A 576,716-nucleotide genomic window follows, 5' to 3' on the forward strand; every position below is an offset into this window, starting at 1 on the left:
TTGATTTCTTCTCTTAATGCCTGTTAATGTTTGCCTTATGTATTAAGGTGCTCCTATGTTGGGTACATAGACATTTACAGTTGTTATGTCTTCTTCTTGGATTGATCCCTTGATCATTATGTACTGTCCTTTGTCTCCTTTAATATTATTTATTTTAAAGTCTATTTTGTCTGAAATAAGGATTGCCATTCCAGCTTTCTTTTGGTTTCTATTCCATTCACATGGAATATCTTTTTCCTTCATTTTACTTTCAATCTGTATGTGTCTCTAGATCTGAAGTGGGTCTCCTGTAGGGAGCATATATGTGAGCCCTGTTTTTGTATCCATTCAGTCAGCCTGTATCTTTTGGTTGGTGCATTTAATCTGTTTACATTTAAAGTAATTATTGATGCATATGTTCCTATTGGCATTTTCTTGATTGTTTTGGGTTTGTTTTGTAGGTCTTTCCTTTCTCTTGTGTTTACTGGCTCTGAGAGTCCCTTTAGTATTTGTTGCAAGACTGGTTTGGTGGTGCTGAATTCTCTTAACTTCTGCTTGTCTGTAAAGCTTTTGATTTCTCCATCAATTTTGAATGAGGTCTTTGCCAGGTATAGTAATCACAGTTGTAGGCTTTTCTCTTTCAGTACTTTAAATATATCCTGTCACTCCCTTCTGGCCTATAGAGTTTCTGTTGAAAGACCTGCTGTTAATCATATGGGTTTTCCCTTGTATGTTACTTCTTGCTTTTCCCTTGATGATTTTAATATTCTTTCTTTGTGCTTAATCTCTGTTAGCTTGATTAATGTGTGTCTTGATATGTTTATCCTTGAGTTTAACCTGTAAGTGAGTCTCTCCACTTCTTGGACTTAATTGACTGTTTCCTTTCCCATGTTGGGGAAATTTTCAACCATAATTTCTTCAAAAATTTTCTCAATGCTTTTTTTTCTTCTTCTTGCTCTGGGACCCCTATAACTCAAATGTTGGTGCATTTAATATTGTCCCAAAGGTCTCTGAGGCTATCTTCAATTCTCTTCATTCTATCCTTCTATTCTGCTCTTCAGCAATTATTTCCACCATCCTATCCTCCAGCTCAGTCATGAGTGACTAAACTGATCCTCCAGCTCACTTATCCATTCCTCTGCCTCAGTTATTCTGCTATTGGTTCCTTCTATAGTATTTTTAATTTCAGTAATTGTGTTACTCATCTCTGTTTGCTTATTCTTTATTTCTTCTATGTCCTTGATGATTGTATTAACTGTGTTAAATGCTTCTTGCATTTTCTCCATTCTATTTTCAAGTCTTCAGAGCATCTTTACTATCGTTATTCTGAATTCTCTTTCAGGAAGGGTGTTTATTTCCTCTTCGTTTATTTGGCTTTTTGAGTTTCTACCTTGCTCTTTCATTTGTGCTGTATTTCTGTCTTTTCATCTTTTTTTGTATAACTTGCCCCACTTGAAGTCTCCTTTTCCCAGGCTTTAGGGTTGTATTACTTCTTCCTTTGAGTTTTGCCCTTGGAGGGAAATGTTGGTTGGGTGATTTGAGTTGCTCTCTTGTTAGGGGTGACTTGTGCCTGTTTCTAGTGGGAGGATTTCAAGTAGGTAATTACGGAAATACTGGGACATATATACACACACTTCCACACATACAGTTATAACCAACGTGTTCTACAGAAAAGAGTACAGGAGATTGATTTGGAGAGCAAGGGAAACCAGAGGTGATATCAACCAATTGAAAGCAGAGTTAGCTAATGCTTAGTCTGGAAATCTGAGCATGAGCAGAGGGTCAGCTGGGGAATATAGCATAGAGAGCTCAACAATTTAACTTACTTGGTGAAAGAAGGAAAAGTGAAGGGAAAAGGGGAGAATAAAAAAAAGAGAGAGAGAAAAGAAAGGGAGAAGGGAGGGAAAAGAGAAAAGGAGGGGGTGGAGAAGAGGATTAAAAAGAGAGAAAAAAATAGAAAAGCAAAGATGAATAGACGTATGTTGAAAAGATTTATGTATATTCAGGAATAGCTACAGCAAGTAAAGAACTGAATATACTAAAAACAAAATCCAAAATACTCATTAAGAACAAAGAAAAAAAGTGAGAAAGAGAAAAAAATAGAAAAAAATCTTAAAATGATTTTTTCTTCTTTTTTTTTGACAAAAAACGCAAGAAGAAAACTCCACAGCACCACAAAAGGCTAGTATGGAGGTGGAAATATTTAGGGGGGATAAGCCGTGTGATTTATAAGAAAAAAAAGAAGATGAAATCTAAAATGATTTTTCTTTTAACAAGGAAAACTCCACAACACCCTTAAAGGATAATGTGGTGGTGGAAATATGTTGGGGAATAAACAGTGTGATTTATAAGAAGAAAGCCTCTTAAAATGATTTTTTTTTTCATTTTTATAACAAGAAAAGCAAAGAGGAAAACTCCACAGCACCACTAAAGGTTAGTGTGAAGGTGGAGATATGTTGTGGGAATAAACACTGTGATTTATACAAGAAAAAATGAAAATAAAGAAAAAAGTTTAAAAAAGGTTCTGAAAGTTGTAGCTCTTGGTTGTGGAGTCTGCCCCAGTGGATGGGGTTAGGTTGGTGTGTTGTGATGTTTTCCTGGTTGGGGAGCTTGTGCCTGTGTTCTGGTTGATGGAGCTGGATCTCCTCTCTCGGAAGGGCAGAGCAGTGTCCAGTAGCAGGTTTGGGAGTGTCTATAAAAGAGGTGGCAAAAATACACAGAAGAACTGTACAAAAAAGATCTTCACGACCCAGATAATCATGAAGGTGTGATCACTCACCTAGAGCCAGATATCCTGGAATGTGAAATCAAGTGGGCCTTAGAAAGCATCACTACGAACAAAGCTAGTGGAGGTGATGGAATTCCAGTTGAGCTGTTTCAAATCCTGAAAGATGATGCTGTGAAAGTGCTACACCCAATATGCCAGCAAATTTGGAAAACTCAGCAGTGGCCACAGGACTGGAAAAGGTCAGTTTTCATTCCAATCCCAAAGAAAGGCAATGCCAAAGAATGCTCAAACTACCACACAATTGCACTCATCTCACACGCTAGTAAAGTAATGCTCAAAATTCTCCAAGCCAGGCTTCAGCAATATGTGAACCGTGAACTTCCAGATGTTCAAGCTGCTTTTAGAAAAGGCAGAGGAACCAGAGATCAAATTGCCAACATCCACTGGATCATGGAAAAAGCAAGAGAGTTCCAGAAAAACATCTATTTCTGCTTTATTGACTATGCCAAAGCCTTTGTGTGGATCACAATAAACTGGAAAATTCTGAAAGAGATGGGAATACCAGACCACCTGGCCTGCCTCTTGAGAAACCTATATGCAGGTCAGGAAGCAACAGTTAGAACTGGACACGGAACAACAGACAGGTTCCAAATAGGAAAAGGAGTATGTCAAGGCTGTATATTGTCACCCTGCTTATTTAACATATATGCAGAGTACATCATGAGAAATGCTGGACTGGAAGAAGCACAAGCTAGAATCAAGATTGCCAGGAGAAATATCAATAACCTCAGATATGCAGATGAAACCACCCTTATGGCGGAAAGAGAAGAGGAACTAAAAAACCTCTTGATGAAGGTGAAAGAGGAGAGTGAAAAAGTTGGCTTAAAGCTTAACATTCAGAAAACGAAGATCATAGCATCTGGTCCCATCACTTCATGGGAAATAGACGGGGAAACAGTGGAAACAGTGTCAGACTTTATTTTTTTTGAGCTCCAAAATCACTTCAGATGGTGACTGCAGCCATGAAATTAAAAGATGCTTACTCCTTGGAAGGAAAGTTATGACCAAACTAGATAGCATATTCAAAAGCAGAAACATTACTTTGCCAACAAAGGTCCGTCTAGTCAAGGCTATGGTTTTTCCAGTGGTCATGTATGGATGTGAGAGTTGGACTGTGAAGAAAGCTGAGTGCTGAAGAATTGATGCTTTTGAACTGTGGTGTTGGAGAAGACTCTTGAGAGTCCTTGGACTGCAAGGAGATGCGACCAGTCCACTCTGAAGGAGATTAGCCCTGGGATTTCTTTGGAAGGAATGATGTTAAAGCTGAAACTCCAGTACTTTGGCCACCTCATGCGAAGAGTTGACTCATTGGAAAAGACTCTGATGCTGGGAGGGATTGGGGGCAGGAGAAGAAGGGGACGACAGAGGATGAGATGGCTGGATGGCATCACTGACTCGATGGATGTGAGTCTCAGTGAACTCCGGGAGTTGATGATGGACAGGGAGGCCTAGCGTGCTGTGATTCATGGGTTCGAAAAGAGTCGGACACGACTGAGCGAATGAACTGAACTGAACTGACGGGTACAGTATGCCTTTGGGCAGTGGATCTAGCTTTTGTAGTGTTGCTGCTGATGCTGCTGCTAAGTCGCTTCAAACATATCGGACTCTGTGAGACCCCATAGATGGCAGCCTACCAGGCTCCCCGGTCCCTGGGATTCTCCAGGCAGCAACACTGGAGTGGGTTGCCATTTCCTTCTCCAACGCATGAAAGTGAAAAGTGAAAGTGAAGCCTCTCAGTCGTGTCTGACTCTTCGTAACCCCATGGACTGCAGACTACCAGGCTCCTCCGTCCATGGGATTGTCCAGGCAAGAGTACTGGAGTGGGGTGCCATTGCCTTTGTAGTGCTGCTGCTGCTGCTGCTGCTAAGTGTTAGGCGCATCTATTTCCACAGCTGCTTCAAAGTGGCCCTCTCAGCATATCTGCAGTGCTGCCAGCCCCATACTTGCCCCTGTGGTCATTGCTCATGCTTCTGTTCCCCTGTCCCGCCCTGTGCTGCTGGCCAAAACTTGCTAGGTAGGTGCTCGTGTGGATCCTTCTGCTCCACAGTGACTTGTGTGGCCTTCCCTCAGCCCCCATAGCTCTCCCTCTTTGTCGTGGGGCTTGTGTGCACTTGTTTTGGCTCCCCGGGCCTGTCCTTTGCTTCCAGAGCTTGTGTGCACTTCTCCTGGCTTCCCGGGTGTTCACTCTGTGCTGCCCTTTATGCTGGCTGTGTTTGTCTGAGGTGTCACACTCAGCTACCTGGGCCCACCGTCTGTGCTGCAAGGGTTGTGTGCACTGGCTGGGTTTGTATGCCATGCCACTCTCAGTTCCCCGGGCCACTGTCTGTTTGGGTCCATGGTCCAGAAGCTGTTAATGGGCTGAGAAGTGCAGCTTTCTCTGTTTACGGCCCTCCAAATCCCTGGGATTTTTTTTTTTTTTTTTGCCTGATTTTTCTTTGCCTGGTTTTCTGAGACTTCACAGCTCCTCTTTGGGCCCTCCTGTGAAGGGTTTCCCTTTGCATGGGAGCCCCTCCTGTTTCAGGGCTCATTCCCTCCCATGGGGCACAAGCTCCTGCCCAGAAGTTCTCCATCCTTTGCCCAGAAGTTCTCTGTCTTTTCCCTTTTGATGTCTCCCTCCTCTCTGTTACCTCATTTCAGGGAGCTTAATCTGCCCCCCTGGAGGCCTGGGGTCTTCCGCTGTTGCTTAGAGGTTGCTTTGTAGGGGTTGTTTCATATTTTGATGAGTTTTTGATGTATTTGTGGGGAGGCTGGAGATCTCCCTGTCTAACTCTTCTGCCATTTTCCTTCATCCCTCCCATTAATTTTTGAGCCTTAGGGTGCTCAGGATTGCATCATGAATTTTAACACTCTGACTTTTGTGTGTAATCATATTCCTAGGATAGGTATATTTCAAGAGGTTCCTCTTAATAAGACCTTATATTTGTATAGTTGCATAAGAGTTTACCAAAGAACTGTCATAGGTGTTCCTGACATCTGTTTACCCTGGAAATCGGGAAGGGATTTTGCCCCCATTCGACAATTGATGATGCTGAGTATTGGGCTTCCCAGGTATTGCTGGTGATAAAGAACCCACCTGCCAATGCAGGAGACTAAAGAGACGCAGGTTCCATCCCTGAGTTGGGAAGATTGCCTGGAGAAGGAAATGAGAACCCACTCCAGTATTCTTGCCTGGAGAACCCCTATGGACAGAGGAGCCTGGTGGGCTTCAGTCCATAGGGTCACAAAGAGTCTGACATGATTGAAGCGACTTAGCATACACACACACGAGTAAAAGAAAAACCTCCACTCCACCTGCAACTGAGCATGCCTGCAAAATGTTATCTAGTTGTTACAGGCATTCAAACATCTGTGAGAAAAGAATCTACTTAAAATATGTTATTCTAAATAATATCCGAATGCCTCTAGGTCCTACAGTCTATGGGAGAGAGACAGGTGATATATGTTAGTTGAATTTTTTTTTTTTTCATTTAGAATTTAGTGAGGTTTAGGTTATAAGAAATTCTATCTTATTTCCAGGAGACAGAGGAGGACACAGACTTAGGCTGCAAAATAGCTGCATTTTGTCTTTCCTGTTGCCCTTCCTCTGTCCCCCTCCATCTTGCCCTGTGTCCTCCAGGTGATAAGCTGTGAATCCCTTCTTCCTAGCTCCCTGGGCTCCCATGTTAGGCTCAGCTTCTCCAAACTTCACTGTTCATCAGCTGACTCTTTGGACAGAACATTTAGTGTATGGTGAGGTGTTACAGAAGAGCAATGAAAATATCCCAACTGTACTGCCAACTTGCTGACCTCCAGAAGACTTCAGGCTTTTGGTTTTTGTTTTTATCTTTAAACCTCCACATCATGAATCACATTTATAGGACCACAGAGGAAGCTGGAATATCTGTGGGATTGAATGAAGTATGTCACAAAGATTGATGGTAGCATTGCTTCTTTTTTATTGCTTCATTGATTTTAAATCAAGTTGAGTACTGACCAGATAGTGATGTATGTGTCTGGCTTTAGAGGAAGCAGGATGAGTGGACCAAGAAGGTAAAGAGAGAGAATGAGCAGAATGAGACACTGAGGTGAGATGACAGACAAAGTGAGGTTGATCAATGTACCAGTGAACTAATCTCAGTTTTTCTTACAACCATTCATTCCACCATTCATACCCACTCCTGACTGTGTGACTCTCCCAGAACCCCTATGATATTCACTAGGGCTCATGACCCAAAATTTGAAGACTTGCTCAGTAATAAAGGCCAGCATATCCTGAGAGATAGTGCTCAGTCATTCAGTTGTGCCTGACTCTTTGCAACCCCATGAACTGTACATGCCAGGCTCCTCTGTCCATGGGAATTTTCCAGGCAAGAATACTAGAATGGGTTGCCATGTTCTACTCCAGGGATCCTGAGTGATTACCAGATGCCAGTTACTATACCACAGTGGGTGGGCGGGGCTTCCATGGTGGCTCAGCCAGTAAAGAATCTGCCTGCAATATGGGAGACCAGGGTTTGAGCTCTGGGTTGGGAAGATCCCCTGGAAAAGGGAAAGGCTACCCACTCCAGGATTCTGGCCTGGAGAATTCCATGGACTGTATAGTCCATGGGGTTGCAAAGAGCTGGACATGACTGAGTGACTTACACATACCCCACTCTTTAAGTATATGGTCACATTTAATCCTCCCCACAGATTGTAGCCTAATTTGACATAAAGGGAATTGAGACAAAAAGAGGATTAAGAACATTCTGAGCACCCCAGGTCCTAAAATAAGGAGAAGAGAAAGAAAGCCAGGCAGGTTGGACTCCAGGGGTGAAGTTGCCAACCATGTTCTGTGAAAATCTTTGGGTTTCACTGCAATGAGGGTTCCATTACCCTCAAAGCTGTCCATGCTTCCACTGGCTATTCTGTTTTACAAGAATTTCCTAAGACTATTAGTTTTATATTTTTTTCAAGTATTAGCCTTGAAAATATTTCTTCCAATGAAATTATTTCATGTATGTTGCAGTAAAAACAATGTATATTTCCCTTTACTTTCATCATAAGACATAACTTAGGAAAAACTAAATGCAAGTGTCTTCCTACTAAAATGAAATTACATGAAAATAATACAGCTAGAGAAGTTGCTCTCATTTCATTTTCAGGGAGCAAAAATTCTCATTATTCTAAATGATGTAGTCCTGAGATTGGGCACAAAAATAAAGGAATCCCAAGGCATGTTGTAAAGAGCCGACTCATTGGTAAAGGCCCTGATGCTGTGAAAGATTGAAGGCTAAAGGAAAAGGGGGTGGCAGAGGATGAGATGGTTAGATAGCATCACCAACTCCACAGACATGAATTTAAACAAACTCCAGGAGATAGTGGAGGACAGAAGAGCCTGAAGTGCTGCAGTCTAGTGTTTAAGATCTTTTACTTAGCCATCAAGTCGTTGGTAAATAATCATTGTATAGATGAGTAAAAGGCACTTACCTGAAGCTTCATCTAATAAAAGGTAACATACCTTGGTTATGGCTGTTGTTCAGTCACCGAGTCACGTCCAGTTCTTTGTGACCCCATGGACTGCAGCACACCAGGCTTCCGTGTCCTTCACTATCTCCTGGAGTTTGCTCAAACTCATGTCCGTTGAGTCAAATGATGCCATCCAACCATCTCATCTCTTGTCACCCCCCCTTTCCTCCTGTCCTCAATCTACTCCAGCATTAGGGTCTTTTCCAATGAGTTGGCTCTTTGCATCCGGTGACCGCAGTATTGGAGCCTTACAATATGCAAGCATTTTCAACAGTGCTGTGGACGATCTCATGAGATATAATTTACATATGTAATTCTGTCCAAGGTTAAAATATAACTATGCAAAGTTATTTGCATGTTGAGCAATTATAAAATCAGAGTATTCTTTAAGAAAACTTCCTAATTCCATGCTTCCTTTTAAATCTAATTTGCATTTTTATTGTGGAAATTAAAACATTACAGTGTTTTATTTTGTTTATGTCATAGTGCATGGTATACATTTCCTGCTAAAAATCTATAGTCTATTTTCCTCCTTTCAAAGGCAAATATATTTTAATACAAAACTAGACTTTAAATAATAATAGTTTTATGCTACAGTGTGAGCACATAAATATACAAGAAAGAATATTGATCAAAAACTAATGAATACAATTCCCATGGCAGTAAAATGTCAGGAAACTGGTACTGTTGATAAATGCTTATGAGAATGGAGCTCTCATTTTTTTCTGCAGCCAATAAAAAGATGAGGTTTCTTTAGAGAGAAATACAGTTTTCCCCAAGATCTCAAAGACTGTATTATTTTGCTGCTTATTTGTCAAACAAAAAATGAAGATTTCAGAATAGGCATAAAATGAGTGAAAGATGAAAACTAAGAAAAACCACAGAAAAAGGGCTTGTGACGAAAGGACTTAATCAAGTGTCTAGGGACCTGGGAGTGCTCTGGGCCTAATTGTGGTCAATAGGGAGAAACTGGGTTTTTTGCAATTTCCTTTTGTTTTAGGATTTTGTTTGTTTGTTTGTTTGTTTTTGCCCACACTGAGTGGTTTGTGGGATCTTAGTTCCCTGACCAGGAATCGAACCCGCACTCCCGGCAATGGAATTGCAGAGACCTAACCACTGAAAGTCACTCAAGTGTGTTTGACTCTTTGCAACCCCATGGACTATAGAGTCCATGCAATTCTCCAGGCCAGAATACTGGAGTGGGTAGCCTTTCCCTTCTCCAGGGGATCTTCCTGACCCAGGGATCAAATCCAGGTCTCCTGCATTGCAGGCGGATTCTTTACCAGCTGAGCCACAAGGGACTTCCCTGGTGGCTCAGATGGTAAAGCGTCTGTCTACAATGCGGGAGACCTGTGTTCTATCCCTGGGTCAGGAAGATTCCCTGGAGAAGGAAATGGCAACCCACTCCAGTATCTTGTCTGGAAAATCCCATGGATGGAGGAGCCTGGTGTCCAGGGTGTCGCAAAGAGTCAGACATGAATGAGTGACTTCACTTTCACTTTCACCCACTGAAAAGGAAACATATTCCCATTTGAATGCAGAGTTCCAAAGAACAGCAAGGAGAGATAAGAAAGCCTTCCTCAGTGATCAATGCAGAGAAATAGAGGAAAACACCAGAACGGGAAAGACTAGATCTCTTCAAGAAAATTAGAGATACCAAGGGAACATTTCATGCAAAGATGGGCTCGATAAAGAACAGAAATGGTATGGACCTAACAGAAGCAGAAGATATTAAGAGGTGGCAAGAATACACAGAAGAACTATACAAAAAAAAATATTCATGACCCAGATAATCACGATGGTGTGATCATTCACCTAGAGCCAGACATCCTGGAATGTGAAATCAAGTGGGCCTTAGAAAGCATCACTACGAACAAAGCTAGTGGAGGTGATGAAATTCCAGTTGAGCTATTTCAAGTCCTGAAAGATGATGCAGTGAAAGTGCTGCACTCAATATGCCAGCAAATTAGAAAACTCAGCAGTGGCCACAGAACTGGAAAAGGTCAGTTTTCATTCCAATCCCAAAGACAGGCAATGCCAAAGAATGCTCAAACTACTGCACAATTGCACTCATCTCACATGCTAGTAAAGTAATGCTCAAAATTCTCCAAGCCAGGCTTCAGCAGTACATAAACTGTGAACTTCCAGATGTTCAAGCCAGTTTTAGAAAAGGCAGAGGAACCAGAGATCAAATTGCCAATATCTGATCGATCATCAAAAAAGCAAGAGAGTTCCAGAAGAACATCTATTTCTGCTTTATTGACTATGCCAAAGCCTTTGATTGTGTGGATCACAATAAACTGTGGAAAATTCTTCAAGAGAAAGGAATACCAGACCACCTGACCTGCCTCTTGAGAAACCTATATGCAGGTCAGGAAGCAACAGTTAGAACAGGACGTGGAACAACAGACTGGTTCCAAATAGGAAAAGGAGTACATCAAGGCTGAATATTGTCACCCTGCTTATTCAACTTCTATGCAGAGTACATCATGAGAAACGCTGGGCTGGAAGAAACACAAGCTGGAATCAAGATTGCCAGGAGAAATACCAATAACCTCAGGGATGCAGATGACACCACTCTTATGGCAGAAAGTGAAGAGGAACTAAAAAGCCTCTTGATGAAAGTGAAAGAGGAGACTGAAAAAGTTGGCTTAAAGCTCAACATTCAGAAAACTAAGATCATGGCATCTGGTCCCATCACTGCATGGGAAATAGATGGGGAAACAATGGAAACAGTGGCAGACTTTATTTTGGGGGCTCCAAAATCACTGCAGATGGTGATTGGAGCCATGAAATTAAAAGATGCTTACTCCTTGGAAGGAAACTTATGACCAACATAGATGACATATTAAAATGCAGAGACATTACTTTGCCAACAAAGGTCCATCTAGTCAAGGCTATGGTTTTTCCAATGGTCATGTATGGATGTGAGAGTTGGACTGTGAAGAAAGCTGAGTACTGAAGAATTGATGCTTTTCAACTGTGGTGTTGGAGAAGACTCTTGAGAGTCCCTTGGACTGCAAGGAGATCCAACCAGTCCATCCTAAAGGAGATCAGTCCTGGGTGTTCATTGGAAGGACTGATGCTGAAGCTGAAACTCCAGTACTTTGGCCACCTCATACAAAGAGTTGACTCATTGGAAAAGACCCTGATGCTGGGAGGGTTGGGGGCAGGAGGAGAAGGGGACGACAGAGGATGAGATGGCTGGATGGCATCACCGACTCGATGGACATGAGTTTGAGTGAACACTGGGAGTTGGTGATGGACAGGGAGGCCTGGCGTGCTGCGATTCATGGGGTCACAAAGCGTCAGGCACGACTGAGCAACTGTACTGAACTGAACTGAAGGTTCAAAGGCTCTCAAAGTGTTTGCGTGGGAAGTCGCTTCAGTTGTGCCTAACTCTTTGTGACCCCTTAGACTGTAGGCTCCTCTGTCCATGGAATATTTCAGGCAAGAATACTGGAGTGGGTTGCCATGCCCTCCTCCAGGGCTCAGACTGTTTAATTAAACATTAAAATGAATGTTTAATTTTAACCAAAATTGAAAATATTCCTGATGAAGGTTGAGACACAGATCTAAAGGAAGAAGTGCTTGCATCAAAGTCTTTAATGACTTAGATTTTTAATAAATATGGAGATTTATAAAGGAAAAATGAATAATAACAAATGACTAGAAAAATTTTAAACATATTGGTGTTTATCTCTATAAGATGGGGTAATTTTTGTGAGTGTGGTTTTTCATCCTTTGGTTTTTTTCTGTCTAAAAAATTTTTCCATGGGGATTTACACAGCTTTTAAACTTGGAAATTAACAATAAATGTTATTTTATAATAGAAATATAAGATCATCACTAAATACAGAGAGTGACACAAACATATAAGAAGTATACAAGGAAGACTGAGCTCCAAAATGAACTTCTTTAGAGAAGGAAGGGAGGGAGAAAGAGAGGTGGAGGAAGATGTTATTCATGGAAACAGCAAGAAATAAAATTAATAAGGAAGAAAATTAAAGCCAAGTAACGACAGGATTGAAGGATGGCTGTTTGTTGGTAGGAAAAGAAATAAAAGTCCTCAATACTAATCGTGTCTCTCTTTCCCTTGTGGTTCAGCTGGTAAAGAATCTGCTGCAGTGTGGGAGACCTGGGTTCAATTCCTGGGTTGGGAAGATTCCTTGGAGAAGGGAAAGGCTACCCACTCCAGTATTCTGGCCTAGAGAATTCCATGGACTGTATAGTTCATGGGGTCGCAAAGAGTCGGACATGACTGAGCAACTTTCATCATAATCTTTTCAGTAAAGGAGATTAATCTTTGTAGCAGAACTGAGAGAATAAATATTGAAATGAAGGTCTGGTCTGAGAGAAGAGACTCTTTCAAGTAAGATGTTTTCCAAGACAGGGTAATATTGATCAGAAGACAATCTATTATATTTGAGCAGAAAAATGAATCAGATTTAGTTAATAGAATATAAGCATGTAAATTTAGGGGTGCCATTGAAGGAAACAGATAAGATAAGTAGATCAGTCTGCATTGATAAGAATGAGATGAATCTCATCTGATTGAGTTTGTTTCTAAGACTCTTACAGTTGCCTTGGCAATGGGGCTCTCACTCATGCAGAAAGGAGAAAAGCAATGAACAATAATGTGGACTTCAGCAATGCATGTCCCAGTTAATTCTATTATCTCAGAACATCAGAAAAAGTATTTGGGAGAGGTTTGTGTTGTGGACAAATGATGAGTTCAGGAATAAATTACAATGGATTCTAAATAAAGGAGATTTTAGTGAGCCTACACGTTCTGAAACATTGCAGGATCCCTCAGTCAGGCCTGTCTATGGCAGGCATGGTCATGCATTAATGAACCAGGTCTTAGGCACCTCTCTTGTTTCTGCTGGTCCTCCTTGGAGTGCCATGTTGTGTGGGAAATATCCTCAAGTTTTGGGGTGGTAAAGATTTTTTTTTTTAAAGATAGGTCCTTTTCTTTTTATTTATTTATTTGTTTCAGGTTGCAATGGGTCTTCACTGCTGCGCGGGCTTTCTCTACTTGCAGAGAGGGGGGCTACTCTTGAGTTGCAAGGCACAGGCTTCTCGTTGCAGTGGCTTCTCTTGTTGAGGAGCACGGGCTCCAGGCAAGCAGGCTTCAGTGGTTGCAGCACCAGGGCTCCTCAGTTGTGGCTTTCCAGCCCTAGACCATGCAGGCTTCAGTAGTTAGGGCACATGGGCTTAACTGCTCCATGACATGTGGAATCTTCCTGGACCAGGGTTCAAACCTGTGTCCCCTGCACTGGCAGGCAGATTCTTTATCCACTGTGCCACCAGGAAGGTCCAAGATCTCTCTCTCTCTCTCTCTTTTTTTTTTTTTTTACTAATTTTTAATGGAGTACATTTGATTTACAATGTTGTGTTAGTTTCTGCTGTAAGGCAAAGTGATTCAGTTATACATATACATATATCTACTCTTTTTAAGATTCTTCTCCCACATAGGTCATCACAGAGTACAGTACTGACCTACTGTGCTACACAGTGGGTCCTTATTAGTTATCTATTTTATACATAGTAGTGTACACATGTCAATCTCAGTCTCCCAATTTATCCCTCTTCCCGTCTTTCCCTCTTGGTAACCTTGAGTTTGTTTTTTGTGCCTGTGATTCTATTTCTGTTTTTTAAGTAGGTCCATTTGTCATTTGTATCATTTTTTTTAATTTAAAAAAAAGGGTAGAGTTCATTTTACTGACAGCTTTGGATAACAAACTTGAGATACTGGCCAGTGGGGCAACTTGTTACCTTCACACTGCCACAAAGGAAATTCAGAACGACCTAGAAAGATTTGGAAAGGAGTTGTCATGGAGTGCTTAAAAGTGAGATCATGGCAACACTGTCGGTTATTTTTGAAAAATCTTGGCAAATAAGAGAAGCACTTGGTGGCTGCACATGAGCACATTTCAGCCCAATTTTACACACTGGGGGAAAGAAAGGATTAGACAACCTGAGGCTTGACAATGACAACTGTTAAAAATCTGGAATGGAATATAAAAACAAAGGTGGATTGGAATAATGTGGAAAAGAAAGTATAGTGATGAAAAGAACAGTTTGCCTCATAACTCCTTTCTTTTTACAATTTGGAAGATAAAGTATGGTAAATGGGTATCTGTACTTCAGCATAGTTTTGATAAGTTTTCTCATTATTTTCTTGTATACAAGCTAGATTAGTATAGCTGTGTCAGGGACCGTTTAGAAACATTCAGTTCAGTTCAGTCGCTCAGTCGTGTCCAACTCTTTGCGACCCCGTGAATTGTAGCACGCCGAGCCTCCCTGTCCACCACCAACTCCCAGAGTTCACTCAAACTCACATCCATCGAGTTGGTGATGCCATCCAGCCATCTCATCCTCTGTCATCCCCTTCTTCTCCTGCCCCCAATCCCTCCCAGCATCAGAGTCTTTTCCAATAAGTCAACTCTTTGCATAAGGTGGCCAGAGTACTGGAGTTTCAGCTTCAGCATCATTCCTTCCAAAGAACACCCAGGGTTGATCTCCTCTAGAATGGACTGGTTGGATCTCCTTGCAGTCCAAGGGACTCTCAAGAGTCTTCAACACCGCAGTTCAAAAGCATCAATTCTTTGGTGCTCCGCCTTCTTCACAGTTAAACTCTCACATCCATACATGACCACAGGAAAAACCATAGCCTTGACTAGACGGACCTTTGTTGGCAAAGTAATATCTCTGCTTTTGAATACGATATCTAGGTTGGTCATAACTTTCATTCCAAGGAGTAAGCGTCTTTTAATTTTATGGCTGCAATCACCATCTGAAGTGATTTTGGAGCCCCCAAAATAAAGTCTGACACTGTTTCCACTGTTTCCCCATCTATTTCCCATGAAGTGGTGGGACCGGATGCCATGATCTTCGTTTTCTGAATGTTGAGCTTCAAGCCAACTTTTCCACTGTCCTCTTTCACTTTCATCAAGAGGCTTTTGAGTTCCTCTTCACTTTCTGCCATAAGGGTGGTGTCATCTGCATATCTGAGGTTATTGATATTTCTCCTGGCAATCTTGATTCCAGCTTGTGCTTCCTCCAGCCCAACATTTCTCATGATGTACTCTGCATATAAGTTAAATAAGCAGGGTGATAATATACAGCCTTGACGTACTCCTTTTCCTATTTGGAACCAGTCTGTTGTTTCATGTCCAGTTCTAACTGTAGCTTCCTGACCTGCATATAGGTTTCTCAAGAGGCAGGTCAGGTGGTCTGGTATTCCCATCTCTTTCAGAATTTTCCACAGTTTTTTGTGATCCACACAGTCAAAGGCTTTGGCATAGTCAATAAAGCAGAAATAGATGTTCTTCTGGAACTCTTTTGCTTTTTTGATGATCCAGTGGATGCTGGCAATTTGATCTCTTGTTCCTCTGCCTTTTCTAAAACCAGCTTGAAACATTAGATAACTGTATTCTTCAAGTTTTGAACTTTGGAGTGATGTCAAATAGAACAGAGATTTCTAGATGGGAATTCCAGCTTGCTGTTCTCAGCCTTATATCCTTACATTTGGATAAAGGTATAGAGTAGGTTTGAGACTTCCCTGGTGGCTCAGTGGTAAAGAAGCCATTTGCAGTGCAGAAGACACAGGTTCAATCCCTTATCAGGGAAGATAGATCCCTTGGAGAACAAAATGGCAACCCACTCCAGTATTCTTGCCTGGAGAATCCCATGGACAGGGGAGCCTGGAGGGCTATAGTCTGTAGGGTCACAAGAGTTGGATACAACTTAGCAACTAAACTACCACCACCATAGTAGGCTCATCAGTTCAAGAATGGCATAAAGTTAGGAAGGACAGTAGATACATTAGAAGATCAAGATCTGAAAATACCATTAAGATTTGCATTGTTAGGTTAAATCCAATAAGATGAATTTTACACAAGAGAACAAAAAGCACTCAAATCAAATAAAAAATATATCAAATTAAATAGATGAAGAAGACACTATTTAGCATTAGCACAAGTGAGGAGTAACAGAATAATTTTAGTTAAGAGTAAGAATTATATGCATTAATGGGCTATTTTTAATGAGATATAACTTTAGAAACTTAAGAGAACATTTAAGGTACAACTGTCTTCATTTACCTAGAGAAATACTCTTTTAATTTTAATATTGAAATATAGTTGCTGTACAATATTATATAAATTATGAGTATATACACAATATAGTTATTCACAATTTTTAAAGGTTATACTCCATTTTAGCTTATTTTATACCTAATAGTTTCTACCTCTTAGTACCCCTCCACCCTCCCCTGTCTGCACTGATAACCACTAGTTTGTTTAGAGAAACATTCCTGAAAACAGGCAGATAGATGGAATGTGTCCAGAGGAAAACCACCAAGTGGAAAAAGATTAAAGAACCACGAGAAACAAAAAGGTGCTTGAATTTAGATTGTCTGTTTTGGAAGAGACTAGGGAAGACATACTTTTCATGGGGTTCTCAAGGCAAGAATACTGAAGTGGTTTGCCATTCCCTTTTCCAGTAGAAGTCCATCTAGTCAAAGCTAGTCATGTATGGATGTGAGAGTTGGACTATAAGGAAAGCTGAGCACAGAAGAATTGATGCTTTTGAACTGTAGTGTTGGAGAAGACTCTTGAGAGTCCCTCAGACTGCAAGGAGATCCAACCTGTCAGTCCTAAAAAAAAAAAAAAAAAAAAAATCAGTCCTGAATATTCATTAGAAGGACTGTTTTTTGAAGCTGAAACTCCAATACTTTGGCCACCTGATGTGAAAAACTGACTCATTTGAAAAGACCCTGATGCTGGGAAAGATTGAAGGCAGGAGGAGAAGATGATGACAGAGGATGAGATGGTTGGATGGCATCACCGACTCAATGGACATGAGTTTGAGTAAACTCCGGGAGTTGGTGATGGACAGGGAAGCCTGGCATGCTGCAGTCCATGGGGTTGCAAAGAGTTGGACACAACTGAGTAACTGAACTGATTGAAGGAAGACATCCAAATCCTCTCCAAATGTTCAAAGAATGATTATACAGAGCAAGAATTAGACTTCTCTTTTTTTGGCCATAAATGATATCTGAGATCTCTAGGTAGAAGCAATATAGTAGTAAATTTCATCCAATATAAGAAAAATCATTGCAACAGAGAGGTCAAAAACAGATCGTTGCCTAGAGAGAGAAAGTTCTTTTCAAGCACAGAAAATAATTTGTCAAAGATGTTACAGAGAGGATTTAATTCTTCAATGGATAATTGTCAAATCTGGCTCATTTATGGAATTGTTATGGGATATATTTTAAATAATAGGTTCTTGATTTCTACCCTTACCTACAGTATAAGTTTCCAGGGGTGGAGAAGCTTGTATTTTTTCAAAAAGCATCCTAGCTGATTCAAAAGATCATCCCAGTTTGACAAGCAGCAGGTCTTTCTAAGGTCTCTTCCCACTCATGTTTTACCCCAAGGCAATCAAATTAGTTGGCTGCCTACGAAGTCTGTGGTTAAAACCAAGTGTGTATACTTATTATCATTCTTATTTTAGGATATGGAAACTCCTATATGAAAGAGGTAACACCTGCCCAAGATCACATGGTTAACATGTCCGACTCTTTGTGACCCCATGAACTACACAGTCCATGGAATTCTCCAGGCCAAAATACTAGAATACTGGAGTGGGTAGCCTTTCCCTGCTCCAGGGTATCTTCCCAACCCAGGGATCAAACCCAGGTCTCCCGCATTGCAGGCAGTCTTTACCAGCTGAACCACCAGGGAAGCCCAAAGGTATGACGGGAGACTCTGACTTTGAAAATCTGACTTGAGAACATGTCTTAGGACCCACTTTCATGCGCTGCCTCCTTAGTGGGAATGTCTGCACAGGTGATATAAATAAAGCAAACTGAACCACAGCAGCTTTTTAAAAAGCATCTCTGAAGAGATGATTAAATGCAATTCACTATTTTATATCACACATAAAATTCACACATTTTATATATGTCACCTATATATATTACATACATACATGTATATAAGATTTGAGTGATTAAGCCAATAATATAACTCTTATTTTAAAAAATGCTACTTTCAGCACATTAAACAGTTTTTTTGGACTGTAGAGTCCAAAAAAAAATGTGTTTTTTTTTTTTTCTTTATGTTTATGTCACCTCCCAGCCTCTAGATAGGTGTGCATCCCTTTAATTCTTATTCTCCTGCTCTGTGACATTTTTATTCTAAATAAGCAGAAATGAAAACCAGAAGGCCCTGGAGGATAGGAGGCTTCAGAAGTGATTTTGAAAGGTTATTGGCCCACAGAATTGGAGGATTTCACATAAGCACTATCAGTGCTGCTGATCTGAAGGCACTGCAGAGCCTGGATGAGCTGGATGGCCAACGAGTATAAACTTATTCAAGATTTAAGACCACAGGGTCAAATAAATTATTCTGAGGCCTTATCAATAACAGAAATCACTGTAAATAGATAGCTGTTTAATCCTCCTCCTTTCTCCTCTGCTAATCTTACCAGGCTAGAGGTTGTGGCCTCATCTAAATGCCAGCCAGCTAGAAAAGGGTTGCCCATCTATACCAGATACTACCAAATACATAGTCTCTAAGCTCAAAGGCACAAACAAGCTAAACAAAGCAACCTTATGTGCCAACATTTAGAATCACAGATTTACCTGAATGTTGTTTTGTTTCGTGTTTTTCTACTCAAAGCCTTGGGTATCCTAATGAACAAGTTAAAAATTTTCACAGCTGAAATCGCTTTTCTGGTTCTTTCATCTGAGGCTAAAAAGTGAAGTCAGTTGTGTCTGACTCTTTGCTACCCCACAGACTGTAGCCCTGCAGGCTCCTCCATCCATGGGATTTTTCCAGGCAAGAATACTGGAGTGGGTTGCCATTTCCTTTTCCAGGGGATCTTCCTGACCCAGGGATCGAACTTGGGTCTCCTGCATTGCAGGCAGACTCTTTACCATTTGAATCACTCTGAGCCTAAAGAAAGTGTTTTACAGGTATACCCTGCGCTGTGCTAAGTCGATTCAGTCACATCCAACTCTTTGCGACCCCATGGCCTGTAGCCCTCCAGTCTCCTCTGTCCACGGGGATCCTCCAAGCAAGAATACTGGAGTGGGTAGCCATGCCTTGCTCCAGGGGATCTTCCCAGCCCAGGGACTGAATGAGTATCTCCTGCATTGGCATGTGGACATGAATTTGAGTAAACTCTGGGTGTTGGTAATGGACAGGGAGGCCTGGCGTGCTGAAGTCCATGGGGTTGCAAAGAGTAGGACATGACTGAGCGACAACTGAACTGAACTGAACTGAGGAGACCTTACAAACAGCTGTGACAAGAAGAGAAGCAACAGGCAAAGGAGAAAAGGAAAGATATACCCATTTGAATGCAGAGTTTCAAAGAATAGCAGGGAGAGATAAGAAAGCCTTCCTCAGTGATCAATGCAAAGAAATAGAGGAAAACAACAGAATGGGAAGACTAGAGATCTCTTCAAGAAAATTAGAGATACTGAGGGAACTTTTCATGCAAAGATAAGCACAATAAAGGACAGAAATTGTATGGACCTAACAGAAGCAGAAGATTTTAAGAAGAGGTGGCAAGAACACAGAAGAACTATACAAAAAATATCTTCATGACCCAGATGATCAAGATGGTTTAGTCACTCACCTAGAGCCAGACATCCTGGAATGAGAAGTCAAGTGGGCCTTAGGAACCTTCACTATGAACAAAGCTAGAGGAGGTGATGGAATTCCAGTTCAGCTATTTCAAATCCTAAAAGATGAGCCTGTGAAAGTGCTGCATTCAGTACACCAGCAAATTTGGAAAACTCAGCAGTGCCCACAGGACTGGAAAAGTTCAGTTTTCAATCCAATCCCAAAGAAAGGCAATGCCAAAGAATGTTCGAATGACCACACAATTGCACTCATCTCACATGCTAGCAAACTAATGTTTAAAATTCTCCAAACCAGGCTTCTACAATACATGAAACGTGAACTCCCAGATGTTCAAGCTGGATTTTATAAAGGCTAAATGTTAACCAGAGATCAAATGGCCAACATCCATTGGATCATTGAAAAAGGAAGAGAGTTCCAGAAAAAATATCTACTTCTGTTTTATTGACTATGCCAAAGCCTTTGACTGTGTGGATCACAATAAACTGTGGAAAATTCTTCAAAGAGATGGGAATCCCAGAGCACTTGACCTGCCTCTCGAGAAATCTGTATGCAGGTCAGGAAGCAACAGTTAGAACTGGACATAGAACAACAGATTGGTTCCAAATCGGGAAAGGACTATGTCAAGGCTGTATATTATCACCCTGCTTATTTAACTTATATGCAGAGTACATCATGAGAAATGCTCAACTGGATAAAGCACAAGCTGAAATCAAGATTGCGGAGAGAAATATCAATAACCTCAGATATGCAGATGACACCACCCTTATGGCAGAAAGTGAAGAGGAACTCAAAAGCCTCTTGATGAAAGTGAAAGAGAAGAGTGAAAAAATTGGCTTCAAGCTCAATATTCAGAAAACTAAGATCATGGCATCCGGTCCCATCACTTCATGGCAAATAGATAGGGAAACAGTGGAAACAGTGACAGACTTTGTTTTTGGGGCTCCAGAATCACAGCAGATGGTGTCTACAGTCATGAAATTAAAAGACGCTTACTCATTGGAAGAAAAGTTAAGACCGACCTAGACAGCATATTAAAAAGCAAAGACATTTTTTTTGGCCAACAGAAATCCATCTAGTCAAAGCTATGTTTTTTCCAGTAAAGAAAGCTGAGCGCCAAAGAACTGATGCTTTTGAACTGTGGTCCTGGAGGAGACTCTTGAGAGTCCCTTGAAGTGCAAGGAGATCCAAACAGTCCATCCTAAAGGAAATCAATCCTGAATATTCATTGGAAGGACTGATACTAAAGCTGAACCTTCAATACTTTGGCCAAAGAACTGACTCATTAGAAAGGACTCTGATGCTGGGAAAGATTGAGGGCAGGAGGAGAAGGGGATGACAGAGGATGAGATGGCTGGATGGCATCACTGACTCAGTGGACATGAGTTTGGGTAAACTCTGGGAGTTTGGTGATGGACAGGAAGGCCTAGCATGCTGCAGTCCATTGGGTTCCTAAGAGTTGGACACGACTCAGCGACTGAACTGAACTTGTAAGCCGTAGCATATCTGACTCATTTTACCTTGTATGTTAATCTCTAACTGAATTCGTGTTGCTGCAAATGGCATTATTTCTTGTTTATGGCTGAGAAATATTCCATTGTATATGTGTTCCACATAATTTTTATCCATTCCTCTCAGTGGATGTTTCGATTGCTTCCGTGTCTTTGCTGTTGTAAATAGTACTCTGTACATTGGGGTGCATGTATCTTTTTGAATTATGGTTTTCTCAGAATATTTGCCAGGGGCAGGATTGCTGGATCATATGATAGTTGTATTTTTAGCTTTTAAAGGAACCTCCCTACTGTTCTGCATAGTGGCTGTACCAGTTAAGATTCCCACCAACAGTGTAGGAGGGTTCCTTTTACTCCACACCCTCTTCAGCATTTATTGTTTGTAGAGTTTTTGATGATGGTCATTCTGATCAGTTTGAGCTAATACCTCATGGTAGTTCTGATTTGCATTTCTCTAATAATTAGTGGTGTTTGGGCTGCTAGGCGGTATATAGCATCAAGCAAGATTACATTCAGCCTTTAACAATTTAGTTGAGTCATCAGTTGCTGTCTTTTCATCTTATCTATGGTGTTATATTTTCTGCCTCTCACTGCTCTGCTAAAAATCAAAATAACTTTGGATCTCTAGGCTTCTAAAGGGACCATTTTAGATTTTAATGCCATTTAACCACTTTGTAGATTTTTTTTTATGTCTTTTCAAACATAGATATAATTTTTAAATAGTTTTATACAGTATGTAGTTGCTTTTTATTTTAGAATAAGAGCCACCTTGTCTTATAAATTTCTATGTCTCCAGTGCAAACAGAATTTCCCTGGTTGAATCATATATATATATAGCTGTGCTGGGTCTTATTTGCCACAGGCAGGATTTTGATCTTCCCTAGGGCATAGGAATCTTTACTTGCAACAGGCAGACTCTTAGTTGTGGCATATAGAGTCCGGTTCCCTGACCAGGGATCAAACTTGGGCCCTCACATTGGGAGTGTGTCATCTTAGCCTCTGGAACTACCAGGGAAGTCCCGAATCTTTATTCTTGAGAGATACAGAATGGAATAAGTGTGGATGAAATGTCATAAGGTCTGGGAATTTCTTTAAAATAGTCCAGCAAGGTAGGAGGTAAGCAGGAGGTAGGTGAAACAAGCCAGTGTTGGTGTCACGGTTGTGCTTGACGATGTGGGTGCTTGGTAAATGGATGTTCATGAAATTATTCTCTCTACTTTTGTCTATGTTTGAATATAGTTTTCATAATAAAAAGCTTTTTAAAATGGATACTATAAATTTTTAATGCCTTGCTAGCAATGGGTCAGAAATTATAAGTTTTCCATTGGCAAACACATAAAAGAAAATCTAGTCAGTTACGGAATTCAAAATGTCAGCAAAGAAATGGGAGAGGGGAGGAAAATTTCAAAAGTTCTTTGTTTTAAGACCACACAGAAATCTTTCCTGAGGGTTCTCATAAAGAGAACACTGGGAAATGTAATAACAAAAAAAAAATGTTCATAACAAAATCTCCTCTCAACACAAACAATAACGAATTTCTTAGAACTTTTATTATAGCATCTTTCAAGAAGGGTAGATGACATCACACAGAAGTATAAGGCAGAAAAGAGAATTGAACAGATGCCTTATATACTTGTGCTCATTATCTGGGAAAATACGTGAAGTTTCTTTTCCTTCAAATGGTCCTCATTAAATATTGTTTTTTTGCCTTTTTCTAGACTGAGTTTACAACTAATGGTACTTAAATACTTTTCAACCCTCTCTCATCTCGCCCCAGAATGGCCTCTATGTTCATAGGGGAAATTTGTGTAACATCATCAGGAAGGAAACAGGACATGTGGATCTCCTGTTGTCCTCTGCTTACCAGTGGTAATATCCTGTTCCACTGTCTTCCATTCCTGGTGTAACCCTTTATCTTTCTGCAGGCTGCTAGGATGATGGCTTTCAAGCCACTCGGCCCTTTTCTCTCTTCCTGGTCCTGTGACCTTATACCTCAGAAGTATCCTGTAGATGTAGGCATTCAGGGGTCTAATTCTTTGACCGCCCTTCAAGTCCTCCAGCCCCAGGCTACCATCATCGTCTGAGAAAGAACACTGACTCAATTCTCGACCACTCTCTCACCCTGTTCAAAGGGTATCTCTTACTGCATCTCTTACCACCTTGAACCTAGGGAGCTCCAGTGAGGAAAGAGAGATTTATCCCATGGCTTCTCACTGTGGGAACTCTCCTGACACTCTTGCTTGCTTGAAGGGTTCCCATGGATTTAGAGTGCCATGAAGATGGCCAGAGAAGCAAGGCAAAATTCTTTTTATCTTCTTCCCTGAAAATAGTACTTCTATCACCTTTGCATTCTAATCTAACTCTGGTAGGAGGCAGGATCTTCCCAGGTGACTCAGTGGTAAAGAATCCACCTGCCAAGCAGGAGACATGGGTTAAATCCCTGGGTCAGGAAGATCCCCTGGAGAAGGAAATGGCAACCCACTCCAGTATTCTTGCCTGGGAAATCCCATGGACAAAGGAGCCTGGTGGGCTACAGTCCACTGGATCACAGAAGAGTTGGAGATGACTTAGCAACTAGACAACAGAAAAACTCTAGTTCTCCAAGCCAAAGCCCAGTCATTCAGCATCAAGTTTAAATTTCCTGAATTTGATAACGTTGACAAGCATTATATTAAATGGTGGAATTCTAAAAATACTCCCTTTTAGATTGGGAGTTAAATAAGGATGGTCCCTGTAATCAGTTTTTTCCAACATTATATTGGCAGTCCTAATCAGCAAGGCAAGGAAAGAAAAGATATTAAAAATCATAAATATTAGAAAGAAAGGAATGATACTATATATGAAGATAATATGATTGTGTATATACTGTATATGTAAAGGGTCTATATTTTAGAGAAACTAAATTTCTAACAGAGTTTAATATGATTGTTGAATGTGAGGTTGATATAAATAATTAATTGCAGTTTTAAGTATTAGAAACTAATAGAAAATAAAAATGTTTTAAATAGAACATTTAAAATGATATCAAATTTATGAAATAACTATCAGTAAATCTGAAGAAATATGTAGCAGACCTCTGTGCAAAACACTATGAAATACTGAAAGAAATTGAAGAAAATAGAGATGGTCCAGGCTTGGGCATTAGAAGTCATATTTAAAGATATCAGTTCTCCTCCAAATATGTTTATTACAATCCAAATTCCCAACAGGAATTTTGTAAAAAAAAAAAAATGACAGAACTAATTCTAAAAATTATATGAAAAATTGTGGGGCCAAAAAAGCTGAGACACTGGTTTTTTTTTTTATGTGTGTGCTGTTTGTGTGTGTGTGTGTGTGTGTGTGTGTGTGTGTAAGAAGGGTGCATGCTGTATGATTTATGTAAAGTTCAAAACCAGGCAAAACTAACCTGTGGTGAAAGGAAGTTGGGATTGTTGAGGGATTAGTAACTAAGAGAGAGGATTAAGGAGCCTTCTGCATCACTGGTAAGTGTTTCATTTCTTGATATGAGTTGTGGTTACATGTCTTTTTTTTTTTTAATCTTATTATTGGAGGATAGTTGCTTTACTCCGTTCTGTGAGTTTCTGCTGTACAACAAAGTGAGTCAGCTATATGTATTCATATACCCCCTCTCCCTTAAGCCTCCCTCCCACCCCACATCCCACCCATCTAGGTCATCACAGGGTCCTGAGCTGAGCTCCCTGGGCTATATAGCAGTTTCCCACTAGCTATCTATTTTACACACAGTAGTCCTGGAGGAGAGCACGGCAACTGACTTCAGTATCCTTGCCTGCAGAATCCCATAGACAGAGGAGTCTGGCAGGCTACAGTCCATGGGGTTGCAAAGAGTTGGACATGACTGAAGCGACTTAGTACACTCACACGTACATGGTATATATGTCAATTGGAAGAGTGGGATTGACATATAGACACTACTTAAAAAGAATAGCACTGTGTGAAGATTTTTTCTGCTGGATATTAAAATACAATAAAATTATTGGAATGAAAATAGCATTGCATTGATGAAAGGATAGACAAATAGACCAATTTAATAGTGAATAGAAACAAACTCAAAAGTGTATTAACTATTTTTTATAAAGGTGGCACTGCGGAGTAGTTTAATAGGGAGGACTTATAGGTAAATGCTTCTGGAATAATTGGACATTTGTAAGTGGGAAATTTTGAAAATCAGTGACTGTCAAACACCAAGCACTAAAATCCATTCCAAGTGGAAGTTTTTAACCACATAAGAAGGACACAGCATAAAGATAATAGCTCCATAAAATCAGTATGTTCTTAAAGGAAACATTAAAATATCAATAAACGGAAGGGAAAAGATTGTTAGCTTCGCCATATCAAGATTAAGACTTTGTATTCGGAAAAAAAGACAGAGTTAAAGGGCATGCCGCATATGACTGACAAATGACCTCTGTCCAGAAGAAGACAGACAACCAGAATAGAATGGACAATAGACTCAGTCACTTAACAACAGTGGGTATCCAGTCAATAAACGTATGGATAGCTGCTCAATTTCATTAGTCACCATGGAAATGCATATTTGAAGTTCCTTGAAATACCATTACATACCCAGAATTAATAAAAGTGAAAAGGATGACAGCAACATATGCTGACAAGGATCTGGAAACAAAGTAATTTCCTACATTGTTGGTAAGATTATATAAATTGGAGTGAATATTTTACCAAATTGTTTGGCAGTATCTACAAAAGCTGAACATATGTGTTGTTTACAACCCAGCAATTCTATTCCTAGGTATGTATCCAGCAAATTGCTTGTGCCTGAAGGAGAATGATAAACATTTTTATAATGGTATTATTTGTAAGCTAAAAGCAGAAAACATCCAAGAAGCCCCTAAGCAGTAGAATGGGTTAATATATTGTGTTGTTCTTATTAATAGAATATTAGAGAAGAAAATTACATATGAATGAACTACCCTTACACTGAAGAAAATGAATGGCTCTCAGTCATCATGTTGAGAGCAAAATAAGCCTGGCACAAAAGATCCAGATCATATTACATGATTCCATTTAGCTATAGTATTTAGGGATGCATGTTTGGGAAATAAAGCTATAAAAAAATGTAAACATGGTTACTTTTGTTGGAGAAGACGGTGGACAGTGATTGCAAAGGGGCATGAAGGGAGTTTGTTTGGTGGTGGTAATAGACAGGAATCAAGACCATCCTCAAGAAAAAGAAATGCAAAAAAGCAAAATGGCTGTCTGAGGAGGCTGAAACAAATAGCTGTGAAAAGAAGAGAAGTGACAGGCAAAGGAGAAAAGGAAAGATATACCCATTTGAATGCAGAGTTCCAAAGAAGAGCAAGGAGAGATAAGAAAGCCTTCCTCAGCCATCAATGCAAAGAAATAGAGGAAAACAATAAAATGGGAAAGACTAGGGATCTCTTCAAGAAATTAGAGATACCAAGGGGACATTTCATGCAAAGATGGGCACAATAAAGAACAGAAATGGTATGGACCTAACAGAAGCAGAAGATATTAAGAAGAGGTGGCAAGAATACACAGAAGAACTGTACAAAAAGATCTTCATGACCCAGATAATCACAATGGTATGATCACTCACCTAGACCCAGACATCCTGGAATGTGAAGTCAAGTGGGCCTTAGGAAGCATCACTACCAACAAAGCTAGTGAAGGTGATGGAATTCCCACTGAGCTATTTCAAATCCTGAAAGATGATGCTGTGAAAGTGCTGCACTCAATATGTCAGCAAATTTGGAAAACTCAGCAGTGGCCACAGGACTGGAAAAGGTGTTTTCATTCCAATCCCAAAGAAAGGCAATGCCAAAGAATGCTCAAACTACAGCACAATTGCACTCATCTCACACGCTAGTAAAGTAATGCTCAAAATTCTCCAAGCCAGGCTTCAGCAATGTGTGAACTGTGAACTTCCAGACGTTCAAGCTGGTTTTAGAAAAGGCAGAGGAACCAGAGATCAAATTGCCAAAATCTGCTGGATCATCAAAAAAGCAAGAGAGTTCCAGAAAAATATCTATTTCTGCTTTATTGACTGTGCCAGAGTTTAGACTGTGTGGCTCACAATAAACTGTGGAAAATTCTGAAAAAGATGGGAATATAGACCACCTGACCTGCCTCTTGAGAAACCTATATGCACATCAGGAAGCAACAGTCAGAATTGGACATGGAACAACAGACTGGTTCAAATAGGAAAAGGAGTATGTTAAGGCTGTATATTGTCACCCTGCTTATTTAACTTATGTGCAGAATACATCATGAGAAATGTTGGGCTGGAGGAAGCACAAGCTGGAATCAAGATTGCCAGAAGAAATATCAATAACCTCAGATATGCAGATGACACCACCCTTATGGTAGAAAGTGAAGAGATGACACCACCCTTATGGCAGAAAGTGAAGAACTAAAGAGCCTCTTGATGAAAGTGAAAGAGAAAAGTGAAAAAGTTGGCTTAAAGCTCAACATTTAGAAAACTAACATCATGGCATCTAGGCCCATCACTTCATGGCAAATAGATGGGGAAACAGTGCAAACAGTGGCTGACTTTATTTTTTGGGGCTCCAAAATCACTGCAGATGGTGATTGTAGCCATGAAATTAAAAGATGCTTACTCCTTGGAAGGAAAGTTATGACCAACCTACACAGCATATTAAAAGAGAGACATTACTTTGTCCACAAAGGTCCATTTAGTCAAGGCTGTGGTTTTTCCAGTGGTCATGTATGGATGTGAGAGTTGGACTATAAAGAAAGCTGAGAGCAGAATTCATGCTTTTGAACTGTGATGTTGGATAAGACTCTTGAGAGTCCTTGGACTGCAAGAAGATCCTACCAGTCCATTCTGAAGGAGATCAATCCTGAGTGTTCATTTGAAGGACTGATATTGAAGCTGAAACTCCAATACTTTGGCCACCTCATGCAAAGAGTTGACTCATTGGAAAAGACCCTTATGCTGGGAAAGATTTAGAGTGGGAGCAGAAGGCACAACAGAGGATGATATGGTTAGATGACATCACCAACTCCATGGACATGAGTTTGGGTAGGCTCTGGGAGTTGGTGATGGACAGGGAGGCCTGGCGTGCTATGCTTTATGGAGTCGCAGAGTTGGACATGACTGAGTGACTGAACTGAACTGAATTTGTAACACAGATGTTTCCTTTGTGGGAACCTATTGAGTTATGATTCTCCAAGTCAGGCTTCAGCAATATGTGAACCGTAAACTTCCAGATGGTCAAGCTGGTTTTAGAAAAGGCAGAGGAACCAGAGATCAAATTGCCAACATCCGCTGGATCATCAACAAAGCAAGAGAGTTCCAGAAAAACATCTATTTCTGCTTCATTGACTATGCCAACGCTTTTGACTGTGTGGATCACAATAAACTGTGGAAAATTCTGAAAGAGATGGGAATACCAGACCACCTGACCTGCCTCTTGAGAAACCTATATGCAGGTCAGGAAGCAACAGTTAGAACCGGACATGGAACAACAGACTGGTTCCAAATAGGAAAAGGAGTACATCGAGGCTGTATATTGTCACCCTGCTTATTTAACTTATATGCAGAGTACATCATGAGAAACACTGGACTGGAAGAAGCACAAGCTGGAATCAAGATTGCCAGGAAAAATATCAATAACCTCAGATATGCAGATGACACCACCCTTATGGCAGAAAGTGAAGAGGAACTAAAAAGCCTCTTGATGAAAGTGAAAGTGGAGAGTGAAAAAGTTGGCTTAAAACTCAACATTCAGAAAACTAAGATCATGGCATCCAGTCCCATCACTTCATGGAAAATAGACGGGGAAACAGTGGGAACAGTATAAGACTTTATTTTGGGGGGCTCCAAAATCACTGCAGATGGTGACTGCAGCCATGAAATTAAAAGACACTTACTCCTTGGAAGGGAAGTTATGACCAACCTAGATAGCATATTGAAAAGTAGAGACATTACTTTGCCAACAAAGGTCCATCTAGTCAAGGCTATGGTTTTTCCAGTGGTCATATATGGATGTGAGAGTTGGACTGTGATGGAAGCTGAGCACCAAAGAATTGATGCTTTTGAACTGTGGTGTTGGAGAAGACTCTTGAGAGTCCCTTGGCCTGCAAGGAGATCCAACCAGTCCATTCTGAAGGAGATCAGCCCTGGGATTTCTTTGGAAGGAATGATGCTAAAGCTGAAACTCCAGTACTTTGGCCACCTCATGCAAAGAGTTGACTCATTGGAAAAGACCCTGATGCTGGGAGGGATTGGGGGCAGGAGGACAAGGGGATGACAGAGGATGAGATGGCTGGATGGCATCACTGACTCGATGGACGTGAGTCTGAGTGAACTCTGGAAGTTGGTGATGGACTGGGAGGCTTGTACTGCGATTCATGGGGTCACAAAGAGTTGACATGACTGAGTGACTGAACTGAACTGATTGAGTTATGCATTTTTGTTCTTTAAACTATTCTGTGCATAAGTTCTATTAAACATGTGCACACACACATGAATGATTAAAAGAAAAACTACATAGTTGAATGAGCCTTTATATTTTGATGAAGAATTTAGAAGTGGGATTGGGATATTGACTGGGAATAATAAAGTGAAAATAATACAACCATTTGTAGTAAAGCGTATAATCAATTAGCTGAGAGTTCTATGAAAGTAATTCTTTACCATAGTCAACTATAATTGAGACTTGTTCAAGGATGAGTAAAGCAAGTGCTATAGCTTATACTGATATTTTATAATTGTAATTCAATAAACTAATGTTGTAGTGAAAGCAGGCATTTAAAAAAAAAGAACAGTTAAGCATTTTAACTTAGGTAATAGATTCCATGCAGGCTTTGTGCAGTGAAGGCATATCCTTTAAGTAAATGCCAATTGACTTTAAAAAGAAAAAGAAAAAGCAGTTCCTGAATGCAAATGAAAATAACCATGAAAATGTGGAGTATAAACTGGTTTTGTTTGAAGGAAAGGAAGGAACATTCATGGGAATGTTCACAGTCATATATATATATATATATGTTCACACACACATATATATATATGTGTGTGTGTGTGTGTGTGTGTGTGTGTGTGTGAGACACTAAAACCAGTTCTTACTGTTTTTTATTGGCTAAGTTGTATACAACTCTTTTGTGACCCCTGTGGATTTTGGCCTGCATGGCTCCTCTGTCCACTGGGTTTCCCAAGCAAGAATACTGGAGTGGGTTGCCATTTCCTTCTCCAGGAGACCTTCCCAACCTGGATATAGAACCTGTGTCCATTTCCTGCTTTCACAAACAGGTTCTTTACCACTGAGCCACCTGAGAAGCCTCTAAAACAATTTCCAGTTCAGTTCAGTTCAGTCACTCAGTCGTGTCCGACTCTTTGTGACCCCATGAATTGCAGCACGCCAGGCCTCCCTGTCCATCACCAACTCCAGGAGTTCACTCAAACTCACGTCCATTGAGTCAGTGATGCCATCCAGCCATCTCATCCTCTGTTGTCCCCTTCTCCTCCTGCCCCCAATCCCTCCGAGCAGCAGAGTCTTTTCCAATGAGTCAACTCTTCACATGAGGTGGCCAAAGTACTGGAGTTTCAGCTTTAGCATCATTCCTTCCAAGCAACACCCAGGGCTGATCTCCTTCAGAATGGACTGGTTGTTTCTTTAGGTAGATATATTCCTAAGAAACTAAAGACCTATATATAGAAAACTATAAAACACTGGTGAAAGAAATCAAAGAGGACACTAGTAGATGGAGAAATATACCATGTTCATGGATTGAAAGAATCAATACAGTGAAAATAAGTATACTACCCAAAGCAATTTATAGATTCAATGCAATCCCTATCAAGCTACCAACGGTATTCTTCACAGAGCTAGAACAAATAATTTCACAATTTGTATGGAAATACAAAAAACCTCGAATAGCCAAAGCTATCTTGAGAAAGAAGAATGGAACTGGAGGAATCAACCTACCTGACTTCAAGCCACAGTCATCAAGACAGTATGGTACTGGCACAAAGACAGAAATATAGATCAATGGAACAAAATAGAAAGCCCAGAGATAAATCCACGCACATACGGACACCTTATCTTTGACAAAGGAGGCAAGAATATACAATGGATTAAAGACAATCTCTTTAACAAGTGGTGCTGGGAAAACTGGTCAACCACTTGTAAAAGAATGAAACTAGAACACTTTCTAACACCATACACAAAAATAAACTCAAAATGGATTAAAGATCTAAACATAAGACCAGAAACTATAAAACTCCTAGAGGAGAACATAGGCAAAACACTCTCCAACATACATCACAGCAGGATCCTCTATGACCCACCTCCCAGAATATTTGAAATAAAAGCAAAAATAAACAAATGGGACCTAATTAAACTTAAAAGCTTCTGCACAACAAAGGAAACTATAAGCAAGGTGAAAAGACAGCCTTCAGAATGGGAGAAAATAATAGCAAATGAAGCAACTGACAAACAACTAATCTCAAAAATATACAAGCAACTCCTCCAGCTCAATTCCAGAAAAATAAATGACGCAATCAAAAAATGGGCCAAAGAACTAAATAGACATTTTTCCAAAGAAGACATACAGATGGCTAACAAACACATGAAAAGATGCTCAACATCACTCATTATCAGAGAAATGCAAATCAAAACCACTATGAGGTACCATTTCATGCCAGTCAGAATGGCTGCGATCCAAAAGTCTACAAGCAATAAATGCTGGAGAGGGTGTGGAGAAAAGGGAACCCTCTTACACTGTTGGTGGGAATGCAAACTAGTACAGCCACTATGGAGAACAGTGTGGAGATTCCTTAAAAAACTGGAAATAGAACTGCCTTATGATCCAGCAATCCCACTGCTGGGCATATACACTGAGGGAATCAGAATTGAAAGAGACACGTGTACCCCAATGTTCATCGCAGCACTGTTTATAATAGCCAGGACATGGAAGCAACCTAGATGTCCATCAGCAGATGAATGGATAAGAAAGCCATGGTACATATACACAATGGAGTATTACTCAGCCATTAAAAAGAATACATTTGAATCAGTTCTAATGAGGTGGGTGAAACTGGAGCCTATTATACAGAGTGAAGTAAGCCAGAAAGAAAAACATCAATACAGTATACTAACACATATATATGGAATTTAGAAAGATGGTAACAATAACCCTGTATACAAGACAGCAAAAGAGACACTGATGTATAGAACAGTCTTTTGGACTCTGTGGGAGAGGGAGAGGGTGGGATGATTTGGGAGAATGGCATTGAAATATGTATAATATCATGTATGAAACGAGTCGCCAGTCCAGGTTCAATGCACGATACTGGATTTTTGGGGCTGGTGCACTGGGACGACCCAGAGGGATGGTATGGGGAGGGAGGAGGGAGAAGGGTTCAGGATGGGGAACACATGTATATCTGTGGCGGATTAATTTCAATATTTGGCAAAACCAATACAATATTGTAAAGTTTAAAGACAGCAGAGACACTGATGTATAGAACAGTCTTATGGACTCTGTGGGAGAGGGAGAGGGTGGGAAGATTTGGGAGAATGACATTGAAACATGTAAAATATCATGTAAGAAACGAGTTGCCAGTCCAGGTTCGATACACGATACTGGATGCCTGGGGCTAGTGCACTGGGACGACCAAGAGGGATGGTATGGGGAGGGAGGAGGGAGGAGGGTTCAGGATGGGGAACACATGTATACCTGTGGCGGATTCATTTTGATATTTGGCAAAACTAATACAATTATGTAAAGTTTAAAAATAAAATAAAATTTATAAAATAAAAAAAAATAAAGATAAAATAAAATAAAATAAAAAAAGAATGGACTGGTTGGATCTCCTTGCAGTCCGAGGGACTCTCAGGAGTCTCCTCCAACACCACTGTTCAAAAGCATCAATTCTTCGGTGCTTAGCCTTCTTCACAGTCCAACTCTCACATCCCATACATGACCACTGGAAAAACCATAACCTTGACTAGATGGGCCTTTGTTGGCAAAGAAATGTCTCTGCTTTTCAATATGCTATCTAGGTTGGTCATAACTTTTCTTCCAAGGAGTAAGCATCTTTTAATTTCATGGCTGCAGTCACCATCTGCAGTGATTTTGGAGCCCAAAAAAATTAAGTCTGATATTGTTCCCCCTGTTTCCCCATCTATTTCACATGAAGTGATGGGACCAGACGCCATGATCTTCGTACATAAAAATACTTGTAATTATTTTTATTGTGGATAGCAACATTTTGCTGATATTAGCATATCTCTTTTACAATGTTTAGCTCCCAATTCTATTTTATCTCTATTATTGCCAACCCAACTTAGTTAAGTGTATATTTTTCTACTGTATATTTGCAGATACCTTTATTTTTAGCCTTTATTTCAGAAATTGGAACAAAATTTGTTCCAACCAATTGGAACAAAATTTATTCCAACCAACTGGAACAAAAATTGTCTGTCTCTAAATATAATTCCTACACAAACGGTAATCTACTTTCTGTCTCTATGGATGTATCTATTTTTGACATTTCATATAAATGGAGTCATACATTGTGTGGTCTTGTGTGTCTGGATTCTTTCAGTTAGCAAAATGTTCAGAAGATTTGTTCTCATTGTAGAAAGTGTCAGCTCTCCATTGCTTTTTATTGGTGAATCATACTGCATTGTATTAATTACTACATTTGTTTACCCATTTATCAATTGATGAACACTTGGATCATTTCCAATTTTGACTGTTATGAATAATGCTACTGTAAACATTTATGTCCAACATCCACGTGCTATAAACATTCAAGTATTTTGTGCAGACATATGTGTTCAGTTTCCAGTGAAATTGGGATATACATAGAAGTAGAATTGCTGTGTTTAACATTTTGAGAAACTTCAAAACTGTTCTCCAGAGTATTAATAGGTACATTATTTTGGAATCTCAACAGCAATGTAAGAGAGATACTGTTTCTCCAAATCCTCACCAACATTTCTTATTGTCTATCTTTTTTATTCAGAGGGTCAAGAGTAGATATGAGGTGGTGTCTCGTGCTTTTTGTCATTGCCTTAATAACTAATGATGTTGACCGTCTTTCCATGTGCTTTTGTCTACTTGAATATCTTTTATAGAAGAGTGTCTATTCAAATCCTTTCTCCATTTTTAAATTGGGTTGTTTGTGTTTTTTTTGTTGAGTTGTAGGATATCTTCATATATTCTGGATATGGATTCCTTACCAAATACATGATTTGTAATTACTATTTCTCATTCCATGGGTTATCTTTTCACTTACTTGATAATATCATTGAAGCACAATTTCTTCTAAAGTTTTGATGAAATTCATTGATCTGTGTTTTCTTTTGTTACTCATGTGTTCAACATTGTATTTTTTTAAAATGCCTATTTCAAGACCACTGTCATTTTTCTTAGCTTTAAATACTTCTTTTATATTTCTTATAGAACAGTTACATGGTTGCCAGACTGTTTTTTTGTTGTTGTTGTTGTTGTTGTTTAAGGGGAATCTTAATTTCTCCCTTCATTGTCAAAGGATAATTTTGCTGAATATAGGATACTTAGTTGACAGTCTTTTTCTTTCAGCATTTCGATTATGTCATCTCATATCTTCTGGCCTCCAAAGATTCTAATGATAGGTCAATTATTAAGGATGCCTTTTACATGCTGAGCCTTTTTTAAAACTAATTTTATGGTTATCTTTGTCTATTGACACTTTGACTTTGTGCCTAGTTGTTACCTTTGGGTTTATTCTACTTAGAATGTATTGATCTTCTTAAATGTGTAGGCTAAGGTTTTTGCTTGTTTTGTTTTTTTTTTTTTTGTAAATCAGACTTGGAGAGGTTTTGGCCATTATTTCTCCAGATATTCTTACCTTTGCTTTCTATTCTCCCTTCTTGGATTCCATTATATATATGCTGATATGCTTGATGATAACACACAAGTCTCTAAGTCTCTTTATATTTCTTGAATAATTTCAATAGATTGAAGTCGAAACAGAAGAAATATTAAATGTATTATACCTAAGCAATTGAAACAAAAAAATGTGTGTCTCTAAATATAATTCCTATATGCAACTGGTAATCTACTTTCTGTTTCTATGGATATGTCTGTTGGGAGACACCTCACCCCATCTCTGCCTTGACACATTCACACAGGTTCTATATTTGTGCATTTGTCTTCAAATTTCAACCTTCTATAAGGAAACTAATCATATGGGATTAGGACTCATCCTAACTCTTATTATTTTAACTTGATTACCACTGTAAAGAACTTCATCTCCAAGAAAGTATTCATTTTCAGATACCAAGAGTGAGAACTACAACATATGAATTTGGGGGTGGCAGCATGAGAGGATATAATTTAACCAATAGCAAGACCTTCTAGTGTCCCTTTGATTTTGTTATTTTCTTTTCATTCAACTACAGAATGTCTCATTTGTTTATTTTTATCTTTTAATCAAGATTCTTCTTAGTGAGACATTTTTTCTTATTAAGTCTTTAGATATGGTTTCATTCAGGTCTTTGAAAAATTTATAACAATTGATTTAAAGCTTTTGTCTAGTAATTAATTCCTCAGTTTCTATTGCCTGTTTTTATTTTATCCTCCCTTTGAATGGGCCATAATTTCCTGTTTTCTTGTGTGCAGCATAGTTGGTTTTTTTTTTTTTTTTTTTTGAGAACTAGACATTTAAAATAATATAACATGTAAGCTCTGTCAGAGTCTTCAGCTGCCTCCACCGGATGTTGTTGCGTCCATTTATTTGTTTAGTGACTTTCCTGTATTAATTCTGTGAAACCTGCCTTCTTTGTCATGTGCATTCACTGAAGTCTTTAATCAATTAACTTAGTGGGTATTTGATGATTGGACAGAGATTTGTGTAAATTCTTTGAATCGGTAAGCATCCCAGGCTTTGCTAAGGGGCTCTGTATGTGCCTGTGTTGAGGGGGGGGGGGTATGGGTATGTGTGTATATGTTGGGGCATGCCTTCCGTGCTTCTGCAGGCAGTTTACAACTCTGTCTTGGCACTCACTTCCAACCCGTGCAGTCTCATTATCAAAAAGAGCTGAGATTTTAATGAATTATGAAGTCTTTCCATGGCATCCACATAGCCCTACATATGTGTATGACCTGCAATATTTCCAGGGATATGATGGAGCTTTTCAAAGCCCCCAGTAAACATTACATTCCCAATTTTTTCTTAGGAATTTTTGGTCAGTCTTTTCTTTATTTCAGTTGATACCACTCCTTCAGGCTGCTGTGATATTAAGAAATTGCCCCTGATATTTTTCAACAAATGCTTGAAGGATAGGGCTGGTCCCACAGAGTGAGTCCTGAGTCAGACCAAATAGAGTTTGAGCTTTTCTAGAGAGCCACCAGACAGAGAAAATAGTAACAAATTTGTGGATATGGACCTCTGGGCAAATTCCAAACCTATTTTTTCCCTTCTGTGGCTGCTAGACTGCTGGTTTTCCTACCTACCACGTAAGTAGGACTATTAGTTTTCAAGAATGCTGTGGAGTGGAGGTGGGGGTGGGTGGGAAAGGAGTAGGTCACAATGCAGTGTTGTTACAGACACTGAGGTGTTTTTCTTGAATAAATGCTCCTTTAATTGTTATAAACTTTCAGTTAATTTCTGGAGTTCTTTGAAAACCGAATCTTGCAATTTTTGCCAAGTGTTCTTATTACTCGTATAGAGAGCAGATTTTTGGTGCTTACCAGAGTGCTTTAAAAAAAGTTACTTTTTAAAAGAATTTTTCTATATCCTAGATTTACATAATTATTCTTGAGCCAATTTTAAGATACATATATTCATAATTCTATAATATGGGTTGCTCTATTCTTAATAAATTCTTTCATTGCCCCTATCAATTATTGAGTTAAAATACATAATATATAAATACCTAGTACAGAACGACCTGTTAATATATTGTACTAAAACTGGTGATACTATCTGGGAGAGAAGTGACATGTTAGTAGACAAGTTAAGCAATATTTTATCAGACCAGACCAGATCAGTCGCTCAGTCGTGTCCGACTCTTTGCAACCCCATGAATTGCAGCACGCCAGGCCTCCCTGTCCATCACCGACTCCCAGAGTTCACTCAGACTCACATCCATCAAGTCAGTGATGCCATCCAGCCATCTCATCCTCTGTCGTCCCCTTCTCCTCCTGCCCCCAATCCCTCCCGGCATCAGAGTCTTTTCCAATGAGTCAACTCTTCGCATGAGGTAGCCAAAGTACTGGAGTTTCAGCTTTAGCATCATTCCTTCCAAAGAAATCCCAGGGCTGATCTCCTTCAGAATGGACTGGTTGGATCTCCTTGCAGGCCAAGGGACTCTCAAGAGTCTTCTCCAACACCACAGTTCAAAAGCAACAATTCTTCGGCGCTCAGCCTTCTTCACAGTCCAACTGTCACATCCATACGTGACTACTGGAAAAACCATAGCCTTGACTAAAGACAGACCTTTGTTGGCAAAGTAATGTCTCTGCTTTTGAATATGCTATCTAGGTTGGTCATAACTTTCCTTCCAAGGAGTAAGCGGCTTTTAATTTCATGGCTGCAGTCACCATCTGTAGTGATTTTAGAGCCCAGCAAAATAAAGTCTGACACTGTTTCCACTGTTTCCCTATCTATTTCCCATGAAGTGGTGGGACCGGATGCCATGATCTTCATTTTCTGAATGTTGAGTTTCAAGCCAACTTTTTCACTCTCCACTTTCACTTTCATCAAGAGGCTTTTGAGTTCCTCTTCACTTTCTGCCATAAGGGTGGTGTCATCTGCATATCTGAAGTTATTGATATTTATCCCAGCAATCTTGATTCCAGTTTGTGTTTCTTCCAGTCCAGCATTTCTCATGATGTACTCTGCATATACATTAAGTAAGCAAGGTGACAATATACAGCCTTGACGAACTCCTTTTCCTATTTGGAACCAGTCTGTTGTTCCATGTCCGGTTCTAACTGTTGCTTCCTGACCTGCATACAAATTTCTCAAGAGGCAGATCAGGTGGTCTGGTATTCCCATCTCTTTCAGAATTTTCCACAGTTTATTGTGATCCACACAGTCAAAGGCTTTGGCATAGTCAGTAAAGCAGAAATAGATGTTTTTCTGGAACTCTCTTGCTTTTTCTATGATCCAGCAGATGTTGGCAATTTGATCTCTGGTTCCTCTGCCTTTTCTAAAACAGCTTGAGCATCAGGAAGTTCACGGTTCACATATTGCTGAAGCCTGGAGAAGGGAATGGCAAACTACTTCAGTATTCTTGCCTTGAGAACCCCATGAACAGTAGGAAAAGGCAAAATGATAGGATACTGAAAGAGGAACTCCCCAGGTCAGTAGGTGCCCAATATGCTACTGGAGATCAGTGGAGAAATAACTCCAGAAAGAATGAAGGGATGGAGCCAAAGCAAAAACAATACCCAGCTGTGGATGTGACTGGTGATAGAAGCAAGGTCCGATGCTGTAAAGAGCAATATTGCATAGGAACCTGGAATGTCAGGTCCATGAATCAAGGCAAATTGGAAGTGGTCAAACAAGAGATGGCAAGAGTGAATGTCGACATTTTAGGAATCAGCAATCTGAAATGAAGTGGAATGGGTGAATTTAACTCAGATGACCATTATATCTACTACTGTGGGAGGGAATCCCTCAGAAGAAATGGAGTGGCCATCATGGTCAACAAAAGAGTCCAAAATGCAGTACTTGGATGCAATCTCAAAAATGACAGAATGATCTCTGTTCGTTTCCAAGGCAAACCATTCAATATCACAGTAATCCAAGTCTATGCCCCAACCAATAACACTGAAGAAGCTGAAGTTGAACGGTTCTATGAAGACCTATAAGACCTTTTAGAACTAACACCCAAAAAAGATGTCCTTTTCATTATAGGGGACTGGAATGCAAAAGTAGGAAGTCAAGAAACACCTGGAGTTACAGGCAAATTTGGCCTTGGAATACAGAATGAAGCAGGGCAAAGACTAATAGAGTTTTGCCAAGAAAATGCACTGGTCATAACAAACACCCTCTTCCAACAACACAAGAGAAGACTCTATACATGGACATCAAGCAATATTTTATAGGACTTTATTATTCTATAAATTTAATACGTGTTACAGAATAAGAGTATTGATATAGTATATTATATAAATTTATTTAGAAATATTTTAACATTTATCAAGGAATCAAAAGTATTTACCATATCTGATCAGCTACAATAAGCCTACTACTAACTTCATATAATGTAATGCCAAAATTTACAACTAAGATAATGGACAAAATATAAACATAGTGTCATCATTTAAAAAAAAACACACAAATTAAGGTATAGATTGCTCTTTATACCTGTCTTCATAATCTAGATTCAGAGATTTGGTTTGTCTTCGTTTCCAGTCAGTTCTAGGACTCCCTAATCTTAGCAAGCTTCTCAAACAAGGAAACCAAAACAAAGACAAAAATCTAAAGATGCCATTTTTGTGTCAAAGTAAAATGATCACATTTAGAATTTTGAGGTGGCTGTTTCCATACACATTCTACATCCAGTAAATTCCTGTTTACTTCCCTGCTCCCATATTCTACCCATTTTATTATATGCACATGTCTGTTTCCTTCTAAATCCTAAATTTCTTTGGTAGTAAGTAATTTATACCTATTACCTAGTTTAAACTTACTCACCTAAGAACTTCCCCTAAGTGCAGATATGTATATACACTTGATTCTTTGAGTGTAAAGAAGTGGAAAGCTTTACTAGCTGGAGTTCTCAGTAGAGGCTTGGGCAGTAACATGGAACTAGGTCTTGAACTAATTGATCAAAATATCGATGGTCAGTTTTAGAAGGGGGAATTCTAGTACAGTGATAAATCTTCGATGTCAGAAAAATTGGAAAAAAAAATGTACTCAGGAAGTAAAAATAAGAATTTTCACTTGTCCAAAGTGTGATTTTGCTATTCAGAATCCCTTTAAAAGTGATTTTCACTCTTTCATTTTCCATTCACAGATTGTCAATCACAGATTGTCATCAGAAATGCTTTATTTACATATAAACAAGACCTACCCATGAAAACTCAGACGTACTTGTATAGAATCTCTAGATACTTAGAGTTGCATAAAAACACACTTATAAACAAGTGTTAAAAATGATTAATAGGTAAATTTACCTGGGTTGGGAAGATCCCCTGGAAGAGGCCATGCAGCCTACTCCAGTATTCTTGCCTGGAGAATCCCATGGACAGAGAAGCCTGGCAGGCTACAGTCCAGAGAGTCACAAAGAGTTGGACATAACTGAAACAGCTTAGCATACACACACAAACTTTGACTTTTCATCAAGCTTGATTTTCTAACATTCTACTCATAGTAAGAAAATTAAATATAAACACTAGAGTCAATAAGAGCTGAAATCATATCTCAAATCCACCACTACTTACCAGGAGGAGAACTTTGAAAGAATTAGTAACATTTCCCCCAATTTTCTAATTTGTAGAAGCTAATGTCTCCATTAACTTTTTAGCATTAATAAAATAATGTGTGTACATAATACGCGATTCATATCTAACTAACGCTAGCTTTTTTCCAAATGATATTTACTCATTTAATGCCCCCTATTATCTCTCATAAAGCAAATTTGTTTCATTTATTCTTTAGCTATACACAAATATTAACTTGAAAAAGTATTATGACTCATTATAAGCTTCAAGTTTCAAATGTGTTTTTCAGATAGTTCTGTAACTTCAGGCAACTGACTATTCCTCTTCAAGTCTCAGTTCATTAATCTAGAAAAATAGAAGAGATGCTTAAGAGGATTTCAAACTGCTTACAAGCTGAGAATCTTTGTCACAGTTCTCTTGGTTGCATGTACTGAAAACCACATCAATCTAGCTTAAACAAACAAAAGTATGTTTTATTGAAAGTATACTCTGGTGTATCACAAAACAAATGGAATGTTGAAAAAACAGGACTAAAGGAAGAGTGGGAACCAGGGAATTCTAGAATCTCAGAAGAAACCTGTGACTCTTTATTATTCTGCAATTAACATGACTCTTTGTTGTGAATCTCTGTACCTCTCAATTCAGACTTTCTTGCCTTGTTGTCTACCTCAGTTGCAAAGAGTATCGGCTAAGAGATTAGTATTAAGATGGCACAAACACAGCTACTTATATCTACTCCTTTCAGGGATAGGGGAGGATTTTCAGAGGTCAGAGAAGAGTTGTGAGCTGAACAGATATTCCTAATAAATTATCTTCTACAATTGACTTCTTGGATATCCACAATAAGTAGGCTTTTCTTTCTAAACACATAATTATAAAAATGCATTCACTTATTATGATTTACCTCTGAAACACAAATGCACACATTTCCTCCATAAGAAAATACAATAAAAGGCCATTAATATTTTGCATCCAGAAGAGATATCATTGAACCATTTTTATTGGAGTCTATGATTTCCAGGTGGTGCACATTATCCTTCAATTCCATTGCCAACTGCCATTGTACTTTGTAATCTATAAACTAAATAGTTAATTTAGTCACAAACAAGGAAAAAAATAATGTGTGGTTTATTTGTGAAGCGAGTTAATTTGTTCTTCAACAGTCAATTTAATTACTTCTCCCAAGTAATAAAAAATAATGTTATCTGTAAGACTCTTTATAAAGTTTGACTTTCCAAAGTTTCATAATCTGAAAAATAGGTCTATTCATTTATATTTTAACTTATTTTATTTAACAATCGTTAAAAATAGAACATATTGTATAAGTTCAGTTCATCCGCTGTCATGTCCAACTCTTTGTGACCCCATGAATCGCAGTACACCAGGCCTCCCTGTCCATCACCAACTCCCAGAGTTCACTCAGACTCACGTCCATCGAGTCAGTGATGCCATCCAGCCATCTCATCCTCTGTCGTCCCCTTCTCCTCCTGCCCCCAATCCCTCCCAGCATCAGAGTCTTTTCCAGTGAGTCAACTCTTCGCATGAGGTGGCCAAAGTACTGGAGTTTCAGCTTTAGCATCATTCCTTCCAAAGAAATCCCAGGGTTGATCTCCTTCAGAATGGACTGGTTGGATCTCCTTGCAGGCCAAGGGACCCTCAAGAGTCTTCTCCAACACCACAGTTCAAAAGCATCAATTCTTCGGCATTCAGTCTTCTTCTTCACAGTCTAACTCTCACATCTATACATGACCATAGGAAAAACCATAGTCTTGACTAGACAGACCTTTGTTGGCAGAGTAATGTCTCTGCTTTTGAATATACTATCTAGGTTGGTCATAACTTTCGTTCCAAGGAATAAGCGTCTTTTAATTCCATGGCTAGTCATGGGAAATATCAGTATTAGCACCCTTGGAAATAAAACACTACTTTAAACCATTTGCTCATCTCTCCACCCCCCTTTTTTATATTTAAAGGATGCAAAGAATTAAAATCCATGGAGAAAAAAAAAAGAGATTGCTGAGAAAGCAAGCAGTAACAATTGAAAGCCTCTTATCTGAAGAAAATCAATCATTAATTTTTCAAAAAAATAAACCATGCTGCTACCCATTTCTCATAGTTAATGTCTTTGATTTCTCATAAACTAAACCCAAAGTTTTCCTTTCATAAAACTTTATTGTCAACATTTTCATCATGATCAATATAAGCTCATAATAGCAAACATATTGTCCTAATATATACAACATACATATATAAATCATTTTGAGATTAAAATGACAATCGACCAATTGATATTCTTTCCCAACCATCTTCAGTCTTCCTTACTTTTCTAAACTGTCATCTGTCTAGGACTCTTTGACCCTTGACAGAATGCATTTCTCAGAGAGACTAGACTCTGTGGCACTAGAGCAGTTCTTAACGTTGGCTGAACATTGGACTTGTTTTAAGAGCTAGAAAATTACTCATGTTTGAGCCTATCTCTGGAGATTCTAATATAATTGATCTAAAGTATAGCCTGAACACTGAAAGTTTCTAAAGATCTCCAGATGATTCTAATGCAAAGATAAGAATGAGAACTACCGTGCTGCTGCTAAGTCACTTCAGTTGTGTCTGACTCTGTGCAACCCCAGAGACGGCAGCCCACCAGGCCCCCATCCCTGGGATTCTCCAGGCAAGAACACTGGAGTGGGTTGCCATTTCCTTCTCCAATGCATGAAAGTGAAAAGTGAAAGTGAAGTCTCTCAGTCGCATCCGACTCTTCACGACCCCATGGACTGCAGCCTACCAGGCTCCTCCATCCGTGGGATTTTCCATGCAAGAGTACTGGAGTGGGGTGCCATTGTCATCTCCAAACTACCGTGCTAAAAGGCAGTAAATTTGAAAGATTAGTTTTCAGTTCACCTGTTGTTTCAATGAAGAAATTATTGGGGTTTTCCTCTGTGAGTTACTCCTGGCGGGCTGGCAGGAATGGAGCCAGAATCTTCAGAGGAGTGGGGAGGGGACAAAAAGGGCATTTAAAAGAAAAAAAGCAAAACCAGACCAAACCAAAAGCCATATCAGGATGGTAAAAGGACTGTCTCAAAAGTTGTTGGACTAAATGTCACCCAGATCAGGTATTATCATTGGCAACTGGATACTATCTGGGGTCATGGAAGCTGAAGAAACGTGAGCCCCCAGCGAGCACTGCTGCCATGCCTCTTTCTCTCATCTGTGTATGGTAGGTCTATTCTTTTTTTTTTTTTTTGTGATTCTTTTTTTTTTTTCTCTAATTTTATTTTATTTTTAAACTTTACATAATTGTATTAGTTTTGCCAAATATCAAAATGAATCCGCCACAGGTATACATGTGTTCCCCATCCCGAACCCTCCTCCCTCCCCATACCATACCTCTGGGCCGTCCCAGTGCACCAGCCCCAAGCATTTGGGAGAATGGCAATGAAACATGTAAAATATCATGTAGGAAACGAGTTGCCAGTCCAGGTAGGTCTATTCTTGACCTCCATTGAGGGAAACAGTTGCCTTTGCCTATATCCACTGATATATTTCAGTCATTTACTCCACCTCAGCTTTTTTTTTTTTTTTTCCCAGCTCTATTTTCTACCTGTCTTTCTACTACTTGGCCATGTGTTTGAGAGTATACATAGGTGACCAAAACATGATTTGTTTGATTCAGTCACATCTGCTTTCATTCCTCTCAGAGATCAACATGAGCATAGAACACAGTTCTGGCCAAAAAAGACCTGAGGGAAGTTTGCTGATGGGCACAGAGGTTGCTTGGAAAGGTGTTCTCTGGAAAGAAAGGAGATACATGAGAAGTCAGTTCTGTCTTTCACCTGACCGTTTTCGTGCTGCCCACAGCACGTGGCAGCCACGCTGACTCAACACCCCGGAAGAAGGTTGCGTCCTTGACATTCTTAAGTCGCTAACGTCACCTATTCTGAATGCCATCTACTTCAGGAACTTTTATCATATGGAATAGTAATTCTTCCTTATTGCTTAAGCCATTCTATATAAGTTTTCTGTAATAGAGAAACAAAGGCAGCCTAAATGATAAAATCATGTGACAGATTGCATTACTGAAAAAAATGTGAAAATAAGCAATAAATTAGCTCCATGATCTAGCTTACTAAATGATTTCTATTTTATGTTCTATTACATATGTTCATTTTTTTTACTTTATGTTCAAAAGCACAAAGTCAGGAATTCAGAGTAAAGCATAGCACATCATCTCATAATTTACTGTACTACATTTATTCCAAGTGTTTTCTAATCTTTAAATTTCTTCACAAGGAATCCTCTTAAGAGCTCCTCTGATAGCGCAGTCCATTCATCTCTGTTTTAATGTTGAGATTCAGGAAAGAGTTCCAAATCACAAAACAAAACAAACAAACACATATACAAACAAGACAAAAATAAAGAAATCCATCTTGCATGGTTTCTACTTCTTGAAAGAGCAATATTTTGACCATCCAAATGAGGAAACAACTTATTTGAGAGAGTCCTAACAAAGTTTTGCAATTTCCTACAGTGACTAGATCCTAGGAAGGCAGCCTTCTATCTTCCTACTTTTTAATTGACTTTGTTATAGAATGGAAATCGATCTGCCTATATGGGTCTTGAAAAAGAACATGAAGTGTTTCCACTGACTGTGCTATTAGATATGAAGCCTGTCCATCTCTTGGGAGAATGAGACATGAAAATCCTTCAGGACGTATATGATGTGGTAATAGGTCTCCTGCATTTGTGGAGTCCTCTCACCTTCATGGAAAACTCAGAAAAACTCGAATTCCTTCCAATTTTCTGAGAAGTGCAGACTAGATTTTAAGAAAAGAAAATGTGTGACTCCAAATCTTTTTTAAAATTCTTAAACAGGTGCAATGGATAGGTCTTTAATAAGCTATCTTGAAAACAGTACAGAATAAATAAGGTCATAAAGACCTAATGTATTTAAAGCCTCACATGCCCATATTACTAAATAAGATTGTTTAGGCTTGAAGTAAATGATCCCATATGGAGTCCCTGTCTTCAGGGAGGTGTAAGAGCAGCAGAAACAGCAAATATGTTGATGAATGTAAAAAACATATTATTATAAAAGACTATTACTAACTGTTTGACATAAAAATAACAACTAATGGCAGAGTTTGTAATATATATAGAAAACATATTAAATTAGTAAATGACAAAAGAAAATGAAATTTTACTGTTGTACAGTTTTTACAGTGGATTATGATAAATTGAGGAGGCATATTTTAATCACTAAAGAAGCCACCAAAATTTTTTTTAAAAAGAATAACTAAAAAATTCAGTAGAGAAAAAAAACTGAATATTAGAATAAAATAATTTAATCTCAAATTTGTTAGGAAAGGAAGAACAAAGAGAAAAAGAGCAAATGATACAAATAAGAAACAAATAGCAAGATGGTCTTCACAGGTGGTACTAGTGGTAGAGAATCCACCTGCCGATGCAGGAGACACAAGAAGCATGGGTTCGATCTCTAGGTTAGAAAGATCCCCTGCAGAAGGATATGGCAACTCACTTCAGGATTCTTGCCTGGAAAATTCCATGGGCAGAGGAGCCTGGCAGGCTACAGTCCCTGGGGTTGCAAAGAGTCGGACATGACTGAGTGACTGAGCATAGCAAGATGGTAGACCTAGACCCAGTAATGGAACTCTTTGAAACAGGAGATTGGTACCCAGTTCACATTCATTTCAATACAGGGATGGCCTGCTATGAGTGTTAGACCAGTAACAAGCAGTCAGTGCTTTTCTACCTACAATTTTAACAGCAGTATTTTATTCTCTGAGCACATTTGTAATTGTGTATTTCTTCTGGCAACATCTGCTCCCCTCACTGTTACCATTTGAGTAGAAAGGCCTTCACTAACACATTGTTATGCAAAACCCCTTGGCTACACTACAGAGCCTTCCAGAGAAGTCCATTCTGATCCTTAAAATTAGAGGAAGTAGAAATGGAGGGTTCTGATCTACTCTAGCCCTAAGTTGGGCTTCCCTGATAGCTCAGTTGATAAATAATCCACCTGCAATGCAGGAGATCCCAGTTCGATTCCTGGGTAGGGAAGATCCACTGGAGAAGGGATTGGCTACCCACTCCAGTATTCTTGGGCTTTCCTTGTGGCTCAGCTGGTAAAGAATCTGCCTGCAATGTGGGAGACCTGGGTTCAACCCCTGGGTTGGGGAGATCCCCTGGAGAAGGGAAAGGCAACCCATTCCAGTATTCTGCCCTGGGAAATTCCAAGGACTGTATGGTCCATGGGGTCACAAAGAGTTGGACAGGACTGAGTGACTTTCACTTTCACAAGCCCTAAGTATAAGAAAATTTTAATTTGACCATTGATATGTTCATCAGATCAGATCAGATCAGTCGCTCAGTTGTGTCCAACTTTTTCGACCCCATGAATCGCAGCACGCCAGGCCTCCCTGTCCATCACCAACTCCCAGAGTTCACTCAGACTCACATCCATCAAGTCAGTGATGCCATCCAGCCATTTTATCCTCTGTCGTCCCCTTCTCCTCTTGCCCCCAGTCCCTCCCAGCATCAGAGTCTTTTCCAATGAGTCAACTCTTCGCATGAGGTGGCCAAAGTACTGGAGTTTCAGCTTTAGCATCATTCCTTCCAAAGAAATCCCAGGGCTGATCTCCTTTAGAATGGACTGGTTGGATCTTCTTGCAGTCCAAGGGACCCTCAAGAGTCTTCTCCAACACCACAGTTCAAAAGCAACAATTCTTTGGTGCTCAGCCTTCTTCACAGTCCAACTCTCACATCCATACATGACCACAGGAAAAACCATAGCCTTGACTAGACGGATCTTTGTTGGCAAAGTAATGTCTCTGCTTTTGAATATGCTATACAAATCAGTTTTTCAAAGACCAGATATTCAGCATCACATTAAAGTTATCTCCCCAAGAAAGAAACATAAAAAGTGGATGTTGAATACATCTGTAAAATGAACACTAGCTACCAATTGTCTTCTGAGGATAAAGTAGAGGAAAAACTAAATTTCAGTAAGGAAGCACATAATTTTAATCTTGCTACACTAATATTTATTGAACATTAATGTTGTTATACTCAAGTTGAACCTGGTTATTTATTCCACTATAGCCCAAAAAAATGACTGTTAGTGATTATTAATCACTTAATCAAGTAGAAGAAAATTAAGCTTGCTTTCCTGGTTATATGTATTATAGTCTAAAAACATATTTAATTTTTCTAGTTTTTAGATCCTCCTTAATCATATTGGCTTTTATATAAACAGAAATAAGATTTTGTTGTTTTTAGCCCACTGATTTTGGGGGACCTATTTGTTGAAATAGTTCTCTCTCATATTGCCTAAATAATGTTTACTGGTGGTAGACAATTTCACATTTTATAATTTACTAATATATCAACTTGATTAGATGTGAACAGATTATTTTCATAAACATGAAGTAGCTCTTGAAAAAGTGTCATAGTATTTTCATAAAACCAACAATGAATGAGAGTTACAAAAGGAGATATGTCGTGCTCGCTTTGGCAGCACATATACTAAAATTGGAACGATACAGAGAAGATTAGCATGGCCCCTGAGCAAGGATGACACGCAAATTCGTGAAGCGTTCCATATTTTTGTCTTATGGACTCTGTGGGAGAGGGAGAGGGTGGGAAGATTTGGGAGAATGGCATTGAAACATGTAAAATATCATGTATGAAACGAGATGCCAGTCCAGGTTCAGTGCACGATACTGGATGCTTGGGGCTAGTGCACTGGGACGACCCAGAGGGATGGTATGGGGAGGGAGGAGGGAGGAGGGTTCAGGATGGGGAACACATGTATACCTGTGATGGATTCATTTTGATATTTGGCAAAACTAATACAATTATGTAAAGTTTAAAAATAAAATAAAATTAAAAAAAAAAGGAGATATGTCGAGCTTTTGGTGGGTAGTTCTTAATACTCAATGAAATAGCTATTTAAATAATCAGAATATGGGATCTCATGAGTAGGAAAGGAGTGAAAAGTTCTAATTGAATAAGAGAACTCTGTTCTATGACTCACAAAAGTAAAAGTAGTGAGATTTATTATGATAGTTTTGAAAGAAGTGGGTGATGATAACTTGTAAAAGGCTGAAATCTCATTGCTGGAAAAAGCCTCTTATTATGGGAGCCAGGTGATTGCTTCTCAGATAACATAGACAGTGCATTGAAAAAGGAAGTAAAATTCAGCAATACTGAAGTCTATGATTTTAACCTCTTTAAAAAAAAAACAGGAAAAAATCTTTCTTCTTCTAAGAAGTGCTATTTGAAATATTATTGTTTCTTTTTTCCTGGCTTGTAATACATAACTATCAGTATCCTAAGTGATAATAATAATGGTTAAATAATGTCTCACATTGGCAGGCTTATTGACCATCCATTCGTTTTATTTTAGAAACTTTTTATATGTTAGGCCTTGGGAATTTAGATGTGAATGAGCCCCTGACATCAAATGGCTTACAGTCTACTAGCAGATAGCAGTCATTAAAAAAAGAGAGAGAGAGACTAGTATAACACATAATACTCTTAGTGTATACTGAGCAGAACATACTTTCTCTGTATATGTGGAATTTGCAGGTTGGAGGGCTTAATTCCTCTTGTGTGAGGAATAAAAATATTAGAGAAAACTTTGCCTTCACAAAATCGTGTTTTTCCCTTCTGTCTTTTGCATCTAATTCTAGCCCTCTTATAATCTGAGTTCTTTCTGAAAGCCACATTACTAGACAGATATTCTAAATAAAATCACTGAATGTTATATTCTGTGAACAATATTTAAATGTCTCGAGGGTTTGGAAATAATTTGTGTAACTTCTTTCAAAATGCTTATGCCTACAAAGCTATTACTGGCTGATTCCTCATATCCTGTGGCTTTTACTAGGTGTGCTAATTATAAGTGAACAGAGAAGACTTGCTGGAGGCCACTCACTTCTGGGGGCTTAGAACATCTGATGAGAGCACTGCTCAGAATCTAACCCAGTGATGCTGGTTGTAGCCAGGAGTGAGATTCTTACGTATTGACTTTTAGCACAGATACAGTTTTCCCTGGACACTGAAAACTGGAAAGGAGAGGAAAAATTGGAGGAGAAACAAACACTGCACACATATCATCAGTTTAAACTCTACAACATCTGTGTAGGTTTGATATCCTTATTGGCTGTGCTACAGAAAGGAAAGCATCATTTAAGCAGTAAAATAATTTGAAAGTGACACAGATTAAACAAATGACAAGGGCAAAGCTAGAACTGAAAGGAAGGGACTCTAACTGAAAGCCTCGATCCAGGACCTTGGCACCATATTGCTTACAAAGTGGCAGTAGGTCTGCAATGAGTCTGTGAAATCCGATGATAAATAAACCATCCTTTGTCAGTCCCATTGCCAGCCTTCTGCATTTCTATGCACTTGTCAATAGAAAAACTCTGCTGATTTGACTCCAATGACATACATTTTTCATAGTAAAAAGCCAACCATTCATGAATATCTAAAAATCAATGTCATCTTGAGTGTCTGATGACAAAGCACCTTTGCAGTGTAATTAAGAAGAATGTGTTGCTAAACTCTTTTAGGTGATTTTGACTTCCCTGCTGGCTCAAATGGTAAAGAATCTGTCTGTAATGCAGGAGACAAGGGTTCGATCCCTGAGTTGGGAAGATCCTCTAGAGAAGGAAATGGCAACCCACTCCAGTATTCTTGCCTGGAGAATTCCATGGACAGAGGAGCCTGGTGGGCTACAGTCTGTGGGGTCACAAAGAGCTGGACACGACTGAGCAGCACTTTCACTTCTCTTCAGTTTAGGTGATTCAGATAAGGTTTAGACAGATTAAGGTACTTTGTTTAAGATTACAGAGCCACTAACTGACAGATCCCACAGACTCTTAAACTCTGTATTCTTTCCACCATATTATAAACCTTCATTCACTACAACAAAAACTCTACAAATCAATATTTAAGCTAATTATCATAAAGAGCAGAAATGCTAACTGCAAGTAAATTTGTGTGCAGTTTTGAGTAATCCTTTCTCCTTCTTTTGTAATTTGTAATTTATACATGAAGGGAAAGTTTGTTTTCATTTTTATTGAAGTACAGTTGCTTTGCAATGTATTATTTTCTGCTGTACATCAAATTGAATCAGCTACACATGTACATATATCCCCTTTCTTTTGGGTTTCCTTCCCATTCAGGAAACCACGGAGCACTGAGTAGTGGAGTTCCTTGTGCTATACATGAGTTCTCATTAGTTATCGATTTTACAATTGTAGTGTATATATGTGAATCCCAATCTCCCAATTCATCCCATCCCACCTTTCCCCCTTTGGTATTTGTATGTTTATTCTCTGCATCTGTGTCTCTATTTCTGCTTTGCAAATAGGTTCATCTACACCATTTTTCTAGATTCCACATATATGTGTTAATATATGAGACTTTTGTTTTTCTCTTTCTTTGTTTTAAGTGCCAGTCTGAGTAGGGGACACAATTTCAGAGTTCATAGAGCATCTTCAAAAGTTCAAAATCTGGGACTCAGGTAGTTGAAAGGAAACTTTTGATGCATGACTCAGTGTATTCACATTCAAGGCCATCTGGTAGGAATGGTGGTTTCTTAGGTTTGCTGATGAAGCAGTCTGTCAAGCAAAAGAATGTGAGCTTCTCTAGCACCTGGCTGTTCTCTGGAGTTGAGCCTGCTTGGAAGTCCTCTTCAGCTTGGAGGAGGGAAATAAATCTTGCCCCGAAATCCATCTGTGGACCCTGCCAAATAACTTTTGCCTTTGGGTTCTCTTATTTATAGCACGAGAAAACCTGAAGCAGTTCAGTAACTTCATTTCTTTTCATATAATTTATATTTCAAGATGCTTCAGAAGGATTTCCTTGAGCCAATTTAATCCAGTGAGGTCCAAGAACCAAAGATGAGGGGACATCTTTTCTTTGGAGCACAGCACATGGGGAGGGTTGAGTCCCAAATTCACCTGCCATCCCATGAAAGCACACGGTGTAGCCCGTCAATATAAAGCTGAGGTAAATTTCAAAGTAATTTCTCTTCTGATTTATCAAAAAAAAATGTCATAGAAATTTGCATTAGACTGTGTAAAACCAAGAAGTTGGGTAGTATACAAGCTGTTCATATATTAAAGTTTAAAGCTATCTCATTTGTTGTAAGGTGATATTTTCTACCATCTGTTTCTTATTATAATGATGTGATTACTTTAAATGAAGATCATCTACGGAAATAAATGGAAAAAATGACTGCATACACTATTATTTTGTCCCTTTGGTTCATTGGGAAAATTTGTACTAAATTTGTCAGTCTCCATTTCTCTTTATAAAGGTAACGTTAATATAATCGATTACTCCATTAACAAGGGACATTTTGTGCAGGAGAACTACACTATATATCTTTTCTTTTACTTATGCAAATTGCAACAAAAGCAATTAGATGTTTTCTAACTCTCAATATTATATTTATTTTAAAGAGTAATAATTTTATTCAGCAATGAATATGTATGAGTGAAGTTATTTTTCCCTCTCTGAAAAATAGAGGTGGCTGCATAACTGTTTCGGTCCTTTATTGGATTTCTTTTTATTTTTTTTATTAAAGCATCTGTTGTTAGATGACAATTCAGTTGCTGGTTAAGTAGAGGGGAAGGCTGTGAAAATATTTTAAATGAATGTATACTTTTATATCCTAAGATGAAGAGGTGAACAACTATAATTGTGCTGAGGAGAAGGCTGTGTCCTACCTGCTCCTCCTTCCTTCTCTTGCCAACTCATCCATGTTGGATGTGATAGCAATGCTGAAAACTTGGCTTCTGTGACTGCTGCCAAATCAAATCTTGGAGACAGAGTTTTGGGTGAAGTAGAAAAGAATACTGGAGGTTTATTCCTTTGCCAGACAAAGGGGGACACAGCAGGCTCCTACCTCCCAAAACTATATTTCCCAGCCTGGGAGGATAAGATGATGAATTTTATAGCAATGTTCCAAGGATAGGGTTGCTGAAAAATTTAGGGTGTGTTCAGGGCCTGCACTTCTTTGATCTGGTCTCAGATAATATTTTGATGAGCTTCTCTGACTCCTCGATTCTGGTATTCCCTTGAATGACAAATGCTAACTTCTTCCTTTTGTTGGGTTTTAGTTCTTTAAAGAGCTCAAAGACATTGTTAGGAAGCATCACTACAAACAAAGCTAGTGGAAGTGATGGAATTCCAGTGGAGATATTTCAAATCCTGAAAGATGATGCTGTGAAAGTGCTGCACTCAATATACCAGCAAACTTGGAAAATTCAGCAGTGGACACAGGACTGGAAAAGGTCAGTTTTCATTCCAATCCCAAAGATAGGCAATGCCAAAGAATGCTCAAACTACCAAACAATTGCACTCATCTCACACACTAGTAAAGTAAAGCTTAAAATTCTTCAAGCCAGGCTTCAGCAATATGTGAACCGTGAACTTCCAGATGTTCAAGCTGGTTTTAGAAAAGGCAGAGGAACCAGAGATCAAATTGCCAACATCCGCTGGATCATGGAAAAAGCAAGAGAGTTCTAGAAAAACATCTATTTCTGCTTTGTTGACTATGCCAAAGCCTTTGACTGTGTGGATCACAATAAACTGTGGAAAATTCTGAAAGAGATGGGAATACCAGACCACCTGACCTGCGTCTTGAGAAATCTGTATGCAGGTCAGGAAGCAACAGTTAGAACTGGACATGGAACAACAGACTGGTTCCAAATAGGAAAAGGAGTACGTCAAGGCTGTATATTGTCACCCTGCTTACTTAATGTATATGCAGAGTACATCATTAGAAACGCTGGGCTGGAGGAAGCACAAGCTGGAATCAAGATTGCTGGGAGAAATATCAATAACATCAGATATTCAGATGACACCACTCTTATGGCAGAAAGTGAAGAAGAACTAAAGGGCCTCTTGATGAAAGTGAAAGAGGAGAGTGAAAAAGTTGGCTTAAAACTCAACATTCAGAAAACTAAGATCATGGCATCTGGTCCCATCACTTTGTGGCAAATAGATGGGGAAACAGTGGCTGACTTAGATGGGGAAACAGTGGAAACAGTGGCTGACTTTATTTTTCTGGGCTCCAAAATCACTGCAGATTGTGATTGCAGCCATGAAATTAAAAGATGATTACTCCTTGGAAGGAAAGTTATGACCAAACTAGACAGCATGTTAAAAAGCAGAGACATTACTTTGCCAACAAAGGTCTGTCTAGTCAAGGCTATGGTTTTTCCAGTGATCATGTATGGATGTGAGAGTTGGAGTATAAAGAAAGCTGAGCGCCAAACAATTGATGATTTTGAACTGTGGTGTTAGAGAAGACTGTTGAGAGTCCCTTGGACTGCAAGCAGATCCAACCAGTCCATTCTAAAGGAGATCAGTCCTGGGTGTTCTTTGGAAGAACTGATGTTGAAGCTGAAACTGCAATACTTTGGCCACCTGATGCGAAGAGCTGACTCATTTGAAAAGACCCTGATGCTGGGAAAGACTGAAGGCAGGAGGAGAAGGGGATGCCAGAGGATAAGATGATTGGATGGCATGACCATCTCGACAGACATGGGTTTGGGTGGACTCCAGGAGTTGGTGATGGACAGGGAGGCCTGGTGTGCTGGGGTTCACGGGGTCTCAAAGAGTCAGACACGACTGAGCAACTGTACTGAACTGAACTGATCCCTTGAGGTGGAACCTGAATATTCATTGGAAGGACAGATTATAAAGCTGAAACTCCAGTACTTTGGCCACCTGATTCAAAGAACTGACTCACTGAAAAAGACCCTGACGCTGGGAAGGGCTGAAGGCGGGAGGAGAAGGGGATGATGGAGGATGAGATGTTTGGATGGCATCACAGACTGAATGGACATGAGTTTGAGTAAACTCCAGGAGTTAGTGATGGACGGGGAGGCCTGGCGTGCTGCATTCCATGTGGTCCCAGAGAGTCAGACACGACTGAGCGACTGAACTGAACTGAGGTGGACCCAGTGCCCTGCCCCAGGGCTGCACTATTGTCTCTTGGCTGCTCCTCCCTTGTCTCTGCATCCCCTCTCTCCTCTGGTTAGTGACTGTATGAACCTGCCCTTTGGAACTCTGGAAGGTAGTGGAGGCTGGAATCGGTTCCCTACAAACCAGGAATGGGAACACACAAAGGTTTGCCTGCCCAAGAGCCCCACAGTGTCCTGATTTGTTTCACTGGCACCAAACAAAAGGGGGCTGCACTGCCTTGACATGAGTGTTTCCCGTGTACCAGTTGGAGAGCTAATTCAGAATCTCACATACGTGTATTTACTGTCTGTCTTTCTTCAGTGAGTGTGAGGACAGCCTCTGATATGGCCCCTAGTCACCCACGGCACCTATTTGTTGAATGATGGCCAAGTGAGAGGGCAGAGGGAAGTCAGCTAGAGCGTGGGGGAGACTGTTCTCCATCAAGTCCAATCAGCGCCAGCATGGGTTACTCAAGGTCAGGAAAGTTGTTTAATGGGATGGAAGAAAAGACTGACTTTATTTTTCAAAAGTGCTGACTTTATTTTTCAAAAGCTTGTTTGGAACCTAAAGGGCATTTTCTGTAGCTGTCTTGTAACATAACAAAAATATTTGGCCTGTGGATCCTCTGAAAAAAACTCCTAGACAAAGAGGAGTTGAAACTCAACCTATCACAGATAAAACATGAAGTGAGTTTTTTGTTTGTTTGTTTTTAACAGAAGTGGAATTCTGTCCCCCAGACATCGTGGTGACTCCCCATGGCCTGAGATGAGGACTCTGATAGGCAGAGGGCATGAGATGGATCCCTCAGAGGATCAAAGTGTGAGAATCTGCAGAAACACCTGGGAACATTGCTTGTCCCAGACAACTTTTGCCTCCTAGTGTTCCAGGGATAAACTTGTAGCATTCCTTGCTTTCTGCTGATGTGTGTTAGTTGCTCATTTGTGTCTGACTCTTTGAAACCCCACTAAATGCAGCCTGCCAGGCTTCTCTGTCCATGGGATTCTCCAGGCAAGAATACTGGAGTGAATTGCCATTCCCTTCTCTCAATGATCTTCTTGACCCAGGGATTGAACCCTGGTTGCCTGCATTGCAGGCAGATTCTTTTCCATTTGAGCTATAGGGAAGTAGCATTCCTTCCTTTCTGCTGGCAGGCATAGGATAGAAAGCCATAGCACAGAAGACCAGAGAACTGGCTTTGGGCCAAATTGCCTGTGGTTTTTATCCTGTTGTTTAATATGTATGTAAATTGGGTCAAATTTCTTAATCTCTCTGTCTCAATTTCTGCATCTATGAAAAAGGAAAACTAATCTGACCTATTTCATCAGGTCATTGTAATGATCAAGTTAGTAGCTATAAATGGTTTGCTGTTGTTTAGCCACTAAGTTGTGTGCAGCTCTTTGTTGACCCCGTGGACTGAGACATGTCAGGCTTCCCCGTCCTTCACAATCTCCCAGAATTTGCTCAAATTCATGTCCTTTGAGTCAGTGATGCCATCCAATCATCTCCTCCTCTGTTGCCCCCTTCTCTTCCTGCTCTCAAATTTTCCCAGCATGAGGGTCTTTTCAAATGAGTCAGTTCTTCTCATCAGATGGCCAAAGTATTGGAGCTTCAACTTCAGCATCAGTCCTTTCAATGAATTTTCAGGGTTCATTTCCTAGCATTGACAGGTTTGATCTCCTTACTGTCCAACAAAGCACATACTCAATAAATAGTGAGTTGAACGAATTGTCATGATTTTATATTGGCAGTTGGAGAAATAGCAGGACCTTGGTCAAAATAGAGAAGCTTTAAGAGGGAATTACTTTGGGGGTCAGATGATGAAACATATTTTCAGATAATTAATTTGGGGGGGGATCGTTAAAGCATTACCGCCCAATAAGCACCATCCATTGCCTTATACATGTGACACCTTTTGCCAGAAAAAATAAGTGAGCCTGCCATTGTCGTCAGGACATGGGAGAGAATATTCATGCCAACTCTCAGTACTCAGAAAGGACAGAACTTCAGAACTTCCTCAGTGTCTGGGAGCAGGATTTGATAACAATGAGAACAGAGAAAACAGGAGTTTGAGGGTTTCAATTCACAGAAGCTAGTTTCATGGAAATGAAACTGACCTCTTTCTGAAGTTTATCTGGCCCTTTCTGTTGTTCACATTTTTTGTTGTTGTTTCAATATTATCTCAAGACATTTATTTAAAATTCTTTTTATAGTATCCTTTTCAAAGGAGTTGGTTATCACTCACTTTCTCATTTCTTTCTAAATTGTTTCATTCCATTCTTTTAATTAAGGTTGGCTGACAATCCAGATCAGACAAATAGAATTTCTTAAAAGCCAATAATAATTCATGGCTATTTAATTGAAATAGTGGGGAAGAGTTGATAAGCCGAAGCCTTTTCATACAGTGATAAGGCTGAAAACCGTATATGAGAAATGAGAAATCAAAATAATTTTAAGCCATGAGTATGTTAATAGAAAAATGACTAGTGATTGATATATGTAGGAAGTAATTACATAAATATCAGCAAGTAGCATGTATTATATATTGAATAGCATGACTAAATTGAAATAGTCATTTATATAATCAACCATGGGATAACAAACCCAGGATGGAAAGATTTACTGAGAACAAATATTTACTTTAAAGTGAAAGGCACTGCCTCACCATTTTTTGAGTGAAATTATACATTTTATATTCTCTTTATATTTTGTGATGTAAACTCAAAGAGAAGGGCTCTTTGTTTGCATAGACAAAGCTGGTCTTTCTTCCTGAAGATATCTGACATTTTATAATCAGGTGGGCAAATTTTAATGTGTGATCAGTGGTTAGTAGAGAAAGAAAAAGTCACTCAAAAGCTAACCAAGGAGAAGTGGCTTCATGAAATTAAGGTGAAAAATGAAAGTATAAGGAAGAAAATCTCGAGTTTTATAAAAATGTATTTTGTTAATCTACCTTCTCTCCCCACTTCTAACTAAGAAAAATTGTACTGAATGTCTTTAAAAATTCTTTCAATATTTAATTATTTTAAATATTACTTGTTAAACATTGCATCTCCTAGCTCTAATATATACATATATAGTTTTCTCCAAAAATGGGCTTCATGATTGAGTAAAATAGCAGCAAGAGGAATTAATATCCCTAAGTTTGTAAAGAAACCATTTATTGCACATCTTGAGGTTCATTTTCATTTTTGACGTATTATATAATATTTCACCTTTCTATAAGTAAAATGTGGAGAAGGAAATGGCAACCCACTCCAATGTTCTTGCCTGGAGAATCCCATGGATGGAGAAGCCTGGTAGGCTGCAGTCCATGGGGTCGCAGAGTCGGACACGACTGAAGCGACTTAGGAGTAGCAGCATACATTTTAAATGGATATTAACATCATGTGAAATAACAGATTTAATATTTAATTTCATAGTGTCAGAGCACCAAAAACCTTATTGAGAGAGGCAGGTCATTTTGGACATTTCAGGGATATAATGCTTGAAAACTAAGCCGTGGCCAAGGATAAACAAGATCTAACAGCTTGATAGATCACTGTCATTGCTCCAACAGGACAGAGACAGCAGATAGAGAAATAGAGGCCCCAAGGAGACAGAGGAAGCTAAAGATGAATGGTATCAAATGTTACCGTTAATGGAAAAAAACTTGGGGGAAATGCTTGAAGGACTCTGGCTGCTTTATTGCAACTTCCTTGAAATCAGTATCTTGCTTTCCCTTTACCACTTGCAAAGCAATGAACCAACCTAGACTTCACCTCTCTGGAGCTCAGCATGGGGGCGAGCCACACATAGTCTATTTTCCAAGATGTTTTGCTTTCTGTCTGAAGGCTTCGACCCAAGAGAAGGCTTTGGAATCAGAATAGTTCATAGTTTCGAAGCAGAGGGCAGAGTCACTCAGCTGATGGGTACCATGCTGGGCTCTGCAAAACCCCATTCATCATCTTGATGGGGGAGCTCTCCAGCAGGGTTTGCAAGTGTGAGAAAGAGGCTCAGAGATGCAGAAGACCTCAGTCAAGAATGCCCAGTTGAAATCACCCTTTATTTTAGGGGGGATTGTACCTCCCAGTGGATTTCTTAAGCTTTGTATTTTTTATTTTATTATGCTTTATTTCCTACAAATGTAACACAGTTCCTTCTCCCACAGCCAAGCAACTTTAATTTTCAGGTTCGCCATGCAGAAACTTTCTTGTTTGGAAACTAACAGACCTTTCAGAGAAAGGTGTATATATTTCATAAAATGAATTCCAAGGTGATAATGTCTGTACAAGTCCCCTCTGTGAAATAAATGTTATTCTCAATGTATGATTTTAGATATAAAGTGATATCTTCAATAGAATCAACTCCAAATATTTTGCTAGAAGTAGAATAAATAACACAGTTTTTAAAATGCCCTGAACTGAATGATTCTTGACCAAATGGAGTATCTTTGATTTTTAAGCCCTGGTGGCTGTAACACAAATCTGAAATATTCTGTATTCCTGTTGCTAAATAAAGAATAAAGATTTGAGCTCTTACTCCATTAAAGAGTGTTCTAGGCATGTGAAGGGTATAGAAATATGATGATATACCTGTCAATCACTTGTGCCTGTGAAAGGCTTTCCATTTAGGTAGAAGAACTAAGACTTGATAGAAAAGAAAACACTTCATGGTACTCTGTGAGGTTAATTGCTAGATAAGTTCTAGAATTTAAAACAAGAAGCACCTTAGAGGTCAAATAATTCAACCTCCTTGTTTTATGAAATATAAAAGTTCTCATTGTAAAGAAATTGTCTCCACATAAATAGGGAAACCTGTTCAAACCAAGGTGTCCTAACTCAAAGTTGAGGGCTCCTTGCTCCAGCCACACTTGATCTGCTGGAATAGCAGGGGAGGATAAGAGTGGGTCCTTGATCCACAGCAGCTGAGGTGTCAGGTTAACTGTGTCCTCTGGTTGACCACAGACAGAGGACGTGCACTTACTTACTCTACTACTTGTAGAGTAGCTGACCGTACAACAGGTCAGGATTGGCCAGAAAAGTAAGAGGAATGTTTCCAGCACCCACTTACAGTGAGTCCAGGAAAGAGGAAGGAGAAAGCAAGTTAATAAATATTATCTATCCATCATGTCCCACCAGACTCATCAGTGATTCATATGCAGGAGTTAGTATTTGCTGAATGAGAGAATCATTGCTCAACAATCCTGCAAGGTGTGGTTATTCCTAGCCTCAATAAGGACACTGAAGCTGTTCACCTGGTGGCAAATGTTTGCTCATAGCCTCCTGAGCACCAGACTTTGTGTTCAACACAGTGGTACCAAGAGACCCACCACCTGAATTCCCTACTTGATTAGATAGTAGGCATATTGGAGATGGAACTTCAAGATGGGTGTGCGTGCTCTGCTTCTGAACTTTATTCCTACCAACTCAGAGAAGTCACGTAACATTTTAAGATCACAAAGCGTAGAAGTGGAAGTTCGCTTTCCAAATCACAGCTTTCACAAAATACTTTAGAATTGCTGTTCTTTCCATTATGACTCACAGCCTGCCCTGGAAGAGAGTGGCGGATGAATCGGTTCGGGTTAGAAAATGCAGCTGAGAAGAACAGAAGTCAGTGGGGATAGGAGCAAAGAGGACAGAGGATGAGGTAGCCTGTGTACGTACTGTGTCCAGGAGAGGAATGCAGGGATGCTCTTTAAATAGACTCAAACCTGAGCACCTTGAGAGTTCTACACACAAAGAGAGAAGCCTGGAAAATGAGAAGCAGCTGGAAGATGAATGGATGCTATTTCTAGTGGATCACAAATAAGAGAAGTGAATCAAGCATATGCAAGAGAAATTTTTCTTTTACTGCAAAATTGTTACAAATGCACATTCTTCTCTCCATATCCCATACATACCCCACATACATGCCAGAACCCAGCAATTCACAATTCTTCCCCTGTTTCTGCCTCCAGTCCCTGGCAATCCACGCAACCCTGTTTAGAAATCTGTTTGAAAGCCATGGGATGGAAAAGAGGAATGAGGATATATTGACTTTCAAAAATCATAGGCCTTATTCTTTGCTTGGTATAGGCTAGGGTTTATACTGGGGTGCTGCAGAGGTTCCTTTCCAGTGAGTCTGAGAATCAAGCAGGTGTGTGGACTGTCGGAAAGAAGCAGATACTAGGGTATACTTCCCTCCTCTGGCTTAAATTTATGAGTGTACAGGCTGCCTACTGATGTTAACCATGTTTAAGTGAGGCACTCTTCAAAAAGCTGAGGCTGGTGAACTCGTGTTGGATGTGTCAGTGTGTTAATTCAGTCACCGCGTCGGGAAGAACCACCGTGAGAAAGGAGAATTGTACCGAAGGCAGCTAGGTAACTCTCTCACAGTGAAAGACTGGCCTATAATGTTGGAATATGCACATTCTTGTAGAGAAATAAGTAAAATGGAAAAGAGCAAAGGGCCCGTGGCTACTTTTCCCAGCCTCTTCGAGCAGAACAAAATACTGCTCCCCACTAAAAGAATGACAACTCCAGATTTCCAATGGATCAGTGATTTCAAGGGAGGCAATTTACTCCTAACACTTCCTGTGCCCTGAGAAAATGTGACTAAAATATGAAACTGTAAAAAAAGCACAGAACCTTCAAGTAGTTTAGGCAGAAAGGCAAAGTTAGAGATCATCTGGTTCAGTGGTTATTAACCTTTGGAAGAAAGAAAAGAATTTGATAAAATTTGGGACTCACTCCCTGTGGGGGAAAAACACAAATGCACATTAATGCAGTCTGTATGCAATTCCAGGAGTGTCTTTAGCGCTTGTTATTAGAGTCAGAATTCCTGAGCTGGTGGAACCCTCAATTAAAGGGGAACCCCCAGTGGTTCAGATGGTAAAGAATTTTCCACAATGCAGGAGACCAGGGTTGGATCCCTGGGTTGGGAAGATCTCCTGGAAAAGGGAAAGGCTACCCACTCCAGTATTTTTTCCTGGAGAATTCCATAGACAGAAGAGCCATGGGGTCACAAAACATCAGCCATGACTGAGCGACTAACACTTTTCACTTTCACACTTTCACAACTACCTTTCCTAGGGTCACCAGGTAACTGGTGTTGGAACAAGACAGAGTAGCCCAATATTTAGCCTACACCTAATTAGAGCTACTACCCAAATTACAGGAAGTTATTATCTGAGGGACTTAAAATTGCCTCATACATTAACCATCAGGTTTTTCCTTGTTGGTGTCATTCAAAATTATGCCCTTCTGGCACTACTAGTAACTTTCTGGATAAGTTCAAATTAAAAGAGAATTTTAATTAGTTGTACTGTTGCTATTTCATAAATTAGATATTCTGATCTGCTGTTTTCCCTTGCATTAAAAAAAAATTGGTTTTGGTTATTTTGAAATGTCAAGGTATTATCTCTTTAAGACCACTCATGATCACTCCAGGGCTAGTTCTCATAGTACCAGGTATTCATGTGGCTCTGTTACTGCTTTAAAGTAAAATGAGATTCTCGAATAAATAGGCTTTAAAATATCTGAGCCAGTATCGCTTCTATTGAAATTCATAGGATGGTAATCTGAAGTTGGTGTTGTCAGGCTTTCTGATGAGGGAGGCAAGCTTATCTTAATACGCAGATTTAAAGAGTGACTTTCCTAGGATCAGGAGACAACTGGAGGTTATAAAGTTAGGAATCATTTACATAATGGAGATTATCAATATAATAATATGTGGCTGTAATCTCTTATTTTAGCAGCATCAATGAGGAGGCGGAAAAGTGACAGAATTCTGAGTTACAAGCATGTGATCTTCTTCTGAATTCTCTCCTCTCTTGTCCTCTTGTCAGACAGCAGCTGGGTTCATTGCATCTTCCCTGTTTTATCCCTGTCATGGAGGAGTCTGCTATGTTGGGGAAAAAGGAAAAAAAAAAAAGAGTATTGCTCCTTTAGCAATAGAATAGGTTGGGTAGATGATAAATTTACAGATTCATTGAAATTGATGAAGACATTTGAGAAGATATACTTAATGGATTTACTAGAAATTAGACGTTCCTTCTATTTCCCAATAAACCAAAGAAGTTTATTTACTAAACATAAATGTTAGAGTAGTACTTAAGACAGGATTATATCCTGAGACTTTAGACAGTATTTATGGGAGATTTGGGTAACAGTTTAAGACACATCTTATGAATACCTCAGATATTCCAGGGCAGAGTCATCTTTCATAAGACATTTTGGTAACCTCAGTATTCAGTACGAAGTCTGGTACATAATAGGTATATATATATATATATATATATATATATAGTTGGGTTGGTGTTTACCTATGTCAAGTGATTTTTGATGGGGGCTGAGAAAGCTCTATTTGTTCTATGCAGCTCCCACTCAGAATCTGGGCTATCCATTTATTCTTGTAAGCTTTGCTTCTTGAACTTGGAATAATTTTATGTATATGGCTTATGTGTAAACTGAATTCATTCCAAGTGGAGTAAATGAAAAGCAGTTACACACCAAAGAGCAGTGTTGTCTCATAACAGAATAAAGATTAATTTCTGTGCATCATAATCAGTATAACAACAGTTCCCTAAAAGATATAAAATTTGGTTCAGTTTGGCTGATCATATTAGAATAAAACTTACATAAACAAAATTTACATACAAATAGAATAAAGGGAGGATTTGGACCTTGGGTAGCGCATTTATTATTGAGTATTTCCATGTAAATCCATTAATTACTACAATGAATTGTATTGAAATGTGTAATCGCATCCCCTGTCTAGTCAACTTATAGAAGACTGAGTTTGGAACTGTATCTCTGGACATATAGAAACTGAAATAAGTGGATTTTTAAATTTTTTGAATAATAAGGTATAGTTCCACACAATTTCACAATTTGTAGCAGCTAAAGAGCAGATGGACAATAAATTCAGATACTGGCTAAATGGGTGTGATAATTAATGCCAAACTAGGGAACAACTTCAGCTAATGAAAAATATAAACAGAGATTTTAATTGGATGAAAGGGACTCCTAGCACAGTTAATAATGGATCTTGAAACATACAAAATAAATGTCCTCTAGCAACCACTTTCAATAAAACAGTGGACTAGAAAGTTTTGCTTCAACCTAATCCATATATGCCCACTGTATTTGCCATTAAATTAGTAACTTTACTTGTTAATTATATCATTAACCAAGCTCAGGGACCTACATGCATTTTTAATTATCACTTTAGCATTGGCATCCAGTGGATTTACGATTAATTTAGAAAGACAGAGCCTGTATTGTTTCTTTCAAATAGTGAAAATCCCGGAAATGATGGGATTTTCTCTGGATAAACATGAGAAAATTATCACATTTATTCTGATTCTTTTTGCGCTGTATCTATTCCTTAATTCCAGATTGTAATTCAACCCAGATTATAAAGTTATTGAGTGTTAATTAAAAATAACCTTAAGAGACTTAAAAATTAGAAATCTACTCTACTTTTCTCATCTTCCATGCCCTCTTACAGCCTCCTGCTTTCACTGTATTTACATTTTCCTTATAACACTGTATTTTTTAATATTTATTTGGCTGTGCTTGGCTTACATGGGATCTTTGATCTTTGTTGTGATGTGCAAACTCTTCGATGCAGCATGTGCGATCTAGTTCCCTGACCAAGGATCAAACCCAGGCCACCTGCATTGAAAGCATGAAGTCTTAGCCACTGGACCACAGGGAAAGTGAAAGTGAAGTCGTTCAGTCGTGTCTGACTCTTTGCGACCCCCATGGACAGCAGCCTACCAGGCTCTGCTGTCCATGGGATTTTCCAGGCAAGAATATTGGAGTGGGCTGCCATTTCCTTCTGCAGGGGATCTTCCCAACCCAGGGATTGAACCCAGGTCTCCTGCATTGCAGACAGACACTTTATCGTCTGAGCCACCAGGGAAGCCCTGGACCACAGGGAAGTCCCTGTATTTTCATTTACAAATAATTTTGCCTATCAAATGTCTAAGCCCTTTACTACTAGACTTAGAGTTTATCTCCTACCAGATCTCTAAGATTTTTCATTCTTTGCTTCTGTTCCCATGAATTTTGTTAAGTAAAGGTTCCCATTGAATGATGTGTCAACTTTCTGAAGCTGCAAATGGATCAACGTTTGGGTCTGAATGTGGAGGCAAGAAAAATATATCACTCAAAAATCTAAAGACAAGTGATACAAAAAAGTTATTCATGGTCGTTAATATATAGCTGAGTCTGGAAACTGAACTATCTTGGCATTATAATTGGGACTTCAATTAAAATAGAAATTGTCTAAAACTCTGAACAGCTAAATAGCTAAGATAGCTTCCAACCACTGATAATCCAGCCAGGGTTATATGATCAAAGAGAGAACACACTGGTTTTGGTGGTGGTGGTTTAGTTGCTAAGTCGTTCCCTGACTCTTGTGACCCCATGGACTATAGACTGCCAGGCTTCTCTGTCCATGGTGGGGGGGGGGGCGGTTCTCTAGGCAAGAATACTGGAGTGGGTTAACAGTTCCTTCTCCAGGGGATCTTTCTGACCCAGGAATCGAACCCAGGTCTCCTACATTGCAGGCAGATTCTTTACCAACTGAGCTACAGGAAAGCCCATGTACCTACAAGTGCATGATAGTGTTAAGTCTCAGAGGTAAGTAATGCACTCTGAGATGTTCAACCAAATATTTTGTTATAACAATAGCCAAGCATGCAGAGGCTAGCAAGATATTTTCAGAGCACAAACAATGGCTTTTTTAGACAAGTCACATTTTCAAGAAGTGTCCCTGGTGGCTCAGATGGTAAAGAATCCGTCTGCAATGTAGGAGACCCGGGTTCAATCCCTGGATCGGGAAGATCCTCTGATGAAGAGAATGGCAATCAACTCCTGTATTCTTGCCTAGAGAATTCCTTGGACAGAGGAGCCTGGAGGGCTACAGTTCAAGGGGTTGCAAAGAGCCGGATATGCCTGAGTGGCTAACACTTAACACACTAGTCTGTTGATGAGGCAAGAGGCAGGAAAAGACACTTCATGCCATGAACATGATAGCTTTGACTATCTCTATTCACTGGGAAAGAAGTAACACAAAAAGAATAGCAGGTCATGATTAAAATTCCCACAAATCTGGAACACAACCCTGGACTCTTCTTTTATACAAACTTCTGATGATGCTTTAGCTAAAGGAAAACAGATTTATTCAAAGATGAACAATAAAATGAACCCCAAATAAGATGCCAATCAAGATACCACAGAGGGTTGTACAGACGGTTGTACAAGACAAGGGTTGGAAAAACAAAAATGAACAGCAGGCAAAGAACACTCACCAGAAAATCATTTTTCCTGCTGTTGCTGCTAAGTCGCTTCAGTTGTGTCCAACTCTGTGCGACCCCAGAGATGGCAGCCCAGGCAATTCTCCAGGCAAGAACACTGGAGTGGGTTGCCATTTCCTTCTCCAATGCATGAAAGTGGAAAGTGCAAGTGAAGTCACTCAGTTGTGTCCGACTCTTAGCGACCCCTTGGACTGCAGCCTACCAGGCTCCGCTGTCCATGGGATTTTCCAGGCAAGAGTACTGGAGTGGGTTGCCATTGCCTTCTCCACATTTTTCCTGAGTAGATGAAAAATTATAATAAAATGTTTCTTACAAATTAAAAAAATTAATATCTCTGATGCAAGAGTACCAAGTAAAAGCTGTAATTCAAGTAAGTGTTAACAACACACTGGAAAAAGACAAAATATCGGCTTGTCTGGCAGATGTCATAAAAGAAGTAGAAAGGGGAAAAAAAATCACAGAACTAAGGGAGAAACTGGAAGCAACTGAAGAATAATGGACGTTGCTTAACACAGTAAGGAGCATGAAGGAAAAATAGGAGAGAATAAGCAAAATTAAATGGAATTTAATAAAGAATTTAAGAGAATACAAGAAAATTATAGATTTGGGAGACAAGTGAAATACCATGTATATCTAACTGGTCTGACAAAAAGAAATAAGGACAGTAATAAAGAATATATGCTTAAATATATAATAGAAAAAAATTCTCCAGGGGGAAAAAAGAAGCCTTAAGTGTTCAGTTTGGAAAAGCATATTGTGCCCTAAGAAAGGGGCTAATGAGAAAAATTACTTCAACAAATATCTTAATAATTTAAATTTTTAAAAAGATAATCTTTTTCAAATCTCAGCTAAAATCAAGGTCTTGTATAATAATAAAAAATGTATTGCTATCCTCAGACTTATTCATTACAACAGTCAATGCCAGAAAACAAGAGAATAGCTCCGAAGTATTCCTCAAGAAAATTCCTCATAGACAGAGAAACAATGATAAAAGAATGAAAAAAAAGTAAGACCTCTGTTATTGAACAAAACAAAAAAAGTTGGGTCTGTGTACCCTCCTGGCTTCTAGAATCTATTAGATGATGAACTACATCAACCAAGAAAGGATGGAGAAACTAAGACAAAAGCTCATTGTTATCATTAAATAAATTCATCTGTAAGATTCAAATAAATGTAGATACTACAATTGTGTAACAGAATGCACATCTCAACCCTTTTTGATCTAGAAATAGTACAGATTAAAAAATGGGATGGGGAAGAGAGAGAAAGGAAGAGTCAGTATGTACAAATCTTTTACAACTAGAATGAAGAATATATTAAAGTGAGTAAATCAAGTAGTAAAGGAAGTAAATATGACAATAAAATGTAAATACTTGGGACTATGAAATGAAATAAAATTTGATCATTTAAATGGTGGAAGGAGAATACAAGTAAATATACTAATATGTCCTAAGAAATCAACTAAAAGATTTTTAACTCCTTAACTTTTTAATATGCCCTACAAAGTTAAACAGAAGAGCCTTTAAAGTTTTAAACAATGGGAAGGAGTGTGACAGGGTAAAACAGAATAGGTGGCAAGTGACTTCCTGTCTCTGCTATCACAATTTAACTTAAAAGTCAGATATATAGCATGCTGTCTTCCTAATATTTTTCTAAGGAAAATACTTTGTTTCCTAGCATCCTATTCTTTTGTTTTTTTTTTTTTTGGACTCAAACGTAATAGTAAATGCATGCCTGTGTAATTCAGTTTCTCTAGGAAAGATGTGAGAAAAACAATTCTCACATGTCTAGTGTCTACTCTTTAATGAAACAAAAGCTCAGTAGCATACTTCAGCCATTGGAAAAATTGTAAGGGCAGTATTTGGGTGGCGGGGGTTGGGCAGGGGGGAAATCTAGTCAGTACCTCAGAGTGAAATAGCATCTGGTTAAATGGTAAAGAGACCCACCACACTAACTAAAAGGTCTAAGAGTCTATGGGCAACTACAGATTTTGAACTGCAGATTCAAAGATAGTATCAAAATCTGTATTCATTTCCATTAGGGCTTCCATAACAAAGATCCACAAACTAGGGGGCTTAGAGCAACAGAACTGCTTCAGGGTTCTGGAGGCCAGAAATCTCAAAACTGGCAGCAGGTCAAGCTCGCCCTGGAGGCAGCAGGAAAGGATCTGCTCCGGGCCTCCTGGCTGGTTTCTAGTCGCTGCAAGAGCTCCTTGCCCTGTAGGTGGCTGTCTTCTTGTCTCTTCGCATCATCTTTCCTGGAGTACCTGTCTGCCGTTGTGTCCAAATGTTCTCCTTTTTTAAGGACAACACATGGAGTTAGGGCGCACCCTAAAGACCTCATTTAAACTTGATTAATTCTGTAAAGACCCAGTTTCCAAACCAAGTCATACACTGAGGTTCTGAGGTCTAGGGCTTAAATGTATCTTTTAGGGGGAATGCAATTCAATATGTAATAATCTACCCCCAACTCAAATTTGTGCTTTTTCCACATGCAAAATACATTTACCCTACTCCAACATCTTGAAAACTTCATCATTCCAACATCAATTCATATCTAAACTTTATCAGTTTCATCAACTCAAAGTCCCAAGTCTCATCATCTAAATTATCCAGATCAGGTATGGGTAAGAATCAGGGTATGATGGGTCCCGAGGCAAATGACTAAGTTTGCTGATAAAACTTATGAGGGACATTCTGGATTATGGATGAACTGAGCCTAAAAATCAAATGTACACATTAGCAAAATCTGAACATAAATATGTTTTAAGTGGTACAATGGTGAAACCATAGTAACAATTACAAGTCTAAACTCTAGAGATGTAACTTTAATATAGTCCTCATTCTAGTTGTAAAAGATTAATAAATTTGTATGCACTGATTCTTATTTTCTCTCCTCCCCATCTCATTTTTTAATCTATACCATTTCTAGATCAAAAAGGTTTGAGACGTGCATTGTTATGCAACCGTAATGAATATTCAAACAAAATTCATTTATTTGAATCTTATAGATGAATTTATTTAATGTTAACAATTAGCTTTTGTCATAGTTTCTTCATTCATTTCTTGGTTGAGGTAACTCATCATCTATTAGATACTGGAAACAAGGAGGGTAAATAGACCTTTTTTTTTTTTTGTATGTTCAATAACATAGGTCTTAATTTTTTCTTTCTTTTATCATTGTTTCTCTGAGGAATTTTCTTGAGATGTTCTAGTTTTCTGAAGCCATCTTTTACTCACATTAACCTGGAAACAAGGTTTATCTGTACAATAATCAATGAGATCAATGGGAAAATGTCATCTATCTTAGTATCACACAACAAAATCCAGCTTAAACTCTTAGCATTATTAATTGAATCCCTCTCAATCTACCCCATCCAGACTGCTTCAAACTTACACCCAGTGGTCGTCAAGCTTACTCGTAAAGTTCCCTCTTCTTTTTAAAAATAGAATATCCATGCATATCATGGACCACACTGGAGTTTGCTGCTGCTGCAAAGTTGCTTCAGTCGTGTCTGACTATGCAACCCCATAGATGGCAGCCAACCAGGCTCCCCCGTCCCTGGGATTCTCTAGGCAAGAACACTGGAGTGGGTTGCCATTTCCTTCTCCAATGCATGAAAGTGAAAAGTGAAAGTGAAGTTGCTCAGTCATGTCTGACTCTTAGGGACCCCATGGACTGCAGCCCACCAGGCTCCTCTGTCCATGGGATTTTCCAGGCAAGAGTACTGGAGTGGAGTGCCATTGCCTTCTCCGACACTGGAGTTTAGTGGTATATAATTTGATATTTTTCTAATATGTCTTAAGTAAACATTGTTCTTCCATGAACAGTGTTTCAGTGTTAAGAAAGAATTAAGTACTATACATATGATCTCATGCTTATATTCCAAATGCTTGCCCCAAAGCCCAGTGGTGTTCCATCAGTTATGATTTATATAGAGAGATATATGCAGGGTATTTCAGGAAGAGACAAGAGTGTGGGGAGTGTCAGAAGTGTGGGGAGGAATTAAAAGGGAGAGGCTGAATAGATCATAATAACAACAGAACTCTCATCACAATCTCTGCAGTCATCAGCTCAGAATGGTCAAGACCTGATCAAAGACTTGGACTTTTCTATTTTTAATTACTACTTCCTACTCAGGCCCAACCAGAGAAAGCCAGCTAGTTCCCCAACAAGTCACAGAAGATGTATCCTTTCTAGTTAGCCCATCTCCAGCTTCCCTAGGTCAACAGCTTTCAATGGGAGGGTAGCCAAAGCCTTCCCTCTTTGCATCAGACAGCTTTCTCACCCCTCTGCCTGCCTTTGAATCTCTGCCAAATGCAAGTGATGATGGCTGACTTCTGTGCTATAGCAATCTCTGAATACATAGTCCCTGCTTGTTCTCATTTGAGTGGTCTTCACTTATTTCCACAGAACACTTCACCTTATGAGTGGGAGAAAATGGCTCAGATGAAAATCCAGACCTGGGGTCATTTGCTCTTGAGAGCAGCAGGACACCTCTCCCTACCCTACATGAATGAGCAGTGTTCTCTAAACAGCACCATTATATTTATATCCTTTATAAAATTACAAAGCTAGAAGATCCTTATTTTTCTTTTTTTTGTATTTTCAGGAAAGAACATCCTGAAAAAGCAGATAATATTTTTTAAATATAGAGGGTTTTCACATGTCATGTATTTGCTCTTTGGAAGATGAAGAATGATCATGGTTGAGGTGTGACCAATCAAATCCTGTTAGAGCTCAAAATAATCCCAGTGATCCAGAGTGACTCCATAAATTCCAAATGCCCACTGCTGCCAAAAATGTAATCTTCCAGAAATACATTCTTAAGTGATCCCTAAAACTTTTTCACAAGGTACATGAACTCTTTTTAAACTAATCAGAGTCATGCATCATGTTTCATGCACTGTAACTCTGAGCTCAGTTCACAAGCCAGCATACCTCGACCTAGAAATATACTGTGAAGTAGAAAATATCACACTGATGACATTTCCTAAGCAGCTAAAATGGGGACAAATTTTCATTTTAATGTGTTTGAGTCTGTATATGAATTTTCTCAGGCAAAGAAATTATTTGTGTTGAATCTTTTTGAAGAGTTACTCTTCAACAATCATTAATTGATCACTATGAATCACTTCATCAGAATCATTATACAATAAAAACAGTGAACTTAAGGAAAATAGCTAGGGCTTTAGTATTGCAGGCAGATTCTTTATCCTCTGAACCACCAGGGAAGCCCTTAACAACAAAACAATTAGGCAAATGATACATCAGAGTTTCTTCCAGCCTTGTAAACTTGATGTGTGTCTCTCTCACAGAATTGGTAATACTTCAAGGCACATATTTGCATGTGTGTCTTCCTTTTTATAGTTGACGTTAATTTCTTTAAAAGTAAAGACTGCTTTTTGAGTGCTTGAGTATCCTAGAACCTTGTTGCCAGACTAAACATAATAAGTATTTAATAAATGTGATATGCGTGAATGAATGAATGGAATTATCATTGCCTTTACTCTGCTCCCTTGGTACTGACTATAATTTCTGGCAGTAGCTATAAGGAATGTCTGAGAGGACATAATAGCCTGGCCATAGGATTTGGTAAAAGCTGAGTTCACAGTCTAGTGAATATGAGCCTTGAAACTTTAAGTGAATAAATTGCAAAGGGGTTGACTTTTGTCTCAAGTTTCTAGTTCATATAGCAAGAGTCAAACTTGTACTTGAGCAGGGCAGAGATGACACCAAATGTATGTCACCAACAGGCACTAAGATTTTTCATTCCAACTCAAGATAGGCAAGAAATGCTACACTTTGGGGTAATTAAGGAATTGGCTTAAATTCTATGATAATTAAATAGGAAAGATATGAAACAGTGATCATCTATATAGATTTTTTTGAAGAGCCCCAGAACAAAGACTGTACATACTCAGTTACTCAGTCATGTCCGACTCTTTGCAACTCCATGGACTATAGCCCACCAGGCTCCTCTGTCCATGGGATTTTCCAGGCGAGAATACTGGAGTGGGTTACTATTTCCTTCTCCATAAAGACTGTACATACGAAGGCTACTAGTGGATACTCACACCTTGCTGATAGATTCACCTTCTTTAGAGAACATGCTGAGTGCTAAGTATGTGCACTCTGTGTATCAACAGATATTTGTAAAGTACCTGACTAAGGAGACTGTGGGGTGATCCATGTATCAAGTAATAGTTGAACACTAATGGTAACTAGATATCATCAGCTTCTGTGATTAATTTAGATCTGTGAAACAACAGAGCCATTCTCAATTGGGCTCTGCCATGACTTAGGGCCACCATGCACTATTGAACTTCATTTTTCTCCTCCTTCTAAAAGACAAGGGTGTCACGAGTTGGTGTCTAAAACCTTTTTCTTGCTCTATTAATTCTTTCAGAACCAAAATTATAACTTTACAAAATCTTGCTTTTTATATTTACTTTTCCTTAATGCTGAGCCAATATAAGACAGGCATTACATTCAACTCTAGATTATTAGTTCAGTCATTCAGTCGTGTCCGACTCTTTGTGACACCATGGACTGCAGCACGCCAGGCCTCCCTGTCCATCACCAACTCCTGGAGTTTACTCAAACTCGTGTCCATTGAGTCGGTGATGCCTTCCAATCATCTCATCCTTTGTTCTACTGCTTCTCCCACCTTTAATTTTTCCCAACATCAGGGTCTTTTCAAGTGAGTCAGCTCTTCACATTACATGGCCAAAGTATTGGAGTTTCAGCTTCAAAATCAGTCCTTCCAATGAACACCCAGGACTAATCTCCTTTAGGATGGACTGGTTGGATCTCCTTGCAGTCCAAGGGACTCTCAAAAGTCTTCTTCAGCACCACAGTTCAAAAGCATCAATTCTTCAATGCTCAGCTTTCTTTATAGTCCAACTATCACATCCGTTCATGCCTACTGGAAAAACCATAGCCTTGATTGGATGGACTTTTGTTGGCAAAGTAATGTCTCTTCTTTTTAATATGCTGTCTAAGTTGGTCATAAGTTTCCTTCCAAGGAGTAAGTGTCTTTTAATTTCATGGCTTCAGTCACCATCTTCAGTGATTTTGGAGCCCAGAAAAATAAAGTCAGCCACTGTTCCCATTGTTTCCCATCTATTTTCCATGAAGTGGTGGGACTGGATGCCATGATCTTAGTTTTCTGAATGTTAAGTTTTAAGCCAACTTTTTCACTCTCCTCTTTCACTTTCATCAAGAGGCTCTTTAATTCTTCTTCACTTTCTGCCATAAGGGTCGTGTCATATTGTCCCTTAATGGAAACCAGAACAGTAACACTGTACAGAAGAAGTTTGTAATAGATTGTGGTTATTTACTGCTCATATACCAATAACATGGGGATGGTTATTCTTTAATGAGTTGAACTTTCCAGTATTAGTTTGATTTGGCTGTAGGATTAAAAACCTGATTTCCTCACTGTTATTTCAGATCTGACTGTTAATTCCCTCTAAATAATAGAAGCGTTTATATACGAGTCATTATCCTCTCTAAATAATAGAAGTGTTCCAAACAGTTTATATTGGCGAAATCTCACTTCATCAAAGACTTCTTTCATTCAAAGACGTGACTGGGGGTCAGGACAGGCTGGGAGAGCTGCAGAAAAGACTCTAAGGATTTAAAGGGACATGGGTCCTACTAGCTGCCTCTCAGAGTCCGTGAAGAAGCCCACCCTTAAGCTGCTAGCAGTGAGGCAACAGTGGGTCAGCCCACGTGGACCAGCCCACCTGGCCCCCAGGCACTCTCAGAGGTCCCCGGGCCTCAAACACACACCCTCGATCGGACCGGCTCCCTGTGCCTGCTCCCAGCAGTGGCAGTGAGCGTGGGCTTTATCAGATGGCCACGCAGAGCTCACATGGAGGGTGAGCGTAATTTGTAGGCCAGGGAGAAGCCAAAACTTGAGCCTTCACACCAGCTTTAGGAAAACAAAAGAGAAGCTCTCAACACTCTGCCTGATGTGTTTTAGGACCCAGAAAAGTCATACTAGCTTAAGAATCCTTCCACATGAAGGATCAAGGAGCATAGAGCAGATGTATCCATGAGAGGTCTATGATACCTCAGAATCCAGCAGGGCTGACAGAAGGTATCTGTCTCCCACATACAGTGAGTCAGAACCTGAGGAGGTAACCACTGTTAGAAATGCCAAGAGCCAACACAAAACTTGAAGGAATAGGAAAAAATAAGACAATATATTTTTATGTGTTGAGCATCAGTTAAACAGTTTGTGCTGTTGGGAAGTAGCATAAAGTTTCCTGTTTGGTATGTGTGTGTGTGTGTTCGTGTGTGTGTTCACATGTGTGCTCAGTCGTGTCTGACTCTTTGCGACCCCGTGGGCTATAGCCCTCCAGGCTCCTCTGTCCATTGGAGTCTCCAGGCAAGAGTACCGGAGAGGGTTGCCATTTCCTCCTGCATGGGATCTCCCCCGCCCAGGGATCGAATTTGTGTCTCCTGCATTGGCAGGCAGATTCTTTACCACCTCACCACCTGGGAAGCCCTTTCCTATTTAATATGTTCCTTCTATTCAAGACTTTGCTATTTATGTAAGACAGTGGTTCTCACACACTAATGAGCTAAAGGGCTATGATGGTGGGTTTCTGGTTCAGTTCTTTCAGAGAAACCAAAGCTGTGGTTTCTAATCCAAACACTCTGCTTTCTTCTATTAATTGTTCTGATAGGTATGTGTGTGTGTGTGTGTATAAAATATGTGTGTATATGTTTTGAGATAATAAAATGCATGTAGAACACATGTATAATAACCCCCTACAGAGGAAAATGTTGCTATTTTAAATTCCAATTGAAGTAAATAATATTTGTTTTTTCTCAACACTCTACATGTCAAATGTTAAACTTCAAAAAAACATATTTACCAAAATCACAATTATTTTAAAGTATTTAAAAGTGATTTAGAATCACCTGGAAGCTTTGATGAAACACAGATTGCTGTGTCCTATCTAAGAATTTCATATTCATTAGGTCTGGGGTGGAGAACCCACAAGTCTGACAACTTCACAGACGAGGCTGCAGCTGCTCACGCCTGGGACCACACTTTAAGAACCAGTGATCTAGGAAATGAGAAATCCAGATAGAGGACCAAATTCTTTTTCGTTGAAGGGTGTCGTAAAGAACTTCGGGGAAAATGCCTAAGCAAAAATGCTAGAAATAGAACATGTCTTCAAGACAGAACGTTGCTCTCCTGTATTAAACATCTACATCTATTAGTATTAGGATTCTCTCTCTGTAGCCTGTTCACCACAACCAGTTGAAAACTTGCCATTCTCCTTGTTTGCTTATATACTGTGCTTTTCAGGGGATGGGATTAAGGCTATACATTATTGGTAGTCAACATTTTCAAATAAATAAATGAACAGTTTCTTATAATACTTTAAAATAATTATGATTTTGGTAAATATCTTTTTTAAAGTTTAACATTTGATATGTAAGTGAGAAAAAACAAATATTATTTACTTCTATTCATAATTTAAAATAGCAACATTTTCCTTTGTGGGGGAATAGTATACATGTGTTCATCATGAACTTGATTATCTCAAAACATATACACACATATTTTATACACACACACACACCTATCAGGACAATTAATAGAAGAAAGCATAGTGTTTGGGTTAGAAACCACAGCTTTGGTCTCTGAAAGAACTGAACCAAAAGTCTATTATCACAGCCCTTTAGCTATGAAATGTTAAGCAAGTTATTTCACCTCTCTCAGCTTCCATTTTTCCATCAGTAAAATGCAGATAATACCTTCCTCATAGAGGATCTTGTATGAAATAGATGAGGTAATGTATATCAAGTACTTAGCCAGGGTTTGAAATTTAGAAAGTATCTGTAAAATAATTGACATTGTTATTATTCATAAACAATACCAACAGAAGGGATTCAGTAAATGTTTAGTAAGTGAATAGAAAATTCATCTTATCAGGACTTCAAAAAATATGACACATTCAAATAAAATAGATGAGAGTGATTTACCCCCAAATACGAACCTGTATCAATAAGCTAAAAAATAAAGAACGTTTCTTGATGACATAAAAACAGACACAATTTTTCATAACGTTCATTTTCTATATTTTAGTCTGTATTTATGTTTTGTAAGCATAGGTATTTAGTCATGCTTAATAAAATGTTTTTTCCACGTGACAGGACTCAGTTGACTAATTACCTACAAGCCATTTGAAATATAAAAGGGGTATATTTTCTGCTTGAATTATCTTTCAGCTCATTTTATATGTTTGCAAAATGTATCATCTTGTTATCTGTGAGCATGTGCAGTTCAAGACTTGGCCTATTTATTCTCTGGCTGTGCAGAAGCCAAAGTGCTAATGTGGTAGAAAAAGTAGGTGAGACAATCACCCTAAACTATGAACAACCCAGATCCTGACTCATGTTTTCACAGTTGTGCTTATTCCACTACGTCATGCTTCCAAATAACAGAGAAAAGCCTGACTGAGTTTTTAAAACAGAGAAACTCCATATGCAGCTTCATTAACAGCAGTAGTCTATAGCAACTGCGGGTCGCTCTCAGATAATAACAAGATTATATGGAAATTATCACTGGAGTTAATATGTTTCTTATAACAACAGGTTCCAAATGACTAGCAATTTCAGTTTCTGGCTTTCACCCCTTAGATTTTATTCTCCAACAAAATAAAAGAGTAGAACATTTTGGAGTAGCAAAAAGAGAAATAAAAAATTTTAATCTTTCCTTTTCCTTTCCTTTAATTTTTCCTTTCCTTTCCTTTTAATTTTTTCATGTCTAACATTAGACAGCTAGTGCTGCTAGGTACTGTACAGCTCCAATTCTGCTAGAAGCACAAACTGTCTCAACTACGGTCATAAATTACTTGTGTGTCATTTGAATGGCACTGAATTACACGCTGAGCATCAAAACATGCAGCTGTTCAGTGAGGGCTTTTAGTTACTGGGGATTGCAAGTGTGTGAATAAGTATGTCATTTTTCAGGCATGAGAGGTTAAAATGTAGATAAAATCCTTCTAAAAGAAATGTATTGAGTGAACAGTTTGGGGAAAGTCACCCTTGGAATGGAAGAGTCAGCCCTTCCACTGGCGACTGCTGGTAGCTACCTATGCCAGGATGCTCCCCAGATCCAGCTTGTCCCATAATATCTCCCTTCTGAATTTTGAATCTGAATATTCACTGTGAGAACAGTAAGTATATTGGATGACATAAATTGAGGATTTGTTCTCAGGACAATAGTTAAGTATATGGCGACCTTTTCCATGATAGTCTCATAGTTCAAGTATTCCCAGCCTGTACTTGAGCGATGGTCAGCCCATATCACAGAATGGAATTTTGCATTATGCCTCTTTTTTTCCTAAAGGTCTTTTTATATGGACCGTTTCTTAAAAGTCTTTATTAAGTTTGTTTCAATATTGCTTCTGTTTTATGTTTTGAATTTTTTGCCACGGGGCATGCAGGATCCTAGCTCCTAGATCAGGGATCCCCCTGCACCCCCCTACACTGGAAGGCAAAGTCTAAACCCCTGGGCCACTAGGGAAGTGCCCCATTATATCTCTTAATATTCACCTTCAGTCCTCTCCGTTCTCTAAACCTGTTGAGATAATTTTGGTATCTGATGCATAAACTAGGGCACAGTCAAAGACTGAGCTTTATAGAAACTCCCAGAGACCTCCCTCTAGGTTATATTTATCCAAAGATGGAGACTAACTGGGGAAACACTGTCATTCATCCTAACTGCTATTCATGTTGAAAACTCACCAGATACACTGAGTGAACTGCCTCACTGAAGTTTGGGTTCAGTATATCTAGTTCCCTCTTTCTCTTTATTGTGACAACTCTGCCAGAAGAGGCAATGAGGTTTGTCCCATGACTGGATATTTATGGGCCCGTGTTGGCACTTAAAGAGCACTTCTTCTGCATTAAGCACTCTATACGACCATTTACTTTGATATTTTCCCTGAAAACAATGCCAAGTTTGCTATTCTATAACTTGTAGTGCTCACCTTTAGAAAACATTTAGCTATACTGTCTGCAAGTTTTTTAATAAGGGGCTGAAATGTAATTTATCTCTATCAAGAGATTTGAATTCATTGTTCAAAGGACAAGGAAGAGAGGCAGAATGCCAAAGGAAGTGGAATTCGCTGAGCATTAGAAAGATAATTCTGTCTAAGGTTTGCTCTGGGGATAAAGATGATCCTTCAGAGATAGCTGACAGATACATTGGTTTCCAGTTCTAATCGTGTTTCCTATAGTCCTCCTTTCCCTGCTTGAATTCCTCCTATATTTTGCTATTGGTTTAAGCTTCAAACACAAGTTTTTTACGTTATTGTTCCATTCAAGTGTTTATAATACCTCCTAATAGTCTACTGTACTCAATGAAAGCACATCTACTTCTTTTAAAGCTCTCTGGAGTAGGAGTCAATCTTTAATACTAAATCTCAATACTATTTCTTATTATTCCCTCCAGAAACCCCATCTGATTCAGGATACTGACTCTTACTGTCTCTCCCCTGCTCAGCTCCAGGAACCCCCCATGATTATATGTCTGGATTTGCTCCTGCTCTTTCCCTCAATGAGAATTCTCTCTGTCATCTCTGGATTTATTAATACTCTCTCCATTCTTCAGACCCACCTCCTAATGGCATCTTCTTTGAAGTTTCACAAGAACTCTCCTCCTGATATTTTTAAGTATAAAGCATTTATTGACATCTTATTATTCAATTAATGCTTTTTAAATATACCACATATCTAATTATTTATATCAGTAGTTCATTAGTTATGAAGTGAAGTGAAAGTCACTCAGTTGTGTCCAACTCTTTGCAACCCCATGGACTATGCAGTCCATGGAATTCTTCAGGCCAGTATACTGGAGTGGGTAGCCTTTCCCTTCTCCAGGAGATCTTCCCAACCCAGAGATCGAACCCAGGTCTCCCACATTGCAAATGGATTCTTTACCAGCTAAGCCACAAGGGAAGCCCAAGAATACTGGAGTGGGTAAGCCAATCCCTTCTTCAGTGTATCTTCCCGACCCAGGAATTGAACTGGGGCCTCCTGCATTACAAGAGGATTCTTTACCAACTGAGCTACCAGGGAAGCTGTTTCTTTAGTTATACTTTCTTTAGTTTCTCTAGTAATACTTTCTTCAATTATACTTTTTAGTTTCTTTAGTTATACATTCACTTTTTTTTGGTTATAGCACCCTTTAATTTGTGTCTGTATATATCTTATTTGTTTCATGATGTACTTTATTTTTTTTAACAATATTTAGTTGTTTATTTGGCTGCATTGGGTCTTCCACAACATGTGGGATCTTAGTTCCCTGACCCGGGATCAAACCCAGATCTCCTGCATTGCAAAGCAGATTCTTAACTGGACCACCAGGGAAGTCCCCATGATGCACTTTCTTATCAACTAAATGATAAACAATTTGTAGGTAACCAATATGTTTTATATTTCTCTCCTACTCAGTAATCCTTAGCTCAGCCCTGACTGTACCTTTATCATTAAGTTTACAGTAGGTATGCAATATATACTCACATTTTAGGCCACTGGGTTTTTAACACGTTTCTAGGTATTCATGAATATTTTCATATAATTACTTTTACAAAATTTCCCACTCTTCATATTTAACACTGATGAAATCCTAAGTCCAGAAGTCACCTAAAATCATGGGTTTGTTCAAGGGGAAAAATGGCTAATGCAACTCTTTAGATAACTGAAAGGAGCTAAAAGATAAGACACATTATGTGGGTGTTCATGTGTGAACAGGAATGTGAAATTTTCATTCAATTTCTGGGCAAATGGATATTTGTGTATTTGAATAAATTCAGTCACTTAAAGTCCATCAGCATCAAAGTCCCCTGAAAATCAACTAATTTTTGCATAAAAAAGGATATTTATTAGCAATGGATTGCATGGGGGTGGTTAAAAATGAGGCATCTATGAGTTCAGTTCAGCCGCTCAGTCGTGTCCGACTCTTTGCTACTGCAGCACGCCAGGCTTCCCTGTCCATCACCAACTCCCAGACCTTACTCAACTCATGTCCATCTAGTCAGTGATGCCATCCAACCATCTCATCCTCTGTTGTCCCCTTCTCCTTCTGCCTTCCATCTTTCCCAGCATCAAGGTCTTTTCTAATGAGTCAGTTCTTTGCATCAGGTGGCCAAAGTATTGGAGCTTCAGCTTCAGCATCAGTCCTTCCAATGAATATTTAGAATGGATTTCCTTTAGTATTGACCAGTTTGATCTCTTTGCAGTCCAAGGGACTCTCAAAAGGCATCTATATTTACATTTTAGTTGGCTGAAAATTGCATCTTCTCATTTCTCCAGTTCGCCACTCATATTGACATGTGGATGTGCTCCTGCAAAGGGTCAGCTAATACAAAAATATTACTTTATTTTTATGGACTTGTGTCTAAAAGAAATATATCATTCCCATAAAACTTAAAAATACCACGCACATACTCTGCCACAAAAAGATTAAACATACAAGACAGTCAAAGAGTAAATTGAGTTCTTCATCTCAATTCTGGCAAGAGAAACCTACTAATTCTATATTAGATTAAACAACAATGAAGAGTTAGGTCTCTAAAAGAAATACCAAGATACAGATAGTGTGCACATAGTTTTATAATATAGGGCCAAAATAATACAAAAGGCTTCTATGTCTAGGTACTGCCCTAAGAACTTTATGGATATGTCAGCAGTCATAAATCTACCTATTGCTATCTCTAGGTCGATTTCTTTAACAAAAAATGGATATATTAGAATGAAACCTATTTTTACAAAATTGTGCCACTGGTAGTTATGTCAGTGTGTTCATTATTATTTCCTTCATATTTTTATTTCCATAGAAATTGTAAAACATACATTAAAAAGTCTTCTGAATGTTGGTACTTCCTACTAAACCCTCTGTGTTGGCCATTTGCAACTCCTTTGAAACTGTTCTCCTACAATCCTCTAGCTGAAGGAACCCAGACAATTTTATACTATTTATTTGTTTACAAGATTTATATTCATGACAGCAAATACATTTCAGCTTAAGATGCACTTTAATGCCTGCTGACAATACAATTAAAACTTCTCATCTAAGTTGGATCCCCAAAACCTTGACAAGAAAACCAATAAAAGTACTCTTGCATCTTACATCCTATTTCTTTGGAGAATAAAAGAATTGGCTAATTAAGTCAATGAGAAACCGTGGGCAAAATATTTTAATGGGTCATCATCAAAGAGAACATAAAATCCTCCGTTCTTCAAATACCTATTGCTGTTTTTTTTTTTTTCTCTTTATTTTTAATCTTGGTGAAATCAGTAACTGGAGAATGGGCCTGGCCATTTTATGCAGGCTTCTGTTAGTCTAGACAGATGTGATATCCCTCAATGAAACTCAGAAACATAATTTACCCCAAATATTTTTTTAACAACTTAAACAGCAGCATCAAAGAACTATATGCTTGAAAAAATGTTCATTGAGTTACCCGTTCACTTCATCCACCTCCTCCCTTGTTAATACTATCTTTACCTGCTTAAATTTAGGGGAAAATAATGATATTCACCTGGTGACTCATACCCTCTCTTTCCTCATCTCTTACTTGCTTCCTTGTGCTTGTTCCACAAACCCTGAGAGTTGGTCAGATCCACCTCTTTGTATATTCTTCACACTCTGATACCAGTAAGAATCACATCTTTCTGGGTTCTTTTAATAATATCAGAGCAGGTTTCCCTTTCATCCTTGCCTCCCTACCATCTAGTCTTCAAATAAGAGCCAGAGTGACCATTTTAATGTATAAATTAAATTACCAAATTCCCTTCACCGAACCCTTCATTGTAGGGCACAAAGTCCTATGATGGCTCTCCATTTCCCTCCGAGAGAGGCTGAATGTATAAAAGGACACTAGAGAAACCATAGGAGACAGTAGAACTCTGACCTCAAACCTCTGTAGCAGTTGCCCAGGGAGCACGAACCCCAGATGCTGCAGTAATCCATCCAGGAAGCCACACCACAACCTCTGGAGCAATTGGATCAGAATAGTCAGGACATGGTCAAGGACTGAGAATTTGTCTCTTTCTCACCCACCTGCTTCTAACTCAGGACCAACCATATATGGCACATGTGCGTAAATTATATATGTCACCTAACATTATTTATGTCTACATTCTCTACAAGATGATGGTCATGAGGAGGCATTTTTGTCTGTCTTGGCTACCATCATACCCCGTGGATTGAAAAAGAATTCTTGGGTTCTCTGAATACTCCATTACTTAGGTACCTTTTATAGTTAAGTTGAACAACACAGGTTTGAGCTGCATGGGTCCATTTACATGTAGAATTTTTTCAATAGTAAATACTGCAGGGCCATCCAGTCTGTACCAAGTTGAATCCATGGATGCAAAACCACAGATTCAGAGGCTGACTATAAGTTATAGGCAGATTTTCAACTATGCATAGGGTTGGTGCCTCTAATCCCCACATTATTAAAGGGTCTACTATAAAACTTGTTTGTGTTGAGTGAGATATTCCAGAATATGCTGATCTATGTTCATGACATTAGAGCATAGCCAGTATTAATGTGTGAATTCTCTAAGGAGAGAAAATGAAAATTGCAAATTACCTTTATTCCATATTGTAGCTTAGTGGTTGAATATCATGTGTAGTTTGGTTTTATATTGTTCAGAGTAAGTTTTTGCCATGACATTCAACATGTTCTATGCAATAACTTTGTGTGGAAGAAAATTTTTGAAAGATGATACCATAAGCCAGAGGCTCTCAAACTACAGTGAGCAGCAGAATCATCTTGCTGCTGCTGCTGCTAAGTCACTTCAGTTGTGTCCGACTCTGTGCGACCCCATAGACGGCAGCCCACCAGGCTTCCCCGTCCCCGGGATTCTCCAGGCAAGAACACTGGAGTGGGTCGCCATTTCCTTCTCCAATGCATGAAAGTGAAAAGTGAAAGTGAAGTCGCTCAGTCGTGTCCGACTCAGTGACCCAATGGACTGTAGCCCACCAGGCTCCTCTGTCCATGGGATTTTCCAGGCAAGAGTACTGGAGTGGGGTACCATTGCCTTCTCCGAGAATCATCTTGAGAACTTATTAAAACCGAGGTTTCACATTATTCTCTATGGTTAAAAACAGAAAGCATTCCCTCTAATATCAGGAACAAGACAAGGGTGTCCACTCTCACCACTATTATTCAACATAGTTCTGGAAGTCCTAGCTATGGCAATCAGAGAAGAAAAAGAAATAAAAGGAATCCAGATGGGAAAAAGAAGTAAAGCTCTCACTGTTTGCAGATGACATTATACTATACATAGAAAATTTCAAAGATAATATCAGAAAATTATTAGAGCTAATCAGTGAATTTAGCTAAGTTGGAGGATACAAAATCAATACACAGAAATCACTTGCACTCCTATATACTAACAATGAAAAATTAAAAAGAGAAATTAAGGAATCAATCCCACTTACCATTGCAACAAAAAGAATAAAATATCTAGGAATAAACCTACCTAAGGAGACAAAAGAACTATATACAGAAAATTATAAGACACTGATGAAAGAAATCAAAGATGACACAAACAAATGGAGAGATATTCCATGTTCCTGGGTAGGAAGAATCAATATTGTGAAAATGACTATACTACCAAAAGCAATTTACAGATTCAATGCAATCCCTATCAAATTACCAATAGCATTTTTCACAGAACTAGAACAAAAATTTCACAATTCTTATGGAAATACAAAAGACCCCAAATAGCCAAAATGGTCTTGAGAAGAAAGAATGGAGCTGGAGTAATCAAACTTTCTGACTTCAAATTATATTACAAAGCTACAGTCATCAAGACAGTGTGGCACTAGCACAAAAACAGAAATATAGTCCAATGGAACAAATAGAGAGCCCAGAAATAAACCCATGCACCTGTGGGTACCTTATTTTTGACAAAGGAGGCAAGAATATACAATGAGGCAAAGTTAGCCTCTTCAATAAGTGGTGCTGGGAAAACTGGACAGCTACATGTAAAAGTATGAAATTAAAACACTTCCTAACACATTACACAAGGATAAACTCAAAATGGATTAAAGACCTAAGTGTAAGACCAGAAACTATAAATGTCTTAGAGGAAAACATAGACAGAACACTTTAAGACATAAAGCAAAGCAAGATCTTCTATGACCCACCTCTTAGAGCAATAGAAATAAAAACAAAAATAAACAAGAGGGACTTAATTAAACTTAAAAGCTTTTGCAGAGCAAAATAAACTAGAAGCAAGGTGAAAAGACAACACTAAGAATGGGAGAAAATCATAACAAATGAAACAACTGACAAAGGATTAATTTCCAAAATATACAAGCAGCTTGTACAACTCAATACCAGAAAAACAAACAACCCAATCAAAAAGTGGGAAAAAAACCTAAACAGACATTTCTCCAAAGAAGACATACAGATGGCTAGTGAGCACATGAAAAGATGCTCAGTGTCACTTATTATTAGAGAAATGCAAATCAAAACCACAATGAGATATCACCTGACACAGGTCAGAATGGCCATCATCAAAAAGTCTACAAACATTTTCTTTTTTTTTTTTTTTTATGCTCTTTTGATGAATTTGTGAGGGAGAAAGTGTTCTCCCCGTCCTACTCCTCCGCCATCTTGGCTCCTCCTCGACATCTTATTTTTATCTGGCCAAGAGATATGCTGTGTTTACGTTTTCTTTTTTTTTTTTTCTCTTTTTCTTTTATTTTTTTAAAAAAAATCACATGCTCCCCATCCTGAACCCTCCTCCCTCCCAACCTCCCCATACCATCCCCCTGGGCCTTCCCAGCGCACCAGCCCCAAGCATCCAGCATCGTGCACTGAACCTGGACTGGCATCTCGTTTCATACATGACATTTCACATGTTTCAATGACATTCTCCCAAATCTTCCCACCCTCTCCCACAGAGTCCATAAGACTTCTATACATCAGTGTCTCTTTTGCTGTCTCGTATACAGGGTTATCGTTACCATCTTTCTAAATTCCATATACATGCGTTAGTATACTGTATTTATGTTTTTGCTTCTGGCTTACTTCACTCTGTATAATAGTCTCCAGTTTCATCCACCTCATTAGAACTGATTCAAATGTATTCTTTTTAATGGCTGAGTAATACTCCATTGTGTATATGTACCACAGCTTTCTTATCCATTCATCTGCTGATGGACATCTAGGTTGCTTCCATGTCCTGGCTATTATAAACAGTGCTGCGATGAACATTGGGGTACACGTGTCTCTTTCCCTTCTGGTTTCCTCAGTGTGTATGCCCAGCAGTGGGATTGCTGGATCATAAGGCAGTTCTATTTCCAGTTTTTTAAGGAATCTCCACACTGTTCTCCATAGTGGCTGTACTAGTTTGCATTCCCACCAACAGTGTAAGAGGGTTCCCTTTTCTCCACACCCTCTCCAGCATTTATTATTTGTAGACTTTTGGATCGCAGCCATTCTAGAAAATGTAGGGTGTCCAATTAAATATACATTTCATATAAATAGCATATATTATTTAGAAAAAAAAAAAAGTCTACAAACAATAAATGCTGGAGAGAGTGTGGAGAAAAAGGAACCCTCTTTCACTGTTGGTGGGAATGTAAATGATATAGCCACTGTGGAAGATGGTATGGAGACTGCTTAAAAAACTAGGAATAAAACCGCCATCAGATCAGATCAGTCGCTCAGTCGTGTCCAACTCTTTGCAACCCCATGAATCACAGCACGCCAGGCCTCCCTGTCCGTCACCAACACCCGGAGTTCACTCAGATTCACGTCCCTTGAGTCAGTGATGCCATCCAGCCATCTCATCCTCTGGCGTCCCCTTCTCCTCTTGCCCTCAATCCCTCCCAGCATCAGAGTCTTTTCCAATGAGTCAACTCTTCATATGAGGTGGCCAAAGTACTGGAGTTTCAGCTTTAGCATCATTCCTTCCAAAGAAATCCCAGGGCTGATCTCCTTCAGAATGGACTGGACCCGTAGGCATATACCCTGAGGAAACCAAAATTGAAAAAGATACATGTATCCCATTGTTCATTGCAGCACTACTTACAATAGCTAGAACATGGAAGCAACCTAGATGTCCATTGACAGATGAATGGATAAAGAAGCTGTGGTACATAGACACAATGAAATATTACTCAGCCATAAAAAGGAATACATTTGAGTCAGTTCTAATGAGGTGGATGAACCTAGAACCTATTATACAGAGTGAAGTAAATCAGAAAGATAAAGATAAATATCATGTACTAATGCATATATGTAGAATCTAGAAAGATGGTACTGATGAATTTATTTGCAGGGCAGCAATGGAGAAACAGATATAGAGAGCAGACTTATGGACATGGGGTCGGGGTGGGGGGGAGGAGAGAGTTAGATGTATGAAGAGAGTAACATGGAAACTTACATTACCATATGTTAAATAGATAACCAATGGAAATTTGCTGTATGACTCAGGGAAATCAAACAGGGGCTCTGTATCAATGTAGAGGGGTGGGATGGGGAGGGAGATGGGAGGGAGGGGACATATGTATACCTATGGCTGATTCATGTTGATGTTTGACAGAAAACAACAAAATTCTGTAAAGCAAGTATCCTTTAATTAAAATATAAATAATAAAACAGATTTCAGGGCTCCTTTCCCAGAATTTCTGATTCACGCCTCTGATTGTGAGGCATGACCTGACAAATTGCATTTCTAACAAGTTCTTAGGTGATGCTGTTGCTGCTGGTCCAGAGATCACACCTTGAGAATACTGTTCTAAGCCTCACTACTGGAAGCGTGGTCCATGGGCCAGCAGCATCAGCCACACCCAGAACCTGTTCAAAATTCAGAAGCCCAGCATGTATCTCAGTACCATTTCATTAGACTTTGCATTTTAACTAGATGACTTAACAGGATGCATTCGCTGGGTGATCCCTATTCATATTGGAGTCTGGAGAAACATTAAGGTTCTAAAGAATAGGAGAAGTATAGGATTGAATGTTCTTCCAAAGGCTGTGCAAAATCCACCACTGCCCGGTGTACAGAAACACAAATGGTGCAAATCTCTAAGTTTTACATTTATGTATAAGTGTGCACACACACACACACACACACATTTTTTTGTAGTCTACAAAAACATCCTTTAAAATAGTTTGTTTCAGGTTGAGGAGCTCAGTGATCAATGGAAAGAAACAGAGGAAAACAATAGAATGGGAAAGACTAGAGATCTGTTCAAGAAAATTAGAGATACCAAGGGAACATTTCAGGTAAAGATGGGCACAATAAAGGACAGAAATGGTATGGACCTAACAGAAGCAAAAGATGTCAAGAGGTGACAAGAATACACAGAAGAACTATACAAAAGAGATCTTCATGACCCAGATAACCACAATGGATTGATCACTCACCTGGAGTCACACATCCTGGAATGTGAAGTCAAGGGGCCTTAGGAAGCATCACTATCAACAAAGCTATGTGGAGGTGACTAGCTAACTGGAATGCCAGTTGAGCTATTTCAAATCCTCAAAGATGATGGTGTGAAAGTGTTGCACTCAATATGCCAGCAAATTTGGAAAACTCATCAGTGGCCACAGGACTGGAAAAGGTCAGTTTTCATTCCAATCCCAAACAAAGGCAATGCCAAAGAATGTTTAAACCATCACACGATTGCACTCATCTCACACACTAGCAAAGAACCGTGAACTTCCAGATGTTCAAGCTAGATTTAGAAAAGGCAAAGCAACCAGAGATCAAATTGCCAACATCATCGAAAAAGCAAGAGAGTTCCAGAAAAATACCTACTTCTGCTTTATTGGCTACACCAAAACCTTTGCCTTTGTGGATCACAACAAACTGTGGAAAATTCTTTTTTTTTTTTTTGGAAAATTCTTAAAGAGTTGAGAATACCAGACCATCTACCTGCCACCTGAGAAATCTGTATACAGGTCAAGAAGCAACAGTTAGAACTGGACATGGAACAATGGACTGGTTCCAAATTGTGAAAGGAGTACGTCAAGGCTGTATATTGTCACCCTGCTTATTTAACTTATACACAGAGAACATGTGAAATGCTGGGCTGGATGAAGCACAAGCTAGAATCAAGACTGCTGGGAGAAATACCAATAACCTCAGATATGCAGATGATACCACCCTTATGGCAGAAAGCGAAGAGGAACTAAACAGCCTTTTGATGAAAGTAAAAGAGGAGAGTGAAAAAGTTGGCTTAAAGCGCAACATTCAGAAAATTAAGATCATGGCATCCAGTCCCATTACTTCATAGGAAATAGATGGGGAAACAATGGAAACAGTGACAGACTTTATCTTCTTGGGCTCCAAAATCACTGCAGATGGTGACTGCAGCCATGAAATTAAAGACGCTTGCTCCTTGGAAGAAAAGCTATGATTAACCTAGATAGCATATTCAAAAGCAGAGACATTACTTTGCTGACAAAGGTCCATCTAGTCAAAGCTAGGTTTTTCCAGTAGCTATATGGATACTGGGAGCTGTATGGATGTGAAAGTTGGACTATACAAAAAGCCAAGCACTGCAGAATTGATGCTTTTGAACTGTGGTGTTGGAGAAGACTGTTGAGAGTCCCTTGGACTGCCAGGAGATCAAACCAGTCCATCCTGAAGGAAAAAAAGTCCTGAATATTCATTGGAAAGACTGATGCTGAAGCTGAAACTCCAATAATTAGGCCACTTAATGCAAAGAACCAACTCACTGGAAGAGCCTGATGCTGTGAAAGATTGAAGGCATGAGGAGAATGGATGATAGAGGGTGAGATGATTGGATGGCATCACTGACTCAATAGACATGAGTTTGAGCAGGCTCCAGGAGTTGGTGCTGGACAGGGAAGCCTGGCCTGCTGCAGTCCATGGGGTTGCAAAGAATTGGTCATGACTGAGACTGAACTGAACTGAACTGGGGAGCTTTAGATTCAGTGAGAGAGCAACCAGCCACCCAAGGAACAGGAAAACCAGAATCAAGGCAGGGATTCTAGCAGCAGCCACCAGCCATTTCTAACACTCACATGCCTAGAAGTTGTTACAAATGAAAGGCTCAGGCAAATTTCCCTCTCCCGTCTCTGACATTCGAACTCTTGGGGGATAGAAAAAACTTCTGCATGGACTGCTTCTGTTTTGCATGTTCTTAGTTGCATGAAAGAAGTATAATGACAAGTCTGAAGATGGTAAGTTAATATTTATGAACAATCTGAACTCAAGCTAGGGGTAGAAATGGCCAAAGTGAAAGTGAAAGTCACTCATTCATTTCTGACTCTTTGTGACCCCCATATAGTCCAGGCCAGAAAACTGGAGTGGGTAGCCTTTTCCTTCTCCAGGGGATCTTCCCAATCCAGGGATTGAACCCAGGTCTCCCACATTGCAGGTAGATTCTTTACCAGCTGAGCCACAAGGGAAGCGCAGAGATGGCCAAGGAAAGGTACATGTATAAAGACATTTTCTTTTCCATTGAAGGGCTTCCCAGGTGGCACTAGTGGTAGGTAAAGAACCCATCTGCCATTGCAGGAGACTAAGAAATGCAGGGTCCATCCCTGGATGGGGAAGATCCTCTGTAGGAGGGTATGGTAACCCACTCCAGTATTCTTGCCTGTAGAATTCAACGGACAGAGGAACCTGAGAAGCAACATCCACGGGGTTGCAGAGTTGGATATGACTGAAGGACTTAGCACGCACGCGTGCGCACACACGTTCCCTTGCATTTTCTTTGTTCAATGGGAAAAAGTCTCATTTATAGGAGTAAACCATAGAAGACTATCAAGAAAGGCTTAAATATCTGAGTAAATGTATCCATTTTATCCCCTACTGCTCATGATACAGCATTTTTTCCAAACAATTATGTTCTTTTTATGTTTAATATTTTAAAATAAAATTCAGTATTAAAATGATAATGGGATAAAATTCATGACAAGAAGTCTGTGCAAAGCTGTTAGGTTTTTTAGGGGACATGGTTTACTAGGCAGAGGAAGTTTGCATTAAAGATAGTAGATAATTGTGATGCAATCATTTCTTTTCTAATGCAGGTCAGAAAATAAAGCATCCTTAATCTCTACAATAAAATGATACGGACTAGTTCTGAAATAGTATGTGGGTGAGCTGGGATAGGTAGGAGGCTTTAAAATGATATTACTCTAAACATTTTTTAAACTTATCTATTTAACTTTTATGCTACTGAAATTTCTTGCCCATTTTTATTTCCGCTTTTATTATTTGTTTATTTTTAAACTGCTCGGTTTAAGTTTTTAGCATCGGGGGGGGGGGGAGGAAATGTAGTGGGAATGATCAGTCTTGGCAAACCTTGGCAAACTGAGGTCAAAGATTTCATTATAAATAAAGGGAAAACTATGTTTTGTCATATTAAATTCTTCAGTTCTCATTGCTGAATGCAACCTTTCTTTAATTAGAAATGTTTTACTTGATTTCAGTAATTACAATGTATGTTGAAAGAAGTTACAGATTTTTACAGTCATATATAGGCTTATAAAGTTATTTAATAGCCTAATAACAATAGCAGATTTCATAGTGTTTTTAAACTGCTTTGTATGAGCCTATAAATTAGGATGCTAATATTCAGTTTACTAAGACATAAATCATTTCAATGAAATATTTCTTATTCAGATTTACTTCTCTTTCCTGGAAAATAATGATTAAAAATAGTCACAAAGGCACCTGCCTGAAAGCAAAATCTTGGTTTCAAAAACAAAGTACTTTTTGAACAATGTGAAAATGACCAAACCCTCGTTGTTCACTTCCTGCCATGATTATGAGGATCTAATGAGGGTAAACTTTTGGAAGAAAGCAATGAAACACCAACATTGACCTTGATCTTTTATCTAATTTTTCTCTGTCTTTTCCCAGCCATATTTCCATGAGTTGTTTATAAGGATCACATATTTACCTAAAGATAAAGTGAATATTGTTTTCAATCCAGCAATTATTCACAGGTAACACAGTACACACAAAATAGCTGCTTATGCTTATTAATTTTAAAAAATTGTAATGCTGAATGACTACCAAGCATGACTGTAATTAGCAATTTTCTGCAACATTTAGCCAAATCCTGGGTAGGTGGTTCTGTAAATAGCTTTTCTTCAGAGAAGCCATGCTTCATTTGAGTTTCCTAAGAATCCTGTCTGCTATCTGATTAGTGTTTCTCAGGCTGACCACAGAGTGAATTAAGTGACCAGTGGAGATATATTTCTGGATCCAGAAAAAAGAAAAAGGGATTAACCCTGTGTTTATTCAATAGATGCAATCATAATCATGCTTCAAATGAGGAGGAACAGGAGCTTCCATATAGGTCTTCAAATAGAGGGAACACCACTCGCATGAATGTCCTCTCTCTCTCTTCTCACCCAGGGAACCACAGATTTTAGTCCACAAGGCGCAGGAAAACCAGCGTGCTCCCTGCCACAGGGTCATGACCTTCCTTTCTTCTCCTCCTAGCATCCTAGATGTCCAGCTCATCAGCTTGGGGCTTCTGCTCTGTAAAATGTTCACCATTCCTTTAAATAATTCTAAGTGAGGAGAGGACACAGCACGGAGGCAGCCATCTACAGGCGAGGGAGGGAGCTCTCACCAGGGCCATGCGTGCCGGCTCCCTGGTCTCAGCCTTCCAGCCTCTGGAACTGCGCATGCTAAGTAGCTCAGTCCTGTCCGACTCTTTGTGACCCTGTGGACTGTAGCCTGCCAGGCTCCTCTGTCCATGGGATTCTCCAGGCTGGAGTGGGTTGCCATCCAGAACTGTGAGAAAAGAAATGTCTTTTGTTTAAGTCTTTCCTTCTGTGGAATTTTGTTATGCAGTCCAAGCAGACTAAGACACCATCCATCCCAACTCTCAAAAAATTTGAAATCCAGTGAAGATACCCAGTTCCAAACACTTTCTTTTAACTTCACTTACAGCATGAAGGATCAGTTCCTCTCTATAATCTAATAGAAACATAACTCCTGTCCAACTCTTCGTGACCCCATGGACTGTAGCCCACCAGGCTTCTCTGTCCATGGGATTCTCCAGGCAAGAATATTGCAGTGAGTAGCTATTCCCTTCTCTAAGGGATCTTCCTGACCCAGGGATCAAACCCAGGTATCCTGCATTGCAGGTGGATTCTTTACCATCAGAGGCACCAGGGAAGCCAAAGTATTCAATAAACAAGTATAATTTCTGGTGAAGGAAAATGTTTTATAGGATTTCATGTTATTCATATTGTTTCCGTAATAAAATATGTATAATTCATCTATAAGAGGAGACACCTGAATCTTAGCAGAATTGGCTTGAGAACCACAGACAACCAATACCATTTATTAATCCCATGTGTTTTGATACAAAAGAAACATGTGAAATGCCCGGTGATTTCTGGGGCTCTTTATGAATACAGAGTGGGATTTTACCCAGTGTCTCTTACTGCAGCTTCCCTCTTTCTGTTGTGGATTATAACATATTTAATGAATACTGTGCTTAAAGTTCAACCGAAGTCACAGGCATTCCTCATTCCACTCTTGTGTGATACATCTTCAAAAAAAAGATATGGTTGAGCAAAAATCACATTTAATAGCACCATAGTTTTTAGGCTCTTAATACCTTGTCATACAAACATAATGCAAGGTTTTTCTCTAGGGAGGACATTTGATCAGAGCTGAAGGCTTAGGGGACAGATGGGAATTGCTGAGAGACTGAAAGCAAATGTAACTTCAGTTGGCAATGTCTTTTTTCCTGGGTCCTCTTTCTTATTCTAATCTCCACTGTAACCTGCTTTGTGGTCCTTGGTTAAGCGATCCCTTCGACAGTTTGTCCATTACACTCCATTGCTATAAGAGCATCCAACTGAGAGGAGGGTTTCCCACAGTGTCTGGAGGCTCCTTGTGGAGTCATCCTACTCTTCATCTGGAAGTTCTCTAGTAGTTCTTTAACTCTGAGGCACAAGGTTTGCCCTTCATGGACCACTGTACCCAGCCTTCCACAACTCTCTGGGGGCTCTCATTGTCGTTTTATGTACTTGACTTTCTCTGGGTTTGTGACCAGTTGGCCTGCCTCCAATTTACTGCACCATCTATAGAACCTGAGCTGTCATATTTACTAAAAGCTACTGCAGATGGTGATTGCAGCCATGAAATTAAAAGACGCTTACTCCTTGGAAGGAAAGTTATGACCAACCTAGATAGCATATTCAAAAGCAGAGACATTACTTTGCCAACAAAGGTCCATCTAGTCAAGGCTATGGTTTTTCCAGTAGTCATGTATGGATGTGAGAGTTGTACTGTGAAGAAAGCTGAGCACTGAAGAATGGATGCTTTTGAACTGTGGTGCTGGAGAAGACTCTTGAGAGTCTCTTGAACTGCAAGGAGATCCAATCAGTCTATTCTAAAGGAGATCAGTCCTGGGTGTTCTTTGGAAAGAATGATGCTAAAGCTGAAACTCCAGTACTTTGGCCACCTCATGTGAAGAGTAGACTCATTGTCTACTTGTCTATCCTCCCAGCATTTTCTTATGCTGGGAGGGATTGGGGGCAGGAGGAAAAGGGGACGACAGAGGATGAGAAGGCTGGATGGCATCACCGACTTGATTGACGTGAGTTTGAGTGAACTCCAGGAGTTGGTGATGGACAGGGAGGCCTGGTGTGCTGCAATTCATGGGGTTGCAAAGAGTCGGACATGACTGAGCGACTGAACTGAACTAGATCCTGAAATGGACAAGTCATTTTGTTTGATCTCCTGATGAATGCAGGTTAAAAGGGTTTCGTGGGAAATCATAGCAGAGCTCAGCAATTCCTGCCATAACATTTGTATAGCTCTTTAATCACACAGTATGTTTTTTTCAGTGAACATACTTTCGGCAACCAAGCGCTCCATGGCATTCTTCTTTAAACTGTCCTTCTCACTCCCCCAAGCTCCCTACCACCAGGATCAAGAGCACTAAGCAACGTAGTAAAAATTCATCCCTGCAAAATTAAGAAACACAACAGGCATCAGACTCACTGAAGGGTTTAATGGACAGAGAGATTGATGTGCTATCCTCACTAAATGCCTCTCTGCAGCAATCTGGGAGTCTAGGACTGCTTTGTGAACCATCGGGAATAATTGTAGCTACAATTTTATTAGTGGCTGGGGGATAGAGCTATATTTCCTCCCATCATCTTTTTCAGGCAACTTTGCCACGGACTTTTCTGCATCTTAATCTAAGAAATGAGCTGAGAGTGCACCCTTGCTGTCCTACGTTTATGGCACACGTTAGTCTGTTAGGCATTACTTACAGGAAATGCTTGATTCTTGTTCTGTGCTTTTAAGACCTTACGTGCCAGATTTAAAACTTTTTTAGCCATACCCTTTAATATAAATATTTACATTTATTTAAGATTTTTAAGTCCCCTTCACACAGGGAATATAATGTTTCTGGAAAGGCAGAAACATTCTTGCTTGAACCCCTGCAAAGCTGTGCATTTCAAATTTCCGAATTTGGCAAGTGTGTCTTTGTTGCCATTAACTTCCTCTGTCTCTTCTCTTTTCTTACTTGTGGTCTTCCTCCTCCATCCTGCGATCCTCCAGGTTAGATGGTGAACACTAGAATAGCATATCTTAAACATCTTCCAAATACTAGGATTTTTTTAAAGACATCAAAGCCTTACGAGAAATGGAAGTAAAGTTTTTCGGGGGGAATGGTGTTTCCTGGCAGAACAGAAGCAAAGCATGTCTTGTCTGTGACATTCAAATGCAACCCTATCTTTATTATCAGGAAACCTATGAATCAGAGTTGAAATCAAACTAGTTGTGTATTAGAAGGAGGAGACAGATGCTTCTAAAAATAAGCTGTGGCCTAAGTCGAACTTGTTATTGACATCAGTATTTTGGAAGGACTCAAAATTGTTTAAAACAAGAAAATAGGCCCCCAAAGGAGTAATGTATGCTGAACCCCATGTCACCAATATATAGTGCAGTGATAGTTTTAGTCACTCAGTTGTGTCCAACTGTCCAGACATCCTGGAATGTGAAGTCAAGTGGGTCTTAGAAAGCATCACTATGAACAAAGCTAGTGGAGGTGATGGAATTCCAGTTGAGCTATTCCAAATCCTGAAAGATGATGCTGTGAAAGTGCTGCACCCAATATGCCAGCAAATTTGGAAAACTCAGCAGTGGCCACAGGACTGGAAAAGGTCAGTTTTCATTCCAATCCCAAAAAAGGCAATGCCAAAGAATGCTCAAACTGCCGCACAATTGCACTCATCTCACATGCTAGTAAAATAATGCTCAAAATTCTCCAAGCCAGGCTTCAGCAATATGTGAACCGTGAACTTCCTGATGTTCAAGCTGGTATTAGAAAAGGCAGAGGAACCAGAGATCAAATTGCCAACATCTGCTGGATCATGGAAAAAGCAAGAGAGTTCCAGAAAAACATCTATTTCTGCTTTATTGACTAGGCCAAAGCCTTTGACTGTGTGGATCACAATAAACTGTGGGAAATTCTGAAAGAGATGGGAATACCAGACCACCTGACCTGCCTCTTGAGAAATTTGTATGCAGGTCAGGAAGCAACAGTTAGAACTGGACATGGAACAATAGACTGGTTCCAAATAGGAAAAGGAGTACGTCAAGGCTGTATATTGTCACCCTGCTTATTTAACTTAGATGCAGAGTACATCATGAGAAACACCGGACTGGAAGAAACACAAGCTGGAATCAAGATTGCTGGGAGAAATATCAATAACCTCAGATATGCAGATGATACCACCCTTATGGCAGAAAGTGAAGAGGAACTCAAAAGCCTCTTGATGAAAGTGAAAGTGGAGAGTGAAAAAGTTGGCTAAAAGCTCAACATTCAGAAAATGAAGATCATGGCATCCGGTCCCACCACTTCATGGGAAATAGATGGGGAAACAGTGGAAACAGTGTCAGACTTTATTTTTCTGGGCTCCAAAATCACTGCAGATGGTGACTGCAGCCATGAAATTAAAAGACACTTACTCCTTGGAAGGAAAGTTATGACCAACCTAGATAGCATATTCAAAAGCAGAGACATTACTCTGCCAACAAAGGTCTGTCTAGTCAAGGCTATGGTTTTTCCTGTGGTCATGTATGGATGTGAGAGTTGGACTGTGAAGAAGGCTGAGCGCTGAAGAATTGTTGCTTTTGAACTGTGGTGTTGGAGAAGACTCTTGAGAGTCCCTTGGACTGCAAGGAGATCCAACCAGTCCATTCTGAAGGAGATCAGCCCTGGGATTTCTTTGGAAGGAATGATGCTAAAGCTGAAACTCCAGTACTTTGGCCACCTCATGTGAAGAGTTGACTCATTGGAAAAGACTCTGATGCTGGGAGGGATTGGGGGCAGGAGGAGAAGGGGACGACAGAGGATGAGATGGCTGGATGGCATCACTGACTCAATGGACGTGAGTCTGAGTGAACTCCGGGAGTTGGTGTTGGACAGGGAGGCCTGGCGTGCTGCGATTCATGGGGTCGCAAAGAGTCGGACACGACTGAGCGACTGATCTGATCTGATCTGATCTGATCCAGCTCTTTGAGACACTATGGACTGTGGCCCACCAGGCTCCTCTGTTCATGGGATTTCTTAGGCAAGGATAATGCAGTGGGTTGCCATTTCCTTCTCCAGGGGATCTTCTCAACCCAGGACCTGGGTCCCCCGCATTGCAGGCAGATTCTTTACCGTCTGAGCCACCAGAGAAGCCCTGTGTCACCAAACTGAGACTTAATTACAGTTTCAGATCTCTGAGAAATGGAATCTTAAACCAGTCAATTAGGACTGAGCTATGCTGATGACCTGATCGGCTCTAATGAGATTATCTACCTGAGAGACCACTGCCATCTCGAGCAAAGTCACCTTGCAATAACTGACATGCTTTGTTGCCTGCTGCTCTCTGCCTATACAATCTTGGCCTTGTGTAGCTCTTCAGAGCTCCACTAGACTGAAGGCTTCCTAATTTGTGAATCATTGAACAAGGACAGTAAGAGCTTTAAAATGTAACTCAAATTGAATTATTTTTTTAAAGTGTTGGGTTTATAGCCACAGATTTTGAAAAAGAGAAAGCTGGTTGCACTCAGACGCAGAAACAGGTGCGAACCAGGGTGAGTGACCTCCCCTTTCTCCATCTCACTTTGGTGGTTGTTTATCTGCTAAATGGAAATAGCAATAAACACGTCTACCTGCCAGGCTTTGTGGGAATTGAAATGATGAAGGATGCAGAGTGCTTAGCACAGGCTCACACTGGGGAGCAGTCTCCCTGACCCAGGAGAAGGCAGCAGGCAGAGTGCTCCCTTCAAGAGAGGCTGAATTTGGTCTGAGAAGCTCATTAGCATGTCTGTGAAGGTAATGGAGTGGGAATTACTTATTCCCTAGAAAGGAAGAGACGAAGTGCATGGAAACCTGCGCTGTAGGGCTTGTTTTCTCTCATCTTAGCCTGAGGTCCTCCTGGACTGTCTCCCTTGAGTCTTCTCTTTCCTCCCAACACTCTAGATTCCATGTTCCTTTAAAAACATGTCCTGAAATACCTCAAATCGAAATGCTCAATTAGAAATCCTTTGCTTACTCTACTGCACCCATGCAGCTGGAATTGGCTGAGGAAACACACTCGAGGCTGTGCTGAATGACATCAATACAGTGTGTCACCTTGCACACTTGAAAAGTGAAAGTTGCTCAGTCGTGTCCAACTCTTAGTGACCCCATGGACTGTATAGTCCATTGAATTCTCCAGAATACTCTCCAAGAATACTGCAGTGGGTAGCTTTTCCCTTTTCCAGGGGATCTTCCCAACCCAGGGATCAAACCCAGGTCTCCCGCATTGCAGGCGGATTCTTTACCAGCTGAGCCACAAGGAAAGCCCTGCATACTTGAGTGGGCGCTCAGTGCTGCCCCGGAATCATGGCATATTTGCCTCATGCCATGATTGTTCCACCCCCTCACCCCATGACTATTTCACAACTTCTCTTTTCTCCTCAAATCTTAAACCTCCTCATTCTGTCCAAACTCCCTATTTCATGGAGAAAATCATATGAATCAGAAGAGAACCCCACATTGGTTCCTACCACTAAACTTGTCCCGTCTCCAGTGCCCTTCCTCTTGGGAGAACTGCCCCTCTCTGCTCCTCTCCCAGACCAACCACTCCATTTGACTCCACACTCTCACCCACTCAGCACATTATCCTATGATCTGCCTCTCCTTTTGCACCAGTGCCTGAGGTCTCTCTTGTATCATTTTTAATATTCACCTAAGATATTATATGGGCTTCCCAGGTGGCTCAGTGGTAAAGAATCCCCCTGCCAATGCAAGAGACGCGACATCAATCCCTGGGTTGGGAAGATCCTCTGGAGAAGGAAATGGCAACCCCCTCCAGTATTCTTGCTGGGGAATCCCATGGTCAGAGGGGCCTGGCGGGCTACAGTACCTGGCAGATCACAAAAGAGTCAGACAGGACTTAGCGACCCAACAGGATACAATACTGTATGTACTCTTCTAGGTACTACCTGTTTCGTTGTATCTTTTAACAGAAAAATATGTTCAAGAGTTGTCCAATGTCGCTGTTTCCAGATACTCTCACCATGTCTTTGGAACTGATTTCAGTCAAGGTTTCCCCAAAGCCACTTGACTGAACTTGGTCTTGTCAAGGTGATTAAGAACTGTCACATTGGCAAGTCCAGTAAGCAGCTCTGATTCCTTGTCATCTTGACAAGAGCAGCCTTTGATTCAGATTACGAGTCTCTCTTTTTTAAAACATCCCTTGCATGTGGCTTCCAGAGCATCATCTTTTTGAATCTCCTGCTCCATTGCCCAGCCCCATCCTCAGTCTCCATGGCTGATGGATGATTCCTTATTTCCTGAAGACTCATGATAGAATGTCACTGGGGGTCTCTGCAAATATTTACTCAACCCTCCTAGGTACTATCTTCCACTTTCATGGCTTTCAGTATATACATAAACTGACAGCTCCTAAATTTGTATCTCAGCAGGCCTTGCATCCTGAAATAATGCCATTTGGGCATATTGATTATTTTGAATTAAATGTACTTGAGAAACAGCTAGTTCAGGAAGGACACTGGGCCTCCTTTTTCTATTGGGAGGCCGACAGAAGCTAAGGAAAACTGTATCAAATTAAAAATGAGATTTTCCATGCTTCTTGTGTTTAAAAGTGTCATTACTACTGTGCATGCATGTCTGAGTGCACATGAATTACTAAGAAGGCACCTTTGGAATTTCTGCATTCTATAGAGCAGGCTGGCAAGGGAGCAGGTAGCACAGGCTGGGGATACGTAGTCATAAAAGCAGCACTGCTCTGAAGTACGCTCATCCTCAGGAGAAAGCATTATTTATGCAGTTTCCAGCTGTTTATTGTCAGGGAAAAGCCACAAAGAGCTAATGTGCCACGACTCTTGTGTTTCTATGTCTTCTGAGCAAGGGCTGGATTGTTCTGTACTATATATTCAAGGAACAGCCTTAGTGATAGAGGGAGGGTCTCTATGCAGCTAAGGACAAGTTTGCTTACAACCTTGACAGAGAGAGGAATCTTTCCTCTTGGAGCCGAGGGCAAACATGCTTATTGCCCATTATACAAATTGGGTTTCCGGGGTCCTCTCCTGTAGTACAACCCACAGCACTTGGAGGTAGCCCTCTTTGTGGTACCCTGTGGGAACTGGAGCTCAGGGAAGTGGCATGAAAATGCAGACAGTCTGGCTACTACTGTGGCTTTAGGTAATATATTGTCTTTCATGGAGAAGGAAATGGCAACCCACTCCATGTTTTTGCCTGGAGAATCCCAGGGATGGGGGAGCCTGGTGGGCTGCCGTGTCTTTCATCTCTGGCCTGGAGTTTCAGGTCACCCACCAACATCTCTGCCACTCTGGGAGGGTAAATTGTTAGTTTGCAAGTAGGGTAACATTTCAGACCCTTCACAGTCCTTGACAGTTTGGGTGATGAGGGTGGGATAGGGAGACAGAGATCCCTTTCTAGAAAATAAGAGTGAGGACCTCATGGGCTAACTAACAAGGTTCAAGGGGAGTCCATGAGAACTGGTAGTGAAATTGTTGACAATGATATGAGCAGCTGGACAATAAATGACCCTTCCCATTTGTCCACTAGTAAGGGGAGGTGGTCACAAGATCAGTCCAGGAAAACAGGTTGTGTTGTTGTAGTTACCTTTCCTGGAGGCGGAGGAACTTCCTTGAGGGTCTGATGGTCAGTTCAGGTCCGCTGCATTGCAACAATGGGAGCTAGGGTTCACCCTGGCAGGCAAAACCTTCCAGACCCTTTCAGAAAATAGTTATAGAGGAGTATGACTATGCTGAGTGTGAAAGGAGAGAAAATGAAGAGGTGGCATTAGTGGTAAAGAATCTGCCTGCCAATGCAGGAGATACAAGAGACACAGGTTCGTTTTCTGAGTTACGAAGATCCTTTGGAGGAGGGCAAGGCAATCCACTCCAGTATTCTTGCCTGGAGAATCCCATGGACAGAGGAGTCTGGCGGGCTACAGACAGGACTGAACGACTTAGCAACCGTGCCTGCAGAGAAAGAGCTAATTGTTAAAACCTGGGCTGGTTCCCTTGGACCGTGAAGGGGCGGAGCTTGTTAAGGAAGAAAGGCAGCCGCTGAGCCTCATAGAAGCTCAACCTCAGAAACCCGGGGTGGCAACTCTAGATCTACTGGAAGGCAATAGCGCAAGGACTGAGGTTTTATTTGCTAGCAGTGGATTCTCGCTTTGGAAAGGAAATGTTAACCCTCCCAGGCAGATTTCTCTGAGACAATGAAACTCCTAGGGGAAACCATAGCAGAGACGCTGACTAGTTTTCTGGAGCTTGGATTGGATTTAGAAGACGGATAAAAGACACCCGCTGGAGAATGAGAAACTTTCTCCCAAGAAAGTGAAAGTGAAGTCGCTCAGTGGTGTCCGACTCTTTGCAACCCCATTGACTGTAGCCCACCAGGCTCCTCCATCCATGGAATTTTCCAGGCAAGAGTACTGGAGTGGGTTGCCATTTCCTTCTCCAGGAGATCTAAATTTAGGTATACTCTTGTGGTCAGCCTCACCACCACAGAAAACTTACCTCGCCCTCACTTTGAAATGAGGCAAGAGGTTAAGAGATGTTAGCTTGGCAGTGGGGCCGGGGTACCACCCATCAAAAAGAGTATGCCCTTAAAAGCTGCTGCCGTGGGAGCCAAGCGGAAGTAGGCCGGACCTCGCGGCCTGGTTGGTGGTCCTGGTGGTCCCGGCTGGACAGCAGCCAGAGTGTGCTGCTGGGTCCGTGGTACAAGCAAGCGGCTCCCAGGGTACTAGCAAGAGCGTTTCATCCCCGAAACGGAACACCCGGCGGGCTGAGAACGTCGGGAGTTCGTGTTGTTGAACCAGAACAGCTGCTACGCTGCTGGAAAGCGAAGGTAAGAACGAGGCCTTGAGCAGCAGCCCAGGGCCTATCTTTTTCTGGTCTCCATCCCCCACTTCCTCCCCGCCAACTTCAGCTACTTGAAGTAGAGAGAAAATTAGAGATAGCTCTGAGGTCTCCCTATCGGAAAAGGGGAAGCAGAAACTCTGGCCACCCACTTGTGTGTGCTTGGGGGTGTTGAAAGGGGAGGAAATCAAACTTAAATGATTTTTCTGGACAAATGTGCCACAGGTCCTATCGTCTCCAGGCTCATGGAAGGAAAAGGTGCTGAGAAACAGCTAGTCGTGTTTGCAAAGGGTCCAGGGTGGGGAAGGGAAGCTCATGAGACCTTGGGAGCTTGCCGTGTTCTGTTGTTGATTCTGTGTCTGAATGTCTAGTCATTGGTGGGTGAATATTGTACTTCCTGCGCCCCACCCGCCCGATCGCCTTCTTCCTGGTCCTGCCCTGGCTGGCCTGGAAATAAGATAGTGTCTCAGAAGGAGAATGGAAAATTGCACGCTTGGTTACAGGCTTAAAACTAAGAAGAGCAGTGAGAGATCCAGTGGCTCCATACAAGAGGCTTACACTGTAAGCAGAAAGTGAACAGGAGCTAGAGGTTTACAGCCAGTGATCACCAGTTGGATTCAGCTGTTCCTCCCTTTGCCTCAGCGGTTCGCAGGCTTTGGGAGAGTAATTGAATCCACTGCATAGACTTGAGAGCTCTTGGAATGCTTCATGTTCTGAACGGCTGGGCTTGGTTCACTGATGGTTTGGCTGAGCTGAAACCCACTAGTATGTGCTGAGAGGCACCTCAGCATTCAGAGGCCATAATCATGTGTGTTTTTCATCCTGAGTCTCCATGGGGGTGGTGTGTGTGGGTGTGGGTGGGTGGGGGGTGTGTGTGTGTGTGTGTGTGTGTGTGTGTATGTGTGTGTAGGGTTGGGGCCAGTGCTGTGGTGGTTGATGACTTGATGGCGGGCATTTTATTCTATCCCAAGTTCCCTCAGGGCTCACAGTTGGGGCAGCTGTATGTGTAATGCCTTGGCGGCTGCAACGTCCTTTGTTGACTGATAGGATAAGCACGCGGGCTCAGTTGTGTCTGAGTCTTCTGCAACCCCATGGACTTCAGCCCACCAGGCTCATCTGTCCGTGGGATTTTTCCAGACAGGAGTACTGGAGTAAGGCAACATTTTCCATTCACAGGTTGAACTCACTGTCGTCAAACCCAAGTTCATGTCTGAAGACATGTATGTCTGAAGAACAGTAAGGTACAACAAACTGAAACGTCTGAGTTTGGAGTGGAGAAAGGTTTATTAATCGAGAGGGCACTGGACCAGGAATATGGAAGATGTAGGCTGGGCTCAGATCCGTCTTGCTGGCTGACCGGGGTGTAAGGTATATAAACATAAAAGGGGTGGGCCTCGGGATACATGCTCAGCTTGTGCACAGTTCTGATTAGTGCATGCTGAGAACTATGCTTTGCAGTCAACATCGTCAGCCTTCTGGTTCCAACCATTCGGGGATCTAGTGCTTGTGGTCAGCATATAGTCACCATCCTCCATTTGGATCAGGGACTTAGTTCCTGCAGAAGGCCAAGATTGCCATGTATGTCCTTTGAGGAGGAGCTGAAACTCTGTTGTGTAGCCAAACTGTTGTTTCTTGACTGCTTTCCATTTGTTTTCACATTCTCTCACTTCCCTAATTGGTAAATGCTTGAATCTGCCCTTTGGAACTCAGAGAAGGCCTAGGAGACTAAACCTTTTTTCTACAAACACGAAATGGGGAACATGGAAAGGGTTTTGTTCCTGGGTGGGCCCCAGAGAGTCCTGTTTGGTTTCATAACCTCAAGAATTCCTCCAAAACAGGGATTGTTTACATTATTCAAATGGGACTGGAAACCCTAGTGTCCACCAGCCAGCTTGGAGGCCCCATTGCAGACCCTGGTGACCTCTGTCCAAGGAACTGGAGTAGGTGCCCTCAGAAACATTCCTCCTTTCCAGGGGTACCATGTACTCCCAGGCCTGTGTTTCTTGGGTGAAGACAAGAAGTTCTTGGCTCCCTCCTGAAGATATACCTTGCATGTGGTTGAGAGAGCTCTCACATGACCTCACATCTTTCCAAAATGCAGCTGCTCTTGGTTAATCAAAGGAGCCTCCTGAAGGGGTAACTGACATGTGATTTATATGCAACCTGCAGGAAGTGAGCTGTGCATTGGGGAACTTCCATTTAGAAATGGTAAAATCTGTCCCTGATTTTAGCTGAAGTGACCAGTGATGTAGACTTGACCCTGGAAGACCATAGGTCAGTTTCAGCTCACTGGTCTGGGTTGTTACAAAGGACCGATTGCCCTGTTCTTTCTCCTCACACACCAAGGCTGAGTCTGTGCCAATGTTAATGCCTCCCATTGTACTTGGCTGAATGTTTTGGGCTAGGTAGTGTTTTGGGCTAGGGAGAAAGGTTGATACAGAAACTTCGAATGCTATCTGATGTTCTAATGTAAACCCTGATGGTCTGTGGGATTTGTTCAGATGGTTGGCTCTGGGATTCTGGAGGCCATGGTCAAGGTCATTACTGCCACTAGAGTTCTGTTGCCAATAGTCTCAGTGAAATGTAACCTGAGACACATGTAAGAGGTTGGTCCCAGCCTGTCTGTCACATAGCAGAATAGTTGTCATAGTGGCATACAGAAATTCATCAGAAGCCAGGATGGTATAGAAATGAGGGGCAGGATGACTTCCCTGGCAGTCCAGTGGTTAAACTTTGCCTTCTAATGCAGGGAGTTTGGGTTCAATCCCTGGCAGGGGAGCTAAGATTCCCCATGTCTTGCAGCCAAAAAAAAAAAAACCAAACAAACCCAAAACATAAAAACAGAAGTGATGTTGTAACAAAGTCAATAAAGACTTTAATGGTCCACATTAAAACAAAAATCTTAAAAAGAAATGAGGGGCAGGTATCATTAGGAGATGACTCTTCATCGGTCTCTCTCATTTCTGTACATTCTGTGACTAAGGCACTGACTTCCCTTCATTCTAGATTCTTCTAAAGGATGCTTGTACAGAAAGCAGCTATAGAAGATACCGTTTGTCTCTCTGGAGCAAAGGGGAGGCGTATTTACTTACCAGTATAATAAAGGCAATGCTGTCATTTGGAACAAAGGGCAAACATGCTTACTTAAACTTACTTTTCTTCCTTTCTTTTCCTTTTTTTAAAAAATCAGTTTCCAAAGTGTAGGGTTCTTCTCCTGTAACAATGCCTGTAACCCACTACAGGCACCTTGCTTTCTGGGAACTGAAGCTCAGGAAACCAGCAGCAGAAGCCAGTTTTTCTGGCTACCCCTATTGCTTTGAGTAATCAACTGTCCTATATCTATGATGAGAAATCTGATATCTTCTTCTACATCCATGACACCGTGGCAGGCTAACTTGTTAAGCTTGCAAAGTAGGATTAAAATCTCAAATCCTTCACAGTTCTGACAGTACATTCTAGCAAACTCGAATTATGTGTTAGACCTATTCCTCTATTTGAGAGCAATCATCAATTTTATATAATAAAAATGTAACCTGATTTTCCAGTTAGGGCAAATGGAAGACTTGATAGTTGCCTCTCTAGAACTGACTTTATTAGAAGAAGAAAAAGACTTTTGTATTGGTTAAAATTATCAAGTAGAAAAAGTTTACTCTCAAAAAAAAAAAAAAAAAAAAGGCTGGGTCCTCAGAAAAATGTGATGGGCAAAGATGAGGGAAAGTGTAATTCTTTAGGACCAAGGCAGTGTTGAGGTCCCACACAGATTCTGTAAGAGCCTTTATGTAGCAAAATGAAGAATGTTCCAGAAGTGCAGTGGAAACAGGTAGTTGACTAAGTATCTAGCAAAAGGAGAGAAGCATCAGACACCGCAGGCATCACCTAGGAGCTGGGAAAGGCCATTGTTCAGTCTTGCTTCCTCAGGAGGAAGAATCCTGGATCATTATCCCCTCCCACCTTGGCTGAAACCACACTGTTCTCTGGTTTCCTCCACCACACCAAGCTTTTCTTCTTTAGAGGGGCCTTTGTATGACCCATTCCTTTGGCCTGGAATATTCCTTCCAGTGATCTTTGCAAGACTAGTTCCTTCTCACCTGCATTCAACTCTATAAACCAACATTTAGTGACACCCTATATATGCACGTTTTTCTCCCCTACATTATGATGTTAATGCAATCATAAAGGACAATCAAGCAAAACAGGAAACTAAAATCCTGTTTAAAACAAAATCCTGCCCTTGCAGAAGCTGTATCCTAGTGGAATATGAGGGCAGACGATAAAATATGTAAATAATACAATGTCCAAATATTTGGTACTTCAAGTGACAAATTTGAAAGAGAAAAATGAAAGTAGTGAAGAGATAGTGAATGACAGGTGAGGGTTTTTTAATAAGGTGTAGGGAGCATCTCACAAGACACATGGGAACGAAGAACTCAAAAGGTGAGAGAGTGAGTGGCCTAGAGATTTGAAGAAGGCTAGGTCAAGGCAGGGAAAAAAAAAAAAAAAGAAGTGCAAAGGCCCTGAGGTAGACGTGTGCCATGCCAGGTGCTAGGAGAGCAGAGAGACCAGTGTGGCTGAAGCAGCATGAGAGGGCGATGGGAGAGGCAGGGAAAGCCCTGCAAGCACCGAGGCCTGATCTAGGTGGGCTGTTCCTGCATGCCGGGGTGGGGCAGGGGGAGCACAGCGTTCCGATGTGCAGGCAGATTGGGGTGATGACTGATGAGGGAGAGAAGGAAAAGTGGAAGATGGAGAAGAGGTGAGGGTGGGACTGAAGGCAGGTCTTAGGGTAAAGCTGAGGACAGCCGATCTGCTGCAGAGGAGAATGACTAGCCCCGTGGAGAAGTCCAAACGTTCATCTGGAGCTCCAGCAGAGACGGCAGCGCTACAGCTGGGCGTGGTGGTGGGGCCTGCAGAACCTCCCCTGTGATCACTTCTGCTTTCTCGGTGAGATAAGAAGCAGGGGCCTTGGCAGAGAGGAAGAAAAAGAAAATATTGGGGGGGGTTGAAGAAATATTAACAGTAGTAATGAGATGGAATAGAGAAAGGTTATAGGATTGTAGCAGTCCTATACAAGGGTCCTGGAGAGGGCCATGATCAGGAATTTCAAATAAGACTTCTGTACACGGTCATGACCCGCTCCAGGCTAAATTCAGCTGTACGTACAGATGTGGAGTAATCTAGCGATTGTTCATACCTCAACCTCAGTGTTATCCATACTTCCTCAGAGAAGTCTCTCTTCCCCACTCGATGGCGGCCACTCAGTGGTGATAGCTTATTTGAATTCTCTGTGTGGCGTGCGTCACTGTGTCTTTCCCTGTGGATTGAGTTGCCTGGATGTTACCTATTTCCCACATAGAAATGAGAGCAGACATACTTTCTACTTCATTCACTGCCAAATATTAAACAGTACTTGGTACACATTTGTTCACTAAATGTGGATTAATGGCCACTCCCTCTTAAAGTGTGTATAAGTGCATGTGTGTGCACTAGAGGATGGCTAATAGCAGATCCATTTGTTTTCTGAATTGTAAGTACAACCTGGAAAGCAGACACCTAGCCCATGAACCACAACTCTCCTCATCCAAACAGGATTGATAACAAAAATGGAAAATCACCGTAGCTTTCAAGAAAGGAGAGTCTTGGAGAAGACAGTTCAGTATTTAATATTTTGAGTAGGTTTCTTTTTATCCTAGAAAGTAAGTGTTGATAAAGGTTGGCCACACAGGTGATGTCAGAAAACCAGATTTGTTGTTTAAGGTAATTTATGGAGTGGTAGAACAGCATGGGTCAATCTTACCATGTTCAGTTCAGTTCAGTCTCTCAATCGTGTCCAACTCTTTGCGACTTCATGGACTGCAGCACGCCAGGCCTCCCTGTCCATCACCAACACCCAGTTTACTCAGACTCATGTCCATTGAGTTGGTGATACCATCCAAGCATCTCATCCTCTGTCAGCCCCTTCTCCTCCTGCCCTCAATTGTTCCCAGCATCAGGGTCTTTTCCAATGAGTCAGTTCTTCGTATCAGGTGACCAAAGTATTGGGGTTTCAGCTTCAGCATCAGTCCTTTCAATGAATATTCAGGACTGATCTTCTTTAGGATGGACTGGTTGGATCTCCTCACAGTCCAAGGGACTCTCAAGAGTCTTTTCCAACACCACAGTTGAAAAGCATCAATTCTTTGGCCCTCAGCTTTCTTTATAGTTCAACTCTCAAATTCCATTTATGACTACTGGAAAAACCATAGCTTTGACTAGACAGACCTTTGTTGGCCGAGTAATGTCTCTGCTTTTTAATATGCATTCTAGGTTGGTCATAACTTTCCTTCCACGGAGCAAGCGTCTTTTAATTTAATGGCTGCAGTCACCATCTGCAGTGATTTTGGAGCCCAAGAAGATGAAGTCTGTCACTGTTTCCATTGTTTCCCCATCTATTTCCCATGAAGTGATGGGATCAGATGCCATGATCTTAGTTTGCTGAATGTTGAGTTTTAAGCCAGATTTTTCACTCTCTCACTTTCATCAAGAGCCTCTTTAGTTCTTCTTCGCTTTCTGCCATAAGGGTGGTGTCATCTGCATATTTGAGGTTATTGATATTTCTCCTGGCCATCTTGATTCCAGCTTCTGCTTCATCCAGCCTGGCATGTCTCATTATGTACTCTGCATATAAGTTAAATAAGCAGGGTGACAATATACATCCTTAATGTACTCCTTTCCCTATTTGGAACCAATCTGTTGTTCCATGTCCAGTTCTAACTGTTGCTTCTTTATCTGCATATAGATTTCTCAGGAGGCAGGTAAGGGGGTCTGGTATTCCCATCTCTTTCAGAATTTTCCATAGTTTGTTGTGATCCACACAGTCAAAGGCTTTGGGATAGTCAGTAAACAGAAGTAGATGTTTTTCTGGAACTCTCTTGCTTTTTTGATGATCCAATGAATGCTGGCAATTTGATCTCTAGTTCCTCTGCCTTTTCTCAATCCATCTTGAACATCTGGAAGTTCACAGTTCACGTACTGTTGAAGCCTGGCTTGGAGAATTTGAGCATTACTTCACTAGTGTGTGCTGCTGCTGCTAAGTCACGTCAGTCGTGTCTGACTCTGTGTGACCCCATAGATGGCAGCCCACCAGGCTCCCCTGTCCCTGGGATTCTCCAGGCAAGAACACTGGAGTGGGTTGCCAATTCCTTCTCCAATGCATGAAAGTGAAAAGTGAAAGTGAAGTCGCTCAGTCGTGTCAGACCCTCAGCGATCCCATGGACTGTAGCCTTCCAGGCTCCTCCATCCATGGGATTTGCCAGGCAAGAGTACTGGAGTGGGATGTCATTGCCTTCTCCGCACTAGTGTGTGAGAAGACTACAATTGTGCGGTAGTTTGAGCATTCTTTGACATTGCCTTTCTTTGGGATTGGAATGAAAACTGACCTTTTCCAGTCCTGTGGCCACTGCTGAGTTTTCCAAATTTGCTGGCTTATTGAGTGCAGCACTTTCACAGCAGCATCTTTCAAGATTTGAAATAGCTCCACTGGAATTCCATCACCTCCACTAGCTTTGTTTGTAGTGATGCTTTCTAAGGCCCACTTGACTTCACATTCCAGGATGTCTGGCTCTAGATGAGTGAGATTACACCATTGTGATTATCTTGGTCGTGAAGATCTTTTTTGTACAGTTCTTCTGTGTATTCTTGCCACCTCTTCTTAATATCTTCTGCTTCTGTTAGGTCCATACCATTTCTGTCCTTTATTTTGCCCATCTCTGCATGAAATGTTCTCTTGGTATCTCTAATTTTCTTGAAGAGTTCTCTAATCTTTCCCATTCTATTGCTTTCCTCTGTTTCTTTGCACTGATCACTGAGGAAGGCTTTCTTATCTCTCCTTGCTATTCTTTGGAACTCTGCATTCAGATGGGTTTATTTTTCATTTTCTCCTTTGCTTTTCACTTCTCTTCCTTTCATAGCTGTTTGTAAGGCCTCCTCAGACAACCATTTGGCCTTTTTGCATGTCTTTTTCTTGGGGATGATCTTGATCACTGCCTCCTGTCATGAACCTCCCTCCATAGTTCTTCAGGCACTCTGTCTCACTTGGTAGGTGAGAAAAAACATAGCTAAAGTCCATGGCTTAATCAAGAGGTCAAACTATTAAAGTTCTTAGACTGTGAATGGTGGGGGTTAAATGAGCTTCCTTGATTTGTTATTTTCAGTTTTTTCCCTGTGTGTAAGACAAGAGGACATGTTTCAGCATTAGCAATGGTGTTGTTACCAGATAGGGAGAGTCTCGTGGGCCTTGGTTCTTGGTAAGGACACAAAGAAGAATCTGAGGTCTTACCTGTGGAAAAACAAGTTTATTGAAGAAAGAAACAACACACCTCAAAGGAGAGGTGGGCCAAGCCAAGAGGGGCTCTCATGCCAGAATGGTAAGGTATGGGGTTTTCAAGACAAGGCGTTTTTACATTTTGGTCTAGGTGGGCATGGACCGACAGTTTTGATTGACATCTGCAAGTTACATAACAGCCTGTATTGCACATGTCTTTGCCACAATTCAGTCTGCTATACTCAGATGTATGTATGTATAAAATATATATGAACCTTTAAAGGGCTCCCAGCTGCCTAAGGTCACTAGAGGACACAGCTTTGCATGAAGGGCGCATGCGTGTAGTTAGAGAGGTCCCTATGATTAGCTTGTATACCCCTTGCACCTAGGGTGCATATGCTCAAGTTGGAAAAATCTCTGGTTATTTTGTAGCTTATCTGTGAGCTCTCCTGGGCCACATTGGGAGGTGTCTGGGGTGGGGTTTGGAGATCATCTTGAATCATTTTCATCTAGGCCACCCCTCTTTGCTCATGCCTAACTTATTGGGAGAAAATTCAACAGAGCTGGTCAACAATGGAACAAAATACTGGGCTCCCCAGTATTGATATCCAGACACAAACCAGATTAGGTGATCGTGTCTAGGTTGACAGTTAAACTGTTAGCAGGTATTCAGGTGGGCAGATCTGTGTGTATATATTAATGTAAAAACAACTCAGAGTATGTTTTACTACTTTGTACGTAATGGCATCATCACCACTACTTACCGTTACAGTAACCATACATTGAAGGGCAAACATGTTTCTGTGTATGTGTGTGTAACCACACGCCATGGACTAAAGAAGGGCTAGTTACCCAGTTTGCATGTTTTTATCATTAAATTAGCATCTGTACCAGCAAATGGACAAAGAAAAGAGAAGATGGATTTGGTGAAGGTAATTCTGCTGGTGATTCTCATAAAATACTGGGTTGGGGGGGAGGTTGCGGATCTTTTTTCTAAGATGAAATCACTCTTTGCATCCCCACTTCTATCACCCGGATTTTAGTTCCTAGTTTTGCCTTGAGTGTTGTAGCTTCCTCCACACTTGCCCCAACGCGATCAATTTTCCACATGATAGTCAAGGTGCTGTTGCTAACATACGGATCTAACTGTGCCTCCCCGCTGTTTAAGGACCTCCAATGATGTGCCAACAGACTCAGTGTCAAGTCTTTAAGAAAGCTTTTAGGCGCCCTCATGATATGAACCCTATTGACGTCTCCAGTCATATCCCTGATCCTTCCTCTTCTCACCCATGACATCTTAGTCTTGTTCAACTTCATATCCTTACATATACTTTCTCATCAAGTTTGGGTTTCTGCCAGGAGTTCTCATTAGCATGCTTTGCCTGGAAAACTCCCACCATTTTGCAGGAATCACAAGGCATTTCCCTACCACCTCTGCCCTTCAAGATGTTGGGTGTCCTTCCTGTGTACTCACATAGGCCCATCATTTTCAGTTTCATTGCTGTCTGCTTTTCTTTTTCCTTGTCATTTGTAAGCTTATCAAGAGCAAGAACCATATTTGGCACTTTCTATTTTATAGCCCCAGTGTATGTCATAGTGTAGGCTCGTGGTAAATATGTCATATATCTTTGAAAGAGTACATTTTTGTTCATTGTAATAGCTTTGAAATTGATTATATTTTAATTATATATATGCATATCTAATATATGATACTGTCACAGGTGATCTTTATTTTGGCTTTTTGTTAGGATGATTTGCATTTTCAGATTGCTTTTAATTCATAAAATTTCATGGCTTCATTATGTTAATGACCTTAATTAGGCATCTGTATGGGCTTCTCTGTCAATAACTTGTGAGCTGTCTCTTAAGACTGGCTGATAAATCAAACGAACCTACAGTTAAGAGGCAGACATGATGTTACTGAAGTGAACGGGTTTAGATGATGGAAAATACTAGGCATGGAGTCGTGTTATCTCTTAGCTCCATGCAGAGACTTGAGGCTTGGCTGGTTTTGGTCACATGATCAAATAGGGTACCAGATCCATCTTATGGTGTGCAGAATCCTGGAGACCGCCACTGAGACACAGGCACTCTTCTCCTCTGAGTCATCTCCTTGGAACCTGTGGTGGTGGGTACGAGTGACATTGGAAACAGAGAGGTGTTTGCCTAACACTCTGGGACAATGTGGATGATGCTACTTATTCATAGTTCTGAGTGAGCTTGAATGATGCAGGTTCTGTTTCCTTGCAATGGCAGGAGCTTTATTAAACAAACATATGTGGAGCTAAGCCTGAGGGTAGGCATTCCTGGCAGCTGAGGGAAAGGGGAGGCATGGTTTGCCAATGCCATCTGCTTAATTTTCCTAATAATCCAACACCTGCCAGTGAGAGTCATCTTGTCTCCCCAAATGGCTGAAAATTGTAGAAACACCAATAATAACTTCTCTCAAGCCCCTCACACTCTTTAGTAGGAGACTGACTTTCCAGCTTACCTGTTTGCTTTAAAATGATGAGGATGTTGGTCTCTGAGCATCTCCTGAGTACCTGCAGCATTCTCGGCACTCTCAGAAATCAGACTAATTAAATAACAGGCTTCTGAGAGAAATAAACCTTTCACCCAGTAGAAACGTCAGTGAAAATTACTACCAGTTCTTGAATTGGCAGCCTGGGTAAGACTGGATTTTCTTTTAACCAGCTTTAAAATTTAATTCCTAGGTAAGCATTTGCCTCTTTCACAAGAATGAAAGAATGTTTGTATTCTAATGTAAAAGTTACCATGATTTAGTTTAGTGTCTGATTTATTTAGATTTTGTGGAGTTAGTTTAGACTAAGTTCTTTGAAACCAGAATTTTCTCCCACACACTCTTGGCTGGTTTTCAAAGGTCCCTGCAGCCATCGTCTGTTCATGTCCTGATCACTGTGAAGGCAGGTAGGGGAGGCAGAAGGGGACTGGCCAAACAGTTCCGGGGAGCTTGGACCTGTTCTCCCTGAAGGTACACACCCCTCCTAACTCTTTATAAAACAAAAGGAACATTTGAGCAACAACAATCTATCTTTTGTGACGATGTAATTCTATTCATCTCTCTAAATGGTAAATAGTGACCTTCCTTAACAAATACTAGGGCTTAAGGGTAAAGTTGAACCTTGCAAGCATTAATTCTTGGGAGAATGAGAAGGTATTATTTGAACTATGTTTTCCGTCTTAAGCCTGGGAAGTGGGTTCTATTTTCAGACACTCTCAATCTGGAATAAAGGGGAATCAGCAGTAGCAATCGACTTCTTCTGGTCAGATTGATTTTGTTTCTGTTGTTGTGTATTAAGATCCAATATCAGGAAACAGCTCTTACAAGGCGAAAGCATCAAAGTCTAATATGTTGGAAATACATATCACTAGAGAAAAGTGATTCGTTGGAGTGAGAAAGTGCACAGCAGTCACTGATACCGGTCTCATTTTTCTAAGAAAGGATTTCATTGGCAATATAAAATCCTTCAATGTATTTTCTTGACAGTTTGTACAAGACTTTGACCCAAATACAACATGAAATGTAATCAATGATAAATACATAATCTGGCAGGATTTCACAGAGACCAGATCACCATCTCTTTTGTCCATTGCCACTTATATTTCTTGCCCAGTTTCATTGTCAAGGATTGGTTCTAAGCCATTATTAGCCAGTGCGTTGATATTTTCATTTTTCCATAATTAGTGTGTGTGATGCTGACAGTGAAAACAAATTGCTTATCTTACTTTTGAAACCATGTTGAATAAATATCTCAGAATTTACCATTGCCTGAACAAAACAATAATTTTGAAGGTAACTTATTTTTCTAAGACACAATTGATAGCCTAATTTTAGCCTCAGGAAAATAATTAAGCCACAGAAGGATGAAATTAAAATTACATGAAATCTGAAATATCTGGAGAATGCCAAGGTTCTGAATTTTGAGATGCAGTATGGTGGGGTGAATTGATAAAAAGACAAGCGAAAAATAAGAATGTAGCAAGTAAAAACTAGACCAAAACCCATTAAGCTTCATGACTCCTCTGGCACCTTCTCTGAATCCCAGATCATCTCACTGTCCCCTCATCTACCCTCTGACAGGGTTCTAGTGTTGAGTGTGTGTGTGTATGAAGACTAAGTACAACCTCTGACTAGTTTCTCGTATGTTTTCAGTGTATCTACATGAGTTTGTGTGTGTGAAGACTAGGGAAATTAGAAACATATCATGCTTTTTTCTCTATTTATAAATTAACAACAAAAGAAGAAATTGCTGCTGTTAGGAATCCCTGTGATGAAACAGAAATCACTTTTCTTACCCTCCTGAATGTCTTCCCTCAATTTTTCACTTCTACATCCTATTTTCTTTCATCTTAAAGACACATTAAAATATTTTTTCCTAAACGTGATCTGTGCAGGGACATAATATGCCTTTAAGAGAAGTGTTTCCAGTTCATAAATATTTCCAATTAGTAACATGAAATACCTAACTGTTCCACCAAGATAGTGTCATAAGGTTCAGAGTAAGTTTTGTTTCTGAAGATAGTTCACTTTTATCAGTGCCTTGCATGGACCTTGATAAAACCTGGCCCGGAAATAGCTGATATGCATGAAGAAACATTTCAGACATGGTATGAAGATAGAGATATTTTTCAATTCAGGATACAAATGAGACATTATAAATAGTTTGAGAATAACTTCAAGTACTAGATAAATACTGTGATAAAACAAGTTAGGAGTTTTCAAATAAAATAGTATCATTTTTCCAAAAGTTTCAGGAGTCCAACATAGAGCTAGCCTGTGTGCTGCCTTTACGTACCATGTAATAATGCATTAAAATTTCTTGGAAGCTTATTCTGAATCATATGAGAAAGCAACTTTAAAGCTAGAAGGGACCTTCACTATTACTCAATGAAATCTTTCCTTTTACAGATTAGATCAGTGGCTTCTCAAAGGTCTCTGTGATTGAATTTTTTCCCCTCAGTCATGTGTGCCTGGTTATGGTAGAAATAGGATTAAAAAATTTTTGACCTCTAATCTAGTGCTGAATTGGTGGTGGTGGTTTTCTTATTATAGTTATTTTAAAGATACTGTCCAGTGAAGCATCTCGGAGCTTCTCTTTGCATAGAGGCTTTGCGATTCTGTCTACTTTGTTGTAATAATCATGTAGAATTTTCTACTTCAGTCCTTTTTCACCTAGCAGAGGTTCATGACCCTATTTCACATCTTTATATCTTTATGAGGTTTTCTCTGTTATTACTTTATTTTTTCTCATTTATTACTTTAGAGTAGCAAAGAATCGGAGAAGGCAATGGCACCCCACTCCAGTACTCTTGCCTGGAAAATCCCATGGATGGAGGAGCCTGGAAGGCTGCAGTCCATGGGGTCACTGAGGGTCGGACACGACTGAGCGACTTCCCTTTCACTTTTCACTTTCATGCATTGGAGAAGGAAATGGCAACCCACTCCAGTGTTCTTGCCTGGAGAATCCCAGGGACGGGGAAGCCTGGTGGGCTGCCGTCTCTGGGGTCGCACAGAGTCGGACACGACTGAAGCGCCTTAGCAGCAGCAGCAGCAGTGGAAGAATTTGGCGAAAACATATTCAGACAATGAATAGTATTAAAAATATAAAATCTTCCCATATAAACATTCACTGTATGTCCTGGTGTCACTCCCACAGGTAAATACTTTGATCATTGCTTGTTGAATTGTGTTCCTGATTACCACGACGTTTCTAAGTGAGTTTATTTTCTAGTTCTTGTTTGGTCAACTTGAAGTAGGATCAACAGAAAACTTCCAGAGTACAGCTTACTTTAGCTCTGTGCATCTATGCCTTTGACCCTTGACTCCTTTAGTCCCCAATGCATGTGAGCCAACATAATTCATGGGCTTCCCGGAATCCCCCTGCCAATGCAGGAGACACAAGAGAGATGTGGGTTCAATCCTGGGTCAGGAAGATCCCCTTAGAAGGAAATTGCAACCCGTTCCAGTACTCTTGCCTGAAAAATTCCACGGACAGTTGAGCCTGGTGGGCTACAGTCCATGGGGTTGCAAACAGTTGGATGTGACTGAGCACAATATAATTCAAGGACTGATTTTGAGAGACTCTGGTCCAAAAAGCAGTTCTATAAAAATAGGTTATTTTGCGGTTTGATTAAGGTAATCCTGTTATCATTAGTGACCTTGAGCATCTTAAAAAAAAAAAGTCAAAGTGTGAAAGAAAACAAAAGCTCATACTAACCCTATTGTGTGTGTGTGTCAGACTCAGTCGTGTCAGACTCTTTACGACCCCATGGACTGTAGCCCGCCAGGCTCCTCTGTCCATGGTATTTTCCAAGCAAGAATACTGGAGTGACTTGCCATGCCCTCCTCCAGGGCATCTTCCCAACCCAGGGATCAAACCCAGCTCTCTGGCATTGCAGGCAGATCCTTTACCCTCTGAGCCAACATTCTATTACTCTGTGACAATTACTTGATATTTTTCTGTTCCCCTCCCCCCTTTTTATATGTACATATGGATAACTTTCTTATTAAATATTTTAAAGAAATTCTTAAATATTAATCAAAATAAATGTTCTAATATTAAAAAAAATCTAATTGCTATTTTAGTTGAAGTTAGGAATAACTGACTTCTCTATAGGCAATGGCACCCCACTCCAGTACTTTGCCTGGAAAATCCCATGAACGGAGGAGCCTGGTGGGCTGCAGTCGATGAGGTCGCTAGAGTCGGACACGACTGAGCGACTTCACTTTCACTTTTCACTTTCATGCATTGGAGGAGGAAATGGCAACCCACTCCAGTGTTCTTGCCTGGAGAATCTCAGGGACGGGGAAGTCTGGTGGGCTCCCGTCTCTGCAGTCGCACAGAGTCGGACACAACTGAAGTGACTTAGCAGTAGCAGTAGCTATATTGCTCAATCTTCTTGTCCAGGAAAAAGGAATCTCCATTAATTCTTATGTAATTTCTCCTTGCAAAAGACCCACATAATTCTGTTTAGGATCAATTCAAAGTGTTCTTTTAAATTTTATTTTGGCATGTATATATTTATTTTATTGAAGTACATTTGATGTACAATATTATGTAAGTTGCTGGTATACAGTATAGTGATTCACAATTTTAAAGGTTATACTCCACTTATAGTTATTATAAAATATTGGCTGTTTTCCCTATCTGTACAGTATAGTTTATTTTATACCTAAAAGTTTGTATTTCTTCCTCCCTTTTACCTATAATGCCCCTCCCCTCTTCCCACTGGTAACCACTAGTGTCTCTGCATCTGTGAGTCTCTTTCTGTTTTGCTGTATTCACTAATCTGTTGTTTTTTCAGTTCCACATATAAGTGATATAATACAGTATTTGTTTTTCTGTCTGACTTGTTTCATTTAGCATAATACCCTCCAGGTGTATTCATGTTGCTACAAATGGCAAAAATTCATTTTTAAGTGGTAAGTTTTCACTGATTGTAGCAATTTTGGATTCTAAAATTTTCATCAGTTCAATCGCTCAGTCGTGTCCGACTCTTTGCAACCCCATGGACTGCAGCATGCCAGGCTTCCCTGTCCATCACCAACTCCCAGAGCCTACTCAAACCCATGTCCATTGAGTCGGCGATGCCATCCAACCATCTCATCCTCTGTCGCCCCCTTCTCCTCCTGCCTCCAATCTTTTCCAGCATCAGGGTCTTTTCCAGTGAGTCAGTTCTTCACATCAGGTGGCCAAAATATTGGAGTTTCAGCTTCAGCATCAGCCTTTCCAATGAATATTCAGGACTGATTTCCTTTAGGATGAACTGGTTGGCTCTCCCATATATATAATAAATTTATTACATATTTAATTTTTCTCAGCTTATTTTTTGCATGTGTTCTATTGAAGTACATTTTACATATAGCATCATATAATTTAAGGTGTACAGATGATGATATGATTATATATTGTAATATGGCTGTCTTTGAAGCAATAGTTAGCACCTCTATCATGTCACAGAATTATTCTTTTTTGTGGTGAGTGTAAAAGCTAGTCACCTTACCAGTTTGATTTCCACTACAATTTGTCTATATTCACTGCGCAGTAGATGCCCAGGATTTGTTCACGAGTTGCAATTTTGTGGCTTTAAACATCTCTCATATTTCCCGACCCTCAAGCCCCCCTAGTAACACAGTTTTACTCTGTTTTCACAAGTTTGGCTTTTTAAGATTCTACATAGAAGTGAGATCGTAGAGTTTTTGCATTTTTCTGTCTGTCATCTCTCTTAACATATGCTCAGGATCCATCCATGTGGGCCCAAATGCAGGATTTCCTTCATATGTCACATTTTTATCCCTTGTCTATACGTGGACACAGGTTGCTTCTGTATCTTGGCTATTGTGAGAATGCTGATTCACGTGGGAGTTCAGGTGTCTCTTGAGATCCTGAGTCCATCTCCTTTGTGTATATATCCAGGAGTGGAACTGCTGTGTCACATGGTAGTTCTGTTTTTTAATGTTTTAAGGAATCTCCATGTTGTTTTCATAGTGGCTGTAACAACTTAGATTCCCACCAACAGCGCACAAGGGTTCCCTTTGCTCTGTATACTTTCCAATACTTGTTAGCTTTTGTGTTTTTGATGACAGCTATTCTAACAGGAGTGAGGAGATATCTCATGGTTTCGATATGTATTTCCCTGATGTTGAACATCTATTTATGTACCCATTGGCCATCTGTTTCTTTTATTTGGAAAAAATCTGTATACAGTTTCTTTGCCCAGTTTTTAATCAGATTGCTTATTTTTGTTATTATTGAGTTTTATGAGTTCTTTATATTTAATTAGGTTATTTTAACCCCTTACTCAGTATATGGTTTGCAAATGTTTTTTCCTGTTCTGTAAGTTGCTTTTCATCTTGTTGATTGCTTCTTTTGCTGTGCAGAAGCTTTTAACTGTGGTTTAGTCTCACTTACTGATGTGTTGTTTGTTTTTTTTTTAAATTTTGTTGTTTGTGCTTTTGGTGTCTTAACCAAAACAGCATTGCCAAGACCAGTGTCAATCCCCAATGTTTTCATCTAAAAGTTTTTGATATGTTTATATGGTTAAATCTTTGATCCATTTGGTGTTAAGTTTGTAGGTGATGTATAAGGCAAGGGTCTAATTTCATTATTCTGTATGTGTTTATTGAGTTTTCTCAGCACCATTTGTTGAAGAGACTATTTTTTTCCCTATTGGATGTTCTTAGATCCCTTGTCAAATACTTTGTGAATCCAAATTCTGGAATCTTTTCTGTTCTGTTGTTCTATGAGTATATTTTTATGCCAGTACCAAACTGTCTTAATTACTGTTTGTTGTTCCATCACTAAGTCATATCTGACTCCTTACAACCTCATAAACTGCAGCAAGCCAGGCTTCTCTCTCCTTCCATATATATAAAACCATAGTTTTATAATATAGTTTGAAATTGGGAAGTAGGATGCCTCCAGCTTTGTTCTTCTGTGTCAAGATTACTTTGTCTCTTCAGAGTCTCTTGTGGTTTCATACGAATCTTAGAATTGGTTTTCTTTGTTCTGTGATGAATGTCATTGGAATTTGGACTGAACACATTCTGAAGGAGATCAGCCCTGGGTGTTCTTTGGAAGGAATGATGCTAAAGCTGCAACTCCAGTACTTTGGCCACCTCATGCGAAGAGTTGACTCATTGGAAAAGACTCTGATGCTGGGAGGGATTCGGGGCAGGAGGAGAAGGGGACGACAGAGGATGAGATGGCTGGATGGCATCACTGACTCAATGGACTTGAATCTGAGTGAACTCTGGGAGTTGGTGATGGACAGGGAGGCCTGGCGTTCTGTGATTCATGGGGTCACAAAGAATCGGACACAACTGAGCAACTGAACTGAACTGAACTGATGGATGGCTTTGGATAATATGAACATTCTAACAATATTCCAATCCATGAACACAAAATGTCTTTTAATTTGTATGTGTCTTCTTAGGTATTCTTTTGAGCATAGCCTTGTAGCTTGTTACTATACAGATCTTTCACTTCCTTGGTTAAATGTATTTCTAGGTAGTTTTATTATTTTGATGCTACTGTGAAATGAGATAGCTTTCTTTACTTCCTCTTCGGATGTGTTATAGAATATAGAAATACAAATAATTTCTGCATGTTGATTTTTATATCCTGCAATTTTACTGAATTGTTGATTTAGTCCAATAGGTTTTTTGGTTGAGTCTTTGAGATTTTGTATATAAAAAAGTCATTTCATTCTCAAATAAAATTTTACTTCTTCCCTCCTGATGTGAATGCCTATTTTTTTCTTGCTGGGTATCTCTGGCTAAAACTTCAGTACTATGTTGAATAAGAGTGATGAAAGTATACATCTTTATCTTGTTCCTGATCTTAGAGGAAAAGCTTTCAACTTTTCACTACTAAGTATAATGTGAATTTGTTTTCTATGGAGTTTATATGTTGAGGTATGTTCTCTTCATACCTAATTTGTAGAGAGTTTTCATAATGAAAGTATGTTGTATTTTGTTAAATACTTTTTCCGCATCTATTGAAATGATTATGTGACTTTTGTCTTTAACTAATGTCTATCAGTTAATTTGCATATTCTGAACTGTCCTTGCATCTCAGAGATGAATCCCACTTGGTGGTGTATGGTCCTTTTAATGAGTTGTTGAATTCAGTTTACTAGTATTTTGTTGAGAATTTTTGCTTATATATGCATTAGGGATGTTGGCCTATAATTTTTTCATTTCATTATATGGTTTTCGTATGAGGAGAATGGTGGTCTAATAAAATGAGTTTTGAAGTGTTCCCTCCTCTTCCATTTTTTGGAGAAGCTTGAGAAGAATTGGCATAAATTACCTTAAAACTTGGTAGAATTCATCTATGAAACCATTTGATCCTGGGGTTTTCTGTGTTGTGTTTTTACTTCTTTGATTTCTTAGACTCATTGGTTGTTAAGTAACATGTTTAATCTTCGTGGTTCTGTTTTCTTCCCACTTTTTTCTTGTGATTTATCTGAAGATGATGCTTGATATGATTTTAATTTTCTTAAATTTGATGTGACTTGTTTAGTAACTTATTGTGATCTACTCTTTATGTTGATTTCAGTGAGAGTCACTCTATATATAGTTGTAGTTTTGATGCTTTTTGAGAGAAGTAAACTGAAGGTCTTCCTACTCCACCATCTTTATTCTGCCCCTCTTAATGAGTTTTAAGAGTTCTTCATGTATCCTAGGATAAATCCTTTATCAGATACATGCTTTACAAAGATTTTCTCCTGGTCTATGGCTTTTGATTTTACTTTCTAAACAGTATCTTTTGAAGAACAGATATTTTTAAGTTTTATAAGTATTTATTAATATTAAGAGAAATTTTTAAAATTTTATTGAAGTATAGTAGATTTACAATGTGTTAGTTTCTGCTATACAGCAAAGTTTATATATACATACACACACACACATAATTTCATGTTCTTTTCCATTGAAGGTTATTACAACATAGTGAATATGGTTCCCAGTGCTATACAGTAGGACCTTGCTGTTTATTTTATATTTAGCACTTTGTATTTGCTAATCTCAAATTCCTAATTTATTCCTCTCCCCCTTTCCCCTTTGGTAACCCTAAGTTTGTTTTCTTTGTGATTCTGTTCCTGTTCTTGAAAATCAATTCATTTGTATCATCTTTACCATTCCACACATCAGTGATAATCATATGATATTTGTCTTTCTCTGTCTGACTTACTTCACTTGGTCAGTTGCTGCAGATGCTAGTATTTCATTCTTTTTATGGCTGAGTAGTATTCCAGTGTGCGTGTGTATGTGCACACGTGCGCTTCCCTGATAGCATTCCTGTGTGTGTGTGTGTGTGTGTGTGTGTGTGTGTGCGCACGCTTCCCTGGTAGCTCAGCTGGTAAAGAATCTGCCTGCAATGCAGGAGACGCCAGTTCGATTCCTGGGTGGGGAAGATCCCCAGGAGAAGGGATAGGCTACCCATTCCAGTATTCTTGGGCTTTCCTTGTGGCTCAGCTGATAAAGAATCCACCTGCCATGTGGGAGACCTGGGTTTGATCCCTGGGTTAGGAAGATTCCCTGGAGGAGAGCATGGCAACGTACTCCAGTATTCTTGCCTGGAGAATGCCATGGACAGAGGAGCCTGGAGGGCTGCAGTCCATGGAATCCCAAAGAGTTGGAAATGACTGAGTGACTAAGCACAGCACAGCATATATATATACATACACACACATACATACACTACATCTTCTTTATCCATTTGATTATTGTAAGTAGTACTTCTATGAACATTGGGTTGCATGTATTTTTTTGAATTAGAGTTTTTCTGCATATATGCCCAGCTGCCGGAGCCAGCCGGCAAAGTCGATCAGGTCCCGAGAACGTGCACGGCGGGGCTAAGAAAGAAACTAAAGCAAGAGACTACAAAGATGGGGTCAAGAGGTTCAGACACGTCACCACGAAGGGACGCAGTCTGACCCCAACTTTATTCAATATCTCATATTTATACAGAAAAGCGTGAGAAAGACAAGACAGTTGACATTTTTTCTTGGTTGGCCTATACATCTTACAAACAGTCACAAGAAATCTTGAGAGCATGGGAATGGCTCCCTGTTATTATTTCTTACACCAGATAACATTTCTCTGTGCGTGAGAAGTTTGCACAGAACTCCAGGTGCCTGCAGTAAATAAGCGCCTAATCTCTGGGGTGGCGGGACAGAGAGCTATGTTTGCAAGCAAACCCTCAAGGACTGAGGCAGCTCCCAGAGCTGTGTCCTTCAGACAAAGGACCCCGTTCTCACAGGCAGCTCCCCGCACCCAGCAGTGGGATTGCTAGATCACTGTAATCCATTTGTAGTTTTTTTGTTTTGTTTTGTTTTACCATTTTCATCTTTATTCACCTCCATGCTGTTCTCCGTATTTGCGTTCCCACCAATTTACATTCCCACCAACACTGTGGTCTCCACACCCTCTCCAGCATTTATTATTTGTAGGTTTTTTAGTGATGGCCATTCTGACCAGTGTGAGGTGATACCTCATTGTAGTTTTGATTTTCTCTGGAAATTAGTGATGTTGAGCATCTTTTCATGTGCTTATTGACCATCTATGTATTTTCTCTGGAGAAATGTCTATGCAGGTCTTCTGCCCATTTTTTTTTAATTAGATTTTTTGTTGTTACTGAGTTGTATGAGCTGTTTGTATATTTTGGAAATTAAGCCTTTGTTGGTTGCATTGTTTGCCAGTATTTTCTCCCAGTCTGTAGAGTGTCTTTTCATCTTGATTATGGTTTCCAAGATACTGCTAATTTTAAATGAAGTCCAAGTTATTAATTTGGTTTTCTATAGACCACACCTTTTACTGCAATATCTATGAAATTGCTGGTTAACCCAAAATTGCAAAGATTTTCTCCCAAAAGGGTTGTATTTTTCTGTTTTAAACTTATGCTTGTGATCCATTTTGAGTTAACTTTGATCCATACCTCATAGCATATATGAAAATTTTCAAGCATATGGATATTCAGTTGTTTGAGCAACATTTGCTGAATCAGCTATCCTTATCTTTGGCCCTAATTATAGACTCCATTCGGTTCTACTGATGTATATTTTTAGCTCTCTGCAAATATGTCACTGTTTTATTTACTGTAATTTTACTTTAAGTTTTAGAATCAATTATGTCATTCCTCATTTTTCTTAAATTTGTTTTGGTAGTTTGCAGTTCCATATCAATTTTAGAATTAGCTTGTCAGTTTCTACCAAAAAAATAGCTTCCTGGAGTTTTGATTCCGAATGCCTTGAATTTATAGATATCTGGGGAGAAATGACATGTTAACAATATTGAGTTCTTCCAATCCAGGGACACAGTGTATTTCTTTGTCTTTAGATTTTCTTTAACCTCTCTCAGCAACCTTTTATGTTTTTTTTTAGTGTAAAGATCTTGTATTCCTTTCATAAGATACATTCAAAGGTATTTCATGTATTTATAATATTGTAAATGGCTTTTTTGCCTCACTTCTGATATTTTTTTCATTGCTTATATGTAGAAGTACAACTGATTTTGGTGTATTGGTCTTGCATTCTACAGTTCTGTTAAGTTCATAAGTTCTAATAACTTTTGGGGGTAAATCCTTAGAATTTCTACCGAGACAGTTGTGTGATCTTTGAATCGAGATAGTTTTATTTAATCCTCTCTAATCTGAATGCCCTAGTGTATTGTTGACTATAAAGAATGGGAAAGGCCATTCTTGTTTTCTGATCTTATCAGGAAATCATTAAAGCTTTTGCTGTAAGACATTGGCTATATGGTTTCCACAGATGCTCGCGAGCAGGTCGAAGTTCTTTTCAGATTAGTTTAGTGAGAGTTCTAATCAGAAGTAGAGGTGATTTTTTTTTTTTTTTTTTTTACTACCAGTGATCTTGAATTCACAGATGTTAAAACATACAATGAATTTTGCTTTTCAGAAATAGTATTATTATTATTAATACTTTAAAAAAGTACTGAATTTAAAAAAAATAAGGTTTTAGTACCATCCTGTCTATTCCTAGGAGTTCAGCACATTTTTACTCCTCTTCAATAAGAAAACAATTCTTATTGATTTTTTCTTGTGTCTAAAACTTTGCAGAGTTTCTTATATTTGATTAATCATATGGTTGGGTAAAGAATATTTTTGAGTAATTTTTTACCATGAAAAGAAATAGGTGATATATTTTGCATTCACAGAGAAGTTAAAGCTGTCATACATTAGATAGGTAACTACGTGTTCCTTATTTCTTCTTTTACTTGATGTTAGCTGCAAAAAAATTTAATACCTCTGATATCTAATCACTTTAATTGAATTAATTTTCCTTTTAGGCTATAGAATTCCCCCAACACTTTGTCTTGAAATTAATGATTTCTTGAGGATATACTTGGGATTAGTTTCTTCCATTAGCTTATTCTGTAACATGTTAAGTCTTTAGCCTTCAAACTCAGGTTATTTGTCTAGTCCAGGAAGGTGATGATATGCTAGGATTTTTACTTCAGTTTCAGTTATTATAGTCTTCCTTAAGAACACCTGTTATTTTTGACTGAATATTTTCTGCTTTTATGTTTTTACTCAGTGTTCTCATGTCTTCATCCCTTCCTGGGAATTCTTAATCTCATTTTTCTCTACCACACTAATATAGTTTCCTACAGATTGGCCTCTCTTTATTAATCTTTAGTTTATAGTTGTTTTTTCATTTTTTCCCTACATAATCTGACCCCTGCTATCTCCTTTTGATTCTATACTCTATCTTAATCATGTCCTCTTTCATCTTTACACTGCTATGGGCATGATGCTTCTCATTGTCTACATCTTGAAAGCACAGATCAGCTTTAATTTTTCTATTTTTACTCACTTTTCTAGGGAATTATAATGGATGGTATAGCATCAAAATTCAATTAATAAGTTGATAACTAATCAATTGAAACCTGGGGCATTCGTGCAGTTCTTCAGACAAATTTCTTGACTATGTCAAGGATCTTGTCAGTGTCATAGTATAATACTACAGCAGTATCATGACATTTTTACTATCACTCAATTTCCAGAAGATCCACCAACACGTCATTGAAATAAAGGATTCCCTATTCAACAATTTGCACCACTACTTCCATTCTTTATGACTCTAATCTCTGTCTCACAATCTTTCTAGGGAATGCTGAGATTCCAGGTTCAGAGTGGCTTATACCTGTTGGTGTACAAAAAAAAAAAAAGAGAGAGAGAGAGAGACAAAAGGCCAAGGTATATGGAAATATATGGAAGACAAAGATAATTCTTCTGCATGTTGAAACTTTTACAGAAAGTTTCCCTCCCAGCACCTGAGATAAATTCTTGGGCCAATAGAGACTGTGAACTCCAAAGCCAAGTTGATGCTCTCTAAACACTTGCAATTCAAGTACAGATGGAAATAGGAGGCAAAAGGTAGAACATTCTAACAGCTTGTACAATCTGGAAAGCAAATTTTATTAAGGAAAATTGATTATTTCATATGGATAAGACTGGAAGGGTTAATAATTTGAAAGAAATGATTCTTACTTGCCTTTGAGAACAAAGATAAAAGAAATTGGCTTAGAAAAAAAAATCTTTTGTTCAAATATTACAACATACATTTTTATGTGTAGCTCTTGTTACATCTTTCAAATATAAAAGTGACTGCCTTCTGAATATCTTTAAAAATAGATGATAGTTTTATGTGTTTTGGCATTGCTTATCTAAAGTTGAGGAATAACACTTTATATAAACTATTACTCCCAAAGTTCCAAATTATTTTTTTTTACTTATGATAATATACTTCTTAATGGATGGTTTTTCTTTGTACATTTGCTGCACTATTTCTGTGTAACAAACTATTTGTAGGCTCCACATTATTATTAAACATTATTAAATTTCTACTGATTTAATAACAGAAATCAAGGTTCTTTATTTGCAGTACATTTTCTGACCCCAGGATTTTGCTGGCATTGTTCCCAATTCTTCTCCATCCTTTTCACACTCCAATGGCAGAGCCTTTGTCCAAGGTGCTGGTTTCTTATGCTGTAGGTATATGGGGTTTTTCCTTGATCCCATGGATCATGGTGTTTCTTTACGGAAAAATCTCAAACAGAAAATCTCAAAATCCCATTACACTTTTTCTACAAGTATTATGGGAAAAAAAAGATAAAGTTAAAGTGTGGCCTAACAGCTAGTAACTTTCCAGGATGTGTAGGAACATAACTGAAACAGAATATCACAACCCAGTCCTAATGCTGAAATGTTATTAAAGTTGGCTTCATGGAGAGCTAATATTCTAGTGAACAAAAGAGGCTTTGGGGTTTAATATTGAAATAGAAGTAATGTAAACTCAGGCAAAACTTTTAAATGTCTCAGTATGTATTCACTGTTCAGTATCTTAACAATCCAAAGCAGAATGTCATGCATAAAAATTTCTTGCTGTAACTTTTAATCCCATTATATATTTCCATTGTATAATCAAATTGTATGATGATCTCCTTTTTGAGGCCACTTATAGATCCTTTTCTGTAAGGCAAAGGTACATTTTGGGAAAAGTACTTTAGGAAATACACACATCTCTTATTTAGTATAGAAATCTAGATGAGTAGTGATTTTTGGAGGAATGTCATAAGGTACCTTTTATGCTGTGCTCAGTGTGGTAATGATAGATGTTGGCAGCAAAATAAAAAAGAAAAAATATGGTTGCATTTATAAAATATTTATTCATAATTTTCTTCTTTGAGTTGGGCTTGAATTTAGTCCCCTGGTGTAGTAGATGATTAATTAATAATATCTAATATTAGACCTCAAAGGTTTCTACAGTGTCTTTTTCTTTGCCATTCCCAGGACCCTAAAAAGACATTATTAAGGAAATGGTTTAGTACTGGTAACACTTTCACTTTCTCACCTTAGGTTTTTACCTTAGTGCTAATTATAGTTTCCAGAATGAATACAGGAAATCAAGTTGTTATGGAAATCAGTAGCTTTGGTACTGATTTGTTGACTCCTAATTGTTTGGCAGCAAGACTGTTGTTAGCCTTTTTCTTTGGCATGATGTGATAGGGCTCTGAGTCTTTGGAATGTGGGTGCATTGGGATTGGTGGGTGAAGGAGAAGGAAATGAAGACGTTCTTCAAGTGCTCTTTTGGTTTGAGATGTAAGCACAGGCTCTTTGCTGATCATTTCTAATCTGGTCCGTCTAACCAGAAGTTATGCTAATTCGTAGCCTTCATTTTCAAGAACTTTCATGAATTTATACTTTCTGTGTCCATGTATATGTGATATTTTAAAAAGGAATTTCAAACACAGGAAAACAAGGAGAGTCAGGAACAGTTGGAGAAGGAAATGGCAACCCACTCTAGTATTCTTGCCTGGAGAATCCCATGGACAGAGGAGCCTGGAGGGCTACAGTCCATGGGGTCTCAAGAGTTGGACACGACTTAGCAGCTAAAACCACCACCACCACCAGGAACAGTTATTAATAGACATCATGGCCAGTCAGCCTTGGAGCATTCATTCTCCTTGTGCCATAGACATCTACAAGATCTGTAGTTACACTGGCCTTATCGACCATATGAAGCTCTATGGCTCAAATGAGCTCTGTGCAAAAATTTCAAAGAGTTAGAAGTACCTTATAAAATATTAGATTTATATACTTTGCATCTACTTGAGTTGTGGGACTCTAGCTTTCCTTCTTGACCCTCTAACATCTAGCACAGTGCAAAACTGAATTATATTTTCCATCTTATATTTAAGCAGCATACATAGAGATGTGAGATGTTCTACCCATTAATTTTTGTGCCCCGTCACCAAGGTGGGATAAAATTAAATCTCCCTTCATGACTAATAGGAATAAAGTAAGGCTATATGGACTATGGGAAAGCCAGAGAGGCAGGTTATGCTTTTTTTTTCCTTTCATGTTCAGGAACAGCTTGATAACACCTCTCAGTCACCAATAAGGGTGTGAAGGTAATCATGATACCTTGATTTTTTTCATATAATAAAGGTTTATTCTTACAGAGATAGAATCTTTTTGGAAGACATCACTTTCAGTTCAGTTCAGTCACTCAGTTGTGTCCAACTCTTTAACCCCATGAACCCCAGCACAGGCCTCCCTGTCCATCACTAACTCCCGGAGTCTACCCAAACCCATGTCCGTCGAGTCGGTGATGCCATCCAACCATCTCATCCTCTGTTGCCCCCTTCTCTTCCTGCCCCCAATCCTTCCCAGCATCAGGGTCTTTTCAAATGAGTCAGCTCTTTGCATAAGGTGGCCAAAGTATTGGAGTTTAAGCTTCAGCATCAGTCCTTCCAATGAACACCTAGGACTGATCTCCTTTAGGATGGACTGGTTGGATCTCCTTGCAGTCCAAGGGACTCTCAAGAGTCTTCTCCAACACCACAGTTCAAAAGCATCAATTCTTCTGTGCTCAGCTTTCTTTATAGTCCAACTCTAACATCCATACATGACCACTGGAAAAACCATAGCCTTGACTAGACAGACCTTTGTTGACAAAGTAATGTCTCTGCTTTTGAATATGCTATCTAGGTTGGTCATAACTTTCCTTCCAAGGAGTAAGCGTCTTTTAATTTCATGGCTGCAATCACCATCTGCAGTGATTTTACATGATTACAATATCCAAAGAAGACATCAAAATAACACATTTTGCAATGACAGAATGTAAGACTATTAGGAAGAAATGTTTAAATGATAATGTCATTCATTGCCAATGAGAGACAATAAGGATGAGGCAAAAAGAAAAAAAAAAAAAAACTTCTAATGAAGTCCCCCAAAGAATATTAAAATTGAATTTGAATTTCTAGCACTGGGATATTAAATTCTAAAACTTCTTAAACACTAAGTAATGGTAATATGGGCTTTACAGAGAAGATTTAAAAAGGTGTGTTGATAATTACAAATAATATGAATACATGGGCACATAAATATAAATCCATGTGTTTTGAGATGTTATAGAACTGAAAGTTGAAAATGGCATATAAGCACATCAAGTATTGCAGAGATGCTTCAAAAATAATATTTCCTAAGTATCGAGCAACAGCCATCTCTCCCAGACCAATGGTAGGCCATGTGCTCATACTTTTGAGCCAATACAATATTGTACAGTAAAAAAATAAAAAATAAAGAATTTATCCTTTTACAAAGGAATCTAAAAATATGTACTAAATATAGAAATGCCTTCTTCCCTACGGGTGATAGGAGAAAATGTAGCTACATGATCATAAGTGAAAATGAGGCACCAGAAATTAAAAAGCTTGAAGGTGAGCATCTTGTTTTATAATCAGCTGAAAAGCTGCTGAGAGAAAAGCAACCATCAGTGAAGATATTTTTCAAGGCTACTGTCCTTTGCATGTGAGTGTTAGTCACATAGCCCACTAGGCTCCTCTGTCCATGGAATTCTCCAGGCAGGAACAGGAGTGGGTAGCCATTGCCTTCTCCAGGAGATCTTCCTGACTCAGAGAAAGAACCTGCATCTCCTGAGTTTTCTGCATTGCAGGTGGAGTCTTAACTGCCGATCTGTTGGGGAAGCCCATCCTTTGCATAGTGATACACTAAATGTGCTGTGCCATACAGAAACTACCATGCGTTTGAAAAGCAGTGAATTACATTAGATACATATTTTCTGTATCTAAAAACTGTATAGTAAAATTTAAGAAGAATTAAAAAAAAATTGAAAAACAATTAACCTCACATCCCTTCCCATCATTTAACTTGATTGCCTATTTCTACATTGGTTTGATTATCTCACTTTCTGCCTGTTTTTCTCTTGTTTACCACACTCGTCAACCTTTTTACTCCTATGAAAGTGAAAATGAAAGTCACTCACTCATATCGACTCTTTGTGACCTCATGGGCTGTAGTCCATGGCATTCTCCAGGCCAGAATACTGGAGTGGGTAGCCTTTCCCTTCTCCAGAGGATCTTCCCAACCCAGGGATCAAACCCAGGTCTCCTGCATTGCAGGCAGATTCTTTACCAGCTGAGCCACGAGGGAAGTCCAAGAATACTGGAGTGAGTAGCCTAGCCCTTCTCCAGCGGATCTTCCTGACCCAGGAGTAGAACCGGGGTCTCCTGCATTGCAGGCGGATTCTTTACCAACTGAGCTATCAGGGAAGCCTTTTACTCCTATACAAAGGCACAAGACAACAGGAAAAAGAATGCGTTCAGAAGCGATACTTCTTTTCTGTAAAAAGTATCCTGCCTTTTTATCATTATGAATATTGTGTTCATATATACACATGTATGTGTAAGGACCTGTAAATCTACCTTTTTGGCCCTTATGTACTTAATTTGGATTTTAAAAGTCCAGATAAGGGGACCATGTCTTCTTGAATAGCATTGGTTTTTAGCCACCCTCCACCACCCACCAATTCTTTAAATAGTTATACATGGTAAAGAGTCTGCCTGCATAGCAGGAAACTTGGGTTTGATTGCTAGGTCAGGAGATTCCCCTGAAGAAGGGAACGGCAAGCCATTCCCATATTATTGCCTGGAGAATTCCATGGACAGAGGAACCTGGTGGGCTACAGTCCATGAGGCTGCAAAGAGTTGGACACGACTGAGTGACTAACACACACACACATACATAATTTTTTTGTGGTGGAGAAATAAACATAAAATTTACCATTTTAATGAGTATATTCAGTGCATTAAATATATCACAGTGTTGTGCAACAGTCATCACTGTCTAGTCCCAGAATGTTAGTCACCACAAAAAACCCCTAAAACTGTTATGAACTGTGGTGCTGGAGAAGACTCTTGAGAGTCCCTTGGACGGCAAGGAGATCCAACCAGTCCATCCTAAAGGAGAGCAGTCCTGGGTATTCTTTGGAAGGACTGATGTTGAAGCTGAAACTCCAATACTTTGGCCACCTTATGCGAAGAGCTGACTCATTGGAAAAGACCCTGATGCTGGGAAAGATTGAGGGCAGGAGGAGAAGGGAACAACAGAAGATGAGATGGTTGGATGGCATCATTGACTCGATAGACATGGGTTTGGGTGGACTCCGGGAGTTGGTGATGGACAGGGAGGCCTGGTGTGCTATGATTCATGGGGGTCGCAGAGTCGGACATGACTGAGCGATTGAACTGAACTGAACTGATACCCTTGGAGAACAAAAGTTTTTAGTTTTGCCAAAGTCAAATTAATTTTTCTTGCTTGTGTTTTTGGTGTTATAGCTAAGAAACCATTGCCAAATCTAAGATCATGAAGATTTTATGCCTGTGTTTCCCTCTGAGAGTTTGAAATTTGAACGCTTACATTTATTAACAGATCTTTGATCCATTTGGATTAGTTTTTTGTCAGTGGCATGAGGTAAGTGTCCAACTTCATTCTTTTGACTGTGGAATCCACTTGTCCCACTACCACTCCTTGAACAGACTGTTCTTTCTTCATTGAAAGGTCTCAGCACCCTTGTCAAAAATTAAAAGAACAAAGACTATATGTGTATTTTGGGGCTCTCAGTTTTATTCTGTTAAGCTACATGTTTATCCTTACGCCAGTGCCTATTCTGGGGACCTTGTAGTTGTCAGTATCAATGTTTCCATTACCATAGTAAATAAATAAGCTTCAATATTGGGACCATTCCTCTTTTTCAACACTGTGTGTGTGTGTTAGTCACTCATTTGAGTCTGACTCTTTGTGACTCCATGGACTGCAGTCTACCAGGCTCCTCTGTCAGTGGAATTCTCCAGGTAAGAGTACTGGAATGGCTTGCCATTCCCTTCTCCAGGGGATCTTACCAACCTAGGGATCAAACCTGGGTTTCCCACATTGCAAGCAGATTCTTTGCCATCTAAGCCACCAGGGAAGCCTTTTTCAACATTGCTTTGGCTATTCAGGGCCCCTTGCAATTCCATGTGAATTTTGGAACCAGCTTGCTTATTTTTGCAAAAAGCCCAAACATTGATGGATTTTAATAGGTATTGCATTAAACCTGCAGATTGCTTTGGAGAATACTGCCGTCTTAACAATATTGTTTTCCAATAAATGAACACAGGATGGTTTTTCCATTTACTTAGGTGTTATTTAATTTTTTACAGCAATGTTTTGTATTTTTAGGTCCTTGATTAAAATTTATTCCAAGGTATCTTACTCTCTTTGACACTACCTTAAGTAGAATTTTTATTAATTTCTATTTCAGACTGTTCATGTTAAATGTATAGAAATACAGCTGATTTTTGCATGTTGATCATGTATCCTGTAATTTTGATGAAGTCATTTAAATTTTTAAAAAATTTCTTTCAGTTCAGTTCAGTTCAATCACTCAGTCGTGTCCGACCCTTTGCAACCCCATGAATCGCAGGACGCCAGGCCTCCCTGTCCATCACCAACTCCCGGAGTTCACCCAGACTCACGTCCATCGAGTCAGTGATGCCATCCAGCCATCTCATCCTCTGTCGTCCCCTTCTCCTCCTGCCCCCAATTGCTCCCAGCATCAGAGTCTTTTCCAGTGAGTCAACTCTTCGCATGAGGTGGCCAAAGTACTGGAGTTTCAGCTTTAGCATCATTCCTTCCAAAGAAATCCCAGGGCTGATCTCCTTCAGAATGGACTGGTTGGATCTCCTTGCAGTCCAAGGGACTCACAAGAGTCTTCTCCAACACCACAGTTCAAAAGCATCAATTCTTCGGTGCTCAGCCTTCTTCACAGTCCAACTCTCACATCCATACACGACCACAGGAAAAACCATAGCCTTGACTAGACGAACCTTTGTTGGCAAAGTAATGTCTCTGCTTTTCAATATGCTATCTAGGTTGGCCATAACCTTCCTTCCAAGGAGTAAGCGTCTTTTAATTTCATGGCTGCAGTCACCATCTGCAGTGATCTTGGAGCCCAAAAGAATAAAGTCTGACACTGTATCCCCTGTTTCCCCATCCACTTGTCATGAAGTGATGGTACCAGATGCCATGATCTTCGTTTTCTGAATGTTGAGCTTTAAGCCAACTTTTTCACTCTCCACCTTCACTTTCATCAAGAGGCTTTTCAGTTCCTCCTCACTTTCTGCCATAAGGGTGGTGTCATCTGCACATCTGAGGTTATTGATATTTCTCCCGGCAATCTTGATTCCAGCTTGTGCATCTTCCAGCCCAGCGTTTCTCATGATGTACTCTGCATGGACAGGGAGGCCTGGCATGCTGCAATTCATGGGGTCGCAAAGAGTCAGACATGACTGAGCAACTGAACTGAACAATATATGAGGATTCCTTTTTCTCCACATCCTTGCCAACATTTGTTATTTCTTACCTTTTTGATAACAGCCGTTCTGATGGGTGTGAGGTGATATCTCACTGGGATTTTGATTGCATTTCCCTAATAAGTAGTGATGTTGAACATCTTTTCATGTGCTTGTTAGCCATCTGTGTCTTATTTAGAAAAATGTTTATTCAGATCTTCTGCCTATGATTTTGATTGTTTTTTTGTTATGAGTTATTTTTTTAATTTTATTTTTAAACTTTACAATATTGTATTAGTTTTGCCAAATACTGAAATGAATCTGCCACAGGTATACCTGTGTTCCCCATCCTGAACCCTCCTCCCTCCTCCCTCCCCATACCCTCCCTCTGGGTCATCCCAGTGCACTAGCCCCAAGCATCCAGTATTGTACATCGAACCTGGACTGGCAACTCGTTTCATACATGATATTATACATGTTTCAATGCCATTCTCCCAAATCTCCCCACCCTCTCCCTCTCCCACAGAGACCATAAGACTGATCTATACATCAGTGTCTCTTTTGCTGTCTCGTACACAGGGTTATTGTTACCATCTTTCTAAATTCCGTATATATGCGTTAGTATACTGTACTGGTGTTTTTCTTTCTGGCTTACTTCACTCTGTATAATAGGCTCCAGTTTCATCCACCTCATTAGAACTGATTCAAATGTATTCTTTTTAATGGCTGAGTAATACTCCATTGTGTATATGTACCACAGCTTTCTTATCCGTTCATCTGCTGTTCGGCATCTAGGTTGCTTCCATGTCCTGGCTATTATAAACAGTGCTGCAATGAACATTGGGGTACACGTGTCTCTTTCCATTCTGGTTTCCTCAGTGTGTATGCCTCAGCAGTGGGATTGCTGGATCATAAGGCAGTTCTATTTCCAGTTTTTTTAAGGAATCTCCACACTGTTCTCCATAGTGGCTGTACTAGTTTGCATTCCCACCAACAGTGTAAGAGGGTTCCCTTTTCTCCACACCCTCTCCAGCATTTATTGCTTGTAGACTTTTGGATCACAGCCATTCTGACTGGCGTGAAATGGTACCTCATAGTGGTTTTGATTTGCATTTCTCTGATAATGAGTGATGTTGAGCATCTTTTCATGTGTTTGTTAGCCATCTGTATGTCTTCTTTGGAGAAATGTCTATTTAGTTCTTTGGCCCATTTTTTGATTGGGTCATTTATTTTTCTGGAGTTGAGCTGTAGGTGTTGCTTGTATATTTTTGAGATTAGTTGTTTGTCAGTTGCTTCATTTGCTATTATTTTCTCCCATTCTGAAGGCTGCCTTTTCACCTTGCTAATACTTTCCGTTGTTGTGCAGAAGCTTTTTAGTTTAATTAGGTTTCATTTGTTTGTTTTTGCTTTTATTTCGAATATTCTGGGAGGTGGGTTATAGAGGATCCTGCTGTGATGTACGTTGGAGAGTGTTTTGCCTATGTTCTCCTCTAGGAGTTTTATAGTTTCTGGTCTTACGTTGAGATCTTTAATCCATTTTGAGTTTATTTTTGTGTATGGTGTTAGAAAGTGTTCTAGTTTCATTCTTTTACAAGTGGTTGACCAGATTTCCCAGCACCACTTGTTAAAGAGATTGTCTTTAATCCATTGTATATTCTTGCTTCCTTTGTCAAAGATAAGGTGTCCATATGTGCGTGGGTTTATCTCTGGGCTTTCTATTTTGTTCCATTGATCAATATTTCTGTCTTTGTGCCAGTACCATACTGTCTTGATAACTGTGGCTTTGTAATAGAGCCTGAAGTCAGGTAGGTTGATTCCTCCAATTCCATTCTTCTTTCTCAAGATAACTTTAGCTATTCGAGTTTTTTGTATTTCCATACAAATTGTGAAATTATTTGTTCTAGCTCTGTGAAGAATACCGTTGGTAGCTTGATAGGGATTGCATTGAATCTATAAATTGCTTTGGTTAGTATACTCATTTTCACTATATTGATTCTTCCAATCCATGAACATGGTATATTTCTCCATCTATTAGTGTCCTCTTTGATTTCTTTCACCAGTGTTTTATAGTTTTCTATATATAGGTCTTTAGTTTCTTTAGGTAGATATATTCCTAAGTATTTTATTCTTTCCGTTGCAATGGTGAATGGAATTGTTTCCTTAATGTCTCTTTCTGTTTTCTCATTATTAGTGTATAGGAATGCAAGAGATTTCTGTGTGTTGATTTTATATCCTGCAACTTTACTATAATCATTGATTAGTTCTAGTAATTTTCTAGTGGAGTCTTTAGGGTTTTCTATGTAGAGGATCATGTCATCTGCAAATAGTGAGAGTTTTACTTCTTCTTTTCCAATTTGGATTCCTTTTATTTCTTTTTCTGCTCTGATTTCTGTGGCCAAAACTTCCAAAACTATGTTGAATAGTAATGGTGAAAGTGGGCACCCTTGTCTTGTTCCTGACTTTAGGGGAAATGCTTTCAGTTTTTCACTATTGAGGATAATGTTTGCTGTGGGTTTGTCATATATAGCTTTTGTTATGTTGAGGTATGTTCTTTCTATTCCTGCTTTCTGGAGAGTTCTTATCATAAATGGATGTTGAATTTTGTCAAAGGCTTTCTCTGCATCTATTGAGATAATCATATGGTTTTTATTTTTCAATTTGTTAATGTGGTGTATTACATTGATTGATTTGCGGATATTGAAGAATCCTTGCATCCCTGGGATAAAGCCCACTTGGTCATGGTGTATGATCTTTTTAATGTGTTGTTGGGTACTGATTGCTAGAATTTTGTTAAGGATTTTTGCATCTATGTTCATCAGTGATATTGGCCTGTAGTTTTCTTTTTTTGTGGGATCTTTGTCAGGTTTTGGTATTAGGGTGATGCTGGCCTCATAGAATGAGTTTGGAAGTTTATCTTCCTCTGCAATTTTCTGGAAGAGTTTGAGCAGGATAGGTGTTAGCTCTTCTCTAAATTTTTGGTAGAATTCAGCTGTGAAGCCGTCTGGACCTGGGCTTTTGTTTGCTGGAAGATTTTTGATTACAGTTTCAATTTCCGTGCTTGTGATGGGTCTGTTAAGATTTTCTATTTCTTCCTGGTCGAGTTTTGGAAAGTTGTACTTTTCTAAGAATTTGTCCATTTCTTCCACGTTGTCCATTTTATTGGCATATAATTGTTGATAGTAGTCTCTTATGATCCTTTGTATTTCTGTGTTGTCTGTTGTGATCTCTCCATTTTCATTTCTAATTTTATTGATTTGATTTTTCTCCCTTTGTTTCTTGATGAGTCTGGTTAATGGTCTGTCAATTTTATTTATCCTTTCAAAGAACCAGCTTTTTTGGCTTTGTTGATTTTTGCTATGGTCTCTTTTGTTTCTTTTGCATTTATTTCTGCCCTAATTTTTAAGATTTCTTTCCTTCTACTAACCCTGGGGTTCTTCATTTCTTCCTTTTCTAGTTGCTTTAGGTGTAGGGTTAGGTTATTTATTTGACTTTTTTCTTGTTTCTTTAGGTATGCCTGTGTTGCTATGAACTTTCCCCTTAGGACTGCTTTTAAAGTGTCCCACAGGTTTTGGGTTGTTGTGTTTTCATTTTCATTCGTTTCTATGCAAATTTTGATTTCTTTTTTGATTTCTTCTGTGATTTGTTGGTTATTCAGCAGCGTGTTGTTCAGCCTCCACGTGTTGGAATTTTTAATAGTTTTTCTCCTGTAATTGAGATCTAATCTTACTGCATTGTGGTCAGAAAAGATGCTTGGAATGATTTCAATTTTTTTGAATTTACCAAGGCTAGATTTATGGCCCAGGATGTGATCTATCCTGGAGAAGGTTCCATGTGCGCTTGAGAAAAAGGTGAAATTCATTGTTTTGGGATGAAATGTCCTACAGATATCAATTAGGTCTAACTGATCTATTGTATCGTTTAAAGTTTGTGTTTCCTTGTTAATTTTCTGTTTAGTTGATCTATCCATAGGTGTGAGTGGGGTATTAAAGTCTCCCACTATTATTGTGTTATTGTTAATTTCTCCTTTCATACTTGTTAGCATTTGTCTTACGTACTGTGGTGCTCCCGTGTTGGGTGCATATATATTTATAATTGTTATATCTTCTTCTTGAATTGATTCTTTGATCATTATGTAGTGACCATCTTTGTCTCTTTTCACAGCCTTTGTTTTAAAGTCTATTTTATCTGATATAAGTATTGCTACTCCTGCTTTCTTTTGGTCTCTATTTGCATGGAAAATCTTTTTCCAGCCCTTCACTTTCAGCCTGTATGTGTCCCCTGTTTTGAGGTGGGTCTCTCATAGACAACATATGTAGGGGTCTTGTTTTTGTATCCATTTGGCCAGTCTTTGTCTTTTGGTTGGGGCATTCAAGCCATTTACGTTTAAGGTAATTACTGATAAGTATGATCCCATTGCCATTTACTTTATTGTTTTGGGTTCGAGTTTATACACCGTTTTTGTGTTTCCTCTCTAGAGAATATCCTTTAGTATTTGTTGGAGAGCTGGTTTGGTGGTGCTGAATTCTCTCAGCTTTTGCTTGTCTGAGAAGCTTTTGATTTCTCCTTCATATTTGAATGAGATCCTTGCTGGGTACAATAATCTGGGCTGTAGGTTATTTTCTTTCATCACTTTAAGTATGTCTTGCCATTCCCTCCTGGCTTGAAGAGTTTCTATTGAAAGATCAGCTGTTAGCCTTAAGGGAATTCCCTTGTGTGTTATTTGTTGTTTTTTCCTTGCTGCTTTTAATATTTGTTCTTTGTGTTTGATCTTTGTTAATTTGATTAATATGTGTCTTGGGGTGTTTTGCCTTGGGTTTATCCTGTTTGGGACTCTCTGGGTTTCTTGGACTTGGGTGATTATTTCCTTCCCCATTTTAGGGAAGTTCTCAACTATTATCTCTTCAAGTATTTTCTCATGGTCTTTCTTTTTGTCTTCTTCTTCTGGGACCCCTATGATTTGAATGTTGTAGCGTTTAATATTGTCCTGGAGGTCTCTGAGATTGTCCTCATTTCTTTTAATTCGTTTTTCTTTTATCCTCTCTGATTCATTTATTTCTACCATTCTATCTTCTAATTCACTAATCCTATCTTCTGCCTCTGTTATTCTACTATTTGTTGCCTCCAGAGTGTTTTTAATTTCATTTATTGCATTATTCATTATATATTGACTCTCTTTTATTTCTTCTAGGTCCTGGTTAAACCTTTCTTGCATCTTCTCAATCCTTGTCTCCAGGCTATTTATCTGTGATTCCATTTTGATTTCAAGATTTTGGATCAATTTCACTATCATTATTCAGAATTCTTTATCAGGTAGATTCCCTGTCTCTTCCTCTTTGGTTTGGTGGGCATTTATCCTGTTCCTTTATCTGCTGTGTATTCCTCTGTCTCTTCATCTTGTTTAAATTGCTGAGTTTGGGGTGTCCTTTCGTATTCTGGCAGTTTGTGGAGTTCTCTTTATTGTGGCGTTTCCTCGCTCTGTGTGGGTTTGTACAGGTGGCTTGTCAAGGTTTCTTGGTTAGGGAAGCTTGTGTCGGTGTTCTGGTGGGTGGAGCTGTATTTCTTCTCTCTGGAGTGCAATGAAATGTCCAGTAATGAGTTATGGAATGTCTATGGTTTTGGGGTGACTTTGGGCTGCCTGTATCTTGGAGCTCAGGGCTGTGTTCCTTGTTGCTGGAGAATTTGCTTGGTATGTCTTGCCCTGAAACTTGTTGGCCCTTGTGTGGTGCTTGGTTTCAGTGCAGGTATGGAGGCATTTGATGAGCTCCTGTCAATTAATGTTCCTTGGAGTCAGGAGCTCCTGGAGTCAGGGTTTGGACTTAAGCCTCCTGCTTCCAGTTATCAGTCTTATTTTTACAGTACTTTCAAAGCTTTTTCTTCTATACAGCACCATTGATAAAACATCTACGTTAAAGATGAAAAGTTTCTCTACCGTGAGGGTCACCCAGAGAGGTTCACAGCATTACATGGAGAAGAGAAGAGGGAGGAGGGAGTTAGAGGTGACCCGAATGAGATGAGGTGGAATCAACAGAGGAGAGAGTGGGCTAGCCAGTAATCTCTTCCTTATGTGCACTCCACAAGTGGACCGCTCAGAGATGTTCACGGAGTTATACAGAGAAGAGAAGAAGGAGGAAGGTGACAGAGGTGGCCAGGAGGATAAAAGGGGGGAATGAAAAGGAGGGAGACAGATCCAGCCAGTAATCAGTTCCCTAAGTGTACTCCACCGTCTGGAACACACAAATTCACAGAGTTGTGTAGTGTAGAGAGGGGTTAGGGAGGAGACACAGGCAACCTGGTGGAGAAAAGGGAGAGTCCAAAGGGAGAGACAGCAGTCAAGCCAGTAATCTTGCTCCCTAGTGAAAAATGGGTACTGAAAACTGGGTTCTTAAAGGTACAAAATTGGTAACAAATACTTAAAAGCAAAAATTAAAAATCTAGAGTATAGTTTGGAATTTCAAAAATATGATGTTAAAGAAAAGAAGAGCGAAAAGAAAGAGAGAAAAAATGAACAAACAAAAACAAGCGTCGCGAAAATTATAAAGAAAATATAGGTACAAAATTGATAACTAATACCAAAAAGCAAAAGTTAAAAATCTAGAGTAGAGTTTGGAATTTCAAAAATACAATGTTAAAAAAAGAAGAAGAAAAAGAAAGAGAGAAAAAAAAAAAAAAAAACAAGAACAAAGTCACATAAATTATAAAGAAAATACAGGTACAAAATTGATAACAAATACCAAAAAGCATAAATTAAAAATCTAGAGTAGTGTTTGGAATTTCAGATATACAATGTTATTTAAAAGAAGAAGAGAAAGAAACAGAGAAAAAGAAAAAGAAAAAATAAAAAAGGGTCATAGAAATTATTTAAAAAAACTATAGGTACAAAATTGATTAACAAATACCAAAAAGCTAAAATTAAAAATCTAGAGTAGAGTTTGGAATTTCAAAAATACAATGTTAAAGAAAAGAAGGAAAAAAAAAAAAGAAAAGAAAAAAAAGGTCAAAAAATTATAAAAAATATATATATGAAGTTTGCTTTAAAAAAAGAATAGGGTCTTCTTCTCTCTCTCTCTCTCTTTTTTTTTTTTTTTTCTGCAAAGTAATCGGTTATAAAAGTGAAAATCAGAGGAATAATAGAGGACTTAAAAAAATTTTTTTTAATTAAAAAAAAAAGAACGAATGATCGTAAAAATAGTAAAAATATATCTAGGACACTCTCCGGTTTTGTTGTGAGTATTGTGGGTTCTGTGGGTTCAGTTCATTTTTGGCTAGTTCCTTGGTCTGACTTATATTTCTCAAGATCTATAGGCCCCTTCCTATGTAGTTGGTACTAACCACAGAGTTTTAATCTATTGCCTGTAGCTTCCAAGGCGGTTCCCTCTGTTATAGCTTCTTCTGTTTGCTGGTCTATTCAGTGTCTGGTTTCTGCCCTGACACAAAGGGGACGGTGGAGGACACTTTTTTTTTTTTTTTTTAGGCTCACTTGTTCATTCGCGCTGTGGGAAGGTAGGGAGGGATGCTGCAAACAAATAACACTGGCGTGTGCTCGCAGTGCCTCAGCCACACTGGGTCTGCCCCCCGTTCATGGCGCGTGTAGCCTCTCTGCCCACGCTGCTCAGGCTCTAGGTTGCTCCGCTGGGAACCATCCGTGGCTGGCCCTGGGCTGCCTGCACTTCCCAGGTCCAAGTGGCTCAGGTTCAGGCACTTGGGTAGTCCTCAGAGGCGCAGACTCTCAGTTGGGCCTGCGTTTTGTGCCCTTCCCAGATCTGAGCAGCTCAGGTGATAAGGTGTTTGGCGAGCATGATTGCTGCGACTTATCGCCTCCCTGCCACTCGGTTATCTAGGTGTGCAACTGGCGCACCTTCTCAGGCAGATGTTGACCATCCAGACCCCCAAGAAGTTTTAGTTAGCAAAGAAGCCTGCTTACAGTTTTATAGATAATGTCTCTCTGGGGTTGCGATTGTCCCCTTCCAGCTCTGGCTGCCTATCACCAGAGGGGGAAGGTCTGCAGCTGGCTATCTCTGTTCAGTCCTTTGTTCCGTGTGCGGGCCTGGCAGTGTCTTAGGTTAGGGCTGGCTTTTCGCGTGATAGATATCCCACAGTCTGGTTTGCTAGCCCGAATTATTTTGCTCAGATAGCACTTGGGGTATTCAGGCCAGATCCTTGTGATGCAGCCCACGCCGCGCCTCCCTGCTCAGCCCCCGCTTGCTAATGGTGGATGCAGGCATCTGCACTGCTTCTCTGCTGTGGGAGTTACCGTAGGGCTCGCAATGTGCGGGTTTTAATTATTTATTTTTCTTCCCTGTTATGTTGCCCTCTGTGCTTCCAAGGCTCGGCACAGATTCGGCAGTGAGAAGGTTTCCTGGTGTTTGGAAATTTGTCTCTTTTTAAGCCTCCCTTCCCGGGACGGAACTCCATCCCTCCCTCTTTTGTCTCTTTTTTTGTCTTTTATATTTTTTCCTACCTCCTTTCGAAGACTTGGGTTGCTTTTCTGGGTGCCTCATGTCCTCTGCCGGCATTCAGAAGTTGTTTTGTGGAATTTACTCGGTGTTTAAATGTTCTTTTGATGTATTTGTGGGGGAGAACGTGTTCTCCCCATCCTACTCCTCTGCCATCTTAGCTCCTCCCCCCGAGTTATTTCTAAATTTGGGATAATAACACCTTATCAGATATGACTTCGAAGTATCTTATTTGCTACATTTTTTTGTTGATGATTTCCTTTACTGTACAGAAGCTTTTTAAATTGATGTTTGTTTATTTTTGCTTTTGCTTCCCTTGCCTGAAGAGCCATATCCAGAGAAATATTAGTAAGACCTAAGTCAAGGAGCACACTGCCTGTTTCCTTCAAGCAATTTTATATGGTTTTAGTCTTATATTCATCTTTAATCTATTTTTAGTTTTTATGTATGGTACAAAAAATAGTCATTTCTTTTTCATCCGGCTGTCCAGTTTTTCACACAATTTATTGAAGAGATAATCCTTTCTACATTGTATGTTCTTGTTCTTTTGCTGTAAATTAAATGTCCCTGTGTGTCTGGGCTTATTTCTGAACCCTAAATTCTCTTCCATTGATCTTTACATCTGTTTTTTTGACAATACTGTGCTGTATTGTTTGCTATAACTTTTTTTGGTATAATCTGTAATCAATGAGTGTGATATCTCCTTTCTTTTTTTCCCCCAGAATTCCTTTTTTCAAGGGCTTTTGTGGTTCCATACAAATGTTTGGATTTTCTTTTATTTCTATAAAAATTGTCATTGGGATTTTGATAGGGATTTCACAGAATCTGTAGATTGCTTCAGGTAATATGGAAATTTCGTAACATTAATTCTTCCAATCCATGAGCACAAAATATCTTTCTACAGTGTTTAGTGTACAGGTGTTTGACCCCCTTTGTTCGACTTTTCCTAGGTATTTTATTTTTGCTGTGATTGTAAATGAGATTGTTTTCTTAATTTCTCTTTCAGTGAGTTCTTTGTTAGAAGAGAAGCAACATTTTTTGTATACTGATTTTTATACCAAGCAACATCGTATTCATTTATTATTTTTAATGGTGTTTTTGGTGGAGTCTTGATGGTGACAGCTGTGGGTTTGTCATATATGGCCTTTGTTATGTTTAGGTATTCTATACCTGTTGTGAGTTTTTAAATCATAAATAGATTCTCAATCTTGTCAAAAGCGTTTTTTCATTACTGAGATGATCATATGCTTTTGTTTTCATTTTTTTTTAACGTGGTATCATGTTGGTTGATTTGCAAATGCTGAATCATTCTTACATTCCTAGAATAAACCCCACTTGATCATGGCTATAATCTTTTAAATTTACTATTGTACTTGGTTCACTAATAATTTTGTTTGGGAGTTTTGCCATCAATGTTCATGTTTGTGTTGTCTTTGTCTGGTTTTGTTATAAGGTAATGTTGGCCTTGTAAGTTGAGTAGGAAGCATTCACTCCTCTTTAGTTTTTTTGAAAATGTTTGAGAAGGATGGGTAATAAATCTTCTCTGAATGTTTGGTAGAATTCACCTGTGAAGCTACCTGATCTTGAAGTTTACTGTTTTGGGAAGTTTTGATTACTGTTTCAGTCTCCTTACTAGTAATTGATCTATTCAAGTTTTCTATTCCTTCATTTAGTTTTGGAAGTTTGTACGATACAACAAACTTACCCATTTCTCCTAGGTTGTCCCAATTTGTTGGTATATAGGTGTTCATAGTATTCTTCACAATCTTTCATGTTACTGTGGTATCCACTGTAATTTCTCCTGTTTCTGATTTTTATTTATCTGAGCTTTCCCAATTTTTTCTTAATGAGTCTAGTCAAAACTGTTAATTTTATCTTTTCAAAGAAATAGGACTTAGGTTTCATTGATCTTTTCTATTGTGATTTTAGTTTTTATTTCATTAATTTCTGCTCTGATCTTTGTTATTTCCTTCTAACTCTAGGCTTTTTTTTTTTTTAGCTGTTGTTGTTTTTGGTTCTGTTTCTAGTTCTTTTAGGTGTAAGTTTGTTAGTGTTTCTTGTTTCATGAAGTAGGCCTATGTAGCCATACACTTCACCCTTAATGCCACTTCAGCTGTATCTCATAGTTTGGTATCACACTTTCATTTTTACTTGTCTTTAGGTATTTTTAAAATTCTGCTTTGAGTCCATAGTTGTTCAGTAGTGTACTGTTCAGTTTCCACATATTTGTGATTTTTTCCAGCTTTTTTATGCAGTTGATTTTTAGTTTCATATCATTATATTGGAAAAGATGCTTGATATGATTTCAAGCTTATTAAATTTACTGAGACTTGTTTTGTGTCTCACTGTATGGTCTGTCCTTGAATATTCCACACATACTTGGGCATTTTTATTCTGTTGCATTTGGATAGAATGTTCTGTATAAATCTGTTATTTCATCTTGGACTAATGTTTTATTTAAGGTCACTCTTTCCTTGTTGATTTTCTGTCTGGATCGTATACCTGTTGATTTAAGTGGTGTCTAAAGTCCCTACTTTTATTGTGTTGCTGTCAATATTTTACTGTTAATAACTGCTTTATATATTTTGATGTTCCTATGTTAGGTGTATATATGGTAATAAATGCTATGTTTTCTTGAAAATTTTTCCTCTTTATATAATGTCCATCTTTGTCTGTATTTTTTGGCTTGAAGTCGGTATTGTCTGATATGAGAGTGGCTACACTTGCTTTGTTTTGGCTACTATTCAGAGGATCATCTTCCATCCCTGCACATTGAGCCTATGTTTGTCTTTAGAGCTGAGATGGATCTTGTAAAGGCAGCAGATAGTTGTTTTATTTTTTTTTTAATCCACATAGATACCCTGTGTTTTTTGGCGAGTTCAAAAAACATGTACATTTAGGGTGATTATTGATAAATGAGAAATTAGTAATATCATTTCACTTTTTATTTTCTGGTTGCTATATATATCCATTTCTGTTTCTGTAACTTTAATTTGGTGGTTTTCTATGTTTTTATCAGTTTCCTCTTTTTAATTATTTTGTGTCTGTCCTCTAGGTGTGTTTTGTGGTTATCATGAGGTTTGCATAAAATTTTTCAGAGATAAACTAGTCCTTTGCTGATAGCATCTTTATTTGCCTCTATAAGTGCAGTTCTTTTCTTTCCCTTAGGTTTTTGTTGATTCAAATGATCCTTTGTGTTTTGGTACCAAATTGAAGTAGCTATCAGTTCAGTTCAGTTCAGTTCAGTCGCTCAGTCGTGTCTGACTCTTTGCGACCCCATGGATCGCAGCACGCCAGGCCTCCCTGTCCATCACCATCTCCCGGGGTTCACTCAGACTCACGTCCATTGAGTCAGTGATGCCATCCAGCCATCTCATCCTCTGTTGTCCCCTTCTCCTCCTGACCCCAATCCCTCCCAGCATCAGAGTCTTTTCCAACGAGTCAACTCTTCTCATGAGGTGGCCAAAGTACTGGAGTTTCAGCTTTAGCATCATTCCTTCCAAAGAAATCCCAGGGCTGATCTTCAGAATGGACTGGTTGGATCTCCTTGCAGTCCAAGGGACTCTCAAGAGTCTTCTCCAACACCACAGTTCAAAAGCATCAATTCTTTGGTGCTCAGCTTTCTTCACAGTCCAACTCTCATATCCATACATGACCACTGGAAAAACCATAGCCTTGAACTAGATGGACCTTTGTTGGCAAAGTAATGTCTCTGCTTTTCAATATGCTATCTAGGTTGGTCATAACTTTTCTTCCAAGGAGTAAGCGTCTTTTAATTTCATGGCTGCAATCACCATCTGCAGTGATTTTGGAGCCCAAAAAAATAAAATCTGACACTGTTTCCACATCTATTTCCCATGAAGTGATGGGACTGGATGCCATGATCTTCTTTTTCTGAATGTTGAGCTTTAAACCAACTTTTTCCTCTTCCTCTTTCACTTTTCATCAAGAGGCTTTTTAGTTCCTCCTCACTTTCTGCCATAAGGGTGGTGTCATCTGCATATCTGAGGTTATTGATATTTCTCCCGGCAATCTTGATTCCACCTTGTGCTTTTTCCAGCCCAGCGTTTCTCATGATGTACTCTGCATGTAAGTTAAATAAGCAGGATGACAATATACAGCCTTGACGAACTCCTTTTCCTATTTGGAACCAGGCTGTTGTTCCATGTCCAGTTCTAACCATTGCTTCCTGACCTGCATACAAATTTCTCAAGAGGCAGGTCAGGTGGTCTGGTATTCTCATCTCTTTCAGAATTTTCCACAGTTTATTGTGATCGCTATAGTTATTTTTATACTTCTTCTTCCTTTTTTATGCCATAATTGTTTAACAACCTATTCTGATACACAGTTTCAGCTTTCTGACTCCGTCCACTTCAGTTTTATGTACTTTGGCCTTTTTCCTTTCAGATGGAACTTTCAATAACTTCTTTATAAGGCAAGTCTAGTGGAGATTAACTACCTTGGCTTTTGTTTATCTGAAAACTCTTCTGTTTCTCTTTTATATCTGAAGAATGACTTTGCTTAACAGTATTCTTGGCTGACAATTTTTCTTTTGATATTTTGATTCTACCATTCCATTCTCTCCTAGCCTATAGAATTTCTGCTGGAAGTCAGCTGATAGCCTAATGGGAATTCCTTTGTAGGTTACTGTCTTTTTTTCTCCGTCAATTCTTTGTCATTGACTTTTTTTTTTTTAATTTTATTTTAAACTTTACATAATTGTATTAGTTTTGCCAAATATCAAAGTGAATCCATCACAGGTATACATGTGTTCCCCATCCTGAACCCTCCTCCCTCCTCCCTCCCCATACCATCCCTCTGGGTCGTCCCAGTGCACTAGCTTAGTGCATTGAACCTGGACTGGCATCTCGTTTCAACATACATGATATTTTACATGTTTCAATGCCATTCTCCCAAATCTTCCCACCCTCTCCCTCTCCCACAGAGTCCATAAGACTGTTCCATACATCAGTGTCTCTTTTGCTGTCTCGTACACAGGGTTATTGTTATCATCTTTCCAAATTCCATATATATGCGTTAGTATACTGTATTGGTGTTTTTCCTTCTGGCTTACTTCACTCTGTATAATAGGCTCCAGTTTCATCCACCTCATTAGGACTGATTCAGATGAATTCTTTTTAATGGCTGAGTAATACTCCATTGTGTATATGTACCACAGCTTTCTTATCCATTCATCTGCTGATGGACATCTAGGTTGCCAGTTGCAATCTTCCCAACCCAGGGATTGAACCTGCATCTCTCGCATTGCAGGAAGATTGTTTACCATGTAAGCCACTAGGAAAGCCCAGTGTGTTTTGGAGAAGGCCTTTTTGTGTTGTCTGAATTTTATATATAGTTGCTTCCCCAGAATTTGGAAGTTACCTGCTAATATTTCCTTGTACAAACTCTGTGCTCTTCTTCTTCTGGATACCCATTATTTTCATGCTGTTCTTTCCTAGCAGAGTCAAATGGTTGTCATAAAGTTAGATTTAAAAAATATTCTCCTCTACCTTAATTATTTCTGGAGTTCTGTCTTAAAGCAGACCATGTAAAAGAGAAAATTAGCAACTCATTCCCAATGTTTTCAAATATGATCTTCATCTATTTCTTCAGCTCCAGAATTTAAGAGTTTAAATCTCTGGTAAAGTGTTCCTTCTGTTCATTAATCTGATTCTTGAGCTCACTGAACTGCCTTTCTTATTTTTCTTATAGCTTGTTTCTTCATGACAACTATTTTTAATTCTCTTAGATTGCAGTATTCTGTGACTTGAAGTTTGGCTTCTGGAAAATTGTCATTTTTCTCTTTGTGACAGTTACCATGGTTTTTCACAGTGCCTGATGAGTTGTTCCTCTGCCAGCATATTTCGAAGTAGCAAATACTTTTCTTCTTTAGGTAAAGCTTGCCTTTTACTCTGATTTCAACAGTTCAGCAAGTTGATAGCTAGAGGCCTTTGTTTTTCAGTAGGTGGCACAATAGCACAAGTTACTGATTTCTTCTACCTGGACTGCCTGTGGCTATGCTTGAGAATCAGTACTTTTTACTTCACGGTGTTTGATAGGTCTCTTAGGTCTCATATGCTTTGCTCATTTGTCCTTCATTCTTTTTGGTTTTACTCCTCAGACTGGATCATTTCAGTACATCTCTCTGTTCTGCTGTTGAGTCCCTCTGATGAATTTTTCAATTATGGTATTTTTTAGTTTCATGATTTGTATTTGATTCCTTTAATAATTTCTATTTCTTAATTCATAGTCTGAGACATTGCTAATCTTGTTTCCTTTAGCTAATGGTTTCATTTAGCTCTCTGAATATGTTACAGACTGGTGGAGTCTTTATCTAGGAAGTCCAATGTCTGTGCTTTCTCAAGGATAGTTTTCTGCTAATTTTTTTCTTTCCTGTGAATAGACCATTTTCTTGTTGTATGCTTTTATTTTTTGAAATTGCTCATTTTAAATACTCTAATATGGCAACTCTGGAAATTCTGCTCCCTCTCCAGATTTTCTGCTGCTTATTGTAGGTTGTACTTCTTTAGTGACTTTCGAAAAAATTGTTTTTGTAAAAACTGCATGTGGCACGTGAAGTTTCTATTTTAGTGGTCAGCTAGTGGTGTGACAGAGCTTTCCTTAAATGCTTAAAGCCAAAAAGAAAAGGAAATGAGAGAAAATCCTCTCCTGGTCTTTGCAGATTGACTGTGTTTGTTGCCCCTTCAACATTTACCTGGTGTTTACAGCTCCGCTTTGGCCTCCACTTCCTGCGTGGGCTTCGGTGTAAAGACTGGCAAGAGGGAAAAACTCAAGGGCTTTGCACATTTTTTATGAAGACGTATCCTGCCTTGGGTTACTGGCAGGTCCTTCTAGGTTCCTTAGAATATGAGGGTGCTTTTTGAAGCCCTTATTCCCGAGTATGTCACTCCCCAGTTTTCCGGCCAGGCTTTCAACTCTGTGTGTGTTGTTTGTCGCAGCTCTTATCTTTTGCCTGGGCAGCAGCAGCATGTTCATTTACCTTGAGTTTTTAGAGAAACACCCTTTGTGTGCAGCCTTTTTGCTACCCTGAGTGACTTCTGAGTTAGGTCAAACAAAGGCAAGCCCTCGCCTCAGTTTTCCTAGGAGCCTCCAGAAAAGTGAGCACACACACTGTTCCTTGGGAACAAGGTCTGTTCTGCTTCCTCAGAACCACGCCAGGAAGACAGACTGCCATTTTTTTGAGGCTGACTGGGGCAGAAGGCTGAGGAAAAGTTAAGACGAAATGCCATTAAACTATCCTCCTGGGTTTCAGTTCTTGTTTTTTTGTTTTTTAAGCATTTACTTGGCTCCTATAAGACTTAAAATACTTTACAGACTTTCAACAAAACTAACATCTGCCAGTTTTTGTCAGTTTTTCTAGTTTTCTATGGAGGGGATAGGTCCCTAGAGTTCCTCATTATGCTACTTTTGTTGGCATATATGCATATTTTTAATGGAAGTGGATGCACCAACATTTGGGTGAATGTAACATGGCTTTCCTATTAGTCCAAATATGTGATCCTTTATTAAAACTTTGTGTACTTGTACTCTAGTTATGTCATAAACATCTGCATATAGTTCAGAAAAATAAGTAGGTAAAGGAACATGGAAAATGTTCCATGGGAAGTGACAGATGTGCTTATGAATCATATAAGGAAATTTAGGGGTGGATTCATGTACATACTTGTACCCTGAGGCTTCCCTGGTGGCTCAGAGGTTAAAGTGTCTGCCTCCAATGCAGGAGACCTGGTTCAATCCCTGGGTTGGGAAGATCTCCTGGAGAAAGAAATGTCAACCCACTTCAGTATTCTTGCCTGGAGAATCTCATGGACAGAGGAGCCTGGTAGGCTACAGTCCACGGGGTCGCAAAGAGTTGGACATGACTGAGCGACTTCACCTTCACGTACATATTTGTACTCAGAATAACTAGCTACTGCTCACCCGTTTTCCACTGTTAGGAATTAAGTCAGTTTGGCTTCCTGCTGGAATAGGAAAAACATTTTAATGTTTTAAACTTACTGAATTCTGTGGACTCCAAGGAACATTAAGTCTCCAAAAGGCCACTCAAATGTTTTGACCCTAGAGGCCAGAGCTCATGTGTTTGCCCCATAAACCAGTCCTTCTTGAAGCACACTGTTCAGTGTCTTTGATCTTGGTATAGAGTAACCACTCTCTTCGGGTACCTTTGTGGGAGGTCCTCCTAATAGCAAGAAAGGGAATACTCCGCAAGCTCTTTGGTTATAAGATCTCATCTCCCCAAATCACCATGGTTGTTGAATTAAAATTGACAAGGATATTCCTTCACGTGACAGAAAAGAAAAATTACAGTAAACACACACTATTGGGCTTACTCATGTGAATATCTAATATAAGGAACAATGAGCTGAGGAAAATGGAACACTTTATTCAATAGATGTTATTATATGAATAGATGAAATTTTCATATTAAGATTTAAATGGAATTTTACTCCTTTAGCTGGAATTTTATATTAAGATTTTTCTCTCCAACTGAGTAGGTGAGTTAATTCCTTTTGTTCTTACTGAAGATGGTTAAACATAAAATCTGTTTTTAAGGGAGACTTCCATGCAGTGAATCTAGCTGAAGTGACATTGAACGATGTAATACACCACATACAGATTCATTTTTCAATTTAAATTATTTGACAAAAGTGAAGATGTCTTATGTTTTGTATGTGATTTTCCACATGCTACATTCTGTAAACAGACTCCATTTGAGCTACTTCCTGTAGTTTTGTCTGTAGCACTTTTCAGGAATGACTTATTTTGAGGCAGACTTTTTTCCTTTCTGTGATGCAATAATTGCCTATAGAGAAGCAACAGCTTTTCAAATTGAAACTTGGGGCGGGGAGTCATAGGTGGCATATATTTAATATTTGGAGAAAATTACAGAATATAGGCTAGAAATTTGTTACTAATCTGGGCTAGGGAAGTTCTCTTTACCTCAGTCACAGTGTGTGAGAACTAGCTGACTTTGGTCATAATTAAACATTATTAGGCTTTATAAAGAGATTAGATATGTGCTGTTAATAAGAATTTTGAGCTTTAAAGGAACAAGCAAAAGTAATTGTGTAAAATAAAGAAGCTTTTACTCAATGTAAAATTTGGCCTCAAACTCCCAATTTTGATGCTTGTCCTGAATAAACTTTAGAGAAGAATACTCTAATGGGTTGGGGTTTACAGGTCAAATGCTACCTAGGTGTAGACATTAAATTATTATGATCACTTACTGCTTTCCCATAAATGCCATTCCAATACTGAATTGATCATTCTGTGTACAGGAACTGGGAGAGTAAATGTGATTTTTTAAATAACAGATTTTCGGAGCATGTGTTAAGGTTAACATAGTTGAGAATTTACATCATGATTTTTGCTGAATATCTTGTTTCTTCCTGCTAGCACACACACTATCCTGGGATTAAACTTCATATATCCTTGTAGGTTTTTGTATTTCCCATTCTTTACTGAATTTTCTAGGTACAAAACGTGTAGTTCACTGGGCGTGCACATGAGTCCTGGTTTGAGACTACACAGCTGGAACTCCTGAGTAACAAAGATTTCCATGGTCTGTTACTCAGATCTTAAGGAAAATTAGATAACAAAGCCTAAAAAAGTTTATTGAGCTGACTAAAATTAACTGTGCTTCTAAATCCTTCTTTAGACTGCACCACAGAAAATGGAAATTCAGGTCTGAGAGTCTGCAAGCCCAGTTACGAGCTCTGTTTTTCCTTTGTGGCTTTCAGCTTCCAGTACTTAAATAAGTCAGATAGAATATACATTTCCTGTCTAAATGCCTAATTTACAGGGTTGCTGTGAAGAAAAAAATACCCTAACAAATGGGAAGGTGCTTTGTAAGCTAAAATACAATATACAAACATAATAATGGTTACTCTCCTATATTTGCTTTTCAAGAAAGTTTCACTGAGTCCCTCACTCATATTAGGATAACTACTCTCTATCAGGGCTTACCAGGTGGCCCTAGTGGTAAAGAAACTGCTTGCCAGTGCAGGAGATGTAAAAGATGGGGGTCAATCCCTGGGTCAGGAAGAATCTCTTGGAAGAGGGAATGGCAACCTGCTCCAGTATTCCTGCTTGGGAGAATCCCAGGGACAAAGGAGCCTGGTGGGCTACAGTCCATGGGGTCACAAAGAGTCGGACATGACTGAAGCGACTTAGCACACATGCACACAGTCTCTGTTCGGGTCTGGGAATAAGCTTTTGATGACTAGCCTCTTCCACATGACACAAGGGGATAATATCCCCGTGGGTGAGTTCTGTGGTTGCAGGTCTGGATTCTCGGGTCACACTTCTGAGTTGGGGAAGAATTCGTTCCTAGTTCTGGTGTGCTGCTCCCGTTGCCTGTGCCCTGAGCATGCTGATTCAGTCGTGTTTGCTGTAGATTTCTATCCTGGGAAGGACCTCCGTTCCCCAGGGCAGGCATCCATGTACTGTGTGTCCAGCTCCCGGCCCCATCTCATTCATCTAGTTATGATTAATAAGAACAAAACGCTATTTGTAACCATACACATCCTTTATACTGAGACTGAGGAAAGTATAATTTTTCAGTACATATTTTCATGCATACACCTATCTCTGTACAATCCCAAGAATTGCTGAGGATACATTTCATAGTTTCTCCTTTACTAACATTATAGTTTTCTTTGCTAATGAGTGAACAGCTTAAAAGCATGAATTCATAATTACATTGTTGTTTATTTCAATCTATAGCATACACAGACTATAATTTGCTGGAAAAACTCTTCACTGTTGCCCTTGTTTATTCCATGTTAAAGTTAACCATCCATGTCTATAAATTAAGTTTACTACGAAAACTCACATTTAAAAAAAAATTATACAAGAAACAGCTGGATTATCACAATCAGCAAGGAAATGGACTCAAGAGTTGGAACTAGTATGTCTGGGACACTTTGTCTTCATGGTAAACAGTCACTTTATGCAAATCCCACTTGGCTTCACTTAATTAAAAAGCTGAAAAAGAAAGAAAATTCTTTGCTGAAAAAAAAACACAGTGTGCTTTTTATTCTATATTAACTTAGTACAGGTAAATATAAAATAAAAATGTAACATCATACACAGTTACATTAATTCACTTCATTGTAATTTTATATCAAGGCAATTTCTATGAACTAGGTCCTGTAATGGGATCAGGTGAGACTAGGTCAGGGGTGAAAGCAGATGCTGATAAGAACTTGAAGTTGTGTTGGTTAAGTTTGGTTAACTTCTGTGAGTCATTCTCAACGTTAGCAAGACTCCTAGTTAAATTGGCATTTAAACTGACAACACAGGGGAAGAAAGGGAATGAGCTGAAACATACACTTGGATTGGGTCATTTCAATATTTTAGACAATATATTTTTTCTGGTTATTTAATCAATATGCATTTACTTAAAATAAATACTTTTAAGAATTTTATAATTTCACTATATTGAACAGTCAAAAATAATTATAAATATTAAAAGTATCATCAGGTTCTGATGAAACAATACAAATAGACGTTTATACATATAGAAAAAAAAAGCAAAATAACTCTTTTTGCCTTTCTTGATTTCCCTAGGCAACACTTTTATCTATGAAAAGAAATGTAAGTTCGTAATATCATAAGTCAATTTGAATAACATCATTAAGCCTTTGTTGGCTATTTGTACCTTTCTGCTAACGTGCAGCAACTTTGCTTTTTATAGTCTTGGCAACGTAACTTTAGGACAACCAGAAATGAACCAATTGTTAACTAATATTAAAACATTAATATTAAAAATATTAATGGTTACTATAGTTGAAAAACCATGTAGTTGGGAAATTGTTCAAACTGATAAGTTTAATACTTGGACACTCAAATTACAATATCCTAGGCATATGTTACTTCGTCTTTCTGAACCTCGGTTTCCTCATTAGTGAGAAGAACGCTTGTTTTGGATGATCTCCAAAGTTCTTTCCAGTGCTAATGTTTATTTTAATCCTGTGATACTATATAAATAAATAGTAAAAAAAAAAAAACACACACATTATATAACATATATATATACTATATAGTGAATATAAATATAATATACTTCATATACTAAATAGTAAATATAAAGCATTATATATTTAAATATATATTATCTCTATTAGCTTGTAATATATAATAAAGCAATTATGCAATACAGCCTAAACTTTTTATTACCCTATCTTTTTCTGAGGAATTACTAAATTACAAGATACAAATCAAGTGCTGATGTCTAGAGGCAACAAGATATTGCTTCTATTTTTTGAGATAACAAGTTATGACTTAAGTACTGCAAGGGTAACATTGCCATGAAGATCAGCAGTAACATTCCTCAGAGCATTAAGGTACTGCTGCTGTTCAATTCACCCAATCTTTAACAACAGTGGTGGCAAAGCAGGGGTATGTTATATATATATATATATTTTTATATATATATACATAAAATGTGTAGATGAACACTTTGGCTTTCTCTGTCCTCAGATATAAGATTGCCCTAAAGATAAAGCTGACTGACAGTTAAAAAAGAAAACATCACCATAAAATATTTAAAATGGTAATGAAAGCTGCAAAACTTATAATTTAAAAAATACCTGACAATTTATAGGTTTGTTTTTTAATAAAAATAGTCTGAACATTTCAAGCTATGGAATACTAAAGATCACCTTTTATAAAAATACTACTATCATAAAAGCAAGAATATGACCCTTTATGATCATTTTATGCTTGCGAACTTTTTGGTTCTGGGAAGATTAAAAAGGTTCTACTTTTATATGTTGTATGATTATAACAATAATTGTGTTAGGGAACATGGGAAGAAGAGATATGGTTTGGAGCAGGGATGAGCCAGGCTTTGGAGCTGAGGAGGTGACAATATGGTCTGAGGTCTGGCTCTAGGCCTTAGGTCAGAATTCGGCATGTCTGTTGGGACCGAGAAGTCATCTGAAAGGAAAAAGGAAGGTCTAGGAGTGTCATGTTTCAAAATCCAGGGCATAAGATACTCAAGAGGAGATGGTTAACTAGAATCCTGGAAGGGTTATATAGGTTGCCACATGAGAAAAGGCATCTGGGTTTGATTACTGGGTGGCTGCTGGAGACCGTATTACGTGTGAAACACGTGCCTTTTCTCCTCCTGTGAAATATGCAGGAGGCACCAAACAGTGGTTGGTATTTTGTTTAGACTTCTCTTAGAGTAATTAATTCACCTGCTCCACAGTGTTTTAAAACATCAGAATGGATGCAGTGCTCTTGAATGAATGAATTCTGTCCAATTGAGATCAGGTTAAATTCTCTACCGAGACCTTCAGCTGGCCAGAATTTTCTTGGCTAAGGTTCTCACTTCCTGATCTCAAACTGGGAAAGAAGTCAGAGACTTCTGGGCATGTCCTGGCACTCTTGTCACACAGAAATCGCTTACATGGATAAGGGGCAGCTACTGATGTCATCTTGGAGCCAGAAAGTATAGAAGGGAGGAAAAGCCTTGGTTCTTTACTCTGAACAAGGATAGGCCTCTAGCAAGTTCACACGTGTTCCCCTGGCCTTGGGGTTAGTAGAACTTAATGATTCCCTGTTCTTGGGATTTTCTAACCTTTATTTTCACAAGCGTTCTAAGGGGATGCCAGGGAGAAGTACATGATGGCTGCCACCCAGGCCTCTTTGGCCAGAAGCCCTGGGGGCTCTCTTCTTTGTGACAGAAACTTACTGAACCCCGAAAAGTCTTCAAGTCTGAAGTACATGATCTAAAATAAAGGCCTAAAGAAATTCAGGATTTTATTAGGAGTCGGGAAACAGATCTTTGGGAGTGGTAAGCTTTCTGATCTGTAGCTACACAGGATAAGAGCTGTCAAGTCTTACGACTGCTAAGGGCACATCTCTACAGCCTACACAGAGGGGCACGTTTTGGAAGAGGCTGGTAACATTATCGTTCATAACTCTGTGTGGTCAGAAACAACGGATGCTGGGTCTGGGGAAAAAGACCAATAGAGCTTGTATGTGGGAAGAGGTTGGCGGTCAGATAAAAAACAGAACTTAGGGACAAAGGAGCTTCCTCCTCATTCCCTGCTTTCAGGGGGTTGCTGAATGGTGGAGTTTCTGCCAGAGTAAGAAAACTGTATTTACACAACGGAAATAAGCCTCCAGAGCTTCCTTTGCTGTGTGTCTCTGCTTAGACCATGTCTTCTGCGGTCTGAGGGGTGGGAATGTGCGCTGCAAAATCAAAAAGCCTAGATTCTGAGTTTTCTATTAAAATCATGTTGGATTTATATAGCGGTTCCTAATATCTAGTTTTGAATTACTAAATATTGATTAAAAAATTAGTCCATGTTTAGAAAACTTGTATTTATTCTGAAAATTAAGACTTATATTGTTAGTGGGAAAAGGCATCTGACTACATTTTTCCTCGGCAGAATTCAATATATTTCTGTCAGCTGTATAGTTCTGTTTTCTTCCCTAAAGTAATAAAACAGAAATAACCAAATGCAATCATATTTTGTTTGAAATGGAGGGCATACGCATGCATATGGATATTATTATTTAAAAAAAAAATACTGTGCTTGTCAGCGGTTAATTCTGTGAGCCAAAGTCTATTGCTGGCAATTTTATCCAAGGACTTGTTCCTGTAGCAGCTAAGTACAACAGCATGAGACTGGAATATGAGATCTCACAATTCAAAGTTATCTTTCATTTGTAAAACAATAGTCTGCCACAACTTGTCTTACTTATGAGATAAAGATTATGGTTATTATCTGAAAGATGAGGAAAACTGAGGCTCAGAGAAGATGAAAAGACTTGCCTGAGGTTACAGTTTTAAAGTGCCATGGTCCAAATCTCATCTTCTCACTCAAAGTCCAGATCACTTTCCAATACACCACAGTGAAATACAACAATATGGAAAAAATAGTCCTTGAGATTCAATTTCCACTTGTAAAATAGTATTACAAAGACTTAGCACTGTATTCTTTATGTAGACACTCTCCAGATCTTCACCTACTCATCTCTAAGTCTTTGGTCCTTCATGATATTCTTCAAAGCTGGAACTCAGCATCGGAAAGGCAATCCCAGTGAAATTCTTATCAATGACACGTACTGTGGGTTGATCACCACACCATTTCTGTGTTTTCTATTTGTATAGCTTAAGACTGTATTTTCTATTTTCCCTATAGATAAAAGATCTACATCTAAGTAAGATACAGAAATGAATGGGATATTGTTACATACTGCATGTCCTGGGATATTTTGCCTTGCTGTGCTGGTTCATTAGTACATTTGCCTCAAAATTCACCAGGAATGTCTTTCTTGTCTAGCTATTATTCTGTACTTTCCATTATGGAATGTAGATTGATTTTTAAAATTTTTTTTAAACTCATTATTTCTCAAAGTAACTCAAAAGGAACCAAAGACATCATGAATTACAGGTATCTTGTCAATAGTTTCTATATCCATTGTAAGCTTAATCAGTGTGTATTTTTTGATGTGGGCCAGCTCAGGGTCCACTTGAGGTTGCAATAAGCATCTTTAGAGCCCAGGTTTCCGGAACACTGTTTATGCACACTGCACCCCTTCAGTGTGGGGGAACAACCCAACAATTCCATGGGGGTGTCATGTGATGTGAGTCCACCTTCTGGAGTTGTGCAATGTGGCAAACCAATACTCCTCTGTCCACTATGTTTCTATCTTAATTGTTCCTGTTGCATTTAGATAAGGAGTACATTTACAAAATGCTTCTGAGTAAACACATTCGATTAGTAAGTACACGATGAGCACCTGCTATGTGTAACACTCTGGAGATATTAAAAAGGCACAGCCGTGACCTTCTGTAAGGCACCTTACAATACTCTAGAAAGAAAAGAACTCCAATACACAAAAGTTACATATGGATACTTAATGAAAAAGCTAACGTGGTAAAGTGCTATTGAATAACCAAGCGCTGAAATGGCTAAGGATAGGCAAGAGGTAGGTGAAGTAATTTCTTCTCAGAACCTGCAACATTCCATGAACTATAAATTGATGATGTACTTTATCCCCTCAAAATTCTCAGATACATATTTATTATTATGCCAAGTTTATAAATGAAGAAATAAGCTTAACAAAGTTGTTATCCAACCCCATAAAAACATACTTTTACAGGTGAGGAAAAATGAGACTGAGAAGTTAGTCCCAAAGTTAGTGATGAGAGGGTGTAAGATTCAAGCCAGTATCTATGCCTGCTGGGCCAGCGTTCTTAACTGACATACAAAATGATATACTGAATTTGAACTCATGTCTTGGATTCTAAATATTTTCCCATTATACCACACCATCTCTCTAAGACAACTAAAGAATCATAAACAGGTAGCAAAGTGAGAGAATTAGTAGAGAATGTTCTATGCTATTTTTCTACTCAGAGACTTGATCTTTCAAATAGTTTTATAGAAATCTTTTTGAAGAAAACTTTTGAATCAAAGTATGTCAGGGGCAACCAGTGGGAAAGTAATTACCCATAAGAGACGACGTGCATGTATGAACACTAGCACTTTGCTCTTGGAAAATGGAACAAGCCCTAAAGCTAATCTTTATTTAATATACAAAATGAATTCTTGCTACCACTAGAATACAATTTCTTTTTCTGAACTATGGGTCAGATGGTAATTAGATAAACTTCTTAATATCTTTGTTATTTCACTAATTTCAAAGGTTTTGAGAGCCCAATTAAGTTCCTCAGAAGGTTCAGGGAAAATCTAATCTTCACCCCACTGAATCATGCAAATAAAAAACAACACTTGCTTAATTTTTAGCATAAAAAAAATCCTGCTCATGAAAAATTAAATATAAATGGGTAAAATCTTTACATCAGAGCTAATGATAATAATTAGGAGAAAGTGGTTTTTGAGTAAGTAATACTATGTGCCACATACTAAGTACTAGGCAATGTGCTAAGTGACTTACATCATGTAACCTACATGATGTCAAAGTATGTAAACATTTCCCACTTAGAAATGAGAAAACCAAGGTTTAGAAAAGTTATTTAACTTTCCCAAAGTCTCTGAGTTAGTAACATGTAGATTAAGGATGTAAATGATGGAAGGTTGCTTAATGAAACTTAAAAGATGATCTGGGAGAATTTAGTGATGGTATGAAAGATGCTGATACTGTAGGGAAAAAACCCGTAAGACCAAAATGTGGGGAAGATTTAAGGAAATAGGGTAAACATGTAATAGACTTTTATCCCTTTCAGCAAGCACACAGTTCAACAACAAAAATATCAGTGTGAAGTACTGAGAAAATAAGAAACACATGAATGTTTAAGGTTCTGTGAAGTTTAAAAATGGAAAAGCAGAAAGATCATTCCGTACAGAAGAAATTAAAGACTGTCGATCAATTAAAAATTGTGAGGAAATAAAAAATTAGTTTATAGACATCAGTGGCATTTCCTGGTATAAAAGTTAAAAATCACAAACCTAAAACACAGACATCAAAGGCGACCAAAGGCTATGGTATTATACCCAAGAGTGGACTCTGGCATTGAAGCTAAAGCCCCTGCTAAAGGTGTTTTTCAATTAGCAGATGGAGTTATGTTCAAATGCGCATTTTCAGTAAAGGATATCTTGCATCTTATCCAGTACCAACCAGAGTAGGTAGAAGAGGGAAGTTTTTCCATTCTTTTAGAAGAAAACTTTTTTTTTTGTCCTGGCAGCTCATCTCAAGGATAAGGAAATGGTCTTGTTTAAGAAAGTCTTTTTTTTTTTTTCCTACAAGCCTACTTCAGTGTATATTGGTAAAAATTATTGGGGGTTGACTTAGCTCTTGGTCACCAGGGTTTATGATACATTATAATAAGTACTAACTCCCTTTGAATATGGACATCCACACGGTCTTTTCAGTAATACAAGACCAGGGCATATCTTCCAGCATATGGAATAGTCTTTCTCTTGTTATACTGATGGTGTCCGGAATCCTATTTTCTCCTTCCCTACGAACTACCATTTTCCAATAGGAACAAGCTTTTTTTTTTTAATCAAATCATATTATGCTGGTGCCACAGAAACATGCTGCTGGGATTGCAAAGTGTCCCTCCAGAATATGGTACTATGTCCATCACTGACCGAGCCTCTCCCACAGAGTAACTCAGAAGGAAAAGGTTTCTTTTTCTTTTGTACTAACATCTCATCTTTTAACTTCTGGAGAAGGAAAAGGCTACCCACTCCAGTATTCTGGACTGGAGAATTCCATGGACTGTATAGTCAGTCCATGGGGTTGCAAAGAGTCAGACACGACTGAGCGACTTTCACTTTTCAACTATTCCCAAATGACTTCTCTCTTCCCTTCTTTCATTTATTCCTCCTCTCACTCTGGCTTCTGCATCACGTTTGCTTTTTCTCCAGTGAACTTACTAGCTGGATAGATACTTTCTTTCCCACTATGCTGCCTGGTTTCTAGAATTTAGCTCAGGATTATTCCAGTTCTCTGGTGTATATTCTCCTTCTAGTCCTCTGGGCAACAACTGCTCTTGATGTGTTGTTATTACTGTTCAGACGCTCAGTCCTGTCTGACTCTTTGCAACCCCATGGACTGCAGCACTCCAGGCTTCCCTGTCCTTCACCATCTCCTGGAGCTTGTTCAAACTCCTGTCCATTGAGTCGGTAATGCCATCCAATGATCTTGTCCTCTGTCATCCCCTTCTCCTGTCTTCAATCTTCCCAGCATCAGGGTCTTTTCTAATGAGTTGGCTCTTTGCATCAGGGAGCCAAAGTATTGGAGCTACAGCATCAGTCCTTCCAATGAATATTCAGTATTGATTTTCTTTAGGCTGGTTTGATCTTGCAGTCCAAGGGACTCTTGAGAGTCTTCTCCAACACCGTGGTTCAAAAGCATTTAATTCTTTGGTGATGAGCTTTCTTTATGGTTCAACTCTCACATCCATACATGACTACTGGAAAAACCATAGCTTTGACTAGATGGACCTCTGACAGCAAAGTAATGTCTCTGCTTTTTAATACACTGTCTAGGTTTGTCAGCTTGTCTTTCAAGGAGGGCGAGTCTTTTATTTTCATGGCTGTGGTCACCATCTGCCCTGATTTTGGAATCCAGGAAAATAAAGTCTGTCACTGTTTCCATTGTTTCCCCATCTATTTGCCATGAAGTGATGGGACCAGATGCCATGATCTTAGCTTTTGAATGTTGAGTTTTAAGCCAGCTTTTTCATTCTCCTCTTTCACTTTCATCAAGAGGCTCTTTAGTTCCTCTTTGCTTTCTGCCATAAGGGTGATGTTATCTGTATATCTGAGGTTATTACTATTTCTCCCGGCAATCTTGATTCCAGCCTGTTCTTCATCCAGCCTGGCATTTCACATGATGTACTCTGCACAGAAGTTAAATAAGCAGGGTGACAATATACAGCCTTGACAAACTCCTTTCCCAGTTTGGAACCAGTCTGTTGTTCCATGTCCAGTTTTAACTGTTGCTTCTTGACCTGCATATAGATCCTCAGGAGGCAGGTAAGGTGGTCTAGTATTCCCCTCTCTTGAAGAATTTTCCACAGATTGCTGTGGTCCACACAATCAAAGGCTTTGGCATAGTCAATGAAGCAAAAGTAGATATTTTTCTGGAACTATCTTGCTTTTTCTATGATCCAACAGATGCCGGCAATTTGATCTCTGGTCCCTCTGCCTTTTCTAAATCCAGCTTTAACTCTTGATATGAATAATATGTTTATTATTATAATCGTTCATAATAAAACTGATAAAATTTCTGAGAAAAATTTTATTCTGAAGGAAAATGATGCAATGAATCGAAAACAAATCCCAAAGCAGTATATAACATTACTAGGGTAACCCTAGCATATATCCATGGGTTAGATTAATAAGAGCATAAAAACGTTCTAATGCAAAGCACATGTTTTTGTTCACAATGCTCCCATCTGCCAAATTTTGTTACCTCAAAGGGTTGCTGTACATGTGATGAAAGAAACATACATAACCTGTCCTACCAACTTTACAAAGCAAGAAGATGAGTGAGTGGAGAGGGATGGTCTAAGAGGGCTGGATGGATTTATGGAAGCTTGATGAATGATGCATCACCATATCCACAGAAAAGACACGATGCAGAAACAAGCAGAAGTTCTTAAGAGTCTGAAGAGGAATACTAGGAAGCTTTAACGTGATAAGAGAAGAGATGGTGAAACTAAAAGAATGATTTAGGTAGGGTTACAGGAGGGCTGGATGGCTGAGTCCTGCAACAGCCCAGCAAATCACAGAGCTCACGAGAGCTGGGCCACAGCCGGGTCCCTGCCTTCACGTCTCTGTAATGCCACGTCCCACTCTTTCAGTGCACCTATCTTCCCAGGCTGCTGCTGCTGCTTTTTCAATGCTGGGCTCTGTTCTGATGCTGTTTCTTGGCAGCACTTGTAGGGTTTTCATCTAAACTATGTCAAATTTCATATTCATAAACCACCCTGGGGCATGATTTCCATCTGACTTCTTATAGGACATTTCATCTTACTTCCAGTCCCATGAAGCCAGCTGCCAGCAAGCCCCCTCCTCATTTAGCCTGGTGGGCCCCTGACAAGGGGGTGGGATTGGGACCCAATAAGCATGGTGTGGGGGGCACACTCATAGAAAAATAAAACCAGAATATACTCTGGTTCAGAAATGCTCACAATGGAAAGCTAAGGTGAGGCCTAGAATATGTATTTTAAAAAGCTTCTCAGGTAATTTACATGTCCACTCTTGTAAAGACCAGAGGATTAGAGTTTTATACAATCAATACTAAATGACAGCTACTCCTTGGGAAAAGTACAAATTAAACTCCTCACATCATGACAAAATACAATGCTGTCAAATGTAATATTATTCTTGGAACTAGTAAAATTCAACTTTACTTGTTCTATCAGAGCAGGATCGTGACCAGGAACATCTAGATAGGAAATCCTATTTTTGTTGGATTGTGCCCATCTTTGCATGAAAAGTTCCCTTGGTATCTCTAATTTTCTAGAAGAGATCTCTAGTCTTTCCCATTCTACTGTTTTCTTCTGTTTCTTTGCACTGATCACTGACGAAGGCTTTCTTATCTCTTTGTGCTATTCTTTGGAACTCTGCATTCCGATGGGTATATCTTTCCTTTTCTCCTTAGTCTTTCGCTTCTGTTCTTTTCACAGCTATTTGTCAAGCATTTTGCCTTTTAACACTTCTCAATCTTGGTGATGGTCTTGATCCCTGCCTCCTGTACAATGTCATGAACCTCCGTCCATAGTTCTTCAGGCATAGTTCTTTAGTTCATACTCTATCAGATCTAATCCCTTGAATCTATTTCTCACTTCCACTGTATAGTTGATAGGAATTTGATTTAGGTCATATCTGAATGGTCTAGTGGTTTTCCCTACTTTCTTCAATTTAAGTCTTAATTTGGCAATAAGGAGTTCATTATCTGAGCCACAGTCAGCTCCTGGTCTGGTTTTGCTGACTGTATAGAGCTTCTCCATCTTTGGCTGCTAAGAATAGAATCAATCTGATTTCAGTATTGACCATCTGGTTATGTCCAGGTGTAGAATCTCTTCTCTTGTGTTGTTGGAAGATGATGTTTGCTATGACCAGTGCGTTCTCTTGGCAAAACTCTATTAGCCTTTGCCCTGCTCCATTCTGTACTCCAAGGTCAAATTTGCCTGTTAGTTCAAGTATTTCTTGACTTCCTACTTTTGCATTCCAGTCCCCTATAATGAAAAGGACATCATATTGGGGTGTTAGTTCTAGAAGGTCTTGTAGGTCTCCATAGAACTGTTCAACTTCAGCTTCTTCAGCATTACTGGTCAGAGTATTTTCTTCAAGAAAATTAGAGATACCAAGGGAGCTTTCCATGCAAAAATGGGCACAATAAAGGACAGAAATGGTATGGACCTGACATAAGCAGAATATATTAAGAGGTGGCAAGAATACACAGAAAAACTGTACAAAGAAGATCTTCACGACCCAGATAATCATGGTGGTATGATCACTGACCCAGAGCCAGACATCCTAGAAAGCGAAATCAAGTGGGCCTTAGGAAGCATCACTATGAACAAAGCTAGTGGAAGTGATGGAATTCCAGTTGCACTGTTTCAAATCCTAAAAGCTGATGCTGTAAAAGTGTTTCACTCAATATGCTAGCAAATTTGGAAAATTCAGCAGTGGCCATAGGACTGGAAAAGATCAGTTTTCATACCAATCCCAAAAAAAGGCAATGCCAAAGAATGCTCAAACTACCACTCAATTGCACTCATCTTACACGCTAGCAAAGTAATGCTCAAAATTCTCCAAACCAGGCTTCAGCAATATGTGAACTGTGAAATACCAGATGTTCAAGCTGGATTTAGAAAAGGCAGAGGAACCAGAGATCAAATTGCCACATCCACTGGATCATCAAAAAAGCAAGAGAATACCAGAAAAACATCTACTTCTGCTTCATTGACTATGCCAAAACCTTTGACTGTGTGGATCACAACAAACTGGAAAATTCTGAAAGAGATGGGAATACCACACCACCCTGACCCTCTTCCTGAGAAATCTGTATTCAGTCCAAGAAGCAACAATTAGAATGGGACATGGAACAACAGACTGGTTGCAATCATGAAAGGAGTATGTCAAGGCTGTATACTGTCAGCCTGCTTATTTAACTTATATGCAGAGTACATCATGCGAAATGCTGGGCGGAATGAAGCACAAGCTGGAATCAAGATTGCTAGGAGAAATATCAATAACCTCAGATAAGCAGATGATACCACCCTTATGGCAGAAAGCAAAGAAGAACTAAAGAGCCTCTTGGTGAAAGTGAAAGAGGAGAGTGAAAAAGTTGGCTTAAAGTGCAACATTCAGAAAACTAAGATCATGGCATCCAGTCCCATCACTTCATGGCAAACAGATGGGAAAACAGTGGAAACAGTGTCAGACTTTATTTTCTTGAGCTCCAAAATCACTGCAGATGGTGACTGCAGGGTAGCTCAGATGGTAAAGCGTCTGCCTACAATGTAGGAGACCCAGGTTCAATCCCTGGGTCGGGAAAATCCCCTGGACAAGGAAATGGCAACCCACTCCAGTACTCTTGCCTGGAAAATCCCATGGACTGAGGAGCCTGGTAGGCTACAGTCCATGGGGTCGCAAAGAGTCAGACATGACTGAGTAACTTCACTTCACGTTCTTGGAAGTAAAATTATGACCAACCTAGACAGCATATTAAAAAGCAGAGATATTACTTTGCCAACAAAAGTCCATGTAGTCAAAGCTATGGTTTTTCCAGTAGTCATGTATGCATGTGAGAGTTGGACCATAAAGAAAGCTGAGCGCTGAAGAATTGATGCTTTTGAACTGTGGTGCTGAAGACTCTTGAGAGTCCCTTGGACTGCAGGGAGATCAAACCAGTCTATCCTAAAGGAAATCAGTCCTGAATATTCATTGGAAGGAGTGCCGCTGAAGCTGAAACTCCAGTACTTTGGCCACCTCATGCAAAGAACTGACTCATTTGAAAAGACCCTGATGCTGGGAAAGATTGAAGGCAGAGGAGAAGGGGACAACAGAGGATGAGATGGTTGGATGGCATCACTGACTTGACGGACATGAGTTTGAGTAAACTCCGGGAGTTTGTGATGGACAGAGAGGCTTGGCATGCTGCGGTCCATGGGGTCGCAAAGAATCAGACGTGACTGAGCGACTGAACTGAACTCAACTGACTCTTGTTGGATTAGGTGCTCTGATGTGTAAGGAGAGCTAGAACTTGCTCTTTACCTTCCTCCGTTTTCTGTCAACTAAATAGGTTTTAAGAATCACATAACTTATGACACTTTCCTTTTTATAATTTAGATACCTTTCATTGACACTGTAAATGCTGTAGGTTGAAATGAATAAATGTTTTTTAAGTAAATGAAAACTTAAGTAATAGAAATATTCTTCTACAGATTCTGTTAATGGAATACATGCAAGTCAAACTGAGACTCTAATCATACAGAACCATGATCCTCAATCTAGGGTAGGGGAGAAGAAGAACAGAAACTTCATCTTTCTTGGGCCTACTTCATCTTGGATTTGATTCTTCTGACTTCATATTTTCAAAACCAAAATGAAATAGCCAGACAGCATCAAGAATAAAAACCAAGAAATTGGAGACTTTACTTGGCCTTTCTTATTAAACTTCTTGCCCTCAGACCTTTATACTGCAGACCAGATTAAAGGCAGATGGTCCCACAGCTCACATCTGATATTCAGATTTCTTCTACTCCTTGAGTACGTTTATTTTTAATGGATATGAGAAGTCTTGGAAATGTGCCTCTGCCCATATGAAAAGATACAGAGGCAGGGTTGAAGTGTTTTACTCTTTACTATAAGCCCTTAATCAGATCTCTCTGTCATGGGAATAGTTCTGTGCCCCAGATAAAGCTACACATTGCTGCCATCACCTATGCAGAAACATTTTCTTGAAGTAATTGCTCAGTTCACAATGACAACCCACTCCAGTATTCTGGAGAATTCCATGGACACAGGAACCTGGCAAGCTACAGTCCATGGGGTCACAGAGAGTCGGATACTACACAGTGATTGTCATTCATTCACTTACCTGCAAGAGGGATGTGAATTATGAGATTTTATTTTCTGTCAATATATCATGAGCTCTACTATCTCAACAGAAAGTTCTCAAAATCTCGGAGAAAAGGGACCTTTACTGCTTCACTGGGGAGGAGGATGCTCCCTACAGAAAGTGGAATACTTATTCCTTTGAGACAAGTTAAGGGAGGAATGGTCAAGAAATGAACCTGTGCCTACTTCCTGACCTGGATAACTGTAATCTGGCGTGTCAGTTGTACTTTGCTTTAGTAAGAATAATAGTTTGGTTATAATAACGTTGTTTCAGAATGATTTTCAACATCTTCCCATCCCCAATTATCAAACTATGTTGATGAAAAACTTAGGAGATGTTCTTTTATGACAGCTTGTAGTGACCAGGGATTCTTTTATCATTTCATTTTCCATTCATGTTGCCATTCCTTATTTGAAAAGCTAAAACTTTGAAGAATTCAAAATATGATGGGAGTTTGCTGGACACTGAACACTAGATTATATGAGAAAAAATTTGTAAATGAAGTAAAAATCATGAATAGGCAAACCAAAACAAGAAGAAATTTTGATAAATTCCACAAAGTTGAAAACTCATTTTGTTATGTGTGTCTGTATATATATGTAATGTATACATACATACATACATATATCCACACACACACACATACATATGCATGCAACATATATCTAAAATGAAACCATCATATACAAAGGAGGGCAGGTACCATGCCTTATATATATATCTCCTTCATATAATCTGTGCTGAACACATAGTAGGTGCTCAAAAACTTGCTTAACAGAGTTTAAGATGACTTGGCAAATAAAGTAGCTACTTTATATTAATCCTTAAATACATGTTAGAAACATAAAAACATGAAATTCGGTTTATTCTATTAGTTTAAAATGAAAACATTCATATTAGTATAATGATATTACCTGTAAGGGTAGCCGTGGTACTTGGAACGAAATATTGAAAGTAAAAAACTGAAGAAGAAGACCACCAGGCCTAATCCCACGAGACAAATAACTAGAAAGAAACAGAAAACTCCATTAGTCTAGACACACACAACACAAATGTTTATATTTTTAAAAAGCATTCAGTTAATTACACATACTTACATGTAACAGCTCATGGCACATACAGGTACCACAAACCAGATAATCACTATTTTCCACATTCTTCTCAATGACAATTTACTACTTGGAGTATGAAAACAAAACAAAACAAAAAAGTGATTGATCTAAGTTTCTGGGTGGTATTCTTCTCTTACAAAATTCCTACAAGTACTAAAAATGCCCCCGGAGGGACCAAAACCAAACACAGCAAAATGTGATAAACCACAAATGAGATGATCAGTCCCTGCACTGTGAAGTACGGGCTATATTAGCAGAGACATCTACAGTACTGGAATGTGCAATATAATTTTATTTTCAGATGCCATGCAGTATTTACAAAGAAATGCAATTTTACATGATTGGCTAGATTATTGCTTCAGTAAACACCTGTTACTTAAAAGTGGTAGTTCATCCCAGCATCCCGCAAGCCAGTAACCAAAGGCTTGGGGTGTGAGAAAATACAGACTCTGTGACAGTCAAAGAGGGAAAACCAACCCTAAAGAGCTGGTGATGGTGTCAAGGCATTACTGTTCGTTTTAGAGGAACAAGTGGTATATGTTACAGCAGAATCCGCTGGGCTGTGATTTAGGTTTCCAGCATCACTTTATCCCTCACAAGTTGACAACAGGGACATTTCTTTCCCTTTCTGTTATGGTTAGGAAGATTTTACTCTAAAGTAGATGACTAATCAAATATATATTATGAAATATATGCAAATACATCTACTAGGTTTTTAATTAAATTTGCTAGCAGTAAATTCTTTAAATGCTTAAAAATCTGAGCCAATTAAATGCAGGTATGTTTAGAATAAAAATATATATTTAGAGAAATGGAAATTTACCTAAATCTGCTCTGTAAATAAGTTCTTTTAATAAGAAATACCTAAAGATTTCTTAGGAATTAAACATATGCATGATACCTGTATCCTTTCATTAGTTTCAGGGAATTCTTTAAAAACACTGGGCTATCTAATATGATTAATTATAAAAGAAAGGGGAAGATAAAAGAGATTAAACATGCCAAGACAGAAGAAAACAAGGGAGATTAAATAATTCTATATGCTTCTATAGTGATGAACTATAATTTTTAACTTATTCTAGCATATAAATTAGACCAGGTTTAATTACAATCCTAGAAATCAGTGGAGACTTTAGGAAATTGTTAAAACATGATCCAGAAGCCTGTTGGTCAGTTTTCCTTCAACTCTGTAGGAATATCACTCTCTCAGTTTTGAGAACAAACTGTGAAAAATCCTAAGTACTTAATAGCATTCAGTTGCAGCCTCTGTGACATTTCATATGTAACACACATGCACATGAATTTCAAATGAATTTTGGCAGAAAATAAAGCAAAAAAAAAAAAAAAAAAGCGGCTGAATACTGCAAAAATGAAAACCATCTTTTCCCCCCGAAACTGTAGAATGCCCAGACAGACAGACACCAGCCACCTGACGTAGCAACTTTGCTTACAATAATCTTAGTGCACCTAGAATGAATGACATGTTGCTTTACTTTACATTTTCCTACATTTGGTATGACCACACACTTCTTCCTTCCCTCAGTCTTTTTCCAGGAGCTGAGTAAAACACTTTATCACTCCCTTTGCTGTTTACAGTATGCAAAGGCAAAAAGATAGGAAACTTAAAGATGAACTCCCCAAGTCAGTAAGTACCCAATATGCTACTGAAGATCAGTGGAGAAATAACTCCAGAAAGAATGAAGAAATGGAGACAAAGCAAAAACTACACCCAGTTGTGGATGTGACTAGTGATGAAAGTCAAGTCTGATGTCGTAAAGAGCAATACTGTATAGGAATCTGGAATTTTAGGTCCATGAATCAAGGCAAATTGGAAGTGGTCAGACAGGAGATGGCAAGAGTGAACCTCAACATTTTAGCCATCAATGGACTAAGATGGACTGGAATGGGCGAATTTAACTCAGATGACCTTATATCTACTACTGTGGGCAAGAATCCCTTAGAAGAAATGGAGGAGCCCTCATAGTCAACAAAAGAGTCTGAAATGCAGTACTTGGATGCAATCTCAAAAACGACAGAATGATCTTTGTTTCCAAGGCAAACCATTCAATATCACAGTAATCCAAGTCTATGCCCTGACCAGTAATGCTGAAAAAGCTGAAGTTGAACAGTTCTATGAAGACCTACAAGACCTTCTAGAACTAACACCCGAAGAAGATGTCCTTTGCATTATAAGGGACTGGAATGCAAAAGTGAGAAGTCAAGAGATACCTGGGGTAACAGGCAAATTTGGCCTTGGAGAACAAAACAAAGCAGGTCAAACGCTAACGGAGTTTTGGCAAGGGAACACGCTGGTCATAGCAAACATCCTCTTCCAACAACACAAGAGAAGACTCTACACATGGACATAACCAGATGGTCAATACCAAAATCAGACTGATTATCTTCTTTGCATCCAAAGATGGAGAAGCTCTATTCAGTCAGCAAAAACAAAACAGGGAGCTGACTGTAGCTCAAATCATGAATTCCTTATTGCCAAATTCAGACTTAAATTGAACAAAGTAGGGAAATCACTAGGCCATTCAGGTATGACCTAAATCAAATCCCTTACGATTATACAGTGCAAGTGAGAAATAGATTCAAGAGATTAGATCTGATAGACAGAGTGCCTAAAGAACTATGGATGGAGGTTTGTGACATTGTACAGGAGGCAGGGATCAAGACCATCCCCAAGAAAAAGAAATGCAAAAAGGCAAAATGGTTGCCTGAGGAGGCCTTACAAATAGCTGAGAGAAGAGAAGCTAAAGACAAAGGAGAAAAGGAAAGATATACCCATCTGAATGCAGAGTTCCAAAGAATAGCAAGGAGAGGTTTAAGAAAGCCTTCGTCAGTGATCAGTGCAAAGAACAGAGGAAAACAACAGAACGGGAAAGACCAGAGATCTCTTCAAGAAAATAAGAGATACGAAGGGAACATTTCATGCAGAGATGGGCAAAATAAAGGACAGAAATGGTATGGACCTAACAGAAGCAGAAAATATTAAGAACAAGTGGCAAGAATACACAGAAGAACTATACCAAAAAGATCATGACCCAGATAACCATGTTGGTGACTACAGCCATGAAATTAAAAGACCTTTGTTCCTTGGGAGAAAAGCTATGACAAACCTAGAGAGCATATTAAAAAGCAGAGACATTACTTTGCCAACAAAGGTCTGTCTTGTCAAAGCTATGATTTTTCCAGTAGTCATGTATGGATGTGAGAGTTCGACTATAAAGAAAGCTGAGTGCCGAAAAACTGAGGCTTTTGAACTGTAGTGTTGGAGAAGACTTTATTTTATTTTATTTTTTAACTTTACAATATTGGAGAAGACTCTTGAGAGTCCCTTGAGCTGCAGGGAGATCAAACCAGTCCATCCTAAAGGAAATCAGTCCTGAATATTCATTGGAAGGACTGCCGCTGAAGCTGAAACTCCAATACTTTGGCCACCTGATGCAAAGAATTGACTCATTGGAAAAGGCCCTGATGCTGAGAAAGACTGAAGGCAGGAGGAGGAGGAGACGACAGAGGATGAGATGAACATAAGTTTGAGTAAACTCCGGGAGTTGGTGCTAGACAGGGAAGCCTGGCGTGCTGCAGTCCATGGGGTCACAAAATGTTGGACACGACTGAGTGACTGAACTAAATTGAACACTTGATATATACCATGGGAAATGTGTCTCAAAATGTGATCAAGTAAAACAGAAGCTATTTACTTGATTGGAGCAAAGTAATGGAACTGAGGTACAGGCACATGGGGAAGGAAGAGGACTTGGGGAGGAGTCAGTGGTGACCCAACAAACCACGCACTGCAGCTGTTCCCAGGTAACATCCTTGTGAGAAGAACGTGCAAAGAGGGCACAGACGGATTCTGATCTGGGCAACGGTAATCACAGCGCTTGCACTATATCCAGAATAAAAACCACACTGGGATCAAAAGGGCAGATTTCAAAATATATTTCCCCTTCCGCACTCCTCCTCTCTCTCCCATGCACTCGCTTGTGCACTCCTCTCGCACACACATACACAAATAAAGTGGCAGTGGGGGGGGCTGAAGTGATTTTATATATATATTACACACTATCTCACTACTTTAATGTGATAGGATGTATGATAAATATATGAACATGTAAGAATTTGTCCTTATATAAATACTACTCGTTGGTCCCAAGAACATCACATTCTTTATGCAAATGATAAATCATAAAATGATGTTCTGAACAATGATTAAGTAAACAAAGTAATGCATTCCTTGCTTCTGTGGTTTCTTTATAACAGTATGTAAATGGCATCAGGGGAAATGAGGGTAAAGGATCTATTACATCCAAAATATTTCAACACTAAAGATCCCTAAGGATTGTATTTAGAAATCACTGTGACTGACTGACATTCATGTCACCATAGCTAAAACTCCCCATAAAGAAAATAAGTCTGGATTTGTATTTTAAACTTTTTAATAAATTAAGAATCTTCTCCAGATGCCTATGTTCCTCATACATACATTCTGGATTTTAATAGGGTTCAGAAATGCAAAGCATATTGATAAAAATCTTAATTATAGGTTTGTGGAAGCATAATCATAAATTCACATAGGGACTTTATATCAATTATGGGAAGATTTGTGGCAGGAAATACTGAATTTAAGGCTCTCTCACATTCTTTGACCCGTGCTCCTGAGGGCAGAAGATTTTTCCTGTGTTTTTTCCCTTTTCTTGCCAAAAACACTTCATAAAAATGTGTAATCTCTTACTGGAACTCCCTGAGGGGAACAGCTCTGTCAAAGGATAAAATAGTCACCTGGTTAAGACACAAAGCTGAGACTCGGTAGAGTTGTGAATCTTGGAATATCACTGGAAAAGGCAAAAACCCTGAAAAAGATAGTACCACAAGATGCCCCCTTTCAAAATGTAGCTCAAAAGAGGTTTTGGAGGTAGTTGGAAGGCATTATAATACTTCGGGGTACAACACTTACACACAAACTTCTCTGTCTGAATCAGTCCTTGAATGCATAGATGGCTCTTGTGGCATAAGGGACATATCATTAGCCTATAAAACCTCTGAAGACTCTGTCCCTAGAACTTTCCCCCTCTTCCTGTACGGTGGACATGACCAAAGAGACCATAACTTCAGCAGAGATAAATCAAACCACCCCCAACAAGGGTGAATAACAACTTTTCTTTACACCCAATTCCACAGAAAAGCACCAATCCCATTTTGGAAGAAATGTATTTTTAAATATTTGTGCACACACCACACATCCAAGAAAGAGAAAAAAGTAAGAAACGCTGCAGCTGTCTTCAAACCAGAACCTTTCTTAAGAAGTTCATTTACAAAGGATTTTTATCTATTTCCCATTTGATTTAAATGAACTTGACTAAAACAAACTTACAAAGATACCAACACAGAGACTTACTCCGTCTTTTTCCAACATCTCCCTTGGATGTTGCCGCTTCATTTAGAAGAACCATCCCCATGGTGATAGCAGCATCTATAGTAATTGTCAAGGAAACATTAGAAATAGATGCAAATAAAATCTATTAATTGTTCTGGACCTGAACATCATGTGTTCTGTACCAGAATGACTGAATTACACACGCACACAGAGGTGAATGCAACCTACTCTCCTGATACAAAATTACTGGTTTTCATGTATTTAAATAAATATGCCTTGATTTTTAGACTACATAACCTCAAACTTTGCTTTGTGAGATTTTTAAGGTCTAATTCTAAATGCTATTAAATTCCAGGACTTTAATAGTGCGTATGAATTATATACTCTCAAAACCAATAATGATATTGCACTTTATACATAAAGATATACATATACTAGTTACACTTAGAATGACATTTCATTGGGCAATCACAGAAAATTAGAATATACTCAGCATGGAACCAACCAACCAGCCTTGGCGGATGCCTAATATGTACAAGAGAGAAAGCTACTAAAAACCATCCCCTTGCCTGACAAAAATGTTTCTGTTGTTTAGTTGCAAAGTCATACGTGCCTCTTTGCAAACCCATGGACTGTAGTCCGCCAGGCTCCTCTGTCCATGAGATCCTCCAGGCAAGAACACTGGAGTGGGTTGCCATCTCCCTCTCCAGGGCATCTTCCTGACCCAGGCCTCTCCTGCACTGGCAGGCAGGCTCTTTACCACTGAGAAACCAGGGAAGCCCACCTGACATACATATACACATACCACTAAACTTTGAGGGAATTCGTGGTAACAGTTTGAAAACTTCTGAAATTTAGATAATTATAAGTTCTTTGTGTATCAATTGTGTAATGATGGGGATGTTACCAATAATCAACTGATAGAAAAATTAAAAGCTTATTTCACTGAAACTGCGGATAGACAGGAAATTTACTGCTTAACTTAGTTCTTTGAATTGATGGGACTGATGTAGATCCTTAAAAAGGAGTTCAATTAGGATTGCCCTTCCATTTTTTTCTGGCAACACCCTTTTATATTCATGTATAATTCTATCCATTTAAGTGTACAGACTTGCTGCTGCTGCTGCTAAGTCGCTTCAGTCGTGTCCGACTCTGTGTGACCCCATAGACGGCAGCCCACCAGGCTCCCCCATTCCTGGGATTCTACAGGCAAGAACACTGGAATGGGTTGCCATTTCCTTCTCCAATGCATGAAAGTGAAAAGTGAAAGTGAAGTCGCTCAGTCGTGTCCGACTCTTAGCAACCTCATGGACTGCAGCCCACCAGGCTCCTCCATCCATGGGATTTTCCAGGCAAGAGTATTGGAGTGGGGTGCCATTGCCTTCTCCGGTACAGACTTGAGCTACTGACAATTCACACAGATTTCTGGATTAATTTATCTCAAACACATTTTCAATACATGTTTGAAATATAAATCACATTTAAAAATTATTTTATATAGATACTACAAACAAAACAAATATTTATTTTATGATGCCATCTACTGAGTAGCTTCCAAAATATAACATTGGGGGAAATAGCACTATTTTTTACTTCTAGGTAAAAATAAAGTTTAGAAATTAAATGCTTTAAAATTTTAACTAGATGAAAGCTGTATATTAAAACAGTCTTAGGATAAAACTGGATATGTAAACACCCATGTGTACACTGTATGTGTTATTAGCACACAGAGACATAAATATTCACTTAGGGAGAAGTTATTAAGCAAATTACATTTTATTGGATATTAACTATGGTCAGTCAAGTGTAACATACCCCTGTTAATATCTTCGTAACATATATATATATATATATATATATATATATATACACTTTTTAAAAAAATTACTACTGTTCCTTCTGTAGGGCTTCCCTGATAGCTCAGTTGGTAGATTCCACCTGCAATGCAGGAAACCCCAGTTCGATTCCTACATCAGGAAGATCCGCTGGAGAACGGATAAGGCTACCCACACCAGTCTTCTTGGGCTTCCCTTCTAGCTCAGCTAGTAAAGAATCCATCTGCAATGTGGGAGACTTGGGTTCAATCCCTGAGCTGGAAAGATCCCCTGGAGAAGGGAAAGGTTACCCACTCCAGTATTGTGGCCTAGAGAATTCCATGGACTCTATGGTGCATGGGGTAGCAGAGTCGGAAGTGACTGAGCAACTTTCACCTTGTCAAAAATTGCTTTGTCACTTTGTCCCTCTGTAGATTTGAAAACGGCGTGACCAATGTATTTCTCATTTGATTGCTTTTGAACTTCACACAAATTCGAACAGTGTTATTACAAAGCTGTAAGATTTTCATCAGAGTATACTGATAGTTATTGCTTATCTTACTCAAGGACATTTGTTTTTGTTTCCAAGTGTTAAAAATACTCCTACAAGGAATATCTTCTTATATGTACATGTGAAATATTTTTTCTAGGGTCTACACCTAGAGGTAGAGTTTTTGAGAGGCTGATATATGTAGTTTCAAATTTACTAGGTATGATCATATTCTGTAAAACAAGTAGTGTTAAAAGAATTACCATTTTTTTACACTACACTAACACAGTTTTGCTGAACTATTGATTTTATCAAACTGTTGAGTAGGGATCTGTCTCACTAGTGAGTCAGAGTTTGTCTTTTGATATGTTAATTCCTTTTTTTGCTTAAGTTTTTGTATTGTGCTTACTTTTTTTTTTTTGCCCATTTTCCCATAAGTATATTTGCCTTTTCTTATTATCTTAGAAGATGCTTCAGTTTTTTCTGAATATGAATATTTTGAAGTGTTACATACAGATTCTTCTACTTGTCTTTTAAATTGTTTACTTATCAGAAGGTTGTCATTTCAGTATGGTCAAAATTGTTATTCTTTTCCTTTATGAGCTTTGGTTACTGTTTCTTACTTATGAAATTAATTCCTACCCCTAAGTCTTAGAAATACTCTGTTAGTTTTAGATATACAATATTAAGTGTCTGGACATTTAAATACGTTAGGAACTAATAATCACCAGAAGTCTAGTAACCACACGTCCCATACAGAGTTATTAAATGTTATCAACCATATTCCTTATGTTGTGTATTACATCCCCAAGACTACTTTAACACTGTAAGTTTGTGCCTCCTCGTCCCCTGTTTTGCTCAAGCCCTCACCCAGCTGCCCTTTGCAACCACCCTGTTTTCTGTACCTATGAATCTGCTTTTGGTTTGTTGTTTGTTCATTTGTTTTTTAGATTCCACATACAAGTGAGATCATAAAGTGCCCGCCTTTAACTTATTTCACTTAGCATGATCTTTTAGATTCATCCATGCTGCTGCAAATGGCAAGATTTTTCTTTTAATGGTTGAATATGTGTGTCTGTACATCGGATCTTCTTCACCTGTTTATCCACTGATGGACATTTCGGTTGTGTCCATATCTTGGCTACTGTAAATAATGCTGCAGCGAACAGAGAGGTGTATATATCCTTCTGAATTAGTTTTCATTTTCTTCAGGTAAATATTCAGAAAATTACTGAATCATATGCTAGTTCTATTTTTATTTTTTTAGAAACTTTCATACTGTTTCCCATAGTGGCTGTACCAAATGAGATTCCTCCAATCCTCATCAAGGTTTATTTGTTGTCTTCTTGATGACAGCCATTCTGACAGGTGTAAGGTGGTATCTTACTTGGATTTTATTTGCAGTTCCTTGATGATTAGTGATTTAGACTGTCTTTCCAAGTGACTGTTGGAATTATGTCTTCCTTAGAAAAGAGTTTAGTCCACTCAAGTCCTCCATCTAAACTGTGTTGTTTGTTTCTTGATATGAGTTGTGTATCTGGATATTAACTGCTTATTGGATATATAAACTACAAATATCTTCTCCCATTCAGTAAGCTACCTTTTCATTTTGTTGATGGCTTTTTTTCCAATGTGCAAAAAGCTTCTTAATTTGATGTAGTCTCACTTGTTTATATTTGCTTTTGTTTGCCTTGCCTAAGGAGACAGAGCGAAAAAATTATTGCCAAGACCCATGGCGAAGAGCATCCTGCCTGTGTGTCTTCTTTGAGGAATTTTACGCTTTCGGGTCTTACCTTTAAGTCTTTAATTCATTTTGACCTTATTTTGTATATGGTGTGAGAGAGTGGTCCAGTTTCGTTCTTCTGCATGTAGCTGTCCAGTTTTCCCAACACCATTTATTAACGGGGCTGTATTTTTCCCACTGCATATTCTTTCTTTTTTGTAGCTTAATCGACCATAAGTGCATGGGTTTATATTGGGCTCTCCAGTGTGTTCTGTTGATATGTGTCTCCATTTTTGTGCTGATTCTATACCGTTTCTCAGAGAAGGCAATGGCACCCCACTCCAGTACTCTTGCCTGGAAAATCCCATGGGCGGAGGAGCCTGGTAGGCTGCAGTCCACGGGGTCGCTAAGAGTCGGACACGACTGAGCGACTTCACTTTCACTTTTCACTTTCATGCGTTGGAGAAGGAAATGGCGACCCACTCCAGTGTTCTTGCCTGGAGAATCCCAGGGACGGGGGAGCCTGGTGGCTGCCGTCTATGGGGTCACACAGAGTCGGACACTACTGAAGTGACTTAGCATAGCATAGCATAGCATAGCATAGCGTTTCTATTACCATAGTGTTTTGTGCTGGGTCTTGGTTGCTGTGTGGGCTTTTCTCTGGTTGTGGAGAGAGGGGCTACTCTCTGGTGGTGCGTGGGCTTCTCGTTGCAGTGGCTCCTCTTGTTGCAGAGCATGTGTTCTAGGGCATGCAGGCTTCAGCAATTACAGCACGTGGGCTCAGTGTTTGTGGCTCATGGTCTCCAGAGTGTAGGCCCAGTAGCTATGGCACAAGGGCTTATTTGCCTTGTGGCATGTGGGATCTTCCCAGACCAGGGACTGAACTGGTGTCCCCTGCATTGCAAGGTGAATTCTTAACCCCTGGACCACCAAGGAAGCCACACAGCTTTTTAATACAGTTTGAAATCAGGGTCTGTGATACCTACACCTTTGTTCTTTCTCATGATTGCTTTGGCTAAACAGGGTCTTATGCAGTTCTGTGCAAATTTTAATTATTCTAGTTTTGTGAAAAATGGCACTAGTATTTTGAAAAGAACTGCACTGAATCTACAGATTGCTTTGGGCAGTATGGACTTTCTATATCTTTAACATAAGGCAGGTAATGTCATGGTTTTCCTCAGAGTACTCTCTACTCACAGTGAGATGGAAAGTTAATCATCTGAAGACCTCAAAATGACCTCCAGGTGGCACCTCATTTGTACCCTGATCCACTTCTATACCGCTCTGCCCTTGTTGGCTCTTATTCGTGTCCTTGGTATTTTTTCAACAAGAAGAACCCTCTGCCTCAGGATCTTTGCACCTGCTATTTCTCTATCTGAATGCTATTACCCTGAATGTCCGTATAACTCACTCCCTCACTTCCTTTGGGTTTTTGATCAAATGACAGTAGAGAAGCCTCCTTTGAACACTGTACTTCTTATCTTGCTTTATTTTTCTCTATTAACATTATTTTTTAAAAGAAATTTAGAACTTGTATCTTTTTAATTCATTTACTGTCTCTCTTCTGTCACTACAATGTTAGTGCCCAAAGGGTAGGGAGTTTATTTTGTTCACTATCTTACCCAGTACCAACTAGGCTCTGATATACATGATTGTAATCCTCAGTTTACACATAAGAAAACTGAAGCCATCAGAGATCCAAGTAACTTGTGCAAAGCCACAAAGTTAGTGAGTAAAAGGTACAAACCAAAAGAACACAGAAGAATTGAAGCAGGATGGTAACAGGGTTAGAAGAAAATGATGAAGGAACAGCAAAGGAACAAAACAGTTCAATCTGTTTAACAATGTATATCTTTATACTAAGCATAAAATTTTATATCAAGTGAAAATGCACTTAACAATATAATTGCATCTCTTTACAAATAATAAGAGAAATTCAGGGAAAGAAAGATAATAAAAAGTTAAAAGCAACTGTCTTGGGGTAATAAGGTTGTAGGGTTTTGTTTTCTATTATTTATACTCTACATAATAGTAGTTTGCAAACTTTTTCTGTGAAGGCCCAGAATGTAAATATTTGCGGCTATGCACGCTGTATGGTGTATTGTTACTACTCAATTCTGCTACTGTAGTGCAAAGTAATCACAGACAATTCACAAATGAATAGGTGTGGCTGTGTTCCAATAAAACTTAATTTATAAAAATATCAGTCAGGCTGGAATTGAACCTCGCTGGTCCTAGTTTGCCAACCCCTGCTATAGAGGATCTGAGACAGTGCCAAAGATACTCTAAACTGTTATGTCTGAGAGGAAGTTAGCTTTGCTCTTATGTGAAAATAAAGAAATGCAAAAATCCTTGTACACATGATCTCAAAGCAGGAACTTTAAAGCAAAGAGATTATTAGATATAGGTGTTATGTACAACCCCAATATAAAATACTTTATTAGAGGGCAGCAGGGTCAGGAACTAAGTGTGACTTTTTTACTTAGAATGTTTCCTGCAAAAGTGAGTTTTCTAGTCATTAACAAGGAAAGACCTGTGAACCTACTTTAAACTTGATGGCTGTAACTGAGATACGTGAATTACACTAAATGTCTTAAACTAGCCAACCCTCCTCTTTTATCTAAAAATACTTTTGAGCTTAAAAACTTTGAGCATTGAGCATTATTTAGGTCAAGTTCTATTCTGTCAATGAAAATAATTTTTGGTAAAAGAGAGCCTACATAATAGTTATCATTTGGGGGAAAAATCACATTTGTAATGTAAACATTTTTAGATGATGTACTGATTTATAAACACAGGAAAAAGCTTTGACTGTAACATCTGCCAGAGTTAATGTGTAGGGCTTCCTTTATTGGGTGGAAGGCTGACTGATTAATGAAAGCTCTTACAAATCTCTGAGAGATTCTGTGTCAAACTCTGGAATAACAGATACTTTTCTGTCATAAACTGATGGGTGTAACCATTTAACTAAGCCTTATTAAAGAATCTCAACATTAAGAGATATAAATATATACCAGCTAAATGGTAATGTTCCTGAAACTTTTTCTATTGTCCTGAGATTAATGTCTGTGCCTACATAGATACAAACACACGCACACGCACACACACCTTTGTTCTACTTCATGTATAACTTTGCACATCTGTATTCATTAATATAACATTATACACTTCAGCTATTACTCTCCAGTCCCCTGCTTATCTTGTCAATCACTTTCTTACTGCTAAAAAAGTCAAAATATTGACATGATCCTACATAAAACAGGAGCTGCTGTTTGTGTAAATAACAAAATCCACAGAAAATGAATATCCTAGAAATGAATGTGCACAGAAATGCACATATATTTGCATTACATTACAATCCATTCTCAATCACAAATGATGTTACGTTTACGATGGCTCCTAAGAAGAGACCCAGGATTGTCAGTTTAAAGATAAATGTGAACAAATGTTGGGAAAAAGTCAGCATATTATAGAAGACTTTATCTAAAATATCTTCAACTTGTATCCATCATTAATTTTTTTCTGTAGTATGTTTCTCCTTGGATATAACACATTAAAAGAAACATTTGCTGTCTATCATAGACTGAAAATAAGTCAGAGTAAAACTATACTCTCATAATAGATGGAAAACAAATGTTTTTCTCATAGGAAAAGCAAATGTGATCTTTATAAAAACACATATTTTTAAATATTTAGAAACAGTTGTTACTGCTAGTATAATCTTTGCCTTTTATATGAGAACCTTTACTCCTAATTGATATTTATCTCATGTCATCTTGACATCCCAGAATTTAGAGGATGTGCAGAATTAAAGGATAGGTCAGAATTTGTATACTTGACAGTAAAGTCAATCTGAGAACTCATGTGTCTGGTTTCCACTAGCATGTAGAACATGTCTTGGTGAATTTAGATCAGATTCAAATTTCTTAGCAACGTATGGAAAGATATTTATTATCCAGCCAACTAACCTTTCATCAGTCTGCCCTGCACAGTCTGTGAATACTCTTTCATTTTATGTTTTTTCTACCTGTTACACCTTCCACTGGAATAGTCTCGCTCACTCATTCTCCACCTGGGGTGAAGTCCTTTTCTACTGTATAAAAACCTGGCTAAAAAGTCAATTCAACTTTTCGATGCATCAAGTTGCCTCTTGATGCCTCATACTAATTAAAATTATTTTCCTATCAGCCTGCTGCTGCTGCTAAGTCGCTTCAGTCATGTCAGACTCCGTGTGACCCCAGAGATGGCAGCCCACCAGGCTCCACTGTCCCTGGGATTCTCCAGGCAAGGACACTGGAGTGGGTTGCCATTTCCTTCTCCAAAGCATGAAAGTGAAAAGTGAAAGTGAAGTCGCTCAGTCGTGTCTGACCCCTAGCGACCCCATGGACTGCAGCCCACCTGGCTCCTCCGTCCATGGGATTTTCCAGGCAAGAGTACTAGAGTGGGTTGCCATTGCCTTCTCCAGTGCATGAAAGTGAAAAGTGAAAGTGAAGTCGCTCAGTCGTGTCCGACCCCTAGCAACCCCATGGACTGCAGCCCACCAGGCTCCTCCATCCATGGGATTTTCCAGGCAAGAGTACTGGTCCTATCAGCCTACCTTCTTGCAAACAGCAAATATATTTACAACAGGTGTTAAAACATAACTGAATGAAAAATTAAAAAAATATTTTATTTGGAAAAATATAGAGATTTATATATTAGCCTTAGTTCATATATTCCTTATTAAAATGTCATAACATTTTTTATTATTTTTAAAAATAGCTTTCTCTCAAAGACTACTTAGGGTTTTTTTTCCCTCCTAAATAGGGTACTGAAATAAAAGACTACTAATGGAGAAAAATCTTATTTCTACTAAATGTCATTCTATAACCTATGACATCAAATGACTCCATCTGTTTGTTCTTAGATTTTTTAAAATAAAATTTTGTATGTAGCAACTGCATCTAATGATCTGGCTTACTAAATTAGGAAGAGAAAACCAAAAGGCAGAAATTTTCTCCAAAGATAAACAAGAAGTTACCACCTGGAATTTGCATTTTTTCAACCCACTCCAGTATTCTTGCCTGGAGAATCCAATGGACAGAGGAGCCTGGAGGGCTACAGTCCATGGGGTTGCAAGAGTCAGACACGACTTAGCGACTAAACCACCACATAAAAACATACATGCAAATTACAAAAAAAAAATTATAAAGTAAGTTTTAAAAAATTAGTAGATACTGCCAAGTAAAATCAGAAATTATTATATAATGGCTTCTTCTAAACTTTTGTTGATTTTAATGAGCCCACCATTTTAAGACATTTTTTCTTTTCATAGATACAGGCAAATAAAAAGAACAGCAGCGATAAAGCAACAAATAGTTACTAGCAGCAGAAAGATAATACATTTTACTGTTAAAAATCTACATGGAAGACTTCATACTGTTTGTAAAATTTCTTTGCGTCCTAAATCTCGGCTTGAGGTCAATAAGCCATGAAATGAAACGTTGGGGAATTCCTGCCATACAATGGAATGATGGTCTCAATATACCTTTTCATTCCTTTTGCTAGGTATTTCTGATTTAATAGCTGCTCTGAAAGAAGTATATTGCTAAAATGCTACATCATGGATTGAAAACAGAAAAAAAAAAAAAAAAAACTATACAAATAAGAACCAAAAAGTTAACCTGCAAAACGTATTTCCCCTTTTCTGTAGGTTCACGTTCTACGGTTTCAGTTACCCACAGTCCAAAAACATTAAACGGAAAATTTCAGAAATAATTCGTAAGTTTTAAAGTAAGATTCAAATGCCATTCTAGCAGCATGATGAAATCTCACATCTTCCTGCCCTGTTCCTCTGGATGTGAACTGTCCCTCTGTCCAGAGTGTCCACCCTGCATTCACTACCTGTTCAGTGTCACTCAGCAGCCATCCTGTTACCAGATCAGCTGTCGTGGGGTCGCAGGGCTGTGTTCAGGTGACGCTGTTTTTAGTGGCCCCAAAGCACAAGAGTAGTGATGCTGACAGTTTGAATATTCTCTTACTATGCCTAGTCTGTAAATTAACCTGTACCAAAGGTATGTATGTCTAGGAAAAAATACAGTTCTTTCTCCAAACTAGGGCAAGGCAATTAAACTTTGTGGGTTTTAGTTTTCCTAGCTATAAAATGAGGTTTTGCTCTAGTAGAGTTCTAAAAATCCTTAAAGGTTTAAATAGTTATGGTTATATCAGATACTAGAAAATTGGGTCTAGACTGCTTTATTTGAAGATGAACCTTGGTAACCCGGAGAGTAATCGAATTTTATAAACGACACTATAAGGCACACTTTAGATCCTGACAATGACTCAGTACATTCAACACTATAAACTTAACATACAAACGTTTCCACAGGACTCACACAAATGTCAGTGTTCCCCCAAAGTATAACTGTGTGCCCCAAAATTAACCTTACTTCATGCTGCTGCTGCTGCTGTGTCGCTTCAGTCATGTCCGACTCTCTGCGACCCCACAGACGGAAGCCCACCAGGCTCCCCCGTCCCTGGGATTCTCCAGGCAAGAACACTGGAGTGGGTTGCCATTTCCTTCTCCAATGCACGCAAGTGAAAAGTGAAAGGGAAGTCGCTCAGTCGTGTCCGACTCTTAGCGACCCCATGGACTACAGCCTATCAGGCTCCTCCGCCCATGGGACTCTCCAGGCAAGAGTGCTGGAGTGGGGTGCCAAAGCCTTCTCCTCTTCTTTCTAGTAATATGTAATCTGTTTTTTGAGAAATGAATCGTACCTCTTTGCTATTTTGCTGTCTTCTTTACCCTTCTACCTCTAAACCATAAATTGTACTGTATTATCTAATTCATAACATTTAGTCTTCCATGTTCCAAAAAGTTGTCTAATTATCCTAAATCTTCCTCTTCTCATTTACTATAACATTTAAGGGAATTAAGATAATTTCTTTATCCTGCTTTTTATATAATAGAACACTTTTTTTTCCTTCCCCATTAAGATTCTAAAGGGAAAAACCATACAGACATCACAAAAAAAAACTCTAGCCAGAGATAATCAAAAGCTATACTTCAAAATTCAATAGTCAGTAAAAAAAGAAAATTATAACCTATTAATGATTTAGAATTTTAAAAATTACATGGTAAGAGAAAATAGTTAGCATAGGAATTGGAAAATTAGTCACATGGTAAAGTTTAAAATTTAATGTCTCAAAAGTCTTGATTATTTGTTAGGAAAAAAATCAATTTGATAGCATGCAGCTCTGCTTTGTTCTTCTCAACCCATCAGTACTTTAAAGGATACTTAGTACCAGAATAATGTGTGACTCTGCCACGAATTGGACCTGGCTGCTCCCATGAATGTAGCTCTATAAAACAAGACAGAGAAGCAAAAAATTACAATCTGGGGAAAAGCAGGGTTTTGGCAGCTTTTTCTTTGTATAATTCTATACCTTGAAGATTAACAATGGATGAAGCTATGAATTAAGCTCCTATTTATGGTTTTAGAATGAAATAATTATTTTTGAATAAAATAATTCTCAGTTAACTAGAACAGAAGAAGCCCTGGTGGCTGATGCCACTGTCAACTGTAGAAAGCAACCTACTATCAGAAGTAAACTTAGTATAATTTGTTAAAAGGTTTACCACAAAAACATACACCAACTGTAATGATTCTTCCAGAGCCTCCGTAAAATATACTTAATATAGTGTAACACACAGATTAGAGGAACTAAGATTAATGACTCTATATCCTTTAAAGTAAATAAAAAATGACCAATCAAAAGTTAATGACTCTTTTCTATACTATCAAAGTTTTTAAATTAAGGAGATAGCTTTACAAACGCATTTATTTTAAACTGATTTTTTCAAAACATAATTATTAAAATTGTTTCATCCTATTGAGAAAGGTATAGTTTCCTATACCTGGTAAGAACTATATTAGTTGATACCAGTCAATTATAGAAATTTGACAAAAATCTCCATGCAGGATTATTTTGCTTCTGAAAACCTGATTCCCACAGTAGTTTGGCTTTCATGGAAAAAGTATTTAACTAAAAGTCAGGACATTATTCCTTTTTGTCCTTAACCCTGGTATGTCACCCAATCTCTCAATTATTCAATATTCCCTCATCCATAAAACTAGGAACTGGATTAACTGAGTCCTCTGATCTTTTTGAAGCATGTACAGTCTTGTGTGTATTGTTATCAATTTTGTCTTGGTATTTTCATGTAGAGACTGCTTTGGTACTTCAGTCTAAGCTACTTTGTTTCCATCTCTAATTTCTCAATCATTTGTAGTGCAGCTGCCTCATTCAAACGTGTATTTGGATATATTTTTAAAGAATAGCTTCAAGCAAACCAACTAAAAACAGCCATGTGTGGTTTATTTACATTATAGCTTATGAAGAATATTGTCACATATATTTTCTATTTTATTAAATATTACTATATTGACAACAGTGTAGCAATACAAATACTATAAGCAATGTGTTATATATTATTTAAGTCTGATTAGAAACTAAGACTCTCATATCACAGAAATGAAGGTTTTATTATTCTAATAACTATAGCAGCATAGATAATACCAAATACAATGATACCAAGTACTAATAACAACTATTTATTAAGCACTCATTTTGTATTTAACACAAGTTCTACATGCAATAGCCCATTTAGTTCTAGTAGTCATAACAAAGGTATTTTTATTACAGCCACTTAATCAATAAGGTAACTGAGGCTCAACAGAGGTGAAAAATTGCTTAAGTTTTCGCATCTGCTGTGTGTAAAATCTGAGATTTGAAATTAGGTCTGTGTGATTTCAGATCCTGAGCTCATATTCACTATACTATCGATACTTAGTTATTTGCTGGACACTTGACAGGATGCTTCATATAGATTATCCCATCATATCTTAATAACTATATAAAATAGATGTTATTCTGTCTTCCAAACGAGGAAACTGAGATTTAGAGAAATGAACTAAGATTGCACAACTAGTAACTGGTGAAATTTGGAGAGCAACCTGGGTTTGACCTCCAAGGTCCATGCCTTTTCCATCATATAATAACTTAGCAAAAGACAGGAAGAAAAACCTAGTGGAAAGTTTTATAAAAGTTTTTACTGGTGATCACAGTTAAATGTTGACCATTAAAGGAATTAAAAATCAACATTTATGTGACTGACTGAAATATCTGACTGTAACAACACAGAATAAGATGCCCAGATGTATGTGACAACTGCGAGGAACTTGGATTAGAACCACAGTGCAGATACTATGCACTTATTTAGGCAATGGGGATATCAAGTGTAACAAACAGCAAACAAAATGAAACAAACAAATCCAAAAAAATGCTTTCACAAGCTTACACATTCAAACTGTGAGAACACATTTTGTCTACCAGAGTGCGACAGAGACATTACTGGCACATATAAAAGTCAGAAGAGCAAAAACAAGAATAAAAGAACAAACAAGCACTCTAGAGGTCTTAAGTGCTGACCTTGGAGGGAATGTTTCATTTACAGGGTTACCTAAAGCAATGCTTAACACAATTAAAATCTAACTAAGCTCACCATTTTAAGCTAGTCTTTAATATATGTATTTAACTGATGCATGTACTTTGAAAATACTTTGGAAGAAGGAACACTGAGTAATTCCTTTACAACTTCAGCAAGCATGATGTTCATTTATATTCTTTCCACCTGTGATTTTTACTAATTCTGACAAGGGAAATGTCAGTAACTCATGGAAATTTAATCCTAAATATTTATTTAACTTGGAAATGGCAACCCACTCCAGTATTCTTGCCTGGAAAATTCCATTGACAGAGGAGCCTGGTGGGCTATAGGCCATGGGGTTGCAAGAGAGTCGGACATGACTGACTAAAAAACATTTTATGACACCAAGAAAACGGCAAAAAAAAACTTAGATTTGATATTGTCTGGTGTTATCCAAATGCCACTTTCAGCCTAACATCAAATCCACAAGAGCACTTTTGGTCCTTTCTTTCATTTTAAAATACACAACTGCAGAATGAACTAAGATCTTGTCAATAGCTAGAGGAAACACTGCTGTGATGATCTTTTACTATCACGTGGATTCTTCCTGTCCATCTCTTCATGCAGCTGGACTCATCAGTAGGGAATGTAAACTTTATTTCTGTTCATTTTCTTTCCCTCTTGTATACGTCAGGAAAAATGACCTGTGTGAATCCTTTCACCTTTTTCTGTACCTTGTTTACTATCCTCCAGTACCAGAAGAGCAGACACATGAAATTTAAGAAAATATTTAAGCGATAATCTCTCAACTGTCTAGCATATGATTCTCACTCTGCAACAGAAGTACTATAACAGCAAAAAAAAAACATGATGATTTATTATCAACGTGAAGACAGAATGTAGGAGAAAAATCTTGTATTTCCTTTGGCAGGACTTCCAAGAAGTCAAATGAGTTTCCTCATTGCTCTTAAATAAACTTGTGTCTTTAATCTTGGCTATTTAAGATCTGCCAGTAGAAGAGCAACTGCTTTCGTGATCAAAGCCTACGTACAGTGAGGGATCCATTTTTCATATATGATAGTCAATCCTTTTTTTTTAACTACATAACTCTAAATAAAGAAGATGCTATTTTAAAATACACAAGTTTGTAGCAATGCAGTAATGACATCATAGTCCTGAGTCTCCTTTGTGTGCTCAGGCACCCAGAATACTAAAAGGAAGTAATCTTGATTATTTCTTTCTCAGTTTCTTTGTGAGAAGACGAACATCTAGGAAGAGATTTTCTTTAACTGTTAAGACAAAATATACTCTTTTATTTAGTGTTGAGTATAACAGAAGTATTCCGAGGCATTCTGTGACCTTCCTAATGTATGGTACTATGATCTTTGGAACCAGTTACTTGCGTCTTTAGTAAAAACAGTGTGAGAGTGGGCAGCAGGTGGGCAGGCTTCTGTTGGCAAATGGGAGTGTCTGGATCACCACTGCTGGTGCAAAACAAGTGGAAATCCTGAGGTACTTAGCCCTCTGAGAGTCTAATAAAAGATTTCTCTATTTCTCGATAGTTACATAGTCCCAGTCCTTTCTTTGAGGTTGTCTTCTTATACATCAAACTGGATAAACTTCTCTGAGGTAGCACTGGTCCTTACAAGGCCGTGACACCAAGCAGCAGGTGTGATATAGATCAGACAATAAATAGCTCGGCCAAGTCCTTCTGGACTTGCCTGAAATAAGAGACATAGATAGGGATGGTTACCTACAGCCAGATGGCAAAGAATGCCACTGTGCTGGATTTCCCCAGGCTAGGTAGGTATGATTGGTCTTATTCAAACTCTTCTCTACGAAAAGCATCAGCCCCGCTAGTACAGTGGAGACACACCTCTCCTTAGGAGCTTTACCTGAATTCACAGGGACCATAAGATCAGTAGGTCAGGTACTGTAAACAGGGGAGGTACGGGAGAGAACAAGTAACAACACAGAACAACCAAACCAAAAAGCTCCAATCAATTCTAAGGAAATCCTAAGCAGAATATGCAGAAATAGTTCATCATAACTGCTCCTCCCTAGAAGGTCAGGCAATGAGAACCCAAAGTGCAGGCAGGCCTGAAAAATTCTGAGGAGACTGTAAGACTACCCTAAAGCCCAGACACTAGTGAGACAGCTACTGGGGAGAACGTATGCTTGTAGAAGCACTTTCTAGTTTTTGAACAAAACCGATACTATGACTGACGAGAGAGCTTCTCATATTCACTGTGCTTTCAAAACGTTGAGAGGTTAAATAATATGACAACATAGTATGACTGTTTCTTTCAAGTGTACCGCAGAGGTTGACTTAAAAGGTCCTGTGACTCAGCTTCTAAGTACATTTTAGTAATTAATATTTTCTTGACAGCCCATTTCTAGACTTATCAATTCTTCTATTCATCAATGAAAGAAAACCTGGAATGCTTAGTAGAATTACTCTCATGGAATATTTTTGGTAACTAAAGTAGTAAGTTCAAAATGAAAAGTTACTTGTTAGATTCTTCATTTTAAAATCCAACTGAATAGCTTTTGATATGAGATACACTGAATATGTAGATCTACAATGCAAATGTTTTGGGAACTCTGTCATATTAGATATATATGAAAAGTATAATAGAGTAAAAGTATATATGGGCTTTTTTCCTTTTTATCTTTTACAAAAAAATCATCAAGGAACATTACTATTCTCATGTTGTTAAAAATGTAATCTAAAGTACAAGAACAACAACAACAAAATACAATGTAACATGAAGCTTAAAAGTCACATTATTCTATGTTAAAAAGTAAAATCACTCATTTCATATCACTAAATATTTTGTATCTGTGACTGGCATAAGAAATGCACTAGGAAGATAGTTTTTCTGCCCTACTCTAACTTTGCAGATGAACTGAATGATTTCCCCCAGGAAAGCCATTTAACCTCTCCTTAATTCATTTTCCTTGTACAGATCATTTTTTGTTGTTGTTGTTACTTATGGGCCTATTAGGTGATAAAAAAAGATGTTATTATCAAGAGAAGTCTATAAAATGGATTTAAACAAAAAATAAGCAGAAAAATGACCACTGTCTTTTGAAACCTAGTCTCTCATATTTTTCTTTTTTGGATTATCTGTGAAAATGGATATTCACATCTTCCCTCTCAATGCTCCCATGATAAGTCTTTGATATTCCTCTGTATGAAAGCATATTCATGTGGATGAAAGCACCTGAGATGCTAGGCAATTATTCCTTAATGATGAGTCTTGTAGTGTGTCTATTAGATAATTCCCTGATCACTGTTTGCACTTGGTATTTTTCCCTGTCACTTCCTCACTGATTGCGACCTGAGTGAAACATTGCTAAGTCTGGATCCCATTGCATCACGTGGAACTACCTGCTGTGATGGGTTTTCTAGTCCAGTTTCTTCAGATGCCTTTAGTTCATATCCTTGAAACTTCTCGCATATTGTCTTAGAGTGATACTCTCTCTAAAGTTCACCTAATGCCAGTTCACCATCTGCTTTAAAAGTTCAGTGCCATCCGTTTTCTCTGGATGTCCAGGATCACTGCATTCTGATGAACAAGTCTGGAAAATCACTGCCTCTAAATCTTTGACATTAGAGACTTTATCTTGACATTTGATGTGAAACATAGCACAATGGGATGATAAATGAAACCTGTCTCAGAAATGAAAATGACACTGATAAGGACTCAGATATTAGACCCATATAACACTGCTGACAGTACCCTGGATCTGCAAGTCTTGAGAATGGGTTTAACGACGGCTGGGCCTGGTTTAGCCTGCTAATCTGCCAAATGAGACATCAAATTCTTGGGTGTGATTTTCTATTTCTTTAAGCTTACTACTTTGAAAGCTTCAAATCAGTAGCATTTACTTTCATACTTAATCAGTATACTAACAATGTGAATCCAGGTATATAACTAGTATTTTGTATCTAGAGGCTAATATACAGCTTCTGGTTCTTCCATAAAGACTTCACAGAACCAAACACAGCAATCGTCTTCAACAGAAGCACCACACTGACGGCTGGAGAATCTGGTTACAGACCAGGCTGCTGTGTAGGCTGGGGTGTGTTAACCGACCTGTGGGTCAGTTTCTGCATCAGCAGATCAAGGATGTTATAATAATTTACAGCATTCAGAAAAATATGACATGAAGTGAGCCTTCCTTAAGTGTTGGCTATCGTTATTTCTGTTTGTTCAGCTGATATTTATTGAATGTCTAATATGTGATAGGCACATTTCTAGACACTTGAGATAAGAGTGAACAGAGCAAAAATCCCTGGCCTCGTGGGGTTTACTGGAGAAGGAAATGGCAACCCACTCCAGTAGTTTTGCCTGGAGAATCCCATGGACAGAGGAGCATGGAGGGCTACAGTCCACAGGGTTGCAAAGAGTCAGACACGACTGAGTGACTAACACACACACATGGGGTTTATAGCCTGGTGTTTGTGCACATGCACGTGTGTGTTGGGGGCAGGGAACTGGAGGGGGAGAAAAGCCCAATGAATATAAATAAAAATAAAATATATTATCAGATCAGATCAGATCAGTCGCTCAGTCATGTCCGACTCTTTGCGACCCCGTGAATCTCAGCACGCCAGGCCTCCCTGTCCATCACCAACTCCCGGAGTTCACTCAGACTCACGTCCATCGAGTCAGTGATGCCATCCAACCATCTCATCCACTGTCGTCCCCTTCTCCTCTTGCCCCCAATCCCTCCCAGCATCAGAGTCTTTTCCAATGAGTCAACTCTTCGCATGAGGTGGCCAAAGTATTGGAGTTTCAGCTTTAGCATCATTCCTTCCAAAGAAATCCCAGGGCTGATCTCCTTCAGAATGGACTGGTTGGATCTCCTTGCAGTCCAAGGGACTCCACAAGAGTCTTCTCCAACACCACAGTTCAAAAGCATCAAATAACATAAAATACTACTATATGGAACATTAAATTGAGACTACATCAATTCAAAACAAAATCCACATACTTGTTTATATATTTGGGCTTATTAAAATAAAGAGGTCACTGAAAATGGTAACGTACTTTAATTAGTAATGGTTCTGTAATTGAAATAGTGAAGAGATAAGTTACATCATTTGTCGTTGACATTCCTTTCTCTTCTCACATTTCTCCTTTAGATGATTCATACTCTTCAATTCAACAGCTCTTGGTATGAAAGACTCCTTCTTAGCCAGGACTATAGTGTTACATCTTGTAGGGTAACCACTAATTGGATATATCTACTTGAATATCTCACTTGAATGTCCTAATACTCTAAAACCAAATGTTTTTCAAACATGTCACTATTCTCTGCACAAAATTATTTATCTTGGCCAGACTTCTGTGCTTCTGTCAATAATGCAACCATTTTTCTAATGATCCAAGTTTCAACTTTACCATTTCTGCCTACATCAATTGTAATGCCAGTGAACACTTTCTACCCTATATTTGCCTTTTTTCTATTACATTGACACAACTGACTGTGTATGGATGTTTATCATATCATGCTTGGATTATGGGCACTCTAATCTTTAGTCTCCAATCTCTCATTTCTAGCTAAATCTTCCAAAATCTCCACTTTCATCAGTCTACTGCTCACAAACCTTTGAAAATTTAAAACTGCTTAGAGGCCACAGCTCTTGGCAGTAAAGTCAAACACTTTTGAATCAATCGATTTATCAATCAAGCCATCTAGTCATTACTTAACAGTGAGAGAGCTGTATTCCATAAAATGAGAAAACAAGTACATGTAAAAAACATGTTTTTTTTTTTTTTTTTTTTGCTGAAAAAGAAACATGGGAACATGCACATGGAGATCTCTAACCATACAGACAAAATAAGGGCAGTGTGCTTAACATTCTAGAATTAGTAAGCCAACATTTCAGTCTGTGCTTGAGTTGCCTCTTTGTAAATCGGGATGATAACTGTATCTTTCTTACTGAAAACTGCTACTGGAGTGAACAGATCAGAAGTTAATTAGCTACTAAATTATGTGGTATTCAGTAAGGACTCTATAATTTAGCTATGTGTTCAGTGAGTTCTAGAGAAATATAAAAGATGAACCAGAGGGATGGTATGGGGAGGGAGGAGGGTTCAGGATGGGGAACACATGTATGCCTGTGGTGGATTCATTTTGATATTTGGCAAAACTAATACAATTATGTAACCAGAAGGGAAAGAGACACGTGTACCCCAATGTTCATCGCAGCACTGTTTATAATAGCCAGGACATGGAAGCAACCTAGATGTCCATCAGCAGATGAATGGATAAGAAAGCTGTGGTACATATACACAATGGAGTATTACTCAGCCATTAAAAAGAATACATTTGAATCAGTTCTAATGAGGTGGATGAAACTGGAGCCTATTATACAGAGTGAAGTAAGCCAGAAGGAAAAACACCAATACAGTATACTAATGCATATATATGGAATTTAGATGGTAACAATAACCCTGTGTACGAGACAGCAAAAGAGACATTGATGTATAGATCAGTCTTATGGACTCTGTGGGAGAGGGAGAGGGTGGGAAGATTAGGGAGAATGGCATTGAAACATGTAAAATATCATGTATGAAACGAGATGCCAGTCCAGGTTCGATGCACGATACTGGATGCTTGGGGCTGGTGCACTGGGACGACCCAGAGGGATGGTATGGGGAGGGAGGAGGGAGGAGGGTTCAGGATGGGGAGCATGTGTATACCTGTGGCGGATTCATTTTGATATTTGGCAAAACTAATACAATTATGTAAAGTTTAAAAAAAAAAAAAAGATGAAATTACTGTAGTGTGAAATGGAAGGAAAAGGCTCCAAAGATGGTTAACTATAAACAGGGTATTTCAATAGAGATTATGTTGAGATACATTAGGAATAGTCAGAGCGAACTTTAAACAGGTGGAAAATGACAAGGAAATTAACAGAGGATGGGAAGGGGTTTGAAGGTAAGACATGATTGGGATGCCACAGTAAGTACACTTTTTCTAACACTATTTCCATTAAAAATTATATCTCAAAAAAATTATGGTCCCCAAACATCCTGTCCTCATTTTCACCTCTGTATGGGTTTTCTTAAGGCTGTTCCATTTTTTTTTCTTTCTGATCCATATCAAGGAGCAATCTTTATTCTTACTGGGTAACCAAAATTTAGTGTGATTTAATAACTCTAATTCTACCTCTTTTAATAAAACTTTGCCTCAGGGTAATGAATAGTTAATGCCCTTAAACTATTATAATACTGTCTATAACATTTCTTCTGTATCTTAGTCACATATGGATTTATAATGTTAGGATTCTAGACTTAAAACTCACATGAATACCACTGTCTCAGGAAAAAGGATATATTACTTGTAGAATACAGAATATTTCAATTTTTTAAAAAAGAGAACAGGCTTCAAATACTTGCTTCAACATATTTTAAAATAATTAAATACAAAATATATTTACAAGTGGTTGACCAGATTTCCCAATCAAAACCACTATGAGATACCATTTCACACCAGTCAGAATGGCTGCGATCCAAAAGTCTACAAATAATAAATGCTGGAGAGGGTGTGGAGAAAAGGGAACCCTCTTACACTGTTGGTGGGAATGCAAACTAGTACAGCCACTATGGAGAACAGTGTGGAGATTCCTTAAAAAACTGGAAATAGAACTGCCTTATGATCCAGCAATCCCACTGCTGGGCATACACACTGAGGAAACCAGAAGGGAAAGAGACATGTGTACCCCAATGTTCATTGCAGCACTGTTTATAATAGCCAGGACATGGAAGCAACCTAGATGTCCATCAGCAGATGAATGGACAAGAAAGCTGTGGTACATATACACAATGGAGTATTACTCAGCCATTAAAAAGAATACATTTGAATCAGTTCTAATGAGGTGGATGAAACTGGAGCCTATTATACAGAGTGAAGTAAGCCAGAAGGAAAAACACCAATACAGTATACTAACGCATATATATGGAATTTAGAAAGATGGTAACGATAACCCTGTGTACGAGACAGCAAAAGAGACACTGATGTATAGAACAGGCTTATGGACTCTGTGGGAGAGGGAGAGGGTGGGAAGATTTGGGAGAATGGCATTGAAACATGTGAAATGTCATGTATGAAACGAGATGCCAGTCCAGGTTCAATGCACGATGCTGGATGCTTGGGGCTCGTGCACTGGGACGACCCAGAGGGATGGTATGGGGAGGGAGGAGGGAGGAGGGTTCAGGATGGGGAACACATGAGAAATAAAGGAATAAAAAATTAAGAAAAAAAAAAAAAAGTAAAAAGAATTAAGTTATACAAAACATGGAAAATGATGAAATCCCCTAAAAAAAAAATATATATATATATTTAAACCCTAAACTGTGAAATGATTGTAAAACTCTGTATATTTAGTGTAATTTAGGAATTTTTTAAAAATCTAGAGCATTTATTAATAACTGTATTTTTAACATCTTAGATGAAGCTAACAAATGAAGTTAAATTCCTCAAAATAGCATAAAGAACAGTTAAGCTCAGGAAATATTTTATATATATATATATCTTAGAGAAAAAGTGATGTTTTAAACAACTATGTAGAGTGAATGTTATTTAAAATTAATAAAATCACAGTGTACTCTTCTCAAATTTAGACTGGGCTCATTAAATAATATTTTTTTATTAAGAAATTTTTGCCAATAAAAATTTTAACAAGTAAACATTGATATTTGGTGGTTATCAGTATGTACTATAAGCACATAATTGAAAAAATCATATCTCTCCAGAGATTTCAAAAATGTATTCCCAATCCAGGGATCGAACCAAGGTCTCCTGCATTACAGGAGGATTCTTTACCAGCTGAACTACAAGGGAAGCCCAGGAATACTGGGGTGGGTAGCCAATCCCTTCTCAAGCAGATCTTCCCCACCCAGGAATCAAACCAGGGTCTCCTGCATTGCAGGCAGATTCTTTACCAACCGAGCTATCAGGGAAGCCCTCCATCGTTAGTAATTTATTACAAATGTTCTTGTGTATTTATATGTACTTAATTTTTAACACATAAATTTTTTGGGGGGTATATAATTCCATTTTTAAAATATGTGCTTTTTCTTTATAGATTTTAAAAATCTTACCTGAGAGATTGCAAATATCAAAATGTGAACTTAGCCTCACATATTGAGAGTTTGTGACACCGCAAGTATACATGATTGATTTAAAGTCTAAAAGCTGCTTTTAACTGTGCTTTTTTTTTTAAACTGGCTAATTCATAATAGATTACTCAGATTTGTTCTTAATCAAAAATACACAATGGGGGGAAACCAGGCACCCACAGATTTTGTATTGAGATAGCTAAGCCCAGTCAAAACTCAAACTATAGATTTAAGACTTTTGCAATTTTCTGTATGCAAATTATATGTCAGTTCTAAAGAGGTATATTTTCGAAGAAATATTGTTTAGAAAAAATAAACAGAAACAAGAGTCTTTCCATCATATCTATAATAAAATTCTTCCATGAGTTTTTCATTATAATCAGGAAGGAAGCACTTTTTTCCTAAAACCCAACACTACTGGGAGGAATTTGAAATGACATTTTACTGATTCTTTATTTTTCCATCAGAGTATCTTTTATATTATTTTTTTAACTTTATCAGAGTATCATTGATCTACAGTGTTAGTTTCAGGTGTATAGCAAAGTGATTCAATTATATACACACACATATATGCACACACACACACATCCTTTTTTAAAATTCTTTTCTTATATAGGTTATCCCAGAATAATGAGTAGAGTTCCCTGTGCTATATAGGAGGCCCTTGTTGAATATCTATTTTATATATAATAGTGTGTATATGTTCATCCCAAGCTCCTGATTTATCCCCACCTGGCCAAGTTTCCCCTTTGGTAACCATAAGTTTGTCTTCTATGTCTGCGAGTCTGTTTCATAAATATGTTCATTTATCGTTTTTAAAAATTAGATTCCACACGAATGGTATATATGATATTCATCTTTCTCTGACTTACTCTGCTTACTATGATAACATTTAACACCATCCATCTCTAGGTCCATTCATGTTACTGTAAATGGCATAATTTCATTATTTTCTTATAGCTGAGTAATATTCAACTGTATTTATATGCCACTTCTTTATACACTGTCGATGGACATTTCAGTTGGTTTCATGTCTTGGCTATTGTAAATAGTGCTGCAATGAACACTGGGTGTATGTATATTTTCAAATTATGGTTTTCTTCTGGATATATGCCCAGGAGTGGGACTGCTGGATCATATGGTAGTTCTACTTTTAGTTTTTTTAAGGAATTGCTTGTAAATGCTATGTACAAATCTGATTTTTTATATGACTGAAAAATGTCCATCTGGTATTTAACAACATGGAAATCCTTGGTGAACTAGTGTGATTTTCAGATGAGTGATGGGTACAGAAGCCAGATGGAAGGACACTGGGAGTGACCAGAAATGAACTGAGATCATGGGCAGAGACAACCCTCACATAGTCAATTAGGTCATGTTATGACTGCAAAGACCAGGAGAGAGGTGTGCTACTGAGAAATTTTAGCAATAAACCACGTGGAATACATTAAATCAAACTTTATTTATGATTTTCCAAAATATCTTACAAGTGGCAACTAAGTAGATAGTAGACCTTACAGGAAAAGGTATTGACAAGGAGGATATGGTTGAAAAAGTGGATGGAGATTCTGAAGAAAGGTTGATCTTAGTGTTCTTGGGGACCAGTTAAGTCCCTTGGAAGCGGGTGAGAGAACAGAAAATATGAGAAATCAAAGAAAATGGACAAAGATGGAACAGCAGAATAAGCAGGAATAAGAGAATAGAAGAAATTGAATTCATTGATATTAATTGCAAGTCTGAAAGCTTGGATTTGGAACTATTAAAAATTTCGATGAGGTTTCAGGTAGTTCCCAAGTGAGCAGTTTAAGTGAAATGAACAAGTACGTTATAGAATTTAAAGAGAAAAAAATGAAAATATGAAGCCAATGTGCTGAACGAATAGACAGCATGGGCATTCTAAATAAAGGAGTTTAAAAATATATATATATCATGCCTGAAGACAGAGTGAATTAGACAACCTTTAAAAGTCTTTTATCCCTCTAATCTTATTCAAGGAAGTTACTACATGATTGTCTTAAATATAGCAAAAAATAGGTCTTTTCCAAAAAGAGTATAAATGACACAAAGAATATTCAGTCCTAGCAGCATCATTTATAAGTGCTACAAATTAACTTAATGAGATTTTTATCCTCTTGAAAATATTTTTTTAAATGGCTGCACAATTCTAATTTATCCTACTTAAATGGAATTAATATATCATATTGTGGCTACTGCAGTGTTTTCTTTAACAAATCACAGCAATATATATTTGTACTTTCATATTTATGATTTACTTTTAGTTCCTAAAAATACAGTAACAATCTGACTGTACCAAACTGGGGAGAGAAGGAAGGTATAATTTTAAAAACAAATTCTCAAACAGAATAATGAATTGTCAAGTAAAATTTTGAAAGTGGAAAACTTGTTCAGTAAAAGATAAAATATATTGGCAATTAGCATCATCTTTAAGGATATAACAATCAAAGTAATACTGTGCACCTAGAAATATTTTATTGAGCAATCTAAACGAAACTCAGTCAAAACTGTTTACAGCTTTAATTTGCTTAGTAAACCAGGCCTGCCCAGTGCAATATACTTATCTAATGTTAAACTATCACAAACTCTAAAACTGAGTCCTTTTTTAGTTGAAGGAGAGGTGATTTACAATATTGTGTTAGTTTCAAGTGTACATCATACTGATTCAGGGTGTTTGCAGATTATATTCCATTACAGGTTACTATAAGATATTAGGTATAATTCCTTGCACTATATAGTAAATACTTGTTGCTTATCTATTTTATGTAGTTTATATATATGAATCCCATATATATTGAATCCTTAATTAATGCTTAAAGTAATTAAAAATATATATATATATACCTTTTTTTTTCTTTAAAATACACGTGCTTAGTCGCTCAGTCGCATCCAACTCTTTGCAACCCCATGGACTGTAGTCTGCCAGGCTCCTCTATCCATGGGGATTCTCTAAAAAACCTGGGAGGGGATCTTCCCAACACAGGCATCAAACCTGGGTCTCCTGCATTGCAAGCAGATTCTTTACCATCAGAGCCACCAGGGAAGCCCAAGAATACTGGAGTGGGTAACCTATCCCTTCTCCAGGGGAACTTCCCAACCCAGGACTCAAACCAGGGTCTCCTGCATTGCAGGTGAATTCTTTACCAGCTTAGCTACAATAAGATAAGCTTTTGGTTTAGAAACAATCAATAGCACACATGCTTTTCAATTTTTATCCTTTCAATCTTCCAAGTAATGTTTGAGGGGGGAAAATAAACAGAATCTTCTATGCCTAGTAGACTAATTCTGGAACCGTACAAGAGAAGGGGGAGAACCCCAAAATGTGATTTTAGGGCTTAAGGATTCAACACTGGGTAGAAACTTTTTCAGAAGAAAAATGTTATGAATTTTTATTATGAAGGAGAAAGCTGGTATGGAGGGAAGATGACAAGAAAACAAAGGGAGGAAAAAGAAAAGGGGGATGTGGTTTGGGGAGTGATGCTTATTACATGGCAGTACCAGGAGCAGGCCTGCACTGAGGCAGAAGTCCTTAAACTTCCTGTATACAAAACACAGGAAACCCCTGAGGGGTAGATTAGCTAGTGAATAAGGGCAATGGCAACCCACTCAGGTACTCTTGCCTGGAAAATCCCATGGATGGAGGAGCCTGGAAGGCTGCAGTCCATGGGGTCACTGAGGGTCGGACACGACTGAGCGACTTCACTTTCACTTTTCACTTGCATGCATTGGAGAAGGAAAATGGCAACCCACTACAGTGTTCTTGCCTGGAGAATCCCAGATACGAGGGAGCCTGGTGGGCTGACGTCTATGGGGTCGCACAGAGTCGGACACAACTGAAGTGACTTAGCAAGGGGAGTGTGGCCTGGCTGCTGGAATGCAGGCTACCTTCTGTTTCTTGATCTGGTGCTGGCTATACAGGAGTGTTCTCTCCATTAAAATGAACTAAGCGTATTGTCTATGTCTGTTTCGGGAGGAGAGGGTAAGATGTATGGAAAGAGTAACATGGAAACTTACATTACCATATGTAAAATAGACAGCCAACAGGAATTTGCTGTATGGTTCAGGAAACTCAAACAGGGGCTCTGTATCAACCTAGAGGAGTGGGATGGTGGGGGGGAGATGGGAAGTGGGGTTCAAAAGGGAGGGACTATATATGTATCTATGGCTGATTCATACTGAGGTTTGACAGGAAACAACAAAATTCTGTAAAGCAATTATCCTTCAATTAAAAAATAATTAAAATTTAAAAAGTGAACTAAGCCACACATGATTTAAAGCATTTAATTTTAAGCACTTTCTTAAATTTATGTAATGTTTCTATTAAAAAAATCTCAGATATGTAAGTAAATAAACTGGGGATTGTGCTACTAGGGTACATTTCTGGATACTAGTTTCTGGAATCTGCATTTAACAAGTACCCTGGGGGTGTATACAGCCATTCTAAGACATAAATGGAAAAACAACAATTGAGAGGTTCAAAAGTAATTTTTTCATCCTCTCAGCAAATGCTTTCTCCTGCCACAGGCATTTCTGAGTATTCAACAAATCTGCTGATTTGAAACCCTTTACTCCAGTCATTTAGAAAGCAGATGGATTACTGACTATAGACTTGGGATCAGAGATCATTTCCATCCTTACTTTTTACTTACCTAGGCTTAGGATGTACCAGACCCTACATAGGATACCATAAAAATGAGAAAATCATAGTTTCTGCCTTCAAGAAGTTTATAATCTACTTTAAATAATTCCATAGTACCTGAAATACAAAGCAAGCAAAAAAATTAAGTGGTATAAGTGGCAGCAAACAAAGCACTGTAAAAGAGGAAGGATGCGGAAGCAGACAAGGCCTCTTGGAAGACAGCATCAAAACTACATGAAACTTAAGTGTAATTTCAACAGAGAGAAGAAAAGAGGAAGCACTCCTGAAAGTGCAGATAGGAGCACTATGCTAAGGACAGCATAGGCTGTAGATGGCGCTGCTGGGAAGAAAGTAGTCAGAGATGAGGCCAGAAATGCAGGCTGTCACTACCTGTAGAAGGAGCCTTGGATAAAAGGCAGAAATAAGTATGCCTGATTTTAATTTTATAGGAATAAGGAAGTCACAGAGGACGTTTGAACAGAAAGGAGACACGATTGTAAGTCACTTCCAGGAAGGTGAATCCAGAAGCCACAAATTTAATGAACCGTGACAAGATGAAGGTAAGTCACCATGCTACGGATCACAGTGATGGTGAATCAAGGCTACACAGATCTGGGTTCTATTGCTACTCTACTCGATCGAGCTGCCTAACCTGAGTCCCAGCTACCACTTGTAATTAGGGGATGGGAGAGAAACAACTTCATATAAGGGCCCTGCAGACACTGAAGGAGGCCAACATGTCGATTTCCTAGCACCTCAGAGGTAGTTGGTCATTGTGATCATCATCGTCATCCACTTTTTCACATGACTCAAGTTTTTCCTATGCTAAATATGGTATATTTAGATGGTTCACGTGAGTTTGCCTGGAGCTAAATCCTGATGAAGAAAACAAAATGTAAGACTTCAGAGAAAAAGTGAAGAAGGTATAAGATACATGTAAGAAGTTCAGATTGCTAAAGAAGAGCTAAGACATATGTGAAATAGTCAAAAATACACAAAACATAACTTTTCTAGTAGTGTGTTCTCATTTTGTTATACTTGGATTTGGGCAAAAGCTTCAAGGTTGGCTTTGCTATCTCTAATAATAGAACTGTATATTGCTGTCAAGAAATACAACTAAAAGAAAACTTTCTTTTTTTCAGTGGTAAATAAATCTGCCTACCTGACCTCCCAAGATAGATTACACTGTTTTTACATATCCTTGAGTTTTATGTAAAGTGTTTCCAAATGTAACACGGGTGAATATTTGGCTGCTCTCTCTTTTCTAGTCAGGCTATCTTTCTTCTAAAACACATCATTTTCGTTTCTGACTTCTCATCTTAGTGTATGTATGGTCACTTAGCATCTGGAGTACTTCCTATTTTCTTTTGAACCAACTGAAATATGACTTATCAAATACTAAATTCAGTACCACTTCCAAAATGACACTAACAGATAAGGATGTATATAATTCACATGAGTCAATGATCAGGATTAGCATTCTTCTAGTTATCACTGTTTAATGTTGCTCTGGATGGCTGAATCAATTTTGTGACTTCACCTGCAGCTTAATTTCCCAAATTTAAAAGCTCAAAATAATGGAATAAAGAATAAAATACAGTTGACAGCTTAATACATGCTTCTTTGGAAGTACTTTAGTTTTGTGAAGTATTGAAATTATTGTACAGTGGAAGGGTGTTAAGAAGATGTTCATGACCAGATCTCTGCACAATCAAGAGTTCAATGTGATGTATGTGTCATCCACACAGAAGGAGTAATTATGATTTTATGTTCCTGTTATGAAATATTTACCATTGCATTAACATGTTTTATATTACAAACCACATTTTAATATAAGCAATGTAAAACTGTGTACACCACAAAAACATTGATAATAGTGTTATCTTTTCTCCACTCCTGCAAACATAATTTCAGAATGGAACCTTCTTCTACTGACATTTCAAATGCTTAAGTATTCTCATCATGGGTCTGTATCTGTTTGACTGGTAAGTACAACATAATGAATAAAGTTTGCAGAAAACCATCTTAATAAGCTTACTTAAGAACCAGTATTTTTGTACCTAGTTAAATATCTTTGCTAGATTATGTATAATGGGTCTTTGTTCCATTTCCTGGGGAAATTGCACCTCAAAATAAAATGCTGTTCATGGGAAATAACATTTTCTTCCTTTCCTTCTTTAACCTTTTGATTAAAAAAAATACATAGAACTAGGTTCTAAGATGAAAATAAGAGGCAGATATAAAATAATACATCAAGAGACACCATAAATATGTGGTATATGGTATGGTACCTTTTTTTAATTTTAGAGTATAACTGATTAGCAATGTTGCATTAGCTTTAGTTGTATACAGCAAGTTTTACATATACAAGTGTCTATTCTTTTACAAATTCTTTTCCCATTTAGGTTATTACAGAATTTTAAGCAAAGTTCCCTGTGCTACACAGTATTTCTTGTTGGTTATCTATTTCAAAAATACAAAAATGTATACATCAATCCCAAACTCCTAATTTATCCCTCCCCCTCACCTTTCACCTTTGATAACTTTTTTTTTTGATGTCTGCTTCTATTTTGTAAATAAGCTCATTTGTGTCATTTTTTTAGATTCTGCACGTAAGTGCTACCATGTCTTTCTCTGACTTATTTCACTCAGTCTAATAATCTCCAAGCCCACTATGGTACCGCAAATGGCATTGTTTCATTGTTTTTAAGGGCTGAGTAATATTCCATTGTGTGTGTGTTTATGTGTGTGTATGCACACATCACATATTCTCTATCCATTCATCTGCCAATGGACATTTACGTTACTTCCACATCTTGGCTACTGTAAACAGCACTGCAGTGAACACTGGGGTGCATGTATCCCTTTGAACCATGGTTTTCTTTGGATATGTGCCCAGGAGTGGGATTGTAGGATTATGTAGTAACTCTATTTTTAGTTTTTTAAGGAAACTCCACACTGTTCTATGTAGTAGTTGCACTGGTTTATATTCTTACCACCAGTGTAGGAGGGTTGCCTTTTCTCCACATCCTGTCCAGCATTTATTGTTACTGATTTTTTAATGATGGTTATTCTGACTGGTGTAAGGTGATATCACATTGTAGTTAATTTACATTGCTCTGATAATTAGCAGTGTTGAGCCTCTTTTCATGTGACTTTTGGCCATCTATTTGTCTTCTTAGGAGAAATGTCTATTTAGGTCTTTTGCCCATTTTGATCGGGCTGTTTCTTCACGTTGAGCTACATGAGCTGTTTATAAATTTTGGAGATTAATCCCTTGTCGGTCAAACTGTTTGCAAATATTTCCTCCCATTCTGGGAGTTGTCTTTTCCTTTTGTTTATGGTTTCCTTTGCTATATAAAAGCTTTTAAGTTCCAGTTGTTTATTTTTGTTTTTATTTCCATTACTCTTAAGAGATGGGTTGAAAAGATACTGCTGCAGTTTATGTCAAAGAGTGTTCTGCATATGTTTTCCTCTGGGAAAACATAGTATCTGGTCTTATATTTAGGTCTTTAATCCATATAGAGTTTATTTTTGTATATGGTGGTAAAGATTACTCTAATTTAATTCTTTTCTATGTAGCTGTCCAGTCTTCGCAGCACTGTTTATTGAAGGGACTGCCTTTTCTCCATACAGTCCTGCCTCTCTGTCACTGAGTTATTGACCATAGATGAGTGAGTTTATTCCTGGACTTCTCATCCTGCTCCATTGAGCTACATTTCTGTTTCCGTGCCAATACCACACTGTCTGACCGAGTTCATTGATGAGCTCTAGTAGTTTTCTGGTAGTGTCTTTAGGATTTTCTACATAGAGTATCATGTCATTTGCAAACAGTGACAGTTTTACTTTTTCTTTTCCATTTTGAATGCCTTTTATTTCCTTTTGGAGGCTGACTGCTGTGGCTAGAACTCTCAAAACTACGCTGAATAAAAGTGGCAAGAATGGACATCCTTGTCTTCTTCCTGGATCTTAGAAGAAATGCTTTCAACTTTTCACTATTCAGAATGATGTTAGTTGTGGGTTTGTTATAAATGGCCTTTATTATGCTGAGATGGGTCCCCTCTATGCCCACTTTCTGGAGAGTTTTTTATCATAAATGGGTGTTGAGTTTTTTAAAAACCTTTTTCTATATCTACTGAGATAATCATATGATTTTTACTTTTCAATTTGTTAATGTGGCATATCACACTTGTTGATTTGCAGATACTGAGAAATCCTTGCACCCCTGGGATAAATCCAAGTTGATCGTGGTGTATGATCTTTCTCATGTATTACTGGATTCAGTTTGCTAGTATTTTGTTGAGGATTTTTGCATCTGTGTTGATACTGGCCTATAATTTACTTTTTTTGTGGTATCTTTGTCTGGTTTGGGTATCAGGGTGAGGGTGGCCTCATAGAATGAGTTTTGGAGTGTTCCTTCCTCTGCAGCTTTTTGGGAAGAGTTTCAGAAGGATAGGTGTTAACTCTTCTCTAAATGTTTAGTACAAGTCACCTGTGAATTTTATCTCTATTATATTATATTGCATTATATTCAGTAATTAAGTCACATAGCTCAAGTCACATAACTCTTTAAAGTTTATAGCTATGCTGGTGTCCCCTGCTATTTCTTCTATAAAGTCCTTGAATTCAAAAAGAGTTTGGAAAGACACTTTCTTCCCTAACAACAGCAAGCCAAGCAAAGAGGATGAGAGTTTGCCATCATTTGGGGAATTGACAAGCAAGAATCTCAGCAGTTCTTCCCTGTACTAAGGTCTGAATTGAGCAAAAATAACAAGAGCATCAGTGCTGCCACCCTTGCAGAGCTGTTTCCAAAGGACAAATGCGTCATATGTGTCTCTCCGTGCCTAAGAGTTCATCACCAAAAGGACAGAGATTTATTTAAATATATAAGAAATCCAAATACCATCTATTCATCAGGCTTCTGCTGACAATGTTTTGTAATCTCTCTCTAACCACTAACTCTTTCAAGGGGCGTTCCTTCAGAAATTTCTCTCTTGAAATTTGCAAAGGCATGGTTTTTACTTATACCAACTCATTACAGAAATGTCCATTCACTATTTGATGGTACAGATATGAAGCAAACAGAAGATACTCTCTTTTCATTTAGTAAGTAGGGACAGTGCAAGTACTGCGCACATAAACAGGTAGTTTCAACTCGCCTTTCTGGAACCCCATTACCTGTCATTCTCAACCATGCCTAGTAACACTGAAACCAAATGAGCTGTGAGTGTACCCATCTGATCAAATCATTAGAAAGTTCTGAGAAAGTTTGTTCTGTTTCTGTTGCTGCTGTTGTTTAAATATGTAGGTCTGGTACCCAGAAATCAGTATTTCTCCTCCCTGTTCAGACATGTCTAAAGAATAACATTCTAGCTTGAACACTGCAGTTGGAAAGAGTGGCACTGACAGAAAGCAAAGCAGAGAACAGTTCTCAGGACAGTGAGGACTTACATGTCTGCCCTGTGGCAACAGCTGACAGAAATGGAAGCATGTTGCCTGGAAAGAGTCCAGAATGATACCCACCTCACATTTGTTCAGCTGACGTACAGAACTTAGTAGGCACTTAACTATGAGATTTCAGTGCCTGGGGAGGAGAGGACTGTTATTAGCTATGTCAAAGAAACAGTCTTCAACCCAATGTAAGAAATACCTTCCCATCAAATGAAGCTAAAATTGGCTGTTGATGAGAAAGCAAGTTCCCTCTCATCTAAACTGTTTAAGAGGCTCAAAAATGATGATTTAATATGGATGTTATAAAAGGGCTCCTTACTCAGAGAATTCTGGCCTTGATAACTTTAGAATTCCTTCCATCTTTAAGATCAATAAGAAAAGTCTGAAAATTAAATGCCACAATAAAAAGTCTATAAAAATTAAAAATAAGCCCCATCACACCCTGAAAACAGAATCTCTCTTTTTTTTTTTTTTAACTCCAAATATGCCATACTGATTCCTTATCTAATGGCTCTTCCATTCTCATCACATCACTGTTACCTTGGCTGCAGCCTTAATAACTTGAAATTCAACAACCACCTTTTAACTTATCTCTGAGAACTGAGACCATCTATGTCAACATGACTTAGTAGTTAGTTCAAAGAAATCTTTGCCTGGCAAAGATAAGACTATAAACCAAAAAACAACCTCATTGTGCTTCAAGTAGTTCTTACAGATCCATTTATCAGAAACAATAGTCTGGACACCTGGATGAACAGCTTACTTGAAGATTTTCACCTCTAGGTGTTCAGTAAACCTATTCTTGGAAAATTGTGGGCAATTCAGATCAGCCATCTGCTTTGAAATGGCCAACTGAAACTATCTGAGTTCAGATCCCAAGACCCTTATAAACACCCCACTTCTGCTTTCTACTTTCAAGACATCGCTAAGGCTTTCTTGCTGCAGGAAGATCTAATACATTTAGTTTTGCATTATTAATGACTGGTGACAATGTGGGGAGTTCCACATCTCCATGTACCAACCACTCCTCCCCCCCAAATACCTATGATACCTACTGTAAAACCAACTCCCTTCTTAAAACATTACTTCTAATGTATTGTTCTTTGGCTTAAAATTTTTAATAGTAAAACTATATATTTACGAACAAAGCTAGTGGAGGTGATGGAATTCCAGTTGAGCTATTCCAAATACTGAAAGATGATGCTGTGAAAGTGCTGCACTCAATATGCCAGCAAATTTGGAAAACTCAGCAGTGGCCACAGGACTGGAAAAGGTCAGTTTTCATTCCAATCCCAAAGAAAGGCAATCCCAAAGAATGCTCAAACTACCACACAATTGCACTCATCTCACACGCTAGTAAAGTAATGCTCAAAATTCTCCAAGCCAGGCTTCAGCAATATGTGAACCATGAACTTCCTGATGTTCAAGCTGGTTTTAGAAAAGGCAGAGGAACCAGAGATCAAATTGCCAACATCCACTGGATCATGGAAAAAGCAAGAGAGTTCCAGAAAAACATCTATTTCTGCTTTATTGACTATGCCAAAGCCTTTGACTGTGTGGATCACAATAAACTGTGGAAAATTCTGAAAGAGATGGGAATACCAGACCACCTGATCTGCCTCTTGAGAAACCTGTATGCAGGTCAGGAAGCAACAGTTAGAACTGAACATGGAACAACAGACTGGCTCCAAATAAGAAAAGGAGTACATCAAGGATGTATATTGTCACCCCATTTATTTAACTTAGATGCAGAGTATATCATGAGAAACACTGGGCTGGAAGAAACACAAGCTGGAATCAAGATTGCCGGGAGAAATATCAATAACCTCAGATATGCAGATGACACCACCCTTATGGCAGAAAGTGAAGAGGAACTCAAAAGCCTCTTGATGAAAGTGAAAGTGGAGAGTGAAAAAGTTGGCTTAAAGCTCAACATTCAGAAAACGAAGATCATGGCATCTGGTCCCACCACTTCATGGGATATAGATGGGGAAACAGTGGAAATAGTGTCAGACTTTATTTTTCTGGGCTCCAAAATCACTACAGATGGTGACTGCAGCCATGAAATTAAAAGACGCTTACTCCTTGGAAGGAAAGTTATGACCAACCTAGATAGCATATTCAAAAGCAGAGACATTACTTTGCCAACAAAGGTCCGTCTAGTCAAGGCTGTGGTTTTATCTGTGGTCATGTATGGATGTGAGAGTTGGACTGTGAAGAAGGCTGAGTGCCGAAGAATTGATGCTTTTGAACTGTGGTGTTGGAGAAGACTCTTGTGGAGTCCCTTGGACTGCAAGGAGATCCAACCAGTCCATTCTGAAGGAGATCAGCCCTGGGATTTCTTTGGAAGGAATGATGCTAAAGCTGAAACTCCAGTACTTTGGCCACCTCATGCGAAGAGTTGACTCATTGGAAAAGACTCTGATGCTGGGAGGGATTGGGGGCAGGAGGAGAAGGGGAAGACAGAGGATGAGATGGCTGGATGGCATCACTGACTTGATGGACGTGAGTCTGAGTGAACTCCGGGAGTTGGTGATGGACAGGGAGGCCTGGCGTGCTGCGATTCATGGGGTCGCAAAGAGTCGGACACAACTGAGCCACTGATCTGATCTATTTGTGTGTGCATATCTATAAATACACACACACACAAATCATATTAAATCTCAAAAACACTGTTAAGTAAAAATATCCAAATATATACTCTGCAATTTTTTTCTTATGTTTTTAAGCACAGGCAAATTAATCTATGGCAATGGAAATCAGAACAGTGATGTCATATAAGGGAGGGGGTGCAAATGGAAGAGGGCCAGAAGAAATCCATGTCGGGGTGGATACTAATAGTGTATATCTTCATTGTTATAGGTATATAATATATATATATATTAGTATATGTGTGTGTGTGTGTGTGTGTATGTGATGCATGAATACTCAGTCATGTCCAACTCTTTGTGACCCCATGGACTGGAGCCTGGCAAGCTCCAGTCCATGGGATTCTCCAGGCAAGAAAAATGAAGTGGGTTGCTACGCCCTCCTTTAGGGATATATGGGTGTATGTGTGCATATATGTATACACACACACACACACATATACATACACACATATGTGCATCAAAGCTTCTCAAGTTGGAAGTTAAGATTTGTACATTAGACTATACATTTTACTTCCATAAAAAATTTGTGAAAGTCAATTTTAAAACTTGTGGTTCTGGGACTTCCCCGGTGGTACAATGGGTGAGAATCTGCCTGCCAATGCAGGGGACACGGATTCTATCCCTGGCCCAGGAAGACTCCACATGCTGTGCAGCAACTAAGCCTGTGAGCCACAACTACTGAGCCCATGTGCCTACAGCCTGTGGTCCGTAATAAGAGAAGCCACTGAAATGCTAAGCATGTGTATTGCCGAGGAGAGAGTAGCCCCTGCTCTCTGCAGCTGGAGAAAACACGCGTGCAGCAACAAAGACCCAGCACAACCAAAACTAAAAATACATATATGTTATAAAGCAAAAAACAAACTAAAAACACCTTGTGGATCTGGACAAGATGGAATGGATGGCATTCTCCTCATTCTTCATGCTCCCAAACTCTGAATGTTATTTATATATGAAACCTAAGAAGGCTCTGAAAGGTAGAGAGAAGAACCCATATAGGCCAGGGACCTCAGGAACCAAAAACAATACATCTTAGGGTCTCTTTGTACTTATGTCCTGGACTGGATGATACTAGATAAGTAGAAAGGCCAGAAACAACAGCACAGACAGAAAAAATCTCCAAGAAAAGCCTGCTCATTCTAGTCAAAAACGAACAAACAGAAACCAGGAAAGAGCCACCTCACAATACAAAATTGTTTACACATTCTCTCACGTCACACCACACCACTCTGTCTTCACATCATCCCACGATTTTCTACTGCTCTTATGATTAAGAAAAAGTTGCCACAAGGTTCTCAAGGTCTTTCATAACTGAGCGCCAAGTTACCTTTATAGCCTCAGTTTTCAACATTCACAGACACTAACCACACGTCAAATTACTTCCTGTTCTCTGAATGAGGGATATGGCTTTTATTCACTCTGTCTTCTCTATCTTGAATACATTTTCCAGTTGTCTTTTGCCTGATAAAATTTTATTTTTCCTAAGATACCCAGCTGGAGGAAAATATCTTTCATTCCTTCTTATTCTGTGTGCAAACATCACTTTGCTTTTTATCAGGATCACAGCTTTTGTCACACTGTATATGAAATGACTGCTATGCTGACCTGCATCCTTACCTGAACTGTGTAAGCCCAGAATATTCTTATAATGCTGGAACAACACAGAGTGAAAAGCACACAGCAGTTAGTTCTTGAATTGAACTAAAATAACTTGAAGTGTAAATATTTCTGTGGTATCATAGAGATGATAATTTCACTTTCTGATAACAGAAGATGATAACCTCATTATTTCCTGAGTCAGTGCCACTGATTTCCTAGACTCTGAGTTTATCTGAGTATGAGTAGATTTAGATAGTTATAATATCATCACCAAGGCTTACTACTGTTTCCACAATCTTGTCCATTTCTGGGGTCTCAGGTATATGCAAAGGACAAGGCATTCAGTTTCTAAAACAGATAAGGAAGTCTAAAAAAGTGGGAAAACTGGCTTAAAACTCAACATTCAGAAAACGTAAGATGATGGCATCTGGTCCCATTACTTCATGGCAAATAGATGGGGAAACAGTGACAGACTTTATTTTGGGGGGCTCCAAAATCACTGAAGATTGTGACTGCAGCCATGAAATTAAAAGACCTTGCTCCTTAAAAGAAAAGTTATGACCAACCTAGACAGCATATTAAAAACTTTGCCAACAATGGTCTGTCTAGTCAAAGCTATGGTTTTTCCAGTAATTGTGTATGGATGTGAGAGTTGGACTATAAACAAAGTCAAGCACCGAAGAATTGATGCTTTTGAACTGTGGTGTTAGAGAAGACTTCAGAGTCCCGGGGACTGCAAGGAGATCAAACCAGTCCATCCTAAGGGAAATCAGTCCTGAATATTCATTGGAAGGACTGATGCTGACGCTGAAACTCCAATACTTTGGCCACCTGATGTGAAGAACTGACTCACTGGAAAAGACCCTGATGCTGGGAAAGACTGAAGGCAGGAGGAGAAGGGCCGACAGAGGATGGTTGGATGGCATCAGCGACTCAATGGAAATAAGTCTGAGTAAATTCAGGGAATTGGTGATGGACAGGGAGGACTGGCGTGCTGCAGCTCATGGGTTTGCAAAGAGTCGATCACAACTGAGCGACTGAACTGACTGACTGCCATGAAGTGATGTGACAGGATGCCCTGATCTTTGCTTTTTGAATGTTGAGTTTTAAGCTAGTTTTTTCACTCTCATCTTTCACCTTCATCAAGAGGCTCTTTAGTTCCTCTTTGCTTTCTGTCATTAGGGTGGTATCATCTGCATATCTGAGGTTGTTGATATTTCTCCTAGCAATCTTGATCCCAGCTTATAAGTCTTGGTGCCGAGCATTTTGCATGATGTACTCTGCATAGAAGTAAAATAAGGAGGGTGACAATATACAGCCTTGACGTACTCCTTTCCCAATTTAGAACCAGTCAGTTGTTCCACGTCCAGTTCTAATTGTTGCTTCTTGACCTGCATACAGGTTTCCCTGGAGGCAGGTAAGATGGTCTGTTAAACCCATCTCTTGAAGAATTTTCCAGAGTTTGCTGTGATCCACACAATCAAAGGCTTTAGCATAGTCAATGAAACAGAAGTAGATGTTTTCTTAGAATTTCCTTCCTTTTTCTATGATCCAAGGGATGTTAGCAATTTGATCTCTGGTTCCTCTGCCTTTTCTAAATCCAGCTTATACATCTGGAAGTTCTCCGTTCACATACTGTTGAAGCCTAACTTGAAGAATTATGAGCATGATCTCGCTATCATGTGAAATGAGCGCAACTGTGCAGTAGTCTGAACATTCTTTGGCATTGCCCTTCTTTGGGACTGGAATGAAAACTGATTTTTTCCAGTACTGCGGCCACCTTTGAGTTGCCAAAGTTGCTGGTATATTGAGTGCATACTGCTTATTTAACTTATATGCAGAGTACATCATGAGAAATGCTGGACTAGAGAAACACAAGCTGGAATCAAGATTGCCAGGAGAAATATCAATAACCTCAGAAATGCAGATGACACCACCCTTATGGCAGAAAGCAAAGAACTAAAGAGCCTCTTGATGAAAGTGAAAGAGGAGAGTGAAACAGTTGGCCTAAAGCTCAACATTCAGAAATCTTAAGATCATGGCATCTGGTCCCACCACTTCATGGCAAATAGATGGGCAAACAGTGGATACAGTGACAGACTTTATTTTGGGGAGCTCCAAAATCACTGCAGATAGTGACTGTAGCCATGAAATTAAAAGACGCTTGCTCCGTGGAAGAAAAGTTATGACCAACCTAGATACCATATTAAAAAGCAGAGACATTACTTTGCCAACAAAAGTCAGTCTAGTCAAGGCTATGGTTTTTCCTGTGGTCATGTATGAATGTGAGAATTGGACTGTGAAGAAGGCTGAGCACTGGAGAATTGATGCTTTTGAACTGTGGTGTTGGAGAAGACTCTTGAGAGTCCCTTGGACTGCAAGAGATCCAACCAGTCCATCCTAAAGGAAATCAATATTGAATGTTCATTAGAAGGACTGACGCTAAAGCTGAAACTCCAATATTTTGGCTACCTGATGCAAAGAACTGACTCATTTGAAAAAACCCTGATGCTAAGAAAAATTAAAGGCTGGAGGAAAAGGGGACAACAGAGGATGAGATGGTTGGATGGCATCACTGACTCAATGGACGTGAGTTTGAGTGAACTCTGGGAGTTGGTGATGGACAGGGATGCCTGGCGTGCTGCAGTTCATGGGGTCGCAAAGAGTCGGAGATGACTGAGTAACTAAACTGAGTGCAGCATCTTTTAGGATTTGAAACAGCTCAGCTGGAATTCCATCACCTCCACTAGCTTTGTTTGTGGTAGTGCTTCCTAAGGCCCACTAGACATTACATTCCAGGGTGTCTTGCTCTAGGTGAGTGACCACACCACCATGGTTATCCATGTCACCAAGACCTTTTTTGTATAGTTCTGTGTATTCCTGCCACCTCTTCTTAATCTCTTCTGCCTCGGTTAGGTCCTGGCGATTTCTGTCCTTTATTGTGCCCATCTTTGCATGAAATGTTCCCTTGGTATCTCCAATTTTCTTGAAGAATCTCCAGTCTTTCCCATTTTATTGTCTTCCTGTATTTCTTTTACATTGTTCACTTAAGGCTTTTTTTAATCTCTCTTTGCTATTCTCTGAAGCTTTGCATTTAGTTGGGAATATCTTTCCCTTTTACTTTGCCTTTTGTTTCTCTTCTCAACAATTTGTAAACCATCCTCAGAAAACCACATGACAAAACGTGGTCCATGTCAACTGTGTTTATTTCACTCTGCCATAAATTATACCCCCAGGATATACGATGCTCTATTTTTTAAGGTAGACTTTCAAGATACGTATTTTATAACTGGAAATTCATAACCTTTGGCCAGTATTTCCCTATTTCTCCCACCTTCAACCCCTGGTAACCACCACTCTACTTTCTCTGTATATCTGGCTTTTTCAGTTTCCACATATAAGTTATACCATACTGTATTTGTCTTTATCTGTCTGGCTTACTGCATTAAGCACTGTAACCTCAAGATTAAAGTTTTCAGAAATGGCAGGATGTTCTCATTGCTGAATACTGTTCCTTTATGTGTATAACATGAGATGTGTATCTATATCGCACTTTATTTATCCATTCATCCACTGACATACATTTAGGTTGTTTCCCTATCTAGGCTTTTGCAGATACTTACTTGGAAGTGAAACTGATGGATCAAATGGCACTTCTATTTTTGACTTTTTGAGTAAGCCCATACTATTTTCCATAGTGGCTGTATCAATTTACACCCCAATGACAGTTCACAGACTCCTTTTTCTCCACATACATCCCCAACAACGTATACCTCTTATCTGTGATGATAGCTATTCTTACAAGCTTGAGTAATGTTCATGGTGGCTTTCATATGCATTCCCCTGACGATCAGTGATACTAAGCATGTTTTCGTGTACCTTTAGATCATTTATATGCCTTCTCTGGAAAAATGTCTTCTCAGTTCCTCCGCTCATTTTTTCATCAGGTTTGTATTTTTGCTATTGAGTTGTATGAATACTTTATGTGTTTTGGATGTTAATCTCTTATTGGATATATAATTTGCAAGTATTTTTCCCATACCTTAGGTTGCCTTTCCATTTTGTTGATGACTTCTTTTGCTGTGCAGAGATTGTTTAGTTTGATGTAGTTAGCCCCACTTATTTTGCTTTTGTTTCTTGTGACTTTGGTATCACATCCAGAAAATCAATGCAAAGATCACTGTCAAGGATCTTTTTCCCAGAGTTTATTCTAGGAGTTTTATGGTTTGGGGCCTGAGGTTTAAGTCTTTAATTCACTTGAACTTCTGTGAGTGATCTCAAGAAAGGGGTCCCATTTTATTTTTCTGCTGTGCTTATCTAGTTTTTCTAACACCATTTATTGAAGAGAATATCCTTTCCCCTTTGAGTATTCTTGGTTCCCCTGCCATATATTATTTGATTGTATATGCAGGGGTTTATTAATAGACTCTCAAATTCTGTTCTGTGGGTCAATGTGTCTATTCTCATCCCAGTATCATACAGGCATAAAATTGCTATAGCTCTGTGATGCAATTTTATCAGGAAGTGTGATGTCACCATTTTGTTCTCCTTTCCCAGAATCACTCTGGCTATTCAGGGTCTTTTGTAGTTCCACATAAATTTTAGGATTTTTCTATTTGGTTAAAAATACTACTGGAATTTTGAAAGTGATTGCACTGAATCTGTAGATGGCTTTGGATGGCATGTACATTATGACAATATTAATTCTTCTGGCCTGTGACCATGGAATATCTTTCCACTAATTATGCTCTCTTCGATTTTTTTTCACCAGTGTCTTCAGTTTTCACTGTACAGTGTATAGATCTTTCACTTCCTTGGTTAAATTTGCAATATTCAAAATATTTCTGTAAATAGGATTATTTTCTCAGATATTTTATTGTCAGTATATAGAAATGCCACTGATTTTTGTATGTTAATTCTGCATCCTGCAGTTATGTTGAATTGGTTGATTAATTCTAATAGTTTTTTGGTGGAGTCATTAGTATTTTCTACACATTAGATCATACCATTTACAAAGAATTTTACTTCTTCCTTTCTGATTTGGATGCCTTTTATTCCCTTTCTTGCCTGATTGCTCTGGCCAGGCCTTCCAATACTATGTTGAATGGGAATGATGAGTGGGCACCTTTGTCTTATTCCTCATTGTAGACAAAAACTTTTTAATATCACACTGTTGAGTACCATATTGGCTGGTGGTCACACGTGGCTTTCATTGTGTTGAGGTATGTTCCTTCTATATCCAACCTGTTGAGCTTTTTCTCCATGAAACAATGCTGTACTTTGTCAAATTTGTTGTCTTCACTTATGGGGATGATAATACAGTGTTTATCTTTCATTCTATTAACATGGTGTAATATGCTTATTGATTTATATACGTTTAACCATTTTTGCACCTCAGAGATAAATCCCACTTGATCATGGTATATGATCCTTTAATGTGCTGTTGAACTTAGTTTGCTAACATTCTGTCAAGGAATAGTGCATCTATGTTCACTAGCAATATTGATCTATAATTTTCTATAGTGGCCATATATGGCTTTGGTGTCAGGGTAATTCTGGCTTTGTATAGTAAGTTGGAGAGTATTCCCTCCTCTTCAGTTTTTTGTAGGGGTTTGAGAAATATTGATATTAATTTAATACTTCTTGAATTGTTTGGTAGAATTCACGAATGAAAGCATCTGGTCCAGGGCTTTTCCTGTGCTGGAAGGTTTTTTTTTTTTGGTTAGTGATTCAGTCTCCTCACTTGTTACTGAGTCTATTCAAATTTCCTTTATCTTCATGATTCAGGCTCAGCTAACTGTATGGTTCTAAGAATTTATCAGTTGCTTCTAGTTTATTGATTTTTGTTCATGGTAGCATCTTATGACCCTTTGTATAACTGTGTTATCAGTTTTAAAGTTTTCTCTTTCTAACTTTATTTGAGTCTACTTTTTCTGAGTTAGTCCAGCTAAAGTATTATTTATTTTGTTTATGGTTTCCAAAACGATCATTTATTTTTGTTGATTTTCTGTTGTTGGTCCATTTTCTATTTTATTTATTTTTGTTCCTTATTTCCCTTCCTCTGCTGAGTTTGACTTTAGTTTGTTCTTCTTCTTCTACTTCCTTAAAGTGAAAAGTTGATTTGCTGGGGATTTTTCTTTTCAATTAATATGGGAGTATCACTATAAACTTCCTGCTTAGAACACTTGTGTATCAATCAGCCCACAGGTTTTGATATGTTGTGTTTCCCTCTTCTTCTGTTTCACAATTGATTTCCTTTCTGATTTCTTCTTTGACCCACTGGTTGTTCAGCAGTGCATTATTTAATTTCTATATACAAGAATCCCTTACTTTTCCTCTCTATGCCACTCTCTATGCCACTTCACTTTTACAGGAGACACATGCTGCTAGTATAAAGTTTCACTCCATGAAAGAAAAAAAGTAATTGCTCCCGCCCTTTCTTTGCACCATTCTGGCCTACAGAAGTTTTCATAGGAATGCCCTACTTACAGATAGTGAAGAAAACCTGTATTTGTGACTTTTCCAGGTTTATTCCTGTTATTAACAGTTTCATAGCACTATAGTCAGAAACGATCCTTGGTGTGATTTCAGTATTCTTAAATTGCAGAGATTAGTTTCATGACTTATATAGTCTCTCTTGGAGAAGTTTTATGTGTGCTTGAGAAGACTGTATACTCTACTGCTTTTGGGTGGAATGTTCTATAACATATGCAGCTGTTAGATCCTCTTACCTAAAGGCATTAGGCTCAGGTCCAATGTTCCCTTACTGATTTTCTGTCTGCATCATCTATCCACTGTTGAAAGTGGGGCACTCAATTCCCCTACTATAATTCTATTTTTGTCTGCTTCTTTCTTTTGATCTGTTTACTAACATGTTGTTTAAAATAACAGTAAGCTTAATGATCCCCTTTATCATTATAAAATGATCCTTTTCTCTTAATACTGCTTTTGGCTTCAAATCTGTCTGATACAGCTATAACTACCCCTGTTCTCTTTTGCTTTCTAATTTCATGTTGTATCTTTTTCCATCCCTTTGGTTTTTTTTTAGCCTCTGTCCTTAAAGCTGAAGTGCATCTTTTGTAGGCAGTATACAGTTGGTGTTTAATTTTATCCATCCAGCCACAATAAGCTTTCAGAGAGTTCAATACAGTGATATTAAAAGTAATTACTGATAGGTAAGAACTCACTAAGGCTATCTTACCAGTTTTATGGCTGTTTCGTTGTTTCCTCTTTTCTCTTGAGAATTGCCTTCCTTTCTGAATCGATAATTTTCCATTGTGATAAGTTTTGTCTTCCTTCTCTTTAGCTTTTGTAAATCTATTGTAGATTTTACCATGAAGCTTGTATAAAAATATATAAAGGTGCATTTTACAATGATGGCAATTTTTCTTTGATCACAGACAAAAACTCTAATATTTTACTCCTTTTATGTTTTTGATGTTGCCATTTACATCTTTTATTGTGTTTATACCTTAATAAATTGTTGAAGCTATAGCTATTTTAATACTTTTGCCCTTTAACCTTTATACTAGAATTAAGTATTTAACACATCATCATATTACAATATTCAGAGTATTCTGAATCTGATTATATGTTGATTTTTTCAGTGTGTTGTACATTTTCATATGCTTTCTTGTTACTAATTACTGTTGTTTTGGTAAAGTTTGAAGAACTCCTCTCAGTATTTCTGTAAGATAGGTCTAGTGATGATGAACTCCCATAATTGTTAAAAGAAGTCTCCATCCTGCCTTTATTTGTGAAGGATGGCTTTGGTGGGTAATGTGTTATCGGTTGGCAGCTCCTTTCCTCTGCACGTTGAATCTAACACCCTTTCTCTCCCGGACTGCAAGGTCTTTGCTGACAAACCTCGGACAGTCTTCTGGGGGTTACCATGTATAAGAAAATTTTTCTCTTACTGCTTATAAAATTCTGTTTCTTTGATTTCAGTAATTTTGTTACAATGCCTCTTAGAGAAAGTATTTTTAACTGAAATTTTGGGTTTACCTACTAACTGAAGAACTTGGAATGTCCAAATCACTCCATACTTGGGAAGTTCTAAGCCATTATTTCTTTTTTCTTTTGGCCATGCCATGTGGCTTGTGGGATATTAGTTGCCCAATCAGAGATTGAACCCGGACCCCTGGCAGTGAAAGTATAGAGTCCTAACCATTGGACTGCCAGGGAATTCCCTATTATTTCTATAAACAAGCTTTCTATCCCTTTCTTCTCCTTCTGGGACTCCACTTATGCATACATCATTTCCCTTGATGGGGTTTGTCAGTCCTATAAGTTCTTTATTTCTTTTCATTCATTTTATTCCTCGGATGATTAAAATTGATCTGTCTTCTAACTCACTGACTTTTCTATCTGGTCAAGTCTACTTTTGAAGCTCTCTACGGAATTCTTCAGCTCCAACATTTCTGTTTGGATTTACTTCATGTTTCCTATCTCACTATTGCATTTATTCTGTTCTTATATCATTTCCCTGGTATTTCAAAATCACCAACCTGTGTTCTCTTACAGCTCTTTGAGCATCATTAGAGCAATTGCTTTGAATTCTTTGTTGGCAGTTCCCAGATCATTACTTCTTCAGGACCAATTACTGGAGGTTTACTGTATTCTTTGGTGGAGTCATGTTTCCTTGATTCTCTGTGATTCCTGGAGACTTGCATAGATGACTAAGTATTTTTAAGAAGCAGTCACCGTTCCAGACTTCATGAACTAACTTTAATACAAAAAAAGTTATCACGGGTGGGGTGTAATGGCATCTGCTGTTACCCTGGGTCTAGTGGTCCAGAGCACCAGATACGTATGTGTGCGCGTGTGTCTGCGTCTGTGGTGGGGACCAGACCGAGTGCTGCTTCTACTCAGGTCGCTGGACCTGGTGGTAGGGGTAATTAGCAGGGAATCTAGGCTTGCACTTGCACGGCAGAGCCCTGAACTAACTGCCCACATGGCTCCCAAGTTCCTCGGAAGCTGGGGAGGGACTCAAGACCGCTGATGTCTTACCCTTGTGCAGATGCAGAGGACCGTGATGACTGCTGATGCAATTTCAGGGCTGCAGCAGGGGTGGGGAGGGGCTCAGGTGGCTGGTGTAAGCAAACAGAAACATCCCTGGAGTGGAAGATAGCAGAATGTTCGAGGAGTCCCTGGTGGCTGTGCTGGCTATTGACTCTGTCAGTGGCAAAATCTGCTGAGTTTGTCTTCAAAGCTGGTCTCTGTGAAACGCAGTCATTGCACTGCATTTGTGCTGGTAATAGCCTCTGCTTTTCCTCCTTGATTTTGTTGGCTTTGTAAATCTCAGCTTGGTTGTTATGGGTGGGGTAAAGTTGAAGCAGACCATTACACAGGGCCTCAAAAGGATGAAGAAACTATTTGCTTTTCCTTTTTTGGTTAGAGGAATTCTTTCTAGCTGGGAAGTTGCTTCCTGATGCTGAACAATGCCAGCATGAGGGACGGAGTGATGCAGGCAAAATGAAACCTTTCCTTCTAGTGAGATTTTCACAGGTTTTTTGTTCGACTGTGTTGCTAAAACTTGCCAAATGGACTTTTTAGGTCTTCCAGAGAAATTTTTATTTGTGGATAGCTGTCCAATCATTGATTTTTATGGGGACCCATGAGGGATTGGGGTACCAGGTTTTGCTACGTTGCCATTAGCACTTTTAAGTCATTAATTATGTTACTACTCCTATTAATGCTAGATTTTGATAGTTGGAGACTTAAACCCAGGTTGTCTAGAATTTTATTAGCATTAATGAAATAGCAAAAAAAAAAAGAGAGAAAAAGAGAGCTATGTAAGTTTGAAATTTTCTAGAACCACAGCAAACTTAAGTGTTTGGAAAAAAAGACAAAAAACTTTCTTTAGAGAATGTCTTTAGTAATGACTTAATAATGAGTTAATGAAGTACAGATTATAACTGAGAAAGTATAGTTAAATAATTGTTAGTTATGTTTACAGTGTATTATTATAAAATATATTGAAGATGATCCATGCTTTCAGAACTCAATATATTAACTCAATAAGCAAACTAAAGAAAAAGAATGGTTTCTGGCCATCAAAACTTAAATATAAGCAGTCTAGGAATATCATGAAGGCTATCACAGTAAAATATTTGAAAACTACTTCATTTTTATATATATATGAAAATAGAAAGTTACTGAAAAAATATCTTAAATATGAAAATAGTGTTAGATACTATAACAACCTAATAGCAAATGTTATTTTGAAATGTAATAGTTTCAACAATTTGGGTGCCATACATTATCACTGGATCATCGAAAAAGCAAGAGAGTTCCAGAAAAACATCTACTTTTGCTTTATTGACTACACCAAAGCCTTTGTGTGAACCACAAAAAAACTGTGGGAAATTCTTAAAGAGATGGGAATACAAGACCGCCTTACCTGAGAAATCTATATGCAGGTCAAGAAGCAACAATTAGAACCAGAGATGGAACAACAGAGTGGTTCCAAATCGGGAAAGGAGTACATCAAGGCCGTATATTGTCACAAGCTTATTTAACTTCTATGCAGAGTACATCATGCAAAACGCTAGGCTGGATGAAGCACAAGCTGGAATAAAGACTGCAGGGAGAAATATCAATAATCTCAGATATGCAGATGACATCACCCTTATGGCAGAAAGCGAAGTATTACAGAGCCTCTTGATGTAAGTGAGAGAGAAGAGTAAAAAAGCTGGCTTAAAACTCAACAGTCAGAAAACTAAGATTATGGCATCTGGTCCCATCACTTCATGGCAAACAGATGGGCAAACAATGGAAACAGTGAGAGATTTTTTTTTTGGGGGGGGGCTCCAAAATCACTGTAGATGGTGACTACAGCCATGAAATTAAAAGACACTTGCTCCTTGAAAGAAAAGCTATGACCAACCTAAACAGCATATTAAGAAGCAGAGACATCACTTTGCCAACAATGGTCTGTCTAGTCAAAGCTATGGTTTTTCCAGTAGTCATGTATGGATGTGAGAGTTGGACTGCAAAGAAAGCTGAGCGCCAAAGAATTGATGCTTTTGAACTGTGGAGTTGGAGAAGACTCTTGAGAGTCCCTTGGACTGCAAGGAGATCAAACCAGTCCATCCTAAAGGAAATCAGCCCTGAATATTCATTGGAAGGACTGATGTTGAAGCTGAGACTCCAATACTCTGGCCACCTGATGCGAAGAACCAACTCATTGGAAAAGACCCTGATGCTGGGAAAGATTGAAGGTGGGAACAGAAGGGGATGACAGAGGATAAGATGGGTGGCTGGCATCACTGACGCTATGGACATGAGTTTAAGGAGGCTCCAAGAGTTGGTGATGGACAGGGAAGCCTGACATGCCACAGTCCTTGGGGTCAGAAAGATTTGGACACAACTGAGTGACTAAATTGACATTATCACATATATAATAATGGAGACATTTTTTTTTCATTTTCAAGTGAGGCTTCAGATAGTTTGTATGAAGTTATCAGTTGGAGGACTTCTAAAGAACAATAAAATGGTATTGCATTCTATATGCTATCTTACACATTTTAGTTATTATTAAAATTTAAAAAAACATGTACCATATAATTTTGAGGAAACGAGAAGAAACCTTAGGTATTAGTTTGCATATCCAATTAAATTGAACCTGACATGTATGTACCTCAAAAAAAGAACACAGTGGTGTGTTACAATTTCATATAATGGGAAAAGCATTCCTGATGATTCACAGTTTACATTTTAAACCTGAAACTGTTAAAGATTTAATAAGTTTATAGATTGCAAATCAAATTTCAGATAAAATATAGTGACTGCTTATTTCATAATGTTCCCTTTATGTAAAAAAAAAAATACTATTTTATCTTTGAATGAGAGAAAACTATAATGTTACCTAACTTTCAGAGCTTTTCAAGGATTCTTGCAAGATTTGATGTAGGACACAGTACTTCTGTTTCTCGGCAGAAATAAAATGTTGCTTTTCACAGTAAGTGTTTCTTCAGGAGAGAATTAAAGCACCTTTGCATTATTAACATAGCAACTCTGCTAGTACATCTGTTATAGAATTCATTTTAGGCATGAGGCTTAGAGTAGTCTAAATTACACAGTCTTTTAAAAGTTACACTCAGAGATAAAAGATCAGAAATTATAGTAGAGGCAAGCAATATTTAAAAACTTGCTTTAAAATGTTTTATGGTATATACTTTTTTGTGAGTCCTTTTGTTCTTTTTTAATTGGAGGATAACTGCTTAACAATGTCGCGTTGGTTTCTGTTGTACAGCAACGTGAATCAGCTGGAAGTATGCACATGCCCCTTCCCTCTCGAGCGTCCACCCCACACTTCTAGGTGGTCACCGAGCAGCAGGCTGAGCTCCTTGTTATGCAGCAGCTGCCCTCTAGCTGTCTGTCTACACACGGCCGTGTACGTACGTCTGTGCTACTCTCTCCCTTTGTCCTACCTTCTTGTCCCCCCACTGTGTCACAAGTCTGTTCTCTGCATCTGGTATTCTGCCCTGCAAACAGGTTCATCTGTACCATTTTCCTAGGTTTCATGTATATGTGTTAATATAGGAGATTTAGTTTTCTCTTTCTGACTGACTTCACTATGATAGACTCTAGGTTCATGTACCTCTGTACAACTGATTCAATTTTCTTCATTATGGCTGAGTAATATTTCACTGTATACTTTGTACTTTAATACACAACAAATCCAAGTCAGACAAGTCCAAATTTTTCAAATAGATTAAATTTTAGCAAGGTAAGGAATAAACAATTACAACCCATATAAGTAAATTACCAATGGACTATTAGATATAATTATATAGCTACAAATAATTTCATAAATAATCATTTGTATACTATATGCAGTCAATGGTCTTCTAGTGAGTGAGTAGAACAAAATTAAAGCATTATTTTCTCATAGTAACCTAAGAACAGGCCAAAAAAAAACCTTTGACATGTTATAAATAGCTAGAACACAGACAGCCTTATCAGCCCAAATACAGAATAAAATGTACAGAATCCATCAGGTTTGATCATTTTGTGTGACTGTTCTTTGGCTCATTCTATTCATTCATTCAAGTCTGTATAAATCTTATTAAAAAAAAGAATTACAAAGATAAGTAACATTCCAATTCTGTGTCTAAGGTAATTTTATGAGTGGACATGATTATGCAAAAATATTTAAGATTGAAAAAAATGAATGCGACAAATAACTACCATGGCCATTCAGAATTGGAAAACTCTATATTCATCCAAGATAAAAAGAAAAGACTTCATTCAAAAAAACAACACGGGTTTTACAAGTATAGAAAAGGAGGAATGCCATTCCACAATGATAATATTTACAGTAAAAGAAAATGTGCAATGTCTTCATTGTTAACAAGAATTTAACAAATATATCAGACTGGTTTTTCTATGTGAGTCCTATTCTTTGGGCTATTTTACTATTTAGCTAACATGACACCAGAAGTTTAATAATAATATTTAGGGGGAGGTAAGAAATAAGTTAGAATGCAGGAAGTGGAACACATAGAGAGAGACAATGATTTTATTGTTACTTCAAAATATTTAGCATGATGTCTCCAAAACAATGGTCATTTCTCCAACGCAGACCTATTGTTTCCTTCTCTTACGATTTTTAATCATTCACAAATTTTAGCATATGTGACCAAATCGCACTGTGCCATGTTTTTTAATATAAGAGGGACAAAGTATATTTTGATTCTCTGTTTTGGTAAGTATATGTGACACATTTGATGTAGTGCTTAAGATTTTATGGGGAAGAAACATTAAACATATAGAAACACTAAAACTTCTTTTAATGTAACCTAATACTTAAATTTTACACAAATTTTCTCATGGCTCCTAATCTTTATATGGAAAGGTGATATGAATATGAATACTGAAATAATTTTGGACTACTAAATTTCATGCAAGCTTATAAAAATTAATTCTTTTTAAATCATTGATTGGCATTTTAGAGAATCAAAATATGATACTGGAAAATACACAATGAATAAGACATATTCTGATTTACTGAAATTTACATGGTCTTATTTCGAGGTTGGAGAGACACAACTCTAAATGCTTTTTTTCAAATTAGAATATATATGCTTATTATGGATTATGTTTAATATAATTTAATTTAATTCAATTTTATTGATAGTATGAGAATAATTTCCTTGTTTTTTAATGACCACAGGGTTCTATTTATTTAGTACATTATTCTTTACAATATACTAAATTTACCAAAACTGGAAAAAATTTAAATAATGCCAACCAGTCAGCAAATAACATCCCTTTCTTTGTGTGTGAGTCAATTCTCCTTGCCTTTGCTTTTTTACTCTTTTCTCTGAAATCACATTTATTCTGGATTCTCAGTGTTACATGAAGTTTGACATCGTAAAACACTCTCATTTTGTAGTTCTATAATCCCTCTGGGTATGTGCTTTAAAGGTTTTAATTACAAAGTACAAACAAACTTTAGGAGGGAAACATTTTTCCCAGACACAGTTAATATTTTTGAAAGACTGAAAATAAGCTTGAGTTTCTATTTGCAAAGAAAGATTTATCTATTCAGATTTATTTTTATTTAATATGTATCATGTGTGAAATGTTTTGATAGACAGGGAGGGTACAAATCACGTGGTGGTGGTGGTGTAGTCGCTAAGCCGTGTCTGCCTCTTGTGATCCCATGGTCTGTAGCCCGCCAGGCTCCTCTGTCCATGGGATTCTCCAGGCAAGAATACTGGAGTGGGCTGCCATTTCCTTCTCCACAAATCACTCACATGGCCCTTCTTAATTAATTGTCAGGATTGTTAGCACCATCAATTAAAAGAAAGTAAAGGAACAGTTTGGATTGGCTTCAGAAGGTGGTTAGATCAGTGAATTTAGTATCAAGAATGCATACTTGATGATGAAAGTCAAAGCCAGGTATAGACACAGCAGAGAGAAGCAACAGATGCTAAAGACAAAGGCAAGGACCTTTACCAATGGCCAACTAGACACAAAAAAATGTTAAAAACCAAAAGAAATAAAAAGGCAAAGCTTGTCAAGAAAAAAGATGCAAGGTCACAGCAACCAGGGAACTGAGGCAACAATTTAAAACAATTCAGTTTCTAATACAATGCAAAGCTTTACTGACGGAGACATGGGGTGAACCAGACTCACGCTGCATCTCTCCACTGGTCTGTCAGTCCTGTGATGCAGCTGTACTGCAAGGGCAAATACAGTACCTGCCGCTTAATGGGCCTTCAACAAACAGTTATTGGATGGGAAAATAAAGGAGTACATACATGAAAAGGCAGAATTGCAATTCCAAACTGTACTGTAAGTTTTCTGCATACCTTTATATTATCTTTCTGATATTTTTGTTTAAAATTTGTCATTACATGTTGACATTCTCTTTGCTGGTGGTATAGAGATGGGAATAAAACTACTGAATATCCTAGATCAGATTAACTGTGTTAGTTTAAATAAGCCTATATATTTTTCAATTTAGGACTAAACATATGTTCCTCAAAGAGGTGGCATATGCAGAATTTCTAAGGCATGAGAGTGTGTGTGCAGCACTGGAGAAAGTATGAGACTACTAAGACTACCCGAGACACAGAAAAGGTGCTACATTATCATTAATGATAGCATGCATTTTTGCAACAAAATGCTTTTGCACATGCATGTAGAACACAGCTCTTGGTTTCATTCATAACTGAAGTCTAATACAGTGAAATATTGGCAGTATATATGGTAAATCCATAGCATTCCTCAGGCAGCAGCTAAAAGCCAAATCCTAAAAATAAGAGACCAGTACATTTGTTTATGGTAGGAGTTATCATCTAGGCACAAGCTTTATTTTGCTGAATGTATGTCATTTGAGATTATTGTTTTTTTGTTGTTGTTGTTTTAGCAGCAATTGTATTAATGTTCCATGTAACCATACAGTTATATAGATTCCCTTTAGCTACACAGTAATGGCTGTTTTTGTGATGACTTTCATGCTGTTAAGTAGACCATTAGTACTTGACTGGGCCACTATATAGCAACTTAATAATGACAGACAAACTGGCAAATCAGCACAGTACCACACTGCCTGCACTATTAATTTTCTTTCCATTCTTTGTATTCATTTACACTTCAGTTCAATGCAGTGAAACTCTGATAACATTTTTAGATCCTGTAGACATGTTTTATTTTACAATTAATATATGAAAATGGGAACAGTCACCAGCCTTACAAGTACATATTTGCTAAGCTGATAGCTAAATGCAGACCCAACAGCATATGCCTCGGTCTTTTAAGCTTGTCTGATCCAATTATCTCAGTTCAGTCAGAAAACGGGACTATTAAAGCTAAATCAGAAGTTCAGAGCTGACACAGGCCCATTATATGTTGATTCTGTTGATGGCCATGAACTCTGCACCACTCTGCCCAGTGTTTCCCAAGGAGTATATATATGCTGATCCCAGGGCAAATGAGCAGTGTGGATAGATGGCCAAGAAGACTGCAATGCTGTCCCTTTCCGGACAATACAATGCAAAACACAGGCCCCCTTAACAGCATCAGTAACCAATCTTCTATAAGGGAACAAATAATAGGCTAAAACCATTTCTGATAGATATTTGTAAGTGTGAATATATTTTTACACTTTTCCCTAGAGGACTGTCTACAAGACAAACACTACATTGATTTTAAAAGTTATCTATAATTGGTGAGACATTGTTATTATTTGTCGTTCTTTTTTTTCAAAGAATGGTATATTAAAAACACCAGTTGAAAACTAGGCCTCTTCATGATTTTCTCCTCTGCTTTGTAATCTACTAACAAAGAATAAACTTAGCACATTATTGGAAGCAGTGGTAAAAGCCATCTACAAGGGCACCACCTGGCAACCCAGCCTGACTCCCCCCAGCAGCACCTGCATTTCTGTGTCTGGGGGGCTTTAATACCTGAGGTCCATCAGTGCGGGCAAGTAATGCCTTCTCCAGGAAACAGCACTCAACGAGTGACTGATAAAAGCAGGTACAGAGCTTAGGTCCCCTCACCACTTGGACAGGAATATCACTGGGTGTGTTCTGCACTGGCTCCCAGAGACCCCCAAGCAGTATTAGGCTTCAGGACCCACAACGCTCACTGCTGGGATAAAGCATCTTTTTTTGACCGCCGTTCCCTCCTGAACTCAATTTCCCACCCCCCGCCCGCGTTTCCTTCACCTCCCTATGAACTACTTTCAACTCAGTTGTTGTCTTGGGGTCTGTTTTGGGAGGAATCCAAACTAAGACTGGAGTGTTTTCAACTTTGAGAAGTACTTATACATCTACTGTCATATTTTATCTCACAAATACAAGGTAAGAAGAGCACTATTAGACTCATTTTATATAAGAAAAGAGTCACCAAGTAACTTCCCCCCCAAGGACACAGCTGGTAAGAAGCAGAACTTGGGAAGAAACCAACCCTGTTTCCTTTCCTTCTGTTTCTCTTCACTGGACACTTCAGGACAAAGACATAAAAATGACTCTGTGGGCCTGAGAGTCATTTTTATGTAAGCACCTCTTTTTAAGCATATACAAAATGTCCAAGGTTAAACCATGTTTATTTACTAAGACAGATTAAAGGAAACAACTGTAGCCTAAACACTGACATATAAGTCATACTTAGTGACGGAATTCAACATACACAGCCATCCCAAACATTGGGTCAGTGTGATCCTATGCACTCAAGGGTTACTTCGATTTCTAAAAAAATAATTTTTTAAAGAAAGTCATATTTTAGGTATAAATGCTATATGGGATGGTTTTCTGGGATGCAAAATAAGGACAAAATTATATTTAGGGTTCTCACAGCTCTGAAACAGGGCTTCTCAACGCTGACCTTCGGGCCAGGTGCTTCCTCCCTGTGAGCCATTGGCACTGCATTGCGGGAGGCTGCGCGCCATGCTCGGCCTTGAACACTAGGTGCCAGTAGAGAGCACGTGCCCCCACCTTGCGACAACCAAAGAATCCAGAAACTACCAAGGGTCCCGAGGCAGGGGGTGGGGGTGGGAATTCATCCCCTGTGGTATGATGCATAGTTCCACAGCCCAAACATCCCCGACTATTTCACCAGACAGCTATAAGGGCAGTAGAGTTTAATGTGGCGTCGGAACAGAAACCATTTAAACCTACCTTGAAATTTTACAAATGAGGAAAAGTTGAAGTCCTGGTAACATTCATCTAACGTTATAGGGTTCCAAAGTTATTAAAAACAAACAAAAAATACTTTATAACTTTGTGGAAGTGAAAGAAGTAACAATAGGCATGAAGCAATCCTTCTGAAACATTACTTAATGCGGTTTTACAGAAAGAACCATTGTTTTTCATGTTTGGGACCAACAATGGAATCTGTTACATTTAGCTTGTCTTTCCCAGGCTTCCATAGTGACTCAGGTGGTAAAGAATCTGCCTGCAATGCCACAGACCTGTGTTTGGGCCGGAGACCTGGGTTGGGAAGATCTCCTGGAGAAGGAAATGGCAACCTACTCCACTATTCTTGCCTGGAGAATCCATGGAGAGAGGAGCCTGGTGGGCTACAGTCCACGGGGTCGCAAAGAGTCAGACACGACTGAGCGACTATCACCCATCCCACTAATAGCTCTATACAATCCTGATAGCATGAGGAAGAACAACAGACCTCTGGTAAGATGAGACATAGGACATGTGAAGTAAAATAGATGTAAGCATACTGATGGAAACTTAAAAGACAACTCTGAGGAAGTTCAGAAGCACAAAGAAACTATATGCCAATGTCCATTTCAATAAATTCAGATGTTAATATTATATGAATAATAATAGTTAACAACCTCCTGTGCTTTGGGATGATTTGGGCTTAGTTAGCTTTACTTTGTAATTCTGCTTCTAGCTTTGCATTTTGATGAATCTCTATCAGTATTTAACAAGAAAGAAGGCAGATATGTATCAGGCCTTCATATTAACCCTGAAACTCTCTCTTTACTTCTGTTTCACTGTCATCTTTATGGTATCATCTCAGGAACGCTGTTGTTCAGTTGCTCAATCGTGTCTGACTCTTTGAGACCCCACGAACTGCAGCACACCAGGCTTCCCTGTCTTCACAATCTCCCAGAGTTTGCTCAAACTCATGTCCATTGAATTGGTGATACTATCCAACTATCTCATCCACTGTTCTCCCCTTCTCCTCCTGCCTTCAATCTTTCCCAGCATCACAGTCTTTTCCAAAGAGCTGGGTCTTCGCATCAGGTGGCCAAAGTATTGGAGTTTCAGCTTCAGCATCAGTCCTTCCAGTGAATATTCAGGGTTGATTTCCTTTAGGACTGACTGGTTTGATCTCCTTGGTGTCCAAGGGACTCTCAAAAGTCTTCTTTAGCACCACAGTTCAAAAGCATCAATTCTTTGGCGCTCAGCCTTTTTTATTGTCCAGCTCTCACATCCATACATGACTACTGGAAAAACCATACCCTTAACTATACCAAACTTTGTGGGTGAAGTAATGTCTCTATTTTTTAATATACTGCCTAGGTTTGTCATAGTGTTTTCTGCCAAGGAGCAGGAATCTTTTAATTTCATGGCTGCAGTCACCGACAGAGATTTTGGAGCTGAAGAAAATAAAACTCTGTCCCTGTTTCCACTATTTCCCTATCTATGTGTGATGAAGTGATGGGACCAGATGCCATTATCTTTGTTTTTGAATGCTGAGTTTTAAAGCCTCATTTTTCATTCTCCTCTTTAACCTTCATCAAGAGGCTATTTAATTTATCTCCACTTGCTGCCATAGATCAGATCAGATCAGTCACTCAGTCGTGTCCAACTCTTTGTGACCCCATGAATCACAGCACGCCAGGCCTCCCTGTCCATCACCAACTCCCGGAGTTCACTCAGACTCATGTCCATTGAGTCAGTGATGTCATCCAGCCATCTCATCCTCTGTCGTCCCCTTCTCCTCCTGCCCCCAATCCCTCCCAGCATCAGAGTCTTTTCTAATGAGTCAATTCTTCGCATGAGGTGGCCAAAGTACTGGAGTTTCAGCTTTAGCATCATTCCCTCCAAAGAAATCCCAGGGCTGATCTCCTTCAGAATGGACTGGTTGGATCTCCTTGCAGTCCAAGGGACTCTCAAGAGTCTTCTCCAACACCACAGTTCAAAAGCATCAATTCTTCGGCGTTCAGCCTTCTTCACAGTTCAACTCTCACATCCATACATGACCACTGGAAAAACCATAGCCCTGACTAGACGAACCTTTGTTGGCAAAGTAATGTCTCTGCTTTTGAATATGCTATCTACGTTGGTCATAACTTTCCTTCCAAGGAGTAAGCGTCTTTTAATTTCATGGCTGCAGTCACCATCTGTAGTGATTTTGGAGCCCAGAAAAATAAAGTCTGACACTATTTCCCATGAAGTGGTGGGACCGGATGCCATGATCTTCGTTTTCTGAATGTTGAGCTTTAAGCCAACTTTTTCACTCTCCACTTTCACTTTCATCAAGAGGCTTTTGAGTTCCTCTTCACTTTCTGCCCTAAGGGTGGTGTCATCTGCATATCTGAGGTTATTGATATTTCTCCCGGCAATCTTGATTCCAGCTTGTGCTTCTTCCTGTCCAGCGTTTCTCATGATGTACTCTGCATGGAAGTTAAATAAACAGGGTGACAATATACATCCTTGACGTACTCCTTTTCCTATTTGGAACCAGTCTGTTGTTCCATGTTCAGTTCTAACTGTTGCTTCCTGACCTGCATACAGGTTTCTCAAGAGACAGATCAGGTGGTCTGGTATTCCCATCTCTTTCAGAATTTTCCACAGTTTATTGTGATCCACACAGTCAAAGGCTTTGGCATAGTCAATAAAGCAGAAACAGATGCTTTTCTGGAACTCTCTTGCTTTTTCCATGATCCAGTGAATGTTGGCAATTTGATCTCTGGTTCCTCTGCCTTCTAAAACCAGCTTGAACATCAGGAAGTTCACGGTTCACATATTGCTGAAGCCTGGCTTGGAGAATTTGAGCATTACTTTACTAGCGTGTGAGATGAGTGCAATTGTGCGGCAGTTTGAGCATTCTTTGGGATTGCCTTTCTTTGGGATTGGAATGAAAACTGACCTCTTCCAGTCCTGTGGCCACTGCTGACTTTTCCAAATTTGCTAGCATATTGACTGCAGCACTTTCACAGCATCATCTTTCAGGATTTGGAACAGCTCAACCGGAAATTCTATCACCTCCACTAGCTTTGTTCGTAGTGATGCTTTCTAAGGCCCACTTGTCTTCACATTCCAGGATGTCTGGCTCTAGGTCAGTGATCACACCATCGTGATTATCTGGGTCGTGAAGATCTTTTTTGTACAGTTCTTCTGTATATTCTTACCACCTCTTCTTAATATCTTCTGCTTCTGTTAGGGCCATACCATTTCTGTCCTTTATCGAGCCCATCTTTACATGAAATGTTCCTTTGGTATCTCTGATAAGGGTGGTGTCATCTACATATCTGAGGTTACTGATATTTCTCCTGGCAATCTTGATTCCAGCTTGTGCTTCATCCAGCAGGGCATTTCGCATGATGTACTCTGTATATAAGTTAAATAAGCAGGGTGACAATATACAACCTTGACGTACTCCTTTAACAGTTTTGATCCAGTCCATTGTTTCATGTCTGGATCTAACTATTGCTTCTTGACCTGCATACAGGTTTCACAAGAGACAGGTAAGGTGGTCTCAGGAATGTACATAGACCCATTCTCTGTGTTAAACTGTGTGTATGTGTGTAGGTTTTGTATGGTATTTATATGGTATTTTATTGATGAAAGAACAGGCCATTCAGTTCTCAGTGGCCTTTCAATTTTTCTGTTTATAGTATGAATGACAAGCCTGGCATTGAATGTTTTGCATCTCCTATTTCTCATAACTTTACAGTTTGTTTCAACAGCACTCTCTCTATTACCTATAAGAAGACAGTTTGCTTAAATATGTGCTTTCTCTCTCTTTGACATGAAAACTACAAAGAGGTAGCATTTATTGATACCTATTTTTTAAATAATACTCTAGATTTTCATAATGAGAACTTATTAATAATTTTAAGATCAGAAACTTCAAAAGCAAAAGCTGAAAGAAAAAGTCAAAATTCATATTTCAAAGAATAATGAGAGGAATCAGATAATAGAGAAAAACAGTATCTTTAAACCTCTAGGGTATTATTAGGCATTAAGTCGCTCGTTCATTCATGTCCAACTCTTTGCGACCCTGTGGCCTGTAGCCTACCAGACTCCTCTGTCCATGGGATTCTCCAGGCAAGAATACTGGAGTGGGTTGCCACTTCCTTCTCCAGGGGATCTTCTGGACCCAGGGATCTTCCCGACCCATGTCTCCCGCATTGTAGGCAGACCCTTTAACCTCTGAGCCACCAGGTCATTTTATTTAAAAGCATTATGTTTGTCAAGGTTATGGAGCTTTCATGACATTTCACCCTTATTTAATTAGTCAATCTCATACAATTATGTAAAGTTTAAAAATAAAATAAAATTAAAAAAAAAAAAAGAAAATAGTAGGTACCAATTTGAATTCATAGACTGCTCAGGCCCTAAGACTTCCTGGAATTTCTGTCAAAAATTTAAAATAGATTTTAGCATCAAGGACCAAATACTAACCCATTACTATTAATAATATTTATGTCTAAACTTTATAAATATGTATTTTAAAATATTTACAGTTTTAAATATAAAAATATTTAAAATATTTAAAAAATATTTAAAATATTATCAGCTTAAGTCTCTGAATGACTCTCAATCACATTATGAGATCCACCATTTTAATTCTGGCTTCTACTACTTAGACTATTATTTTTCCTCATTTGTAAAATATCTGCTCTCTGATCTCACAGCATTATGCCTAAAAGGTATCAAACTAGACATAAAAAGCCAAAACCCATTAAAAACTCCCACAGGAAAAACAGCATATTTTAAAAGTCCAGCATGAAAGAACTCACCATCATTCAGAATTCTATTTAGAAACCAACTTCAGAAAAAGGGGGAAAAAAATCCCCTAACTATTTCTAGAAACCATAGAGACATTCTGAATATAATTTTAAAGTATTAACAAAGTTAATTCACTTTAACATTGAAATAATTCTTTATAAACAATTTAATACAGTTTCTCAAACCATCTAAGACAAATAGTTGAAGCAAAACATTTTAAAAACTAATTCAGGAAAAATGAACAAAAATTAGAATTCAATTAGTTGTTATTTATGTGTAGTACCTGCCTAAAAATAAATCTTTAAAATATAAATGGTTATTCAATTATGTTACAAGTATGAAAAACAATAAAAATACTGTTTCATATACCTTACTCCACTAAATGTGCACTGGTCATCAAGAATTAATGTCAAATTACAAAATTCCTATATAAATATTCATAAGATACTCATTCTGTCATTTTATTCCATATCACTGAAAGAAATAAATAGCCTAATTATAGTTATTCTCAAAAATGCAAATACTACATGGTAATTTCTTTTCAGAAATATAGGTTAAAATATGAAGAAATTACCAAAGAAGGAGAGTGCTAATTTTCAAGTTGTATCTTGAAATTTAAGCACATCTATCATAATAAACTGTGGAAAATTCTGAAAGAGATGGAATACCAGACCACCTGACCTGCCTCTTGAGAAACCTATATGCATGTCAGGAAGCAACAGTTAGAACTGAACATGGAACAACAGACTGGTTCCAAATAGGAAAAGGAGTACGTCAAGGCTGTATATTGTCACCCTGCTTATTTAACTTATATGCAGAGTACATCATGAGAAACGCTGGACAGGAAGAAGCACAAGCTGGAATCAAGATTGCCCGGAGAAATATCAATAACCTCAGATATGCAGATGACATCACCCTTAGGGCAGAAAGTGAAGAGGAACCCAAAAGTCTCTTGATGAAAGTGAAAGGAGAGAGTGAAAAAGTTGGCTTAAAGCTCAACATTCAGGAAACGAAGATCATGGCATCCAGTCCCACCACTTTGTGGGAAATAGATGGGGAAACATTGGAAATAGTGTCAGACTTTATTTTTGGGGGGCTCCAAAATCACTGCAGATGGTGATTGCAGCCATGAAATTAAAAGATGCTTACTCCTTGGAAGGAAAGTTATGACCAACCTAGATAGCATATTGAAAAGCAGAGACATTACTTTGCCAACAAAGGTCTGTCTAGTCAAGGCTATGGTTTTCCCACTGGTCATGTATGGATGTGAGACTTGGACTATGAAGAAAGCTGAGCGCAGAAGAATTGATGCATTTGAACTGTGGTGTTGAAGAAGACTCTTGAGAGTCCCTTGGACTGCAAGGAGATCCAACCAGTCCATTCTGAAGGAGATCAGCCCTGGGATTTCTTTGGAAGGAATGATGCTAAAGCTGAAACTCCAGTACTTTGGCCACCTCATGTGAAGAGCTGACTCATTGGAAAAGATTCTGATGCTGGGAGGGATTGGGGGCAGGAGGAGAAGGGGACGACAGAGGATGAGATGGCTGGATGGCATCACCGACTCGATGGACATGAGTTTGAGTGAACTCCGGGAGTCGGTGATGGACAGGGAGGCCTGGAGTGCTGTGATTCATGGGGTCGCAAAGAGTGGGACAGGACTGAGGGACTGAACTGAAGTGTTATTAAAAAAAAAACCTATTCACTATTATTATTCTAATGGACAAACATTGTTTAAAATATAATTCTTTGCCAGTAACCACTTGATGTTATAAAGCAAAGTTAATCTTCTATTTTGTTCAGTAACAGGAAAACACATTATTATGCAGATCAATTCATTAAAATAAAACTTAAACCACAGTTTTCTGTTTCAGTATACGTTGACATTAAGCATACAAGAATACAGGAAGGGATGTTTTTCTAAAATATGTTAAAATTTAAAACAAGTAGAGAGCTATATACCAAGGGACAACTTTAACCTGCCCCTTTAACCTGCCTTTGTCTGCACTGATTAGTAATTAACATCTCACATCAGTCTAAAACTGGATCCACATCTCTGGCCAAGAGCACATTTAAGCACTGATTTTGTACCAAGAAGCCTCCTATATTTCCAAGACTTTCATGATTTTTTTCCCTTCAATCCTAATACTTTATTCAAATATAAGAAAAAATATATTTTTTAAAACAGAAGAGGGTGGAGAGTTTGGGATGAAATTCATCTTTTTGAATATCTTGGTTATAGGTATAAGTCTCATCATTTCTGTAACTTCTGATACGGTGCTGAAAAGATAAGGTCCTGAAAAGCTAAAATATACACATTAAAAGTTATATGCACTTTCAATGTATGTATTTTTCATTAACATACGAAGGTAAAGTGTTCCTCTGGGCCATCACAGGACCTCTACCTACTGGCCATGCCATTGTCTACCTACAAAACAGTAATACAACAATGTGGAACAGGATAAAAAATTGTCTAAATCAATAGAGAAGATTTCTTTCCAATCTAATCTGAACCTTAAATAAATGTTCCTACCATGTTAAGGTTACTAACTGGTTTATGCTAAATTAACAGGGACATGTTGATCCTATTACTCTTCTGACTAGTGAGAAAAAATAAATTGAAAGAATTAAGATAATCCAGTTTAAGAAAACATCTCCTAGTGTCTTTATAATCTTTTAAGAAAACATTTATTGAGGACCAGGTGTATGTAAGTGTAAAGATGAAAAACAACTTAAAAGAAACTCAATGGTAAGAATTTGACTAATGTAAGTAAGATACATAAATGGGATAACTACATGTTTATAAGTAGGTAAAGGAAAAAAGAATTTCTAATGTAATTAAATAAAGCATTTCAGAGGGATGGGCAAATTAGGTGGTGTTTGACGATGAGCATGTTTTGATAGAAATTCCGGGTGGGAATGGAAGAACCAAAAGCAGCACATATATAGGGGACAAGGGACAGTACAAATACACTAACATGGAGTTTCTTTCTTTGCAAAGCAGCAGAGTCTCAGGATGCAAATGAAGATTACAATGGGAGTATTAATGGAGAGCTACTGAGGATTTCCCACTTGACTGGAGTTAACTTAGGTCCGCATATATTGATATTTTAACTATAATCAATGTGCTTCAGCAATGTGCATCTAATGCCTAAAGTACTCATTTGTGAAGTCTAGTGCCCAGCATATGTTTAGTTAGCAATAGATGGCATCCATGCTGTTGTCACTGTTAGTGCTGAGGGAAAGCTCTCCAGCACTTGGAGCTTTTGGAGCTTACTCCAATAAACTACATGTAAAGGGATTAGAGTTTCATGATTTATCAAAGTAAAGGTTGAAATGGTAAGAAGATGACAGTGAGAATGAAGGATGACAGCATATGACACTCTAATATGCCACTTTGGCCTAAGAATTTATTTTAAGCTGAAGGCACTGAGAAAAAGCAGAGATGAGATAAAGCAGATACAAGAAAAGTTCTCTGTCTTCTCCCAGCTCCCTAAAAACAGGACCTAAATTTACAAAGGTGTCCCTTCTTCTTTCTCTACCAGGAAGGACAAAGGCTAACCCCTGGAGACAACTTTAGCTCCTTATCAACTGCAAAGTACCTACTAAATTCTATCTGCATAGTAAACTTAATCTTTCTTTTTCCTGGTCACCTCCACATAACTGACTTTCCCTCAGTACTTTTCTTTCTGTCTTTAACCAAAGCTTGTACTTAAGCCTGAGGTCTAAGCCACTTCTGAGTGGTGGTCTTTTTTTTTTTATCCTGAGTATCTTCCATGTATACATGAGGTATACACGTTAACAGATTTGGTTTTCTCTTGTTATTCTCTTTTATTACAGGGACCTCAGCCAAAGAAGGAGTCAGAACAGTAGAGGGAAAATTGTATTTTCTTTCCCTACACAAGCTAAAACATTTCATGAGGAGGTTATTTTTCAGATATATTAGCCAATAATAAACAATAACAAAAAGCAGTGCTTATTTATTTTTACCTAAGGAATATTATTTTAGAAGAATATTAAGAGACAGGAATAAAAATATAAGATTTCCTAAATTTATACTTTTAAGTATCACTGACACCATAGTGATCAAATCTTTGTGTCAGGCCCTTCTCTATGAAATAGGAATATATCAGGGACTAAAACAGATATAAAAAAATCATTTTGTGAAGTGCTTATATCCTACTGGGGTCCTGGCAAAAGACAAACAAATGTAACACAAAATAAATAAATCATATAGCATGTTTTAAGTGATAAAGGAGAAAAAATTTAAAGAGGAAAGGGTGACAGTGAGTATGGATAATTTAGGGGAGGGCAGAGAAAACAACCACATTCTCAAAAAGGACAGTCAGGAAGACTTGAAGAAAAGGGGACAATTTATTGCTTGATAATTACTTCCATTATTTTTTCTGTAAAATCTAATTCTGAAGAGTTGAGATACTCAAATTACTTCTCTAAGTAGTGACAGATTTCGAAAATACATAGTACATCTAACAAAAAGCATATCTGGTTTAGAGTCTAACTTTGACTCTATATCCTAGACACCTATAGAATATATCTGAAAATGGTGACGACAATATGAGACCAAACTGGTTCTTATAATATGTAGTATCAGTGACTGCAACTCTGCTTATTTGCAACCAGCCCTTAAAACCTAATTGAGTCACCAGGGAGAATACAATAAATAAAATGAATTATATCCCTAAATTACAGTTCCACAAAGAAGTTCAAAGAAAGTCACAATCAATTTAGGAAGAAGAAACGAATAATTTGTTAGCTTTCTTTAATATTAAAGATATGTGAAGTACTGTAAGCAATGAAGAATAAACCTCACAAGCTTACATTATACCTTTATAGAGAAATCATAAGATTATTTGCCACAGAATAACTGTATTCCATTCAGAACCGAATTTCAGAAATTAAGACTTTATTACCATTTTATGTGTGATTGTGTGGTGCTATCATTAGATTTTTAAAGATAATCTTATTTTTTATAAATACCTATTGAAATATTTATGTGTAAATGAAATTATATTGGTAAGTTATTTCGAAAGAATCCTACAGCAGGTAAAGAGTACTGGGCAGGAGAATAGATGGAACACGACGGGTTATGAAGCGGCAATTAACCTTGGTGATGAGTACATAAGAGGTATCATTATATTCTTCCCTCAAAAATCTGTATAAAAAGCTAGAGAAAAGAGGCACATTTTAAAACAGCTAATAATCTTCAGTAACCTCTAATACTAAGCCTCAGAGATGGTATTTTGTAAAGCTGATCTATGGTAACATGTGCCACTGGCCATTTTTGGTGGAAAGGGAAGGCAATAGGACAGTAGCGGTTACTAAAGTCAGCTCTGCTACTGACAGAACTGCACGCCAATTTCACTTTGAATTTTGTGGCAGACTGTTCCTGGCATTCTAATACAATGTTTTCCTGAGTTTTTAATGATCTTCTGAACTAAATTAAATTTACCATTTAATCTCTTCTGAACTAAATTAAATTTACCAATGCTGGGATGCTCGTTAAAACTGTTTCTATTTCCTCTTTGGACATTACATAGTATTGCCATAGCAGTCTACAAAGTTGAAAAAATCCTTTATGCGTGTATATTTGGTATGGGAGGTACACTGAATTTTTTTAATCTATGCTGAAGCAGTCCTCACCATAAAATAATATGCACATATATATATATATACATACACGTGCATGTGTGTATGTACATAGTGGAGGAAAGAGAAAATGGAACATATATTTAGATTTACAAATAAACTCTTTCTTACTAAATATTAAATTTCTGACTGCCGTGTAAACAGGATTCAAGTTCATAATATTGATGCTTAGAACATGCACTTACCACTTGTCCATTGTGTGGGTTTTTATGAGCATATGGTGGTCCACGGATGTGATTCCACATCTGGCCAGAAGTCATAGCAAAGACTATACACTGAAAAGACAGGGTACAGTGTTATACCATGCAAACTAAGAAATGGGGGAACACTGCAATCTTTAAAAAATGGTCATGAAACTACTTTCAAATACCATGTATATCAGCTCATCTGTTAAAAGCATTTTCATTTACTAATTATGGGACCTTTGGTAAGTAACTTATTCTTCTGCTGGCAGATTTGGTATCTATAAAATGGTGATACCAACTATGCTTAAGACATATATTAATAACCAAATTGGGTAACATATATAAAGCATCTGGCATGGTGACTGATAATCTCATATGTCCTAACCAGAGGTAAAGCATAGTTAAAAGCATAGATCAAACATGATGCTTTTCGATAGAGCCAGGAATAATTCATAGAAACCACATAACTGCTAGATCCAGCAAGAAAGGCTGTATTTGGAAAACTAATCTTAAAAATCTGAGGCATTACGGACAGGGTAGAGGAGACAGTATAAACTGGACGTCAGTCAATCTCTATAACTCAAATGAAAGCATGTTTTGTTTAAATCATCTATGCTTAAATTTATAAACTTGGGCATCTTTAGACTAAAGTGTGTCTTCAGGTTAAAACGCTTCTGAATGTCTCAGAACTTGCCCAGCTCACTGTTTTTGAGCTGCCTGCCTCTGGCAAGTAGCTGAGATGTATCAACAAAGATTCAAGGTCAGACTAAGCAATGTGACTAGGGATCTAAACATGTTAGATCTGCACAATTTCTAAAGCAGGTAAGAGGATACAAAAGGGAAACAGCAGGATGGGGGAAATTATGGAGAGTTTTTAAACCCAGAAAATAAATCCAGATTCTGTTTCATAACTTCCTGGCAACCACTGCATTTCAGAAGAAAATGAAAATGATATAGCAAGATTATAAAGATTAATATGAATCCTTTCCCTATTTTCTTGATAATACTTCTGAATTTAACACAAACTTCTTAAAAGCCAGATTTGACCTCCAGACTTTGCCTAGATTGAGATATTTCTGAAAGCCAAGATTTTACAGAATACTTGCACTTTAAACTTTGAAGGTGCACTAGAATACTAGGCCCAGAGTGACATAGAGAATGATGTACCATCTAAAACATCATAAAAAGTGGGAAATTGTTATGAGAAAAATAAATTATATCTCTTGTTTACAGAAGATCATATCAGTGATTTAAAGAATATATGAAAGTCGAATATCCTGTAGATTATAATATAGTAGTGTGAAAGGCAGAGTATATTTTAAAATCCAGGGAAAGATGTACCTAGTGAATAAACATATTTAAAGTATAAGCAAATGACATTTTTGTTTTTAGTAGACACTCTAAAATTCGAGTTCTGAATTTTTTGAGGATCAAACCCTTGTAGTCACTAAATCAGCACTAAAATTATATATATTTCTGGTTTTACTTTTACCCATCTATATTCCTTCTCTTTTACTGCTTCAATTGATATTCCTAACTGTGGTGGAAAAATGCATGATCAAGTCTGTATTTTAGAAGGAGGGTACTAGCCACACTGTGGAGAACAGACTGGGGAAAGTGTAACTTGAGGCACAGACATCAGTTTGGAGGCTGATACACAAAACTGTTTGTGAGACTACAGTGGCCAATTCCATGCCTTGTTCAGTCGCTAAGTCCTGTCCGACTTTTTGCGACCCCATGAACTGTAACACAGCATGTTTCCCTGTCTTTTACTATCTCCCAGAGTTAACTCAAATTCAAGTCCATTGTCATGTCATCCTCTGTCATTCCCTTCTCCTCTTGCCTTCAATCTTTCCCAGCATCAGGGTCTTTTCCAATGAGTCAGTTCTTCCCATAAGGTGGCCAAAGTATTGGAGCTTCAGCATCAGTCCTTCCAATCAATACTCAGGGTTGATTTCCTAGGATTGACTGGTTTAATCTCCTTGCTGGCCAAGGGATGTTTTCCAGCATCACAGTTAAGAAGCATCAATTCTTTGGCAATCAGCTTTCCTTATGGTCCAACTCTCATATCCATACTGACTACTGGGAAAACCATAGCTTTGATTATATGGACCTTTGTTGATGAAGTGGTGTATCTGCTTTTTAGTACACTGTCTAGGTCTGACTCATTGGAAAAGACCCTGATGCTGGGAAAGATTAAGGGCAGGAGGAGAAGGGGACAACAGAGGATGAGATGGCTGGATGGCATCACCGACTCAATGGACATGGGTTTGGGTGGACTCCGGGAGTTGATGATGGACAGGGAGGCCTGGCGTGCTCGGTTCATGGGGTCGCAAAGAGTCAGACACAACTGAGCAACTGAACTGAATTGAACTGAACTAGGTTTGTTGGGACTTTTCTTCTAAGAAGCAAGTGTCTTTTAATTTCATGGCTGCACTCACCATTCACAGTGATTTTAGAGCATAGAAAATAAAGTCTGTCACTGTCCTTTTCATCCAAAGTCTGTCCACTTTTCATTCATCTATTTGTCATGAAGTTATGGGACCAGACACCATGATCTTTGTTTTATGAATGTTGAATTTTAAGGAAGCTTTTTCACTCTCCTCTTTCACCTGCATCAAGAGACTCTTTGGTCCTCTTTGCTTTCTGCCATTAGTGATATCTGTTATTGATATTTCTCCTGCCATCTTGATTCCAGCTTAAGTCATTACTTAAGCACTGTAATGACTGGCATTTTGTGTGATGTACTGTGCACATAAGTTAAATATGCAAAGTGACAATTATACATACAGCCTTGACGTAATCCTTTCCCAATTTGGAACCAGTCCGTTGATCCATATCCAGTTCTAATTATTGCTTCTTGTCCGTATACAGGCTTCTCAGGAGACAGGTCAGGTGGTTTGGTATCCCCATCTCTTTAAGAATTTTCCACAGTTTGTTGTGATCCACACAAAAGCTTTAGTGTAGTCAATGAAGCAGAAGTAGATATTTCCCTGGAATTCCCTTGCTTTCTCTATGATCAAACAAATGCTAGCAATATGATGTCTGGTTCCTCTGCCTTTTCTAAAGCCAGCTGGTACATCTGTAAGTTCTCAGTTCACATAATGCTGAAGTCTAGCATGAAGGATTTTGAGCATTAATTTGCTAGCATGTGAGATGAGTGCAACTGTGTGGTTGTTTGAACATTCTTTGCCATTGCCTTTCTTTGGGATTGGAATGAAAACTAACCTTTTCCAGTCCTGTGGCCACTGATGAGTTTTCCAAATTTGCTGGCATATTGAGTGCAGCAATTTAACACCATCATCTTTTAGGATCTGAAATAGCTCAGCTGGAATTCTACCATCACCTCCACTAGCTTTATTCATAGTGATTCTTCCAAAGACCCACTTGACTTCACACCCCAGGATGTCTGGCTCTAGGTTTGTGACCATAGCATTGCAGTTATCCAGGTCATTATGACCACTTTTATACAGGTCTTTTGTGTATTCTTGCCACATATTCTTAACCTCTTCTGCTTCTGTTAGGTCCTTGCCATTTCTGTCCTTTATCATGCCCATTTCTACATGAAATGTTCCGTTGGTATCTCCATGGATACCATGGAGAACAGTGGTATCAAGGGAACAATTCCATAGTAATGACAGAATTGAGCAATTTAGATAAACGGAAATATTTAAGAGATGGAATCAACAGACTTCATTGATTGATTGACGTGATAGAAAATAGTAAAAAATTAACCTCTGAGTTGCTGATCTGAAGAACAATGTACAGTCAGTAGTGCCACCCAATGAGATAAAGAATAAGGAAGAAGCTTGTGAGGGTAAAAAGGAACAAGGTTACCCAGATTCGGAGTTGAGCTTTTTTAATTATTTTTTTAACAATAGGTCTTTGTTGGTAATTTATGTTAAATGCAGCAGTGTGTACATGTCAATTCTCAATTGCCAGTCTGTCCCTCCCCACAAGCCCTTCTCCCTGGTGACTGTTTCAAACATAAGTTCATTTGTGTCACTTTTTTAAAGATCCTGCATGTAAGTGATACCGTATATTTCTGTTTTCGATTAGTATGATGATGACAGGTCCATCCATGGTGTAGGCAGTGGCTACAGCTACATCTTGTTAATGCCACACCTGCCTAAGATTCCTACGGAGCCAACCTCTTTATATTTAGGTCTATATATGGTTTTCTATGAAGCCTTTCCAGCCTAATTTACTCATTTGACAATTATTCACTGGACAGTAGGAATATAGCAATGAATAAGGTAAAAATAATCCCTACCCTTAGATGAAGATCCTCAGTAAGTGACATGTGCCCTGAGTCATAAAAAATAAGTAGGCATTCCTCCTTCACTCATTCAACATTTATATACCAAGAACTAACTATATATTCAAGAGGGCATCCCTGGTGGCTCAGATGGTAAAGAATATGCCTGCAATGCAGAACACCTGGCTTTGATCCCTAGGTCTGTTTAAGAAGTTGAGAATAAAACAAAGAACAAAAATACAAGGGAGACACTATCTTCATGGAGCTTGCATTCTATAGGGAGAAAATAGTAAAAAAAAAAAAAAAAAAAATTTTAAGTAATTAAATTATATGATGAAAGTGTTAGTTGCTCAGTCTTATCTGACTATGTCCGACCCCACGGACTGTAGCCCGCCAGGCTCCTCTGTTGATGGGATTCTCCAGGCAAGAATACTGGAGTGGGTAGCCATTCCCTTCTCCGGGGGAGTTTTCCTTGACCAAGGGACTGAACCCAAGTCTCCTGCATTGCAGGCAGATTCTTTACCACTTAAGCTACTGCTGCTGCTGCTGCTAAGTCGCTTCAGTCGTGTCTGACTCTGTGCGACCCCACAGACGGAAGCCCACCAGGCTCCCCGGTCCCTGGGATTCTCCAGGCAAGAACACTGGAGTGGGTTGCCATTTCCTTCTCCAATGCATGAAAGTGAAGTCGCTCAGTCATGTCTGACTCTTAGCGACCCCATGAACTGTAGCCCACCAGGCTCCTCCATCCATGGGATTTTCCAGGCGAGAGTACTGGAGTGGGGTATCATTGCCTTCTCCGATTTAAGCTTCTAGGGAAATTCAAAATAATTAGAGACAATGAAAACTGAAGAACAGTAGGGAAGGAGAAAAGAAGTCATGAGAGAAGGATTGCAGTACTTATGAGTGGTCAGCAGGGGCCTCTCCAAGACAGTGGAGCTCTCAGCAGACATCTGAAGATGTCTACAAGCCAGGAAAATACTTGGGAAAAGAGGGAAGAGCCAGTGAGCCAGGTTGTGTTGAAGGAGAATATCCGGCGTATTAAGAGACAGTAAAGAAGCCAAGAGGACTGAAGGACAGTTGCTGAGGAGAGGAGAAACGGATAAGGTTGGTGAGTAGTGCAAGGCCAGATCCAGAGCCCCTGGGTTGGAAAATTAACCATATGGTGTGTAAAGGTGGAGGCTGGGATACAGTTCAAATGCTATTGCAAGAAGTGGACTATGAAATAATTAGACCTTAAAGGTGGTAAGTATGGTGAGAAGTTGTTGGAATCTAGATGTATTTTGCAGCAAGAACCAAGAGGATTTTCTGAGATTAGATGTGGGGTATAGGAGGAAAGAAGTGGTGAGAAAAGACTGAGGTTTTTGACTTGAACAACGGAAAAAATAAAGTTGCCGTTAGCTGAGAAATCAAAGGTGTGGGACAATTAGGTTTGGGGACTGAGGTTAGGAGTCTGTTTTGAGACACCTGGTAGGCTTCCAGGTAGAGATGCAAGATGAACAAGTTGGATTTATCAGTCTGGAATTTACAGGGAGATCTGGCCCCAAGATAAAATTCAGGACTCAATAATAGACAGTATTTCCTGAAGGAGAGCACGGCAACCCACTCCATTTTTTTTTACCTAGCTGGAAAATCCCATGGACAGAGAGCCTGGTGGGCTACAGTCCATGGGGTCACAAAGAGTCAGACACAACTGAAGCGACTTAACATACACACAATAGACCGTCTTTAAAGCTGGACACCAATTAAGTAAATATAGATAGAGAGGATGAGCAAGATCCAGAAGACCCTCCAAAGTAGGAAGTGAAAGGAGATAACAAATGAATGAGCAAAGATGATTAAGAAGTAGCAGTGAGAGAAGTGTGGCCCCCTGGAACACAAGAAAGTGGTTGTGGATGAAGAGAAAAGGTGTGTAGATACTGACGCAAGACCAGTGATGTGAACTAAACCCAGAACTAATATCTGAATTTATGTCCCTGGAAAATATCTGTGCCCTAGACTAGAGCATTTTCAATGGAACAGTGAGTGAGACAAAAGCCTTATGAGAAAAGAAGGAAACAACGTAGACAATTGTTTCAAAGAGTTTTGCTATAAAAGGGATCAGGTAAATAGGACAGTTTCTGGAAGGGAAAACAGCAATATGTCCCTTCAGGATGAATAAGGAGCTGTGTGCCTTGCTAATGAGAAAGGTTCAGTAATAAAAGAAAAAATAAGGATGACAGAAAAAGAGGGCAGACTGTCGGTGCACGGTCACTGAATAGCAGAGCAGGAAGGAGACCTAGTACCCAAGCGGGGGTGTTAGTCTCAGAAAAGAGTAGAAATGGTTCAAGTAACAGAGAACAGACTCCAAGAGGCCATGCATAGAATGTGGGGGTGGAAGGAGATCTGGGTACTTAAACGAGATAAAAACAAACCTTCATTTTCACTGTCTTGTAAGTATGCAGTTGACAGATCACAATAGTTGTAACAGCACCTGTTTCATACTCTAACATTTTCATATTACAACAGTTACAGTGGATATCTCAAAACATTTGTTTATACTCTTAACTACTTCAAATCTGTGGTAGTTACTAGATCCACACTAGGTTTGGTGATTTAATGCATTAATAAGGAAAGGTAAAAACTACAGTGTGACAAATGTTACATACACATGAGAAAATGCTCAAATTTTAAAATGAGAAGTTAAAATTAAATAGCAGTAGCTATATTACATATGCTTTGTTATAGAAGTTTTTAAAAATTCATCTTAATACATGATTTATTCAAGATTCTAAGAAATGGTTCAATAAAACAAAAGCAGGCTTAAACATGGTATACTTGCTTAATCATTTGAAGTACTGACAGATGTATTTACAGTATTTATAATTACACACAGAGCTGTGGGCACTTCTCACAACATAATAAAATACTAAATAAACTTTGACAGTGCAAAATGGCCTAGAATTATTAAAATTCTATCTCTAAAATAAGTATAAATGGTATTTATTTTTTTACTTTAATAATGGAAATGTCCAGCACTTTACCACTTTAATTTGGAAATTTAAATTTTTATAATTAAATTACAAGTTTACTCTTGTATCTTATTTACTAAAATAAAAAAGGACAAAAATGGACATGATTTAAAGGGTACAGCTTAATGAATTCTAACATGCTGCTGCTGCTGCTGCTAAGTCGCTTCAGTAGTGTCCGACTCTGTGTGACCCCATAGACGGCAGCCCACCAGGCTCCCCCGTCCCTGGGATTCTCCAGGCAAGAACTCCAGGCAACACTGGGTTGCCATTTCCTTCTCCAATGGATGAAAGTGAAAAGTGATAGTGAAGTCGCTCAGTCGTGTCCGACTCTTCGAGACCCCATGGCCTGCAGCCTACCAGGCTCCTCCGTCCATGGGATTTTCCAGGCAAGAGTACTGGAGTGGGGTGCCACTGCCTTCTCCAATTCTAACATGAATACACCATTATAACTAACACTGAGATCAAGTAGAATACTATTAAAAACAGTCCACTGGTGCCTTTCCTAATTATTTACCTCCATAGACCTCTGAAGGGGTAAGAAAATTTTCTTGAAAATGCTGCATCACAGAGTATGTGTATACCAGGCTTCAGTGACTTAACTACCACTTGTATCTCTCTTTAGAACAATGTCTCTCCTGAGTCTCTGCCTGGTTTGTTGTTTCCTTTTTTTTTGGTATGCATATTTCACAGTTTGTTTATATATTCCCCTGTTTATGGACACTATATTGTTTCTTTCAAAGAGGTATATTTGTGAATAAAACTTCTATGAATATTCAAAGACAAGCCTTTGTATGTACACACATTTTCATTTCTTTTTGATAAATAACCAGAAGTGAAATTGAAGGAAGATACCATTTAACATTTCTACCAGTAATATATGAAGACTCATTTTCCTGCATATCTGTCCTAACCTTAATGTCACCTTTCTTTGAAATCTGAGCATACTTAATAGGCTTCTATGGGTAACTACTTTGGTTTTAATTTACATGTTCCAAATGACTAAACTTTAAATGTTTCTTGGGACCATTTCTATATCTTCTTTTATGAAGTGTCTGTTCAAACCATTAACCCATTTCTCTCTGCCTGTTTTTCAAATTCATTTATTTGTTGTTTTTGCTATTGAGCTGTATGAGTTTTTTTATTTATTCTGGGTTGATGTTCAGTCGCCCAGTCGTGTCCAACTTTGCGACCCCATGGACCACAGTGCGCCAATACCTTATTCTGGGTATTAACCCCTTAACAGATACATGGTTTGCAAATATTTTCTCCCATCCAGATGGTCTCTTCATTTTGTTAATGGTTTCCTTTGCTGTGCAGAAGCTTCATGGTTTGATGCAGATCCCACTTATTTTTGCTTGTTTTGCGTTGGCATTTTATGTCAAATACAAAAATTTATCACCAAGAACAACATCAAAAAGCTTACCACCTATGTTTTCTTCTGGGAGTTTTACAGTTTCAGGTCTTGAATTCAAATCTTTTCTCCATTTTGGGTTAACTTTTTGTGTGTGGCTAAGGTAGGGGTCTGGTTTTATTCATCTGCATGTGGCTGTCCAGTTTCCCAACACCATTTATTGACGAGACTGTCCTTTCCCCAACACCTATTCTTGGCTCCTTTGTCACAAATTAATTGATCACATATGCGTGTTTATTTTTGTTCTATTCAGCATCTTCTGTGGATACATACAGACTTTAGGATTGTTTCTTCTATTTCTGTAAAAAGTGCCTTTGTAATTTTGATAGTAATGCACTGAATTTGTAGACTGCTTTGGGTAGTATAATATTTGGTAGTAAACATTTTAACAATACTAACGCTTCTAATCTATGTGCAAAGTATAACTTTCCCTTTGCTTGTGTCATTTTCAATTTCTTTCATCAGTGTCTTAGTAGTTACTTGTGTACAGGTCTTTAAACTCCTTGGTTAAAGTTATTCCTAAGTTATTTCATTCTTTTTGATGACTTGTGAATGAAACTGGATTTTTAGTTTCACTGATAGTTTGATATTAGTATGTGGAAGTGCCACATTCTTCTGTATACTGATTTTTTTTATCCTGAAACTTTACTGAATTCATTTATGAATTCTAGGAGTAAGAGTCAGACACAATTGAGCAACTAACACTTTCACCCCTAGAGGAGGAAATGGCTACCCACTCCAGTATTCTTCCCTGGAGAATTCCAGGCCGAGCAGCCTGGTGGGTTGCAAAAAGTCACACAACACTGAGCAACTAACACTTTCACTTTCATACACAGTATTATGTTATCTGAACAAGGACAGTTTTACTTCTTCCTTTCTGATTTGGATGTCCTTTTTCTTGCATAACTGCTCTCACTCGGACAGTGAATATGTCGAAAGTGCTGAAAGTGGACATCCTGGCTTTCTTCCTGATCTTACAGGAAAAGCTTTCAGCTTTGTTCCACTGAATACCATGTTAGCTGTGGGTTTATCATATAAGGCCTTTATTATGTTGAGGTATGTTTCCTCTACTGAGAAATTTTATGATGAATGGAGAACAGAAGCTGGGGGATTACTTCATGTACTGGATATTCACACTGAGGCTTATTTGTAGCTTTATAATAAGCAAAAAACTCAAGACAAGCACATTCAAATGCAAAAAAAAAAAAAGGTAAGATCATCTGAGTAACTTTTAAATGTCTGAGTTTATATAGGCCATTACCTCTCCTCATTAAAGAAAATTAAATGCTATATGTATTAAGAAAAGTATACCCTAATAAGATATTAACTCATTTCATTATATTGTTGTCATACTCCCGATATGAACAAAATTATACATTTGGCTATATAGAAAAATTACCTATAAACAGACATGAGTGAGTGAGTGAAGTTGCTCAGTCGTGTCCGACTCTCTGCGACCCCATGGACTGTAGCCTACCAGGCTCCTCTGTCCGTGGGATTTTACAGGCAAGAATACTGGAGTGGGTTGCCATTTCCTTCTCCAGGAGATCTTCCCGACCTAGGGATTGAAGCCGGGTCTTCTGCATTGTAGGCAGACGCTTTACTGTCTGAGCCACCAGGGAAGTCCATAAACTGACATACCTATCTTCAAATGGCCAAATGATTCAACTACCTAATGGGAAAAGCTGTTTGTTAGAAGTTACTTCACTGGAAACAAATATTATCAGCAATTATTTGCTTCGCACTTATAAATATGCCACAGAGATAATACCTGTATGACATTACAAAGTATTAATGCATAATTTTATTCAAGAAAAATTTGAAAGAAAAATGAGCTTATTCCACTCTGAAGTCAGAGCTGCCGTGTAGTTCAGAATGCTCACAAAAAACACATTTCTACTGATATACCATAATGTATAGATGCCACAGAAACTTTCATAAATTGTGAAAATTATGTAGTAATAAATATATTAATCTGGAGCTTACATTTTTCATAGAACATAATTAAACCAATATAATGTGTTTGAGACAGAAGAAATATTATGGCATACGAATCATCCTACAATGCAGAGCAATGGTGTTAAAAGGCAGAGAACAGCTTCTATCCTACTGAGATTTACTGTGATAATAAGGCTTGGGTTATTAGATCTTTTTAAATGATGTTTTTATCTTTCACGGTTTTAATTGTGGATTTTTAGGAGGCTTTTATTTGTGTTTGAAATGGATGCAACTACTCATCACATTCATATTCCTGGTTTGAAATGACAGTCCTCTATCAGGAGCATTAGCCTGCCATAGGCGAAGGCAATGGCAACCCATTACTACTCTTGCCTGGAAATTCCCACGGACAGAGGAATCTGTTAGGCTGCGGTTCACGGGGTTGCGACAATAGCCTGCCACAGGAGAAGGCAATGGCAACCCACTCTACTACTCTTGCCTGAAAAATCCCATGGATGGAGGAATCTGGTAGGCTGCGGTCCATGGGGTCTCGACGAATCTGACACAACTGAGCGACTTCACTTTCACTTTTCTGTGTTGGAGAAGGAAATGGCAACCCACTCCAGTGTTCTTGCCTGGAGAATCCAAGGGACGGGGGAGCCTCGTGGGCTGCCGTCTATGGGGTCGCACAGAGTTGGACACAACTGAAGCGCCTCAGCAGCAGCAGCTTACCATAAAGCTCTGCATTAAGGGCTACAAAGCATAACATTTTATACAACCATTCTACTTTAAACTCACCATGAAACAGGTACTCTGTAGGTTTTTTTTTTTTTTTTTAAAAACTTTACATAATTGTATTAGTTTTGCCAAATATCAAAATGAATCCGCCACAGGTATACATGTGTAGGTTTTTTATTATCCTCCATCTTAAGGGGGTGGACGAAGTTTGGAAAGCAGAGTGAAACCAAACCAGAACCAATGCTTTATTTAGCTCCAAAAAGAACCAACAGTACCTTTATGTTAACAAGCATTTTTCCCCCTAGGAAGCATGAGACCAAGAACAACTTATGACTATTCCTTCACCTATTTTTTTCTTTAAAGCTCAAAACCAGGAAGCTATAATATCTATGTATGTTTCAACATTTGCATATATTACTTCCTCTATGCCAGGAAATTGCAAGCTTTGTCTCTATCCTATACCTTAAAGCACTATTAATAGATTTCTCTTCCCAGCATATACTTGATTCTTAATCCCATGACTCATATACAATAATATGAAATAATAATGAAAAAGAGAAAAAAAAAATTTACCAGCCCTAGAATACAGTCCGCTCAGAACTAAGGACTCAGAGGTACTCTGGCATCTGTTCAAAGGTAAGACACAACTGCTACTTGTATGTATGCTGCTGCTTCAGCTGCTAAGTCACTTCAGTCGTGTCTGACTCTGTGTGACCCCAGAGACAGCAGCCCACCAGGCTCCCCTGTCCCTGGGATTCTCCAGGCAAGAACACTGGAGTGGGTTGCCATTTCCTTCTCCAACACAGAAAAGTGAAAGTGAAGTTGCTCAGTCGTGTCCGACTCTTCGCGACCCCATGGACTGCAGCCCACCAGGCTCCTCCGTCCATGGGATTTTCCAGGCAAGAGCACTGGAGTGGGGTGCCATCGCCTTCTCCGACCTGTATGTATAGTCGTTCTTTACTATGAAGTGAGCATGTCCATAGAAATTCTCCACCAAACTGTTTTTTCATTATTTTCCTTGTGCATACAGTTTTTACATTACAAAAATGCTGTGCTGTTGTACAGAGTTCACTACTTTAAGAACTTCATTTTACTGTGCAAGCCAAGGATTTCAGCATTTCTGCAAATCAGATAACAGTATTTTGCCAAGAATTATTTCAAAATATATCATTTCCAAAGAAGAACCAGATATTGGTTGTTTTAAATAAACAAATGTCTAGCAATCTGAGTAAATGATTCAGTATTTTGGACGGCCTCTTAACTTTGTAAGGATATCCCAAAAATTGGATTTAAAAGGACTGGAATTGGGCAAATCCAGTTTTTCATGTAAAATAGTTTTTCATTAAAAAGAATCAAGTTTGGTGGTGGAATGGTAACAGAGATTTAAATTATTTCTGCCCTCACTGTTTAAGCTTCATAAGCCATCAGCAGATGAGGAAAAATTAAAAAAAAGACAAATCTGTTTAATTCAACATTTTATATTCAGAGTTTTCCAGCATATTGTTTGAAAACATGTCTGTTTTCTGCAGCCTGTTATGGCTTCTGAAAGGCTGCCATTGGGGAGTAGACATACCTGCCAAGATTTCCTTCTCAAGTATGTGTCTATGAATGTTAGAGCATCTTCTGTTATGCCAAGTTCATTAGCTTTCAAGGATTCAAAGGAAAAAAATCTGTATGATGTGGCAGAGGGTGTGAGAGAATTGACCATTTAAGTACTAACATTTAGTTGCCATATAAATGTTCTTAGACATTTATTTAGAGTTGTAATGACTCACTGCATCCACTGGATTAAACATCCAGCATATGAGGCACATGCCAGATTTAGAGAACCCAACACTGTGAAAGGGCTTCCTTGGTAGCTCAACTGGTAAAGAATCCGCCTGCAATGCAGGAGACCCTGGTTGGATTCCTGGGTCAGGAAGATCCCCTGGAGGAGGGCATGGCAGCCTACTCCAGTATTCTTGCCTGGAGAATTCCCATGGACAGATGAGCCTGGCAGGGTACAGTCCATGGGGTCGCAAAGAGTCGGACATGACTGAGCAACTAAGCACAGCACAGCACTGTGTGAAGTACCAAGTCTTAAGTTAGATGTACACAGAATCCTATCCCAGGTGTGAGGTTCTGCAAATTGAGTTTACTGAATCTGTTTCCTTGTCTGTAAAATGATGATAATAGAAATTCCGTTTCATAGTCATTATAAAGAATAAGCATAAGAAACATAACCCCCAAAGAAGGAAAAGGTGCTGTAATGTCCATTATTACTTACAGTAGTAACTCTACGTCTCTTCTTGAGGAGTGAAAGTTAGTCACTTAGTTGTATCCGACTCTTTTGTGACCCCATGGACTGTAGCCCACCAGGCTCATCCATGGAATTCTCCAGGCAAGAATACTGGAGTGGGTTGCCATTTCCTTCTCCGGGAGATCTTCCCAACCCAGAGACCGAACCTGGGTCTCCGGCATTGCAGGCGGACCCTTTACTGACTGAGCTGCCAGGGAGGCCACCTCCTCTTGAGAAGGGAGAATAGTGCATGCAGGTGTATCATCTGGGTCTACTTCAGGCACATGGTTACATCAGAAGCAGACTTAGTTTTTCAGGAGACTGAAACAGTGACAAAATTTGGTATAATAATGCTGAAATACTAAAGGAATTTTAACCTTCCAATAACACTTTGAAAGAAGGGGTGTATTTTTTTTTTCACCAAGACAGTGGGTGGCTTAACTGAATGAAGCAACCTGAAAACCAGACTAAGCAACGTCCAAAACACTTTCAAACTTAATGACCACGGTGACTGAGATCACCCACTGGATCCAGTTACAGTAACTGGAGTATAACTAATAAATCTCTTTAACTCAGTTATCAAAAACTGAGAAAATATTAAGAAACTTTCCTTGAGAAATCTTCCTTACGCTAAAAAAATCCAAACCTCAAAATCTTATTTCTCTGTCTACCACAAAGCCATAGAGGATCTGCTTGAATTTCAAGACATTAGCTATTATTGCACATGATGGGTGCTTTAAGGTGAGTTGACTGGGATGCTCACTTATCAGTCTGTCCTACTGTATCATAAACACCACTGTTTGCTGAAAAATGGAAGGATGGAGGGCTACTGCACGAAGGTAAAACCAACAAACTGACATTTAGCTGTAAATATATATATATGTATACATATACATATTAAATAGCTTCATGTTTTATATTGTTTATAAATGTTTTATACATCTTTTGTTACTTTTAAGTATCATTATTTTCTTCTTCCTTTGGGAAAGAGATTTTAATCATCTAAATTGTTTACTGTGTAAAAATCCTAATGATTATTGGAGACCTTGAATTCAGAACTGTTCAACTCTAGTATTAATTTTATTTTACTCTGTAAATTGTGATAAAATTTTCATGTAGACAGTCATATAGGCAAATCACAAATTAAGTAAATAGTAACATCTCTTTCTTTACAGTTTTTTATTCCCTGTATTTCTTTCTCCATTCTTATGCTTTGACCAAGACCACAAGTAAAATGATGAAGAGCAGATGACTGTAGGCATCATTACTAAGATACTTGCTAGAGATCTTAAGATACTCTTAACCTAAAAAACATAAATGATGTCACACACTCTAGTAAGCCTATAATGACTTTTCAGTACTCAAGATTAGGTGTCCTTCCTATATAGTATGTAATCCTCTAATCCAGTGTGCTTACTTCCACCACAGCATGCAGAATGTTACATGATTTATCTCTTGATTAGTTTGATTAGTATCCCTGTGATGAATTACGATCAGGTGGGGTTTATGTCTTTCCTTTATATCTCTGGTACCTAATAATTATCAGGCACATAGTAGAGACAAAAGAAAAGAGTTGCTAGGGAAAAAATAGCTGAATGAGTACATTTCCAAGTGCTTCAGACTCTAACAGTCTGTAAGTATTTTTAGTGTAATTAGTAAAAATACACGAATCCCTAGTGTATTTCTAAATGTATTACCATACATTTATCTAGCACTCATGATATGCCAAGTACACATGGAAAGACATTACATTTTAGTTGTGAAAACTGAAGGAAGAGAGCACAAGCTACATTAATGGTGAACTTAAGTTACATCACCTAAGTCCTAAAAGTTAATTCTTCTCATCCAGACTTGATTTTCATTACAGTTATAATCTGGATCACTTTGTTAATATTACACAACTTGGACCATTACCCAAAGAAATAGGGTAAATGTGTTAACATACCAGAGACACCATGGCCCAACCAGTCTTGTTATAGATGAACTCCAAGTTGTTCCTTCTTAAATAGAGCAAACCACCCACAAGTGACACCAACAAAGCCAAAGCAATGGTGCCAGAGTAGTTGGGAGGCCTGAAGACACGAATCTGCAACAACACAATGAAAATGTTTTAAAGTTCAAGAAAAATATTCATTTTTTCCTCTGATATTCTCGTCCTTCTGATCTTTAACACATGTAATTCAGAAAGGTACCACCTTACTTTTCATACCAGGCACTAACATTCCTTTTGTTCTTTGTGAGTCAAAAATATATGCCCTAAAGCATCATGGCTATGTAACAAAATGTGCTCTTCTGGTGCTTTTAGGTGAATACAGTTAAATATATGCAAAACCTACTTACATTCAACCCAGAGCTGTTCTGGTTCATGATGATGAACCAGATAATGATGATGATCCCGAACACGGGATCATCTGGTAAAAAGGAGAGGTGAGATGGAGGGACTACTACTTGTATTATTTCAAATTGGAATTTTTTAAGACATTTTCTTTTAAACAACTTTACTGAGCTTTAATCCATATACCATACAATCCACCCACTGAAAGTGTACAATCCAGTGATATATTTTTTTAAGCATATTCAGATAGGTGCAGCCATCACCACAGTCAGTATCAGAACATTTGAATCACTTCAAAAGGAAATCCCATTCCCTTTTGGCATCCACTCCCTTATTCCTCTCACCCTGCAGCCTTAAGCAACCACCAATCAATCTACTTTCTGACTCCATACATTCATTCTGCAATTTCATATAACATGTAGTCTTTTGTACCTGGCTTCTTTCACTCAGTATGACCTTCTCAAGGCTCACCCTTGTTGTAAAATGTGCCGCTGCTTCATTCCTTTTCATGGCTAGTATTTCCTTGTGTGGATATCACACTTTGCTTATCCATTAGCCAAATAATCAGTTGGATATTTGCGTTGTTTGCACCTTATGGCTCTTATGAATAATGCTGCTGTAAACATTTTGCACAAGTTTTTGTGTAGTGTATGTTTTCTTTTCTCTTACATACGTATACCTAGGAGTAGAATTTCTGGGTCACATAGAAACTATGCTTAATGGTTTGAAGAACTGTCAAACTGTTTACCAAAGTGGTTGCACTATTTTGCATTCCCACAAGTGGTATATGAGGATTCCTATTTCCCCGACTTACTTTACAAGGTGAGATACTTTACAAGAACAAAGAAGCCAGCATGAAGGGGCTCCCACTAATTATATTTAGAACAATTTTGGTACCAAAATATTTAAGCATAGTACTAACAATCACTGGAGGGAAAAAACAATATAAGATTGTGTACCAATGAATGAATGAAATACAAAGAGGAGAGGAGAACTCTTGCTTACAGTAAAATGCCAAGGATCAATCTGAAATATGGACAAAGTGCTAGCACTGGAACATCATCATTCTGCAACCAGCATGATGAAATCTGGATCAAGGAAGAGTCATCAATGGATACTAAATACTGACAAAATTTTGATGAGGAGTAGGATATCTGCATGATCCTAAATGTCTCCACATAGGGAGCTTACGATTTAGGAAGGACAGGGTAGGTCAACTGACAAAACTAGACTATGGACAGCTCAATATATTAATGTGCGTCTGTGAACACAATAACTGTACGGTCCTGTATTTCTTAGGAAAGACAATTCACCTTAAAAGGATTCAGAAAAAAATGTGTGTGGGTATGTAAGTATATGTGTAGACAGGGTGAGGGATGGTAAGAGAGTAAGAATGCCAAAGCAAAAGCCATAAAAAGTTAAGAGTATGTGAATCCTGATATAGGGTATACATTGAGACTACACTTTTTTCATTTGTGGAACTACTTAAAGTTTGAAATTATTTCCAAATATGTATTTTCTTTTTACAAATGTGGATCTGTCAACAACATATAAGTGTGATAAATAGGTTAGAATTATTTCTGATTAAAACTGAGTATTTCTTAAAAAAGAACTAGTAGTACTTTCCAATGTTACATTTAATATTTTGTACCAAACAAATGATACATTGTAGAACTGAATATCTGCCTAAATATTTCCACCAAAAAAGAGGTAGTCACCAAAATATCATTAATACCTATATTATTTTATGTACAATGATAGTATGAGACATCTATCTCAAATGAGAAATATGCTTACACAAAATTAATATCCCTGTATTATATCTAAGGGAAATGTAATTTTTAAATAGCTGGTTAGAATTGCTCACTGTAAAAACTTCTAGTGACATTAAGGAACAAAATAGCCATAGCCCTCCACAAAGACATTAACTACCATCAACATTGTACATATCTCAGTAATATTTTGCTTTTCTAAATCAACTATAAATACTGTTTTTCTATCCTACTTTTTCACTTGTTATCCTTTGAGCTTCTTTCTATGTCAAATAATGTTGCACACCACTGTTTGTCTAGACTGTACACATTTAATTCAATTCTCATTTTTAGATATCTGATTCCTGAGTGATTTTCTTCTATTAAAATGTGTAAATTTTTTCCCCCATAGTTAATGGTTGGGGGAGAAGGGAAGGAAGGAAAGAATTATACTGTTAGAATTTATAGTCCTAAGAACAGCATATGTCAGTGACATTTTCTCATATGGCTCATGAAAAGTGGGTATTATCCTATTGTTATTTGCCCAAAGGATAGATAAAAATTATACACCTGTTTTTTTAATTAGAGTATCTTTGATTATTAAGACCACTGAGCAATATTCAGTATATTTTTTAGCCTCAGAAATTACTTTGTGCCTAACATGTATTCTTTAATGGTTCATTGATATTTTAAAAACCATTATTCCAAAAACCATTTAAATTCACCTAACTCAAAGTTCAGCTTACAGCTATCATATGCAGTTTTCCTAAAGCAGGAGAAAATGAAAAAAATCCTGTGGCCTTATTATAATGTTATACCAAACCAAGCTAATTAGCCTATTATTAAAACTGTGGGGAATAAAAACATACATGAACATCCGTTCTGTCAGCAATCCACTTTGCTAGTTGTTCAGCGCCAAATCCAATTCTTTGAAGGTCAAAAGTATCAGCTCTCTTGGGTCTGCCTTTTGGAGGAAAATGCATGAACGTAGGAGCGGAGTTAATGTTGAGCTGTAAAAGACAGCATGAGATAAAAAGACTAAATCTAATATCCCAGCTTTTTTTCCTGCATGAATTTTGGAAAGACAGCATTTATTATGAAAAATCCAAGGGGATTTCCAGAGCTTAACTACTGTTTTTATTCATCTTGATATACTGCTGAATAGAAAAGAACTTATGAATTAGGCCAAGTTCACTGAACCTTAACATTTCACATACATCATTCATATTCTCAGCTATATCCATCCATTTCATTGCTCATTTCCTTCTTTATTTTCTAGAATTCTACAACTAAAGAATGAAATGATTCAAAGTGCAAAATAGAACTACTGTAGTTTGGGGGTACACGGATTATTTTCAGTTCTTAAGCAGTTGTTAAAGAAAAAGGTTGGCATTTGATGAAAGATATAAATATATTATGTAATTAATTTTGAGTATATTGACTTCTCTATTAATTTTAAAAACTTTTTCTGTTCACCTCCTCTGTTATTTCAACTGTCTTAAAATGGTTACGTCTCATTAATTATTTTCTAAAGGCAAGCTTCATTTGAAAAGTATATTGAATATACACCACCCTAGTATAAATGGTGTTTATTAATAACAACCTAAAAAAAAAATGAGGTTAATTTGCATTGGGGAGTAAACTGCAAAGCACAGATACAGATTAAATTCTTGCTGCCCAAGAATTATGAAAAATGATTCAAATGAAAGGCAAGGAGCTTTTTGGCCCTGGCTTCCAATATACAGTTCAACATTCCCCAACAATAAAAATAAAAAAATTCAAGTAACAACAAACATTAGATCACGGTTCAAGGTAAAGATACAGCAGTACCAGCGGGGGCGTACATGTTATGGACATTTAGTAATTTTTACTAAATTGAACAAAAACACAGTCACCAATTCCTTTCTCCCACTCCACACTTTGTTTGTGTGCGTTTTCGTGATAGGTGCACACGAGACAGTTACAGCCAACATGACTGCTAGTGCACAGCTCCCTCTAACACATCACTGACTTGCTGGTCTGTTGTCAGACACTTAGCCTCAGCCATCACACAGGAGTCACATATAGTTTACTTTCTGAACAAGTCCCTAACAAGCCCAGGACTATCAAATTTCTACATGACATCATTTAACCTTATATACCCCTCTTAAAGCTCAACATTCAGAAAACTAAGATCATGGCATCTGGTCCCATCACTTCATGGGAAATAGATGGGGAAACAGTGGAAACAGTGTCAGACTTTATTTTGGGGGGCTCCAAAATCACTGCAGATGGTGACTGCAGCCATGAAATTAAAAGACGCTTTACTCCTTGGAAGGAAAGTTATGACCAACCTAGAGAGCATATTCAAAAGCAGAGACGTTACTTTGCCAACAAAGGTCCATCTAGTCAAGGCTATGGTTTTCCAGTGGTCATGTATGGATGTGAGAGTTGGACTGTGAAGCAAGCTGAGTGCCGAAGAATTGATGCTTTTGAACTGTGGTGTTGGAGAAGACTCTTGAGAGCCCCTTGGACTGCAAGGAGATCCAACCAGTCCATCCTAAAGGAGATCAGTCCCTGGTGTTCACTGGAAGGACTGATGCTAAAGCTGAAACTCCAATACTTTGATGCGAAGAGCTGACTCACTGGAAAAGACTCTGATGCTGGGAGGGATTGGGGGCAGGAGGAGAAGGGGACGACAGAGGATGAGATGGCTGGATGGCATCACTGACTCGATGGACATGAGTTTGGGTAAACTCCGGGAGTTGGTGATGGACAGGGTGGCCTGGCATGCTGCGATTCATGGGGTTGCAAAGAGTCGGACACGACTGAGAAACTGAACTGAACTCCCCCCTTAAATGATGTCATAAGGATGAGATGCTAATCCAAAAGGACTCATGTCCTACTTCTTATAAGGATTCCAGTCCTATTGAAATTTGTCAAGATTATATCATCATCACTGCTAACATTGAGTCTTTATATTCCAGGGACACTTCTAAGTGGTTCATGTGTTTTCTTTCATTTAGCTTCACAACAATCACAGAGAAATATATCATTTTTATTTGTTTCGTACATGAAGACATTAAGGTATAGAGAGGTTACGTCCCTTGTCCAAGAATACAAAGTTAATATATGGAGATGATAAAATATGTAGATAAAATCTGAGCTCAACTGTCTGGCTCCCTGACCCCTGCTGTTAACCTATAGTTATTAACTTTTTGTGTTTATCAGTACTTGATCATGCCTTTCAAATGTACAACTCATTGCAGTACCCAGCATGGATTAGTTTGGGTATCCTTGTCCCTTTTTTTTTTTCTTACACTGTCTGACCCAGTTCTTTACCAGGTCATGGAAAAGCATTTAGACTCAAGCTAATTTTAAGTGGACCGTTAGTGAATATTTTTGCTTGCTTGCTTTCAGACTGGTAATTCATTCTTCTTTGCTGATTTCTAGTTTCATCCTTATGACATCATTTAACCTTAATTAATCCTCTTAAAGGGCTTCCCTTGTGGCTCAGCTGGTAAAAAATCCACTTTCAATGCAGGAGACCTGGGTTTGATCCCTGGGTTGGGAAGATCCCCTGGAGGAGGGAACGGCTACCCACTCCAGGATTCTGGCCTGGAGAATTCCACGGACTGTATGGTCCATGGGGTCGCAAAGAGTCGGACATGACAGAGACTTTCACTCACACTCACCCCCGCTTAAAGACCTTTTATCCCCCTAAAACAGCTTAAAGGTTAAGTAAAACTTCATTGTTGCTATTCAGTTGCTAAGTCGTACCCGACTCTTTTGCAACCCTGTGGATTGTAGCCCACCAGGCCCTTCTGTCCATGGGATTCTCCAGGCAAAAATACTGGAGTGAGTTGCCACTCATCCTCCAGTGAATCTTCCTGACCTAGGGACTGAATATTTGTCTCCTATATTGCTGGTAGATTCTTTACCATCAAGCTACCAGGGAAGCCCCATGTAAAACTTACCTTGAATCTTATACAAAATTTCACAAATTTATGCAAAATACCACCCAAAGCACATACAATTAAATATCAAAATAAAGTTAATGGGTCGCACAGAGTCAGACATGACTGAAGCGACTTAGCAGCAGCATATAAACTGCCACTGTATGATGGGGAAAAAAAACATATTTCTTCTATGATGGAAAAGCTAAAATGTGTTTATTCACTAATGGCAAAAACTGTACTGATTAAAATAATTACACTTAATATTATCTTCATCATACCACAGAATTTAGTAACTACTCATTGGAATCACTGAACTGTGTTTTTACCTGGCACACAAAGACGTTATCAACCATAACCAACTCCGATAAATACGCTATTGAAACAAAATATAACTCTCTTACCTGTTGAAAAATGTCTGTTCCCTCATCATAGTCCACTTTACTGAAGAAGAGTTTGTTACAAAAGGCAGATGAATAGCGCCAGGAGTTAGCCAGTATTTGATATTCTTCGTTAGCTAGTCTGATAAGGATAATGGCACAGAGTGGAAACATTATCAGTATTCAAACGTCAACAAAGCTATTAATAAAACAGGAATTCTGGGGCAAGAGTTACCCTGGCTTTAGTAAGGACTACAAGCTAAGAGTAGATTTTATATTTTAAATGGCTGTGGGGAAAAAAAAAAAAAGAATATCCCATGACACATAAAAATTATCTAAAATTCAAATTTTTATCATTCATGAATAAAGGTTTCCTGCAACACAGACACACTGATTCATTTACTTATTGCTGCGGCTGCTACTAAGCTACATAAGGGCAGAGTTGAGGAGTTCTAGTAGAAAGTGCGAGGGCAAAAAGCTCATCCTGGCCCTTTGTATAAGAAGCATGACAACTCTTGTTCTAGGGGATAAAATCATTTTGTGCCACTTCCTACATATATATAACTTAAATTTTCTAATGATTTTTTGTAAAAAGCACAGAGCCGTTTTTAAGAATTTTGCAATTCACTTTAACAGAGAAATAAACATCATGGATATGTTTTAAAACTGTAAATATCAGTTATGCTCCACCTTTATGTATTCCATCTATCTAAAAATGCATTTACGTTTGCACCTAAAAGTAAGCAAAGATTTGAGTAGCTAAACCAAATGCCACAAACAAGCCCTCCTCTAAGAGCATATTTACTCTTATTTTGAATTCATTTGTATTGGACATTTTCTTGATATGCCAGATACAGAAGCTCTATTTTTTGACGTAGACATGGAGGAGAAATAAGGAAAGGCTGGTTGCAAAAGGATGTACGCACAGTCATGGAAAATGAAGCAACAGTGATTGCTAAAACTTAAAAAAAGGAGAGGGAGCTTCTTCCATGTAGTTGACTCTTCACAGGAGATATGGTGAGTCCCTCCCCCAAAGAAGTATAGATAGAAAAAGGTCTAATCCTACAATCACAAAAAAACTTGGAAAGGAGTCAGCAGCAGATAAAGAGATTTCAAGGAATATCTGGAAAACGTAAGGCTAGTGGAAAAGTTTTGATGGACAAAATTACAATCTCCAAGAAGACAGCAGTGCAGAAGAACCTAGGAAAATACTGGATAAGAAGCACAAAGCTGCTGGGTTGGAGGTTTCGTCTTGCCAACAAGCCAGCCTGTTACTGTCTCGGGTGCTGGCAGAAGCCACAAGACTCAGGGTCAGAGACCTAGAGGACTTTATTCTTCTTGTTTGTATCCCTGTGCCCCCAAGTTCACGGGATGACACAAAAGGCCCTTCCTGGATGTCCACACACACAGCTGACTGGGTTACAGGACTGTGCTACCGAGTTTGGGGACTACTGTTTTTCTAGTACATGATGACCAACTCCGTGCTTTGGGGAAAGACATAACGCCACTCCTTAAGGCTTGCCACTGCAAACACAATCCTTTGCTTTCTTGGCGTGCCCAGCAAGAACAGGTGGGATGATCACAGCCCATGGTTGACTGCTTTTCCCAACAGTAGTCATAAAAAAATAGCAATGCCATATAAAAAAGAGCAAATAAACTGAGAGGGCACTTTAAAGAGGAAGTATGATTTCTCAAATTAAATACGGAGTTAAATAAAATTCACAGAACAAAAAGGACACAGGTAGACTATATTGGGGGAGGAAGGAGAAAGGGACCTAGATATTTAATCCAACAAATCCAACTTTCAAACAGAAAGAACTCCAGAAAGAGAAGAGACAAAGGAAGTATTTCTGGAAACATAATACAATTAAAGGGACTAAGTATTCAAATTAAATCACTTGCCAGATTCTGAATAAGTGGAATAAGACCAACATGTTGTGATACTTTAGAATGTTATGGATAAAAAGAAGGTCCTAAAAACTTTCTGAAGAGAAAAGTATTTAACAAGGGCAAACAGTGAGACGGGGACTGGACCGGCTATCGGCAGCGCTCGGTGCCTGCAGAACACGCCTGTAGAGTTTTGAGGGCGTGCTGTTTTCCATCTAGAATTACATCAAGCCAAACAACTGATGAAGTCTGAAATAAACATGTTTGAAGAAATATAAGTCATGTGAAGAAAGGTAAGTCATGTGAAAGTACCTTAAGATATAACTAATAGAAAGGTACTAGGAATGGAAAAAATGAGAAAACCTGAGAATATAATAAAGGAACTGTAAGAAAAAGAAAAAAAAAAGGATGACTAGGCAGGATATGGTGCAGGAGGAAAGGCAGATGTGTAAGAAAAATGCGATCCGACTACAAAGCTGTGAAATACAAATCAGAACAGGAATTTAATTGGACCTCAAGATGAAGAAGAGAATACATTCTAAGCAACCATTATAATTAGAAAGCGTTGGACGATATCAAAGACTGTAGGGAGACATATTTGGTCCCACAACAGTAAGAATGATGACAACAAAATGAATATAAAAGGCAAGGTCTAAGTAAGAAGAAAATTAAAATTTATCATTATCTAGATTAATAGGTGATGGGAAAAATTAATTATTTTGAACATTTTCTTTTACACAGAAGTAGAGTTATAAGCAACAGCACGACACTGTAGAAAAGGAACCATAATAAAAACCTACTACTTTGCAACTGATGTTATTTATGTGGAAACAATAAGTCAACCTACAGACAGACATAATGATGGCCTATCAACGATGGCCTATCAACGACAGTGCTATCAACGATGACAATATAGAGATAGAGGTAACAGGATTTGGTGGGTAAGAGGGGAGGAGAGGTTGTACTTGCTAACCTGCAACTTATGGAATCAAGAGATATCACTTATGAATAAGTAATAGAAGGATGCTATTTACTTTTATAATAGTAAAACAAAAAAGCTATAAAAATGACAAGAGGTGAGATGAGTTAAATCCTCACTTGTTAGAGCCAGAAATGTAAAGACTAGGTGTACTGTATGAAATATACAAAAGTAACCTTTAGAGATTAAAAAAAAAAAAGAAAGAAAAAATAAAGGAATAACAGATTGCCTATGGCTAACTGTGCAAACAGGTGAATGCAAGGGCTAGGGATAGTCTAGGCCCTTTTTTATTAACAAGGAGCCACATAATATTGCTATGATCGAAATGTATCTATTTAAGAGAGCTAAAAAGCAAACAAAGCTTTTATCTTCGGTCATTTAGCATAAAGACCTTACGGGCACGTTTTATGGTAAAACAGTCCAAAATATCTACCACTGTAAACATCAGCCTGAAACTGCATTATGCTCAGCAGGCAGAAAGCTGTACTATATATATTTTGAATCTGTTCAATGAAATAGAAGCTTGTAAAGCTTTGGTGCTTAAGTAACATTTAACATGAGCACCTAATAGCAAAAAGTGAGCTAATCTCCAAGGTTCCAAGGTCTGCTTTCATGGAGCTGAGGTTTTACTGAGGAGACATATAATAAACAACCAACCAAATGAGAGAAAATCATTCAAAGCTAAAATATATACTGAGCGAAAAATTACACAGAATTGTATTACAGAAAACAATGGAAGATCTACTTAGATGACACGGTCATAAAAAGCTTCTCAGATGAAGGGACATTAATGTTCAAATTCCAAGGAAGAGAAAAAGCCATCGCTGCAAAGAGCTCAAGAAAGAACATCTCAGGGAGCAGGAGTAGCAGGCATGAGACACTAGAGAAAGAATTTAAGATGCTGATGAACTGAAGCTGTGATATAAAAGAGAACATGCTGTTTAAACAAATACTACCTCACAGCTTCTCTTCCAATCCTAAATGAAAACAGAGTTAGGACGAATATGAGCTCTAAAATGTGATATGATTTTTGTCATATGGAATATAATATCGGGGGCTTCCCCAGAGGCTAAGTGGTAAAGAAGCCCCCTACCAATGCAGAAGACGAGGATTCGATCCCTGGGTCAGGAAGATCCAGTGGAGAAGGAAATGGCAACTCACTCCAGTTTTCTTGCCTAGAGGATCCCACGGACAGAGGAGCCTGGTGGGCTGCAGTCCATGGGGTTGCAAAGAGTCAGACATGACAGAGCAATGAAACAGTAACAAATTCACCAATTATTTTCAAAGAAAATATGTATAGTAACATCATACAGTGAATTGGCACTGATGATTCACTGAACATTTCTGCAGACTGATAAACCTTAAGAGAACAGTGCTCCCATTAAAAAAAAATACATAAATCATTAAAAGGATGGCATTACAATTAAGAAAACAGGTTATTTTTACACAAAGGAACATTTTCACAAAAACACATTTTAAATTTTAAAGCAAAACAGGGAAATGGTAAATCTTCAAAAACTGACATTCTTACAATGATGATATTCTAAGAAATGAAAATGCTTCATTTTGAAAAACAGGAAGAGAACAATCAAATGTTAGTATTCAACATCTGTGTATAAGATCTTAAGGGATGATATGACTAGAATAATCTTGAACTTTTCCCTCATCATGTGATAACCTACCACAGACCTATTAGATTCTATTAGGTATACACTCATTCAGTCCACAAATATATTTCGGTGCCCACATGTGTCAGGTAATGAAGGACTGGATAATACATGGAAGGGCCCTGACCTCAAGAATAACACATTCCATGAAAAAAAGATGCCTCATCCAAGTACACACAAAATGTCAGATAATCAGAAATACTCTGAAAAAACTAAAACAAGAAGATGTGATAAGTGGTACTGAGAAGCCAAAGAAGATGGATTCATTTCGCCGTCAAACTCTGTTTCCACACTGTCCACATTCTCAGTTTAATTTCCAATAATCAACCGTGGGTTCTATCCTCTGCTCCAAAGTCCTAGATAACTGCCTACATAACGAAGACCCTGGGCAGAATAGAACACAATGTCTCCACAATTTACATCTGCAGTCTATGTCCATATGAACATACCACACATTCAAAGGGTCTCTCTGTTGTATGACACCCCGTGTTCATTCTTTAAGATTTAAAGTATTAAATCCTTTGCTTAAAATGTCCTCCGTTCTTTCAGAAAGCTTCCTCCAAAATGCCCCCCTTCAAATCTCGACGGTTTCTCAGCTACCGTGCAGCACTATTTATGTACATGTTGTTCTGTTTATGCATTTTCTGTTTATGCATGGATTCTTCGGTGGCTAAGACCTAGTCCAAAACAGGCATTTAAGGTTTGATGATGAATAATATAGTTTCCTAAAGAGTCTGTGTATATACACAATACACATACAACCCCACACACCCTAAGTAAGTCTAAATTAGAGATTGTGAAATCTGGAGAGTCTGACTAAAAGCCTGCTTAGTCAGATTAATGTCACAGATCAATGTCCCTTTCAAGATCAATCTGCTTCACTGTACTTTAGGATGAAAAAAAGAAATACCTTACACCATATACCATCACAAATACATGCTATTTGTTAAAGGAATAGTGGTCTTGACTTGAAAGATTATAATGACTAAAGCATCTAATATCATATCATCTAATATCAATTTCACATGCAATACAGAATGTACATCTTAATCATCAATAATATGTATTCAGTGTTTTCATATGTTATGCAAATAATAAAAAATACATCACAGTCTCCACCTCTAAGATGCTTGTTAGAGAATAGAAAAGACACACACAAACATACAAAGGAGATACATATACTTAAAAAAAACTGCAGACTGCAGGTGCTATACAAAAGTGTGAATGTGAAAATATTCAAGAAAGAATGGAAGGGCTAAATAGTAAGCAAGGAAGGACAGGAAGAGGATATCAAGGTAAGAGAGAGTATAAACAAACACTACCCAGTCTGAAATGTGTATTATGTAGTTAAATAATAGAATATAAGTTTCATGTCAGAAAATAGGAAAGAAGAAACTGATACCTCTCTTCCAAGAGAAAGATACACAAGATCCTAACTTTACTCTGTAAATAGTGAACAGCTACTGAGTGTTTTGAAAGAAGTACATTATGTAAAATGTTGATTAAGAAAGCTGTAATTGGCAGGAGAGGGCATAATGTATTATAGCAGGAGAAAATAAATGTTTTTAAACCACCTTGAATGTTACTATAATGGTCTAGTTGGGAAAATCTACGAGGCTATTAAAATAGTATATAAATGAAGATATGACCTGTTTCGTACATATACTCCTTTAGCATCTAACATGCCGAAACAACCAGCAAAATTTTCTGCACATTTTGCTTTTAGTTAGGAATCCATTTGGCTGGAATAAAGAATTCCAGGGGAGCTGAGAATATTACATTTTTTTCAACACAAATACAATACTTAGTGAAAATTTAATACTGACAAGATAAATGGGGCCTTCTTCTGTTGAATATAATTTAGTAGCAATAGGACTAGAAACCAGATATGTCTGTCATGAAAAGTAATTCAATAAGCCTAAGAAATACATATTTCAATGTTGATAATATCTATTTAGAATTAAGACTTGGTAGAAGGAATGTGCAAATATTAACATATGTCCAATAACATAAACCCTGTTCTCTAAACTTAACTCCATTACCTCTTATCCCTCCATTTCCCAACTTCTTCACGCTTAAGCCTAACTAATGACAAAGGAAGTCACTGGCTTCTTGCAAAGACTTGTGTCAGCTTATTCTAATGAGCAAAGCCATCACTAGTACTTATGAGAACTCTACCAACTTCACTGTTTCCTGAAACTGAAAGCTGAAAACTGCAAATGCTCCAAGCACTTAAATAAGCACTTTTCCAACACTGTTAGCTAAAAAGTATTTTCTTTTTTAATAGTTCATAGGAACATTAGAGATGCAACACCATGAATGGAGGGTACATTGTAAACGTTTCTAATCCATTCACATGCAGCCTGAAGAGGGCAGTCAAGTTGTGGCCAAGCATCCAGAAAGGCTTACGCAGCAACTGCAGGGCACAGGTCTGATAAAGCTCTTCTATTAAATCTTTCCAATCTTTTATTATGAAAACAAGAAAAAAAATCACTTAACCCAAATGCTGTAACATTTTATATTATCATCAAGTATTATTAGCTCATCTATAGTCGTATATACTAACACAGCTCCCATGATGAATGTATATTTTATCTTTTTATCCCTTGAAGGGATTTTTAAAGAAACATGGTTTCTCTTTTTAAGGTTAATCAAATTTCCTATAAAGTAACAAATATCAAAATCCCAATGTATGTTTTTTACAGTTATATGTTTATGATGAATTATAAAGATTGAATTATAAAATTATAAAGATTGAATTCAAAAGGGGAAGAGGCAGCAAAGGATGAGATGGTTCGATAGCATCACCGACTCAATGGACATGAGTTTGAGCAAACTCTGGAAGACAGTGAAGGACAGGGAAGCCTGGCGTGCTGCAGTCCATGGGGTCAAAAAGAGTTGGACATGACTTCAGTGGCTGAACAACAGCTACTTATATATTGCATAGATACATCAGAGTATGTCTTCATAAAACATCAAATTAATACTGGAGTGGGTAGCCTTTCCCTTCTCCAGGGGATCTTCCCAACCCAGGTCTTCCACATTGCAGGTGGATTCTTTACCTGCTGAGCCACAAGGGAAGCTCAAGAATACTGGAGTTGGTAGCCTATCCCTTCGTCAGCAGATCTTCCCAACCCAGGAATCAAACCAGGGTCTCCCGCACTACAGGTGGATTCTTACCAACTGAGCTATCAGGGAAGCCCCAGTTAATCTCTACAGATGATAATATATATAGAGAGAGATCTGGGGTGAGCAGAACCACCCACTACTTATGGTCCTGGTATCCTGAAGAGAGAAAAGTTGGTAAACAACATGCTGCACAAAGATTTCAACAGTGACTTCTCTCTGGTTGTGCCACACATATTCAGGATACTACTTACTATATGGAAATATATTAAATAGACCCAATGCCACTGGCTCTGTACGGTTCACTACTTCTATGATAAAGATGTTGTGTCCATTACACTATGTTTTCTGTGCATCTATTTTTTCCTTAGAAAACTATTCTAACATGAATATATCATTCCAACACATATCTTACATCAAAAATGTATATGAACGTAAGAGATACTAAACTGTATATAACATGCACATACAACTCAGTTTATGAGTCAGTAGAATTTTTGTTCTCAAGAAAAATGGTAACACAAACATACAAGAAAGCTTAAAGGGTGTATGCTAAGAAAACTGACACATAATGTAGGTAAAAGAAAGGAACGGCACAGAGACTCCAGTCCATAATTTGTTTTCAGAGATCATACTGGCATTGAAATTCTCCAACTATTTTATAAATACGTAACGAGAGACCAAATGACCAAATACATAATATTGGTGGGATCCAGGGTTTCAATTTGTAGAAAGCAGATAAAACTTAGAATGAGGAAAATACAGGAAAAACCCTACAGTATTAGCTTGGAAGAGGAGATATCCAATTAAAGTCGTAAGTTATGTCTTTATTAATTTATATGACACATACATACACACACATATGTACACACATCTTAGCTCTATTAAAAAGGTCTGAAAACAATGATACTATCTCAACAGGAAAGAGTGTAACTTACCCAGGTGTTGCTTTCTAAACACTGTTTCCAACAAAAAGAGGAAGGACTCCTCAAAAAAAAAAAAAAAAAATGCTTCTTTCAGTTCCACGAATAAGTATAATGTAGGCTTAGAATATTTTACTGAGCCAGAAAGCAAAGACTAACAGAGGCATTCAATGACATGGGAGTTGGTTTCCACTGGAAATTTAGGGCAACTTGAAGAGTGAAGAAGAATAATCACAGTAATGGGTTAGTGAATAAACAAGAATCTCTGAGTAGAGATACTCCAAGGGGAAAATGAAGGAAGAGCTCTCCTTTATAGACAAATACTAACCAATTAACGTAGATGCAAAGACAGAATGTTCAAAATCACCACTTCACAATAATCAACGAAACACCAAATTCAGGCAGAGATTATCAATGGATGTTACGATCGCTGAGTAAAGTACCAAGAAATAGGACAGTTACATAATTTTTAAGCATTCCCCCCTCTTAACCTATTCACCTCCTGCTAACACTTATTACCAGGGAAGGATATACTTATACAACAGAAACATGCAGGGATCCCCACTGTGATCAAGTAATCGATTTCACCTTTGGTATCTAAAAGAACTAACATTATATCTAGTGAAAGCTATCGTTTTTCCAGCAGTCATGTATGGATGTGAGAGTTAGACTATAAAGGAAGCTGAGCATCGAAGAATTGATGCTTTTGAACTGTGATGTTGGAGAAGACTCTTGAGAGTCCCTTGGATTGCAAGGAGACAGAACCAGTCCATCCTAAAGGAGACTCAGTCCTGAGTGTTCATCAGAAGGACTGATGCTGAAGCTGAAACTCCAATACTTTTGGCCACCTGATGTGAAGAACTGACTCACTGGAGAAGACACTGATGCTGGGAAAGACTGAAGACAGGAGAAGGAGACGACAGAGGATGAGATGGTTGGATGGCATCACCAACTCAATGGACATGAGTCTGAGCAAGCTATGGACAGGGAGGCGTGGCGTGCTGCAGTCCATGGGGCTGCAAAGAGTCAGACATGACTGAGTGACTGAATTGAAGTGAACATTATATGCCTCCTGATACAATGCAGTAAGAAGTACACAGATAATTGCTATAGTACTTGTGTAAAAATTAGTCAATGAATTTAATCATGAGGAAACAATCAAGTAAATCCAGATCATGAAACAATATACAAGGCAAGTTGTCTGAATTCCTTAAAAAAAAAAGAAAAAGCAGACTGTATCATTGAACTAATGTCAACTCATTTAAAAATGATGTTACTCTGATTATGTAAGGATGTCATATTAAAATATGCAAACTTAAATATTTAGTGGTGATATTTCATGATGTCTATATTTGCTGGTACATGACTCATCTGCTTCAAGATGGTGGAATAGGATGGGGAGACCACCTTCTCCCTCACAAATTCATCAAAAATCATTTGAATGCTGAGCAACTTCCACAAAACAACTTCTGAACACTGGTGGAGGACACCAGGCACCCAAAAAAGGCAGCCCATTCTCTTCTAAAGGAGGCAGGACAAAATATAAAAGACAAAAAGAGAGACAAAAGAGTTAGGGATAGAAACCTATCCTAGGCAGGGAGTCGTGAATGAGAAGTTTTCACACAGTAGGAAACCCACCCACAGCGGGGTATGTGGGGGAATTCACGCCTAACCACAACTGCGGAAAAGAGAACTTTCCAGCCAAAGGCTCTAGCATAACAACCTAATGCTCAGCCTGGCCCACTCACATAACAAAGGATTGAGCAAACACCAAAGGAGAGCTAGCCAGCTGCGTACAGGCCCCTCCCCACCCAAAGGCAGGGAGGAAGAGTGCCTGAAGAACTATGGACAGAGGTTCCTGACAGTGTACAGTCCTGTCCGACTCTTTAGGAGCCCATGGACTGTAGCCCACCAGGCTCCTTGGTCCGTGGGATTTTCCAGGCAAGAGTACTGGAGTAGGTTGCCATTTTCTTCTCCATGGGATCTTCCCAAACCAGGGATCGAACCAGGATCTCCTGCATTGTAGGCAGAGGCTTTACCATCTGACCTACCAGGGAAGCCCTAGCAATGTACAGGGGGCGGTAATCAAGACCATCCCCAAGAAAAAGAAATGGAAAGAAGCAAAATGGTTGTCTGAGGAGGCCTTACAAATTGCTGAGAAAAGAAGAGAAACGAAAGGCAAAGGAGAAAGAGAAAAAAAAGATATGCCCATTTGAATGCAAAGTTCCAAAGAAAAGCAAGGAGCAATAAGAAAGGTTTCCTCAGAGATCAATGCAAAGAAATAGAGGGAAACAATAGAATGGGAAAGGACTAGAGATCTCTTCAAGAAAATCAGAGACACCAAGGGAACATTTCATGCAAAGATGAGCACAATAAAGGACAGAAATGGTATGGACCTAACAGAAGCAGAAGATACTAAGAGGTGGCATGAATACACAGAACTATAGGGAAAAAAAAATGTTCATGACCCAGATAATCACGATGGTGTGAACACTCACCTAGAGCCAGACATTCTGGAATGCAAAGTCAAGTGGGCCTTAGGAAGCATCACTACGAACAAACTTAGTGGAGGTGATGGAATTCCAATTGAGCTATTTCAAATCAGATGATGCTGTGAAAGTGCTTTCAAAGTGAAAGTGAAAGGTGAAAGCCGCTCAGTCATGTCCGACTCTTTGCAACCCCGTGGAATTCTCCAGGCCAGAATATTGGAGTGGGAAGCCTTTCCCTTCTCCAGTGTATCTTCCTGACCCAGAAATCGAACCACGGTCTCCTGCACTGCAGGTGGATTCTTTACCAACTCAGCTATCAGGGAAGCTCAATAAGCCAGCAATATGCAGCCCAACATGCTGCATTCAATATGCCAGCAAAATCTGGAAAACTCAGCAGTGGCCACAGGACTGGAAAAGGCCAGTTTTCACTCCAATCCCAAAGAAAGGCAATGCCAAAGAATGTTTGGCATTGAAGGTCCACACAATCGCACTCATCTCACACGCTAGCAAAGTAATGCTCAAAATTCTCCAAGCCAGGCTTCAACAGCACGTGAACCATGAACTTCCAGATGTTCAAGCTGGATTTAGAAACGGCAGAGGAACCAGAGATCAAACTGTCAACATCCAGTGGATCATCGAATAAGCGAGAGCGTTCCAGAAAGCCATCTACTTTTGCTTTACTGACTATGCCAAAGCCTTTGACTGTGTGTATCACAACAAACTGTGGAAAATTCTGAAAGAGATGGGAACACCACACCACCTGACCTGCCTCCTGAGATATCTGTACACAGGTCAAGAAGCAACAGTTAGAACTGGACATGGAACAACAGACTGGTTCCAAATTGGGAAAGGAGAATGTCAAGGCTGTATACTATCACCCTGATTATTTAACTTATATGCAGAGTACATCAATGCAAAATGCAAGGCTGGATGAAGCACAAGCTGGAATCAAGACTGCCAGGAAAAATATCAATAATCTCAGATATGCAGATGACACCATGCTTACGGCAGACAGTGAAGAACTAAAGAGCCTCCTGATGAAAGTGAAAGGAATGTGAAGAAGTTGGGTTAAAACTCCACATTCAGAAAACTAAGATCATGGCATCTGGTCCCATCACTTCATGGCAAATAGTTGGGGAAACAATGGAAACAGTGACAGACTTTATTTTCTTGGACTCCAAAATCACTGCCGATGGTGACTGCAACCATGAAACTAAAAGATGCTTGCTCCATGGAAGAAAAGCTGACCAACCTAGACAGTGTATTAAAAAAGTAGAGACATTACTTTGTCAACAAAGGTCCATCTAGTCAAGGCTATGGTTTTTCCAGTGGTCATGTATGGATGTGAGAGTTGGACTATGACAGCTGAGTGCCAAAGAATTGATGCTTTTGAACTGTGGTGTTGGAGAAGACTCTTGAGAGTCCCTTGGACTGCAAGGAGATACAACCTGCCCATCCTAAAGGCAATCAGTTCTGAATATTCATTGGAAGGACCATGCTGAAGCTAAAACTCCAATACTTTGGCCACCTGATGCAACGATCGGACTCATTTGAAAAGACCCTGATGCTGGGAAAGATTGAAGGCAGGAGGAGAAGGGGACGACAGAGGATGAAATGGCTGGATGTCATCATCAAAGCAATGGACATGAGTTTGAGCAGGCTCTGAGAGTTGGTGATGGACAGGGAAGCCTGGCGTACTGCAGTCCACGGGGTCACAAAGAGTTGGACACGACTGAGCGAGTGAACTGACTGACTGACTGAACTGACTGATTTTTTACTTATACTTAAAAGACTGAACAGAGAAACACAAAGACCATCTCTCATCACCCTGTTCTACAAGAGTTAAATTGTAACCACAGCAGCCACCCACTGACACTACCACGGAGAAGAATTCAGGATGAAAAATGCCCAGGAGCCCTGTGCTTTGGATAAACAGGCCCTTAAGTAGTCAGACCACTGAAATTCAGGAAGAATTTCAATGACCAGATTCTTGAATCTTTCCAGAAGCAGAAAAGCACTAAATCATTAACTTGAGTTATCTGTTCTTCGGGATGAGCAGTAATCTTTTACCAAACTGTGTGCCTCACTGCATGCATTTCTCAGCTAAAACATACATTTACTGGCTCCTCCCCTATCTTTTCAGAGCAGCTTCTCAGAAATGAGTGGCTATCTCCCAGGGTATAAAACTTAAAATCATAAAACTCCTGTGTGTCTTCAAGTCAATGAGCAAAATCAAATGTGACAAAATATTAAAATTATGAATCTTAGGAAAGGGTACACTGGTGCCTTTGTATTAATACTACTGTTTCGAGTTTCTGTAGCTTTCAAATTATAAGATGGATGACTAAAACTGGGCTTTATATACAAATAATACAGAAAATAGAGCTCAGAGAATGCTACAATGTCACACAGATAATGAAAGTTCATGAAAACATTCATCTATTTATTGTAAAATAGTCGGAATTAACCAACCTGGGGAAGAGACACCTAGGAAGAAATTTAGTACAATGAAGTTATATCATATGCCTTAGACATTAAAAAATAAACTAGACAGAGCTCAACAATAACCCTAGAATGTCATTTATATTAAACTGCTTACGGATTCAATCAAGTCTGAAACAGTCCTCACGTATTAGACAAGCCAGGCAAAATATGTGTGAATGACATGAGAGTTTGATAGTCTTTGAGAAAGTGAAATACTTTGTCCAGGTAGCCAGGCATATTTGAAAAACCTAAGAATTAAGGCCATAGAGAAATATTATCTGAGGACTAGAAGCAACAACAAGGGTTGCAGACCCAAAGCCATTTAGAAAGCACTTACAAGTGCATTAAGTGATGCAAAAGGTGATTTTATCTATTGATAAACACAGTTCTCACCTTATGTGCTGCCCTTAGAATAGAATTTCCTAAGAGATGTGACTTCACCATAGTGAAACAAAAGGGTGATGAACTATTCCACATGATGTGGGCTAGCTGGCTTCAACTCACCAGCCCTTGTTTGAAATGCTAACCTGAATGAAAGCTTTTCATGATCTAAAGAGTTTAAGAAATGCTGGCTGATGGATCCCTGCCCTAAAAGACTAATAATCTTAGTTGGGAATGCAAAAGCCAAATGCAAATTACAGTTCACAGGATAAAAGCAATGATGAATATGTACACTTAAGGAAAGCATTAAATTTACTAGCTCAGGAGTCACAAATCCCAACCCTGACAGGTATTAGCTCTGTGACTTTGGGAAAACTGTATAACCTCTCAGCCTAGATAGGCTCATCTAAAGAAATGATTTTTTTTTTAACTCTTACCATGTAGAGCAGTGAGAATGCCAAGAGATATTACATACATAGATGACTTAACCTAGGACTGCCCAAATAATTTATACATAGTAAATAATTTTATTTAGAGAAGGAAAGACATTAACCAGTTAATATCTATCAATGCAATAATTTATTCTCCCTTGTCTTTAAAATGTCTTTGCAATTACTAATTATATCTTCTTTTATTTGACATTCAACAATATATTAATTTCTAGTATTACCAGCCTTTGATGATATGTGCACCCAGACTGATTCCATATGTACTTTTCGATTTTCCAACACCAGGATGTTTTTTCCTTACCTCTACTGAACCATAGTAATAACCTTGGAAGAAAATATTTTGTTCTTAGAATTTTTAGTGAATTCTGGAAAAGATGAGTAACTGTGTGGTAGAATACATCTAAAAGATTTAGCAATTATGAAGAATATTCCTCACAGTACAATCTAAAAAAGGAAGTTTGGAGTTAACACTTATGGGAGGTGAGAATTGTACTGAGTAGTCTTAATTAACAACTTTATTTGGCCAAGGAGGTTGATGTTCCCACTGAGGAAGGTGAGAATTGAATTCTGAGATTTGTGAATAAACTGACTGTGTGAAAGAAGAGCAGAGTGATTTGCTAAGAGGGCTTACGAGGAGGCCAATAGCTCATTCACCAGCCTTTCAGCAAAGAAAAGCAACTGGAGAATCTCAGTGTGTTAGCTCTAGAAGAAAATTTTACTTTTTCTTAAAGAAAACAAAAAAAGCAGAGAAGTCTCACAAAGGAAAAGCACTAATCTTTTAAAATTATAGTTATTAACATTTCAATGATTCTATGGATTATAAAAAAATTACAGCAGTATCACAAGATGGTCCCAAATTACACTGACACACAGAAGTACCCCGGAGAATTCATGTATTTTTTAAATTAAAAAAAAAAAAAAAAAAACATTGCTGTTGATGGGTGCCTTTCTCCATGAATCTACAACTCCCTTTGAGGCTTAATTTATAATACAAAATATAATCTGAATACTTGTTCTTGAAATTTTTTCCCTGAAACCCCTCCTTATCTTTTCATCTTAGTTGTCCCCTTGAGATCTCTCTGATGCACTCTGTCCATATAGGCCACAGTTGGTAATCTCTTGGCTCAATGACAGCAGATCTCAAACCACTGTTTGATCAGAATTATTTAACAAATTCTCCTTTTAAATTTGCAGTATTCTATAAATCTAACCTCCTCATCCAACATACTCAAAGGCATCCCCCTCTTTCAGCTCAGTTACCGTTTTCCCCCTCCAGTTCCATTAAAATCCTGAGTTATTTCGACATGCATGTTTATAGTATACAAATTATTACACTAGCCCAGCCTTATTACAAAGTATTACATTACCCCAGCCTTATTACTCCTAAAGCCTCTCTATTACATCAACAATCATCTACACTATACATCAGCAATTTACTTATTTATTAAATCAACCCTTTCCAACCTCCTAATTTTCAACTCCATCCCCCTTTCACACAAAACCTCATATGAAAATCTATAAAACAGATAACTAATGACAGCTGACTGTCTAGCACAGCAAACTACACGTGCTCTGTAGTATATACATGTACAGCTGATTCACTGTGCTGTACAGTAGAGACTAACACGACATGTAAAGTAACTAAGCACCAATTAGAAAAGAAAGAAAGAAAATCTAGCTTAACTGTATCACACCTAGTTGATCAACTGTCCCGTGGCTTCTCTGATGCCCTATCCAACTTCTAACTCACATTTATACATTTCAAATATACTCTTGTTAGCACAGTCAGAATATTTGCCTAGTCTACTTCACAGAATAAAGCAAACAGCTTAGTCCCTACAGAGGATGCTCTTGCTCCTCAATTGCTGAGTACTGGGGAAGAAAATCATTTAATTCCGGAGATTCTTCACTAAAAATCTGAATATTCTAGTTTCATCAAGGATCCTTGTCAATGCCATATGGTCATTCCAATTAGTTAAGCTTCCTACTCCAATTTTTCCTCAAAGAAATTAAATTTTTAAAAGCTATTAATCACTAAACTGCTTCTCACCTTCCCTTTCTCTATCCTAGCTGCATACTAGGATTACCTAGAACATCTTTAAATGTCCTCCCCGCCAAAAAACAAATCAAAATATCTGGGCATGGGAATCACATATCTACTCTATACTTTTTATTTGCCTCTAAAGCTTCACCTGTTCTTTCTTCTCTAACAACTTCACCCTCTTTCTAACCTGTGAAATGACTTTTTCAAATAACTTCAATCTTTTTCTCTCATAAATCTAAAACTACTCTAAAATTTAAAAGTTTATTACAAAACAGGCTGTAATAAACAAGTAAATACAAGTTATTTTGAGCTAAGCATCATTAAAAAATTGAGGATCCATATTTAACAATTTAACAACATACTTCATTAAGTCAACTACTATCTACAGGATATGCCATTTACATTATGTTTTGGTTTACATTATCAAATAACATACAATTATATGTAACTGTGAAATAAATACTTAGATAATAAAACCTTTCTAGATTGTTGTTATTTAGTCACTAAGTCATGTCCAACTCTTTATGACCCCATGGACTGTAGCCAGCCAGGCTCCTCTATCTATGGAATTCTCCAGGCAAGAATACTGGAGTGGGTTGCCATTTCTTTCTCCAGGGGATCTTCCCGACCCAGGGATCAAACCCTGGTTTCCTGCATTGCAGGTGGATTCTTTCCCACTGAGTCAATCGGTACATCCTTTCTAGATTACAGTCGCAAAAATATAATAATAGATCTCTTCATAATAATGAATACATAAAATCAATATATTCAGTTTTTAGAAGCAAAGAAATGATTTCCCTAAATTATATATGGCATTATAGGATGCCAGAGGATAGTCTGAATTTTTGTGGAATTTGAGCTGTTACACCAAATGCCAATTAAGATGTATTTTTGCTCCACAAGTGCTGAACAACCCTTGTTTATGAACATAAACACACCCTGTTCTTAAGTGCTAGCCCAATGCTGACAAATGCTAATGTCCACTTAAGTACGAGTCTTCAAATTGATAGGAAGGGGACTCAGAATCATCTGAAATACTGTTTTTCAAAATAGTTTGCTCATTATCTTTTTTACCTACCTTGACCTGTCTCAACATACACTCATTACTAGATTGTGATGAAATCTTTCATAAAAATTTCAGAACACTGAAATTCCCTTTCTGCAAGCTAGTCTATGGGGTCGCACAGAATCGGACATGACTGAAGTGACTTAGCAGCAGCAGCGGTCTGACAGAAACTGATTAGTTTTCTTCCACTGGCTCATGTTACTAATGATTTTGTTTTCCACTAAAGTTCAAAATGGTTTAGAAATCTAAATAAAGTCTACAGATAAATACACAATGTGAAGTCTGAATGTGGAGTCACCACGTAAAAAGTGTTTGTTCTTGAAAAGAAAAACATTCATCCAAGAAGAAACAGAAAAACTGAATTATCCTTAACAACTAAGGAAATGGAATATGTAATTTAAGAACTCCAGGTTAAGACAATTTTACTGGAGAATTTAATCAAACATTTACAGAAGAATTAACACAATTTCTAAAACTAATTTTCCAAATCACTTCCAGAAAATAAATGAGGGAACATTTCCCAATAAAGTTTATGAAGTATTACCATGATACCAAAACTAGACAAAGACAGTATAAGTAATGAAAAATATAAACCAATATCTGATATAACTTAAAATATAAAAGTCTTCAACAAAGTATCAGCAAATTCAATTCAGCAATACTAAAAAAGAATATAATAATCAAGTGGGATATATTCCAAAATGCAAAGTTGATTCAACAGCTGAAAATCAATCAATGTAATCTACCATAGTGTTAGTCACTCAGTTGTGTACAACTCTTTGCAACCCCATGGAGTGTAGCCTGCCAGGCTCCTCTGTCCATGTAATTCTCCAGGCAAGAATACCGAAATGAGTACCCATTCCCTTCTACAGGGCATCTTCCCAACCCAGGGATCAAATCCAGGTATCCTGCATTACAGGTAGATTTTTTACCATCTGAGCCACTAGGGAAGCCCATGTAATCTACCATATGAACGACCTAAAGAAGAAAAATCCCATCAATTAACTCCCCAAATCAGGCAAAATTCAATACCCATTTATGACAAAAGCTCTCAATAAACTAGTAAAGAACACTCTCAATTATAAAGATTAGTAAAAATCTAACAGCTAATAACATAACAAGTGATGAAAGACTGAATGCTTTCTCCCGGGGATCAGATGAAAATGTAAAACATAAAACTTTTAGAAAAACACGTAAGAGGAAAAAAAAATTGGTGGCTAGGCATAGAGTTCAATTTGACAAGACAAGATCTGTAAAAGATAAACTGAAAAACTGGACTCACTCAATTGAAATCTGCAAAAGATCTTGTTATGAGGATGTAAAGGCAAGCCATAGACTAGGAGGAAATATTTAAGAACTGCATCTTGCCTGGAGAATCCCCATGGACAGAGGAGCCGGGAGGACTATAGTCCGTGGGGCCACAAAGTTGGATATGACTGAGCAACTAAGCAGAGCACAGAAGACATGAACAGATATTTCAGTAAAGAGGTGATACACAGATGACAAAAAAGTACATGAGAAGATGTTCAGCACCATTACATCAGTGAGATGCAAAATAAAACCACAAAATAAAACTACATACCCACGGAATGACTAAAATAAAACTATAACAACACTGATGCTGGTAAGGATATGGAAAAACTAGGCCCTTCACATACTGCTGGTAAGAATGTAAAATGATACAGCCACGCTGGAAAACATTTTGGCATGTAACTACCATGCAACTCAGCCATCACACACTCTGGCAATTTATCTCAGAGAGATGAACACTTCAGTGCACACAAACCTGTACAAGAGTGTTCATAACGGTTGTATTTCTAATAGCCAAAAACTGGAAACAACCCAGGATTCTTTTAGCAGATGGATGGTTAAACAAACTGCAGTACTTCCATACCACAGGATATTGTTGTTTAGTCGCTAAGTCGTGTCCGACTCTTTTGAGACTCCATGGACTGCAGCCCACCAAGCTCCTCTGTCCACAGGGTTTCCCAGGCAAGAATACTGGAGTGAGCTGCCATATGCTTCTCCAGGGGATCTCCCTAACCCAGGGGTCAAACCTGTGTCTCCACACTGGCAGACAAATTCTTTACCACTGAGCCACCAGGGAAGCCCACCACAGGATACTACTCAGTAATAAAAACAATGAAGTACTGATAAATGCAACAACTTGGATAGATTTTGAAGGAGTTAAAAGTAAAAAAACATAAAGCCAAATCCAAAAGGTCATGTGTTGTATGCTTCCATTTATATAACAGTCTTGAAATGATGTAATTATAGAAATGGAGAATAAATTCAGGAGGTGGGGAGATGGGGTGGGTGTGGCACCAGAAGAAAGGACACCAGAAGAGATACTTATTGTGAAGAACTGCTCTGCATCTTGACTGTATCAATACCAATATCCTGCGTATGAAACTGCGCTATAGCTTCACAGGCTGTTAACACTGGAGGTCACTGGGGGAAAGCTACACAGGATTTCTCTGTATTGTGTCTTAGAACTGTAGGAAGACTACAATTATCTCAAAATTAAGATCTAATTTAAAATACGCATTGCTGCATATATATTATACTTATACTCCTCCAAAACTTTCATTGGTGTGTTTCCACTGAAAAATATTTCATTCATTTCAAATTGTTTACTTCTACATCACAGGAACAAAATTCTCAACACTAGAGGTACTAAAAGGTAAATGGACTCCCTTAAGTCCATTAAAATCTTTCTATTAAACAATTTAAGTAGAGTGTATTTAATGGGGCTACTTCACTGCTCCTGAGATATAAGTTGGTGACCTACAAGGCAATATTCAAACTGAATTCCATAACATACATAACTTTACACAGGACATAAAGCCAAAAATTTGTTTTATGATTACTTGTGGATTGGTCTACACAATATAAAAATATTAGCCTTTCAAAATCACTTCCCAGAAAACACTAAGTTTGAGCCTACATTTAAATGCACTGAATTACAGTTGACTACAACACTGAACAAATGTTTCTTTCTTTCTTTTTTTTTTTAATGCCCCCCTGCAGCATGTGGGATCTTAATTCTTCAACCAGGGGTAGAACCCGCATTGGAAGCAGGAAATGTTAACCACTGTACCGCCAGAGAATCTGAACAAATGCTTAATTCTATTATACATGTTTATCTTAACTATAATAAGTACATAATAATACAATAACAGTTAATTTTTTAAATACATACATTACCTGCACACAGAACACTGGCGCTGGGGTTGAAGAGCAGTGAACATAACAATCATAGAATAGTTTCGAGGTGGTGCCTTTATAAATTTTCGGAATTTGTCACCATTCATTCGGAAGACTGAGCGCCTGGAACTCCATTCCATCAGCTGTTCTACTTTCTCGGCTAAAAGATTCTGCAGTAAACATAAGGATTTAAATTTACACAGGGTTCAAATCCTTCGGTTTGTACTTTATATATTAAAAAAAAATTACATGGGGCTATATGTTACCAAAAATTTGTTTTGGTGAACACATACATTGTTAGCTGACCACGTATGCATAAAATACTTCATTTATTCTTCCTAATGACTGGAAAAGTTTATTAAAAAGGCATCAAGATAAAACAGACTTTCACTTCCAGAAAAAGGAAATGATGTGCTTTTCCCTAGTGAGTGCGAAGTCACTCGAGTTGTGTCTGACTCTATGCAACCCCGTGGACTATAGCTTGCCTGTCTCCTCTGTCCATGGGATTCTCCAGGCAAGAATACTGGAGTGAGTTGCCATTTCCTTCTCCAGGGGATCTTCCTGACCCAGAGATCAAGCCCACATCTCTTATGGCTCCTGCACTGGCAGGTGGGTTCTTTATCACCAGTGCCACCTGGGATGCCAGGGTGCTTTTCCCTAATCCTCCACTAAACACAGCTAAAAACTCTGGTCACTGTATAAAAATACAACCCTAAGAAGGCTCTGAGAAGTAGAAAGAAGAGGAAGGATGGCAGGGGAATCCCAAAATGCAGAGTGCCAAAGCAGTGAGTGCCCTAAGTTTTGTTTCAGCCTCATCCATCCCAGACTGGTAGCTAGAGGCGTTGGCAGTCCAACACCACCAATGGACACAAACACACACAAAAAGCCCCAAGAGAAGCCCGCTCTCTTTACCCAAGGGACAAAGAGGGACAACCGAAAGCCAAGAAGTAACTGCTCTAGTCTAGCCGAATACCACAGAAGAAACGCTGCCCTTATTCTGCCTCCCTCACTATGAAGGGCGGAATGAATGAGATGCCTCAACCCAAGTAGAGTCAAATCCCCGCTAAGCTTTAACATGCAGCAGTATGGAGGGAGCTCGTGAAGATAAGGCTGAGTGAAAGACAATGTACAAAACAGCACTGCTGCGTGATTCTGTTAATATTTATAGTAAGGTCAAAAAGGGGAAAAACCCTACTGTGCTAGAAGTCAGGACAGTGGCTGAGTGCAGCAGGCACCACAATGGTGGGAGGCATGGTGAGGTGAGGCGGTTCCATGGAGCTGGGGAACCAGGAAGCTTCTCTTCCAGGATGTGGGTGGGAGTGAAGTAGCTCTCTAGCCTCTGTATAGTATGCTCTTAATCTTTACATTGCCCATTTTACCTGAAAAAGTCTGGGAAGTAAAAAAAAAAAAGCATGGGGTTGTATTCCTACAAGAAATCTGTTAGCCTTGGAAAACCAAGAAAGCATGAATGGGCAGGGAAGAAAGGCTTCAATTATGCCATTTAAGAAAGACTAAGGACTTAGGGAGAGATATAATCTTAATGGATGAGATGTATGATACCTAGGGGACTTCCCATCACTGCCGACAGTAACTGCAGCCATGAAATTAGAAGATGATTGCTTCCTGGAAGGAAAGCTATGCAACCTAGACAGACTATTAACAAGCAAAGACATCACTATGCCAACAAAGGCCTATACAGTCAAGGCTATGGTCTTTCCAGTAGTCATGCGTGGATGTGAGAGCTGGACCATAAAGAAGGCTGAGCACCAAAGAATTGATGCTTTTCAACTGCAGTGCTGGAGAAGACACTTGAGAGTCCCTTGGACAGCAAGGAGATCAAACCAATCAATCCTACAAGAAATCAACTCTGAATTGGAAGGACTGGTGCTGAGGCTGAAGCTCCAGTACTTTGGCTACCTGATGTGAAGAGCCAACTCACTGGAAAAGACCATGATTCTGGGAAAGACTGAAGGCAGCAGAAGAGGGCAACAGAGGATGAGATGGTCGGATGGTATCACCAATTCAATGGACATGAACTTGGGCAAACTCCGAGAAATGGAGAGGCACAGGGAGGTCTGGCGTGCTGCAGTCCATGGGGTTGCAAAGAGTCAGACGTGACTTGGCGACTGAACAACAACAACAGTGACAGCTAGATGCCTTCTGACTCAGCTGTACAGGATCTGCCTGTCAACACAAGAGACGTGGGTTCAATCTCTGGTCCGAGAAGATTCCCTGGAGAAGGAAATGGCAACCACTCCAGTATTCTTGCCTGGGAAATCCCATGGAGAGAGGAACCTGGTGGGCTACCGTCCATGGGGTTGCAAAAGAACAGGCACAACATACTGACTAAACAACATGATTATCAAGAGTCATACCTGAGCCCACCAAGCCACAGTCCAAGAGTACTGTATGCAGAGAAAAGGGATGTTCTGGTCCCTCAATAGGAAAACTTGGACAAGACACTTCTCCTCTCAGAACCTAGGGACTTATCTGTTAACATCTGACCTTCCAATAAATGAGCTTCCCAGGTGGTGCCAGTGGTAAAGAACCTGCCTGCCAATGCAGGAAACCCAAGAGACCCAGGTTTGATCCCTAGGTGGGGAAGATCCCCTGGAGGAGGACATGAAAACCCACTCCAGTACTCTTGCCTGGAGAGTCCCATGGACAGAGGAGCCTGGCAGGCCACAGTCCATGGGGTCATAAAGAAACAGACATGACTGAAGCTACTTAGCACGCACACAGCATTCCAATAATTACCAAGATAATTTACTGAGAGATGATAGACAAAAAATCATTGTAAATTATAAACTACTGTAAAACATAAGGTGATATTAGTAGAAGTATTGTTTTTACTATTGTGAAATAATGAAGGGTGATCACTATCATCCTATATATAATCTATAATGCCTCTCCTGTCAAATTTCCCACCCCTTCTGAAATACATTAAAACAACACACAAGTGAGAATCACAGTTTTAATTCTGGCTATTACCAGAGAACTGTATATATTCAGATTAAATATTAAATAACAAAAAATGAGAAATTTTAAAAATAAAATCTATCTTTCTCTAATTACTGTCTCAGAATATTAAGTGCTTCATATATGCTAAGCACCATACTGTGGACATCACATATGCCACCTTATTAAACCCACATAGCAATCAGGCAGCAGACACATAATACACTTACTCCACAAATGAGAAACTGATAAAGAACTGCAGCTCTCACCACTGCTCTCCCCTGAAAGGTTCTACTTGCAACCGACTCTAAAAAATACGCCAGTTACCTTAAACCAACAACAACACCTCTAGTGAGTGCTCAGTTTTATTCATATGACAAGCTTCAAATCCCCCATTATTAGAGGAAAAGGTAATGCTGACCTATTATTGTTTGAGATAAAACACATTAGCATGGTAAGTGATAGAGAGTTATTTGTTTTTTTTTTTTAAAGACAAGTCAATAAAAAAAGATAAGTCAATAATTTGTATACATGGAGAAATAATTTTTATCATGTGAAGATATTCAACTACATTAACAAATTAAGTCTGGAAACAAAACAAAAGTTAAGACTGAAAAACACAGAAGACGTGCACCTTAAAAATCTGTAGTATTAACAAAACCAGCGAACACTTACTGGGTGCTTACTATGGACTAGGCACTGTACAAAATGCTTTCATTAGGTAATAAACTCATCAATCCTCATAACAGTCCTAAGGGGGTTATCCCTGTTGTTTCAAGTTCAGAGACAAGTAAACTGAGGCACTGAGACTTAAGTAACCTCTACGAGATTATACAGCTAGAAAATGGGAGAACTGGGACTCCGAGTCTTAATCCAAAGTACATACTCTAAACTTCTGTACATATAGAAATAGCTCATGTAGCTCAATAATATATATATATATAAAAAGACCCAATCAGAAAATGGGTGGAGATCTACACAGACATTTCTCCAAAGAGGACATACCGATGGCCAAGAGATGCATGAAAAGATGCTCAATGTCAGTGATCATTAGAGAAACGCAAAACTACATTGAGGTATCAACTCACACCCATCAGAACAGCCATCATCAAAAAACTCTACAAAGAATAAATGCTGGAGAGGGTGTGGAGAAAAAGGAATCCTCCTACACTGTCGGTGGGAATGTAAACCGGCGCAGTCAGTATGAACAGTATGTAAATTCCTTTAAAAAGTAAGAACAGAGCTACCACATGATCCAGCAATCCCACTTCTGGGCACATATCCAAAGAAAACCACAATTCAGAAAGATACTTGCAGGGACTTCCCTGGCAGTCCAGCGGTTACGACTCCACCTTTCAGTGCATGGGGGGCACAGACTCCACTCCTGATCAGAGATCCCACATGCTTTGTGGTCAAAAAACCAAAACATAAAAACAGAAGCAATACTCTAACAAATTCAAGGAGAGACTCAAAAAATTAAAAAAAAAAAAAATAATAAAGATACATGTAGGCCCAATCAATGTTCACTGCAGCACTATAATAGCCAAAACATGGAAACAATCTCAATGTCTGTGGACAGAGGAAAGGATAAAGAGGATGTGATACATGTGTGTGCGTGTGCGTGTGTGCTTAGTCTCTCAGTCGTGTCTGACTCTTTGCAACCCCGTGAACTGTACCCACTAGGCTCCTCTGTCCATGGGAATTCTCCAGGCAAGAATACTGGAGTGGGTTGCCATGCCCTCTCCAAACCAGGGATCGAACTCAGGTCTCCCACCACTGAAATAATGCCATTTGCAGTGACACAGATGTCATACTGAATAAGTCAGACAGAGAAAGGCAACTATCATATGATATCACTTACATGTGGAATCTTAAAAAAAAAAGATACAAATGAACTCACAAAACAGAAACAGAGACACAGGTATAGAAAACAAACTTATGCTGTACCACAGGGGAAAACAGGAGGATAAATTGCAAGACTGGGATTGACATAAACACACTACTATATATAAAAGAGATAACTAATAAGGCCTCCTGTACAGGACAGGGAACTCTACTCTATACTCTGTAATGACCTATATGGGAATATAATCTAAAAAAGAGTGGATATATGGATATGTATTAATATAGCTGACTCACTCTGCTGTACAGCAGAAACTAACACAACATCGTAAATCAACCACACTCCAAAAACAATTTTTAAAAAACCTTTACACACACGGCAGAATCTTAAAGGTTTTAGAGATTACAGAAAAGCCCATGCAACCAGAAGCCTAATATTCAAAAAGCACATATTGAATTCAAAACAAAATTGCTAAGTAGGAGAGTCTATGAACTGAAGAGGGGATAACACTACTACCAAAGAAAGAGAGGCCTCTTCGCATCTTCATCTAGTAAACTCTGCACGGAAAAAGAAATGGTTTAGAAAGGTAGGCTTCTGGGGCACCATGGTTCACTGAAACTTTCAAGACCATGTGTTATAAAGAAGGCTAAGCTAATTCCCAGAGGAAAATGTTGCAGGGTGACAGAGCAGAAATATTCAGTAAGGAAAAGAAGTCTGAGTAACGTGAATTCAAGCTTTTAAAATCTGAGAAAGATCACAGAAATTAATCTACCATTACATTTCTCTAGGACAGGACTATGACCTTACTGAAGGAGAAGGTTAGGTACATCGGTTCCTTCAAAGCATCTCCCTTTTTAGGGACACTTGTACTCTCTTTGTTAGCTCTTTTTCTTCATGATATAGTTTCTTTTCTCCAGGACTACTCTGAAGACTTCACCACCATCTCTGATTGTATGTCCCTTTGGGTCTCTGATGCTCATGAATCTTAACTCCATATTCCCACTGGAGGATGAAACCCAAAGCAAAATCAGGCCCAAGGGAATTCTGTGTGGTGAAGGGAGCATAAAAACATCCCTAACATGGACTACAGCACAACCTTTAAAAATTGAGAAGGCACCATATGTTCATTTTAAAAACAGAAAAAGAATTTGATGGCTCAAGTTTAAATGATGATTCTGTGTTTACATGCAATGTGACTTGACCAAATTGTTTCTCTGAATCTCAGTTTCTCCATCTATAAAATAATATCACAATGATATCGATAAAATTATGAGTTACTGTATGGAAAACTCCTAGCACAGCATCCTTCAAAGTACTGGCACTCAAATTGTGTCCCCTTCTCCTCGGGTTAATTTCTATCAGCAATACTGATTTGGTTGCTGAAGGAATACCTACCATGGGAATTTTTTTTTATCTTATTAATATCTTCAAGTGGCACATTGGTAAAGAATCCACCTGTCAATGTAGCAGATGCAAGAGACATGGGTTTGATCCCTGGGTTGGGAAGATCCCCTGGAGAAGGAAATGGCAACCCACTCCGGTATTCTTGCCTGGGAACTTCCATGGACAGAGGAGCCTGGGGGGCTACAGTCCATATAGGGTTGCAAAGTCACGACTGAGTGCGTACAGCACAGCACAGAGTTACCAAATGTTTTCTGAGTACTCACTACATAGCAAACATTGTGCTAAAGTCTATAAACATGCACTGTGGATTACCAATTATATGACAAGCACTATGCTTAATTTACAGAGAATGAAAGATAAGCACAACAGAATCTACTCTTTAGGCTTTATAGCAAATAAGCTCTAGCGTTAAAAAAATACACTTATATTGATGTACTCTGGTTGTGGCTTTGCTGTTAAATAAATGGCTCAGTGCCAAGTCAGGAAAAGACGGCACAAAAGATCTTACTTCCATGAGCACTAAGTGATTGGTAGTGGCTAATTTAAAGTCAGTACAATGCAAACTTTTGAAATCCAGACTGATACTATCAGTAAAGAGTATGTGACCAGTTGGGTTTTGTCTGCTGCTAGCAAAAGCTGGGAAATAGACATAAGTGCCATACATCTACCATTTCCAAAGGAAAAAGAACTCTAAAACTTAGACTCTTCAAGGAAAAAACCCTGTCCTTACCTGTTACCCTGTAAAACGATGGGCTGGCAGGTCCCACATATTAACAAAATTAAGACACTCAGTCATATTAACAATAGGTGCCCAAACTGGCATAATTTATATGTGCCAGTCCCCAACATATGACATTATGTAACTTTTCCTCAATTCATGTTTTATTTTTTAACCAATTCATAACAAAATACAAAGAAATGGTACCTTTCATTTAAACACTGTTCAATGAAATTTTTCATTCCAAAGTGAAGCTCAAACAGGAAAAATAAAATCTCAATAATTTACTACTTTTACATTCATACTTTTTTCTTTTTTTAGCATTTTCTCCCTAGGTAAATTTTAATGATGACCAGATGCACCAAACTAAAGATACGTATGTGGCCTCATGTCTTAAAAAACATACATCTGCCAGAAAGATGGCTGTTCACATGTCTTTGCCCCAGTCACCTACACAGTATTTACAACCATACAGCATTCGTTTAGGCACCCACTGTCTTCCAAATAGCCACGATATAACCTGCTTATAATAATTCACAGGACATAAATTTGGAATGAGAATAAGAAGTACATGCTGAAGGTATCTCTCGGTGACACAAAGAAACTTCATCACCTCTCTGTCCTGTGTTTTTTTTGTTTTTTTTTTTTAGAATATAAAATATTTACACATTTCCTCTTTTCTAACAAGAAAAGAGAGTTTTCCTTTTCACAACTTGAATATCCAAAAGGTTCAATCAAAGCCAAATGATGGAGCAAATAAAAGCAGCCAGATGCATATTTTAGCATTTGGGACAAAATCAGTTTCAATTTCTACAATTAATTGATCCCCAACTTATTTTATTCGATTTTCTTAATATTACAGCATTCCTCTCAGATTTGAATAAAATGTAAGCGGCAATGGATATTCCCAGAAGCCAAACTTTCACACTTTATACCACCCCGTGTATATTACATCTAGTCACTAAAGATCACCGGCAGTCTTAAGGGCCCTCAGAAGACCACAATGAGCTAAACAATCAAGAGGACAGACAGATTTATCAAAAATAGAAAATGCACACAGTACACATGCCATAAAAAGTGCAAAGATTCAAAAAAGATCAGCCCTGGGATATCTTTGGAAGGAATGATGCGAAAGCTGAAACTCCAGTACTTTGGCCACCTCATGCGAAGAGCTGACTCATTGGAAAAGACTCTGACGCTGGGAGGGATTGGGGGCAAGAGGAGAAGGGGACGACAGAGGGTGAGATGGCTGGATGGCATCACCGACTCGATGGACGTGAGTCTGAGTGAACTCCGGGAGTTGGTGATGGACAGGGAGGCCTGGCGTGCTGCGATTCATGGGGTCGCAGAGTCGGACACGACTGAGCAACTGAACTGAACTGAACTGAATCCTGTTATCTTAAAATGTACATTACGAGGGTGGCCTTCCCCTGTAGCTCAGTCAGTAAACAGTGTGACTGCAATACAGGAGACCTGGGTTCAATCCCTAGGTTGGGAAGATACCCCTCGAAAAGGAAATGGCAACCCACTCTGGTATTCTTGCCTGGAGAATCCCACGAGCAGAGAAGCCTGGCAGGCTACAGTCTATAGGGTCACTAGAGTAGGACATGACTGAGCAACTAAACTTTCTATTGTTAAGTTCTAATCCTGTTACCTTAAAATGTAAATTGTGGGAATGGGTCTGGTAAAATTTTTACAACTTTGAGACATCCTTTTGATTTACGGTAATAACTAATTAAAAAAGTATATAATTCCACTGCTAACATTAGCAAGGCAGGCACTCTCCATCCCCCTTCTGATGTGTCAGAAGCTTTCTCTAACCCTTTTCATACTTTTAATAAACCTTTGCTACACAAAAGCTCTTGAGTGATCAAGACTGGTCCCTGGTCCCGAAGCTAAATCTTCTTCTTCAAAGATCAAGAATCCAACATCATTTACCGTAAGCTATCAATACTGAGAGTTCTCTTATGTATTTGATATCAAATGCTTTAGAATTAAATAAATAAATACTGGAGAACCCCAGAACAATTGCATCTCAGCATAGAGCCTAAAGAGAACCTGGGTAAATACAGAAAAGGGAATTGGCTACCTATGGCCAATACCACAGCAGCTACACGCTTACATGGGGGAGAGAGTCTACATAAGTTGTTAAGTCCAACATGTCAAAAATAATATCTAATTAAATTCAGATCTGAATGAGAAATGTATAAATAGTTATTTAGGAAAAAAATTTTTCAAATGTTCCTGCCTTTTAATTTTTTAGCACGGAGAAAACTTCAAACAATGGTTCAAGTGAATTAACACTGAGTTAAGTAAACTTTTCTTAATCAGTAAAAATGTATACCTGTGGCGGATTCATTTTGATATTTGGCAAAACTACTACAATTATGTAAAGTTTAAAAATAAATAATTTAAAATATATATATATATATTTCCAGTAACAATCTTTTAAGCAATAGCTTTAACCTGAACTCTTCCCAGAAAATTTGCCTGGGAAAAGATACACTGTTTCATGGTTTTGTATCACTCGAAGCCTCCTGAGCATGGCAAGCTTCTGACTGGTCCTGATGCTTGCTCTATACACACTGTTCATCTACCGAGAGGATAATCTGTAAAATTTTAAAGAGGTAATCTAGGAACTGATCATTTATTAACTAATTTATCAACTGATATAAATTTATGCCTATGATATAAAATTATGCCTATTTAAAAATGCAATTTTTAAAACAAGGGTTTCTAAAATTCAGTTTAATCATAGATTCTTTGCTCTATTTGCTCGCTACTTCAAAAGTAGAAAGAGCACTATAAAAGAAGCAACCTGCCTGCTGAACTTGCATATTTACAGTATATATAATTGACAAAGCTAGTGGAGTGATGGAATTCCAGTCAAGCTATTTCAAATCCTAAAAGATGATGCTGTGAAAGTACTGCACTCAATAAGCCAGCAACTTTGGAAAACTCAGCAGTGGCCACAGGACTGGAAAAGATCAGTTTTCACTACAATCCCAAAGAAAGGCAATGTCAAAGAATGTTGAAACTACAACAGAACTGTACTCATCTCACATGCTAGCAAAGTAATGCTCAAAATTCTCCAAGCCAGGCTTCAACAGTACATGAACCATGAACTTCCAGATGTTCCAGCTGGATTTAGAAAAGGCACAGGAACCAGAGATCAAATAGCCAACACCCATCCACTGGATCATAAAAAATGCAAGAGAATTCCAGAAAAATATCTACTTTTGCTTCACTGACTACCCCAAGCCTTTTACTGTGTGGCTCACAACAAACTGTGAAAAATTCTTAAAGAGGTGGGAATACCAGCTTACGATACCTGCCTCTTGAGAAATCTGTATGCAGATCAAGAAGCAACATTTAGAACAGGACATGGAACAATGAACTGGTTCCAAATTGGGAAAGGAGTACATCAAGGTTGTAAATTGTCACCCTGTTTATTTAACTTATATGCAGAGTACATCAATGTAAAATGCAGGGCTGGATAAAGCACAAGCTGGAAGTAAGATTGCTGGGAGAAATATCAATAATATTAGATATGCAAATACCACCCTTATGGCAGAAAGCAAAGAGGAACTAAAGAGCCTCTTGAAGAAAGTGAAGGAGGAGAGTGAAAACACTGGCTTAAAACTCAACATTCAGAAAACTAAGATCATGGCATCTGGTCCCATCACTTCATGGCAGATAGATGGGGAAACAATGGAAACAGTGACATACTTTATTTGGGGGGGCTCCAAAATCACTGCAGATGGTGACTGTAACCATGAAATTGAAAGACGCTTGCTCCTTGGAAGAAAAGCTATGACTTACCTAGACAGCATATTAAAAAGCAGAGACATTACTTTGCTGAAAAAGGTCTGTCTAGTTAAGGCTATGGTTTTTCCAGTAGTCATGTATGGATGTGAGAGTTGGACCATAAAGAAAGCTGAGCCCGAAGAAACTGATGCTTTTGAATTGTAGTGCTGGAGAAGGCTCTTGAGAGTCCTTGGACTGCAAGGAGATCAAACCAGTCAATCCTAAAGGAAATCAGTCCTGAATATTCAAAGGAAGGACTGATTATGAAACTAAAACTCCAAAACTTTGGCCACCTGATGAGAAGAATTGACTCACTGAAAAATAAATACCCTATATATGCGTTAGTATACTGTATTTATGTTTTTCCTTCTGGCTTACTTCACTCTGTATAATAGGCTCCAGTTTCATCCACCTCATTAGAACTGATTCAAATGTATTCTTTTTAATGGCTGAGTAATACTCCATTGTGTATATGTACCACAGCTTTCTTATCCATTCATCTGCTGATGGACATCTAGGTTGCTTCCATGTCCTGGCTATTATAAACAGTGCTGCAATGAACATTGGGGTACACGTGTCTCTTTCCCTTCTGGTTTCCTCAGTGTGATGGTAACAATAACCCAGTGTACGAGACAGCAAAAGAGACACTGATGTATAGAACAGTCTTATGGACTCTGTGGGAGAGGGAGAGGGTGGGAAGATTTGGGAGAATGACATTGAAACATGTAAAATATCATGTAAGAAATGAGTTGCCAGTCCAGGTTCGATGCACGATACTGGATGCTTGGGGCTGGTGCACTGGCACGACCCAGAGGGATGGTATGGGGAGGGAGGAGGGAGGAGGGTTCAGGATGGGGAACACATGTATACCTGTGGCGGATTCATTTTGATATTTGGCAAAACTAATACAATTATGTAAAGTTTAAAAATAAAATAAAAATAAATAAATAAATACCCTGATGCTGGGAAAGATTGAAGGCAGGAGGAAAAGGGGATGACAGAGGATGAGATGGTTGGATGGCATCACTGACTCAACGGACATGAGTCTGATGAGCAAGCTCTGGGAGCAAGTGATGGGACGGGGAAGCCTGACATGCTGCAGTCCATGGGGTCGCAAAGAGTTGCACATGACTGGGCAACTGAACTGAACTGATAATTGACAAAATCATAAGAACTTAATTACTGTGGTAAAATTTACAATTAACAGTTCAAGAATTTAATATCAATTTTAATTATTTTAGGATATCCTAATTCACAAAAATAAAAAGTGCATTTACATTAACAGATGAATATAAATTCTACAATGAAAAATATCAAAATATTTTGTCCCATGAGAAAATTAACTATCCCAAGGCAGTAATAAATTTTAAGATACTTAATGTTAAATGCCATTACACCTTAATTTTATCAGAGAAAACAGCAGAAACTATCACTAGGTGTTTTGAAATATTTTTAAATTGATAGTAGTAGTATTAATAGTAACAACACTATATTTGTGAATGTATGGAATTATATACACTCAGGTATCCCAGAAATACTCCCCATCCTGCAAAAGTTAAGGCCCACACAAAACCACTGATATAAAACACATCACACTGATAACAATCTATCTACTAGTAGTTAATCATATCTACTTTAATGTCCCTTAAATATAATTCTGAAGGAAAAATCTGAACACAGGTGATTAACATCAAAAAAAGTTAAAAAGGCAGGAAATAAAGAGCATATTTAAACAATAAAATACTAGGGACTAGAATAATTACATATGTGGTCTCTAGTGAAAAAATGTTATAACATTAAGTAGAAAGAAGGTAAAGTTCACACTACAACTAAATGACTATCTACAGATAAACCACAAAGTCATGTAAACAGTGGAAAGCTGTCTTTTTTGGCATTGTTTATTTCTTACTGCAAAGTAAAAACAGCCTTTTTGGGTTTTTGGAGAATGCGTCCTTAAATTCACGTGGGTTGTCTTTGTGACTGTTTTTCACTGTAAAATTGATTAACTACAATACTCTCCTGTCAGGAGCCAACATCATTAAAATAGGGATTATGATGTTTTCACTTGAGGAATCAAAATATGAAGTCATTTTAATAAGGAACAATCATGATACGGCCTAGATGAGCATCTGATATCAATTCCACCATTGCCTTCATTTCTGATACCTTCTTTCCTGAACTCCATATCCTTCTGTTGGACATCTATTCTTGTATAAATAAATATCCCCTTTTAAAATAGGTACCAGATACAAAGGTAAGAAATGTATGAGCAAAGAAGAGACTATAAACAACCATCTGGCCTTACTCCCTTGAGAGCAGGATCCAGGCAGGATCACCATTACCAGTACTACTGAGTATAGCAGATATCCTATTATAATACATTATATCATAAAGTTATCTGCACTGCTCTACGAGTGGTTGTATATAAGTCTTCTCTATTAATAGCAATATACTATGTGCTACAACTGAAGAAAACCTTTACTAAAAGAATATGAAAAAATAAAAACTTTATTCATAAATTGCAAACTTAGATGGGTTTTTCAGCAGGATTATTCTTGAGTCACACAAGCTAATCAGTAAAATCTGTGATAGTGAAATTATTAAAAGCAAGAAAAACTTATCAGAATCCAAAGAAAGTGAGTTGAGAGGGAAGCAAAATTTTCAATGTGCTTTAAAGCTTTCCAGTATCTTTTTCATTAACGTACCAGAAAATATGGTCTACCAAATTACTTCCAAATAGCAGCAGCAAGTTGTTGGATAGAACAGACGATCTGGTTTGGTTATTTCATATAAAAGGTATACTATCAAGAATTATCACAAAGTAGCCATTGAACAATCATCGACAGGAAGACAGTGGAACCTCCCCCACAAAAGAAAGACACCCCACATCCAAGAACAAAGGAGAAGCCACAACCAAACAGTACGAGGGGCACAATTATAATAAAATCGAATTCGATACCCACCGAGTGAGCAACTCACAAACTGGAGAATAACAAAGAAGTTTTTACACTGTTGTGAAGGTTCTAGGCCCCAAGATCAGGCTCCACAGCCTGGGAATACGGCCAAGGGACTGGGAATCCTATGGAATCTGACTTTGAAGGTGAGCAGGATTGATTACAAAGCTTCCATAGGATGGGAAGGAGCAGAGAATCTTGGAGGACACAAACAAAATCCTGTGCACACCAGGACCCAGGGGAAAGGAGCAGCGACCCCACAGGAGACTGAGGCAGAACTACCTGTGAGTGTTTGAGGGTCTCCTTCAAAAGCGCGGGTTGACAGTGGTCTGCCACAGAGTGAGGGGCACTAGTAGCAGCCATCCTGGGAGATGCATCCTGGCTTACATCCTCTTGGATGTCACCTACAGCCCTACTATAGAAGCCTACAGACTTTAGGACTAGGTTGCCTCAAGCCAAACAACAAACAGAGAGGGAGCTCCCATCAGGAAGCTTCCACAAGCCTCTTATCTTCAACTACCAGAAGGCAGTCAGAAAGAATAAGAACTACAATCCCATCAGCCTCCAAAATTAATACCACAATCACAGAAAGATACCCAAAATGGAAAGAAACAGAGTTATGTCCCAGATGAAAGAACAACAGAGTTCAGTAACAGTATCAGACCAGTTGCTCTGTCCTGTCTGAATCTTTGCAACCCCACGGAATACAGCAACCAGGCTTCCCTGTACATCACCAACCTCTGGAACTTTTCTCAAACTCATGTCCAGCCAGTCGACAATGCAATCCAACCACCTCATCCTCCATCATCCCCTTCTCCAACTGCCTTCAATCCTTCCCAGCATAAGGATCTTTTCCAATGAGTCAGTTTCTTCGCATCAGGTGGCCAAAGTATTGGAGTTTCAGCTTCAGCATCAGTCCTTCAAAGGATATTCATGACTGATTTCCTTCAGGATGGCTGGCTGGATCGCCTTGCGGTACAAAGGACTCTCAAGAGTCTCTCCAACACCACAGTTCAAAAGCATCAATTCATCAGCACTCAACTTTCCTTATGGTCCAACTCTCACATCCATACATGACTACTGGAAAAATGACAGCTCTGACTAGATGGACCATTATCGGCAAAGTAATGTCTCTGATTTTTAATATGCTGTCTAGGTAAGTCAGAGCTTTCCTTCCAAGGAGCAAGCATCATTCAATTTCATGGTTGGAGTCACCATCAGCAGTGATTTTTGGTTCAGTTCAATTGCTCAGTCATGTCCAACTCTTTGCGACCCCATGAATCACAGCATGCCAGGCCTCCCTATCCATCACCAACTCCTAGAGTCTACCCAAACCCATGTTCATCGACTCGGTGATGCCATCCAACCATCTCATCCTCTGCCATCCCCTTCTCCTCCTGCCCTCAATCTTTCCCAGCATCACGATCTTTTCAAATGAGTCTGATCGTCACATCAAGTGGCCAAAGTATTGGAGTTTCAGCTTCAACATCAATCCTTCCAATGAACACCCAGGACTGATCTCCTTTAGGATGGACTGGTTGGATCTCTTTGCAGTCCAAGGGACTCTCAAGAGTCTTCTCCAACACCACAGTTCAGAAGCATCAATTCTTCAGTGCTCAGCTTTCTTTATAGTCCAACTTTCACATCCACATACAACTATTTGAAAAACCATAGCCTTGACTAGACGGACCTTTGTTGGCAAAGTAATGTCTCTACTTTTGAATATGCTGTCTAGGCTGGTCATAACCTTCCTTCCAAGGAGTAAGCGTCTTTTAATTTCATGGCTGCAGTCACCATCTGCAGCATCTTGGAGCCCAGAAAAATAAAGTCAGCCACTATTTCCACTGTTTCCCCATCTATTTCCCATGAAGTGATGGGACCAGATGCCATGACCTTACTTTTCTGAATGTTGAGCTTTAAGCCAACTTTTTCACTCTCCACTTTCACTTTCAAGAGGCTCTTTAGTTCTTCTTCATTTTCTGCCATAAGGGTGGTATCATCTGCATATCTGAGGTTATTGATATTTCTCCCAGCAATCTTGATTCCAGCTTGTACTTCCTCCAGCCCAGCGTTTCTCATGATGTACTCTGCATAGAAGTTAAGTAAGCAGGGTGAAAACATACAGCCTTGACGTACTCCTTTTCCTATTTGGAACCAGTCTGTTCTTCCATGTCCAATTCTAACTGTTACTTACTGACTTGCATACAGGTTTCTCAAGAGGCAGGTCAGGTGGTCTGGTATTCCCATCTCTTTCAGAATTTTCCACAGTTTATTGTGATCCACACAGTCAAAGGCTTTGGCCTAGTCAATGAACCAGAAATAGATGTTTTTCTGGAACTCTTGCGTTTTCAATCATCCAGCAGATGTTGGCAATTTGATCTCTGGTTCCTCTGCCTTTTCTAAAACCAGCTTGAACATCTGGAAGTTCACAGTTCATATACTGCTGAAGCCTGGCTTGCAGAATTTTAAGCATTACTTTACTAGCATGTGAAATGAGTGCAATTGTGTGGTAGTTTGAGTATTCTTTGGCATTGCCTTTCTTTGGGACTGGAATGAAAACTGACCTTTTCCAGTCCTGTGGCCACTGCTGACTTTTCCAAATTTGCTGGGACATTGAGTGCAGCACTTTCACAGCATCATCTTTCAGGATTTGAAACAGCTCAACTGGAATTCCATCACCTCCACTAGCTTTGTCCATAGTGATGCTTCCTAAGGCACACTTGACTTCACATTCCAGGATGTCTGGCTCTAGCTGAGTGATCACACCACCGTGATTATCTGGGTCGTGAAGATCTTTTTTGTACAGGTCTTCTGTGTATTCTTGCCACCTCTTCCTAACATCTTCTACTTCTGATAGGTCCCTACCATTTCTGTCTTTTATTGAGCCCATCTTTGTATGAAATATTCTCTTGGTATCTCTAATTTTCCTGAAGAGATCTCTAGTCTTTCCCATTCTATTGTTTTCCTCTATTTCTTTGCACTGATCGCTAAGGAAGGCTTTCTTATCTCTCCTTGCTATTCTTTGGAACTCTGCATTCAGATGGGTATATCTTTCCTTTTCTCCTTTGCTTTTCGCTTCCCTTCTTTTCACAGTTATTTGTAAGGCCTCCTCAGACAGCCATTTTGCTTTTTTTGCATTTCTTTTTCTTGGGGATGGTCTTGATTCCTGTCTCTTGTACAATGTCACATACCTCCATCCATAGTTCATCAGGCACTATATCAGATCTAGTCCCTTAAATCTATCTCTCACTTTCACTGTATAGTCATAAGGGATTTGATTTAGGTCATACCTGAATGGTCTAGTGGTTTTCTCCACTTTCTTCAATTTCAGTCTGAATTTAGCAATAAAGAACTCATGATGTGAGCCACAGTCAGCTCCCAGTCTTGTTTTTGCTGACTGTATAGAGCTCCTCCATCTTTGGCAGCAAAGAATAAAATCAATCTGATTTTGGTGTCGACCATCTGGTGATTTCCATGTGTAGAGTCTTCTCTTGTGTTGCTGGAAGAGGGTGTTTGCTATGACCAGTGCGTTCTCTTGGCAGAACTCTATTAGCCTTTGCCCTGCTTCATTCTGTACTCGAAGGCCTAATTTGCCTGTTATTCCAGGGGTTTCTTGACTTCCTACTTTTGCCTTCCAGTCCCCTATAATGAAAAGGACATCTTTTGGGGGTGTTAGTTCTAGAAGGTCTTCTAGGTCTTCATAGAACTGTTCAACTTCAGCTTCTTCATTATCACTGGTCAGAGCATAGACTTGGATTACCTAGATGGTGAATGGTTTGCCTTGAAATGAACAAAGATCATTCTGTCGTTTTTGAGATTGCATCCAAGTACTGCACTTTGGACTCTTTTGTTGACTATGATGGCTACTCCATTTCTTCTAAGGGATTCCTGCCCACAGTAGTAGATATAATGGTCATCTGAGTTAAATTCACCCATTCCAGTCCATCTTAGTTCACTGATTCCTAGAATGTCAATGTTCACTCTTGTCATCTCCTGTTTGACCACTTTCAATTCGCCTTGATTCATGGACCTGACATTCCAGGTTCCTATGCAATATTGCTCTTTACAGCTTCGAACCCTGCTTCCATCACCAGTCCCATTCACAACTGGGTGCTGTTTTTGCTTTGGCTCCATCCCTTCATTCTTTTTGGAGTTATTTCTCCACTGATCTCCAGTAACCTACTGACCTGGGGAGTTCATCTTTCAGTGTCCTATCTTTTTGCCTTTTCATACTGTTCATGGAGTTCTCAAGGCAAGAATACTTTAGTGGTTTGCCATTCCCTTCTCCAGTGGACCACGTTTTATCAGAATTCTCCACCACAACCCGGCCGTCTTGGGTGGCCCCACACGGCATGGCTTAGTTTCATTGAGTTAGACAAGGCTGTGGTCCATGTGATCAGATTGGCTAGTTGTCTGTGATTGTCTGTCTGCCCTATGATCCCCTCTCTCAGTGCCTACTGTCTTACTTGGGAGACAAAATAAAGTATATCACCCCAAAATAAAGTATATCACTGTTTCCATTGTTTCCCCATCTATCTGCCATGAAGTGATGGGACCAGATGCCATGATCTTAGTTTTCTGAATGTTGAGTTTTAAGCCAGTGTTTTCACTCTCCTCCTTCACTTTCATCAAGAGGCTCTTTAGTTCCTCTTTGTTTTCTGCCATAACAGTGGTGGCATCTGCATATCTGAGGCTATTGATATTTCTCCCAGCAATCTTGACTTCAGCTTATGCTTCATCCAGTCCAGCATTACACATAATGTGCTCTGCATATAAGTTAAATAAGCAGGATGACAATATACAACCTTGATGTACTCCTTTCCCTATTTGGAACCAGTCTGTTGTTCCATGTCTAGTTCTATGTCTTCTTGACCTGCTTATAGGTATCTCAGGAGGCAGGTGAGCTGCTCTGGTATTCCCATTTTATTGAGAATTTTCCAGTTCATTGTGACCCACACAGTCAGAGTCTGGCAGAGTCAATGAAGCAGAAGTAGATGTTTTTATGGAATTCTCTTGCTTTTTTTTGATATTCCAACATATGTTGGCAATTTGATCTCTGGTTCCTTTTCTAAATCCAACTTGAGTATCTAGAAATTCTCAGTTCACTTACTGTTGAAGACTGGCATGGAGAATTTTGAGCATTACTTTGCTAGCATGTGAGATGAGTGCAATTGTGCAGTAGTTTGAACATTCTTTTTTTTATTAATCATTTTATCACAACTATTTAAATGTTTTTATTCCTTTTTTTTTTTGTAGCTGAAAACTACATTATTTAATTATTTTTAACAGTTGAGTAACATTACATTGTATATATGTTAACACATCATCTTTATCAATTCCTCTGTTGATAGATATTTAGATGGCCTTGGCTATTTTTTTTTAATTTTATTTTATTTTTAAACTTTACAATATTGTATTGATTTTGCCAAATATCGAAATGGATCCACCACAGGTATACATGTGTTGTTTGAACATTTTTTGGCATCGCCTTTGAGACTGGAATGAAAACTGAGCTTTTCCAGTCCTGTGGCCACTGCTGACTTTTCCAAATTTGCTGCCATATTGAGTGCAGCACTTTCACAGCATCATCTTTTAGGATTTGAAATAGCTCAACTGGAATTTTTTCACTTCCACTAGCTTTGCTGGTAGTGATATTTCCTAAGCCCCGCTTGACTTCACACTCCAGGATGTCTGGCTCTAGGTAAGTGATCACACCATCATGATTACCTGGGCCATGAAGATCTTTTTTCTATAGTTTTGCATATTTTTGCCACCTCTTCTTAATATCTTCTGCTTCTGTTAGGTCCATATCATTTCTCTCCTTTATTGTGCCTTCTTTGCATGAAATGTTGCCTTGTTATTTCTAATTTTCCTGAAGCGATCTCTAGTCTTTCCCATTCTACTTTTCCCTACATATTTTGCACTGATCACTTAGGATCACTTAAGTTATGACCAACCTAGACAGCATATTAAAAAGCAGAGACATTACTTTGTCAACAAAGGTCCATCTAGTCAAGGCTATGGGTTTTCCAGTGGTCATGTACGGATGTGAGAGATGGACTATATAGAAAGCTGAGCGCCGAAGAATTGATGCTTTTGAACTGTGGTGTTGGAGAAGACTCTTGAGTCCCTTGGACTGCAAGGAGATCCAACCAGTCCATCCTAAAGGAGATCAGTCCTGGGTGTTCATTGGTAGGACTGATGTTGAAGCTGAAACTCCAATACTTTGGCCGCCTGATGAGAGGAGCTGACTCACTCTTCACATTCAGATGGATATATCTTTCCTTTTGTCCTCTGCCTTTTGCTTCTCTTCTTCTCTTAGCTATTTGTAAGGCCTTCTCAGACAACCATTTTGCATTTCTTCTTTTTACATTTCTTCTTCTTGGTGATGGTTTTGATCACTGCCTCCTGTACAATGTTATGAACCTCTGTCCATAGTTCTTCAGGCACTTGATCTATCAGATCTAATCCCTTGAATCTACTTTTCACTTCCACTGTATAATCGTAAGGGATTTATGTCATACCTGAATGGTCTAGTGGGTTTTCCTACTTTCTTCAATTTAAGTGAATTTTGCCATAAGGAGTTCATGATCTGAGCCACTGTCAGCTCCTGGTCTTGTCTTTGCTGACTGTATAGAGCTTCCCCATCTTTGGCAGCAAAGAATAAAATCAATCTGATTTTGGTACTGACCAGCTGGTGATTTCCATGGGTAGAGTCCTCTCTTGTGTTGCTGGAAGACAGTGTTTTCTATGATCAGAGCATTCTGTTGGCAAAACTCTGTTAGCCTTTGCCCTCCTTCATTTTGTACTCCAAGGCCAAACTTGCCTGTTACTCCAAGTGTCTCTTGACTTCCTACTTTTCCATTCCAGTCCCCTATGACGAAAAGGACATCTTTTTTGGTGTTAGTTCTAGAAAGTCTTGTAGGTGTTCATAGAACTGTTCAACTTCAGCTTCTTTAGCATTAGTGGGTGGGACACAGACTTTTATTACTGTGATATTGAATCATTTGCTTTGGAAGCAAACAGAAATCATTCTGTCGTTTTTGAGACTGCACCCAGGTACTGCATTTCAGACTCTTCTGTTGACTATGAGGGCTACTCCATTTCTTCTAAGGGATTCTTGCCCACAGTAGTAGATGTAATGGTCATCTGAATTGAATTCGTCCATTCTGATTCACAGTTCACTGATTTCTAAACTGTCAATTTAGATCACAATTCCTAAAATTAACATCAACATTTTGACCACTTCAAATTTATCTTGATTCATGGACCTAACATTCCAAGTTCCTATGCAATACTGTTCTTTATAGCACTGGACTTTATTTTCATCATCAGTCACATCCACAACTGGGTATTGTTTTCATGTTGGCTCAGCCTCTTCATTCTTTCTGGGGCCATTTCTCCACTCTTCTCCAGTAGCATATTGGGCATCTACTAATCTGTGGAATTCATCTTTCAGTGTCATATCTCTTTGTTTTTTCATACTGTTCATGAGATTATCAAGGCAATAATACTAACGTGGTTTGCCATTTCCTTATCCACTGGATGACATTTTGTCAGAACTCTCCGTCATGACATGTCCATATTGAGTGGTCCTACATGGCATGGCTCATAGTGTGATTGAGTTAGACAAGGCTGTGATCCATGTGATCAGTTTGGTTAGTTTTCTGTGATTGTGGTTTTCATTCTGTCTGCCCTCTGATGGATAAGAGGCTTGTAGAAGCTTCCTGAATGTAGGGACTGGCCCAGAAAAACAACTAATTAAAGTTACATAGGCAACCTCCCCATAAAAAGAATTTAGAATGATAGTGAAGATAATTCAGGATCTTGGGGAAAAAGTGGAGGTAAAGATTGAGAAGATGCAAGAATTGTTTATCAAGGACCTGAAGAACTAAAGAACGGAGATGAACAATTTACTAGAAGGAATCAATAGCACAGTAATTGAGGCAGAACAGATAAGTGTCCTAGAAGACAGAATGGTGGAAATTAATGCTGCAAGACAGAATATAGAAAAAGAATGAAAAGAAATGAAGATATCCTAACAGACCTCTAGGACAACATTAAATGCACCAATATTTGCATCATAGGGATCCCAGAAGGAGAAAACAGAGAGAAGGGACTTGAGAACATATCTGAAGAGGTAATAGCTGAAAACTTCCCCAACGTGGGAAAGGAAATAGTCAAACATATCCAAGAAGCCCAGAAAAGTGCCAGGCAGGATAAACCCAAGGAGGAACACACCAAGATACAATGTAATTGAACTGACAAAAATCAAACACAAAGATAAAGTATTAAAAGCAACAAGAGAAAAAAGACAAATAACATATAAGGGACAACCCATAAGGTTATCAGCCAATTTCTCAACAGAAACTCTACAAGCCAGAAGGGAAGGACATCATATATTCCAAGTGATGAAAGGGAAGAACCTACGAACAAGAATACTCTACCTAGAAAGACTCTCATTCAGATTTGATGGAGAAATCAAAAGCTTTCCAGGCAAGCAAAAGTAAAGAGAATTCAGCACCATTAAACCAACTTTACAGCAAATGCTAAAGGAACTTCTCTAGACACAAAACACCTGAGAAAGAAAAGATCTATAAAAAAATAAACCCAAAACAATTAACAAAGTGGTGATAGAATCATACATATCAATAATTACCTTAATTGTAAATGGATTAAAGGTATCAAGCAAAAGACACAGACTGGCTGGCTTGATACAAAAACAAGACTGTTATATGTTGTCTACAAGAGACCCACTTCATACCTATGGACACTTCAGACTGAAAGTAAGGGGATGGGAGAAGGTATTTCACACAAATGGAAATCAGAAGAAAGCTGGAGTAGCAATACTCATATCAGACAAAACAGACTTAAAACAAAGACTGTTACAAGAGACAAAGAAGGACACTACTGATCAAGAGTTCAGTCAAAGAAGATGATATAACAATTATAAATATATACGCACCCAAAATAGGAGCACCTCAACATGTAAGGTAAAAACTAACAAACATAAAGGCAGAAATTGACAGTAATGCAATAACAGTGGGGGATTTTAATACCCTACTTTCATCAATGGACAGATCATCCAGACAGAAAAATCAATGAGGAAAACGCAGGCCTTAAATGACACTTTAGATGAGATGGATTTAACTGATATTTATAGAGCACTCGATCCAAAAGCAACAGACTACACCTTTTTCTCAAGTGCACACTGAACATTCTCCGGGATTGATCACATGCTGGGCCACAAGGCAAGCATTGATAAGTTTAAGAAAACCAAAATCATATGAAGCATCTTTTCTGATCAGACTGTCAGAAACAAGAAGATTAGAAATAAACTACAAGAAAAAACTCTAAGAGACACAAACATGTGGCAGCTAAACAATATGCTAATAAATAACCACTGGATCACTGAAGAAATCAAAGAAGAAATTAAAAATTACCTAGAGACAAATGAAAACAAAAAAGGTCCAAGTTATGGGATGCAGTAAAAGCAGTTCTAAGAGTGAAGTCTGTAGCAACACAATCTAACCTCAATAAACAAGAAAAATCTCAAATAAACAATCTAACTTTACACCTAAAACAACTAGAGAAAGAACAAACAAAACCTAAAGTTAGTAGAAAGAAGGAAATCATAAAGATCAGAGTAGAAATAAATGAAATAGAGACAAAGAAAACAATAGCAAAGATCAATGAAACTAATAGTCAACTCTGTGAAAAGATAAACAAGATTGATAAACCTTATTCATCAAATAGAAAAGGAGAGGACTCAAATCAGTAAAATTAGAAGTGAAAAAGAAGTTACAACTGACTCAACAGAAATACCAAGAATCCTAACAGACTACTATGAACAACTGTATGCCCATAAAATGGACAACCTGGAAGAAATGTAAAATTTCTTAGAAAGGTACAGTATGTCTAGACTGAACCAGGAACAGAAACTATGAACAGATTGATTACAAGTACTGAAATTGAAACCGTAATTTAAAAACTCCCAACAAACCAAAGTCCAGGACCTAACACTTCACTGGCAAATTTTATCAATCATATAGTGACGAGTTAACACCTATCCTTCTGAAACTGTTCCAAAAAACTGCAAAGGAAGGAAAACCTCCAAACTCATTTTATGATGCTATCATCACCCTGATACCAAAACCAGACAAAGATACCACAAAAAAGAATATTAGAGGCCAATATCACTAATGAACATAGATGCAAAAATACTCAACTAAATACTACCAATCCATGTCCAACAATACATTAAAAAGGTCATACACACCATGATTAAGTGGGATTTACCCCAGGGATGCAAGGATATTTCAATATCCACCAATCAATCAATGTGATACACTCTATTAACAAATTGAAGAATAAAAACCATATTATCATCTCAGTAGATTGAGAAAAGGCTTTTGACAAAATGCAGCAACCTATTTATGATAAAAAGTCTCCAGAAAGTGGGCCTAAGAGGGTACATGCTGCTGCTGCTGCTGCTAAGTTGCTTCAGTCGTGTCTGACTCTGTGCGACCCCATTGATGGCAACCCACCAGGCTCCTCTGTCAACTGGAATTCTCTAGGCAAGAATACTGGAGTGAGTTGCCATTTCCGTCTCCAATACATGCATGCATGCTAAGTTGCTTCAGTCGTGCCCAACTCCATAGACAGCAGCCCAGCTCCCCTGTCCCTGGGATTTTCCAGGCAAGAATACTGGAGTGGGTTGCCATTTCCTTCTCCAAGAGGGTACATACCTCAATATAATAAAGGTCATATATGACAAACCTACAGCTGGCATCATACTCAATGCTGAAAAGCTGGAAGCATTTCCTCTAAGATCAGAAACAAGTCAAGGATATCCACTCTCACCACTTTTACTCAACATAGTTTTGGAAGTCCTAGCTACAGCAATCAGAGAACAAAAGGAAGTACAGGGAATCCAAACCGGAAAAGAAGGAAGTTAAACTGTCACTGTTTCCAGATGACATGATACTACACATTGAGGATTCTAGATGCACCAGAAAACTACTAGAGCTCATCAATGAATATGGAAAAGTTGCAGGTTACAAAATTAATACACAGAAGTCTATGCATTTGTATACACTAACAATGAATTACCAGAAAGAGAAATTCAAGAAAAAATTCCACTTAACGTTGCCTCAAAAAGAACAAACTACTTAGGTATAAACCTACCTAAGGAGACAAAAGACCTATACTTCAAAAACTGTAAGATGTTGATGAAAGAAATCAAAGGAGACATAAACAGATGGATGTACCATGTTTATCCAAGCATATACCATGTTTATGGAAGAATCAATATTGTTAGAATGACTATACTACCCAAAGCAATATACAGATTCAGCACAATCCCTATCAAATTACCAATGGCAATTTTCACAGAACTAGAATGAAAAATTCTCAAAATTTGTATGGAGGCACAAAAGACCCCAAATAGCCAAAGCAATCTTGAGAAAGAAAAACGGAGTTGGAGGAATCAGGTTCCCTGACTTCAGAGTATACTACAAAAGCTACAGTCATCAAAACAGTATGGTACCATCACACACAAAAATACAGAAATATAGGTCAGTGGAGCAGGATAAAAAACCCAGAAATAAGCCCATGCACCTATAGTCAATTAACCTATGACAAAGGAGGCAAGAGTACACAATGTTGGAAAGACAGTGTCTTCAACAAATGGTGCTGGAAAAACTGGACAGCCACATGTAAAAGATGAAATTAGATCATTTCTTAACTCCACACACAAAAATAAGCTCAAAATGGATAAAGGCCTAAACGTTAAACTGGATACTATAAAACTCTTAGGAAAATATATGCAGAACACTCTCTAACATAAATCACAATAACATCATTCTTATTCATTTCCCATAATAATGTAAATAAAACCAAAAATAAACAAATGGGACCTACTTAAACTCAAAAGCTTTTGCACAGCAAAGGAAACAATAAACAAAACAAAAAGCTCACAGATTGGGAGAAAATATTTTCAAATGATGTCCTGATAGAGGACTAGTCTCCAAAATTTACAAACAGCCTATGACACTTAACAGTATCAAAACAAACAACCCACTCAAAAAAATGGGCAGACCTGAATAGACATTTCTCTAAAGAGAACATACAGATGGCCGACAGGCACCTTAAAAGATCTTCAACATCGCTAGTTATTTGAGAAATGCAAGTCAAGCAAAACTACAATGAGATATCACCTCACACTGGTCAGAATGGCTATCATCAAAAAAATCCACAAACAACAAATGCTGGACAGGCTCAGGGGAGAAGGGAACCCTCCTGCACTGTTGGTGGGAATGCAAATTGGTACACCCACTATGGAGAACAGGATGGAGGTTCCTTAAAAAACTAAAAATAGAGCTACCGTATCAGCCTGCAATCCCCTTCCTGGGCATACATCCAGAGAAAAACATGGCCCGAAAAGATACATGCACCCCAATGTTCACTGCCGCACTGTTTATAACAGCCGAGACATGGAAACAACCTAAATGCCTATCAACAGAGGAATGGATGAAGAAGATGTGGGGTGTGTGTGTGTGTAATGTCATACTACTACAATGTAATGTGTTATAGTACACAATGTTATATTACTCAGCCATTAAGAGGAATGAAATAAGGCCAATAAGGCCATTTGCAACAACATGGATGGACCTACTGAGTGTCATATTGAGAGAAGTTAAGTCAGACAGAGAAGGAGAAGTATCACATGACATCCCTTATATGTGGAATCTAAAAAAACTAATGATACAAATGAACTTACAAAACACAAAGAGACTCGCAGACTTAGATAACCACACATGGTTGCCAGAGGGGAAGGGATAAGTTAAGGACACTGGGAAGGTCATGTACACACTGCTATATTTAAAATGGATAACCACCAAAAACCTATTGTATAGCATACAGAACTCTGCTCAGTGTTATGCACCAGCCTGGATGGGAGGAGGGTTTGGGGGAGAATCGATACACATACATGTATGACTGAGGCCCTTCACCATTCACCGGAAACTATCACAACACTGTTATTCAGCTACACTCCAGGACAAAACGTTTTTGGTGTTAAAAGAAATAAAAATTAAATTAAAAAAAATTATCACAGCTACCTACTAACTGAAATCTGAAATCTGTATTACTGACAGAGACTTCAAAATTGGGGGCATTAAAACCTCAAAAGAAACTTCCTACCTGAGACTTCATGTAGGTAACATTGAATATTAGAGACAATATTCTAACCTAACACTGTGCCCCCATTTCTGGATAAGCGATACCTCTACTACTGTTTCATTTACCCCTATATTATAGGGATAATAACAGAACAATATCATACTGAAATATGTTATTTATTAAAAGTACAAAAATAATGTAGGGTAACAAACCAAACAAAAAATTATTAATGAATTCAGTATAAATTAGACCCAGTCAAGGAGGTGGGGAACTACTTAAGGATAAAATCCAAGGGTCATAAAATGAAAATAAAGATCTCAGGAAAAGAGAAGCTATGGATAAAATCAAGAGGTGAATCAAGATCAAGAACTTGAGAAATAAAGAAGCTACAGTAAAAGACTAAATGTTGACTATAGTGTTTATTAAATACAAATATATTTAAGTATAAAATTGAGAATAATTACTCCAGCAACAGATAGTCTGATCATATCTGTTTGCTTAAGAGGAGCCAAACTATATTCACTGTCCCGGCATAATCACTAGTGTGACCTCCTTTTTCTCTCACAAATATCCTTGTCTGGATAAAGTTATATGGTTGCTCAAGATTTATAACACTTACATTATGTTCCAAAATTAGAAAAAGTAATTTATCAAGCATTTGGAGACAGGGGAGGGAATGTAACAGTACAAAATTTTTTACATTTTCTACAGTATATAGTTAAATTAGACTTTAAGTAAAACACAGTATTATTTAAAGCAGTAGGTAATCTGCGCATTTGAAGGAAAGAAGAATACTTATGTCTGCAACTTACTTTAAAAAAGGTGAACAGTGATGACAGGATAGACACATAATAAAGCAAGCACAGTATAATTCTGATTGTATTCAAAGATTGGGTGGTGGTGTTTCTGAGTATTCACTGTAAAATTCTCTCAACTTCTATGTACAGTTTGAAACACTCAAAATAAAATATTGTAAAAAAATGAAATTCACCTAATATTAATGACAGTTGTTTCTAGGTGATTTAATTTAGTGATTTTTTTTTTTTTTTTCCCGCTCTCATCTGTGAACATTTCTATTTGGCCTTTTGTGATAGGGTATTATTTTACAAATGTCATTTTATAACCATAATGCTAGTTTCTTAAATAGCTGCCTGTTACCAGCTGCATCACTTTGCCAACAAAAGTCCATATAGTCAAAGCTATGATTTTTCCAGTAGTCTGTACAGATGTACAGTTGGACCATAAAGAAGGCTGAGGACCCAAGAATTGATTTTTTTCGAATTGTGGAGCTGAAGAAGGTTCTTGAGAGTCCCTTGAAGTGCAAGGAAATCAAACCAGTCAATGCTAAAGGAAATCAACTCTGAATATTCACTGGAAGGAATACTTTGGCCACTTAATGAGAAGAGAGGACTCATTGGAAAACACCCTGAGATGCTGGGAAAGACTGAGGGCAAAAGGAGTAGGGGGCAGCAGAGGATGAGATGGTAAATAGCATCACCAACTCAATGGACATGAATTTTTGAGCAAACTCCAGTAAGTAATGGAAGACAGAGGAGCCTGGCATACTACTGTTCATGGGGTTGCAAAGAGTTGGACACAACTTAGCAAATGAACAGCAACAATCAGTTATTTATCAGTTTCTACCATTAAATTATTAAAATAAAGCCTAGTATTGTGTCTCATTCATTATGTCCCCAGTGACCAGCCTGGTACTTGACCCCTAGATGAATACTCATATAGCCAAGTAACTAATGGAACTTACAGGAAATGCAGAAATAGAATAAAATAGCTCTCTCATAAGTAACACAGTCCTGGGTCAAGACACCCTTCTCCATCCCCTTGTGGCAGGAGAATTACTCTTTCAAAAACATTTGTTATTATGATAAGAGACAGCAGCCCAAGATGAAAGTTGATCATTAAAACTTGGAAGGAGTGTGTACATAAGGTCCCATATGTTTAGTGGTAATATTCATTTGGTAAAAATATTATGAAAACAAAACATTTTTTCCATTTCACATATGCATGTTATATTTGGAGATAAGATGTGTGTCCATAAAAAGGGTATTAGTTAGATCATAAAACAGTATGAAATGAAACACTATCACAGTCATTAACAAGATGAGACACTTACCTAAAAGGACAGTCACAACTTACCTTTAAGTAAATCTAAAACGATTACTTATCACAACACTATGTACAGAACCATTTCATATTTTAAAAATAAACATGTGTGCCTACTTACTCATTAACTTATTTTATACACTGTGAAGTAAAGTGAGGTGTTAGTCACTCAGTTGTGTCCGACTCTTTGCAACCCCACGGTCTGTAGCCCACCTGGCTCCTCTGTCCATGGGATTCTTCAGGCAAGAATACTGGAGCGGGTTGCCACTCCCTTCTCCAGGGAATTTTTCCCCACCCAGGGATCAAACCCAGGTCTCCTACATTGCAGGTAGATTCTTTACTGCTGACACACTGCACATGCTAAATATCTTAAAGGATATATAGCAAATTGATAGTGTTTTATTTCTGGAGGAGAAGATTATAGGGGTATATGTATTCTACTTTATAAATTTCTGTGTTATTTGAAATACTAACCTGTTCCTATATAATACTTTGCTGTTCCTATATAACCTTCCTATCTGTGGACTGACTCTGCTCTCTTTGAAGCTTTGTTCATTTCACTTCAATTTAATCTTTACTTTCTAGGCAGGTAACTGAGAAAGTGAAGACATTTCAATATATTCCAACTTGAACAGTTACCACTACATTCATTTTTATTGATAAACAACTCAGATCATTTCAGTAAAAATGACCAGGAGTAAGTATCAAAAGTTCTTCAATAACCAAGATTTTATGTATCTCTTTACTAAGAAACTGAAGAAAGCAATCCCAGATATTTCAGATCTAATTTAGTGAACCATTAGAAAGAAGAGATACAAGAAACCAATATAAACCCAACAAATAAAACCATTTTCCTGAGTTTAGTAATATACACTTTTAAGCTTTTCTGGTGATAAACATGCCAGAAATTGACAAATTTAGGGCTATTAAGTTACTGCAGAGGAACACAGTCTTACCCATGTTAATTGAGCTTTCATTCTGCTACCATAAACATCAATTGATATTTAAAGGCTTCCTTTTACAGTCTAAGTACACGGTTGGCCAAAAGGTTCATTTGGGTTTCTCCATAAACCCAAACAAACCTTCTGTTCAATGTAATGGAAAAGCAGAAAGCAGACAAATGTTTGAGTTAGTCACAAAGTATCAACTATACAATTATGTACAGGAGTAACCCATACATACCTGAAGCAAATAAAAGAAGTTAGTACCCTTTCAACTAACCCATCTCTGTGCCACTTCTTTTTTATTTCAATGTTTTCAACCTTACAGGTGTGTCTGAACACTTTTATTCCATCTTATTCTCCTCTCTCCCATTTAGGTAAAAGTATTATTTCTTTTAAATCTATCTTTATATCTATAGAGACAAACACTAAAACAGGTACATAAAATCATCAGCAATATAAAATATAGTTTCATATTTTTTTAATTGGCATAATGTTCTCTTCTAATTTCATACTGAAACTTTTAAGCCATTTTGTTTTAGAAATTTATGCATGTTGACATATAGAGGTATAATCCATTTATTTCCATTGCTATAGAGTGTTTATAAGAATTATAAGCATTTTTAAAATTGTTATGAACAATGAGCACTGTTCATGGTTTTGAGACTCTCTCCATAAGACTTCTTAAACTGGATCTTCACTGCTTCCATAATTAGAATTAAGACAGATCATGAACTTGGAAAGGGATAAAAATATATCTTCATTTTCACAAATCTCTAACTAAAATTTAACATTTCAATTATAAATGGAAATAACAAACACCAGAGAATAAACAGTATCTGTGACTCTGTGACCAATAAAAATCAGGGGTCTTCTCTTCCATTCTATTTGTCACACATGGCTCTATATACTTTAATACTCCTCAATACTTAGAAACTCACAACAGTTATCAGACCTGTCATTAGATTCTTGTTATGACTTCAAAAAGAAACAAACATTCTTGCATCACATTTATATTTTGATAACAGTATTTTAATGAGATTATCATCCTTTGTACTTCTACATACATTATTCATTTAAAAATTATTCTGCAAAAAAGTGCATAGGCTTTGCCAGACTGTTAAATCTTCCCACAGCACATAAAAAAGTTGGTATTGCCAAAGGGTATATATCCAGACTAATTATGCTAATTTAGATTCTCATCAACAATGTATGAGTTCCTATTTTCCTACATCTTTATCAACAATAAAAGTGGCAGAGTTTTTAAAAAAATTTTCAGTCCAATGAACAGTATCTCAATCTTCTTGTAATTTCCATATCCCTGATGATCAATGATATCACAGGCATTTTACTATGTTTACTAACCATTCAGATTCCTCTATGAACTGCCTGTTCAGATCACTTACCTATTTTTCAATTGAGTTGTCATTTCTTATCAAATTGTAGTAGTTCCTTACTAGTAATTAACTAGCAATGTATTAGTCATTAATATTAATCATCTGCATGAGTGACAACTATCTTCTATCATCTAGGACTTGGCATAAAATTCTATTTATGATGCCTTCTGTCATATCCTTCTGTTCCTTAATGTGGTCAAAATCAATCTTTTCCTTTATAATCTGCACTTCTTGGTAACTTATTTAAAAAGACCTTCTCTCTCCTTTGACATCATAAAATATTCTCCTAAGCTGATAACATTAAATCTTTATTTTTGTTATTTTTATTTATGGTATGAGGTAATACTCTTATTTTTCTAGAGATCACTTTCACTGTCTTTTTTCTTTGTATAAAACAATAAAGAAATAGCTAACAGAGATTGAATGCATGCTACATACTAGGCCCTATAGTTAACAAATAGTCTGTGTGCGTGTGTGTGTATGTATGTATATGTGTGTGTGTGTGTGTGTGTGTGCACGTGTGCATGCTCACATACTGTTGCAAAGATGAGGCAATTTGCTTAAGACACAGAGATGGTTACTTGTGCTGACTGACCACAAACTCTATGCTGCGTGTCACAGACACTGCATCACCTCATTCCACCATTAGAAACTGCCTCTAATAAGCTCAACAATACTTTTAACAAGTGAGTGTAAAAGTGTGAAGCTGTAAAAAATGCAATCATATGAAAAATTGTAGGAAAATTAAAACCTATTAAATCTTTTTCATCATAGCTGTATCGAAGTTTATTTAATGGAGATTTTTTGCCAGAGAAATCAGATTTTATTATATACTCTATACAGACTCCACAGAAAGTAAGTACTTATGTGTAAACAGCAGGCAATAAAAAACTTATTTACTAGTAAATGAAGTTCTAAATAATCCAATACTGATACTGCATTTCAGTTAATTCTGGAAACTAAAAAACCACAATAAAAATAACAACAGCATCTGAATAAATTCTTACAGTATCTGCAAACAAAGCAAACATATACAGAAACATTGGTATGAAAAAAGCCACGGAATGCGGTAAATGCATAACAGTTCCTACTAGGTTATAGGTAGTCACAGAGTGTTTTGAATAAAACAAATTTTTCAGAGAGAAAAAGTGGCCCAAAGCATGAAAGTGTCCAATTCTTTGCAACCCCATGGTCACATTGGTTCGCATGTCCATGGAATTCTCCAGGCCAGACAGAATACTGGAGTGGGTAGCCTTTCCCTTCTCCAGGGTATCTTCCCAACCCAAGAATCAAACCAGGGTCTCCTGCATTGCAGGCAGATTCTTTACCACCTGAGCTATATGGCCCAAAGCATACATCTATGCAATAAACTGTAAGAACTCCCAACATTATGCTCATACATGTATTAAAATCAAATGTTTCAGTTAGTGTAATGTGTATCACAACTGAGAACAACATAAATGAGTCCTAAAATAAATTCATACTTATGATTTGGAAGCAGAAATATGAATATGTTTTTATCTTCAAATCTAGAAAAATCATTCCCAAGGTCTCAAAAGCTTATTCCAAAGTTCAGGCAATCTCTTCATCAGAAGCTTCTACTCCATGAGAACCACTGAGAACCATCACCACTATCTTTAAAATACCACCTCCCTACTTCCTTCAGAAAAATCTCCTCAGATTTACGTTGAAGCTAACATTAAAGCAATGCCCTCCCACTGCTGCAGGTTTTATATAGGTTTTATAGTGGATATATATAGTGTGTGTGTAGTAGATATAGTGCCACAGGTTTTATAAAGTGAGATGGCTGGATAGCATCACCAATGCACTGAACATGAACTTGGGCAAACTTTGAGAAATGGTAAGGGACAGGGAGGCCCAGAGTGCTGCAGTCCATGGGGTCAAAGAGTTGATCACGACTGGGTGATTGAACAACAATAAATTTAAAGAGAAAGTACTGAATTTAATCAAATTGTTATAGAAGCAACCCAAATTCTAGATCTGATGAATTGTACGGCCTGTGGCTTATTAAAAAAAAAAAAAAAATCACAGAATGGGATCCCTGCCTTGCTCTACATGTTGGGTTACCAGGTTTCACCACTAGGTGGGAGTATCACCACTATGGTCTTTGTCTCAGTGGGCTTGCCTCTCTTCCCATAAGGCTTCAACCTACACACCTTAGCACTTAGATCTTCCATCCCTACTACGAGAGTACACTGCTCACAGAATAGTTTGGGGAAATGTTTGTATGCTGTTTTTAGGGGGCAATGCATTTTATATCCTTACAAATATAAAGTAGATAGACTCTATATGATTAATGAAAAATACAGATACAACTTATTAAAATACCCATTCTCTGAAATAGATTAAAACCTCTTTCTCATATTTCATTTTATGAACCCACTATAGACCTGCTAGCCATGGATACCATGAGAACAAATCCACTGACAATATTTTACGAAGTTAACTTGTAATTCAGAATTCTGCAGTTGTTAGGGACTTGGAGGAAGTACTTCTTTTGATTTCAGTGACCCTGTGGTTTCCCTGCTGAAATGAGGAAAAAGATATTTCCACTAACACATAAGGTATTTAACACAGTGTCTGCACATATAAACTCTCAATATGGATAATTATTAAGAAATTCAGATTAGTCATTTGTTATCATGAAACAATTTCATATTGATATTCCATTTATCCTATCTACCAGAAGTACAATTCCTTTATTAGCAAAATCAACAATGCTAACAAACTCAAAAAAGAAAAAAATTCTGGAATCTATATACCAAGTAGCTGAAACTATTAAAAAGAGTTGAAGAAAGTGATTTCAGTTCTTAAACAGCAAAACAACACACCATACCTTGTATCTTTGGGCACCTGATGTGAAGAGCTAACTCATTTGAAAAGACCCTGATGCTGGGAAAGATTGAGGGCAGGAGGAGAAGGGGACAACAGAGGATGAGATGGTTGGATGGCATCACCAACTCAATGGACATGGGTTTGGGTAGACTCCGGCAGTGGGTGATGGACAGGGAAGCCTGGTGTGCTGTGGGGTTCATGGGGTCGCAAAGAGTTGGACATGACTGAGTAACTGAACTACTGTATCTCATGGCTGCTGAGTCATTTTAAGTATTCACGTATGTTTTTATACCTCTCACCTAATTGCCCCTCCAACTTGTGCAACCCATTAGGACAAAATAAACAAAATAAAATTAGATCTTCTATGTATCTAACAAACTTAGGAAGAAGAAAAATGAAAACAAGTTAAAGGAAACAAAGTTATATACAAAATAAACTACAGAAATCGTTAGCTATCTCTAATTCTCCTTCTCCAAATTAACATTGGACTCCATGGTGGCTCAGACAGTAAAGCATCTACCTACAATGCAGGAGACCTGGATTCATTCTTTTTATGTTTTCTAAGGTTACCTAAATTATAATCAAACTTGTAGCTTATCCTTAAATGCAAGGATTTTCCTAATTCAATCATTCAATCAGTTCAGTCGCTCAGTTGCGTCAGACTCTTTGCGACCCCATGAATCACAGCACGCCAGGCTTCCCTGAGTCCACCCATCGAGTCAGTGATGCCATCCAACCATCTCATCCTCTGTCGTCCCCTTCTCCTCCTGCCCTCAATCTTCCCCAGCATCAGTGTCTTTTCAAGTGAGTCAACTCTTCGCATCAGGTGGCGAAAGTATTGGAGTTTCATCTTCTACATGAGTCCTTCCAATGAACACCTAGGACTGATTTTTAGGATGGACTGGTTGGATCTCCTTGCAGTTCAAGGGACTCGCAAGAGTCTTCTCCAACACCACAGTTCAAAAGCATCAATTCTTCAGCACTCAGCTTTCTTTATACTCCAACTTTCACATCCATACATGACCACTGGAAAAACCAGAGCCTGGACTAGACGGACCTTTGTTAGCAAAGTAATGTCTCTGCTTTTGAATATGCTGTCTAGGTTGGTCATAAACCTCCTTCCAAGGAGTAAGTGTCTTTTAATTTCATGGCTGCAATCACCATCTGCAGTGATTTTGGAGCCCAGAAAAATAAAGTCTGACACTGTTTCCACTGTTTCCCCATCTATTTGCCATGAAGTGATGGGACTGGATGCCATAATCTTCGTTTTCTGAATGTTGAGCTTTAAGCCAACTTTTTCACTCTCCTCTTTCACTTTCATCAAGAGGCTCTTTAGTTCTTCTTCACTTTCTGCCATAAGGGTGGTGTCATCTGCATAACTGAGATTATTGATATTTCTCCCGACAATCTTGATTCCAGCTTGTGCTTCCTCCAGCCCAGCATTTCTCATGATGTACATACTCTGCATAGAAGGACTCTGTGGGAGAAGGAGAGGGTGGAGAGATTTGGGAGAATGGCACTGAAACATGTATAATATCATGTATGAAACGAGTCGTCAGTCCAGGTTCAATGCACGATACTGGATGTTTGGGGCTGGTGCACTGGGACGACCCAGAGGGAGGGTAAGGGGAGGGAGGAGGGTTCAGGATGGGGAACACAGGTATACCTGTGGCGGATTCATTTCAATATTTGGAAAAACTAATACAATATTGTAAAGTTTAAAAATAAAATAAAATTTTAAAAAATATTAAATAATAAAAAAAAAGAAGTTACATAAGCAGGGTGACAATGTACAGCCTTGACGTACTCTTTTTCCTATTTGGAACCAGTCTGTTGTTCCATATCCAGTTCTAACTGTTGCTTCCTGACCTGCATACAGGTTTCTCAAGAAGCTAGTCAGGTGGTCTGGTATTCCCATCTCTTTCAGAATTTTCCGCATTTTATTGTGATCCACACAGTCAAAGGCTTTGGCACAGTCAATAAAGCAGAAATAGGTGTTTTTCTGGAACTCTCTTGCTTTTTCCATGATCCAGCGGATGGTGGCAATTTGATCTTTGGTTCCTCTGCCTTTTCTAAAACCAGCTTGAATATCTGGAGGTTCACAGTTCACGTATTGCTGAAGCCTGGCTTGGAGAATTTTAAGCATTACTTTACTTTTTCTTAAATACTATTATGAGTGCAATATCATCTTTTATTTTCATTGCAAATGTCAGTATTCCCCTCCCACACCGCCAGTTAAATGTTCTTCCATGGGCTAACTGTAGTTTTCTAATAGCAAACATACTGAGACAACTAGTTGGAATTTTATACTTCAAATGCTTACAAAAGAATTTTTAAAATAAAACACTTTTGCAAAATATACATATCCTATATAGAAATGTGAAATCCTGTCCTACGACACAAAATCATACATCTTTAAGAGGAAAGTCATACTAAAAAATAGGAAAATACTACTACTTCATATAACAAGAAAATATGTCCTAAATCATACAGCATAGATTAAATATCAGGTCAACAGTAAAACTCTGAATTATATTTCTATGCTGACTAAAAGAAGATTATTTAATTCTAAATTAAATGACTTTATAAACCCTGCTGCAAACTTATTTTAAAATATAGAAATAAAAGAAGATGGAATAATTCACTGCAGTACTTTTACTTATGGTCCAATGTGCAATGGAAAACATGATAGTTTTGATTAACTATAAAATATAGCCTAATTTTTAACAAAATATCCTACCTTTAGGTTGTAATAAACTTAAAGGTCATCTAACTCAAATCAAAATTTCAGTAAAAAGGGATATTATCATGAACCTAAGTACATAAAAGCAAGAAAAGACAAAAGAAAAACTTTCAGTAAAAATCTGGGTGGAGTGTTGGGGGGAGGGGATGAGGTCCAAGATTATAACAACAGGAATTATATGAAATTCCAACCTATATTGTACTCTCCAAATCCCCTTTACAATCACAGTTATTCAACCAGAAACTCCTGAAGTTTGTAAATAGCTAGATTCTCATAGCAATTATATATCTTAAACCTAGTAAAACCAACCTTACGTGAAAAGCACTTCCTAACTACCAATTATGGGCCACAGTGTTTCACGCACACACTTCTATGTGTGTGTACATAATGCATATATAAATGCTGATCAATAAGCATTACTAAAAGTATACACTATTACCAAAAATCAATGCTCAGTAGCAACAAAAGGCCCCCCCATATTATCAAAGTAGAACATGAATTACTTTAAAAATCTAGGTCATACATATTTCTGACAAATGATAAAGTATGAAAGAAATAGTTGGAGAGCAGTAAGTTAGGATTTACATATATGCTTTCAGTGTGTGTCCTTAATTCCAATGACAGATATCTGGTCATCATTTCCCAAAAACAGATTCATGAAGGTTTTTGTAACTAGTATCAGTCTAATTTAAATGTATATTTAGTTTATTATATATATTCCTATGTGCTAGGCTTTTGAAATGAATTTTTTACATGACAGGTTGTCAAAATTTTATAAAGCTTGATCATTTAAAGAAATAATTAGCTAAGAATTCTATTTAACTCAAAATTCATTGTGCTAAGAGAATAATTTGAAGACAAAAAAGAAGAAAAGAAACACATAAATTTACTCAATAAATTACGAAACATACTGACAAACTGAAGCTAGTAATTAACGTTTCACGAATCCAGCACCTAACTGGCCCAAGAACAGTACAAAGTTTACCTAAAAAAAAAAAAAAAAAAGAATTATCCAGATTATACTCAGAAAAACCAAATGATATTGGTTCAGATCATTTAGGTTCCAAGGGCCACTGAGCCCTCGATATCAATACAGACAACTGCTTAAAGCCAGTATTAGAGAGAAAATCTTAAAAACAGAGAGAAAAAAAGACACATTAGATACAGAGGCACAAAGATAAGGATGACAGCAGATTTCTGTTTGGAAACAATCTCTACAGTACTGATACAATATATATAATCATCCAAGACGTTTCTTGTATAGAAAGAAAAAAAGAAAGTGAAGTTGCTCAGTTGTGGTCCAACTCTTTGCAACCCTATGGACTGTAGTCTGCCAGGCTCCTCTGTCCATGGGACTTTCCATGCAAGAGTACTAGAGTGGGTTGCCATTTTCTTCTTCAGGGGATCTTCCCAACCCAGGGACAGAACTCAGGTCTCCTGCGTTGCAGGCAGACTCTTTACCATCTGAGTCACCAGGAATCCCTTCTTATAAAGAGATCTTATAATAAATCCCAAAGTCTCTGTGCCCATCTCAAATAAGAAAATTCTATGTTGTATTAAATAAAATGAAGCTCATTATTAACAACAAAATGTCTTCAGTTTTGTTTCCCTTCATCTCTCAAACTTATTTTAACATATTAGTCAATAAACACACATCAACTTTGATTCTGAAGTAATTACCGTTAGCCCAAAAACAGCACGTTAACATCCATATCTTCCAAGAATAATGTATCACAAAAGAGTGACCCCAGATACCAGCAGAGCTATTACGGCTTTGATTTCTTGACTTTCTCTTACATCAGTGCATGAAAGGACTAAAAATAAATAAATGTCTTGATTTTGGGGAATTTAAAAAGGGCTCTCTCAGGTTGGGACACTGGGATTCTGATCATTATAGTAAAAGATATGAACATATGGTCAATGATCATTATATATTCAAAATTCACTTTAAAAATCAAAAGTTCTTCAGTGAGTACCTTCAAAGGACACAATACTATACTACGCAAAATTCTGAAAGTTAAAAATTTAGATACAGTTTCTGGCCTCAGGAATTTTACAAGTGGGGGAGAAAAAACATACATGTATAAAACACCTCATAACATAGTGTTATTAGTACATGCCAAAGTTAGTGATACTGAATGAAAAGATCAATATTGGCTATAATAGTGAGGGGCAACTTCACAGTAGTTTAATGCTTTCACTAGGTCTTCAGGATTGGTTAACATTTTGATTCATGAAGAAGTAAAAAAAAAGAAAGACAGCAGTAATTATAAGGCAAGGAAGAGAATAGAAAAGGAGGGACTGAATAATGAAAACCAGTAGTGCACAGGGCATAAAGAATAAAAGGATGAAAAGGATCCTGGATACAGAGAGGAGAAAAACAATGAAAATCAACAAAGTCATTTCAATATAATGGTGGAAACTGAGGAAAAGACTGCAAGAAGTTAGGAAGCTATGGAGAGCAGAGCTACAGTAAAAAAAAAAAAATTAAATTAAAAATCTGACTATTGGAATTTAAATGTATTATTAATCTTTGGGAACAATAGGTGGCAAATCCTAATTCAAATGGCTTTTTATATTAAATAATTTTTAAAATAAAGAACCTGAGATGACAATGTGTACACAACTATTAATGACTCATTTAAATATCTCTATGGAAGTATGTAAGAATACTCTGACCATGCTACTGGTCTGGTGAAAATGTAGCTTGCATCATTTTAATAAGTGATAAACATTGTTTAAAAGCACATTAATACATAATGAAGACATTATTATCTATAGGCTGCTGCTGCTACTGCTAAGTCGCTTCAGTCGTGTCTGACTCTGTGCAACCCCAGAGACAACAGCCCAGCAGGCTCCCCTGTCCCTGGGATTCTCCAGGCAAGAACACTGGAGAGGGTTGCCATTTCCTTCTTCTTCTTCTATAGGCTAATAAATCCCAAAATGTTTGTAGCTCCAAACCTGATCTTTCTTTGAACTCCAAACTCATAAATATTGAGGCATATTAAAAACTGAGTTTGAGCAAAACCCAATTTGTCTTTTAATATTGAGCTGCTTATACACTTTGAATATTAACCCCTTATAGAACGTATCATTTGAAAATATTTTCTATCATTTCATTGGGTTATCATTTCATTTTGTTGGTGTTCCCTTTGCTGTACAAATGCTTTAAATTAAGTCTCATTTGTTTAATTTTGCTTTTGTTTGCTTTCCCTGAGGAGAAAAATCCAAAAAAATGATTGCTACGATTTATGTCCAGAGTGGTCTATGTTTTCTTTCAGGTGCTTTAGAGTTTCCAATCTTGCATTCAGGTTTTTAATCCATACTGAGTTTTTTTTCTATGGTATGATAAAATTCTCTGATTTCATTCTCTCCTGTGCAGCCATCCAGTTTCCCCAGCACCAGGAAAAGCAACTTTCTAAAATATCATTGCCAGTCAATGGCAAAGCCATTTTCAAGGTCAGGTTTCTAAAACGAAATTCAAGATTCTGTCCTATCTCTATCATTGCCACTACAAGATAATAAATTCTTAAGTCAAATCAAAAATGTGTAATTTCAGTTCTCTCAGAACACATGTACAATCAATTCAAAGGGCAAAATTTACTACTCTTTTTAATTTCGTATCATGACAAACTTTCATTAATAATATAGGGGGGAAATCTCAAACTTCTTCATTTGATGAATCAATAAGATTTATCTTCACAGAGGAGAAAGCAAAAGAATAATTTATAAATATTTTGGAAGTGGTGAGGGTATGTAAGTATTCACACCCTTAATTTACCAACAAAAGACATAGAGATCAGTCATATATGGTCAAGCAGTAGAAGTCCCCCAAAGAGTGAGTGTGGGGATGTTTCCCAAGTCAGTATCACCATAATGGTCAAAGAAACAAAATATTAAAGTCTAAAGGAAACAACTCTGAAAAATAGCAAAGTACAACTACTACTGGGGTGAAGTTGAAAAAAAAAAACAAAACACATTAAATACCACCTGAAGGTAGGTAGTTCTCATTTGCTACCCTATCTAGTTCACACAGTTCATACACTAAGTGAGGAATTAGTAGGAGCAGTAGTCTAGTCCTTAAGTCCTGTCCAACTCTTGTGACCCCATGAACTGTAGCCTGCCAGGCTCCTCTGAACATGGGATTCTCCAGGCAAGAATACTGGAGTGGGTTGCTATTTAGGCTGTGCAAAAGTAACTACAGTTTCGCACTGTTGAACTCTGCCATTTGATATTGGAATACATTCTTAAATAAATGTCGCTATGCTATACATCATTTTAACGCACATTTCTTGCTTTATGTTTTTTGCTAATGAATTATTACTTGCTGGTTATTTATATGTATTTTAGACTATGGAAATTATGTTGGACAAAAAGCAAATTCCAGTGATTTTCTTACACAAGTTCAAACAGGTCCTAAAGCAGTGGAGACAACTCAACATCAACAAGGCATCGGGCCCAGGAACTGCTAACAAACGTCCAGTGCAGTGGTGGTTCAACAAGTTTTGCAATGGAGACAAGAGCGCTGAAAATGAGTGGCTGGCCATCAGGAGTTGACCATGACCAACAGGGGATCACTGAAGCTGATCTCTTACAATGAAAACACAAGTTGCCCAAGAACTCAACGTTGAGCATTAAATGGGTCATTTGGCATTTGCAGCAAACTGAAGGGTGAAAAAGGTAACTGGGGGCCATCATTTTTTGATGGGCTGACCGAAAACCAAAAAAAAAAAAAAAATGTCATTTTGAAGTGTCATCTTCTCTTATTCTACACAACAACAACAGATCATTTCTTGATCTGATTGTGATATGGGATGAAAAATGGATTTTACATGACAGCCAGTGATGACCAGTTCAGTGGCTGAACCAAGAAGCCGCTCCAAAGCACTTCCCAAAGCCAAACCTGCACCAAAAAAAGGGTCATAGTCACTGTTTCATGATCTGCTGAGCCACGACAGCTTTCTGAATCCTGGTGAAATCATTACATCTGATAAGTATGCTCAGCAAATCATTGAGATGCAATGCTTGTAGCCATCACGGGTTAACAGAAAGGACCCAATTCTTCTCTGTGACAACACTCAGCCACACATCTCACAATCAATGATTCAAAAGTTGAAAGAGTGGGCTATGACATTTTGCCTTATCTGCATATTCACCTGACCTCTCGCCAAATTACCATTTCTTCAAGCATCTTGACAACTTTTTGCAGGGAAAATGCTTCCACCACCAGCAGGATGCAGAAAATGCTCTCCAAGAGTTCATAAAATCTCAAAGCATGGATTTTTATGCTACAGGAGTAAACAAACTTATTTCTCATTGGCAAAAATGTGCTGACTGTAATGGTTCCTATTTTGATTAATAAAGATGTGCTTGAGCCTAGTTATAATAATTTAAAATTTAGGGTCCAAAACCATAATCACTTTTCCAGCAATCTAATACATAACAAAGATTATGATTTTTGTTAAATCTCAAGATTCAGAGAACCAAATTTACAAGAACCTGTTTATAAGTAATAAGACATTTTTGGATAAATTGAAAAGAAAATCCAGGATGACTATTTTAAAAATTCAAATATCCAGACATGTTGTCTATTGTCTACTTTATTACAATACAGTAATATGTCAGCCTAAATATTAAGTCAAAAGCTTTTAACAGGACATTAATAGAGTGGGGTCTAATTCACACATTAAATGGTAATCAGAAATTAAGAGAGAGAGTGCAAATGAAATCTATCCCAACAACATGAGCAAGTTTACCTCAAAGAAGGCTTAAGTTTATTTGTTCTTTCCTATTCCTTACTAGAGATGGTGAGATTTTATACTCCTCTACTTCTACATTGAAGTAGTTTTTTTCTCCCAGCTTCTCCATGAGAGGTTCCAGAATCAGAAGATTCTAAATCATTCCTTGGCTCAACCATGAACTAACAGTGGAACAGTAACTACATTACATAAGTTCTCTAAGGCTATTTGCTCATTTGTAAGATGATAAAAAATGATGGTGGTTGTAAGTGACCTACCAAGAGGCAAATAAAACACTCAAATCTGTATTTTTCTTCTGTTTTTAAGCTGTAAAGGTTATTCCTTTCCAATTTCACTCTCAATTTTGAAACTTTTTAATTCAAATTTACACAAAATTTCCAAGTCATCTAGGGCAGCAAGCTTGGCACATTATACAAAGAATCTGAATAGGACCTAAAAAATATAGGTTGTAGTAACAAATTTTGTTTTGTGTTCTCTATTGATCTTCATTTAGAAATGGCAACTAGGAGACACTTCTATTGACAGATACACAAACTTTATATAAAACCGCATTCATTTCACATGCTAGTATCATTATGTTCAAAATTTTTCAAGCTAGGCTTCCATAGTACATGAACTGAGAACTTCCAGATGTACAAGCTGGATTTAGAAAAGGCAGAGGAACCAAAGATCAAATTGCCAACATCTGCTGGATCACAGAAAAAGCAAGGGAATTCCAAAAAAAATCTGCTTCATTAACTACGTTAAAGCCTTTGACTGTGTGGATCACAACAAACCGTGGAAAATTCTTAAAGAGATGGGAATACCAGACAACCTGACCTGCCTCCTGAGAAATCTGTGCGCATGACAAGAAGCAACAGTTAGAAAGGAACATGGAACAACAGACTGGTTCAAAACTGGGTAAAGAGTATGTCAAGGCTGTATACTGTCACCATGTTTATTTAACTTCTATGCAGAGTACATTATGAGAAATGCCAGGCTGGATGAAGCACAAGTTGGAGTCAAGATTGCCGGGAGAAATATTAATAACCTCAGATATGCAGATGATACCACCCTTATGGCAGAAAGTGAAGAAGAACTAAAGAGCCTTTTGATGAAGGTGGAAGAGGAGACTGAAAAAGCTGGCTTAAAACTCAACATTCAAAAAACGAAGATCATGGCATCTAGTCCCATCACTTCATGCCAAATAGATGGGGAGAAATTGGCAACAGTGACAAGTTTTATTTTCTTGGGTTCCAAAATCACTGTGGATGGTGACTGCAGCCATGAAATTAAAAGATGCCCGCTCCTTGGCAGAAAAGTTATGACAAACCTAGATAGCACATAAAAAGCAGAGATATCACTTTGCCAACAAAGGTCCATAGAGTAACAACTATGGTTTTTCCAGTAGTCATGTACGGATATAAGAGCTGGACCATAAGGAAGGCTGAGCACTGAAGAATTGATGCTTTTGAACTGTGGTGTTGAAGAAGACTCGAGAGGCCCTTGGACAGCCCCGAGATCAAACCAGTCAATCCTAAAGAAAATCAACTCTAAATATTCAATGGAAGGACTAATGCTGAAGCTGAAGCTCCAATACTTTGGTCACTTGATGTGAACAGCCACCCACTGGAAAAGACTCTGATGCTGGGAAAGACTGAGGACAGGGGGGAAAGGTGGGTGACAGAGGATTGGGTAGCATCACTGACTCAATGGACATGAGTCTGAGCAAACTCCAGGAGACAGTGAAGGACCGGGAAACCTGGCGTGCTGCAGTCCCTGGGTCACAAAGAGTTGGACATGACTTAGAGACTGAACAACAACAAAAATATAAAACAGATACACAACAAGGATTTACTGGATGACACACGGGACAATACTTAGTATCCTGTACTGTCTCTAGTGGAAAACATTCTGAAAAAAATGTACTTCTTAACTGAATCACTCTGCTGTACATCTGAAACCAACACAATATTGTAATTCAACCATACTTCTTGACTATGTGTTTTCTGTGAGGAGAAGTAAATAGTACACATGCCTGCTGTGAGGCCAGTGCTTAGTCACTCAGTCATGTCCAAGTCTTTGTGATCCCATGGACTGTAGCCCACCAAACTCCTCGGTCCATGGGGATTCTCCAGGCAAGAATACTGGAGTGGGTTGCCATGCCCTCCTCCAGGGGATATTCCCAACCCAGGCTTTGAACTCAGGTCTCCCACATTGCAGGTGGATTCTTTACCGACTGAGCCACTAGGGAAGCTTGGGGAAAAGTCATGAACTAAGAGCAAGAAGATCATGTTTGTGGCCCATGACTTTCCCTTGCCAGCTTTGTTACCTTGGTACCAAAATTCCTGAACTAACATATGTTCTCTCATCTTACAGTGGTACAATACCACCTGTTCAAAATACTCCTATGAAGAATAAACGATATGATGCCTTTAAAGCTGTGTTCCTCAAGAAAAAACAGCCACTGAGATTTGCTTCTGAGCTCCCGAAGCACACTTTAAATCTGATGGTGAAACTGCTGCATCCCACATGAGAGTGTATTATCAAAGAACAGCTACTGAGTCCTATGCTTTAGTCCAGACATTACAAGAAGTACATTACATGAGGACACTGTCCAAATATGCAAGTAGCCTCCTCACCCAAAAGTGAAGAGAAGAAACTGAGCATATATACCAATGAGTTCCTTCAGATGCTGAGACAGTAACTTTTTGATAAATGACAGACACAAATGTTTGAAGTCTGCTGTCCTTGCATGATACATTCTTACATAGAAAAATGTTCTACTGTAAATCAAGTGTGTTTAAACACAAAGAAAGAGATGGGACTTGTTTCATATTTAGTTTTCAACAACAACAAACACCTCTATTATTAAAGAGTAAACTAGGCTGTAGACTATAGTGTGAAATGGAGCCCCAGTTTGAGTGACTCACATCCATATAACAATGCAGTGCAGAATTCAGGGCAGCAGGGGGCCTCTCCTCCACACAGTCATGACCACGCAGACTGATGGCTGCTCTGCCATATCAACACATTTTACATTGTGTTTCCCAGATCACTCTTTACATACCCAGTAACACAGAAAGAGCTTTGGATCAATCAGGGTTCAGTCAGAAAAAAAAATATGCTCCATGTCCTCCACATATAAAGGGATTTAACACAGGAATTAAAAGCAGCTTAGAATGTCATTGAGAAGTGCATAAGAAATTACGGTTAAGACAAACAGCCACCAACAAACTCAGAACATGGGGTTCTCAAGAGCTCATCTGGAAGCTCTTAAACTTCTTGGAGGCTTCCACCAAGTATCTTGGTCTGTAAGAGCTAAGTGACCAGTGACGGGCTAAACAATGTGCTCCCCTCCCACCCCTGTAAGATGTTCACATCCTAAGTCCCAGAAACTTGAAGCATGTAGTAAATGGAACTGAGCAGATGTGATTTAGGATCTTGAAATAAACAAGGTCCCACTGTATAGCAAGGGAACTATATTCAATGTCCTGAGATAAATCATAATGGAAGAGAATATAATAATGTGTATGTATACACATGTGTGTGTATATTACATACATGTGTATATATTTAACAGAATCACTCTGCTCTACAGCAGAAATTAACACAACATTGTAAATCAACTACACTTCAATTATTCAAAAAAAAAATCTTGAAATGCAGAGATATCCTACATTAGCTGAGTGGGTCCAATATAATCATTAGGGTTTTATGAGAAGGAGGCAAGAGTATCACGCAGTATAAGATGTGAAGATGCAAGCATGAGGTTGGAGTGATGCAACTAAAGAACCATTAAGTATTCAAACTGCCTTCATAAGTTGAAAAACACAAGGAAATTGATTTTCCCCTCAGCTTCCCAAAGGAACACAGTTCTTACCACACCCTGACTTGAGTCTAATGAGACTGATTTTGGATTTCTGATCTCTAAAACTCTAAGATAATAAAATAAGCCAATAAGTTTGTGATAATTTGATACAGTAAAATAGGAAATGAACACATGCAGTCATCCTGGACTTTCCAGGACAATACTTCAAACCTTACATTTGTCCTCGAACCTGCCTCAATTACTTCTGAAGAACAGTGGTCTCGCCCCCTATCTACCTTCCAAATCTGAGAGGAAAACTAACACAGACTCTCAAAGGAAGCTTGTGATACAATCCTGATGAGTCTTCCAAACAGGGTAGTGGATGACCAGCACAAGCTGAAGGGCCATCTTTATGGGTAGGCTAAAGATGGTACGTATCACTTCCATTCACTTTCCATTAATCATGACTTGGTCACATGGCCCTAAATAAATGTAGAGGAGGCTGGGAAATGCAGTCTAGCTTGAGTCTATGAAGAAGAAAAAACTGATGTGGTAAACAGCTCTGGCATACCAAAGAATTTTTTTTTAATGTAATAAAATCTGATAAAAATATGAAAGCCACAGCAGGAAACAAAGATGAGAAGTAGTTGTAAATTACTAAGCAATCTGTACTGCTCAGATACATGCACAAATAAGAGCTGCTATCACAGAGACATACATATCTTTACAGTATAAGATAATACCATATAAACTGTCAACTTTATTAAGGCATTATCTTGAAATCCTACACTCATCAGACTTAGTAATAATAAAGTAGACATGGATTATTCCATAGTTTACTTTTTGATAATACCAGTTGGCAGCTAGTATGAATATTTCAAATGAGATGAGAAATCACTTTTTTATTTTTTATTTTAGATGACAGAGAAATGTTAATTCGAAAAACAATATGGCTATCCTAACTCAGGTTATTTCCCCAATGTTTTCTATAATATTAATAAGTGCAATTTAGAAATGCAGGGTCCCTTGCTATGAGGCTTACCAAGATACATAAAGTATCAGTCATAAAAATGGAAAAAAATCTGAACTTAACTTTTCTATTTTGAGATCACAAGTAAGTACAGAAATGATAATTATCCTATAATGGGGTGGGTGGGAGGGAAACATTTCTATACAGCACTGAATGGGAAGAAATTTTATTTTTAAAATATACTCCACTAAACAATTATATCAGACAGATTGAAAATTTCTTTTGAATTTTAATGTTTAATTTTAATTGTAAGTTTCCCAAATGAAAAAGAAAATAAAATGTCTGTTACTCTTTAAACTTATTTACCAGTTTAACTGGCATCCTGAGGTTGCAAGATACATGATCTGTTTAAAATAATTCTCATCATTTCCAAATACTTATTTCCATAAATAACTATTCCCCCCGTACTGTGCAATTTCCGAACTGAGCTTTAAAATCACTAGGAGGATGGTTTCACTCCTTCCTCAGAGGTTTCAGCTTGTTCCTGTTCTTCCCACCAAACAGCCCCCACCACTGCATGAGGTCAAATCCTTTTAATAAGGACGGATACATGCACACACACACACATGCATGTTCATCTTCTTGCACTCCTGCTCATCTGACTGAACTGATACTTCAATTTTATTATCACTTCAAGTTTATCACTTCAACTTTATAGCCTTACTAAACATATTTTATTAAATAATGTTGTTCTATACACTATCATAACTGTCTATGTTGAGTTTGTAAGCCACCACTTTAAAGCACAGAAAACTCTACAAGTGCAAGCTCACCTAGTTTAGTAGGCAGAATTCTAAAATAATCCCCAGAGACCCATAACCTTATATAATTCCCTCCCCATGGGTATGGACAAGACTTGTGAATGTGATGGACTAGCACTTCTGTAATTATGTTACCTTATACAGCAAACATGTGCTGATGTAAAGTCAGTTAATTCTGAGTTACTCACAAGGGAGATTATACTAAGTGGTCCTGACCAAATTAGATGAGCACTGTAGAAGAAAGTGAAGAGTCAGAGGCGAGCCTACTGGCCTGGAAGAAAGCAAACGGCCATGTTTTAAACTGCCCCTGGAGACAGCCACATGGCTAAGAACCAGAGGGTGACCTCCAACAGTGGAGAGAACACAGCCAGCAAGAAAATACACAACCAGGTTCTACAACTCCAGGAACTGAAATCTACCAACAACTTGAGTGAGTTAAGAAGAGGCTCTAGAACAGCCTGGCCACACCTGAACATCAGCCTGGCAGCCTCTCAGCAGAGAATCCAGATCTCTCACCTGTATAAACTATGAGAGGAGAAAAAAAAAATGGGTATTATTTTTAGTCACTAAATCTGTGGTCATCTGCTATGCATCAATAGAAAACTAATACAGTCACAAACCACCTTTGTATTTATAGCCTGTTTCTGAATGTTCCTAGGGACTATTCATCTTAAGAGGAAGAGATAAGTGTGATGGAAAGATACACTGCAAAGCGGCTCTATTATTACAGCACACTTCCTAAGATTATTTCAGTAATAGGACAGGACACATTATATACAAACTACAAATGATAACGTCTCAGAAGAAAACCATGAGAAAACAGTGGTTGGTATATCATCACATGACTCAACCCCCCGTGATAATTCTGTAACGATACCCTGGTTATAACAAAATGCTGGGGATGGTTTTTATCTCCAAAATCTCTGAAGACAGAGACTCCTGCTTAGTTGTCATTGCGGCTGTTTTTCCATTTCTTTCTTAGGTCTGAAAGCTGACTTAAAATCAATTCTTACCTCTTTTTATTAATCGTTCTGATCATCTATGTCCAGAAATCAATTATTATTGATGCATTTTAAATCAGAGACCAATGAATGATTATGCATTCATATTGGCTTATATCTCATAAAATGATCCAGAGCTGAAACAGTCTGTAAGAAATTTAGCTAGATTTAATACTGTTACACAAAAGGCTGCAATTTGTAAAAGATCAAATGTTGCCAAATTTCTACAAGATCATTTAGCAGAAGCAATATTCCATATATCCATGAAATACTGCAGACATGAAAAAATTTATCTGATACATAAAAATGCTGTAACATCAGGAAATTGGTGTGAGACCTTGGAAGTATGATATGGAGGAAATGAAGGTTACTGTTAACTGCCTAACAATTTCTCATTTTAAAACTGCAATACTGCCACCTAATCAAAGAAAAAGCTTATATAAAATGTTCAAGATCACAACTGATTCCTTACAGTTTTTGTATCTACAGTGAGTATTCCCCTAATCTCTTAGCTAGAACGTCTCAAGCTACTAAAATGAAAACCTTTCACTGTCCTTAACTTTACGACCCCATGGACTGTAGCCTGCCAGGCTCTTCAGTCCTTGGGGATTCTCCAGGCAAGAATACTGAAATGGGTTGCCATGCCCTCCTCCAGGGGGGAGAAGGATCTTCGCAACCCATGGCTCAAACTCAGGTCTCCCTTATTTCAAGCAGATTCCTTACCGTCTGAGCCACCAGGGAAACTGTGTGCTCACAGAAAAACCCCTGCTCTTGTATGAATCAGACCTTCAAAATCTTAAGTTCTCCATCTCGTTCAGTCAGTGTCATCTACGGAACTTAGTCACTACCCTTCATCTTTCTTTTACTCTGAGTACTGAGTAAAGTCCACATAAACAATCTTACCTCCTAGGTAAGATTTCAGCTCTTTATCCTCATCACTTCCAATAACTAACCTCAACTCCAGCCCTTACGAGCAGGGTCTTATCTGGTACTGTTTCACCTCTGCAATGATAAACTGATATAACCCAATAATGACAAAAACCAGCTCTCCCAGTTCCCTCACTCTGGTTTCCCCTCAACATTCTGACCCTCCACTATCACTGGGGCCTTGCTTCTTTCCCCTCTCAGCACGGACAGTCTTTTATCTTCCAAGTCACTCACCCCACAGCATGTCTGTTAACTCCCCTTGCCACTCTTTCCATCTCCCACCTGAAACCTCCAACCCTGAAGCAATCCAACTGCCTACACTTCTTGTCCCTGCAGTTTCCCTTCTGGGTCAGCTAGAGGAAAAGAAAATCAAATAAGGATTATACAAAACTCATGATTCTCAAATTATCCGACCCTTCCTGTGATTTAACAATGCTTTTTTGTTTTCCTATTCAGTGTAAAGTGGGGGGTAATTCTAGGCAAATTACCTGATGCCTGTTCTGGCTACTTAAGACTAGTCACTGTCCTAGACAATTACTCCTCCTTTTCAGTTCACCTTCCATTTCACAGAGGAAACAGTCTCGGCCACCAAAGGAACAAATGTGCCTGCAACTGTACCCGTTCTTCCACCCCCTTCTCTCATCAAAAGGTAAGAGAGGTCAATACTCCTTATAACAATCCAAACAGCTTGTATTACAGAGCACTACAGGCTCCAATCTCAGCATTTAAAAAATACAGGTGGATTTCGCCAACTCATGGGCTGGCAGGGAGACTGTGCTCACCCTCTTCACATGAGGACCCAGATGATAAGAGTATCTACCGCGTCAAACATTCAGTCCCCTGCCAGAAGGAAAAAGACAATGGTGGAGCATGTAGTGACTCTCGGAGCCTCTGCCTGTCACGGACACACAACACCTCTGCTCACATCTCATGAGCCGAAGTCAGTCAAGTGGCCAAGCCCGAGTTCACAGGAGTGGGAAACTGCAATCCTATCACGGGCATGAAGAAAACCCAACACTATCTGCAGCTCTGAGAGCTGTCACAGTGCCGTATGAAGCTAACCCCACCCGAGTCTCCAGCTCCCACTCCCCTCTCACCACCTAGCTCTGCTTGGGTTACCTTCTCTCTTCACCTGTCAACCTCTTCTCCAGCTCCCACCCACTTAACTCTCCATCTTTCCCCAGTGGAAGTGCCTGATAAGAGGCGCTGGCTGTCTCCGCTTCCTCTTGAACCACTCAGGTATTCACTCACTCCCTTCCAGCTGCCGGCCCAGCACTGCAGTCAAAGGGCTCTGGCCAAATCCAAAAGACTCTTACTAGTTTTTGTTTAGCCTGTTGCCATTCGCCTCCGCTGACCTCTCTCTTGCTGGAACATTCTTCTTCTGTGCCATCCCCTCTGCGGGGTTTCTTCCTAGCTCTCCGGTGGCGCAGCCTTGGTCTCTTCTGCAAGCCTGTCCTCTGGAGGACAGTGACACACCGGTATCCCTGAGGGTCTGCCTCTGCTCTCTGTTTTCACCCTACGTACTCTGGCAGGGTGATTTTTAACCACCACCAAAAGTTCAGTTCCCACTGATGCTAATGATTTCCAAAGCCATTTCACGTCAGCCCAAATCACAGGTCTGTACTCGTGCATTCTACCACCTCTCAGACACCTCCGTTTAGATTCCGCCCATGTATGGCACAGTCTTAGAAGGGAACATATCTTCCTTCCAAAATCTCACCTTTCTCTTGTTTCCCATTTCAGTAAATAGAATTTCTGTTTTACCAAGCAATGGACTCCTTATTCTTGCCTTTCTCTTCATCCCACAAGCAATCGATCACCAACAGCTGCCAAGTCTGGCTCACAGAGTTCAAAAGTCCAGTGACCATTCTGTATTCTCACGGCCACAACCTGTAAAGAGTCATCATCAACTCTCATGTCCATTCCTGCCAGAGCCTCTTGAGCACACTGCTGCTGTTCCTCCAATTTCACATTCCCACCTAAGCTGATTGCCACAGCATTGCCAGAGCAATACTCCTAAATGTGAGCCTCCTCCTCACCTCCAAGAGAAAACCTTTCAATTCCCCCCCACTGACTTCAAGGTCAACGCTCACAGGGACCCTTGGGATCTGACTCCAGCTTCCAGCCTCAAGCCCTGTCACCCCACCCATCCTGTGCATTCTAAGCCAAGCCATGTCGACCTACTTTGAGTTCCCTGAATTTGCTGTGCTTTTTCATATTTCTGGACCTTCACAGTACTAGTTCTTCTTCTTAGAACACTCCTTCCTTCGTTAAATCATTTCCTATGTGTACCTTCCATCCTAAAGGAAATCAACCCTGAATATCCACTGGAAGGACTGAAGCTGAAGCTCCAGTACTTTGGCCACCTGATGCAAAGTGCCAACTTACTGGAAAAGACCGTGATGCTGGGACAGAATGAGGGCAAAAGGAGAAGGGAGCAGCAGAGGATGAGACGGTTGGACAGCATTATCAACTCAATGCATATGACTCTGAGCAAACGCAGGGAGACTGTGGAGGACAGGAGAGCCTGGTGTGCTGCAGTCCGTGGGGTCACAAAGACGTGGACATGACTTAGTGACTGAACAACAACAAATGTGTACCTTGGGTTTTCACTGACCCCAGTGTGCTAACCGAACACCATGGCACCCATCCGTTTCCAGTTTATTCATTTCTCACACCACATTATAAATAACTGTTTTCCTGTCTGAATCTCTTTCTAGGCTAGGAGCAATAGAAAATATCAGAACAGTGGCTGTCTTATTCGCTATTTTACCTCCAAAAGACAGCATGATATCTGACACGCAGTATTCATCAACAGATGATTGTCGAAAAAAAGGAACAATAGATCGCATTTTACAGAAATGTCAGTGACATGGCCCTTAACTCAGTAATGTGTGCCATCTTTTAGGGAGATGACACTCAAACTTATTTTCTATCCCTTACTTCAATTATATCTATTTAAAATAATCCCAAAGGACACAATGTGAAAAAAAATACACTATTTAAGAAATCAATAACCAGAAGAACAATCACAAAATTTAAAAGACTCCTCCACTTAGGACTTCTGTTATGATTATGATTACTTATAGACAAGTAAGACTAGGAACTCCCTACAATAAAGAAGTTTAGATTTTGGTAAGATATGAATAAAATAATACAGAAAAGCTCCCTGAGATCATCTACTATGACATGAAGGAATCCTGTGAAAATGCAAAAACAAAAAAAATGGGCTGTAATCTATGTAAAAATGCCATAGAGCTAACCTAACTTTACAAAGGAAAACAATTTCACCAATTCCTTTTTAGATAATGAAGTATGTTCTTTCTGTTCTGCTAACATATATCTCAAACCCTAGAGACTGGTGCTAATGATGGTACTCAGAAAACTGACTACTTCTTTAAGGTTTCTTATCTATGATGAGTTACTACAGAAATAGTAACTATGCCATATTGAAAACTAGAGCGGTGTACAGAAATAGCTTATTATTTTAATTTGTGGCTTTGTAGATTATATATTTGAAATGGGAAAAGATAAGGCAAGTGTAAATCTAATTGCTATTTGACAGTCAAATACAAAGAACTTGCATAGCCCTGCCACCATTAGTTGTAGACATCCTCTATGGATCATATAACTCACTGTTAAAAACTAGTGTTAGTACAGGTTCTTTATGATAAGGACACTTTATTCAAATCAGAGCAGAACTATTACTAAGATTCAACCTCTAAGACAAAATTACCTTTGATATTTAGCGAAACTACCATAAATCATTCAAATATCATATTTCTGATAATTTTACCATCTAAAAAGGATCTAAGCAAATGTTTAATCCAATAGCTTTTAACTTTTTAAAAATCTAATAAACAGGACAGATGCTCACGCCAGAAAAATCCATTTATGCATAATGTTTATAATTTCAGAGGGCCAATGGGAAGCTTTTCCTATTTAACCTAGATTCAGACATCCTGATCTTTTTCAATGTTCTCATTTTACAACCGAACTGATGTTTCAAAAGGTTAAGTGCCTGGCCCAAGAGCACAGAGTTTATATCTAAGAACCTGGAACCCACAGTTCATTTTCTAGAACTAACTTTTATTAAACCCTTAACCTTTTGTAAAGTTCACATTTCATTTCCTCTTCAAACCAACTTCAAGTTGGGAATTACTCTAATTTATAAAGAAGGAAACTGTGGTCTAAATAATTTGCAAAGATAAACAATATAGCTAGAATTCACATTACGGGCTTTTCACATTTTCATTCCACTCTATAAAGACTACCAAACAGTAAAATAAGAAGAAAAGACAATGAGAAAGCAAATGACCAAACCAAATTATACACAGTGTCACAGATTTTCAATTAAAGGCCAAAGAAAGGTGACAATTAAAATCAATAGCAAAAAAACAGAGGTGATAGTGGCATTCAGATAATCTCTGCTATCCGTCATTCTGCTACAAAGCCATGCGTAAAGTCAAGTCGTACAAGGCAGGGCTGCTGAACTTTCAAAAAAGAAGGCAAGAAGAGTGACGTCAGCATCATGTCAGCATAAGACGACCTTCATTTTTACCATCCCCTCCCCTCAACAACAAACATTCAGCACCCACTGAAAAATAAAAGTAACTCTGTAAGAGCTGAGGAATCCAGAAACCCAAACTGAGCTGACTGGTGGAGCATTATCTCTGTCAGAGCAAACATTCAAAGTCTGGAAAAGGAGAGCATTTACTCACGTGCAGATATCAACGTAAGGAACCAAGGATCACAAAAATCAGGTAAATATGATACCACCAAAGGAGACTAATAATGCTTTGATAATGGATACTAAAAACGTGCAGATCTAAGAACTATCAGACAAATTTCTTAAAGAATTTTATTGACCTACAAGAACATGCAGACAAATGAAATTAGGAACACAATGCTTCAACCAAACGAGAAGATCAACCAAAAAAAAAAAAAAAATAGAAATAAAAAAAACCCAGAAATCCCAGAGTACAAAAATACAATACCTGATCAGAAGAATTCAACAGAGTTTCAAAACCAGACGCAACCACAGAAAAGAAAGAATCAGGACAACTGAAATCATCCAGTCAGAGAAACAAAAGATTGAAGAAAGCCTACAGAAATTATGGGACACAATCAAAGGAACAATGCTTGCATTATAGGAATTCCAGAAGGAGAAGAGAAAGAAAAGGGGACAGAAGGTATACTTTATGCAACAACAGAAGAAAACCTGTAGAGGGAAATAGACCTCAAATTCTAAGACGTACAAAGCACGCTAAATGTTACACCCAAAAAGGGCTTCCCAAGTGGCACAGTGGTAAAGAATCCAATTGCCAATGCAGGAGATGCAAGTTCGATCCCTGGGTCAGGAAGATCCCCTGATGCAGGAAATGGCAACCCATTCAGTACTCTTGCCTAGACAACTTCATGGACAGAGGAGCCTGGCAGGCTACAGCCCACAGGTTTGCCAAGAGTTGTACACAACTGAGTGTGCACACAGACACAGACACACACACACAGGGCTACACTGAGACACTTACCAAATGTGGTAACAAGTCAAACAGGAAAAGTAACCATGATAAAATGGTCACTGCCGAATCTTTAATCATTTGAAGAAAGTAATGATGACATTCTCAACACCCAATTTAGTAGCAGAATCTGTCACATAAGAAAGTATTCATGAAAAATTATGCACTTCAAATGTCTTTAAAAGTTTCTTTTGAAATGCCAAATCAATTTACGCTACTCATGAAAATTCACTTTGGAAACATAAAACCAACCACAGAACATCCTGGGAATTCATTCACTAACATAAGCACCAAAGCTAGCAATTCATTAAGCACTTACGTTCCAGGCACTATGCTAAATACTTTAGAGGATTATCTCATGAAGGGTCACAACTCTATAGCAGGGACTAACAGACTATCTCTACTTTTCATATAGAGAAGTTGAAGCTTAGAGAGATTAAGTAATTTGACCAAAGTAGCCTTACTAAGCATTTACCAAGTACAAGGCACTATGCCTGCATATGGAGGATAGAAATATAAAAATAAACCTACAACCCTTCTTCTCAAAGGGCTTGCAGAATAAAAGGAATGACACACAACAGGCAATAATTCACCCAAGAGTCATACAGAAGAAGCACACAGACCATCGATGTGAGCACAGGGTGCGTGCATGCTCAGTCACTTCAGTCGTGTCCAGCTCTGAGACACTTTACAACCCATGGACTATAGCCCGCCAGGCTCCTCTGTCCATGGGATTCTCCAGGCAAAAATACTGTAATGCGTTGCCATGCCCTCCTTCAAGGAATCTTTCCGCCCCGGAGGTCAAGCCCATGTCTCCTGTGTTGCAGGCAGATTCTTTATCCACTGAGCCACTTGGGAAGCACAGGGTAGGAATTCCTGATTCTAAATGGAGAGGAAGGAGTAACCTGTTTAAGTTAACCCTAGAGAGAAGCATGTACCAGTGGCGAGATCTAAAACAGGACAGTTAGACAAAGCCTCACTCAGGAAAAGCACTCAACAGCATGAAAAGAACACTGAGTCCATTTTACTGGCATTTAAAACAGTACTCCTCCAAGATAGCATTGGTTAGAAAAGTCCCAGGGGACATCTTCAGCTGGGGTGAAGGAAGAGGTGGCAAAAAAATCACAAGTGAGTAATGGTTTGAAACCTAGTAAAATGTGACCTGATTTCAGACTCTGGCAAACAGATGTATGAAGATGCTTTACTTAGTGTCAGAGATTGCAGGAGGCACCACTTGGGAAAGAAAGATGGAATAGAAACTTTCATACTTTCTGAATTCATGTAGGTTACAGAGTTCTGTCTTTTGTGACTTTAGGCTCCCCTCAGCCTAAATTCATTTATTTAAACAACTTGCTAAAGAAAATGATGGCCTAAGTTTATAAATTATGTTCTCAAAGAGGTCAACTCTAAGTATCATTAAAGTTCATAAAAAATCAGTTATGAAAAGATAATCAAAATAAAAAAGAGGGGAGAGGCAGAAACAAGGAAGGAGTAACTGAGCATGGGGATGGGGAAATACAACCCTGGTGGCAGCCAGCTTTGTTGTTTAGCCTGGAATCGGATTTTCCTGCTTTATCATTCTACAGCGCAGTGTTTAAACCTCCTCACCCCCGCACCCCCACACACACATCCAGTTACTATCCTCTTGATGATGTGGAGTCCACTGGGCATCAAAGACCAGGACTCAGGCAGCTCTCAGCAGGAAGCCAAGCTGAGTCACAGGGCCATTATGATTCTGTTACACCTTGACTCAGTCACTCTTTCGCCCTGTAAAGGCTCCAAAAGGGGGGGGAAATGTACAGGAAACAAGCGCAGGACATAGCAAAGCCACTCCACTTTCATGAGTATGAGAAAAATCTTTTATTCCCTTTGAAAGATTTCACTGTAAAAAAAAAAAAAAATGAACCAATCAACACTGCACAAAACCAGCTCTTTGAGAAAGGTCCCTGTTTTTCTGCTCAATTTTAACTCAAATGTTAACTGAAAGTTTATTAAAATAAGATCTTTTTTAAAAGAAAATATCTTCCTGAATTTTATTTCACATATGTTTAAGTTACATATCAACCTACTACATATGCAAAAGGGATAAGTAATTTTTTTTAAAACATTCACACAGAAAGCAGCACACGGCAAATATATCTCAGGTATACTTCCTCTCTTCTATTCTTCTTGGGCTGATAGCTTTAAAGGCACATAACAAATTTATGCCTAATTTCTTTCCTACCATCTTTTGGACATAATTTTTGGAAAGAGAATTTCATTTCATACAATAAAAATGAAATTATTTCAATAAAAGGAACATGACTTCACTTCAAAGACAAACACAAACTTCTAATACTGACCACTGATATTCAAAAATTGGCAATGACTATATATACTTAATGGTCCTTCACTAATATTTAATAACTAACTCATATAGCAAAGTAATTGTTAGGTGACTACAGCATAGTGTAGAAAGAGTTCTTTGGAGTAAGGCTGTAAACTTACAAGTTGTACAGTCACGTATAAAATTCTTATTGCAAGATGACCTTTCTCGGTACAATGCTTTCAAATACAAAAAATCAGAAAATTCAATTTGAAATGTAAACAATAAGAAGGGCTTCCCAGGCATCCCAGTGGTAATGCAGGAGACATAAGAGAAGCTGCTTCAATCCCTCCAGAAAAGATCCCCTGGAGGAGGGCATGGCAACCCACTACAGTATTTTTGCCTGAAGAATCCTATGGACAGAAGAGCCTGGCAGGCTACAGCCCTTAGGGTTACAAAGAGTCAGACACAACTGAAGTGACTTAGCACAAACAATAAGAAAGCTTGTTAACTCAACAAGGAGTCCACAGTTAGAGCAATTCCAAGGCTAGTTAAGTCATGCCATCAAGTACCCCTGGCTCTTCCCTCTTTTCTACTCTGCCATCATGAACTTACTGGTTTTGACCTAAGGCTTGTATTTTCGTGGTTCAAGATGAGTTCAGCAACTCAAGCATCACATCCTGATAGACACCTTCAAAGAAGGAAGAGAGAATTACCCCCACCCCACTCTTGGGTCCTTTATAAAGGAGGGGGAGCAAACTTCCAAAAACCCTGCATAACTGTATCACATGCTCACTCCTAAACCAATAATTAGAAAGGTACTGGATAATCGGGATAATCTTTGACAAATGAAAATGACTGCTTGGGGCTTGGGATAGTCCCAATTTCTCCTATTACTTAAATCAAACCAAGGAATACTGTTAACAAAGACAAAGGTAAGGCAAACAAAACTGTCACAACCACCAAGATATTGTGAGGATTATAAACAATTTAAGTGAAATGCCTGGCATTACATCTATCCACACTGACATTTTTTTCATTTCCTGATACAATTTAAGCCTTAATTCTAACTCCCAAGTTTGTTAAATTCACTAAATTACAGGAAGGCTTCTCATTCAATTTAATATTTAATATGAGTAGTAAGCAGAGTTCACGATTTGTAATCAATTTTGTACCTTAAGTTTTACCACAAAAATCCTATGAACTAACTTTCCAATGGTTTGCCTTCTTTCTGGGCAGAGAGGACACAATCTTTCCAAAAGTTGAGTTAAATCATGTTGATTACAATATTAAGCCACCTCTAAACATACATACCTAAAATAAACAGACAACAGTTCCATTAAATAAAATCAATACCACAATTTACCTAACCTATAGTGTGGTATCCCCCTTTTCATTAAAGGTGGCTGAGCTCTCTTAGTAGCCTTCAGGGGAAAGAAACTTCCTTTTCCAATTTCAAACATCAAAATACTAATAGGTATCTTCACATATGCATCCAGAAACGTAGTAACCAAAAAAAAAAGCAACAACAAAAAAACACAGTAAAATAAATACGTTAGAAAATACTTCCTTTCTTTCTTAACTTTTTTCAGTCCATTAATGGCTTCAGATGCTATGCTTCTAAGTTAGGACTTTTCATCAGAGATTTGTGAAACATGCTGTAATACAAGCTCACTGTTGACAGTGACCTTCTTCCTTTTGACATTAAACTGAAGGAGACAACCAGGCAGGTAGGTAGACAGATATCTATTACTACAACAAAAAGATACTCTCTATTCTTCTTAATACTATTTAGAAGTTTTACAATTCAAACTAAGTATTTCTGTGTTTTATATCTCTATGTGTAGTATTTTGCAAGATGCTCTCCTTAAATCTATATACAACTCTGCAAGAAATTATGTGAAGTCAGCCTTTGTGTACAGTGTGCAAAATATAAGAGCTACCAAGATACATATATGGCAAGTGATTACTTAAAAATTAGGTTAAAATGTGTTCCCCATAAAACAACACTGTTAACAGCAATGAGAAAACAGATGGGCAGAGGGCAGGGTGGACAATTTCCTTTTAGATATGCTCAATTTGAGAAGCTGCAGAAATCTGGCCATTAGATAGAAAAAAAAACTAGAGAGATTAACATCAGTTCAGTTCAGTCGCTCAGTCGTGTCCGACTCTTTGCGACCCCATGAATCGCAGCATGCCAGGCCTCCCTGTCCATCACCATCTCCCTGAGTTCACTCAGACTCACATCCATCGAGTCGGTGATGCCATCCAGCCATCTCATCCTCTGTCGTCCCCTTCTCCTCCTGCCCCCAATCCCTCCCAGCATCAGAGTCTTTTCCAATGAGTCAACTCTTCGCATGAGGTGGCCAAAGTACTGGAGTTTCAGCTTTAGCATCATTCCTTCCAAAGAAATCCCAGGGCTGATCTCCTTCAGAATGGACTAGTTGGATCTCCTTGCAGTCCAAGGGACTCTCAAGAGTCTTCTCCAACACCACAGTTCAAAGGCATCAATTCTTCGGCGCTCAGTCTTCTTTACAGTCCAACTCTCACATCCATACATGACCACAGGAAAAACCATAGCCTTGACTAGACGAACCTTTGTTGGCAAAGTAATGTCTCTGCTTTTCAATATGCTATCTAGGTTGGTCATGACTTTCCTTCCAAGGAGTTAAGCGTCTTTTAATTTCATGGCTACAGTCACCATCTGCAGTGATTTTGGAGCCCCAAAGGATAAAGTCTGACACTGTTTCCACTGTTTCCCCATCTATTTCCCATGAAGTGATGGGACCAGATGCACATAAATACTACCTATTTGGTCCACATATGTACATGCGTGCACATACACACACACACACACACACACACACACACACACACACATACACACACAGACACACAGTGTTAGATGACAAATACATAACTCTTCATGATCTACCTGTCCTCTAGCAGGAGAAACGTTACTCTGACACTAAGCCCAAGGTAAATTTTCTGGTGGATTGGATCATGTTGTTGTTCAGTCACTCAGTCATGTCTGACTCTTTGCAACCCCATGGACTGCAGCATGTCAGGCTTCCCTGTCCTTCACCATCTCCCAGATTTTGCTCAAATCCATGTCCACTGAGTGGGTGATGTCATCCAACCATCTCATCCTCTGTCACTCCCTTCTCCTGCCTTCAACCTTACCCAGCATCGGGGTCTTTTCCAATTGAGTGGGCTCTTCACATGGTCTAATACACCAATAAAACCTGGAGGCTGCTTAAGGTAGTCACAGCCATACTGATGACTCTTATATCCAAACTCACTATTTAAGGCAAAAGACCACGTGCACAAGTAAATATGGCCAAAAAAAAAAAAAGTTAACAAACAACTGATGAATCCGTGGGTCAAGTTTCATGCTGCTGTCCGTTCGTCTCCGCGTCCTCCATGTGAAGAGAACACCTACAAGGGGCTGAGCGTGCAGGTGCTGTGTCTATGCACAGGAAACTATGCTGAAGTGCTCATTTTGGCAAAGGTACAGTCCTTTACGTCAGCAGACAGTCACAGGTTTCTACATAACTTGCAAGCACAGGCACTGACTGACTGTTCTACAGCATCTTTTCAAGGATGTCTGTACAGCACACAACTGTGTGACACGGGGTCCCTTCCAGAACACACAGCAGGTCCGTTCACTTTCTACTTTAATGAAGATGCTGTCTTCCTCTAGAGCTGAAGCCAGATAAGTTTACTGCCCATTATGAAAGATCTGGGTCCACAAGCTCAAGGTTCTCTTCTGCTCCAAAATTTACATTCCTGGTGTCAGCTGGCCTGGGTCATGGGCACAAACGCTGATATTCTGGCAATTCTACTGCTGTAATAAACTGTCCAGCTGTGACCCAGGAGTCCTATGCCTTCTGCCATTACCCATGAGACCACAGCAGGCGAAACATTCACAGTTACTGACAAGCAGTTTTGGCCATACTAAGACCTGTCATTTCCAATTACTCTTCAAGGAGTTACCGTACACAAAATCTAATCTACATGACACAACAATCTGACATCACCATGACTGCTGTACATGTGGATACATATCAATGTATAATTACTATGCATTTCTTAAAGTTGTGCTCATATGTTTACATGCTATTTCTTCCACCTAAGTTCTCTGGTTAAAAGTAAAATCGAAATCCACTGCTTAGTTTCATCCTTTCCTTACCATTTGCTAAGACAGTAAAGTATTTCAGGGCTGTACCACTAAAAAGTAACTGGATACTGGATACATACATCTTAGTGTTAAATGTGCCTACAGAAGTTATCTCAGAGGCAACTAATAGTGTTACTTCTCTTAAAAAAATGAGTCACTTAATGTTTCATATTGCATGTTCATTGTTACCTACATGTTCTAGCCTGTTAGCTAATCACTTTCTTTGCAGAAAGTATAATATATATTATAGTTGTCCTTCAGTATCTGATGGAAAGACCCTGATGCTGGGAAAGATTAAGGGCAGGAGAAGGGAAGGACAGAGCATGAGATGATTGGATGACATCAGACTCGATGGACATGAGTTTGAGCAAACTCTGGGAGTTGGTGATGGACAGGGAAGCCTGGCGTGTGGCAGTCCAAGGGGTCACGAAGAGAAACGACTGAGTGACTGAATTGAACTGATCTGATGAAAAGTAGTTCCAGGATCCAGTATCTGGATCTGTACCAAATCAGTACCAAAATCTGAAACTACTCAAGCTCTTTATCCTACCAAATGGTGGGGGGACAGCTGGCCCTTTGTGTCTGCAGATACAGGATCCACTGATGTGGAGAGCTGACGGCAGCTACTTTTGATGGTGGCAAAGTCACAAGTCCACTGGAAATCATTACAGAATTTGAGCTCTTTTTATACTATTAGAAGAAGTCATTACAGATTGAAACACTTCTAAATGAAGCTAATTAAACAATGTAAGAAACAGAGAAACTGTCAAAATCATGGAAACCCATGAGACACCAGAAATGCTAGTGATATACTATTAAGTAACTAAAGTCTCCCACAAACCCATACCACGTAACATGAGGATTTAAAAATCAATTAACAAGACTGTATTCAACGTAACTAAGGAAGTGGACTATAAAAATCTCTAGTTGATTTTCTTTCCCTATTCACTTATTTCTCTTGACTATATTCTTAAATAAAGAATATAGGAAAGCTAACTATAGTGAGTGAAAATGTCTTCTTGAACAAATAGGTATATACAAATATACACAGACACACACATAGCCATGAATATCACCAACTGTTCCATGATACAAAAACCTCCTTTTGGGAAGTTCTCAAACAATGTAAGAGTTTGGAATTCCCAGTGTTTCAAAATAAAATAAGTAACAGACAATTTATTCCATAAACCATAATTTAGTTATTACAAAGTCAGTTAACTTAGCAAAAAAAATGTTACATATTTTAGGATTTCATTATGTCTTTCCTCTTTCATTTAAATCAGGACACATAATTACAGCACCCAAATTACTGATCATTTGTTATGTGCATTGTACTAAACACTTTAAATCTAGTCTTATTTAATCCCAACAACCCTGAAATGTAGGTATTATGTCTGTATTTTTAAGAAACATAACTAAAATTCAGGAAGTTAAGTGATTTAAAATCAAATAATTAGACAGGATATGAATTGTAACCACACCATCAATTCTATTAAAACACCTATAATGGTACTATTACTGTCATAAATGTGACTTCCTTAAAAGCACCCAGTGTCCAGTTTCTGATTCTAGGTTCAACTGTAGGTTTCCATTTGGATTCCCCAGCACAAAAGTAAACACCATCCATGCCAAGTCAGATATTCTGGCACTTATGTTAGTAGTATTTATTGTAGTAAATTAAGTTCCAACTGTTATATTTTTCTGGTTCAATGGTGTCAAATCTCATACTGCACATCAGGTTCTAATCTCAGCAAAAAACCAACCAATCAACCACTTCTGGTCAAAACAACACTGTAATAGTCCTAGAAAAATAAAACTCTTTGAGACTAATCACTTTCCAGTAATGCCAATAAAGAATGTTTTTCTCTCAGCATTTGAAGAGACCAGCGTTTGGATTTTTTTTTTTTAATTATAGGATAATTGCTTTACAGAATTTTGTTTTCTGTCAAACCTCAACATGAATCAGCCATAGGTATATACATGTTCCTTCCCTCTTGAACCTCCCTCCTATCTCCCTCCATCCCACCCCTCTAGGTTGAAATAGAGCCCCTGTTTGAGTTCCCTGAGACATACAGCAAACTCCCATTGGCTATCTATTTTATATATGGTAATTTTAAGTTTCCATGTTACTCTTTCCATACATCTCACCCTCTCCTCCCTTCTCCCCATGTCCATAAGTCTATTCTCTATGTCTGTTTCTCCACTGCTTCCCTGAAAATAAATTATTCGGTACCATTTTTCTAGACTCCATATATATGCATTAGTATATGATATTTATCTTTCTCTTTCTGACTTACTTCACTCTGTATAACAGGCTCTAGGTTAATCCACCTCACTAGAAATGACTCAAAGTTGTTCCTTTTTATGCCTAAGTAATACTCCACTGTGTCTATGTACCACAACTTCTTAATCCATTCATCTGTCAATGGACATCTAGGTTGCTTCCATGTTGTAGCTTTGAAAATAGTGCTGCAATGAACATTGGGGTACATGTGTCTTTTTCAATTTCAGTTTCCTCAGGGTATATGCATGCCTAGGAGTGGGACTGGTTGGTCATACGGTGGTTTTACTCCTAGTTTTTTAAGAAATCTCCATACTGTCTTCTCTAGTGGCTGTATCAATTTACATTCCCACCAACAGTGCAAAAGGGTGCCCTTTTCTCCACACCCTCACCAGCATTCATTGTTTGTAGACTTTGATGGTGGACATTCTGACCGGTGTGAGGTGATACTTCCTTGTAGTTTTGATTTGCATTTCAATTGCACTCATCTCACACGCTAGTAAAGTAATGCTCAAAATTCTCTAAGCCAGGCTTCAGCAATATGTGAACCGTGAACTTCCAGATGTTCAAGCTGGTTTTAGAAAAGGCAGAGGAACCAGAGACCAATTTGCCAACATCCGCTGGATCATGGAAAAAGGAAGAGAGTTCCAGAAAAACATCTATTTCTGCTTTATTGACTATGCCAAAGCCTTTGACTGTGTGCATCACAATAAACTGTGGACAATTCTGAAAGAGATGGGAATACCAGAACACCTGATCTGCCTCTTGAGAAATCTGTATGCAGATCATGAAGCAACAGTTAGAACTGGACATGGAACAACAGACTGGTTCCAAATAGGAAAAGCAGTTCGTCAAGGCTGTATATTGTCACCCTGTTTATTTAACTTATATGCAGAGTACATCATGAGAAACGCTGGGCTGGAAGAAACACAAGCTGGAATCAAGATTGCCGGGAGAAATATCACTAACCTCAGATATGCAGATGACACCACCCTTATGGCAGAAAGTGAAGAGGAACTAAAAAGCCTCTTGATGAAAGTGAAAGAGGAGAGTGAAAAAGTTGGCTTAAAGCTCAACATTCAGAAAACGAAGATCATGGCATCTGGTCCCATCACTTCATGGGAAATAGATGGGAAAACACTGGAAACAGTGTCAGACTTTATTTTTCTGGGCTCCAAAATCACTACAGATGGTGACTGCAGCCATGAAATTAAAAGACGCTTACTCCTTGGAAGGAAAGTTATGACCAACCTAGATAGCATATTCAAAAGCAGAGACATTACTTTGCCAATAAAGGTTCGTCTAGTCAAGGCTATGGTTTTTCCAGTGGTCATGTATGGATGTGACAGTTGGACTGTGAAGAAGGTTGAGCGCCGAAGAATTGATGCTTTTGAACTGTGGTGTTGGAGAAGACTCTTGAGAGTCCCTTGGACTGCAAGGAGATCCAACCAGTCCATTCTGAAGGAGATCAGCCCTGGGATTTCTTTGGAAGCAATGACGCTAAAGCTGAAACTCCAGTACTTTGGCCACCTCATGAGAAGAGCTGACTCACTGGAAAAGACTCTGATGCTGGGAGGGATTGGGGGCAGGAGGAGAAGGGGACGACAGAGGATGAGATGGCTGGATGGCATCACTGACTCCATGGATGTGAGTCTCAGTGAACTCCGGAAGTTGGTGATGGACAGGGAGGCCTGGCGTGCTGCGATTCATGGGGTCGCAGGGAGTCGGACACGACTGAGCGACTGATCTGATCTGATCTGATCTGAATGAGCAATATTAAGTATCTTTTCATGTATTTGTTAGCCATCTGTATGTCTTCTTTGGAGAAATGTCTGTTTAGGACCATAGTTTTGTAACTGAGCATCAGAAAGAGAACTAGACTACATTTCAGAAATATGCATGCTCATTTGGTAAAGCGTTAAAATTTCAGCTATTTGTTATTTTGCTCTTTTCCTTAAATATGTATATTCTACAATATCACCATGTAGCAGTATTAGACTCTCCTATTTAAGAGAAAGAAAAGTTTTGGAAGACATCCTTTTTTAATCCTTAACAAGTTTCTCCAAAATATTGCATTTTTAAAATACCTTTTATAAAAAGAATTTAATGGAAACAGATTTTCGTAATTTATGAAAGTTAGAGTTAGTCACTCAGTCATGTCCGACTCTTTGTGACCCCATGGACTGTGGCCACCAGGCTCCTCTGTCCGTAGAATTCCCGAGAGAATACCGGAGTGGGTTGCCGTTTCCTTCTCCAGGGCATCTTCCCAACCCAAGGATCGAACCCAGGTCTCCCACATTGCAGGCAGACTCTTTACCAACTGAGCCACCAGGGAAGCCACTTATACTAAATTAATGCATGTTGTCACATGTTAAAGTAGTCATATTTAGAGATGCTAAGATGCTTTGAAGATGTGCACTTTACAGACCTCTTTGGGGGCTTTTTTTTTTCTTTCAACTGAAAGTAACCGTACTCACAGAAATCTTTCTAGGAGACAAATCATTAGAATTTTCCTGGAGTTCCTCATCGTTTTAATTGCCCTCTGCTTTGGTAATCCACACAAAAACTACTTTTCAAATCTCCTCCTTTTCTCAAGAAAAACTATGAAATCTAAAACTCTAAGAATGTATATAAATAGCAAGCGGTAGGGGGAAAAAATCGTTATATTTGTAAATACAGTCTTAAGTTAACAGTGGTTCTTCACCAAAAATCCAGAACTCCACCAAGAATTTCGCTAAGGCCTATTTTCATGTTAAAATTTAAAAAGTTAAAGGGAAGAAAATATTTTAATCCAAAGTTGTTTCAAGCAAAGAGTACCAGAATTATTTTGTGTGTGAGGATTTTTTTTCACGCTCTCAACCCAGTTATCAAGAAAGCTGCGGTAACATTTGAAACTTCAATTAGACCCAGGTGTATGTAAATAAAACTTCACCGGGAAAAACCATTTTGAAAAAAACCTCATTAATATGAGGAGACGCTCTCACCAAAATGACGTACAATTAGAAACCTTACTCACATTTCCGAATAATTTTTTTTTTCTAATCCTTATAGATCGAGCATCCAAGGTAAAAGTTATCCAAGGACAACTGAAATTCACAAATAACTCGACAGTTACTTTAAATACAGTTACTTCAATCCTCGCCCTCGTCAAAGTTGTGCGTGTGTGCTGTGTTCTTGTCGCCACCCCACGACTGAAGCCCACCAGGCTCCTCGGTCCATGGGATTTCCCAAGCAAGATTCTGGAGTGAAATGCCATTTCCTCCTCCAGAGAATCTTCCCGACCCAGGGATCGAACCGAGCCTCCTCTGGCTCCTGCACTGACAGGCGAATTCTTTACCACTGAGCCACCAGAGAAGCCCCTCATCAGTTATTACAGGGCTAGGACTGAGGTCAGGTGATCTGAATTTCACAAACAAATGTGTGCAACCTAAATAATGTGAGGTTACTGGCACAATTATACCGTTAATTTAACCTAAGGAAAAATATACAGCTTTACAAAGGTTTAATAAAACACAGAATAACTTTAAACAGTCTCAATATGCTCTGTTGCCTCCTAAATGGATAACGAAGGGCGCGGGATAATGAACACAAGGAACAAACCGATGCAGCTTCAAATATTCCTAAACGGTATTTTCACATCCAACACACCCCTTTTTACTGACTCAGGGGCCCCGAAGCTTAGCCTTCAACTAAGGGTCAAAAGCGCGCCGTGACCTAAGAGCGAGGGGCTTGGCGTTGTTTTCTGAGGAAGGACATGGCAACCCCACTTTTGAAACTGTGGGGCTCAAAGGACATGCGCAAAGGCCTGCCCGCCGACTCCGCCAGCACCCCCAAAAACAGCCATCGCCCACGCCCGGCGGCCCATCTGCCTAGCAACGCGGCTCGCCCGCTCGGACCCGCCCCGGCCCTCCCAGGAATGCCCACGGGATTCGTCCTACCTCCTTTTTCTTCTGTCCTCCGCCGAGCTGGATGCACAGGAGCAGCAGGAGGAGGAGGAAGGGGAAGCTCCCGGTGGGGAGATACCGCGGCCGCCGCCCCGCCTGCCTCCGGCGTGAAGGAGCGCCCCTGGCACCCATCGCCGCAGGGCAGTGTCTCCTCCACGCGCGGTAACCGTGCGCGCCCAGCTCCTACCGGCGCCCTATACCTGCCAGGCCAGCCTCCGGGAGCCCCCTGCCCGTGCCCCCGTGGATGCCTACGGCCTCGCCGCGGAGCGAGGAACCAACGGAGGACGCTGAGGAGAAAACTGACGGCGCATCCGGTTCACCGGGAGAGGAGACCTGGAAAGACCCGGGATGGGGCAGGAAGTGGGCGTGGCCAGGGAGCGGGGGCCTCGGCGAGCCGCGCTGCGCGGCGCACGCAGCCCGCGATCTGTCGGAGACCCGCGCGGCGGGGGAGGGCGTGGTCCTCTTTGCCGGCTCGCCGATCGGAACCCTAGGCTGACCTGCCGCTGAAACCAGCACCTGCTCCCAGGGATATTGAAGGATCTTGTTTATCCAACGCTCTACCTGGAACCAGAGACATACATAATAAAATTGCCTTCTTCGGTGATGGAGAAGATCTCTGAGGAATTAGTAAGGATCTGGTCCTTCTAGCTCATGGCAACCCTCTGATCTTCTTGGGACGTTTTTACTCAAAAATAGTTCAGAGAATTGAATGATATTGTGATCAGAGTATTCTATAACAGTATCTTTTCCTACTTGTTGTGAACATAGTTTCTTAGCATGTAACATGAACAAAAATTTAAAGTAAGAATAAGTGATGCTGCATATTATCTCCTTCTAGCAATGATTATTTATCCACAGGTACATAAACTAATTTTTAAATGCTTTATCTTTACGAGGAATGTTTTCTCGATACAGTTTTGCTTTTCGTGTTTATTAGTTTTCTCAAATTCATCATACATGTTATTTTGATAAATTGGGTACTACTAATAATAACCAACGATAACAGTACAAAACATAAAGTTTAATATAGCCTTATGGTCACAGAAGTTTCTTTAAATCAAATTTCGATTTATACAACTCTTTTTGCAGAGAAGAATGACTTTCCACCATAAAAAAAAATCAATAAAAGACTTCCAAGCATAAAAAAGGTATATCAGGTTAAAATTCTATCAGATTATACTGCCTGTGGGAGAGCAAATGGATTCAATCACCTTGAAGAACTGTTTGGCAGTATCTGCTAAAGCTAAATACACCTAACCAAGATCCCAGAGTTCCACATAAGCATATATTCACTGAGTGACGTGTAAAAATTTGGATAGCTGCTTTATTCAAAAAAGGCCCAAGCTGCAAAGAGACCAAATATCCATCAACAGTAAAATAGAGAAATAATTTCTGATACAGTAACTTTGGCCACCTCATGAGAAGAGCTGACTCACTGGAAAAGACTCTGATGCTGGGAGGGATTGGGGGCAGGAGGAGAAGGGGACAACAGAGGATGAGATGGCTGGATGGCGTCTCTGACTCAATGGATGTGAGTCTCGGTGAACTCCGGGAGTTGGTGATGGACAGGGAGGCCTGGCGTGCTGCGATTCATGGGGTCGCGAAGAGTAGGACACGACTAAGCGACTGATCTGATCTGATCTGATCTGAGGGATGCATATTTGGCTTCCTGTAGTTAGTCTTAAATTGGAGGCATGGCCAAAAATTAGGGAGACTGTCAGTTATTAATCAAGTACTGGCCATTTGGGATCAATTGTTAGAGAAGTCATGGTTTGTTCTTGAAAAGTGAAAGTCGCTCAGTCATGTCCAACTCTTTGCGATGCCATGGACTATACGGTCCATGGAATTCTCCAGGCCAGAATACTGGAGTGGGTAGCCTTTCCTTTCTCCAGGGGATCTTCCCAGCCCAGGCATCTAACTCAGGTCTCCCGCATTGCAGGTGAATTCTTTACCGGCTGAGCCACAAGGGAAGGTCATTAACAAACAATAAAGTGTTAACTTCCCTGGTGGTCCAGAGGCTAACACTCTGTGCTCCCAATGCAGGGGGTTTGGGGCTTGGGTTTGATCCCTGGTCAGGTAACAAGATCCCACATGCAGCAACTAAAACCTGGACAGCCAAATAAATAAATATACATTTTAAAAAGAGGTGGTCCAGAGGCTAAGACTCTATGCTCCCAATGCAGGGGGCTTCAAGCTTCAGTTTGACCACTGGTCAGGGAACTAGATCCCACATGCTGCTACTAAAATCCTGGACACTGCCACTAAAACCTGGACAGAAAATACAGAAATATGCATTTTTAAAAGAGATCTAATAGTTCAGTTACTCAGTCATGTCCGACTCTTTGCGACCCCATGGAATGCAGTACACCAGGCTTCCTTGTCCTCACCAACTCCTGAAGCTTGCTCAAAGTCATGTCCATCAAGTCCATGATGCCATCGAACCAGCTCTGTTGTCCCCTTCTCTTCTCACCTTCAGTCTTTCCCAGAGTCAGGGACTTTTCCAGTGAGTCAGTTCTTCGCATCAGGTGGCCAAAGTATCGGAGTTTCAGCTTCAGCATCAGACCTTCCAATGAATATTCAGGACTGATTTCCTTTAGGATGGACTGGTTGGATCTCCTTGCAGTCCAAAGGACTCTCAGGAGTCTTCTCCAACACCACAATTCAAAAGCATCACTTCTTCAGCACTCAACTTTCTTTATGATCCAACTCTCAAATCCATACATAACTACTGGAAAACCATAGCTTTGACTAGACGGACCTTTGTTGGCAAAGTAGTGTCTCTGCTTTTTAATATGCTGTCTAGATTGGTCATACCTTTTCTTCCAAGAAGCAAGCGTCTTTTAATTTCATGGCTGCAGTCAACCATCTGCAGTGATTTTGGAGCCGAAGAAAATAAAGTCTGTCACTGTTTCCATTGTTTTTCCACCTATCTGCCATGAAGTGATGGGACCGGAGGCCATGATCTTCATTTTTTGAATGTTGAGCTTTAAGTCAGCTTTTTCAACTCTCCTCTTTCACTTCCATCAAGAGGCTCTTTAGTTCCTCTTTGCTTTCTGCCATAAGGGTGGTGTCATCTGCTTATCTGACGTTATTGATATTTCTCCAGGTAATCTTGATTTCAGCTTGTGCTTCAACCAGGCTGGCATTTTGCATGATATACTCTGCATGTAAGCTAAATAAGCAGGATGATAATATACAGCCTTGACGTACTCCTTTCCCAATTTTGAACCAGTCTGTTATTTCATGTCCAGTTCTAATTGTTGCTTCCTGACCTGCATACAGATTTCTCAGGAGGCAGGTCAGGTGGTCTGGTATTCCCATCTCTTTAAGAATTTTCCACAGTTTGTTGTGATCCACACAGTCAAAGACATTGGTGTAGTCAATAAAGCAGGAATAGATGTTTTTCTGGAACTCTCTTGCTTTTTTGATGATCCAACGGATGTTGGCAATTTGATCTCTGGTTCCTCTGCCTTTTCTAAATCCAGCTTGAATATCTGGAATTTCATGGTTCATATACTGTTGAAGCCTGGCTTGGAGAATTTTGAGCACTACTTTGCTAGCATGTGAGAGAGTGGAATTGTGTGGTAGTTTGAACATTCTGTGGTGTTGCCTTTCTTTGGGATTGGAATGAAAACTGAACTTTTTCAGTCCTGTGGCCACTGCTGAGTCTTCCAAATTTGCTGGCATATTGAGTGCAAGACTTTAACAGCATCACCTTTTAGGATTTGAAATAGCTCAACTGGAATTCCATCACCTCCACTAGCTTTGCTCCTAATGACGCTTCCTAAGACCCACTTGAGTTTGCATTCCAGGATGTCTGACTTTGGTGAGTGATCACACTACTGTGGTTCTCTGGGGTCATTAAGATCTCTTTTGTTAGTTCTTCTGTGTATTGTTGCCACCTCTTCTTAATATCTTCTGCTCTATTAGGTCCATACCATTTTTGATCTTTTTGTGCCCATCTTTGCATGAAATGTTCCCTTGGTATCACTAATTTTCTTGAAGAGACCTCTAGTCTTTCCCATTCTATTGTTTTCCTCTAATCCTTTGTATTGTGAGGAAGGCTTTCTTATTTCTCCATGCTATTCTTTGGAACTCTGCATTCAAATGGGTATATCTTTCCTTTTCTTCTTTGCCTCTAGCTTCTCTTCTTCTCTCAGCTATTTGTAAGGTTGTCTCCTCAGACAACCATTTGTCATTTTGCATTTCGTTTTCTTAGGCATGGTCTTGATCACTGCCTCCTGTACAATGTCATGAACCTCCGTCCATAGTTCTTCAGGTACTGTCTATCAGATCTAATCCCTTGACTCTATTTGTCACTTCCACTGTAAAAGTGTAAGGGATTTGATTTAGGTCATACCTGAATGGCCTCATGGTTTTCCCTACTTTCTTCAATTTAAGTCTGAATTTGGCAATAAGGAGTTCATGATCTCAGCCACAGTCAGCTCCTGGTCTTGTTTTTTCTGACTGTATAGAGCTTCTCCATGCTGCTGCTGCTGCTGCTAAGTCGCTTCAGTCGTGTCCGACTCTGTGTGACCCCATAGACGGCAATCCACCAGGCCCTGCCGTCCCTGGGATTCTCCAGGCAAGAACACTGGAGTGGGTTGCCATTTCCTCCTCCAATGCATGAAAGTGAAAAGTGAAAGTGAAGTCGTTCAGTCATGTCCAACTCTTAGCGACCCCATGGACTGCAGCCTACTAGGCTCCTCTGTCCATGGGATTTTCCAGGCAAGAGTACTGGAGTGGGGTTCCATTGCCTTCTCCCAGAGTTTCTCTATATTTGGCTGCAAAGAATATAATCAATCTGATTTCAGTATTCACCATCTAGTGATATCCATGTGTAGAGTCTTCTCTTGTGTTGTTAGAAGAAGGTTTTTGCTATGACCAGTGCATTCTCTTGGCAAAATTCTGTTAGCCTTAGCCCTGCTTCGTTTTGTACTCCAAAGGCCAAATTTGCCTGTTACTCCAGATATCTCTTGTCTTCCTACTTTTGCATTCTAGTCCCCTATAATGAAAAGGACATCTTTTGGGGATGTTAACTCTAGAAGGTCTTGTAAATCATAGAATCGTTCAACTTGAGCTTCTTCAGCATTACTAGTTGGGGCATAGATTTGGATTACTGTGATAAGCTTCCATAAGCCTCTTATCCATATCCCTCAGAGGGCAGACAGAATGCAAACCACAATCACAGAAAACTAATCAAACTATCACCTTGTCTAACTCAATAAAACTATGAGCCATGCCAGATAGGGCCACCCAAGACGGACAGGTCATTGTGGAAAATTCTGACAAATGTGGTCCACTAGAAAAGGGAATGGCAAACCACTTCAGTATTCTTGCCATGAGAACCCCATGAGTAGTATGAAGAGGCAAAAAAAGGTATGACACTGAAAGGTCTGACATTTAGCAACTGTTAAATATACAACACAATAGTTATTAGAGCTAAGCAGTCTAGTCCAACTTAAAGCAACCTGCTTTAATGGGTTATGATAGACAAGGGGTTGGTTTCCTGAGCAAGCTGCTGCAGGTTGTTTTTATATATATATATATTTTATATATGATCTGTTTTTATATATGATCTGGCCGTTGTTGGTTATTATATTTATTATCCCAGATTAGAAGTCAGGATAGTGAAAGAGGTCCCAAGAGAAAACTCTGCAATGCTAAAAATATTCTACGACCTATTTCTTCATCTGAATGCTGGTTATTACATGAATGCATGCTCTTCATAAAAATCTATTGAGCCAGAAACTTATGATGTATTTATGTGTATTATATCTCAATACAAAAGCTACTTTTTAATAAAGAATTTTATGAAAAGCATATATTTAAAATCCCTTGGAGGCAACAAGCTGAAAATACAAGTTCAGAATCATAAAAATGTAATATAAAGTATTCAACTATTAAAAAGAAGAGCTCCTTTTTGTTAATTTTTAATGGATAATGATGACCATCATTTCTATACTTCAAAAATATTTAAAAGAATGCTGTGACTTTTATTATTTAGATATCAGTATTTAAAACTTGTGGGAAATGGTTTCTTTGCAACTATTTAAACTTAGGATGAAATGTTTAGATATTTCCTTTAAAATGCACAAAAGGATATCTAGTCTTCCATATTTAGAGAGATGTTATCAAAGCATTTTTGAAGACTAAATTCTGGACATTCCTGCCTCTGTCACTATTGCATCCTTTTGCAATAATAACATTGTCTATATTCCTTGCCCTTCAAAATCTTGCCCATCTTTCAGTGAACAACTCAGATATCACCTCTTCGTGATTCCTGATTCCTAGCCAGCAGTAGTCAATGTCTCCTTTTGCTTCCATAGATATTTGTAAGTTGCTTATATAAAAACACATATTTAGCATTTGATATAGTTGTCAAAAAATACAAGATATACATTAATATTAATTATGTCATAATTAACTAAGGATAAAAAAATTATAGTCTTGTCAAACACACTAAAATAAAGTTATGATTACTGGGATCTTAACTGTTCTTTCAAAATAAGCAATCTTTTAAAAAATGATTTGAAAAGACAAAAAAAACTGTGATGAAAATGAACTGTTAATCTAGGCATAAAATAACAGGTGATTTCACAAAAAAGTTTAAAGTTATAATTTAACTCTTCTGTACATTATTCTGGAAGAAATATGTATATGGTAAATGATTTACTAACATATCTTCCTTATATATGTACTTAAGGTATAAAATGCATAAATCTGTAAATACAAACTTTTAACTGTAGGTTTAAAATATAACCTATCAGTGTATTAAATAAAACAATGTATATATCATATAAATGTACTATATTGAAAAACTATGATAACTTTCCTAATAAACAAAAAATTGCATGCATTATTTTTGTACACTTATTTGTCTAACTCTATAATCAGAGTGCCTAGAATAGTCAACCATTTAAATACCTCTTCAACTAAAGTAGCTACTTTTCTTTCCTCCAGACACAAGAGAAAACTAGAAGATGGAAAAGTAAGAAGGGTTTAGGTATCTTTTCTTCAAAAGCACTTATTTCTTAAGGTACTAGTTTTATAGTAAAGCAGCAAAAACCACCTATGCATACATGCACACATACATATATATAATTCACAGATATTTGCGTATTTGGCCGATCTCAGCTATTCTAAGAAGTAAAGGTAAATTAAAATTATGTTTACTGATTGTGATATTGTGATTTATAAGAAATATATATTAGGCCTTCATCCTGTAAATGGCACAGGGTTCCTAAAACTCTTGGAACTACCTAAATGATGAGAGTGAGAGAAGTGTCTTTTGTATTAATAACATTGATAAGGTGAGATCTGGAAAGCACCTAAGAATGGGGCTAGTTGCCAGGAGAGGCCACGAGGTGATTGAAGAAACTTTGTTGAAACTTTCAGTCTCTCCATCTGACCTCTGGCAGGGGAGGAGAGAAAGGGACTGGAGGGTAAATCAATCCCAGATGACAGTACTTTAAACAACCATACCTACCTAATAAAAGCCAGCGTTCAGCGAGCTTCTGGGTTGGTGAACACATGGAGATTTGGGGAAAATGATGCACTTGGAGATGACATGGGAGCTCTACTCGCCTTAGCTCATCCTTGTCCCTATGCATCTCCTCCATGTGACTGTTCCCAACTTACATCCTTTTCTAATAAACCTAATACATAAAATGCTTAATAAGTAGTAAGATTGCCAGGAGAAATATCAATAACTTCAGATATGCAGATGACACCACCCTTATGGCAGAAAGTGAAGAGGAGCTAAAAAGCCTCTTGATGAAAGTGAAAGAGGAGAGTGAAAAAGTTGGCTTAAAGCTCAACATTCAGAAAAATAAGACCATGGCATCTGGTCCCATCACTTCATGGGAAATAGATGGGGAAACAGTGGAAATAGTGATAGACTTTACTGTTTTGGGCTCCAAAATCACTGCAGATGGCAATTGCAGCCATGAAATTGAAAGACACTTACTCCTTGGAAGGAAAGTTATGACCAACCTAGATAGCATATTCAAAAGCAGAGACATTACTTTGTCAACAAAGGTCCATCTAGTCAAGGCTATGGTTTTTCCAGTAGTCATGTATGGATGTGAGAGTTGGACTCTGAAGAAGGCTGAGCGCCGAAGAATTGATGCTTTTGAACTGTGATGTTGGAGAAGACTCTTGAGAGTCCCTTGGACTGCAAGGAGATCCAACCAGTCCATCCTAAAGGAGACCAGTCCTGCGTGTTCTTTGGAAAGAATGATGCTGAGGCTGAAACTCCAATACTTTGGCCACCTCATGCAAAGAGTTGACTTATTGGAAAAGACTCTGATGCTGGGAGGGATTAGGGGCAGGAGGAGAAGGGGACGACAGAGGATGAGATGGCTGGATGGCATCACCAACTCAATGCATGTGAGTTTGAGTGAACTCCGGGAGTTGGTGACGGACAGGGAGGCCTGGCGTGCTGTGATTCGTGGGGTCGCAAAGAGTCGAACACGACTGAACGACTGAGCTGAACCGAATGCTTAATAGTCTATTAAGATAAATGCTTCCCTGATTCTATGAGACACTCTAGCAAATCAACAGAATTCAGATCATTGGAACTTACAATTTATGAACTATCACTTAGTAAAGAATTCACCTGCAATGCAGAACACCCAGTTCAATTCCTGGGTCAGGAAGATCCACTGGAGAAGGGATAGACTACCCACTCTGGTACTCTTGGGCTTCCCTTGTGGCTCACCTGGTAAAGAATCTACCTGCAATGTGGGAGACCTGGGTTCGATCCCTGGATTGGGAAGATCCCCTGGAGAAGGGAAAGGCTTCCCACTCCTGGGAAGCCTGGAGTATTCTGGCCTGGAGAATTCCATGACTGTATAGTCCATGGGATCGCAAAGAGTCAGACATGACTGAGTGAATTTCACTCACTTAGAAGCACAGATGTTAACCTTAGTTTGTGTCTGGAGTCTGGGAGGGGATGGGGGAAGGGGTAAGGACCAAGGAAGGGAGGTGTGTAGTCCTGCAGGGATGAGGACTTAACCTGTGCAATCTGAGACCATCTCCTGTATATGCGGTTAATAGTGCCAGAGCTTTTTTTTAGTTCAACTGTAGGACACCCAGCTAGCATTTGAGAATTCCTTGGTGTTGTGGAAAATCCTGCCACACAACAGAACTGAGTGCAGAACATTTTCAGTAATCAGTACTTCTCTATCTTTCTTACTTAAAAACTACCAGGCACCCAAAGATTATTTTCTTATTAGCTTAATCATATGTCTAAGGCAGTGCTATCAATGGAACTCTAATTATTTAAATGTCCTACATGTGTACTGTCCAGTATGGTAGCCACTGGCCATATGTGACTACTGAGCACTAGACTTGTGGTTAGTGCAACTAAGGAACTGAATATTTATTTATTTAATTTTAAATAATTCAAATTTCAATAGGTACAGTGGCTATTATAGTAGTCACTACTGTCTTGAATAGTCCAAGATCTTAAAGTTTGTTAAGAAAAGTTAGACTATAATCTTAGTCAATATATTAAATCCTCATGATTGCAACATTGTAAAAATTTCATAAAATTAAACATTTAAAAAAAATCCACTATTATCAGTATATATTATACACATATATGTATACACACACACATATGTTTTTATATATGTTTAATTTTTTAAGAAAACAGTAGTAATATACTTAAACCATAAGTCATTTTAGGGAATTTAAGCTGTGAAATAAAACCTGGTTTATATAAATCTAAATATTGTGCTAATATTTTTATATGATAAACTAAATTTAACAGACTTCTTTAAATGATGCCAAAAGCCATTTCATATATTAGAACTAATATATTTTTATCTCATAATTATAGTACTGAAGGCTAAGTAAATGCACGTTTTCTAACTCTACAATTTTTAGAGCAAATATAACACAATAATTATTTTAAAACAACTTTTAGTGTTTGTCTTCACTAGATATCCCCAGAGTGCATTTGTACCAGCAAAATGATTTTTGTAATCTGTTTCTCTTTAGGATTTCCCAAGCATAAGAAAAAGAGAGCGAGGAACATAAGTAGAAAAATAAGTAGTTAGTTCAGTGGCTCAGTCGTGTCCAACTCTTTGCAATCCCATGAACTGCAGCACGTCAGGCCTCCCTGTCCATCACCACACCCGGAGTTCACTCAAACTCACATCCATCGAGTCAGTGATGCCATCCAGCCATCTCATCCTCTGTCATCCCCTTCTCCTCCTGCCCCCAATCCCTCCCAGCATCAGAGTCTTTTCCAATGAGTCAACTCTTCACATAAGGTGGCCAAAGTACGGGAGTTTCAGCTTTAGCATAATTCCTTCCAAAGAACACCCAGGGCTGATCTTTAGAATGGACTGGTTGGATCTCCTTGCAGTCCAAGGGACTCTCAAGAGTCTTCTCCAACATCACAGTTCAAAAGCATCAATTCTTCGGTGCTCAGCTTTCTTCACAGTCCAACTCTCACATCCATACATGACTACTGGAAAAACCATAGCCTTGACTAGATGGACCTTTGTTGACAAAGTAATGTCTCTGCTTTTGAATATGCTATCTAGGTTGGTCATAACTTTCCTTCCAAGGAGTAAGCATCTTTCAATTTCATGGCTGCAATCACCATCTGCAGTGATTTTGGAGCCCAAAATAATAAAGTCTATCACTGTTTCCACTGTTTCCCCATCTATTTCCCATGAAGTGATGGGACCAGATGCCATGATCTTCGTTTTCTGAATGTTGAGCTTTAAGCCAACTTTTTCACTCTCCTCTTTCACTTTCATCAAGAGGCTCTTTAGTTCTTCTTCACTTTCTGCCATAAGGGTGGTGTCATCTGCATATCTGAGGTTAGTGATATTTCTCCCAACAATCTTGATTCCAGTTTGTGCTTCTTCCAGCCCAGCGTTTCCCATGATGTATTCTGCATATAAGTTAAATAAGCAGGGTGACAATATACAGCCTTGACATACTCCTTTTCCTATTTGGAACCAGTCTATTGTTCTATGTCCAGTTATAACTGTTGCTTCCTGACCTGCATATAGGTTTCTCAAGAGGCAGGTCAGGTGGTCTGGTATTCCCATCTCTTTCAGAATTTTCCACAGTTTATTGAAAAATAAGTAAGCAGGGGCCAAATTCCACCAAATATTAAATTAATATCATTATAAAAACCTATTTCTTGCAAGGAGAGGTGACAAACTTTAGATGCAAGAAAACCCATTTTGACATGTATATACATACAAAAGAGAGAAAAAGTGGTTGACAATTTTATCAAGCCACTCATTTTAAAAGCCATTTCTTTTCTTCATTTAACCCTGAAGAAATGAAAAAGGAATCTTCTACATTGAATAAAATAAACTCTTTGTTGTAGACAAGACAATCTCCCCATGAGTGTTTCTTCCTCTTTTGTTCTAAGGAAGCTATCAAATTAACATCTTGCTAATGTCACAATTCTCCCAGCAGTCATTACGGTTTCACATTGCCTCTAGTAATTTTCACCAGTCAGAGGGTATGTCTATATATAAATATATAAATATATATTTCTATCTATATACAGACATATATATATAGATATTTTACCTTATATTTAGAAAATATAAAGAAAATGGGAGTTTGGCTTGAAAGAGTTGCAGGTTTAGATCAAGAGATGGCCCCATGAGAATTCCAGTGGTCAGTAACGTTGGTGTTTGTGCAACCTTGTACCTCTAAACTTGCCCTGATCAGGAACCAAACAACCCGGGACAGATGAAACTAAATAAATTATTTCTCACAAGATTGAGGGGAAACTTCTTATAAGTTTTTGAAATGCTGACCTACAGCATTTTTACTCAAAGAACACTAGTGTGATGACACTTTCTGAACTCCTTCCCCAGCACCAGGTGAAAGATAGACTTATCAAGTCTATGTCAATCCCCTCCTTATAGACTTTTTTCTTATAGAGTAAACAAGCAGACCATAGCAATGAATAAAATAAGGCCAGAAAACAATTCACTAAGAAACAACATAAATCTGCTCATATAACCAATAAGTCCCAAGAGGATGAAAGAAGTGTTAATCATTCAGTTGTATCCGACTCTTTGCAACCGCATGGACTATAGCCCACCAGGTTTCTCTGTCCATAGCATTTTCCAGGCAAGAATATTGGAGTGGGTTCCCATTCCCTTCTCCAGGGGATCTTCTCGACCCAAGGATCAAAGCCTTGTCTCCTGCATTGCAGGCAGGTTCTTTACTGTCTGAGCCAGCAGGGAACTTAGTCCTAAGTCAAAAAACAAAACAAAACAAAAATCCAATGCCAAAGGATCACAATGAAATAATAATCACAGGTTAGTTCATAGTGAAATTAGCTTCCCATACGTGGCCAGGGTGACACCTTAAACACTTGAGCGGGAAGAGATTTAAAAGTGACCCCAATGTGCATCTTATTACTGAATCTAGTGACCTGTCCTGGGTGAGGGTCTCAGCCCAATCTCAGTGGGACCTAACTGATAATATCCTCCAGCTAAAAAATACACCTGAAGTGGAACCAAGTTGAGTTTATTGGCTCATTGCAAACAGAGAAGATAGATTACCATGAGAAACCGGGGGGATCTCAGTAGGAGGGTGTTAGAAAAAACTTGCTATAGGATTTAGGCTTGTTTTTAATTTTTTTGAAGGACTTTTAAAACAATGATTTTGCTCTGGATTAGAGCAGATAACAGGGAAAAGATAGTGTCTGAAAAATTTTGTCTAGAAGGTTACAGGAACAAATTAGAGCTCGAGATAAAATTGATCAGAAAAGGGGGCAGTCACTGCTGTTGGCTAAGATGGGGAATGTTTGGTCATTTTTGTGGTTTGTATTGTGTTCTTTTTTTTTTTGTCTGTGTTCTGACAAGATTATGAAAGGGACTCATTTTTGTCTTGCTCAGTCACAAAGTGACCTTGTCCAAGGTCAGTGTGTTCTAAGAAGCTTTTTAATATTCAACAGAGGAAAACTAAGGCCTGTTAAATCCAGAGGAATCCAAGCTAACTGGAATCAGGATCTAATTTGTTCTTTCTCATCTTGAGCAAAATTATCTTAATTTTCTAATTGAAAAAGTATAGGATTCTTATGAAGCTAAACAATGCATGTGCATGCATGCGTGCATGCTCAGTTGTGTCCGACTCTTTCCAACCCCATGGACTGTAGCCCACCAGCCTCCTCTATCCATGGGATTCTCTAGGCCAGAATACTGAAGTGTGTTGCCATTTCCCATTCCAGAGGATCTTCCAGGCCCAGGAATCAAACCCACATTTCCTGCATCTCCTGCATTGCAGGCAAATTCTTTACTGCTGAGCCACCGGAGAAGCCCAAACAATGCATATAAGTGAATTATTACAGAGCTCAGAATTTATAAATTCTTAATAAATATTTGCTACCTCTATGATTATCTTTTACCATTACACTGAAAATACGTTGCCCTCTGCTGAACAGCAAACACTCAGACTGTGTTTAATCTCTCTTTGTACTCCCAGCTCCAATTACAGTGGAGCATTTGGCCGCATGGGCACTGGAGCTAGACTACTTCCTGTACTTCTTAGTTAGCTGTGGGACTTTGGGCGGATTATACCACCTCTCTGTGCTGCCAAGGTGAAGTCGCTCAGTTGTGTCCGACTCTTTGCGACCCCGTGGACTGTAGCCTACCAGGCTTATCCGTCCATGGGATTCTCCAGGCAAGAATACTGGAGTGGGTTGCCATTTCCTTCTCCAGGGGATCTTCCCCTGGAAGATTGGAGGCTTTAACCTCTGAGCCATCAGGGAAACCGGTACTGCAGTTTCTTCATTTGTAAAATGAGGATAAGAATGGTACAATGGAGATGAAAGAAGTGACTGCAGGTCAAGCATTTAGAAGGGTACTAGAAAACATTATAAATTATAAATTTGTAAACATTATAAATCCCATATGTTATCTCCCACTGTGGTCATAGTTGCTCAATCAATATTTAACAGAATCCAGATATTTAGTATCTACAGACACTGACAGGCATCACCCTTGCTTAAGAAAAATGGTAGATATTCAGCACGCTTCCATTGGAGAGAGGAGCCGCTCAGTGATGTGAAGAAACATCCTTCTAGCTGCTGGGTGGAGGACAAATTACCAGGGAACAAGACTATGACCAGAGACTTCAGTCCCACGTTCCTAATACTGTCCATGCTGCAATACAGGAGACTAGAAAGTTTTTCCCCCAGAAGTGTTACACAGATGCCCCTCTGTGTTAGACAGTGGTCCCCAACTTTTTTGATACCAGGGACCGATTAATGGAAGACCGGAAGAAACACAAGCTGGAATCAAGATTGCCGGGAGAAACATCAATAACCTCAGATAAGCAGATGACACCACCCTTATGGCAGAAAGCAAAGAACTAAAGAGCCTCTTGATGAAAGTGAAAGAGGAGAGTGAAAAAGTTGGCTTAAAGCTCAACATTCAGAAAACAAAGATCATGGCATCCGGTCCCACCACTTCATGGGAAATAGATGGGGAAACACTGGAAACAGTGTCAGACTTTATTTTTCTGGGCTCCAAAATCACTACAGATGGTGACTGCAGCCATGAAATTAAAAGATGCTTACTCCTTGGAAGGAAAGTTATGACCAACCTAGATAGCATATTCAAAAGCAGAGACATTACTTGGCCAACAAAGGTTCGTCTAGTCAAGGCTATGGTTTTTCCTGTGGTCATGTATGGATGTGAGAGTTAGACTGTGAAGAAGGCTGAGTGCTGAAGAATTGATGCTTTTGAACTGTGGCGTTGGAGAAGACTCTTGAGAGTCCCTTGGACTGCAAGGAGATCCAACCAGTCCATTCTGAAGGATTTCTTTGGAAGGAATGATGCTAAAGCTGAAACTCCAGTACTTTGGCCACCTCATGAGAAGAGCTGACTCACTGGAAAAGACTCTGATGCTGGGGGGGATTGGGGGCAGGAGGAGAAGGGGACGACAGAGGATGAGATGGCTGGATGGCATCACTGACTTGATGCACATGAGTCTCAGCAAACTCTGGGAGTTGGTGATGGACAGGGAGGCCTGGTGTGCTGTGATTCGTGGGGTCACAAAGAGTCGGACACGACTGAGTGACTGATCTGATCTTTCTGTGGACGGAGAGTGGGGAATGGTTTCAGGATGATTCCCGTGCATTACATTTATTGTGCACTTTATTTTTAATATTATTACATCAGTTCCACCTCGAATCATCAACCATTAGATCCCAGAGGTTGGGGATCCCTGACGTTGAGGAAAGTGTAAAGAGAAAACACAGAAGGCAGGAAATGGTTTGAAAACCAATGACTGGAAACGTTAGGTATTCATATTTAATTCTAGCAGCCTTTTCTCATTTTCCTAAACATATTCACTTCAGATAGTATGTCTAAGTAGGTGTAGTATTTTTCAAACACTTGGCCATTTAAAACAAGTTTTCTATGATGAGTGTTTCTTAGAGGTATTCTAGAATAAAAATTATTTTTATGTGATCATAAATTATACTCAATTATTTTTAAAGTGTATCTTAGTAACTGAAAAATTTATTTGAAGTACTGTTTCCATGTAACCAACAGGAATTAGATTATTTTTATAAGTATTGTTAAACTTCACCCTAGTGATACTTCCCATAGCATTAAAACATTCCCTTTTATTCATATAATTTAGCAACATTTATAAAAATCCTTTGTATATGATCTTTTCTTATTGTTAAATATCTGCCCTAGAATATCTATCAAATTCAATATAAATTCATATTTAAAACACAAATATTAAGAAATATTCTAGTAAAAGATCCACCAAATAGAGTTACAGTATTAAAGAGCATGTGTGTACATGCTCAGATACTAAGTTGTGTCCAACTCTTTTTGACCCTTTGGACTGTAGCCCACCAGACACCTCTGTCCAGGGAATTTTACAGGCAAGACTACTGGAGAGGGTTGCCATTTCCTCCTCCGGGGGTCTTCCCAACCCAGGGATCCAACCCATGTCTCCTGTGTCTCCTACATTGGCAGGCGGATTCTTTACCACTGAGCCACCAGGAAAGCACTTGTATAATTATATTTTAGAATCTAATGTTTGTCCTGGGGATGTTTATAGAAATATCCTCCAGCAAATGATTTGATAATGTAGAATGTTTGGTTAGCTCAAATAGCATATCACTTATTTGTTCGGCATGTTTTATGTATGGAGCAGCCAGTGGAGCATAAGATGGGGTCAAGAAAAATCACTTTGAAGAACTGTGCTTTGGTTAGTCACTGGTGGGCCCACTGTGGGGACCAACAGGAAGGGTGTTATTTTCTTGAATTCTTGTATACCAGATACCCTGAGGTCCAAGTCCAGAATCTTTCTGCTTTTTGGCAGAATGCTTCCAGAATATTCCAGGCTCACTAAAAGAATGCAGTTCATCTTAATGAAATTATATAGAAGGAAGATAGAGATACGGACCAATGATTGAAGCTCTTTAATTCATGCAATCGGTAGCAATTCATTTAAAGAAGAAACGAATCCAAGAGGTTCACAGGAGTGCATAGAGAGTATCTCAGAGATTCTGAAATAATTGAAGAACTGTTCCGCAGAGCCAAGAAAACATTGGAAAGGAAGCTATGAAGCCAGGTGAGCAGAAGAGATAATTTCACTCTCCTTATTATGCCAAACAAACCGCCTGAGCCTGGACAGAAGAGAGTTTGCTGCAGAATACTTAACAGGGTTGTTCTGATTTGTAGTTCTCAGGGTTTAAAAATGCTATAATTTGTTAGGATACAAGTGGCCAATTTAACTTATTTTTACTTCTTTTCAATTATCTCCTCTTTTGAATTATATATAAAAGGTTAAATTGAACTTCAGAATGTAATGAGTACATTATACACTGAATCGTCAGATATTAACACATGGCTTTCTTCCTAATTTATTTCCTAAACTCACCAAATAAGGTACCTTATATGCTAATATCCACATGCCAATAATTTTATTTCACTGAATAAATGTTCATTTTAACCTTATCATTTTCAAGGAAAGAAATATGGAGTAGTTTTTTTTTTTTAAACACCACATATGCTGAGGTAAGTTTAATTTTCTTCATATTAACAAAATCAAGTATTTAACTAAATTATAATCAGTCATTAAGTTTTATTGGTAGAATATTATGGCAGATTTAGTTGATTGCCTGCAAGAGTTCATCATATTCTAGGGACTAAATTAGTAATTGAGCAATATGTCCAAGGATGTTTTTTGGACTAGAACCAAGACTAACCAAGAAGCTCAAAATGTAAGTACCCCAATTTATTAGTTAACAAGGTTTAATCCACATTGACTATTACTAAAAATAATTTTATTTGTTAAAATTATATATAAATGAGTATAGGGTAGGATGGGGGCTTCCTTGGTGACTTAGTGGTAAAGAATCCACCTCCCAATGCAGGAGCCTTGAGTTCAGTCCCTGATCCAGAAAGATCTCCTGGAGAAGGAAATAACAACCCACTACACTATTCTTGCCTGGGAAAATCCCATGGACAGAGAAACCCGGAGGTCTACAGTCCAGGGGGTCTCAAAGAGTCCCACAGGACTTGGTGACTGAACAACAAACAACAATGTGCTTGGAAACCTTCACTGGCTCCCTAAAGCCAATATGATGAAATTTAAATTCCCCATGTCCTGTGTTCCAGCCTTTGTCTTTTCTTCTTATCTCTTGTTACTTTCTCATTGTTTTGCTACTACTTGCTTTCCTCTTATGGCGAAACACATCCAGTTTCTCCACCCCCACCCATTCCACGGTGTGCACCTCTGCCTTTGGTTCCCTGACTTTAAGGCCCTTTATATTCTACAAAGCTCAAATCCCCCTTTATCATTTAAGACTCAGTTCAAGTATATATTTCCACCTAAAATCTTCACAGAATCTTCTAGTTCACCTTGAACTCTTTTTCTGAATTCTTTGCCTAGTCCCATCTTTGGACAATTATTAATACATAGCAGCAGTTCCCAAACATTTTGAACTCAGTAGACCATAAAGGGTAAACTTCTCAAAAACTACTGCACGCTCAAAGAGCTTTTGTTTATGCGGACTGTATTGATCAATGTCGGAGAAGGCAATGGCACCCCACTCCAGTACTCTTGCCTGGAAAATCCCATGGACGGAGGAGCCTGGTGGGCTGCAGTCCATGGGGTCGCTAAGAGTCGGGCACGACTGAGCGACTTCACTTTCACTTTTCACTTTCATGCATTGGAGAAGGAAATGGCAACCCACTCCAGTGTTCTTGCCTGGAGAATCCCAGGGACGGGGGAGCGTGGTGGGCTGCCATCTACGGGGTCGCACAGAGTCGGACACAACTGAAGCGAGTTAGCAGTAGCAGCAGCAGTATTAATCAATGTTTCAGATCAGATCAGTCACTCAGTCGTGTCCAACTGTTTGCGACCCCGTGAATCGCAGCACGCCAGGCCTCCCTGTCCATCACCAGCTCCCGGAGTTCACTCAGACTCATGTCCATCGAGTCAGTGATGCCATCCAGCCATCTCATCCTCTGTCGTCCCCTTCTCCTCTTGCCCCCAATCCCTCCCAGCATCAGAGTCTTTTCCAATGAGTCAACTCTTCCCATGAGGTGGCCAAAGTACTGGAGTTTCAGCTTTAGCATCATTCCTTCCAAGAAATCCCAGGGCTGATCTCCTTCAGAATGGACTGGTTGGATCTCCTTGCAGTCCAGGGGACTCTCAAGAGTCTTCTCCAACACCACACTTCAAAAGCATCAATTCTTCGGCACTCAGCCTTCTTCACAGTCCAACTCTCACATCCATACATGACCACAGGAATGTTTGCCACGTTCTAAATTAAAACTGAGAAAAAAATTAATTTATTTAAAAATAATAGTAAGTGAACTGCTTAACATAAATAACATTTTTATTTTAAAAAATAGTAGTGAAAAGAATAACTCTTTTATTACAGTTCTGCCAGTCTTACTGTCTGGGTTTATAAATGACAACTATATTCTCATATTGTTTCTTCATTTAATCTGTTGTGGTATTACATATATGATGTGATTTATAACTTCTGGAAAACTTCACTGTACACTCATGAGAGAATGATAGAGAAAAGAGTTTCACTTTGGAGAGATAGGGACAGAGGAAAGGGAGAGAATAGGTGATTAAATAGTTAATCCTACTAGGGGATTGTCAGTAGAGAAAAAAGTACTAAAGACTCTGTAAGTTAGAGATCACTTACCCATGGTGGATTCATGTCGAGGTATGGCAAAACCAGTACAATATTGTAAAGTAATTAGCCTCCAATTAAAATAAATAAATTTTAAAAAAGAAAAAAAAATCAAAAGATAAATATATATGTAAAAAAAAAGAAAGTAGGTTTACTTAACCATAAAAGCAAGCAGGCTTGCTTAGCAGCAAAACCACGCAACAGAAGCACGAGACACATCCCAAACAATAAAACAGTGCTGGCAGGAGACCCATATCCTGCCCAGGACTCCCAGGATATGCTCCACTGCACACACAAAAAACAAAAATACAACAAAAGGTGACATTACACCAAACCCTGAGATGATTTACTGCACCATAGTATATGGTGACCACGTTTTTGTTCATTTGCACCGTGATGAGTCCCAGCTTGACCATGTAGGACAAGAAAATTTCTCTTGATGTGGAAGAAGAACTAATGATGCAAGTTTGACATCTATGCTAGGATGAGGAAAAGGGGTCTTCTCCCCCACACTTTCCCTCTGATTATAAAACTGTTACCCACTAAGTTCTTGGGGTGGCATTCCACCCTTGTCTACCTGCTTGTCTCTCTCACAAACATCATCTTGTAGTAAACTCTCTTCTTATCTGTCACTCTGCCTCTCCCTGAATTCTTTTCATGCTCAGACAGAAGAACCTGCACTCTACTAAGTCAAAAGACACATCTATCAACTTTAGAATTAGCCAAAGATCTGGGTATCCAAAAATGAGCCCTTCATTAGGCCTGTCAATATCTTTTGTTGTTCAGTTGCTAAGTCATGTCCGACTCTGCAACTCCATGAACTGTAGCATGCCAAGCTTCCCTGTCTTTCACTATCTCCCAGAGTTTGCTCAGACTCATGTCCATTGAGTCGGTGACGCTCTCTAATCATTTCATATCTATGCTGCTGCTGCAGATAAGTCGCTTCAGTCATGTCCTACTCTGTGCGACCCCAGAGACAGCAGCCCACCAGGCTCCGCCATCCCTGGGATTCTCCAGGCAAGAACACTGGAGTGGGTTTCCATTTCCTTTATCTACTTCCAAAAAATGAAAAGAAACAGAGAAGTCATCAGTTCAGTTCAGTCACTCAGCCGTGTCCAACTCTTTCCGACCCCAAGGACTGCAGCACGCCAGCTTCCCTGTCTATCACCAGCTCCTGGAGCTTGCTCAAACTCATGTCCATCAAGTCAGTGATGCCATCCAACCATCTCATCCTCTGTCATTCCCCTTCTCCTTCTGCCTTCAGTCTTTCCCAGCATCAGGGTCTTTTCTAATGAGTCTGCTCTTTGCATCAGGTAGCCAAAGTATTGGAGTTTCAGCTTCAGCATCAGTCCTTCCAGTGAATATTCAGGACTGATTTCCTTTAGGATTGACAGTTTGATCTCCTTGCGGTCCAAGGGACTTGAGAGAGAGAGTCATATATGCTCACAATTATTTAAACACAGATTACCCACTCTGTGACTTTAAATCTCAAATAAACTTCCTCCCAATGTGTGGATATCACTTCCACAAAGTCTATTCTTAATTTAAGGAAAAAAATATTTTAATATCAGGTTAAGCAAATGCCACTGAGTTTGCTTAACCTGAACATAAGACATTATTTTTGTTATAAGTCCATGGTATATTCCAAATTCAAACGTACATCTTAAGAATTAAGTCAGAACCTATTCCTTTCTGTTAGATATGTTCACTGAGATTTAAGTCTATTATCCCAAACTATTCACTATTATTAAGGTTGAATGGTTGTAGATTTATTAAAAGGGATCATTTATAGTAAATAGGCTTAATATTTTAAAAAGTGCCAATCAACTCCTATTTAATTGTTTCTACTTTTAAGAGTATAAAACTAAGTATGTGGCATGATCACAGCAGTTAACATAGGCAAAGAAAAAAGTATTTTTATTGAAGTGTTAGGCTTATGGGTTAGTTTACTCCTCTATTAAGAAGCATACTTAAAAAAAAGAACAGCTTTTAAAAGTCAATTATCTGGGAAAAACAGTATTTGAGAAGCTGGAAATACATTTACTATGTAATCAATAATTATTTAGCATGCAGCTCTAGGAAACGTGGCACATAGATGGGTGATCTTAAAATGTAAAATAAGTAAAATAAGCCTTGGGTCTCAAAGAGTTTACAGGTATTTTAGAAGACAAAAGAAGCACTCATGAAAGTTACATAAGGAGTAAGTAATAATATAAGTGATACTGCCAACTGTATATCATGTAGAGGGAAATGGTCAATATGAACCCACACCTTTATTACAAGACACTCAGACATCTAGGCGTGCTACTCCATTCTTCACACTCTCCCCCACTTCAGCCACACATGCAACAACTACTTCCTCCAGGATTTACACAGAAGCATTGGGCAATGCTTCAAATCAGACTGTCTCACATACTTTGCACTTCCTGCCTCAGCATCTGCCTGATACTATGGTAGAGATACCCGCAGATGCAGGGGGCTTAATACTATGGAGTAACCCTTGACAAGTGGGAGATGAGAACCAGTAGAGAAATGGTTTCCCTATTTCATCATCCTGGCACATAGTTCTGAGTCATAAAATTCATAAGGATTGAGGATTGAGCATCAGTCTCCTCGGGGGACACATCTCTGTATTGTTTTTTACTCTTTCCCTTTTCACTCCCACTGCCTCTCTCTCCTGCTACCTGAAACCATTTCCCAAGTAAACAACCTACACATAAACCCTGAAATAGGGCATGTGTGTGGACAAGCTTGAGGATCTTAATCCGTTAGAAGAACCCTTGACATTGGCAGATGTAATTCACTTGCTAAAGGAAAGCAGCTTCTGTTTACCTGGGGACTTTGCAAAAACTCTGCCTGAAGCCAGAGCTTCTCAGATGATGCTTTCTTCCTCACTGCCTCCAGCTTGGATCAGATCTAAGCAAAACTAGAATTGGAAACAGCCCCTATTTTGGGAGGAAATAGCTGGCACACCCAAAGTGTTTGCAGTTGGGTTAGTAGGTAGCCAGGAATAAGTGGAACACATGTAAGAGTGGAGCTTGTGTATGTTGGCTCAAGGTAATTAGGAAAAAAGTCTTGATAATGGAGTATTTATTGATTTAAGAGCATTTACCCATGACTTGTGGCTCTCCAGATGGCAGTAGTGGTAAAGAACCTGCCTGCCAAGGCAGAAGACATAGATGCAGGTTTGATCCCTGGGTTGGGAAGATCCCCTGTAGGAGGGCATGGCAACCCACTCCAGTATTCTTGTCTGGAGAATCCCCATAGACAGAGGAATCTGGTGGGCTACAGTCCATAGGGTTGCAAAGAGTTGGACATGACTGAAGCACACATGCACGCCCGTGACTTGGGATGCAATATGTGGGTAAAACCTCTTGGAGCTGACCCAAAACCTGGTGAAAGATTTCTTTGAAGCTTTGGTACAATAATCTTCTATAGAAAACAAGGCAGGGAGTCCAAAAATACTCTGGCATGGTATTGTGGAAGGAATCCTAGGCTAGGGAGGTGAGAATACAGAACTTATTTCTCATTTCCTGCCCCAGTGGCATGGCTTACCTGCAAGATCAGCTAGTCACTCAACCACACACAATTTGAAAGCTGAATTAAAGTCCTAGATCAGCCTTGGTCAGTCCACTGATCAGTGAGGAAGAAGAGTCAATTGCCAAAAGGGGACATCAGTTTTGAGACACATTCATAAAGTACTTCAGAAAGGCCAATGGGATGGTGTGCTAGTCTCCAAGAGTTGGGGTCAACTGGAGAACATGTTCTTTGTAAAGAATTTCTCTCTTCCCTGTTTCCTTCCACTACCTACCCCTTCCTCATCTCCTATGATTACTTTCCAAATAAAGGATGTGCACATAGCCTTTGCTTCAGGTCCTGCTTTGGCAATCACTTTCATCATTTTATTGTATATATTGGTTTACCTTTTTTTTTTTTCTCTCACCACAAGACTATAAGAACTGGAATTTTCATTTATTCATTTCTACATCCCCTAGGCCTAGCACATGGTAAAACCTTATTGTAATTAAAAAAAAATATGTGGTAGCATTTGTGGAAAATTTCCTGAGTAGAAGCAATAGCAGGTTGCAGGCTAGAATTAAATAGGTAGAGAGAAACATGAATGCATGAGCAAAATTATGAGTGGGAAACCCATGAATCTACTCTATTATTTCTGTATCTCTATATTTCCAGGTACATGCAATAAAAATTGTGTTTGTTATCATATAATGCAGAGGTTTCATTCAATACAGAGGAAGGGCTGTTTCACGGTCTTCTATAAGACTCTTCTGATTTGATAGAAATACAGATTGATATCATTTAAATAACAAGTAGCTGTAAGTAGCTATTTTTTCAGAACTATACCAGGCACTGGACCAAGTGGTTTGCATGAATCTCATTGACAAATGAGGAAATGAAGGCTTTCAAAGGTTTAATATCTTACTCAAGGTCGTAATGTTGTTAAGCGGTACAGCTGGAAGTAAAATCCAATTTTACTGTAGCATTAATCTCAGTCTTCATGATGTTAAGGATATTTAAACATGTATACCTACTTATAAAATCAAAAATCCTTATTGACAGAGACCATGCTTCTTTTTTTTTCCCTTCTCTCAGTGTTTCTATAATACCTTTCAAAGAGGGAGTGTTTGTTGAATTTGAATTCACCTAAAATGAGATTAGCATAGATACCATGTGATTAAAGAAAAATTAGGAGATGAAAGGGGAACAGGCTTAGAAGGTAAAGTGTATTATAAAATCTTGGAATCCATCTGAATCGTTAGGTGTACCAGGGCTATAGAATCTCCTAATTCTTTTATTCATAAGTACATACAGTTTTTCCTTCTAAATATATTGAGAGGTATACTGCCTACAACCACATACCAACACTATCACTCCATATTGAACAGGCTAGTCAACGAACTTAGAGAATTTCTATGCATAAAAATATTTTAAAATAGAGCAAGCATCCACTTTTCTTTGATGGTAGATGTAGAACTTTCTACATCTATAAGACCACTGAGTCTATTGTAGCTTCAAGGTTCTATAATTTATGAGTAATAAACTAGTTGAAAGAACGAACTATGAAAAATGCTGATTATATAAAATATGCTTCTAGGATTAATACCAAAAGATACTAATGTCTTTACAGTCTTCAGTAAGTTTCAATTAGGGTTCTATCTCCAAAAAAGTTTTAAAGCTATTCTAAAATTAGCCAAATAAGAGAATAAAACACAATCATTATTCTCACAATCATGACTCCTCCATCATGCTTCAACAGTTTAATTAAAAGATGAGTGATGAATCTTGTCGGTAGATGTGTGTATGAGAGTGAGTAGGAAGCCAAATCAATGAGCCAAAATACAGGATGATACAATGTAGTTGTAATGCTGTTTTGTTGTATAAGCGAATGCTATTGTGTGTCTTATTTGCATACAGAGATTTCATTTATTGATTCAATTTTAGGATAGTCTTGTAATGTCATGGGCATTGTTCAATAAACATTTTCAAATAGAGAAGAGAGAACCAAATAATTTAGATTGATTCTATTTTTATTTTTTATAATAGAATCAATTCTTCATATTCAGACGCATAAAACTTTAGTTTTGTGAAAAGAGGGATTATTAGCCTTTCTAACTTTATTTTTTTTCTTTAAGTTTTATTGAAGTATAGTTGATTTACAATGTTGCATTAATTTCTTCTAGACAGCAGAGTGACTCGGTTATGGACTATAGCCTGCCAGGCTCCTCTGTCCATGGAATTCTCCAGGCAAGAATACTGGAATGGGTAGCCACTCCCTTCTCCAGGGGATCTTCCAGACCCAGGGATCAAACCTGGGTTTCCCATACTGCAGTCAGATTCTTTACTATCTGAGCTACCAGGAAAACCCATATATATATTCTTTTCCATTATAGTTTGTCACAGGATTAGTTCTATAATTTACTTATTTATTTATTTTTTTGGTCACACCATAAAACATGCAGGGTCTTAGTTCCTTGGCCAGGGATCCAATATATGCCCCCTGCAGTGGAAGCATGGAACTTTAACCACTGGACCTGCAGGGAAGTTCCATGTCACAGGTTACTGAATATAGTTCCCTGTTTTATACAATCCCTGGAGAAAGGCATGGCAACCCACTCAAGTATTCTTGCCTGGAGATTTCCTTGGACAGAGGAGCCTGGTGGCTACTGTCCCTGGGGTCGCAAAGAGTCAGACAGGACTGAATGACTAACCCTCTCACTTTCACTCTCCCTGTGCTATACAGTAGGAGCTTGTTGTTTACCCATCCTACGTATAATACTTTGCCTCTGCTAATCCCAAACTCCCCTTCCTTCTCTCCCAGCATTGCTAACTTTAAATACTCTTTTGAGTGCCTACTAAAAGAACCCCTGAATAAACCTTTAGTGATACACTTTAACTCTTATTTTTTTCTCAAAATTCAACTTTACTGCCATGAGTAGTGACTGTTCCTGCACATATGTGGCTTATTTAATGTCTACTTACAATTCTGAAAAAGAAAAGAGAAAAGGCATAAATCCTATAGAAACTGAGGGTATCTTTTGATAAGAAGTGGCTTGATGATAATCAATTCAATTAGTTAAAATAATTCTTTATGTAATAATATTCTCTCTATATTGTATATTTATTACCTATATATTAATATATTTTTGTTGTGCTTAGTCGCTCAAGTTGTGTCAGACTCTTTGCAACCCCATGGACTGTAGCCCACCAGGCTCTTCTGTCCATGGAATTCTCCAGGCAAGAATACTGGAGTAGGTTGCCATTCCCTTCTCCAGGGGATTTTCCCAACCCAGGAATCGAACCCAGGTTTCCCGCATTGCAGGAAGATTCTTTACCATCTGAGCCATCATCTATAAAGTAATATTTTATTAAAATAAGGTATTATCATATAAATAGGTATGTGAATATATTATATGCATGTATATATCTTACCTCCATTAAGTCTATAAGCAATAAATGCTGGAGAGGGTGTGGAGAAAAGGGAACCCTCTTACACTGTTGGTGGGAATGCAAACTAGTACAGCCACTATGGAGAACAGTGTGGAGATTCCTTAAAAAACTGGAAATAGAACTGCCTTATGATCCAGCAATCCCACTGCTGGGCATACACACTGAGGAAACCAGAAGGGAAAGAGACACGTGTACCCCAATGTTCATCGCAGCACTGTTTATAATAGCCAGGACATGGAAGCAACCTAGATGTCCATCAACAGATGAATGGATAAGAAAGCTGTGGTACATATACACAATGGAGTATTACTCAGCCATTAAAAAGAATACATTTGAATCAGTTCTAATGAGGTAGATGAAACTGGAGCCTATTATACAGAGTGAAGTAAGCCAAAAAGAAAAACACCAATACAGTATACTAACGCATATATATGGAATTTAGAAAGATGGTAACAATAACCCTGTATACGAGACAGTAAAAGAGACACTGATGTATAGAACAGTCTTTTGGACTCTGTGGGAGAGGGAGAGGGTGGGATGATTTGGGAGAAGGCATTGAAATGCGTATAATATCATATATGGAATGAGTCGCCAGTCCAGGTTCAATGCACGATACTGGATTTTTGGGGCTGGTGCACTGGGACAACCCAGAGGGATGGTATGGAGAGGGAGGAGGGAGGAGGGTTCAGGATGGGGAACACATGTATACCTGTGGCAGATTCATTTCGATATTTGGCAAAACCAATACAATATTGTAAAGTTTAAAAATAAAATAAAATTAAAAAAAAAAGAGAATGAAGAAAGATTTGAAAAAGGCCCAATAAAATTTTTTCTACTTCTCTTTTTTTCTCCGTATTTTTCTACTTTTTTCTCAATACCACACACTATAAAGGTAAAACTATAATGTGTATAATTTGAGGTTATCGTAAATATAAGAACTAGAAAATTCTGAGCTACTGGTGAGGGTCCCTAGAATTCTTTGCTCAGAAGGAAGTTCAGGTTCCCAAGGTAAGTGGGAGCATTGATTAATAACAGGTCACCGCTAAAAGGGAATCTAAGCATTGATACTGGGAACTAGATGATCTTTAAAGACCTTCATATCTTTAAAGTTCAATCACATTTATTAAGATTTTCCCCCAGTTCTGATACAATTCAAATAACCATATTAAAAGAAGCATAGAATTATCTCACTCCCTAAAATTAAATGTAAATGATATGAACACTCTAACATTATATATTACTGTTAAAACCACAGATTCATTTAGAAATATATTCTTTGTAATGGATAACCCACATTTTTATATTTTGTCTGATGGTCTATTACTCATCCTTTTTATTCCTCAACAAACAATGAGGGAGGAGTGAATGACCTTTTATATTTCATAGAATTCACTGTCTAAATATAGCTTGTCTAAATCAGAAGCATTTTTGTGCCCTGGTTAATGGTAATGAGACTGCGAGAGCCAACACTCGACATAACAAATGGCAGAACAGAGAGTTTCGTGGAGGAACCAAATGCTTTCAGCTCCAATTTATAAACCTACCCACTTTAATTAAGAAAAGTAATCTGCATGGTAATAGAAACTCAAACCATTTGCAGGGAAGGGGGGATCACCTGCCAGAGTACCAAGAAGCAATGTACTTATCAAGAGAAATACACAGAGCCCGAGTGCAATGCACTGTAAATGAATAATGCCATGAAGCAATCAAAGTGAGAAGCAAGTCTTCAACCAAGGAAGCTACTAAAGAAAATGAAATTGTTAGTCATTAACGTCAGGTGAGAACATCAGAAACATTTTAATCACTTGCTTTGAAAAGTTGGAATAGATCATGGATTCTAAATTGGTTGGCAATGCATTCCTCTCTAATTGTTTTAATGGCCCCGTATATGCTGAATATATTGAGAGAATACAGGAAATATGTATCAATTCTAAAATCAGTGAAACATTTCTTATTGGCATTTAGCTGCTTTACAGCGGTCTGTTAGTGTCTGCGGTGTGGCCAAGTGAATCAGCTATACATATACATATATCCCCTCTTTGTCACCACAGAGCATTGGTTAGAGTTCCCCGTGCTATACAGCAGGTTCTCATTAGTTACCTATTTTATACATAATAGAGTGTATATGTCAATCCCAATTCCCAATTCACCCCACCCACCTCCCCCCTTGGTGTCCATATGTTTGTTCTCTATGTCTATGTTCCTGCTTTGCAAGTAGGTTCATCTGTACCATTTTTCTAGATTCTACATATATGCGTTAATATACAATTTTGTTTTTCTTTCTCTGACTTAAAATCAATGAAACATTTCTGGTAAGAGAGATGAGGATGAGTCAAACTCAGTTAACTCAACCATGAAAGTCATTAACAATAGGTAACTATAAAAATCTATGCTAACTTGACCTTTTTATACATTTCTCCAAAGTCCTCTAAAGCTTTTTAGGTTGGATAATTTCACAAAATAGAAAATTCTGGGAAAGTTCCAAGGGTATAGTAAAATTTTTTTGAACAGTACATCTCTTGTATAATGAACTACATGAATTTTCATATTTGAAAGCACTTGATTAACAAAAACTTCATTGGCATTTTGCTCTATGCTGATGTTAACAGAACAGCCTCCAATTTCGTTTTCAAATTCTACAATTAAAAATGAACCAAGGAAAACATAAGATTTGGACTTTTGCTAGAGTCAGGAAGATGCTGAAATAAGGGAACATAATTTGAGTAAAATACACATCTAGATTATCAGTCACTTTCCCTTAAGTTAGTCTGTTATCCAGAGGCCTTATTTTCATTCCTCAGTGGAGCCAATTAGAGGCGGAAAAAAATGTAAGTATGTCTAACTATCTCACTGAGGATTGGCAGCTGGCAGAGCTGGATTTTAAAAAGGAACTGTTCTTTAAAAAACACTGAAGTAGAAATTGATGGACTCATCCTAAAATTAATATGGAAATGCAAAGGACCCTAAATAGCCAAAGCAATTTTGAAAAAGAACAAAGTCAGCAGACTCATACTTTCTGACTCCAAAACTTTCTACAAAGCCACAATAATCAAGAATATGGTCTTGGCATATAGATAGACATACAGATTATCAATGGAGAAAAATTTGATTACAGAAATAAACCCAATGTCTGTGGCCTACTGATTTTTCAACCAAAATTAAATAACAATATCATTTATGGATTCATGCAAGGTAGGTTTTATTATACTCATTCTATTGATAAGGAATTTGAGACTGAGGGAGTGTAAGACTGTAAGAGAGTGTAAGTTAACACATTAGTTAAGTGGCTGAGCCATTCTGAAGCCAGATTTAGGTGATTTTGGGGCCTGATTCCAAAGGAATCATGAATGATGTGATTACCTTGATGTGTCTTTATAAAATAAATAAGGTGGCTATTAAAATATTATTATTAACACCAAATAAAAATAAGTGTAAAAATAGTTTAGAAAACAAATATAGGAGGCTATTCCATACCAAGAATCTAAACAAAACACAGAAGTCAGATCCCTTGAATGTTCAAGAGGTGTGAAGGTCTACACTATGGAGAGTGGAGTTTTGCCTTCAGTGTGATTACAAGGTGAGTTTGCCTTTCAGATTTATAATCTTCTACTCTGGACCTCTGGAGTTAAGATAGTTAAAAATATTACAGCATCCAAGGGATATGTTTTATTTTGCATGCTTTGTAATAAACACTCCTTGTAAGATAATTACTTTCTTGCTCAACTCACTCTTGACATTGTTATTAAAAAAAACCTAAAATATAAAGATAACTGACTACTACAGATGTGAATGTTATTGTGAAAGAAAACACCTATTTTGTCAGCATATAGCTAATGACTCTGTCATCATTCATAATGATGCATTCATCATGCAAAACAAAGCAGATCTAAGTATCTACATAATTACAGGAGCATAACACTTCCTTAAGTAACACCACATAGAGTAAAACATCCAAATGACATTTCATTAAATCTAGTTAGGTTTGATAGGGTCGATTATAAACACCAACAGAAAGCAACTGTCTTTGTTAATGAGTAACTGAGAAGTGATGGCAGATAGACGGGAGTTCTAGGCTGCTCAAATCAAAGCATCACATGTTCCTCTCTGCTATAAGAGAAGCACAGCTGTCCATAAAGGAGTGGACGAAGGAAGCTGAGAGCAGAAAAGCAGGAGGAGGAAGGGGGACAGAAAGATAAACGGAGGCACCAGGAAGTGGAAACAAAAAGAGGAAAAATCGAGCTCAAGTAACAGGTAGATTGAAAAGAGAGCCATAGTCAACTAGAGGTGCATTTTGCTTCTGTGATTTCTGCCACCTACATGTGCTTCCCGCTCTGTCCCCAGAGCTCCTTTGCTTTTTAGACTGGAAGAAAATCTGCCTAGACCTAGGGACACCACACACTCTACCCACAACAGTCATTTACAAGTTGCCTTCTTTCTACAAATATCTAAAGCATCTTGACATTGCTTCTCGGCCTTCTGGCTAAGATCAAGTTGACAACCATTTAATCTACTGTCGGCAAGACAGCACCTAAATTCTCAGTAAAATTCTTGAATTTGAGATTAGTTATATTTTGGACTTCCCTGGTGGCCCAGTGGTTGAGAGTCCGCCTGCCAATGCAGGGGACAGGGTTTGATCTCCCTGCTCAGAGAAGATTCCACAGGCCTCGAGGAAACTGGCCCCTCGCACCACAACTACTGAGCCTGCGTCCTAGAGCCTGCGTGTCATAACTCTGAAGGCCACGTGCCCTAGAGCCCGTGCTCCACAACAAGAGGAGTCACCACAGTGAGAAGGCACATACCGCAACTAGAGAGCAACCCCTGCTCGCCGCGACTGGAGAAAGCCCACGTGCAGAAGCCAAGACAAGACCCAGTGCGGCCAAAACTGAATAAATAAAAAATAAAAATATAAAATTAGCCATATTCTTCCTTTGCCCCTAATCTTCAGCTTCATAAAGCACTTTCTGAAAACTTTGAATACAATCTGGTTTCAGATTAGATATGTCTCCATACCTTTAAATAATAATAAATAATAATCTATAATCCTCAATTTATGTCCAGCAGATTAAATATTACCTTTTGATTCTCTCCATCAAAGACAAAGAAAATGGAAATTTTACTTCCTACCACCAACTCCCCATCTCTCCGTTAATAACCATTTTTTAAATGATTTTTTCCCTGAGATTCTTTAGTTCAGTACCATCAAGTTATTGTTTATTATATACTATTCCTTTTATGAATTACAACAACTATACTATATTTGTAGCTATCAAGTTATTTACACTTAATCTATGTTTATTTAAGCTTCCCTGATGGCTCAGATGGTAAAGAGTCTGCCTGCAATGCAGGAGATCCAGGTTCAATTCCTGGTTGGGAAGATCCCCTGGGAAAGGAAATAGCAACTCCAGGATCCTTGCCTAGAGAATCCCATGGACAGAGGAGCCTGGTGGGCTATAGTTCATGGGATCATAAAGAGTCGGACACGACAGCAAGTAATACTTAAATAGCTCATTAACAACTCTATCAACTTGGTTTATGTGTATCTAATTCTCATAATAAGTTTTTCTATATTATATTCATTTGTGAGTTTCTAATTTTTATCTAATATTTGAGTGGCTGTGTTAATTTTTCAGGTAATATTTTAGATTAGATCCATGAATATGGTAGTACACAATTTTTTAAAACATTTAGGATTACTAGAGATCCTCTCTAAGCAGAAACTTCTTGGGTCAGATGTTACAGTTCTCCAGAGAAACATAGAAGGCAATGGCAACCCACTCCAGTACTCTTGCCTGGCAAATCCCATGGACGGAGGAACCTGGTAGGCTGCAGTCCATGGGGTCGCTAGGAATCGGACATGACTGAGCGACTTCACTTTCACTTTTCACTTTCATGTGTTGGAGAAGGAAATGGCAACCCATTCCAGTGTTCTTGCCTGGAGAATCCCAGGGACAGGGGACCCTGGTAGGCTGCCGTCTCTGGGTTCGCACAGAGTCGGACACAACTGAAGCGACTTAGCAGCAGCAGCAGCAGAGAAACAGAACCAAGGATACACACACACACACTATACATATAATATGTATAGAGATTTATGTGTGTGTGTGCATGCATAAACACACATAGAGAAAAGAGGATTTATTTCAAGGAACTGGTTAATGTGATTGTGGAGGCTTAATGAACCCAAAATCTGATGGAGGAGGCTGGTAGTTGGACACTCAGGGAAAAGCTGAAATATGAGTCCAAAGTAGTCTGCTGGTGGAATTCCTTCTTGCTCAGGGGAGATCAGTCTTTGTTCTATTTATGCCTCCACCCCACATGATGGAGCATAATCTTCTTTACTCAAAGTCCATTTATTTAAATGTTGATTTCATCCAAAAGACACCTTCATAGAAACGTCTACAATAATGTTTGACCAACTATCTGGACATCCTGAAGGAGATCAGTCCTGGTTGTTCATTGGAAGGACTGATGTTGAAGCTGAAACTCCAATACTTTGCCCACCTGATGCGAAGAGCTGACTCATTGGAAAAGACCCTGATGCTGGGAAAGATTGAGGGCAGGAGGAGAAGGGGAAGACAGAGGATGAGATGGTTGGATGGCATCATTACCTTGATGGACATGGGTTTGGGTAGACTCCGGGAGTTGGTGATGGACAGGGAGGCCTGGCATGCTGCGGTTTAAGGGGTCACAAAGAGTCGGACACGACTGAGCGGCTGAACTGAGCTGAACTGAACTATCTGGGCACCATAGGCCAGCCAAATTGGTGCACAAAAGATCCATCACATTTTTTTTTTCTTCTACTGTGTTGACACTTTGATTTTCTCCTCTAAATTCCTCCTCCTCCTCATCCCTCTATTTTTTCTTCATCTTCTTCATTCTTCCAGTTTTGACAGGGACAAAGTAAGTAACTAAATAGTTAATTCCACTAGGGGATAGTGTGTAGAAAAAAATGTAAATTAATGATCACACAAGAAAGCAGGTTTGCTTAATCACAAAACCAAGCAGGCTTGCTCAGCAGCAAAACCATGCAGCAGAAGCATGAGACATGCTCCCAAAGTAAGAAAACAATGATGGCATGAGCCCCACACCCTTCCTAGTGAGCTCAGTAAGTTAATGATTCATAGGACACACTCCTCTGGGATCACTAAAAACAATAACAAAAAAAAAAAAAGGAAAAAGTGACATTATACTGAAACCTGATATGATTTACCATATTTTAGTATATGTTACCATCTTTTTTCTCATTTCCATTGCTCCATGACAATCCCAGTTTGACTATGTAGGGACACGAAAACCCTCCTGCCTGAAATGGAAGAGGAACTGATGATGGAAGCTTGACGTCTACTCAAGTATGAAGGAAAAGGTAGTTGAATGATCAACATACATTTCTCACATATATTTGGTCTTTAGCCACAGTTCTTGGGCTTCCCAGATGGTGCAGTGGTAAAGAATCCGTCTGCCTATTCAGGAGACACGGACTTAATCCCTGGGTCGGGAAGATCCCCTGGAGGAGGAACTGGCAACCCACTCCAGTACTCCGGCCTGGGAATTCCCATGGACAGAAGAGCCTGGTGGGCTACAGTCTATGGGGTCACAAAGAGTCAGACACGACTTAACGACTGAGCACACACACCACAGTTCTCAGTGCAAAGTTCCTAAAACCTTCGGAATTTCATAAGTGTTTGTGAGTAATAAAGGTGTCTTATGCTACTGAAGTGATTTTCGGAAAATACCTACAGAAGGGGACTGGTGACCAGGAGATCCAATCACGTGATTAGAAAGTTGGAACTTTTTGCCCTACCACAACCCTTGGGGAGGGGAGAGGAGGACGAGCTGAAGGTTGAATCAGTTGTCAGTGATTTTAATCAATCATGCCTATGTAATGACACCTCCATAGAAACCCAAAAGGACAGGGTTCAGAGAGTTTCTGGGTGGGGAGACACGTGAGGTGCTGGAGAATGGCACCTGGAGAGGCCACAGACACTCTGTACTATTTCTCTACCTCCTGCCCTAGACATCTCTTCAGTTTGGCTCTTCCAGAGTTACATCCTTTTATAATAAACCAGTAATCTAGTAAGTAATATATTTCCTTGAGTTCTGGAAGCCTCTCTCATGGTCCACTCATTCTGCTTAGCATATTTTCTAAGAAAGGACTCTTTGTAGGAATCCGTGGTTGCTACTTTTTGCAGGGCCAATAGAAATGCATGATACACCCTTGTCACGAACTGTGAGGGGTCTGGAAAAACAATTTTTTTTTCTTACCATACTTGCAAGCTAACAATTAGCCTACAACAATTTTATGGATGCCGGCAAAAGATACAAGACTCCTGGGTTGGAGACAAAGGACTTTATCAATTATGGCACAATGGGCAGCATGAGCTCACTGTTTCTATAGTTTCTCCTTATCCTGCAAGTCTCACAAGGGCAAAACACAGTATCCCAGGTGTATGCTCTACACACTGCCCAGAGACCGCGAGCTTAAGAAACCAGCAATCTATCAATGAGCTGAGAGCAAATCTGCATAAACTTTGTCCCAAAGAGAGAAATTATCTTTATTATTTTGGTCAAGAAGCAAATACGCCCTCAGTCCCGATGGGAGACACTACGTCTGTCTTCCAAAGTCTACAACACAGCTGTCAATTCCTTTACTCAGAAGAGGAAGACAAACAAGCTATCCATAAAGGATTGTCTCCCCCAAATCTTGACCTGACTGCTCAATTTGTCTCCCATTTTAGGGTCTTAATTATCTGTGACCTTTCATTTTTGTTCTTGTTTGCTTGTTTGTTTTGGTCCATTTTAATACTGAGATGACACTTTTGTGTCATTATAACCCCTGGACGATGGGGTCTTTGTGATGATGAATCTGGTGGAAGAGGCACAGGTTCCTGATGACTGTAAACTCTATTTTACCTTTCTGAGTAGGTGATCTAAGTCTCATTATAGCAGAGATATTGAGTAGTTGAGATGTCATCACTTTTCCCAACTCTGACAGGAGCCCCCAACTGTATAATGGTGAAGAATTACAGGCAAGAATGAATCCCTCTGGAACCAAAGATGATCTGCATAGATGATCATACCATCTATCCATGCTAACGTGAGTCCATCAATCCCTGCTTTTGTAACTACCTTGCTTTGTTGTAATCTTTCCTTCAGGCCTCATAAATCCAGAACTTACAGTATGGATGGTATCTCTTCCTAAATCAATAACTTGCCTGTCAAGCAGCACTAATCTGAGACGTGCAAATATTTTTGGTAAGAAGCATAGTGTCATTACAGATTCAGGCATGCTCCTGTTGATACATTAGAATGATTCAACTATAAGCAGATGTCAGGAGAGATTAGAATATGAGAGATGATGACTGGAGAAATACTTTTATAATTTTGAAATATGATACAAGAATGAACAATCTTGTATTTTCTTTATTAAGTTGGTTAGTGTGAAACTGGTGTCATCTCTTCTTCAAATGTTTCGTTAAATTCACCAGTGGAACCACTGAAGCCTGGAGTTTCTCATATAGGATGATTTTAAATCACAAATTATGTTTTTAAAAAAGATATAGAATTATTAGGTTATTTAGTTCTTCATGAGTGAATGTTGGCCGTTATCTTTCAAGTAAGTTGTTATTTCTTACTAGTTGCTGAAATTATTGGTGTATATTTGTATATAATATTCTCCAGGTATCACTTTAATATCTGCAATTTCTGTAATGATGTTACCAGTCTTCTTTCTGGTATTGGTAATTGTATCTTTTCTCTCCCTGACCAGCCTTTTAGAAGTTTATCAATTTTATTGATCTTCACAGAGAACCAGCCTTTGGTTTCTTCAATTTTTTTTTTCTTTTTTCTATTACTTTGCTTTCTGCTTTGATCTCTAATAATATCCTCACTACTTATTTGGGATTAATTCTTTTCGTTTTAGATTTTTAAGGTATGAAGCTGAAGGCTTTGATTTTAAGTCATATTTTTCTTTTTCTATCATAGGCATTCAGGGCTCAAAATTTCTCTCTAAGTATTGTGTTAGCAGCTGACTACATGTTTTATATGCTGTATTGTCATTTTCATTCAGCTCAAAATACTAACTTCCATTTTAATTTCTTTTTTGAATTATATGTTATTTAGAAGTATGTTATTTAGTTTTCAAATATCTGGGGATTTTCCAGATATATTTCTGTTATTCATTTCTACTTCAATTCTGTTTTTATAGAGAATATATTTGGTATGTCTGGACTCCTTTGAAATCTATTGAGTTATGATTTATGGTTCAGAATACACTCTATCTGGCAAATGTTCCATGTGCACTTGAAAAAATATATGTATTCTATTTTAAACTTATTTTTATTTATAAGCTTAAGGAGTTTAGTTGTTCTCCCAGGGTAAAGCAAACCAAACCTGAGTTATAATGCTCTAGTAAATAACTTAAGCCAAGCAGAAATTTATCCTACCAGTTTCCTGAAGCTGTTCATCACTGTTGAGATGTTACTAAATAGGACTCCATTCCAATTACTTTGGTAACTTCAGACACGGAGCTTCTCTTTGCCTTGAGACCTGATTTAAATCTGACTATTGAATTAAACTGAAAACTAGATATTTAAGAAGACAGAGATTAATCAGATCTTGTTACCCCCAAAGCACTCACAAAATAAAAAGATTAGTTTTATTACTATTTGACATGTTTAAACTATCAATGAAATTAAAAGACGCTTACTCCTTGGAAGGAAAGTTATGACCAACCTAGATAGCATATTCAAAAGCAGAGACATTACTTGGCCAACAAAGGTTCGTCTAGTCAAGGCTATGGTTTTTCCTGTGGTCATGTATGGATGTGAGAGTTGGACTGTGAAGAAGGCTGAGCGCCAAAGAATTGATGCTTTTGAACTGTGGTGTTGGAGAAGACTCTTGAGAGTCCCATGGACTGCAAGGAGATCCAACCAGTCCATTCTGAAGGAGATCAGCCCTGGGATTTCTTTGGAAGGACTGATGCTAAAGCTGAAACTCCAGTACTTTGGCTACCTCATGCGAAGAGCTGACTCATTGGAAAAGACTCTGATGCTGGGAGGGATTGGAGGCAGGAGGAGAAGGGGATGACAAAGGCTGAAATGGCTGGATGGCATCACCGATTCGATGGACATGAGTTTCAGTGAACTCTGGGAGTTGGTGATGGACAGGGAGGCCTGGCGTGCTGCAATTCATGCGGTCGCAAAGAGTTGGACATGACTGAGCGACTGAACTGAACTGAACTGAAACTATCAATGATTTCTCAAATCTCCTATTTAGCATTATGTAAATAGAAAAGTGAAAGTGCTAGTCCCACAGTGGTGTCTTTGTGACACCATGGACTGTAGCCTCTGTCCACGGAATTCTCCAGACAAGAATACTGGAGTGGGTTGCCATTCCCTTCTCCAGGGGATCTTCTTGACCCCAGGATCAAACCCAGGTCTCTTGCGTTGCAGGCAGATTCTTTACCACCTGAGCTGTCAGGGAAACCCATCATAAATAGAAAACAACTTGCTAAAATAATATATATATATACACACATGCATATTTTGATCAACTAATACAGAAGAATATAGTCCCTCCATGTAGTCACATTCATTTCACTTCTAAATGATCCAATCAGTTAATTTAAAGGGACAGAATATAAACTTCAAGATGGTTTGCATTTTAAAGATGAATTGAAGGCCAGAGATATTAAAAATTACAAATCCAAAGTTAGGACTACAAGTTCGTTCTGATAATACTTAATCTGATGTTTTTGCACTGTTACATCACAATTTCAAATTTCACAAAGCATCAGAAAAAAAAAAAAAAAAGAACTTAACATTGGGTGTTGCTACCTATTTATTGACAAGTGGCACCCCACTCCAGTACTCTTGCCTGGAAAATCCCATGGATGGAGGAACCTGGTAGGCTGCAGTTCATGAGGTCGCTAAGAGTCGGACACAACTGAGCAACTTCACTTTGACTTTTCACTTCATGCATTGGAGAAGGAAATGGCAACCCACTCCGGTGTTCTTGCCTGGAGAATCCCAGGGACGGGGGAGCCTGGTAGGCTGCCATCTCTGGGGTCGCACAGAGTCGGACATGACTGAAGCGACTTAGCAGCAGCAGCAAAGACATTTAAAAAAGAAAACAAAACTGTCACTAATGTTCTCTAATATCCACTCTTTTCTCTTTCACTGGTAAAGAAACATGATTTTTAGCAGACCAAAGGATTTCATCCTTCCCTGGGCCCCCGACATTCCTCAGCTATTCTTTTCTCTTACTCTTTTAGCTGCTTCTCCCATTCTCAAGACAGTTTATGCACATCTTTCACAGCTTTCCCTAACTGTGCCTCTCATTCTGAGCCAATGCTCTTTTGTTGGACTACAGCTTCATTAATTAAGATTTGTGCAATCCGTGGCAATTAAATAATTTCTTCAATTTTCAAATTCTTATTTACTAGAATCAAATCAGTAACAGTACCAACCCTGTTGGGAGGAATTAATTAAGGCAACACATTTAAAACTCTGTATTTATTTAATATAAAATGGGAAAGAGAAAGTCTCTTTAGCAACTGGTGTTGGGAAGGTTGGACAGTGGTATGTAAATCGATGAAGTTAAAGACTTAATATAAGAAAAGACACCATAAAACTCCTAGAAGAGATCATAGGTGAAACATTCTTTGACATAAATCGTACCAACATTTTCTTAGGCCGGTCTCCCAAGGCAATAGTGATACAAACAAAAATAAACCAATAGGACCCAATCAAACTGACAATTTTTTTTGCACAGCAAAGGAAACAATAAAATCAAAATACAACTTACCTAATGGGAGAAACTGTTTGCAACCAATGTGACCAACAAGGTCTTAATTTCCAAAACATACAAACAGCACATACATCTCAATAGTAAAAAATAAAATAAAACTCAATAAAAAAAAAATGGGCAGAAGACCTAAATAGATATTTCTCCAAAGAAGAGTATAAATGTAAATGGCCAATAGGTACATGAAAAGATGTTCAAGTCACTAATTATTGGTGGTTTAGTCACTAAGTTCTGTCTGACTCTCTTGCGATCAGGAGAGCCAGCCAGGCTGATCTGTCCATGGATTCTCTAGGCAAGAATACTGGAGCAGGTTGCCATTTCCTTCTCCAGGGGATCTTCCCAACCCAGGAATCGGACCTGGGTCTCCTGCATTGCAGGCAGGTTTTTTACCACCTGAGCTACAAGGGAAGCACACTAATTATTAAGCAATGTGAACCAAAACTATGAGATACTATCTCACACCAGTCAAAATGACCATCATTAAAATATCTACAAGTTGCAAATATTGGAGCAGGTATGGAGAAAAAAACAATCCTCTGAACTGATGGTGAGAATGTCAATTGGTGCAAGTTCCTCAAAAAACTAAAAATAGAATTACCATATGATCCAGTAATTCCACTCCTGGGCATATATTTGGACAAAACTATTATGCACACTCCTGTGTTCACAGAAGCACTATTCACAATAGCCAAGACATGGAGACAACATAAAATGCCCATTGACAGATGAATGGCTAAAGATGTGGTATATATTTATAATGGAATCTATTCAACCATGAAAAAGAATGGCATAATGCCATATGCAGAGTATAAATTACTTATACTCTGATAATTTATATACAGAGTATATCGTGCAAAATGCCAGGCTGGATGAAGCAAAGCTGGAATCAAGATTGCAGGGAGAAATATCAATAATCTCAGATACGTAGATGAAACCACCCTTATGGCAGAAAGCAAAGAGGAACTAAAGAGCCTCTTGATGAAAGTGAAAGAAGAGAGTGAAAAACTGGCTTAAAACTAAACATTAAAAAAATGAAGATCATGACATCTGGTCCCATCACTTCATGGCAAATAGATGGAGAAACAATGGAAACAGTGACAGACTTTATTTTCTTGGGCTCCAAAATCCCTGCAGATGGTGACTGCAGCCATGAAATTAAAAGACGCGTGCTTCTTGGAAGGGAAGCTATGACCAACCTAGAGACCACATTAAAAAGCAGAGACATTACTTTACCAACAAAGGTCCACCTAGTCAAAACTATGGTTTCTCCAATAGTCATGTATGGATGTGAGTGTTGGACCATATAGAAAGCTGATCGCCAAAGAATTGATGCTTTTAAACTGTGGTGTTGGAGAAGACTCTTGAGAGTCCCTTAGACTGCAAGGAGATCAAACCAGACAATCCTAAAGGAAATCAGTCCGGAGTATTCACTGGAATAATCAGTCCTAAAGCACCTTCTTTAAGTGTGAAGCTCGAATACTTTGGCCACCTGATGTAAAGAACTGACTCCTTGGAAAAGACCTTGATGCTGGGAAAGATTGAAGGCAGGAGGAGAAGGGTACGACAGAGAATGAGATGGTTGGATGGCATCACTAACTCAATGGACATGAATTTGAGCAAGCTCCAGGAGTTAGTGATGGACAGGGAAGCCTGGAGTGCTGCAGTCCATGGGGTCTCACAGAGTTGGACGCTACTGAGCCTCTGAACTGAACTGAATGCCATATGCAGCAACATGAATGTACCTAGAGATTATCAAACTAAGTGATGTAAATCAGACAGAGAAAGAAAAGTATCATATGATATCACTTATATGTAGAATCTAAAGTATGGCATAGATTAACATATCTGTGAAACAAACTCCTAGACACAGATAACAGACCTGTAGTTCCTAAGAGGAGGGGTTAGGGGAGGGTGCACTGAGAGTCTGGGGTTAGTAGATGTAAACTATTACATACAGAACAGATAGACAATGATGTCCTACTCTATAGCTCAGGGAACTATATTAAATATCCTGGGATAAACCATAATGGAAAAGAATATAAAAAGAATGTATACATATGGATAGCTATGTGTATAACTGAGTCACTCTGCTTTACAGCAGAGATTGGCCAACATTGTAAATCAACTCTACTTCAATAAAAATGAATTTAAAGCTCTCAACGAAGTGGGTAGCATAGTAAGATCAATAAACTGATTTTTGTTGTCTTTACCAGTGTTTTTTTTCCTTATTTCACTTAAAAGATGTCTAGATTCCTAAACTTCCTCAACTTTTGCCTTTGGACTATACATTCACCTATAATCTCAGTTAGGACTTCCCTGGTGGCTCAGACGGTAAAGTGTCTGTCTACAATGCAGGAGACCCGGGTTCAATCCCGGGTTTGGGAAGATCCCCTGGAGAAGGAAATGGCAATCCACTCCAGTACTATTGCCTAGAAAATCCCATGGACAGAGGAGCCTGGTAGAGAGGAGTCCATGGGATCGCAAAGAGTCGGACACGACTGAGCAACTTCACTTTCACTTTCATAATCTCAGTTAATCCCATTTAATCATTTTGTCAGTTCTTTAAGGAAGAGACTTCCATCTCCAATTTTGGCTAAGCTGACTTTCTGCTCTTTAGATCCTATGGCTTCCTTCCCTCTTTGAGATCTTGTCAATCATCCATCCCTTTTCTTCTCCATAGGGTCCTTCACTTCAGTTACTGGAATATTCTCAAACCTGTCCCATGAATAAAGAATGCCCAGGGCAAGTTTCAGCTCATCTTTTATTACTCTGGCTCACTCACTTCCTCTTCTGTTAAGATTTGTTCCTCCTTCCCTTCTGTCTGGCTTTACCCCTTGGTTAGGCAATTTCTCACCTTTGTTCCCTATGCATGTTTTTCACTGAACTATAATTTTGTGTGTGTATCTCTCTGCTCCCCACACCCAGTATTAACTACAAGAGTTCAAAAGCTTTTATTAGTTAAATCTCCAGTACCTATCAGATTCTTAGTGCTTGTGAAATAATTCTTGAATTAGAATATGGGAGGTTACAGAAATCATCCTCATTTACATCTTATTTTCTTTGTTCTTTGTTCTTATAGATTCCTTTGAATTCAATCTTCAAAAGAACTTTATTTAGCTTTTGAAAAATTTGATAAAACTCAGAAAAGGCACAAACTCTTAATTTTCTATAACTATAAAAAGTAGCTAGAATCTAAAAGCTACAAGGAAAATGGATATTTTCCCAATTTTTCCAAACCACCATCTGTCTGATTTTCAACAAATATTCCACTTTCAACTATACAGATCTCTATGAAGAGAATTTTGGTAAACAACAAAACTAGCAACCAATAGACACTTCCTCCTCCCAATTAAAAAGGACCTGAGGCCAGGGAATTAAAATTAGCAATAGGAGAAACCATGTTTTAAATGGTAAGCTAAAGCTTACATTATTCTTTCTGTCCATGTAATGAATGCAGATGCCAAGTTCTTCTATAGTTTAAACAATACACTATGTGTTCTGATGTGAAGTGGGAATTAGTCTCTTTTTCACCCACTCTTCACTCAAGGCATTTTTACAATTTTTGGTGCAGTATCTCTCAATTAGAAGCCATTGCAAACACTAGTTTACCAGTTTATTGTGGACAGGGATCACAAGTTGGTAAATTGATTATTTTTAAATTGTTTTTGACTTCTTCACTGTATCCTATGTTTGTGTGACCGGATTAGTTAAGAATATGTTCCTTAGGATGTTACAGACATCTGCAATTAAGTACAGGAAAGGAATGTTTCACCCCCAACCATGGAAGCCTATCAGATCTTTTCATGTGTTTACTTTCAATCCTTGCTTCCTTTGAGACTTTAAAGCAAAAAAAAAAAAAGGCACAAAAAAACAAACAAAAAAAACCCTGAAAACAAAACACTGTAACTTTACAGATATAAACTTGTAAAAAGCAGTGTTCCCAATTTGCCATGGGATTCATCAGTTAAAAATACATTTTTCTGGTTCCTCTTTCAGACCGACTAAATCGGATTCTCCATAGCAGAGGCCTGGGTACCTCTATTTTTAGTTGATAATCCTTAGGACAGACAAGTCTGGGGAAATTCTGTGGTAAAGGCAGCCCCAGAGTGAGAAGGAATGACTAGTGTGGCAACGGAACACGAAATCAGGAATAATAATGTTGCTAAGTTTATGCAACAGCAATTAACACTCACATTGACTGATAAAGAAATAGCCTTGGTATAATACATTAAGTGCAAACCTAAAAATATGTCAGAAAACTAGACTTGGTACAATGCCATGATAGCAGATCAACCCCCTGGCTCTCAAGACTATGAGAATAGCATTCTGATTCCCCCTTGCCTTCCTCCCTTCCTTCCTGACCCCCTCCCTCCCTCCTTTCTTCCTTCCTTTCTTTTGAACTGACAGTGCAGTTTCACTTACTGACATGGATGTCTTCTTTGGAAGAAATATTCCTAAAATATTTTATCACAAAAAAAGTAGCTGTGGCAAAGGGTATGATTCATACAAGGAAACAACTGCAAAGTCAAGCCAGTTCTCATGGTTGATAACTGAGATGATTTATTCCAACTCATGGATACTTTGTAGGCTTGGTGGATGGAAGGCAATCTGTTATCTTTTCATTATGTGGGAGCAGATTTCTTGACTGTTACCATATGGCAATAAGATTTTTAAGATTTTGTTTAATGCTTAATGCACATTGAAATAGTATTGTTTAGGAAGTCTCTGGGGCTTCCCTGGTGGCTCAGACAGTAAAGAATCCACCTGCAATTCAGGGGACCTGGGTTCGATTCCTGGGTCAGGAAGATCTCCTGGAGAAGGGAATGGCTACTCACTCCAGTATTCTTGCCTGGAGAACCCTCATGGATAGAGGAGGCTGACGGGCTACAGTCCATGGGGTTGCAAAGAGTCTGACATAACTGAGTGACTAACACTTAACTTCAGGAAGTCTCTAACTCTTCTGGAATGGAAAAACACATGAATTACAAAAAAGAAAAAATGAATTTCAGTAATGAAGTATATTAACACATATACATGGAATTTAGAAAAATGGTACTGATGAATCTATTTGTGGGGCAGCTGTAGAGATGCAGAGAACAGACTTGCAGACACAGAGGGAGGAGAGAGTGGGACAAATTGAGAGCGTAGCATTGAGACATATACACTGGCATAAGTAAAGCAGATAGCTAGTGGGAAATTGCTGTATAACACAGGGAGTGCAACCTGGTGTTCTGTGACAACCTAGAGGGGTGGGATGGGGTGGGGGGTGGAAGGGACTCCGCCAGAGGGAGGGGACATAAGTATACTTATGATTGATTCATGTTGTTGTATAGTAGAAACCAACACAATATTTTAAAACCATTATCCTCCAATCAAAAATACATTTAAAAAATGTAGCTCAGATGTTATCTTTAATAGAAGAATTTGCTTTGGCAAAAGGGGACATAATCCTGAAGAAAGAGCAGTAACAATATGGCATAATAGGAATCCTTTTGAATAATTTAATAAACCGGTGTTAATAATGATGATAACTATTATCAATAATTTATCCCTGTTGAGGACTTATGCCTACCTTACATCAGGCATTATGCTAAGTAGTTTATATGGACTAATTTAATTCTCACAGCACCTCTATGAGTTGGGAATTGTAATGATCTCTACTATTTTACAATCAAGGAAACTTAGAAAGCTGGCTAGTAGCAGAACCAGCATTTGAATCCAGATCTATACTATTTAATCAGTTTTGTGTAGAATTAAAGATTCGCCTTTGCTGGAAACATTGCTTGTCTGACTGAAATCTAGCTTGAAGAGAGCAGTGGATGGTGAAATGAACTGTGTTCTCTCTTCTACAGAAATTCTTTTTATAACCATACCTCTTGGGTCCTATAACCCAGGCATGTGAGGTTCTTGGTTATAATGTGAAAGGTCAGTATCAATCTCCCAAAAGATATTGTTACAGGATCGGTCAATAAGTACTATAACTATATGTTAAAATCAGAATAATTATAATTTTGAAAAGTGAGCTAGTAAGCTGACATATTATTTCCTATTTTTGCTGTAATAAAATATCACAATTTTAGTGGCTCAGACCCTCATTATTTTATAGTTCCAGGAAGTCCTGAGTTCACTGTGAAATGAAAGTGAAAGTTCCAGGAAGTCTAGAGTCCACTGGGCTAAAATAAAATTGTTAGTATGGCTGCTTCCTCCTGGGTTTCCCTGGAGGCACTAGTGACAAAGAACCTGCTTTTTTTTTTTTTTTTTTTAATTATTTTAAATTTTATTTTATTTTTAAACTTTACAAATTGTGTTAGTTTTGCCAAATATCAAAATGAATCCGCCACAGGTATACATGTGTTCCCCATCCTGAACCCTCCTCCCTCCTCCCTCCCCATACCCTCCCTCTGGGTCATCCCAGTGCACCAGCCCCAAGCATCCAGTATCGTACATCGAACCTGGACTGGCATCTCGTTTCATACATGATATTTTACATGTTTCAATGCCTTTCTCCCAAATCTTCCCACCCTCTCCCTCTGCAACAGAGTCCATAAGACTGTTCTATACATCAGTGTCTCTTTTGCTGTCTCGTATACAGGGTTATTGTTACCATCTTTCTAAATTCCATATATATGCGTTAGTATACTGTATTGGTGTTTTTCTTTCTGGCTTACTTCACTCTGTATAATAGGCTCCAGTTTCATCCACCTCATTAGAACAGATTCAAATGTATTCTTTTTAATGGCTGAGTAATACTCCATTGTGTATATGTACCACAGCTTTCTTGTCCATTCATCTGCTGATGGGCATCTAGGTTGCTTCCATGTCCTGGCTATGGTATACAGTGCTGCGATGAACATTGGGGTACACGTGTCTCTTTCCCTTCTGGTTTCCTCAGTGTGTATGCCCAGCAGTGGGATTGCTGGATCATAAGGCAGTTCTATCTCCAGTTTTTTAAGGAATCTCCACACTGTTCTCCATAGTGGCTGTACTAGTTTGCATTCCCACCAACAGTGTAAGAGGGTTCCCTTTTCTCCACACCCTCTCCAGCATTTATTGCTTATAGACTTTTGGATCACAGCCATTCTGACTGGTGTGAAATGGTACCTCATAGTGGTTTTGATTTGCATTTCTCTGATAATGAGTGATGTTGAGCATCTTTTCATGTGTTTGTTAGCCATCTGTATGTCTTCTTTGGAGAAATGTCTATTTAGTTCTTTGGCCCATTTTTTGATTGGGTCATTTATTTTTCTGGAGTTGAGCTGTAGGAGTTGCGTGTATATTTTTGAGATTAGTTGTTTGTCAGTTGCTTCATTTGCTATTATTTTCTCCCATTCTGAAGGCTGCCTTTTCACCTTGCTAATAGTTTCCTTTGATGTGCAGAAGCTTTTAAGGTTAATTAGGTCCCATTTGTTTATTTTTGCTTTTATTTCCAATATTCTGGGAGGTGGGTCATAGAGGATCCTACTGTGATGTATGTCAGAGAGTGTTTTGCCTATGTTCTCCTCTAGGAGTTTTATAGTTTCTGGTCTTACATTGAGATCTTTAATCCATTTTGAGTTTATTTTTGTGTATGCTGTTAGAAAGTGTTCTAGTTTCATTCTTTTACAAGTGGTTGACCAGTTTTCCCAGCACCACTTGTTAAAGAGATTGTCTTTAATCCATTGTATATTCTTGCCTCCTTTGTCAAAGATAAGGTGTCCATATGTGGGTGGATTTATCTCTGGGCTTTCTATTTTGTTCCATTGATCTATATTTCTGTCTTTGTGCCAGTACCATACTGTCTTGATAACTGTGGCTTTGTAGTAGAGCATGAAGTCAGGTAGGTTGACTCCTCCAGTTCCATTCTTCTTTCTCAAGATAGCTTTGGCTATTCGAGGTTTTTTGTATTTCCATACAAATTGTGAAATTATTTGTTCTAGCTCTGTGAAGAATACCCAAAGAACCTGCTTGCTGGTGTAGGAAGCAGGTTCAATCCCTGAGCAGGGAAGATCCCCTGGGGAGGGCATGGCAACCCACAACAGTATTCTTGCCTGGAGAATCCCACAGACAGAGGAGCCTGGTGGGCTACAGTCCTTGGGGTCACAAAAGTGTTGGCCATGGCTGAGCATGCACACACTAGTTCCTCCTAGAGTCTCTTGCAGAGGGGGGAATGTTTTCTTTTCCAGCTTCTAGAGGTTGTCCTTCATCTTCAAAGCCAGCAACACAGCATATCCAAATCTCTTTCTCTCTCAGACCTCTGATTCCACCAACATATCTCCCCATCTCCCCTTGGCCCTCCTGCCTCCCCCTTGTAAGGACCCTGTGATAATGTTGAGCCCATCAAGATCATTCAGAGTAACCTCCCATCTTCAGATCCTGAGCTTAATTACATCAGCAAAGTCTTACCCAGGTAAGCTAACCCATTCACAGGTCCTGGAGTTTAGGATACGACATCTTTGCTGCTGCTGCTGCTGCTAAGTCGCTTCAGTCGTGTCCGACTCTGTGTGACCCCATAGACGGCAGCCCACCAGGCTCCCCCGTCCCTGGAATTCTCCAGGCAAGAACACTGGAGTGGGTTGCCATTTCCTTCTCTAAAGCATGAAAGTGAAAAGTGAAAGTGAAGTCGCTCAGTCGTGTCTGACTATTAGCGACCCCATGGACTTCGGCCTACCCGGCTCCTCCATCCATGGGATTTTCCAGGCAAGAGTACTGGAGTGGGGTGCCATTGCCTTCTCCATGACATCTTTAGAGGGCCATTATTCAGCCTACAACAACTGGATTAATATTGATAAATTCAAAGATATTGTGTGTAACTGTGATATTTATCCCACAGAATTTTATTGCAGAAAAAGATTATATTGACGTAGAAACTGAGGTCAAGAAAGAATATGAGAGTGTTGAGAAATAGCTTAAGCTCTTCAAGTTTCTTTTAAAATCTTAAATTAGATGAGAAAATAGAAAAAACGTGGCCACATGTTTGCACATGAGCCAGTTGAAAATGAAAATAAGAGGCTGGTTGAGATAAGCAGTTGTGCAAAAAAAAAAAAAAAAATACTCCCATTCCTCTTTTCTATATTAGATGATTTACTTATGTAATTTTTACAGTGATAAGATCATGCGCTTGACAATTCTTAAGTCTTTCATACAATCACTCAAAAGTGAGAAATCGTGTGCATCCAGTCAAATGTGGTGCAGCATATGAATCCCAAGATTTAAAACTCTCTCTGAGGCCACAGTACTGTAAATTAAAAAAAAACCCATGTCAAGGCATATTATAGTGAAACTACAGACAATTTGGCATGAAAGGAAGTTCCTAGAAGTATCCAGAAAGAAAAATGACTCTGGTGCAAGAATCAATCTCAAAATGGTACCAAATGTCTCTAACAACACTGGAAATCAATGGAGAAATAGATTCAAAATCCTGAGGTTTCTAAACCTAGCTAAATTATTGACCAGATGAAAAATAGAATGAAGATACCTTTAAAAATATAAGAACTAAAAACAGTATCTTACTTGCACTCTCTTTGGGAAGGTACTGAAAGCTGTGGCTCTGCAAAATGTAGGATAAAGAAGAGATAGAGGTAAAAAAAAAAAAAAAAATGTAGGATCCAGGAAATGGTAATGCAATAAAGGAGCTCTAGGGAAAGGAGGTTCCAATCCAGTTCCAATAGCAGAAGAGCGGAATTCTGGGAAGAGGTCTCAGTGCTGAGAAGGGTTAAAGGAGCGATAGATTATATGACATATTTGAATTATAGAAAACATATTGCTTAGGTATTTGTCAACTTAGTTGAGGCAATTAGGGGAAAATAGCAATGTATATATTAAAAATAAAACAGAGCAAGTGAAGAAATAATGAATAAATAGACTCCAGCAAAAAATAGTGCAAGGAAGACACAATCATAGTTTACTATTTGACTTCAATGTGAACATTGTTTTCATTGTCAAGATCATCAAAACTGCAGCTTTAACTAGAAATTGTGATTAACTACATTGATAGGACGAATGTTGATAAGATATAAGAAATGATGGCATAAAAGAGTTAAATATTCATAATACATGAAACCAATACATGATTACTAACTAAAATGAAAAAATCGGGCAGTGGAATTATGAGCATAATTGTTTGGAAACATGGACGTAAACACAGGAAGAAACGGAGTAAAGAGGTAAGAGGTACTTCTAGGCATCAGTACTGGACGAAGGGGAGGACAGGTAGGGGAAGAGTCTGCTGTTCTTAAGCATGTTTCGAAATACAATGTGCCTTTTAACTTTGTACCAGAATGACTTTGATGGAAATAAAAACTTCAAAAGAGCTCTGGAGGGTCGTCTCTTGTCGTTTAGTGGTTAACACTTCACCTTCCAATGCAGGGGATGCAGGTTCAGTTCCTGGTCAGGGAACTAAGATCCCACAGGCCACGGGCTTGGCCAAAATAAAAAAACAACAACAAAAGTTATTCCCTTTTTATTTATTTTTTAAAAAGCATTAGAAACACCTAAGTAAAGCAACCAGCATTCTGTTATATATGCAGTAAGCATCCAACAAGTCTTCTCTGTCATTCTGACTGTTGCCTGTTCCTGGAGGAACACTACAGGAAGAGACTGACTTGCAGACTCATTAACACTTTGGATGCCTATGGGAGTCTTCCATCAGGTTGAGGACCACCGCCACGGTCAATCTGGCTTCTTCCTTCCTGCTCCCAGATATTGCAACCAGCCTGAAAAGACGAAAAGAAAACCTCCTACCACTCCAGATTAAGCAGCTACTGTTTTCAAGACACTAGTGATTCCAAGATAAATAGGACATTGTCTCCTTTCCAATCACTGAAGACCTACTGAGCATAATAAAGGTGGCAAGGTTTGCTAAGTGCTGAAGTGGAGTATCAGCAAAGTGCCACATGTGCACCAAAGAGAGAACAATTGGCCAAGATTTGCCTTCAGGCAAGGATTCATGGAGGAGGCGGTACATATTCTATTTACATCCTGAGAGCATCTTCATAGATTTAATTAAGAAACAGAGATATGGTATTCTAAGTCCAAGAAGAGGGGTTAAGCAGAGGCTCAAAAGGGAAAACAAAATGTGAGAGAAGCCTCATAGTTTTTTGTATGAAGGTGCAGAGAAATTTGTAGGATGATATAAAAGTTCTATATCTGATTTGGTGATAGTAACATGGATGTATCATGGATCTGACAAAACTCATTTAATTGCACATGTTAACCTGCATTTTATTATATAGAAAGTACACCTTGGTAAGAAAAATATATTAAAAAATAAAAAATGTTTAAATTTTCCAGATATGAAAAAGAGAGAAAGAGAAAGGAAAAAAGGGAGGAGGTTGGCTTGGCATTGGAGACTGACACTGAATCAGGAATTAAAGCATTAAGATGAAAGCATGATGGAAATTACTGGTGATAACAAGAGATCTGAAACTGACAGGGGCAGAGGTTATGCAAGAGGAGGAAGAGCAGTTGGGCAGCAACAATGAACCAACAAGAAGAACACCTTTCTGACCTCCAGGCCCAGTTTCGGAAGGTCCAGACCTAGACAGCAGATTAAAAAGCACAGCTGTCACTTTGCCAACAAAGGTCCAGATAGTCAAAACTATGTTTTTCCAGTTGTCATGTACACATGTGACAGCTGGACCCTAAAGAAGGCTGAGTGCCCAAGAATTGATGCTTCCAAATTGTCCTGCTGGTGAAGACTCTTGAGAGTCCCTTGGACTGAAAACAGATCAAACCAGTCAATCCTAATGGAAATCAGTCCTGAATATTCATTGGAAGGACTGATACTGAAGCTGAAGTTTCAATACTTTGGCCTTTGGCCACTTGATGTGAAGATCTGACTCATTTGAAAAGACCCTAATGTTGGGAAAGATTGAAGACAAAAAGAGAAGGAGGTGACAGAGGATGAGATGGTTAGATAGCATCACCAACTCAACAGACATGAATATGAGCAAACTTCGAGAGATAGTGAAGGACAGGGGAGCTTAACATGCTGTAGTCCATTGGTTTGCAAAGAGTTTGACGGCTTAGTAATTGAACAACAAAACAACAGGTAGGAATTGGTGTGGAGAGGAAAGCATTATCATTAAAAAATCAACTCCATTATTTTTGTATGTCTGTACATTTTGAACATTTTACCTGTATCCATGAGGATAAAACTTCATATATATTATAATTAACTGATATATTTTAAAATTCCCATAATTTATGCCTGAAGTAATCTGCAAATGACTACATCAAATCTCCTACCCAATGCATTATCTATAATGTTCTTAGGACCACCCAGTTTCTATTTAAATGCTTCTAGAAACAGGGCTTCTACCATCTCAAGTCTTCATGCCTCCCTGTTGGGGGGCCACACTTAATGTTAGAATATTTCATCTTTAAGGTGAAGACAAGTTAGGAAGCTGGTGATCTTCTTCCCACTGGCCTTGATCCTGTCTTCTGAAATTGTGTGCATGTGTACTAAGTTGCTTCAGTCATTAGACCCTTTGCAACTAAGTAGAGGAAACTTTATTGCATATATGGCCTTCAAATCATAAAATGGAAAGAATGCTAATATTGAGAAGCTAATGTTAACTGTCATACTCATATTATTGAATGAGGGGTAGTCAGTCAGGGAAGATTTCAAAGTGTGGGCATTTCTTAAGTTGCTTCTAACTCTATGGTCCTTCATCACTTTGCCCAAACAGAATTCACACACGGCTCCTTTGTGTTCCCACAGGTCCTGCCTGAATCGATAGACCGATGAGCTCCTAGATGGTGAGATAGTGACAGACTTCCATGTGGTAAGTATGCAATATATGTTTCACAAATAAATTAATGAATATAATAGTTTAGGAGCAAAGGCATTTCAGGAAGTGAGAACTATGTGCAAAAATCTGAAAGTCTGAAGCAGCATAGTTATTTGAGGTAAATCTATGTAGTCAGGTAGAACTAGCTGCACTAAAGAATATTAAAGTTGTCAATATAAAAAGAAAATTATTTAGATTGGCTCATACATGTGAACTACTTAGAATATAGCCTTGGGTGTTGGCTCTGTTCGCTTTAGCTAATGTCTTGGGTTGTTGAGTAGTGGCTAAATACGTCTAAGGCTCCCAGAGGATGCTCAGCTTCAGTATCTCCAGCCTCTGACAGAGTGTAGCACAGAAAGGTTAGAGAGTCACTTGCTAAGGATAGTCAAACATATTTAGCAGAGTGTGTGAAGCAGAGAGAGAATTCAGTGGTTGTGGAGGAGGTCTGTAATTCTATCTCTCCACTAGAAATCCTGTCTTGTCTTAGGTAGGCACTGGACTCCCCAGACTAATTCTGTTGTGAAAGACAGATCTAGCTAATAAAATTATGAGAAAAATATCTCCTGCATCAGACTGTTTTGGTCAATGTCTTTCCATTTTGCGAAATACTAAGGTCTTGGCATCTGACATGACTGAATGACTGAACTGAACTGATGTAATGTCCTAGTAAAGCAACACAAAAGATAACACAGTTCACACTGCATCAGCATCAACAGAACAATAATGGTTTATAAATAAAATCAGCTAATCATAGTAAAATTATTCTTTAGCACCTTATATGTCTGATTTGAGGGGGGATAAAATAGATTCTGATAAAATACATTTTCAATAGCTAGGTATCTTTAGAAACAATAATTGCAACCATGGGAGGAGAGGAGCCTCAAAATGAGCATACTTACATAGCTTAAAGAAGTTACCATAATGATAGAAATATTTTAGAGATAAATGCATATATTCAAAGCTGATATTGAGGGAAAATTTTAAGTGAGAGAGAAAAAGGAAACTTCAGTTGGGATGGGACACAGAGTCAAAGGGACTTTCAGGTGGTGCAGTGGTAAAGAATCGGCCTGCCAATGCTGGAAATGCAAGAAACGCAGGTTCTATGCCAAGGTCAGAAAGATCCCCTGCAGAAGGGCATGGCAATCCACTCCAGTATCCTTGCCTGGTGAATTCCATGAACAGAGGAGCCTCGCAGGCAACAGACCATGGGGTCTTAAAGAGTTGGACACGACTGAGCACACACATAGTCAAAGAAACATAAGTTGTCTACTTTAAATCTTCCCTTCCCGAGTGCACATTGTTATATGGATAATAAGATGATGCTCAGAAAACCTGACTGTCTAGAGGCCACACTGCTTATACTAGAGGTAGTAGTAGAATTCAGGTTACCTGAATTCTAGATGAGTGTGTTCTCAACAACTGCGTACTGCCCATCTTCTTTTTAGTAGAAAATATCTTATTAGTATATTGACTAGTCTAGTGACAAGAACAATGAACTAAGATTAGATAATAAGTTAGGTAAAGCTTGCTTTGAAATTTTAAGGCAATCGCACCAAAAATACACGAGGATTGGAAATACATAACATGGAAGATAGAATTCAGGAAAAAAATAGGATAGCTTAGAAATGTTTTGTATACAAATGCAAGGAGATGGAGTTTATTTAGGCAAATAAGTGTTTTAGCTTACAAAGTAATTTGTGCTGGTATTAAATAACAAATTAGGTGGCGTGGCACTTATAATTTAAGTGCTGAGCTAAAATATCAAGAAACTAAAAAGAACTTGTGTTTTATTGGGTGTTAATATTTTCTTTAAATGTTTAGCATTTGAGTAAAATAAGGCGATAAGTTAATTATTCCTTTGGTCAACTCAATAAAGAAATTTGGGACAGACTCTAACCAGTATCAGTGACTATATCAAAATGAATGCTAGAGAAAGAATTAATTGAAATAGAATATAATAAGGTTTTCAAATTTTGGTATGACTACTCACTAACATATTAAAAGGAATAAATAACACAGCAAATCGTTTGGTTCTGAAGATATTCAACAGCTTTGGAAAACAATAGCATAGTATGTTTAAAGTTAATATTTCCAGGTTAACTGGAAAAAAAATCCAAGTAGTAGAAATTAGGTTAGGTCATTGAAAGAAGAAAATATGAAACTAGCTGAGAGGATTAAAATACAAAAATAAAATTAAACAAATGATTGAATCAGGAAACTATTCCTCAAATATAATAGGCAATGAAGAACAAAATAGAATTTTATTGCTCTGCCAGAGAAGAAAGGAAAGTAATAATAGATAACGGTATAAAAACTGAAGGTTTTCAATATATACATTCCAATATATATATTCCTGAATATATACATTCAATATATACTCTTCAGATAAGTTTACATGTTTAATGACTGGGTGAATTATGCTCCAATTATTTTCAAAAGACTGCAAGACCAAATTCCTAGGAAAATATATAGAGTACTGGGATATATTCCTGTTGTTGAGTAAAAAGCTACTTAATGAACTGCGGGTATATTTGCACTGCTATGAACTTCAAATTTTGAAATAAGGAATATAGAAAAAGTTCCTAAAAATCAATAAAAGTAAAATAATAATATATTTATCGTCAATAGCTATAGAATAGGAAGAGAGGATTATTCTTAGAAATTACAGAATGATCAATCTAAAAAATATTAAAACCAAGTATAGGCAATCTTACTTTGTATAGTCTGGATATGCACAACTTTCAGTTACCACATTTTAGTTAAATGACACTAATCCCCCAGTAACTCAGTTCAAGTTTCAGTTACTCTACCTATTAACTATAAATAATAGCATACTGGATAAAATTAACTGCTAGGTCTTCAGTCCGCAAATCACCACATAAATAATAGATGCACATTAGGGTCAATTACCAATCACATTTCTTTTCTCAGAAGTTGTGTGTAATGGATCACTGTGCATTTATTACTCAATTTCTGCACAGACAGCAAAGCGTGTAGTTACAGTGCTTCCTTGTTCCCCAGGGAAAAACCTATGTGACCTTTTGTGAAAACGATAGTTGAAAGAGGGAATTAGCCAGTAAAGATGAATGCACAGCAAAGAAAACAAAAGTGATAACACTGAAAGTGAGAGTCACACCAGACAGAAGTGGAGTTGTAATAGCTGGGCATGTTGACACTGCAGCCATTTGAAAGACTCTAGATGTTGAGCCAGAAGAACTTGGTGAAGATAAACTTATAGACACAAATGAGGAATGTAGTTGTGACAAAAAAGGATAGAAATGTCCTAGAGGAAGTGACACTCTCAAAAATCTTCACTTTCAGGGTACTCTGAGAGAGAGTTTCTGATACTGAAAGTGTAAAAGGTAAGTAAATTAGCTGACCTGAACTTGGATGGAACATTATGATTCTTTAAGCCTCAGAAAAGTTGCTCATTCCAGCCATAAACTACCTTGTGAGAAGAGAGCAAGCATTATTCAAATTACTCTTGATAAAATTTGTTTTTTGCAAAGAAGTAAAACACTTCTCACTGTTCTAATGTAGTAAATTATACTACATTGTATAAACTACACACTTTTTTTTACTAGTTTTCAATTCCCCATATGTTTATAACTAACAGAATTCTTAATATTTTGAAATAAAATTTTAATGGTCTTTACATAATCATACATTTTCCCAAAGATTTTTAAGATTACTTCACATGATTTCAGCTTGCACAGTCATTTTCATGATTGTACTGTTTTGCACAGTAAAAATTGCCTACATTAAGCAACTGCTTTGTATGTACTAAGAATAATATAGTATATTGCCTAATTATTTTTGTGAAGAGCAAGGTGCCCACAGTTAATATTATGTTTCATCTACCTTCTTCCTACCAGGCAATGAGAAAGGTAGATGCAGTAGATCTCATTTGACTGAGATGTATCTCACATAAATACCACGTGTGGGGTTACTGAGTATTTATTGTGTGTTCTCTCTTTTGCCAGAAAATGTGGGGAACTAAAGAAGCCTTTACTTCAGTGGATTTATAAAATAATCATAAATATAAATGAGCACAAATGAAGCAACTAGAGAACAATTAAGTACTAGACTATATTCATTTCTGATAAGAAGAGCTTAATGTGATGTTATGTTTCCGGGGGAAAGAGGCTTAGAGCAGACTGGGGATTTGAGTTCAGGTGCAAATCATGAGAAGAATTTGAAAAAGTGGAGACGATTATATTCTAAGGAGGCACATTAGATCAACACAAGATCATATGTGGCTGTTGTCTCCGTCCACGTGCCTGATATTCCTAGGGCATGGAGTAGCAAAGGAGTTTGCTAAAATATACAAATAAATATTTGGGAGTCCATGGACAAAAGAGAGCATAGCATAGGTCATCTGGAGTCAAATGTGTTACCCTCTGTGGGTCAGTGCCTAGGTCAGAACAAGAGAAGAATCAGAGTGAGAAGATAGAGAGTGAATTAACCACTCTTCAAGGGCCATACAAAGTACATACTAAATTCCAAAGGCTAGAAAAATAGTTAGGAAGTGGAACCATAGTGTGAACTCTAATAATACTATTTTTGTACCTGACTTACATTTACACTCCATTACGAAATACACATTTCCTTTTGCTACCCCATGGACTTTACAGTCCATGTAATTCACCAGGCCAGAACACTGGAGTGGGTAGCTTTTCTCTTCTCCAGGTGATCTTCCCAACCCAGGGATCGAACCCAGGTCTCTTGCACTGCAGGTGGATTCTTTACCAGCTGAGCCACAAGGGAAGCTTTAAGGAAAGCATCAATTTATAATTTCCAGTTGTATTTTGTCTGGGACTGGAGGTGGCAGCATTGCATTGGTGGCCTTAAATTAATGAGGGGGAGACAGATGAGAAGATTGGAAGGGGATAAGATGATTGTTGACAGAGTGTGAGCAAAAGGTCTGATAAACAATTGTACTATGAAAAAGTGGATGAAATACCACCTAGTTTTCAAATGATAACATGTAGAAGATGATACATGATTCTCTAATTAATGTAAAGAATGTCAGAGATAGTTTAATATATTAGAGGAAAAAGTCTGCACAGACCTGCTTTATGTAATCATGAATAAGATGTATAAGATAACATGGTAACCATGTAAGCATCCTACAGAATCAAGAATTAGAAAGAAAATGGGAATAAAATGGACCATGCTATAAAAGATAGACCAAAAAATAGAGACATTTCCTATCTGGTAATGTCTTATATAGTAGGAAAACTTTAAAGAATATAAATTGAATAAAACAAAAGCTTATGACAAAGAACAGATAAGACATGGCCAAAAATAGGGAAACAAAGAAAAATTGGGTTCCTGATGTACTGACTCTAAAAAATGTAATGCAAAAGTAATCAGATATAATACAGCATTATTTTCCTGAAATGAGAAAAAATAGATTCTAAAATTCTAAATGGTATCATTCATATCAAATAAACAAAATAAATTCTAAATGGCATCATTCATATCTTGTCATTGATGTATATCCTATTATATAATTGAATGTCTCTGATAACCAAAGAGTTCCTCAGGATCTTATGAAATAAAAACAAGTCAACTATAAGCAGTGAAAATCAGACTGGCTTTAGATTTTTTTCATAGCAACATTCACTGCAAGAAAGAAAGGAAGTAACGTCTACTAAGGAGAGAAAGCCTGACTCTAGAATAAGTATGAATGTAGGAGGCAGATTTCCTTGAACATGAAGATTGCAGGTCCCTTAAGATCAGATACAAGCCCTCTTAAAATAAATAAATAAAACAAAAAACTACATGAGGTTTAAAAATCCCAGCCAGCCAAGAGAATCCAGAAATGAAAATTGTGTGGCGAAGACCTGGTGGAGAACACGGAATGCACTTAAGTCAAAAGCAAATGAACAATTTGAAAATTTGGGGTTTAGTACCCCAACTGGTAGAATGGGAAAGACTAGAGATCTCTTCAAGAAAGTTAGAAATACCAAGGGAACATTTCATGCAAAGATGAGCTCAATGAAATTCAGGAATGGTATGGACCTAACAGAAGCAGAAGATATTAGGAAGAGGTGGCAAGAATACACAGAAGAACTATACAAAAAAGATCTTCATGACCCAGATAATCACGATGGTGTGATCACTCACTTCGAGCCAGACATCCTGGAATGCGAAGTCAAGTGGGCCTTAGGAAGCATCACTACGAACAAAGCTAGAAGAGGTGATGGAATTCTATCACCTCAATAGTTGAGCTATTTCAAATCCTAAAAGATGATGCTGTGAAAGTGCTGCACTCAATATGCCAGCAAATTTGAAAATCTCAGCAGTGGCCACAGGACTGGAAAAGGTCAGTTTTCATTCCAATCCCAAAGAAAGACAATGTCAAAGAACGCTCAAACTACCACACAACTGAACTCATCTCACACGCTATTAAAGTAATGCTCAAATTCTCCAAGCCAGACTTCAATAGTATGTGAACCGTGGACTTCCAAATGTTCAAGCAGGTTTTAGAAAAGGCAGAGGAACCAGAGATCAAACTGTCAACATCCACTGGATCATTGAATAAGCAACAGAGTTCCAGAAAAATATCTATTTCTGCTTTATTGACTATGACAAAGCCTTTGACTGTGTGGATTACAATAAACTGTGGAAAATTCTGAAAGAGGTGGGAATACCAGACCACCAGACCTGCCTCTTGAGAAATCTGTATGCAGGTTAGGAAGCAATAGTTAGAAATGGACATAGAACAACAGGATAGTTTCAAATTGGGAAAGGAGTTCGTCAAGGCTGTATATTGTCACCCTGCTTATTTAACTTATATGCAGAGTACATCATGAGAAATGCTGGGGTGGATGAAGCACAAGCTGGAATCAAGATTGCAGGGAGAAATATCAATAACCTCAGATATGCAGATGACACCACCCTTATGACAGAAAGCGAAGAAGCACTAAAGAGCCTCTTGATGAAAATGAAAGAGGAGAGTAGAAAAATTGGCTTAAAAATCAACAATCATAAAACTAAGATCATTGCATCTGGTCACATCACTTTATGGCAAAGAGATGGGGAAACAGTGGAAACAGTGACAGACTTTATTTTGGGGAGCTCCAAAATCACGGCAGATGGTGACTACAGCCATGAAATTAAAAGATGCTTGCTCCTTGGAAGAAAAGCTATGACCAACCTAGACAGCATATCAAAAAGCAGAGACATTACTTTGCCAACAAAGTTCCATCTATTCAAGGCTATGATTTTTCCAGTAGTCACGTATGGATGTGAGAGTTGGATTATAAAGAAAGCTGAGCACCAAAGATCTGATGCTTTTGAACTGTGGTTTTGGAGAAGACTCTCAAGAGTCCCTTGGACTGCAAGGAGATCCAACCAGTATACCCTAAAGGAAATCAGTCCTGAATATTCATTGGAAGGATTGATGTTAAAGCTGAAATTCCAATACTTTGGCCACCTGATGTGAAGAACTGACTCCTTTGACAAGACCTTGATGCTGGGAGCGATTGAAGGCTGGAGGAAAAGGGGACGATAGAGGATGAGATGGTTGGATGGCATCACCAACTCTATGGACATGAGTTTGAGCAAGCTCTGGGAGTTGGTGATGGACAGGGAGGCCTAGCATGCTGCAGTCCATGGGGTTGCAAACAGTCAGACATGACTGAACGACTGAACTTAACTAAACCCAAACTGATGTTGTAACAGACTCTTGAGAGTTCCTTGAACTGCACGGAGATCAAACTAGTTAATCCTAAGGGAAATCAACTGTGAATACTTACTGGAAGGATTGATACTGAAGGTGAAGCTCCTTGGAAAAGACCCCGATGCTGGGAAAGATTGAAGGCAAAAGGGGAAGAGAGTGGCAGAGGATGAGATGGTTGGATAACATCACTGATTCAATGGATATGAACTCGAGCAAACTCCAGGAGATGGTGACGGACAGGGAGGCCTGGTGTGCTACAGTCCATGGAGTCCCAAACAGTCAGACACAACTTAGTGATTGAACAACAACAACCAAACATTAGAGCTTTCCAGATGACTCAGTGGTAGAGAATCTGCCTGCCAAGCAGGAGATGTGGGTGCTATCCCTGGGTTGGGAAGATTCCCTGGAGAAGTAAATGGCAATCCATTCCAGCATTTTTGCCAGGATAATCCCATGGACAGAGCAGCCTGGAAGGCTACAGTTTATGGGGTTGTAAAGAGTCAGATACAACTTTGCAACTGCAAACAACAAACCAAACATAAATATTAAAAATGTCACTAAAGTAGACATAGTATAACATAATCTGATATGATAGTGGGAGAGGAAAGGAAAAGAACATATGACAGTGTTAATTATCTCATCTTTTATAGTAGAGAAATAGCATGTATTTAAAAATCATAATGGTTTCCTTTATTCTTTTTTTAAAAAATTTATACTGTTTTAAATTAACTAATTATTTTTTTTAATGTTTTTGGCTACACCATGAAGCATATGGGATTTTAGTTCCCAGACCAGGGATTGAACTTATGTGCCCTGCACTGTCAGCAACGCAGTTTCAACCACTGAACCACCAGGGAAGTCATAGTTCCTTTGTTCTTAAACTCAGGAGATTTTTTCCTAGGGAAATAATAATTTATATCACTTAGAAAACATTTATCTGAAATTTTTAAATGTATTAAGTTTTATTCCAGATTTCCTTTTGTGAACCACAATTAACACTACAAGTTAATAGGTTTTAACTTAAAAAGAGCATATGGTATTAACAGATTTTTTTCCTTTTCCTCTTTCTTTTCTCCTGTTCAGTATATATAAACAGAAGTATATTTCATATATTCTGCAAATGTTTAAGGTGGTTTTTAATCTGTGAGTGTTTGTAGTTTAAAATGATTTTTTTCCTTGATATTTTTATAGGATTTGAAATTCTATGTTTGTATAGGTACTATTTTAATTTATTGGGTCATTGCTTAAAGTAATATGGGCTCAAGATACAAACTTTGGAACCCAAAAGAGAGTCAAAAAGGAGAAAAAACTCACTCATTCTATCATATATTGACACTGCAATTAAAACTATGTTTTTTTGATTTTTAAAATTTTTTCCTGTTCCTAAGAACATACAAGTTTGTTACTATTTTGTATGATATGCATTACTCTACCACAGCATCAATTTTCCAGTCATTATAAATGTCTTTAAAGCACCTTTTTAATGACTATATAATATTTCATTGAGTATATACACTGTAATTTAGATTAAGTACATCTAACACAGTTGAAAGGGGCTTTAAATATACAAATAGCCTTGAATATTCTGTAGTGGTTCAAACATATGATTAAAGGAACAAAGATGGGCATGTTGATATTCATTTTTCTTAATTATATTAATATTTAACCAAGAAATCATAAGCAGAACCTGTAAAATTTTTTCTTTACATGTTTTGAAAAATAAGGTCTTAGAATTAGGTTGAATGCAGATGATTCCTGAATTTAAGAAGAAATATATAGTTCATAAAATTTCATATACCCACTTTATTAATAATTTAATTTCTCATTTCCAAGGCTACTTGTAAACAAAATGAGAGGTCAGGTACCCAATTTTTACTCAGGTTATAAATAAATAGAGAACCTGAGTTGTACTTAACAAATGAGGAAATGGAATATGTAATTTAGAATCTCCAGGTACCTAAATGTCCATTGACAGAGGAATGGATAAAGAAAACATGGTGTATATATTAATGGAATATTACTTAGCCATAAAGCAGAACACAACTCTTTCATTTGCAGAGACATAGATGGACCTAGAGTTTATCATACATAGTGAAGTGCGTCAGAAAGAAAAAAATATCATATATTAATGCATATATGTGGAATCTAAAAAATTAGCATAGATGATCTCACTACTTGCAAGGCAGAAATAGAGACATAGATATAGGGAACAAACATATGGACAGCAAAGGGGAAAGGGGGGTGGGACGAAATGAGAGATTGATACTGATATATACACACTGCTATGTATAAAATAGATAACTGATGCAAACCAACTGTGCAGCACAGGGAACTCTGCTCAGGGTTCTGTGGTGACCTAAATGGAAAGGAAGCAATAAAAGAGGGGATATATTTATGTATACGTGTGGCTGATTCACTTTGCTGTACAGCAGAAACTGACACAGCCGTGTAGATCAACTATGTGTGTGTTTGTGTGTGTTCAGTCGCTCAGTCATGTCTGACTCTTTGTGACTCCATGGACTGTAGCCCGCCAGGCTCCTCTGTCCATGGGATTTCCCAGGCAAGAAGACTGGAGTGGGGTGCCATTTACTCCTCCAGGGGATCTTCTCAACCCAGGGATTGAACCCGTATCCCTTGTGCCTCCTGCACTGGCAGGCAGATTCTTTATCACGTGCCACCTAGGAAGACCCATAAAGCAACTATACTCCAACAACAACAAAAATTCTGCTTATATTTCATGGGCCAGACCAAGGACCAAGAAGCAGGAATGTATAATGAAAATCACTCCTTCGGGAAGAGTACTGGAGTGAGGGAAAGTAGATTATTTGGCAGAAAAGTAATTTAGTCATGTTATGGACTGAACGGTATACTCTCCTCCATCTCCCTGACAAATTCATATGTTGAAGTCCCCTGCTTAGAATGTGACTGAAGACAGAGTCAAAGACATGATTAAGGTTAAATGAGGTTGAATGGATGGTCCCTAAATCAATCTGACAAATGTCTTTATGAGACGAGGAGGTTAGAACACACGGACACCAGGGGCCTGTGTGCACAGACAGACATCCATGAGCAGATGGAGGGAACAAGACGATAGCCACCTGCAAGCCATGGAGAGAGGCCTCAGAAGAAGCCACCCAAGACAAGTCAAAACCAGTATGTCTTCCTGAAAGTTCCAAGGATATTTTACTGATTTGTGTAGCATTATGGAGCCTAAATCAGAAATAGGCTAGAAAGAGAAAAATAAGAAAACTCAATAAAGCAGGAAAGCAAGGAGGAAATTTAGCCAATATCACATGATTCAGGACTACAATTCTTTGAGAATTTATATGAAAACACCATATGTGTATAAGAAATATATTTTTCACTATACCTATTTCTTGTAAACTTTCCAGTGAGTGAGGTTGATTTTTGAAGTTAACTGACTGCAAGTCATTATTTGCAGAATTAAACTATTTCTACAATAAAAGGTTGATGTTAGGTTACAGGCAAAGTTTTTTGAGTGTCCATTCCAAAAAACTTTAAAAAAAAGGTGAGGCTGGGGGGTTGGGTGGGTGATATAACCTCATAGACAGCTAAAGGGAGGTTATCTGGGCAATGGAATTTAAAAATTCCATTCTTTGAGCAAAACATAGAATAAATTCCATTATAAATGACATTCTCTAAATATAAGTGAGTGCTGTCTTAAACCTTAATATCTGAAGACTTACTAGCTTTGGTAATATAGCTACTATTTTCTTGGGGGGGCGGTTAATCAATAATTATTCAATCAATTAATCAATTAATCACTTTAATCAATTATACCATAGTGTGTTAAAATCAAAACACTCTGTAAACTTCTAAACTATTAAATAAAATAAGCTACAATAGAACACAAATGAATACAATACATTAAGAAATACAAGACATGTTTTGGGTGATTAAAAGTATTTGCTAGGGTTTACTGTCGGTTTTTAAAGTATTATTATAGTCTGCTCAGTGTTCACATTGAGTTAGATATTACTGTTTTTTTTTTCTTTAAATGGATTTTTTCTTACATAAGAACATAAAACCTATTTGAAAAATCACACAATTACGTAGTTGTTCCTTTGGTACAGGCTGCACTTTTGGTACAGGTGTGTTAAAAAAAAATTCACTTTTTTCAGAATAAAATTTCTAAGTAGGAGCAAACAAATATTGTAGGAATAATTTTAAGGACATTTTTGAAAGCTTGATGTACAGAAAACCAAAAAATACCTCATTATGTTGTTAAAATTCTAGTTCTATTCTATTGAACTCTAAATGCTCATCAAACTGAGTTATCCTAGTTAGAACAATCTAATTAGAAAGGAATATATTCTGGAATCATTTAAGTCTATCAGGGGAAGAGAATTAATGCAACTATATCATCTCGAATTTCAGAGTGCATACATCCTATTAATGCTAATTACATTTATAAAATGCAAATTACTTACTTCCCTTTGCTCTGTGTATTTATGTTAATGTGCATAATTTAAACGAAGGCAAAAACACGCTTAAGTCGATAATGTTCATATAAAACCAAAATGATGAGTTTATTTTTTAAAAAATAGCTATTGTGATGGCATGTTTGCCCAAATACTTTAATGCTCCAATTTTCCAGTTTCTTTATTTATACTTTTTATTTCAACTCTCTAAAAATGAAAGTATCTGTACAGGGTTAAATTTGTTTCTGATCTCAAAGTTTATCTAGGGGAATTTAAAACCACTTTTGGGATTTGGCTAAGAGGCTGAGAGATAAACAGAAAACTGACAGATGGGAAGAATAATATTGGTGCTAATTAACTGAATCCAAAAATGATACTACCTAAAAATGATCTCAAACGCTGCCTTAACTGTGTAGGCTCCATAAAAGAGCATAGGAAACAGCACCTGTCTCAGGGGATGGACTAATTTACGTTTAGGTCTTGGCTCTGCCCTTTACCAGCTCTATAACTTTAGGCAAGTGTCTTAACATCTCTAGACTCATCTATAAAATGGATCTAATAATCATATAAACCTTTCAGTCATTGTTGTGAAGACAACACAGGACAATTTAAGCCTTTAGAACTTAGTAGCAGTACTTGGCAATGTAATAATTGCTCAGTTAAATTAATTATTATTATCATATGTTCACGTGTGCTAAGTTGCTTCAGTCGTGTTTGATTCTTTGCGACCCTATGGATTGTAGTCCGCCAGGCTCCTCTGTCCATGGAATTCTCCAGGCAAGAACAGTGGAGTGGGTTGCTATTTCCTACTCCAGGGGATCTTCCCTACCCAGGGATTGATCCCACGTCTCTTTATGTCTCCTGCATTGCTGGTGTGTTTTCTACCACGAGCACCACTTGGGAAGCCCCAACTATTATTATCATATAGCAACAAATCATGTATAAAGAGGACCTGTAGCAGTTGACAATTATCCAAACATTTTAGTAGGTAACAGCAAAAGAAAGTCAATAAATCTCTGTATCAACATATGTCACAGAAGAGAGGGGTGGCTTGAAGACAGAAGAATGCCTTCATTAACAGAGTGATTTGAACAGAGTCCGGCTAAGATGCTCAGTGCTGGAGTGGGATGAGCATGGGATGTGGCTTCCCAGGTGACTCCGTGGTAAAGAATCCACCTGCCAATGCAGGAGACTCTGGAGACACGGGTTTGATCCCTAGGTCGAGAAGATTCCCTGGAGAAAGAAATGGCGACCCACCCTAGTATTCTTGCCTGGAGAATCCCATGGGCAGTGGAGCCTGGTGAGCTACAGTCCATGGGGTTGAAAAGAGTCAGACATGACTGAGCAACTGAGCAGACATGCACATCCGAGCAAGGGATGTAGTGTGTGAGTATAGCAGAAGAATACAAAAAGTAAGACTATGAAATGAACTCCCAGTTCTAAACTACCAACCTTTCCTAGTTATTTCACCTGTTTTTTAAATGTATTTTCATTTCTTTGAACATTCAATTTTAAGTTTTTTCTACTATGAAGAAATAAACACACATACTTATTTGGAAAAAACAAAAAAAAACACAAAAAAACACCAGAAATCCACAGCTATAAAATTATGCAGTATTTTTTTTACCCGAATTTTCCTGCAGTTAAATTCCAGGATGCATGCGCTTCTCTCATATCTGTTCCATTTGTTACTCCTAGTGAAATTCAATTACTGTGTCAATGAAATTAGGTAACTTTGGTCAGTAGAGTTGAATTTTTTTTGTTGTTCTATGAACCTATTAACTTCAAACCCATGCTCTGAGTAACAGTGGCAATAAGACTTCAATTTAAGGAACAAATTCAGATGCAGCATGCTTGTTTAATATTAAAGCAACACTTTATAAGGAGCCCCACTACTGGTTTTATGGATCCTGCTCTGTACATCAAAACATCTGATATTTCACAATCTACCATGGTAATTTGATTATTTTTAGAGGTAACATCAATGTTGATACTGTATAATACCATCTATTGAAAATACCTATTCTTCAGATTGATATAAAAAGTCATATTACAATTCCAAATTACAATTCCAAATTCCAGCAGAATTTTTTGAATTGTAACTTGATTCTAAAACCAAGTTATAATACTAGGCATAACAACCTCACACCTGTCAGAAAGGCTATCATCAAAAGAACCACAAATAACAAGTGTTGGTGAGAATGTGGAGAAAAGGAACCCCTCCTACACTGTTGTGGGGAATGTAAATTGGTACAGTCACTGTGGAAAACAGTATGGACGTTTATCAACAAAACTAAAGCTATAAGTGCCATATGACCAAGCAATTCTACTCCTGGGTGTATATCCAAAAGAAAACCAAATACACTAATTAGAAAAGATACATGCATCCCGATGTTTATAACACCATTATTTACCACAGACAAGACACAGAATCAATCGAAGTGTCCATCAACAGATGAGCGGATAAAGATGCGGTATATATGCAAACATACACACAGTATAATGCTACTCAGCCATAAAAAAGGATGAAATTTTGCCATTTGTAATAACATGCATGGTCTTGGAAGGTATGTGAAATGAAACGTCAGACAAAGACAAATACGCTATGGAATCACATATATGGAACCTAAAAAAAACAAGTTAAATTAATGAACATTAAAAAAACAAATGTATTCACAGATATAGAGAACAAATTAGTGGTTACCAGTGGGAGGAGGTAAGAGGCGAGAGGTAGTAAAGGGATATGGAATTAAGAGATATCAACTACTATGTATAAAATAAACAAGCTACAAGGACATATTGCCTAGCTCAAGGAATATAGCCAATGTTTTATAATAACTATATGGAATACAATTTTTAAAATTGTGAATTACTATGTTGTACACCTGAAACTTCTATAATATTGTATAGCAGGTAGACCTCAATAAAAACAAAAACAAAAACACACCGGCATAATACTCTTGAAGAAGATAAAACCAGAGGAACTTTCTGGAGAGATATCAAGGCATACGATAAAGGTATATTATACTGTACTATACAATGAGACCTTGACTCATATTGATCAAAATAATAAGAGTGTTTCTAAGTGGCTTATACACATATTTAAAGGACCTTATATCTGTAATTCAGTCACTATTTCATTACATAAAATACTTGAACATATTTTTGCAGCATAATGATTTGACCTTGGTGGCTCAGAGGGTAAAGTGTCTGCCTGCAAGGTGGGAGACCTCGGTTCGATCCCTGGGTCAGGAAGATCCCCTGGATAAGGAAATGGCAACCCACTCCAGTATTCTTGCCTGGAGAATCCCATGGACAGAGGAGCCTAGTAGGCTACAGACCATGGGTTTGCAAAGAGTCGGACACGACTGAGCGACTTCATTTTCTTTCTTTCTTTTAGAAGTAGAAATATGAATAACTGACCACGTTGAGTAAAAAATTTTAAATTGACATCATTTCCAGTTCACAACTCAAGAGCCCCAGGCAACTACCTTCTTGCAAAGGCCTTTGTGCCATCCTGTACATCACTGCTGCTGCTGCTGCTGCTGCTAAGTCACTTCAGTCGTGTCCGACTCTGTGCAACCCCATAGACAGCAGCCCACCAGGCTCCCCCGTCCCTGGGATTCTCCAGGCAAGAACACTGGAGTGGGTTGCCATTTCCTTCTCCAATGCATGAAAGTGAAAAGTGAAAATGAAGTCGCTCAGTTGTGTCCGACTCTTAGCGACCCCATGGACTGTAGCCCACCAGGCTCCTCCATCCATGGGATTTTCCAGGCAAGAGTACTGGAGTGGGGTGCCATTGCCTTCTCCAACGTACATCACTGCAGTGAGCTTTATTTAAGAAGAAAATTATATGATTCACTTTGATGCCCCAACTGGAATGGAAAGTTTGGGCTTAATGAATACTTAAGAAGGACATTAAGATGATACAAGAGGTTTTGACTACTTCAAACATACTTTGGTCCACAATGGAGGAAATGACCATGCAGTGACAAAATTGAGACCTTCAAAAGTCACTTTCAAAAATGACTTATTCATGGTCATATCTAAATTGATGTAAGTATGTTATACAACTTTTGGTTCAATCTCAAGTATGACAGAGTTTTAGAAATTTATTTTATCTTCATTTTGTGGCCAATTGTTCTTGATCTAAAAATATTTCACCATCTTGTAGGCTCTGAATTACAGAGATCTTTTGAGGCAGGTATTCTGGAAAAGCAAGGCAAGTTTTAGGCATAAGTTGGAGAGACCTCTGTTTTGCTTTCACCATATAAGATTTAAGATAGACTTGTTTCAATAAAGGAAATCAACCCTGAATATTCATTAGAAGGACTGATGCTAAAGCTGAAGCTCCAGTACTTTAGCCACCTAATGCAAAGAGCTGATTCTTTGGAAAAGACTTTGATGCTGGGAAAGATTGAAGGCAAAAGGAGAAGGGGACAACAGAGGATGAGACGGTTGAATATCACCGACTCAGTGGACATGAATTTGAGCAAACTCTGGGAGATAGTGAAGGACAGGGTAGCCTGGCATGCTGCAGTCCATGGGGTTGCAAAAAGCTAGATGTGACATAGCGACTGAGCAACAACATGAACAAAAAGTTTCAATTTGGAAAATTCTCCACAAATGTTCCCACCAGAAATATACCAAAGACATTTTCTCAGAGCTAAGAATTATTTCATATATTTCTCATGTATTACTGAATAATTAAAAATTTGTTCACAATGATTATTTTTATTATTATTATTATTGAATAGGGTAGCCTATTTTAATTAATTTTTCCTTGTGCACATAGCCAGAGGATACATTGAAATTGAGAATTATGTTATTCAATTATGGTATTAAACCAGTGGAACTGGAAAAAACTTTCACAGTCGTAAATTTATAATGCCATGATTCATGAGGTCTTCTATGTGAATTTTCTTCTTCCCTAGAAAATTGAGTAAATTTAAGACAATTGTTCTCACAGGTGAACTGAAAAAAAAATTAATGGTAATAAATAGAAAATTTCTTCTGGGGACACTAATATATTCTTTAAAACAGTGTTTTCCAGTTTGGAAACAACCAGAAAATGCAAATAATAACCATTATGCTGCTGCTGCTGCTAAGTTGCTTCAGTCGTGTCCGACTCTGTGGGACCCCATAGACGGCAGCCCACCAGGCTCCCCGGTCCCTGGGATTCTCCAGGCAAGAACACTGGAGTGGGTTGCCATTTCCACTTCCAATGCATGAAAGTGAAAAGTGAAAGTGAAGCTGCTCAGTCGTTTCTGACTCTTCACAACCCCTTGGAATGCAGCCTACCAGGCTCCTCCATCCATGGGATTTTCCAGGCAAGAGTACTGGACTGGGTTGCCATTGCCTTCTCCAATAACAATTATGACAAGTGTTATAATGAATGAGCACTGGGAAACAAATTTCATGCAAACTATTTTGTATCCATTTCTCAATAAATATTTTCTTATCGTTATGTTCCATTTTGCTGTTAATCGAATTTTTCCATTAAACACATTTGATTTTGATTTGGGGACTTCCCTGGTAGTTCAGTTGGTAAAGAATCTGCCTGCAATGCAGGAGACCCAGGTTCAATCCTTGGGTGGAGATGATCCCCTGGAGTAGGAAATGGCAACCTTCTTGACTGGAGAATCTCATGGACAGAGGAACCTCGCAGGCTACAGTCCATGGAGTTGCAAAGAGTTGGACACGACTTAGTGACTAAACTATCAGATTTGATTTTATGGCAATTTTGACACTATTAAACAATTTGCCACTTAAAATTGATGCAGAAATACAGAAAATGGGTAAATTTTTTTAAGCTGTTTGTTTGCCATTGTGTTAAAGTTTGAGAAAAAGTAACTTTTTGAGATAAAATAATCTCTAAAATTGCAGTCCTGACAAGTTCTATGTTTGCTTTGAAACACTGCACTAATCATTCATTCCACTGTAATTGTATTAATTAGATTGTATGAAAAAATAGTAGATCACTGCAAAGTTCAAAGGGCAAAACTTTTTCAGCAGTTGTTGTGTTCCTTTTATTTCATCAGATAAAAGCAAAAGAGGATAAAAGCTTGAGGCTGTTTGGTCTTCTCAGTACATGCTTCTGTTCACTGGATTTCTAAGCAGCTTTTATTTTTCCTAATGTATGTGCCATGTTTCTTAATTTTTCATGGCTAATGTCATCCTGGAAGAGATTCACAATTTTATCCTGTGGCTGTTATAAGTGCTTAGAGCTCATCTACTTAGTTTGAATTTGAAGGATGTAGCAATGATAAGGATTCCCCCCCACCATCCTTGTGCAAGTTTAGAGTTCTGAAAGTGTTAAGAAAATGTAATACAGATGAAATACATTAGGACAATCATCTTATACTAAGATATAAGCCATACCTGGACATAAAAAGTATATGTATTTAGCTAAAAACAGGACGAGCTTTGTGATCACAGGGAGGGGCACAGTTTGTCTCTGCATCCTGTCAGCCATGACCTTTGGACATTCCCCCAAACAGGACATCTTATTTCTTCATGGAAACCAGTATCCATATTTCTAGTTTCATATTTTCTCCTGCAGACATATTCTCAAGAACTCAGGAGACAAACACCTTCTCTGCATACTAATGTATTTAAGTTATGCCTGCTGATGCATAAAATGAACGCACTCTATTCAGAGAACAGGATAATTCCAACTTGAATGGTGATGACTAAGTGGTAGGGTGAGAAGAAGACAGAATAACGGCTGCAGAGCCAACTAGATCTTTGTTTTAAACTTTTTCTACCCTTCATTAGCAAGTTGTTCACTTTTTCTGAATATCAGTTTTCCCATCTGTCAAATGGGTTACTGTGTGGGCTACAGAGAAAATGAGGTATACACTGAAGTAGTAATGAAAGCTGCCATGAATTGTCCTATGTGGTTCACAATGAATGACTTGAAAGGGTGAATGACTTAGAGCTTTTTGATTGTATATCTGTAAGCAAAAGGTTAAAGAAAGGATTTTCATAGGTCCCAACCACATGAATGAATACTTTAATAATCTGAAAGTAGATACATAGGAGAGATTTCTATCCAATATCATTTTCCAAATAGTTGCTATTTTCCTAAAAACTTGTTGTTTTTGTTTTTCGTTTGTTTGTGTCTTCTGGGATCTTGATCAGATTTTCCCCCTTTGGGGGAAAAGTTTAGCATCAAAACTGACATAAAACTATTAAATGTAAAAGTTGTTAGACTCTTCCATGGATTTGGCTTTTCCTACATTCCTGCTTACTTTTCTTCTTTGGTTACAAATATGTATTCTTATATATGTTTTCATATGCACACATATATATGATTTTTTTCAGTTCTCTCTCTACCTAAATGTATACTATCTATACTATTTTATTTACAATTTTAAGCTAAATATTTTTTTTCTGTAGGAGACTAATTAAAAGTAACTTGAGAAAGTATTTTTAAAAGTAAAGTGTTTATTTCACAAATTATAGAGAAGAGTACGCCAGCAAATTTGGAAAACTCAGCAGTGGCCATGGGATTGGAAAAGGTCAGTTTTCATTCCAATCCCAAAGAAAGGCAATCCCAAAGAATGCTCAAACTACCACACAACTGCACTCATCTCACACGCTAGCAAAGTAATGCTCAAAATTCTCCAAGCCAGGCTTCAACAATACGTGAACCGTGAACTTCCAGATGTTTAAGCTGATTTTATAAAAGGAGAGGAACCAGAGATCAAATTGCCAACATCCACTGGATCATGGAAAAAGCAAGAGAGTTCCAGAAAAACATCTATTTCTGCTTTATTGACTATGCCAAAGCCTTTGACTATGTGGATCACAATAAACTGTGGAAAATTCTGAAAGAGATGGGGATACCAGACCACCTGATCTGCCTCCTGAGAAATCTGTGTGTAGGTCAGGAAGCAACAGTTAGAACTGGACATGGAACAACAGACTGGTTCCAAATAGGAAAAGGAGTATGTCAGGCTGTATATTGTCACCCTGCTTATTTAACTTACATGCAGAGTACATCATGAGAAATGCTGGGCTGGATGAAGCACAAGCTGGAATCAAGATTGCTGGGAGAAATATCAATAACCTCAGATATGCAGATGACACCACCCTTATGGCAGAAAGTGAAGAAGAACTAAAGAACCTGTTGATGAAGGTGAAAGAGGAGAGTGAAAAAGTTGGCTTAAAGCTCAACATTCATAAAACAAAGATCATGGCATCCAGTCCCATCACTTCATGGCAAATAGATGGGGAAACAGTGGAAACAGTGGCAGACTTTGGTTTTTTGGGCTCCAAAATCACTGCAGATGGTGATTGCAGCTATGAAATTAAAAGACACTTACTCCTTGGAAGAAAAGTTATGACCAACCTAGACAGCATATTGAAAAGCAGAGACATTACTCTGCCAACAAGGTCCATATAGTCAAGGCTATGGTTTTTCCAGTAGTCATGTATGGATGTGAGAGTTGGACTATAAAGAAATCTGAGCACCGAAGAATTGATGTTTTTGAACTGTGGTTTTGGAGAAGACTCTTGAGAGTCCCTAGGACTGCAAGGAGATCAAACCAGTCTATCCTAAAGGAAATCAGTCCTGAATATTCATTGGAAGGACTGATGCTGAAGCTGAAACTCCAATATTTTGGCCACCTGATGCGAAGAGCTGACTCATTTGAAAAGACCGTGATGTTGGGAAAGATTGAAGGTGAGAGGAGAAGGGGATGACAGAGAATGAGATGGTTGGATGGCATCCTCAATGGGCAGGTGTTTGAGTAAGCTCCGGGAGTTGGTGATGGACAAGGAGGCCTGGCGTGCTGTGGTCCATGGGGTCGCAAAGAGTCGGATACGACTGAGCAACTGAACTGAACTGAGGGAAGAGTAAAGAAGAAAAAAAAAGATTAAGTTTTTAGAATGGCTGATTTAAAATATTGAGCCAATTATTGAGCACTGAATTTTATTCCTCTTTCTATTTTAAATTTCAGTGAATGAAATATGGCACTGACTGTTAACTTGTTACCTTCTAATAAAACTAACAGAGTTCTCTTGGGTAGGAGTATCTAACTATCTGATCCCAGTGGATTATTGTGTGCATTCTTACTAAAATTCCATAACAATGTAGTATAGGATGAATATATGCAATACTGAGAAGTCAGACTGATAAATAGCCTGATAATACAACCTATAAGGAATTCATGATATTAGTGACAAAGACCTAACACCTCCAGGAAGGCCTTATCTCCAAATATAGTCACATTGTGGATTAGTGCTCCAACATACAAATTTTGGAGGAGACACAATTCAGTCCATAACAATATCCACTCTGGAAAAAAAAAGGTTTCAACTCCCCCAGCTCCCCAAACAAGCAGTATCATACTTCAAGGAATGCGACCTTAAAATCTAGAAGACAATAGAACAATATCTGAGGAATTTTGATGAGAAAATGCTATAATTCAATTTATATACATGACAGTACTTCAGGTGCCAGAAAAACAAAAAACAAAAATTGAAAATAAATAAAAGCACATGAATGAGGAAGATATGGCAAAAATATTGATTAAAGATGCAAATTTAAATTACTGTTAGACTCCTCATTATAAAAATAAGAATAAACATTAAAATTTTTTCTAAAACATTTTAAATGTAATAGAATATTTCTAAATTGAAATGCTGAAAAACTGAAAAGTTGATGGTTCAGGAGCAATGAAAAGAAGCAGTATAAATGTAGCAAATGCTTTGTTTAAAATAGATTTGACACAGGTTCTGTCACTTTGACACTCTTGATACTAAGATGCATAAGAAATATATATAGGGTAATGATTACCTTTGAAAAATATAAAGGCAATTATGTCACTTGTTCAGTTATTTTTATTTTTCCTTTTTAGGGGATGTTATGCTAGCTTCTCTGCAGGAAATCAAATGTACGTGATGTAAATTGTCAAACAATCATTGCCAATAAATGTTAAGGGATTTCACTTAAGAACATACAAAAGCAGAGATAGCTTCATACAATATAATGCATAGTCCAAAAAAGAAGTCATAAAGGATAAGAGCTGCAGTATTTGACATGATTTGTTACTGTTGTCTAGTCACTAAGTCATGTCCAACTCTTTGGCCACCCCATAGACTGTAGGCTTCTCTGTCCATGGGGTTTCCAAGGCAAGAATACTGGCGTGGGTTGCCATCCCTTTTTCCAGGCAAACTTCCCAACCCAGGGATCAAACCTGGCAGGTGGATTCTTTATTGCTGAGCCACAAAGGGAGCTGTATTTGACAAGGGAGCCCCTGGATGTATGTGGTTATTTAAATTTTTTAAAGTTTCATTAAAAATTAAAGGGCTTCCCTGGTAGCTCATAGGTAGAGGATCCACCTGCCAATGCAGGAGACACGGTTCAATCCCTGGTCCAGGAAGATCGCATAAGCCCTGGAACAGCTAAGCCCTTGCACCACAACAACTGAGCTTGTGCTCTGGAGCTCTGGAGCTGTGACTACTGAAACCAGCGTGTCCTGGAGCCAATGCTCTGCAATTAGAGAAGCCACCAAAATGAGAAGCCTGCGCGCTGCACAGAGTAGCCCCACTCACTGCAACTAAAGGGAAGCCTGCGTGTCAACGAAGACCCAGCACAGCCAAAAATACAATAAATAAATAAACAAAATTAAAAGTGCAGTTCCTCATTTACACTAGCAATATTCCAAGCAATCAATAGCCTTGCTTGGTTAGTGGCTACTGTATTGTACAGCATAGACACAGAATGTTTCCATCATGGCAGAAAATCCTATTGAACAGTATGGTTCTAAAGGGTATTATGCTGAAGGAAATAAGTCAGATGGAAAATGACACATACCACATTACTTCATTCAACTGTGGAATATAAAACACAAACAAAAAATAAAAATAATGAATGAACCAAACCAAACATGCAGATACAGAGAAGAGAGAGAAAGAGGTGGGGAGGGGGTAAAATGAGTCAAAGTGATCAACTGAATGGTGATGAACAGAAACTAAATTTTTGGTGGTGATCACACAGTCATGTATATAGAAGTAGAAATATAACGGTATAGACATGCAACATATGGTGTGATAAACCAAAGTTACCTCAAGAAAAAATCTTAAAAAACAGAGTGTATAAATACTAATACAAGGTAAGAGGCACAAGTCAGAATCACCTTGGGAACTGTCTCCTATTTTGCAGATGGATCCACAGAGTCAGTCAAATTTTCTGTTATTTATAGAAAACAGTCGGGCAGGTGTGAAAAAATATATGTAGGCTTCATTATACTATTATTTACAAGCTTAAAATATTAGATATAATGTTTTGCCCAGTAATATTGCAACATAGTTAAAGAAATAATGTGTATAACACTATCAGGCAAACATTAAAGTATCAGATCAGATCAGTCGCTCAGTCGTGTCTGACTCTTTGTGACCCCGTGAATCACAGCACGCCAGGCCTCCCTGTCCATCACCAACTCCCAGAGTTCACTCAGACTCACGTCCATCGAGTCAGTGATGCCATCCAGCCATCTCATCCTCTGTCGTCCCCTTCTCCTCCTGCCCCCAATCCCTCCCAGCATCAGAGTCTTTTCCAATGAGTCAACTCTTCGCATGAGGTGGCCAAAGTACTACAGTTTCAGCTTCAGCATCATTCCCTCCAAAGAAATCCCAGGGCTGATCTCCTTCAGAATGGACTGGTTGGATCTCCTTGCAGTCCAAGGGACTCTCAAGAGTCTTCTCCAACACCACAGTTCAAAAGCATCAATTCTTCAGCGCTCAGCCTTCTTCACAGTCCAACTTCACATCCATACATGAGCACAGGAAAAACCATAGCCTTGACTAGACTGACCTTTGTTGGCAAAGTAATGTCTCTGCTTTTGAATATGCTATCTAGGTTGGTCATAACTTTCCTTCCAAGGAGTAAGCGTCTTTTAATTTCATGGCCTCAGTCACCATCTACAGTGATTTTGGAGCCCAGAAAAATAAAGTCTGACACTGTTTCCACTGTTTCCCCATCTATTTCCCATGAAGTGGTGGGACCGGATGCCATGATCTTCGTTTTCTGAATGTTGAGCTTTAAGCCAACTTTTTCACTCTCCACTTTCACTTTCATCAAGAGGCTTTTGAGTTCCTCTTCACTTTCTGCCATAAGGGTGGTGTCATCTGCATATCTGAGGTTATTGATATTTCTCCCAGCAATCTTGATTCCAGCTTGTGTTTCTTCCAGTCCAGCATTTCTCATGATGTACTCTGCATATAAGTTAAATAAACAGGGTGACAATATACAGCCTTGACGAACTCCTTTTCCTATTTGGAACCAGTCTGTTGTTCCATGTCCAGTTCTAACTGTTGCTTCCTGACCTGCATACAAATTTCTCAAGAGGCAGATCAGGTGGTCTGGTATTCCCATCTCCTTCAGAATTTTCCACAGTTTGGAAACATGTTTAGGATGCATTGTTTTAAAAAAAGATAAGTGAATAGTGCAAAAATGGACATATAACATAATTATATATATATATATATATATATATATAATATACACACATACAAAATCATAGAGAAAAGTTTAGGAGGATTTACTTTTAACAATGGGCTTCCCACGTGGCTTAGTGGTAAAGAATTCACCTGCCAATGCAGAGGATGCACGAGACATGGGTTTGATCCCAGAGTCAGGAAGATCCCCTGGAAGAGGAAATAGCAACCTACTCCATTATTCTTGCTGGAGAATCCCATGGATAGAGAAACCCGGCAGGCTATAGTACATGGGTCACAAAGAGTCAGACATGAATGAGCAACTCAGCACGCATGCACTAAACAATATTTATCTCTGGAAGCAGTGGAATTTTAGAGTTTTTGTATATGTATGTGTGTTTACACATTTATCACTATTTTCTCTCTTTTTTAAAACAAGGATCAGGTTTCTTTGTGTAACACGTTTAAAATTATTATTAAAAGGTAATTTTTAAAAGGCTACTTTATATGTATTTGATACATATTTTATTTGGTGAACTGAGTATTTAGGGCTCTTTTTTTCCCTCACTGTAGAGATTTTTTTTTTTTTTAAGCATACAATGAATACATTCTTATGAAGGGAGCTTCAATAACACCCAAGCTCTATCAGTCACAGATCTTCAGTTCAGTTCAGTCACTCAGTGGTGTCCGATTCTTTGCAACCCCATGGACTGCAGCACGTCAGGCCTCCCTGTCCATCGCCAATTTCCAGAGTTTACCCAAACTCATGTCCATTGAGTCGGTGATGCCATCCAACCATCTCATCCTCTGTGGTCTCCTTTTCCTCCTGCCTTCAATCTTTTCCAGCATCAGCGTCTTTTCCAATGAGTCAGTTCTTTGCATCAGGTAACCAAAGTATTGGAGTTTCAGCTTCAGCATCAGTACTTCCAATGAATATTCAGGACTGATTTCCTTTAGGATGGACTGGTTGGATCTTCTTGTAAGTCCAATTAAATGTAAAGAGAAATGGATCCTGGCTGTGTTAAGCAGAAAAGAAACTATTTAAAAGGACACTGGGTAGCTTATAGAAACTCTAAAGAACTTGGTAGGTGGGATTAGAGCTTCCACAGCCAGAAGATATACCTGGACCAGCCCATTGGGAGGACACTGCTGGGCTCTGGATGGGCAACTTGGTTTGCTGACCCTGTGGGCAATGGACCTGTTGCCACTCCTAACATTACTGCTTTTTCAGTTTGAGAACTGCAGCTGCCAGAGAGGACTCACTACAAACCACTTTCCCAGACATCATTAGCTCTTGATTCTAAATTCACTTGATGATGTTGGGTCATGAGTCCATATCCTCCCTGCAAAGGAGGCTAGCGGAGCAGGTATGTGGCGTTTCCAGCTTTCATAATGTGAGGTGTTTCTAGATCATGGGAATCCCCAGAAGGTGATGGTGTCCCTCAAGAGTAATTATAGAGTAAAAGAGGAATGCACTCAGCGCCATCATCACTGTCTGCCTTCCGATAGCTCCTTCATGTGTTTGCAGTAATTATGATGCAAATTTAATGCAAGCAGGATTTTGTATGAATTGAACCATGAAATCATCAAAGATTTGCTATGTGTGTAAAAGATGGTCTTTAAAATGTTTTAACTATAAAATCACATTTCTGCAAACAACCATATCAAGTAGTTCTTATTAGTAGCCCCATAAATTTAGCCATAGAGAAATGGTGAAAATGGACAAGGGTCACAGTGCTGATGAGAAATATAACAAAGATTTTAATCCAGAGCTAACACCTCTAAATCTGAGGTTATACTATCTCCCATATCTTCAAAGAATATTGCTATTGTGGTAACGGGAGATGAATTTATATTTACTCTTACCCAGATTTATTAGAATATTTTTTTCATGCCAGTCATAAAGAAGTGAGAAAAAAAATTATCATTTTCCATCAGTGTAGCTGCTCTATTTTACCTTGCTTTGGGTGAGTCTACCCATTCCAGTATTCTGGCCTGGAGAATTCCATGGACCGTATAGTCCATGGGGTCACAAAGAGTGACTTTCACCACTTTCACTTGGGTGGGTCTGGGGATGTTTGGCTTTTTTTTTTTTTTTTTTTGCTTGTTTGTTTTAATTTATCTTGTACTTGAGGTTGTGATAGGTGTGCAAAATGTCAGGTTTCTTGTTTTTGTCTTTTCCAGGAAAGAAAACATTTGTCAACAATGGAACATTTTCTTTGGTGACTTTCTTCTTACTTCCCCTTCTTTCCAAACCTAAAAAAAATTTTTTTTGAGTTCTTGGTTTAAAAACTACATTTCTCAAAAAATAAATTTGGATGAACTTGTAAATTAACTATAAGAAGATCCACCAGTAAAGGCAAGGGGCCAATGCTTAATAATTCTTTTAAATATATGCATGTAGAAATTACTCTTTCCCTCCCAGAATAATAGTTACAACAGTTATATCAGATATCTACCTAAATTCTACAACTTTCCCAAACTTTAAGGCACAACATATTACTATGACTTTTTTTCACATAAAGATACTGTAGTATACAGATGAACTATGTAACTAAAATCAGTAGTTAGGCTCGAATGTAACATACACATAGTTTGATGATTTTAGTATGCAGACATGGGTGACCGCGTCTATCCATTTCGCTTTTCTGTAAAGGTCAATGCATAGCTTATACATGTGATTGCACCAAAAGTACCAGCTGGGGTAATTTTTTTTTGAAGAATGCCTGGGCACATGACTTTACATTAGTATGGTAATAATTATTACTTTCATAATTAATTCAAATTTTAATAATGATCCCAAACCATGAAAGCAATAGATTCTTCTTTCCCAATCATTCAAATAAATTGAATAACTGTGTAAATTTATTCAATGTGCATTTCTCTCTCAATGACATTGGCTGTTTACTTTCATGGCACCGCTAAAATAGCAAGTAGCTCCTTTCCTGTTAGCCTCTTTCAAGAAAAAGTGGTGATTTTCCATCAGACCTTTGACTTGTCAACTTGAGCAAATTGACTCCATGCAGCTGCTATGAAGCATTTAACAAATCACTTCCTTTTCCCATCCAGTTGCAGATTCATTAGCTACGATGGCCACATTTTCAACACATGCATAAATGCATGGGTTTCTTGAACCGCCAAGGACTAGACAAACAGAATTTAAATATATTCATAGAGCATTCTACTTGTGGCAATCACTTGGGACTTTATAAAGTCACACAGAGGACTAATTCTCAGGAATAGGGTAGCTATTTATTCCCAACATGGAACCTGTAGGTTAGGCACAGATTATTTTAGCTAAAGGATTCTGTTTTGTCTTTCCAGATTTTCTGTCAGATATTGATGATAAAACTAGCCTCCAGCCAGTTATTTGATTCACATCTGTCATCTATCAGGAACACAACTTTCTCTGACTAGCTGTTCCTTTTCTTCTTTTAAGGTTCCTTTTACTTTATAGAATCAATCAAATATTGCTGGAACTCAGTGGGAGTCCTTTTTGTGTATGTGTTATATAACCAGAAATTGTTTTGAGAAAGAGGTATTGAACTTGCCTGCCCAATTCTTACAGTTAAGTGGGCAGAGTTGATTTGGAAAATTATATCTTAAAGCTGTCAGGATATAATTTAATCAATGATTTCAATAAGCATCTTAATTGCCTTGTGTGTATTTTTCATACTAAATATAAACTTTTTCCATTGCGGTTGTTGTTCAGTTGCTCAGTTGTGTTCGACTCTTTGCCACCCTGTGGGCTGCAGCACACAAGGCTTCTCTGTCCTTCACTATACCACAGAGTTTGCTCAAACTCATGTCCATTGAGTTGGTGATGCCATCCAACCTTCTCATCCTCTGTTGACCCTTCTTCTGTCCTCAGTCCTTCCCAGCATAAGAGTCTTTTCCAATGAATGTAAAGCATATCAGTTTAAAACATTAGAATATTCTCTAAACAGCTATTATTAGTTTCCTCTTTCAAGATGAATCCTGATAGTTTTCAGGCAAACAGCAAAGGAACTCAGCTATACATATACATGTATCCATTCTCCCCCAGACTCCCCTCCCTTCCAGGCTGCCACACAATATTGAGCAGAGCTCCCTGTGCTGTACAGCAGGACCTTTTTGGTTATCCATATTAAATACAACACTGTGTTAATTGGGTATACCCCAATACAAATTAAAAGTTAAAAAATGATGAATCCTGAAGGAATTAAAGAGGAAAAGACAAAGAAAATCATGGGAAAACTTAAGGCAATGGCTGGTGGTGGGGAGGAGAGTGTTTTGAGATGATAGATGGTGCTAGTGGTAAAGAACTCGCCTGCCAATGCAGGAGACACAAGAGTGGTTTAATCCCTGGGTTGGGAGGATCCCCTGGAGAAGGGCATGGCAACCCACTTCAGTATTCTTGCCTGGAGAATCTCACAGACAGAGGAGCCTGGCGGGCTACAGTCCATGGGATCGCAGGGAGTTAGCACAGCAAAGTGGTCACCTTGACCTGGGGGAGAGGGCAGCGTCAGTGGGCTAAGGCAGAATAGGACAGTAAAGGAGACATTTGTTGTGTTCTTGCGTCTCTCCACTACTGCCTTGAGATAGAACCCTGTGAATGAGGATCCCAGAAAAATAAGGACACTGACTGAGCTCCAGTATTTGCTTCCCACTGCTTCTTCTCCAAAACCCCAAAGCTGTCAAATCACGATCTAAGGAGTACTTCATGTGGTCTCTCTCTGGGAAGTAGAGAGGTAATTCCTAATCTGTAGACCTGTGTTATATACTGAGGAGCCACTGACTGGCTTTCTGCTGCCTGAGTTTCTTCATTATAGGGCCTACAGGTTAGAATGAGAAGATATTTCAGACGTGAAACTATTTGAAAGAGGGGAAAAGGTAGATCAGATGGTGGATTTCCATTAAGAGCAGACATATTATTTAGGTTGGTGCAAATGTAATTGTGGTTTCAGACTGTGAATTTTAAATCGTTATAACTAAGTTCAAACACATCTTTATTAATCAAAATAGGAGCCATTGCAGTCAACACATTTTTGCCAATGAGAAATAAGTTTATTTATTCCTGTAGTGTAAAAATCCGTGCTTCAGGATTCAATAGACTCTTGGAAAGCATTTTTTTCTGCCTCCTGCTGGTTGTGGAAGTATTCTCCCTGAAAAAGTTGTCAAGATGCTTGACGAAGTGGTAGTTGGTTGGTGGGAGGTCAGGGGAATATGGTGGATGAGGCAAAACTTTGTAGCCCAATTTGTTCAACTTCTGAAGCTGTGTGTCACACAACCAACAACTTCTGGTTGTGTGACATGTGGTTGGGTGTTGTCATGGAGAAGAACTGGGCCCATTCTGTTGACCACTGCCAGCGGCAGGCATTGTAGTTTTGTATGCATCTCATCGATCTGCTGAGCTTACTTCTCAGATGTAACGGTTTCAGCAGGATTCAGAAAGCTGTAGTGGATCAGATGGGTGGCAGATCACCAAACAGTGACCATGACCCTTTTTTGGGTGCAAGTTTGGCTTTGTAAAGTGCTTTGGAGCTTCTTCTTGGTATGACACTGAGCTGGTTGTCGTATAAAATCCACTTTTCATAGCACATCACAATCTGATTGAGAAATGGTTTATTGTTGCATAGAATAAGAGAAGATGACACTTTGATGTCTTTTTGATTTTCGGTCAGCTCATGAGACACCCACTTACTGAGCTTTTTCACCTTTCAATTTGCTTCAAATGTCAAATGACCATAGAATGGTTGACATTGAGTTCTTTTACAACTTCTCGCATAGTTATAAAGGGGATCAGCTTTGATGATGGCTCTCAGTTGTCATTGTCAACTTCCGATAGCTGGCCACTATACTCCTCATCTTCAAGGTTCTCGCCTTCTTTGTAACACTTCTTGAGCCACCACTGCGCTGAATGTTGGTTAGCAGTTCCTGGGCCAAAGGCATTGTTGATGTTTCGAGTTGTCTTGCTGCTTTACAACCCCTTTGAATGTGAATAAGAGCTTAAATTTGCTTTTTGTCTAACATCATGTCCATAGTCTAAAATAAATAGAAAATACACAGCAAGTAATGTCATTAGCAAAAAACATAAAGTGAGAAATGCACATTAAGATGATGTATAACATAACCATATTTATTCAAGAATGTATTCCAATATCAAGTAGCAAAATTCAGCAATGTAAAAGTGCAATTACTTTTGCATCAACCTAACAGAAAGATAACACCCAAAAAAGAACTTTTAGAACTAACACCCAAAAATGATGTCCTTTTCATTACAGGGGACTGGAATGCAAAAGTAGGAAGTCAAGAAGCACCTGGGGTAACAGGCAAATTTGGCTTTGGAATACTGAATGAAGCAGGGCAAAGGCTAATAGAGTAATGCCAAGAGAACGCACTGGTCATAGCAAACACCCTCTTCCAACAACACAAGAGAAGACTCTACACATGGACATCACCAGATGGCCAAAACTGAAATCAGATTGATTATATTCGTTGCAGCCAAAGATGGAGAAGCTCTAATATAGTCAGCAAAAACAAGACTGGGAGCTGACTGTGGCTCAGATCATGAGCTCCTTATTGCCAAATTCATACTTAAATTGAAGAAAGTAGGGAAAACCACTAGACCATTCAGGTATGACCTAAATCAAATCCCTTATGATTATACAGTGGAAGTGAGAAATAGATTTAAGGGACTAGATCTGATAGATAGAGTGCCTGATGAACTATGGACTGAGGTTTGTGACATTGTACAGGAGACAGGGATCAAGAACATCCCCAAAGAAAAGAAATGCAAAAAAGCAAAATGGCTGTCTGAGGAGGTCTTACAAATAGCTGTGAAAAGAAGAGAAGCGAAAAGCAAAGGGAAAAAGGAAAGATATAAGCATCTGAATGCAGAGTCCTAAAGAATAGCAAGAAGAGATAAGAAAACCTTCCTCAGCGATCAATGCAAAGAAATAGAGGAAAACAACAGAATGGGGAAGACTGGAGATGTCTTCAAGAAAATTAGAGATACCAAGGGAATATTTCATGCAAAGATGGGCTCGATAAAGGACAGAAATGGTATGGACCTAACAGAAGCAGAAGATATTAAGAAGAGGTGGCAAGAATACACAGAAGAACTGTACAAAAAGATCTTCTTGACCAAGATAATTACGATGGTGTGATCACTCACCTAGAGCCAGACATCCTGGAATGTGAAGTCAAGTGGGCCTTAGAAAGCATCACTACGAACAAAGCTAGTGGAGGTGATGGAATTCCAGTTGAGCTATTTCAAATCCTGAAAGGTAATGCTGTGAAAGTGCTGTACTCAATATGCCAGCAAATTTGGAAAACTCAGCAGTGGCCACAGAACTGGAAAAGGTCAGTTTTCATTCCAATCCCAAAGAAAGGCAATGCCAAAGAATGCTCAAACTACTGCACAATTGCACTCATCTCACATGCTAGTAAAGTAATACTCAAAATTCTCCAAGCCAGGCTTCAGCAATACGTGAACCATGAACTTCCAGATGTTCAAGCTGGTTTTAGAAAAGGCAGAGGAACCAGAGACCAAATTGCCAACATCCACTGGATCATCGAAAAAGCAAGAGAGTTCCAGAAAAACATCTATTTCTGCTTTATTGACTATGCCAAAGCCTTTGACTCTGTGGATCACAATAAACTGGAAAATTCTTCAAGAGATGGGAATACCAGACCACCTGACCTGCCTCTTGAGAAACCTATATGCAGGTCAGGAAGCAACAGTTAGAACTGGACATGGAACAACAGACTGCTTCCAAATAGGAAAAGGAGTATGTCAAGGCTGTATATTGTCACCCTGCTTATTTAACTTATATGCAGAGGACATCACGAGAAACGCTGGGCTGGAAGAAGCACAAGCAGGAATCAAGACTGCCGGGAGAAATATCAATAACCTCAGATATGCAGATGACACCATCCTTATGGCAGAAAGTGAAGAGGAACTCAAAAGCCTCTTGATGAAAGTGAAAGAGTAGAGTGAAAAAGTTGGCTTAAAGCTCAACATTCAGAAAATGAAGATCATGGCATTTGGTCCCATCACTTCATGGGAAATAGATGGGGAAACAGTGGAAACAGTGGCAGATCTTATTTTTTTGGGCTCCAAAATCACTACAGATGGTGAACGCAGCCATGAAATTAAAAGACGCTTACTCCTTGGAAGAAAGTTATGACCAACCTAGATAGCATATTCAAAAGCAGAGATATTACTTTGCCAAAAAAGGTCAGTCTAGTCAAGGTTATGGTTTTTCCAGTGGTCATGTATGGATGTGATTGTTGGACTGTGAAGAAAGCTGAGCACCGAAGAATTGATGCTTTTGAACTGTGGTGTTGGAGAAGACTCCTGAGAGTCCCTTGGACTGCAAGGAGATCCAACCAGTCCATTCTGAAGGAGATCAGCCCTGGGATTTCTTTGGAAGGAATGATGCTAAAGCTGAAACTCCCGTACTTTGGCCACCTTATGTGAAGAGTTGACTCATTGGAAAAGACTCTGATGCTGGGAGGGATTGGGGGCAGGAGGAGAAGGGGACGACAGAGGATGAGAGGGCTGGATGGCATCACTGACTCGATGGACGTGAGTCTGAGTGAACTCCGGAGTTGGTGATGGACAGGGAGGCCTGGCGTGCTGCGATTCACGGGGTTGCAAAGAGTCAGACCCGACTGAGCGACTGAACTGAACTGAACAGAACAGAAAGTTGAACTGAAAATCTAAAACTAACCTAATACAATGTTCTTGAAGTTATTAGGATGGGTTTAGCCATAAGTCTATAAACAAGAGAAGAAAACCAAACATAAATATCAGGCATAATTTTTTAAATGATTGAACAAAAAATATGGACTTAACACTGAAAACATGAAATTGAAGAATGAAATAATGCGCTGGAAATCTAAATTGAGAAAATCTTCTAGAATAGGAGTTGGGAGATTTTTTTTTTGTACAGGGCCAGAGAATAGACTTTAGGTTTTGTGGGTCACAGATGGCCTTTGTCATATACAGGCAAGGCTCACATTATCGTGCTTTGCTTTACATTTTTTACAAAACAAAGATTTATGGCAACCTTACATTGAGCAAACCTATCAGAGCCATTTTTTCCCAGTAGCATTTGCTCACTTTGTGTCTGTGTCACATTTTGGTAATTCTCACAATATTTTAAACTTTTCCATTATTATTATATTTGTTGTGGTGATCTGGGATCAGTGATCGTTGGTGTTACTATTGTAATTGTTTTGGGGTAGTCTGAACCACATCCATATAAAACAGCAAACCTAATTCATGAATGTTACATGCATTCTGACTGCTCCACCAGCTGGCCATTCCCCCATCTTTCTCATTTTCCTTAGACCTCCTTATTCCCTGAGACACAACAATATTGAAATTAGGCTGATAAATAACTCTGTAGTGGCCTCTAAGTGTTCAGGTGAAAGGAAGGGTCTCACATCTCTCACCTTAAATCAAAATCTAGAAATGAAGAAGGTTAGTGTGGGAAGCAGGCTGAAAGCCAAGATAGGTGATGAAATCCAGGCTTCTTGTGCCAAACAATTAGCTAAATTGTGAATACAAAGTAGAACTCCTTAAAGGAAATTAAAAGTGCAACTCCAGTAAACATAAAGGAATGATAAGAAAGCGAAATAGCCTTAAGGTCGATATGCAGGAAGTTTTACTAATCTGGATGAAAGATCAAAATGGTCACCATGTTCCTTTAAACTGAAGTCCAATCCTGAGCAAAGTCCTAACTCTCTTCAATTCTATGAAGACAGAGAGGTGAGGAAGCTATAGAAGAAAAGTTTCAAGGTTTAGGAAAAGAAGCTGTCTCCATAACAAAAAAGCAGAAACATAACAAAAAAAAAATTTAAAAGGTGAAGAAGCAAGAAATCCTGTAAAAGCTGCAACTGTTACCCAGAAGATCTAGCCGAAATAATTAACGAAGAAGGGTCTGCACTTAACAACAGATTTTCTATGTAGGAAAAACAGACTTTTATTGAAACAGCATGCCATCTAGGAATCTAGAAATTTCATAGCTAGAAAGAAGTCAACGCCTTACTTTAGAGCTTCAAAGGACAGGCTGACTCTCTTGTTAGGGGTTAAAGTTGCTGAGTAATATTCCATTGTACCTGATGTAGCTGATGATGGTTGGGGTGGTTGTGGCAATTTCTTAAAATAAGGCAGGGATACATTAAAGCCAGACTCTTCGGTGGCAAAATGAGTACAACTCTCTGAAGCCTCAGATGGTGGTTAGAATTTTTAGCAATAATTTCCATGACAGGAAAGTGAATAAACAAATCACATTATATTCACAAATAGGAATAATTTACAACACTCAAGTTATAGACAAATTTTAACTGTATAATATTAAGTTAAAAAAATGTTCCAGATGATAACATACAGCCTAATACACTTTCTATAAAGTTTATAAAAATCCTAATGTTTAACCATATACTCTTTTAGGAATTTACGTAGTATTCTTGCCTGGAAAATTCTGAGGACAGAGGAGCCTGGCAGGCTACAGTTCATGGGGTCAGAATGAATCAGACATGACTGAGTGACTGAGCACACATGTAGATGCATTAACACCAAGTAAAAAGGAAAACAATGAAATTGGAGTGTGGAATTCAGAATGGGGGCTACCTATGTTGGGGGAACTAGAGGGATGGGTTGGGGTTGAAATCATGTGGCAAAGTGTAGGATAAAGATCAAGAGCCTCACTTTTGTTTGGGATGATGTACTTGCAGTTGCAAATTTTGCTATTACGAGTAGTCAGTTAAATAAAATCAGGCCATGTAGGGGCCAGGGATGAGTGTGTCGTGTATCAATGATTAAGATGAATCTATAACCCAATTCTTGCATCTGAGGTCCAGTTAAAAATAGAGTACACATCCTCCCTCCCAATTTTTCCAATAAAAACTAATTTCCTATAAAATTCAGAGTAAGTAACTCGGGACTGAAAACTAATCTTCTGTAGGGAAGAATCATCAGTTTGTAAGTGTTAGGACAAAAGCCAGTTTCTTCCAGGTAATATTTTTACAAATGCCTTAGAGTGTCAACACCAGGCCTAATTTTGCTTTTTTGGATATAAATTCAACTTGACTTTTATCACCAAATAAAGCAGATTCATTTTTATTAAATACCCATTGAGATAACTAACTCTGTTATGATCTCCCCAAATAGCCTGCATCTGATATTTTCTTGAGTATCTACATTCACAGCCTTGTTACTCAGTTTTACCTTTTGAAGATTTTTTAAAAAGCCCTGGAAATATTTCTGACATGACCAAAGTTTCATCAGTATGGCATTTATCATGCTTAGCTTTAAGCTATCAATGAACTTCTAGTTGAATTAATATTAGTTTGCATCCAATAATGGTGTTAACTTTCTAGTTCTGAAGATTCTTCAGGTATAAAGCAATAATGGAAATTATTTCAGATATTTGTTTTGCTGCTATTAATGACTGGCAGTAGTCTTGCTCAGTTGGAAATTGAAGAAACTCTGCTTCTAATAACCAACTAACATAAACATTTGTTTGTATGTCAAATTAAAGGATGAAAAAAATAGCAAGCTTGCGCATGTGCTCAAATTAAAATTATATAAAACTTTATTTTAAAATAAGTTTAACTCAATATAAGGAAAAGTGTTATGAAAATATAATCCAGGTATTTGTATATTATACCAAAATCGTGAGGGTGAAAAGTGAATAGATGGCTAAAGTGTGGGTAACATTCCTTCAGGTGGTGGAACTGGCAAAATCTTTGGCCATAATTGCTTGCTTTCTTCATTTTCTTTTGAGAAAATTATATGGATTCTCTGAAATATCAATGATTCTTTAATAGATGAAAAGTGTTTAAGGGTCATGACCATCAGTTTACTAAGAGAACCTGGTCCAAGCTGAACAGTACTAAATATTTCCTAATTCTGAGCACCTTGCATATCTTAAAAAAATTAATCCCCACATCAGTTTTATGAGGCAGAACATTTTTTAAATTACATATCTGATAAGTGACTTGTATCTAAAACATAAAAATAACTACTACAACTCAATAATAAAAAGACAACTCTAAAAACTGGGCAATGGATCTGAGCAGATAGTTCTCTAAAGAATACATACAAATGACGAACTGCTGTTTTCATTTTAGAGATGAGGAAAGAAAGACATGTGAGGGCTAAAGAGATTGCTCATGCCTGACAGTCAGGATTTGAACCTATGAAACTAGATCATAATATCTACAAGAGAACTACTTTTTTTTTTAATTAAAGATTTTTTTGATGTGAACCATTTTTAAGGTCTGTATTGAATTTGTTACAATACTGCTTCTGTTTTATATTTTTTGGCCATGAAGGATGTAGAATCTTAGGTCCCCCACTGGGATTGAACGTGCACCCCCTGCACTGGAAGGTGAAATCTGAACCACCGGACCACCAGGGACGTTCTGGTGACTACTTTTTAAAGCTGTCTCCTTTATGGCATTGAATTCATTTTCAGAATTTAGGATGTACTACTCTGGAAGAATCTAAATATTAATGCCTTAACAAACTGCATTATTTTGAACAGAAGGCAACACAGTGTTTAAACCAGGAAAAAAAAATTTTTTTTAGCAGACATGGCAATGAATTGGTTTAGAGGAATTTTATTCTTAAAATTCTATTTTTCTGGCCTTTGGTCACTGAGATCTATTTCCCTGCCTGACGATTTACCTTTGTACCTGTGCAGAGCTGTTAAAGCTCATGCTTCAGAAATACAATCCAACAATGAGCAGAAAGGATATTGTTCTCTTAAGGATAATTCTGAGTCACCAATTCCCTAGATCAGAGAAGCCAAGAGAAAGAGAATTTACTTTTTTTTTTTTTTTTAAGTGACCATGAAACAAGTTCAGAACCTATTTCTCAATTGTAAAGGGGTAGTAAAGAGATGGCATCACCAACTCAATGGACATGAGTTCGAACAACGTCCAGAATATGGTGGAGGACAGGGGAGCCTGGCATGCTGCAGTCCCTGGGGTCACAAAGAGCCGGACAGAACTGAGCCACTGAACAACAAAAAGTAAACGGAGAGAATAAAAAGAATGTGTTTGGGTAATAACTTCAATTCTTTTATTTTCTCTTCCTTTTCTTTCCTTCCTCTCTTCTTTTCTCTGGTTTAGAGACATATAGGGCTTCCCTGATAGCTCAGTTGGTAAAGAATCCACCTGCAATACAGGAAATCCTGGTTTCATCCCTGGGTTGGGAAGATCCCCTGGAGAAGGGAAATGCTACCCACTCCAGTACTCTGGCCTGGAGAATTCCATGGACTGTATTGGCCATGGGGTTGCAGAGAGTCCGACGGGACTTTCACTTTCAGGAGACTACTATTTTGATCCATCAGCACATAAGTATTGCAGTTGAGTGATGCTGGGAGGGATTGGGGGCAGGAGGAGAAGGGGACGACAGAGGATGAGATGGCTGGATGGCATCACTGACTCGATGGACGTGAGTCTGAGTGAACTCCAGGAGTTGGTGATGGACAGGGAGGCCTGGTGTGCTGCAATTCATGGGGTCGCAAAGAGTCAGACACGACTGAGCGACTGAACTGAACTGAACTGAACAGTAAAATGTATGGAGTAAAATCTTTCATCAGGAGACCAGTTGACTACGAATGATTTAGCCTGAATTTTAAATTACTTTCTACATATTGGTAAGAATAAAAATATATGCTGTTATTTTAGCTACAAGTAGAGAGGGCTTCATCTCTACAATCGAGATAATAAACTAGGCTCAGGAGATTTTTTTTTCACTGGCTTAGAATAGTGTCAATATGAACATTAACAATTGTCTTGGTCAAAATTGTGATAAAAGATAGTATTTATTGTTGGCACCAAAATGGGACTGGATAAACTTATGCAATTGTGCACTTCATGTTATTCTCCTTTTATATGCTCTTAATTAGGAAGCAGCTGGCAGGTGAACACCTGAGTGGCAGCAAGGCAGCAGGATGGAATAATAGCTCTTCATATTGTTTAATGGGCTGTACTGAAACAACTTTTTCAGATCATGAAACCTTTTGATTATTACCAAATAATTAGTGCTGCAAAGCATCATTAAGTTAAGTTATCTTTTTCATTCCACCTGCATTAAAAAGGATAGCTGGGGAAAACTCAGTAGCTTGGCTTCTTTTCTGGTATCATAATGGTTATCAGTTTATATTAACAGTTTCTCTAAAACCATGATGATTATGCTGCTATAGTGAAGTGGTTTATACTCATGATCAAGTACTCCCGAGTTTGCTATGACATCACGTCTTTTAAAAAAGTAGATAGAAACTTCTATTATTTCCTTCCCATTAAGCTCTACCTGCCTTTTAATCATTACTGCATTTGTGCCTTTCTTTAGTGGCATACAGTTTTACAAATGAAGGAACTGTTGGACTTATAAAAAGGACTCCTGAAGTTGCTATAAGATGCTATTTAGTAAGAATCTATTAAACTGTATTCCAAGAGCCCCAGAGTAAATCAAACCATAAGTGTATACAGTGAACTGGAGCATGGCAAATTGGTCAATATGGTTTACTAGTTACCAAGATTATTGATTCTTCCAGATAAGAACTAGAGTCTATTTAACTAGTGTGTCTCTTAACAGAGGAGATATGGAGTGACTAATGTCAGCCAGGTGGGTGGTTCTGCTTACAGAGTTGAAATCTCATTGTTGTTCAGTTGCTAAGTCATGTCCTACTCTTTGCGATCCCATGGACTACAGCATGCCAGCCTTCCTTGTCTTTCACTGTTTTCTGGAGTTTGCTCAAATTCATGTCCATTAAGTCAGGGATGCTAACTAGTTTCATTAAATAGGCTCAAGAATGAAATAAACATAGACTCAAGCTTCAAGCACTTGATAATTCAGGAGGGACCATAATATATGTATATATGCAAATTGCTATGTATCAATGGATGTGATTTGACACATTAACTAACTCAAAACATATTTCTTGAGTGTTTATCATGTGCCAAATAATATTCTAAATCTAGGCAGAACAGTATTTAACAGGAGAGATGAAATTCTTTGTTTTCATGATGCTTACTCTCAAATAATCTATTTGAAGCATAAAACAAATATGTGTTAAGATAAAGTTAATGGGAATGCAAACTAGTACAGCCACTATGGAGAATAGTGTGGAGATTCCTTAAAAAACTAGAAATAGAACTGCCTTCAGATCAGATCATGACCCAGCAATCCCACTGCTGGGCATACACAACGAGGAAACCAGAATTGAAAGAGACACATGTACCCCAATGTTCATCGCAGCACTGTTTATAATAGCCAGGACATGGAGGCAACCTAGATGTCCATCAGCAGATGAATAGATAAGAAAGTTGGGGTACATATACACAATGGAGTATTACTCAGCCATTAAAAAGAATACATTTGAATCAGTTCTAATGAGGTGGATGAAACTGGAGCCGATTATACAGAGTGAAGTAAGCCAGAAAGAAAAACACCAATACAGTATACTAAGGCATATATATGGAATTTAGAAAGATGGTAATGATAACCCTGTATGTGAGACAGCGAAAAAGACACAGATGTATAGAACAGTCTTTTGGACTCTGTGGGAGAGGGAGAGGGTGGGATGATTTGGGAGAATGGCATTGAAACATGTATAATATCATATAAGAAACGAATCACCAGTCCAGGTTCGATGCAGGATACAGGATGCTTAGGGCTGGTGCACTGGGATGACCCAAAGGGGTGGTACAGGGAGGGAGGTGGGACAGGGGTTCAGGATGGGGAACACATGTACATCTGTGGTGGATTCATGTCGATGTATGGCAAAACCAATACAATATCGTAAAGTAATTAGCCTCCAATTAAAATAAATAAATTTTAAAAATTTAAAAAAGATACAGTTAAGTATTTACCTATATGATTATATATTTGTTAATATATTATTTTTTTACCAAGCAATTTTTAATCTACCTCCTTTTATCAGTAAGTTTTACTTGTTAAGTTGAAGATATGGCACTTTCACCTTTAACCAAAGCAAGTGTATAATAGAGTTCTAAACTTTTATTGTCTGTAAAGCAAATGGGTTTATAAACCATCTTATTTGTAGCCAGTCTCTTATCTCTCATCAGCGATACCTTTGTGAGGCATACGATGGCTCTTTTCTCTGCCCCAAATTTGGTCATGCTTGATATCTTCTAGGAATTCTCGACAATTTCTAAGACAAATTTCAAGTTAGCATTGAATGTAAGAAATCTTTCATTGTCAGACAGGCTATTATTTTTGCATAGTATTATGAAAGCAGAAATACCCAAGGTGGGATAGCAAATGGTCACAAAATTAACTGTAAGAGCAAAAATAGATGAAACCAATATGTAGAGGGAGAGAGCAAGGAAAATTACATGTCTCCGTCTTATTACCAGGTAGTGGGAGGAAAAAAGTATATCTCTTTCGAGAATTTGAACCACAGCCAGAGTTGTGTTCTAAATTCACACCTTCGAGAATTTGAACCACAGCCAGATTTGTGTTCTAAATTCACACCATCAGTGTGGTCCAAATACTCATGAAGAAGTTTTAATTTAAACTGGTCTTAGTTTATCCAACAACAGTGGAAGGACACTGCAGATTATAAAGTGCAAATTGATTTAACAAATGTTAAAATGTTTTAACAACATATCTTATATTCAATAAAATATGATGAAAGTTTTACTGCATAAAACTGCATTTATTGTCCCTGATACTGAGTTATTCAAGACTGACTTTTTAGATCAGGAAGTCAAGATCATGTAGTAGTTTCATTTATAAACTTCTTTCATCAAGACATGCTTAAAATAAGCCACAATAGTTTGAAATTAAAGCTCAAACCTAAAGGCCTTTTATGAAATAGTTACTTGTCTGCAGTACATACTGGTTCCTTTGTCTTAAAAGGATTATATGCTGAATTGGTTCCTTTTCTCTTGGGCCTGCTTCAGTTTCTAGGTGTCCTCAAAGTTAACAAGTATTTCTTAATTTTTTTTGGGGGGGGTCACAATCCACTTAGTGCCCCCTAAGTGTTCATTACAGAATATTCAGTGAACACACAACACATTAAAATAAATTATATCTGTGCTTTGCAATGTTTTGGTTTATAGTACACCTCTCAAAAAAAACATTATTAGAGTAACTTGATAAAAACTCAAATTCCAAGTTTTTTGTCTGGGGGAGCTTTTGAGTTTGTAAAGCTCAGTATATACTTCTTTTACTTCCTGGGAACAAACCCTCACATGACAAATAGTCAAATAATGTTACATTAATTTTACTGAAACAAACTGTGATGAAGTCACTATTATTCTGAAAGGTGTGTTTTACATTGTTTTTCTCTTCAAGATAATATCTTTTCTATCAGGGCCTAATTGTAGCAGATGCATTCCTTTGGAACAATTTCAATACATCTAAAGAACTCTTTACATCAGGAGGAAATCACATAAAAATTACCTTTCTCTAGAGAATCTCTTGGGACTGAAGTGGTTTTTTATGTTGTACAGATCTTAATATTCAAAGTAATTATATAACTTTATATACTTTGGAATCTTATATGAGTTAACTCAGTATTTCGAAATTATAAAAGCCTAAATTTACAGTCAAAGAGGTGCATCCAATATAGGGAATATGTTTATATAAAATTTTAAAAAGTGGTTCTTAGCTTATTTTTTCAGTAAAATTCAAAATTGCATGCACAATTAAGCTAATAAGAATCTCGAGACAGTTTTTATTCTTAACATTTTGCTAAAAGACTTTCAATTCACATACTAGTTATCTAACTTAAATAGCTAAACTAGTTATCTAATTTACACAGGGCATCTCTTAAATGTTCTTTTGCACTTGTGAGTACAGGACAAAGGCGAATGTTATTTGCTTTTCTTTGTTTGCTTTTTTTTTTTTTTTTTTCACTCCTACCGCCACTCCACACCTCACATTCAAACCCTGGCAAAATGGCGCGGCAGGGAGGCTGCGGCCGGGGCGCATGCGTACAAGGGGCCGAGTCTGTTTGCTTTTGGTTTCAAGTGAGTCATTCTTTTTAAATTCACTGTTTCTTTTTCTGGTTTTCCTACAGTGAACTGTACTTTTCCTTGTCATGATAAACTCTCAGTTGTTCCACTTTTAATTTGTCACAGCAAGGAGCATTGATCATTCAACATGGCTGCCCTTGGCCCCTTATGTAAAAGACTTCTTCCCTTTAGTTAAAGGACTTAGTTTCTATTTAAATTCATGACTTTACCTTCCTTTTCATTGTCACTTCATTGACATTTGTGAAATGCTTTTCCCTTTATATGCAGAAAAGGAGAGACCAGGATACATACACAATTTTGGCTACACAGTTTAAGAGCTTTGGGATATTTGGAAAGGATTCAGAGAAGGCACATAAATTTGATAAAAAGTAATAAAATAAAATCTTCGGCAAATGATTAAAAGGCAATGCTGATGGTTTTTTTTTATTTTAAAGGGTAGTCAACAAAATTTAATGTGCATTGGGATGACATCCTCAGTTTAGTTCAGTTCAGTTCAGTCGCTCAGTCATGTCCAACTCTTTGCGACCCCATGAATCGCAGCACACCGGGCCTCCCTGTCCATCACCAACTCCCAGAATTCACCCAGACTCATGTCCATCGAGTCAGTGATGCCATCCAGCCATCTCATCCTCTGTCGTCCCCTTCTCCTCCTGCCCCCAATCCCTCCCAGAATCAGTCTTTTCCAATGAGTCAACTCTTCACATGAGGTGGCCAAAGTACTGGAGTTTCAGCTTCAGCATCATTCCGTCCAAAGAAATCCCAGGACTGATCTCCTTCAGAATGGACTGGTTGGATCTCCTTGCAGTCCAAGGGACTCTCAAGAGTCTTCTCCAACACCACAGTTCAAAAGCATCAATTCTTCGGCGCTCAGCTTTCTTCACAGTCCGACTCTCACATCCATACATGACCACTGGAAAAAACATAGCCTTAACTAGATGGACCTTTGTTGGCAAAATAATGTCTCTGCTTTTCAATATGCTATCTAGGTTGGTCATACTTTTCTTCCAAGGAGTAAGCATCTTTTAATTTCATGGCTGCTACTTGGGATCTATTCTTATCTTATTCAAAGGTACCAAATAGAAAAGTTTAGTCAAAAAATGTGAGTGTGAGCATTTCTCTACTGATTTCCTTCTCTCACAATAACCTTTCTGTCTTAGACTCACTCAGTCAACAAATTGGTTTGAAAACATGATGTGAATGAATTTGCGTGAACCCATTCTAATCAGAATCAACTATAGTAAATACCAAATACAGCCTTATTGCATAACTCTGCTTTAGACTAAGACACTTTCTAATCCCTAAGTTTTGTGTTTGCAGTTCTTTGCACTAATTTATCTTGCTTTTACCTCCCCTTTCAATGGAAGTTAGTCCTTAAAAATAAAGTCTTTTCTTTGGACCTTAGGAACACACCTATTTGGCTTTTAGTGAAAACTGCTACCAGTATGGTAAATTCTTCCATGAAAATGAGTAAGTGGCTCATGGCTCGACTTTACTCTTCCATGAAGTCTTCGACCCTTTAAAGTCCTTTTTTGTGTAATCAGTCATCTTGGATTATCTTTCTTCCCTGTCTCTCTTTTGCCTCTCTGCTGTTTTTCAATACACTGTACTTTATTTTCCATAAATCTGCTTCTTACTTAGGACTTATCCACAATATTTTCCTACAACATTCCTTACAGTCCGAAAATATAACTTACTCTCTTTGCTGTGGCAAAATCTTGTAACTTCACGCTATACAAATTAAAACACTTGAATCTAGATGGTGGTGTTAATACAAAAAATGGACTACAAAATAGAAAATAATTTATAAATAGTTGAAGTGAAAGTCCCTCAGTCATGTCCAGCTCTTTGCAACCCCATGGACTATAGATGGCCAGGGTCCTCTGTCCATGGGGATTCTCCAGGCAAGAATACTAGAGTGGGTTGTCATGCCCTTCTCCAGGGGATCTTCCTTACCCAGGGATTAAAACCAGGTCTTCTGCATTGCAGGCAGATTCTTTACCCTCTGAGCCACCAGGGAATCTTATAAATAGGTAAATACAAGGTAAGTAGTACTAAATATAGATAATATAACATGGATTAGTAACTAAAAAGAATGAACGCTATGTGCCTATCCTAAATCTGAAGTATTTCTGCTAAGTGCTGCTGATGAGACCATGCAGAAAAGCAAAACTTAAGATTATTGTGTACTAATCTTCCTGAGATAAACAGACTGTCTTCTCTCCTCCAACCAGAAAAGAAGATGAATGCTCCAAGAGAATCCCACAGAAGACCCTTTTGTCAGAGAGTTAAAAACTGTGTTTTCTCAAGACACAGAAGCCCAGGGAATTGAGGGGCTAATGAAGGATTTCCATTCACTACCTAAAACTTCTATGGACAAAAACATTGGGTCAGGTGCATTGAAACTGAACTCCTTCAAAAACGAAACAAAACAAAAACAGGCAGAGTCATAACCCTTCCTCTAAGGGTTCTTTCTATATCTAGGCAGAGACATGACTCATGATTATAGCCATACCAGTGAAGACAGATTCATTTTCCTTTCCTCTCTTTAAATTAGTAAGGATTGGGTCCTGTCAAACTCCGCCCCCCTTCCCCCCCCCCCCATAAATTCATCTGGTGTTTTCTTTAGGAAATATTTGGATTTTGAAGTAATACTCATCTTGGTGGTAGTAATTCAATTCATGCCAGCTTATACTACAACCTTGGAGCAGCACGGGGGCTTCTTAGAGAAGAATGAAAAAACAAAGAAAAATGAGTGAGTGTGTAAAAATATCCTTTATAGCAGTAGAAGGATTTTTGTTTTTCCTGGAGATTCAAGAGATTCTGAATACATACTTTAAGTAATATTCACAAACTATTTTAACTCTTTTTCCAAATTCAATACAAAATTAAATGTTGTAGAGGGTGTGGAGAAAAGGGAATCTTCCTACTCTATTGGTGGGAATGCAAATTGGTATAACCATTATGGAGAACAGTATGAAGGTGCCTTAAAAAACTAAAAAAATAAAACTACCATATGATTCAACAATCCCACTGCTGGGCATACACCTAGAGAAAACCATAAATCAAAAGACACATACACCCCAGTGTTCATTGCTGCACTATTTACAATAGCGAAGACATGGAAACAACCTAACTGTCCACCAACAGAGGAATGGATAAAGAAGACGTGGGACACACAATGGAATATTATTCAGCTGTAAAAAAGAAGGAAATAATGCCCTTTGCAGCAATGGATAGACCTAGTGAGTCACACTGAGTAAAGTAAGTCAGACAGAGAAAGACAAATATCATGTATCACGAATATGTGTAACCTTAAAAAATGGTAGAAATGAACTTATTTACAAAACAGAAAGTCACAGATGTAGAAAACAAACCTATGGTTACTGGGGGGTAAGGAGGGAGGGATAAACTGGAAGATTGGGATTGACATAGACACACTACTATGTATAAAATAGATAACTAGTAAGGACCTGCTCTATAGCATGGTGAACTCTACTCGATACTCTGCAATGACATATGGGAAAACAATTTTTTAAAATTGCATATATGTATATGTATAATGATTCACTTTGCTGTCCACCTGGAACAAACACAGTATTGGAAATCAACTATATTCCAATAAAAAAGAATAAAAAATTACTTTCCATGAAAGTCTTCCATGCAAAAGGAATAATCTGAGTTGAGTAAAGAATTCAGAAAGATGAAAAACCCAGATGCTGAATAAAAAATATTGAAGGAGGCAGATGAATAGATTTGACCCAGAAGAAAAGTAATTGGTGAAAGGTAAAGACAAGCCACACAATTCTCCCAGAATACAGAGGGGGGAAAATGAGACTTAAGACCAGAAGATAATAATAAAACAGGTTTTGACCCTGTAGATTATAAGCTTCTCAAGAGATAATTATACAATTGGAACCACAAAGGTATGATTCATGAAAAAACTGAAAGCTGGGATTCATTAGAATTAAAAATTTCTGCTCTGTGAAAGACTCTATCAAAAGAATGAGAAGATAAGCTACAGACTTGGAGAAAATATTTGCAAAAGACATATATGATAAAGGACTGTTCTCCAAAATATAAAAAGAACTCTTAAAACTCAACAGTAAGAAAATAAACAACCTGACTCAAAACTGGACAGAAGACCTGAACAGACACCTCGTCAAAGAAGATACACAGATGAAAGATAAGTTTATGGAAAGCTGTTCAACATCATATGTCATGAAGAAATAAAAAAAGAAAGTGTAGTCGCTCAGTTGTGTCTGACTCTTTGCGACCCCATGGGCTGTAACCTGCTAGTCTCCTCCATCCGTGGGATTTTCCAGGCAAGAATACTGGAGTGCGTTGCCTCCTCCTCCAAGGGATCTTCCTGACCCAGGGATTGAACCCAAGTCTCCCACATTGCAGGCAGACTCTTTACCATCTGAGCCAGCAGGGAAGCAGATGTAAGGGAAGCAGATGTAAGATACCATTACACATCTATTGAAATGGCCAACATAAAAAACTCTGTCAACTTCAAATGCTGGAGAAAATGTGGTGCAATAAGATTCATTGTTGGTGGGAATACAAATCGGTATAGCCTCTTTGGAAGGATGTTTCTTATAAAACTAAACATATTCTTACCATATGATTGCCCTTTGGTATTTATCCAAATGAGTTGAAAATTTATGCCCATATGAAACCATGTGCAAGGATATTTATAGCAGTTTTATTCATAATTGTCAAAACCTGGAAGCAATCAAGATGTCCTTCAGTAAGTGGATGGATAAATAGATGGTGGCATATTCAGACAGTGGAATATTAGTCAGTACTTAAAATGAAGTGAGTAACCAAGTCATGAAAAGACAAAGAGGAACCTTGAATTCATATTACTAAGTGAAAAAGACGCAGCCTGAAAAGGTTACATACTGCATGATTCTGATCATGTGACATTCTGGAAAATGCAACATAGAGACAGAAGAAGAGATCAGCAGTTTTCGGGGTTAGGGAGGAGGGAAGAATGAATAGGCAGAAAGTGAAGAATTTTTAGGGCAGCGAAGCCATTCTGCAGGATCCTATGGTGGTGGAATATGTCACTATACATTTGGTCCAAACTCATAGCATGTATGACACCAAGAGTGAACCCTGCTGTTACCGTGGGCTTTGGGTGATGATGACGTGTCAGTGTAGGTTCACCCACTATGATAAATGTTGATGCTGGGGCGGTTGTGTTTGTGAGGGGACAGGGGTATATGGGAATTCTCTGTTCTTTCTGCTCTAGTTTGCTGTGAATCTAAAACTGCTCCAAAGTCTATTAATTTAAAAATAGAGAAGAAACCATTCCTAAGCTAAACGTTCCAGTGGAATTTACTGCTACGATAAGAATGATAGTTGGGTAAGTAGACTACCTGTGTTCATCACTACTCTGTTAATATCGGGGTTTTCCTCAGTGGCTTGGATGGTAAAGAATCTGCCTACAATGTAGGAGACCCGGGTTTGATCCCTAGGTCAGGAAGATCCCCTGAAGAAGGGAATGGTAACCAACTCCAATATTGTTGCCTCTAGAATTCCATGGACAGAGGAGCCTGGCTACAGTCCGTGGAGTTACAAAGACTAACTGACAATATCAGCAGCAAATTCCTGAAGAACAACCAAAAAATGGCCTAGTTTTCTCAATCTGAGTGCATGATCAGCAGAACTGACCACCTAGATGAGGTACACCCTTGAGACAGGTAGGGGCATCACCTGGGGACAATGATGGTGATTTCTGGATGGCTGGAATGGTAAGAGAGGGCCATTTAATTTGAATATTTAAATGAATATATGCATATCTTAACTGTGATCTATGATGCAGGACAATCGATAGTGGTGGGAGTTTTATTGGTGATTAGGCAACCTGGAATAATCCCCATGCTTTTACAGATATGGTTAACTAGTGCAGAATATTCTAGCCACATGAACAAGGCAATGAGAGATTTGTCTGAATCAAAGGTTGAGAATAATACAATCTTTGGCTGTGGTCCACAGGGCCCTCAGCATGCAGTCTCTTGAACTTCAAGCACTGATGACTCAAACTCAGCACCACTTTGAACTTATACGCAAACATCTGTTCCCCAAGGTTTCCCTGTAGTCTCTGAGGGATGCATTTTCTGGGCAATACGTATACTCTACTTGAAAACCAACTCTCTTGCCTTTTGCCTGCCAAATAAAGAAATCTCCCCTTCTCTCAATTCAGAAGTCTTCCCTTAATTTTTATCATAGGATTGTGGCACTTCTTTCAGGAGGAAATTTCACCTGGCTACATAGCCACCTGTCTTTACCAATCAGAGACTGTTCCAGCAATTGTAAGAAAAACAAAATCACATAACTATGAAGGTTGGTATCATAACAAATTTCTAGTTTCCAAACACAATCACAATGGCTTAGTAATTTTTTCATTGGTTTCCTTCCGACATTCCTTATTGCAGGCCCAAAGCTTGACTACTCCATTTAATTCCCACCCCCTGCCAATGCCACAGGAAACATGGGTTTGATCCTTGCGTCCGGAAGATTTCCTGGAGAAAGAAATGGCAACCCACTCCAGTATTCCTGCCTGGGAAATCTCATGGACAGAGGGTTACAATACATGGGGTTGCAAAAGAGTCAGACACAACTTAACAACTAAACAACAATTCCTCTGCCTATCTTGGCAAAGCTCACTTACTCCTAAAAAGCTCTCTGCTTTACCTCTTTTTTCAAGCAAACTTTTTGATCTCCACAAGTGGAATTGAGCAATTCTAGTCCTAAGGAAATAGCATGTTTTTAATACCTTTGCTATAGCATCATCACTGATATAATTATTTTCCACACGCCTACTCACTCCCTAAAGCTAGTAATGGAGAGGGGCACTGACTAGTTTTTTTAATTCAGCTTTGCATTCCTAAGGATAATCACTATAGTGCTGGGCACATGAAGAGCTGGAGTGGGCAGATGGCACTTCTGTTTGCCCAGAAAATTTTATTTGGGAAGTCACATTTGTTCCATTTCCTATTGTTTCGCTGGGTTATTATTTAGACAACTGTAGTTTCTCCTCCTTCTCTCCCTTTAGACATTGCCCAGATTTGGTTAGTCATGTCCTATGTTGAGACTGATAAACAAATATTGGGAGAGGGAAGAAATCTTCGCATTTGCTGGAGTTGCTAAGTCGGGAGGGTGTCATTCTGGAACTGCCAGGGACTGTCTTCTCTGACTGTGTCAAGTATGACTACTGAAAGAGAAAAATGAAGATATTCCCAGAAATATCTGGGATTAACAAGAAGCTCCGAACACCCTCCCCCACTCCCAAACAGGGATCACAACTGACCTTAGAAATGGGGATTTCTAGTCATTTCCCTACTATGTGGGCTCACAAGGGCAGGATGGCTGTGGAGCTCAGAAAAATACTCATTTATCTCATGCATACTTTATAAATGAGAGGGTAAAGGTGACCTTGAGACAGTCCTTTCACTAGGAGTGGGTCTACCTTCTCCCCTAGGAGGGTCTAGAGTAGATCCTTGGAGGGACTTAAACTTCTATTGATGGTCAGCAGCTACTCCAGACCTACTCTCCTGCTGGGGACGACTAGAAATCAACGAAAACTTCACAAACACTGGGATCAAAAATGGAACAGAATGGACTCTGTGGGAGAGGGAGAGGGTGGGAAGATTTGGGAGAATGACATTGAAACATGTAAAATATCATGTAAGAAACGAGTTGTCAGTCCAGGTTCGATGCACGATACTGGATGCTTGGGGCTAGTGCACTGGGACGACCCAGAGGGAGGGTATGGGGACGGAGGAGGGAGGAGGGTTCAGGATGGGGAACATATGTATACCTGTGGCAGATTCATTTTGATATTTGACAAAACTAATACAATTATGTAAAATTTAAAAATAAAATAAAATTTAAAAAAATGGAACAGAAAAATTATTGCACCAAGTTCAAACGAAGATGCATACTGAGAGAAGAACATTTAGAATTTAAAGATAACGACTAATGATTACTTGTGGCATTATAAGAAAAAATTAAATCACACTACTTACAACTAAATTGGAATTTTGGGGATGATGTAACTCTGGACACATGTGTTACCCTATCACAATGAAATATATGCCCATATTCCAGGGTCTCAGGTGATGTACAGACCTCATTCTCTTTCTCTTTCAGCTCTGTTTAGTGAATTGGTATCTATAGAGTTCAGTACCTGCTATGTTCTTTGTACATCACCTCATGAGTGCACAAAACTGACAAAAATCCCCTTAAGTATGGAGCTTTCATTCCAGTTGGTAAATGGAGACAGTAACAAATAAATATAACAAGTAAATCAAATTTTATAGCTCATTAGATGGCAGGAAGTGGTACCAAAAGATAGAACAGGGAAAGGGGACTGGGAGTGCAGGTTGTCCTTTTAGACAGGACGGTAGAGGATACTTCTTTGAGCAGGTGACATCTGAGCAAAGACTTAAAGAAGGTGAAGGAATTGGCGGTCAGGATATCTAAAAAGGTCATTTCAGAGAACAGCTAGCATAATGGCTCTAACACAGTGGGTGCCTCACATCTTCTTTGTAGACTACAGAGTAGTAGAAATTCAATCAGAATGTAATAGAGATTCAGATGTCCTTGTAGGTCCTCGCTGGCCATTGTGAGGACCTTGGATTTTCCTTTCAATGAGATGGCAGTTTACTGGAGGCACAGAGGAATGACAAGATCTAACCTTTGCTTTAAAAGGATCACTTAAATTGAAGAAAGTAGGGAAAACCACTAGACCATTCAACTATGACCTAAATCAAATCCTTTATGATTATACAGTGGAAGTGAGAAATAGATTTAAGGGACTAGATCTGATAGATAGAGTGCCTGATGAACTATGGATGGAGGTTCGTGACATTGTACAGGAGACAGGGATCAAGACCATCCCCATGGAAAAGAAATGCAAAAAAGCAAAATGGCTGTCTGAGGAGGTCTTACAAATAGCTGTGAAAAGAAGAGAAGCAAAGGAGAAAAGGAAAGATATAAGCATCTAAATGCAGAGTTCCAAAGAATAGCAAGAAGAGATAAGAAAGCCTTCCTCAGCAATCAATGCAAAGAAATAGAGGAAAACAACAGAATGGGAAAGACTAGACATCTCTTCAAGAAAATTAGAGATACCAAGGGAACATTTCATGCAAAGATGGGCTCGATAAAGGACAGAAATGGTATGGACCTAACAGAAGCAGAAGATATTAAGAAGAGGTGGCAAGAATACACAGAAGAACTGTACAAAATAGATGTTCACAACCCAGATAATCTCGATGGTGTGATCACTCACCTAGAGCCAGACATCCTGGAATGTGAAGTTAAGTGGGCCTTAGGAAGCATCACTATGAACAAAGCTAGTGGAGGTGATGGAATTCCAGTTGAGCTATTTCAAATCCTGAAAGATGATGCTGTGAAAGTCCTGCACTCAATATGCCCGAAAATTTGGAAAACTCAGCAGTGGCCACAGGACTGGAAAAGGTCAGTTTTCATTCCAATTCCAGAGAAAGGCAATGCCAAAGAATGCTCAAACTATCGCACAATTGCACTCATCTCACACGCTAGTAAAGTAATGCTCAAAATTCTCCAAGCCAGGCTTCAGCAATATGTGAACCATGAACTTCCAGATGTTCAAGCTGGTTTTAGAAAAGGCAGAGGAACCAGAGACCAAATTGCCAACATCCACTGGATCATCGAAAAAGCAAGAGAGTTCCAGAAAAACATCTATTTCTGCTTTATTGACTATGCCAAAGCCTTTGACTGTGTGGATCACAATAAACTGTGGGAAATTCTTCAAGAGATGGGAATACCAGACCACCTGACCTGCCTCTTGAGAAAGCTGTATGCAGGTCAGGAAGCAACAGTTAGAACTGGACATGGAACAACAGACGGGTTCCAAATACGAAAGGAGTACGTCAAGGCTGTATATTGTCACCCTGCTTATTTAACTTACATGCAGAGTACATCATGAGAAATGCTGGGCTGGAAGAAGCACAAGCAGGAATCAAGATTGCCGGGAGAAATATCAATAACCTCAGGTATGCAGATGATACCACCCTTATGGCAGAAAGCTAAGAAGCACTAAAGAGCCTTTTGATGAAAGTGAAAGAGGAGTAGAAAAGTTGGCTTAAAGCTCAACATTCAGAAAACGAAGATCATGGCATCTGGTCCTATCACTTCATGGGAAATAGATGGGGAAACAGTGGAAACAGTGGCAGATCTTATTTTTGGGGGCTCCAAAATCACTGCAGATGGTGACTGCAGCCATGAGATTAAAAGACGCTTACTCCTTGGAAGAAAAGTTATGACCAACCTAGATAGCACATTGAAAAGCAGAGATATTACTTTGCCAACAAAGGTCAGTCTAGTCAAGGTTATGGTTTTTCCAGTGGTCATGTATGGATGTGAGAGTCAGACTGTGAAGAAAGCTGAGCGCCAAAGAATTGATGCTTTTGAACTGTGGTGTTGGAGAAGACTCTTGAGAGTCCCTTGGACTGTAAGGAGATCCAACCAGTCCATTTTGAAGGAGATCAGCCCTGGGATTTCTTTGGAAGCAATGATGCTAAAGCTGAAACTCCAGTACTTTGGCTACTGGGACGGATTGAGGGCAGGAGGAGAAGGGGACGACAGAGGATGAGATGGCTGAATGGCATCACTGACTCGATGGACGTGAGTCTGAGTGAACTCCGGGAGTTGGTGATGGACAGGGAGGCCTGGTGTGCTGCAATTCATGGGGTTGCAAAGAGTTGGACACAACTGAGCGACTGAACTGAACTGAATGTGGTTGCTGTTGAGAACAGGCTGTAGAGAAGTCAGAGCTGGAAGCAGCAAGACCATTTTGAAGATTACTGGAGAGAAATAAAACTAAATGATGATGCTGTTTCTGGCCATGAATGGAGTTGATGACAAGAGATACTTATTCCACATAGGGTTTGAACCTCATCAGGATTTTATGATTGATTGGATAGTATATGAGGAATCAAGGATGACCCTAAGAATTTTAGCTTAAGTAACTGGAAGGATAGAGTTTCTATCAAGTAAGATAGGAAAGATTATAAATGGAATACTTTGGGAAAGGGAGCCACGACTAATAGTTCTGTTTTGGACATCTTAATTCAGATATGGTTATACCACATGCTAGCAGATGCTGAGTAGGAAGTTGGATATACAAATCTACAATTCAGGACTGAAAACTTGGCAGGAGATAAAAAAAAAAATTAGATTCATTATCATATAAAGGGTATGAAATCAAAGAGACTAGATGAAGCCACCAAGAGATTGCATATTGTTAAAGAACAAAAGATAAAAGACTGAGCCCCAGGCCACTCCAAAGTCAGGATGCTAGGGAGATGAGTCCTTGGAAGAGACTCAGGACTAATGACCTGTCTGGTCAGATAAAGGAGTGGGTGTAAGGCTGAGGGAAGAAAGTGTATCAGTGAAGAGGGAGTGGACATCATTGTTAAAATCTGCTCATAATTTAGGCCATTGGGCACCTTGACTGAGGCACTGTTTGGAAGCAGGGAAGAGAAGCCTGACTGGGCACTGCTGGGAGAGACAATGGGAAGAAATCGAGTAAAGAGCTTAGTTAGAATCCTTAAAGGGGTTTTGTAGGGAAGAGGAGCTGACAAATGGAGTGGTAACCAGTGGGGAAAATGAGGTCAGAGGAGGCTGTGTTTGACACAGAAACATATTCCACATGACTTTTACTTAACATGACCTTTATAAAAGCCATAGATTTACCACTAAAATATAACTTTTCAAAGGTGAATTTCCAAAGGTCAGCGCAAAATTCCATTTAGTGTGTGTTAACTTGGTTAAAATGTTGTCTTTTGCCACATTACATTAAAAAGAACAACTAATACATTGATTACAAGACACCTGTTGCTATGTTTTGTTTTTTTGATGGAAAAAAAAAAGAATACTCAAAATGCATGTTTTCAATGAGTCCATTGCAATATACTGATCTTTACCTGGTGATTTTCATTGAATATGTGGAATACTTTGAGTGATCTAAGAATATGGATTTATAAAAGAATCCATATATATATAAACTCAAGAATATGGATTTATTACATTTTGCTCTGCAAAAATGTAAATTTTCTCTATGTATTTACAATGCATTGTACTAAATGATCTTTTTCTCCATTGTACTTTCCACGAAATTGAATATATATATGATATTAAACATATATGCTTATTTTATAGATGTGATGCTTAGTACATACAAAAGGCAAGTTGTAGAAGATTGTACAGATACTACAGTCTTCTGACACTTCAAGTTAAATTCTAAATCTTAGGGATGAACTTCTTTGGTATTTATGTTTATATTGTTGTTCTTGTTCAGTATCTCAGTTGTGTCCCACTCATTGCGATCCCATGGACCACAGCATGCCAGGCTTCCCTGTCCATCACCAACTCCCGGAGCTTGCTCAAACTCACGTCCACCAAGTCAGTGGATCCATCCAACCATCTCATCCTCTGTCTTCCCTTCTCCTCCTGCCTCCAGTGTCTCCCAGCATCAGGGTCTTTTCCAATGAGTCAGTTCTTCGCATCAGGTGGCCAAAGTATTGGAGTTTCAGCTTCAGCATCAGTCCTTCCAATGAATATTCAGGACTGATTTCCTCTAGGATTGACTGATTTGATATCCTTGCAGTCAATGGGACTCTCAGGAGTCTTCTCCAACACCACAGTTCAAAAGCATCAACTCACATTAGTTCTTTGCATTCATTGCTTTGCATTTTTTCATGCACATATATTCCTAGACTGGAAACTTTTTGAGAGGAGGAACTTTTGTACTGCTATTTATTTTTCATATGTGCATCACACCAAACTTTGTACCATATGTATTCAACACATATTTGTAAAATTTTGGAATAAACATTCTAAAATATTATGACTGCTATCTCTTAAAGCAAAGAATAAAATCAGAGGAAAACTGACTTTAGTTTTAAAATATACAAAATCCAAACTGTCTTTCTTGATATTTAGTGTATCAAAACATTATGGAACAGCTAAGATAATGCAACAGCTCAATCTTTATCAGCTGCATTTCTCTCTTATAATTAAATCATTGCAATGCCTGACAATTTTTCAAAGTGTTTTTAATCTTTTTTGCCATATCTTTTATCATGAGACAGAAAATGCTTTATCCTTTCTCACAGTTACCTTCCGAGTCTTTGTTCATTGAGATAAGACAGAGGATATCTTTACACAGGGAAGTCAAAGGAAATATTTGGAAAAAGGGAAATGTATAACCATTCCGTGTTAGGATATCCCGATGAAATTTCACTGCAATGTACTTTTAATGTTTATTTTTAATTTAAACTCTTTAGTATTAGCCCCAAACTGGCACTGAACTCTTAAATTCACTGAGTTTACTCTCATTATACCCATTCCTTTCCCGCTATTTCTCATTCCTTCTCATTGCCTTTTGGTGTCAAATTTTTTAAGTTTTGTTTTCTGACATCAAATCTTCTGATTCCTAAGTGTTTCCCTTCCCTATCTATTAATAGTTTGCTTTGACAGTCCCGTGCCATTCATGACAGCTTTGTGAATAAACATTTTACATGTAGGAGTAATATACCTGAAGTAAATTACTTGTAAAGACCTAGAACTTTTAGGGCTCTGGCAGATGACGATGGTTTTGTTTGGAAAACAGTATAATCTGAATTGGAAAAAGTCTATCAAAATAAAAGTCTATCAAAAAGTACCTTTTGTTGACATTCTTGTGTTCCCCAGTCGCTCAGTGGGTAAAGAATTGCAGTGCCTCCAATGCAGGAGATACAGGAGATGTGGGTTCGCTCCCTAGGTTGGGAAGATCTCCTGGAGAAGGAAAGGACAACCCACTCCAGCCTTCTTGCCCGGGAAACGCCATGGTGGGCTGCAGTCCATGGGGTTGTAGGATCAGACATGGTTGAGCCACTGAGCACAGCACAGCACAGCTCAACAGCCTATCCAGGTAAGAAAACCACTTCTCCTTACAACAGGGAATACAAGCCACGTGTGGATTTCTAATAGGTAACCAAGGGAACCGACAGTGAACCACCAGACCCTCAAGCGTGTTCAGTGATCAATTTTAGAGTAGGTACTCAGGGACTGTTGTTGCCTAGCTGAGTCATTGTGCTTCCTTGTAACTGATTCTCAGTTTCTTTTTCTTCATCATGAAATAGTACAGGCTTTCTCTTTTGTTCACTGAGTCTGAAAATCTCATAACTGCCTATCTAATGGAATGGATACCTGAAGAGACTTTGTTTTCAAGTGTTATAAAATGCCACAGTTTTCCAGGCATACAGAGTTTTAATAATTGGCTGTGAAATGTTGCTAAGAGCTTTCTCCTGTTTCACTAACATTGGCAGGTTTTCACACCCTCCTCTCCTTCTTCACCTGAATTAAGATAGTTTCATACTGAGAATGGAAGAGAAAGACCACAGTCTTATTTGACAGTACAACTTAGCCATAAGCCAACAGTCACCAGGAGCATCCACTGAAAATACCCCAGCTGCCCTCCCCTGCCTGCCCCACCCCCGACCCCCACTGCCCGAATCTGAAATAAAGCAAACTTTCCCTTCTACCAATCTGGCCTGTTCATTGGCTTTTGTGTGGCATGCAGCTCGACTCCACATCTTTTGGTAACAGTTATTTGCCTGTTCCTCCACTCGAGTCAAAATTAGAGCTTATACATTTCTTGTCCAGCTGCAAGCACCACACCTGGATATCTTCAATGTTTAATGAATAGATAGTTCTTGTCAGTATTTTTGCTTTAGTGTTATTTCATAAAATACTACTCCCTTTGATCTGTATAGCATATAACTCAGAACTTCTTTTTTGTCTTAAGAACTTGAAGCGGACAATGAATGCAGAATTATTAAAAAAGAAAGGGTGATGAATGATAATTGGGCAATTCCATGACTGTGGATTATACTCTACATCCTATATAGAAGAGTGTGCTCCTCACAAGTCACATAAGAGGCACCAGTTCTTCCTAGTGTTTAGAAACCTTGAAAGTCACACAAGTCTTCTTATGGGCCAGATGAAATCTTCTTAATGAAATTTAATTCTGTTTCTTGGTTCATTCCTCAAGGGTAATTGATAGTAGCTTAGTCTCATCAATCAATTAACAAATCAGCAAGTACTGTTTATTGAGTTCTTACTACACAGTCACCACTATAATTACAAAATTGGGAAACCTAAGATGTAGAAGACATCATGATTTTCCCTTTGTAGTTTCAATTACCTTATGAGATACTCCCTGGAAAAATCATTCATTCATTAATCCAAAATATTTATTGAGAATCTGATTTATTCTAGAAACTGGCAAAAAAGGACTAGAGTTATAGGAAGAAGACCTGAACTCTGCAAGAAATGCAGAAATAGTCTATTCTCCCCCCAAATGTACTCTTCCTATTATGAATGCTTGCACCAAAATGTCTTAAGTTTTGTTTGGAGCATGAATGCTGACCATATTCTGTAGCTATAGTAGAGGTTGTGGGCATTAGGGTAGCATTGATTGCTGTGTGTATCAGTTATGTGTTGCCGTGATAATGTTATATAACAAACTCAGACAATAAAGAATCCAGCTACAATGCTGGACGCTTGGGTTCAATCCCTAGGTCAGGAAGATCACCTGGAGAAGAAAATGGCAACCCACTCTAGTATTCCTGCCTGGAGAATCCCATAAACAGAGAAGCCTGGTGGGCTACAGTCACAAAGAGTCAGACATGACTGAGTGACTGAGCACACACCCCAAATTTAGTAGATTAAGGCAAAGGTGATTTCTTACTACTCTCAAACTTATAAGTCAGTTGATTCTGCTGAGTGAGGTCCAATGAGGCTTACCCATGTATCTTCGGTTAACTGGAGGTTGGCTAGGTGACTTTACTATATTACCTGGGCTCTCTTACATGTCTAGGGTCTCACCTGAGACAAATGACTAAGCTTTACTTAATGTGTCTCATCCTCCAGCCATCTAGCCTGGGCATGTTGACATGTTATCAAGACAAAGGTAGAGGAGCCAGATGAAGAGAGAGAGGGCAGAAATGCATAAGGAATTTTTCAAAACTTAATTTGAATCACATTTGTTTCATTGGCTGATGCAAATGACTTGGCCAAGTTCAGTATCTGACTATCAGTTCAGTTCAGTTCAGTCCCTCGGTCGTGTCTGATTCTTTGCGACCCCATGGACTTAACGTACTCCAGGCTTCCCTGTCCATCACCAACTCCCGGAGCTTGCTCAGACTCATGTCCATCGAGTTGGTGTTGCCATTCAACCATCTCATCCTCTGTTGTCCCCTTCTCCTTCTGCCCTCAATCTTTCCCAGCATCAGGGTCTTTTCTGATATATATATATATATATGTATATGTATGGGCATAGACACAGAAAGACACGAAAAGTTTGGCCACTAATGGAATTAATCTGCTGCAATAGAGCAGCTAAGTCTTGAGAGGTGGGTTCCAAGACAAAGTGACCAGAATGCTTAAGTTAAATATTTTTCAATGCTTTGCACTTTGAATGCAGGAGGTATGGGAGGCTGAGTTGATTCTATTTAAACAGATGATGATCTGGTAGATATGACTGCAGAATTACTAATTCTGCACATGAACACCTGGAGAAGGAAATGGCAACCCACTCCAGTATACCTGTCTGGGAAATCCCACAGACAGAAGAGTCCGTGGGGTTGTGAAAGAGTTGAACATGGCTTCACAATTAAACAACAACAATCCTTAAAACAAGTGAGTTTTCCGGGCAAAGGCAGAGACTGTAGGCATATGAAGAACCCACCTGTATCACAGATCTGTTTTGAAGGTTCTTGTCTATAGTTTAGCAATAAAAACTCTTCTCTGCTCCAGCGACTGCCTTTCTATGGTTGTTTTTGAAAGAGCAATTTTCCATTATCGTACTTAGTTGAGGGGCCATCATGCCTAAAAGACCTGAGTTATCGGCATTTTTCGAGTTACTTACTGTTGAATTATGTCCTCCAAAAAGATATATATTTCAGAATTCTCTTATTGGAAATAGTGCCAATGTAGATGCGATTACTTAAAAATTGGCATTTTTCAAGTTACTTACTGTTGAATTACGTCCTCCCAAAAGATGTATATTTCAGAAAGCTCCCTTATTGGAAATAGCGTCAATGTAGATGTATTACTTAAGATGAGATTATGCCAGAGTGGGTATGGTAGACCCTTATTTCAGTATAACTAAGGTACTTACATGAAGAGGAGAGAGAAAGACAGGGAGAGAATGCCTTGTAAAGGCACAGAGAAACACAAAGAGACGATGACCACAAGATAACAGAGGCAGAGACTGGAGTCAAGGAACACCAAGGATTGCTAATAACAGCCCGAAGCCAGGAGAGGAGGTGGAAGAGATTCTCCCTCTGGGTTCTCAGGAGGAACCAACCCTGCTGACACTTTGATTTCAGACGTCTAGCCTCTAGAACTGTGAGGGAATACATCTCTACTGTTTTAAGCCATCTGGTTTGTGGAAGTGACTTTGGAATGGAGTCATGGGTAGGATTAGCCCCAGAAGAGCTGTCCTGGGCAAGTTACCACTGCCCAAAGCTCTCCAGAACTAGAAATCCCACTTATGACCAACTCTCTAGGGTTTTCCAGATGACACAGAAGATGGTAAAGAGTCTGCCTGCAATGCAGGAGACCTGCGTTAGATCCCTGAGTCAGGAAGATCCCCTGGAGAAAGAAATAGCAACCCACTCCAGTATTCTTGCTTGGAGAATCCCACAGACAGGGGAGCCTGACAGGTTACAGTCCATGGGGTCACAAGGAGTCAGACATGAATGAGCAACTGAACAACTACCCTAGGCATGGCATAGCTTTAAAAAAAATTCTCAAAACTCACATCTCATTTAGACCATTCTCCCAGGATTATTGGAGTCAATGGCTGTGCACCGAGAGTGCCAAGCCTAGCGATTCCCGTGTCACTGGCCCATCCAAATTTTACTGTGACATTTTTGGTTACTATTCTGGCTTAGCAAATTTAACCTCTGAGTACCCTTGTAGGGCTGCTTGCTAACTCCCCATCTACATATTTTACCTCTCGAGGCTTCAAGCAAGTTCCACGTCCTCCAGCATCCCCCCACGCAGCACAGTGCTCTAGCACGCTTGTGTTCTCTAACTCCTTCAGCCTTTGTTACAAGGACTCCAGGAAAGCCTGCCAGCCCATCCTCTTTTCTGATTGTCATCTGGGATTAGGATTCATGTTTTACAGCTGCTGGAAATGGTCACTTCTTTTTATATCCCCCAGCTGCCTAGCACATGGTAAGGAGCATCCTGGTGCTTTTCATCTACTGATTAACTGATTCTTGACCTTTTCATCAGGAAAGCAGTTGTCATAAATCCATGGAGAAAATTCTCCGGGGCTTTATTGCTGGTAGTGGTGGTGATGAGGGGTGACTGGGGCTTCCCTAGTGGCTCAGTGGTAAAGAATCTGCAACGCAGGAGACTTGGGTTTGATTCCTGGGTCAGGAAGATCCCCTGAAGGAGGGCATGGCAACTCACTCCAATATTCTTGCCTGGAGAATTCCATGGACAGAGGAGCCTGGCGGGTTACAGTCCATGGGGTCACAAAGACTCAGCTGGTCATGTCACAGCTGTGGACTGAAGAGTCCTGGAACGAAGTCCATTAGTCTCTTCTCAGTGACATTTGAGAGATACTGGATTCTAACTGGTAAATGGGAGATGGAATATATTGGGGAACTGGCCCAGAAGGCACGTTACATAGTATAAGTACCAACTCCTTGTTACCCTTATAAAGCTCAGAGCCGGAAAGGAGTGGGAGTGAAGGGAGGTCTCAGGTAAGGGGAGCTAGAGGTCTGGAGAAAACAATTCCCTTATGTTCCAGGAGGAGCCTCTGAATGACTGGAAGCAGTAGAGGGGCCCCTAGGAGGGAAGGAGGTCAACCAGCAGGAAGATATCAAAAGGTAAAGTCAGATGTGGGAAAACCAACTTTGGCAGTTTCTTAAGGCTGATCTCTGGTGGGAGAATTGGGTCGTTTCTTTCTCCATTTCCATCTGAAGGTGGGGGGTGGGTGTTCATCTGGATATCTGCTTCATTTGTGAAAGCTTTTACATTATAGAAAATATATTACAAATACTTAAAAGAAATTGTTTTTAGAAGAGCCCAGGGAGCTTTTCACAGAAGCGATTAAAAACATCTCCAGCTTTGATCCACTCCTTTGCAGTGTTTTGGTTTTAAATCAGACACTCAAGTCCTCTATAAAAATAGCCAGCAAATTTAACAACCACAGATATATATTTTAAAGTGTAAGTGTTCTTAAATCATATGTAGGATAAGCCAAGATTAGCTTCTTCATTTTTAAGGAAAAAAACTCCTATAAATTATGAATATATTTTGATTTGGAATAATTAAATGATTTTTAAGCAAATCAAAGTATTTTTATGCCAACATGAAACTTTACTATAAAAAGTACTTGTTAGTGCCAATGTTTTTCTTCATGTTTAAATATGAAGGAACATCACATCTTTGAAACAGCAGGTAACACTTGAAGCACTGACACTTCTTGACAAGGAACTCATCCAGTCATTTCAGGTTTGGAAATAATCTCACCAGGTTAAGGACTCTGGAATTGAAGGTATCCGATTTAAAGGGATTTTAGTGTTTGCCTATGTCTCTGTTTCAAACGGAAACTGTGTCTTGAAACAGAATTACTGAAGCAAGATAGAGAATCTGCCACTTGTAAGATAAGAGGCTCTAAATCCTTAGAAGAGCTATGGTAACAGGCTCTTTGACACTCAATCATTTCATTCCATTGATGTCCTGTTACCTGGTAACCACCTGTTGATTTAAAAAATATTCACAACTTAAAAGTTGAGATTTGTGCTTTATTCAATGGGAGGTTTAGGACTTCAAGACAGGAGACAGCATTTCAAGTCACCCAGGGAGAACTGCTTCAAGGAGGCAAGGGGAGGAGCCAGGTTATACAGAAGTTTTACAACAAAGGGCAGGTAGTCTGAACATCAATTATTGTTAATTGAAGAAAACCAGATATCCCACGGAGAAGGCAATGGCACCCCACTCCAGTACTCTTGCCTGGAAAATCCCATGGATGGAGGAGCCTGGTAGGCTGCAGTCCATGGGGTCGCTAAGAGTCGGACACGACTGAGCGACTTCACTTTCACTTTTCACTTTCATGCATTGGAGAAGGAAATGGCAACCTACTCCAGTGTTCTTGCCTGGAGAATCCCAGCGACGGGAAGCCTGGTGGGCTGCCGTCTATGGGGTCACACAGAGTCGGACACGACTGAAGCGACTTAGCAGCAGCAGCAGCAGCAGAAGTTAATTCCTTACCCCAAGTTAAGGAATTCAGCACTTTTCTCTGTGTGGGAAGCAGCAAGAGTCTGGGCTCACTGAGATCATTCCTTTCATGTGCATCTCAGCAATTCTGGACCAGTATCGTGTTTTCTCACATCTTCAGCTCCCTTGGGACTCATGGTAGGGAGTGGCTGGTCTAATAGCTGTTGGGTGGTCGGTATTCTTCTCCTTCCTGAGTGCCCTTCGGGCTCACCAGCTCACATTGGAGGGCTAGAGTTGCTGATGACTGTGACATCCTTGTTTATTGATATGGCAGGAAATACTCCATTTCTCACACCTTAACTATTTTCCTGGAGAAGGCAGTGGCACCCCACTCCAGTACTCTTGCCTGGAAAATCCCATGGGTGGAGAAGCCTGGTAGGCTGCAGTCCATGGGGTCGAGAATAGTCGGACATGACTGAGCAGCTTCGCTTTCACTTTTCACTTTCATGCACTGGAGAAGGAAATGGCAACCCACTCCAGTGTTCTTGCCTGGAGAATCCCAGGGATGGGGGAGCCTGGTGGGCTGCTGTCTATGGGGTCTCACAGAGTCAGACATAACTGAAGTGACTTAGCAGCAGTAGCAGAACTGCTTTCCCAGATGTTCCAAGAAATTGGAAAATAACACTGAACATTTCTTCTATGGCAATACTCAACCACCAGCCAAGAGACTGAAGAAATCTTATTTGAAGACCTACCCCTAAGAGACCTCTTTAGTGGTCCAAGCCTAAAAATACTGTGTAGGAGTTCACCAAGAAAATGAACGTGCCTTGCTTTAGAAATTATGTAAGAGGATGCAAATGTTTACTAGACCAAGACATCCGAGAGACAGATTTTTTTCAGCGACTTTAGCCCCTTTGCTAATATTAAACTGCACTTGCTAAGTGGGCAGTCCATTTCACTCTGAAGGAAGACAGCCCACCAGAAAAAATCCCTCCTGGCTATTCTGTACGCCTAATACAATGCTCTCTGTTTTCTTGACATTTGCTTTTGACACCTCAACCAGTTTCTTGTCTTGTTTAGGATCCCTGTGGAGTCAATCTGAAGGAGAGAAGGACGCTTCCAGTGGTTAGGTGGTGGCCAATAAGGATGACCTACATTCCTTTTTTTTTTTTTTTTTTTGATGACCTACATTCCTGTTCCCGATGGTTGGGCTTATCAACCTGGAGCGAGTCTGCGTAGGTCATTGCAAAGAGTGTAAGACACAGGACTTGTCTACAAGAAAGGAATTTTCAAGAGGCTTTGGGAATAGTTTCTCCTACTGAAATGAAGGAGCTCTCTCTGAAGGAAAGAAAAGAAAAAGCTTTAGAAATAAAGCCTAAAACTCCCTCCTGTGTGTTTAGATTCTTAAGTCTGCAGGTAAACAAGCCAGCGGGGAGTGTCTACACACGAGGTGAGGAGGGAGGCAAGCAGGGGAAGATTACCACTCATTATGCCACTTGACATTAATTAAAGATCTTTTAAAATAAAGAAGGTGTCAGATTACTTTTCCACTGAAGTAATATTTACATTAATTATGCCAAATGCCGAAACTGTTTGCTATATCCAAATCATCCACACTGGTAATCACTTCATGTGTTTTGGAGACCAACAGGCTAGGTGAGTGGAGGATGCTGGCCTGCTTTACTCTGCGCATGTCAAATTCAAAAGCCCTTCTTGAGAGAGCTAGTCTTTCGTTTCCACATCCGCTACAGCTCCTGTTCCTTTCTCCCCTGTGGAATCATTAGTGAGCACAATTCCACCAGAGCACACTGGGGTGAGGACTCAGGTCTTCTCTACTCTCAGCTTGTGGCCTGGAATGGTATTTCCTGGGGCCGAGACTCTGACCAAGGGCTGATGGTTTACATAAATTGCAGGTGACTCGGGCAGTTTCTTTCCTTTTTTTGTTCCCATTGGTCTCCTGTACCGATGGGTTTGTAATGCTTCTAATTTTGTACCTGGGAAAATGCCAGTGGATATCATTCCCTAGAACCCATATTCCCCACCGCCTCCTCCGTCCAGGCACCTTATTCTTTCTCCCTGCAGATCTTTGCACATGCCACTTGCTAGACTGGAAAGCTATTCCTTCCTCACTGCGCTTAGTTTCCTCTACCATATCTTACATAGGACACAGCACAATGGCAACTACGCAGTTGCGATGTGATTATTTGACAAACTCCATTTCTCCTCTTGAAGTATGAGCCTCCTTGGTGCTGATGAAATTATTTGTAGGGCAGGAATAGAGAACGGACTTGCGGACATGGGGAAAGGGAGCGGAGAGGGTGGGCTGAATTGAAAGGGTAGCACTGACATATATACATGGTAAAATAGACAGCTAGTGGGAAGCTGCTGTAGAGCACAGGGAGCTCAGCTCTGTGCTCTGTGATGACCTAGAGGGGTGGGATGGAGGGGGTGGGAAGGAGGCTCAAGAGGGAGTGGGATAAATGTATATGTATATATAGCCGATTCACTTTGTTGTACAGCAGAAACTAGCACAGCATTGTAAAGCAATTATACTCCAATTAAAACAAACAAACAAACATGAGCCTCTCAGGGACAGGGGTATGTCTGTTCTGCTCAGGGTCTCCCATTGATCTCAGAGGGCCTGGCATAGAGAAGGCACGTGAAAAATAGGTGTGGAATAAATGAATAGATGAGTGGAGTGGATGAATGAATGGAAATAAAACCCACAAGTACTACATCTATCCAAATTGTTCTTCTGCATATAATGTCCTCTGGGTTTTGGTATTTTGGTTACCTTCTTCCCATCATCTGAGAGAGTTCAAATCCCAGCTCCCAAATGAAGTGATTTTTCTTTTTTTAAGGATGGTGGAGAAGAGAGGAGAGTAGTTTCATTGATTTTTATTTTATTTTGGTTGCACCACATGGCATGCAGGATCCTAGTTCCCCTACCAGGGATTGAACCCACGCCCCCTGCAGTGGAAGAATGCAGTCTTACTTACTGGACCATCAGGGAAGTGCCATGAAATGATGTTTAACTATTCAATCCTCACCTAATTCCTTTTTTCTTCAGATTTCACGTATCATGGCTACACACGCCTTGCATTTATGGTAGATTTTCTCCCACATCTGTGAGATTTGTCTTCCCTAACAGACTGTAGGTTCATGATGACACAGAAATACTTCCTACCCTGCTAAGCACAGCATCTGACACATAGAAGATGCACAGATAAATCTGATCTAGCTGGGATCATTGAGATTCTGTCTCAAGCTATATGAAGCCATCTATTTATGGCTACAAGGATAACTATTCCACTCTTTTTAAAAAATGGATTGGGTTGGGTTAGGGAAGAAGGATGGGGATATAGCATGGTGAGAAAGAGCTTATCTGTCTAATTCTAGCCAGGAAAACATAAAGCACACCCGTTATTTTAACAAATAACTGAATACAGGGACCTGGTTAAAAAAGTACAAAAAACTGAAAAGGGGGACCCTGAGAAAGCCTGTGTGCATGCTCAGTCCTGTCCGACTCTCTGTGACACCATGGACCGTCGCCCATCAGGTTCCTCTGCCCATGGAATTTTCCAGACAAGAATACTGGAGGGGGTGCCATTTCCTACTCCAGGGGATCTTTCCAATCCACGGATCAAACTCCTGTCTCCTGCATCTCTTGCATTGGCAGGTGGGTTCTTTACCACTGAGCCACCCTGGAAGCCCAAGAGAAAGCACAAAGATAGCAAACAGGCAACAACCACCATCTTCAGGGTTGGAAACAAAGGGAGAAGGGGAGACCGTTAGGATTTGGAAGCTTGGAGAGGGTCCTTGGTGAGGCGGGGGCTCAGAGTATGCAGCTCAGCTGGTGCTGGTTCCCCAGACAGGGCACAAGGAGGCTGGATCTGGGTAAGAAAAAGGTTGGAAGCTGGTACCAACTGCTCCTGGAACATCCAGCTGCTGCTGAGGCAACAGTGATAAGAACAGAGAGCATCCACCAGGTTTCCTCTCCCTCAGCCTGCCTTCCAGTCTCATCCCAATGGCAGAACTTAACAGGTGAAAAAGGAAACGTGTGCCTGTGTCCCAGCTCCAATATCACAGAACAGAGTATAGATGGGGAGGCTTAGAGCTGGAAGACCAGAGCTTCGAAACTGACCCAGGAGGTGAGAGGAAGAACTGCCAAGAATGCAAGTATTTGGCAAGATATACGTAACACAGTAATTTTTATTTAAATGATAATTTAGGATTTTTTAAAAATGACCTTTTTATAAGCTAGTTTTAAAATAGATCACTCTGACATGGGAACAACCTAAGTATCCATTGATAGGAATAGCTGAATAGATAAAGAAGATGTCATACATATCATATGTACAATGGAACACTGCTGCTGTTGCTAAGTCGCTTCAGTCGTGTCCGACTCTGTGCGACCCCATAGACGGCAGCCCACCAGGCTCCCCCGTCCCTGGGATTCTCCAGGCAAGAACACTGGAGGGGTTGCCATTTCCTCCTCCAATGCGTGAAAGTGAAAAGTGAAAGTGAAGTCGCTCAGTCGTGTCTGACTCTTAGTGACCCCATGGACTGCAGCCTTCCAGGCTCCTCCATCCATGGGATTTTCCAGGCAAGAGTACTGGGGTGGGGTGCCATCGCCTTCTCCGACAATGGAACACTGTTCAGCCATAAAAAGGTGAAATTCTGCAATTGATGACAACATGGATGGATCTTGAGGATATTATGCTAAGTGAAACAGTCACATGGAGAAAGATAAAACCATGTGATTTTACTCAAAAGTGGCATTTAAAAAAAAAAAACAGTGAACAAAACAAAAACAAATTCATAGATACAAAGAACAATTAGTGGCTACCAAAGGGGGAGGAGGTTGGGGTGGGCAAAATGCTAAGGGGTCAGTCTTACAGTGATGGATGGAAGCTAGATTTGTGGTGGTGAACCACTCTGTAATGCGTATAGAACTTGGACTACAATGCTGTACACCTGGAACTTACATAATAAACAAATGTTAATGAATTGATCACTTCACATAATTACTATCTGGGGACTAGTTTATTACCTTTCCCACAGAATCGTAATTAGTACATTTTCTCCCCTTGAAGTATCTGCGGAAGAGAAGTTTTCGGTTTCTAGCCCTTCTAGACTCTGATGCTGGGAGGGATTGGGGGCAGGAGGAGAAGGGGACGACAGAGGATGAGATGGCTGGATGGCATCACTGACTCAATGGATGTGAGTCTGAGTGAACTCAGGGAGTTGGTGATGGACAGGGAGGCCTGGCTTGCTGCGATTCATGGGTCGCAATGAGTCAGACACGACTGAGCGACTGAACTGAACTGAATCCTTCCTGGCTGTTCTCTGTTCCTGATTCCTTTCTACCCTTCATCCCTCAGTGTACTCACTCCCAAATCCAATCTCCACCTTTCCCTGCTTCAGCCGGTGTCCAAGAAGGTTGACAGCTAGGGACTGTCTTGTCACCTGGATTCCAGTTGGATTGGCCAGTGGTAAACATAGGCCAGTCAGAGGAGAGGATGAGAGAGACATTGGGATACGTTTTCCTGGTCATGATTTCATCTGGTTGTACTCCTGGCAGGGGCCATCACCTCTTCTTTTTTTGCGATACCTGTTGTATTGTCCCTTTCTAGGGCTTCAGCACTCACTGGATTCCAATAATATTATTTCTTCTCTTTAACTGTTTACTCCTGAAGGTAGCAGTGGCTTACTGTCCTTGCCTTTTAAAAGAATCTTTTGGTACATTGGAATTCTATCCTGTTTACTTGCAAAACTGACTGATTCACAAGTGTGCTGAAGCATCATCTAAATAATGTATAGGCTTCCTATGTTTCTTTGTGTGACTTTTAATAAATGTTTATTCTGATTATTGGAACATAAGCCACATGAAGGCAGGGATGACGGTTGCACCATTCATCATATTTCCAGCAAACAACACTGCACCACACAGAAAAGAGATGATAAATATTAGTTAATGAGTGATTTCATCCATTCAATAAATATTTATTGTATTTAATATGTACTAAGCTGCTACTAAGTCACTTCAGTCATGTCGGACTCTGTGTGACCCCATGGACGGCAGCCCACCAGGCTCCCCCATCCCTGAGATTCTCCAGGCAAGAACATTGGAGTGGGTTGCCATTTCCTTCTCCAATGCATAAAAGTGAAAAGTGAAAGTGAAGTTGCTCAGTTGTGTCCAACTATTCTCGACCCCATGGACTGCAGCCTTCCAGGCTCCTCCATCCATGGGATTTTCCAGGCAAGAGTACTGGAGTGGGGTGCCATTGCCTTCTCCTTAGGATATACTATGTACACTAATTGACACTAGCAGTACTATCGTGGGTGGGCAGCAGGCTGTGTGGAAGAGGCCTCATGACCAAGGAATCAAGAGTTATGGTGAAACAGCTGGCTGTGTTTGGAGTTACTTTGGATGGGTTGTCAAGGAGTGTATCTTTATGAAAGGTGAGGCAGGTTGACAGGTGAGGTTTTGAACTGATATTTTCCCCAGGAAGACAGACAAATGGCCAACAGGCACATGGAAAGATATTCAACATCACTAACTGTCAGGGAAATGCAAATCAAAATCACGAGATATCACTTCATACTTGTAAGAATGGCTATCACTGAAAAGACAAAACATAACAAGTGTTGTTGAGGATGTGGAGAAAAGAGAAACCTTGAAAAGTGTTGATGGGTATATAAATAGCTACATTCACTATGAAAAATAATAAGGAGTGGCTAAGATAGGAGATCTTCAATGTTACCACCAGACAGCACAAATGGTAATCATGTGAGGTGACAGAGGTGTCGACCAACCGTTTCGTGGTAAATGTCTCACAATATACTTGTGTATCAATCCATCACATTGTACACCTTAAACTTACATATATGTCAAGTATTTCACAATTAAGCTGGAGAAATATAAATTTAAAGCGAATGATTATCTATTTCTTTTACAGAAACCAGTAGATTGGATGGTTCCTGACAGGAGTAAGAGAATACAACTGACAACATTAAGAACCTTAAAAAGAAAAAGAAAGCTATCTGCAATAGGCAAGATACCATGCTAAGCACTGATATTTAAAAAGTGTAAGAAATACATGGCTAGTAACATGAACAACAACTAGTATAAAAATGGCAAAGGTTATTACTAAATACTCTATAAGTGACATGGGCTTCCCTGTAGCTCAGACGGTACAGAAGCTGCCTGCAGTGCAGGAGACCTGGGTTCGATCCCCGGGTGGGGAAGATCCCCTGGAAAAGGGAATGGCAACCCACTCCGGTATTCTTGCCTGGAGAATTCCATGGACAGAGGAGCCTGGAGGGCTACAGTCCATGGTGTCGCGTAGCGTCGGATACGACTGAGCCGCCAACGCTACGACTACTCTAAGTGACATGGGCGACGCATGCCCAAAGAGTCTGAAGGAGGCAAGAACGTGGGAGAAATATTTGAGACAGAGGTAAAACTCAAGCTTGGCATTGGATTTAGATATACATACAGAAGAAGGACATCATCATTCATCATGAAAGTAAAAGCTCCAGGAAAGACCTCGAAGCTTACATGCTGGTTTAGTTGTACGGAGAGAGTGAAAAAAAAAAAAAAAAAAACAGAAGGGCAGGTAGACAGAGACAGGAAAGTCACATTCCCCCAACTTAACTATGTATCATCATTCTTGAAGCAGAATGTGGAGGAACTACTTTGTGGTAGGGTTGACAAGTGTGCCTCAATTCTGGTTTTTTTTTTTTTTTCCTGTCTTAATCCTAGTCATAATATTCTAGCTCCTCCTTAGGCAAGTGTATCTTGTAATCTAGAATAGCAAAGAGAAGGAAGAACCAGAGGATGGAACCTGACTGGTGTCCAGGAAAATATGTAAGATCAAAACAAGGAAACCAAGCTGAAGGGGCAGGCTTGGACGCTGAACATAAAGACAAGAAAGTCTAGAGTTAGGTTGCGTGGATGCTGGCATGCTTTCCAGATCCTTAACCTTTTACTCCTAAAAGTAGCAGTGCCTTTCTCATTTTATATACATGTATACATGTTCGGAGAAGGCGATGGCACCCCACTCCAGTACTCTTGCCTGAAAAATCCATGGATGGAGGAGCCTGATGGGCTGCAGTCCATGGGGTCGCTGGGAGTCCGATACGACTCAGTGACTTCACTTTCACTTTTTACTTTCATGCATTGGAGAAGGAGATGGCAACCCACTCCAGTGTTCTTGCTTGGAGAATCCCAGGGACGGGGGAGCCTGGTGGGCTGCCGTCTATGGGGTCGCACAGAGTTGGACACGACTGAAGCGACTTAGCAGCAGCAGCAGCATACATGTTCGGTTGATCAGTCATGTCTGATTCCTCGCAGCCCCATGACTGTAGCTCACCAGGCTCTTCTGTCCATGGAATTTTCCAGGCAAGAATACTGGAGTGGGTTGCACTTCCTACTCCAGGGGATCTTCCAGACCCAGAGATTGAACTTGTGTCTCCTGGGTCTCCTGCATAGGCAGGTGCCATCAGGGAAGCATTTGTATAGTCATGAGTCCCTTGAATGGGGTCTTATTTGAAACATGCTTCTGGTTCTCTTTAGAGAAAGGATACTCGATAAACCCTAGTTACCACTTCAGCATGGTTTTTGAGTTTGCCAAGACCTGTGGGTGTCTGTATCTCCTGAGAGATCCTGAACTTGAGGTAACATACTTGCCAAACTAGTCATAAGCAATCCAACCAGCCCAAGGCCTTCCAAGGTTGGAGGTAAAATTTAAACCAGTGTCAGAGTCAGAATAAAAGCCTGAATATGCTGAGTATCATAAACTCTCCAATCCACAATATTGTTTCAGGGTCTGCAAAATGATATCTAATTTCATTGTATGTCTTACCCTAGTGACAGTGATGTAAGGCCCTACACACCAGAATGAAAGGTAGACTGGATTTTAGAACTAAATAGAGAAAAAGCTTCATTGTATTTAGGGCATATATCACAAGTGTGGTCTAAGTATTGATAATGCATCAGTTTATTTTATAATAAATAAACATGCTTAGAGGTGATGGAGTGCTTTTCATCTGGAGAGAATTTTATGGACATTGACTAATTTATCATTATTTACAAGCCAATTAATTTTCACGACCCTGAGGTAGAAATTGTAATTATGCCAGAGTAGCAGATGGGAAAAAAGAAATTGGGGAGAGAATAAAAAAGAAGCATGAGTTTGACAGTCCTGAAATACATGGATATTTACTGTTCAATTTAAATACCATACAAGAAAATTTATAGTGGATATTTTGGTAAGATACTATTTCAGAGACAGATCACTCACACATTCTCATCTTCCCTTCCTCCTTCACTTATTTATGAATTTGCTCAATTCATCCCTTTGACAAATGTTTATTTAGCATTGTGGTAGGTACTAAAAATAAAAACTTAGCTAAGATATATTAGTAGTTCTTAAGAAGCCCACGGTCTTCTAAACAAGAGTGCGAGCAGGTAGTGGCCAAGTGGTGTTATAGGGCCTGGAGGAAGGCACGGCAACCCACTGCAGTATTCTTGCCTGGAGAATCCCTTGGACAGAAGAGACTGGAGGGCTGCCATCCATGGGGCCACAAATAGTTGGACATGACTGAAGCGACAGCACGCACACCCAATGTTATAGGGACCATCAGATAAGTAAGAAATGAGTTACCAGATCGAACTAGAAGGTTGAGGACCGTAAGAGCTTCCCAGGTAAAGACGGTGTGTCTACTGAGTTTTGAGAGATGACATATTTATTATACAGATATGGTGGCAAGGTAGCCAGGAGAGAAGAAACATTATGCTTGAAAATTCAGATGTAGGAAAGAGCACAAATTTTAAAGGGACTCAAATGATTCTTAAGGGCTATAATACAAGTATAGGTTGAAGGTGCAGGAGGATATAAAATTAGAAGGTAGACAGCAACAAGATCATTATAGCACGTGAGTTAGATGTTAACCTAAGGGCCAGTATTATCATTTCAGAGTCTTTCCGAAATTCTTGTCCAGTAGTCTGAAGCAGGATCTGGGAATCTATGCTTTAAACAAAATGCCCTGATTCTTCAGATGCAGGCGATCTTTGGTTATGTTTTGAGATGTTGATTAGGTGATGGTGAGTTATTGAAGGAACTTCTATAAGAAAACTCAATTAAATTTCTATTTTAGAATGATAATTCTGATAGCAATTTGGAAGGTGGATTAGGAGAGGCTGGAAATGCGGCAATAGTTGGGAGGGAGACTGAAACTGACTCCAGTTGTTCAAGAAGAAGAGAGGGAAGTTTGACCTCTCTAGATGAGAGGGTTTAGCACGGAGAGCTTAATTCTAGGGAAGAGAACTAGGAATTGATATAAGGTGAAGGGATGGGGACAGAGGAGTTTGAGATTACTCCTAAGTTTTACTCCTTAGATTACACCTAAGATATAAGGTGATACAATAAGGTGATTCTGGAAGGACCTATTATTTCCACTTCCAGTTACTGTCTCTTATGTCTGTGCTTGAAGAAAACAAATTTGTGCTTAAAACTTAGATGTGCTTTTGGTTTGAAAGGTACATGCACCCCAATGTTCATTGCAACACTGCTTATAATCGCCAAGACATGGAAGAAATCTAAATGCCCATCGACAGAGGAATGGATATATATACAATGGGATGGTACATACATTCAATGATGTGGTACATATATACAATGGAATATTACCCAGCCATTAAAAAGAATGAACCATGCCATTTTCAGCAACATGGACGGACCAGAGGTTGTCATACTGAATGAAGTAGCTCAGACAGAGAAAAAGAAATACCACGTGACATCCCTTATATGTGTGATCTAAAAAGAAATTGTACAAATTAACATGTCTACAAAACAGAAAATAGACTCACAGACTTAGGAAATAAACTTATGGTTGCTGGGGGTGGGGGAAAGGATGGGAGGGAGGGATACTCAGGGAGTTGGGGATCGACACGTCCACACTGGTATATTTAAAATGGATAGCCAAAAAGGTCCTACTGTGTAGCACAGGGAACTCTGCTCAGTGTTATGTGGCAACCTGGATGGGAGAGGAGTTTGAGGGAGAATGAATACATGTATATATATGGCCGAGTCCCTTTGCTGTCCACATGAAACTATCACAACATTGCTAATCGGCTATACTCCAACATAAAATAAAAAGTTTCACACACACACACACACACACACACACACAAAATGGATGAGTTCATGATCTGTGTGGGGCGGAATCAGTGGCTACAATGGGCTGCAATTCCACCATTTGAATAATAAGAAAGATGAAGTCGTTTTATTTGCTGGATTGTAAAAGGAAGACACCACAGTCTGGGAGACCAGTTAGTTGGCTGTTAGGATTATCAGAGATGTTATGACTCTCACGGTCATAATCAACAATGGAAGAGGGGTCAGATGCTAAACATACTTCAAAAAGAAAAACTGACAGGATTTTACGACTAAAGATGGTTGGTGAGGGAGATAAAAGAGACAATATTTCAAACCAAGAACTGGAAAGAGGTTGATGATGAACTTCATTGACAAAGGAAGAGTAATTGACAAAGAGGAGGACGGGATAAAGGGTGGGTGAGCAGCTGGGTTTAATTTTCGGTTTAAATAATGATATTGAACTCTTAGTGGGATATTCAAGGGAATGAAGACCCAATGGGCATTTGAAGCTACTGAACTGGATCTCACGCTGGCCTCAGCCCTTAACCATGGCACTACTTCAGATTGGGGAGCTAGAATTACCCCCAGTGATTGTACAGTGCCCAGCTTGTCTGTGGCTTTGTCAGAGGACACAGCTATTTAAAGCACTGGAGAATTCAATTGCTGAAACAAGAATAATGCAGAATATTAATCAAGGATATGCATGTAATATTTCTGGAGGGGAATCATTTCTTGTTTTTATATAGGAAGTCTGCAACTCAGAGTTCTTTTTCTTTTGTATTCTATCAGCAGCGGTAACTGAATAACTGTCTTCAAAAAGATCCTGTGAGTTCAAATGAGTTCTTCGAGGCGAAAGTTATCCTCAAACCTACAGGGATAAACCTCAAATGATTTCCTGTTTCAAATAAAAGAAAGGCTTATCTAAGTACAGGTGTTTTAGAGTGGACTTACGTAAGAATATAGATATAGTTTCAACCACTTCTATTATCATTTTTTTTGCTTAAAAATTAATATTCATGCTAATGCTAAGTTAACTCATCTGTCCTATATAGATTGAAAATGATAAAGAATGCTGCCAGAATCAAATTACTGACTAGGGGACTTACTACAAGCAGTTATAGGAAAGGCTATTTCATAGTTACCTTATGTATCTTTTTTCCAGAAGGAAACTTGCTCCATTCTCAACCAGGTGACATATTTATAGTGCAAATGCATTGGTACTGTGGGTTTGCTAGTGATAAACTCTTCTCTAGTGAATTCCAATTATTCTTTTCCAGGCTATTTTGAAAGACATGTAAATCTGTTTCATAGTCTCCATGTTTTAAAAGTGGTTTCCACCAATTTATTTCAATCCAAATCAGGACTTTTTGACCTGAATGTGCTGGGTGCTATAACTTGAGCGGTTTCAGAAATCAAGGGGCATAATTGTGAAGACTTCGATTAGTCGATGAAAACAAATTATTGCGGATTTTAAAAATCAGTAGTTTTCTGTCTAAAGAATTTCTATGAATAAGCCAGGAAAGGAATTTCTAAAAACATGTACCAGCTGAGCAAGTGTTACATGCTTGCTTTCTGATGACACCTTTACCCCTAAACTGAAACGGAAAAGCAATTTACTGATAAGCATCCATAGATTACTGTCTATGACCATGATCTTGAAACCAGAGCACACTCCTTTATGTGTATTAATTTTGTTGAATGAATGAATGGAGGAATGAATGAAACTCCCCCATTTCTTAAAGACTTTACTTAAACTCTTTTGAATTTTATTTTGCTACTTATACATTTTCCCTAAATTAGTGATAAAGCAATGATGGTAAGAATCCTTATTTTATATTTCATATCAGTACATGATCTCATTTGTACGTTAACTAGGTGTGAGATACTCAATGGTACAAATACCACTCCAGTGAATTTGGGTTTCAGATATTTTCCATATGCCTCACAGCAATCTTAATTCATACTGTTTACAAATGTGCACTCCAGCATTAATCATTAGGCCATTAATCTTAATAACTTTGATGTGTTGTTACTGCATGTCAAGTAGATAACAAATGGTGACGATCACTTAATACAGAAGAGCATGCTGCTCATCGTGTCTTGTGGGCTCTGTCTCACTTCATCTTATGGCCTTGAATTCATGCTGGAGGTTCTCATCATTCGAAAGAGAAAGAAATGATGGGTTACCATTATTTGTCTACTTGTAACCATATGAGCAATGATAAATTTTAATAGGATCATACTTGGTATACTAGCTAAATAAAAGGAATAAAACTGATTGGAAATTACCTGTTGATAACTCTTGATTAGACTCAAAAGCTGTCACAGTTGAGGATGTTTGCAATATTCCTGGACACAGACAACTACAAAGTGATGTGCTAAGCAGGACAAGAAATATAAACTACAGCAAACTCCTTGATATTCTTGAGGTATTTATTCTCTTTCTATATAAACTTTAATTTTATGATGGCTGGTTTTCTTATCTTGGGTCCCTGGGTGATCCTCAGGGACCTGTAAAATCTTGAACTTGGTTGCAAAATTTTGTTTACATATAAAAACATGTTTCTGAGATGAAGACAAAGTATTCTTAATTCGCTAAACTTTTCTTAATTTGCTAAAGTGTTTTTAATTTCAAAGGGGTTGATAACTACTGAATTAGATATATCATTTCCTTCATAAAACACAGGAAATGATTCTTTCATACTGAATATATAAATATGAATCTAAACTAATTAAAATAACAAATGCAAGAATTTTCTGTTGAATAACACTTCTGTCAGGGCTTCATAGGTGGCTCAGTGGTAAAGAACTCTCTTGCAATGCAGAAGACATGGGTTCAACCCCTGAGTTGGGAAGATTCCCTGGAGAAGGAAATGGCAACCCACTCCAGTATTCTTGCCTGGAAAATCACATGGACAGAAGACTGAACCCTGGTGGGCTACAGTCCATAGGGTTGCAAAGAGTTGGACATGACTTAATGACTGAGAACTCAAAGCAACACTTCTGTCAAAGTAATAAAATTAACAACCTCAATTTTCTTTCCAGTTTTATCTATCAGTTATTATGCGCTTATTGTTCTGGTTGGAGCAATCACTGTACCAGTTTCAAAAATCTCTTACTTATTTCCATACGAAGTTTACGGTACCGTAACCAAAAACAAGAGAGTTCCAGAAAAACATCTATTTCTGCTTTATTGACTATGCCAAAGCCTTTGACTCTGTGGATCACAAGAAACTGTGGAAAATTCTGAAAGAGATGGGAATACCAGACCACCTGACCTGCCTCTTGAGAAATCTGTATGCAGGTCAGGAAGCAACAGTTAGAACTGGACATGGAACAACAGACTGGTTCCAAATAGGAAAAGGAGTACGTCAAGGCTGTATATTGTCACCCTGCTTATTTAACTTCTATGCAGAGCACATTATGATCAATGCTGGGCTGGAAGAAACACACGCTGGAATCAAGACTGCTGGGAGAAATATCAATAACCTCAGATACGTAGATGACAACACCTTAGGGCAGAAAGTGAGGAAGAACTAAAGAGCCTTTGATGAAAGTGAAAGAGGAGAGTGAAAAAGCTGGCTTAAAGCTCAACATTCAGAAAACTAAGATCATGGCATCTGGTCCCATCACTTCATGGCAAATAGATGGGGAAACAGTGGAAACAGTGTCAGACTTAATTTTTTGGGGCTCCAAAATCACTGTAGATGGTGACTGAAGCCATGAAATTAAAAGACGCTTACTCCTTGGAAGAAAAGTTATGACCAACCTAGATAGCATATTGAAAAGCAGAGACATTACTTTGCCAACAAAGGTCCGTCTAGTCAAGGCTATGGCTTTTCCTGTGGTCATGTATGGATGTGAGAGTTGGACTGTGAAGAAAGCTGAGCACCGAAGAATTGATGCTTTTGAACTGTTGTGTTGGAGAAGATTCCTGAGAGTCCCTTGGACTGCAAGGTGATCCAACAAGTCCATCCTAAAGGAAATCAGTCCTGATTTCCAACCAGTCCATTCTAAAGGAGATCAGCTCTGGGATTTCTTTGGAAGGAATGATGCTAAAGCTGAAACTCTAGTACTTTGGCCACCTCATGTGAAGAGTTGACTCATTGGAAAAGACTCTGATGCTGGGAGGGATTGGGGGCAGGAGGAGAAGGGGACGACAGAGGATGAGATGGCTGGATGGCATCACCGACTCAATGGACATGAGTTTGAGTGAACTCCGGGAGTTGGTGATGGCCAGGGAAGCCTGGCATGCTGCGATTCATGGGGTCACAAAGAGTCGGACACGACTGAGCAACTGAACTGAACGACAGCATCGATTTGATTCACTATCATTTAAAACATTTCATTTTTTAGTTCAAAGATCTCAACTCCAGTTAAACTGACAGAAAGAATTTGCTTGATTTTCAAAATCATTTAAAAAAAAATCACTTCACACCTGTTTATGTATATAAAGTGATGGGTGGAGAACACAAAAACCTGAATTGAGATATGGATGCTGGATAGTTATGTAAGTTTGCTCATTAGCTAAGTAATATGCTTCTGCATAGCCCTCTTCTGTCATATACCACTCGATGTATTACTTTAGAGAAACTGCATCTCACGTGAGTCATTACTTCTCTGTATCTCTTATAATAGCTGAAATGATAAAGTTGAATTCAGGAAGACAATGGTCTACTGTAGTCCTAAAGTAATCAGATGACTAGAAAAATTTTACTGATTAACCTATCTGCAGGGTAGGAATAGAATTGTAGATATAGAGAATACACTTGTGGACACAGTGGATGAAGGAGAGGGTGGGATGAATTGAGAGAGTAGCATTGAAATACATGCACTACCACGTATAAAATAGCCAGCTGGTGGAAGTTACTGTACAGCACAAGGAGGCCGGCTCAGTGCTCTGTGATAACCTAGAGGGGTGGGATGGGGCGTGAGGGGGGCGCTCAGGAGGGAAGGGCTATATGTATACTTAGAACTGATTCATGTTGTTGTACAGTGGAAAATAACACAACATTGTAAAGCAATTATACTACAATTAAAAAAAAATTTTAATGGATTTAAAAAAGAAAGAAAGAACAACCAAAAGACAATTGGCAGTAAAATTAAAAAAAAAAAAAAACTTCTTTTGGTTTTAAAATGAGCTCTGATGGCAATTCCCAAGTAGAATTCTTAAAAACATTTTTAGCAATGGTAACTACATTATAATAAATAAGTAGATACTCCCTAGATTTTACTTTTAAAGTATTTATTGCATATGTAAATACAATGTTTTGTTTAAAGGCAAATTATCTTAAAAAGGTTATGAAGGAGTGCCATAGCATTGCAAATGTTTGGGGATGACTTCCTCTGGTTAAATAATGATGGTAAATATAAAGAGATACAATTAGATCAGAGCTTGGAAATTGCTAGGCTAGGGAGAGCAGAGAAGAGTAGGGAATACAGAAGAAGTACCCGCCCAGAGGAAGGAAAATGCCAGGCATCTCAAAATGATAATATGTTTCCTTTGAGCTGTTTGTGTAGAAAAGTAAGAAACAATAATTTTGGAAATTAGGTTGAGATCAGGTTGTAAAGTCTAATTCCAAATCTTATGGGCATTTTGTACCTGCTGAGGTTAAGACTGTTTTTATTTTTTTTTCCTTTGACCCCTACTAACACTTTGTATCTATATTATTCATAAACATTTATTATTTATAGCTTTCACCATCAGCTATCTTTTCATATTTATTTGTTATTTCTCCAACTAGATCATAAGTTTTTTTTTTAAAGGAAGAGCTCCTTTTATCTTTGTTTGCGAGCTGTGTGGCATTATAGCTAACCGAACAAATACATGTGAATAGAAAACTCTCCTGTACTTCTGAAAAGTTATTCCTGTTGTGGAATCAATCTATATAGCACAATGTCTGTCTTACCCTCTTCAAATCATATGCAGGAACAAGCAAGGTATTACATGGTATAGGAGAAAGATTATTAGCTTAGATTTATACTCAGGGTTCTAATTCCCATTATATTACTGGCTTTCTTTGGGACCTAGGCTTCCCGGATTCCTGCTGCCTCATTTTTAAAATTGGATTGTTACTACCTGTCTTTATTTATTTATTTATTTTACTTTACAATATTGTATTGGTTTTGTCATACATTGACATACCTGTCTTTTTTGGAAAGAATTTTCTCACAGTTAGGGATGACCAATAATGAAGAAGGTAGAGTACTTTAAATAAGAGATGGATGACCATGTGCCTGACAGGGTACAGAAAGGACTGCCCTGCTCAAAAGAGAACCTCTGCAAGTCCCAGAAAACGTAAAGATTTAATAATTTCATTATTTTAAGTGAGAAACAGCAAAAGCTCGACAAAAAGTGACCATAGCTGCAAGTCAAAGGCTGATCTTTAATCCAGCACCGTGAAGAAAGAACATCTGGGCCCACTTTGTCTGCGAAGCCATGTTGGCATAAAGACAACAGTCATTAAAGATCCAGGGCAAGGAAATGTAACCATTAACCTCTCTGGATGGCAATTTCTTCCCTGTAAAAAGTAAGAAAGGTGGTGTGGCACCCTCACAGACCATTCTAGTTCTAAGTTTGTTTAAAATTCTTCGGCTCCTAAGTCACTTCTGTCAGAAAATGGAGGAAAGTCTAATTTTGCCCTCCTTGGAGGAATGGCAGAGTTGGCTTGTGCAGCCTGGCCAGAGGAGATTACCAGGAATTTGGTAAATTGGTTGATATCACTCTGGTAGCTGGAGATCAGCCAGGTTGCTAACTTCTAAGTCACTTCAGTCGTGTCCGACTCTGTGCGACCCCATAGACAGCAGCCCACCAGGCTCGCCCATCCCTGGGATTCTCCAGGCAAGAACACTGGAGTGGGTTGCCATTTCCTTCTCCAATGCATGAAAGTGAAAAGTGAAAGTGAATTCGCTCAGTCGTGTCAGACTCTTCACAACCCCATGGACTGCAGCCTACCAGGCTCCTCCATCCATGGGATTTTCCAGGCAAAAGTACTGGAGTGGGGTGCCATTGCCTTCTCCAATCAGCCAGGTTACACCACAGAAATCAACAACTCTACAAATCAGGACCCCTCCTCAAGAGTGGGCTGTTAACTTCTACTAGCTTATCATCAGTCTTACTTGATCACGCTGTCCTAAGAGTGAGAATTAGACAATTGTGGACAGCAAAATGGATAGAAAAGACAGGGATGGTACTTGGAAACATCTTAGCGTTGGAGAATACTCAACAGGATCAAAGCACCGTAGTCAGAAAACAGAAGGTATTTAGGTAGTGGGAAAATGGATTCCCTTCTTGAACGACTGCAAAGTAGCAGTTCTGATATCACAACACAGATGTGCTGTGGTCATCTGAGTCTACTTTACAAGCTTAACTAACAAAATATGTAATTGTTTATATTCAAGTTAAAAGTATAGATTCTATTGTTATTCATCTGAGTATGGGTATGATAGTTTCATCAACAGATTTTAATAATTAATTAGTCTGGTTAGCATATTCTTTTTCTACTGAAGTATAGTTGACTTACAATGTCATGTTAGTTTCAGGAGTACAGCACAATGATTCATATATAAATATGCATGTGTGTATATATATATTATTTTCAGATTTTTTTCTTATAGGTTATTACGAAATATTGAGTATAGTTCCCTGGACTATACAGTGGGTCCATGTTGGTTATCTGTTTTACATATAGGAGTGTGTATATGTAATCCCAAACTCCTAATTTACCCCTGCCACTCCCTTCCCCTTAGATAACCATAAATGAAAGTCTATCTGGGATGAGAGACCAGCAGTTCACTTTCGGTTGATTTGTTGGTCAGCTTGGTAACAAACATTTTTTCCTCCACAGCTTAATATCTATGTTAGTCAGTCACCAGTTGTTATAAAATTGGAAGTCATGAAAACATAAAAATGTTTTAAGCTGAACCCAAAATGGGACACAGCCCATTCATAATTAGAATGACAAATTATGTATGTTTTTAGGCTAAAAGTTCTAGATCTTCAATTCATGCTCACCTACTAGTTACCTCTTATTATTGAATCTACTTTAACTTTCTTTTAATACCTAAAAAAAAAAATTTCCTCTTCATTAGCTACTATTTATACTTTGGCCCTTCAGGTGATACTGAAGCCATGTTTAACATTCAGGGAGTAATTCCAGTACCTGCTTTGTGATTCTCATTTCTGGTGAACTGCACATATTTTCTTCTTTGATGTAGTCATTGACTATAACAGGAGACTGATAACTAGAAGAATCCAGCCCAATGTGAGCATACAATTTTAAGGATTATGCAAAAGAAAAAACTTGTGTGTATAAATTATACTTTCAATTGATTTAGGAACTACACATTTTACAAATTGCTTTTAAGAAGATTCTGAAAAAAAAAAAAAAAAAGAAGATTCTGCAGTTAAAGTATAGATGATTTTCAGCATGAGTTCATGATCATCACATTTGGTAGTCTTATGACATTTTCCCCCTCAAAATCTATTTCCCTATGGTCAAAATTACATCATTTATCATATTTTTTCCTCAGTGTGCTATCTTATTTCCAAGAACACTCGAGTTTCATTTGAAAATCTAGACCCTTACATTTTTCAAATGAAAACTGTCTGGGCCAATAGAAAAAAAAATAAACAACTGAATTTTAATATGTTCTTGCTACATCCTAGACCTTGCGCTGGATTTTATGTAACTGTTATTTAATACATATGGCAATCCAATGGAGTAGTTGCTTGTTTCGTGTTGAATCGTGTGCTTCTCCAAATCCTATGTTGATATCCAAGCTCACATTGGGATGTGACTGTATTTCGGGATAGACTTTCAGAGGTAATTAGGCTAAAATGGAGTCACCTGTTACAGTTGTTGTTGCTGTTGTTCAGTCATTAAGGCATGTCCAACTCTTCGTGACGCCCATGGACTGCAGCACAGCAGGCTTCCCTGGCCTTCACTGTCTCCCGGAGTTTGCTCAAATTGAGTCCATCGAGTCAGTGATGCCATCCAACCATCTCACCCTCTGTTGACCCCTTCTCCTCCTGCCTTCAATCTTTCCCAGCATCAGGGTCTTTTCCAATGAGCCAGTTCTTCGCATCAGGTGGCCAAAGTAATGGAGTTTCAGCATCAGTTCCTCCAAGGAATATTCAAGACAGATTTCCTACTGGAAAAACCATAGCTTTGAATACATGGACCTTTGTTGGCAAAGTAATGTCTCTGCTTTTTAATATGCTGTCTAGGTTGGTCAAAGCTTTTCTTTCAAGGAGCAAGCACCTTCTAATTTCATGGCAGCAGTCACTGTCTGCAGTGATTTTGGAGCCCAAGAAAATAAAGTCTGTCACTGCTTCCACTTTTTCCCCTTCTATTTGCCATTAAGGGATGGGACCTGATACCATGATCCTAGTTTTTTGAATTTTGAGTTTTAAGCCATCTTTTTCACTCTTCTCTTTCACTTTCATCAAGAAGCTCTTTAGTTCCTCTTTATTTTCTGCCATTAGAGTGGTGTAATCTGCATATCTGAGCTTGTTGATCTTTCTCCCCACAATCTTCATTCCAGCCTGTGATTCATCCAGCCTGATATCTTGCATGGTGTGCTCTGCCTAGAAGTTAAACAAACAGGGTGATAATATACAGCCTTGTCTTACTCCGTTCCTTAATTTCAACTGATCGGTTGTTCCATGTAAGGTTCAAACTGTTACTTGTTGACCTGCATAAAGGTTTCTCAGGAGGTAGGTAATTCAGTCAGTTCAGTCACTCAGTCATGTTTGACTCTTTGCGACCCCATGGACTGCACACGCCAGGCTTCCCTGTCCATCACCAACTACTGGAGGTTGCTCAAACTCAAATCCATTGAGTCAGTGATGCCATCCAACCATCTTATCCTCTATCATCCCCTTCTCCTCCCACCTTCAATCTTTCCCATCATCAGGGTCTTTTTCAATGAGTAAGTTCTTCACATCAGGTGTCCAAAGTATTAGAGTTTCAGCTTCAGCATCAGTCCCTCCAATGAATATTCAGGACTAATTTCCTTTAGGATGGACTGGTTGGATCTCCTTGCTGTCCAAGGGACTCTCAAGAGTCTTCTCCAACACCACAGTTCCAAAGCATCAATTCTTCAGTGCTCAGCTTTCTTTATACTCTAACTCTCACATCCATACATGACTACTAGAAAAACCATAGCTTTGACTAGAAGGACCTTTGTCAGCAAAGTAATGTCTCTGCTTTTTAATATGCTTTCTAGGTTGGTCATAGCTTTTCTTCCACAGAGCAAGTGTCTTTTAATTTCATGGCTGCTGTTACTCTACAGTGATTTTGGACTCCAAGAAAATAAAGTCTCTCACTGTTTCCATTGTTTTCCCATCTATTTGCCATGAAATGATGGGACTGGATACCATGATCTTAGTTCTTTGAATGCTGAGTTTTAAGCCAACATTTTCACCCTCCTCTTTCACTTTCATCAAGAGGCTCTTTAGTTCTTCCTCACTGTCTGCCCTAAGGGTGGTATCATCTGCATATCTGAGGTTATTGATATTTGTCCCAGCAATCTTGATTCCAGCTTGTGCTTCATCCAGCCTGGCATTTCACATGATGTACTTTGCATAAAAGTTAAATAAGCAGGGTGACAATATACAGCCTTGACATACTCCTTTCCCGATTTGGAACCAGTCTGCTGTTCCATGTCCAGTTCTAACTGTTGCTTATTGACCTGCATACAGATTTCTCAGAAGGCAGGTAAGGTGGTCTGGTATTCCCATCTCTTTAAGAATTTTCCACAGTTTGTTGTGATCCACATAGTCAAAGGCTTTGGCATAGTCAATAAAGCAGAAGTAGATGTTTTCTGGAATGCTCTTGGGTTTTTGATGATCAAATGGATGTTGGCAATTTGGTCTCTGGTTCCTCTGCCTTTTCTAAATCCAGCTTGAATGTCTGGAATTTCATGGTTCACATACTGTTGAAGCTTGGCTTAGAGAATTTTGAGCATTACTTTACTAGCGTGTAAGATGAGTGCAGTTGTGTGGAAGTTTGAGCATTCTTTGGCATTGCCTTTCTCTGGGATTGGAATGAAAACTGACCTTTTCCAGTCCTGTGGCCACTGCTAAGTTTTCCAAATTTGCTGGCATATTGAGTGCAGCACTTTCACAGCATCATCTTTAAGGATTTGAAATAGCTCAACTGGAATCCCATCACCTCCACTAGCTTTGTTCATAGTGATGCTTCCTAAGGCCCACTTGACTTCACATTCCAGGATGTTTGGCTCTAGCTTAGTGACCACACTTCATGCATATCATATTTAAGAAAATTCAGAAATTTAAAAGAAGTTAAGACTCATTCATTTCATAAAGACTTTGAAAGCTCAAAAAAATAATTTTAGAGAGAAATAAATTGTAAGTTTTCCTTCTGTATCATTTCAAATATAGTTTAATCTACACACAACTTTCTGAGAGAGTATTTGTCACTTAGAGTGAGTACATCATCATAATAGTAGGTTTTCCCTGTAATTATTTTGCATATATTCAATTATAATTTATATTTAGCCTTTAGAACATAGAAACTTACTTAGACTATTTTAAAGTTATAATTATTTTGTGTCATAGATAGAATTTTAATTAATGGGATAACCTCATAAATACAGTCTAAATTATGATCTCTGCCATATTGTAATGGTTATATATTTGAGGGAAGAACCAAAAGTATTTAAAAATAAATGCCTTGACTAATTAGAAATAAAATATTCATATATATAGAAGTAAGTTAATGCCTTCTAAGGCAATGGTGTTTTTGTAGATCAGAGAAGGCTAATGTGATACTAATTGTAAACAATTCTGCTCTACATATTAATAATCCCTACTAAGAAAATAGATTATATGCTATTTTAATAAATTATGACAGTATTCCTTACGTTGTGTGCTTAGTCAACTTTAGTCTTTTCTGACTCTTTGCGACCCCATGGACTGCAGCCTGCCAGGCTCCTTTGTCCATGGGATTTTCCCAGCAAGAATACTGGACTATATTGCCCAGCCCTACTCCAAGGAATCTTCCCAACCCAGGGATTGAATCACTGTCTCCTGCAGGTGGATTCTTTACCAATGAGCCATCAGGGAAGCTCATTCTTTATGTTCAGATCAGATCAGTCGCTCAGTCGTGTCTGACTCTTTTTGACCCCATGAATCACAGCACGCCAGGCCTCCCTGTCCATCACCAACTCCCGGAGTTCACTCAGACTCACGTCCATCGAGTCAGTGATGCCATCCAGCCATCTCATCCTCTGTCATCCCCTTCTCCTCCTGCCCCCAATCCCTCCCAGCATCAGAGTCTTTTCCAATGAGTCAACTCTTCGCATGAGGTGGCCAAAGTACTGGAGTTTCAGCTTTAGCATCATTCCTTCCAAAGAAATCCCAGGCAGAGAATAATTATTTTTTAAAAAATTTTAAATTCAGACACATTTCCTCAAAGTAAGTTTAGGCATAATTACTCCATTTGAGCTTTCTAAAATTTTATTTTATTTATTAACATGATTACCTAAATTTCATTTACTTCCATGCAGGCAAAGACACATATATAAATGAAAAAATCTTTAGAGTATATAGAACTTGATACAAAGCCAAACCTTGTATAATCTTATTACATTTTATAATAATAAAATTTTAACAGAAAATTTGTAAGATATTTTGTTAGAGTAATTTTGGAGTTTTGCTAAGGAAAAAAGCTACATTTTTTGCTTAATATATTTCAATGCTTTTTTCCCTAAAATTGAAAAAGAATACTATTTAAAATATTGTTTATATTTGGTTTGAGAACTTCTAGAAGTATTTCGGATAGGGCTTGTCATTAATTTGAAAATGGAATTACTCAAATAAGAAAATATTTTCTTTGTTTCTTTTTTTTTTATGTTAGATTTTCCAGGGGCTGAATTTCATGTTAAAGAAAATAACAAGGAAATAAACAAAATGTTTATTAGGTCTTCTTTAGTTCTAGAGTAGATAAACATTTGTCTATCCAGCATTCCATCTCGGGGAAATCATGTCTTCCTCTTCCTCGAGGTAGCATCCCACATCACGTTACTCTAATGTATTGACACCGTGCCTCCCCCCAGGTTTTAGAGAGGGGCCTGTAACCCAGGTTTGCCCTAACAGATAATTACCAGTGTGATGGGCTCATTCACTGGTCCATACAGTGTTCCCTCAACCCCAGGACTTTGAGGTGAGTTTTTGATGTCTGGGATCCAAAGATCATGTAAACCTTAGGCTGCCATGGCCATTGCTCCTCCAAGGGAGCAATCTCCCTGACCAATGCAGCAAAAACGGGAGGAGAGTAGAGTTATGAGATACAGACTGAACCGGGTTGGCCTCTTTGAGGACCTGGATTCAGCTGAGACTGAAACTAGAGCAAATCCTGGACCGTTGTGCTACATGAACCAAACCAAACCAAATAAACCCAAACAAACTAAATTAAAACAAAACAGTAGAACAAATGAACACACCTCTGTTATTTAAGATGGTTGGAATTATAGGCTCTGTGACTTCAAATTGAGTCCTACCTGATATAAACACATTATGTTGTCTAAACACCAAAGCTTGGGAAATTGAAAGTAAATTCAATATGTTTAACAAATATTTATTAATTGAGTTACAAATATGTTCCAGGCTCTATTCCAGGTACATAGGATTAAAAACAAAAACTGTGTCATTTTTAAATTTACATTTTAGTTGGGGAAGATAGTCAATACAACATAATCACAATAAATTTGCCTTACTGAGGGGGTGATTAAACAGAGACTTGAAATAGGTGAGGGTTAGGCAGCAAAAAGCCAAAGTCATAGAATCGTGTCTCCTACAGCCAAAGAGCAGTAGGTTTCTATATAAAAAGTCAGAGGGATGGGCTTAGTAGCTCTGAGCAGACTGGAATGAAGAAAAGACTGCTGGAAATTAACAGGGTTAGAAGGAAATACTGACAATACAGAAGAAAAAGGACAGAGTTGCTTCCTGGGAAGGGAGTAGATCAGGTCTAATTAATGGGAGAAAAGACCAGTGCTGGACAGAAGATGAAATAGGAATGCAGAGGGGATAGGTGCAGAGAGGTGGAAGGGGAAGGCTGCTGCTGCTGCTGCTGCTGCTGCTAAGTCACTTCAGTCGTGTCCGACTCTGTGCGACCCCATAGACGGCAGCCCACGAGGTTCCCCCATCCATGGGATTCTCCAGGCAAGAACACTGGAGTGGGTTGCCATTTCCTCCAATGCATGGAAGTGAAAAGTGAAAGTGAAGACACTGAGTCTTGTCTGATTCTTAGCGACCCCATGGACTGCGGCCCACCAGGCCCCTCCATCCATGGGATTTTCCAGGCAAGAGTACTGGAGTGGGGTGCCATTGCCTTCTCCGAGGGGAAGGCTGAGTGCTGAACAACTGATGCTTTTGAACTGTGGTGTTGGAGAAGACTTTTCTGAAGAGTCCCTTGGACTGCAAGGAGATCCAACCAGTTAATCTTAAAGGAAATCAACCCTGAATATTCATTGGAAGGACTGATGCTGAAGCTGAAGCTCCAATACTTTGGCCATCTGATGTGAAGAGCTGATTCACTGGAAAAGACCCTGATGCGGGCAAAGATTGCAAGCAGGAGGGAAGGGGGCAACAGAGGATGAGATGGTTAGATAGCATCACCAACTCAGTGGACATGAATTTTAGCAAACTCTGGGAAATAGTGAATGGCAGGGAAGCCTGGCGTGCTTCAGTCCATGGGGTCACAAAGAGTTGGACACGACTTAGTTACTGAACAATGACAACAGAGGTCATCAGGTGAGAGAGAGGACGGAGGAGGACGTGTCGGAGGTTTGAGGATGCAGGAGAAGGTATATGTTAGGTCTAGGAGATGTAAAGAATAACTGGGCTAGGGAACTACAGTCTAACTGCTGGGACCTGCTTACAGTTCGTTACTGAGGATATTTGATGTAGTTGTTTTTCTCTAACAATAATCAGCCGTATAGGTGCAGGCATCCAAAAGGCAGAAAGTTGAATTTAACCAGAGTTTTGATTTTGTTAAGGGAGCATGATAGATTGACAGAGAGGTGTATGCAAAGGATGAATACAATTTTTGACAGCAAAGTTCAAGCTCATTAAGGAGGCTGCTGTGAAATTAAGGGTAACTGGTAAGATTTCTGCTGCTGCTGCTGCTAAGTCACTTCAGTCGTGTCCGACTCTGTGTGACCCCATAGATGGCAGCCCACCAGGCTCCCCCGTCCTTGGGATTCTTCAGGCAAGAACACTGGAGTGGGTTGCCATTTCCTTCTCCAACGCATGAAAGTGAAAAGTGAAAGTGAAGTCGCTCAGTCGTGTCCGACTCTTAGCGACCCCATGGACTGCAGCCTACCAGGCTCCTCCATCCATGGGATTTTCCAGACAAAGTACTGGTAAGATTAGAGAACCAGAAATAGTGGTGAAGTATTAAAAGAAGTACATGGAAGAGTCTGGCAATGGAAGCCAGTGAGTGGAAGGCAATGGAGATTACAGGTTGGTTGCAGGTATCTGTAGAGACTAGATCTTGAATATACGCATCAGACTGAGAGTGGATGTCAGAATGGGAGAAGAATGAGAGATGCTATCACCAAAAGAAAATTCAAGAAAGTGAGAGACACTTTCTTGTCCCTGTTCTGGCTGGAATGAGAACACAGCATTGGGTCAGAAACATCCAACTCTGTTGGACCTCTCCGTGACCTTGATGATGTCATCCACGTAGAGCAAAGCAACCCAACAGAAGAAGCTAAAGTCCCTGAGAACTCTAAGGGACAGAACTTGTTGACCTACTGATCTAGACCGCTTGCTTCTGCACACTCGCTTCAGCTCCTGTTTGTGGATTCCCATTACTCACAGCAGGGACTGACTTGCCTGCAAGCCCGTGGTTCTCACTCACAGGTTTCCTCCCTCACCTGAATTTACACCTTCGTTTGTTTAAATGCTGGAGTTAGGTTTTGTAAAATTCTCTTTTATCCTTTGAGACCTAGAACGAGAGCCAAATACTGCATCCAGCATTACTTGGCTCCCTTGGGCAGAAGGAACCCCTTCTTTTGCCGGTTTGTGTATCTCTAAATTCTGAATATTAAACTTGAAGTTCTGAATTCATTGTATGTGAAGCAGAGCCTTGTGTAATCTTAGAGCACATCTCAGCGTGGGGTGTAGCTGATAGATAGTAAGCTCTCAAATACTAGTTGGACGAATCGCTGCTTTGACACCAGTCAGGCAGAATGAGCTCACCAGAGATCTTTGATATAATAAAGGGCAGCTCAGAGAAAACCTCGCTCTCACCAGTGTTAGCAGATCAAAAAGGAAATGGACTCTGACTTCAGACATGTGTATCAGAGGCATCTCCAGGAGCGGTCTGCTTCAAAAGGACAAAACACATTCCTGAGCCTTGCTTCAGAAGTGTGACAACTCCAGTCTATTCCAGAAAGAAAAAGAAAAAGAAGATGAAGAAAGAAAAAATCCAGCTATGATGAAACACCAATGTAGAACTTGACCATGGACAGTTCTGAACTTGCAACTATTTCTTAGCAGGGTGGTGAGGATAGTGGCAACAGGAGCATAGAATTCTCTGTGGCTTCTATGAAAAGCCAGCTGTGAAGGGGTGTGTGAGAGAAAGAGTGTTCTAAGACTAAGCAGAGCAGCCAGCGCAGGCAGCCCTTCTGCTGAGAACACTTGACTTAAAAAGACACACAGAGAAAACAATGTCACAACAGGAGATGCGCCTTAAACCAGAATTTATACATTTCTCCAGAACAACGCTATTTAAATGCTATTTTAACTTATCATACTCCTAGTAAATCTCTCTAGGCAATGGCACCCCACTCCAGTACTCTTGCCTGGAAAATCCCATGGATGGAGGAGCCTGGTAGGCTGCAGTCCATGGGGTCGCTAAGAGTAGTCCACGACTGAGCGACTTCACTTTCACTTTTTCACTTTCATGCATTGGAGAAGGAAATGGCAACCCACTCCAGTGTTCTTGCCTGGAGAATCCCAGGGACGGGGGAGCCTGGTTGGCTGCCGTCTATGGGGTTGCACAGAGTCGGACACAACTGAAGTGACTTAGCAGTAGCAGCAGTAAATCTCTTTAGTCTTTGGTGTGGTTTATTCGGGGTATAACCACCACTGGCAGACGCAATGAAAAGTGCATCCTATCATCGGGCTGGCTTGCTCCAGGAAATGCTCAGTGAGATGCCTGTGGCACGATCTACTTGTTGTCTGTAAGCACGGCTTGATTTCTGTTTGAATCCACAGAACTTTTTCTAATCTGAGTAGTCAATCCTGTTCCTGTCTCTTGTCAGCTACAATCTGATAGTTCACTTTTCATTCTAGCTTGGATTTTTTTAATCTCAAAAGAGGAGGTTTTATTTAGCTCCTTTTGAATAAGAAGGTCACTTTTTCCTTGGGGTTCAAGCCAAAAACAACCTTCAGCCCTCTTGGTTCATGCTATGACACTGCTCGTGAATCAAGTTTAATCATATTCCTCACCCAACCAATGCTGATAGTTATAATTTAACACTTCACACCCGCAGTAATACAGGAATGAACAAATTTCCATCAGGATACAAAAAGAAAACCATCAATCTTGTGTAAATTTTCATAGTTGTAAGTTTTGTATGTGCACTAGAATTAAAAGGATGTCACCTTACTTCCGTTTAGGTAATTAAAGCTCCAAGACTCTATTTTTCCTAGAAAACTTGACTTTCCCTCACCTGCTGCTCCCTGCCACACCTTATCAAGTTACTTCAAAATTGCTTAATTTTCTCAGTTCATTTTATCTATATTCATAGGACTTGTCTCAGTAACTGAAACTCAATTTCAAAACATTTGCATTGTATTAATTCTTCTAATATTTATTGAGTGCCTTCAGGGGTGCACAGAATTATATTATGCATAAGCTGGTGGGGGAAGTGACTTGAGGTTGGGAGAAGACGATCTTTACTTCTGCCAGGAGCCCTGGATTTACCATAAATACAATGATATAGAAGAAGAGACAGGGAAAATTTCTAAAGAGACATACAGCTTTGATCGTAGAAGTTCAGAAACAGTGCTGACAAGGGAGAGGTTAAATGATAGCATGATGCAGTCTGACAGAATTTGATATGGCGCTTCTGAGTAACTAAGAAATCATCAATGCACATTTGCTATGATATAGATTCAGCTTTCATTGTATTTGAACAAAACCTTATTTTTCTTGCACCTCATCTTTTGACGCTCCAGAAGCCATTCAGTTGCCAAGAAATAGGCCAACAAATCACTAGCAAGCACGTTTCACAAGACGATCATATAACCTCATGACTGATGGCTGTTTTGTAATGTTCCTAAGTTTTTAAAGGGTTTCAGTTATAGTAAGCTGTAATAAAATTAACATGAGTTATTCTCAGTTAATATACAAAATTGTAAATCATGAAGATGGATACCAATCATAGCAGTATTTTTCCAGAGATTCAGTAGAAATGAAATAACCAACCAGTGTCAGCTCCTCCTTACACACACACACAGACACACACACACACAGACACACACACACACACTTTGCATCACCTGTGTAACAGAAGGCCACAGATTGTGCTGAAATTAGAACCTCCCTAGTTGTTTTAGTAGAGCTGCCGTCATGAAATAACACGATGTTTAAACAATAGAGATGTATTTTCTCACAGTTCTGAGGGCTTGAAGCCCAAGACCAAGGTGTCTGCAGGTTTGGGTTTTCTCTATGTCCTCACATGACCCGTCTCCTGAGTGGGCAAATTCTTGGTGTTTCTTCTGCTTCCTGAGTCACATCAGATTAGAGCTCAATCCTTGTGACTCATTTAGCCCTTGTCACCTCTTTAAAGTCTCATCTCTAACTGCAGTCACATTCTGAGGTACTAGGGCTTGAACATATGAATTGGGGGGTGGGGGGTACCATTCGTTGTATAACTGTGGCAGTTGTTTCAATTGACGAGTAAATCAATGAACACTTCCAGGCAGCTGTAAACATTATTCTGTAACATTACATTGGGGTGTGTTGCTAAAGACATGCTGAAGGGCAGAGGCGAATAAACAAAGCCCTTGAAATGCAGAATCTCTTGCTCTGTGTGCATGCATGTTAAGTTGCTTCAGTCGTGTCTGACTCTGTACAACTCTACGGACTGTATCCCACCAGACTCCTCTGTCTATGGAATTTCCAGGCAAGAATACCGAAGTGGGTTGCCACCTCCTCCAGGGCATCTTCCCAGCCTCGGCATCTAACCCTTCTTTACCACTGGCGCCACCCTCTTTCTCTAGCAGCCTGTGAATATCTTTACATAAAAGGAGATCGGGTTCTTCATTTCTAAGAGAAAAGTTCATTGTGCCTGATTGCTGGAGGGCTTACCTATACAACATCCATCCTGACATTTTTTTTTCACTAGCTGTTTCTAGCATGTACCTAGTTTCTAACGGGAGGAGAGAGAAAGATAGAAGCACTTAACTGAGCAATAGAACTTGTGGAATTTAGAGCACTCTAAAACCACTGGGTAAGAAGTGATTGCAATTTCAGTGTGGTGGGATACACAATGATAGGGTAGAGACGGAATGAGGCGGAGAGGGAGGGAAGAACTGCACGCAGACTTCAACCTGAGCCTTAAACCTTCCTGGTGGCATGGCCTTGATTAAACTGAAGTTTCAGTCTTTGCTGCATAACGCTAATATGAGACATGGTAAGTTTCCAGAAAGGTAAGAGTAGTATATACTTCAGAGTAAGCTCATTACTTCACCAAGTCCCATCTACTGCCATTTCATATTTACTTCTTAAACTATTTAGCAATCTCCATTCATTAACTGTGAATTACAAGCATTTTATGAAGTGTCGACTATTAACCAGCACTAAGAGACTGTTGGATAAAAAAACAATTGAAGGCATATTTTTTGGTCTTAATAAGCTTGCCTATTCTACTGATGGAAAGGGCATATAAATAGTTTTCTGCATATTGCTTGCATTGAACATTTACATATAGTACCTAAATTAAATTCAATTAACGAGTAAAACTTGAGTGTCTACTTTCTGATAGGCACTATTTTAGGAGCCAGGGTGACAAAGACGGTGGTGCTGGGAGAAGAATTTACTGAATTTGCTCTTATTCGGAATAAAGCACTAACACTAGAAATTAAAAATGCTAAGCTCATTTATGTCACATATGTCAGTTTATTCTGTTTATATTCTCATCTATAGTAGTATCAAAATTACAAACTCATAAGTGAGTCATTAATAATATTCTGAATGTGTCTAAAGCTCTTTGAGCATAGGTATAATTCACACTGACACTTCAATTAATCACATAATGTAATGTACTTGCAACATTTTTATCTCATGAAAATCTTTTAGTCATTTCAAACTGTTTCATAGTGTTTAGATATTTATAAAGTTCCATTAAATTTCTGGTAATATCCATTTTATATGGATTTGCTCCAAAATTAGTCTGTAGAGCCTGATAGTAGAAATTAAGAGAGTTTTCGATTAGGTAATGCTTTTTGTTCAAATTGCACTTTACAGAAATCATTTTGTGCTATAGGATAGATGTCAGCAAGTCACTCCTTGGATATAGGGGCTGCCAGAATTGATGCTTTTGAACTGTGGTATTGGAGAAGACTCTTGAGGGTCCCTTGGACAGCAAGGATATCCAACCAGTCCATCCTAAAGGAGATCAGTCCTGAGTGTTCACTGTGAGGACTGATGCTGAAGCTGAAACTCCAATATTTGGCCACTTGATGCGAATAACTGACTCATTGGAAAAGACCCTAATGCTGGGAAAGATTGAAGGCAGGAGGAGAAGGGGATGCCAGAAGATCAGATGGTTGGATGGCATCACTGACTCGATGGACATGAGTTTCAGTAAGCTCCAGGAGTTGGTGATGGACAGGGAAGCCTGGTGTGCGGCAGTCCATGGGGTCACAAATAGTCAAACATGACTGAGTGACTGAACTTCACTCAATCATTCAACAGACTTTACTGAAAACTATGCTAGAAATCCTCTTCTGGTGACAACATAGGCACAGCAGGGCGAGGCATCTGCCTTCATGGAAAGTACCATGATAGTTTTTGTTTTTAAAAGGGCAGTGAATAAAATTATTTAAAAAATAGAATGTAATAATATAACACAAAGTATTCAATTATGGAATTAATTTAATACATTTAGTATTTTCAAATACATTTAATCCTTGCAGATTTATTTATTTATTTTGCCTTCTTCAAGCTACACTAAGCTGTGTGAATGTGGTCCAGTACACAACTGCAGTGCCCAATACTCCCACCAGATGGCGATATATGGTGAATGACAGTTCTACCTGAGTCAAGCTTTCCATTTCTCAGCCTTCGTTTCTACTTGGCAGCTTTCTAGCAAGACTCTAAAATTATCTCAGAAACGGACTGAATGCTTGGAGTATATTGAACTCATCTGATAGGGTTCATAAAACTTTGTTTACATCTGTAAGATTGCATGCATTTGAAGAGCCTAATATGAAAAGGGGGAATTAAAGAAATAGATTACCACTCTTTCATTTCGTATTTAGGGAACATTAAAATTAAACTTTCCGTATGATTCATTTTAAATATAAATTGTTTTGGCTTTTGTTCTAACAATATAAATTCATAGAAGAAATGAAAAATATTATAGTAGTTAACATCAAAGTCATGTAATTTTGTTTGGGAAAAACAGAATGACATTAATGAAAGAACTATAAAATAAACATTATGAGTACAGAGTAGCTATTTGATTAGAAATTGATCTTAGAAGGTTTGACCTACTTTTCTCTGATTAAATGCAACCCCCTGAAGGTATTTTGAACACATGTAGCACTTTGTAGCACTTTTACAGATACAGTTAGTATCTTTTTTCTTTAAAATCTTTAATGCCTTTTTCTTAAAATGCTATATGTTGAAGTTTGTGCTCTGAAAAAAAAAAGTGTGTCACAGACAATAGTGTATAATTCAGACAGGTAAAAGAGGATGAGTAAATATGGAAAGTAGAAATTTCTTGAAAGACTATTATTAAAATCCTTATAAGTAAGAAACATTAATAAACTTCTGGCAGGATTTCTGTTGAATTGTCTTATTCAATTTTCCCACAGGAGTTAGATATTGTACAACTTCAAGTGGACTCTTGCTTGATCATGTTCACAGTCGAAGGAGAGCAATATATGCCTGTCTGTGGAAGGCTTGCGTCCCAGGAGGACTCATGAATCGGAATTTATTACCTGGTTTTATCAACATCCCAAAAGAAGATCCATCTCTCTTAGGTGGACTCATTAAGCAAACCCCTGGGACAGATGTGTGAAAACCTACTGCCATTTATTTTGTTCACAATGAGAAGTTCAATTGTCACTGAAACTGGGATACTTGTAAAGGATCATGCAATTTTCCCTCAACAGGCAGAATTACTTGAGAGGCCACATTATAATCAGAAGGTTTCCTGGTGATTATGTGTTTTAAGACACCCTTTAAACCAGAGGTAGTCCTCATTTTTGTTCTTCTAAAATAGCAATAAACTTGAAGTTTCATGATAACAAGAAATCTGAAGATCAGTCAAAACGTAATCATGCTGCTGCTTCATTTGCTATTCAAAACAGTATTACCTAATATCAATCAACAGTAAAATGGGTACATCAGTTATCGCACATTCATATCACAAATTACCATATGCAATGAAAATGGATAAATCAAAGCTATAAATACCACGTGATAAATCTCAAAGACACTGTTACATGTGTTATGACTCCTTTTTTCATAAAAGTAAAATCGGAACTACTGTCTATCTATGGAATGAATATTTAGATGTCAAAGCTTACATTACACGTAAAGTAAGTAGGAAAAGAATAATTTTAAACATTAGGAAAGAAGTTGCCTCTTAGGGAGAACAAGTCCAAGATGGGGATGTGTGTTGTCGATGATCTTTTTTTTCTTTTTTAACTGAGTATGGGTTACATGGATATTTGTTAAACCGTATCTAATAGATTGAGCTATGAAAAACTGATCATTTGATATACAAATTAGTAATTTTGTATAGACTGACCTAATAAGTTATATTTATCAGTTAAAAATCTATGTTACTTAGCATACTATTTGCATCTCTACAGATGGTTAGGTCAAAGAAATATTAATAGAAATGCACATGACTTTATTGTATACACACATATTTCCATGTTCTGTCAATTGAGAGGAGTAGAAGCAATGACTACCAATCCTAAAGCAAATCAACCCTGAGTATTCATTGGAAGGACTGATGCTGAAGCTGAAGCTCCAATACTTTGGCCACCTGATGCGAAGAGTTGACTCAGTTGAAAAGACCCTGATGATGGGAAAGATTCAGGGCAAGAGGAAAGGGGGCAACAGAGGATGAGATGGTTGGATGGCATCATTGACTCAATGGATATCAATTTGAGAAAACTCTGGGAGATAGTGGAGGACAGAGGAGCCTGGCGTGCTGCAGTCCATGGGGTTGCAAAGAGTCAGACACAACATAGCGACTGAACAAGAAGAAGCAATGACACCTCTGTAGCAATAAGCACACCTACCACCGCAATCAAAGTCTTTAATGCCATTCTCCAATAAAACCAGGGGTCCCTGCAGAAATGGATGATTATAGGACCAAAGTAGGAAATATATAAGAGGAGCCTAGAATATCCTGTAGAGTCACAACATAAGGAAATTCTCTCTCTCTGTCTCACAAACACACAATGATGGGGGTAAGTCTAACGGATATAAGAACCAAATGAAATAGCTCCCAATGGCAAACTAAAACAATTTGAGCAACAGAATAAAGCCATATTGAACTATAACCCTGATTATAAAGTACATATCTGTGATCCATGCTCATATAAGTGAATGATTACATAAATCAATGACTGAGAATAGAAAAATAATCCCTTTAGAAGAATTACAAATAATTTATGCAGCTACTCCACCCTCCAGGGGGTAAGCATAACTTCCCATTCCTTAGGTACTGTGCACAAATGTTTTAAAATATTGCTTAAATCAGAGGTAGTTCTAATTTTGGTTCTTTTAATACAGCAAGGAATTTGATCCCTCAGCTTGGTGATCAGGTCAACATCAGTAGTAATAAGTCATGTGGATAGCATGCAGCCTGGGCATGGTGTGATGAGAATGGCACTTTATCCATATATTTTTCCTACCACAAACTCATAATTCCAGTCTAACTATGAAAAATCAGATAAATCCTAATTAAAGGATATTCTATAAAATATCTTTTCAACACCACTCTTATCAATATGACCTGTTAGGGTCATAAAAACATGAAAAGTCTGAGAAACTGTCACAGCCAGCATCAGGCTAAGAAGAGATGATGCCTAAATGGAATGTGATCTCCTGAATGAGATCCTGGAACAGAGATAAGGGCATTAGGGGAAAACTAATGATGTCTGAATAAAGCATGGGCTTTAATTAATAATAATGTATTAACACTGGTTTATTGAGTATGACAAATGCACCATACTAATATGGGTATTTTAACGGGAGAATCTGGATGTGCAGTTTATGTGAACACTCTGTATTTGGAATATTTCTATAAACCTAAAATTGTTCTAAAATAGAGTGAAAACTATTAAGTTGCCACGTGTTCCTTTTTTCCCCCTGAATATCTGAACAAATGGGTACTTCTCCCTTTGGGTGGGTGCAGGGCGTGGTTTACTATACAGAAAGCACTGACCATAACTGGACGTATTTTCCAAAGCAGGGAGTTGTTCTGACATTATTTGTAATGTATTTGATTGGCTGTGGTGAAGTCCAGTTGAAACTTCATTATAATGCAATGCACAGAACACTCACTGGTTCTTGTCAGCAAAATTAAACCATTCATTCAGTCAAGGCATGGTCAAAACACACTCCTTCGGAGAGGGGGAATGTTTCACCTAGAGCACTTCTGTGATACCTGGGTTGGGAGAAATTGGGTCAGTTTAATGTCTCTTCAATGACTCAGCAATATTGTTTGGAAGTAAATATTTCAATGGGCTCCAGACCCTCTGAATAAAAACATTCAGCCAGTGAGACCAAAACCACAAACAGATGGAGGTTTTTGTTTTGTTTTGTATCTAGGTGGGGATATTGAAGTATGTTGCCAATTTTCAAATTCAGCTGAGAGTCCATCTCCTCAAACTACTGCAAGGAGTTTGGGAGGAAATGATCAAGCCAGGTGGCCAGAGTTTGTCATTATTCGTTGTCACTGTAGGGACTGAAATATCCCTAGAAAAATGAATATCTGTGTAGGACATACAGTGAGATTGAGGGTGCTTCTATGTAGGAAGTGGAAATGTCAGAGGGAAAATACACAAATAGATGGTAAGTCTGGTGAGAAGATGATCAAAGTGGTACAGAATTCTTGAGATACAAGAAGTCTTTCTTCATTTTGTCAGTCAGACTATAGCTGTGCTCGCATCAAGGCAACACTGTTTAAAAAGGTCCTAGATGCAATGATCTGTACTAAGTGAAAGAAAATGGAGAGATGAGAGGACTAGGAACCACAACATTGTAGGAGGAAATGTGAGATGTCTTTAGTTTGCAGGAAAAGGCATGGTTTCTGTTCTCAAGATTTTTACAGTTGTTATGATATTCAACTCTATTCCAACTCCTGGGTCTACTGTGTGGATCACAACAAACTGTGGAAAATTCTTAAAGAGATGCGAATACCAGACCACCTGACCTGCCTCCTAAGAAATCTGTACACAGATCAAGAAGCAACAGTTAGAACCTGCCATGGAACAATGGACTGGTTCCCAATTGAGAAAGGAGTATGTCAAGGCTGTACAGGGCTTCCCTAATAGCTCAGTAGGTAAAGAATCTGCCTGCAATGCAGGAGACCCGGGTTTGATTCCTGGGTTGGGAAATTCCCTGGAGAAGGAAATGGCAAGCCCCTCCAGTATTCTTGAATGGAAAATCCCATGGACAGAGGAGCCTGGTGGGGTCACAAGAGTCGGACATGACTTAGCGACTAAAGCATCACCACCAAGGCTGTATACTGTTACCCTGCTAATTTAACTTATATGCAGAGTACATTATGCAAAATGCTGGGCTGGATGAAGCACAAGCTGGAATCAAGATTGCTGGGAGAAGTATTAATAACCTTAGATATGCAGATGGCATCACCCTTATGGCAGAAAGTGAAGAGGAACTAAAAAGTCTCTTGATGAAAGTGAAAGAGGAGAGTGAAAAAGCTGGCTTAAAACTCAACATTAAAAAAACTAAGATCATGGCATCCAGTCCCATTACTTCATGCCAAATAGATGGGGAAACAATGGAAACAGTGACAGACTTTATTTTCTTGGGCTCCAAAGTCACTGCAGATGGACTGTGGCCATGAAATTAAAAGATGCCTGCTCCTTGGAAGAAAAGTTATGACCAACCTAGATAGCATATTAAAAAGCAGAGACATTACTTTGCCGACAAAGGTCTGTCTAGTCAAAGCTATGGTTTTTCCAGTGGTCATGTATGGATGTGAGAGTTGGACTGTAAAGGAAGCTGAGTGCAGAAGAATTGATGCTTTTGAACTGTGGTGTTGGAGAAGACTCTTGAAAATCCCTAGGACTCAAGGAGATCCAACCAGTCCATCCTAAAGGAAATCAGTCCTGAATATTCATTGGAAGGACTGATGCTGAAGCTGAAGCTTCAATTCTTTGGTCACCTGATGTGAATAACTTACTCATTGGAAAAGACCCTGATGCTGGGAAAGATTGAGGGCAGGAGGAGAATGGGATGACAGAGGATGAGATGTTGGTGGTAGCTCTGGGAGTTGGTGATGGACAGGGAGGCCTGTTGTGCTGCAGTCCATGGGTTACAAAGAGTTGGACACGACTGAGTGACTGAACTGAACTGAACTGATGATATACAAAGATTAGACTTATGTTACCCCAGATAGGTCCAAGTAGTAACCAAGTAATAGGAACACAGAGTTTGGAATCCTGTAAGGAACCAACTTCTAATAGAGCTTATGGGAGATCAGTTACACTCTCTTATCAGGCAGTGAGATGCTTATCTCTGAAATGTTCTAGGTAGAAGCTAAACAACTTCTTGAGAATGTGGAGAAAGGCAGTCACTCAGGGTGTAGCCAGGTGTTGGCATTAAGAAGGACAAGAGGTACGTGAAGTGAGGGGCAGGGGTCTAAGAGACACGCTTCTGTGTCTGGGCACAGAACACATTTATTATGAATGGGCAATTCAGGAACTGTGATTCATGAGGGCAAGGCTACAGAGGATACTGTATTAGTCAGGGTTCCTCAGAGAACAAACCCTAAGATCTGCCAACAGCAAGCCAGAGACCCACGGCAGCCAGTGATGTGGTTCAGTCTGAAGGCCAGCAGGGAAAGTTGATGTTTCAGCCTTCAGCTGATCGGATGAGGTCCACCCACATTAAGGACAGCAATCTGTTTTATTCAGCTTATCAGTTTGCATATGAAACTCATCTACAAACACCCTCGGAGGTGGGATGGAAGGATTGGGAGGAAGGCTCAAGAGGAAGGGGATATATATATATATATATATATATACTTATAGCTGATTTATGGAAAAAGCAAGAGAGTTCCAGAAAAACATCTATTTCTGCTTTATTGACTATGCCAAAGCCTTTGACTCTGTGGATCACAAGAAACTGTGGAAAATTCTGAAAGAGATGGGAATACCAGACCACCTGATCTGCCTCTTGAGAAATTTGTATGCGGGTCAGGAAGCAACAGTTAGAACTGGACATGGAACAACAGACTGGTTCCAAATAGGAAAAGGAGTACGTTAAGGCTGTATATTGTCACCCTGCTTATTTAACTTATATGCAGAGTACATCATGAGAAACGTTGGACTGGAAGAAACACAAGCTGGAATCAAGATTGCCGGGAGAAATATCAATAACCTCAGATATGCAGATGACACCACCCTTATGGCAGAAAGTGAAGAGGAACTAAAAAGCCTCTTGATGAAAGTGAAAGAGGAGGGTGAAAAAGTTGGCTTAAAGCTCAACATTCAGAAAACGAAGATCATGGCATCTGGTCCCATCATTTCATGGGAAATAGATGGGGAAACAGTGGAAACAGTGTCAGACTTTATTTTTTGGGGCTCCAAAATCACTGCAGATGGTGATTGCAGCCATGAAATTAAAAGACGCTTACTCCTTGGAAGGAAAGTTATGACCAACCTAGATAGCATATTCAAAAGCAGAGACATTACTTTGCCAACAAAGGTTCGTCTAGTCAAGGCTATGGTTTTTCCTGTGGTCATGTATGGATGTGAGAGTTGGACTGTGAAGAAGACTGAGGGCCGAAGAGTTGATGCTTTTGAACTGTGGTGTTGGAGAAGACTCTTGAGAGTCCCTTGGACTGCAAGGAGATCCAACCAGTCCATTCTGAAGGAGATCAGTCCTGGGATTTCTTTGGAAGGAATGATGCTAAAGCTGAAACTCCAGTACTTTGGCCACCTCATGCGAAGAGTTGACTCATTGGAAAAGAATCTGATGCTGGGAGGGCTTGGGGGCAGGAGGAGAAGGGGACAACAGAGGATGAGATGGCTGGATGGCATCACTGACTCGATGGACATGAGTCTGGGTGAACTCCGGGAGTTGGTGATGGACAGGGAAGCCTGGTGTGCTGTGATTCATGGGGTCACAAAGAGTCGGACATGACTGAGCGACTAAACTTAACTGAACTGAGCTGATTCACACTGCTGTACAGCAGAAATACAACACTGTAAAGCAATTATCCTCCACTTAAATATATATATATTAAATATATATAATTAAATACATATATATATATATATGTTTGAGTTTTTTAAAAAACACTCTCAGAGAAACACTTCGAATAATGTTTGATCCAATATCTAGGCACCCAATGGCCCACTCAAGTTGACACATAAAGCTAACCATCACAGAAAGAAGCCACCAGCAGATGAAGGTCTGGATCAATTCAGTAGACAAGTGCGAGACCAGCTCAACTGGCCTAGAGTTAGAGAAGCATAGAGGGAACGCTGGAGGAGGGAAGAGATTAATATCACTTATGGCTTTGAAAACAGCTAGCCAAGAGGGCTGCCATTAATAACCTCACTTCCTTCTGGGGATTGTGGCTGGCCACCACCAAAGGCTTGGATTTAACAGAGGGAACCAGTAGATCTGAGAAGTGAAAGTCGTGCATTCTTGCATGTCCCACCAAGTCCTCTTAGCTTCTCTCTAACATCTGCCACTGCTGTGGGGACCAGTATTACACAGCTTCATGTAGGTACAACATGACACCTCCTTGTGGCTTCTTTGATGCTACAGCTTAGATAATCACAGCAACCTACACAGCACTCCGACACACACAAACAAGAAAGGCAGGACAGTCAATGCCCCAAGGCCACTCTCGACCAGTGGGGCATGGACACTGATGGATAGATGCTTTTCCCTTTCATTTTCCCCTATGAGATGCATTTCATAAGACTCCTCAGAAGAATTTTCAGGATTGAGGGTGAGCCCCCATAGTAGTGGCCAACTTGCAAGCATATTCTTCCCTGTTTTGCTCACTTTGACCTCTACTATTGCTCTCTGAAGGGCTTCCCTCATAGTCCAGTTGGTAAAGAATCCGCCTGCAATGCTGGAGACCCCAGTTTGATCCTTGGGTTGGGAAGAAGGGCTAGGCTACCCACTTCAGTATTCTTGTGTTTGACTTGTGGCTCAGCTGGTAAAGAATCTGCCTGCAATGCATGAGACCTGGGTTCAATCCCTGGGTTGGGAAAATCCCCTGGAGAAGGGAAAGGCTACCCACTCCAGCATTCTGGCCTGGAGAATTCCATGGACTGTATAGTCCATGGGGTCGCAAAGAGTTGGGCATGACTGAGTGACTTTCACTGCTCTCTGAAATCAATCTCCAAACAGTTCCTGAGGGAAGCCTTTGCTCAGGTTCTGCTTTTCTAGGGAAGCCAGGCCAAGATACCACATTTATTCTTACAAGTCCCCGAAGAACCAAACTGACTTTCTTATTGTTTTCTGAATATATTTGTCCGGCATTTCCTTCAGCATCTGCACAATCCTGTAGTTTTCTAAAGATAAGTAGAGCTCACGTCAAAGTAAAAATGGTCTGAAGAATGTAACTGAAACCAGAGTCATTTACCTTATCTGGTTTCTTTTCATCTGAACTTTCTTCCAGCTTGGAATCATTTGCAGTGGGTGTTTCATAAATACAATGCTCTGCCTTCTCTGGAGAGGCTAGAGTTTCTAAGCTTCTGATATCTTTTTAACATTCTTGACCTAATAGCGTTTGATGCAGTTTATTTGCCATTTCAACCTTTCTATCACCCCAGCATGCCTTGCGTTATTCCGGAACTCCAGAAACAAGAAATACAGGATCTATCCTGAAAGTTTGGTAGTATTCTCTTTCTGTGTATTTTGGTTCACATTTTAGGGCAGGAATGACAGCTCAAGCTGCAGAATCTGTACAATTAATGTCTTTGTGAAAATGTTCAAGAGTACAGTTTAGAAGGAAAAGGAAAAATTTCTGCAGGTATCTTGGTACTCAATACAAATACTGTCTATATTCACAGATTTCTTGCTAAAATGGTTGCCATTCTCAAGACAAGGATTAGCATCAATGCTAATAGAAAACAGTCAAAAATAGAGTTGGTTCTGTAACTACATAATATGGAAATTTGGAGTGAAGATGGCATACATTTCAAATTTGAGAGATATCCAAGTGTAAATGCCTCTTATTTATGCTATATGAAAATACCCTTTCAAGGGGAATTCTATGCAACTGGACTGATCAGCAGTGTATGCATTTAAAACTGATGCACTTATAATTATTATAAGTGTTTCATATACAAAATCAATGTCTTTGATTATGGTATCAAATTCTTAATGATTTCAAATCTGCTTTCTCATCTTGTTCTGTATACTTCTAAAGATTTATTTGCTTGAAGCTTGGAAAAAGAAGGCAGAAACTTTTACTTACCAGGTTATACTGACTAGAAATGCTGAGGCAGTGAAAACAGCCCTTAAATGTCATGACCAGTTCGTTGTCCAGTGAGCTTCATGACAGCATAGTTTTGGGACTATCAGGGTAAGAAAAGTTCATACAAATAAAATTAAAAATATATTGCTATGTTTTAATATTTTGGAAAACAATGCTAGTTTTCTGCCAAAAGTTATGTCTAGCACTGTCTAAATATTCTAGGTAATAAGTTGAATATTTTTGGGTGTCTCATTAGAATAATTCTAGTTACACTTTCCTCAACTTAAACACTAGATTTTAAAATATTAATAAGAGCTATTTAAATGAAACTCATAACGGAACATTTGAAACTCAAGTTTTAATTAAATATTAAATTCTAACTTAAGGGGAAAGGGCTGGTAAAGCTGGACCATTACTGTGATCTATGAATGAAAATTTAGCAGTATTAATTTTTCTCCTTTCTTCCCTCCCTCCCAGCCATACTCTCTTCTTCCTACACTTTTTCCTGCAGGGTAGGCGATGGTTTGATCCCTCGGTTGGGAAGATCCCCTGGAGTAGGAAATGGTAACCCATTCCAGTATTCTTGCCTGGAGAATCCCATGGACAGAGGAGCCCGGCGGGCTACAGTCCCTAGAGTCGCAAAGAGTTGGACACAACTGAGCGACTGAGCACACACACAGCATCAACAGCAGAGATTTATTTTCTCACAGTTCTGGAGGCTGAAATTCCAAGATCGTGGTGTTGCCAGGATTGACTCCTGAGACCTCTCTTGGCCTGCGAATGGCAGCCTTCTTGCTGTGTCCTCGAGTGGCCTTTCCTCTGTGCCCATGCATCCATGGTGTCTCTTCCTCTTTCTTCAAGGACATCAGTCCTACTGGATTCGGGCCCTATCCTATGACTTCATTCAACCTTAATTAGCTCTTTAAAGGCCAGTTCTCCACATTTGGTCACATTGGGGGTAAAAGGCTTCAATATATGAATTTGGGTGGGGGGATACAATTCAGCCCATAACATATATGTAAACAAGAGTTCATCAATAAGCTTTCTATCCTTTTATGACTCCATAATTTTCTTTAGCAAAGTATAAAACTGAAGAAGTAAATGCAACAGAATTTTTACTGGAGGAAAACAAAGCTAATGTCCTAGATTATGTAACTGCTATGTTCACAAGGCTCCATCTTGACTGATCTGTGACTTAGGTAAAGTTATTTCTAATGTTCCTCTTCTCTTCTTGCACCTTCTTTTAACATTGGTGTCTGCAGTAAACTGGTTCCTCTGCCAGTGTCTTATTGTGGCTTATCTATCTTGGCTTTCCAAGTGAGGACCTATTTCCAAGTGAGGACTCATCCCCAGCTTCTACAGTGTCTACCAATTTTTTTTTTTTTAATCCAGTTGAAACAAGTAAGTTTCTGTTTTATGTAGCTATTTAGAATTGTTTGATAATTTTCACATTTTTCTCTTCAGTGACCCACTCCTTCATATTTCTTTCGGCTCCCCAGTCACAGCTTTGCCTCCTTCCTATCCAATCTACTGTGTTTCATCGATCCCACAATGTACATTTTCCCTCACATCTTACATCTCTGAAATTGTGCTTCTTACAATCAATGGGGCATCATATTTTATTAACTGGCAGGTTTTTCCTTCCTAGTGCTATATAAGATGATATACTTTAAATCAATGGAGTTGTAGATTCCATGAAATACAATATTGTCATATCTAGTAGATCGAACAACCTCATATCTTTGAAATATGCCTACTTTTATCCATTTCCTCTGCCACTTCTCAAGGTCACACTACTATCATTCCTTCTGAGGATTATTGCAAGAGTCTCATCACTTCTGGTATTGCTCACTAGTCACCAGGGTTACCCTTCACCTCCATGGTCTACTTTGAAACTAAAATAATTTTTTAAAGTAAAATTTTAATTTTGTCTTCCCCTTCATTTTACTGACTTCCTGATGCTCACAGAGTAAAAACCAGACTCCTTACTATGACTTACAAGCTTCTACATTAATCTAACCTATGTGTAACTTTTAATAGTTTATTTCATTTTGTGATCTACAGACCCACTGAATTTATTTCACTGGTTCAAATATGCCTTTTTGCTTTGCTCAGAAACTACACACACTAGTTCCCCACCCCACTCCCCTTTCCCTGCTGCTGCTAAGTCGCTTCAGTCGTGTCCGACTCTGTGCGACCCCGTAGACGGCAGCCCACCAGGCTCCTGCGTCCATGGGATTCTCCAGGCAAGAGTACTAGAGTGGGTTGCCATTGCCTTCTCCAATGCATTAAAGTGAAAAGTGAAAGTGAAGTCGCTCAGTCGTGTCCGACTCCTAGAGACCCCACGGACTGCACCCTCCCAGACTCCTGCGTCCATGGGATTCTCCAGGCAAGAGTACTGGAGTTGCCTTCTCCCCCTTTTCCCTAGCTATCTCTTTTTCACTTCTCAGGTTTCACCTAGAACATTAGTTCATCCATAAAATTTCCCTGACCTCCCCAAGTCTGGATTAAAGACACCTCTTCTATAACATTTGATAATTCTTTCACAAGCATTTACTTCTATTTGAATTGCCTATCTGTCTCTGGAATAGGATAAATTGCATATTTATGACTATGATTTGTATTTCCTTTGCTTCATTTCCCTTCTTCCAGTAAGAAGTCAGATCCTTTGCATATTCTTTGCCTGGGGCATTTTTCGGGGCTGAAAAAGCTTACCTTCTGTAAAACCTAAACTCACTGAAGAGATTAAGATAGAAATGACTGTAGGATAGGCTTGGAAAGGAAGGTTTCCTTCTGTGTGTGCTCCAAGATGTGAGAACTTGTTCCTTATTCTCTGAATGCATCCAAGGAAAGTGCCAATTTCAGAGGCTCCCGCTGCGACACCTAGGAAAACCGCTTGCTAGACACAGAGACTCATCTGAAATTCTAGGACCAAAGGATGAGCGATAAATACACATTAAAGTGGAGGACGGGAGGTGGGGGACCACATGGAATGAGCCAGTGGGACCTGGTGCACGTGGCCAGACATAGACAAGAGGGTTACCTCTGGAGATGGGGTGGAGAGCTGAATGAGAATAATGACTGATACCAAGCTTCTTGCCAGACTATTAAGGTGTGAACTATGAAACACAATTACAATGATTAAAGAAAACTAAGAAATGCCATGCATTTTTGCATGACCAAGCTTGTGGACTGAGATTCAAACTCATAATATCTGCATTCTCCACCACACTTTCAGGGCATTTCTTTCCTGCTCCTTTAGCTTGTTATTTATTAATTCATTTAACTTGTTTTTCCAATGCTTTTTTTGCATCCATTGATATGATTGTGGGATTTTTCAATTTTATTCTATTGATGTAATGAGTAACATTAGTTGATATTTGAATGATGAACCAGCATGAACCAGCACTGTATACCTGAGATAAGTCCCACTTGTTCTTGGTATATAGATCTCATTGCACTATTTTTTGATTCAATTTGTTAATGTTTTATTGATTTTTGCATCTGTGCTCATGAGATATATTTTATGCAGTTCTTCCCTTATACTGCTTTTGTTTTGTTTTGGCATTAGGCTACTTCACTTTCATGCACTGGAGAAGGAAATGGCAACCCACTCCAGTGTTCTTGCCTGGAGAATCCCAGGGACGGGGGAGCCTGGTGGGCTGCCGTCTGTGGGGTCACACAGAGTCAGACATGGCTGAAGCAACTTAGCAGCAGCAGCAGCAGCAGCCTTATAGAATGAAGTAGGATATATTCCCTCTGTTTCTATCCTCTGAAAGAGATTATAGAGGACTGGTATAATTTCTCCTCTAAATGCCAGACAGAATTCATCAGTGAACCCAGTAGGGCCTGGTGCTTTCTGTTTTGGAAGATGACTAAGTGTTGATTTAATCTCTGTAATATAAATAAGCTTATTCACATCATCTATTTTTTCTGAGTTTTGGCAGATTGTGTCTTTTAAGAAGCTGAATTTGAAATTCAAATATCAAATTTGTGGACAGAGAGTAAGACAAGTTGGTTTATAATGTTGGTCATCAGCTCACTAAGGCTCTGTTTATATTTTTTCTCAGTCCTTCAGTTTTCCCATCTATCTTTCATTTTGGATAGTTTGCATTGCTATGTCTTTCAGTTTCATAATTATTCTGTAATTTCTAATCTACTGTTAATCTAATCTAGTGCATTTTAACATTGAGTTTTAATTTTTAGAGCAGGTTTACTTTCATAGCGAAGTTGAGCAGAAAGCCCAGAGTTCCACCTCTCCTCTTCCCTCTCTTAGAGCCCACCTCCCACCAGTATCTCTCTCCAGTATAGTAAGTTTGTTACAATTAATGAACCATCATTGATACATCATTATCAACAAGTCTTAGTTTATATTACGGTTCATTATTTGTGATGTACCTTCTGTGGTTTCCGGCAGTTGTATAATGACATGTATCCACCCTTATTGTATCATACAGAATAGCTTCACTTCCCTAAATGTCCCCTGTCCTCCAACTATTCTTCTGGTTTATCCTCTCCTGTCCCCTAACCCAGGTCCTTGGCAAGCACTGATTTTCTTTTTTTTTTTTTCTGAAATAAAATAGACAAATAACATTGTATTAATTTTAGGTGTACCACATAATGATTTGATATATGTATATATTGCAAAACAGTGATCACAATAATATCTCTAATCACACAGTTACAAAATGTTCTTTTCTGTGACAAGAACTTGTAAGATCTACTTCTTAGGAACTTTCAAATATACAAAACGATATTGTTAACAATAGTCACCCTGCTGTACAGCCCCAGAACATCTCCAGAACCAATTTATTTTATAACTGGAAGTTTGTACCTTTTAACCACTTTCATCCATTCTATTCATTCTCCACCCCTTGCCTCTGGCAACCACCAAATTGTTCTGTGAGTTTAATTTTATTTTATTTTTTGATTCCGCATCCAAGTGAGATCATACAATATTTGTCTTTCTCTGTCTGACTTATTTCGTTTAGCATCTGCTTCTCTATCTTGAGAGCTTTTCTTGCCCTCTTTGCCCGTCTCCCTTCCTCCCTTTCATCTACCTCACAGAACCTTATAATTCTTAATTTCTGAGTTTAAAAGTATTTTAAAAGATTACAGAGATATCCCAGTGTGTCCCCTGGTTGCAGACATATTTCTCACCCACTGGAGTAGATCTTGGAACAGAAACGGCAGTGTCTTAGTTGGTGAAATTTGAACAAGCTCTGTTGTTCAGTTACCAGTATAAACCCAATGTCACTTTCCTGGTTTTGATCACTGTACTAAAGTTATATAAGTTGTTAACATTAGAGGACACTGAATAAAGACTATATATAAACTTCTGTATTATTTTAAAATTTTTTCTTTGATATAAATAAGGCTTAGGTGTTTTGTTTTAGATTTTGTATTTAAAAATTTTTTTATTGGAGTATATAGTTGTTTTACAATGTTGTGTTAGCTTCTGCTGTACAGCAAAATGAATCATTATGCGTATACATACACCCCCTCTTTTTTGGATTTCCTTCCCTTTTTAGGTTACAACAGAGCACTGAACACACTTCCCTGTGCCAAATTGGGACTGGCAAATGTGTCCACTACTATGTATAAAATAGATAACTAATGAGACTCTACTAGAGTTTGTATTGTTTTTAAATAATAGCTTTTTGAGATGTATTTCATATACCATAAAATTCACCCTCTGAAAGTGTATAATTTCAGAATTGTGTCTGATTCACTGTTTAGTTTGCTCTCTGATTTTAGAAACTTCTTCTTACCCCAAGAAGGGATATATCCAGTACTCATTAGCAGTCATTCCTTATCTCCTCCCTCCTGCCTCATCTCCTGTCATGAATTACTTTCTGTCTCTATGGATTTGCCTGTTGTTAACATTCATATACTATGTGTCTTTCTGTGACTGGTTTCTTTCACTTGGTGTAATGCTTATAAGACTCTTGCAACATGTCTGAATATTTCATTTCTTTTCACAGCTGGAAACACTCCACAGTGTGGACATACTACGTTTGTTTATCCATTCATCAGTTGGACACTGGGCTGTTTCCTCTCTTTTAGCTATGATGAATAATGCTGCTATGAACATTCACGTGAAGGTTTTCGTGTGGATATGTTTTTTGTTCTCTTAACATATTAATATAAACCTAGAAGTAGAATATAGGTCATGTGGTAACTCTATGTTTAATGCTTTGAAGAACTTTCAAACAGTTCCAGAATGGCTTCATCATTTTCATATTTCCATCAGCAATATGGCAGTGCTGATTTCTACATACCCTCCCAAGCCTTTGCTATTTTCTCTCTTTAATTTTAACCATCCTAGTGGGTATGAAGTGGTGTGTCATTGCTGGTTTGACTTGCATTTCCCTAGTGATTAATGATGTTGACGATCTTTTCATGTACTTCAGGGCCATGTACATATCTTTTTTGGAGTAATGATTATTCAAATCATTTGCCCATTTAAAAACTGGATTACTGGGGACTTCCTTGGTGGTCCAGTGGTTGGGAATTAGCCTTCCAATGCAGGGAACATGGGTTTGATCCCTGGTTGGGGAACGAAGCCCTCACATGCCATGAGGCGAGTAAGCCCCTGAGCCACAACCAGAAAGACAGCCCTGTGCACTGCAGTGAAGACCTAGCACAGCCAGAAGAGAGAGAGAGAAAACAAACTGGATTGCTTATGTTTCTGTTTTGGAGTTGTAAGGATTTGTTATATATTCAAAGCAAAAGTTCTTTATCTGATATATGACTTGCAAATATTTTCTCTTCTGCGAATTTCTAAAATTGTCTTAATGATGCCCTTTGAAGCACACAAGTTTGTAATTTTGATGTTAATTTATCTTTTTTTTTCACTTGAATTATGGTGTCATATTTTAAAATGTGCTTAATCCAAGGTCATGCAGATTTACTTATATGTTTTCTCCTAAATGTTTTATAGTTTTAGCTATTACATTAGATCAGAAATTCATTTTGAGTTAATTCTTATATATTGTGTGAAGTAAGGGTTCACTTTAATTCTTTTGCATGTGGATATCCTATTGTTCCAATGCCATTTGTGGGAAAGATTTCCCTGTGGTATTTTCACTTTTTCTGTAAGTACAAAATTATTTCTAAATTAAAAGCTAAACAAATAAATTTTGACTTTAAGGACTTGGAATGATCTCCCCATTCCAAGGATTGATCTCCCCAATGATTCTAGGGAGTCCAGTCTCATGACCATATATCCTATTGGAATCTCAAAGAGACTGGTGTCCACTTGACCAGTACAACTTTTTCTTTTGCCCAACCAAAGGGCCATCCCACAAAACATAAGTGAAGGAAAGACTCCATCACTTTCATATAATACATCCATTCTCACAAGCTCGCCACTCTAAGACTTGACTTGTTTCTCAGTGCTCCACTAAGCAATTCTCTAACTTCCATCTCATTTAGTACAGCCCACTGTCATGTTCAAGTTCAAAAAGCCATAGCAGCAGTGTACTAGGCTATGTTGCAAGCATTCTTGCTGTAAGGTTGAACACTGAATTATTTCAATTAACCATCCTAAATTCTACACCTTCCGAGTTCAAAGCCATCTCACATAACATTTCCAAGCATCCTGCTGGTGTATATTAGCCAGATCCTATGTTTCTTTCGGGCTTCCCTGGTGGCTCAGTGGCTAAGAATCTGCCTGCAATGTAGCAGATGCAGATTCAACCCCTGAGTCAAGAAGATTCCCCTGGAGAAGAAAATGGCAAACTGACTGTAATATTCTTCCCTGGAGAATCCCATGGACAGAGGAGCCTGTTGGGCTACAGTCCATGCTTAGCGATTAAACCACCACTACCATATTTCTTTCATTTTATAAATATTTCCTCCTCTACTATAAATTGGTTTCCTGCTCAGGCTATACTAAGCCCTGACCTTGGTCACTTTCCTAGAGGCAGTGAGGAATGCTGGGAGCAGATGCTGAGGACGATAAGCATTATGTCTTGAGATATTTGCTATATGTTGAGATTCCAGGTAAGGGGAGGCTATTCTTTATCAGGGACTGAAAGAAAAAGTGAAGGTCACTTTGTCATGTCTGACTCTTTGTGATTCATGGACTGTAGCCCACCTGGCTCATCCATGGAATTCTCCAGGCAAGAATACTAGAGTGGGTTGCCATTTCCTTCTCCAGGGGATCTTCCCAACCCAGGGGTCGAGCCCAGGTCTCCCGCATTGTGGGCAGATTCTTTACCGACTGAGCCACCAGGGAAGCCACTCGATGATAAACCATTTTATCAGGGACTAGATGATTTAATTAAATCAATAATTCATTTGATCAACTTCTGAGTGATTAAACTCCCAGGAACTCCTTCCCCGCCCCCGCCCCGCCCCGTTTTCTGGAGATTTGTGTATTCTGTTAGAGGTAACTGCTTTTTTCCTGCCTGCCAAAATGCCCTAAGAACAGTGAACTAGTGACTCCATCTTTTGTAACTAGATTTACTTAGTGGTTTAAACTTGTAAGTTAATGTAGTCCTTTTACAGAAAAAAATAGGAAATCAAATAGAAATGTGATTTTTATCCATGTATTTAACAAGAACTAACCCCTGGTCAGTCTTAACTGTTGTTATGAATTTAGAGTGTAACCCTGTGTGTTCACTAAGGAAGCAATTGCGTAACAAGAGAAAGTTGGTTGAGAAAAGAAACAAGAACACTAAACACTGTTAAACATATAATTAATGAACTGACGTGGAAAAGACATCATAAATCCAAGACTCTGATACTGATACAGACGCAGCTATTCGAAGTTAACTCTGGGAGTGTGCTAGATTTCAAGTGTCTCTTTCCTCTCTCATCATAGACCTAGAATTATTCTCAAATAGTGAAGGAAAGAGGTAAGAAGCGGAAAAAACCCTGTATTAGAGAACCAAACAGAGCCTTTAAAAAGAAGATATTTAATGCTGTCCTTACTTTTCCCCAGGAACCTAAGAAAAGTGATAATGTAAAAGGGGCCAGTATTCTTGACTTATTTTTGACCCACGGGAATAATTTTCTTTTAGTATAGGACACGTACGCAATTTTTTCCTGTGCCTCTAAATTGGAAAATTAATCATAACCTAAGCAATAAACACTTTCTCTTTGGAGCCATGGGGTGCATTTGTGGCTGTCCTTCAGAGAATTCAGAAGACTTCATTTTTCTGTTTTTGCTTTTGGAGCTCTCTTGATCACCCTGGCTCACACTGAAGTTTTCACTTCCACCAACTTTGAAAGTGTCATAGATGGAAGAGCAGCAGTGTTTACATAAGCTTACAAGGGATATAAATGTGAATGGCATCTCTCACTTCATAAGAAATACTCTAATTTTTTGTTTTCTCTCCCTGCAGCCCTGTACTCTTCTGGGGTTTCTGACTTTATTTCCTAGAAAGGAACACTGTCATCGGCTACACAACAACAGCCCAGGGAATTGGATGCTTACCACCCCCATGTCTTTTATGACTCCCTTGTGTACTAAATGAACAAAGAACAAAGAGTATAATTCTGACTAGCAGAAAGAAATAGGTTTGATTCTATACAATGGGAAATGAAAGGCATCTGTCTAGTTGCAGTGCGTCCTCTGGGTCACTTTTTAATTTTGCATGCCCAGGGAATGAAAATTAGAACAATCACAAGCAAGCAAATCTGCCCCAAATTCACATTTTTTAGAAATAAAAATTTGAGTTACTCTGTGAAACAACACTGACTAGAAGAGATGATGGCAATTGAAGACAAATGGAACGTAGAATGGACAGTGGAGGATAAAAGTACTAATAATTACTAATGTTAATAACTAACATGTGTAATTATTCCAGACAATATAAATCAGTGACATACCTAGGGTTTTGAAACCCAGAGCAGATAACTTGCCAGCATTTGTCGTATGGTAGGCGGCCTGTAAGATAGCATTCAATAATCACTGCCTCCTGGTGTTCATACACTGTGTAATCTCCTCTATTGTACCAGGGATGGTATATGTGACCGGTAGAACATGATAGAAGTGATGTTATATACTTCTAAGATTGTTTCTGTTGTTCAGTTGCTAAAGTCATGTCTGACTATTTTTGACCCCATGGACTGTAGCATGCCAGGCTTCCTGTCCTTCACTATCTCCCAGAGCTTGCTCAAACTCATGTCCATTGAGTCGGTGATGCCATCTAACCATATCATCCTCTGTCATCCCCTTCTCCTCCTGCCTTCAGTCTTTCCCAGCATCAGGGTCTTTTTCAATGAGTCAGGTCTTCACATCAGGTGGCCAAAGTACTGGAGGTTCAGCTTCAGCATCAGTCCTTCCAATGAATATTCAGGACTGATTTCCTTTAGGATTAACTGGTTTGATCTCCTTGCTGTCCAAGGGACTCTCAAGAGTTTCTTCCAACACTACAATTCAAAAGCATTAATTCTTTGACCCTCGGCCTTCTTTATAGTCCAACTCTCTCATCCGTATATGACTACTGGGAAAATCATAGCTTTGACTCTATGAACCTTTGTTGGCTAAGGGATGTCTCTGCTTTTTAATATGCTGTCTAGGTTTGTCATAGCTTTTCTTTCAAGGAGCAAGTCTCTTAATTTTGTGGTCGCAGTCACTGTTTGAGATCAGTTTATTAAAAAAATAAAAGGCTTCTGTTTTGGAAATTCTCTTTGTTGTAGAGCACTTGCTCTGGGAAAAGGCATGTCGTGAGCATCCTAAGAAGTGGTCCACCTGGGAAGAAACTGGAGCCTCCTGCCAAGCGCCCTGTAAGTGAGATTGGAATGAGATTCTCCAGACCCAATCTAAGTATCGGATACTGTGCCCAGTCCAGCAGCTTCATGGCAGTCTTGTGAGAAACCATGAACTAGAACCACCCAATGAAGCAGGGCCTGGATTTCTGACTCTGAAACTTTGTGAGATGATAAATTCTTAATGTTTTTAAGCTTCTAAACTCCAGGATCCTTTGTTATGCAGCAATAGATAAACTGTATATACCCTTCTTATACTCGACAAATTATTTTTAGCAATAGTAGTGAAATAGAAGAAATAATAATGGCTGGAAACAAATATAAACAGTGAAAACTTTTTCATTTTGAACTAGACTATCTAACTGTGCCAGTTTCAAAAAAATTGAAAAATAAAAGGAATATTATAGTACAAAAAAAGTGAAGTGATGATAAGTATCTTTAATTGCATTAAAATATTCTTTTTTTCTAAAAAGGGAATAATTTATACCTGTGTTTGGCCACTTGAAATAATGAATAAATTGCAAATTCTGCTTGGAGGATTTCTGCAAATATATTGATGATTTAGTTAAAAGTTATCTTCTTGGCATGTTTATCCTCAGTATACAGAGAAAAAGACCATTATTACTCACAACAAAAATAGCAGCAGAGCAACAGCTTGCATCAAACTTTCATGTTCTAATACACATCAGGGTAATATGATATACCAGGTTTAGGTGAGAAGGCTTAAAATTGGCAGACCCTAATTTTTTATGGGGCTGCTAGAGGAAGGTATTAATCAATACCTTGGACTGTAAGAAAATATGCTCTAAGGGAATGGGGGGAGAGGCATGTCTAGATTTACTACCCTAGAATACAAAGAAATGTCTCTGGGGAGAGAAAGAAGGCTTGTTCCCAGCTCATCGTCTTAAAAGGAATCCTGTTAAATGTTGCAAAACTTGTTTCTATCTTTAAAAAAAAAAGAGTAAATCATTTTTGTGGTGGTTGCTGTTTAGTCGCTCAGTCATGTCTGACCCTTTGCCACCCCATGGACAGTAGCCCACCAGACTCCTCTGTCTGTGGGATTTCCCAGGCAAGAATACTGGAGTGAGTTGTCATTTCCTTCTCCAGGGGATCTTCCTGACTGAGGGATCCAACCCTCGTCTCTTGCATCTCCTGAATTGGCAGGCTGATTCTTTACTGCTGAGCCACTGAGGAAACCCAAACCATTTTCAAAAAATTCTCTACTTTTTTCTGATTGCATTTCTGTTTCCATTTTCTTTTAAAAACAGACTCATGATTGGTTTGCAGTGAGACAAGCTCATGCAAATTAGATTAAATTCAATAGTTACTGGTTATTTAACTACAACTAAGTAACACAGTACTAAACTTTCAACTATTTATAGTTTGTTCCTTGAATGCTTGTAGGCCGAAATAGAAGGATAAAAAATATGTAATTTTATACAATTTGGAAACACCTCAAAAAAATAACACTAAAGAGCAAGCTTGCTGCTGCTGCTGCTAAGTTGCTTCAGTCGTGTCCGACTCTTTGCGACCCCATAGACGGCAGCCCACCAGGCTCCCCTGTCCCTGGGATTCTCCAGGCAAGAAAACTGGAGTGGGGTGCCATTTCCTTCTCCAATGCATGAAAGTGAAAAGTGAAAGTGAAGTCGCTCAGTCCTGTCCGACTCCGAGCGACCCCATGGACTGTAGCCTACCGGGCTCCTCCATCCATGGGATTTTCCAGGCAAGAGTACTGGAGTGGAGTGCCATCGCCTTCTCCGAAAGAGCAAGCTTAAGAATATGGAAACATTGGATCTTAAGTAAAGAAAGAAAAAATTTAAACTAGTAATAAATAGAAATTTTACAAGTACTTATTTCCAAAGCGTGAGATTTAATCTTTGATTTATTTAAAAATACTGTATGTTCATCACACAATAATAAATTCACAATAGGCATATTCAAAAGAAAGTTTATATATACACTACAAGAAGTTGTTATCATAGGAGATTATAACCATACTATCAAGATGTAATATGATTTTGAATACAAATCATTCGAGATGCCAGTAATGTATAATCTGAGAAGAAATTGCAACTTATAAATGTTTATATTTCTTTCGTAGGGACAATTTAGAGATGTTATTGCTGTACTATAATGCTAACATAATGTTCTCATTTTAAGAGTTTCTTGCAAAGCTCTCAATAATTCTATTTTATTTAAGATGCATTTGCACTTTAAGTTGTATGTTTAAAAATTATTTTTCTATAAAGTTACAATAGCTTCAGAACAAAGCTGTATAAAATTCTATGAACTAATTGGCAATTAAATCCTAACATATTTACCATGGTAGTAACAAAGTGCAGAGATACAACAAAAAGGCATTATACTTGGGATTACACATTTGGGAATTCTTGTGTAGGATCGTTGGAAAGTAATTTGGCTCAATTCCTTCTTCTCTCACTAGCAGAGGCCCGCATATTTTAGCATTTAATAAGAGTGCTCAACAACTTCCTTTTTTACACAATACAATTTAAATGATACCAATGACTATATGTATTAACTTATTAATGAGATATTTTCAGTAAATTCAATAACTTTAGTGGAGTATATCAGTGGTGTTGTGGTAAAGAATCCACCTGCCAATGCAGGAGACAAGAGTTTGATCCTGGCTTGGGAAGATCCCCTGGAGGAGGAAATGGCAACCTACTCCAGTATTCTTGCCAGGAAAATCCCATGAACAGAGGAGTCTGGTGGGCTACTGTCCATGGGGTCACAAAGAGTTGGACATGACTGAGCATGCACATGCTCATTTGCATCTAACCGGTAGTCTCCCTTTTCCTCACTTTCCATACTCAGTAAGACAGAGACAGAAAGGAAAACTCCTATAAACGTCCAGAAAGACATCCTCAATGTTTATTTTTATATTTTTGAAGACAGATGAAGCAAAGGGAAACTACTTTATCTGTGCTTAGTATATCCCAGGGTACCATTAAGGGATTTGCATATGAAATATTGTTTAATCCTTTGATGTGTCTACAATATTATCTGATCTCACAGACCAGGAAATTGAGGGTCCTAGAGGCTAATGAACACAGACCATCTAGATAATGGAAGTCATCCTAGATTCTTCCATTTTCCTCCACGGACACACAATTAGGTTGTATCTATTTTCATCTTCTCAGCAAATTGTTAACCCCTATTCGCCTATTCTGCTAGTAAGATTTTATCTTATTTCATCTTGTGTAATGCAATAGCTTCCTATCTGTTCTCTCTAAATCCAGTCTTCACCTGCAAACCGACCACTAAAAATATTGATTGAGTTGTTTTTGTTTGGTCTCTAAGTCATGTCTGACTCTTTGTGACCCCATGGACTGTAGCCTGCCAGGCTCCTCTGTCCATGGAATTTCCTAGTCAAAAATACTGGAGTGGGTTGCCATTTCCTCTTGCAAGGGATCTTCCTGGCCCAGAGAAGGAACCCACTTGTCTGGTACTACAGGCAGATTATTTACCACTGAGCCACCATTTAAAATATGAATCATAAAAATGTCATTTCCTTTCCTACATCTCTGTAATATCAAGCTCAGTCTTCTACACATGACATACAAACACTTCCGCACATGGATTCCAAAAGGCTCTTTACAACTACTCTCTCATATTGCACGCTTCAATAAAATAGAAATGTCAGCAGTTCTTGTTCAATACTACTTTAAAATCCTTGCTCTGGTATTCACTATCTGCAGCAACCTTTCTACTAACTCTGTACTTAGATAACTCTTACCCTTTCTTTTAGATGTTATCCTCTCTAGGAAGACACTGATCTTTTTAGACTAGTGTTCCTCCTATATATTTTCATAGCATCCTGTGTATAGCTCTACAATCATATTTATTGGTTGTACCAAATAATCCTTTAGAAAAACTCTTTCTATATAATTGAAAATCCATGTTATTGAGAAACATGCAGTTAGGGATGTAAAATTATTATTCAATGTGATTATACTTTCATAAATCTATCATGATTTTTATTAGAAGTCTCTCTGGGTTCAATAAATTGAGGACTCTGACTACCTTCTGACTACCTGAATAAAAATGTCAGTAACTCATATAATCAATAAATCATTGGCTCCCTTACATAAATAAAAACCCAAGTTATTTTAATTTTTATAATTATGGAAACATTGTATGAATTAAAAAATATTGAAATGTCTTTGATTCTTCATTTTTTCCAAGTTATATTTAAGGTAAAACTGAATATCTAAATTGGAATGGAAAAGATTGCTTCTTTAACTGAATCTAAGATTGGGAATCAACAGGTCTGTTTGTCTCCTAGGGTCATTCATGGGGAATTTTCAGGAAAACCTAGGATTCCACAGCATGCTGCTTGAGAATCATTGATATACTGAAATCTTATCACTTTCTGTTTCAATTATAATGCATTTAAAAATAATTTTGTATTGTTTTCTAAATATTGCCCTTTATTTTATAAGTTTGACACATGGTTCATGTAAACTCAGCCTTATCTTATTAGAAAAAATTGTATGGTGAAGTAGGAAGCTCCAGGCCGTTGTTCCCACATGAAGATGCTAAATGAACAATAATAAATGGACTAAAACACCTTTATGAGGGCTCTAGATACCAGTTAAAAAGCTGCAGCTTTTTTTTATTCCCAAGAGAATATACATAGTAGCTGAAAACCACAAGAAAAAAAAAATATACATATATTTATTTATCACAAGTCCTTCCTATTAGTGGTAACTTAACATGTAAGTGGATTTAAGTTCTCAGTTAGAGACTAAACATTCAGTAAATGAATTACAAAAACAGAATCTAACTAAATGCTTCCTATAGGGAGTCACCTGACACATAAGGATACACATAGGTTGAAAGTGAAAGGACAGAAAATGATATTTCATGCAAACATTAACCAAAAGGGAGCAGGGGTGGCTATACAAATATCAGACAAAATGGACTTATGGTCAAAAACTGTTACAATAGACAAGACATGATATAATGAAAAGGGGACAATTGAAAAAGAGGATATAACAATTATAACTCCATATGTATCAAACATTAGAGTTTCTAAATATTGAGGCAAACATTGAGACAATTGAAGGGAGAAATAGACAACAACACAATAATAGCAAGAGAGTTCAATACTACACTTTCAAAATAGAATAATCAGACAGAAGATTGATAAGGAAACAGATGTGACAAATTTAGACTCAAGAGACATATACAGAACACTTCACAAAACATCAGAATACACTCTTCTCAAGTGCATATGAATATTCTTCAAGATAGACTATGTTAAATCTGTTAAATAAGTCTTAATATATTTAAAAACACTAAAACATGTAAACTTTGCTTCCTGATCACAATGCATGGAAACTAGAAATCAATGGGAGAAATAAAACTGAAAAATCCATGGATGTGTGGAAATTATACAATATACTCTCAAACAATAACTAGGTTAAAGGAGAAATCACAAAGGAGATTAGAAAATATCTTGAGACAGATGATATGAAACATATCAAAACTTATAAAAAGCAAAGACTGCAGTGCCAAGAGGGAAATTTATAACTGCAAATGATTACATTAAGAATTAATAAAGATCTCAAATCAACAACCTAGCTTTACATCTTAAGAAAATAGTTGTGAAGAAAAAACTAAGCCCAAAGCTTTTAGAGGAAGGACATAATAAATAATAGAGCTAAGATGAATAAAATAGAAAATATATAAACAACAGAGAAAAAATAACAAAAACAAGGAGTCATTTTTTGAAAATATCTACAAACATTTAACTACATTAACTAAGAAAAAAAGCAAAGACTAAAATACATCAGAAATTAAAGATAGTGCCTTTACAGTTGATTTTTAGAGAAATGTAAAGGATCATAAGGAAATACTACAAAATAACATATGCCAAATTAAATAACCTAGATGAAGCTTATAAATAAGAATTACTACTAATCTTCCCCAAACTCTCCCAATAAATTGAAGCGGAGAATATTTACAATCATATTCTATGAAGCTAGAGTTATCCTCAGAGAAGGCAATGGCATCCCACTCCAGTACTCTTGCCTGGAAAATCCCATGGATGGAGGAGCCTGGTGGGCTGCAGTCCATGGGGTCGCTAAGAGTCGGACAGGACTGAGCGACTTCACTTTCACTTTTCACTTTCATACATTGGAGAAGGAAATGGCAACCCACTCCAGTGTTCTTGCCTGGAGAATCCCAGGGACGGGGGAGCCTGGTGGGCTGCCATCTATGGGGTTGCACAGAATTGGACATGACTGAAGTGACTTAGCAGCAGCAGCAGCAGCAGCAGCAGCAGAGTTATCCTCATACTAAAGTCAGAAAGGGCTTCCTTGGTGGCGCAGTGGTAAAGAATTCACCTGCAAATGCAGGAGATAAAAGAGGCATAGGTTCGATCCCTCAGTCAGGAAGATCCCCTGCAATAGGAAAAAGCAACCCAGTCTAGTATTCTTGCCTGGAAAATTGCATGGACAGAGGAGCCTGAATGGCAGACTATATAGCTCATGGGATTACAAAGAGTTGAACACTACTGAGTGACTGAGCACAAAGTCAGAAAAAAGTCTACAACAAAACTATGCACCAAAATCCCTATGAACAAATGATGCAAAAATCCTCAACAAAAATATTAGCAAACTGAAGTCAATAACCCATTAAAAGGATTATACACCATGAGTGGGATTTATTGACAGAACACAAGGATAGATCAACATACAAAAATCAATCAATGTAATTAAGAGAATAATAATAAAAAGATCACCTCAATTGATATAAAGAAAGCATTTGACAAAATTCAACAGTATTTCATGATAAAAGTGCTCAACAAACTAGCAATAGAAAGAAACTGCTTCAACATGGTAAAGGCCATATATGAAAAGTCCACCACTAACATCATACTCAATGGTGAAAGACTGAAAGCTTTCAGGAAGAATATACAGATCTTTGTTTTTGCCTCTTCTATTCAACATAATATTTGGAGGTCCTAACCAGAACAATTAGAGAAGAAAAAAATGTATTCTAAATTGGAAAAGCATTAAAATTATTTACATTCATAGATAACATTGTCTTATATGTAGAAAATCCAAGATCACACACACACAAACTGTTAGAACTAATAAATAAATTCAACAAAGTAGCAGAGTTCACAGTTAACACACTCAAATTCACTATATTTTTGTACACTAACAATGAGCAACCTTAAATGGAAATTAAGAGAAGACATCCATCTATAATATCAAAAATAATGAATTACTGAAGAATAAGCAAACAAGCAAAAGACTTGTACGCTGAAAACTATAAACTTTGTTGAAAGACATCACAAATGTAAAGACATTAGATGTTCATGGATTAGAAAGTTTAATACTGTCAACTTGTTGATGCTTCCAAAAGTAACCCACAGATTTAATGCAATCCATATTAAAATGTCAATGGCCTTTCTCATAGACATGAAAAAATCTATTCTAAATTTCATGCCATCCAAAGATACCCTGAGTAGCCAAAACAATCTAGAAAAAGATGTATAAAGTTGAGAGTTTCACATTTCCTGAATCCAAAATTTATTACAGATCTACAGTAATCAAAAAAGTGTGAAACTAGCATAAAGACAGACATACGGAACAATAGAATAGAATTAAGAGCTTGCATAAAGCCTCACATACGTGGTCAAAAGCTTTTTGGGGAAGGGTGCCAAAATCATTCAGCAGGAAAGGGCAGTCTTTTCAACAAATAGTTCCAGGAAAATGAAATATAAATGTGGGAAAAAATTTATCTCTTATCTTATATAAAAATTAACCAAAAAATGAATCAGAGATGCATATGTAAAATCTAAAACTATAAAACTCTTAGAAAAAAATAGGAGAAAGCGTCATGACATTGGATTTTTAACGATTTCTTGGATATGACACAAAAGCGGAGGCAACAAAGGTGAAAATAGATAAACTGGACTGCATCAAAACAAAACAAAACAAAAAATCTGTGGATCAAAGGTCCATCAACAGAACGGAAAGGAAATCTGTAGAATGGGAGACATATTTGCAAATGCTATACCTGACAAGGAGTTAATATCCTGAATATATATAGAACTTCTATAACTCAACAACAAAAGCAAATATCCTTTTTAAAAAATTATCAATGGAATTTTTTCTCTCTGAAAAAGACATACAAATGGTCAACAAGCATATGAAAAGATGCTCAATGTTACCAATCATTATGGAAATACAAATCAAAATCACAATGAATATTACTTCACTCCATTTGCATAACCGCTATTTAAAAAAAAAAAAAAACAACAAATGTTGACAAGGATGTGAGAAAATTGAACTTTTGTGTACTGCTGGAAATGTAAAATTGGGCTACTGCTATTGGAAACAGTTATGGCAGTTCTTCAAAAAATTAAAAATAGAGTTATTGTATCACCTGGCAATTCCATTTCTGGATTGTATCAAAAAGAACTGAATTTTGAGTCTGAAAGAGATATTTGCAAAACTATCTTCACAGAAGCATTATATACAGGAAAGAGCTACCCAAGTTTCCACTGATGGACAAAATGTGGTATATACACATAAAGACTATTATTCACCCTTAAAAAGGAAGGGGATTCTGACATGGTACAATATGGATGAAACTTGAGGACATTAAACTAAGCTAAAAAAGCCAGTCACACAGAAATATTGTATGATTTCACTTATATGAGTTATCTAGCATAGTCAAATTCTCAGAAACAAAGAACAAATTGGGCATTTCCTGAGGCTGGGCAAGGGGAAAATGAAGAGCTGTTTTAAACAGGTATACGTTTTTCAAGATGACAAGGTTCTGCAAATCTGTTATAACAATGTGAATATACTTAACACTATTGAACTACACACTTAAAAATTATCAAGATGGTAAATTTAAGATGTATATTTTATCACAATAAAATTAATATGTATAAATCCACAGCCTATATTAAACAATATGTCAGAAATAACTATTTGTATATCTTGCAAATAATTTACTATGATTTATAAAATTCCTTAACAATATTTAACAGTCACTATGATTTCATAGAGGTTTGGAGGTATGCAATATATCTTTGTGTTCAAATTTCTGAATCTCCATTTCAACAGGGAAATCTATGTAATTGTTCTTCAGACACTGGGGGCTTCTTTACAGCCATTTGAATTCGGCAGTTCACTTACTCGTGTCCAACTCTTTGCGACCCCATGGTCCGCAGCATGCCAGACTTCCCTGTCCTTCACCATCACCTGGAGCTTGCTCAAACTCATGTCCATTGAGTCGGTGATGCCATCCAACATCTCATCCTCTGTCATCCCCTTCTCTTGCTGCCTTCAATCTTTCCCAGCATCAGGGTCTTTTCCAGTAAGTTGGCTCTTTGCATAAGGTGGCCAAAGTATTGGGGTTTCAGCTTCATTATCAGTCCTTCCAATGTATATTCAGGATTGATTTCCTTTAGGATTGACTGGTTGGATCTCCTTGCAGTCCAAGGGACTCTCAAGAGTCTTCCCCAACATCACAGTTCAAAAGCATCAGTTCTTCAGTGCTCAGCCTTCTTTACCACATTCTGCATTCTAGTTATTTTTCTGTATTCATTATTTGCACTTACTCAAACCGACATACTGTTTTGAGTGCCTATCCTAGCTTTCTCACCTTTAAAAACAATTTTTTTTTTTGGCTTGTCTATACTCACTTGTCACTTCAAAATATTTGACTTTGAACTTACTAGAAAATTTTCCTCTGCATGTGACTAACTGTAACCCACGTGTTTGTCCTTAGGTTCTTTATAGCTTTATTTAGAACATCTTCACTTTCCCATTTAGATGAAAATATCCTGATTCCTCATCACACATATGGTCTGAAGCCTAGCATTTTTTTTTTGCCACTAACTCTTAGGAATCTCATTGGCAGTACATTTTTCCTAGTTCCATTTTATTCTGGTATCCTATTCATGCTGAATTCTCTGGCTGTTAAATATTTCACCTGGTGTTATGCTTTCACTCTGCTAAGTGGAGGCAGATGAGCAAGGATGTATTTCTTTGATTTTCACAAAATCACAGTCACAAAGCTGTTTCATAAAGCAGATTTTAGAGCTAACTTAAAGGTAAGTCACGCCCAACCAATTTAAAGTGAAGATTCATTATTGCTCTTCTTAAAACTCCTTTGGGTGTTTCTGTTAAATGGAATTTACTTTTAGATAAATTTACATCCTTTCTGGTCTTTCTGCCTTCTCATTTGTCAAGTTCTCATATCTTCAGAGAGAAGGAAATGGCAACCTACTCCAGTATTCTTGCCTGGAAAATCCCATGGACAGAGGAGACTGGTGGGCTGCAGACCATGGGATCACAGAGTCGGGCACAACTGAGCAACTAACACACATACCTTCAGGATGAATCCTAAAAGCACTTCCTCTAATTTAAAAAATTTTTTGCAATGTCTAATTTTAGTCATAATTTTAAAAATACTGAAGTACTATATATAGAAAACAGCATAGTTCTTTAAAGTATAGCTCAATAGCTTATCAGGAAAGGAACACATCTGTGTGACCACCACTTAAGGGAAAAAGCAAAATTTAATCAATCCCTGAAAGCCCTCATTGTATTCAAATTCCCCACCCTTCATCCTCCTCTGTAGAAGATTTATCTGTTTATTTACCCTTGTTACTTTGTCATACTGAAGTCACCACTTTGTATTCTGTTGTGTCTGGATTGATTTGATCAATACTTTTGGTGAGATAATTCCATGCTTTTTTACATTGTTGTAGTTCTTTAATTTTCTTTGTTGACCAGCTCTAGTTCTTCCATTTTCTATGCTAAACATAATTTATTTAGCCATTACACAGTTGATAGATATTAGGGTAGTTGCCACTTTGGAACTTTTATGAACACAGACATGGGGACATTCATTTTTCATATCTTTTGGCGCATGTGAGTGAAGTGAAAGTCGCAAAGTTGTGTCCAACTCTTTGTGACCCTATGGACTGTATAGTCCATGGAATTCTCCAGGCCAGAATACTGGAGTGGGTGGCCTTAGCCTTTCCCTTCTCTAAGGGATCTTCCCAACCCAGGGATGAAACCCAGGTCTCCCACATTGCAGGCAGATTCTTTACCAGCTGAGTAACAATGGAAGCCCAAGGATACTGGACTGGGTAGCCTATCCCTTCTCCAGCAGATCTTCCCTACCCAGGAACTGAACTGAGGTCTCTTGCATTGCAGGTGGATTCTTTACCAACTGAGCTATCAGGGAAGCCCTTTTTGTGCACATATGCATGCAATTCAGTTCAGCGTCTGTTCAGAAATGGAATTCCTAGACCAGTTGGTATGTATGGAGGAGAAAAGGACATGAGATGGCTGGATGGCATCACTGATGCAATGGACATGAACTTGGTCAAACTTTGGGAGATGGTGAGGGACAGGGAGGCCTGGCATGAGGGTCCATGGGGTTGCAAAGAGTACCACAGGACTGGGCAACTGAACAGCAGTGACAAAATAGTATGTATAGGTTCATATCTAGGTGAACTCCGGGAGCTGGTGATGGACAGGGAGGCCTGGCGTGCTGCGGTTCATGGGGTCGCAAAGAGTCGGACACGACTGAGCGACTGATCTGATCTGATCTGATCTGAAACAGTTCCCAAAGCCATTGTACAAGTTTACTCCCGTCAATAATGGATGAGATTTCCAGTTGCTCTGAATTTTTCCAAACGTTTGGTATTTTTCATATTTATTTACTCTGGAGGGAGGGTGCATACAGTAGTATCTCTTTGTGGTTTTAATTTGTATATTCCTGATAACCAATGCTGAGCGCCAAAGAATTGATGCTTTTGAACTGTGGTGTTGGAGAAGACTCTTGAAAGTCCCTTGGACTGCAAGAAGATCCAACCAGTCCACCCTAAAGGAGATCAGTCCTGGGTGTTCATTGGAAAGACTAATGTTGAAGCTGAAACGCCAATACTTTGGCCACTTGATGCAAAGAGCTGACTCATTTGAAAAGACCCTGATGCTGGGAAAGATTGAAGGTAGGAGGAGAAGGGGACGACAGAGGATGAGATGGCTGGATGGCATCACCGACTCAATGGACATGGGTTTGGGTGGACTCCGGCAGTTGGTGATGGACAGGGAGGCCTGCGTGCTGCAGTTCATGGGGTCGCAAAGAGTTGGACACGACTGAGCAACTTAATTGACTAACTGACTGATAATGAATGAAGCTGAGTAGCTTTTCATGTATTTATTGCCCACTTGTGGAGAAGGCAATGGCAATCCACTCCAGTACTCTTACCTGGAAAATCCCATGGACAGGGGAGCCTGGTGGGTTGCAGTCCACGGGGTCGCTAAGAGTCGGACAGGACTGAGCGACTTCACTTTCACTTTTCACTTTCATGCATTGGAGAAGGAAACGGCAACCCACTCCAGTGTTCTTGCCTGGAGAATCCCAGGGACGGGGGAGCCTGGTGGGCTGCCGTCTATGGGGTCGCACAGAGTCAGATACGACTGGAGGGACTTAGCAGCAGCAGCAGCAGCATTGCCCACTTGGAGTACCTGTTCCTGTCTCTTGTCCATGCCTCAGTGTGTCTGTTTTTTTCTTATTGGTTTGTAGATCTTCCTGACCCAGGGTTTGAGCTCACATCTCCTTGTCTCCTGCATTGGCAGGCGGATTCTTTATCACTGTTCTACCTAGGAAGCTCCATATGGATCAGGGTAGGCCCTAAATCTAATGGGAATATCCTTATAATAGAAAAGGATATACAGAGGCAGAGATTGTAATGATGAAGCTATGAGCCGAGGAATGTCAAGAATTGCTGGGAGACATTAGAAGCTAAGAAATGGTGAGGGAGATTCTTCTAGAGGGTCTTCAGATGGAGCATAGCCCTACTGATACCTTGACTTCACACTGAGGACTGAGATAATATAACTGAGATAATAAATTTATGTTGGCAGAAGACCCTAAGTTTGTGGTAATTTTTAACTGACGGTTCTAGGAAAATAATTCAGTTTCTAAGAATGTGTTTGTATTTGTTTATATGTTTTGTTTTCTAGTTGGGATGTGAAGTTACCTCCTGAAACTACAGTTTAATGATTTGTCAAATTTAATACATTCTAAGCCATTCTCTTCAAATATTTGTGATCTTTTACCTTTTCCCTCAATCTGGGACTCCAACTGCACATTGGTAAGACATTTTTACCATATCCATAGATGACTCAAATTTTGCATCATTTCTGTTCTCTGTTTTTCACTCTGTATATGTTTATCTTATAAATCTTCCAGTTAACATAATTTCTCTTCAGTTGTCTAACCTTCTACTAAACCTATCCATGAGCTTTTAATTTCAGTTTTTACATTTTTCAGTTTTGAGTTTACTCTTGGTTTGTTTTTTATAGTTTTGTAGCTTTCAGTGCTCTGTCAAAATTCTTAATCACATATTTTAATCCCTTGGTTATATCAAGCAAAACTGTCTCAAAATGTGCATCTGCATGTAGATGCAATTATATGTCATGTTGTTCTCTTTGGTTTTCACTAACACATATAAGATCTCATCATCTTATATGCCTAGTATTTTTAATTGAGGGCTGAACATGGTACAAGAAAAAAAAATTGAAATAATTTGAGGCTCTCAATGATGTAATCTTTCTCTAGAGAGGAACAAAATTTGCTTCTGGTTGACTGGTACTTGAGGGACAGTTGCAACATAATCTTAATCCAATCAATACTTGAAGTGATTCAAAACTAGCTTTAAATTTCTGCTTATTGAATTTCCAGATCAGTTTTTCTTAAACATCTGCCTTGTTGGGTTTACCAAATCTTTTTGGTGACTCTGAAATTTACTTTTTCTTCTTATAGTTCCATGGGTCTTCTGAAACCTAAGGTCAGTGTCTAGTCTCTTGGTATCTGCTTCAAATTCAATAAAACTATCTGGAGGAAAAACAGCTCCAAATGCTGGGTTAACTGCTCTGGGTTATCTATTCTAATGCCTGATTTGTTCAAAATATAGTGTCTGTACTAGTTACAACAGGAAGGTTAGCCCGAACCGTTTCATCTGTCAATGCTCGATATCTTAGAAAATCCTGCCTTTTCATCTTCAAAAAAAATAATTTTTGTGTCTGTCACTTACTTGGTTAAAGGTTTCACATCTCGCAGCCAAAAAATAACTAATGTACTTTACTTAAAAAAAGGGGAAAAAAAAGTCAATTGTTTCAGACTTTATTCTTTAGCAGCAAGACTTTGATATTTCAGGTTTCTCTTTATCACACCATCGAAGTGGAAGGAAGACATACAGGGCTTTATATATTCCACTGATACAAATTATGCTATCTGGCAGGAAGCACAAAGAACCGCAGTTTATTGGTTTTGCTGCTAATAGAGAAACCATTTCTGCATAACCGCCCCCCGCCCCCCATATATCAATGGTAAATTTATCAAGGGCAACGGTTGTTTCTTATTGCTTCTTTTTATGTTAACCATCTGATAAGTGGCTGTTGAATAAATAAACAAATGAAATGAAAACTGAGGCAATGCTACATGCCAAGAGCACCACTGAAATAGTATTTTGGATTCCCAGAGCACAGTGAGTTGGAGATTATTTGATTGCTTTTGAAATGCCACCCATGAAAGGCAACCATTTCCTTCTTTTAGGAAATAAAAGAGAAATCAGGAAAATACTCAATAATCTGATAATTAGATAGTTTGATATTTTTTATGTGGTTAGTTACATCATGTGAGTGATATAACCAGCAAATAATTTTTCTCTTCTTTGGCTCAGTGACAATTATATATAACTTCACATTATGTTAGGTATTTGTTTATTTCCACATCAAGGGTTTCATAAGGCATATAGTTGTAGAAGGAAGAAGAATTTTTAAAAGTTTTGGGTAGGTTAATACATAACTTTATGTATATAGAGTTATGCAAACTTGGTTAAATACAATCTTGCTGTGTGTACTTCAGGAATAAGTAGGAATACCTAACATCTAAATTGAGGCAAATAAATATGTGAAAGTACACAAAAAGAATAAATCTCAGACATTAGCCTGAGCAGAATTTACTCTGCTAATGTCGTACATATAGGTTGCTAAGGCATGCTCTAATGCAATCAAATAAAAGAACACTATTTCAAACCTACTCACAATGCCAATTCATTTGTTATTTGAAAGTCTTTAAATCAGAATTTGGGTGCATTGACAGGCTTAGGGATAAAATTATGGTGTTCTATCATTTCTTAGAGAACAGAAAAAATTTTAGAACATGACAGCATTTAGTTAAATGACATAGTATCCCACTTAAGCTTAGGCTTGGATATGTTAAGTCTGTAATTAAAGCTTGGTTTATGATAAGTATGCCTCCCCACATACCCAAATTATCTTATGGTGTTTTTCAACTTTGTTTCTACTGTGATATGGAAGTTGAAGTTTATTAGTGACGAGAAATACAAGGAGAGAAAAACAGCATACATAGTATCATGATGTGATGAAAAGACGACCTGAGATCTTCTCTAGGATTATTTCTAACTTAAATGTGGTAACTGAAGCAAAGGACAAGTATTGGGCGTTCAGATCAGATCAGTCGCTCAGTCGTGTCCGACTCTTTGGGTGTTAGGACCTCAAATTAAAGAAAAGCCAGATGATAATATTCTTGCCACTTTTGCTTTTCTAATATCCAAATCTATTATCCACAATAAAATCCCTTCCCTAAGTAAAAATGTCATCTACTCAAATTTAAAAAAATTTTCTTTTTCTGTAAGTTCTATAATGATGCATATTCTACAAAAATTTTATTTAAAAAGCATTTCACTTGCTGATCTTATTTTGATTATTTTTAAGAGTGAAGAACACAAATAAATGAGAATCTGTCTCTAAAACTTCTTGTCCATATTTATTTAACCTTGGTTAAATGAATTTAACCAATAGTCCACATTCATTTAACCTGGGTTATTAATAAAAATGTCAAATCTATCAAGAAACATACCCTCATTTCTTTACATAAAAATTATATTTGAGGTAATTATAATTATCTCTTCAGTGTTTCCACATGAGGAATAGAACAGTAGCAGACTTTACACAAAGTAGGAACTTATTCAAGCAATTATTTATTTGATTTTAAAATGCAACAAACCATTATTTATTTTTTAGCCAATTTCTTCTATTTATGGACCGTGCCCATTTTCACAGATTAGTTTTTCAAATACCCACCAAATGATAAAAGATAAAAATATTCTGGAAGGATATAAGCTGCCAAATAAAGCTGGTGTACAAAATTTCTTAATTTCATAGGAAGTTATTTTATACTGTGGTATTAAAAGTAAGTCTTCTAGATAGTAACATTTGCTGAAAAAATTATCTGAAGAACTGTTGAAGACCTTTTAAGGCAAAAGGAACTTTTGAACTTTTGTATCTATATCTGTAAAGATGGCCACAAATGCTCTTAAGATTGAGGGAGCAATCTTTTAGTTCTTTCTTTTGTGACTAAAATTCTGCTCTTGCATTTTTGAGGGACTGTAAATATTGGCTACATTGGTTGTATTGTATAATACATCCTCCTAGCCTACCTCTTACTCCCCTGTGCCTATGTTGCCCCTCCAATCCCTCTCCCCATGGCAACCACTGGTTTGTTCTCAATATATGTGAGAGTCCGGTTCTTTTTATTATCCTCACTGGTTTCTTGTATTTTGTAGATTCCACATATAAGTGATATCACCGTATTTGTCTTTCTCTGTCTGACTTCACTTAGCACAACGCCCTCCAAGTCCATCGCCGGTGGCAAGATTTTGTTCTTTTTTATGGCTGAGAAGCATCCATTGTATGTATATAATTGGTTGGTTCCTTATCTTGGCAATTGTAAATAATGCTGCTCTGAACACAGAGGTGCACATACCTTTTCAAATTAGTGAAGTTTTTAAAAAGATATATACCCAGGAGTGAAATAAGAAACATCTCTTTTTAATATTGACTTCTGCCCTGCTTTAGATTTCTAATTCCACAGCTATTGAACACAGCACCTGTGTGGATTCATGTTGATGTATGGCAAAACCAATACAATATTGTAAAGTAAAACAAAAGAAAACAAATCACCATTTAATAGAAAAAAATTATAATAATTTGTAAATTATTCTTTACTCTCTGCTTGTTTATACCTTTCCATAAACTTCCACTCTCAAAGTACTTAAGGGGTGATTAAGTACATGTAATATGTATTTGTAAAAATTCTTTTTTTCTGGGATAATTACCTAGCAAATGGCTCTGTTAAGGTATAATATTAAAAGGTGGTGCTTCATTGGAACATTTATTTAAAAACAAAAAACTTTGTCCTCAAAACTGTGCTCTACCATAAAGCTCTCATAGCTCATTTGGACAGCCTCTACCTTGCTTAGTTTGCAAGATTTGTTCTTACACACTAAAACATTAATAACACATAGTAAATTTCCACTCATTTGCAAGCCTTTCTCGTAGGTAATAATGTTTTTGCTCTATGATTTTAATTGCAAATTGTGTCCTTAGAGCCTCTCTGTAAATATTTTCTTAATGAAGTACTGCAAGAGAATATGCATCTATCTTACCAGTCAGTATAATATTTGCATTTAAGTAATATTATATGTGATAGAAGCAAGCAAATTTGTGCACTGAAATTTTTTTGTTTTCACTATTTTTCTAGGAAGCCCAGTCATACTAGGAGTCTTGATAATTTAATTCAAAGAGAAACTGCTCTTCTAAGGAAAAAGACCTGTGCCAGATGTGATACATGACTAGGTAACTAGATATTTAAGTTTACTCAAGACAGTTGTGGTTGTTGCCAGATGTCTTGGCATAATTATTAATAGTCCTCTTTCGACTCCCCAGAGCTCGTCCGCGGCAGCCCGCACCCGTCCGCGGCAGCCCGCACCCGTCCGCGGCAGCCCGCACCCGTTGGGCCTCACGTCGCGAGCGTAGCGGGAGCTCGAGGCCCTGTAATTAGAAAAAAAAAAAAATAGTCCTCTTTCATTCATAAAGTATCTAGAGCTTGCACAGTAACTTATATAATCATCCTGTACACAACTACAGTATTTGAACAAGATTAATGACAAATCATATATGAAGGTCTACTTTCAAATAGATCTCAGGCTTAAATCATAATAAGTTTATCTAGAGCTAAGCATTTCTTGGAAGAAAAAATTTGTAAACCATATATCTGACAAAGGGTTAAAGTCCAAAACATATAAAGAAATAGTAAAACACCCAGTCAAAAAATAAAAACAGGCAAAGGAGATGAATAGGCTTTTTTTTCTTTCCAAAAAGACATACAAATAGCCAAAAAGACATAAAAAAGATGTTCAACATTACAAATCATCAAGGAAATGCAAATCAAAATAACAATAAGATATTACCTCCTCCTGTTAAGATAGTTATTATCAAAAATCAAAAGAAAAATGTTGGTAAGTATGTGGAGTAGAGGGAACATTTGTGCATTGTTGGAGGAAATGTAACTTGGTACAGCCATTATGGAAAATAGTATGGAATTTCCTCCAAAAATTAAAAGTAGAATTACTATATTGTCAAACAATAATACAAAAAGAAAATAAAATTTGTATATCAGAGATATCTATATTCTCATGTTCACTGCAAAATTATTCATAGTTGCCAGACAATCTAAAGGATCAGTTAACAAATGAATGGATGAAAAAAATGTGATCTACATATACAACATATAAATTGCATATATATGCATATATACATGGGCTTCCCCTGTGGCTCAGTGGATAAAGAATTCACCTTCATTCAATACATTATATGCAGGAGACACGGGTTCCATTCCTGGGTTGGGCAGATCCCCTGGAGGAGGGCATGGCAACCCACTCCAGTATTTTTGCCTGGAGAAGCCTGAGGGGCTACAGTCCATGGGGTTGCAAAAAGTTAGACACAACTGAAGTGACAGCACACACGCATGCATATATACATACATATATGCATATTTACAACTGAATACATATGTGATGAAATACACACACACACACACACACACACATATATATGGCTTCCCTGATAGCTCAGTTGGTAAAAAATCTGCCTACAATGCAGGAGACTGTGGTTTGATTCCTGGGTCGGAAAGATCAGCTGGAGAAGGGATAGGCTACCCACTCCAGTATCTTGGGCTTCCCTTGTGGCTCAGCTGATAAAGAGTCTGTCTGCAATGCAGGAGACCTGGGTTTGATCCCTGGGTTGGGAAGATCACCTGGAGAGGGAAAAGGATACCCACTGCAGTATTCTGGCCTGGAGAATTCCATGGACTGTATAGTCCATGGGGTCACAAAGAGTTGGACATGACTGAACGACTTTCACTTGCAGCTTTAATAATTATATATATATATATATAAAATATTATTCAGCCTTAAAAAAAAGAAATCAGTTTGTTGAAAATATTATCCTTTCCCCATTGAATGTCCTTGATATCCTAGTTGAAAATCAACTGGCCTTAAATATGAGGTTTATTTTGGGGATTCTGTTTTATTCTATTGATGTATTTGTTTGTCCTTATGCTATATACAGTTTTTGTTTATTACTTTTGTAACCTTTGAAATCAGAAAATGTGAGTTTTCTGATTTTGTTCTTTTTCAAGGTTGTTTGACTATTTGGAATCCTTTGAGATTCCACATGAAGATTAGGGTAGGATTTTCTTTTCTTTTTTTTAAAATTTATTTAATTGGAGGCTAATTACTTTACAATATTGTAGTGGTTTTTGGCCATACATTCACATGAATCAGCCATGGGTGTACACGTGTTATCTATCCCAAACCCCTCTCCCACCTCCCTCCCCATCCCATCTCTCAGGGTCATCCCAGTGCACCAGCCCTGAGCACTCTGTCTCATGCATTGAACCTGGACTGGCAATCTATTTCACATATGGTAATATACATGTTTCAATGCTATTCTCTCAAATCATCCCACCCTCTCCCTCTCCCACAGAGTCCAAAAGTCTGTTCTTTACATCTGTGTCTCTTTTGTTGTCTCACATATAGGGTCATCATTACCATCTTTCTAAATTCCATATATATGCATTAATATATTGTATTGGTGTTTTTCTTTTTGACTTACTTCACTCTGTATAATAGGCTCGTTTCATCCACTTCATTAGAACTGATTCAAATGCATTCTTTTTAATAGCTGAGTAATACTCCATTGTGTATATGTACCACAGCTTTCTTATCCATTCATCTGCCAATGGACATCTAGGTTGCTTCCATGTCCTGGCTGCTCTAAACAGTGCTGGACTGAGATGAACACTGGGGTACACGTGTCTCTTTCAATTCTGGTTTAGGATGGGTTTTTCTATTTCTGTAAAAAAATGCCACTGGCAGTCTGGATGGGACGGGAGTTTGGGGGGACAGTGGACACGTGTATAGGTATAGCTGAGTCCCTTTGCCGTTCACTTGAAGTCATCACAGCATTGTTAATCTGCTATACCCAAATACAAAATAAAAAGTTTATAAAATAAATAGATGCCATTTGGATTTTGACAGGAATTTCATGGAATCTGTAGATTGATTTGGGTAATATTGTCATCTTAACAATATTAGGTCTTCCCCTACATACACACAGGATGTCTTTCCACTTATTTATGTTTCCTTTATTTCAGCAATGTTTGTATTTTTCAGTGCAACAGGTTTTTGCCTCCTGGTTAAATTTATTCTTTTGGATACCATTGTATGGGGAGTTGTTATCTTAATTTTTTAGGGGCTTGGCCATCTTACTGCACACACTGAGTAGTTTGTCAAACAATGAACAATTGAGAAAATATTTTCTCTATGTCATTGGACTGTCATAAAACAGAATCCCAAATGGTCATCATTTGAATTAATGGATGAAGTCAACCACAGTTCTTTTGATTTTTAAAAAAAATAAGCTGTTTTTGCCAAGGTAAGAAAACACTAAAAAGACCAGACATTTTATGCATGATTTTATCTTCAACAGATAAATGCATCTTTGAAGAAATTATTCTTGCTGTATATAACCACCAAATTAAAGGAGCTATTTTTTATATGACTCCAGTTAATTTTTTTCAGCTTCATGCATGCAATGAGAAGACTAAAGAATTAAATACACTTTATGAATTAAATAAAAATAAGTTCAAGCCAAAAAAAAAAAATCTATGTTTAAATGTTCGAATGTTGAAGAAGCAATTTATCATTGTGTGGAAGGTTAAACCAGACGACCTCTTCAAATCATTCCAATTCTAAATTCTGCAATTTGAGAAATTGCCATTGTGTTTAACTGTTTGGGAGGATCCAATTATCCATCCTGTCAGGACCTTTGTGAACCCAACAAAAATTACGCAAACTTGTAATGAGCATTAATAAGGAGTTGGGTAACCCCTTTATCGGGCATGAGGAAATTCATTTTAATAACACTAGGGTGATGCAGTCGCCTTAATTGCCTGAGCAATGTCATTTAAAGTTAACCAAGTATGTATGAACCCATAAGACACTGCACAGAAAATAAAGATGAACGAACTACATCCTACACTTACATTATTCACAGCAGGCTAAATATAGACCACCAGTTTCATGGATTTACTGCTTAGTTTTCAGTATAACTAAATGTCAGAAACAAGATGAAAATAATTACACTTTTAGCAAATATGATTCTAGGATGTCTATTTTATGCAATCCATGCAGTTTTCTTGGCACATTATGTGCATGTTTGCATATAAAGCAATTGGTTACAATAGTTTTTTTATTAACCTTATGTACACAAATATAGTTCTGTTTATATAACACAGATGCATAAATTAGTTATCAATCTCTAAAATCTGATTATTGCATGACAATGGCACCCCACTCCAGTACTCTTGCCTGGAAAATCCCATGGGCAGAGGAGCCTGGAAGGCTGCAGTCCATGGGGTCGATAAGAGTCGGACGCGACTGAGCGACTTCACTTTCACTTTTCACTTTCATGCGTTGGAGAAGGAAATGGCAACCCACTCCAGTGTTCTTACCTGGAGAATCCCAGGGACGAGGGAGCCTGGTGGGCTGCCGTCTATGGGGTCGCACAGAGTCGGACACGACTGAAGTGACTTAGCAGCAGCAGCAGTATATTAGAATAACCATGTCAGGTTTGGTATAATGAAATAATACTTTGTCAAAAATGATAACCCGTTAAGAGTAAATATAAAGTGAAGTCTATCTCATGTAAAAGCTTAAGTATCCTTTGAAATCAACACCAAGTAGGTGGTGGAGGCGGTGGTTTAGTTACTAAGTTGTGTCCGACTCTTGCGACCCCACGGACTGTAACCCGCCAGGCTCCTTTGTCCACGGGATTCTTCAGGTAAGAATACTGGAGTGGATTGCCATCCCTTCTCCAACACCAAGTAGAGAAAGATGGAAAAAAATAGCAACGTATGTTGCTGTTCTTACAAATTAGAAAATTCTAATTCTAATGAAGGCCAATTTTGTAATTCTTTCTTTCATGGATTATGTCTTTGGTGTTTTATCCATAGAGGCCCAAGGTAATATAGGTTTTCACTTATGTTATCTTGCAAGAAGTTTTATTCCTGTGTTTGACATTTAGGTATAAGATACACATTGAGTTGCTTTTTGTGAAGGATGTAAGGTTTAAATTCATTTTTTGCCTGGGGATGACCTATTGTCACAGAGCTGTTTGTTGAAGAGACTTTGCTTCATTGTGTTTTCTTGGCTCCTTTGCCAAAGATCAGTTGACTATATTCATGGGCTTCTGGGTTCTTTATTCTTTTCAATTCAATTCTGATCAACTATTACCTGATGTAAACCTGAATTTTTTTCTTTTTTATACATTGTGTCTGTTTAGGACCACAGTGTTATGGACTTAACCATGATATATGATTGGAATTTAGATTTCTTTCATGGTTATAACTTTAAAATTTTCTTTAAATTATGAAAGTATGCTAACATATTTACAGGAGACTTGGAAAATACAGAACAAGGTTACAAATAGTTCCACTATATATTACATATTTTAAGTAGATAAATTAAGTTTCAATATCAAACTCTCAAAAATTAATTGAATATACAGAGAAGTAGAAGGATATAGTGGGTTTTCCCAGGTAGCGTTAGTGGTAAAGAACCTGCCTGCCAATGCAGGAGACATAAGAGATGTAGGTTCAATCTCTGGCTTGGGAAGATCCCCTGGAGGAGGGAACGGCAACCCACTCCAGTATTCTTGCCTGGAGAATCCCATGGACAGAGGAGTCTGGCTGGCTACAGTCCATGGGGTCACAAAAGGGTCAGATATGACTGAAATAACTTAGAATGCACACACATACAGAAGGATATAGTAGATATTTAAAGATGTAAAATATTTAGAGTAAGAGTGGCAGTCTCGGTCAATTGTGTGCTGATCAGCAAGACTGGCCAAATTTAAGCTTATAGAAAAGGTCTTTCAGAAAGTTGAGAAAGCTTTTAATTATAGAAAGCATTCTAAAGAAACTACAATGCAAAAGAGGAGATTTAAAGCCAAAATGGGAGCTGTCTTCAAATAAGAGAAGAGCTATTCTTTGGGAAAACAGAAGAGACTTTATCTACAATGCCTCAAGGGCAGAACTCAAGCCCCTGTGTGAAGCCACCAGTGTGGCTGATGGATTGTTTCAACAAGAGGAAGAGTCAAAATATCTGAAAATAGAATAGGCTGCTTTGCAAGATAGTGAATTGAAGGGATTTAAGAAGCAGACAGGAAATAGGATTAGATCGACTCTAACATTTATTCAAACTCGGAGAATCTGTGCTTCTGTGAAGTTTAAGACCTGTACATTATCTGGTACATATTGTATTAATGAAACAGAGTATTGAGACCAGCAACTGGCAGTATTTTCTTTATCCACATCCACAGGAATAAGTTAATAAGGTTATCACAGTGTAGTTATATTACTGCAATTTATTATGACTTTCTATATTGATGATTTGGGAAAAAAGTTAAGTCCTAAGTCACAGACCGAGAGGGGAATGAGGACGGTCATGCATATATTGTTTGGAGAGATGACACTGTCAAAAAAGGCAGCTATAACTAGGTCATTTTATAAAGAATGCAAATCCTCATTAATCTCATCCTCTCCTGTCTTTTCCTTTATTTTTATAACCCATTATCATTTCCTACCTTCCTAGTCCCAATAACACAGCAGAATGGAAGGAATGCTTTGCTTTTCTCTTGTTATCTGCCCTTTCCTATTAAGCATATAACATCTGATGTTTTAATCAAGCTTTGTTTTATTCAACACATATTTCTTGAGCACATACTATGGGTCCAGAACTCTACCAGGAATTCAGGATACAGCAATGAATGAAACAAACACTTGGCAGTTCTTATATTTAGGGGATGAGAGACAGATAACACACTAAGAAAACAGAATCAATAGGTAACTGATTTATATACTAGAAGGTGTAAGTGCTTTATAAGAAAGTTAATCAGGGTTAAGGCAGTCAGGAGGACAAGTACATTCTTGTGGGTGTTTGCTGGGCAGCGGGTAGTAAGTAGAAAGCAGGCTTTTTCCCACTGAAAAGATGAATTTTGAACAAAGACTTAAGGAGAAAGATTTAACCAAGCAGACATCTAAGGGAAGAATACCCTGGGTGGAAGAAACAGTGGGGTCAAATGTTCTTAAAAATAGCCATTTTTGAAACTATAAATTTAATGTCCATTAAATTTACCATGAAATCTATAATGAAATCTCTGCAATGAGAGTAGGAAGGGATCTCTGACTTTGCAGCCTTGGACAACCAAGAAGTTCTTAAACTGATTCACAATATTACCAGCTCTTACTATATTTGGGTGGGTTCTTTGTTCTGACTTGGTCTGAGAGATGGCTTTTTCCTCTGATTCATTGGCCTACATGGTTAATGTTGATCATTTTTGTAAAGATAAATGAATTGACAGATAATTAAACTATAGACATGGGCAAAATAAACCCATACAAACATAGTTAAAGGCATGACTACGTGCATGAGTGCCCGTCGGTTCAGTCGTGTCTGATTCTGTGACCCTGTGGACTGTAGCCTGCTAGGCTCCTCTGCCCTTAATCATTGTAAATATGTCAAGTGGTCAAATGGGAAATTTAAATAAATGTAGAGCTACAGATCGAAGAAGGCGATGGCACCCTACTCCAGTACTCTTGCCTGGAAAATCCCATGGACAGAGGAACCTGATGGGCTGCAGTCCATGGGGTCGTGAAGAGTCGGACAGGACTGGGCGACTTCACTTTCACTTTTCACTTTCATGCATTGGAGAAAGAAATGGCAACCCACTCCAGTGTTCTTGCCTGGAGAATCCCGGGGACGGGGGCGCCTGGTGGGCTGCCGTCTATTGGGTCGCACAGAGTTGGACACGACTGAAGCGACATAGCAGCAGCAGAGCTAAAGATTTAAGAGGAAAAATATACTAATGACTAAGTCATTAGTTAGTCACTAAGTCATGTCCAACTGTTTAGGACCCCATGGACTACAGCCCGCCAGGCTTCTCTGTCCATGGAATACTCCCGGCAAGCATACTGGAATGGATTGCCATTTCCTTCTCCAGGGGATCTTTCTGAGCAAGGGATCGAACTCAGGTCTCCTATGTTGCAGGCAGACTCTTTATCTTCTAAGCCACCAGGTAAGACCCCAGAAGACACTGTGCTGTGCTGTGCTGTGCTGTGCTTAGTTACTCAGTCATGTCTGACTCTGTGACCCCATAGACTGTAGCCCACCAGGCTCCTCTGTCCACGGGGATTCTCCAGGCAAGAATACTGGAGTGGGTTGCCATGTCCTCCCCCAGGGGATCCTCCCAACTGAGGGATCGAACCCAGGTCTCCTGCATTGCAGGCGGGTTCTTTACTATCTGAGTCACCAAGGAAGTCCAAGAATACTGGAGTGGGTAGCCTATCCCTTCTCCAGGGGATCTTCCTGACCGAGGAATCGAACCAGGGTCTTCTGCACTGCAGGTGGATTCTTTACAGCCAAGCTACCAGGGAAGCCCACAATTCTGGGAATATCTGACAATGCACAGATATACATAAGAACCTAGCGGTTATAAAATGAAGAACATAAAACTACAGTGAATAACTCATAGCTAAGAAAACTAGCAAGAGAACTGAGTATGGGAAAACTGTAATTTTGAATTTAAATATATTGTGGTGACCTTTCTTATTATGTATTGGATTTTACAATGAATAAGAACCATGAAAAGCTTGCTATGGCTTGGATTTCATCCACATACAGTTTGGAGTAACTTCTTATCTTTCCACTCTAATTTTCTCAGAGGCTATATATTATAGCTCTGCAGTTGAGTGCCAAAAAGGTGATTAAAATTCAACTAATAAAAAAAGAAAGAAATTTGGAAAATTTGGCCTGAAGAAAGAAGGCTGGGGAATGATTTGATTGCTCTTTATCAGATAATAGTAACTAGATTATTTCTATTTCCTTATACTATAGAATAAGTGGAAGTCTATATATTTTCTCTGTAATATTTTAAAGAAATACATACCTAATGTATTTTCAGATGTAGGCTGAAAGTGAAAGTCACTCAGTCGTGTCCCACTCTTTGTGACCCCAAAGACTGTATAGCCCATGGAATTCTTTAGGCCAAATACTTAAGTGGTAGCCTTTCTCTTCTCCAGGGGATCTTCCCAACCCAGGAAATGAACTGGGGTCTCCTGCATTGCAGGCAGATTCTTTACCAACTGAGCTATCAGGGAAGCCCGATCTAGGCTGGATTCAGTTCAGTTCAGTCGCTCAGTTGTGTCCAACTCTTTGCAACCCCATGAATCGCAGCTTGCCAGGTCTCTCTGTCCATCATCAACTCCCGGAGTTCACTCAAACTCATGTCCATTGAGTTGGTGATGCCATCCAGCCATCTCATCCTCTGTCATCCCCTTCTCCTCCTGCCCTCAATCCCTCCCAGCATCAGGGTCTTTTCCAGTGAGTCAACTCTTTGCATCAGGTGGCCAAAGTATTGGAGTTTCAGCTTTAGCATCAGTCCTTCCAATGAACACCCAGGACTGATCTCCTTTAGGATGGATAGGCTGGGTTGGAGTATATTAAAAGTTGGGTGGAGTGGAATTTATTAAATGGTCTCTAAATATACCACCCATTCCTGTGACAGAGAGCTACTTTTTCTTAAATCTTTTAAAATATATTGAGTCTGTTCAGTTTTTCAAGATATATTCTTTTTGGTGAAGTTAGTTTTTTGCTCATGTTACTTTAAAATTAAGTTTACCAATATTGAGGTAAAAGTCTCTGACTTAATACTAATACATCAATTTTCAGGTTTCAGCATTATTCCTCTCATGAAATCTTATGACAATAGAAGATTATCCCAAGTTACACAAAATCAATAGTTTTAGAGGACAAGTCTTAACTTTTCAAGTTAATCATCATAAAATAGTTATTTTTAATAATACAGATTGGCACACACATGGTTGTGTGCACGTGCGTGTGTGCTCAGTCGTGTCTGACTTTTTGTGACCCCCATGGATTGTAGCCTTCCAGGTTCCTCTGCCCATGGAGTTTTCCAGACAAGAATACCAGAGAGGGTTACCATTTTCTTCTCCAGGGCATAGACATCTGGCAAGCCCTCTAATCTGGTTACCAATGACTTAAGGAAAAATATCCTGAATAAGAAAATAGCTGTCTATATCTATACTTGTATCTATATTTATACAGCCATACATACATTTTACTTGTATGTATATATATTTATATATGTGTGTTACTGTGTACGTGTACATATACTTAAAGATAGAAAGAAATGGAGTAATATAAAATGTATCTTTCCAATCAATAGCTTAAGAAAAAATGTATTTTCAAATCCATTCATAGTCTTTTAAAGTCAAATACCAAGAGCATGGAGATACATAGAGTTCACAACAGTAAAAATCTACTTCTGAGTAATAAACATACAAAAGCTGAATATTCACTGGATTAATGACATAAAAGTTAAAGGAAGAGGAGAGATATTTGGAAACACTCCATTTTTAAAATATATGCTTGTTTTCTTCTTATTCCAAGGGAAATAGAGATCTATATGTTTAAAAGACGATGATAGCATTCAGATAATGTGAATTATAATCCTAATGGGATTCTGGAATGGTATATAAATATAAAAGTAGTGAAGACCTTATTATTTAGGCTTAAGCTTGAATGGAAAAGAACTGACAGGGTAAGAGCTATTCCTAGAAGACTGTAGTCAAGGAAATAATTTTGTCTAGGTCAATCTCTTATGCTGATAAATAACCTGATCTAAAGAAGGGGAAAAAAGTATACAGTACTACCTACAAGTTGAATACAAACTATGATAGTTAATTTTTATTGTTTATGACTATCCAATATTATATTTAAAATAATGGAAAGTGATCTTTTGAGAAAATCCACTTAAAAGAGTTTTATAAGAAAGAACATTGGCAAGGCTAAATTTTTAAGACTAGTTAACTTAATCTGTGAAGCCCATAATTAAAAAACACTCAAAGACTAGGTATTTGCTTTTATTTTCTTACTATGAGCAAGAGGTCAAATATTTTAAAAAGTGAACAATAATGCTAAAAATAGGTAATCTGAAGAGAGTAAAATCATATGTGAGTAGACAATATTCTTATTTTTTAAAGTAAGTTAATTATTCATATATAAGTGAGCTTCTAACTTTATTATCCAGATTTACAACACTTATTCATTATCAGGTGATATTTTTTCCTCTTTTCTTCCTTCTCTCCTTCCTTCTATAATTTATAATTTGCAATGGGTTGACTGTGTTCCTCCAAAATTCATATATTAAAATCTTTTTTTTTTTTTCCTCTAATTTTATTTTATTTTTAAACTTTACATAATTGTATTAGTTTTGCCAAATATCAAAATGAATCCGCCACAGGTATACATGTGTTCCCCATCCCGAACCCTCCTCCCTCCTCCCTCCCCATACCATCCCTCTGGGCCGTCCCAGTGCACCAGCCCCAAGCATCCAGCATCATGCATCGAACCTGGACTGGCAACTCGTTTCCTACATGATATTTTACATGTTTCATTGCCATTCTCCCAAATCTTCCCACCCTCTCCCTCTGCAACAGAGTCCATAAGACTGTTCTAAACATCAGTGTCTCTTTTGCTGTCTCGTACACCGGGTTATTGTTACCATCTTTCTAAATTCCATATATATGCGTTAGTATACTGTATTTATGTTTTTCCTTCTGGCTTACTTCACTCTGTATAATAGGCTCCAGTTTCATCCACCTCATTAGAACTGATTCAAATGTATTCTTTTTAATGGCTGAGTAATACTCCATTGTGTATATGTACCACAGCTTTCTTATCCATTCATCTGCTGATGGACATCTAGGTTGCTTCCATGTCTTGGCTATTATAAACAGTGCTGCGATGAACATTGGGGTACACGTGTCTCTTTCCCTTCTGGTTTCCTCAGTGTGTATGCCCAGCAGTGGGGTTGCTGGATCATAAGGCAGTTCTATTTCCAGTTTTTTAAGGAATCTCCACACTGTTCTCCATAGTGGCTGTACTAGTTTGCATCTTAATCTTTAATGGGATGATATTTGGGAGTGTAGACTTCTGGAAGTTATTAGATTATGAGGGTGGAACTTTCATGAATGGGATTAGTACCCTCATCAAAGGGACACCAGAGAGCTAGCTCACTCTCTTCCTGCCATGTGAAAACACAACATGAAGTCCATGGCGTGCAACCAGAAGACTCTCGTCAGAACCTGACCATGCTGGCATCCTGATCAGACTTCCAGTCTCCAGAGCTATGAGGAATAAATTTCCATTGTTTATAAACCATCCAGTTTATGGCATTTGGTTGTGGTGGCTTGAACTGAAAAAGATGTATTCGTATTAAATGATTCCATTTACTAAAGATCAAAAACAAACATAGTCAGTCTATGGTGTTAGAACTCAAGATAGTGGTCATCTTTGCAGGTCATGGGGGTTATGACTGAGAAGCCATGAGCGGAGCTTCTTGGATGTTGACATATTCCTGTTCAATTGAACCTTTTAATATAATTTTATAGGCAGAGGTTCCAATAATGGATTATTTTCATGTAATTACTTCAGCTATATAACTTTGACTCAACACTTTTCTTTTTCTTGAGAACCTACTATGTACCATACATTGAACCAGAATTTGGATTTAGGACATCACAGGTGATAGACACTGTCCCTATCATCAGGGATGGTACAACCTGGTAGTTAGAATGTCAACTAAACAGGTCACTACAAAACAGTAGGATCTGTGTACACGAGAAGCTATAGGAGTGGTCCCAGATTTGAATATCGTATGGAATTTAGCAAAAACTTTATGTTAAAACTTGAAATAGTCATAAGATTTTCCCTTGAAAAGCAGATTGTAACCATGTTCCAATAACAGGAAATAACATGCACATAGGCCTAGAAATGAGAGACTGTGTTGGTCTTTTAGCTAAATGAAATTTGTACAGACTTGCTTAAGACTTTAAGTGTTCAAGATACAGAAATACTCATTTTTTTTTTTCATTTGCAAGTACATTTGCAATTTCTTCTTAATGTATTTTATACCTTGGAAATGTATAAGCCTTTTCTCTTCAACTGCTCTATTGATTAAATTGCAGGCTAAGATAGTATAACAAAAAGACTCAAAATACAATGGCTTAAAGAGATTAAAATGTATTTATTTCATATTTATTAGTCTGGAATTTGGTGGTGATTTAGAGCAAGGAGCATCTCTTTTTCTTGCTGTACCTCATGGCTTGTAGGATCTCAGTTTCCTGACCAGGGATTGAAACTGTGTCCCCTGCAGTGGAATGGCAGAGTCTTAACCACTGGACCTCCAGGGAAGTCCAAGAAAGTAGCTCTGATTCCACAAGCTTTTCAGTGATCTAGTTTCTTCCACCTTATTAGTCTCAGAATACTGTCTTTATCTGCCTGTTTACCACTGATTCAGCTCCTTCTAGTTCACAGGAAGAAAGATAAAGATTGTGGCAAACAATTTTCTTTGGAGGAAATGATGAAGAGGTTTTATGCACCATTTTCCATTAGTAATCTCATGGTCAGATGGTTACACTTAGCTGCAAGGGAGGCTCGAATGTGTTGCCTCTCTGACGATGGCTCTGTGCTCAGCTAAAACTCTGAGAATAGAAGAACAGAGTAACAGAAGAAGGGCAGAAGGGACTGGGGATTAACTAGCAGCCTATCACAACTAGTCATTGTAAAGCCCCTTTGTGACTGTGAGACAATATCATGAATCAAACATGAGTCAATAGGTGGGAGATCCCGAGAGAACTTTTATATAAAGATTAAATGTTTCTATTTTATTTTAAGATTGTTTGGAGTCATTTATGGTTCATGAAGGTGTGCACATTTTCATTTTAGAAAAGTATGCTATGGATGCAGGTTAGGGAAACCACCAGAGGAAAGGAGACCGATTTTGAACACTGACAGAAGTCTAGTTGGTATATTATGGTGACCTGAGCTAAAGAAATTAGTAGGGAATACAGGGGGTCAAATGGAGGAGAAATATCCAGGGTGAAATGATTAAACACATGCTCATCAATAAGATTCGAAGGTAGAAAGTTTAGGGATAAACAGTAATGACAAGGCTATCTAGGCTGGAAGAGTTGTGACCCAGAAGGAGAGTGAAAAAGATGAGTTTAATGCTGAGCATGGAGCACTACAGTCACTGTGCTAATTACACAGAACTGTGGAAATGGATTTAGCCCAAAGGCATCTGTTCAGGACCTTGTTCTTGAGTGAAGAAGGGAGCCTAGAATGCGATCCCGAGGCAAGTCATCACGTAAGGGTAGATAGAGAAAGCGGAAGCTGTGTTCACTGACGACTATTTGCCAATAATTGATCAAATTCACCTAGACCCATTTGCCAAATATCACTTCACAGAAAGTCATTGATTCTATACATACAATTCTCTGTTTGCCACTTTGTCAAACTGAGTTTGCTAAAAATGTTGTCTTTGATGTACCCACGTTTCATAACTGTTTCATTCTGTTGGAGACATCCAGAGAATCAGTGTTTAATTGCTAAAAAAGGATATTGCTACTATGTGGTTTAAAATTATGTAAATTAGAAGGGAAGAAAACTAGGAGCATCCTGTCATGTATTCAAATGGAGAGAGTGTTTCATAGGGAAGTCAAAGCTCAGTGTTCGTAATGACCTTGCGTGATGATGTAGCCTACCAGGCTCCTCTGTCCATGGGATTTTCCAGGCAATAGTACTGGAGTGGATTGCCATTTCCTTCTCCAATCATGGAGAATAGGGATTACTTAATTCCTATCTACATTCTGGTATAGTCTCCGAGGCTACAATGAGATTTCCCTAAAAGTGACTTAGTTTGAGGACAAATGATGGATCTGGCCGTGGGAGCTCACCACCCTTTAATCTTTTGCCAACCACCTTGGTCTATTGCCACTCTCTGTGCCAGGTCTCTCTGATTTGGAGTGAAATGGAATTCTGGGGAGGCAGTCATTTTATCCACTTACATTAGGTGGTATTTGCAGCATTATATGAGTCTATGGGCTTCTGTCTTATAGATATTTGTCAATTTTCAAATAAAACTTCCTACTTTTCACTACCTTCACATTAAAAAACATTCTTTCATCATTTCCATGGGATTATATTTCCAGCATGCCTCATTCTTTTTTCTAAATCTAGTTTTCTGTCTGATATCAGTTTACTTGTGCCTGAAGGACTTCCTTGAACAGTTCTTACAGTGTAGTCTGAGGATGGCACATCCTTGCAGGAAGCTTTTAAATGTCTGAAAATATCTTATTATGATTTTATTATAGAAATATACTTTCACTGAGTTTAAAATTCTAGGTTGAAAACTTTTTCTTTCAGTTCTTTAAAGATGTTTTCTATTCTTTTAGGCACTTTTTTTCCCCAAAAGAAATCTATGCTGTCATTATCTTTGTTTTTCCCTACATAATATGTCTTTTTCTTTTATATGCTTTAGAGAATTCTTGGTTTTGAGCAATTTGATGTTGATTCATCTTGGTATCTTAATCTTCATATTTCTTTCACTAAAGGGCTGAGCTTCTTAGATCCATCTGTACAGGTTAATTTTTACTTTGCATAACAAGACAATGAGGAAGTCCTTATCTGATTGTTGCCTCTTTTGTGAAATAAGATGTTCTTCATCTATTGTGAATGAGCTATAGTTGTGTGTCAGAAGTTTGAAGAGATGAAAAATACTTACTGTGAAAAATGTGAGGGTCTTGTGGATATTAACAACTGCTAATGTGTAGTTTTCATTAGTTTCAAGCTTTTGTTATGTTCACAAGCAGTTTCCCCCTTTTTTGATGTGGGCATCAAGGAGACAGTTGGAAAAATGAAGGTACAAAATTTGCCAGTTGAATGATGTTCTATGCAATTTATATTACAAAGGGAAGAAGGTGAACAGAAAAGGCAGTTGAATAATGAGGAGAAATTTAAGGAGGTTAAAAATGATAGATTCAGAGGTGGTGAAGGAATGAGTATAGATGCACAATTTAGAGACCTGCAAGATTAGGAATCTAGGGACAAAATGTGGAATTTAGCACTTCACAGTTGCTACAGTTCTGTGAGATGGCATGATCCAGAATGCAGCCATGAGTGAGCAATGCTAAAGGTGAGTGGAGATGGGCTGTCCAAGAAGTTAAAAGGCAGAGAATAGAAGAGATGACCCATATGAGGGGTGATAGCACCCCCATGTATTCACTGGTGCTTTGGGGTGAACAGAAAGTCAGAGAACCAGGTGCTGTGTTGTCATAAATGAGGTGGAGTTCTAGGAGTTTAGTAGTTGGTCATGAAGGAAGAGAAGTAGAGTGTGGTAGGGAGAGATGGAGAGGCCCTGAGGGGCCCTGAGGGGCATACTGGTTTTACAGGGCGGTGGGGAAGTAACAGGAGGAGAAATGGGAAGATGAGAGCACTAACGCTCAACATCTCCAGCTAGGGATGTGAGACAAGGCTGAATGAGCAGACTCGCTGGAGGGCGGATCATCACTCAAATTTATGGAAAATGAAGCCAAAAGAATCAGCATTGTTTATCCGTCAATATATATTCTGGGTGGATTGGGTCATAGCACAAATGAATGAAAAAAAGAATGAAAAGGAAAATAAATCATATGGAGAAAAGTACTACTGAACATGGAAGAACTTATTATCGTGCGTAGTTAAGAGGATGGCTATAATTTGGAAAATAATCAAGGTACTATTCTATGAGAAAACATTTGATGTTTTAAAGTGTGATAAGACATGGCTTCTATTAGATAGTAAGGGAAACATTTCAAGGATGCTCCATCCAAATATGAAAACAATTGAAACCCACATTGGAATCAGTAAATTGAATGTATATAAAACATGGAACAGAGAAAGGAGAAAAAATGGTAATAAATGTGAAAGAATACTAATTTCTTCATTTAGGTTGAAAGGGGTCTCTCTGCTCTAGAGGAAAAAAAAAAAAAGTACCAGTAAAAACATCTTTAAAAAGCCTTGAATTACAAGGATATAAGCACCTAAGCAAACTTTCCTTGAAGCTTAGTCGGTAAACAACCCTTCCTGCAATGCAGGAGACCAGAGTTTGATCCCTGGGTCAGGAAGATTCCCTGGAGAAGGAAATGTCAACCCACTCCAGTATTCTTGCCTGGAGAATCCCATGGACAGAGGAGGCTGGCAGGCTACAGTCCATGGGGCTGCAAGAGTCAGACACGACTTAGGACTAAACCACCGCTGCCAAGCACCTAAGCAGAGAATCTGGTCACCCAGATTCTGCGTGTATTCCCAATGTATGCAGGTTTGGCATTTTGGATGATTTTTTTTTTTTTTATGCATGCATTTTTGTATTTTAAAAATCCTGGTTAAAAAACAAACACTTAGTTTACAATTTAAAAACTCACTATTTAAAAAATGAGTTGAGAAAATGTCAAAATTGTAAGTAGGTTTCTACATAAATACTGGAAAAAAATTCTAGAAAACTGCATGTTTATTGTAGGTTTTGTTCAGTGAAGAAAAAAAATGTTTTCTAAACAGTTTAGAGTTGCTGTCGGGTAGCTGTTGAAAGTTCCCTTTTTGAAATAAAAAAGAACAAACACAGCACAAGTTATTAAGTGATGAAGTGGATATGATTGAATAGTCTGTGAAAAGACCTCTTAGTGTTATGGGAAAGTATCTTTACCTAATAGAAATGTTAGCACTTCCTGGGCTCATTTATTGTTTGGGAGTGCACCAAAGTTTACTTCATTCCTATCAGATATCAAGGTCAATACTATTATTTTCGGTTAAATCCTACGGCGTTCTCATTGAACTTTAAGTAAAAGTCACCTTGTTTCACTGTAGCTACCATGGTGATACTAAGAAGGTGGAAAAGTCTAAAACTGAAGCCTTTAAAAAGGTTTGTTTATTTTACTGTATCTGATACAGAACAGCATTAACTTCCAAATTGAGACTTAGGGTGGTCTGAAGACTGGGAATCCAACTCATATGTAAATAAACACTCTTCCGTAAATATCAGAACGGTGCCCTCCTCAGAAAGAAGCTCTTCACAAAGAGCATTGAAAGCATTAGATAAGGGAAAATGTTTTGTATTGTTTAAAACAGAGTAGAAAAATATGCTGGAGGACAGGAGTCTACAGGATCAGTTGGAAATATTTATCCCTACAAAAAATTCAGGTATTTTGGGAAAAGAACCTAAGAATAGAATATAATTGCATCAGACTTGCATGCTGTTAGTGGATAAACTAGATGACCTAAAGCTCTTTTCACATCAGTTGTCATTTCTTGTAAGATTCTTTTGTTTATAAAAATGGCAAGAGCAGAGTTTCCTGTCATTGTTTTCAATGATTTTATTCTATGAGTGAGAAATAACTATCCAAAAAGTGTTTGTAGGAGGAATTTAGAAGGGCTTCTAAATTCCTAAAACACCTAAAATTTCTAAAACACCCCCTCCCAACATACAATCCTCCTTTTTCAGTCAAGAATGTGGCAAAGTACTATGTCAGAAGGGTCTGGAGGTTCCTACCTACCATTTGCTGGAATGTCAGATTTAATGTGGTCTGGCTGTCTTTCTCCTGAGAGGTTCAACTCTCCTTTTTTTTTTTTTTTTAAAACAGTTATATAATCTCATTAATTTTCCCCAAATCCCTGTGAGCTATGATACTGGTATTATTCTCTTAAAAGTGAAAGAATTTGAGGCAGAATGACTGATGATGAAGTGGGAAAGAAAAAAAAATGCTTATGCAACCTCAGACAATTGGTGTGGACACTCAATTAAGGAAACTCAACTTGCTCTTCTTTTTGAATGAGTCCCCTGGTGCTATCTCCAGTCTGTTTTAAAGGTCTCTGGAAATCCAGAGAAGCAAGCAATAACTGGAGATGTAGGTCGGCTCAGGAAAGAAAATGTTATTTACATGATTTCTTTCTCCATATTTCTGTGAAGCTCTTTCTTCTTCCTAAATTTTAGCATGCTATAATTTATAGAGACGAGGTAAAGACCAAACAGGAATGTGTAGATGGGCAGTATAGATAGGCAACTGGAAAGTTACCTATTTTCAGAAAAATTGGTTTTTAGTCTTGTTTTAGAGATAGAACAACTGAAGCTCAGAAGGAGATACCTTTCTTTCCTGGATCCCTAGTTTTACTGGATAGCATTTCATACGGAGGGAAGACATATGAGCTGAAGCCTAGATTAGGAAAAATAAAAAGAGAGGAAAGGAGTATAAGATTCAAAATAGAGTGACTGAAATTCTATTTAGAAACTTTTTCCTATTTTTACTGAAATTCATTTTAACAAATGATAGCTACTACTATTCATTATGTCGCAGGCACTATATTAAGAGCTTTACCCATATCAACTCATGTAATCTGCTTAAATTCCAGGAGGTAGCCATTGTAATTTCCCCCCACTTTACAGATGAGACAACTGAGGGACATGAAACTATGCATCTTGCCTGAGGCTGAATGTGGAGCTACTTAGGCAACCTGACTCCAGGGCTTGCACTCTTAATGACTATGACATCTCTTTAACTCTCAAAGATTATTTCTCTATATTGCAATTAATATTGCTTCTAGTTCTGTGAGCAATGCACCAAAAAACACTGTGATACTTTCTCTGACAGCTCACAGGTTAAAGTATAACTTGGCAGAAATCAAAGGCATTCTCTGGGTGGTATCACCGATGTGGTTAGACTCGACCACTCCACGTGAACCACAGAGAAGAGGATCCAAAAGCATCTTGCCTGTGGCAAATCAGCAGCTGTGATAATTTAATGGGGAAAGATTTTATCAACTATTTGGGCTTCTGGGACATAATGTGAGATGGATATAGATAGATGGATAGACAGATAAATGAAAAATAGATAGGTAAATCGATTTTGTCCCCCAAATTTATTTGGCAGGCATTCACATGAAAGCTCAAATCTTTCTATGCTGAGTGAAAATGCTTTCTTTTATCCATTCACCATTTTCTGAGCCAACTGACCTTGGTTCAGACAAAACAGTATTTGAACAAAACAATAGGGCACCGCTTGCTCCTGGAGCCCCACAGATGTGTGGGGGCCACTTCTACTGGGAGAGGGAGTCAGAGGGCTTGAAGGGTCCACCCACTTGGCCGCTCCTGCTGAGGGACTGAAAGGCATCTTTGTATATTGTCTGTATACAAGTATACTGTATACAAGTATACTTTTTATACTGATCCCCCACTGTCTTTGTGTTCATGGTTCCTGGGGGTCTCGTGGAGTTGCTTCTACTCTTGTGGGCTCTACTTTCTGGAGTCTTATTACAGGCATCTTACTGTTTTCCTCTTTATTACTCTCTGCTCTTAGTATTGTGTGTAGTTCAGGTGCTTTCTGGACCCCAGAAATTTAACTATTATAACTATTTTTTAAAACTATCTTTAAATTATTTTCAGGATTTTGTGCTGAGGAAAGAGAACTCAGTATGCACTAGTTTCTCATATTAAAAGTGTAAACTGGTATCTTCACTATTGAAAAATATTTTTGAAAAATCTGACTTTGACACTGTGTTCAGACCCTGAAATGTTTTCCTTGGAATTTGTGTGTGTTAGTCAGTCAGTTGTGTCCCAATCTTTGTGAACCCATGGACTATAGCCCTCCAGGCTCCTTTGTTCATGGAATTCTCCAAGTGAGATTACTGGAGTGGGTTGCCATTCCCTTCTCTAGAGAGTCTTCTAGAGAAGACTCTAGAACTCAGGGATCAAACCTGGGTCTCCTGCAATGCAGGCAGATTATTTACCAACTGATTCACCAGGGAAGCCCTTGGAATCTATCAGGGTACTTTCTTTTTCACCCTTTGAATTGGTCACAAGAAATTTGAAGTCAATCTTGAGTACAATACATGACTAAATGGAATAAAAACATTTTGAGCAAAATACAAAGTTAACGAGTGGCATGGCTTGTATAGTCATGAAACCAATATTGTTTTTGAAGGCAGAGTTAATGCTCAGCATACCAGAATCCTCTCTTATTTATCTGCTCATTTATTATATTTGTTTAATAAGCATTTTATTATGTGCCAAATATTTGCATGCATTCTTTAAGCATGCATGTTCCCTGATCATTTTGGAAAAATATTGCAATTGAATGTACAATCCCAAACAGAGAGTCTTTATGTGTTCAAAATGTTTACAGATTACTTCTATCTGCCAGAAGCACCTGCATTCAAGGATAGTTTTTAGTTGCAATATTATCTCCAGACAGAACACACTGAGACATTTGTATTAACCTATTATTAACAAACTTACTTTCACAAAGCTATAATGAAATGATATACTTTGTAATTCCAAGACATTTTTCTTAATGCTACCAAAATCTTCAACCACATCTAGATTACAAGAATTATATAAATTTTGCTTCTTTGAAGTTGTCTCAGCTAAACATTAAACTGTTAAATTACTTATCCATGATGTCCAGTTGTTAAGTTGTGACTGTAGAGCTTCTTCTTTTATCTCTCACAGAATCTTTACTGGTGGGTTTGACAAATGCAGAGCTAAGACCTCAACAGTTTCTATTCCATTTTTCTCAAGTGCTAAAATGGCATTTGTGGCCCTAATAGCCTGAAAATTCTGATAGCTGAGTTTTCTGCAGGAAAAAAATTATTCTGCTAAAAATGTTCCCTATCTCACATGCTAGATATGGAATCCAGATGTACAGTACATGCAATAAATAAAGTAGTGTCTTAATAAGTTGATATTTAAGGACATTATTTCTAAAGATACTGTCTTCTAAGAAAGTTTTATAAAGAATATTCTCACTCATATTTCAAGTGATTTGCTAATAGAATTATGCATATATGTATGAATATGTTATGTGTGTATAGTGTTTATATAAACTGTGATTAATTAGCTCTGTACTAGAGTTTAATATGTAAACATTTTACTCCTATTTTCACTATGGTTTGCTACAGAAAGTTGTTTAAAATATACATTAATTGGCTTTCTGTGATAATTTTGTACAAGTTTTCTTTTACACTGTTAACAAAACAGCTTATTCTTGATAAATGACTTACTCTTTATTTGATAAAGAATGACCTAAAAATAATAATGTACAGTTTTAACCACCTACCCATGGCGAAAAATTGAAAGGAAAGAAGTTCAATCTTAATCGTCAATATAATAAGTAGAGTTAAACAATGCCGAAATCAAAGAAATTATTTAGAAAAGTCACATCTTATATGCACTTTCAGAGTAAAAACAGAACAAACAAAAACATTTAGTAGCCAATCTGGACAAGCACAGTAATTCCCTACTTTGCTAGTTCAGGTTTAAGATTCAGCAATCTCTTAACTTTAAAATAATTCTTAAATGTTGTACTTTAAAATCTCCAAGGACACTTCCAAGGATACATTTACATTCAACCACTCAAATTCATGGTTTCAATGTAAATTTGAAGTTACTAATCTATTTCATAATATTTGCAACAATTTGAAGATCAATTTTTATCTTGTTCTTGGCTTGCATTATTTTTAATTTGCTTATGATATTAAACATTTACAGATAGTATTGCTAGCCAAAGGCCAATAGTGTAAATGGGGTATTTCTCTTATTTCAGTGCAGCTATTAACCTATGGCCAACTTTAGCGAACATTTCCAAGGAACTGTATGTAACAGAAAGTACTACTTGGATTCTTTCTTTTCCCTAGTGTTCGTGGACAGTGTCAAGATGTGTAGGGGTTTTGACACTCAGTTACTAGATTTTCTTAATTTGCATCGAAAGAGCACCCTTTTCTCAATACAAGACCTCCATTCCCCATGGGGGCTGAGATAGACTCTTCCGGAATAACGGAATGGCACCTTTTACCATTTAGAGTCAGAGAGAAGGACATAGAGCAAGGAGAGAGTGCAGTGCTCGTGGGGACAGCCTGTCTCCTCGCCTTCCCTCCTGGTGGTGGCGGGGGTCGGGGGTGGGGGTCCAGGGGCGTCCGGGGGTAGGGGTGATGAGAGGATGAGAGACGCAATCACCTGGTTTTCTTCCCTCGAGTTAAGGGATTGAGGCATCAAAGAATTATTCTTCAAGGGGTATGTTGTCATCCCTGCTGGAAAGCTGCTCAGCCCCAAGGCTGCTGGTTTGCCCTGCAGGAGGAGTGACGGATGCAGAGAGATGGCACAGCGGGACGCCCAGTCAGAGAGGAACGAAAGGACTACCCTTGAGTTCTCAGGCTCTGAGGCAGGTGGAAGATGGCTTCTGCTTGTGACACAGGCCCCAGCATGATGAAATCGGGGGCTGGAATTCTGCACGGGAACACTATAGAAAGGGAATACTATTTTGCACGGGAACACTATAAGCCCACCTGGGGCTTCCCAGGTGGCACTAGTGATGAAGAATCCCGCCTGCCAAGGCAGGAGAGGCAAGATACGCAGGTTCATTCCCTCGCTTGGGCGGGAAGATCCCCTGGAGTAGGAAGTGGCAACTATTCCAGTATTCTCTACTCCAGTATCCTAGGGTTAGGGTTAGGGTTAGGAAAATTCCATGGACAGAGGACCCTGGCAGGCAACAGTCCATGGGGCCACAAAGGCAGGACATGACTGAGCGACTAAGCACTGTAGGATGAGAAGGACACTGCCCCCTCAAAAGAATGGGCCGCCCAAAGAGGGTCAGCCTGAGACCTCCTGGGCACTCTCAAGATCTGGGGATGCTGATGAAGATTGAGTCCCTGGCTGAACAACAGGGCCTCTTGAGTCCCCTGCTCTTCCTCAATGGACACGAATTAATCAAAGGGACAGCGATGTAACCATGGACAGTCTCCCAAGGAGAAATCTCTCTGCTCCAATGCCACATGGGTGAGTGCAGGGAAGAGTGTGTGTGAGGGGTGGGGTGAAGGCAGAAGAGCAGACCAAGAAAAGAACTTTGCTTTAAATCTCACAAGCTTGAGATTTTTATATAAAAGAAGCAAAATCTTTAAAGCTAAAAATGAGAAACATTTAAGAAGTGGATTGATTTGTCTCTAAGGAAGTTCAATACCCAGGGAAAGAGAGAATAAAACCAAAGTGGTAACGATTGTTAAAAAAATAAAAATAAAAAACCTACTCCAAATCATGTAGTTATTTTCAAGCGTAGACTGCTAAAGCTGAGAGGCTCTTAGAGACAACACCCTTCTCCTCTTTGAATGACTGCCCCATAGTATCTGCTCAATAGATATTGCTGAACACATGAATCCTCCTAATTTACCAACAAATTAAGTATTTTCTCTAAATTCAGTTAGTAGGATGTGTCAGAATAAACACTGGAGCCATAATACTTGATTTTCAATTCAGTACTTCCCTGGTGGCTCTGAGGGTAAAGCGTCTGCCTATAATGCGGGAGACCTGGGTTCAATCCCTGGGTTGGGAAGATCCCCTGGAGAAGGCAATGGCAACCCACTCCAGTACTCTTGCCTGGAAAATCCCATGGACTGAGAAGCCTGGTAGGCTACAGTCCATGGGGCCACAAAGAGTCAGACACGACTGAGCAACTTCACTTTGCTTACAATTAAGTTGTATCAAAATTTGGATATAAACATTGTTTAACTTACTTTTTCGATCTGAATGAAAATTCTACTTTAAAGACTTAAACTGTGACAATTTTTTAAATGACAGAGTCTTCTGGACTTTGTTTTTCAATCATTGTTAACTTGCATGGTTTAGTTAGAAAAACCCGGGGACCAAATATGTATATTTGTATACATATTTGTATTGTATATTATACAATAGTATAATTCTGAAGAAAATCCTGTGCGTTGTTCAGGGCTTCTCTGACCCCCTGGCTTGTGTATGATCAATGTCTTCTTAAGAAATAGCATCAGTTAACATGACAATGTGAAGATATAGAAATTTTTGGATGGTTCATGTTTAGAAACGTTAGTTAGCATTAAGAGTTCCTAAATGTCCATCACAGAACCTCGATCAAATTCAAAGCTTACAGAGTGCAAAATAACTTTTCATTATATGGGGGGAATAGTTTTGCAGTTCCTTGTTATGTTTTTGAAGAAAGGTAAGTAAACATATTAAGTAAATGGGACTTAAGTATCATCCTGTCGGTGAAGAGAACAAGTTGGGAAGACAACAATATAACCGAACAGTCCTTGATGATATTAGCAAAAATATTTGCCAAGCCAAACTTTCAGGGCCCTAGAGATACTGATGATGAATGATTAATTGACACGTCAAAATATTGCCTTCTGCACTTGCATTTTTGCAGAAAACCACATCCATGGACACTACAAACCCCTTATATGGATACTGACAAACCCCTTATATGTATCCAGCAAAACAAATGGTGTGATATGTCTGTCATGATCGTGGCTACTACCCACTTTCTTAGTCCTAGAAGGAGTTCATGATATGGCAAATTTGAAATGATGGCATATTGTGTGATCTCCTTAGCATGCCTTCTGCTGATAACAACCTGTGCAGAGGTCTACATGCTGTTCTCCTTGCAACGGTGAGTTGATTGCAGTTGTAGCAAAGGTTATACCATGGATAGTTAACAATATAAATGATGCATACACTTATGAATTTTATAGATTCAATTCTACCTTTTAGGAAGCATACAAATAAAATTAAAGTGATAATAAATTTCAGTAATAGATGATTTTGACAATTTTAACCAATTTGCTAGAATGATTTAATTGCAAATGTCCCCAAGGCCATTCTCAAAGCTATATTATGTAAGAGGATGGAGGAAATTTTTCCAATATAAAAAATATATTTTCTTGTAAATGGAAACCCTCAGAAGGAAGAGTCGATTTAAAAAATAAATTTCTAGAACATATAATACAAAATAAAATTTCATGCAATTTGTTCTCATGACTGATTTAAATACTTAGAGTTCCAATCCAGCCACTTTATTTATGAGCCTTCTGCTCTATGGAAACCCCAGGAGAGAGCAGATGTTATTTGGGAAAAAAGGCAAAGACAAAGCTTTCTCCAGCTATATGAAATTCCTTCAAATAAAATTTTGGTCTAGTTCTCTCATTCCTATTTCTTCCAACTTTAAATGTATAGCATTAGGAATGGCATCACTGCTCGTTGTGTGTCTGACACGAGTATCTGAGGACCTTTCCCTTGGAGAATAGGTTTCAAGCATTTATCAAAAAGTTGGAGAAGGAAACGGCAACCCACTCCAGTGTTCTTGCCTGGAGAATCCCAGGGACGGGGGAGCCTGGTGGGCTGCTATCTATGGGGTCGCACAGAGTCGGACACGACTGAAGCAACTTAGCAGCAGCAGCAGCAGCAGCAGCAGAGAGTGAATAATAAAATGTTAGCATTTACTCTGTGCCATATATTTTATTACTTGTGGCGCTTTACCTTTCAGGAAGCACAAGAGAAGTCAGAGATAAGTTGGTGGCAAATACATACGACTATTCACTATGAAAGCATCACTGTTGGGATGGTTATCAAGTACTTTCCAGGTGGAGAGCTGTGTGCTAAAGAGTAGACATGGTTTCATTACTACAAGAAGCTGTATCATCCAAAAAGCAATATAAGTAAGTTAAGTGGTAAGTGTCAGTCATTCATTCATGCCCAATTCTTTGTGACCCCATGGACTGTAGCCCACCAGGCTTCTCTGTCCATGGAATTCTCCAGGCGAGAATGCTGGAGTGGGTTGCCATTTTCTTCTCAAGGGGATCTTCCCAGCCCAGGGATTGAACCCCGGTCTTCTGCATTGCCAGCAAATTCTTTACTGTCTGAGCCACTAGGGAAGCCCCAATATAAGTAAATGGATCAGAAAATTAGTAACAGGTTATTGAGGGACTTCTTTGGCGGTCCAATGGTTAAGACTCAGTGCTTTCACTGCAGGGGGGCATGGGTTCCATCCCTGGGTGGAGAACTAAGTTCCCACATGCCACAAGGCATGGCCACATAATAATAATAATAATAATAAATTTAAAAAACTCTTTCAAAAAATAAAATAACAGATTATTGAAGTGTAGGTCTTATGAACAGACTGCATTGTTAGCTGAATCTATTCTGAAAGAAAGCAAGCATGTCCTCCCTTCATACCACAGTTGAGGGACAAAGCAAGGACTGGTCTGAATAAGATACAGTTGCAACGATCTTTTGTCACTATGTACTGAATGAAGATAGCACGTAATGACAAATTCAACTTTAATGGTTTTAATCATTTGATTAGATATTTGAAAAACTGATATTGAGTACAGTTTACATAGCCAGCACTATGTTAGGTGCTAAGGATAGAATAATAAGGCTGACAAAGCTTAAAACCTAGTGTGTGAGATAGAAAAATAAGTAAATAAATAAACGGTAAAACGTCAGGTACTAAGAAGGGCTCTGCAGAGAAGTAACAGAACGTAATGAAGTAAACAGTGACCAGGAGGCAGCTTTAAGACTGAGTCGTCATGATCCTGAAACATGCTTAATTTGACACCTGAACAGTAGAGAGGACAGCGGTGAATGGGACTTCCTGGAGGACTGGATGGTGTGAAGATCCTAGAAAGTGAAAGTGAAGTCGCTCAGTTGTGTCTGACTCTTTGTGACCCCATGGACTGTAGCCTACTAGACTTCTCAGTCCATGGAATTTTTCAGACAAGAGTACTGGAGTGGGTTGCCATTTCCTTCTCCAGGGGATCTTCCTGACCCAGGGATCAAACCCAGGTCTCCCGCATTGCAGGCAGATGCTTTACCATCTGACCCACCAGGGAAGCCCAAAATTTAAAAAGGAGAGCTGATAATTGATATTTGGACACTTTGATCTGTATCAAACTCAGAGGTAGTTATTACTAACATCAGTTCATAATACTTACATAAAGGTCTAAGTTATTTGGTTTGTTTTGAGTAAGCAGGACTGTAAAGAAACAATTATTATACAGTATGTTCCCCAAGTGAAGCTCTTTGTCCTGGGTATGTTTATATAATAGTGATAATATTCTTATATAAAAAAATAAACCCCAACTTTTCATCAAAGATAGGTTTGGTATATGCTTAGTTCAGTCTGGTGAGATGCTGAAAAATGATTTCAAATTGCACCCATAAGATCCATAGTTATAAAATGTTTCTTTTTTTAAATCATGATCTCAGCTCTGAACTTTTTATATGTAAACAGGGAATGTCCACTTCTCAAGTCCATAATTTCCTATTTCTAATAAGGTCAAGGAACTTTGGTTTGAATTTTCAAAGTGACTTGTTACACTTTGCATTTTTACTGTTAACCTGTTTATTACACCTGCTAAAAATTAAGCAATGCCACTTTGATTTGTCTACATAATTTAAATAAGCTTACCCTCCTCACATTAGGCAAGGAAGTACTTCTCTATAGTTATTCATCATATTCAATATCATCAAAGGTAAGCTTTGCATCACAGCATACTGATATTTCAGTATATCCCAAACACTGTCAACTCAAGCTGAGTTGGTTGATGGCCAAGCCCCAGGCTCATTTGCTCTCCTTCTGCGTGGCTTGCTTGCTGAAGTGGGGGCAAAACCGTACAACAAATCCCTTGGAAACACCTAGTATGAAGGCAGGGAGTGTGAGTTGTAAGAATTGGATGAGGGGTGAATGGTCATCAATGAGGCTGGGTGTGTCATCAAGGGAACCATCCCTGAGGATTATTCAGGATATGGTAAGGAGTTCTGATTTTATTATTAATTCAAAGGGATTCACTGCAGAGGTTTCATCCCAAGAGAAACGAATTTTGATTTAGGCTTTAAAAAGATTGTTTTGGCTGCTTTGAGAAGAATAGTTTGTTGGGGGGACGAGTGGAAACAGAACCAGAATTGGGATGCTATTGCCATAATCGAGTTGAAATGTGAGGGCAGAAGTAGAGATGTTGTTTTCAGTTGCAGAATAGTTACTAAGTGGGATCTGTGGATGAATTAGATGTGGGTGATACAGGGAGAAGAGGGAAGAGGTATTGAAGACGGTTCCTAGACTCTTGGCTTGAGCAGCTTGGGATGGCTGTGCAAGTTGAGCATAACAGGGAATTCAGGGAAGGAGCAGGATCAAAGGGTGGGTTTTGAAATGGAGATGACAGATATACAGTTGAACATATAAGTAATGAAATGAAGAGGTGATGAAAGAACTGGAGAAATAGCGTTGAGAGCCATGTCCAAATAGACGATACGCAAAGCCTTAGCATTGGATATTATTTAAAGTGAAAGTGATACAGGCAAGCAAAAGTGGCATAGGACCATGACCTGGGTCACTTCAACATTTAGCAGTTAAGTAGAAGTGGATGCAGCCGGCAAAGAAGTTGAGTAGAATCACCCCTTCTCTCTTCACTTTTTCCCAATTGCCTTGTGATATCACTTTGGGTCTTGGCCCAGGAGTGGGAAGACCCTACTTCTAATTGCAACTTATCAAGGTTCAAGCTCACTCACAAGATCACCCCTCATGAATTTCCCACCATTTTCATAATGTTTTAGCTCTTGGTTTCTCTCCATTGCTAATGCTTTTCATGTTATCTTCTAGTTTGTCTCCCCGCCTACCTGGTCATGATCACAATACCTTTATCAGAAATGGAGACTTCCTGACTCCCAAATTTCTCTTGTGCAGCCCTGGAGTCCTCAGCTTTGGATGAGTTTTATCACTTGATATCACTGTTCCTAAACTGATGAGCATCCCTGCAGTAATTCATAAAAGCATCTTGGAGCATCCATACCAATGCATGGTATCTGAACATAACTGATTAACTTGAGGTGTGAGCTCTGTCCATTTCTAGGCAGTGTTCTATTTCCGTCTTATCAGTTGTCAACACTACCAATCAATGTCATTTTCCAAAGATATATCCCACTGTTTTTTAGCTCCATCTCAATTACCTGTTCTCTCACTCTCAGAAGATATTGCTTCTGTTTTAATCTGATCATGACAACATTACTTCTGACTCTTATAACTTTATGTGTCTTCCATTCAAATCCTTCCATTCTTTTGGTATTCTATCTTTTTGACCAGTTTCAACCCATGCACTTATATTTCCAATCTTTTATTTTTTCTTAGTAATGTGCTTTGTGAATGACTCTTGCAGATCTCATTTCTAGTGTGTGTGTGTGTATATATATATATGTATTGTTTTGTACAAGTATTGCCACCCTCTGCCTGCAGACACAAGTAGTCCTCTCTCTTGAAATACTCTCTCCTTCAAGGCACCCTTCTGCACCGCTTGTCTTCCTTGCCACACATCTTGAAAAAGGAGCTTACCCTTGCTGCCTGTACTTCATTGCCACCTTTCCAGCTCCTGTCACTTCAATGTCTCCCTCGTCTCCCCAAATCTACCCTAGTTTTCCATGTTTTCCTCCTCCTTCCTTGGTGAGCCTGGTGACCACCTTCGCCTTCCTTCTTGCTGCTGCTGCTGCTGCTAAGTCGCTTCAGTCGTGTCCGACTCTGTGCGACCCCAGAGACGGCAGCCCACCAGGCTCCCCTGTCCTTGGGATTCTCCAGGCAAGAGTACTGGAGTGGGGTGCCATTGCCTTCTCCGTCACCTTCCTTCTTAAGTTTCCCTTGTTTCCAGAACAGTAACCTGTATTTTCCACTTTCTGTTTCTTGTGCTTGATCTTACTTTTGCTACATCCTATTATGTTTTGCTTAAGTTTTTAACTGTGACTGTTGTTGTCATCATCATCACTTCTTTTCTCTGTTCACGATCTGTTCACCCTCAAGTCTCCTCTTCTCAGACCTGTTCTCTGTGGACTGCTTATCTTGCATTTCCAGCTGTCAGATCTATTTCTATATTCTGCTGGATTTTTTTTTCTAGTACGTTAAACTGAACAGATATAAAAGTGACCTCATTCTATTTTCCCCAAACTAATTCTTTCTCTTGACTTTGAAATTTTGATTTATGACAGCATCATTCTTTCAGTGATTGGGGCCAGAAACTGTCGGAGACACAGTTGTGTTTTTTGCTGTTGCTCACACTTCCCAGTCATTTCACCAACAAGTGGCCACTTTTTAAGATTCACAATCCTTTCATCTTTATCTGTGAATGTTGTCTTGCCTGTCTATTATCTTTGCCAATTGCTAGTCCCTCTAGCTTGAATGTGGGCACTGCTTCCTGGGATATATTTGATATTCCCATAGCTTCATGATATAATTTTTATATCCATTCCAATTTTTTGCACATAACATAATTCTCCAAATCAAAATGGTTTTCTATTTCACAATAAATTAAATTAAATACATCCAATCCAAATTATGATTTCAATTTTCCTTTCCAAGCTTACTTCCCATTACTTATTTTGTGTGTGTGTGTGTGTATTTTCCATTCACATTACAATTTGCATCAAACTCTAAATACTCTTTCATTTCTTGAAACATACTCATTTGTTAATTTCTTATACAATTTCCTCTGTCTGGTACATTTTGTTTTCTGTCTCTATTTACTGAAACTTTAAAAATGCCCTTCTGTGTGGGCCCTCCCTGATTTCTCCTGACTTCTGAAACTGTAAGTGTTTGTCTGTCTTGAAAAAGCCACTTTCTAATGAAAAGCAAGGCAGAAACTAGAGATATGCTAACCGGTAAACTGGGTGATCATCTGCTCTGGAAGGATAAATGGTAAAGTCAAGGTCAGTATCCACTGGATTGTCGAAAAAGCAAGAGAGTTCCAGAAAAACATCTATTTTTGCTTTACTGACTATGCCAAAGCCTTTGACTGTGTGGATCACAATAAACTGTGGAAAATTCTTCAAGAGATGGGAATACCAGACCACCTGATCTGCCTCTTGAGAAACCTATATGCAGGTCAGGAAGCAACAGTTAGAACTGGACATGGAACAACAGACTGGTTCCAAATAGGAAAAGGAGTACGTCAAGGCTGTATATTGTCACCCTGCTTATTTAACTTATACACAGAGTACATCATGAGAAACGCTGGGCTGGAAGAAGCACAAGCTGGAATCAAGCTTGCTGGGAGAAATATCACTAACCTCAGATATGCAGATGACACCACCCTTATGGCAGAAAGTGAAGAGGAACTAAAAAGCCTCTTGATGAAAGTGAAAGAAGACAGTGAAAAAGTTGGCTTAAAGCTCAACATTCAGAAAACGAAATCATGGCATCTGGTCCCATCACTTCATGGCAAATAGATGGGGAAAGAGTGGAAACAGTGTCAGACTTTATTTTTTTGGGCTCCAAAATCACTGCCGATAGTGATTGCAGCCATGAAATTAAAAGATGCTTACTCCTTGGAAGGAGGGTTATGACCAACTGGCAACCCACTCCAGTGTTCTTGCCTGGAGAATCCCAGGGACGGAGGAGCCTGGTGGGCTGCCGTCTATGGGGTCGCACAGAGTCAGACACGACTGAAGCAACTTAGCAGCAGCAGCAGCATATAGCATGTTAAAAAGCAGAGACATTACTTTGCCAACAAAGGTCTGTCTAGTCAAGGCTACGGTTTTTCCAGTAGTCATGTATGGATGTGAGAGTTGGACTGTGAAGAAAGCTGAGTGCCAAAGAATTGATGCTTTTGAACTGTGGTGTTGGAGAAGACTCTTGAGAGTCCCTTGGACTGCAAGGAGATCCAACCAGTCCATTCTGAAGGAGATCAGCCCTAGGATTTCTTTCAAAGGAATGATGCTAAAGCTGAAACTCCAATACTTTGGCCACCTGATGGGAAGAGTTGACTCATTGGAAAAGACTCTGATGCTGGGAGGGATTGGGGGCAGGAGGAGAAGGGGATGACAGAGGATGAGATGGCTGGATGGCATCACTGACTCGATGGACGTGAATTTGAGTGAACTCCGGTAGTTGGTGATGGACAGGGAGGCCTGGTATGCTGCAATTCATGGGGTGGCAAAGAGTCAGACACAACTGAGTGACTGAACTGAACTGAACTGAACTGAAGGTCAATTACTGATCTCGAAAACATAAGATGAGTGAGTGAAAGTCACTCTGTTGTGTCTGACTCTTTGTCATCCCATGGACTATACAGTCCATGGAATTCTCCAGGCCAGAATACTGGAGTGGGTAGCCTTTCCCTCCTCCAGGGGATCTTTCCAACCCAGGGATCAAACTCAAGTCTCCTGCATTGCAGGCGGATTCTTTACCAGGTGAGTTACAAGGGGAGCCCAAACATTAGAAACTAAATACTAAATGGGGGCAGTTACTTCTATTGTATTGGGAATAAATATGAGAAAGCAGTAAACTAAATAATGCACCAGAGATGATGTTGATGTCTTGTCTTGAATCCTGGTTAACTGTGTCATCCTTGTTTTCATCCCCCCGCCTCCCATTTTTACAATAATAAAGTAAAAAATTCTGATATCTTAATCTACCATCAGTGACCCATCATGGCAGGGATTCTCACTGGTTGAGACAGGAATGGGTCAGTAGCATCTTCACAGCAGGGAACATATTCAAATCTTAGTGAAGGTGTCATGGTCATAGATTAAAAGTGTGCAACCCCCTCTCCCCACACACACTCAATTCTACCCCCACCCCTCAAAAGTCAAAATACTCCCTAGGGCACATTATCTTTTATACAAAATGAAAAACTTTGTTTGTTTTGGCTGGGCCACAAGGTATATGGGATCTTGGTTTCCCAACCAGGTATGAAACCTGAGTTCACTTTTAACCACTGACCCACCAGGGAAGTCCTTGATAAACGTTTTGAAGGCAGGTATTATTCATTATTGCGTCTCCCAGATCACATCATATAGCATACATATGTGAGTGCTCAGTTGCTCAGTTGTGTCTAACTCTTTGTGACCCCATGGGCTGTAGCCCTCCGGGTTCCTCTGTTCACGAATTTTCCACTCAAGAATACTAAAGCGGGTTTCATTTCCCACTTCGAGGTATCTTCCTGACTCAGGGATCAATCCAGCATCTCCTGTGTTTCTTGCATTGGCAGCAATTTTTACCATGGTGCCACCTGGGAAGCCCGTATGGTACATGCTATGCTAAGTCGCTTCAGTCGTGTCCGACTCTGTGCGACCCCAGAGACGGCAGCCCACCAGGCTCCCCGGTCCCTGGGATTCTCCAGGCAAGAACACTGGAGTGGGTTGCCATTTCCTTCTCCAATGCATGAAAGGGAAAAGTGAAAGTGAAGTCGCTCAGTCGTGTCTGACTCTTAGCGACCCCATGGACTGCAGCCTACCAGGCTCCTCCGTCCATGGGATTTTCCAGGCATATGGTACATAGTTGAGACTAAAGAAATTTTTTATGATTAAATGAATAGGCAATTTGGATAAAAAATAAAGTTCCACATAGTCTCCTTAATTACAGAATTAGGGTAATTTTTCCTACTTGAATATAAAGTAAGATCCTCTTCATTTATAAGGCTTGGGGGCTGATACCATGATTTCATACTTCATTCTGAGAATTATTTAATGAAATATCGTATCCTTCTCTCTTACTTATTAGAATATTGAAGCCTGGAAAATCATAATTTTAATCATCAACAATGGAGTGTAGTTTTATTCCAGACACTAGAGTGCTCTAACTTTTAAATTACTTTTCTTTGGTGAATATAATGAGACCTTAAGGAGGGAAATGAAGAAAATATGAGTAAGTATAGCTGGTTGCTTAAAATTCTTATTAAAGGAAAATTTATGCCTTATAAGGGTTGTTTTGTTAACAGACAAAATGACATATTTGACAAAATACCTCAGCCAATATTTCATTTTCTTTTTTAAAAAATTGATATCCATCAAAAGGCAAGTCTAGGAAAAATATAAAAGAGACTTATTTTAAGTGACACGTTATTAAGGAAATATTAATAAAAGTATCTATGAGCTTGTTTCAAGCCCCAAGATTTAATAAAAATATCCCTTTTGACAAGCAAAATTTTATATTATTTCTAATCTCAGTTTAGACACATGCTAAAAAGTAATACTTCCTTGGTAGCTCAGTGGTTAAAAAAAAAAAAAATCTACCTGCCAACACAGAAGACACAGGAGACTCAGGTTCAATCCCTGGGTTGGGAAGATCCCCTGGAGACGGAATTGGCTACTCATTTCAGTATTCCTGCCTGAAGAATCCCATAGATAGAACAGCCTGGCAGGTTACAGTCCATGGGGTCGCAAAAGGGTTGGACACTACTTAGCGACTGAACAACAACAAAACAACAAAGAGCAATACTAAAATAATATGAAATATTTGAGGTTCTACTCTGTATCAGGCACTTTTCTTAGTATTTTATATTGCATACTTTATATTAATGGGTTATAAATGCCACCAAATGCTTTACTTATCTTACCGCTAATATCTCTTTCCAATGAAACTTTCCAATGAAAATATTGTCATCTTCATTAGACATAATAAGACACTAAAACTCATACAAATTAGTGCCAGATTAGATATGAATATAAGTGTGCCTAAACTCTAAAGATTTTTATGTCATCACACAGACAGTATTTTCCAATCATACTGCAAGATGTGGTAAAGAATGTTGTGATAAGTCTTAAGTATTTTATTTCCTCTTTTGTTTTTCTCCATGTTTCAGTATAAGCCAAGTAAAAGTAGGGTCAATAAGAGATGACTTATGGCCCACCAATGAAGAAGCTTTCCTGTATAAACATTATCCTGCTATTCACTTGAATCTGAATACTTTTTAAAAAATGCTTCATACTCTCTCACAGACATACCATGTACAAGTGCACATGAAAAGTGTGTTTTGCATAGTTAGAATTCCAAAAAGAGGGACAAGAAAACTGGACATCAGTGTTTCTTAAAGAGACAGGAATGCAAAATTTAAAATCTCCAGCATAAAACAAAAGTAGAATTTTTACAATTCAAGTGCTCTAAAATAAGAACATCCGAGAAGCTACCAAGTTTTACAAAACCACTTGAAGAAAACACTTGCTATGTGCTATCGCCTTATACACTGCATCTGAGTGAATCCATCTGGTATTAACAGATGTTTAGTTGCCAAAGAGAGGAATTATGGCTCATGATTTATGGTGAAATGATATTACATAAAGCCATACTTTATGTCATCATTCCTGGACTGATAATTATAACCATAAATTGGCCAAAGTCAAACAATGACTCTTCTGGAGAGGTCAATAAAGGAATCAATGCAGCAGATGTTTGCAGGGTTTGTCAAAAGAAGGCAAGGGATATTTTATGTGTCTTGGTCAACAGAAGTCATTCAGTAAATCATGTTGTTCATTTAAATGATGTCTGCTCATCTGTCTTTGTATGTGTTACATCATAAAATGGAACAAACTATTGGGGTCTATTGATGGGCCCCTCTGTATTGTAGAGACCTAAAATTAGAGAATCCACTGTTTACACACATGTAAGACCACCCTGGATGGATCCATTTAAGCGTACGGATCTTATGGTCTTGCCTTTCTTCATTAGATTTTAGCACTAAATCTGTCACTATAACCCTATCTTAGTCCATTTGGGATGCTGAAACAAAAACAGTATAAACTGGGAGGTTTACAAGTAACAGAAACTTTTTTCTCACAGTTCTGAAGGACAGGAAATCCAAGAGCAAGCCACCAGTAGACCTGATATCAGTGATGACCATCTTCTTACTATAATGTCCCATGGTAGGAATGAGGGATCTCTTTGAAACCTCTGTTTCAAGGGAATACATGCCATCATGAGGGATTCACCTTCACGACCAGATCACCTCCCAATTCCTAGTATCATTACATTGGGATTAAGATTTCAACATATTAATTTTGGGAGGACACAAACGCTCAGACCGTTAGTAGTCTCCACATAAATAAGATTCATATAACATGATTAAATGAGTCAGGTGGAGGTTGTACATTAAATCTGTAGAAGTAGCACAGAGAGATAAATAATTAATGATCCTACATCCACTGTGAGTTTAGAAAATGAGGATAATAATAAGTGGCTCATAGATAAATGACATGCAGTGTTGGGATGCAAATACATCCTCTATCTGAAGGCATTACTTTGCTAAACACAGAAAGAACAGAATATGTGGATAATGTCACATGATCTCTATGTATTTATTTTATCAGCCATTAAGCAAAAGACAACTATTGATAGTTTATGGATTTAAAAAAAGGTATTAGTCTATTTCAGAACAATGGTTTTGAAAATGTATTCTTGAGGAATAATGATTCTGTAAGTTGTTATTCTAGTAAACATTAGGTGAGAACTGGATTCTGAGGATAAATATGTTTGTGAAAACATGGGTTAAAAAAGTGAAAGTGGTCTCTTGCATGACTTAGAACTTTTAAAATGCTAGTGAGCGGGTGTGCGGGTTCTGGGTATGAATGTGAGCACTCCCATCCTGTCTCTCTTTGCTGAATGTAGCTTCAACAATAGGGCAGAATGCATGGAGCAGCTACTGGAGATTTCTTGAAAGTAAATAGTACCAGATGGATTGGGGAAGAAGGCCAGACTCAAAGTACCACTGAACTAGCTGGGAGTTTACCATTTTCATTCATTCTGTGACTATTGGCCTGAACAAGGCACGTGGACCCCTTAAGGGGACTCCTGTGTGGACTAAAGGAGTTCTAAGTGAAGTCCTCTAGTTTACATTTGAGGAGCAGGAAAGGGGTCCTCTGGCCATGACAACGGGGGCAGCAGGGCAGCAGTCATCTACGATTCCGAAGGAAAGGAAGCAGCCACTCCATTCAGAGAAGCTGCGGTCCAAGATGACAGGAATGAAATTATTCTTGTTTCCTCTGTCCTGCTCCTTGGCTTCAGACATGAGTACATTTAAGCTAAGTACATAGCAGAGCAAGGGAAATCAAGTCCCAGCTTTTGGACCAAAGGCCCAAAAGGGGAGCCCTAAGGGAAACAAAAGTACCAGGGTGATCACAGAGCTCAGAGAAGTGACCCAATAAAGTTGTTAATGAACTTTTGTGCTCAGTCAGAGCTCCACATGCATGGATCTAATTGCACACAGTGTACCAAAGCCTTTGAGAACTGTAATAAGCAATAGACTCACACTCAAGCCTCAGAATGGCCACAGGTGGTGCACACAGGGGGCAGATTGTAAAACAGTTCAAAGACATCCAAAATAGAAATGACACGGAAACAATAAGCCACAGAAAGGACTGGTTTGAATCTGTGGCTGGAACCAAACTGCGTTTATGGTTGGCTTAAACAAAAACATCAACATTCTCTAGAGGATTAAAGCAAGTCTCAAAACATAATGTTTAGAATGTCCAGGATACAGTCCAAACTTACTTGGCATACAATACCTACAAACCTTTTGATATGAATAGGGGAGGTTTTGGGGTTGGTAAAAAGAGTAGGCGGACTTTTTGCATTCTTATAAAGGCTCAATTTGTAAGTCAAGTTGTACTAATTCTCCTTGATTTGTAGGTCAGCTGTTTTCAAATCCTTAAAGAATTGGGTTGTAGCCTGAATAATATTAATGCACTGACCCATCCATCCAACTACATTATCTTCAATTTGCTTTTTTATATCAAGAGAGTTCTTCAACTAAGACTGAAATCAAGATTCCTACATTCTAGAATTAGAGCTGTTAGTAAACATTTTCTTTTTCTCTGGGTACATGACTTCATTTAGCTTGGGGTGAAGACCCACAGACACGTTCCTATCAGGTTCTGAATATCACCTTTCAAAATTGCCAACTCTGACCATAGAGCTGCTTTAAAAAAATGCTTTTAAGTATCTTGTTAGGTTTTAGCCAGTTCAAATAGTAGATATTCATGGAAGCACTGAATGAGCTTATTGGCCAAAGAGGCATTCCTCAAAAGAATTCAAAAGACACTACTCTCCTAAGATCCAGAGCTATTCCCCCAAACAGGGAAAAGAAAGACTTAGATGATTTCCCGGAGAGCTGGTAGGACCCTAACCACAAATGGAGTGGAGCCCACACTTCTATCCAACCAAATTTTTGGACCCCCAACATGACAGGTGAGCTACCTGTATACATAAAGACATGACATGCATGACAACCTGCATGTCCCAGGCAGGTAGAAAGCCAAACCAAGCTCTCAGGACACAAAAGGAGCTAAACAAAAAGGCAACAGCCGTCCCTAGGAAAGAAAGGATCAGCAACCTTCTCAAAGGATTGGGTGGCCCAAAACCAAGTGCACAGGCGTCTGGATTGAGAAGGAGGAAATGATGTGAAATTTTACCTTCCTGTCTTAATGGGACACCACAGATATCTGGGAGAGCTGACTTTGGTAAGAATTCTTACCCTTTGCCAGCTTCTGCCAGTTTTCCCAGGATCCTGTGTAGACTCTGAAGAGAGTGGGGTGTAAAGTGACAGTGTAACTCTGGAACCTTCCAGAATAAGATATTCCTTTAATACTAATTTCAGTTTCCCTTTGACTATTTAACCAGTTGCTAGGGGATCACATGTAGTTCCATCAACCCTGGGAGGAGCTCATATGGGGGCATTCAAGCTGATGGGGAAGAATTTGACAAAACCTTTGAGGACAATCTTTTTTCCTGTGTCCTGGCCAGTTGAAGCTGAAAGACCAATTTCTGGTCCAGTGTTTTAATGATGGAGCCCTGAAAGGGTGAACAGGGGTGGCAAGGTTTCTAGGCTTGGAGCTATTGCGGTTCTTCCGGCCACTAAAGGGGGGCCCTTGTTTCAATCTATGGTCTCTTCAAAGTGGGAGGGCAATTCAGATAGAGGATCAGTAGGATGAACATCAAGTAAAGGAGGAGAGAGTGAGAACTAGGAGTCAGGTTGCTCTTAAGAGTTTTTTGTTTTAGATCCCTCTTGCATCTTTCTCATTAGTCTTCGTAATAAAACTTTCAATGAAACTATTTTGGAATCTTGACGCCTACTGGAAGCTTCTGCATGACAAGTGAAATATTCTCTTTGTTTACTTTGGGCAAACTCACTTTCAAGTGTACTTTTTAAATGAATAATCTTATCTAATTGGGATGTTTCCCATAATGGCTGTTGTAATTCTGGACTGTCTCAGTAAAATTTTGCCATTTTTGTTGTTGATGTTATCTATAGCTTCCTGGACCACAGTTCTTTGGCATAAATAAGCATGTGTGCCAGAAGGTGGCACAGTCACCTCTTTGAAACCCGAGATTCCTATTTCTTTGGCTAAGTGTTGAGTCTTGGAGCCAAATTAATACTTGAAAGGGATGTACCACTGGGTTGGGGATTTTTGTGGGGCTTTACAGTATAAGTCGTTGCATGAAATTTCCTTAAGGTTGGAGGGTGACCATCCCGTTGATCTAACCCATTCTGTGGCCAACTTATTTGAGTGTGAGAGGCTTGGATTCAGGTGCTGAGCCCTCCAACAGCTTTAAGTGTTCAATCCATGTTCCCCAATTTTACAGCTTTGGTTTTCAAGATTCCCATTAGCAGGACATCTAATATTTATTTCAGGGGATTTATTTATGATGGTGGATGCCCTGATGGCTTTTATAGACTGACGTGTATGTACTTAGGATTTGACCATCAAAACAGTCTGAATTTCTTATTTTCCCAATTTCCCAGCAGTTTATGTTACAGACCTAACTCTGAGGCTTTGTGAGTCCCCTAAGGACTGACACCTATTGTGAACTTCCCATACAACTCTCCCAGAACTTTGCTGGATATTTTAACAAACCCTAGGATTTTTTTCAGAGCCCCAGAAACTTCCTGAGAAATAAGTAGATAAATAATTTTTTTTTAAATAAAGATTTTTGGATAAGAGAACATGATAAAAGGAGCAGAACTCAAATCTGAGTGACTTACCCCAGCCCTCCAAAATGATGAGAGGAACTGTGAACTCAAAGACATCTTGCCCAGGTGCCATAGGCTGTTAACAGTCAGATCTGAACGCCATTCTTCAAAACATTTGCCAAAAACTGTTTTTAAAAAAATGGAAAAAATTTAGGTGATACAAACATTAACACTTCCTGGACAGTCTCCTATGGAAAACTGAAAAATGAAGTGGAAGGCAGGATACTCTTATAGGGTAAAGAACCAAGGAAAAGAAAGAGACAAATAGTAAATATCCAACGGGCTGGGATCACAGAGTCAACCTTGTTTCGGGTGAGAAGGCCCAGCGTTGGTTTGGCGTTGGGGGATTAGCTACCTGGACATGTGTTTCTGATCAAGGGGAGCATTTACAGGGACACAAAAGTTTTCTAAGTTCTGGTTGGCTGACCTGCCACCCCAAGCAGGAGCAGCTTTATCTTGGACTCAGAAAGTTATTTCAACACAGGTGAGTTGTCATAATCTCATTTGAAATGTGTGCCGAAGCTGTCAGGTAACTTGATCATCTGTTTTTCTAGGTGAATAAGGGTTTAAGCGGAATTCAACATTTGTTCAGGCATTAGTTTTACTGTCCATAAATAACAGAAAGAAACTGAGAAAAGGCAGGCCATGACTGGGCCATAAATCTCCTGTTGGCTTTATGCCTGGAACTAATGAAGGAAAAAGAAGGTGGGCCAAAATGAACAATAATTCAAAAGGGGCAATTGCATGTCCTTTAATTGATTTTATTCATAGTGTTCATAACCCTGAGATATCAGAACTTGAGACCGAAATTGGGGTGGGTCAAGTCCAAAGCAGAGGTGTCACCTTGGGTATTATCCACTTCAGCAACTTAGATAGAAAATAAATTACACACACACACACACACACACACACACAGTAATTTCTTCATAGTGACATTGGCCTAGCCTAGCTGCAGCCAACTTCCTGTCTCTTACTAGCATATTGGCCCAAGAGTTGCAATCCAAGATTGATTGCACTTTCCTTTTTATGAGTCATGGTAGAAAAAAAGACATTTGAAAAACTACTCAATTTTTCTTGACACTCTCAAATAATTAGTTACTTCTCTACAGGAAAAAAAAAAAAAATTAAATCAAGCAGAGGCAAATAATTGTATTTACTAACTCAACTAACTTACTTAGCTTTTAATCTAAAAATGTATATTACTCCTTCATAATCTCCGATAATCTCGTAATACTTGCATATGGTAGGGAAATAAAAGAAACTAAGAGATATGTTTTTAGGAGCAGGTTTTCAGTTAGGGGCCACAACAGTAATTCTGTAAAGGACCTTTTAAGCATATGTTTACTA

General features: G+C 38.7%; 2 protein-coding genes, 2 long non-coding RNA genes and 1 other non-coding gene across 14 annotated transcripts; 3 read left to right on the forward strand and 2 right to left on the reverse strand.

Moving 5' to 3' along the window:
- The first annotated feature begins 48,347 nt into the window (after window positions 1–48,347).
- On the forward strand, window positions 48,348–48,454 carry LOC147343646 (U6 spliceosomal RNA). The gene has a single exon (XR_015156546.1). It is a non-coding gene; the product is annotated as a U6 spliceosomal RNA (small nuclear RNA).
- A 51,410-nt stretch (window positions 48,455–99,864) lies between these two features.
- LOC147343647 (uncharacterized) lies at window positions 99,865–401,715 on the forward strand. Of its 3 annotated transcripts, XM_086380719.1 has the most exons (4): window positions 99,865–101,530; window positions 200,808–200,918; window positions 202,273–202,343; window positions 204,247–206,693. In XM_086380719.1, exons 1-2 carry the CDS (start codon window positions 101,237–101,239, stop codon window positions 200,811–200,813), a joined length of 300 nt encoding a protein of 99 aa, XP_086236845.1. In that variant the 5' UTR covers window positions 99,865–101,236; the 3' UTR covers window positions 200,814–200,918; window positions 202,273–202,343; window positions 204,247–206,693. The 3 variants fall into 3 exon arrangements, with proteins under 3 accessions (XP_086236845.1, XP_086236846.1, XP_086236844.1); XM_086380720.1 differs by lacking the exons at window positions 202,273–202,343; window positions 204,247–206,693 and adding an exon at window positions 401,651–401,715; XM_086380718.1 differs by lacking the exons at window positions 200,808–200,918; window positions 202,273–202,343; window positions 204,247–206,693 and adding an exon at window positions 102,718–104,823.
- On the reverse strand, window positions 152,504–350,316 carry TUSC3 (tumor suppressor candidate 3). Of its 8 annotated transcripts, XM_086380712.1 has the most exons (11): window positions 349,998–350,316; window positions 281,583–281,752; window positions 260,905–261,022; window positions 257,435–257,575; window positions 254,425–254,565; window positions 238,849–238,938; window positions 184,373–184,436; window positions 173,090–173,164; window positions 167,482–167,572; window positions 156,786–156,848; window positions 152,504–152,980 (listed from the first exon to the last, which is right to left on the reverse strand). In XM_086380712.1, exons 1-10 carry the CDS (start codon window positions 350,133–350,135, stop codon window positions 156,830–156,832), a joined length of 1,047 nt encoding a protein of 348 aa, XP_086236838.1. In that variant the 5' UTR covers window positions 350,136–350,316; the 3' UTR covers window positions 152,504–152,980; window positions 156,786–156,829. The 8 variants fall into 8 exon arrangements, 6 of the variants coding, with proteins under 6 accessions (XP_086236838.1, XP_086236840.1, XP_086236839.1 ...); XM_086380714.1 differs by lacking the exon at window positions 238,849–238,938; XM_086380713.1 differs by lacking the exon at window positions 156,786–156,848.
- LOC147343649 (uncharacterized) lies at window positions 267,671–269,528 on the reverse strand. The gene is made up of 2 exons (XR_015156328.1): window positions 269,478–269,528; window positions 267,671–267,876 (listed from the first exon to the last, which is right to left on the reverse strand). It is a non-coding gene; the product is annotated as an uncharacterized LOC147343649 (long non-coding RNA).
- A 61,406-nt stretch (window positions 401,716–463,121) lies between the features above and the next one.
- On the forward strand, window positions 463,122–465,978 carry LOC147343650 (uncharacterized). The gene is made up of 2 exons (XR_015156353.1): window positions 463,122–463,255; window positions 465,669–465,978. It is a non-coding gene; the product is annotated as an uncharacterized LOC147343650 (long non-coding RNA).
- The last annotated feature ends 110,738 nt before the right edge of the window (window positions 465,979–576,716 follow it).

The sequence above is a fragment of the Bos grunniens genome, chromosome 27 (genome assembly GCF_055505025.1).
Source record: "Bos grunniens cultivar Pamir isolate PY7600 chromosome 27, Bosgru_T2T1.0, whole genome shotgun sequence".
Classification (NCBI taxonomy): Eukaryota; Metazoa; Chordata; class Mammalia; order Artiodactyla; family Bovidae; genus Bos; species Bos grunniens.

Coding starts and splice junctions, on each gene's coding strand:
- TUSC3 (XM_086380712.1), bottom strand. CDS start 350,135: ATGGGTGCCAGGGGCGCTCCTTCACGCCGGAGGCAGGCGGGGCGGCGG. Junction 261,023..281,582: donor CGCCAGTGTTCTGTGTGCAG/GTAATGTATGTA, acceptor TATCCTTATCAG/ACTAGCTAACGAAGAATATC. Junction 254,566..257,434: donor CTGACAGAACGGATGTTCAT/GTATGTTTTTAT, acceptor GTGTTGTTGCAG/ATTCGTGTCTTCAGGCCTCC.
- LOC147343647 (XM_086380718.1), top strand. CDS start 101,237: ATGTTAGCTTGGCAGTGGGGCCGGGGTACCACCCATCAAAAAGAGTAT. Junction 101,531..102,717: donor TACGCTGCTGGAAAGCGAAG/GTAAGAACGAGG, acceptor TTCCATTCACAG/GTTGAACTCACTGTCGTCAA.